Source organism: Panthera tigris, chromosome B2 (assembly GCF_018350195.1).
Source record: "Panthera tigris isolate Pti1 chromosome B2, P.tigris_Pti1_mat1.1, whole genome shotgun sequence".
NCBI classification, from domain to species: Eukaryota; Metazoa; Chordata; class Mammalia; order Carnivora; family Felidae; genus Panthera; species Panthera tigris.
The window spans coordinates 134,412,525-134,862,679 of NC_056664.1; the positions used below are offsets into that span (position 1 = coordinate 134,412,525).

General features: G+C 44.8%; 2 protein-coding genes and 3 long non-coding RNA genes across 11 annotated transcripts; 2 read left to right on the plus strand and 3 right to left on the minus strand.

Moving 5' to 3' along the window:
• Positions 1-28,170: 28,170 nt before the first annotated feature.
• Positions 28,171-32,080, minus strand: LOC122238778. 2 transcript variants are annotated; one of them, XR_006217943.1, is made up of 3 exons: positions 31,994-32,080; positions 29,061-29,145; positions 28,171-28,305 (listed from the first exon to the last, which is right to left on the minus strand). It is a non-coding gene; the product is annotated as an uncharacterized LOC122238778 (long non-coding RNA). The 2 variants fall into 2 exon arrangements; XR_006217944.1 differs by having other exon boundaries at positions 29,061-29,148.
• A 3,395-nt stretch (positions 32,081-35,475) lies between these two features.
• On the plus strand, positions 35,476-54,738 carry IYD (iodotyrosine deiodinase). Of its 3 annotated transcripts, none has more exons than XR_006217941.1 (6): positions 35,559-35,736; positions 45,064-45,255; positions 47,738-47,897; positions 51,266-51,422; positions 51,507-51,918; positions 53,181-53,263. XR_006217941.1 is itself a non-coding variant. In XM_007086887.3 (5 exons), the coding sequence occupies exons 1-5, from the start codon at positions 35,559-35,561 to the stop codon at positions 53,361-53,363; spliced, it is 870 nt and encodes a 289-aa protein (XP_007086949.2). In that variant the 5' UTR covers positions 35,476-35,558; the 3' UTR covers positions 53,364-54,738. The 3 variants fall into 3 exon arrangements, 1 of the variants encoding a protein (XP_007086949.2); XR_006217942.1 differs by having other exon boundaries at positions 51,507-51,867; positions 53,181-53,247; XM_007086887.3 differs by lacking the exon at positions 51,507-51,918 and having other exon boundaries at positions 35,476-35,736; positions 53,181-54,738.
• An 84,158-nt stretch (positions 54,739-138,896) lies between these two features.
• On the plus strand, positions 138,897-443,045 carry PLEKHG1 (pleckstrin homology and RhoGEF domain containing G1). Of its 3 annotated transcripts, XM_042987317.1 has the most exons (17): positions 138,897-138,930; positions 269,859-269,915; positions 345,372-345,880; positions 376,598-376,698; positions 394,204-394,273; positions 402,384-402,430; positions 406,720-406,870; positions 410,879-411,010; positions 413,789-413,971; positions 414,065-414,160; positions 414,353-414,439; positions 420,253-420,286; positions 423,288-423,383; positions 425,449-425,487; positions 427,478-427,500; positions 431,917-433,558; positions 439,552-443,045. In XM_042987317.1, exons 3-17 carry the CDS (start codon positions 345,470-345,472, stop codon positions 440,613-440,615), a joined length of 4,176 nt encoding a protein of 1,391 aa, XP_042843251.1. In that variant the 5' UTR covers positions 138,897-138,930; positions 269,859-269,915; positions 345,372-345,469; the 3' UTR covers positions 440,616-443,045. The 3 variants fall into 3 exon arrangements, with proteins under 3 accessions (XP_042843251.1, XP_042843250.1, XP_042843249.1); XM_042987316.1 differs by lacking the exons at positions 138,897-138,930; positions 269,859-269,915 and adding an exon at positions 329,819-329,883; XM_042987315.1 differs by lacking the exons at positions 138,897-138,930; positions 269,859-269,915 and adding an exon at positions 331,340-331,543.
• LOC122238780 lies at positions 407,186-418,023 on the minus strand. The gene is made up of 4 exons (XR_006217947.1): positions 417,892-418,023; positions 411,514-411,744; positions 410,894-411,112; positions 407,186-407,282 (listed from the first exon to the last, which is right to left on the minus strand). It is a non-coding gene; the product is annotated as an uncharacterized LOC122238780 (long non-coding RNA).
• On the minus strand, positions 419,968-425,340 carry LOC122238779. 2 transcript variants are annotated; one of them, XR_006217946.1, is made up of 5 exons: positions 425,265-425,340; positions 424,119-424,266; positions 420,933-420,999; positions 420,653-420,749; positions 419,968-420,110 (listed from the first exon to the last, which is right to left on the minus strand). It is a non-coding gene; the product is annotated as an uncharacterized LOC122238779 (long non-coding RNA). The 2 variants fall into 2 exon arrangements; XR_006217945.1 differs by having other exon boundaries at positions 420,933-421,002.
• Positions 443,046-450,155: the final 7,110 nt, after the last annotated feature.

Here is a 450,155-nt window from a genome sequence, read left to right on the forward strand (position 1 = left end):
CAGCTCCGGAGCCATAACAAAATACCACAGATTGGGAGACTGCCCCAACAGACCTTTATTTCTCAGTTCTGGAAGCTGGAAGCCTGCGATCAGGTGCATGGTTGAGTTTTGGTGAGGGTCCTCTTTTCGGCTTGCAGCCAGCTCCCCCCTCATGGGAGCAGGGGTGGGGGCGGGGGCCCTGTCCGGTGTCTCTTCTCTTAAGGACAGTGATCCTGTTGGATTGGGGCCCCACCCTTATGACCTCGTTTAACATCAACCACCTCCTTACAGGTCCATATCCAAATATAGCCACTCTTAGGGTTAGGGTTTCAACATATGAATTTGGGGAAAGCATTTGGTCCATAAAAGGGACCAAAGAGAAGAGCCTTGATCTCCAGCCAGTGGTGGACTCTGAGTTCATTTATGGTTGACTTGATGTCTGTCTGTTAATTCATTTATTCATTCAGCCATTCAATGAGGATTATTGAGCAACATAGAACGCCCAGGCAATATCCCCAATTAATATTATTTCTACAATATTTTAATAATTAATATTAATATATTATATCAATAATTAGTATTATAGAAATAATATGTTTATATATTATTTATTGATATGTGGGATGATTGAATGCCTTATATTTAATAATTAATGTTAATATATTATATAAATAATTAGTATTATATAAATCATAATATGTGTATGTATTATATATTACTTATAAGATATGTGGGATGATTTAATGCCTTATATTTAATAATTAATATTAATATATAAATAACTAGTATTATAGAAATAATATGTTTATATATTTATATATTATTTATAAGATATGTGGGATGATTTAATGCCTTATATTTAATAATTAATATTAATGTATTATATAAATAATTAGTATTATATAAATAATAGTACATTTATATATTTATATAATATATTATTTATATGATATGTGGGATGATCTTAATGCCTTATATTTAATAATCAATATTAGTATATTATGTGAATAATAAGTATTATATAAATAATAATACGTATACATTATACGATATGTGGGATGGTCTTAACGCCTAGAAGAAAAGTAATGCATTGGTGGGGCTAGGGAGAGAGTGTGCGTGTTTATTATTTTAGATGGCATGTTGAGCAATGGTTATAAATAGAATCTCAGATTATTTCATAGGATAATCACAGGAAGTTGCTCCTGACTTGCTTTTTCTCCTTTCTTGCTTTAAAAATCAGGGCACTGGCTGCAGGGGATGCTAGTCTTTCAGACACCCCATCGCGAAGGGAAATTTAGCAGGAACAGGGAGTGTTCACCATTTTCAAGATAATGATCCATCATCGCTGGACATTCAGAGGTACCTCCACGGCTCCGTCCTCACGGGTGATATGCCAAATCCGTCCCTTGTTGCCGAGCCCCGCTGTTGTTGTTGGCCAGCTGTCCCCAGACCTCCCGGGCTTTACTCAAAGCACACACAACAGCTGATAGAGGCCCCTGCCCCAGGAGAGAAGTCTGGCTGGGCACACACATGGGGCCCCTGGAGGCTCTGTGCCTTGCCTGGCTCACGGCAGCCAGACTCAGGGTGTCTACAGTCAGTTTTGGGAAATCAAGCTATTGCTATGTCCAGGTTGGTTTTAGAATAAAACAGCTGAGAAGTATGTGACCCCTGAGCTTAGGTAAGTAAAGTATTTGAGTGTCACCGATGTTTGTTTAAAGAAAACGGCATGACTGTGATGACCCTTAATCTTTTTCAGTGCAAGCCGTCTCCTTTGACAAGAGTGTTGACCAGACTTGGATTCTGTTGGAGGACATTTGGGGATAATTCCCTGGTGAGCACTCTGTAACTGCCTGGCAGGGCCGGGAAGACCGAAGAGCTGCCCCTCTGGGGAGACTCTAGCATCATGACAGTCCTTTCCCCAAGTTCTTTAGACTCATGCAGCCAGAGACACGGCCCCCTAGGAACCTCACTTAACGCACGTTGGGCTGTCCGGACCAAAGTGGCCAGTCCGTCGTCTACCCCTGCTTCCGTGCACGCCAGTACTGATGCCTGGTGCTTGATGACTTGGTCCTTTCGGGGATCCTCTGGGAATGCCCAGAATTCCTTGTTGCAAAATGACAAAGCCCGCCAGTCCTCCTAGCTAAATGTCTTCGCCACGGTCCTGTGTGCCAGGAGATGATGCGATGAGCTCTAAGTAGCAGGGACTACGTAGCAGTGACTGTAGCAGTGACTGTGGGCATGGACTCAAGTCCGTGTCCACTGCTCTTGAGCTGTCATGGTGGGTCCACTCTGGACACAGCCCAAACCTGGGTAGGTAGTGCTTTAGACTGACTTGAGGCTGGAAAGGGGGAACTAGAAGCAAGCCTGGTGGAAAGGCCACACCTACAGTGTGATAAATGCAGTGTATCGATCAAATCAGACTCAAAATATAGCCTCCGGGGAGATGACCCTTGCCCATAGTTCAGGACAGGAAGGGAGGAACACGGTCTAATTATAGCAGCAGAGGAGGCAGAAGGCAGCAGCATGTCCTGGCAGTGAGCCAGGCACGCACTAAATGTACACCTACCGTATCCGTGAACCCCAGATACAGTTTCAGCCCCGTCAGCAGTGCCTCCCCGTGTCTCTCCGCTAATCCGGTGCAGACCGTGTAGAGCTTAAATTAAACGAAATACAAAAGCATCCCGGGGTCCATGGTGTTATTCTATTACCGAGCATACGTGGGCTGGAATCCTTTGCAAAGGTGCTGATTTTCTTGAACCAGGAGCCACACGGGGGCTCTTCCTGTAACGCACGGTTGGCATAGATACGATATTAAAAGCGACTTACATTCTGAGAATTGGTGTGCAGAGAAAACACACAGCATTGCGCTACTTACCGTGCCTGAAGTCAGGAAAGACATAAAGAGTCATCCAGCTTCAATATCGTTGCACGGAGTTTGAAAGGCAGAATTTCAGAGATCTTCTGTTTCGTCCATTTCTTTTGCAAGTTGGGCAAGGACGCTCCGAGGGAATGAAATGAATGAAATGTTACCAGGGTCACACAATACAGGGCAAAACCTTGATTAGAGTCCAGAGTTTCTAACTTTGCTTCACTCCTGGACTGTCTAAAATCTACTCTCTTTTAAAAATTTTATCTCCAGTATTACTAGATAACACATTATGTCTAAGAGGCTTATTTAGGTTTGTTATTTTTAAGGGATAGCCACTTTGAACTTTTCTCCCCAGGATTTTTTTTCTTTCCCCAGAAAAAAATTTATAGAGGAATACCACCATCCATCAAGTTGCTGAAGCCACAGCCGTCTGAGTTCTCCGCTCCCCTCCCCCGCTGCCCCATCCTTCGCTCCGTAACATCTCGTCTGTTGAGAGGTCCTATTCTACTTTTAAAATACATTTGCAATCCTTCGTCTTCTTTCTGCCTCTGCCTTTCCAAGCCCCAGCAGTGGCTCTGGTCATATTTGTTGCAAAACCTCCCTTCCATGCATTCGCCACCCTGGAACCAGAATGATGCTTTTAAACTTTTTCTTTTTGAAATAATTACAGATTCACATGAAACGACAAAAAAAAAATAATAATGTGCAAGGAGATCTGTACACCCATCACCCAGTTTCTGCCAATAATAACATCTCACACCATTATGTGTGTCTGCAGTCATACGTGTAGATGCATGTAACCACCACCACAATGGGGATGATGATCTCTAAAACCTGTATGTCAGTCATGTGGTTTCCTTGCTAAAACCTTTCAGGGGCTTATCATCCTTGTAGAATACACTCAAACTTCCGCCCAAGCAACTTCTCGGCTTCCTCCCAGACCACCGCGCTCCGTTCCTGTTGCCTCCACGAGCCCCCCAGAGCTTTGACAGCTGCGTCTGCTTCCATTTGATCGGCTTTGCTCCTGGCTCTTCCCTCCGCTGGCTTATCCTTCCTTAGGTGCCACTGTCCACATCGCCTTCTCTGACCACTTACTCTCCATCTTAGAACCCTGGCTTGGGCCCTGTTCCATACATTTGCTCCCTGGTTTCTTTATTCCTTGGGGACATAAATGCCACGAAGGCCAGGCATTTTGTCAACAGTTACCCCTTCAGAATGGACTCCCAGGCCTGGTATGCAGTAATCGTGTAGAATGATGTTGAGGGACAGATTTATGTCCTAATGTCCAGAATCTGCCAGGACGACTCCGGGTCCGAATTATTTGGTGGGAAGGAACTGTGTAGTTACGTATGTAGAGAAAAATCTCATCTTCTGAAAAGAATAATGGCCTTATACTCAATATAAATAATACTTCAAGAATACAAAGGTATAGACTTTTGTAATTTTTTTTGTAAAAGTCTATATCCAATACTTTTCGAGGCACTGAAAAGGGAAGTCGTATTTTCTGTTCTTTATCAAGTTGCTTTTTTGGTACATGTTTAAGGTGGTTCTGCTTCTTTTTCTGCATTGTATTTTGTGTCCTTAAGAAAAGTATCAAACCCGGGGTGCCTGGGTGGCTCAGTCGGTTAAGCATCCGACTTTAGCTCAGGTCATGATCTCGCGGTTTGTGAGTTCGAGCCCCGCGTCGGGCTCTGGGCTGACAGCTCAGAGCCTGGAGCCTGCTTCGGATTCTGTGTACCCACCCCCTCCCGTCTCCACCCCACCCCTGCTTGTGTTCTGCCTCTCTGTCTTTCAAAAAATGAATAAACATTAAAAAAAATTTTTTTAAAGAAAAGTATCAAACCATCTCTCCCTATATCTACTAAGAGTAAATATTCCAAATAGGATGATGTTGTATTGAATGCAAAAGTGTGGGCTCGTATTATAGTTAATGCTGCCTGGGAGTATTTGTCTCAGCGTCCTCGGCCACTGCCAAACAGGAGGACTTCATGACTGATGCCAGTTTTTAGGTTTAGTCCCAAACGCGTGGGTATCAAGTGCTCCTGAATAAGGCAAACTCACTGAAGACACGGTGCCCACAGGCCAGCAACATGGTACGGATTTCACAGAGCCACCACGGAAGGCAATGGGGCCTCCACTGTTGGGACAGAGGGAGCGGTCTGTAGTCACGCCAGACTGAGGGACTCGGCTGAAATGACACGGGCCGTCGGAAGCACAGGCTCACGTGTGGGGTTTGCCGGTCACGTCTCCCGTGGAGGACACCACTGCTGTGTGGAAACTGCTCTGGACAAGACCAGGAGATAGAAGAAAGCCGCTTTCCGCTTCTGCACACGTTTGACACTTTCTGTCTCACGAGGGTGGCTCACGCTCTCTCCAGCCTCGTCTCTGCACGTCGGAGGCGTGCAGGTCCTGTGAACTTGCTCCGTGTTCGCTTAGGCGATCTGGACTTCGGTGCTGATCCATGACCTCGTCAGATGCCTGTTAATTGGGACTGCTGTGGGTCACGCCTGGCGTGAGAGACACAAAAATAAAAGGTTCCTAAGTTTGGGGCCTCTAGAAACTTCCAGGGCCAGCGAGGGAGCACAGATAAATGGACAGGCGATTGCAGCACAACAGGAAGGCCGGTGCAAGTTACGTGTAATTTGCAACCAGGCCCACAGATTTGGGTCCCGGGAAAGCCAGCTTGAGTACGAGGGAGGGGAAGTGCTGTGACCTCTGAGGGAGGCACGGCTCCCTCCACGTTGTCCTTTGAACACAAATCAAAGCTGGCAGTTGAGACCTCCTGCTGAGGAGTAGAACCTCCATAAATTATGCCCGAGGGGCCAGCTTCCCCTCCTTTCCTGACCCTCCAGCAGCAGATGTGACCAGGAGGTCATGGGTGATTTCTTTGCCAAATCTGGGGGTTTCAGGTGCGCTGGCACCCCCTTGATAAAAGTGCAAGAAGATACGGGCCGTAGGGGCAGGAACTGCCCGGGGCAGAGGGCGACGCCCCGGCAGGGGTCTGGAGGTCACCACCTCTCCGCTTGGCTGAGTTCCACCTGACTTCTCCCTGCAACAATGTCTGGGTTTTCAAGATCATTTCACGCTGCTGGTTCATCTCTGCACTTAAAAGTGTTTTCTTAATTGCACTTAAAAAATTAGTACAATAGGACCTATTGTACTGTTCCCCCTTTTCCCCTGAAAGGAGACTGCTGGGAAAAGGGTTTCATTTCCTTCCTGTCACAGCCACGGCTCTGTCCTCACCAAGGCTGTGATTCTGTGGGAGATAATCTGGGTCTGGAAATCTTTCTCTTTCTTTCTTTCTTTCTTTCTTGCTTGCTTGCTTTCTTGCTTTCTTGCTTGCTTTCTTGCTTTCTTTCTTGCTTTCTTTCTTGCTTTCTTGCTTTCTTTCTTCTTTCTTTTCATTTCAGACCGTTATGCGTTGCAAATCCTCCCAGGGGCTGCTCAGAACTCAGGTGTTTGTTTATTTTCCTTCCAGCTGTTCAGAAGGACGTGAAGTAAACGGTGCTGGGGGAGAACTGGGAATGTGGAGGTGGCAGAATAGGGTTCTGGGACTGCACCTGTCCCAGTGCCTTGGCATCTCTCCTGACTTCCCTAAGTTCAGTTTCCTCCCCCGTACAATGGGGCCGTTTGACCACAGCCACCGCGGCACTTAGCCCAGAGTCCCGCTTAAAAGATGTCAGTGACAATGATCGCGGATCTCAGATGTGGGCCAAGCATGAAGCAGAGACACAGAGTCACTGGAGTTAGCATATGTGATGTTTTCTACGATCACCTCGGGACCGAGGGGCAGAAGCAATCACAGAGCCGTGGAGCTGGTGGGCCCCCAGGGGGCAGCCCCCCCCCAAGCTTCTGTCGCAGTGGAGCTTGGGGCTCTGGGTTCTGCTCATGCTCTACCGTGGGGTCCCGCGGTCTCGGGTGTGCGTCCCCTTGAATCATCTCCAAACCTTGGCTGCCCCCTCCCGCATCCCCCCCCCCCCCGAGTCTCTGACCAGGGGCTGCTGACAGGTGGCAGCCGTGTGTGGGGTGCAGGACTTTGCCGAATGACTTCAGAGACGCTGCCACAGGGACTGACAGCGCAGGAGTGAGCCCGGCTCCTCTGCGTCGTGGGTCCCTTCACATGGGGCCCCTTTCAAGCAGCCATGGGGACCTTCTGGACGCAAATGGAGTGCAAGGCAGCCTGGCGATGTTCCCAGCGGTGTGTGAGTCCTGTCCCTGTGGTGGTGCCATCTACACCGTAGGACCAGGGAACTCTGAACAAAGGGAGCCAGAGGTGAACTGGAGACAAGCTCAGGGGCTGCTGAGAGGGCAGAACAGAACGAGAGGGGAGCCCAGGGCGGCGGGGGTGGGGGAGAGGCGAAGACACCCCGGAGCCCCCCAGCCTCACTGACGCCACCCATGATGACTGTTCTGTGATGATGGCCAAACGCAGACTTTCCCATGAAGCCCTGCCTTTGTTCATCGGCCTTTCTCGGAGGCTGCAGAGAATGGAAACACCTTGCCACGTCCAGCCCCTGTTTTAAGGACAGCTTCATCACTCAGTCATTTCTTACACATTTTCTGTGTCCAGGGGAGCAGAAACCTGCAGCCAGCCCCCTGTTTTCTTTCTCCGGCCCCCGTGTGCCGCAGCCTGGGGCATCCAGGACAGCGGGGCACGCCGGCTACTCAGTGGGAGAGCAGAGCCGGGAGCCGTTTTCAAACTCCTTCCGACCCAAAATGCAGTGCCCTTTCTCCATTGGCACATTGAGGTTCTAACCAACCAGGAACTTTTCCCTGAATAATAATGATAAAAAGAAAACTCATTTCTTGCCCTCACAGAGCCGATGACTTGATGGGAGACAGTGATGATAATGTCAGATGATGACAAAAGCCATGAAAAAATAAAATAAAGCAGAGAAAGGGGCAGAGAGGCCCAAAATGTTTGAGGTTGCAGTTTTAAACAGAGTGCTCAGGCAGGGCCTCACTGAACAGGTGCCAGTCGAGCAGGGACCTGAGTGAGGTTAGCAAGTGAGTCTGTAGCAATCTGTGGTAGGGAGAGGTAAACTTGCAAACGGAGAACTGTAAGTGCAAAGGCCCTGAGGTGGGAGGCCTGACATATTCACGGAAGCACCAAGCAGAATGAGTATGGGGAGAAGACGAGAGGTGGAGTTTAGGGGGTGAAGGCAGCTGAAATAATGTGGGGCCTATAGGATTTGGGCTTTTGCTCTGAGTGAGATGGGGAACCATCCAAAAGTTGAGACAGTGTCGTGATCTGACTTATGTTTTATTATTTTAAAAAAAATTTTAATGTTTATTGATTTTTCAGAGAGAGAAAGAGAGACAGACAGAGACAGAGCACAAGCAGGGGAGGGGCAGAGAGAGAGGGAGACACAGAATCCGAAGCAGGCTCCAGGCTCTGAGCTGTCAGCACAGCTGGCTCCGCCCAGAGAACCTGGAGTTCAGACAGACACTGAGAGTGGCCAGTGTGTGAAGGTATGTAAGCTGTTGGATACATGAACACCCGTCCCCAGTTTGAAATGTGACTGGCGGATCATGGCAGAAAGAAAATGCTGGGGTAGGGATTCACGAGCCTGAGAATTGGGTGCGGCTTCTCCCCATCGGGTATTTCTCTTTCTGTTTTTCAATTCTTACCCATTTTGGTATTCCTGCTGTCCGTCTCCACAGTGTCTTAGAATATCTGCCTCTTGTCCCAGGAGGACTTGGGGTGAAGCAGATTCAAAGAATCAGCACAAATGAGATTATCGCCCTTCTTTGCACAGACGAAGTATAATAACCTCAGCCTATATTTCCGTGTGGTAGTCCAACAGGAAACAAAAAACGGTCGCTGAGGTTTCCTCCGGCTCATTTCAGCCTCCCACGTATGGAAGTCAGGTGTCCCCCCTGGGGGTCCTCCCTTGGAAGCTCGCATCAGGATTTGAACTTACGGCAGCTGAACTGGCGACTGGCCGCCGGCAGCTGAAGGGAAGAGAGGTCCAGTGGTCACTGGAGAAAAGCTGGAACAAGAGCCTTGGTTCACACCCTAGACGTGTGGCTCACTTGTAACATGACCTCCGTGACGGTTTAGTGTTTGTTCCCGTGAAATGGGGATTACATTTCAGTCGAACCTCCTTACTCAGGGACTCTTGTGTTGTGAGTCTGCCTCCTTCTAAGATGTATCTGAACCCCCCAAATCATTGCTCATGGCACTTTCACGATCATGGGAGGGTTTATGCAGAGTAGGGAAATTTTTGAGTTGTCTGATGCACACGTTCCTAAATGACGACCGACGAGGCAACACCCTGCTTTTTTGTTCCTGCTCCCATACTGCGAACAAGTGTCCTTTTTGCTGGGTTTATTTAGTGCTACATTAAAAAAAAAAAATTGTGCATTTTGATGTTGCTGTTTAAAACAGCCCCAAGCTGGGGCGCCTGGGTGGCACAGTTGGTGAAGCGTCCGATTCTCGATCTCCACTCAGGTCGTGATCTCACAGTTCATGAGTTCGAGCCCCGTGTCGGGTTCTTACTGCTGGCATGGAGCCTGCTTAGGATTCTGTCTCTCTTCTCTCGGCCCCTCCCCTTCTTGTGCTCTCTGCCCTCCCCCCCAAAATAAATAAATAAACTTAAGAAAATTAAAAATAAATAAATAAATAACAAACAGCCTCAAGCCTAGTACTGAGGCTGTGTACTACTCCAAAGTGATGTGCCTTATGGGAAAAATGCCTGTCTTTAGATGAGTTGCATCCAAGCGTACGTTAGAGTGCTGTTGGCCAAGAGCTCGGCTAGTAAATCAACAGTACCTATTAAATGAGGTGCCTTTAAGCACAAGCATGCGTGAAGCCGGTTTATGTGATGATCAGCTGATGAAAATGATGTGACCGGGGGCTCGCAGGAACCTAGTTTAGGTTTGGGATTTGCCAGTTCGGTGTTTGTAGCGACTTCATAGAACTTAACTACCACCAGGAACCAGAATCAATCGTACGTGCTCCGCCCAACCCAAAGGACTGTCGTACGAATCGAAGGAGACGCTAAATGTAAAACCGCTTTCTACACTATAAACACCAAACAGCGAGAGGTGGTTGCCCTCGTTTGGCAGTTACAATATACCACGTTTTTGGACGTCCGTTCATGATCTCAGTCTCCCTCACCTCCCTACGATGCAAGGTGTCTTGTGCTTTTGGTTCATGTACCTAATATACGGAAATAGAGCCAGCAGAAATGAGGTGGCCGTTCAGCAGTGAGGTAGCAAGCGTCATTGTCCGAGCCCAAATAAAACGATGGATGTACATGCCTCTTAAACTTCTGGAACACCTGAGCGTGGCCCTCAGCTTCCTGAGACATCCGTCTAATCCGGGAGGGTTAGAAATGTATGGCAAGATGGCGAACAGGAAGCTTTCCGTGTCTGTGTCCTGATTTCCCCTCTCTGAGCTTTGACCGTGGGGAAGACATTTCGGACGAACGCAGGAGTGTGTGGAGGTCGGGTGATGCCGCCCTCTCCCCGGGGAAGGGCTGGCTTGCGGGGTCCGTGACTTGCTTCTATACCAGGCGGAGGGAGGCCAAAGTAGCCAGGTGTATTCGGGTGGATGGGGCTCTGAGGAAGGGCTTTCCCCAGCTTCCTTGAGTTTCTTAAGCGGCCCAGGCAGGACCCAAAAGTAGTTGTGAGTCACTTGTAGGTCCTGCCAGAGGAAGGTTCTACACCTGAAGGCAAGGAGGCCGGTGTTAGGGTTGGGGGGTGGCCATGAACTGGACCAAGTGGGAAACTTGCCAGGTTTACTGTATTGTGATGCGGGGTGAGGCCTAGTACTCCAGGGGCACGCCTGTGACAGACCTCATCCCTGAGGACTCCCTGGCCAGATGCACCCAAGGCGAAGAGAGAGGCAGGGGAGGGAAGGCTAGGAGACTAGCATTTGTATCTAGGAAAGGCTGAACACTGTGCCCAAAATGCCTGTCTCAGGGCCTCTCACAAGGTGATGTGCAGGAAAGTTGTCTAGGATCTTATAAAATGCAGATTCTGATTCAGGAGGCCTTGGGTGGGGGTCTGAGACTCGAACAAGCTCCCAGCTGAGGCCGGTGTCACTGGGCTTGGACCACGCTCTGAGTAGCAAGGCTCTGTGTCAAAGATCAGATTATCCTTGAACCGAGCTGGAGTTTTAGCGGTTTCTGCTTTGTCTGCTTAAGTAGCGGTGGGACCGTGGGAGGAGAGCAAGAGTCTCAGACTAAATACAAGAAACGCTTTTCTTCTGCACGTCTGCACTGCCTCACTCCAGTCATCCCAGAAAGGCAGGGGCCCAAGAGAAGGACCCAGGAGGAAATGTAGGCAGGTCAGACACGATCAGGTCAGGATTTGATGGCTACGACACGATTCCTCTCGATGATGAAGGCCTCGACTCGGCAAGCATCTAGCGAGCCCCTTCCAGGGCAGGCAAAGTCCTTGAAGTGCCCTCAATACCACTGGGAACAGAAGGACGACAAGAGATGGTCCTGCCCCGGGAGTTTCCTGTTTAGTGGGGAGTATAGGTACCCAAATAATCACACTTTCAAGGCTTATGTTTTATTTTGTGGAAAACCTTGGGATATGAAGTGGCATTGTCTTAATAGCATCCAATACGATCATGTAGGGTCAACTGTCTTAGCAGGAAGTTCCACAGTGGAAAAATAAAAAGTTCATCTCAACATTACGGGGGAACTTTTATCACGGCCTCCATTTGGGATTGATTGTAGTGCTCACCCCACCTAGTGGCTATTTACCTGAACTGCAGGTCGGTTTCCTGTGCCTCTGGAAATCTACACGTCGCATGAAATGGTAGTAAATGTCTCAGAGGACGAGTTCTTCACTGTCGAATGAAAAATCTTGACCACTTTGGAACCCTGGGAACTTATCACTGGTATCGCGCCTGAAGCCCTTTTTGAATTTGTGAAAAGTTCTACCTTTTGGGCTTGGGAGGTTTTCGTGGGTTGATTTCTAAAGAGGAGAGGAGGATCTTTTAAAAACTAGTTTTCAATAATTTGGGGCGCACCAGAATAATCAGAGAGAGAGAGAGAGAGAGCAAGAGAGACAGACAGGCAGAGTGCAGACGGGCAGAACCTACTAAACTCCAAACAGCAAAAAGTAAGTATTTCTGAAAGTGATAAATCTGAAATGGCCCCAAAAGTAAAATGTATTTGTCCAATATGCATGACAGACAAGTATATGGATACCTTATTTTTAACCACTGTGTCTTACTGTATTTCTCACGCTCGAGATATATTTAGTAAAGCACGTTTTGTTTCCGTGCTGGGCACTGTATGGTGAATTAAGCAGACTGTGGACTCCGAAGGTTCAAACTAGCAATACCATTATGAAAAGCGACTACCATTCCAGGAGGGGGCTAGCGAGGGGGGAGGGCAGAAGAAGAAACCCCAGCAGTCTGTTTTCAGGAGGTCAGATGCCAGTTGGAGCCAAGAGGTGAGGAATGGGGACCCTTCAGCCTTCCCTTTTCTCTCCGGTAATTTGCATCGAGCCACCTCCCCATTATATGATGTAGACATTTGACGTTTCCTACGCAAACAACAGCTTCGAACCTCATCTTCCGACCAGATTGCTGCCCCTAATTCTCTCCTCTATAAATTTTGGGGCCATCATCTCTAAGATCCAGCCTAACCCCACTTGCAGAAGTTAGCCAAAGGTCTCCTAAATCCTAGTTCATTGACATAATTTTGGTCTTTGACGAGTGTTGACGTTTATGGATCTGACCGGACGACTGAAGAACTTTCTGGTAGGTGATTATGGCTACTACTTTGACAAGGTGCACATCAACTGGGTGAGTGATCTAGTTAATTACACTACCATGACTCACAGGCCTGCCAGTCACTGAACAAAGTAGGCCATTCATCGGGTTCAACTGCATGGTCTGTAAGACTCAACTCAAAAGTTGGTTTCCTTTAGCTGAAAATTGAATGCAATTCAAATTTCTTATTCCCATGACCCTTAAGACTGCAGGCTAAAGCAAGGTCAAAAAGTATTCAAGCTTTCAGGTGGGAATGCACAATTCACGCTTACAAAAGCTTAATAAAAAGAAAAGAAGGAGGGGCGTCTGGGTGGCTCAGTCGGTTAAGCTTCTGACCTCAGCTCAGGTCATGATCTTAAGATTCACGAGTTTGAGCCCCACGTCAGGCTCTGCACTGGCAGCAGAGGGATCCTCTGTCTTCCTCTTTCTGTGCTCTTCCCCCATTCACGTGCATGGGCTCTCTCTCCCTCTCAAAAATAAATATTAAAAAAAAAAAAAAGAAAAGAAGGAAATTATTTGAAAGGAGTTGGCTAAGCATAGCACCCACAAATGAGTTCAATGGCGAATCCAAAATTAAGCAAGAAGCTCCTGGGTGCAATCATCTAAAAGTAGCCAAGATGGGAGGTTTAAAGGAACAGGATACAGAAGGTTATTTTACCATTTAGTGGAAAATCTTATTGACATGATACATTAAGAGCTGAATCACAGGGGCTCGGAGAACCAAGGAGAAACGAGGCAGCGTAGCACATTCATTCAGTCACTCAGCATTTTTTTGCTGAACTTATTATTGAATTCCTTTGTTCATCATTCATTCATTCATTCATTCATTCATTTAGTTCAGCATTTATTTAAGTGTCAGATTCTATGCAAAGCAAGAATAACCTCAAAGCCAGACAGCCTGAGTTTACGGAACTTACAGCCTATGAAGAGAGGTGGGTACATAAATATTAGGGCACCTGGGTGGCTCAGTCAGTTGAGCATCTGATTTCTGCTCAGGTCATGATCTCGCGGTTTGTGGGTTTGAGCCCTGCGTCAGGCTCTGTGCTGACAGCTCGGAGCCTGGAGCCTGCTTCAGATTCTGTCTCCCTCTCTGCTCCTCCCCTGCTTGCTCTCTCTCTCTCTCTCTCAAAAATAAATAAACATTTAAAAAAAGTAAAAAAAAAAATAAGTATCCAGTGGGATAATGGCTACTAAGAGGGGAATACTGTGATAAGGAATATTTTTGAAAAGGACAAACAGGCACAGAAAGGCTCCCGAGGAAGTGACAGCTGAGCTGAGAAGGGTTCATTACTAGAGAAGATGGTAAGAGTCTTTCAGATAGCGTGCACAACATGTGCAAAGGCCCTGTAGTATGAGGCCCTGAGTATGGGACAAAGGGCCGCGGAAAGACCACTGTGGCTGCAGTGCAGGGAGGGGACCGGCTGTGCAGCCCAGTGGGGGTAGGTAAAAGCTGGAGGATGCAGGGTTCTGAGGGCCATGTTGGGGAGGGGACAGATCATTTACTAGGCTCCCCTGCTGCCTTTCTGTTGTCAAGGAGATCTTTTGCTCATCACTCAAGAGAGGAAGGGGACAAGGAAGAAAACAGAAAATAGCTGGCAAGGCTTTTCCCGGCTTTGGTTTCCTTAAAAATGTTAGGAGGATGCAAAGGACTTGAAATCAGGCAAAATGTTTAGAGAAATATCAAAAGATGAAGAAGGTGCCCTTCCCTCAAGCTAGAAAAGAATTTCTTAAGTGAGGAAAGGGACAGGAGGACGGGCATTGAGGACTCTGCTAGAGGGTCACAATTTTCCAGCAGATCCCAGGGCTGGGAGGTAGGGAGTCCCTGGGAATCGGGCAGGTGTGGCATCGGGAGGCCTGTCAGCAAGGCCGGCAGGCCATGTGGTCTCATGTGGGCAAGTGGAGGGACTGTCCAGCCCTGACCTCCGGGGCCCAGGAGCGATCTCAGCGTCTATCTGGACCCCTCCCCACATGCACTGTGGGACGCCCCGGACTCTAGACCCAGTTCCAGGGAAGACAGAGTGGGGTGTGTGAAATCTTCAGATTAACTGGGATTCGGTTGCCGCAAATGCTACTAAAATCGAGAGGAGAGGAGGTGTGTGTGTGTGGGGGGGCAGTGGGGAGGAGGAACTTCATTCACGTGTTGTACCATCATACGATGCCTTGGGGACACTAGGCAACACTGGTTGGCTGTGATTGTCTTTGAGACATTCTCTGCTTGACTCTTTGTTCTTCTGAATTTTCAAAAAGAATCTTTTAATTTCTAAACGTGATGGATGTGCAAAACCCTACCTCTAGATAAAAATGGGTTTGTTGATTAGTTGTGGGCTTTTTAATTTGCTTTAGCGGATAAGAAAACTGGCAACCCAGTATTTTTACCAAGGGGCACCAAGTTGCCTTATTCTGGGGACCACAAGTGCATCTTACCTCACGTACCATCTGGTGTTTTGCCTCTCTACGTGCAACGTCTCGTGTCTTGACTTACGTTGATGCGTGAGTTGTCTTAAGTTCTTTCAGTAGGATGTGTGGTACAAAACTTAAGAGAATATTGTTTAAACGTTTTATTTAAAAAGTTCAATGACAGAGGTTTCTTGAATCATTTCAGATAAGTGAATGCGTTTATATTCCTGGTAATGATGAGGGTGTTGGAGACTTTTACTGGCTTGCATATAATTCCTACTCCGATGATGATGGTATTTTCTCATCTGATGCCACAGTTTGCCTCAAATCCTTAGAAAGTGGTTCGGGATTTTCTTTGTCTATAATTTCTTAATTGAAACCTCTTTGTGCATAGTGTATGTTTATACTCGTTACTTAATTGTGTAATCTTCAAACTTTCCAGTGAAAATAGAAAGCCGACACCAGTTTGCTAGAAAATACCAACAACATCTGCGGCACTGGGAACACCTCTGAAAGTATATTTCATTTGAGACTCGGGCATTGGCAGCACAAAATGACGCAGATAATAATGCTTCCTGATTATTTTACCACGTGTTCTAAAAATGGATACTTCTCTTGGCACTATTTTACAGAGAACAAATGGAAATCAAAGGAAGATTGCTCCTGTCCTCGAGTCACTGTCTTGTCTCTTACATTCGAAGTGAAGATACAAGTCTGGCTGAAAGGATAAAGCCACAGAGAATGATAATGCAGGAGAGGCGTCCTGCCCACTTTCTCTTTGGCCCTTTGGCGGGTGCTGGTGAAGGGGGTGCTGACGAGAAGAGCCTGTGGAGCCTGGAAGAAGTGGCAAGATGGAGGCCGCTCCATGTGTCTTTTTGGGAAGTTTGACAACAAATCTGTTGGAACCAACTCTGATGTGTCTGCTGTCCCAACAGCCTGACATTCCTAACCCAAATCAAACTCTTGCACATTAAGGCATTTAAAAAAAAAAAGAAAAGGACCAAAGTGTTGGGGTATTTTCGTTAGCATCTTCTTGACCGGAACTCAAGAGCCCTGGGGCCTGCCATCGCCTTATTCCACAGACAGGAAGTCCTGATAATATCTTCCCTTTGTAAATATGTCTGCCAATTAGGAGCACTTTCTTTACGTAGCTCGCTTGAGCTTCACCATCATCTATAAGGCAGGAAGAAAGAACAGGTTTTTTGTTTGTTTGTTTTAATTTTTTTAACGTTTATTCATTTTTTGAGAGACAGAGAGTGAGTGGGGGAGGGGCAGAGAAAGAGGCAGACACAGAATCCAAAGCAGGCTCCCGGCTCTGAGCTGTCAGCACAGAGCCCGATGCGGGGCTCGAACCCTTGGAACCGTGAGATCATGACCCGAGCCGAAGTCCAACGCTCAACCGGCTGAGCCACAGGCGTCCCGAAAGAACAGGTTTTATTGCCCTCATTTTATGGAGAAGAAAATAAGGATTGGAGAGGTTGAGTGACCTTCCTAGAATCGAACAGCATAAGTGGCTGAGCAAGAATTTAATCTCGGGTCATCTGACTCCAGGGCTGAGTTCTCCAGGAGAACTTTCAGGAGACCTAGTTAAGGTTTTAGGTCTACAGGCTGCGGGTGGTACAACCCTTGTAAGCCGCTCATCAACTTGAAAGTGAGGGGCTGGGGTGACCCGGGATCTCCAAGGTTCCGTGACTCTGTGGTGGTGGGAGGTGGTTCATCCACTTTTCTCTCCCACTGATCCCCAGTAAGTAATTGTCAGGCATGGAAATTAGGAATACAGGGTAATATTTTCCAGTGAGATTTCATTTTTTCCCCCTGTAAGTACAGATTTGCTGAAAAATCACTGGGGAATCAGCAAAATCCCTCAGTACCCCAAACCTCCTTAGGTGATTTGTGCTGGCTAAATCCGAAGTTAAAGCTCTGAGCTGCCTGATTACACCAGGGCAGGAATCTCACATATGTCTTGCGGAGCAACAGTGAAATTTACCTGCAATTCTTCCTTAGGACAACGGCCATTTCAGAGTATGAGCATCACGTGGGTGCTCCAGTCCGAATTCTGGATGCTGTGGTTACTTTGGACTTTATGTCACCCCCTCTGAAGTCACCTCTACATTTCCTTCGGTTCCCTTCCTGCCAGTGTTGTTTCTGACCCTAAAAAACGAAACCTTTCTGGGGGCTTAGTAATTCAACTTCTTGAATAGTCCTGATTTCTATGGTAACCAACCCGCCACCCCCCCCCCCCCCACCTCCAGAAGGGAGAAACAAACAAAGAACTAAGTTCATGTTATAAGCTCCATCTCGAATCCCTGTGAGGAAAAGGATTTGTTTGGGTGAGGCAGCCACCACCAGCAGCTCCGGGGAGCCCTGGTCCTGCCTGTCTCCCGGGGCAGCTCTGCTTTTCACATCTTGTTTTTACCGCACTGCAGTGGTAATTGATGTAAACGCTCTATTAAACAGATGGACGACCCAGCAGGAAGCATCTTAAGTAAAAGACAGCTCGATTCTATCCGGTTGTTGAAACGCTTTACCCTCTGATTTAATTTTATTCTACTGGGATCCGATGAGTGAGGATGACTCCTGGTTCTCACTCTATTGTCATTCATGTGTGTATACACTCTCTAGAAAAAAAAGACCTCTTTTCTGCCCTTCTCCCCACCCAGATTAATGTGTGAAGTGAAGACACAAACACCATCCTTCGAGGGGGCTTCTCTTGTGACTTTTCTGCTGCCGACAGGCAAATGGGGTGGGCAGCCTCCCTGGTAGGTGACAAGAGAGAAGGGAAGAAATCATTACTGCTTGGTGAACCTTGAAATGGTGTGGAAGCTTGATCTGAGGCTGTGAATCCACACCTCTGAGTTTTCCAGGGTTCTCTCTGAAATACGATCTGAGTGTTGAACTTTTTTCCTTCTGTTTGGGCACTTGGATGTAGAATCATAGAAGTTGTATACCAAATAAAGTATGCAGACTGAAAAGAAGATGGAGATTGAGATTAGAACATTTTTTAAGAATAGTTTTTTTAAGGGCATGAATAATAAAGGGGACAATCCAACAAAAAGATGTAACAAGTATAAATATTTATGTACCCAACATAGAAGCACCCACACACACAAAACAGTTAATAACAAACATAAAGGAACTAATCAATAATAATAAAATAATAGTAGGGGACTTTAACACATCATTTACATCAGTGGACAGATCATCTAAACAGAAAATGAACAAGGAAACAATGGTTTTGAATGACACACTAGACCAGATGGATTTAACAGATATATTCAGAACATTCCATCCTAAAACAGCAGAACACACATTCTTTTCACGCGCATGTGGAACATTCTCCAGAATAGATCGCATGTGAGACCACAAAACAAGCCTCAACAAATTCTGAAAGATTGAAGTCAAATATCATGCATCTTTTCAGACCACATTGCTTTGAAACGAGAAGTCAACCATAAGAAAAAATCTGGAAAGACCACAAATACATGGAGGTTAAAAAACATGCTACTAAACAATGAATGAGTCATCTAGGAAATGTAAAAGTACATGGAAACAAGTGAAAATGAAAACACAACAGTTCAAAACCTTTGACATGCAGCACAAGTGGTCACCAGAGGGAAGTATATAGCTAGACAGGCTTACCTCAAGAAGCAAGAAAAATATCATATAAACAACCTAACCTTATACCTTATACCTAAAGGAGCTGGAAAAAGAACAACAAACAAAGCTTAAAGCCAACAGAAGAAAGGAAATAATAAAGATTAGAGCAGAGATAAATTATATAGAAATTAAAAAGCGATAGAACAGATCAATGAAACCAGGAACAGGTTCTTTGAAAAAATTAACAAAATTGATAAAACTCTAGCCAGACTTATCAAGAAAAAAGAGGAAGAGCTCAAATAAAATCACAAATGAGAGAGAAGAAATAACAACCAACACCACAGAAATACAATTATAAGAGAATATTATCAATACCTATATGCCAACAAATTGGACAACCTAGAAGAAAATGGATAAATTCCTAGAAACATATAAACTACCAAAACTGAAACAGGAAGAAATAGAAAAGTTGAACAGACTTATAACCAGCAAAGAAATTGAATCAGTGATAAAAACCAAATCAAAACAAAACAAAACAAAACTCTAGCAAACAAAGGTCCAGGACCAGATGGCTTCACAGGTGAATTCTACCAGACATTTAAAGAAGAGTTAACACCTATTTTTCTCAAACTATTCCAAAAAAATAGTAAAGGGAAGAACACTCCCAAATTCCTTCCATGAGGCCAGCACTACCCTGATACCAAAACCAGATAAAGACCCCACTAAAAAAGAGAACTACAGGCCAATATCTTTGATGAACATAAATGCAAAACTCTTCAAGAAAATACTAGCACATCAAATCCAACAATACATTAAAAAAATCATTCACCACAATCGAATGGGATTTATTCCTGGGTAGCAAGGGGGGTTCAATATTCACAAATCAATCAACATAAAAATCACATCCATAAGAGAAAAAATAAGACCCATATGATCATTTCATAGATGCAGAAAAAGCATTTGACAAAGTACATCATCCATTCATGGTAAAAACCTTCAACAAGTAGGTTTAGAGGGTTCATATCTCAACATAATAAAGGCCATATATGAAAAACCCATTGTAATGTCCTCCTTAATGGGGAAAAACTGAGAGCTTTTCCTGTAAGGTCAAGAACAAGACAAGGATGTCCACTCTCACCACTTGTATTCAACGCAGTTCTGGAAGTCCTAGCCACAGCAATCAGACAACAAAAGGAAACAAAAAGCATTCAAATGGGTAAGGAAGATGGGGTGCCTGGGTGGCTCAGTCGGTTGAGCATCCGACTTCGGCTCGGGTCATGATCTCACAGTCTGTGGGTTCGAGCCCCGCATCGGGTTCTGTGCTGACAGCTCAGAGCCTGGAGCCTGTTTCAGATTCTGTGTCTCCCTCTTTCTCTGACCCTCCCCTGTTCATGCTCTCTCTCTCTCTGTCTCAAAAATAAATAAATGTTAAAAAATAAAATAAAAAAAACAAAAAAACACACAAATGGGTAAAGAAGAAATAAAACTTTCACTATTTGCAGATGACATGATCCTATATATAGGAAACCTGAAAAACTCCCCCCAAAAAACTGCTAGAACTGTTAAACTTAGTAACGTCACAGGATACAAAATATAATGTCCAGAAATATGTTGCATTTCTATATACCAATAATGAAGCAGCAGAAAGAGAAATGAAGAATAACAATCTCATTTACAATTGCACCAAAACCAAAAAGATAACTAGGAAGAAACCTAACCAAAAAAGGTGAAAGACCTGTACTCTGAAACTACAAAACATTGATGAAAGAAATTGAAGATGACACAAAGAAGTGGCAAAACATTCCATGCTCACAGATTGGAAGAACAAATATTGTTAAAATGTCTGTATTACTCCTATCAGTCTACACATTCAATGCAATCCCTATCAAAACACCAACAGCATTTTTCACAGAGCTACAACAAACAATCCTAAATTTGTATGGGGCCACAAAAGACCCTGAATAGCCAAAGCAATCTTGAAAAAGAAAAGCAAAGCTGGAGGCATCAGAATTGCAGACTTCAAGTTATATTACAAATTTGTAGTGATTAAGACAATATGGGGGGCGCCTGGGTGGCTCAGTCGGTGAAGCGTCCGACTTCGGCTCAGGTCATGATCTCGTGGTTCACGAGTTTGAGCCCCGCGTCGGGCTCTGTGCTGACAGCTCGGAGCCTGGAGCCTGTTTCCGATTCTGTGTCTCCCTCTCTCTCTGACGCTCCCCCCATTCGTGCTCTGTCTGTCTCTGTCTCAAAAATAAATAAACGTTAAAAAAAATTTTTAAAAAATAAAAATAAAAAAAATAAATAAATAAAACCCTATGTTTAAAAAAAAAAAAAGACAATATGGTATTGGCACAAAAATAGACACAAATCAATGGAACAGAACAGAAAACCCAGAGATGAACCCACAACTATATGGTCGATCAATCTTTGACAAAACAGAAAAGAATATCCAATGGGAAAAAAAAGGAGAGTCTCTTCAACAAATGGTGCTGGAAAAACTGGACAGCAACATGCAGAAGAATGAAACTGGACCACTTTCTTACACCATCCACAAAAATAAACTCAAAATGGATTAAAGACCTAATTATGAGGCCTGAAACCATAAAAATCCTAGAAGAGAACACAAGCAGGAACCTCTTGTACATTGGCGATAGCAACTTCTTTCTTTCCTCAGATATGTCTCCTGAGGCAAGGGAAACAAAAGTAAAAATGAACTATAGTAACTACAGTCAAATAAAAAGCTTCTGCACAGCGAAGGAAACAATCAACAAACCTAAACGGCAACCTATGGATTGGGAGAAGATGTTCTCAAAAGACATATCTGATAAAGGGTCAGAATCCAAAATATACAACGAACTTATAAAACTCAACACCCAAAAAACAAATAATCCAATTTAAAAATGGGCAGAAGACATGAACAGACCTTTCTCCAGAGAAGACGTACGGATGGCCAACAGCCCCCTGAAAAGATGCTCAACATCACTGATCGTGAGGGAAATGCAAATTAAAACCACAATGAGATATCACCTCACACCTGTCAGAATGGCTAAAATAAAAAACACAAGAAACTGTCAGTGTTGACAAGAATGTGGAGAAAAAGGAATCCTGGCGCACTGTTGGTGGGATTGCAGACTGGTGCAGCCACCGTGCAAAACAGAAAGGAGTTTCTTCAAAAATTTAAAAACAGAGCTACCCGTGATCTAGCAATCACACTACAAGGAATTTACCCAAAGAATAAGAAAGCACTAATTCAAAGGGATATATGCACCCCTGTGTTTATGGCAACATTATTTACAATTTAATTAATTAATTACTTAATTTAAATTACATTAAATTTAATTTAATGTAATTTAAAAAGATCCTCCTGCACCAGCGGAGACTTCAGCAGACTGTAGCTCCAGGCAAACGTCTTAAATGCATCTTCATGAGAGACCCTTCCCAGGACATAAGCACCCAGCTAAGCCACTCCTAAATTCCAGCTCCAAAGAAAGTGTGTGAGATAACACGTTTATTATTGTTTTAAACCACTACAAAAAGAGAATGGTCTCCTATAAGTAACATGATAGGTCAGTGTGTCTCAAGCCATGGACTTCATAGGCCCTCAGTACGCGCCATGTAAATTGTGACTCTTGGGATGTATATTCCTTCCAAAAGGCGTTGGTTGCTTTGCATCTAAGATGATGCCTAGTGTCTTAGTTTCCTAGGGCTGCCTTAGCAAAGTGCCGTCACTAATAACAACAGAATTGTGTTGTCTCACTGGAGGCCACCAGTCGGAGTCTAGGTGTTGGCAGGGCCATATTCCTTCAGAAGCTCGTAGGGAAGAGTCCTTCCTTGCCTCTTCTAGCTCCTGGTGCTTCCCAGCAATCCGTGGCCTTCCTTGGCCCAAAGACACATCGTTCAAGTCTCTGCCTCTGTCATCACATGGTTGTCTTCCTGTGTTTCTGTGTCTCTGTGTCTCTCCTCCTCTTCCGAGGACACCAGCCATATTGGGTTTGAGGCCCATTCTACCCCAGATGATTTCGTCTTAATTTGCCGAATTACATCTGTAATGACCCTGCTTAAAAATCAGGTCAGGTGCTGAGGTACTGGGATTAGGACTTCAGCATAGCTTTCTGGGGGATACAATTTAACCCAAAACAAGAGAGGATACAGGACCCAAGTTTCCCCCAGTGTATGTGTCCAGAGTACTTTTCATGGGAGAGAATGACCTGTGGAATGTATTTGTGAAACGTGCCCTTAGGCATCTGGAGTGCCCACTGATGGAGTTCTCCAGTTTTCCTTGAATGTTGCTGCCAACATCGCTTTAATGTCTTGCAGCCTCCGACACCCCTGTTCTTCCATTTCAGTTTCCTGGACAACCTTGGAAAACTGGCCACCACGAGAGGAGCTGCCCCTGCATTTTGAGTGAACCCGCTCAGTGGGTCTGGACTGAAACTGGGACCCTCCCTAAGTGCACTTCTGCCATCTTGTGGTTGGGTCGGCCTTCCCCCAGCAGACTTTTTTTTTTCTTTTTAATTCCAAATAAAATACAGTGTTTTGCTTCTGCCGGGATTGATGACTACCTCAAAGCACAACCTACCGGAGGCAGCCGCTCACTCCAGCTGCTCTCCACCTTCTTGAGCAACCTCATCTTCTTCTGGCCTTCACTCTGGTCTTCATACCTCGAGGCCATGTGCTGTTTTCCCGGCTTCTTCTTACAGGTGTCTCTGATCCCTCTGACTACTCCAGGACATCACACTCCTTTGGTCCTTTGTCAACTCCCCTTCCTCCTGAAGTCATCTTTTCTGGTCTTGATTAACTGACACAGCCTGTAGGTATCAATCAATGAATCAATACACTGGAATAAACCTATTTTTAACACCATTAAGTATCATCAGATGGTATTTGCTCTTACTGAATGCTACTCACTCAATTTTCTATTCTATCTTATTCTATTCAAATCTAGCCTAGGCCATGTCCTTTAAAAATGTTGTTCCCAACCATTGAATTGATTGCCTTACCCATTAATGGGCTGCAACTTGTATTTCGAGAAGCAGTGACCTGGATTAAAGCAGAAATCTCTTGAATAGCCTCCTTGCTTCTATTCTTACTTCTCTGCAATCTATTTTCCACCAAGCAGCAAGAATAATCTTTTAAAAACCTAAATTAGATCAGGTCTCTGGAGCACTTAAAACCCTCCCGGGTCTTTTCATTCGGCCAGGATGAAATCCACACTCCTCGTCAGGCCTGTAAGCTTCCACGTGGAAAGGCCCTTTCCAGCTCTGCGTTCCCCAGCTCACCTTGGATGGCTCCACTCCAGGGTCAGTGCCTTCTTTCTGCTTTGGAAACACCTGCTAATCCTGACCTTTGACATCGCCAGTGTTCTTTGTCTCAACCCAAAGTCAGAGACCTTCCCTGGTTCCCCTACCCCTATCCTGTCCCTGCTTATCAGTTCTCCCTATTTTATGTTCCTCTGAGTACTTATTTTCTTCTGAAACTAACGATTGGTTTGCTTGCTTGTTTGCTTTCCGGATCTCCCACTAGGATATAAGCTCTGTGGGAGGGGAGGGGGGGAATGTCCATAGACTCTGAGGTGGAGATGTCCCTGCAGGCCTTTACTGGGGACTTCTTGGGATCAAGGTTGTGAAGGGGAAAGGGAGAGACATGACTGGGCAGAGGGAGGTATTGGGCGATGATACCATCTCAACGGGTGCCCTACAGGGAATCAAGATGGGATGACTATTTAGAATTGTCCAGATTTGGACTGGAGGCCCAGGTCATTGGATCTCTACACAACCAACAGCTGGATGTGGTCTGTGTGACATCGTGCAAGAGTCACCAGGGCTGACAGCTGGACTGAGTGCTGGCAGCACCCCTAGGACTCTCAAAGAAAAACCCATCATATCATGCCATCGGTTGTTCGTGACCACAGCCCCAGCACGGATGGCAGTACCCAGTGCTGGTGCTCAATAGCTGTCTCTATTGACCTCTCCTCCCCCACTTCAGCTCCCCACTCAGATTCCCATTATCATCCTCAAGGTCATTTTTCTCTGATAACTTGGTTCTCTCCTAGATGTCAACATGTCCCCTTGAATGTGATCTTATTCACATACTGCTCACCAACTTTTGAAATCCAGAACAGACGCTCCTGCCACCTTCTTTGGGTCACATTCTAGGATTCCTTGCCCAGAACCCATGGTCAAATGGCTCTTCTCCGTTCACAACAGTAAGGAGAGACCCTGGACAGCCCAGTCCTTCCTTCCTTCCTTCCTTCCTTCCTTCCTTCCTTCCTTCCTTCCTTCTTTTCTTTTTCTTTCTTTCTTTCTTTCTTTCTTTTTTCTTTCTTTCTTTCTTTCTTTCTTTCTTTCTTTCTTGGTTTATTTTTGAGAGAGAGGCAGAGTGTGAGTGGGGAAGGGGCAGAGAGAGAGGGAGACACAGAATCCAAAGCAGGCTCCAGGCTCCGTCCAGGCCATCAGCACAGAGCCCGCCGCGGGGCCCGAACTCACAAACTGTGAGATCATGACCTGAGCCAAAGTCGGACGCTTAACCGACTGAGTCACCCAGGTGCCCCTGGTCAACACAGTCTTTGTGTAGGCAGCAGGTGGTGGTGTTGATATAAGGGAAAAAGGAATGCAGAACATTTTGATAAAAAGCAAAGTGGCTGACTGGGGATTCGCTTTCGTTAATATTTCATTGAATATATTGAATAATTACTACGTTATGGTAGGATGATGGTGATGATGATGGTGGAGATGATGGTAGAGCTAAGTTCGCAGACTGACCGCCCATGCCGGGAAGGTCACTTCTGATGTTTGCAACACTCAAGTATAAAAGTAAGAGGAACGGAAGCAGTTACCAACCCTTTATGAGAACATCACGATGGGCTCAGCACTGTTGTCGAGGGGTTTTTTTTTTTTTGCCTGGGGGGTGTGTAGAGGGTATTAAAGATGTAAAAGAACTAAGAGAAATGGGTCTCTCTTTCTTTCATGTTTATTTGTTTATTTTGAGAAAGAGAGCGAGACAGAGAGAGAGAATCCCATGTAGGCTCCATGCTTAGCACGGAGCCCAATGCAGGGCTCGATCTCTCTACCCTGGGATCGTGACCTGAGCTGAAACCCAGAATCAGACACTCAACTCACTGAGCCACCCAGGGCCTTGCTTTCAAGGACCACGCAAGCTAACTGAGAACTCTTTCTTCTTTTCTTGTAAATAACACTAGCAGTCTTCCGTAGGGCATGCTCCGTGCACTTCACATATATTAACTCGATTGATCTTCACGCAATCCCAGGTGGTGGGGACTACTGTTGCCCCCATTTTACAGAGGAGGAACCTGAGGCGCAAAGAGGTTAAGTGACTTGCTCAAGGTCACACTGCCAGTAGGTGGCAAGTCCAGGACTGAGACTCTGGCAGTCTGGCCCAGAGTGTATGCACTCAGCATCACATGACACTGCTTTTCTAAATAATTCTCGACTCCAGAACGTCACGAAAGAAATTCCTGTGTATTCGAGCTTTTATTTTAGAGAGAATATAGCCTTTAGAATTTGTAGGAATGTTACATATTGATGGTTGAAAATACAGAAAATGTTGAAAAATATAACTCAAGAACATTAAAAACCAGTACCGCTCAGAGATTGTTGGTGTTCATATTCTGATGCATGCCCTGTATTTTTCTATGCATATTTCTAATATTAAAATATAGTATAATTTAAAATGTTATACTATGCTACAGCTTATATTTAAAATTATAAAATAATATTTTCACTTAATGCTCTTTTCAATTTAATGTTATTTTACTCATGTAGATTTTTCCATTCATTTCCCCATATTATTGAATAATCATAACACATAAGTTTAATTTTTTTAAGTCTATCACAACTTGCTTAATCACTTGTATATCTCTGCTGTTTATTGTTTTTAACCTTTCATTATAAATAATAGTCAAATGCACATGTTGTGTAAACAGTTACTTCCGTGTTTCAGATTCTTTACAGTTGATTTCTACAAGAGAAATTTCTGGTTTAAAATTCCTCTTCTAAAGATATTCATGAATGTTGGAAATTTTCTTGTTATGAAAGCCATATAATTAACGTACTTCAGGTGTGTATGAAACGAGAAAGACTTTTTACCCTAGTCTGGCCAAGCTTGGGTATCATGTGGTTCAGACGAGGGAGCTAAGGTCTGGCTGGGTTGGTATCCTGATTCGGTAAATTAGACCTGGTGTTCTTTTGTTAATTTATGTGACTTTGCTACTGAGTTTGAACATTCTTTTTATTTATAGATAAATGTGTTTCCCTTGTGCTACTTTTCTGTTGTTGTTTTTGCCTATTTGAACTATTTGGATCTAGATGGTTTTCTTATATCTATCTGTTCACGCTTTCAGCACGTGAAGTACATCTTCTCTTGGTCGTGTCATTATAGTTGTGTTCCGATTTGGTTGCCTCTTAATTTTGTATATGCTATTTTGATATATAGATGTTTTAAATTTCTGTATAACCATTATTCCTTATCCCCCACCCTCAATATCTTCTAATCTGGCCTGCCTTCAGAAGAGTCCTATTGGGTCTAGCAAGAATCCCCCTAGCCTTGAGGTATCCTGTTAATAATTTTCTATCCACTGACCTGCCCTGCGTCTTAGGTATTGATCCCTACTTGTCTTTGTTGTATTCAGAATGGAGCCCAGTCACTCCTTTAATGCAAAGCCCCCACTGAGGTGGTCCTTTGATAAAGTCTCCCTTACCGTCTTTAACAAATGCTGGAATAATATTTTTCTTTGGCGTTATAGTCTGCTAATAGGATTACAGGAAGCCTGTTGGGCATTATGTTGCAAAGCCGAACGTTTGCCAGCCATGTGACCCAGCAGTTCCCTTATCTCAATGAACTTATTCTCAAAGGAAACAGGCTGAAGTATCTTTACTTCCATTTGCCCAGGTATTATGGGCCGAAATGAGTCCCCAAAAGAGATATGTTCATGTTGACCTGGAACCTGTGAATTGACCTGATTTGGAAATAGGGTCTTTGTAGATATAATCAAGTTAAGAGGAGGTCATTAGGGTGGGCCTTCATCCAAAATGAGTGGTGTCCCTTTAAGAAGAGAAGAAACACAGAGACAAGACCTGTAGAAGAATGGTGATATAAAGACACACAGGGAGTACTCTATGTGTATCCGTTGGCAGAAACGGGAGTGAGGTATTTACAAACCAAGGAGGGTCAAGGATTACTGGCAGCCACCAAGAACAGAGAAAGGTCTGGAATAGGTTCTCTTCTAGAACCTTCAGAAGGAGCACCATCCGGTAGACATCTTGATTTCAGACTTTTAGCCTCCCCAACTGTAAAACAGCAAATTTCTGTGGTTTTAAGCCACTCTGCTTGGGATACTTTGTTACAACAGCCCTGGAAACCAGTATACGAGGCATCACCTTAAAAGCCTAGCAACCAATGCCTTTATCAAGAGCCACCTTGTTTTGTCAAAATAATGCCTCATAATTTATTCTCAGAGGAGACAGAAACAATTACTCGTTCTGACTTTTTTTTTTTTTTTTTTACTTTGCAGAAAAGTGATAATAAATCTCTATTGGGAAAGCAAATACCGTATTGGTAAATGCTACATAATATTGCTCTGGAACATGCCATTTTCCCATTAAAACAACATTTGCGACTAATATCATCCCAGAGTTTTTGTCATCTTGTCAAGAATGGATGTAATCTTGTTTGTGACTAAGTTCTTTCGGATAAAGACATTGTTCTGAAAAGAGAACATAATGCAATGGTTGGAGAATTCCCGTCATTTTTCTTTTGTGGACCCTAATCCGCGACCTGGTAGCATTGCGTGGTAGGATGTTGCTCGGGCGAGGAAAAGGAACACTTGGAAAATCCCCAACCTCAGTGGTCCTGTTTTGATAAGGGCAGAGACAGTCACACTCGAAGAGTCACATTCCGGAACAATCCCCAGCTTTGTGAGAACCGTGTTTTCTTTCAAGCTCTTTTCCTGAGAGCTCTTTCTAGTGAAGGGTCTCTTCCTCCAGGGAAATCATCACTGACTCCACGTCAGTGCTCACTGGGTTAAATACCACAGGAAACCTGTGGAAACCCCCCACTCTCTCCCCCAGGGAAAGTAGGGAGTGAGACAAGGCATGGCTTGGAGTATGTGATTTGCTGGGAGAAAGGGGGGTTGTAATTTTTGATTCCCATTCTCCAACCCCCATGTCCAGACCTTCTCACCTCCACCTCCTCCAGATCTCGTGCGGCCGTTTGCTCTTCCCAGCCCCTCAACCCCCCCATGCCCCCCACCCCAACCCCCCACTCCCCCATTAGACTCCGTGAGCTCTCTTCTGAGAGGCTGCGCTCACTCTTTGGTTGGCCTTTCTGGCCACGGTCTCTATCAGCACCTGGTTTTGTCGCCATATTCGTCTTCCCCAATGAGGGTTTAAAAGCATCACTTCCATTCTTAAAACTTTGAATTTGTATTTACTGGGAGTTTAGTACGTGCAGGATCCTTACCGAGACACCATACAGGAAAAACTTTCAATAAACATTTGATGTTTACAACGCATCACTCTTCCATACGGTGTAGAGAGCTTGAAGCCTACTTTAAGGAAAAAAAAAAAAAAAGTAATGAATAAAACATTTTCGAATTTTTCTTTTTGTCTTCCAACTTCACACTTGAACTGAGATAAGATTCTGGTGTAGACACAGGCATATCCTATTTTAAACCTTTGGCTCGAACACTTTCTATAACACTTGCTAAATGAGCATGAGATAGAAATGCTTGGTAACAGTCTGCTGAGTGAATCATTAGAACGGTGTTACCTCGCTCAATGCCCCGAGAAGTCGCTTTCCTGGAAAGTTCTCTTTCACCTCATTTGACTCCTGCAAATACGCTTGTGGGATTTGGGAACGAAATGGGGACGGAGTTAATCAGATTTAACATCAGCGCTGAAAATGAAAAATGTGTTTTCTAGAATAGAGTTCTTCACAGTATGGCCTGTGGACTGGCCAGCCCGTTCATTCTTGGTTATGAGTCACAACATGAGATACGAGGCATATGCTGGGATGTAAATTCAGATAAACCAACCAAGTTACCACACACACTGTTTGGGCCAACTGATCTCCCCCCCGCCCCCCCAACTTTTTTTGTAATAAGACTTTCTCAAGGAAGAGAGAACAACATGTTGATTACATCACTCTGGGCACAAGCTCCTTGAGTAGCACTGTCCCAGAAGAGTCTGCCAAAGCTCAGTGGAAGCCATGTTTTCTGTGGATCCTGTCCTCTCTCAGGCCAAATGAGGGCCCCTGAGTGCACATCTATTATAGCACTCATCTGATGGTATTGTAATAGTCTTTTTAGGGTATCACAGAGTATGTATGTAGTATCGATTTGTATCTATTTTTTAGTTATAAAAATAGCACATCTAAGCCATAAAAAGGAATGAAATTCTGATACATGTTAACCCATGGATGGACCTTCAACTTTATGCTAAGTGAAAGACACGGGCACAAAAGGACAAATGTTGTCGATTCCGCTTGTCTCAGGTATCTAGAGTAGTCACGATCACAGGGACGGGAAGCAGAGTAGCGGTTACCAGGGGCTGGGAAGGGGAAATTGGGAGGTTATTGCATAATTACTTCTGTTTGGGATGACGAAATCGTTTTAGAAATAGTAGTGATGGGTGTATGACATTAATAGTGTACTGGATGTTACTGAACTGTAAACTTAAAAAAAGCTAAAATAGGGGCACCTGGGTGGTTCAGTGGGTTGAGGATCTGACTCTTGATTTTGGCTCAGGTCACGGTATCAAGGTTTCACGAGTTCAAGCCCCGCATCGGGCTCTGCATTAATGGCATGGAGCTTGCTCGGGATTCTCTCTCTCCCTCTCTCTCTCTGACCCTCCTTCACTCACGATCTCTCTGTCAGGATAAATAAATAAACTTAAAAGAGGCTAAAGTAGTAAATTTTATGTTGTTATACTTTATCAAGTGCTGGTTGAAGGAAATTCAAATATTGTACACATATGGAAGGCAAACAGTCAATGAGAGGCTGGAGAGAGGTATTTCCGCCCCCAGTCCCCCAAACCACAGGGGAATGTCCCAGGAGATTCTGGAACTACGCAAAGGGGCAGGTGATTGGTTGAGAATTGTGTTCTGGGCTTGGAAGAGAGAGGACAGAAGTAGGGAGACAGGGTGTTTCGTGTGGAGGCCGCTTGTACCATGCCTGTTGTCTGAGACTGTACCTTTTGGTGAAATCCAGTGAGAAAGGGGCCCACCTCAGGGCCCAGACACCTCTTCTCCTATATCAGGGCACCCTGAGGGTACCCAGGGAAAGGGAGGGTAAAGACATTTCTAATTGTCTCCATTTTAAAATGGTAGAGGTTGAATTGTCTTGATAGCAAAATTAAGTTTTCTGCCACTCCGTGCAAATGAAGTAATGAAAGCAGACAATGAATCTGAAGTGAGTAATAAAAAATCATCACCATAGGGGCGCCTGGGTGACTCAGTCAGTTAAGCATCTGACTTCCACTCGGGTCATGATCTCACGGTTTGTGGGATCGAGCCCCGCGTCGGGCTCTGTGCTGACAGCTCAGAGCCTGGAGGCTGCTTCGGATTGTTTCTGCCTCTCTCTCTGCCTCTCTCTCAAAAATAAATAAACATTAAATTTTTTTTTTTTAAAAATCATCATCATAAATCGTGGAAAGTGTCTCATAACATCCTGCACGGCATCTACCCTCAGGACCCATTTCCAGCTCCTAACCTGACAAGGCAAAGCATTGGGACAACGATTATCCCAGGATGCTTTAGGACTACTCAAAGTAGAGAGGTGTATTGGGCCTCCCCCAAATCAGCAGTATAGCATCTCTGACTCCCAACACCACAGGCTTTGTTTCTAAAGTAAAACTGATTTGAAATCATGATATTATCAGAAGCCTTTACTATAAAGCCTGGTGGTAACTATGGAGAATTTTACGGTCCTGACTTTATTATGAGTGGGCAGCCTGGTCATGGGATTGTGTTGGTTGTAGACGGCTGTGAGGACCCATTCAGCCTGGTTCAGGTGAGTATGGTAGGGATTCACATGAAGTGAAAGGGGATAGTCACGAAGAAATCTAAGAACAAGAGCCTTAGGGAGGCCACCCTTCACTGAGACCAGAACCGCAAGGTGCTTTGGGATAAAAGGTGGCTTGGATCCTGAAGTTTGGGAGCTGTGTGCCTGCCTTCCGGACGTCACCTTTCACTGCCTCAGCTCCTCTGCACCGTTCCTCCTTCTCACCGTTTACCTGAAAACAACTGCTAAATTCCTTTATTCTGTGCTGGACATATTTTTAAACCTCTTGTCTGTGTTCCCCCTAAGCTGAGCATAGCCCATGGGACGCCATCTTAGCTCAAGCTGCTATACCAAAAATACTGAGTGACTTAAACAATAAACATGTACTTCTCACAGTTCTGGGGGCTGAGAAGCCCAAGATCAAGGAGCTAGTAGATTTGGTGGCTGGTGAGGACCTGCTCCCTGGTTCACAGGCAGCCATGCTGTGTTCTCACACGGTGGAGAGAGAGCTAGCTAGCTCTGTGGTCTCTCCTTCTAAGAGCACTAATGTCATAATGAGGGCTCTATCTCATGACCTCATTGCTTCCTAAAGGCCCCATCTCCAAATACCATCACATTGGAATCGGGGTTTCAGCATGTGAATTTGAGGGGGACGCAAACATTCAGTTCATAAATCCCCACCTTCCCTTCCCCAGTCAAACCCGTCGGGCTCCAGTACATGTTGAGGTAATGGTCCTAGCTTGCTATGGAAAAGTAAATGACATGGAGAGGTTTTAGGCTAACACACAAGGGTTATTTCTAGCCCATTTATATAACACTGACCTTAGTTCGGTATATTACTTGATCTCCTTGTCCTTCATTTTCTTTGTGTAACGGGACCTATTGCACAGGTCGTGGTGAAGCATATGTGAGTTAATATGTATAAAGGGCTAAGAGGACCTGATAAGCATTCAGTAAGTGCTGTTAGTCACCTGTCACCCCCTTCCCCATTCCATTTAGGGTAAAGAAAATAATCTAAGTGACCCACAGAACCCAGCATCATCTAGCACCTTCTACCTAGCATCCTCTTAACATCAGCTGGCTCCCTGCATCCCCTGTGCCTGCCACCATTTCAATCCCCGGAGGTGCCAGCTCCTCCCAAAGCACAGGCCTTGCCTACACCTGCCCCCCTGCCTGGAAGGTTCTTTCCTCCTCTTGCTACTTAATCGATTCCCACTCAGGGTTCCAACCTCAGCTCAAACGTTCCTTCCTCTAGGAAATCTCCAGTCTCACTGAATTAGCCAAACCATGCTCTATTCTTTTCCCTAATAGTTGTTATGGAAGTTGAAATGTGACATTAGTTGGTGACGTTTGAACCTGTCTGTCTCCCCCTTAGCCCATGGCTCCACCACGGCATGTACTGTCTGTTCTGCCCACCATTTTATTGCCAGCACATAATGCAATACCTTTCACGTTGATCCTAAAAATATGTTGCATGAATGAGTGAGCGGATGGCTAAGGGAACAAATGATCACCCTACTTTTCTTCTCTGCCTTGAGCCAAGCAATTCAGGGTAAGGGTCTTCTTTTCCCACTGCAAGTTGCCAAACATGATAAAAAGCATCTATCCAGCATGGTTTTCCTTACATTTTTTTTTTTTTTTTTATCCTTCAGGGTTATGGATTGTTTCAGAATTCTCCCAAAGACTTGTTTTCCTGGGCACATGATCTGAAACCAAGGAGGCTTAAGTAACACCTTAATGAGCCAACCAGCCACTCAGTGTATACTATTTGTGACCGGTACTCCCTCCTGAGATGGGGGTGGGCGGGGACTGCCCATGCCCTGTACCTACCAGCGTGCTATAATAAATTCTCCCCCCTCCCCCCTCCCCATTTCCTTGGCTTCCTCTTGGCCTGGCACTGATACGAGTTGGGCTCTGTGGTTACCGAAACAGCGGATCACTCCTCTTCTTTGAGGATAAGGAGCCATGTGGGCTGAAACAAAGCTAGACCTGGGACCTGCCGGGGACTGACGCATTCGCCACCAACGGCCCCTCCCTCTGTCTTTCCACATGACCTGCAAGGTACATCTTACTTCCAGGTTTTGCCTCTCTCTGCATGTTTGACCTGCTCCGCTCTTGTTACTGAGTCGTTTATTTACTCTGTACTTTTGGTGGGATGAAAAGATGAGTTGGGCCACAGCATGGGTTGCCATGCGTCACGTGGACCAGCTGCCTTGGGTCAGGGGTGGAGTTGGATCAAACTGGACTACGCATGGCCACCTCTGATGTCCTTTCAGAGGAGCTCAGGAGGGGACTTCCCTTAAAAGAGCTGTGGGCATGGCTGGCGGGACCACCCCAGCTACAGTGTCTCCTATGGAGTCCAGTTTTTCCATCGTAAATGTCCACAATCTTACACAGTTCTCTGGAGTTAGAACCAATATCATATACATTAAAAGAATAGTTGTCTATTGCAAAAAGAAATATTAAAATATATAATAAAATTAAAACATAGAAAGACTATTAAGATAGCATTTATTTAAATTTTTTGAATAGGTAATATAATCACAACAGTTAAAAATTCAAAAATTATGGAATAGTATACAGTAACAATTCTCTCTCCCACCCTTGTCCCCCGTCCATCCAATACCACACCCCATCCACAAGAAGTAGCCACTGTTGTTTCTTAACCTTTTTTTTAAAATAAATATAGACTCCAAAGAAATTGAAAAACTAGTACAGAGAACTCCCAATATAACCACTGTTTTAAATTTATAGTATAAGTCTTCATAAAATGTTATGAATATACAAGCACATATAAATATGTAGTATTTTCTGCTGTTTTTATTCCGATGGTTCATATTATACATAATTGCATATCTTGCTGCTATAGACTGGGGGATGTGATGATATGAGGAGGTAGGGCCTTCGGGGGTGACTTAGGTTTCTGTGAAGCTGTGAGGTCATAAGGGTGAAGCCCTCCTGAGTAAGACTAGTGCCCTTACAAAAAAAGGCATGAGAGAGAGAGTCTCACTTTTCTGCCATATGAGGACACAGTAAGAAAGCAACCACCTTCAAATCAGGAAGAGCACCCTCACCAGGAATCAAACTGGCCCCCACCTTGATCTTGGAGTTCCCAGCCTCCAAGAAGGTGAGAAAAGTCTTGGAGTTCCCAGCCTCCAAGAAGGTGGGGAAAAAAAAAAAAAAAATTCTGCTTAAGCCACCTCACTTATGATATTTTTGTTATAGCGACCCAATCCAACATTTGCTAAACAAATGTTAAGACATTTGCTTAAAAACCGAAACAAACAAACAAACCCTACGTAAGTTACCTAATTAACCAAACTGTCATTTTAGGGTTTTTTTAGGTCACTTTTCCTGGATCAAAGTTTTTCTCCAATGCAAAATATGATCATTTTTCTGCTCTATCTGTTGTCTTAGGCTTTGTTAAAAAATATATATCAAAACCTCGGGGCAGGGTTTCACAAATATGATGTTTTTAAAATGCAGACTATCAGGCCTTTTTCCTGGAAATTTTCTTTCACTAGATGTGAGTTGGGGCCTGGAAATCTCCCCTTTTAAAAACAAGTTCCCCAGGGGATTCCTAGCTTCTGGCAAGTTGAGGACACATTGCTCTCGGAGAAAAGTTAAACAGGAGGAAGATTAAACACCTTCTACCGCTGTTAGCAACCCCGAGCGCATTCAACTATTTACTCACATTCTGGAACTTATTGTCTACGCCTATATTTCTTGGGCACACGATTTTAAAAAGCGAATGCACCTGGGCATTACCAAACCCACAACCCACCCCCAGGGCACACGCCGTGATCTTTGCTCCTTTGCAAAGTCCTCTGAGAGTCACAGAGTTCACCCTGTCCCTCCCACAGCTCCCTCTTCCTTCATTCCTCGTTCCTGTCTCTGTTTGTTTAAGTGCAGTGTGGGAAGTGTGTGCGCTGTTCAGAGTGAGAGTCAGTCTTACGACCATGTTTTTCCTGACTCCAGTCCTGGTAGCAGTTGTCTGCATTTTGATCGTGTGGATCTTTAAGAATGGTGATGGAAGCAGCAAGAGACGGAAGGGGGAGCCCAGAGCCAGGGCCGAGGTTCGTCCCTGGGTGGATGAGGACCTAAAAGACAATACTGATCTCCACCAAGGGGAAGAAGGTAAGGACACTGGCCAGGCTACTGAGCTTCTCCTGTTTGCGTTTTTCTGATGAGCAGGGCTTCTGGGGAGGAGGAAACACGTGCGGGTCAGTTTCATCATCAGCCTCTACTATGTCATCAGAGACAGATCATTTCTCTCAGGGGACACCTGCTGGCACCAACCCACCCTTGATTTCTGGATCAAGAGTCAGTAAAGAGCTGTTGAGAGGCTGACATTTTCCCTAGCTCCATTCCTGCTCTGGCTGTTAAAATCTTGGCCAAGGGGCACATCACAGGCTGGTGGTGGCCATGGGGAAAGGGGTCGTGGGTTTGTTTGTTTTTTTTAATGTTTATCTATTTATTTTGAGAGGAGGGGAGTGCAGAAAGAGCAAGAGAGAGAATCCCAAGCAGGTTCCACGCTATCAGCACAGAGCCCGATACAGGGCTCAGTCTCACGAACCACGAGATCACGACCTGACCCGAAATCAGGAGTCAGACGCTGAACTGACTGAGCCACCCAAGTGCCCCCAGAGTGGCCAGGTTTTAATCAAGGACTTGGAAATGCAAAATGTGGCATCGATCTAGGGGCTCACTACTCTTCCTTGTGCCAGTCGCCCTGTGTCCTCAAAGCTGGGTGTTCAACTTAGTGGACAAGGTAAGAAGTAGGCAACAATCAGGGAGTAACGAGGGGCTGAAGGGATCATCAGGGCCTTCAAAGAGGTGCGGGGAGCATGGGGGTGCAACAGGGAAAGGACGAATCGGGCCTGGCCAATTAATAGGACCTGAAGAGCAATGGTTAGGAGGCACCTCAGATGAGAGGAGCAGAACGAGCGTAAGAGCAGGGACGGACCCTCTGAGAAAAATGTGGAGGAGATGGGAAGACCTCAGTGGTAAAGGCGGTGGGGGGAAGGGGGGAAGTGAAATGGGGTGGTGACCATGGGCCCAGTCCTGGCTGATCTGAGGACGAAGAGGTGGTAAGGAAGCAGGTAGGGAGATGTTCTTGAGGAGCCTTGAGTGATCAGTGTTGGACGTGCCTCGGAGGTGGGTTCGTGGGATGGACTCGATTTGGAAGAGGCTCAGTGATTCTCAGCTGGACCGGTGCTGCCCCCGCCTGGGAAGAGGCCACCTGGACATGTGTGTGGGTGTGTTCGTGTATGGGCACGTATGTGTGCACATGTTCTGAGTTGCCCTGATCTCAGGATTGGGGGTGGGGTATACAGCTGGCGCTCAGTGCGGGGAGCCAGCAATGCTGAATGTACTGCAGAAAATTCAAGCCCAGGCGGCCTCTTGGCAGGGCTCCCTCTCACTCTCTCGCTGAAGGACATCCCCCCCGAATGCCAATCCTGCCCAGTTGAGAAGCACTTTTCTTGAACAAAGGGACATCCGTTATGAAGCCGCGTGGTGGCTTGCCCGGGTAAGGATGGCCTGGGTGGTGGTGGCAGTGGGAGCGCAGAGGAAGGAGTGAGTCAGGGCGAAGTTAAAGAAAGAACAACGGGGGTTGGTAATAAATTGAGTCTGGGGAGAAGGAGAGGGTAAGCGCTGGAGGCTGGCCGAGGTGGAAGGACCCTATCATACATGGGTGAGGGGAGAAGAGCTAGGCAAGAGAGGATGTTGAACATAGACAAAGACGTGTTGGATTTGAGAAGGTGACACATCTAAGCAGAAAGGGAGAGGGGGTCCAGGCGAGGGATCCAGGTTGCAGACACGGGTTGGATAGTCCCAGTACAGGGTGGTACTTGGAACTTATAAAACTGATGAGTTCTCTAACGGGATATTTGCTGGTGATAAGACTGAGCATAGAACGGGGGGCACCCGCAACTAAGAGGATCTGTGGTGGGAAAAAGGGACCGCAGAAAAGACCACCTGGGGAAGGAACTCCAGGATATGGACAACAACAGGCTCTTAACAGAACACTGGCTGTGTCCACTTAGCATCGCGTTTTATGTATAGTAAACCACTCAATCTTCAAGCCAATACAGCAGCGTGGGCACTATGATTATCCCCATATTAAAGATAAGGAAACTGGGGCTCAAATCCGCTAAGTCACCTGCCCAAGTAGGTAGTGATAGAGCCAGGACCCAGGCACATAGCCAGCTGTTAGACTGCATTTCTCATAGGAGAATAACCTAGAACAGAGAGGGCAGGAGATGACCAGCGGGCCTAAAAATTCCCTGCGAGATCAGAGGTAGTGTGCCTTAAGGAAAGCCCACTCAATCTGCAGACTTTGGGGGTACAAGAGGGGTTGATAAGGCCGGTGGGGAACCAGGGACCTGGGGCTGGACTGAACGTTGGGAACACAGAGCAAAGCTGTGTGGCCCTGTCTCGTTCTGCTTGTTCATTTTTGCAAAATCCTCTGCCTCGTTCTTCGTTCCTCACATGGAAGAATAAATTGCACCTTTAGTGGCCTCCTCAGCAGCCATGGGCACCTCTGCCCAGAATGTAGGGTTCAGTCTCTTGTCGGAATTTTTCTTGTTCACTTAAGCGACACCTACTGAGGTCTCAGAGGTGATGGGTGAGAAGCAACTTTTAAACCCAGGTTTCTCTGCCACCCGAGTCCCTGTGTCTAACCCCTGGATGGGTAGATACAGTCTAAGAGAGGATTCAGTGCTGGCACTGAAGGTTCAGAGGGGACCGGGTAGGGGTATCAGCTGGAGAACCGAAAGGATTCCATTACTGAAGAAACATGGAGATGCTTTTGATGACGGCAAATGGATACCAGATTCAAACCATGTGGAAATTAATTATAAGAGACAAAACAATAAAATAAAGATTATAGGCCATTCTAGTGCGAGTTAAGGAAAATAAGGGTACCAACCCAACCTCCTCCAGCTTTGGCTCACAAAGAATTCTTACTCCACCGAATCAGCATGCGTGTGAGCTGCTTGGAGAATAAATTTGGCATAATTCAGAATAAATAGACATTCGGCACAGGCTTCCTTTAGGGAGCAGTCAAACGTGTGTCTTGTTAATATTTTCTTGTTCAACTGTAGCAGAGGTCTAAGGAGGAGAAATGACAAAGAGGAAGGCTCGGATTGTCTCCCTAAAGTGAGCCATAAATCCTGTACAAACATGCTCTAGTCAGGCCCAGGTTCTTGGAAGCTCATGGAAATGGAGATAGGAAGAGAAGATAGAGGGAACACATCTCATCAGGATGTGTTTGTTTTGATACTGGCGGGGATATGTCTTCACTTAGCTTTACTGACCATCTAAAAACTACTGTCCTCATTGAAATTTGGTCCCGGATTGTCTAGTCACTACTAAGAAAGGCTAGTGTTAGGGGTGCCTGTGTGGCTCAGTTGGTTAGGCGTCGGACTTTGGCTCGGGTCATGATCTCACAGCTTATGAGTTCGAGCCCGCATTAGACTCTGTGCTGACAGCTCAGAGCCTGGAGCCTGCATCAGATTTTGTGTCTTCCCTCTCTCTCTGCCCCTCCCCTGCTTGCTCTCTCTCTCTCTCAAAAATAAACATTAAAAAAAATTTTTTTTTAAAGAAAGGCTTGTGTTAGCAATTTTATATGGTTCTACCTAACACACTGTGTAACTTCCAAGTGAGAAAAGATAAAATGGGGAAAACTCAGTCATACCAATGGAAAGCAGGAAAGGTAGTGGAGGAGAGAGGCAAGAAAGAACCATGTGTTAGAAAAGTGAGCTCAGTGATGAGGATAGATATATACATAGATACGCATGTATGCATATGTATATAATTTTACAAATCTCACACACAAATTGATACATCTCTGTATGCATATGTATATGTATGGGATATATTTGTATGTAGAGAATGGTAATAAGCAATTTCAGGGTTTGTGGCTGGCCGTTACAAAAAAAAAAAAAAAAAAAAAAAAAAAAAGGCCTGTGTTAAAATTATGGCCTGTGTGGGTAACACCTGAGAATTAAAATGTTCCCACAGACTTGGGGAAGGACAGTTTTTTTATGTACCCATGATAATGAGCAGCCGTTGGAAGAGGTTTCAAACCTGTTCAACGAATAGAGGACAACTCACCTCAGTAAAAGCTTAGCAAACCCACCAATCAGTGGCAGCCTCTTACCTCTGAAAGCCAATCAGGGATGGATTCACTTCAGTACCAGCCCCTCTGGGCGCCAACCAATCAACAACAGTTTCAAACAAGTAACGCTGTTCCTACAGATGATATCAATCTTTTTACACTCCAGGGAATCCACTAATTCCTGAACTCCAAGCTTCTCAACCAAGTGGTGGGCTAGAGCTAGACAATGGGAGGAGCAAGAACCAACTGTTAAATATTCAGGAACATGGTGAGCCATTTTTCACTCATCAGCTTAACGTCAGGCCATGATGGGAGTATTTGCTCAATGGAAATTGGCAAGTGCTGCAAATCAGGCCTCCTCACCCCTCTCCTGGGGCTGGTTTGCCAGCACACCACTGCCAAAAATACCCCAAAATACTATAAAAGGTCAACACTCTACTGTGTTCACAGAGATTCTCCTTTGATATAGGAAGGAACAAGTCTGGCTTTGTCTTTGCATTTCATTATCCTTTGACACATACACCCATTAATACTTTTACATGGCTAATTTTGAAAGGTTAGTTTACCAAGATTCCTGTAAGACCTTAAGGTTTTAGGGCAAAGGGCAGGTAGATTGAGATGAGAGATTAGCAAAGGGAAAGGACTTGAATGGAGTCATTGTCTTTGAGATCAAGTCCGGGGGAGCCCTAGGGGGGAGGGTGGACCAACACAGGGGGCACTGGGGATACCACAAGAGATGATGGGGCTCAGAAACAAGTTCTGTCAAATTCATTCAGGATAGCACAGGGGAGGAAAAATTTCTCTCTACCCGTCAAGATTCTTACATCTGATCTAAGAATTAAATTGCCATGAGACGGATTAACAGGCGGGAACAAACAATTACATGTGCCTACAGTTTCAGTAATAAAATTGAGACCCAAAGAAATGATCAAGGCAGGCAGATTTTACACATTTTAGACAGAGACAATAAACTTGTGAGGAATCAACAGGACAAAGAAATGTTTGGGAGCTTCAATTAGTAAGAAATTCTAAACAGAATTTGGGCTGAGGTAGTAGATTAGTAAAAAGTAACAAGATTTGTTTCTAAAGCTTTCTTGGCTGTAAAGTTCATGTCTCTGGCGATAAGGATCTCTCTCTACTTTCTGGTACAGGGAGAGTACCTTTCATATGAGAGATTTATTCTCTGCTTTCAGGGAGACAGAGGAGGTCAGAGTGTCCTTCCTGTACTGGCTATTTCCTAAGTAGCTTCAGTTCAAAATAATCAGTATGCCCTTGTGGCACACTTTGGGGCAGCCTGCCCTGCCCTGAGTCCCTACAAAAGCATGGCTCTATTCAAGAACTTTCCACTAACCACCCCCCCGATTCCTCAGGCCCCACACACCTCGGGAGCTGCTGGTGAAATATACTGCAGGGAGCTGGACAATTGACAGCCCTACGTGGAAACAGAGTGACGGCTAAGGCAGCTGGGAAGGAGGTGTTCTCAGGGCAGGTGTGGAGCCCTGACCTCGCGTCATCCTCACCTTCAGCATTTGTCTCCTGCAAGAGCTGCCTCCCTCTCAGCCATATTAATATTGCTTCTCAATGTTCCCCAAAATGCCAAGAAGGGGACAAGGATGATGTGACACAAATTGGCCTTCTAGCTTCATAGCTAGAAACTAGTTGGCTCATTTGCAAAGATTTTGAAGTAGAACTCCAAAAAACACAAAAGCAATTTATGTGGAGATGCAGCCCCAAACGAACAAACACAAAAATACCTCTGTGTTAACCATGAGAGAATACACACGGCCTAGAGCTTCTTGGCTGTTGGACCTAATGGTGCAGTTTAGAGATCCTTGGCATTAAAGCAAGGATGAAAGGTGAATTGTCCTGGGTGTCAATACCAAACCCCAAGTGTGGCAGTATAGGTTGCGATCAAAACGTAGACTATAATAGCATCCATTTGTTTTGAAATATGTGGGCTTTATGCTCGAATGAATCCTCTAGAGAGGCTTGGCTGTGTAGCGTGGAGGCAGAATGACTAGAGTTTACAGAGGCTGTTCTCTCCTCTTGGAGTGAGGAGGTCAGGGGGGAGGGAAAAGGTGGTACCTTTGGTATCGGTTCACTGCCCTGCAGTTCCCTGGGTGCCTTCTCTCCAAGCCTGCCCCCTTCCTCCCCCCCACCCCTCCACTGGCCAAATGTAGACCATCTGCCCTGGGAGAGGCTCCAGGAACAGCAAGCCTTTCAGGACAATCCATTGACTGGCCATTCATCTACCCTGCTCGCTGATAACATCCAGGCAGCTGCTGCTTCATTCTGCTACAGTGGGAATGTTTACCTTGGACTTTACGAGCTGTGGAAACTGCCAAGTCATGAACCTGGGCTGGCTTTAGTTTATACAAATGCTGAATGGATATTAAGAGTTGGTAACTTGTCTCTCACACGGTTAGTGAGGCATTTCATGCATTTACTCATTTACCACTTGCTAAGGACAGAAGTCGCCAGACTTCGTAACAAATGACGTGAAAGGATGCACGGGCGTTAAAAGTCTGTTTACACATTTGCTAAGTTCAGGGTTGGCATTGATGACATCTGGGTTGGGTTCAGAATCGATTGCCAGAAACCTGTAGGTGTTTGCTGCCCCTCCCCCATCATACCCGCCTCATTTAACTGAGCAACTGTTGATGGTCCTTCTCATTAAATGTGTGAACTGCCCTGGCTGCTAGTAAACTTTATACAGATAAAGAAGTTTCTCACTAACAGTGGTGAGGAAACCACAGTACTTGCTGGTATTGTCATTGGGGTTTTCAGCGTCTTTGAAGTCATTTCTTCTTGACTTTCCCTCCCGGGTCAGTCTTCCGAGAGAGCAAGGAGTGAAGTACAGTATGTGCATGCGAGTGAAGGAGAAAGGTAATTCTCTACCTGAACTCCACCTGGAACGTCCCAGACCCTCAGGGCCAGGCACTGGATCCCTTTTGCTCTTTTCTTCTGTTCCTGTTGTCATTCTCATCTTTATGTGAGGGTTCCCAAAGTCCCACCTTCTGGACTCAGACTTTTACTTTCACACTTGACATCTTTTTTTTTTTTAATATATATTTTTTAATGTTTATTCACTTCTTGAGAGACAGAGACAGAGTTTGAGCAGGGCAGGGGCAGAGAGAGAGAGACACACACACAGAATCTAAAGCAGGCTCCAGGCTCTGAGCTGTCAGCACAGAACCTGATGCGGGGCTCAAACCCACAAACTGCAAGATCATGACCTGAGCCGAAGTCGGATACTTAACCGACTGAGCCACCCAGGCACCCCTCACGCTTGACATCTTTGCTTGAACAACTCACAGGCATCTCTAATGTGATAGACTGATGATTCATACCCCTACTTCCCCCAGATGGCTCATTGCTCATCCTCTGTCTCAGTAGATGGTCCCACTCTCTCCTCAGGTGCTAAAGCCCACCCCCTGGGACTCATCTCTAGTCCCTCTCTCCCACCACTCCTGACCACACACCTCGGCAGGTCTTACCATTTGTATCTCCAGGATCTCCAAGAATTTGTCATTCTTTTGTGGCCCACCTAGTCCGGGCCAGCATTCTGCCCTGGCTTCTCAGTGGTGTCTCGACCACTTCACTTTTGTCTCCCTCCAATATATATATCACTCTGCTTTGTTTTTTCTCACTCTTATGTTTTCTATCTATTAGTTTCTCCTTGCTCTAGATATTTCCTTCTGAGTTATCTTCCAGTTCGCTAATTTTTTTCTTTAGGTATGTATAAATCCTAAATCCATCCTGCTTTAAATCCATCCATTAAGTTCTTAATTCTGTTACTTTAATTTTCAGTTTTAGAAGTTTAGGTTCTCATATTTTCTTTGTCACTTTTTGTCATTTCCTGTACCCTACAGATCTATGAGTTCTAAATATAGTAATCGTAGTTGTTTTATCTTTTGAGTCTGATAATTCCAATATTTGGAGACATAGGAAATCTGATTCTGTTTTTAAACATCAATTCTGTTGTTTCTTGCTCAAAATGTTTTGTTTCTTTTTATGCCTGATTGTATTTGGTGCATCGCTGGTAATTATACTTAAAATTACTTGTGTATTGACATTTGCTCTTGCTAGGCAATGGAAGTATTTTCAGGCAGGACCACCTAATTCCAAGTTCAAGTTTGAGGCAGGACCCACCAAATGGTATTACCGCTTGGGGGCTGATTTACTTAGAATTCATTCTTTCTTTGAGGATGTGATCTTGGGGTCCCAGCTTATTAGCCTTCCCATTGTGTATAGGCCTGGGCTTTGATTCCTATCATCCTCAATCCCTGAAAATATGAAAATAAAAATGCAAATATGTAGAGATTGGCAAGTACTGTCAGAAGAAATGTGGCTTCTGTGCTCACCCACCTGCAGATTCGTATTTCCCTTCAGTTTTGGCTTGGGAATTTCTTACTACACTGTCAGCAATATACTGATTTTTTTAAAGACTTTAAAAGTACTTTATTTCATGATTTTACTGGTTTTCAGCTCATGCGAGATTGTTTCAAACAAACTAGTTCACCATTAATAGAAATTTTCATTCCTCATCTTTGTGTAGGTAAAACTTTCTTTTTCTTGATTTATAATCAGTGGAATTTGGATAGTCAGTAGTCAAGACCAGAGTTCAGAATTCTGTAGACCAATTCTTTTCATTTTTTATTGACTCTTTTGAGCTGATAATCTTGCAGACATTTTTGAGAACTTTATTTCTTTCTCCCCACTGGCCATCTTATGACTGTAGGAGAGGAGAAATAATATTCCCTCTATCTTTTAGGTTCTTGGCTGAGACCCCTCCCCCCTCCCCCCCCATAATAAAAGATAGATTAAGAGGAGAAAAAGAAATAGGAGCTTAATCACATGTATACCTACCGTATACATGGGACAGGCCCAGGAAACTTGAGTGAGTCCCTGAAATGGCCCAAGTCACTACTTAAATAAATACAATTTTCAACTAAAGACAAAAGAAAGACGTTAGGGGAAGGGGATCCAGTTAGGGGAGGTTATCAAGAAAAGCACAGTGTTTTAAGCTGGGGTAAGGCGGTTGTACAGATTTAAGTCCACCTTCTCCATTGATAAGACTTTCTTGCCAGGGTCATCCTTTCCTTCTTGGTACAGGGAAGGCTTGTGGGTGGGGATTTCCTTCACAAAAGTACACGTCCCTTACAAAAAGGTAACTTCTACTCTGGTTTTCAGCACTTTTCTTGTGTCTTTTGTTTCTTAAAAATTATCGGCTCAAAATAATCCTTGTGCCAAAGAGGCGTACCACGGGGTGACATATTCTGCTCTCCTTCGTGACCAAGAAGTGCAATTTAGTTTGTTGCCTTTTTTGTTCTTATTTGTAGGTGCCAATGACCGGCAAGAGTCAGAGGAAGACGTCGAACATATTCCATTCTCCCACACCCGGTATCCTGAGAAGGAAATGGTGAAGAGATCCCAGGAATTTTATGCACTTCTCAGTAAAAGACGGTCTGTGAGATTCATAAGTAGTGAGCAAGTCCCCATGGAAGTCATTGATAATGTCATCAAAACAGCAGGTCTGTAACTGCACGTTGTGCTTTTGAGAATGTCAGCTGCAAGTCACAATATTGGAGCACTACTGAAGTTCAAACACACTGAATAAAGCCTAGGGTGATACGTTTATTTATAAAATCTTACCCTGGTGTTGACTGACTGCCAGAAACATAATGATTTCCACTTTCTACAAACTTTTGACTATTACAAACTACCTGGGACCAGATGTGACAACAGTTTAAAACTTCTGAAATTACTGGATATTAGGATCTTTTATTAAAAATAAAAATTTCTGGGGCACCTGGGTGGCTCAGTCGGTTGAGTGTCTGACTTTGGCTCAGGTCATGATCTCACAGTCTGTGAGTTCAAGCCCCGCATCGGGCTCTGTGCTGATGGCTCAGAGCCTGGAGCCTGCTTCCGATTCTGTGTCTCCCTCTCTCTCTGCCCCTTCCCTGCTCATGCTCTGTCTCTCTCTGTCTCAAAAATAAATAAAAACATTTAAAAAAAATTTCTGAACATACTATTATGCATTGGAAGAGAAACATCCCCTTACTTTACCCCCCTCTTAAAATACATTCACACACACACACACACACACACACACACAGGCTCACTCACATTTGTGCATTTCTCTTTTCAGAACCAAATTTTTTAGATTACACGCTCTAGTACTATTTTCTAATAAACTAGCAAAATTTACCTACATGAATTTGCAAAGTAAACCACAGCAAGACAAACCCATTTTCTTTTTTTTTTTTTTAACGTTTATTTATTTTTGAGACAGAGAGAGACAGAGCATGAACGGGGGAGGGTCAGAGAAAGAGGGAGACACAGAATCTGAAACAGGCTCCAGGCTCTGAGCGGTCAGCACAGAGCCCGATGTGGGGCTCGAACTCACAAACCACGAGATCGTGACCTGAGCTGAAGTCGGACGCTTAACTGACTGAGCCACCCAGGCACCCCAAGACAAACCCATTTTCAACATGAATTGATATTTCCACAGAGGAAAATAAAAGAATTATAGAAAAAAGGGGGGAAGCAGATGTCAGAGAAATCCCCTATTTGAGAGTCTCCTCTGATTGGAGTATTACTCCTATATAAATCACATTTAAGTTCATTTGCAAAGATTATTGCATGGCCATTGTGAATGGGCTTTACGTTTAGCTCTTGACTTGCATTTCACAATCCAATCATGCTGTCTTGACTGTAGGGAGTGTGGGTGACAACAAGAGCCCCATCAAGCAGGCAGTCCTGACCCCCCTGGTGTAGAGCTTCTGCCATTAACTTACTCACCAGGAAGAATGGAATAGTTGCTTCTGAAATAACCTATTCGTGGGTCCTTGTGGTCTCTGGCTGGGAACAGCGGGCCATCTCTAAGACAGCAGGGTGACACCTAGATCAGAAGCTGGGCCTGGTTGGAGTCTGAAAGGGGATTCTAGCTCCTTGGGCACTGAGATACACTACTAAGCTCTGTACCAGGATCCTGGGGCTGATCCAAGTGTGGGCTGAGGCTTCCCATAGCCCGTGAGAGCCGGGAGACAGGCTCTCGTGTACTGAGCACCCAGGGCCAAGAGTTCTCATGTGTCTCCAGTGGGACCACAAACCCCACAGTGCTGCCTTCAGCGTCCTGATACAGGTACCAAACAATGTATAGTTGAGTTACTTCTCGTGAGTGGTGTTTTCCCTTTATTTAAAGTTTGTTTATTTATTTTGAGAGAGAGAGAAAGAGAGAGAGTGAGCCGGCCGGGGAGGGGCAGAGAGAAAGGGAGAGAACCCCAAGCAGGCTCCACCAGCCCAGAGCTCACCACCGTGCTCGAACCCCTGAACCTCGAGATCATGACCCCAGCCGAAGTCAAGAGTCAGGCACCCAACTGACTGATCCACCCAGGCGTCCCTCTCATGGGTGTTTTAAAAGCCATTTGACCATTTCAATGTTACCATTTTCAACGAGCTTCATGACTCTATCCTTTTCTAAGAATATCAAGGGGCACATGGGTGGCTCAGTCGGTTAAGTGCTCGACTCCTGGTATCGGTGCAAGTCAATGATCTCACGGTTTGTGAGTTGGAGCCCCACATCGATTCTCTCTCTCCCCCTCTCTCTCTGCCCCTCTCCCTGTCATGCTTTCTCTCCAAATAAATCATCTTAGAAAAATAATATCAAAACAAACAACATTTTGGAGCATTTGGGCTGTTAGAATTTCCCTTCTGGGTTCCCTTAGTTCCCTTACATAGGAATGTTTCCCCCCCACATACTTAGAGAAGTGGTGATAAATCCCCATAGCCCTGGAACCACTGGCCTCGACCTCAGTTAGTTGGTTTGTAGCCCCTAAAGTGATGTAGAATGAAACAGAGAGGACAGCCACGTACCAGAATCCGTGACCAAGCACTTTGCTCACCAGGTGATTGAACTTCGTTTTCAGCGAGTGTGAGTTACTATACCCATTCTTAATGACCATTCTCACATTTTCGTGTTTCCATTTCTGCTTTTAATGTTATGGATGATAGGAACTGCCCCAAGTGGGGCCCACACGGAGCCCTGGACCTTTGTGGTTGTGAAGGACCCGGACGTGAAACATAAGATTCGGGAGATCATCGAGGAGGAGGAAGAAATAAACTACTTGAAAAGGATGGGACGCCAATGGGTTACGGACCTGAAGAAACTGAGGTACAAGAGTTGATGGGATGATTAACCTCTTCTGTGCCTTAGTTTCCTCATCTGGAAAATGGGACTACCTAGGATTTACTTCGTTATGAAAATTAAATGTGCAAGCCTGCTTGTAAGCACATAGAATGGTGATGACAAGGAGGAAGTGGCATCATTGGTAAACAAACAGTCTTCTACCCAAGTAGTCATAAACACACCTTTGAGGACTCACTTCGCTTTTCTCCCATCTAGAGTGTAAGATCGTGGCATAAAGATGTCTCGGGACCTTGGCTGAAGTAAATTACATTTGCTAAAGTGATAACATCTTCCAAGTAATCTTAGCACATGGTTAGTAAGAGCAAACAATCCGTGCAAGTATGGCATCTCTTAGGCATCAGTAACTGTGTGGGCTTCCTTATCTCTAGGAAAGAAGCGTGGGGGAACTCACTGTAACTAGGTTTAAGCCTGAGCCCTCGCGCCCTGGGGGAGGCCCTGCAGGTGTCCATTTTCTCTCATAGCTGCCCCTGCCAGCCACGTGTGGAGTCCTGTTTGCCCATTGAGGGGCAGTCATCCCTCATAATGTCTCAGATGCATTCCATAACTTCTCTGTCACTTTTGTCATCACGGCCGTCACCTTCCATTGTTTAGACTCTGCTTTGTCATTTATGGAGTCCTCTTTATAACCACGGCCCTCCCCATAAAGGCCACTTCCTTTCCCCTCCAGCGCGCTCTGAGGCTGAGTGTGAGAAGGGACAATGGGCAGAGATGTTGGTTTTTCTTTCTGAGAAGGGAAGCTTGCTCTAGTCTTTGGCATTTGGAGTGCAAGGGCGCTCACACCGCTGGTCCCAGCCGCCGGCCTTCGGTGGCCAGTCCTGGGGTGTTATGGGGTATTATCCGACACCCCAGTGTGACACAAGCTTGTGATAAGAGAAAAGCAAGTAAAGGTGACCAGGTTGCAGCCCTGGGGGCAAGGGAGGAGTATTCAGGGCTGGGTGATGAGAAGAGGGTCTCTTGGCTCTTTTCCTGTTTCATTTATTTGGCCCCAGAGGTCATTTTCTTACCTAAGATGTTTAAACCCTATTAAACAGACGCCCTTATGGAAATGTAACTTATTACCATGCTCTGGAACTAGTGCAGAATATTAATAATAAATATAAAAATCTCGCTGCATATTCATGGGAAAAATGGGATGGATAAAAGTTGAGTTCCTACCCTTAGAGAGATGTCCTGCTCTATGCGTGCACAGTGCTTACAAAACGCTGCTGGCCCCTGACGTTTTCCCCAATGAAGGCAGAATTAGTCGCTCTCTTGTCTCTGTGCTCAAAGCCCCTAATAGGTACCTTCTGTGCATCTAAAATGGCCATTTCATCACATAGCATTTTGCTTATTGGCTTACTTTTCTTCTCATTGCATAGGCCATATTTTAGAAGCCTTATGGACTTTCTTTGCGGTCGATACGAACACGCGCATACATACATAAAACGCTAGGGGTCCAGGTTTAAAAATGTCTTACACCATCTAGCGTAGTGCGGTTGCAGAGTAGGCAGTTGAATAGATGTTAAATTGAGCTGCAAATGAACATATATCCTGACATCCTAGGCAGAAGGTGCTAGTTGTCCCTTTATTAATAAGTCTCACTGCCGTGTGTTTATCCACGGTCATGTGATGTCATAATAAATTCTTGTGAACCTGAGCAAGCCAGAAATATTAGATACCAGTGTACATTTAGACCAAAAAAAAAAAAAGTACAAAAATCATTAAAAAGTATTAATCTGCGTTTGAACAAAGGCACACTGCTTCATCTCTGTCTTACATTAATTTCTTTTGAATTATTCACTGCAACATAATATCGGTGACCATAATAATGCTAACACACACACAGCAATGTGTACTGGGTACTTTTCTAAGCCCTTAATATATTTGACCGATATCACCCTCACGATAGCTGTATGAGGTGAACGTGCGCGACAGCATGTTTTACATATGCGGGAACTGAGCCAAGGGAGGTCGAGCAGGTTGCCCAGCATGACAAAACCCGTCGGGCTCCCTGAGTTTATCTTCTTTCTGAACAACGAGCATTCTTCCTCTTCGTGAGGGGAAGAGAATTGGTAACAGCCCAATGTGGCGAAACTGGCTGAAGCATGAAAAGGCAGCTTGGAAAATGTGACCTGTAGAAGTTAATAGCATAAGAGGAACCATAGAAAACCGCACAAGTGAGTTTAGTATGTTTGAAAATAGTGACACACAGCTAGGCTTAAGGTGAAATCACCTCTTGTTTATTAATGACATAATGTGGCCCAAGAAAAGTTCTAACGTATATCATTGCATGGGTAGCACTTTGAGTATCTGAGCTAGAATAAAGCTTTCGCCAAATGTATGGATTAGGGTAACGGGATAGAGAAAGATATGCTCCTTAGCTGGCAAGCAAGACTCTCAACTTCGTATTTATACCTCACGTGAATTATCTCCCACTCTCACAAAGTTCACTTCCTTTTCTCCATCACTGGGCTGGCAACATCACCATCTTTGCACCTGTCATTTTGGTTAAACTTCACCATCACCTTTTTCTTCTCCTTTGCTTCTGTACCAGACCTGTCAGCTCCAGCTTCTACGCCTTCCCGAATTCCCTTGGCCCATTGCTATTGTCTACCTTCTGGTCCCCCTTGAGCTTGCCCCTTGCCCACACCAATCTACCTCTTCCTAAAACAGATCTGATCATGTGATGCTTCTGTTCAGAAGCTTATAGTCCCTCTCCATCACCTCCCACACGAAGTCCAGGACTCTGCAAAATCCGTGCGTAACCTGCCAGCCCACCCGTGCTCCACCTCGCACCCCATCCTCCAGCCTATCGGGCTTCTGGAAACTCCCCGACCTGCCAAGCGTCCTCCGTCCTGACTCTGCCTTTACTCGTTGACTCACTAAGATGTCCTTCCCCAGTGCCCCTCTCCATCCAGTCTCCAGCACCCCACCTCGAGGGAAACTTTGGAAACGCTCTTCTAATATTCTTATTCGAAATTACCAACGCTTCATTTGGAGGGTTCCTAATGCAACTGACTTATATTTCTTTAATATCACCTACCGGGTTTTAGCTTGCTAAATTTTACACACTGCCTTCTGGGTTATAGGCTCCTTGTTTGTGCCTTTGCATTTCATGTGCCTTGCTACACTAGGCCCTCGTTAACACATGCTTATTGACTTGAATGACCTTGGACAGAACACTATAGCGAAGACACAAGTAAACAACCGAAAGCCTTTTTTTTCCATTTAAACATAAAAGACAGGAAGTGCTTTTATTTTAGATGTAAATAAGATAAGGTTGTAAAGGGGAAAAAAAAGAACAAAACTCATTAAGAGCAAAGAGTCTCTGGACTATCTTTCTTTCGCTTCAGAACCAATTGGGTTAAGGAGTACTTGGACACAGCACCTGTTCTGATTCTGATTTTCAAACAAGTACATGGTGTTGCGGCAAGTGGCAAAAGAAAGGTCCACTACTACAATGAGATCAGTGTTTCCATTGCTTGTGGCATCCTCCTGGCTGCTCTTCAGGTATGTTACCCGCCCCCCCCATCCCGCCCCAAAGAGAGGAGCGATCCTGGAAAGCCAAACAGTGGCCTTCTTCACAAATTTCAGCGGAGTTTCTATTTGAGAGACACTTGGAAGCTGTTCATCTAAAGTCGGACTCCTAAGACATGTAGCTTGGTGTGAAAAACGCCCCTGGAAACCTGGTGCAACGTGCTAGAATCCTCTTCTGGAAACATCACTTGAGGCTCAGGAAAATGGCCACTGCGTTTGCCTTCGTCTGTAACGACGCGAAGCTCCAAGGGTTTCGGCAGGCATGCTGCCTTGCTGGGCTGGCTGTCGTCCGAGCCGGTGGCATGATTAAAAAGCTATAAAGAGAAGGCTCTCCCAGAGCTCCTTCCCTGGAAAGTCGAGCTTACGTGGCCTTGCGCTGGAAAGACATCTACGTGCTTTAAACAATTCCATCTCTGCGGTATGTGGGGGTCGCTGGAGCAATGCTAAGCATGAAACAGAGCAGATTGAGGTACACCTTTTACAGGATTCAGTTCATTCACTCAACTCCTTCTGTGTGGCAGGTCCGAGGGGAGGGGGGAGGGCACCAGGGAGGTCTTGCCTCATGAACTGTGCGTGCATTCTGGCGGGGACTGGGGTCCTGGGGTAGAGAGAGACAGTGAGCACGTAAAAGAAACGAGGCAAACAAGATGGTAAGTGAGAGTGATCATACTTCCAAGCGACAATCGAGTCCAAAAAACTACACGCTTCTTCACTAACTCGAAGCAAACTTTATATGGCGAAAATACCTTGCAAAATACAGTCGTGGCTAACACAAAAGAGGAAGAGGCTTTTAGATTACTTGAAAAGTTTACCTAGAGAAAGTGGTATCTCACTTCCTCCCTAATGCTGTGAGCATGCAGATAAAGGAAGTGATGTGCAACATCGGACCACGCGGACGCCCCGTTCATTCATTCATCTGCCGGAAGAAGCAAACGGTTCACAGAGATTTTTGAGCTCTGAATCAGCAGCCTTGTCACGTTAGTATTGAGTTTGCTGCCCTCTAGCGTCGCCTCAGGCATGATTCTGAGCCTAGGTCCTATTTGCGAGGGAGGAAAGAGGAATCTTCCTGATGCTCCCCATCTGCACAGATCACATAGCGACCGGACCAAAGAGCCTGTCCTGTAGGACTCTCAAAGGCAGTTCTAGAACTTCTGTCTGGCTCAGGCTTAGCGGTGACCCTCTGATTGGGAAATCAGAGGGGAGGGAGGTAGCTTGGGAAGCATCTTGAAGCTGCATGTGATTTTTATTAGGCGTTTATTATCCGGAGGGGCTCGTAGACAGGTTGAGGGAGTAATGCCAGGCTACTGAGCCTCTGTCACTGGACGTAGGTATTTTCGGCTGGGGTGGTCCTCCGCCTGCATTGCTGGTTATATAAGCATAGGAACTCCCTGTTGTTTGAGGGTATACCCCTTCCTTGGGTATATTTGGACCCCCCAAATTTCCTTCCATGAAATAACCATTCCTGTGTCTTAACCATCAATGACGAATAGGACGAGTATTTTCTTCAAGAAGCTTCTTACTGTTTGGTTCAAAGAATGTGGTGACTAGGGAGGTTGAGGAGAACAGGTGAGGTTTAAGGTCCACCTGCCCAAGCTGGCGGGCTCTTTGCTGCCCAGCTGCAGGGAAATGATGGGACAAGCAGGCCTAATGGGGACCGGAATGTCCCCAGGCCACAAGCAAAGTCGTGACTTCCATTGAGTTGACACTGTATTCTCTCCCCTTCTGTCGTAGAATGCGGGACTGGTGACTGTCACCACCACACCTCTCAACTGTGGTCCCCGTCTGAGGGTGCTCCTGGGCCGCCCCACAAACGAAAAGCTGCTGATGCTCCTCCCCGTGGGATACGCCAGCAAAGAGGCCACGGTGCCCAACCTAACGCGGAAGCCCGTGGATCAGATCAGGGTGATCGTGTAGGCGGGAGCCCATCTGGGATGCGGACAGACGACGGCCTGGTCCTCTCTTGTCCCTCTTGGGTCTGCGGGCTGCTCTTCCCACGGGTGTTAGGTCTCCCCAGCACCTCCCTCCGCTCAAGAAACCTTTCCGCAGGAGTCTGAGAAGCTCCTAGCGTGACGAGGTGAACATATTATAGTAAGAGGACGACAGGTGCTTGTCTTTCATTTCCCATCTGCTTTGGGGATGCATGCAAATTTTACTAAGAACAATTGCAAGATTTTAAAATTGTTCCAGAAAAATCCCTGGTGATTCTTTTTCTCTCTTACACCCTAAAAGCTCGTATACAGCAAAGATTCATCAGAGAGTTTAATGTGGCCCCAAGAACTCAGCTATGTGATCGTTCTTGAATTTGCATTTAGACTAATCAGATAGCCTCTGCCCTCTGATTTCTGGCGGCTCTTAGGCCACGGATGGGCTTTTGAGATCCACTCTTTTACTGGACTTCATGGACATCCTGCCAGTTTTTAGCAAGCAACTAGCAAACTAATGAAAGCGTCCCGGGCCCGGAACAAACGAGTGCACGCCGAGCAGGTGAACCTGAACTGGCAACCATGCGAACACGTAAGGGGACAGTCGTGTCATCTGGCGGTGCGTTGGAGCTGGCTCGCACCAGCCTGCGGAAGCGGATTGTTCAATATTCAGGAATTTGGTGAGCCAGCTGTTAAACCATTTGCTTCTTGGAATCTCCCGTGGTGGGAGTATTTGTACCACCGCAGTTGGCTGATACTACAATTTTTCTCGAAGGGCACTGTTTTCCATACCCCGCACTGAACCATGTCTCTCTTCTTTTCTGCTCCAGACCACAGAAGATGCATCCCTTTTGTGCAGATGGCACTCAAGCAGTTTGGGACTGGTGGGGGTGCGAGGTGTTAGGCTGGGAACGCCAGACCCCATCTTTCACCGATCGCTCTGTCTTCCCTTCCCGGGACTCTGCACACACAGGCACATGTAGCTCAGGTCCGTTTTTGTCAAGCAGCCCTACACAGCTCTTTCTCCCCTCCACCACCCTTCTCCTCTTCTTTTTCCTCAGTTTCCTCAAGAAAAATCTCTTCGGCCTCTTTTCATTCCACATGTGAATACACAATTTAGGAAAAGCCCTTGGTATTTTTGACGAGAGTCAGAGCTGGAGACAAACCTGTATCAAAGGAGGACGTTTTTTCCCCCCCTTAAAATATAATTAGATGTTACAAGAACCTGTGACCCTCGACCTCCCAAGTTCTTTGAAGGATCTAGAAGTCTCCTTTGGAATCTCCAAAGTCTTCCATCTGTGTTTTCATTGTTCTCTAAACATGCTTTTCCCCAAGGCTACAGATTTTAATAAATGAAAATTTTCTTACATCTGTTTCCAGTTTTTTAATTAGTGTTATGACAGGTGTTTGTCCTGTACTCTTTATTGTAAACGAGCATTGTTTTAACTAACTATGGCCTTATTAGTCTTACACGGGCTGCGAGCCTATGGGACCCTAACCACTGTATTTCAGATTTTTTTAAACAGGGAAAAGATACTCTGAATTCCAAGTATCAGATTAATAAACAGACTTTGGCGTTTCAATGCAAAGAAATTGGGGGACGCCTGGGTGGCTCCGTCGGTTAAGCAGCCAACTTCAGCTCAGGTCATGATCTCATGGTTTGTGAGTTCGAGCCCTACATCAGGCTCTGTGCTGACAGCTCGGAGCCTGGAGCCTGCTTCGGATTCCTTGTCTCCCTCTCCCTCTGCCCCCAAGCCCCTCCTTGTGAGCACGTTCTCTCTCTCTCTCTCAAAAAATAAACATAAAAAAAAAATAATAAAAACAATAATATTTAAAAAACAACAAAAAGAACAATGCAAAGAAGTTGAAGTTGTATTTATAAACTTCTGTTTCTCATGTGTTGAAACTGTTCGAGCCCAGAGAGCTATGTGCTGGTTTTAGTTCCGCTGAGGAGGGCTGAGGTGTATAAGGGAATCTTGCCTCTGGAGTGTGGGGTGAGAGGGAATCAGGTCAGTGGTGGGAGTCTGGGTACAAGTTCAAGTACAGAGCCACTTGAGAGGAAAGAGAAAGCCCAGCCACACCAGTCAGGAGCCCTCAGGCAACAGACTCCGAAGGCCTAGAAACCTTCCAGATCACCGTGCCCAGAAACACAGCCCTGGTTTTCATAGACGCTGAGCAAATGTGCAAAGGCACGTAGTCTGGAAGCACGACAGCCATTCCCTTCGGGTTCGGGGAGGAGGATGTTACAGTCAACCTTTGAACAACACGGATTTTTTAGATAAATACACCAGTACTACAAATGTATTTTCTCCTCCTTATGATTTTTTTAGTTTTTAAATGATTAAGAAATTTTTTTTAATGTTTATTTTATTTTTGAGAGAGAGAGAGAGAGAGAGAGAGCGTGAGTTGGGGAGGGGCAGAGAGAGAGAGGGAGACACAGAATGGGAAGCAGGCTCCAGGCTCTGAGCTGTCAGCACAGAGCCCCATGAGGGGCTCGAACACATGAACCATGAGATCATGATCTGAGCTGATCCCAGGAGTTGGAACTTAACTGACTGAGCCACCCACGTGTCCCCTCCTCATAATTATCTGAATAACATTTTCTTTTCTCTAGCTTGCTTTACTGTAAGAATACAGTATGTAAAACATATACCACACCAGATATGTGTTAATTGACTATGCTATCGGTAAGGCTTCCTGTCAACAGGTTATCTGTAGCAAAGGTTTGGGGGAGCCCAAAGCTAGATGTGGACTTTGGGCTGTGCGATGGCGGGGGGCGGTGCGTGGCCAGTGTCCCTAGCCCCTGTGCCATTCGAGAGTCAACTGTAACAGTGGTTCTTAGTCTAGACAGCATAGCATAGATGACCTGGTTTCTCTTCTACTCACCAGCTGGGTGGCCATGAAAAACTGGCTCTTTTCAGGCCTCGTTTGCTTCATTTGCAAAATGACAGCAAAGGTGGCATTGGCCTCGGGATATGGGGCGATTGTGTGTGATGAGTCACTTAGTTCCTAGCTCCCGGGAGGGAACACTTGGTGCTTAGCTTTGATCGTTGGCTCCTGATAGCAGCAGGAGCAGTGGTAGCAGGTGGTAGGAGAAGGTATTCTTACAATTATTAATACTAGGTGCTGCGAGTGTTCAGCAAAAACATAAACGACACCCCTTAAGAATCTCGTCGTTGGGGCGGCTGGGGGGCTCAGTCGGTTAAGCATCCAACTTCAGCTCAGGTCACGATCTCACGGTCCGCGGGTTCGAGCCCCGCGTCGGGCTCTGGGCTGATGGCTCGGAGCCTGGAGCCTGCTTCCGATTCTGTGTCTCCCTCTCTCTCTGCCCCTCCCCCGTTCCTGCTCTGTCTTTGTCTCAAAAATAAATAAACGTTAAAAAAAATTAAAAAAAAAAAAAAAAGAATCTCGTCGTTAGTGCACTAAACAGTCTTACGCTGCAGAAGAAACGTATCTGCTATCTTGGCTTGCGTTAGGCGGTGTTAAGAATTTCGGCTTGACTCGGGCTGTGTCTGATTGGGTTCTGGGAAACTCGACAGGGGTCCATTTAACGAGTCATGAAAAGACTCATTTTCAGGGAGGAGGGCCGAGGACGTAAAGGAAGATCCCATGACGACAATCAATATCGGAAAAAAAGAGGCAAAAAAAAAAAAAAAATTAAAAAAAGAAAAAAAAAAGGCAAAGCACAATGTGGTCTGGAGTCTGCACCCCCCAGGTCCCAGTCCATAGAGCCTCGCTTACGTTCCTGGCCAGCTTCCGGAGCCGCTCCTGGAGACGCCTGTGTGATGAGTACACAGCCCGGCCATGGAGTCCAGTTACGCGCGGGGCTGCGTTCAAAGAAACATCAGACGGGCGTCGGTGGTAGAGCGGTGAGCGTAGCTGCCTTCCAAAGAAACATCCGATGGTTCTTGCGTAGCCAATAATACCTGACAAGCAATTAATGTCTTTATTGCCTTCGCTTGACGACACAGCAAAGGAAGTTCCAGAACTTAAAGGCCTCCTTCCCATCTTCCTGTCTCTAAATACGTACCTCTAGATACGTAAATCCGTGTCTAACCAACAAAGTGGGGCAGGTGCTCCCAAAGTCCGTATCTTCCCCATTCGTTAATCGTCTCAAACGCTTTGCACACTTTCTCTCTACACGGGCCCTCTTATACCCCTTGTTCCTTCCCGCTTTCTGTGTCTGTTTTTCTCTCTCACCTTTCAGCATTGTACACCCAGCTGGCCCTTCCAGCCCTTCGGGCTTTCCCCCACCTCCAGCACACATCATTCTGATCCTGGTATGAAAGGCCTAATAATAGCAGGTGAGGGGAGGCTTTCCTCAGCCGGTCAGGGAGAGGAGAGGAGCTGGTGCAGCCTTGGGTAGCAGTATGACCTTCAAGGTCACGTCTAGGAAACAAGGGTGGCGGTGGGCGCAGCAGTTAAGCACGTGAGCCTAGGGGTCACGCGGCCTGGGTTGATAATCCCCGTCCTACCAGAGATCCCAAGAAAACAGTCTTATTTCTTCGCTCACCTGGGTCCCATGTTAATGGAGGCTCTTATCTGCTGTACAAAATGGCGGCAGTCATACTTACCTTGCAGAGTTCAGCACAGTCCCTGGTACCCAGCATTCCTACACAGGAGGTGTGTTTATCGTGCGGGTGGTGGTAGATACCACCGTCATCGTAAGGCAGCCCTGCTCTGGGATCCGGGTAAGCGAAGGTAAGAAGCGTGGGTGAGAGACACCCCCCTGTTCAGGGGAGAAGCCTGACTATGGCAGCTGCATCAGCCCCCAACCCCCCCGCCCACCACCTCACCCCCTGTCCCCTCCCAGAGCTCCTCAGCGGGGACCACCACTGGGAATTCTCTTTTCCCTCTGTGTGGTTAATGTTGCCAATTTGATACACAATGAGGTTGTCTGTTTGCATGCGTTTTTAACCTTAACATTTTTTTTTTTTACTTCCAACTTCCAGCGGGAAGGTGGGGCCGTCACCTCGACCCAGTGACAAACTCTTAGGACACACTGCCAGTAGAAGGAAAACGGACATGAAGTGCCTCCCTTAGGGATACGACATGAAGGGTTCAGCCTCACATTTTGGACGAAAATGTCCAAAGGGAAACTAATGAAACCTGTGGAGCTAACTCCCAGTTTACAGTATGGGATACCTCGGAGATATTGCGGGTTTGGGTCTAGGCCACTGCAATAAAGCAAATATTGCAATAAGCAAGTCAAATGAATTTTTTTTATTTCCCAGGGCACATAAAAGTTGTTTATGCTATAGTGAAGGCTATTAAGTGTGCAATAATATTATGTCTAAAAAAAACAATGTACATTCCTTAATCTAAAATCCTTTAGGGGCACACCTGGGTGGCTCAGTCAGTTAAACATCTGACTTTGGCTCAGGCCATGATCTCGGGGTTCATGAGTTTGAACCCTGCACTGAGTTCCTTGCACTCATAGTGCAGGGCCTGCTTGGGATTCTCTCTCTTCCTCTCTCTGCTTCTCTCTCTCTCTCTCTCTCTCAACATAAATAAATAAATATTAAAAAAATAAAAATAATTTCTTATTTATTTTTGAGAGAGACACAGAATGTGAGTGGGGGAGGGGCAGAGAGAGAGGGAGACCCAGAATCCGAAGCAGGCTCCAGGCTCCGAGCTGTCAGCACAGAGCCCGACGCGGGACTCGAACTCACGGACCGTGAGATCATGACCTGAGCTGAAGTCAGACGCTTAACCGACGGAGCCACCCAGGCGCCCCAGGAGGGTCACTTTTCTATCCTTGCTACTCAAAGCGTGGCCCCACAGCTCCCACGGCGGCATCGTGATGCAGGCTGGCATTTGAGGACCACTGGTCTGCCCCATCCTGGCCAACGCGGCTCTCGATTACAGAGCCTGACAAAGTGGGAGTCTTCTCCCACAAAGACTCTCTCTGCCTCCTGACAAAGTGGGAGTCTTTTAAGTGAGTCCTATCAAAAGGTGTCCGTGGATGGATGCCAAATTGGTACAATGAGGGACATCTTATTTGGCCACCTTGCTGATGTCACTCCCTCCTTATACTTTTATTTTAACTTCTCTGTGTGGTTGGAGTTTTCCAAAGCAAAAAGATGACGGAACAAAAACACTTAGAATTAGATCTGAATGGAAATGCTCCATGTAAATAGGCATTTTTTTCCACCGATAGAAAGGATTTGTCTAAAATTGCCAAGTTCATTGTTGGGTTTAGAGATTTGCTGAAGGCACCAGAGCTCATGTTTGTTTCATTGGCTTATCTTGGAGTGTCCCCAAGGAGTTGCATTTCGGGTGGGAAGACAGGAGTCATAGAAGAAATAAGGCCAGAGGTTTCACTTGCTTGCAGGGAGTCTATTGGATAGCGAAGGAAGGGAGAGGAACTTGGGGGGAAAAATGGAAAAACACATTTCATCCTGCCGGCTCCCGGGCTGGGGAGGCTTCCAGGGAAACCGGTTATATCTGGCATTCCTCCTGCCCCAGCCACACCTCACACTAATTTCTGCTGCTGCATCATAATCTCAGCAGATCAGCCCAGCCCCCAGCCAGTGGCTGTGCCTGGAAAAATAAAGATAATTTTTTTTCTTCTCTCTGTAGCCTCAAGCTTTTTTCCACTTTCTTTTATGTGTTCATTAAACACGGTCCTGTAACGACGGTGTTCAAAGTAGAAAGAGTGATCTGGAAGGCTTATAGATCCTCTTGTGGTTTTGAGGCCCTAAGACCGGGGGGGGGGGGCAATCATTGGATTATTTCATCACCGTGAGAAAGAATAATTAATGAAGAAGCTCAGAAAATGATTTGTGTCCTTTTGCTAGGACTCGCTTAAAGGACTCCCACTTTGCCAGGGGGGAGTTTGTAATTGAGAGCCACGTTAGCCAGGATGGGCCAGACCCGTGGTCCTCAAATGCCAGCCCGCATCACGGCCACCTGGAGGGATTGTTCAGATGCAGACCCTGAGTCCCACTTGCAGGGGGTCTGATTTGGTAGGACTGGGTGGTGCCCAAGGCTGCGTTGCTCACAGGTTCCCAGCACATGTCCTGTGCTGCTTAGGGGTCACACTTTGAGAAGCAGGGGGCTGTGGCAATGAACAACTCCAACACTTCAATGACTAAATAGGATCAAATTGTATTTCTTGGGCAGGCAAAGTCCCCTGCAGGTCCCGGCAACCCTCCAAGACCATCATTCTCCATCAGGTGACTCAGCTATGCTGTGGCTGCACCACCCACAGCACTTTGCCTTCTTACTCAGGGACGTGCTTGCCCCAGCAGTCATACACCGGGGTCCAGGAGTGACTTCCTCACTCTCACAGCCCATTGGCCGGGACGAGTCCCGTGGCCTGACCAGCCGGTGGGGAAATGTCATCCTGTGTCCAGGAAGGGGAGGAGACCCAGATGTGGATAGGCAGTAGAAGCCTCTTCCCCAAGAACAAGGAACTTTGAACTTAGGGAATAAAATTGGACATAACAAAAGAAGGGTGGGAATGGAAAGTTGAAGAAGTTGGTGAAAGGCACGGAGGTTCTCTCCTGAACGATTAACATTAAATTGGTTGCTAGTCGTCATATGCAGTTTTCAAATGCAGTATCCATTTGGGCCAAGAAAATCAATACAGGTAGGTAAGAAAGGAATTACAATTCTCTTCTTCCTAAATATTCCTGCCTCTGCCCACAGAGTGGGAGCTTCTGTCTCAGAAGCGCTGAGGCCAAGGCCTCATTTTGACTTCTTATTTGCTCAACCTTGCGAAAGGAAAAGGGTCTTCTCTGGTCCATGCAATTGGGGGGAACATGGCATGGGTTCAGAACCCACCGAAGAACACTCCACTTGAAGTCACATGTACAAATTAGGGGCGACTGTTCACCTTAGGAGGATGATTTACCAATGGATTTCTGTAAATATTTACAGTTTTCAAAAGCGTAGCCAAGCTGATACGATATTTAAAAACAAGTTTTTGCAAAGACCTTTCAGAAGTGTTTATAACCTGGAAAAAAAAAGATTCAACGAATATTTTGCCCGAGAGTCTTGAGAAATGTAACTTATCAGCCGAGGGCTCCAGTGTAATTTGGTGCCATGGGAAGAGTCGTGATGTGGCAATCCACACGTTATCTACAAGCAATAAAAAGGCCTAAAACAGACGTTGCCCCAGCTTTGCTGCTGTGGTGCCCACAGTTTCACAAAAAAAAAAAAAAAAAAAAAAAGGCTGGACACTCAAAAAGGAAGTACTTCTCTGCCTTTTACAGAGAGGTAAGTAAAGAGGATGGGAGGCAGGAATGCTAGGTGGAGATAATGGGTCAGTGCATCTGAGGTTGAGATCAGAGCAGCGTCCCCTGTGGGTGGCCTAGGCTAACTTACAGGATGGTCAGCAGCGGACTCCAGGGAGAACAGACCTTGAAGCAGAGATCCTGTCCAGTTAAATGCAGTAGTCCTGTTGAAATGTGAGATGGTATCACCTCAGTTTGGGAATTCCTAAAAAGGCACGAGGAAAGGGAATGGTTTGTGTTATCATCCTGACTGTAAAGTCCCGGCACAGAGCCAGCGTTCAGGATTGAACGCCACAGCATTAAAATGCCCTCAGAGCAACACGAAGATACGCCAGCAGTGTCTACACAGGGCCAAGTAAACGTAGGAGCCAATGAGGTAACAAAGGAAGTTCGCTAACTTGGGTGGGGGTGAAGGGGCAGACTTCTTTCTTCTCTAATGATTAAAAATAGAGAATAACTAAGAGGTAACTGGCATGAAGGTTCTAAATTCAACCCCCTCCAAAGGGGGTCCACCGTCGTCATGGTGACCACACAAAGGGTCATGGTGCTCATTTTCCTTCTGACTCTAGCTCCTCAGCAACCTCAGCTTATCTGAGAGGTCCACCATATTGCTGTCATGACTTTTTAACCCGCAGAACTTTGACTCCCTTGAGGTAGAAAATCTGTTGTTTTGTTGAGTAAGTGATTTTTGATGTCTGGGAATGTTTACAATTATACATGGAGATGATGAACTAAATCCAACCCATCATATTGATACGTTCATGTTAAGTTTAGGAATGATCTTGGGGCGCCTGGGTGGCTCAGTCGGTCGAGCGGCCGACTTCGGCTCAGGTCATGATCTCGCAGTCCGTGAGTTCAAGCCCCGCGTCGGGCTCTGTGCTGACAGCTCAGAGCCTGGAGCCTGTTTCATATTCTGTGTCTCCCTCTCTCTGACCTTCCTCCGTTCATGCTCTGTCTCTCTCGGTCTCAAAAATAAATAAACGTTAAAAAAAAAAAAGTTTAGGAATGATCTTGTGTATGTTTCTTAAGTGACTGAAATGTTTTACACAATTTATGATGCCAGTTTAAAATGTGAAATTCATTTTAGGCTTGTGCTTTTAAGTTGAAAGGTGTAAGAAAGTTTGACTTCACTCACTAACAGGATTAGGACAGATTCACTATAACATAGTAGGGGGTTCCCTCAAAAAACTAAAAATAGAATTACCGTATGATCCAATAATTACACTCCTGGGTATTTATCCAAAGAAAACAAAAACACCAATTCAAAAATATGCCCTTTGTTTATTGCAACATTATTTATAACAGCCAAAATATGGAAGAAAGCTAAGTGTCTATCAATAGATGAATAGATAAAGAAGATGTGGCATATAGATATAGATATAGATATAGATATAGATATAGATATAGAGGAATATTATTCAGCCATAAAAAGAATGAAATCTTGCCATTTGCAACAACAGGGATGGACCCTGAGGGTATAATGCTAAGTGAAACAAATCATTTAGCGAAAGACACATTCAACATGATTTCACTCATATGTGGAATTTAAGAAACAAAACAAATAAGCAAAGAAAAAAAGAGACACACAAAAAAACCAGACTCTTGACTATAGAGAATAAACTGGTAGTTGCCAGAAGGGAGGTGGGGGGGGGGGAAGGGTGAAATAGGTGAAGGGGATTAAGAGTACACGTATCCTGATGAACACTGAGAAATGTATAGAATTGTTGAGTCATTATGTTGTATACCTGAAACTAATATAACACAGTATGTCAATTATACTTTAATAAAAATATTTTTAAAGTGATCTATACATTAAACAAAGAACAGATTCACTATATTTATCAGTGTACCACATTGAGAAAAGATGCTTAAAGGTATGAGAACACTTGGCTTAATTGGTTGTCAACTTGCCAGGTCAATTGTTTGAAGTGCTAAAACAGAAAAGCAAGTGTGATCGGTCTATCCAAGAAATTTAAAATGTCGAAGAGATTTTAACAAACGATCTTCACAAATGAGACTGATGGTTTAAATTCGAACTATTCGAATGCCAATCAAAGCCTCTCTTCCCCAAAGCGATTAGTTTCATTTTATTTAAACTGTGTACTAACTTAGAGTGTTCTGGACAGAAAGTGACAAACAAAAACCGCCGACCATAGTGGTTTAAATAAATAGGGGTTACCTTTCCCTCGTCATGACCAGTGTGGATTGAATTTCATCAGTTCAGTGAAATCTCAGTGGTTCTCCAGGCCTCTCTTCCTGACTGCGGAATGCTGTTTTAATTTTACCCATCACAACCCAGTGCCGTGCTTGAAACATAATAGGCGCTCGGTCGGTATTGCGTGAAACAGAATTTATGCGATACATATCATAAATGTTTATCATTTATGTATGATAGAAAATATGTATCATAAAATTTTAGAATGTAAGATTTGAACAGGACCTGGGAGTCTGTGATCTTGATAAGTTCGCCAGGTGATTCTGCTGACCAGGTGAGTCTGGTAAACACGGACAGCGTTCTCTCATGGACCCTTCCATCTCACGGCTGTGAGTACTTGCCATCTGCCAGTGCCTCCTAGCCTCCATCTCCAGCCATGACCTTTCCTCTAAACGCTTACACACACTGGTTTCTATGCCTCTCTGCGTAGGTGTCTCTTAGGCATCTCAACATTTACACGCTGCAAGTAGTATTTACGTATTTGTTACCCCTTGCATGGGCCTTCAATTTATCTTCTTTGGGTGGAGTCCCAAATCTAGAAAGCATCTTAAATTCCCATCATTCTCTTATCCCCTACATCCAAAGCCATCAGCAAGACTTACAGACTCTACCTCTGAACAGTGCCCATGGGAAGGGGGCAGGGAGAACCAACGGAGCTCGCACTGCCTACTGCCGTGAATAATAAAATCTGGGGTCTGACCCAGATGTCTCGTGTCTTCAGCCAGCACCCACAAGACTGGCAGGCCACCTTGTTAGTAAGAAAAGCACTAATTCGGATTTGGTGTCATTCATTCCCCATATTTAAAACTACACTTTTGGGGCACCTGGGTGGCTCAGTCGGTTGAGCAGCCGACTTCGGCTCAGGTCATGATCTCACGGTCCGTGAGTTCGAGCCCCGCGTCAGGCTCTGTGCTGACAGCTCGGAGCCTGGAGCCTGTTTCAGATTCTGTGTCTCCCTCTCTCTCTGACCCTCCCCCATTCATGCTCTGTCTCTCTCTGTCTCAAAAATAAATAAACGTAAAAAAAAATAATAAAAATAAATAAATAAATAAACGTTAAAAAAAATTTAAAACTATACCTTTGCCACTTAAAGATATATAATATAATTTTGCATATTTTAACTTCGCATAGATGGCATCATAATTGGCATATTTTTCTACGACATGCTTCTCTTTTTTTTTTTTTGATTTTTTCCCCTAATGTTTATTTATTTTTTACAGAGAGAGAGAGAGAGAAACAGACAGAGCATGAGTAGGGGAGGGGCAGAGAGAGAGGGAGACACAGAATTCGAAGCAGGCTCCAGGCTCGGAGCTGTCAGCACGGAGCCAGACGTGGGACTCGAACTCACGGACCACGAGGAGCTCACGGACTGCGAGATCGTGACCCGAGCCAAAGTCGGACGCTCAACCGACTGAGCCACCCAGGCGCCCCTGCAACATGCTTCTTTAAGCCAAGGTTGTTTGTGAGATATCCACACTGTCCGTTTTCACTGCGATACGTGACTGTGTATATATCACAGGTTCTTCATTCTCTGGTGAGTCGGCATTTAAATTCTTTCAAGTTCATTCTTTCTCCTTGTGCAAATGTTTAAGAATTTCCCTAAGGTATACACCTAGGCATAGAATTGCCGAGTCAGAGGGCATTCATATTTCAACTAGATATTATAAATTGTTCTCCAAAGGGTTTCCACCTGTCCCCTGGTGTTTTAAGCTCATTTATTGACTATCTCCGTGACCGGACTGCACATTCTAAGCCATCTTATAAATCATTTCCACCCCTATATCCTCAGTGCCTAGAAGAGAGGCTGCTACATGGCTATTTGTTGAACGGCTAAAGAAATGGGGGCCGAGAGACGTGCAGTGACCTTCCCAGGGTTACAAAACTATCTTAGTGAGAAAACTGGGATTTGAGCCCAGGCTGCTGACTCAGTAAAGCCTGACTAAGAGGAAGCGGTTATTGTTAATACAATCCCCTGACCAGTGGTCCAAAGGTCCTGCCCCGAGGAAGACAGGAAGAAAGTCTGGAATGAGCTCACCCTCATTAACCCATGGGACTTCCCGTGGTGCCTGGGCTGATGTGGGCCAGACACAGGCTCCCAGTGCAGGTGGAAGTTATAGTTTCTGAAGAGTCTTCCAAAAGTGAGGCTCTGGGCCCAAGTGTGCAGGAACAGAGCCACTAGGAAGTGGGGAGGCTGCAGTGGTAGGGGGACCCCTGAAGAGGAGAGGGAGCAGCGGGGAGCAGGCCATTCCTATGGCAGAGGGAATGCTGACCCAGCAGAGGCTCCCTGGTCAAGCCCTGAGATCACACCAATCTTAAAATGGTAAAGAGGGAATGCAACGAGGTCCCTGCACGTCCTTGGTGAGGACAGTTCATGGGAGCGCAGCGGGCAGGCCAGATGGATGCACAGCCTTGGAAGCTGTGAGTTTGAGGTCTTTAAGTTTGTGTTTATTCTGGCTTCTCTTTCTAGCTGATTTGCATTTGGTTTTCATCCCACACTGTTTTGGATCCAGCCTGGAATGTATCAATCGCGTAGTAAGCAAGCAAACAGCGGGGCCACCAAAGGGATGGAAAAGAAAACCCCCAAAGTGGGGTTGAGAAAGGGCAATTGGAGAAAGGGGAGAGGGAGAAGAAGAGAGGGGGCGTGGGGGGGGTGCAGAGAGGAGCTGGGGGTGCGAGTCACTGAAGCAGTGAGTGTCTCCTAGTTCCCGAGGACCAGCTGCGACAGACTCGATACTTGGAGGGGGAGAGAGAGACAGAGACAGAGAGACAGAACATGCTAGACTAAGCATGTGTACAGAGCATGAGTGAAAGAGAGCAAGCCCAACAATCCAGCGTCAGGGTGTCTGACTCTCACTCAGGTGGTCCCGCTCATGGGTCCCATTTAGTCAACCCCTCATGGTTGCCCTTCCCGTCCAGACACAGAATACCTTTCTATACTTCTCCGGCTTTATCCAATCAACTTCCTGTCACTTTGATGAGGAAGTCTCCTCAGATTCTCCAGTCAGACTTCACTAGGGAAGACCAAGGCTGGGCCCGTAGCTTTCCTTTGAGCATCCGAAGCATCCCTTCCGGTGGCACTCACCATCCTCTTCCCTGGGTCAAGCCCTCTACTAGACTCTCAGCTTCCGGAGCCCTCTCCACATCTAGCCCCCAGCCTGGCCCATGATAGGTGTACTGGCTGATAGTACTTACAGAGCACTACAGAGAATCCCTGCAGTTTGATGCTGTCACCGGATGTTTGGATGGCTGCACCAAAGTCTTTTCTCCATCTTTGGTGAGAAATCTAGGAAAAAACGAAGAGCCCAAGTCTCTCAGATTTGGTGGCTCGACAAACGAGCTATAACAAAACCCACACAATTGTGGGCAGAGCGAGGGCATGAGTTTGGAGGGTGGGATGGTGAGATGGGATTAAACCAAGCACAATCTCTTCACTCTTTGGCACTCTGAGTTCATAGTTTAATTTCTGCTCACAAGCCAGGATATTGGGCTGACTAAACAACATTTTCTATAAATTTTTAGACTAAAAAAAGGAATCGAAAACCTCTTTCTAAGGCCACCCTCTGCCCTTGGAAGGGATGGATGGCACCCAGGTTACCGCATGAGACAAGATATTTTTCTAAGAAAGGCATTACAGGGTGTATTGGACAAGCCCAGCCAGGCAAATAGATACCATTCTAGGTATTTCTATAAAGGGGATAAAATAAGAAATTGGTTGCACAGGTAATGGGAATACTGGAAAACCAAAGGAGATGGTAAGGCAATGGTTGATGAGCACTACCTTCCCCTACCCGCCCCCCACCTTGGGTGCTTGAGGGGTGGGAGGTGGGGGACTCAGCAGGGGACCACCTGGAGGAAGCTGGGAACAGGACATCAGGCCAGGTAGCAGCTGGTGCCATGAGGCAACACGGCCACAAGGAAGTGCTCTGACTACACTCCTCCCACTCTCCAGATTCTCACCAATGCTTCCAGCAGGCTGTGCCTTTCTTTCTCCCTCCCTCCCTTCTGCTTCCTTTCTTCCTTCCTTCCCTATTTTTGTGACCAAAAAGAAACATAAGAACAGGGAAAACTTTGCTGGAGCTCTCTAGATACATCTACAAAAAGAATGTAGCGCATTTAAAATGTAAAAGTAGGGGCACCTGCCAGGATCAGTCGGTTGAGCGTCCAACTTCAGCTCAGGTCATGATCTTGCGATTTGTTGAGTTTTGAGTCCCGTATCGAACTGGTAGTGCAGATCCTGCTTGGGATCCTCTCTCTCTCTCTCTCTCTCTCTCTCTCAAAATAAATAAACTCAAAAAATTAAATTAAATTAAATTAAATTAAATTAAATTAAAAAATAAAATAAATAAAATAAAATAAATAAAATAAAATAAAATAAACAAAATAAAATAAATAGAATAAAGTAAATAAAATAAAATAAATAAAATAAAATAAACAACATAAATTAAATAAATTAAATAAATTAAATAAAATAAATTAAAAATAAATAAATAAATAAATAATAAAAAAATACTGATGCATAGGGGCACTTGTACCCCAATGTTTATAGCAGCACTCTCAACAATAGCCAAATTATGGAAAGAGCCTAAATGTCCATCAACTGATGAATGGATAAAGAAATTGTGGTTTACATATACAATGGAGTACTACATGGCAATGAGAAAGAATGAAATATGGCCCTTTGTAGCAACGTGGATGGAACTGGAGAGTGTGATGCTAAGTGAAATAAGCCATACAGAGAAAGACAGATACCATATGGTTTCACTCTTATGTGGATCCTGAGAAACTTAACAGAAACCCATGGGGGAGGGGAAGGAAAAAAAAAAAGAGAGGTTAGAGTGGGAGAGAGCCAAAGCATAAGAGACTGTTAAAAACTGAGAACAAACTGAGGGTTGATGGGGGGTGGGAGGGAGGGGAGGGTGGGTGATGGGCACTGAGGAGGGCACCTTTGGGGATGAGCACTGGGTGTTGTATGGAAACCAATTTGACAATAAACTTCATATATTGAAAAAAATAAAAAAATAAAAAAATAAAGCACTTAAAAAATAAATAAATTAATTAATTAAATTAAATAAAATAAATAAAATAAATAAAATAAAATAAATTAATTAAATTAATTAAATTAAATTAATTAAATAAAATAAATTAAATAAATAAAATAAAATAAATAAAATAAAATAAAATAAATAGAATAAAATAAATAAAATAAAATAAAATAAATTAAATTAAATAAATAAAATAAAATAAATAGAATAAAATAAAAAAATAAAATAAATTAAATTAAATTAAATAAATTAAATTAAATTAATAAAATAAAATAAAATGGAAGACTAACAACTATATTGCCCCCATAGCCCTGATGGCACTGAAGAGCTGACTCAAAGCACGCATATACACTGCAGGGGAACATTCTGGTCTCACTTGAGAGACAGCGGCCCGGGGGCAGGAGCATGGGCCCTGGAGGCGGGCAACGTAGTCCACGTTCAAGGTCCACTCCCTGACCGGGTGCCCCTGGGGAAGAGTTGACCTGGTCATGGAGTGCTCCATCTGTGGCTCCACGGGAGTCCTTACAGGGTTATTGTAAGGATTATGGAGCTACCCCACTTGAGGGCCTTAGGACAGTGACTGGCAAGCAACACAGGAGCTCCTATCCCCCAGAAGATTCCTCAGTGGTCCTGTGGTCCTCCACTGTCTCCTGGCGCACTCCAGAAAACAGAAAGCCTGCCACGGCAATCCTTTTCCCGTGGAAATGTTTGGATTCGGAGATCAGATATCACCCATTTTCAGCCCTTAATCAAACACACACTATTTCCACCAGTGGGAGGCGAGTGCTGTCTTGGCAGCCTGCCAGATGTCAAGTGGTGAGGACCCAATTAAACCGGCAGCAGAAAGGAGGAGAGACAAAATAAACCCCTCTTTTGTCTCACGATGGCATTTCAAAGCCTGCCAGGCTCGGCTGCCAGCCCGGCGCAAATCAGGGTTAATGTGCTGCACCTGTGGAATTAGGGCCCCGGGCATCAGCATACAATGTATCCCCACCCCCCGAGCGCCAGGCCAGAGGGCTGAGAGGCCCAAAGCACCCCTGTAGGGGTGAGAGCACTGTTACCATGTGCCCCCTCTCCAGGTGGGCAGGTGGGGCCTGTTCATCCAAAGCCTGTTTCTGTACGATCTTGCTTCTTCGTATTTAAAAGTTACAGTATTATGAGAATAAACTGAGGGTTGATGGGGGGGGGGGGCGGAGAGGGGAAAGTGGGTGATGGGCACTGAGGAGGGCACCTGTTGGGATGAGCACTGGGTGTTGTATGGAAACCAATTTGACAATAAATCTCATATTAAGAAAAAAGTAAAGTTACAGTATTAATTCCTGAAACATAAGCAGTGGGCTAGAGATCCCAGAGGCTTATCCTCAACATATTAATCGCTGGGGAAAAAAAAGAACTCTATCAAATACATGAGACATCCCAAGTATCGACGATCCAGTTCATTGGAATGGAGACTTGTGAAACTTTTATCACAAACTGTTTGTGTCCCTACAAGTTAGTGGACTTCTGGTTTTCAATTAGGTGTTTAAATGTAATTAAATTAACACTTCGGCAAGTCCCTTAATTGAGGTCTAAGGAAATGAAGTGATTTAACCGAGGCCAGTTTCCATCCAAGCATGAATTTTTTTCCATGTTGAATGTAAAACTCAGAATTTCCTAGCTGAGAGGCAGAAACTAAACCAGAGCCGGGGTGAGCTCTGTCAGTGACCTGTAAGGGGAAAATGGTGGGGGAGAAGCTGGAGAGAAAATAAAGCTTAAAAGAGGCAGATGTCCACTCATTGAGACTAACACGGGACATGAAAATCGAAGCTAATAGACGATAGCTTTAACCCTTTAAGACTTCACATCCAAAGCCTGGTTTTCACGGCCAAGTCTACACTCGATAACAATAGGAATATTTGCTAAATTCGTGAAGCCCTCCTACTTACTGTTTCACGACGTCTACTTTCAATGAAGCTTTAAAGCAACTGCTAACACTATGGGAACTTATTTTGCAAACAAATACACCCAGAAAAAAAATAGAAAAGTTAAAGACAATAAGAAAGACAGCTTCTAATGAGATATTTTTTTCTAGCATTCTTAGGTGCAAACACATAGAATTGAAGGTGATGACATTGCGTTGTTGTCTCAACATAAGAACCCCTGAAAATAGTCTGAATGCGGAAAGCCTCTTCTGAAGAATACTTCAGGGTTTGCCCTTCATCACGAAAAACTGGAGTCTTAGTCAATTTCAATCTGCCACGTGACATATCAGTCAAAGAAAAAGCTCTAGATCAGAGCCATTGAGATAAATGGCCCACTTCAAAATGATGAATTATAGTGAAGTATTAAAACAACCCCAAGCCTTACATACAAATAGATATGATTTAAAATGCCATTTTCCTTTTTATGAGCCATATTTCTATGATTGATCATAAAAAGCAAAGTGGAATATGTGCCAGCCAATTACCAGAAGATCTATCCTTTTCAAAGCCAAGGTTAGAAAGGAGAGATTTTGACAGCTCACTGACGTTCTTCTAGATAACAAACCGTGTGTGGGGTTCACTATTCTTTATTTGTAATTATTAATTTATAACAGGAAGCCTCGTGGCAAGGATTCTTTATCACGACGGACAATTAAGAAGCAAATATATGTATGTATATATACATATATACACATATACATATATACATATACATGTATATATACATGTATACACATGTATACACATATATACATGTATATAAACATGTATATATACATGTATGTACACATACATACATATACATATAGATGTCTATATACATATATACATGTATAAATATGTATATAAACTGTAGAGCCAACATGGGTCAGCCAGGATCCTTTGATTACAGAAAATCTGCCATCTCAAGGACACATGTCGTCAGCTACTCTGAAGGGTCAAAAGCCTCCTATACCAAGAGGCAGGAAACAACCCCTGGGTTCTTCCTCTTTGGGTGAATAACGAGAACCACGCCTACTCCTTTTCATGGTAAGACTCAAATGCAATCCTTTATATTTTGAAACTATAAAGCACCATTTATATATTGGATGTGATAGTCACAGTAGGGACAGAAATATTGGAGATTCAACGCAAACTATTCTTACTCCAAAAAATGACCCAAAGTATGTTTCTGTGAAATGGAATCAATGTATCATTGCCCTCTGCTATGAAGGAAGCAAGTGAATGAGTCAAAATAATCCCATCAAGTCTGAAAATCAAAAGACAGCTTTTTCTAATAACTTGCAGCTTCAAAACACAATAGATCCAACCATTGGCTCCTTGGGGGAAAATATAAACAACCATACAACATACATCTGAAACACTCAACAACTGCATAGTTATATATTTAATAACATATCAATTCCCTAATTAGTTAATATATTAAAAGAGTACTTCTCAAAAATCAATTTATTATGTCTTGGTCCAAATTGACTTGATCACCGGACACTAAATCGCTAAGTGAATTTGCTCCAAATAAAATCTTTGGATTAAAAAGTCAGAAGACTGACTTTAGTCCTCCAATAAAGTCTGGAAATAGAAAAAAATGTTAATGTCTTCCCAACTGGTTTTGATTTGTAAGGAACTACTTTTCAGCAGCAAGCAGATAATTTCTTCACATACTGTCAAAAGGTAAAAATGAGAAGTATGTAGAGTTTATATCAAATATAGAAATGACTTATTTGACAAATGCTTGGATTTACAAAAACCTCGACCCTCTGGTTCATAAGTTCTAACCTATAAGTGATGAATTTTCCCCCTAACGGCCTTAAACAGCTGTCACAAAACCCATTCTAAAGATCCAGAAGAATCCACGGCATAGGTCTTCGGATCTTACTCAGTCTATTTCTTTTACAAACATGTCAAAAAAGCAGAGTTATTCGACTTCCCAACTTACAGTAAATTAAATAGCGACTTGGAAGGTGAGAGAAGGTGACAAAAACAGGAAGAAGCAAAGTCAAGAAAGACACGATGGTCTACTAGACAACAGGCACAAAGCTGTCGGCCTCGATGCACTTGATTGCAGTTGGGGGACGGTTAATTATCTAGAATACTTGCAATTTTAATAGTGTTTCAGGGTAACACTGTGTTAGAGCACTTGACTTCTACATCGGTGTTATAACATCGGAAGACAAAGGAGGATATAGTAAAAGAAATTTTTATTTTTTCTTTGGAAAATTTGGAACATATATGAAGAGCCTGAAAAAAATCCCTCATGATATTATAACTTAGAAATACTCATTGTCAACCATTTGTTTTATTTCCTTCTGGTTGTGAGCATGGGCAATGTGTCAATGCACAGCTTTTTATTTTTTCCTTGACTATGGCTGAACGTAGCTAAACGGTGGGATTTTAGCAAGAGGCAGGAGGGGTCTCGCATTTTGGCAAGTGGTCCTATCAGCTAAGCTCTAAGCTGGCATTTGAAAGAGAGATTCAGTTCATTTCGATTCAACAGACACATATTGAGTGACTAATACTTATAAAAACAATGAGAGTCCCATCAGAGAGGCAGACAAGTGAACAGGTATTTTAACTGCATCATGGTGCTGCATGAGAGAATAAATACTACGTGGGAGGGAACACTTTTTGTACGGGTCGTAACAATGAACCGGTCAAAGACCAAGAAAAATGCCTTTCTGATATACAAATGTCATAAAGCTGAGAGTGGTTGTATGGTGGAAACAGATTCATGAGTCCAAAAGATTCTAATAAGCTGGAGTTATAGACTAAAATGTAAAAGATGAGATTTAATAGGGATAGATACAAAGTCCCACAAACTGTCAAAACCAACTGCCCAAGGGGCACCTGGGTGGTTCAGTCCGTTAAGCATCTGACTCTTGATTTTGGCTGAGGTCATGATCTCATGGTCCATGGGTTCAAGCCCCACGTCGGGCTCTGCACTGACAGTGTGGAGCCTCCTTGGGATTCTCTCTCTCTCTCTCTCTCTCTCTCTGCCTCTTCCCTGCTTGTGCTCTCTTTCTATCTCAAAAATTAATAAATAAATAAACATTAAAACAAACCAACTGCCCGAGAACACTGGGGTAACAGCAGGTCATTGACAACAGGAACTTTAGCTGATCAGTGCAGGCACAGTTTGAGCCAGTATATGACATAGTTGAAAAAATCGATATAGTCTTAGACTACATTATTAGAGGAAGCCTAGTGTTACAGCCAAAATATGCTCTCATTCTATTCCCCACTGCCCCGAGCACATTTTGCTCACATTTGAGCGATACATGTTTAGAAGGATATTGACACATTTTACTGAAGGAGGTGGTAAAGGAATGGGGTCCATGAATCTATAGAAAAGGTAAAGGTCTACAGATAGCTTAGTGGGGATACATACTGAGGGCGGGGACATGGCAGTTAGCTTGACACAGTTTAAGAATTTTCAAAAAAAAAAAAAGAATTTTCACGAGGTTTCGCACTTTACAAGAAGCTGTAAGACAACCGATTTTAAACGGAAGGAAGACCATTGCAGAAATTATAAATAAAATGGTAAGCCTTGTGAGGAAAACAGTTCCCCGTCATCGGATGGATTGAATGAAATAAACTCTCAGGTACATTGTGGCGAGCTTTCTCGCATCCGGCGGAGAAATCTCCTGGTGGCCGTTGTGACCCTGAGACTCTCTGCTTCTATAAGCTCCCTGGAAGCAGAATGTGCGTGTAGCAAGCCGTGCGATCATTCTCCTCTGGGTTAGGTAAGGTCAAAGCACACACTTGACCTTAACCCGTTGAGATCTTTTCTATGCCCAAACATCATCCGTGTTTTTCCAGTCTATATTTGCCTCAATACCTGCTCTTAAAAGCCAGGGACTAGTTCACACCCACTCTGATGGCTATAATCATATAATAATAACAACAACAAGAATATTTTTAAGAAAGAAAATAACAGGTGTTGGAGAGAACATAGAGACATTAGACCCGTCACCCATTGCTGGTGGGAATGTAAACATACGGCCGCTGTGCAAAACAGCTTGGCAGTTCTTCAAAGAGTCAAGTATACAAGTACCATGTGCCCCATCACTTCCGCTCCTAGACGTAGACCCAGAGACATTGAAGACATACATTCGTATGAAAACTTGCGCATTAACGTTCATAGCGGGACCATTCATTACGGTCAAAAAGTAGAAACGACCCAAGTTCCCATCAACTACTGAGCGTAGGAGTGCAATATGTCTGCACCCTGGAATATCATAGCCATAAAAAGGAATAAAGTAGCGTAAATGCTACGAGATAGATGAACTTGGAAACCATGCTCAGAGAGGGAAGACCGGCACCAAAGGCCACATACTGCATGACACCATTTATACGAAATAGCTGGGACAGGCAAATCCATAGGGAAACAAAGCAGATTATTGGTTGCCAGAGGCCGGAGTGGGGAGAGGGCGTAAGCAGTGACCGCCAGGGAAAAGGGGGTGATGAAGATATTCTAAAATTAGTTTCAGGCAATGATTGCACAACGTTGCGAATGACCTAAAAAGCATTGAACTGTACACTTTAAAATGGTGAATTTTATGTCATGTGAATCGTATCTCAAGAAAACAATACCAATAGGGAATAAGAGCAACTATTTGGTATGTTCTGGCTTCCAACGGAGAGTATGTTTTTACGATTCTGACACACTTGGATTCTCCCAACTTTTCCAAAGGATCCAGAGGCTTTTGCCCCAGCTTGGCTCCCTGCCTGGCTCAGGTAGTTTCTGTACCTTTCTACGTTTTTGTAGATCTACGTGAAATGCCCAGTCATTTCAAAGCAACTTAGAAAATAAACTACGAACACTGTTTTCTAATTTTTCCTCCCCGAGTTTCTTCTGACTTTCTCCCTGTGGTCAGCACTGACCCCAGCGCCACGCTCAAAGCGTAGATGGCTGAGCAGAGAAAGGCAGACGTGGGGAAATTTGAGGGCTGGGGACAACCCAAGGCGAGTACTGATGGCTTTCAGAACAGGACAGGGAGGAGGGACTCCAGGTAAAGTAAGAGAGCCAAAGGCTGGGGTGGCAAGGCATCACATTTAGAGCTGAAATTAGCAAAGATTATCAAATTTCAGAGCAGAAACTCTGGGAGGTCAAGGTTGCTGCTTCCTAAAGAACATCAGCCTTCGGTTTTTGAAGGCTGTCCACGGGGTTTGGGCATTCTTCATCTGTATCTTTATTGCTATTGATCCTATTGTGACCTCTCAGCCCCTTATAAACAGAAGGAAAGAGAAGTCTGGAACTCCTCTCCTCCACGCTTATGCTTCTGGAGGGCAGTGACTGCATCTACAGAGCCGGTCGGTGTTTTTAATACACAGCCATTGATACACATTTTGGCACTGAGTGGATGCTCTTCTTACGTGATGGAATCAGTGGCGTGAAATCAGGCATTTGGGTGAAGTGCATGAGCTTTCACTCCATTGCCTTCGGTAGTTTGGCAATAGCTAGATGCGGATGCCATGGAAATACTCCTTGAACCCCTTTTTCTTGTAGCCGGTGAGAAATTCAAAGCACATTTCTGAACCGGATGAAATTCCCCCTGGAGGCCTTTGCTGCACGACCACTAGATGGCGCCGTGTTGCCAGACGCGATGAGGACGCCCCAGAGATAAGAATGAATCTCACTAGACCGCGTCATCACATATTTGAGGAGCTGTAGTTTACTTCCTTTTTTTCCTCCTAGAATTTTCCTATGTGTTCCAGATCGTGTAAATGCAGATGTGCTAGAGCCAGTCATTCAAATCAACAGTTCGATGACTAAAGCTGGGCTGTATAACTGATCATTTCCCTTTGTTTTCAGTTCAAGCATTTTGACTAGTCTTTTGCCACACATTCCTTTATTTTTCATACGGTTACCTCAGTGCACGGACCAATGATCTTGCGCACACATAATGATGGGGAGGGAAACCGCTGCCTTGAATGTCCTGGAAATTCTTGTCCGGGACATCAATCTCCCAGCCCTCTTCAAGATGTCGTTCATCTGATTTTGCACTGTGGTGGGGAGCTCCGGCTTTTGGAACAAGAAAAGAAATGGCCCAAGACACAAAGTAAACAATTGCTTTCTTTACCCAGCTTTATTTGTTGTTGTCTTTGGGAAAACGAAGCCAAATTAGAGGAAACATTTGATTCACAGTCAGAAGCTGAACCAGCGAGATCAGGCATGTTGGTGGGACTGTGTCCTGTGATCACTTGAGACGAGCCACCTCCCACTCTACCCCTGACCCCAGCCAGCACCCCCTCCAAAGCCAGACACACTCAGGCCCCCAGACGAAACCTAAGTAGGGCATCATTTGGAGCAAGTCCAGAGCCAACAATGGAAGCTAATGCAAGAGGCTCAGGGGCAAGAAGAGAGAAATGAGAAATTATTTAGCCTGAGGTCACAGTGTCACAAACGTGGCCAGCACGAGGCACCTTGGGGGGAAGTGCAAAGCCAGAACAACCCAAAGGCTTGAAGCTGGAGGCTGGGAGTTCTACCTCTTGGCTGGGTCCCTGGTGCTGTCTCAAAAAATGCCGGCGTGTGGGACCTCACGGAATCTGGAGTGGGTGGTATTAGGGAAAGGGCAGCAGACCCGACCCAAGAAGGTGGAAGGTGTAGGGGGTAAGAATAGACACGTTAGCATGCCTTCCCTCAATTTTCTTTTGGTGCTCATTTTCCACAAGGGGGAAAGTAAAAAATAATAGAGTCTAAACTACAAAACAAGGGTGTGATCTAGAAAAGGACGAAGAAACATCCCTCAATTGTGTTGACAAGGTTTTAGGATCTATTTATAAGTATGTTACTGAGCTCTCCAGAGATGACCTTTATTTCTAGAAGTGTATGTGAAAGTTTTTTTTATTTATTTATTTATTTATTTATTTATTTATTTTTTACTGGCTTTGTCCTTGGGATAGAAAAAGAACCTTGTGGCACTTTGACATTTATTAAGAAGTAGAGTCCTTTTAATTTTTGAATACGCTGGATCAATTTTTATATAGTATTGCGTTTTTTATAATCCTTATTTCCTTTTTTTTGTTTTTAACCCCACCTTTCTGTTCTTTTGATCTAGATGTCACGTAATAAGTTGTGGCATGATACGTTTGTGCCTGGGAGCCATGTTCTAGGGCCTTGGTGCTCTTGTTGTGTAAAAATCGGTATGTCCTAGGAGAAAACACAAATATTAAAGAAAGTAGATGTGGATTCAGCTTTGGAATAACCAAATTACATTCAGGGATGGCAAAGATTGACCTGCAATTTATATTTGGCATACAGTCATAACAAGAAATGCTGGACGCAGTAAGAAAACCCTGAACGTTTCAGTGGCTTTAATGCAATAAATGTTTATCTCTCATTCTCGTCCCAGCTGGACAGGTGTCTCTCAGGACATTCATACCTTCATTCAGGGATCAGCAGGCTCTTCTCTGCTGGTGGCTCTGTCATCTTCTGGTGCTTTTGTTTCCTCTACCAATGCTTTGCATCCTATCAGCGAGTAAGAGAAGAATGGAAAAATCACGCTCCGTTTAAGTCTGGAGGTGACCGACATCGTTTCTGTTGACGTTCCACTGTGGAGAACCGTTCCCGGGGAACCCATGCCAGGAAGAAGAGAATCTGGAAGTTTGGTGTAAAATGTTCTTCACCACACATATATACCAGAAATATAGAGTCTGATGAGACACAAAACTGTTGGCTTCAGGGTAAGAGACGTCGTGTTCCACTTCTGAACGTACTCTTACAATAGAGCCATTCCACTAATGCTAACCCAGTCAGGCGTGCGCAAAATCCAGCTTTGGGAAAGAGACCCCAAGAGGGGGACAAGGTCTGTTTTGGAGCATGGAACATGCTGGGCAGTGAGGGACACACCTTTCAGTTCGAAGTCAGTTCAGGGCAGTTCAGTAACTTGTTGACTAAGTTCCAAGTTGGTAAATTGTGCCCTTAAGTCTTACTGTCCTACGGATTCTTTTTTTTTTTTTTTTTTAATTGTTAACATTTATTTATTTTTTGAGAGAGAGACAGAACGCAGGGGAGGGGCAGAAAGAGGGAGACAGAGGCTCCGAATCTGCGCTGCGAGCACGGAGCCCCACGTGGGGTTCGAACTCACGAACCATGAGATCATGACCCGAGCTGAAACCAAGAGTCGGCCACTTAACTGACTGAGCCACCCAGGCACCCCCAGCCTGTGGATTCTCAATGGTCATAATAATGATGGTAATGACAGTGTGGTACTCACCATATGTCAGATCCTATCCTGACTCATTCGTGTGTATTCGCTCACTTTATTCTCACAACAAACCCACGGTAGGAACTGTCATGTTATTGTCAGGCTATTTGTCATGCTATTTGACCAATGAGAGCAAAGAAAGGTGAAGTAACCTCCTCAAGGTCACCCAGCTAGGAAGTGGTAAAGCTGGGACCCCAAGCCCAAGAAGCTGATTACATTTATGATTTACCTGATTATGGTCTATGCATTTAACCTGGGCTGTGTACCTTTCCAGGCTGCTGAAACGACAAAGTTGGGTTTGTCCTCTATCTGCTGGTCAACTAACCCCCTGTTATGGGCTGAACTGTGTCTCTCCAAACTTCATGTGCGGAAGTGCTGACTCCCAGCATCTCAGAACGAGGCGGTATTTGGAGACAGGGCCTTTAAAGAGGTGATTACGTCACCACGAAGCCGTGAGAGTGGGACCTAATCTAATCTGACTGATGTCCTTAGGAGAGAAACACTGGATACACAAAGAGGCATCAGGGACACATGTGCACAGAGGAAAGACCATGTAAGGACACAAGAAGGTGGCCATCTGCAAGCCAAGAAGAGAGGCCTTAAAAGGAACCAGACCACACCGCACCGCACCTTGATCTTGGACTTTCAGGCTCCAAAACTGTGCGAAAACAATGTCTATTGTTGAAGCCACCGAGTCTGTGGTATTCTGCAATATCAGCCATAGGCAACTGACCGCCCCCCCCTTCTCCCCCTCTGCCCTCCTCTCTCCTGGCCACACCTTCTCGTGTCCTGCCCTCCGCGTCAACGCACACTCCACCCCTGCCCTCTGTTGCTCAGCTCACTTGTGTTGATGCCTGTCTGCCGGCTGTTTATGTCCACATGGTGGCCATGTTCCTTGCCAGAGCTATATGGGTTCGAGACCATTGTTTCTCCTAATGTTTCTGTTATGGACTGAATGTGTCTCCCCCATCCCCACATTCATATCTTGAAGTCTTACCTCCCCAACGTTGATAGTATTAGGATGTGGGCCTTTGGGAAGTAATTTGCTTTAGATGAGGTCCCGGGGACGGGGACCTTTTAAGAGTCACAAGAGAGCTGGCCTCCCCTCTCTGCCCTCTGCCACGTGAGGATACCATGAGAAGCCTACCACCTGAGAGAGGGATCTCACTAGAACTTGACTACAATGGATCCCTGATCTTGGCCCTCCAGCCTCCAGACTATGGGAAATAAAGTTCTGTTCTTTAGAAAGCCACCCAGTTTGTGGTATTTTATTATAGCAGCCCCAACTGACTAAGACATGCCCCAACTTTGATGGAGCCCGACTCAGTCTTCAGGGACAACCAAGAGTCTGTGTCCAAGCAGCGCAACAAGGTCATCTCGCGGCAACGTGTGGAAGAATCTCCCAGGCGCCGGTTGAAAATGCAGCTCCCCAGACTCCACAGGAATTCTGAGCTGTTGGCCTGAGGTGAGGCTGGAGATTCTGAGGTGGATGGACATCCCTGGCCCTTGGAAGAACCTCAGAGCAGAGAAGCACCCTCCCTTTCACATGCCCCACCCGCAGAGGGTCTGCTCTCCTTCCCAGATCGCTCACGTGTTCCAAGTACTTCTCACGCTTTCCACAATGACCGCTTCCTGCTCTCCGGGTCAGGTAGCCGCCTGGCCCGCAGGGTATTCTCACACCCTCGCTCCCTTCCGGGGGGTCTGTTTGCCTCGGGGCCCAGACGAATCAGGGGAGAAGGCTCAGACAACACCCAGCTCCGCTCCGTGCCTCTCCAAGCCTGGGCTCTGATTCAGCTGGCTGCACCAGCCAGGGCCTGGAGCCCCGGGAACAGGGAGACACCAGCCCGGCCCCGAGGGACTCAGTTGTTAGCCCGAAGTCAGACCCAGAAGCAGATCATTTCGATATCCTATGGAAGGCGCTGGAAAAGAAGGATGAACCGGGTTCCGCGGGAGCCCGGGCGAAGGGCCTTTTTCCCCGACATGCCCAGCGTTCAGAGAAGTGTCCTGACGAAGGCCACATCTGGCGTGGCGGTGAACGGCTCGCATTAGTCTACGTCGGGAACTGGCAAACTACATCCCGTGGGCCAAATCCAGGCAGTTGGAGGTTTTTATACAAGCCAAGGGCGGGAATGCTAGGCCAAGGCTAGTCTATAAATCAAATTTCACTAGAACCCAGCCACTTTCATTTGTTTATGTATTGTCTGTGGTTGCTTTCACAACCTGAACAGCTGCCACAGAAATTGTGTGGCCTGCAAAGCCTCAGATATTTACTATCTGGCCCTTGACAGATAGCACAAGGGTGGCGACCTTCCATCCAGGTGGAAGCTCCTCTGAGCCACCTGCTGTAAGCAGTGTTATCAGAGCAAGGGGGGTGAGGTGGGGAAAGGCAGGGAGATGGGGCCGAGGGAACAGCATCAAGCTGGCCATGGTCCTCGCGTGGAGGTTGCCCTGTGTATAACGGCGAGCTCTGGGAAACAGGGAAAGGTAGCAGCGAGAGCCTAACGCTCGGGTCAAGTTGGGGACAGGTAGCCAGTCAGCCACTGATCAGTCTGAGCGGCCGGAGGCCCAACGGTAGAAGAAAAGTACAAAAAACACATAAAAGGAGCAAAGAATGATGGAGGAAACCCTACTCATCAGGCAATTTTGCAAGAACCACTGCCCAGGCGTTAGCAGCCGGCAGTGGCCGCTCTTACAGATGCTTAGCGTGTATAAATAGAGGTGTCAGCTTCATTATTTCTCTCCCAAGTCCCTAATGAGTGGCTCCAATGCGAAGTTGCTCTTTCGCACTTTCTCAGATCAGGGACCTGAAGATACGATCACGTACGTCAAGGCACTTAATACCCAGGAGAGCGCCCTGTAAACGCCAGCTGCTCTCGGTCAACTGAGCCCAAATCAGGGCCAGGTCACTGCGGGACGGTTTAAATGGCTAAATGTTGTCTTTTCTTCATTGGGTATTTACCACCCTTCGCAATTTATCCTGGGGTGGTCGTGCTCCCGGGGTGCTGATTTGGCAAACGGGTTACTCTCGCCCGTCCTTTCCGTTCGGCGAGGAAGGGCACCAGCCCCCGAGCATGTGATGAGCTCTCTGGATAGTTACACCCCATATTTTAGGGGCGGGGCGGGGGGGGAGAGACTAGAGATCCATGACTAATCCAGCTCGTATGTGGTAATTAATCATTGAGCCCGTTCTTCCGGTAAGAGAGGTGAAGGTCAGGGAGTGCGGGAGGAGAGCGAGGAAGGAGGGAGCACTTCAGAGAATCTTTAACCTCAAGTATACGCAAGGAGCATTGTGTCCGGGCAGACAAACAAGCGCGATGATTTGGAAGCCGTATGACATGCTCTCTCAGCGCTATTTTGCCTTCATTTACGTTTTTATTTTGGAGGGGGGGGCGGGAGAGGGGATGAAGTCAGACTTATTTTTAAATAAGAAGATGATAAAAATAAAACCCTCAACCCATTAAAAGGCACCAATTAAATATTCATAGACACAGTCTCACATCCTTAATGGGCCGTCTTCCACAAGGAGGTGGCCGTCTCCCTCTTCTCAGCAGAGGAACCTCAATCGTACTGGTGGAGGCTGACCCTGGGCCCGCGTCCACACCCCTGTCTCTGGCCGACGGGCTCTGCGAGCCGCAGTGTTCGTATTTCCTCACTTTGTCAATTTCCTTTCCAAACTATTACCACAAACGCAAACTTGAGTTGGCCGAACTGGCCATTTCTCCCAAGTTCTCACCGTTTTACATCTGGGAGGAGGGAAGCCGCAGAAGAGCAGGCTTTGGGCCGTGTACAAAACCCTAAGGGTGTGTGTTTCCAATTGATTAGGGAGTATGGTATGTCCACTGACCATGAAAACCAGTGACATCACAGCAACCCCCATGACCCTTCCCACCACAATTAAAAGGCGTGGGGGAAAAAAAACAAAAAAACTCAGTCTACTGTCCTAGAGGGTTTCAGGGACTGAAGTAGATGCCAAGGGTGCGTGTGAATTAACCAGCAATTGGACAGAGAACAAAAGATACCGAAGTAATATTTAGAACCTCTCTCTTCTAGCATGATCTGGAAGCAAAGACCACCCACATAATTTGTGGGGTCCAGGACAAAATGAAAAACGCAGGGCCCCCTGTTCAAAATTATTAAGAATTCTGAGAGCAGAGCCTTAAACCAGGAGAAGGCTCTTCAGAGTGCAGGCCCTGGGCAACTGTACAGGTCACACACGCATGGAAGTTTAAGGCAGCTTTCGAGATGTGTCCAATTTACTCAAAGAGAGTTGATTTACCCACTAAGAGTTTGTCTTCGAGAGCAAGATTAAAATGTCCTGAAATAATTTTTCTTTCAGCTTGCAGAGGAACGAATCTGCCTCAGCCTTTTGTCAGTGATATTCTCCTGCTGGGGAAAGTCATCAAGACCCACTCGAGTACCACATGTGGCTGCAAATATCCCCTGTGAGCAGGACTTAACACGCTTTGGAACTGTAGTACTTTTTCATAAAAAACAAACAGAAAACCCCACTGATACACGGGGTCTGGAAGATACACTCAGATATTTAGGAATCCCATCTCCTCAGCTGCTTTTTCCTTTCATAAATTCCTTTTTTTTTTTTTTGCTACTGTCTGCTATTTCACTCAAAAGTTTTGTCTATTCACGTGCTTTATTGGAAGTTATTTGACAAGTCAGTATGAGGACAAGTCACTAATCACAAATTAGTGTGATTTTTGCTACAAAGCGGAGGGTCAGTAGATGACACGAATCTTTCAGGTCTTGAAAGCTAACACAGATGTGGGATCAGGTTAAAGAAGGTGGGAGCGGCCCTGGACGTGGGGGAGGAGCCTGCAGAGGAGAAATCCCCCAAGAGACGGGAAAACTCCAGGAAGTCCCGCCCTTGGAGTCAGTAGAGACGGAGGAGGGGGCGCCCAGGACAGCTACCCAGGAAACACCCAGGACGGCTACCCAGGGAGCACCGAGATGGCTACCCAGGGGGCACCCAGGACGACTACCCAGGGGGCACCCAAGACGGCTACCCAGGGGGCACCCAGGACAACTACCCAGGGAGTACCCAGGACAGCTACCCAGGGGGCACCCAGGACGGCTACCCAGGGAGCACCCAGATGGCTACCCAGGGAGTACCCAGGACGGCTACCCAGGGGGCACCCAGGACAACTACCCAGGGGGCACCCAGGACGGCTACCCAGGGAGCACCCAGGACAACTACCCAGGGAGCACCCAGGACAACTACCCAGGGGGCACCCAGGACAGCTACCCAGGGGGCACCCAGGATGGCTACCCAGGGGGCACCCAGGACGGCTACCCAGGGGGCACCCAGGACGGCTACTCAGGGAGCACCCAAGACGACTACCCAGGGGGCACCCAAGACGGCTACCCAGGGGGCACCCAGGACGGCTACCCAGGGGGCACCCAGGATGGCTACCCAGGGATTGAGCTCAGGTACCAGTTGGCAAGCAGGCGAGTCATCTTCTGTATTCCCACGCCTCCCTGCACCCAAGGCAGGTAACTGAGGCAGGAGGCGAGCATGGGACCAAGAGAAAGGGCAGACTTAAGACCAGCAAGAGGATGCATCAAACCCCAGAGTTAAGGGAAGCCTCCGGTCAGCCTACCTGTTAACATTTCACTGGCCGAAATAATTCACATGGCCCTACTCGATGCCAGCCAGCTAGTCCGCTACGTGGTCACGTGGCAAGAGGAACAAAGAATCTAGAATAATCCAGATTGACGACAGGGTGAGTGAGGGCTTCCCACCAGGGCTTCTGCCTCCCTCCCCAGCTCATTTTCACAAACCCTGACCCATGGAGAAAGTTCCGGAAGGCCTTGGGCCGTGGTGCACATCTGTCCCCAGGGACTGCTGTAAATAAGTTGGCAGGGTGGTTCTGAGGGGTGCTCACCTCCAGACACAGCTGTTCTGGTTTATACCTAAAAGACCTGTTCTTCTGCTGGGAATAGCAAAGGGCAAAAGCAGGGCCCCGTCCCTGGCATCCCTGGTGCTGGGGGCACCGCAGGGAGGAGCAGGAGCCGCCGATGGGCCAACGTCGAGCCAGGCGGCCATGCTGAGTGAGGGCGTCTGGGCACCCCAGGGAGCTTCCCAAAGGCTGGAGTGTGAGGCATCATCGTTCGTCCATTCCCAGGCCCGTGAGGCTGGAACCAGAGGGGAATCGGGCCTGTGGAGAAAGGCAGGTTTTGCTGATCAGGGCGGAGGCGGCAGGTGGATTCTAGGGCGAGTTTGGCAACAGAGGACACACGTGGGTTGGAGAGACGGGGCCCGGATAAGTCTTGGTCGGAAGGTCCTTTTGGAAGCTCTGTGCGGGGCCCAGGAGTGTGGAGGCAGCTGCCGAGGGCACCCAGCCCCCTGGGCCAATCACCCCATTTACCAATGGGAATCACAGGGCTTGTTAAGAATCAATCAAAGGGCACCTTCTGTAACGCCGTTAGGATTGTACAATCCACTTAATTGGATTATTTTTTTAATTGGATGACCAGTTGAGCCCTTAATCAATAATGTTCAGAGCTCCCAATCAATAATGTGTGGATAAAAGGGCTTCTGCCATGTGAATTGGGAATCAGGATCCGGGGTTCTAGAATTTTTTCCGGTGAGCAAATAACCAATTTATATGTGCCCGGTACCTTTAAATTTTTGCATTAGGCTGTACAGATTAGTGGGAATTCCTACAGGCCATGACCTCCCAGGCCATCTTGCAGGAAGACGCCACAGTTATAACAATGGCAAGAACTGCGGCTGCTCCAGACTTGCCCTGCTGGCCCGCTGCTGAGCCAGCTGCCAGGGGTGCAGGGCTGGGGTGGGGGGCTGCTGAGGGCGCTGAGCCGGTGTGAGCTGGGCGGTGGTTCACGTACTTAGGCCCTCTGGTCCTGGGGTCGGTATTAACATGCAAAGGACAGGGGGCTCCCTCACCTCCTATTAGCCACACTCCCTTCTGAGCACTGGAGGGCAAAAGGCTCCTTCTCTGCATCCCAGATTTTTTTTCTTTTTCATAGTAAAGATGCAGAAAGAGAAGCAGGAGGAAACTGTGCGTAGATGCCATGAGTGTTCCTTGCAATATGCGATCTAGTTCACAATTTAAAATATATTTACAAAACAGGGGTGCCTGGGTGAATCAGTTGGTTAAGCATCTGACTCTGGATTTTGGCTCAGGTCACGATCTCACGGTTGTGAGTTCGAGCCCCGCTTAGGGCTCTCTGCTGTCAGCACAGAGCCCTCTTCGGATCCTCTGTCCCCCTCTCTCTCTTTGTCCCTCCACTGGTCTCTCTCTCTCTCTCTCTCTCTCTCAAAAATAAACATTAAAAAAAAATAAACATTTTAAAAACAATGTTTACAAAGGGAAAGATGAAAGTCATGGCAGTTTTATATGAGACTCTTCCGGGCAGGTGTCTCATTCTCCTCCCCGAGGTGCTGCCCTCTGGGGAGGGCTGGGCCGGGCTCAGAGCTTCCTGATCTAGCCTCCGTTTGTCACTGTGGAATGAGGGGGGTCAGCTGAATGATAGCTGAGGAAGCTCACCTCCCTAGCTCTAGCCTTCTCTGATTCTGCATTCTTGGCCCCCCTTCCATAATGGATACTCCTTTTTTTTTTTCCAACCTATTCCTGAATAATGCTTAGGTTTATTCGAATAGGGTCAAAGGCTCAAAAATGAGAAGAGTGTCTCATTTTTCTTTACTTGCCTGTTTTCATTTTCAAAAAGTGTGAGGCAGGTGAATTTGGGGCGCATGGACCCCCTACGGTGGTCGTTCCTGTCCCTCTACCCCTGTTCATCTTACTAGGGATCACAGCCTTATCCACGGGATAGATGACACTTCCCAAACCCCTGACTTGCCTGGGAACATTCGCAGGGGCTTTAAGACTCTTCATTCTTCCTCTGAAGTCTAATGCACAATGAGCATTTTCCCTCTCAAAGAGGATAAAATCTATAGACTCACTTTATGTTTAGACATTGCATTGCACTCAATTGAGAAAAGACAGTATTTAAATTCACTTAAGATGAAATCTCGTTTGTTTACAACAACAGTTTAAAAGAATCCAGCCCCGGGGCGCCTGGTTGGCTCAGTCGGTTAAGCGGTTAAGCGGCCGACTTCAGCTCAGGTCACAATCTCGCGGTCCGTGAGTTCGAGCCCCGCGTCGGGCTCTGGGCTGATGGCTCGGAGCCTGGAGCCTGCTTCCGATTCTGTGTCTCCCTCTCTCTCTGCCCCTCCCCCATTCATGCTCTGTCTCTTTCTCAAAAATAAATAAAACGTTAAAAAAAAATAAAAATAATAAAAAAAATAAAAGAATCCAGCCCCATTTTACCTTGGGCCCTGTGACAGTGAACATGACGCGGCCAGGAAAGGTGATGGACAAAAACTTTATGAAGAGAGAGCCGTATAAAGCCCCTTTTGAGTAAACTCAAAAGCCCCGTTTACTGTTTAATTTGGACCCGGTCTGGAAGATACCCACCAAAAAGAGAAGAGTTTCAGAGTGTCTTATTCTGTGCTGCAGGACAGACAGAAAAAGAGGAACCTGGTTCAAGAAAACAGCTGCTTAGATCAGAGGAAACAATTGAAGGACTGTTCCCTAGGAAGAGATATCTCCAGGCAGTAGCTTCTGCTGGCTTTCCAGAAACATTTCTTGAAAGAATAATCCATACTTGATGTTTCCAGTTCGTCCTCTCTCATTCTCTTCTCAAACTATTCCAATCAGGTTTTCGCCTGCCCCTCAGGCAGACTTCTGCTCAGGTCACGATCTTGCCATTTGTGGGTCCAAGCCCCGCGTCGGGCTCTGTGCCGACAGCTCAGAGCCTAGAGCCTGCTTTGGATTCTGGGTCTCCCTCTCTCTCTCTGCTCCCCCCCCCCCACTCATACTCTGTCTCTCTCTCCCTCCCAAAAATAAACACCAAAAAATTTTTTTTGAAATAAAATTAAATAAAATTGCACCAAAGATGAGAGGTCATACATTGAGAGATCAATTCATGTCACTTCTAAATAAGCCTAAGAAATAAAATGGACAATACCAATGTAAGAGAGATACTCTCTTTTTGCTTTTACATTCTTCGATTATTTGCATCTTGGGTGTCGTCTTCCTTTAGGAGACGATCCTTTTAAATAACCCCAAACAGATCTTAATATTAAAAATTTTGGTGGTGATAGGTCAGGAATGGGGCAGAGAAATTAATAACGAAGAAGTGGCCTGAAGTCATTAAGGCTCTAAGTTGTTTATTTACCTCTAAATAAACCTCTCATTGCATGCTCTTTAGAGCTACAGGTTCCTTCGTGAGATACAAGAAAGAGCTGGTGGCCGTGAGTCAGGCTCTGTTGACAGCATGCACGGGAGAAAGTCAACTGCTGTCTTCACTCAGCTGACTAGAGATCGATGAGAATCAGAGCAGGATCGGATATGATGAGGAACAGCCAGGGACAAAGCATGAGCAGAAGTTCTTACGGGGCCGCTTCACATAGCCGGCATCTCTAATCTCTCCTTCTATACTTCAGTACATAATAAGCGTGTGCACATGTACGTATACATACTCTTATACTCGTGTAACTAGTATGAATGCACGCGCACACACACACACACACACACATATACACATACACACACAGTTTTATACTTCAGAAGCACTACAGACTAGGGTTTTTGAGGATACTCTGGGACCAAATCATCATTTAGTTCAAGGAGTGCCACACATACAGGAGATAACTCAATACAGTGTGAACCACCTGCCTTATTTAAGCATTTGTACTTAATCATAAAGATAAGTACATCGCATACGATCCCTCTGCTCCTGTTTTGTTCGGCTTCCCTGAGAATCCACATCGAGCCTGGGGAGCTGCGCACATGTGTGCTTCCTGCTTTTAGGAAAAGAGCACTGAAAGGCAGGACAGCTGGGGAGGGACATTAGTGGCTGGCTCAAGGATAGCATGGGCTGATCGGAAGGTCCAGCTGAATTTTGAAGACTTCACTTTTGAGAACAGCTTGCGACGCTTGATTGCATCATTCTATTTTAGAGATTCCCCACTGCAGGCTGTCTCAGCCACAGGACACTGCGGTCTGGTCAATACTTTTCCCTCTTACTCGCTTGGGTATTACCTCATTCTGGTCAGGAGACATCAAGGCAATGGCCGTGTCTATCTTTATGCACCAGGTAGCGACTCTAAGGTTATGTGGTCTTGTTTATGAGTTTTGTCTCAAAACTTGGAATTCGATCATAGTAATGTCTCAGGGGTCACTGGGATGAAAAAAGCAAATGGGCAAGTGAGATGGCTTTGGGGGGCTGAGGCAGGTTGAAGAGGTTACTAAGGCATAACTGGGGCCTCTCCCTCCCCTAATCTACCCTGCGTGTAGGTGTCTTCGGGGAGGAGGAAAAGGAAGAGGGAACCTATTTCCAGGAAAGGAAAGCACTGGTCATTCCTACATGAATCCAGAATGTCTCAGCATGGTGTCAGAGAAAGAGCACGCACTGGGCTGTCCTAACAGGTTATGTGGCTTTGAATGTGCCACCTCGCTTCCCTGGGCCTCCATTTTCTCGTGAGTAAACCACATGGGTGCACGTGGCAGACCCTGTCAGCTTCCCACCCAACGGCCGCTCCTTTTCCCCCCATCTATAAAAAAATAGTTCGTTCTGATGGCCCCGTAGTCAGGGAACGTGGGCCCTGCTGTTGACCCCAGGGCACGAATCTGATTGGTTGGAGCCAAGCAGGGCAATTCCCCCTTTCTAGTATTTGATTTAGGGGTGGGCTGTGTTGAAACGTTTCCCCCTAACACACACACACACACACACACACACACGCACACACACACACACACACACACACACATGCTAGAGTTTTACGCCCCAGTACCTCAGATCTGACCTTATTGGAGAGAAGGCCTTCGCAGCGGTAATCGAGTTAAAATGAGGTCATTAGGGTGAGCTCTAGTCCAGGGCGATGAGTGTCCTCATGAAACGGGGAAATCAGGACTGAGACAGGTATGCACGGAGGGAAGACAGCATGAAGAGACAGGGGCAGGAGACAGCTATGGATGAGTCAAGGAGAGAGGCCGAGCAGATTCTCCCTCACAAACGTCAGAAGGAACCAACTCGCTGACAGCTTGAATCCTAGATGCCACGTTGCCATTGTTTAAACCATTCACTCCGTGCTGCTATGTTACTCCTGTGTTATGCAGGAAGGCATTCCCTTCTTGCTGCCTTAGGGGGGCGGGAAGCCTGGGGGCCCAGAGCTCTGTGACGCCCCCAGGATGTCCTTCCTAGCTGGGGAGAGTGGGACGCTGCTTGAAAGGCTGAACTGACCTGTGGCCATCTACTTCCAGGCTTAGCACTTTATGATATTATACATTTTTATTGCATAAGCCCGTTAGCTATTGGGAAACAGTTATTTCGGCTCCAACCAAATATGATTCTAGCTGTTTATCCTTGTACGATGTCCCCAGAGCTGATCTCTGCAGCTCTTAGTGATTGATGACTGCAAGGTTTTGATGAGATGTAGAGACTGCATGTAAAAGGCATTAAAGTCGGAGTGGCATATGACCCATTTGTATTCAAATTTTTTAAATGAATCACATAAGGCACTAAAGTGTAAGAACTTGAAACTCACACTTTCCAGGAGCCTATAAAACGCCACCGACCCTGGAAATGAATCACTTGGCAGTGAAAACAGGTCCTGGAGATTGAAATTATTTAACTTTCGTATATGAATTTTGGTAGAAAATTCTTGTGCAAGGGGCTAGGGGACCCGCATGGAGCGTCTGGGTCCTGCCCGTGGCTCGGATGAAGGTACCAGCAGCCATCTCGGAAGAGTCACACCCAGGGAGGCAGACCCAGGAAGCGGGAGCACAGACCTGGGGAGGGGAGCCAAAGCCACGCGGAGGAAAGTGGCAAGTACCAAGTGTGACAGGGCAAAAGAAGCTCCAGATGGGAGAAAGGGAAACTGGGTCTGAAGGGGCAGGACGAGAACAGTGCGGTGGCAGAGCTGGAGCAAGCAGACTGAGGCCACCAGCAGACAGGGCATCATGGTCCCATTTTCACATAGTGCTGACTACAGAAACTGGGAGAAGTGGTGGTGAATTAACGGAAATTATAGGATCAAGCTCATTACACGTGGTAGATCATTCTGATGCTGTTCCCTAAAGGATGCCCCTTCTGCCTGGCAATTTTCTCTTGCCAGGACTATGAGGACCTACTCTCCTCTGTGGTGAGCACAGGCAAAGCATCCCTTTTCCCTAAAGGGGAAAGAGTCTCCTGACTCTGTCCAGTTTCCTGAAATCCACCCATACCAAGTCTTTTCTCTGACTGTTATTAAATTCAATTACTCAACTTCTGTTTCTGGTACTATGGTAGCCTATGTTATTGGGATCAGCACCTCTGCTGAAAACCAAAAATTCCCAATAAAAGGATTTGGGGGTATTTTCTGGAAAGCGTCCAAGCAATGAGAAGATAGTAAGGAATGATCAGGCCAAAAATATAAGTGAAATCTGAAACCTGTAGTGGTAGGGAGAAGCACCAAAGACACTTTTGCCCTGAGAGCATTTGCCAGTCCAGGTGAACTTGAGCTTCTGACTTGATATCCTCCTGGGGCACAGAGGACAGAAGAGATTCATCTGTGTTACTGCATGTACCAGTTCTTGGTTCCTTTTTATTGCTGAGTGGTATTTTTATGTATAGATGTACTACAGATTGATTATACATCCACCAGTTCACGGACGTTTGGCTTGTTTCCAGTCTCTGGCATTTACCAATCAGGCCATCATAGACTATCACGTACAGATTTTTTTTCATTTTCACTTGAATAAAGATGTGGGAGTGGGATTGTTGAGTTGTATGGAAAGTGCATGTTTAACTTTACAAGAAATTGTTAAATGTCTGTGCCATTTTGCACCAATAATGTATGAGAGTTCCAGTGGCTTCACATACTCATCAACACTTAATAGGGTCAGTTCTGTTTTGGTTTGATTTGGTTTGGCTTTTTTTTTTTTTTTTTTTTTTTTTTTTTTTTGCCATTCTAATATAGTTGTATCTCATTGTGGTTTAAAAACACATTAAAAAAACATTAAAAAATGTTTATTTTTGAGAGAGAGAGAGAGAGAGAGCCAGGGAGGGGCAGAGAGAAAGAGGGAGACACAGAATCTGAAGCAGGCTCCAGGCTCTGAGCTATCAGCACAGAGCCCAATGTGGGGCTTCAACTCATGAACCGTGAGATAGTGACCTGAGCTAAAGTCTGATGCTTAACCAACTGAGCCACCCAGAAGCCCCATATGTCATTGTGGTTTAAATTTGCATTTCCCAATGATTAATGATGTCAAGCATCTTTTCATATACTTATTTGCAAGTATATTTTCTTTGAAGAAGTGTCTACTTAATGCTTTTGCTCATTTTTTAATTGAGCTCTTTGATTCATATTGAGTTTTGACAGTTCTTTATATATTCTGGATACAAGGGGTTTTTAAAAAAAATTTTTTTTATCAGATCTGTGATTTCACAACAGTAGTCTCCCCATCTGTGCCTTCTCTTTTTATTTTTAACAGTATCTTTTTAAAGATCAGAGCCTTTTAATTTTGATGAAGTTCAATTTATCAATTTATGGGACACGCTTTTTGTATTAGAACTAGTTTTGTGTTTCAGTGGCTGGCAGCTCCCAGGCCCTCATGTGGTTTCGGTACTTTGGTTCCACTTATGGCACTTTCTCAGATAAATGGAAAGCCTGTCTTCCAATAAATCACACAGAGCAACTCAAAATCTATTGTACAGATAACATGTCCATCCGTCAAAGTCTTGAAGACTTGGGATAAGCAGAACAAGACGCAGCAGGGCCACCATTAATTCTTTATAACAAATTAATCATCCTTTTCTATTATTTTGCTGCTTCACCCATTATAATGCCCATAACAAAAACGAGGTGATATACACAATCTAGGTGATACAGTGACCCGTAATCTAAAATGAAGAGGGCTAAGAAGAGAAGTGCTGGGTAGTCAATTAATGTTGCTCACAAAGATGAACGCACGAGGCAATGTTGGCCTTCAAAGATTTGCTTTAGCTCTCCCACATTTTCTAAAGTTTTCTAAAATTTTCTAAAATTTTCTAAAGTTTAGTAATATCTTTGACCTCCTTTTCAAATCTACTAATAACCTGTTACATACCAAAATGACACTGGATCTAGAACCTAACAAAAAATTCCATATCACTTAGCGTCTAGTAAAAAACAAATTAATATCTAATAGGTATAAAGCAAGCAGGGTTTATTTCATTAACCAGTCATTCCAGAAATATTCCCTAAGCACTTACAGAGGTCAAATTTTGTTCTGGTTCCTAGAGATGGCATAATGAACAATAGCTGGCATTTTCCCTACAATATGGTGCCTGCAGGTTAGCATGGGTACAAGTATTAACCCATAATCTCACAAGTAAAGGTATACTTAAAATACGTGCTAAGTGCTTTGAATGATAGTTAAGTCATGAAGTAAGAGATCTTCCGGGAGTAGGGAAGGTTTTTATCAGAAACTAATGTTCTGGATGGGATCTCAATCAGAGCAAAGATGAACAGGGAAGGTCTTGTAAATAATGAGAGGATATTATGGAACACTGAATACTTGAGATTTGCTACGAAAAAGAAGTCAAGTTCATGTGTTAAAATCTGACTGTGCTTCCACTTCAGAGGTTTTTCAGCCTATTTGTGAAGAAGCGGAATCCTTTTATGAACTGAAATGCCACTTATAATTCCAGTCTGTAGAACAGATCCACGCAGAGGTGGTCTTTATGACACCTGCATGAAGTTCTAGGCTCCTCTCATGACAAGCCAATGTCTTTCCAAAGGTGTGGAAAAGTGGCACACTGCGTACTAAATGAGCATTCAACAATGACTTCCTTTTGCAATGTATTTATTTGAAGCAACATGCAAAGGTACATAATATGCAAAAGAACCAAAGAGAGGAATGAACCGGAGCAAAGTCAGCTATCAGAAGAGCATACCCAACTCTGTATCTATATAGCTGCTAGACAGGACAGAAGGACAGAATTTTTGTCTCTGAGCTTCCCAGCAGCCAAAGCAAAGAGATATAAAAGATTACTCACAAGAATCACAGCATCCTTAAGAGAAGACGCCCAGCTGTTCAGGAAGGTAGCTTTCCATGATAACAAGGGCCAAGATAGATGTTTCCTGCGAATTCTCATACGGGGGGAACCAGGATGTAATGGGACAACACCCCCACATCTTCTTCAGCAGATATAGTGGTGAATTTTGTGCACCTGTTTCTTATGTTCCTCTAGAGGCAGAAGGGATAACATCAAAGCGCAGAGTAATCCCAGCAGTGTTTGTGGGGTTAAGGAAGTCCAACAGAGACAGCGAAGCAACTTCTAAATGTTCTAAACAGAGCCCTTTGATGATGTTGCAAATCTCCCTACTTCCCTCTGTTTAGCACACATACTTACCTTCTCTAGGGAAAAAAAACAAAGCATTTCTTTATGATTATAAAAGTAATGCACATTCATTACAAAAAATGCAAACAGTTCTGAAATATAAAGCACAAGAAGTCTAATTTCCAGAAATCCTACCCCTCAAAGATAACAGTCCTTTTCGTCTATGTTCTCCTGAGATTTTTGCATGTGTCTACAATGCTAATTTATATACATAGTTAGTAAATGGCTTCTACCCTGCCTAAGGTATAAAACCTCATCTTTCAATGCTGAGGATTAGCTCATCCTATGAATGTAAAATAATCCATCTCCCATGGATGGATATTTGGGTGTTTCAGCTTTCCTCACTATTTAAACTAAAGCTTCTGTAAATTTTTCATAGGTGTCATTGGGACAAAGTTCTTTTCCAAATTCCCGTCCGCCCCCTCCTCCTGCTGGTAGAACCTGCTGTGAGCTCATTCGTGTGCTCCCTTTACCTTCAAAGTTATCTTGTGTTTCATTTCTTAAAGCCCTGACCTCTGTCCGATGACTCATAGCTGAGAAGAAAACAATTCCCTGCTGAATGTCACTAAATACTAATGGCCTTGGAATTTTCCCTCCCAGTTAATACACGTCCATTGCAGTAGTGTCCTTCTAGAAACAATACTTCATCCACTGACGTGAACTTTCTGGAAGTGACTCAGATGGGCAGGTGAGGTATCTTCGGCCAGATAGAGTGGGTCAGGTACCTAGAGAGCAAGCCAGTTTGTCAGCGTTCACAAGCCCACAAGTGGCGAATCTGGAAGGCTGTGCTTAGCACGGTGGTGGTGGGGGGGGGGGTAAAGAGTGGAACCCAGCTGCCTGGGTTTGAATCCTGGCCCCAGCACTGGCCGTGCGTGATCTCCGGAACTTTAGCGTGCCCGGTTTCCCCATCTCTAAAATAAATAGCGTGTTATGAAAACTGAACGCGCTAACAACAAAGCACTGTGCTGGCACCTAGTAAACTATGTAAGTATTTGAAAAATAAATAAAATCTACTTTTAGCCTGCTGGGCATTGGTGCAGACACTTACAAGCCCTTCCTAACTTCATGCTGCCATTCGGCTGGGCCAGGATGAGAATTTGCAGCCATCGAGGCCCAAGTTTTCTGTAGCTAATCTATTCACAGGTTGCCCAATGAGCCTCCCTTCAGCCACTTATCTACTCGCGGCTGCTCCCAGAATTTAATTTTGGTCAAGCACACCTACATATGTGCCGTTGGAAGCACTTTTATTCCATTACTATAAAAATTACTATTTCCTTGGATGAATTCATAACAGATTAGACTTTAGCGTAAGAAATGGTTACTATTGTTAAGTTTGTAATAGATCGAGTACTTTGGATACTAGAGAACATGGGCATTATTGAACTGTATTTGATGAAATGTAATTATTATATAAAAGTTTTTAAATTCTCAATTTCATTCCAAAAGAGACTTGAAGCAGCTTCACAAATATCACTTCAAGGAAGAAAACACCCCATCAGCGTGCCTCTAAAAACAGACACATTTTTTTCAAAGTAGATCCTAACTCTGCAACAGATTTTACTAGGCTTTTATCCAAATCTGCCTACAAAAATCAGTGCTATTATTTTTTGGTGAAGAAAGGCTCAACAATAACCAGCTTTATTCACTTACAGAAGCATATTCGAGAAACATCCTTTTGAGTACTTACAAACAATGACCTGTTTATGCTGTGTGTAGTCTCCAGCTGAGGCCCATACCAGGTGCTCTGAGAGACTAAAAGCACCAACAAGTGCTCATAAACATACACATTTAACTCACTAATTTCTTCTGGGAACTCTGGGCCACGGTATCTGCCTCCTGTGCTACCTGAAATGTGGACCAGTTTCGCTCGCCTAACTTGGTCCAGTTCCAGAATTCCTGCCCGGCTACCGCCATTTTGCATATGACATCACGATTTTTAGAAACCGCACTGCAACCCTGTTACATAAAACATCGGGGACTAATGCTGAGTTTTGCTTCTTTTTTTATGGTCTGATATATGGCAATAATACCTTGTTGTAATCTGAAGCTAACATAACTTTGTATTCAGACCAAACATGTTTACTTGTCTTCATGGTATGACAAAAAAAAAAAAAAAAAGGCACTCTTCCACTCCTTCGTCAGGAGAAATCATATTAAAGTTGCTCATTAGTTACAGGGTTAAATGCATAACCAAACACACAATGCTTAATTTTGTGGCATTGTCACTGTTTGATAGCTAAATTGGTTAGCTAAAAAAAAAAAAAATGGATGAAAGATTACTGAGTACGTGTTAATGCAAGGAGTGTAAGAAATCAGACCCAACACATTCTGGAAGATGCTTTGTTGTTGCTTTATTTCTTCAAAAGCCATAATACCCATCTGTTCCCTTTCGGTCACCTCGCTTCTCCTTTCTAAAAGTAGAGTGCAGAAAACATTTCCATGGGTGATTTGATTGGTTAGTTCCGGTGAGTATTTCAGCCATCAGAAGAGACGTACCAGCTTGACACAGAGAAGAACTCAGGGGCGAGCTGGTGCTTTAAGGGCAGGGGAGAGTGAGGGCAGGGAAAGACTTCAACCTGCCCAGGTGTCTAAGAGGCAGACTCTCAGGTGAGGGCGGGCCATGCAAGCAGGTGCCTCACACTCAAATCGCAGGATTGGCACAGGATGTGATCCGTGAAAAGAACTGCTCACCACCCACTGGCTTCATCAGTGATGGCTGTGCACTCTCACACACACAGGGCTCTTTGTGGGCCACCTAGGGGGGCATCTTTGGATGACCAAGGCCACTAGCAGAGGGGAGCTGCAAAGAGCTTCTGCAGCCACAGAGCTGGGCTGGGAGGATGAGGGGTGCAGAGGCAGTTGGGGTGGGGAAGATGTCCTGCTGGAGAGAAGTTAGGAACGTTTCATCACCTTGTGGATGAAGGAAGCCTTTGTCAAATGCGAATGAGGGATGCTTGCTCACACAACTGAGTTCCTCCTTGCTTGACATAAAAGCTGAGCTCCCCCTGTCGTCAGAGAGCTAATGAAGTGTAACAGCAGGTTCTTGCACAGCTGCTTGGACTGGATGGGAGCAGCATCCACCGGTGGGCCTCTGGAGCCCATTTTTCCCACCGGGGCGAGCGAAATATTTCTTGCGCAGTGGAACATTGGCGATGCTACGAAATCAAAGATGTCTCTCCAGCTCAGGCCCCAGTACTGGTTTTAAGGACGTTTCCTGTAATCCTCTGTGAGCAGGCGTGTTGACCTCTGGGACTTTCCTCCTTGCTTCATTACCATCTCCTGGAAATGACATTGCCATGGGCGGCGGGGGGGGGCAGGTTGTCTTCCAACTGAAGGTGTGATCCTCAGACCGGCAGCTTCAACATCAAGAAGCATCTCTCCAAGTAATGGAACTAGAGAAGATTCTGAGACCCATGTAGGACATTCCTCTGTCTTCACCCAGACAAGCCATTAGGAAAGGCTGGCTGTCCGGTCACACACCGGCCTGGTTCCTTCCTTTGGGCCACACTGTGTCCACACCTATGACCTGATGCTAAAACCGGGGCCACATGTTATCATGTGGGCTATGGAAAATTAGGAGCCACCCAGCTTTTTGGATTGTTTCCCAATGTTCATGATTCCTGGCAACTGACTACTGCTTCCAGGGACAGGACTGTGGTGGGGCGGAAGAGGGAGGAGAGGGAAGTGAGGTGAAATGCTGATACAGTGGAAAAGCTGCCCGTTGGTGGGGGGAGCCTGAATCAGCGGGAGTTCACCTTCCTTCCCGTCCTGCTCTCCAGGCTCCAGGGCTGGGGTCATTAGTTCATGCATAAGAAATCAGGATTCTTTGGAGCAATTCATGCTGCCAAATCCACACTGACAGTCCAGGCCAAACCCCAACCCTCTTTGTGTTTGAAGGGCAGTGGCACACTTAACAATTGCTCAAAGGGAAACAAGGGAATTGTGTACAAATGAGCCAAACCCGCCTTCCATTGATGCAACTTGAAGCGAACCTTTCGACGACAGTCAGACAAGGCTGCGTGGTTTTACCGGAACGTCGCCATCGAGTAGAACACATACTATGTACTTCTCCGTTCATGGTTCTACATCAGGTTTTGGGAAGAAATTAATGTGAACATAACACAGAGTCCAGGTAATTTCAACAAGATTGGAGGTAACATGTTAAGAACATGCGTTCGCATGTTAATTACCTGTAATGAGGAAGAAGAAATCATGAAACTGGTCCAGGGTGGTGAGTAACCAGCCCTCACTTCTTCCTGCCCTCCACCTCCCAGGCCTTTATCTCACCCTCTCTGTAGGGGTGGCTGGCCCTTTGGGGAGGTGTGTCCAAGTGGATATAGTGGATATCCAACACATGGCACTGTGGGGACTGGGGGAGGCTTCAGGCATGAAGAGATGGTTAACCTGCACCGCAGACCATGGAGCGTTGGCTATGCCAATACCTGGGTAAATATGGGACAACACATTCTGTCTGTACAATATTTATAGTCAATACAGGCAAACGGCTGAGGCCACGCAGTGGGTGGTACACAAAGAACTGTGTCTACTGTATGTTTAGACAAGACAGAAGTGGGGCAGCTCTTTTTATTCGAGTGAAAATTGGGCTTTCCCCATCTTTTCCGTCATCCTCTGTGAGATACAGGGATGCCGCTGGGAGAAAAATGTCATTCCCGATGGTGTCAGCTGTTCCGTTTGGAGGCCCGGGGCAAAGTTCACCTCAGAAACTCTTCCAACATTCTTGTGACCCATGTTAAATAACTTCATTGCCCAAACTGTTGCTTGTGCCGAGGAATTTGCCGTACACACTAGGTTCTCGAGAACGTTAGCCATTTAGACATAAATTTTCACTTAAAGCCATATTAGATAGGCATATGTTCTAAAGAAGAAGAAGATCTTTGCAGCCCACATCCTACTAATCCCCAACACGTGCTTGGTAGGAGGGCAGGAGGAATATCTATGGAGATGCCCAAAGCACTACCAGGGACCTCTTGAGGTTGGCTATTGCCGGCACATGGTGGCCCTTCCTCCTGGCTTGGTGGGAAAGCCAAGCACCCAGTCTCGGGGGCCCTACAGCCTTATCCTTCTATATGGCAGACTCAAGACTTTGGGCGGGGGGGAGTTTTGTATGTTTCTGCCTCACAGAAGTTGAAGATTCATGGTATAGATGAATTTTTCTCCTAGAAAACCAGGAGAGACAGTCAGAGTGAGCGTCCGTTTCTCTTGACTTCCAAACACAGGCTCTCCCATTTAGCTGTCCTGCTCAGTGCTTGCACATTGGAGACTGATTGCCGGGATTGTGCTAGACACCCACAAGACTCTGTGTGCGTGTGCGTGTGTGCGTGCGTGCGTGTGTGTGTGTGTGTGCATGTTGGGGCAAGTGAAACTTGCCTTGGGGATGCAGAGGAAAGAGATTCTAAATCCTTCCTGGTGTCACACAGTCAGACAGAACTAGCCAGAACATTGGAGGCCAAAACTGAGTACCATCTGTCAGTGCCCACTCGATTGTAAGAGGGAAGAAGAGTTTCCTTCTAAATGGCTGAAGTATTCTGGAAATGAAGGGAGACTGCAGACATAGGCCTGGCATTCAAAGGGGTCTGGACAGTAATTGCTACTTGGGTTGAGAAGGAGACCCAGGCTCCTGACTCCTTCCGCTAAAACCAACCTGGAGAAAACGATAGAAAGCAGAGGTCATGGACCTGAGGAATTAGCATCCAAACTGAGACAATTCTTGGGGAAACTGAACGTCATGTCCAGGCGTCAGGCTCAGGGAGGGAGGAAGGGAGGGTGGCTGCTTTCCAGGGCACTGGGTGCACAGATTCAATGAGGGGAGAACAGGCTGGGGGCAGTCTGTTGAGCGTTGCTGTATCCTATCCTCCCATTTCCTTGCTAGGGTCTCAAAAAAAAAAAAGCAAATATATAGAATATCTATTCCATTATTAAGCTTGAGATAATAGAGCTCTAACAGCCCATGATCTCACTCTATACCCCATGTCGGCCATCCACTCCCTGGCACAACCAGGCTCCCCGCCCTCTGCCCTCCACTTCCTATCATCACAGCCTATTGTGACTCAGCCGACAATGCTTTAGCTGTATCAGGATCTACGATCCATTGTCTTTGCCCTCTTTTCTAGGCCACCCCTCCAATGTTCTCACTTCGTTATGTACCCTGCAAAGGTTCCATATCACCTCCTCATAACCATTCCCTTCTTATACCCCAACACCGTTTACCCCCTCTCCCCCTAAAGCTTCCTTTCCTGGAAATAACCTCACCTTTGATTAAATCCTACCCCCACTTTCTCTAGGCCTACACCCAAGTAGCTCCCTTGACTCGAGAACATTAGTCATCACTGCCTAGTGCTCTTACAATAGTTCCTTAGAACATTCGATCTCTGACTCTCCCAGATAACCATCATGGACCCTTGAACCACATGGGTTTGTGCTGGATGGGTCCGCTTATACGTGGATTTTCGGTTTTTTTATAAATGCAGGACAGTCCTATAAATATATTTTCTCTTCCTTATGATTTTCTTTTCTCTAGGTTATTTTATTAAAAGAATATAGCACATAACACGTATAACATACAAAATAGGTGTTCATCGACTGTTTGATGCTATCAGGAAGGCTTCTGGTCAACTACTATTGACCAATTCGTTGACCAATTAATAGTTAAGTTTTTGGGGAGTCGAAAGTTGTACATGGATTTTAAACTGCATAGGGACGGAGGCAATCAGCGCTCCAGCCCCCACGTTGTATAAAGGGCCAGCTGGATGCCACAACTTATCCTTTCTCCCCCGCATCCCGGCAGTCCTCCCCACCCAGCTGAGACCATGTTTTTTTATTTGAGATAATAGAAGGCACCTTTATATTCCCACTCCCAAATTTACTAACCTATCCAGACCTCCCACCTTCCTTCCCATTCATGGGACACTACCCTGCTCCCCACCAAGGCCAGCTTCTTCTTGCTTGGGTTCCTCAGAAGCAGACCCTGAGATGAGGGTTTGGGTTAAGCAATTTGTTAAAACACTCCAAGGAGGAACCAGTAAGAAAAGGGGGGAAGGCAGAACAGGGCGAGGGACACCAAAGAAGGGTGCAATTTCAGACAAAATCCCGTAGAGCATAGTTTGACCTTCAGAACTCTGGAGCGTCACTGAGGGCTTGGATTTGTCCCGCCTGAAAGCCCAGGAGTTAGGTTCTCACTTCCTTGCACTTCTCAGCCACTGGCCAAGGACGGCCCAGGGGGTTGCAAGCTCCCAGGTATTGACAGTGGTAGATAGTCCCATCGCCCAAGGGCAGGCTCTGAAGAAAGATGGGAGGTGTAGGCCTGTGGAAGCAAAAGCACGCTAATACTTATAATAAGTTTATTGTCAAAGGTGCTGGACTATGATCAGTTATGGAAAAAGGAGTACTTTAAAGGAAATTGGGGTTGTGGGTCTAGGGGAGGAGAGCAGCCTTCATCATCAAATTGGGTGGTCAGGACAGAACTCATTGAGAAGATGTGAGCAGATGTGACTGAAGGAGTTCGTGAAGCAGACGTCTGGGGAAGACGGCCCCGAGCTGAGGAATCTGCGAGAGCTTAGCCCCCTGACGCAGCAACGCGCCTGGCAATAGAGTGACCCCCTCCTCTGGCAGGCTCTAGCAGCAGCATTTTGGCCAGTGTCGCTGGTGAAGTGAGAGAAGGAAAGAGAAGCAGGAGACGAAGTGAGACAGGTTGCAGGGGAGGGGCAGGTCAAGTAGGACCTTGTAGGAATACAGCATTTTGCACCAGGGCAAAATGCAGAACCCTGGGGGGGGACTTCAGGCAGAGGACCGACTAGATCTGGCACATCTGACCTTCCCTTACTCTCCATTCTGTTCCTACTTCATTTATGTATTATTAGGATTGATTGGTTGATTGGCTGATTTAGCACTTACCACTTCTTACAACATATTTTATATATTTATTGCCTTGATTATTATTACTTATTTATTTTTTCAGATTCCCTGAGTAGGGTCCAGGCTCCCAAGGGCAAGGGCTTTCTAAGTGAATGAATGGGTGAACCCCTGTTCTGATATGAATCGGTAACCAGTGGATGGAAGTTCTTTTCCTTTTGTGATCAGGAGATAATGGGACCCAAGGACACCCAACACCCTGATTTGCCTTCCAAAGGTACCTGGCTTGATAGGTAAATTCTTAATGAGCAGTGTCTCTTTTTTCCCAATTTTTTAAATGTTTATCTATTTTTGAGAGAGAGAGCACGGGTGGTGGAGGGGCAGAGAGGGAGATACAGAATCTGAAACAGGCTCCAGGCTCTGAGCTGTCGGCACAGAGCCTGACACGGGACTCAAACTCGGGAATGGCAAGATCATGACCTGAGCCGAAGTCCAACGCTTAACCAACTGAGCCACTCAGGCGCCCCTTAACGAGCACTGTCTTTAAGGGAGAAATTGCCTCTCCTGAGGACAGTGCCCTTGGCAGTCAGATCTGAACCATTCTCAATTACGATCGCAACACAGATGTGTTCTCAAAGGAACATTGAATCCACAAAAATGGTCAGAAACGCTGTGTATGATGGTCATACCTAAAGCCCCCAGCAGAATATACACTCTTCAAAAGCATGTGGGAAAAACTAAAAGCTGAAAATCAAACAAAAGTTAGGTGTTGTGATATGTCAGTTGGTCTAAAACCCTAGGAGAGTATTTATCTTCCCGGAATGAGCAGAAAATACATTTCTAGCCACATTCCTTCAATCCTTAAATAGCCAAAGCACTAAATATTTGCCGAAGACACTGCATTTCAGCCATAAAAATGGTTGAGGATATCTGCTCCATCAAGGGCACTTTGAGGACAGTTTATTAACCGAACCGCCCTGTGATTCCACAGGAGATAACACAGAGAAAAACGAGATGACTCTATTGGTCCGTCTTACTCCAACGGTATCTATTTCTATAGTCCAATTTCCCCACATCCAAATATTAATCTAGCCTAATTGTCTGGTTGCACCGCTCTATTTATAATATTAACGTTTCTGATTTTATAATTAGTGCAAACATACAGCAAATATTCTTTCCTTTGCTTTCTCTAATCCATTTTTCTTCCCTTGATTACAGCCCCGGGATAGAAGCATCAAGAAGCGACCTCTCAGTTCATCTGTGCTGATAATACTGTTTGTAGAAACTCCATCTGCTCTTGGCATGTGACCTTTTGTTACATTTAATATTCAGGAAATGGGCGAGCTTGCATGATTTGGGAGGTAGGAGGAGAGAGCAATAGTATTTTCATGGAAGTTGGCACAAGACAGGTCAGAAATATCAGGCCTGACCGCATGGTCGATCAGAATCCTATGATAAATCCTACGTCGTGAATATCAGAGAGGGGTAACAGATTCTAGTTTTTACAATCAGGTAAAAGTTCGCCAGCATATCTAATAAAATCAGCAACCACTTACACAATATCAGCGAGTGCCAGGCATTACTCCAAATGCCTCATCTGTACTCATTTGATCCCACGACAACCGGTGAGATAGATACTGACGTTATCCCCACTCGACAGAGGATAAAGCAAAAGCAGGGGGCTTGAATAACTCACTTCAGGTGAGTTCAGATGAGTTACTTAGATCCCACGGGGCGGTGCTGGGACTCAGACTTGGAACCAGCCTGGCCTGGAACCCCGTGCTCTCGACGGGACACAACACAAACTGTAGTGCTCCCTGGCTCTGAGCCAGGCTTTCAAATACGGCACTTTCCACGCTCTGGCCACGGGTTGTGGAGACGAACTCTGTTCTTCTCTGCTGTCGGTTGCACAGCTCGCTGCGGAGGTCGGTACCCTGTGCCAAGTTAACCTGATGCAGCAGCCCCGGAAGAGGCGAGGCTCGGCCTCATTCAGGAAACCATAAAAGTGGAGGGAGAGGCGATGTCCCGGTTCAATTTAGGCTCCCTTGTCTCAATCTGCTTTTTCGTTTTGTGTGTGGCTGAGTTATTTTTCCCCCTTATCTCTACTCTTGCGGTTGGTGTAGACGAGCGTCGGGTTTTCCTCTCTTTAAAAAATGCTGGATGTGAAGTTAGTAAACAGTTTACGTGAGTGAACATATGTTACGGAAGTGGAAACAGCTGGCGCTGGGGAAGCTGGTGTCCATGAGTTGTTTTTATGTGGGGAGTTATTGGAAAAGCTCCCAAACCCGGCCTGGAGCATCCTCCCTGGCTCCTGTGGGCTCTCCTGCCTCCCCTCTCCTCCCACCACTCCTCCCCTTATTCCTCCCATTCCCCTCCCCTCCCCCTTCCTCTTCCCCCTCCCCTCCTCCTCCCACCTCCCTCTCCTCCCCTCCCGTTCCCCAACCCTCCCCCTTCCTCTTCCCCCTCCCCTCCTCCTCCCATCTCCCTCTCCACCCCTTCCCATTCCCCTCCCCTCCCCCTTCCTCTTCCCCCTCCCCTTCCTCCTCCCACCTCCCTCTCCTCCCCTCCTATTCTCCCTCCCCTTCCTCCTCCCATTTCCCCCCTTTTCCTCTTTCTCCCTTCCCCTCCCCTCTCTTCTCCTCCCCTCCCTTCCTTTCCTTTCTTTCCATCCCATTCTTTCCCCGGCTTGTGCCTGAATGTTGAAAGCACAAAGTCTTTCTTCCTTAACTTCCTATCTCTCTCCCTCCCTGTGTTTTTGGAGGGAGCCGCTTTGACCACTATTTTTGCCTCCGACCCCACAGGACACACAGGAATGCTGCGGGCTCTGTGCCCAGGGTGTCTGTGGTCCAGACAGCTACCGGCCACCTCAATCCAGGACAGCCACTGGTCGAGAGTCAGGTCTGGAGGGTGGGCACCCAGGCGGGGGAAGCCGGGGAGGGATGCAGCGAGGACAGGGTCAGAGGGCCATGGGAAGCTCCTCGCAGGGCTATGCACTCAGGGGGTTGATTGGAATTATAAGGACGGTGTGAGACTAAATGATGTCCCCTTTCTCAATAATAACAGTGACAGTATTAATCCAGCAATAGGGGCAAACACATACAGCACTTACTACACTGCAGGTCCTACCTGAGCCACTTGATATACGTTAACTCTTTTTTTCCTTCGAACAGCCCTGTGAAGTAGATATTACAGTGACCTGTGTTTTACAAATGAGGGCAGCTGAGATACAGAGAGGTTAAGTGACTTGCTTAGGACCACGCGGCCGATAAATAACAGAGCTGGGACTCGAGCCCCAGCAGCTGGACGGCAGAATTTGAGCTACAGTTTTGAGATCGCCCATTCCTGTGCCTCACTCAACCGTCACAGAGAAACGAGCAACCTGACCCGTGGGCACATTTGCTCCGCAGGGGGGCTTGTGTGTAACTCGTTCCAGCAGCGGTCCAGACGGGATCTTGATGTTCTCTAACTCTTCGGACAGCTTCGCATACGATCGCGTGGTTGGAGGAAGGACTCCGCTAGCGAACACATTTTGTCTCCACGCGTGTATCCTCTGGATGTCTGCCAGCCTGCACTGAGAGAGAGTATCGGAAAAGCACGTTACCTGTTCGTTGATTCAATCATGTATTTCTTGTCTACTGTGTGTCGGCCCCGGGCCAGATTGTAGGGCTACAGAAAGAAAAGACTTGGTCCCGTCGGGAAGACAACCAAGCAAATGTACAGTAGAACAAGAGGGCGTGATGCGGACCATCGAAGGAGCTGAGCACTAGACGACAGATGCTAGGAGAGCCTCTCCCCCACCTCTCTCGTGGGCACAGGCGAGGTTGAGGAGGGGAGCCATCAAGGGTGTCTTTCAGGAAGAGACGGTGTTCGCGCCTCATCTCGGAGGATAAGCAGATGTTGCATTAGTGAGTATTTCTTCTCTCTGGACGGAGCACCAGGGCGTGCCATGGTCCTCATGGGGACACACTGGATTGATCATGCTTCCTGGCTTGTCATCTGTACCATGGGTGAATCAATATTCTCGTTGTTCTCTTTTCTGACACAACCCTGCCCCCCCCCCCCCACGCACAGGTGCCAAGTGAGAAGCGTATGAGACAGGGTTACGCAGTGCTTTGCAAGGCTGGTGAATTAAAAACTCCTAGTTGCTGCCTGTTGTGGGCTGAATTGTGTGCCCCCCCCCCCCATTCATACGTGGAAGCCTTAGATCCCAGTAGCTAGGAACGTGACTCTATTTGGAGATAAGGGTGTTAGAGTAGCAATTATGTTAAAATGAGGTCCGTAGGGAGGACCCTAATCCCAGATGACTGGTGTCCTTATAAGAGCACAAGATTAAGACACAGACACATACAGAGGAAAGACCACGCGAAGACAAAGAGAGAAGCTGAGCACCTACAAGCGAAGGAGAGAGGCCTCAGAAGGAAGCCTGTTGCCAACACCTTATTGCAAAACAATGAGGAAATAAATTTCTGTTGCTGAAGCCACCCACCCTGTGGTGTGGATGACGGTCGCCCTCAGAAACTAATTCACTGCCTTGCCCTCATGAACATGTGCTGAATGAGAGTGTCCCTCACTGGAATAATGTCACTCAGGGGAAAATCCTGGTTCAAAGCACCGTGGTTAATAAATGGGGGATTCAGAGAAGAGAATGTCAGAGTTCCTCGTCTTAAGGACCTCCGTGCCCTGAAACAGCGTGCCCGGGAGGGACATCTCCCTGTCTCTTGGCATGATGTTCACCGCACCCAGAATGCTGCAAGCCGGGCTCTCCTTTCATCCATACGCAGCCAAACATTTTAACAAGAGGAGATTTCACAAGTATGTACGTACAGCATGGAAAGCGGGATTCGGGACCCTTCGATTTGCATGCGAGTTAAATTTGATGGGTCTTCATACCATATTCTATCAAAATATTTTCTTCCAAAGTGGAACTGTAATTGGTTTATGAAGAACAGATAGACAGACACTTGGAATCATAGAGGTTTTCTTTTTTAAAATTTTTTTTTCAACGTTTTTTTATTTATTTTTGGGACAGAGAGAGACAGAGCATGAACAGGGGAGGGGCAGAGAGAGAGGGAGACACAGAATCGGAAACAGGCTCCAGGCTCCGAGCCATCAGCCCAGAGCCTGACGCGGGGCTCGAACTCACGGACCGCGAGATCGTGACCTGGCTGAAGTTGGACGCTTAACCGACTGCGCCACCCAGGCGCCCCTCATAGAGGTTTTCTAAAGCAGCGTTTCAGGTAATCCTCGAGCAAACTGAGCAACCGAGTTGGCAGAGGTTTTTTTTGTTTGTTTGTTTTTGTTTTTTCTAAAATAGTAAAAGAATTGTGCTATCTTCTTCTAACCTACCGTGACTTAGAAGTTGAATACAAGCCATTCTCCCCGACCCCTTATTTCTAGTAATAAAAAATTAGCAGATGAGACAAGACTGCTTATTAGCTAGAAATCCCATCGTAATTACAGTGATAATATAATTTATCTTTCAAGCCAGGACATTTTTCAGAGGGAAAGAAGACACTATTAAAAATTACGCCAGGATAAAGTCAGAACCCGGGGTTGTTCTAAGCAGATGTACAATCATTGTACAACACAAACAAATATTTCTGCCCTAGTGACAGCTGTCACTCAGGAATCTTCCAGGGCTTTATCTCCTTGTTTCTTAGATCTTAAAAATCACAAGCGTATTTTTTTTTTCTTCTGACAAAGCTCTTTGGCTAAGCTCACGACATCACATATTTTTAGTAGTTCCCAAAGATTTGCCATGCGGGGAACTGCAAGTCTGAGCACCCCCTGTGAAGGCCTCACACATGGTACGATGCTGCTGACTAATGAAAAGGCAGAGGACTAGAAATGGCAGTGGTCTAAGGGTGTGACGGTTGGACCATGTGATTTCTACCATCAGCCATGGCTCTGTCATTCCCATGGAAGGAGCAGCTTAGGGACAGCAACGGGGTTGGGACGAGGCTGCAGGGCCCGTTGTGAATCTGCATTTATAGCACACTGTTTATAAGATGCTAGAAACAGCCATTGTCCGCGTCAAAAAATGGGGAGGGCGTTCTGATGCAGGTGCTTGGGTGACAGCAACCCTCAGTGCTACATACACAGTTCAGCCCTAAAGTTCTGCCATCCTTCTACGGGTCTAGGATTTGGTAAGCATGAGCATAGTGACAAAAATAAACAAAGAACTAAAAAATGAACACTGACTACGAGATTGGAAGGAAACCGAAATCGTTGAAATTCTTAGAGAAAAGTAGAATATGTGGATAATTATCTAGAAATGGAAAACAGGAAAAGGCATAAAAGGATCACCCTAATGACTCACTAGCGAAAGCTGCATTTGCAGGACGTCAGTCTGCAGTGTGGTCTTCGGTCGCGATTCCTACTGCATAGTATACAAAAAAGGTCATCTCACAACTTGGAAATTATGCTTTTCATCCACTGGAATGGCAAAAAAATAAAGATGCAGCAGTAACTGGAGATACAGAGGGTACCAAGGAAGGGACACTTATATGTTGGTAGAAGTAGGAACTGTTTCAACCATTGCATCACCGTAGATTAGACTGGTCTTTTCTAGAAGTTCCTGTAATTGGAACCATGTGTATATATCCTTTGTGCCCTGCTTCTCTCACTAGCTCAGTACAATGGTTTTAAGATTCATCTATGTTACTGCCTGTATCATGTTATTGATGAATGATGGTCTATTGCATACATAAGCCCAGTTTATCTATTCACCTGCTGCTGGACATGTGTGTTGTTTCTAGTCTCTGTTATGTTATGAACAAAGTTGCTATGAACATTTGTGCACAAGTCTTCATGTGGATGTATATTTTTATTTCTCTTGGTAAACCTGTGACTCTTGACTTTATGTACTTTTCATTTTTGATTGTGTCAACCCAACTGGCCACAGAGTGCCCAGATCAAACCTTATTGTCTGTGAGGGTGTTTCTGGACGAAATGAACGTTTGAATCAATGGATTCAGTAAAGCCGATGGCCCTCTCCAGTGTAGGGAGGCATCACCCAATCTGTTGAGGGCCTACAAGGGAACAAAAATCCAATCTGTTGAAGGCCTACAACAGAACCAAAGGTGGAGGAAGGGAGAGTCTATCTCTTTCTTCGGCCTCATCCTGTGAGGGGAGACATCTCATCTCGTCTTCTCCGGCCCTCGAACTGCCATCTGCTCCCCTGGTTCTCAGACCCTTGGGCTTGGACTGAATCATACCAGGAGCTTACCCCGGTCTCCAGCTTGTTGACAGCAAATTGTGGGACTTCTTAGCCTCCAGAATTACTGTTTTCCTACCTGATTGTCCTTTTAACATTCTCACCAGACAATTCTAATGATGTGTACTAGGATCCCATTGTGCTTTTAATGTGCCTTTCCCTGATGACTAATAATGCTGAACATCCTTTCATATGTTTATTAGCTTTGGGGAAACATCAGATCAGCGTATTCTTTATATATTCTTTCTATGGAAAATATTTTGGATGATATATATACATACATATACATATATATGTATACATACATATATATGTATATATGTATATGTATATGTATATATATACATATATATGTATATGTATACATATACATAGAGAGAGAGAGAGAGAATATTTTCTCTCAGCTCATGATTTGTGTTTTCATTAATTTTTTGAAGGAAAAAATTAAATTTTTGATTAATTTAATTTTATTAGATTTTATTTAATCGAAGATATACATAGATACGCATATAGTGTGAACTAGGGGCTCAAAGTTTCTCTTTTTTTTTCCTTAAGATCTCTAACTAACCTAAAACCATTTATTATTTTTTAAATGTTTATTTATATATTTTTGAGAGAAAGAGAGAGAGGCAGAGAATCCCAAGCCGGCTCCGAGCCGTCAGCACAGAGCCCAACACAGGGCTCAAACTCACCAACTGCAGGGTCATGATCTGAGCTGAAATCAAGAGTTGGTAACTGACTGAGCCACCCAGGCGCCCCCTAAAACATTTTTTTGAAAAGACCATTTTCCCACACTGAACTATAGTGTTTGTTTTCTTATTATTGAATTATAAAAGTTCTCGATACATTCTAGATGCAAATGCTTTGTTAGTAATATGTATGGAGAGTGTTTCTCCCTTTTATATATAGAAATTTTATATTTTTAGGTTTTACATTTAGTGCCATTTTGAATTGATTTTTATATATGGTGTGAAATAAGAATCAAAGATTAGTTGGTTGTTACATCTTTTTTTTATTAATAGACTTAATTTTTAGAACAGGTTTAGGCTTACAGAAAAATTGAGAAGATAGAAAACTCCCATATCCCATACTCAATGTCCCCCTTTAAAAAAAAACAAGGGTGGAACCTGATGCGGGGTTTGATCCCATGAACCATGAGATCAAGACCTGAGCCGAAATCAAGAGTCTGATGCTTAACCAACTGAGCCACTCAGGTGCCCCCATTTCCCATCATTAACATCTTTTATTAGTATGTTTGTTGCAATTAATGAGCGAATACTGCCACATTATTATTAACTAAAGTCTTTAGTTTATTCAGATGTCCTCAGTGTCTACCTGGTGTCTTTGTTCTGTTCCAGCATCCCATGCATCCCATGACATTTAGTCGTCACGTCTCCTTGGTTTCCTCTTGGCTGTGACAGTTTCTCAGACCTTCCTGTTTTCGATGACTTTGGCCTACAGCTTGTTTATACCCTTTGGCCCTGCTCACTGCCAGTCCTGAATGTCCTCCTCTCCTTTACAGTGGGTTGCTCCTGGATCTGTCCAGCCTTTTGGCTTGTGAGCCTCCCAGGACCTTGCTCACGAGGGGCGGCTCTGAACACATAGACATTTGATGTCCCACGGTCAAATGCTCTATCTTTACCAGAGGAAGTGGCACACAGAGAGATGGTTTTCCATTGCTGTAGAATCCTCTCCTATAGAAGGCATGAGCTTTCCCCAAAACTCTATGGTCTACATTGAGACTCTTCTACTGGGGCTTGCCTCCAGCTCCACAAAGTGACTCTTCCCGCCACAGGTACTTCAACTACGATGTTTCTTCTGGAGCAACCAGCCTACGTGTCAGGGATGCTCGTATTTCTGTCTGGACTTATTCAGAGCCCTTTCCTGCTCTGGGCCTGATTCAAACCTTGCAGCCTTTCGCGGTACTTAGTAAATGGGTCAGAGAGCATCCTCAAGTGTGACACGTGCCGGTCCCGGAGCCAGACGCGGCCTGCCAAGAGCTGGGCTACCTTTGTAGTATTGAGACGTAATAGATGCAATGATTTGTCCTTTAATTCCATGGGGTTTTTTGGCACACTCGTAAACACTTCACTGACATGACAGATCCCCGAATCTTCCTAGAGTCTGCCTCCCACTTTCAACAAGCACACCAAGGCCTCCAATCTGCCAGGCATGTCTTGCTCATTTGGTTAAAATAATGGCGTTGGTGTAACAGACCATTAGCAGTCATCTGAGGAATGTCCAGTGGTTCAGGTCCCTGTGGAGATATTATGACTGATGGCAGGAGAGTTAGCATAGGTCTGGGGCAACACCATAAACATAGACTCTTGTCCATCCACCATGAATAACAACGTGTCTGATCCGGAAAAAGAATGGAAAAGAAACCATTCACCACATCAATGGCTGCATGCCATGAAGCCGAGGCTGTGTTGACCTGCTCTAGCAAGGACACCACATCTGGCAATGCAGCTGCACTGGGGAAGGAAGAGAGGGAGAGTAGCGGAAGATGAGACTGAATGAGATTGGCACCAGATTCAAGTGAGCCTGAGGGCTTCACGGTGGGATTAGACTTTTGCCTGGTTACGATGAAGAGCCCTTACAGGTTTGTCATCAATGTATTCTATCCCCTCCCAAGTCTCAAGCGGAAAACCATGTTTTCTAACATGTAATAGCTTCTAAATGCTCCATCTCTAGGTGGAGTGGGTGCTGGGTGTGGAGATGGCCGCCCAGCTCCTACCTTCCGGATCAAGACGCACCTTCTCCTGGCCACCAGTGATGGCCGAGCCCTCCTGGCTGCGTCCCATTTTCCCAGGAGAGATGTGCACTCACAACCCTCCACTGCTTCACGCTTGCTGTTCTTTCTTGGGAATATCTCCTCCACTTCCTGTGCCAGCAGATACTCTATTCATTCCGCAAGACTTCCTTGGGGGTCTCCTCTCACCCCAGATAGGATCGACTGCTTCCGTCTGTTCCCAGAGCATTTTGCTCGTAATGTGAGTTTTGGACTGCAGGGACCATGTGCATCCTTGGCCCCTCTGTGAGCACTCTGGACACGGTCTCAGCCACGACTCACTTGTCTTCATGTCACCAGGGGCTTGCCTAGAGCCCATCACACATAGGAATTCAAGGAACGATTATTGAACTAAATTCGTTATTTAGATGAATCTGATTCTGTTGTTAAGAAAGGAGGAAAAAAAAATCCAGGCTGAGATGCACACATTTATTCTTTCATAAAACATGTATTTGTTCTCACATGACAAAAAGCAGAGCTCAAAGAAGACTTTATGTGCTAATAGCATTTAGCATTCTGAATTTGCAAAGTAAAACTGTCCGAGGCCAACACCTTTTTCTTTTTTCTCCGGCTGAATTGGAGCTATCTAAACAAGAATGTACAGGGGCGCCTGGGTGGCTCAGTCGGTTAAGCATCCGACTTTGGCTCAGGTCATGATCTCACGGTCCGTGAGTTCGAGCCCCGCGTCGGGCTCTGTGCTGACAGCTCAGAGCCTGGAGCCTGCTTCAGATTCTGTGTCTCCCTCTCTCTCTGACCCTCCCCCATTCATGCTCTGTCTCTCTCTGTCTCAAAAATAAATAAACGTTAAAAAAAAATTTTAAACAAGAATGTACAATTTTAATTTTGTGTATGCCTATGTGTGTGTGTGTGTGTGTGTGTGTGTGTACATGTGAGCTTGTATTGCATTTGGAAACTCCCCCTCTGATTCATTAACTTTTTGTCGTCAAGCATTAACTTCATAATAATTAAGGAAACAAAATAGTGCTGCGAGCAAAGATGCTTTTGTTTATAGCTTAAAAATTTCAACCTGGTTTTCGGTTTAATACAAACCTTAACCCTTTTTAAATTTTGACTGGGGCATAAACTATTTACTGCCATGAAAACTATGAGTTTGATGTGTGTTTACAGTGTTCAGGTATAAATATTCAGTGGCAAGATTTCCAAACTAGTTCCTAGCACTTGACTATTTTTTTTTTTTTAATGTAAACTACAGATTGACACACATCCATCATTTACCGGTTTCTGCATTATGGATCAAGTATGTGCGTTTTAGACAATAAACAAGACATTTAACCAAGCCAGAAATTTGCTCACTATATTAGTTAGACCCAACATACCACTAACTTTAAGGTTCCAAATCATAGCGGCTCAAACATGATAGGAGGGGAGAGAGTCCATTTTTCTCTTGTGAAAAGTCTGAGTGTAGACAGTTCAGGGCTTTTATGGTGACTCTAGGATCATCTGGGCCCTAAGTGCCTCCAATTTTCTGTTCCACCAGCTCAAAGATCTGGTCCTCATTCTTATGATCCAAGATGGATCATTGGCCATCAGACCTATATCCCAATGCTGAATGGGCAATAGGGACAGAAGTGGCCCCTGTCCCCTAGATCTTGTGGCTATCACTTCCTCTCATATCCCATTTGCCAGAACTTAGTTCTGTGGCTGCAAACAGCTGGCAGATGAGACTGGGAACTATATTTAGTAGGGCCATGTGCCCGGCTAAGTATTGGCGATCCTGTTACTGAAGAAAAGGGGGAAAATAGCTATTGGGGCTCACTGATGTCTTTGCCACATGGACCCATACCAAAGAGAAAACACAATGCCAGAAAACATTTTGCAAAATAATACATTGGAGGACTCCAGCTTTTGGGAAGCTGCCTTTGTTTGTCCTCATTTCTTCCACTTGCCCAAACATAAGTCTCCCACTTCCATTTCCTGTTTTCGTGTGTGAGGCCATGTGTTCATCAGAAGCTCTACAGCCTGGCAGGCTCGCTCCACAGACGGCCTTGAAGATGACTTTGGTTATTCCGGAATGTATCTAATTTGCTCTACATGAGCTCAGCTCTGAGCATCCGACTCATTCGGCAACAATAATTTATTTGTAAATAATCATGAATGGTTTTTTTAAGTGTTTTGTTTCGCATTGGGTTGCCTAAAACTAAAACACTGGCTTTCTGAGAGTTTCGAAAAATGACACGAGCAATTGGAGAACCAGAACTGGGGACATAGGTGGGAGTAGGAAATTGGAGTTAAAAACTACTTAAATGGGCCACTTCAACTGCCAGAGGGGTGGGTTTTCCAGCTCATCCTCTTACAACCTGGAATTTTTGTCACTTTCATAAACCACATCAGTGCCAAAAGGTTATTTGGGTTTTTTTTTTTTTAAGGGCAGGGAGAAACTTCTGTAAGTTTAACATCATCCTTGGGGCTGTGGGAAATACAAGAGATATTTATTTTCTAGACTTTAGGAAGTGACCTACTGCCATGAAAAGGACGAGGATGGATTTAGCTTGGATAAAATAAGCTGTCGTAACAAATAAACTGCAAGATCCCATTGGCTTAACACAGTAAATATCCATTTCTGACTCACCTTACAGTCTGGGGCAGGTCTGTGGACCACTCTCCATGTCACAGGACTGCCGTCCGGAACTCACATCCTTCACACTGGCCATGGAAGGAGAAGGGAGGTCCGGGGGACTAAGCAGGATGTTTTTAAGAGCCAGGTCTGGAACTTCTTTTGTACCGGCCAGAGTTCAGTCACATGGCTGGAGCCACAGTGCAAGTGCCACTGAGGCTGGAAGCCCAGCATCCCTGTGTGCCCGAGAACAGGAAGTGACGTGTAGACACCTGACAATGTCTCCACCACACCTGGGTTTAACTCCCAGCTCTTCGGCTTCTCGTCTTCGTGATCACGGGCAGACTTCAGCTTTCATCCTCGGTTGTCTTAGATACAGAATGTACATAATTTCAACTGCTTCGGTGAAAGTTAAGTGCTTCACATCTAGGTATTCATGAAATACTGATTTCCTTCCTTTTATTGTGAAGCATCAGCAGTCGTGGAGACCGCGCTTAACATACGTGCCAAAGCCAGAGGCATCTCTGACCTTGTCCTAAAGACCACCAGCTTCCGTGCACCTGATGCTGATAATTAAAATGGAGACTCCTCTCCTCCTCCCACCCAGACAAAAACACCAAATATAGGAATCTCGGGGGTGGGCCTAGAACCTTTATATTCTCTTCCCAGATTATTCTTTTATTTTAGAAAATAATGAGAAAATACACATGGAGTAAAATTTCCCATCTTAGCCATTTTTAAGTGTACAGGTCAGTCGTGTTTACATTCCCAGTATTATACAACCAACGTCCAGAACAGTTTTTGCTGGCAAATCTAAAACACTGTATCCATTAAACAAATCCCCCTCTCCTTCTCCTAGCCCCTATAAACCACCCTTCTATTTTCTGCCTATGAATTTGACTACGCTAGACACCCCATCTAAGTGAAATTACATAGTATTTGTCTTTTTTTGTGACTTATTTCACTTAGCAGAGTGCCCTGTTGTAGCGTGTGTAGGAATTCCCCTCCTTTTTAAGGCTGAATAATATTCCTGTGTGTGTGTGTGTGTGTGTGTGTGTGTGTGTGCATCACATTTGCTTAGCCATTCATCCATCTATGTAAACTTGGACAGTTTTCACCTCTTGACTATTGTGAATCGTGCTGCTATAAACCCGGATGTACAAATGATCTCTTCAAGATCCTGCCTTCAATTCTTGTGGGGAAATACCCAGAAGTGGAAATGCTAGATCATATGGTCATTTCCAGATGATTCTTCTGCCCATCAAAGTTTGAGAAGCACTGGACTGGAGGACAAGAAAAGATAGAATCAAGCACCAGATTGGTACAACAAGGCGATAAATACTATGGGGGTCAGAAAGGAAGAGGCGAAAATAGAAAGAATTAGCATGGGAGGAAAAATGCTGCAGAGAAAAGGTGAGGATTGAGAGCAGCTTTGATGCTTGGGTTTGAATAAAATGAAATGCCAAGGAGAAGGCAGTCTAGGTGGGAAACCACAGAAGCAAGACAGGAAGAAAGCCATGAGTGAGCAGGTAGCAGGAGAGAAAATCATGCTGGAGGCTCATGGGAAACAGAGCTCTCAGGAGAGGTGAAGTTAGATGATTGCCAGCCTTGAAATCCATGCAGGTGGTGCAGACTTAATGCACAGACAGTAGGCAACTGCAGATGGCTCTTGAAGAGAAGTGTCATATGATAATTGTCAGATCATCATCCAGGAAAATTAATATTGTCAATAAAATAGCATTAAAAGGGCATTTCCACATAGAAATTTACACATTTCCACATACAATTCCATTGTAGCAAAAATTTCAATAAAATTATGTAAATTGTTACTGAGGTACTATAAACAAATACTAGTGTATGAATACACGGTCCCCCTCTGCCCACTAGAAGCCTCTAACAGAAAGCACAACAATGTAGAGATAAAAAGAAAGGGAGCAAGGCAAGAAAGAAAAAAGAAAGCAGAAACACAAAGTAAGAACAAGAAACTAGTTTTTGCCTCGTGAATACACTTCTGGGCACGTGCACAGTTTATTTTTTTAATTTACCATTATATTTTTAATTTTAGAGAGAGAGCATGAGCCGGGGAGAGGAGCAGAGGGAGAGGGAGAGAAGGAGAATCTGAAGCAGGCTCCCTACTCAGGGTGGAGCCCAACGCGGGGCTTGATCCCATGACGCTGGGATCATGATTTGAGCCATAATCAAGAGTCAGACACTCAACCGAATAAGCCACCCAGGCGCCTCCACGCACATTTTAAAATGATACCGATCTATCAGGAAGAAGTATTTGCTGACTGAGTACTGGTCATAGCTGTTTCTCAGAAGTAACCATCATTAGGAAATATTTTTGAGAGTTTATAGTCAAGCAGACACTAGACAAGATATTCTGTTGATGTGACCATTTCCTCAAAGCTGTGCAATCAGCGTATGAAGTCACTGACCCACTTTAGCCCCCCCTGAGCTCCTGAAGGTCATTGGGGCATGGGGTCCCGGCAGATCAGGACTCTCCAAATTGGGTTCATTTGAGTGTTTATGAAGGAAAGTCCTGTGGGGGCGGCATATCGGTTTTCAGAGCCAATTACTACAACCAGGCTGTGACTGTTGAGGCTCCTATTTGGGTCAATGATAGAAAATTCTAAGAGCTCTAGATTCCTTGATGAACCAAATCAACCTCCTGGAAAAGTAGTGAGAATAACTGCTAGCAGACCTACAGATCCTCTAAAAATCCAAGATAGGGAGCCTAGGACTGGGCCCGGCCACAGGTCGCCAAGGCACATCTAAGCCACACATTGGGAACATCCCTCACGCGGAGTGGCAAGAAACCAAACATCTTTCCCGACCATGAAGAGGACCCTGCGTGTCATAAAACATCACTGCTTCCTTTGCCCGGTCAGGATTATCTTTGCATTATAAAACAGAATTATGTGAGTTTGGGGATACGATGATTAGTTTTATGTGTCAGCTTGGCTAGGCTATAGTTTACAGATATTCCACCAATTACTAGTCCGGAGCTTTCTGTCAAAATACAGTTGACCCTCGAACAACGCAAGGGTTGGGGGCACAGATTCTCATGCAGTGGAAAATCCACGCATACCGTTGGACTCCCCCGGAATTTAACTACTAATGGTCTACTGCTGACCAGAAGCCTCACTGATAAAGTCAATTAGCATATGTTTTGTTTGTTATATGTATTATACACTGTATTCTTACAATAAAGTAAGGTAGAGAAAAGAAAATGTTCTTCCAAAAATCATAAGGGAGAGGAAATACATTCACAGGACGGAACCATATTTATCAATGTGGCAATAAGTCTATAATCGCCTGTGTACATGATGTACCTGTATCGATAGTCTTCTGTGACACAAATCACTGGCGATGTTATATGTATTACTAACACTAGGCATCAAAAAGGAAAAGATTACATGAAAAAGAAATTCATATTTATTGACAGGTATAATGATTCATGCATTGGTAATGAAGAAGCAGCAATATGGTTGCTTTACGGTATAGTCCAGTGCATTCGATGCCATTGCTTCAAGGTAGCCCAGCCTATATACTAATGAGTGACGTATTATAAAATTTTAACAGCATACAGTATGACGGTCATAGCCATAATACTGTGCTAGAAACATCGTTACATTGTCTTACAAACCACGTTCTTGTGATGATAGGCTGATACGCGGTTTCTCCGATTATAAACAAGAGGCATGCTGTGCCGTCAGGTAATTCTTTGAAAGCAAAGCTATAAAACAGTAAGAAAGCTAAAACACTGTTAATTTTATATTAAATATCACTCACTTTACGCTTCTGTAAGGATAGGCTCTCCGCTTCCATACAAGCCTCACACACCATGTTCTACAAGATGAGTACTTAGGCAATGATGGTGGTGCAAAAACATCTCGTACATTTTTGTGACTGAGTAATATTCCATTGTGTACACGTACCAGAGCGTCTTTATCTATTCACCTATCGATGGACACTTGGGTTGCTTCCATATCTTGGCTACGGTACAGAGTGCTGCAATAAACACTCAGGGTGTACGTATCTTTTTGAGTTAGTGTTTTCATTTTCCTCGTGTCAATACCCAGTAGTGAAATTGCTAGATCAATTGGTATTTCCATTTTTAATTTTTTGAGGAATCGTCATACTGTTTTCCACAATGGTTGCATCAGTTTACATTCCCTTGTGTGCAACAGCACACAAGTGTTCCCTTTTCTCCACATCCTCGGCAACACTTGTTATTTCTTTCTTTTTCTTTCTTTCTTTTCTTTCTTTCTTTTCTTTCTTTCTTTCTTTTTTTTCTTTCTTTCTTTTCTTTCTTTCTTTTTTCTTTCTTTCTTTTCTTTCTTTCTTTCTTTCTTTCTTTTCTTTCTTTTCTTTCTTTCTTTCTTTCTTTCTTCTCTCTCTTCCTTTCTCTTTCTTCCTTTTTCTTTCTTTCTTTTCTTTTCTTTCTTTCTTTCTTTCTTTCTTTCTTTCTTTCTTTCTTTCTTTCTTTCTCTTTCTCCCTTTCTCTTTCTTCCTCTTTCTTTCTTTCTTTCTCTTTCTTCCTCTTTCTTTCTTTCTTTCTTTCTTTCTTTCTTTCTTTCTTTCTTTCTTTATGCCAGCCATTCTGATCGGTGTGAGGTGATAGCCCAATGCAGTTTTGGTACGCATTTCCCTGATAATTAGTGTCTGTTGGCCATCTGTAAGTCTTTTTTGGAAAATGTCTATTCTGATGCTCTGCCTGTTTTTTAATCAGATTATTTGGTTTTTGGCATTGAGTTGTAGAAAAAAGAATGAGATCTCGCCATTTGCTATAACATGGATGGGCCTAGAGGGTGTTATGCTCAGTGAAACAACTCACACTGAAAAAGAAAAACACTAGATGATTTCACTTACTTGTGGAATCTAAAAGAAAATCTAAAACAAAACAAAACAAAACAAATGAACGAACAAACAAACAAAAAGCAGACACAGACCTATAAATACAGAGAACACACTGGTGGTTGCCAGAGGCGAGGGGGCTGAGGGATAGGCAAAACTGGTGAAGGGGAGTGGGAGATACAGGCTTCCGGTTATGGAATGAATAAGTCATGGGAATGAAAGGTACAGCATCGGGAATATACCCAATGATATTATGCGTTGCATGGTGACAGATGGGGGCTACACTTGTGGTGAACACGGCATAACTACAGGGTTGTCAAATCACTACACTGAATACCCGAAACCAGTGTTAACGTAGTGTGTCAATCACACTTCAATTAAAGAAAAATGTTCTTAAGTCTCCTACGGTTCTCGCCTCGCAGTTACAAGATTGTCACACAAAGACACGTGTAGACACAGCAGATACGTTTACTCACTGTGTGGCATATTGATTATTGACTTCAGTGAGGGGAAGTGGATCTTCCTAAAGGTTTTCATCCTTGTTGTCTTTGGATTGAGTAGGCTGGGAAGGAGGAGGAAGAGGAAGAGGGGTTAAATTTGCTGCCCCAGGGGCGGCAAAGGCAGAAGATGTGGGGAAGCTAGAAGGGAAAGAAAGCGAGAGACGTTGGCACGCTCAGGGCAACTTTGCGGAACTACGTCATCATTTCTGCCGGACTTTCTTGCTGTATTGTTTCTCTAAAATTGTTTCCATTCCATGCCCACCCTTCTTCTACCATTTGCTTTAGTTTTGGTGCCCATGTGATAGACAGATCCATGTCATAAAAGAAGTCAAAGGCCATTGAATAAGCAGAGCTCTTTTGCCAGAATATGTAACGTCACTTTGTTTTCTGGCACTGCTTTTTTCTTTCTGTATCTTCTTCTTCTTCATCATCTGACACCAGCTCGGAAGCGCTCGCATCCATCAAGCCCTCTCGTTAGTTCCTCTGGTGTTGGGCCGAGTAGCTCGTAAATTCCTGTAAGATCCACGTCTTAAAATCCTTCATTCCCACTCACCCCCGCCCCCACCATCTTTTTGCCACAATCTCTTTCATAAATCCTGTGACGTCGTGCACAACATCTGGACACAGTTTTCTCCAGCAGGGATGGATTGTTTGAGGTTTGGTGGTTTTCATGGCTTTTTCTGTAACAGTGATGGCATCTTCACTGGTGTAATCCTTCCAGACTTTCATGATGTTCTCTCCACTGGGGATCGCTTCTACAGTGTTGACAATCCTTTCCGTAGAGCGTCATGTGTAATGAGCCTTAGAGATCCTTACGAGCCTCTGCTCTAGAGGCTGAATCAGAGACATAGTGTTTTGGGGCAAGTAGACCACTTTGACACTTTTGGCGTTGAACTCACAGCGTTCTGGGTGGCCAGGGGCACTGTTCAATATCAAAAGAACTTTAAAAGGCAACCCCTTACTGACAAGGTACTTCCTGACTTCAAGGACAAAGAATCGGTGGAACCAATCCAGAAAAAGGGTTCTCACTGTCCAGGTCTTCTTGTTATACAACCAAAGATGGGTAGCTAGTGTTTATCTTTTCCCTTCAAGCCTCGGGGGTTAGCTTTAGAGATATGGGCAGTCCTCATCATTAACCTGACTTCATTTGCACAAAACAGTAGTGAGCCTATCCCCTCCTGCCTCAAATCCTACCGATCGCTTCTCTTCCTTACTTACAAATGTTATTTGTGGCATTTTTTTTTTTTCTCCAGAATAAGGCACTTTCACCTTCACTAAAAACCTGCTCAGGCAAATAGTCTTTCTCCTCAATGATTTTCTTCATGTCACCTGGAAACTCGTCTGCTGCCTTTCGGGTGACAGAAGCTGCTTCTCCTGTTATCTTAACACTTTTTTAAAAACTTTATCGATTTATTTTGAGAGAGAGAGAGAGAGAGAGAGAGAGAGCACACGTGCGAGCAGGGGCATTTGCCCCTGAGAAGGGGCAGAGAGAAAGAGGGAGAGAGAGAACCCCAAGCGGGCTCCGTGCTCTCAGCTCTCATCGCACAAACCACGAGATCATGACCTGAGCCTGAGATCAAGAGTCAGACATCTTAACCGACTGAGCCACCCAGGCGCCCCGGTGTCACAGTGTGTTTTAAGTGGATATTTGGTACACCTGAGCTCACTGCAATAGCAGTGAAGCTATCGTGAGTGGCGTGAAAGAAGTGGTGTGAAGTTTTTACAGTGGTCCCACATGTCCTATAGCTGATTTCATGCAGTTGCGATTTAATACTACATCTTTATGTTTGTACGCATTTCTCTTGACCGTAAATGGCACCCGGTACGGTCTGTACGTATTTGTGTGCATACATTTTTGTAAGTTTCAACTTTTATGATAGATTTTTGGATACTATATGGTGGTAAATGATAAAATAGACTGGGGATTTTACCAGTCTATGACACACCGGACTTTTTCTGAAGCTTTTTGGTATTTCTAGCCTATGCAGGTCATGTTCGAGCTTTTTCAAATGGTGGTAAATCTCAACAAAGGTTTTTTGATACCCTTGTTGAAACAAATCCACATATAAGTGGACCTGTGCAGTTCCAGCCCATGTTGTTCAAGGGTCAGCTGTATTTTTTTAGGTGTATTTAACACCTACAATCGGTTGACTCTAAGCAGAGGAGATTATCGTTTTGCCATATTGTGGGTTTCATCCAATCAATTGAAGGCTCTCAGAGCCAAACTGAGGTTTCCCTGAGGAAGAAGAAATTCCATCGGTGGACTACATTGCCAATTCCTGCCCTGGTAAGCCAATTCCTTGTAATCTATCCGTCCGTCCATCCATCCATCCATCCGTGCACCCATGCATCCATCCATCCCTCCATCTATCCTCCACTGGTTCTATTTCTCTGGTAGAACCCCGGCTGGTACAAAAGAAAATCATCATGAAATTTTAAACTCCAAAGGGGAAGTTTTGACTAACAACAACAAAAGCCAGTGGCTTCACTGCTGTTAACCATTGAGTCCTAGAACAAGACCAAAAACTCCAAAAGCAAAACCATGTGCCTCTTACATGGTTCACAGGGTGTTCCACTCCAGCCGTCCCAATTACACACATGCCCTGCCACAGACTGTGTTAATCCTGAGCAAATTTCTAAAACACAGGAGATCTTCGTTCCCTGATCTATAGATTTTTTTAAATTACAATGCCTGTTAGATGAAATGATCTCTTTAAAATATGTAGTCAAAAGAATAGTACTTGATAGGTATAATAATAAATATAAGTTCTTTTTCTTCCCCCTTTGAACTGTTACTCCCAAAGAAAGAATTCAACTGTTTTGTTCCTTTCAAATGAACTTATATAAAAATCAAGCCATTAAAACAGGCGCCTTGGATGTCCATGATACTTCTTTGGTTCACTTTGTCTGTTTTGAGGCCTTCCTTTTGTATAAAACACTTAAGATGACTAAATCAGGGAAATTTAAGAGAGGGACCCACATGTATGCATTTTCTTCCATAATTAACAACAAAATCAGGCCCTCTGTTGTTCAAAACAATACATAGATGAACACCAATGTCCAGCTAAAGTATACAAATGTTCACTTATCCTACCTTGCTGCTCTGAACACATTTGCATTGGAAAACATAATTCTTTTTCATTTTTTTTTAAATATAAACTCAAGTTAGTTGACATATAGTATAGTCTTGGTTTTAGGAGTAGAACCCAGTGATTCATCTCTTGCGTATGACACCCAGTGCTCATCCCAAAAAGTGTTCCCCTTAATGCCCGTCACCCTTTTAACCCATCCCCCACCCACTTCCCCTCCAACAACCCTCAGTTTGTTCTCTGTATTTAAGAGTCTTTTACAGTTCGCCTCTCTCTGTGTTTCTGTCTTATTTTTCCTTTCCTTCCCCTACGTTTGTCTGTTGTGTTTCTTTTTTTTTTAATATTTATTTATTTTTGTGAGAGCACAAGCAGGGGAGGGGCAGAGAGAGGGAGACAGAGGATCCAAAGTGGGCTCTCCACCGAAAGACCGACAGTAGTGAGCCAGCTGTGGGGCTCCAAACCACAAATGGCAGGATCATGACCTGAGCTGAAGTCAGACACTCTGCCCCCATCCGTTGTGTTTCTTAAATTCCACATATGAGTGAAATCATATGATATTTGTCTTTCCCTGACTGACTTACTTCGCCTAGCATAGCATAATACCCTCTAGTTCCATCCACATGGTTGCAAATGGCAAGATTTCGTTCTTTTTCATCGCTGAGGAGTATTCCATTGTGTGTGTGTGTGTGTGTGTGTGTGTGTGTGTGTATCACATCTTCTTTATCCATTCATCAGTCGATGGACATTTGGGCTCTTTCCATAATTCTTTTTAAATATATAGTTTCAACGTAACACAAAGGAAGCAGGAATATTTTTAATCGTCACGTTTGCCAGCGTCTCCCTCATCCTCCCATCCCCTGCTGTAGGACCCAGCCCTGCCTTCAGCCCCGTCCCACAAATGCTATCTATCTTCCCATTTCCTACCTCATGAACTAGGCTTAGCCCTACCTCCCTCCACATCTCGGGTGGAAAGCTGGTGGCATGAGGTCCATATGTGGCCCCAACATCTATTTCACGTAGACTTTGCATCAAGCTCAGACAGCAGCTGAAGGCACTAAGCTTGGACATAATGGCAGCAGCCTGGCCTGCCTCCTACCTGGCCCGTCACTACCCCACCCATAGCCTTTTGAGTTTGCCATCTTTGTTTTCTAGCTGCGTTCAGATTGTTCCATTTGCTTGGTCTGCTCGTCTCCCTCATACTCTAAGTGTCCTTCATAATCCTGTTGTATTCCCGGGCCTTCCCTTGTCAACCCTCTGTGTCCTAGGTGCCATTTCAGATCATCTTTGATGGGAATGACCTTTACGGCTTGGTTCTGGACTTTTTTTCTCATTTGTTCTTTGTCACAGATCATCCTTGGCTTTCGGCAATTCTGATTTCCTCTCAGGGACAACCAATCTTCCCACGTTTTGGCATAAGTGGCCATGCAGATCCAAAAGTCTCCTTTAATTCTTTGAACTCACAAGGTGAGTACAAGTAAGTGGGACAACAAACATAAGATCACTACCATCGTTTTTCTCGCAGTGGTGATGGGTTGTACAGGGCAATTTGCTCATCTAGCCCAGTTCCTGGATGAGCCATGATGTGCACTTAAGCTTGTAGCTGGAGAATTTAATTTTGAATCGAGTTGCTAAACTAGAAACAACTGAACTACAGAGGAGCTCTTTCTATCTACCCAGTGACTCAACCCAAATCAAAAGACACGTTCAGATGCCCCTGCTCAACTCCATCACAACCTCAAATGACACTTTCTTTTGTTCAGTGTCAGGAATTTGCTCCAGTTCTGAAATGGTTGCTCACCTCGTTGACAGAATGCAGAATGGCTCCTGTTTCCCTGTTGTTTCCTGAAGGATAAACGCTGACCTAAAATCCCTTTTGTCAACAAGTCTGGAAAGAACCCGTCTTCACGTGAGCACTTTTTCCGGTCCTGCCGGAGTTGTTTGTCGCCTCAAAGTCCTGGGCAGGATGTTTCTCTCCTAAGTTCTCATCCCTCGGCTGTCCTTGAAGAACTAAACAGGAATGAGGTAATGCTCTGGAGGTCTCCTAACCTACATTCAAGGAGAACGAAATACCTCCCCATGCCTGACCATGCAGCCTTGTCTTAGTAAATGGAGAACTATGTATATGTATACTTATATGTTTATAATCATATGTGTATGTATAATATATATGTACACATATTCATATGTGTGTATATATACATGTATATGTATATATAAATTGTGTGTGTGTGTGTGTGTGTGTGTGTGTGTGTGTTTAGAGCTTTATCTATCACTACATCCCTACGACACTTCAACAAAACTATTCAGCTCACCGCTTAGGGCAACAACATTTTTGAGTGTCTATTATATACCGAGTAACATGCCTGTGTCATATAATCCTGTGTAATGGGTACTATTTTGCAGATGAGTAAGCTGAGGTCTGGCTCACACAGCTAATAAGCGCCTGCGCTCAGACCTGACCTCAGACCCATCTGGCTCAGAGCCTTTCTCTCCATTTCCTCTCTTGAATCTCACTCAAGCCGCTTCTTGTGGAAGGCTCTTCCCTTCCTCCTGAATCTGCCTGTCCTTAAGATCTTGCTAAGCTTCTGTTTCCTCCTGCAATCCTCCTTCCCCTGGCTTCAGGGTTCTCAGCTTGGTGGGGTGCTGGAGCTAGGCTCCACGGACTCCAAGGGCTGACTGGGCACCTGGGTGGCTCAGTCGGTTAAGCGTCTGACTCTTGGTTTCAGCTCAGGTCATGATGTCACAGTTCATGAGTTCAAGCCCCACATCGTATTGGGCTCTGCACTGACAGCATGGAATCTGCTTGGGATTCTGTCTCCCTCTCTCTTTGCCCCCCCCCCAAAATAAAGTAATAAAATAAAATTAATAAATAATAAAATAAAATAAAATAAAATAATAAAACAAAGTGTCAAACAATACATATCAGAGTTTCCTTTTTTGGAAAGCCAGTTGTTAAATATTTGCTAGCACAATACTCCCTCTAAAGTGTAAACTTATACCCATTTGTGAGGTATTTACACCTTTTAAGATGACTTATTCTTCCCATATGTAGGCCCCATCTCTCAGTTGTATGACATGAGCTTCCTGAGGGGAGGGATTTCATTCCTCTACCTCCTTAGCACCCTCAGAGACGCAGGGCTGTGGGGCTAGAAGGCATCGACGAACCCTCGGTTGATAGACGGTGATGCACAGAATACACGCCGATCCCCCTTCCGACATCGTGGGCAATGCCTCACAGAATCTATCAGTTCTTCTAGGCCTGCTTGTGCCTAAAACTTGGTGAGTTAAAACCCAGCTCCCCATCCTTTCTAATCCCTCCAGCCAGGGATTAGAGGGATCCCTGTTCTCTAGCTCGTGAGGCCTGGAATTCTTTTTGCCTTTACTTTTCTTCCTCACCACCTGCATTAGTGTATCAGTCTCCTAGGGCAGCCGTGACCAGCTACCACAAAATGGGGGGCTCACAACAATAGACATTTGTTCTCTCATCCTTCCTGAGGCTTGAAATCCAAAATTAATGTGTTGGCAGGGGCCGCACTCCCTCTGAAAGCTCTAGGGACAAATCCTTCCCTGCCTCGTCCTCGCTTCAGCTGGTTGCCAGCACAGCCGGTGCTCCTCAGTCTACAGCTGCGTCATACCAACCTGTGCCTGTCATCGCATGGCCTTCTTCACTACGTGTCTGTGTGTCGCTATACCTCAGTATCCAAATTTCCCTCTCCGTAGGCACCAGTCATGTGGAATCTAGGGCCCACCCTGTGACCTCATTTTAACATGACTACACCTGCAAAGACCCTCTTTCCAACTAAGTTCACATTCACGTATACCAGGGGTTAAGATTTCAACCCATCTTTTTGGGGGACACACTTCAACCCAGAACATTGCCCCAGCTGCCAATGCTTCATTTTTTAAATAATTCGCCTCTAGTCTGCTGCTTCCGTAACATTGAGAACGCAGATACCCCTGCGGAAATGTCTTAGACTCTTTAAGGACAGGTGGGAGCACACAGCTTCCCCCATGGGCTGTCTACCACTTGGACAGCCTTCTTGGCCATGTGACCGGTTTCTAGATGGGTTTCCGACCTCACTCCATACTGCACCACACATCCACTTATGCCATTAGGGTCCTCCGGTCAATTCTACTGGTCCCTCCCCAGTGGCCTTTCCTGGAACACGATGTGCCATCAAATATTTATTAATTTAGTTCAACTGAATGGTTAAAACCAAATGCTAGTAAAATAACATAGGAGAAGGTTCATGTAGAGCGTCTTTCTCCTTGTGTGTATCTTGGCTCATCTGTCTCCAAATCTCTACAAAAATACAGAATTCTGTGTCCTGCCCTAGAATCAGTAAATTAGAATTGGGTAAGGGGATAGATTTGGAAATCCACATCGTTCTAAACTGCTTTATTGAATAGCACACAGTTTGCATGGTTCAAAAATCAAGTGTATAGGACATAAACATAGCAAAGCATTTTTTTTTTAACGTTTATTTATTTTTGAGACAGGGAGAGACAGAGCATGAACAGGGGAGGGTCAGAGAGAGGGAGACACAGAATCCGAAGCAGGGTCCAGGCTCTGAGCAGTCAGCACAGAGCCCGAGGCGGGGCTCGAACTCACGGACCGCGAGATCATGACCTGAGCCGAAGTCGGCCGCTTAACCGACTGAGCCACTCAGGCACCCCAACATAGCAAAGCATTTAGACTACTCTCCTAAGTCCCTCTCCCCCATCACGTTCTTTCCCCCTTGTCCCTCATATTATCCTTTTTTCCTTAATGCAAACATGCACATGCATATTCTTCTTTCCCCCTTTCTTGCAAAAGTTAAATATATATATCTGCAACCTGTTATTTAATTTTTTTCACATAACACGAGATGCTAAAGGTCTCTTCATGTTAGGAGCATACAGATACTCCCATTATATATTTTTATACTGTTGTATGATATTCCATTGTATGAATCTACTATGGTTTAATAACCGGTCTCTTATTGTTTTGTACTTGGGTTTTTTCTAATCTCTTGCTATTACAATGTCACAATAAATGACCATGTAAGTCAGTTATGTGTACGGTTGTTTCTGTGGGACAGATGATCAGAAGTGGGGTTTCTAGATCAAAGGGTAAATGCACCTGTAATTTTGCTAGATATTGCCAAACATTTCTTCACAGGGACTAGGCCAATAACGTATGAGAGCCCCGATTCTTCCCTTAGTGTTGCTGAAAGAAAGTGTCACGTGTTTGCCAGTTGGACAGTTACAATGGTATTCTGTGAGTTTCAGTACGCATTTCTCGTATCATAAATGAAGTTGAGCATCTTTTCGGGTTTAAGGTCAGATAATCTACATTTTTAACAGAATCCTTGGATGATCCTTATGCGCCTAACTCTTAAAGTTTCTGGCCCAAGGCCATCGAGCCCGAAAGAAGAAATACTGAAATGAACGCTAATGCTGAGAAGTGGATTTCTGTCCAACTTACCTCCTGAAAACTACCAGGCCCCCAAGGAATGGTCTCCTGCCGACACATGGTCCCTCAGGGACTCCTACCCAGAGAGTTTACCTTACTCCATCCTAAGCAGATGAGCTAATAGATCTTGTAAGATGTAGCTCATGACCCACTTCTAGGCTAGATAAGAAGATGTTAAGGGACATGGAAATGCTGGCCCAAGACAGGCTTTCTTTGGAGCATTAGCTGTTGTGTTCTGCTTCCCACTTCAAGGGAGATAGGAGCATACACTTCCCCTCTGCCTCAAGCCTAGTGCCAAGGCTTCGCAGGGCCCACTTGGAAGATTTTGCATGAGTCTCCAGAGTTTGGCGGGCATGGAAATGGGTGTTTGATTCGCACTGGAAAAGTCTAAATGTGTGATGCTGTAGCTGCCTTGGATCTGTAGGTTCTGGGGTGACCAGCCGTCCCGATCCGTCCAGGACTGAAAGACCTCCCGAGATGTGAGACTCCAGTGCTAAAAACAGGACAAAGCCAGGCTGGTTGGTCACCAAGAGTAAGCAAAGACATTTTTCCAAGGAACAGAATGTGGACTCTGGAGACAGGACCTAGTAATGGGTCATCTTGAAAAGAGTGTCCTTCCAAAGGAGCACCGGGGAGTGTGTGTGGGAACCACAGGCAGCTAGACTGAAAAGCCTTGCAAAGAACTGCAGTGAAGGAAACCCAAAAGCACCCCGCCAGGGATGAGCTCGCACTTGCACGACTGGCAGAAGGCACCAATGGCACGTCACATCTCTCTTAGCCAAGGATTACGCCCTTCTCCTCCAGTTCCCTATGGTGGGCACTGGGATGCCCTGACACAGGACCAAAGACTTAGTCTCTGTCGCTGGAGTGCTGCTGAAAGACGCCTTCCACCATCTGCTGCCTGGAGGGCTTATCTCTGTAGAGAGCCACCTGCTCAAGGCCACACCCTCTTCCCAGAGAGGCCAGCGTGCAATGGCTGATAGATGGGGGAGAATAAAGGCCTGATCCCCTGGCCACAACTGGGGACAACTGTGAAGGGTCATCCCAGCTTCAAAACTGTCTGGGGTGAGAAAGGCCCTATAGAGACAGCATCACAGCTCAGCTTTACCTTCTGGTCTCTCCTCCAGCTACTCCTCCTCCTCCTCCTCCCTTCCCCTTCCTCTTCGCTCTCCCCTCCCACCCTCCCCCTCCCCTCTCACAGGTGGTGATAACGAGGTTTCACCCGGAAGCAGATAAAACATCTGGCAGGGAGTGAGTTCACTGGGGCCAAGCGGGTTTTTGTTACACTCACTGACTTCAGTTCATTCAATACACCACTTATAGAAACTTCTAGTGATTTTCACTGTCCACAAAATGAGTGAAATAGTGCTCCTTATTTCACAAAGACCTTAGGAAGAGACCAAAGGTGATTCAAACTCTGAGATAAGGCTAGTTAAAGATCTCAAGGCACTATTTTAAGACCAAACACAGGCCTCAGAGCAGCACCACTGCGGTGACCACAAGTAGGATGTGGGAATTTTCTCTGAGTCACTTAACCCAGTTAGTTATTAACCCAGTTTGCCAAGTGCGCTTACAAGATTAGGAAAGTCTGAACTCTTACCTCGGCTTTTCGGGAAACTTTGAAGACCCCTAGTCACATTTGCTCAGGAGCATATGTTATTTGTTTCTGATTTTTTAAAAAATATTTATTTATCTTTGAGAGACAGAACACGAGCAGGGGAGGGGCAGAGAGAGAAGGAGGCACAGAATCCAAAGCAGGCTCCAGGCTCCCAGCTGTCAGCACAGAGCCCGACACGGGGCTGGAACCCACGACCTGTGAGATCATGACCTGAGCTGAAGTCAGATGCTTAACTGACTGAACCACCCAGGCGGCCCGGCATATGTTATTTTTGAAAAAGAACTTTACGTGCTTAGTGGAGATCATGTCACCAATGCCTCAAGAAGGGAAACCTCTGGCCTGGCTCTTCAGGGGTGTGAAAATCGGGGGACAGCAGGGTGTAGCCACTGACCTCCTTCTCACCAGGAGCTCCAGACCCTGGGGCACTTGAGGGGTTTACAGAATCTAAGAAATGAGTGTGCATCCGTGATGTTTTCATACCAAGGGTCAAACAAGCCAAAAAAATAATAATAATAATACAGGTCAAAAGGAACCAGGAAAAGGGAAATAAATATACTTTATCCACAAAATGTATTTTTAAACATCTGTTTTTCCTGTGCAGCTGTCTGGCCTGATTCCTCCATTGAAGAGCAAAAAGTTAAAAAAAAAAAATAAAAACAATTGAAAATCATTTTTTTTCAATTTACCTAGGATTAGAATACACTGGGATTAGAAAGCATCATACAGTTCATTTGGTCAAAACTGTATTTTATGTAGGCAAAGAAATGGCACCAGAAAGATGACTCATTGGTTAGTAATGGGACCCAATTCTGCTGATACAGGGCAGCCTGCTGGAATAATGTCTTTCGTGTGCATTTATTATATTCTATGGCTAATAATCTCACCTGAGATTTTCCAGGTTCTCCAAGTAGGTGAGAAAGGTGTTGTGTCCAGATAACAGAGTTTTAAAAACATTAAGTGACTTGCCTCAAATCTCACAGCTGATCACTTGTTACACCCCTGTTTAAAATTATTCCAGGGGCACCTGAGTGGCTCAGTCTGTTAAGTCTCCAACTTTGGCTCCGGTCATGATCTCACGGTTAGCTCGTGGGTTCAAGCCCCGAACGGGGCCTTGTGCTGACAGCTCTGAGCCTGGAGCCTGCATCGGATTCTGTGTCTCCCTCTCTCTCTCTCAAAAATAAATAAATATTAAAGGAAATAAATAAGGAAATAAGGAAATAAATAAATAAAACTATTCCCTGGTTCACCATACATTTTAAGACAAAGTGCTTCCTGGCCCCACCCTCTCACTGGCCCACCCCCTCAATGGCTCCACCCCTTCCCTGGCCCCACCTCTCAATGGCCCCACCCTCTCAATGGCCCCACCCCTTCCCTGGCCCCACCTCTTCCCTGGCCCCAACCTCTCAATGGCCCCACCCCTTCCCTGGCCCCACCCTCTCAATGGCCCCACCCTTTTGCTTGGCCCCACCCTCTCACTGGCCCTGCCTTCAAGGACTCTCTTGGTCCTTCATATACTTGTAGCCCAGCCCATCTCAGCTCTGGTGGGGTTTCCCACCTGGTGCCCATCTGTACCTGCCCTGCTTCCAATGGCATGCCCTGCCATGCAGAGGCAGCTGGGGCAAAGAGTCCTGCAGGGCAGGCCTGGGGTCACAGCTCCGACACTGGCTGTGCTGGGTGAGTCTTGGGGGCCCCCTGGGATCCAGCTCCCTCACCTGCGGAAGGGAAGCCGGGACTAGCCCACCTCGAGGGCTGACTCCTACACGTCCACCCTCTAGCGCTGACACCAGATCCACAGCACTGTTCAGCCGCACGGCACCCAAGGCCCCAAAGCCTTCTCGGCTCACCCCTTCCCCCCAACTTCCTTTTACTCCTTTTTTCTAATAGCATGTCAGCTGAAACCAAAACTGGGTTCCGGGGGAAAATCATTTCCCCTTATCAATACTGTTTAAAGCTTAAGAGTATTTCATGCAAGTTCTTTTCAATGAAGAAATTTTCTTTTTTGTTTTAAATGTTTTATTTATTCCTGAGAGAGAGAGACAGAGCACAAGCAGCGGGGGGAGGGAGGCGGGCAGAGAGAGGGAGACACAGAATCTGAAGCAGGATCCAGGCTCCGTCCGGGCTGTCAGCACAGAGCCCAAGAGCGGGGCTCGAACCCAAGACCTGTGAGATCATGACCGGAGCTGAAGTCCAACACTCAACCTACTGAGCCACCCAGGCGCCCCAGAAATTTTATTTTCTTGAGTGAAGATGGCGAATGAATGAATGAGTGAAAAACATAAATGTGTCCTTTGGAACTTAGTTGAAATGGATGCATTCCCTGATATCCTTAAGTCCCTTGTTATTCGGTGACACAATATCTAGTAATTTTGCCCATCACAACTGTAACTAAATAATTATGCATCCACCCATCCAGCTAGAATATAAACTCAATTTCTCTTTTGATTGTTTTATCCTGAGCACCTAGTACAGTGGGTGACACAGCGTAGAGCCTCCAGAAGTGTTTGTTGGATGAACAAACAGCAAGTCTCATCGTGGCTCTCCAGTGTGGCTGGTCTCCGGGCCAACCGTAGAGGGCCTCCGCTGGGAATTTTGAGACATGCGAATTCCGGGGCGGCATTGTAGCCTTATTGAGTCAGAATTGTTGGGGGTGGGGTAGCCCAGCAATCTGTGTTTCCATAAGGCCTCCACGTGACTCTGATGGCTTACACAAGGGTTCCGGTGAAATAGGTTAAGGCTTAGCACAAGACCCTATCCCATAAGGGATCTGAACAATAGGCAGGGGAAACACAAAGGAACGTAAACCTGTGGCTTTGGCAAACCCAGAGGGAAGGAGAGAGGGGGTAAGTGCCTGGCGAAGACTGGGGCTGCCTGGGCACAAAGGACCCTCCCCCTGCCCCCACAGCATTCATTCGAGGACGAATTCTGGGCCCAACAAGCTAATAGTGTTGAGGCGGGAGACTGTCCCCATGCACGTGACTCATGTCCTGGCCTCAGAACGTCTGTTTGTTGGACTAACAGAGTGTGGTGGGTCCGGATATGTGAGCCGTTCATGGGAAGGACTGCTGAGCACTGAAAAAAGTATCCTGGAATTTGCTTTCTTCAGTCTGAGAAATAAGGCACCGCTTTTGAGTATGAGTTGGCTATAAGGATGACTGTTACTAATTTAAAATGTTTCCTCCCTCGGGCACCCGGCTCAATTAATTAAGTGTCTGACTTCAGCTCAGGTCATGATCTCACGGTTTATGGGTTTCAGTCTCACTTTGGGCTCTGTGCTGACAGCTCAGAGCCTGGAGCCTGCTTCGGATTCTGTGTCTTCCTCTCTCTCTGCCCCTCCCCTGCTTGTGCTCTGTCTCTCTGTCAAAAGTAAATAAACATCAAATAAATAAAATGTTTCCTCCCTCAACAGCTATTACGTGGCTCCCCCAAGTCCTGCCTAGTGGTCTGGGGACTCCTGGGGCAAGATCGTCCACATTGGTTCCATATTCTCTTTTTCCAGAGTTAGTTATCTTTAAAAATTATTTAGAAATTTTGACTTACAAATTACACATTTTACGATGCTTACAATTATTTAAGACTCGTACGAGTATGAAAGAGCGAATGGAGGGCTGCCTGGGTGGCTCAGTCGGTTAAGTGTCCAACTTTGGCTCAGGTCACGAGCTCTGATGAAGACCCAAGGCTTTATTCTAAGTGCCTCCGTAGCAGGCTGGATCATGCCTGTAACAGATGTTCTGGCTTCCCCTGGCCGAGGACTTCAGTCCCCTCCCAGGAGATGAGACATTCATCCCTTGGACACCAGAAGCACCTTCCTGATTTCATCAGGCGAGATGAGATATTTTTCTGGAGGATGACCCCAATGTCATGGCTGAAGCAAACAAACCAAACGTATGTACTTAGTAACTACACGGACTGTCTATTCACGGTTGAGAAAATTATACTAGATTTAAAATAGCACCTGCTTCTCTTGATGAGCCAGAAATTCCTCAAAACTGATTTTGTAAAGGCAAAGATAAAGTAATCTCCGTAAGAAATCTTCATGTTCTGGAGAAGGGAACCAAATCGGAGGAGTGGAGAACAGTGTCTATGATTTCTCAAAAAAAAAAAACAAAAAACACTTTAAAATTAAAGCGTCAAAGTACAAAAAAGCCCTTACTAAAACATACGGCCAACATATTTCTTTTGTCTGATGTAATCAGTGCTCCTCAAAATTTAACATGAACGTGAAGCGCCTATGGATGTTGTCACAAGGCAGATTCTGATTCAGAAGGTCTCAGATGGGGCCCCAGATTCTGCATTTCTAACCAGCCCCAAACACTACAGGTGCTGCTGGCCCGTGGCTCACACTTTGAGCACCAAGATGCACACTATTCTCAAAAGAATGTTTCTCCAAGGACGGTCAGTGGACGATGTGTATGAGAATGTCATCTGTTAAAAAACAGAGTCCCATGTTCACCTGTTTACTAAATCGGGAGTCCGGGGCTGAAGCCCGGGAATCTGCATTTGAACAGACTGCTCACATGAATCTTATCAATGCTGAAGCTTGAGAATGGACACTGTTTAATGGATAAGCGGTGAACTGGGGATAAGAAAGAAACTCGTATGGGGAAGGCCTTGGCTGTGGTAAGGAGACTCTTGCGTAGGTACCAGGAAGGGAAGGTCCCAAGCACTTAAGCAGGTGGGGACATTCACAGACTGGCAGGTGCAAAGCCACTCAGGAGGCTACATCATCGGGAAGGAACTCTAGAAGCATTTCCAATGATATGATGCTGTTCTAATTTCTTTGCTAAATTAGACTTTAATTCTGAGTATCGAGCACGTGTTCCTCATTTAAAAAATAATGATTTGGGAAAACGTCGCAGAACTTTTTTAATTTTCTTATCTTTCGCCGACTCACATGATAATTTTAGAGGAGTTTTGCATCATTTATGTGGATTCTCAGTCGGTGGCGGGTCCTAGCCTTTAAGCTTTTATGTATTTCCAGGTCTCAGTCCCCATCTCTTTGATGGAGGAGAAGACAATCTGCAAACGAATGCTAACATTTACCAAGTTCATTACTTCTCAAAAAAAAAAAAAAAAAAAAAACCTGTTAAAGATTTTACTTATTTGGTCATGATGACAGCTAATATTTGCAATGCACTTATTATGCCCTTGGAATCGTGACAAGTAAATTTACAATCGCAGTCAATCCTAAACATGAGATATGTGCCATCCAGTGATTTTTCCTCCATCATAAATGTGCATTGATTCGTGAAAGATGGGGCTGTTCGTTTGTAAGGTGGTACCAAGTAAAGTCATTTGCTGCCTTCACCAATTTCACCTCTTCCAAGGTGACAGGATGATTTTCTGCGAGACAAGCTTAAAAGCCAAGAGATCACATTTGGCTTTTCTTTAAAACATTGCTTTAATGTTTATTTATTTTTGACAAAGAGAGAAAGAACGCGAGCAGAGGAGGAGCAGAGCGAGAGGGAGACACAGAGTCTGAAGCAGGCCCCAGGCTCCGAGCTGTCGGCACAGAGCCCGAAGCAGGGCTCGAACCCACAGACCGCGAGATCGTGATCTGAGCCGAAGTCGGACGCTCAACCGACTGAGCCACCCAGGCGCCCTGCATTTGCTTTTCCTTAAGCAACATTCACTTTACTATGTAGTGCAGGGCAGTTTTGCCAAACACACACACTCACTCTGGGCCAGGGCATCTGGGTTTGGTCAAAGCCGTAGGGAACAGGCAACCTGGCTTTGGCAACCCGGGAGGTTTCTCTGAAAGGAAGGAAGAGAGAGAGCGCACCGCAGGGTGATGCACTGGCCAACGACCTGCCAGGAACTCTGACTCCTCCAGCTCACTTGGGGATGATAATGGTATATATCTCAGATTTAGGGTTAATTGCAATTATAAACTTAATTTGCTTGCACGGTTCCAAGTGCCTAATAAACACCACCCCGACTCATCTCTTGCGCACCGCACTTGTAATCTGTCGGCAAATCCTGTGGATAACCTCTTTGCAATCTCTCCAGACTCCCCTGCCCTTCCCACCACCTCGCCTCTCTGACTTGCACGGTCCCTCACCTGGATTACACGGGAGCCACCCGATCACCGTCTGCTGTTTCTTCCTGTGGTCTGTTCGCATTGCAGCATCTAGAATGAGCCTCCTAAAAAGAAAAAAAAAAAAATAGATCATCTCCCTCTTCTCAAAAAATCCTCTGAAGACTATCCATTTCACTTAAAGTGAAAGGTCCTGTAATGATCTGATCCTGCCTCCCCTCTGATCTCACCTCCTCCTACCCTCCCCTCTGTTCTGTGTAGCCTCCTCAAGCTCAGGCTAGCCCCAGGATATTTGCACTTCCCTTGTCTGAAATGCTCTTCCCCTCATATCCACATGGTTCAATCCTTTACCTCCCTCATATTTTTTTTTGAAAACCACCTTCTCAGTGAGGCCATTTTTGACAAGCTTTCTTCCACCCTGAACATATCCATTGCATTTATTTGTCGTGTTTATCATCGTAAGACATGCCGCATGATTTATTCATTTATCTGAGCCATTATGTTTCCCCTGACTAGGACAGAAGCTTCATGAAGGCAGATATTTTCTATGTTTTGTTTACTGCTATATCCCACAATATGTGGTTTCTAGTAGGCCCTCGATAATATAATTGTTGAATGAATGAATTTGTGTTTTTCCTACAATCTTACATTTTGTACATCCATTTTTTTTCTCCTTTCTTGTTTTTTTTTTTTTTTTTTTGGCTTGAGCTTTTATTTTAGTTTTTTTATTTGTTACCTTCTACTTGTTTGGAAGAGGTAGTATTCTCTACACTCTATTTCTGTTCCTAGAGTAGCTAACATCTCAATTTTAATTTTTAATTTTACTGTGCATAAATTTAACTGGATGTAGTCAGAATCCAATTAAGAATCTAATCACAATCTTAACCCTGCAGAACAATATCGTTTTTACCTTTAAGCGACTCACTTCAAGCTGGCTTCCTGGATCATCACAGTACTTAATTATTTTTATGAGATGTGAATGTTCAACAAAAAACTAGCTGTTGTCATTAAAAAAATAAAAAGAAAGGGAAAAAAAGGAGGAGACGAAAGAAAGAGAAGAGCACCCATCTGTCCAGATGCTCACCTTTGCTGCCTTAGGTTGCAGCCCAATACCCTAACCTTTGTCTTTGACCTTGATCCTTTAATTTCACCTTGTCAGGTACAAGTAAAAAGCAAATAAGAATGTCGTATATTTGCTACATATACTTATGCATTCCTTGATTTTCTCTTTTTCATTTAACTTTATGTGTAGTCTTTTAAAATGAAAAATGCCTAGGGGCATCTGGGTGGCTCATTGGTTAAACTTTGGCTGACTTCCGTTCAGGTCATGATCTCTCCGTTCATGATTGAGTTCGAGCCCCTCATAGGCATCAGGCAGTCTGCTGTCAGCACAGAGCCTGCTTCAGAGCCTCTGTTTCCCTCTCTTCCCCTCCCCTGCTTGTGTGCATGCACTCTCTCTCTCTCAAAAAAAAAAAAAATTTTTTTTTAATGTTTATTTTTGAGACAGAGAGAGACAGAGCATGAACCGGGGAGGGTCAGAGAGAGAGAGGGAGACACAGAATCTGAAACAGGCTCCAGGCTCTGAGCTGTCAGCACAGAGCCCGACGCGGGGCTCGAACTCATGGACCGCGAGATCGTGACCTGAGCTGAAGCCGGACGCTTCACCGACTGAGCCACCCAGGCGCCCCTCTCTCAAAATATCTTTAAAAATAAATGAAATGAAATGAAAAATGCCTGTTTGAGTCTTTTACTAGAATTCAGTCCATTCCTATTTAACGGACCTACTGGTAACTCCGTGTTATCCTTTCCATTTTTGTGACTTTTATTTATTTCACTTTTTTTTGTCCTTTCTATTCTTCTTTTTATAAGTTATTGCTTTCCCCCTATTTTCTTCTCTTTTCCGAAGTCCTATTCTGTTTTTGTATTGGGCCAAAAAAAAAAAAAGGTTATCACCTCTGTCCCGATATTCATAATCCAACCTTTACCTTTTTTTTTTTTTTTTTTTTTTTTTTTTACCGTTGCAATATAACGAACACAGCCAAATAGGGCCAACACCCACCGCGTGTGCACACCTGGGTGACAGGGGGCCTGAGAAGCGGAAATAGGAAGTAAAGGGCAAAACTGAATTTTTCCTGTCCCTTCTAAACGTCCTTGTCACCTCTTTCTCATTAATTCTTTTCTGTATAAAATTCTTTCATTGATCTGGTTCCACGCTTTTTAAAGGTACGGACTAGAGAGTCATCCAGAAGCCGGATCCTAGGCAAGAGTGCAATGTCCTGGGAGAACGGGGCAGGCGAGACCGGCGCGGGGCAGGCTGGGTAATACAGCTCCGTGAGGCCGATCGCAGAGCACGTCTTGCCCCCGCCTCCTCCCTTGGTTACTGGTCCAGCCAGGCTGTGAGACAGAAAACCGCCCACCGTGTGACTGCAGAATCCCACGGCATCCCGGTCAACTGCTAACCATGAAGTGGATTTTCTTCCAGGTTTGTTTTTTTTTTCCTTGCATTCACATTCATTCAGAATTTTGACTCATTTACTGTGTGGCTTTGAACTCGTTACATAACTTCTTGGACTCTCGCCTTCTCTTCTGAAAACTGGATATATAAATAGCACTAACCTCACAAAGCTGTAAAGAAGGCAAGGCAGGTCCAGTGTTTGGTATAGACACGAACAGAGTAAACACTCGGTAGATGTTAGTTTTTTTCTCCTCCTCTTCTGCTGCTGCTTTTCCTTCTTTTCCCTGCTTCTTCCTCCACCATCATGACGATATAGCCTTTCTCAGCTTGCTGACCTTGTACCTTATAGACTGGTGAAGACAAAAAGAGATCGGGACCATAAATATCACCTCTGTAAACCACAGGCTCCCAAATTTATTCCTAGTATGTTAAACGCCACAGATTTGCAATGCAGAAGACTAAATGTTTTTGCAATCACCACCATGTCCACAGGAGCTATGTGGATTCTAGAGGAAATACAAAAGTATTTAAGATAACATCCCCTCCCTTTACATCTAATAATTGGGCCCCTGCATTATTTCCCAGGAACATTCCAGATACCAAGTCATACTCTCAGATTAAGGAATTAAACATTGTGTTATTGGCTCAGACACAGAAAATAAAACATCAGAACCTATTAGCCAGTCCAGAAGCAAGCCCTTGTGCATGTGGGGATTTAGTTAATGAAAACCATGGCATTTCAAATCAGTGATGAAAGAAAGGTCAATAGTGTTGAGAAAACTGGCCACACATATAGCTAAAACAAATAAAAGCCCCTTAACTACCTCAACCCTATGCAAAAAAAAGTAGGCTTTATATGGGTTAGAGTTAAGAACAAAACATGCTCAAAGAAAATGTAAGTGAATCAGGTATTTGAGGCCCCAGACCAAAGTTAGTGCCGCAAAGCTGCAATCATTTACTGTTAGTCACGTGTCTGCATGTCATCTGGGCCGTTCTGTCCAGCTGGGCCAGGTGTGGCTGATCTCAGCCGGGCTCGCTCATGAGACTGAGGTCAACTGGCAGGTGGGCTGGGCCTTACCGAGCGGCATGACCTTACCCGCGTGTTTACCGGTTGGCTGGATATTGGCAGGGGTGGGGGCAACGAGGCCACGGCCTCCCATCTAGCACTGGGCCAGCCTGGACGTTTCACGTGGCGGAGGTGGGGTTTTAAGAAAGAGCAAATGGCGTACACGGTCACTTCTACCGCATTCCATTGGCCAGCGCGGGTCATGAGTGCGGACACAGGTCAATTTCTTGACGGGGCGGTGGGGGAAGCAGCAAAGTTGCATTGCAAAGGGAATGGATACAAGGAGTGAAAACCTGTGGCCATTTTTGCAACCTTCTAGGACATCAACTTACTTTTTATTGTTATGCTTTCAGGACTGATTGCAGAAAAAATTAAAACTTAGGCACAGTGCAAGATCCTATAAAGTTAAAAAAGCAATGTCATATTGAGAAAAATGTGAGTTACGAGCAGTGTTTATAGCAGAAAAACTCCAAGTCTCTCTCTCTCTCTCTCTCACAGACACACACACACACACACACACACACACAATAGTAGGCTTTAAAAAAAGAAAATAGTAAGCCATGTTGTTACTAGAGGAAACGGATTGATAATGTTAGAAGTTTTTGATCAGTGTTACAAGAGACTACCATGGTAGGAAATGCCTTCGCTTATTGTTTGGATTTTCCTTTAATTTGGTTGGATGTTTTGTCTTGTTTCCCGAGGGAGCAATACCCTAGGCTAGGACTGTGTGGAATGCACCTCCCAGCAGACAGGCGGCTTGCAAGGGCACTGGGGGACACAGAGCTTGTGGGTCTGCAAGAGGCAGGTGGGCCAGATGCGGTGGTGTGGCCTCGAGGCTCCTTACCTGCTGTGTAAGTCTGAGCCCCTCCAGAACACAAATGGATTTATCTGGCATATGAATTTTATTATATTTATTTATATGAGCTAATCTACTAAAGTTTTATTTAAGTTCCTATAATTCGTAAAAATTAGAAGGCACTTAGTTTGAGGGGGAAAGGAATCTGTTTGCTCGAACTACACCCACAAAGATGGAGTGGGAACAGACCTACAGTTCCCTGGGGATAGAAAGAAGCAAGTAAGGTAACCACTCCCCCCTCCCCCTCCCCCCCAAAAAGAGCCTAGTTTGAAAAGAAGAGATCATTTTTGTGAGATGACGTCTTTTTGTGTGACAAAAAGAGACAAGAGAAAGAAAAGGGGAGGGGAGGGCAGGAGGGGAAAAGAAAGGAAGAAAGGAGGAAGGAAGAAAGGAAGGAAAAGAAGGAAGGAAGGGAGGAAATGGGACCCCACTTCAGGAAAGAAAATACATATCACTCATCATATGTGCTAAATAATGAAATTCAACCAGTACATTTGAAGACCGAATTGGCTTTACCAAGCCATTCCTGAATCAGGCAGCGCCCCACCTAGCAAGTGGAGGGAAGTCCTGAGAAATGGTAGAAAATGGAAGGTTTTTAGAGACAGACGGTGAGGAACGATTATTCCAGACCAGGCAGTTTGCTAGGAAGGAAAGCAAGGCGTCTTCTCACACAGATTCCCTGATCTTTCTTTGGGAGATGGAGAGGACCCAGGGGACAGACTGGTTGCCACTGATGGAAAGAAAATTTTTCCTGACTGACCGGTTGAGGCCACGTTTCTTGGGCAAGATGGAAACTGCGGTCAGAAGAGGTTTTAAGCCCTGGGGTTTGGGAACTTGGTCTAAGTGACACCATTTGGGGCCTGGGGTTTCCTCTACTTTAACATATGTTAAATTCCTGGTGCATTGCTATGTAAATGCTTGTCTGGATTCTGAGTCTTAAAGTATGTGTATTTACATTTTGTTTAAAGTGTAACTGGCTGGGAGTATGGTTTCCATACCTCCCCACCGTCAAGCACATCGTCTGTAATGATTAAATTTTTAAATCATGTTTTCTCTTTCCCCCTGCCACTAGTGAAAACCCAAGCAAACAGTTAAGTGATTTTTTAAAGTGTGATCATGTAGGAACTTGTATCCATTTCCAGACATGACCCGGTATTTTAAAACGACTCCAGGCGTAATACCTATCAAATAGGGCGCTGGTTTACTTTCAGTTAGAATAATAACAATACATGTAAAGTCTCCAGTCTTTACTCGGTGTGAAAACTACAGAAGACTAACGAAGACACGCCAGCATTCTTTACATTTTCCGAGGGCGTGAGGTTTCATCTTGACACAAGCACGAACTTCTCCCCGAATGAAAGCACTCGTGATTGCCCCAAATCACACACATCAACTCAGGCTCCCTGGATTACTTACAGAACAGGTACTTGTTACTGGTCAATGTTGTAGATTAGCTGTCGGCTTACTGCTTTTAATGACTCCCCAGGGGTGGAGTTGGGCTACTTTTGTTCTGTGCTAAATCCATATTTTCTGAATACTTCTTCTGAGTGTTCTTTTAGGACTGAACTCTGGAAGGGACAGAAGCTGGAGTTTTGGAAAGAAAGAGAAGTGGCATTGGAACTAGTACGTCCTGTTGATTTGTGATTTACAAAAAGGGGGGGGGAAGGTGCACCCCTTATTCTTCAGGAGTTGAGAAGTGTCATCAAGCATCAGAACAGGGGCCACACATCAGACCGGAACAGGTTCTCACACCACGCTGCCTGAGTCTTCTTCCAGAGAATGTTCCTGCAAAGAGTGTCCTCAGCCTCAGCCAGTCCGATGAACTCAGCTGCTTGAGAAGTTGTGAAGGATGGGGTCAGAATCCTTACGGAAGTTTCTCGTTGAGAGGGGCTTCCAAAGCCCCCACAGCCACGAACTTCCCCTTGGAGGTCTGATCCCTTTAATGAGGGCGTACCACCGTCAGGTAGATTTTCTCCCTTGGCTTTGTTGAAACTGCTCACCTCCGGCACGCACGGAGCTAATGTGCTGCACCTTCTATAGCCCTGGCATCACCTGTTTGTCCTTTGGCAGCCCGGGCACATGCGGGAAGAGCCATCCACAGCACCTGCCGCCCCAAGAACCCCTCCGATTGAGGAAGCCAGGAACCTGGGTGGTGCAAATGGTTTATCCTATTTGCAGCCAAATGTTAACACCTGATAAAGCCAAAAGGTGACTCTCGTGCCTTTTGTTTGGGGAATACTTACCGAGTGAGTTCATTCCAGCAGAAACCTGAGCAAAGGTGACTCTTGGGTCCTTCTGCCGTCTGTCCTCTGGCAAAAGCTTCCCACTTCCCAGAGCTCCTTTGCGGAAAGGATCGATCAGCACCTCGGTCAGTCTGAAGGCAGATTTCTCTCAAGGATGGCGGCACTGTCTGGAGTTTTCGTGGGTACAGCCAGTGACTGCTTAACCTGGATTCACAAACTACGTCTTCTTGGTCCCCAACCATGGGGATCACCTGGGCTCCTGAGCCGGCTAGAGTCACACCCCAGGCAGGAGAAGGAGGTTTCCCAGCCAAGTCTAGCCGGTGCTCAAGGCCATGTTAGCTTTTCACACAGCAAGCTGGGAAGAGCTGGGATAGCCTGAAGCTTTGTTTTTAGATGTAGGCTCAGGACTTTCTGGGGAGGTACCACAGAAAGACAAGGCCCCACCCATCAAAGAGTCAATAAATAACTTTTTTTTTTTAATTTTTTTTAACGTTTATTTATTTTTGAGACAGAGAGAGACAGAGCATGAACAGGGGAGGAGCAGAGAGAGAGGGAATCACAGAATCTGAAACAGGCTCCAGGCTCCGAGCCGTCAGCACAGAGCCCGACGCGGGGCTCGAACTCACGGACCGTGAGATCATGACCTGAGCCGAAGTCGGACGCTTAACCGACCAAGCCACCCAGGCGCCCCAATAAATAACTTTTAAAATTAACTTTGTGGGCTGTCTTCCAGCTTCCACTGCTTTTACAGACTACCGCCTCTCGACTACCCAGTACAATGACTAAATAAAGGCAAATATCTTTCTCCTTGCGATCCTTTTCTGGGATCATAACAGTTCCTCATCCTTGAGAAGCTTAGAGTGAAGATAACTCAGAGGGGGAGCTATCCTCTCTTACAGGCTAAAAGCAACCCCTGGCTCCCTTGGAGGTGGTGCGGCCTCCTGGGAGGGAGGTAAGTGTCTTCCGATGGTTATTGCCATCAGAGGAACATAGCTCAAAAGTTCTTTTTCTGTCCAGCAGCCAGTGATTGTAAAATTTTGAAAATGCTCAAATGTTCTTGATATCTACATATCTTGATGGCATGCCCTCCAAAGCTAGGTGCAGAACACCGTGTTAGCGTGCCAATGTTAGCTAAGAAGGGGAGGGAATATAAACGGTCACAAGTATTGACCCATTTTTTAAGGTCATGTTCGAATAAAACAAGAATTAATGAAAATGTAAGACAGTTCAATAATATTGTACATCGATTGCCTGTTGAGGTACTAACATTTTGGGTACGGAATGAAATAAAATATGTTATTCAAAGGAATTCCACTTATTTTTTTAATGTGGCTAGTAGAAACTTTAATTACGTATAGGCTTTCACATGCGGAAGAATATGAATAGGTTATCTCACGCCCCTAGATTTACTTAGCCCTCAAACCAGGCTCACGGCGTCACCCTCTTTTAAAGTAGAAATCAGGAATCGGAAATCGGAGAAAGACAAAGAGTTGATGAACGAGCCACTTTTTCTTCAGAACTTGAATTTATGTTAATGGCGTCAGACTTAACAGCGTGGCTTTCAACCGGCAGAGCGATTCGTGTCTGTGAGAAATCGAGACACCTGCTAATGTCTTACGAGGTCTGCAGGCTTCATGTACCCGCGAAAACCTGTGGTACAACCATCAATCGCAGGCACGGAATGTCATCTGTGGAAGGACTTATTCTCTGCTTTTAATGTTGGCCTCATGGAAAAGGTAGGGAGGTATCGGTCACTGCTAATGACAAAGATCAGGGAGGTTCGTCTGAACACAGGGATTTTCCCTAAGAATTCTTCATTCCTATACGTATGTAAATATTTATGAAGCTTTTTTCTTTTGAATGTAGCTTTTGTTTTATTGTAAAAATAATATAAAGTTGGGGGTCCCTGGGTGGCTCAGTTAGTTGAGTGTCCAACTTCGGCTCAGGTCATGATCCACGGTTCGTAGGTTCGAGCCCGTGTCGGGCTCTATGCTGACAGCTCAGAGCCCGGAGCCTGCTTTGGATTCTGTGTCTCCCTCTCTCTCAAAAATAAATAAAACATTAAAACAAATAAAAATAATAATATGAGGTTGCCCCAACTTTTTATAAAATACTAGAAGTGATATTTTAAAAAGATCTTCTAAAAGTCCACCACTCAGAGGTAGTCTCTGTTAATAGGAATATCTTTTTTTAGGTTATTTTCTTTGCAGATTGTAATAATTAGATATAGAATTCTATTTTTTAACGAAAATACTATCATATTAGACATCTGTTTTATATCTTGTCCTTCTGCTCAAAAATATATTGTGGAGATCTTCGCGTGACATTTAATTTATATTTTATATCATCACTTTAATAGTTGTATGCTATTTCACAAACAGATGCCACTTGTTTATTTCAAGTCTCTTGTAAATTAACTTTTGGACAAGTTCCATTTTTTCCTGTTATAAACAATTCTGGAATGAATTCTGTCACACTGGTGTTTTCATTGGTATTTATTCTCTCAAGTAAAATAACTGTGAAATTTTACTGTTTTAAGACTTAGGATACAATCGCTTTCCAGAAAGTTTTCCACCATCTGTACTTACAGCAGCAGTAAATGCTTATGTTTGTTTCCCAACACTTTTACTGGAATTAGATATCTTATTATTTTTTTATTTTACGTAGGCTCCCTACCCAATGTGGGGCTCAAACTCACGACCCTGAGATCAAGAGTTGCATGTTCTATTGACTAAGCCAGTCAGGTGCCCTAGATATCTAGTATTTTTGATCTGGATGCCTGTCTGCTGTGCTTTAACATATTAACCGAATCGTGCAAAATTGCTGCTGAACATTTGTTGACTATAAATGATCATTTCATATGGATAAACCTAATAGCAATTTCTAGAAACACATTTCATTATCTTACTCTTACATATCATATTTTGTTAACATAAAGAAAGTAACTCCCTAATGGCCACCAACTCAATTCTCTCCACTCAACTATAAAATCCTGACCTCACTTTGTTGCCAGGATGATGTTCTTAAAAATAGATAAAGCTAGCCATGACATTCTCTAACAAAAACCCCTCACTGTCAGGGCGCCTGGGTGGCTCAGTTGATTAAGCATCTGACTTCGGCTCAGGTCATGATCTCACGGCCAGTGGGTTCAAGCCCTGCATCAGGCTCTGTGCTGACAGCTCAGAGCCTGGAGGCTGCCCCGGATTCTGTATCTCCTCTCTCTGCCCCTTCCCTGCTCATGCTTTCGCTTTCTCTCTCTCTCTCTCTCTCTCTCTCTCTCTCTCTCTCAAAACTAAACAAACATTAAAAAAAATTATGGGGCGCCTGGATGGCTCAGTCGGTTAAGCGTCTGACTTCAGCTCAAGTCACCATCTCACAGTTCATGAGTTTGAGCCCCATGTCGGGCTCTGCACTGACAGCTCAGAGCCTGGAGCCTGCTTCAGATTCTTGGTCACCCCCTCTCTGCCCCTCCCCTGCTCACACTCTCTCTCTCTTAAAAATAAACATTAAAAAAATGTATTTTTTAAACCCTTCACTCTCTCCTTGGGCCATGGTGGTGCCATCTGCTGAAATCAGAAACAATGGGGAAGATCGTGTTTCTGGGGGTGGGGGAATAAAATCAGAAGTTGCATTTGGACACCTTAACTTTGAGACACTGTGATATCCCAAGGGAGATGCCAAATGGTCACTTAGATATAGGATTTCACAATTCAGAGCAAAAGTCTTGGCTGATCATGAAGGTTTGGGTAACATTGACTTAAGAATGGCCATGTAGGGGGCACCTGGGTGGCTCAGTTGGTTAAGCATCCGACTTCAGCTCAGGTCATGATCTCACTGTTGGTGGGTTCAAGCCCTGCGTCAGGCTCTGCGCTGACAGCTCAGAGCCTCCTGGAGCCCGCTTCTGGTTCTGTATCTCCCGCTCTCTCTGCCCCTCCCCTACTCGCACTCTGTCTCTCTCTCTCTCTGTCTCTTGAAAATAAATAAATGTTAAAAAAACAAAACAAAACAAAAAAAGAATGGCCATGTATACCTGTACGTATGCCTGCTCCTCTCTCTGTGTGCGCTGGCTGGGTGACATCTAAGCAAACCTGTGCAGGACGATGAAAGGCTTCTCTCCGGACTGTCAGCGATTAAGGAACACTTCAGAGGTTCCTTACCTCTGAAGGGTAAGGAACATGCATTTCACATGAGAGGGAACATGCATTCTCTCACCTGAAGGAGACACAACGAAAGTAAGTGCAAATATTAGTTGAGAAGTTGGCCAAATCTGCAAGAAAAGTCCTTTAAGGAATGTCACTCTTATTCAACCTTTGTCATTAACTTTACATCTTGAGAGCCACAGTTGTTTCTGTTGGTTTAAAATAACTCCACCCTAATTTATGAGATAGGAAGCCGGGCTGGGTATCAGAGAACGGAAAGATTTCTCGTCAGAGACCCAACAGGAATTCTCCATCACCTTTCCCGGCTCTGGGGTTTTGGCCATTCTTAACTTCTCCGCACCTCCTCACTTGCAAATTCAGAGCAATGATGCCTACCCTTGTGGGTGGGTCTGGGCAGGGTGTACCCATTGTCATCTGGGAGTGGGGGTTGCAAGTGACCCTGTGTTTGGGGATGGAGGTGAAGAATCCTCCCTCCCTTAGTCACGAGAGTGTTAGGCAAGAGTCCGCTCTGTCCTTGGGGAAGACCTGAACCAGCGAACCCCACAGGCAGGTGTTTCACACAGCAGAGCGCTAACATGTGGGCGGAGCTAAAGTTCTGCAGAGGTCAGGCGGGTGGTAGGTATCCCTCCCCCTCCGAACGGAATCAAGGAGGGGCGGAGACTCAGGACCGGGACAAGCCACTCTTGCTGGAGAGTCCTTTGTAGAGAAAGACAGCCAGTAGGAGGCTCGTGGGCTTTGGTGGCAATACCTGATTTTGACTTGTGTTCCTTTTTTACCAGTTCTACTCAACTACCATCGACAACGGAAAGAATAAAGACTAACACTGCCCAAGTGCTGCTCTGAGCACTTTACATAAGCAAGGCCGTGCAAGGCTCACAACTCTAAGGGGAAAGGACTCTTACCATGCCCACTTTTCAGATGACAAAGCTGAGGCACAGAGAGATTAAGTAACTTGCTGAAGATCACTCAGATAAAACGGGTCTTTCCTGCATTATAATCCCCATATATGTTAGAGCCGAGCTTTCATGAAACTTTTATTGAACAGTTGAGTCGATTGCCAGCTGCCTTTCAGGGAACTGTGGTAGGAGCTACGTCTATGCTTTGTGTAGATCAGTGGAGGGCAAAGAATAAGAGTAATAAAGGAGCTGATGAGACAGAGAGAGTCAGGTATAGAATATGGAATATTCTTTCAAGAAACTTGGCCAAAAAGGAAATGGGAGAGATGGGGATGTGTGTGGGGACTTGAGGTCCTCAGTTTCCTCATCCCTGAAGCAGGGCTAATAAATAAGACATAGTCTGAGAGTCCTTGTGAGAGCCCAGGCCACCTGTGCTGGGCAGGGACAGAGTCTTGACACACGGTCATCACCTCATAGAAGGAAGCCTCCCTCTCCTTTATTGAAAGTTCTGCTTTGCTATTAGATTTCTGTTCCAGCATCAGCCCTTCCCTGTGAAATCGTCTGTATTCCCTGAGTTCGAGCCAGTCCTTCTCCTGGATGAATTTCCCTAGTGGTCCCTGCCGGTCCCCCCTGCAAACTCAGTGCTTACAGGCTCTTGCCTGTAAGAGCTGTGACGGCTCTTTCTCGATGGCTTTTGCCCCTAGTAGATTACAGACTTGCGGAGAGACAGAATAGCAGCTCAACTCTTTGTATTTCCACTAAATGATTAATAAATACTTGTTGGGGCGCCTGGGTGGCTCAGCTGGTTAAGCATCCGACTTCAGCTTAGGTCATGAGCTTGTGAGTTTGAGTCCCACATCGGGCTCTGCGCTGGTGGTACAGAGGTGCTTGGGATTCTGTCTCTCTCCCTTTCTCTTTCTGCCCCTCCCCCACTTGTACACACACACACACACACACACACTCTCTCTCTCTCTCAAAATAAATAAGTAAACTTAAAAAAATATTTGTTGAACTTTTTCTACTTCCCCTCTCGACATTTTTCAAATCATGAAAATTACATTCTAAAGCCTTATAATGGATTAGGGGGAAAAAAAAAAAACTTTTAAAGTTGCTGACAAAAATCGTGGGGCCCAATCCTCTAAACACAAAACCTAAGGACATCAAGAGAAAGATTGTAAGGTCGCACCCACAAATTGTAGCTTTGGGTAGTTCTGAGATCAAAAGATCTCAAGTAACCGTAACTGACAGTAAAAATACGTTCTAAAATCAGTGCGTTACAATTCAACACATATGTTTTATTTTAAGCCAGTGGTTTAACTGGTATTTCAGTGTACCTTAAGCCATATGGAACTGTCCATTCATTTCAGGCAAAAGAGACATCGTAGAATTTTACTCTGTTTTACTAGAATGTGCAAGAATGCCCTGAAAGACAAAAATCAGATCTTCATTAAAATCTTAACAGCCAGTACGCAGTTGTGCAAGGAAGCATCTTTCCCCCGTATACACACAAAAAGCCACAAAAAGGAAGGAACTGCTGATACGACATGGACGAATCTCAAAAACAGCACGTTGAACAAAGGGAGCCAGACACAAGAGTAAACACTGCATGATTGCATTCATGTGAAGTTCTAGAAAGGGCAAAACTAATCTACAGCGACAGAGAGCACTGGCTGTCTGGGGGCTGGGGAACGATTGCAAAGGGGCAAATGGAACATTTTGGGATGATAGATGTGATCTCTAACTCCCCAGGAGTGTAGGTGACCTGGGTACATGCATTTGTCAAAATCGTTACAATAAAAGTACATTAAAAAAAAATCTGTTTAACGTTTATTTATTACTGAGAGACAGAGAGAGACAGAGCATGAGCAGGGGAGGGGCAGAGAGAGGAGGAGACGCAGAATCCGAAGCAGGCTCCAGGCTCCGAGCTGTCAGCACAGAGCCCGATACGGGGCTCCAACCCACGAGCCGTGAAATCATGACCTGAGCCAAAGTCAGACGTTTAACCAGATTGAGCCACCCGGGCACCCCAATAAAGGTGTTTGTAAAATAAAATTTTTAATAATTTGAATGTAAGTCATGTCAATCTGACTAATTCTCTATGCACCAGGACCCTCTGAGAGCTGGTATACTCAGCAATCCTGTGGGTAGCGGAGGAGGCTTACAATGAATTAATCAAGAGCCTCTAAAACGTTTGTTTTAAGTGACAGTAACAGCAAAATCGAAGGTCTTACTCTGAAACTGAAATTCTCCTTTCTCTTCCAAGTAGATCAAAAGAGGTGGAAGAAGCAAACGGCCAAGGGTAGATGAGTGCTTTTCCCTAACAAGGTCACACACTGGTCCTTCCTCACCCATAGCGCGGGTGGATTAAGCACAGGCTGGATGGAAAGCTTCTGAGGGCGCTTTGGGAGCAAAATGGCAACGGAGGACCCACAAGGTCAAGAGCTAGGAGCAATCCCCCAAGCATTCTATTACACACAAAACACATTTAGAGAGGTTGACCTGAGCAGTAATTGATCACAGCTGAAAATTACAAGGCTGGCTCATGACATCTTCCACGGGTAGCTCTGAAAATCTTTCCATACGTGGATCTCCTGGCTTAAATACAATAATCAGAAACTTTATCAAATTTTGGCCCAAGTTGGTTTACAAAAAAAAATTTTTTTTCTGTTTTCCACTTTAAAAAATCATATCTCATTGGTGGAAAATGTCTACAGTCCTGTGTCTGGAAGGAATTCCTCTGGCCTGCAAGGCTTTTGCCCAGACACCACCAAGAGTTGCCACGCAGTTGGTGTGGACCAGGTTGGATAAGACTTTGGAGGGATAACCTGGCAAGTCTTAATTAAGGAAACAGAATCATCGGACACGTAATCTAGCATTTTATAAAATGTTGTTTTCTGTGCTCCCCAACGGGGCTTATTTTTCTTTCACTAGTTTTGTCTCCACACTAGAGGGCAAGCATCCTAGTTTGTGTCTCCCAGAATACTTACCATCCTCAAACTTGGCCCCTGGCCTCATAGTGCTCTGTTTTTAACAAACGTTATATTCGTGGCCTCACCTCAAGGCTCCCATCTTGTTATGTTGATTTCTAACATCCGGAGAACACGAGAACACGCTTCTCCTTGACTAACCCATCCCTAGGATTCCACATTTCTGCACAGTCCCCCAAGGGGCACTCCACCTCTGTTCCCGACCCCCAGTCAGATGGCGTGAGGCCCATGTCTTCTCCTTGATGTTGCTAATGTTCCCTGTAAGCGTGCTTCTCCAGAGATCTTGCTTTGGTAGACAGCACGAACGAAGGTGGGTTACATGTGACCCCGTGTGAGTTATGTGTAGCCACAAACACCAGAGGGGGTCCCAGAATACGAACACACAGATTTAATTTTTAAAAAGGGATATTACCTGAGTATAATGAGTACCTGTGACGATAGCTGGCATCCGTATCCAGATGCATTTGCTGCCTCTTTACACCTCAGCGGTGCCCCCTGTGAACTGAATCACACCAGCCAGTTACATTCCTGCTTCCCTGGGGTCGTAGAAGATCTGGGTTTAGAATAGCTCTCACGTCTAGACAGAGATGCTGCTCCTGGAGTGGTTTTTGTTTGCTTGTTTGTTTTTTGTGGTTTTGGTTTTTTTGTTTGCTTGTTTTTCTTTTTCCAGAAAGGAACCTTCTCTCTCCTACATTGAGGAACCTTCTCAATGTATTCAGAAATTGATTCTGATTCCCAATTCTATACTGGAAGTCTCATCTACTACAGAGATATGGTCATTTTCTCTCCCCAAACCCCTCATTTGCGCTAATTTCAAAGATTTGGGGAGTTGATATCCATCCCGAGAGAAGTCATCTTCACTCTTGAAAAACAATTAAGATATTTTCTTTCTATAAAAATTGGAGATAATTGGGGTGCCTAGGTGGCTCAGTCAGTTGAGTATCCGACTGTTGATATCAGCTAAGGTTGTGATCTCACAGTCGTGAGATCGAGCCCTCCATTGGGCTCTGTGCTGACACCGTGAAGCCTGCTTGGGATTCCCTCTCTCTCTCTCTCTCTCTCTCTCTCTCTCTTCTCTCTCTCTGCCCCTCACCCTCTCACACACTCTCTCTCTCTCTTAAAATAAATAAACTTTTAAAAACGAATCAATAAATAGAGATCAACAAATATTCTTTCTACTCTATTAAGAACTACATATTTAATAGGCACTATATAATATATATGTTATTATTATGTATATCATATGTATATTATATGTAATATTATGACATACATATATAAAATAAAACCTTGAAATCGCTGCCATTCCAGAACATAAGAGACAAGTTAGGGTTTTCTGACTCCCAAATATAGTTGGGAGGCAGGAATAAAATGGGAAAAAAAAATCTCAAAAAGAGCAGGACTGTTTCCTTATAGCAGGTGACAAGGGGCAAGTGCTTAAAAGAGAAATATGCAGAAGAAATTAGCCACAAGGACACAGAACTTTGCCAAATAATTTAAAACTGTGACTTCAACTGAGATGTCACATCATTTTACCATTATCTCGGGTCACAGACATAAACCAAGAAAGAAAAGTCCTAGCAGCAGTTGTAACCTCGCAATTCCCCAAGCTGAGGACATCTAACGAATGTTTTGTGGGGTTTCTAGGAGCCAGTCTGGCTGCCTTTCATCAGTTCACCTTACATGCAATTCACTGGCAACCAGACAGCAGGGAGAGCTGTACAACTGTTCACCAGAGCAGAAAAGAGAAAATATTTCTCTCTTCATGTGAGATGGCCAAAGCATGTGATCATTCCGAAAGAAAAAGGAGCTTTACTTGTTTCTCTTTCCTGTCCTATGAAGGAAGCATGAGTATGGGGAAGCCAGATGAGTGCAGAGCCAAAGAATTTACAATTATTTCAAACATGTTTTCTGTCCATATTCAAATAAAGGTGTGTCTTAGGTTCTAAGAGTTCACATTTCCATTTGCCATAATAATGTCCATATGGCCACAGAGACTCGTCTCATGCAATCAGAGCTTGGTGTCTGACAAAGGCTATAAGTTACACCTTGTAGGAAGACACGGTTATCATCTCTCAAATGTTAGGATTATAAACTGCGTACCCATTTTCCTTAATAATCTAATATGGCCCTGAAATTCTCCATACACCCTTTCGGCCAGCCGCCACGTCCATATCATAAAGAAGAACTGAAGTTTATGACCTTACTCCTGACCTGTCTTCGATCCAAATGATCCCAAGCTCCTCCCATCTTCCATTCCTGGTTGTGCTTTCTTACACAGCCATTCTGTCTTTCCCTCCTGTCTTTATCCTTCTAATTTGATGCTCTGTACAGTTTTCCTACCCCGTGCCTCATCTCCTTTCAACCGAGGCTCTGGTTCTCCGTCTTGGCTGCCCTCCCTCAAGAAGTGCCCCTTCCAAACTGTCTTTGCTTGAGACCTCTCTGTTCCAGGTTTACCATTGCCCTTTCTGCAGAAATAAGTCAAAACAAGTTGTAAAAATATATTTTTTTTTTAATTATTTTTTTTTAACGTTTATTTATTTTTGAGACAGAGAGAGACAGAGCATGAACGGGGGAGGGCCAGAGAGAGAAGGAGACACAGAATCGGAAGCAGGCTCCAGGCTCTGAGCCCTCAGCCCAGAGCCCAATGCGGGGCTCGAACTCACGGACCGCGAGATCGTGACCTAAGCTGAAGTCGGACGCTTAACCAACTGAGCCACCCAGGCGCCCCGTAAAAATATATTTATATGTTCATTCTGATCTTTTCTGGAAGTAAATTTATTTGTTGTAGAATTTCAAGTGTGTAGAAAATTAAGTAGACTAGAACAATCGTGGTTTTCCCGCTTTCTTCCTAGTAATGTTTACTATTTGGCTTTTTGTTTCTTCTAGTTCCAGCAGATGAGACAGGGTCATTTCCCGGTATGGATTAACTTGCGCACATCCCCATGCAAACTCAACACTATTCTTCTGGCCACTCTCTGAGTCTCCAGTGATTTTCTGGTTTACTATCCTCAGACTAACATGTGACTCTATAAACATGATTAGTACCATTTGCACATTTTGAAAATTTATTGTGCATCTTCTCTTTTCTTTCTAATAAGTGTGTGAAAATTTCTAAGGTTCTGAAATATCACTTCAGTTTTTATTTTTTTTAAGTTTAGTTTTATTTATTTTTGAGAGAGAGATAGAGAGCAAGAGGAGGGAGGGGAAGAGAGAGAGGGAGACAGAATCCCAAGCTGCGATGTTGGGCTTGAACTCACCAACCATGAGATCATGACTTGAGCTGAAGTCGAGAGTTGGATGCTTAACCGACTAAGCCACCCAGGCACCCCTTATTTTAATTTTTAATTTTTTTTTTTTAATTTTATTTTTGGGACAGAGAGAGACAGAGCATGAACGGGGGAGGGGCAGAGAGAGAGGGAGACACAGAATCGGAAGCAGGCTCCAGGCTCTGAGCCATCAGCCCAGAGCCCAACGCGGGGCTCGAACTCCCGAACCGCGAGATCGTGACCTGAGCCAAAGTCGGACGCTCAACTGACTGAGCCACTCAGGTGCCCCTTTAATTTTTAAAATCTAGCCTGTGCTTGGGAAGGGCTCCAGGCCTTTGGTCAAACAGTCAATCAACTAGAGTTTATTGAGAATGAGCGTTAATGTGCAGGGGATTGTGGAGATCAGGAGAATATTTATGTCTGACCAGCTTGTCGAGACTGGAAGCTTGAGTCATAGCTTTTGGCTCACAGGGTGCCCCTGAGTGCCTGCCTAGGGATATAAATAACAGTGATGGTTCAGCAGTTCTCTACAAAGCACAGTGTTCCTATAAAATTGAAGTTGCATAATTTTGTCAATAAGTCAACAATTTCATTCCACCCCTTCCTAATGGTTTAACTTCACCTCATCTCTTAATAGGTCTACTATATCCTGTTTATCCATTTACCCATTTCAAAAGATAATTTGGGAGTTAGAATTTCCCTCTAGCTTTTTCTCCAAGAGTAATTCTGGAGAAGAACACATTCTTCCTTGCCGGAAAAAAAAAAAAAAATCAAAAAATGAGCCATTAGTGCCAGCATTGAGTAGCTTCTATTCTTTGAGCAGCCTCTTAGTATTATATTTGGATTCCCCTCAAAGGATCTCGTCCTTTGCTTGGGAAGGCAGCCTGATTTCTGGTTGTTCCTGACCTGGAACATATTCAGAAGTTCTTTTAGGCTATCTAAGGTTAATTCTTCCCCTGTGCTTCAGATGTATCCCATGACCCCTTGCTTTCTTAGGGACCTAATAATGCATTATACCCTTCACCCTCTTTTTCACTTCACAATGTGGAGGCTCCAGAGGGAGATCTGGGAAGAGTTGTGGGATAGTCCTTCAGAAGGTGATATTTTATGAGACTGCCGCCTTGTCTGCAGACAAGTCGTGCAGGGGACCTTGAGAGGGATCCTTGTACAGATTTTAGTATTTCTCCTTTCTGAACTTTCAGGCTTCTAGGACTGTGGATTATAGTCTTTATTTGATACAGGAAATTTATTTAATTAAAAAATTTTGTTGGTATTTTTAAAATTGGGCTTGGGATTGCATTGTATACATACATCAGTTTGAGGAAGACTATTGTCTTTACAATATTGACAATCCATGAACATGGTATATCCCCCCATTTATTTAGGTTTTTAAAAAATTATCTTAATAATGCTTCTTTATTTACAAAGAACTCTTGCACATCTTTGTTGGATTTGGTGTTAAGCATTTTATAGTTTTGACACAATTTAAATAGAATCTTTTAAATTATATTTTCTGTTTACTGCTGACATATAGAAATGATACTGATTTTTGTAGTTTGTCACAAGGTCCAGGTCAGTCTTAACTCTATTTATTCTAATAACATATTTGTTGAGGGATGCCTAGGTGGCTTAGCCAGTTAAGCATCCAACTCTTGGTTTCGGCTCACATCATGATCTCACAGTTATGAGTTCGAGCCTGCATTGGGCTCTGCACTGACAGTGTGGAGACTGCTTAGGATTCTCTCTCTCTCCCTCTCTCTCTGCTCCTCCCCTACTCACTCTTTCTCTCTCTCAAAATAAATAAATAAGCTTTAAATGTTGAATGTTTTCTTGGATTTATACATAAATCTGCATATAATCATGTCAGTTTTATTTCTTCTTCTTCTTCTTCAGAACTTGTACATTTTGTCTCTTTATCTTCCCTTAATACACTGACTTGAACCTCTAGTGTAATGTCGAATAGAAATGATGACAATGGGTTTATTTTTCCCTTTCCTTAATATTTAAAAAAAAATTTTTTTTAAGTGGGTTTCATACCCAGCATGGGGCTTGACACGGGGCTTGATCTCACAACCCTGAGATCAAGTGTCACATGTTTAACCAACTAAGCTGCACAGGCGCCCTCGCCTAATATTATTTTTCTAATATCACTTTCTCTAATATTCTTTCTTTGGTTAATTCCAAAGAGTAATGGTAGACTTACAGACTAGTAGAGCTGGAAGAAAGTTGGAAGATCATCAGTTGGGATAGCAAGAGGCGAATTGAATTCCTTAATCATGCAATGAGAGTGAACAGGGATCAGAACCCGGGTATTCTGACTTCTAGGTTAGCATTCTTTTCCATATAACAAAGAGCCTTTCCAGAAAAGGAATATAGTTAAGACCATTTCTTTTACCTCCTGAAGTGAAGGAGTGCTCGAAGTTAAAAGTTTTTAGAGTTGAATAACATGCGGACTATCCAAGAGCAAAGCTATCACAGCCAGGCCAGAAACAGGGACACCTCACTGGCATGTCCAATCGATTCCACTAAAAGTTAACCCTCTGTCATTTCAGCTCCACTTACTGGTTCTCTCTTCCCCTTCCCCCACCCAAGGCCCTGAGGGAAATGTTTGCTGTGAGTATTCTTGACTGGAACTTCGAATCTGTTTTACTCCTGAAACAGTGTTTAGGAATGATGTAAACACTTCAGCCATATTGCAGGTTAATATTGCATAACCATATTGCAGGTTAAGTGGGCTTTTGTGAACTATCACCATTTCTTTGGAAAAGCTGTTCTAAATACAAAATGGCCTGCTTTCAGATGACGTTTCAGAACACAGATACTTCTTTAAAATCCAGGGGCGCCTGGGTGGCTCAGTCGGTTAAGCGTCCGACTTCGGCTCGGGTCACGATCTCGTGGTCTGTGAGTTCGAGCCCCGCGTCGGGCTCTGTGCTGACTGCTCAGAACCTGGAGCCTGTTTCAGATTCTGTGTCTCCCTCTCTCTCTGACCCTCCCCCGTTCATGCTCTGTCTCTCTCTGTCTCAAAAATAAGTAAACGTTAAAAAAAATTTTTTTTTTAAATCCAAGTACTCAAAACTAAGCGCTCAGGAAGGGCGTCCTGCCAACACCGGGATGTTCTCTTCAGCAGCAATGTTGACGGTCTTCCTATTGGATACGTGGCAAAAAGATAAGTATGGATGTAACAAGCAGTCACACATGTTCTTTGACTTCATGGAGACCAGCACTCTTCAGCTCCTCATTGTTTTGTCCTGTAGAAAAACATTACAAGGATTAGAAGCATTTCTGGAGAACTGGTCACGGATTGCACACGCTTTGCGTACAACTGTAGCCGTCGTGTCTGTAAAATGAACGTTGTATCTTGGTTTGCACCCTTGGCTCAACCCGAGGAAAACAGCTTTTAGGATACTGTTGGCAACCCTGAGCCTGTGACATGATGTAAGTGGAGTCCGAACCGAGAGGGAAGGACAAATTCCCAGTGCGGTATTTGGCTACTTGAAGCGTGGTCCGTGGACCAACAGCATCAGCCTCATCTGGGAGGTTGTTGGAAACGCAGATTCTTGGGCCCACCCGGAGTCAGAATCTCTGGGGTGAGGCCCGAATATCTGGGCTTTAACACGTCCTCCAAGTGATGTTTATGCACTGGTGCTACGTCTGTCTTCTCTCCACTCTGTGGAACCGGTACCGGTGGAGGTCTGCTGGCACATGTAAAAGTCCCATAGCCCTCAGAGGAGCCCTCCTGGGCCGTGACGGGCCAACAGTCCCTGGGGCAAAGAGCGTGGCACAGAACAGGCAAACTTGCGAAATGAATAAATGAAGCACGGCCCCCATGCACCTCTGTTTCTCCTTACACTTTGTGTACTGCTTGCTATCTGTTAAGGGCTGACTTGTTTTTTTCTTCTGGTTTTTTTTTAATGTGTATTTATCTTTGAGAGAGAGAAAGACGGAGTGCAAATGGGAGAGAGGCAGAGAAGGAGACACAGAACGTGAAGCAGGCTCCGGGCTCTGAGCTGACAGCACAGAGCCCGACGCGGGGCTCGAACCCACGACCTGCGAGATCATGACCTGAGCCAAAGTCAGCTGCTCAACCGACTGAGCCACCCAGGCAGCCCGTAAGGGCTGACTTGTTTTACCCCCCAATTCGTATGTTAATGTGCTGACCCCCAGTACCTCAAAAAGTAACCATATTTGGAGATGAGGTCTTTAAAGAAGGAAGTTAAAATGCAGTCTTTAGGGTGGATCCTAATCTAACAGCCTGTGTCCTTATAAGAAGAGGACATCAGGACAGACGCACACAGAAGAAAGACCATGAGAAGACACAGAGAAAAGACCACCATCTACAAGCCAAGGAGAGAGGCCTCGGAAGAAACTGACCTTGCCGATACCTTGATCTTGGATTTCTAGCCTCCAGAACCATGACAGAATCCGTTTCTGTGGCTTCATCCATCCAGTCTGTGGTACTTTGTTACAGCAGCCCTAGCTAACCAATACACTATGTACCTCTGCCCCCGCCCACCCTTGAGAGGTTTATACAGAGCTCTGCCCAAAGTAATTGCCAATTCCTATCGCAACACATCACTGGCTTAAGAGTGGGGTTGGTGCATGAGATTTTCCGTGATGGGCCATTTGTGCAGAGCACCCCCGTGCCCTGTCCTGACTCAGGTGACAGCGTGCTTCTCTGTGCTCTGCCGTCCAGCCGGGGAGGGAGGGCATCGTTAGCAATAGCCGAACACTCAAGGTTCCAGTGTTTGCCACTAACTACACGCGTGTCTGAAGGAAAATGCCGTCACTCTGGGTTTGTTTCTTCACGTGTAAAATGGAAACATTAATGCCCTTCATCACGTCAACAATTCTCTCTTACACAGCGATGTTGAAAAAGTCAAGTGGGGTCGCATGAGTAAGAGCACTGACATCCATTGCAAATGGAAGGTGGGATGTGGGCTATTGTTTTCATTTTATTGTTAGGGCTGTTGTTAGCAAACCTGCTGGTTCTACAGCTGGGGGAGAACAACAGCTGGGAGCCCACAAAGGAGCACCTGCTTCACTGAGCTCTGTCACCTGATAGAAGGGAAGGGCCTTCAGATCCGACCCAGCAGCCACACGTTGGACACTTGCCAATGGGTCATATAAACGTATTCATATTTTTTGCAATCTGTTTGTCACTGAACACTTTTATCTCAACTTCAGTGTGTGTGTGTGTGTGTGTGTGTGTGTGTGTGTGTGACCACTTAAGTCATCTATAATTTGGGCTCCCTCCACCTTACCTGTCTCCTTAATTGAAGACACATTCCTTCCTACTCTCATTGTAGAACGCCTGTATCTTGGATCATTATCTGTACAAACTGATTAAAGATAAAGGCCCCTTATTTCTGAGTTGAAGTCATCAGAACAAAGAAATCGTATCAAGGACTCTGTTCAGCCAGGAAATGCAGCAGATTGGGTGCTAAATGACACCAGACAAAACAAGGGGATGTTTTGAGAGATCACTGGTGGCGTTTAGACTCAAAGACTTCTATTTAATTCAAACCACATAACAAATGATGGTGATATCATTAAAATAAATATCCCACCCGGGCCATCCCTTTCCCTCCCATATCATAGCACTGACATCATTTTTGCATATTATATCAATGGCATGTTCCATATTCTGCTGAAAGGTCACAATTATGTCAGTAATGAGATTCAGCCCCCAGTCAAGCTGTTCCAAGACACCCCCGCCCATTTCCAAAACAATTTTGAGGGCGGCTTCCCAGCAGTATGAATTCCAGAGCAGATGTCTCCTTGGGTGTGAGCCACGAGTTAAACTGGGGGAGTCCACTCCGGATTACTGTGGTCATCGGAGCTGCAGCGAGGCCACCTAGGAGAACACATAGGAGCATGGGATACCCAGGAGGCTAGAGAGAGCAGGTAGAGGGAAGCTGAAAAAGCTCGGTGGCGCCATCTCTCCGGGCTAACCCCTTGCTAGTACAGCCACTGTTGTTCAAATAAGAAATCTCGAAAACCAGACCGGTAGGAATTATTTGTCTAAATATTAAGAGCTCTTTCAAGTGAAGCAGACTTGGGACAGAGACCTGGCTCTGTTCCTTGGATAGCTGTGTGGCTTTACGCAAACTGTCGATACTCTCTGAGGCTTTGTTTCCCCAGCTGTGAGATAGGGATGACGACAATCCCTCTATGATAGGACCCTTGTGAGGATCACCAGATAACACGTGTAAGTAAGCCCTCCATGAATGCTGGCTGCTATTATCACCATTAATGGGGAGATTAGGGTTGGGCTGAACTTGAACATCTGTAGCAACAGGGACCTACCAGCCTTTCTGTCACTGATGGGGCCTAATGTAAAGTGCCTTTGACACTTGTTGAATCTGGTGACTCGTAGAACAGAAGGGGAGAGAAGAGAAACTTTGTGAGCACGCGTTGGAATCCTCAGAGGCAATGTAGTCGGTTTCACGTCTTTATCTCTTTGTAAGCGTGGATCTGTGCATGGGTCCATTTTGAGCTCATGGGCTAAGTCAATAAAATTTATTTTCGTTCTCCATTCTGCTATGACTAAACGTTTTAGCACTTCTCTCAGCAACCCTCCCTTTACTTCTTCCAGCATCCAGGGACTTCTTCGTTTCCAGCCTGGGAATGAGTCTGTTAGGGCACCACCAAGTTAGTGTGAATGAACACAACATGTTAGCTCTCCCAGGAGGGTTTGCCTTTCTAAAGAGAATGCATGGGAGATGGGATCTTTTTATTACTATATCAGGGGAATCCTCTAGACATAGACTCTCTGGATTTCAGGAGGGTGGTTGACAAAAGCTCTCACAATATTCACGTGGAAAAGATGGAGAAGCATAGATCAGAAAAGAGCACAGTTCTATTTATAACTTGCTCTGTGTCCCTGACCAAGGAATGCTTGTTAAGGAAAGAAGGCACAAGAGGATGATGTCCCTACAGAGGGTCACAGGGCTTTTTTTTTCAGGCCACATCCTGGTCAACATTTTTATCAGCAACTTAAGGGAAAACACAGATGGCACGTTGAACAAGCTCACAGATGGCTGGGTTTGTAGCCGATGTATTTGGACGATCAACACTGTTCCATGCTCTTATTTGACCTCATAGCACAGCATAAATGGGCCCCGTTGTTCTCAGTGACCGCGCGCCTGCTCAGCGCAGGTAAGGTGCCCGGCAGTTTGCACATCTTATCTCTAACCCTACAGAACAGAGACCGTTGTCCCCATGCTGATTTTCATCCTGGTCAAGAAATTTGACTGGATCCTTGCAGTTACACGGAAGGACAGAACTGGAACTTGAATTCAGACCCAGGTACCTCCAAGGTCGTCCATGACCTCACTCAGTCTAGGATGCGTGCCCCACTTGCCTTTAAGAGACAAGTGTACATGGTGCACAAGTGGAGGGGAAGGCCGTCCAGCACAGTGATTGGCACATATCATACAGATGCAGGAATATTGCCTGTAAGGGTGGGGGGGCCTAGGAGCAAGGAGGGAGAAGGAGAGCGAGGAGGGTAGCATCCGCTTTAATCTGGGCTGGTGATCATGACCGGTGGGAAACAGCTGATGATATTTTGTTCGGCCAATGGAAACACACCAGTCCTCTTTAACTGCTTAAAGGATGGTTATGTAGAAGAAATACGAAATGTAAACCAGGGGGGCGGATTTTAATTCATTGTGAGCTGGAACTTTCTAAAATAATGACCCCCGTTTGTCGCCGCAGCAGGCTCCCTCCGGAGGCGCTGTCTTGTCCCTGGAGGTCCCCAGGCGGGACCGGGTCACTGTTCACTGGAGGTGATAGAGATGAGCTGGACCACTGCTGGAGCAGTGGACGGAAGGCCTCTGCTTTACAAGGGTCATAGCAGTATTTCAGATACCTGAGCACCTAGGTTGGGGACACATTTTGGAGCAGGAGTTCTCTTCATCCTTAAGTGTATCGCACGGATTTCTGCCTCCTCCACTGAATATGCAAAGATCATAAATGTGAGCTAGATCCTGCCCTCCATTACACCAAATGCTAACGGAACAGTGGCCTGATTTAGTTCTTTGAAGGAAAGGGCTAAAAAATCCCTCAAGCAGACTTCTGGGGGAAGAGAAAAACCCTCGAAAGTGCAGCAGGGGTGCTTGGGGAAGCACAAAATCGTCTTTGTTCTGCCCCCGCAGGCCTGTGCCAGAAGAGCAGTGAGCAAATGGAAAAACGTCCTGACAGACCATGTTTACCACCCATGCTATCTTGCACTATTCACAGATACTTACACATATTTTCTTGCTGGAATACTCGTGCTGATGAACTTGAACTATGCGGAGATTATTTTTGCGTGTCATGTTTAAGGCAGTAGACCAGGAAGAGCTTTAGACGTCCTCCCGGTAACTGGAATACTAACAATGAAATACACCAAGAGCACAGCCTTCTTGATTATTTCCTAATTTTCCCTTTATGCTGGTTCCAGCCCGGAGACCCTGCCAGATGCAGAAAGCTTCCTTCATGGCAGCACAAATAGTTTCCATTTCCCAGCTGAGAGCCAGGATCCAAGAGGATCTTCTGATTTGAGACTGAATGAAACAAAAGATGGCCCAGAACTGGACGTAGCCAGGAAACAGAGGCTCACAAGCCAGAAAACTTCTGCAATGTCCCAGAAATCCCCAGGGGCAGAGAGGGCACATTGGCTACTCTATGCGAGTAAGCATGCTTGCGGCATAGCCTGCCAGCTCCTTTCCTATCAAAATGTCTTCGAGCTCTGGTGAAATCTCACAAAAATACATTCCACATCATATTCCCAATATATGCCCCGACTCTTACTATCTTCTCCTTCATTCATACAGCGCTTCGTAAATTCATCATCCGTCATTTGGTTTTTTTTATTTACTTCTTTCATTTATTAACTTAGCAAACATATAGTGAGCATCTCATAATTCATTTATCTCGTTGATATTTCTTGAGACCCCATCGCAAGCAAGAATGGGGTTGGGTTGAGGGGATTAATACAACACGGTTTCTATTCAATCTCACTTCCCTCACACTTGCACCCTTACTAAATGCTCTGCACTTTCTAAGAACTTTTGGTTACGTGCAAAATGTTCTCGACCGTGTATTTCCAACTCTGACTGCTTTCCAGAGTTGCCAGATTTCAACATGCCTGCTGGATTCAGTCTCATCAGGAATGTCCCACTGACAGCTGTACCTCAACATGGTCAAAACCGAACTCGTGCCCTACTCCTGTAAGCCTGCTCATCTTTATGACTTTCTGCTTCTGTTCAACATCACCATCTTCACATTACATGCACTCAGGCCAAGATATCTTTGAGTTCCCCTTCCCTTTGCCCCAAACAACAGTGACTTTCACCTCTAAAATGTCTCTCAAACATCCGGGTTTTTTCCCAATGCTGTTGTTACTATTCAAGGACAGAACAGGAGTTTAGTAGTTCTTACCTGGACTATTGCAGTAGCCTCTCAACTAGTCCTTTCCACCTTCAGTGTACCGAATTCTGATCTATCCTAAACTTTGCCACCAGAATAATCTCCCCAATTCACATTGTCACAATGCCACTTTCCTACCTGTTACCTACGAGGTTTTATCCTAGGATAAAACCTCACCTTCTACCTCTCCCCAGTGTTCTCTGTGCCCACCCAAACTGGTCACACACCCTTTGCCAGGTATTCTGTAGGCTGTCCTGCCTCTATGCCTTTTCTTATGTTGTTCACCCTGCTTGGTGCCCCCTTTCCAATTTCTGCCTGCAGAAGTTCTCCCAGAAATTCTCCCAGACACCCAGAAGGCTAGTCTTCTAGCCCAGGTCCTCTACGAAAACCTCCCACCTCTCTGGTGATAAGTGCTCTCTCCCTCCTTGAACTCTATGCATCTAATGTCCATGCAACACTAATCCATATCTCATCTCCCCTTCCAGAGTCTGAGTTTCATGACATCAGCATTCTGCTAAATTAATCACTGAAATGGAAAATATTATTTTGCACAAGGGGGTTAAAAGGACCATATCTTTTTTCATGAAAAGGAGTGAGTCCAGAACGAGAGGTCAAAGGTACAAAAAAGGAACACTTCATAGAATAGAAAAGGATTGAATCAAGGGAAAGCATTTGGTTAGTTTTAGACCAGAAGTGAAACACCCTCTTTTTTTCTGACCTCTCAGGGGAGGATGAACAGTGGGGGAAACATTCAGGTGGTGACGAGTGCCTGTCGAAGGAGCAGTGCTCCCACTATGACGAGGCGGGGGTATGGCTGAGTCAGGAGTGCACGTGCCTCACTCCGTGGTCTGGGCAAGTCACTATTTCCTCCCCTATGAGAAGGGAGAAGAGTCGTGTCTGTGCAGGCGCTGTGAGGAGTATATGAAATAAAGCCAGGGCTTATGTGAAAGTCGAGGAGAGGTATGATCACAGATGGGGGAAGGTGTGCTCAGGCAGAAAAGCGAGTGATTAAGAACCAGGAGAATCTCTGCCTTTGTCTAGGATGCTACAGACGGGGCTCACCTCGTCACTACCGCTCTCCTGGGACGATCGGGTAGTTGGGGTGGGTATTAGGTAGCAAACGGCTATCGTAAGAAACTGGTGTAGAGAACGACACCAAGAAAAGTGAAAAGTTACTTCCCTCCTGATTGCGGTTCCCTTGATTGCATCATCGGCAAACCTTCTCTCTTAGTTCTTTCCTTCCCAGGACTCATCTCGCTCCTTCTCTGTGGACTCTAGGACTGTTACAGGCACTTCACAGTGCCCGAGGGATACTTCAATGGCCAGAGGTCCCTGACCACCTTAGCTTCTCCATGAACTCACAAGGGAGTCACACTTCCCTGGAGTATGGTGATCTGGGGAGTGAACAGAGGAGTTAAAAGCAAATGCACACCCACGGGAGGACGTTCAACTAATCACGAGTCAGAAACAGGAATTCTAGGACGTCTATATAAGGGGTTATTAGCCCCGAAAAGAGGTTCCTGTCAGTTTGTCCCAACGTGGTCTCCTTGTTAGAACATTTTTCAGTGTTTTTGGAGTATCAGGGAGCGATCAGGCGGTTTTCCAACCTGTTTGGTGCAACTTGATTGCAGATCAAAGCTCTAAGCCTAGTTGGTGGCTCCAGCTGGCCTGATCGGTTGGCAGTGATTTGAGAAGCCAGCAGTCCCAGGATGGCCTTCTTTGCCTTGGGAAGTGATTCAGTACAGGACCCACTCTCTAGTTTGGGCTCCCCTGTCAAAATCAAAGGTAGGAAATAACTCTGGGGTGTCTGGGTGGCTCAGTCAGTTAAGTGTCCGACTTCGGCTCAGGTCATGATCTCGCGGTTTGTGAGTTCGAGCCCCGCGTCGGGGTCCGTGCTGACAGCTTGGAGCCCAGAGCCTGCTTGGGATTCTGTGTCTCCCTCTCTCTCTGCCCCACCCCTGCTCACCTCTCTCTCTCTCTCTCTCAAAAACAAACATTTGTAAAAAATTTAAAAACATTCTTTTTAACATTTATTCATTTTTGAGATACAGAGCATGAGGTGCCCCTATAAAAATTGTTTTAAAAAAGAAAATAATTCTAGGCAATCACCTGTTTATATGTAGTCTGATTAATGGGCATCTAAGGGTAGACAGATGCCAGATTCAACTCTAGAAGACCAAAGGAAGCACCTGTTCCACTAAAACAGGTGGCTGAATGAGGACTGCAGGTTGCTAAAGAAAAGGCATAGGCTCATTATTTTGGTTTTTATTTTGTGGATACAAGAGGAAGAGTAAATTTCCATAAACTTCAACCCAGAACTCCTGAGAGTTGTTACAAGTAGCATATTCTTCCTCGTAGTTTCATTTTCTTTCAATATGTGCCTAATTCTTTGGTTAGACATTCAGTAATAAGAAACTAATATTATTTTCCTTTCATATTCTCTTGTCCACTTTCAAAAAAAAATGTGGATTCATTTTATTTTTTGAGAGGGAGAGAGAGAGAGAGAGAGAGAGAGAGAAAGAGGGAGAGGATGAGCAAGGGAGGTACAGAGAGAGAGGGGGACAGAGGATCCAAAACAGGCTCTTGTGCTGACAGTAGAGAGCCAGATGCCAGACTCGAAGTAAGGAATCGTGAGATCATGACCTGAACCGAAATCAAGAGTCAGACTCTTAACCAACTGAGCCACCCAGATGCCCCTACTCTTTGGTCCATTTAAACACACACACACACACACACACACACACACACACCGGTCTGCTTGGGCTGCCATAACAAAACCCCATAGACTGTGTAACTCCAACAACAGAAATTTCTTTCTCGCAGTTCTGGAGACTAGAAAGTCCAAGGTCAGGTCCGGGATGGTGGGTTGCTGATGACAGCTGTCTTCCTGGCTTCAGATATATGCTTCTCGTGGGTTTTCATAGATGGGTCTCTGGTGTCTCCTCTTATAAGGACACTAATCCTATTGGATCAGAACCGCACCCTTAGGACTTCATTTAACCTTAATTTCTTTCATTAAGGTCTCCTCTCCAAATAGAGTTACCTTGGGGGGGATAGGGCTTCACCATAGGAACGGATGATGCATCTAACAAGCATCAAGCTTGCTAAGAGTAAGCTCGTTACTCGGACTCTTCGTACAATTTCCCTTTCAGCTCCAGTTCCCAGAAGAAGATAAAAATGAATAAGTCATTTGATGGGTGCAAATCACAGTCTCACGCAGTTTTTCTTCCTTGATCTTAATGTGATTCTTTGTTCATTTGACGAGTCGCAGACCTTGTTTTATTCAATACATAACTGCCTAACAACATATAAATACTAATTTGTGGGGTTCTGTATTGTTCCTTTCTACCTTATCCTGTGCCAAAGAGAAGTGTGTGAGGAGGTTTACAGAAATGCAGACAGGACAGAATTTTTCAGTGAAAGGATGGAAAGGGAAACCAGCGTGGGAAAAGAGAATGGGACCAAGAATAATGCTGTAACACAAAATGTTCGCCATAAACTCGGGGACGGTGCCCTTGAAAGGCTCCAATTTTGTGACTGAGCTCCCCAGTAACTAAAGCAAAAAGAAAATCAGGAAGACAGGTTTTCTCTGTTGATGGTTAACAGTGAGTGGGAGGGAAAAGGGAAAGAATGGAGTTGACACGGAAATTAAGAAACCCAGTCAGATGACAGACTAGCCACAGGTGTGCTGACCCCATACCTGTGGGTAAACCCAAGATTTTCCTAAGAAGACTGCCTTTCGGACCTAGAGCGGGATTCTCAAGCTTCAGCGTGCAAAGGAATCACCCGGGATTGTTAAAGTGAGGCAGAGGGTGGAATCCATCCCCGGGGATCTTGGTTTAGGAAGGCAAGGGCAGGACCTAGGAATCTGTACACTTAGCAAGTTCTCAGGCGATGCTAACTCTGGTGGTCCACAGACCACACTTTGAGAAGCACTACCAGAGAGCACTTGTGTGTGCTAACTTCGCCAAGAAACTTCGTCAAAGCAAAATGTACAAATTGCTCGCTGTGCATAGAAGTGTACGTGCGTGTGTACACAAAGAGTCCATAGAAGTCTAATCTTAGGCAATGCTCCTCCCTCCCTGTTAACCTTCCAACATAAACTAGTTGTAAAATAAATCCCTAGGAAGTTAAATAAGTTGATTTGCTATACATGAATTTTGGATAGAAGCCAGTGAAAACTCCCAGGTCTTTTCACATCAGCTGCCCTTGAGTTCTGGGGTGTGTGTGTGTGTGTGTGTGTGTGTGTTTTAAAGCTCAAACACAGGACTTTACATTTATTCTGGTTATTTTCCACCTGTGATTCCATGTGATTGGCTGGCCTGAGTCCATGGAGTTGGCCCCATTTGCCCTATACTCTAAACAGCTAAATTCATAAAGGGCACCCCCCCCCCCCACCCCGCCACACGCGCACACACACACGTACATTTAAGCCTATGGAACATTTATCAAAGCCAGTCAATTTTCATGAATTGACAAGAAACAACATATTCTATTTAAAGTTTGTTTTTTAATTTTCTTCCTTAATTTAATTCCTTACTAGGGCAGTTATGAACCAAACAATATAACTTAACACGTCTTGAAGTCTCTCAGCACCTAAAGGGCAATACGTGTGTTTCCTACACCTCTGGGTGTCTCCTGTCAGAGAGAGGGAAAGAGATGATTCCTCACTGGAAGAATGAAGAAGGAATGAATTCTTGTATGAATGAATCAGTGGAGACCTTTCAACAAGGTTATACTCGATGGTTCATTGACCACACTAGCACCGAAAAACAATTAGCCAATATTTAGTTAACCGATTAATTAATATAGATGGAACGTTCTCAACTGTGGTTTTCTCCCTCCCACCCCATCAGCATGGGCAGCAGCAACAGCCTCGACTGGAAACGCATTAGAAATGCAGATTGTGGAGCCCTACCCCAGACAACTGAGTCAGAAACTCTGGGGGTGGGTCCAACAATTCAAGTTTTAACATGCCCCCCCAGGTAATTCTGGTGCAACAACATTTGAGAACCATGAATAGCATTAGTCCTTCAGAGGCTGCACGCATAACTGGTGTTTCACGAAGCATCTTCTTCTATACAGCTATATTTGCTATTCAGAAAAATTTTATTGAGCACTTACTATGTGCTGGGAAGTGTGCATTCAGGATAACAAGAATAAAGATGGGAGCACCAGAGTGGCTCAGTTGGTTAAGTGACCGACTCCTGATCTCAGCTCAGGTCATTATCTCATGGGTTCATGAGACTGAACCCCACATCGGGCTCTGCGCTGACAGCTCGGAGCCTGCTTGGGGTTCTCTCTCTCTCCCTCTCTCTGCCCCTCCCCCCCCCCCGCTCATGCATTGTCTCTCTCTCTCAAAATAAATAAACTTTAAAAGAAAAAAAAAGCCTGCCAAAAAAAATCTTTTAAAATATAATAAAGATGAACTAATACTTTACCGCATTACATTTTTCCTGGTCAACAATGTAATATATATTCATGGTGCAAATTTTAAAGTATAAAACAACTTTGTGTAATCCCACCACCTTCAGGTAACCCCTGTGTATCCAATGACATTTAAGTGAGAGTTCCAGCAGCGACCCTGAGTTCTTGACCTGAGGTTGGCTTGGGAAGGTTCCAGATCTTGGGCATTCTCTACAAGCGGTGGCAGAGCACTCTGGAGAGTCCAAGGCTTAAGGCAACAAACTGGTACATGCTCCCCACTTTTCAGTCAACTTCTTGGGTGACCACCTACCCCCCCCCACCCCACTTTGGCCAGGACTGTCCCAGTTTTAGCACTGAAACCCTTGGTTTAGCACTGAAATCCCCAGGAAACCCTTGGTACCCAGCAAATCAAGGCAGGTGGTGACCCAGCAGAATTTCGGTTTTTTTGCATTTACGTAGGCATTCTCCTCCTAGTTTCTTTCTGTAACAAAGAAAGAAGGTAGGACTTCAGGCAGCTGTCACGTGATATAAAAACACTGGAATCAGAAGGGACTTCACACTGGGCTCTGCCACTATGTGATCCTGGCAATTTACAGAACTTCCCAGAGCCTGAGAAGGTTTACATGAGCTCACTTGGAGTAAGTACAGTGGCCTCCAGGGCCCTACGCACCTGCTTCCTCTACTCTGGGACCTCATCTCCCACTGCTTTTCCCCTTGCACCCCCCTTTCCAGCCACACTAGCCTTGTTGCTGTTTCGCAGACACACTGGCTGCTTTCCACCTCAGGGCCTTGGCACTGGCTCCTCTCTCTGCCGGAAGCACTCACCACCAAGAAATCGCTAGATTCGCTCCCGTGCTTCCTCGGGTCACCCAGTGCCACTCCACTGGTGAGGCTTTCCCCAAACACCTGATATACAAGAGCAATGACTTCCCCCTTCCTTCCCCCCCAGCCCCAGCCCACTCACATTCAGTAGCCTCTCTCCCCTTCTCCTATTTTCTTTTCTGCCATAGAACTTATCACCAGCAGACCCACATTTCCTTGGTTGCCGGCGTACTTCCTGTTATCTCCCACTGGAACGAGTCAGACTTCCCCATGGCACCTTCATTGGTGCCAAGCACTGTGAGCAATAAATAATGAATGAATGAATGAATGAATGAAAGGTTGACATAACACAAGTGAAAAATGGAAAATGTGACGACGCCACTATAAACAAGCTCCACAAGTAAGTGGCAGACCGGGAGAAGTTATTTGCAACATGTATAGAAGACCAAAACAAAAAAAGGCATCTGGACTACATTTTTATTATTATTTACTTTTATTTTTTAATTTAGATCCAAGTTAGTTAGCCAGTGATTCATCCCCTGCATAGAACACCGAGTGCTCATCCCAATAAGTGTCTCTCTCAGTGCCCCTTGCCCGTTTAGCCCACCCCCCACCCACAACCCCTTCAGCAACCCTCAGTTTGTTCTCTGTATTTAAGAGTCTCTTCTGTTTGGTCCCCCTCCCTCTTTTTCTATGATTTTTGCTTCCCTTCCCTTATGTTCATCTGTTTTGTATCATAAAGTCCTCCTATGAGTGAAGTCATATGATATTTGTCTTTCTCTGACTGACTTACTTCGCTTAGCATAATACCCCCCAGTTCCATCCACGTAGTTGCAAATGGCAACATTTCATTGTTTTTAATTGGCGAGTAATACTCCATTGTATATATATACCACATCCTCTTTATCCATTCATCCATCGATGGACATTTGGGCTCTTTCCATACTTTGGCTCTTGTCGATAGCGCTGCTATAAACGTGGGGGTGCATGTGTCCCTTCGAAACAGCACACCTGTATCCCATGGATAAATACCTAGTAGTGCCATTGCTGGGTCATAGGGTAGTTCTATTTTTAATTTTTTGGGGAACCGCCATACTGTTTTCCACAGTGGCTGCACCAGTCTGCATTCCCACCAGCAGCGCAGAAGAGATCCCCTTTCTCCGCATCCTCGCCAACATCTGTTGTTTCCCGAGTTGTTCATTTTAGCCATTCTGACTGGTGTGAGGTGGTGTCTCATTGTGGCTTTGATTTGTATTTCCCTGATGATGAGCGATGTGGAGCGTTTCTTCATGTGTCTGTTAGCCATCTGGACACCTTCTTTTGAAAAGTGTCTATTCATGTCTTTTGCCCATTTCTTCACTGGATTATTTGTTTTTTGGACGTTGAGTTTGAGAAGTTCTTTACAGATTTCAGATACTAACCCTTTATCTGATTGGACTCCATTTTTCAAAAATCCTAGATACCAGTAAGAAAAAAGATCAGCAACACAATAGAAAAAAATTTGGGTAAAGGTTATTAACGGGAAATGTATAGTAGAGGAAATGTGGTGGTCAGTGACCTTGGCAGGTAACTTGACCTCTGTGTCCAGTTTTCCTAAACTAGCAAAAGAGCTCCCTGCCTCCTAGGATTGGAAGAATAAAATGAGTTAATACAAATGAACTGCTTGAAAGGTGGCTGGCACAAACTGCTATACACGTGCTAGCAAACATCATTTCCAGTAGTAATCAGAGAAGTATAACCAAGAACAATATACCATTTTCCCCCATCAGATTGGTAAAAAAATTTTAAGCAGGTGATAGGGATTAAGGAGTGCACTTGTCATGCTGAGAACTGGGTGGTGTATGAAATTGTTGAATCACTACATTGCACCCTTGAAGCTAATATAACACTATGTTTAACTCACTAGACTTAAAATTAAAACTTTTTAAAAATTTGCTAAGAGGAGAGATCTCAAGTGAAGTGTTCTTAGTATAATAAAACTTTTTTTTTTAAGAAAAAAAGCAAAATGCACATAAAAGTGTATCCTGTATCTTCTGGGGATATATTTTATGTCAGATATGAAAATGGTCTTGGATCCCACACACCAAACTTATGGTATCATTGCATAGTTGTGTGGTGAGACCAAAACAGTGGTTAAAGCAAACTTTCACCGCCTCGGTGATGCTTCAGTTATTTAAAAAAAATGAAAAACAAGGAGGAGGGGGGAAAAAAAGCCAGAAGCAAACCCAGTAAATATTAAGTTGATGACTCTGGGTGATGGAAATATGTGTGTGGTATGATATTATTCTTTGTTTTATATGTCTAGAACTCAATTTTTTTTTAATATAAGAAAAAGAACATTCTAAAGAGCAAAAAATTTTTTTAATTTTTTAATGTTTTATTTATTTTTGAGAGTCAGAGAGAGAAAGACAGAACATGAACGAGCGAGGGGTGAGAGAAAGGGAGACACAGGATTCCAAGCAGGCTCCAGGCTCTGAGCTGTCAGCACAGAGCCCGACTCAGGGCTCGAACTCACAAACAATGAGATCATGACCTGAGCAGAAGTCGGACACCTAACCGACTGAGTACCCCCTAAAGAGCAAAATTGTTAAATTAAGTCACTGGTAGGGGTGCCTGGGTGGCTCAGTCAGTTGAACATCTGACTTTAGCTCAGGTCATGATCTCATGGTTCGTGAGTTCGAGCCCCACATCGGGCTCGCTGCTGTCAGCACAGAGCCTGCTTTGGATTCTCTGTCCCGCTCTTTCTGCCCTTCCCCCAATTGCCCTCTCTTTCTCTCGAAAATAAAAACATAAAAAACCGTTTAAATCAGGCAGTGCTAAATCTGAGGGTAAATACCCATTTTTTACAGAGCAACCACAAATCGATGAAGTCATTTTCCTAAATCATTTTGATAAGAACGGCATTTCTTTAAGATCTTCGTTAACAACTGAATTTGGAGAATAAAATGAAACAGCAATGTTCGTTATAGCCATCAGACCATCCACCCCCTGCCACAACAACTCCCTGGACATTGACAATGTCGTTTGCTCTATTGTTAGTAACAGCACTGAAAAAATCTCCTTTGCTCCCAGCGACACAAAGAGTGGAGCTTGCCCACGCTGACAGAGTTGCAGGAATTCAGGTGGACCGTCTGCAGCCCAAGACATGGCTTGGCCCAGAGGATGCTCTGGCCAACACAATTGACTTCCTGGTCTCTGCACTGAGATAAAGCCATTCTCAAGGAAGGATGCCAAAAATAGGAAGTCTTAAAATACAAAGGAAACAAACATTGTTTTTTCCTGACATTGATCCTCTTGACATGGGCCACCAGAAGATAAGTTATCCCCCTTAAGAGAACATCTCCCGAAAAAGAGAGGGGAAAAAAAAAATGCCACTACACCTGAGAGCCATCTGATTTCGTGCTGGACGTTTCTGAGGCTCGGGGACAGCTTTGTGACCATGGTCAAGAGCTACCAAACAGCTGGATTTTAGGTATCAGCCCTTTCTCCTGTGTCTCCAAACACCTCCACGACAGCTTTTAATGTCTGTAATTTACAGCCAATAATTAAGCTTTCAATGGTCATTCTTTTCCTGTGTATTTGCTTAGCAGTAAAAACTCTGCTGCTTCTTGTTTACTTAGTTCACTCAGCCTGGATGGAGGCCCAGCCAAAAATGAACAGACCGCTCATCCAGAAGAGGGGCAAATTTGTGATCAGGCCTCTTGGATATTTGTTCAAAGTCCCCTGCACAAGGATGAACCCCCCCTTATGTTGGCTTGATGGCTTGTGTTTTGTCCAGGATTCTCTCCTTTCCTTTTGGCCGGAAGTTGCTGTTTGCACGTAGTCTTAACAGAGAGGAAGCCCGTCGTCCAGCATCTCCCTCCTAATTCTCTACGGATTTGGGTTCTTGGTCTCAGACAGCCAGTCTCATGCTCCTTTGGGAAGATGTGAAAATAGATGTAACCATCGGCTTTCAGAAGGGCTGCTCTTTGTCAAGTGATCCCTACGTTTCCAAGACCAGGCTGACCCCGCCGTCCAGTCCTCCACATGGACCCCATTTCCACACCAACAACTGCACAACTCATTTTTCCATGCCCTCTGGCCTGTGTCCAAGGAGAAAGAGAGAAAGGGAAGGGGGAAAAACGGGGAAGGAGAGAAGGACGGAGGGAGGGAGGGAGAGAGTCATCACAGGGCATGGAATCCCTGAAGGTGGAGGGAAAGATAAAGGGAGGGTATGTTTGACTGTAAAACAAGAAACTAATTTCTAATGCGCCTAGAAACTAGCTCTGAAGGAAATCCCTGTGGACAAGTTTGAAGTCCTAAACTTTGGGTGGATTTTGAGGTAGTATTTTAGAAGGGTGAGACGTCTCATCACCAGAGAGGGATGCCTCATAGTCAATCCTTACATATATTTTCCAGGCAGAAAATGCAGGTGCCTGGTAAGCGTGGCCAGTGGGAGGTCCAGTACAGGAATGGTAGCATGAATGAAGAGACTCTTAATTGTACGGCCTCAAGCTCAAACTCTGCACGCATGCCTTTGACTTTACCTTCAATATAAACCAAAACTTGAAGCCCCCTTGACCATGGGAAGTCACCCATTGTGGTGGTGCATCGAAAGTTGGGCTAACTGGTATTCAATGAGGGAATAAACTAAAATGGCCAGGAACAGTGAGAGGGAGGCCCTCAGAACAACCCAAGGGGTATTTATGATGAGAACACGGGGTGGGCAGCAAATCATAGATTTGACAGAATTCTTCAAACCTGCCTGTCAATGTCAATGCTAATCAGCCTTCCCGAATTCCATGAGTTGATTGTTGTACACATATTATGTCATTTACAATATGCATGACTGGTCTCTATGTAGTATTTTAAAGTAATGTTCTCGTTAGAAATCTCCTTAGAGATGGGGGAAATGGATCTGGAGGGGCAAATGGAAAGTATGGAGGCTGGACCCAGGTCTCACTCTCTTCCCGTTCTTGCCAACGTCTCCCTTTAACCATGCCCAGCAGGTGCCTATGAACAAGAGGGCTCATTGGTGAGTCCATAAGGGGCAGCTCCTGAGACCCAGAATGTGGTGATTCATAGTAGAAAATGCATCTAGAAGAGCGAAGAGAGATGATCCAATATACTGCCTAGCTCTTCGTTCTGTGGCCCTGGGGGCTGAAGGGATTGCCAACTCTATCCCACAGATGGAGCTGGCATCTCATGCCCTGAACAGTCAGCAGGACGAGCCCATTTTATCTCATGGCACCACCTCCAGCCTGCACCGGTGTCTGCAGCTGTCATCAGAAGAGGGTGAAGGGGCTCTTCTTCAGTGTCTGAGGAGGCCACAGCTCTGTTGGGCCCATCCCACCTTGCAGCAGCCCAAGGCCTGGAGCCCTGGGGGAGGGGAGGTTGGGGGTGGAGAACTGGGTCAACCACGGACTGAGAAACATCCATGCATCTTGCCTCTGAAACTCCTGGCTCAAAAACCCCACCAAAGAGTCTACCAGAAGCTTATGAAAGTCTTGGCAGGGGATCTAAAACCACCCAGACCAGTCCCATCCTCACATCTCAATCCAACAATCCTCTTAGACCTTTGGCCTCACAGGGTTTTCTTGCTCTGGTGAGTTGGTGACACATGAGGATGTGCTTTTTAGTCACTTTCAAGTCTTGGCCAGACAAGAGTTTTTGGCTCTGGCTTCCTGGCCTGCTTCACAGCACAAGGGTTACTACAGTGTAAAAGCCTGGGTCCTAAGGACGATGCTTGTTGGGGCCTTCCCTCCCAGCCGGCTTCTCCTCCATCTCGTACTATGAAGTGTCAGATATCAGAGCTGAGAGGACCACGCAAGCTCTCCCATCCAACCTTCTCCTTTTCTACAAGGATTGGAGGCTACAGATTGGCACAGGGTCACGTGGCCAATCGTGCCGGACCAGCACCACCGCGGTGGACTCCCGCGCCTAGCCAGAGAGCTTTCTTCTAGGTGGCATTCTCTGTAGTTTTTCAGAGGAAAATGTCCCTTGAGAAGAGTGGTGGCTACAGCCTTGTTTTGATACTTTGCTGCTTAGGAGGACATCGTAGGCCTAACCTTACTGGAATACCTGTCATGCTTCTTCCCTCCCCCCTACATCTCTCGGCCCTCTTCCTCTTGCTGGCCCCCGCATAACCCCCCTTCTCCCATCTTGGGTCCTCACCACCTCTCCTTCTATCCCAGCATCTCCCCTTCCAGTCGCTTGCACAAGAGATTTTGAAAGGGTGAGGGGTGAGGCCAAAGCAAAGAACAGGCATGACAGGGGAGTGGGGAGAGGGAGGAAGTACCTGGAGCTCCCACCAAGCCGTCTTTGTATTATTGCACTCTGAAAAAATGACCTCATTTCCCAGGGAGTCTGTTTATGTGAATTTTTTGTCACACTCTATAACAAAGTTCTTCACATTCCAGTGACTAGAAAGCCCATCTGGGTGCTCTCTCTTTAATTAAGTGCACTACTCTCGATCCACTCTCAGCCTTGGAAAATTCTTTCAGGGTGACTCTATCCCTTCTTCGTTGAACCTGTCTGGAAGAGTGGGTGGGAGGGAGGATTGCCAGGGAAAGGAAAGGCTAAGATGCTAGTTTGCGCCCTGCCTTGCCCTGCTCGGGTTCTGATCAGGTCTTCCAGTGATGCCACGCACCGCTGGGCTCAACTCTCCTAACGTGGCCGCTGCCCTGCCCTGGTGTTCCCCGTTGCTCATTTCCCCAGGTCCTTGCTTTCACCGAATATGGCCGGCTCCCTAAAAGACTGGCCTTTGACTTCTAATCTGCCCACAGATTTCGTCGGTTTTGTCACTCCCTGAATTCCTTTAAGCTCTAACATTCTCTGAACCAAAGTAAATTTCTCAATGGCACGCACGCGAGCGCACACACACACACACACACTAGCACCAGCACCTTCTTCATCCAATGTGTACCTACCATTGCATCTTTCATACACACATTTTTGGGGGTCACATACAACAGCACTTCTGATCGTGCTCACCTCCAGCCAGTTGGGTAGAATCTCCAGTGCTGATGAGTCACAAGTGTCTTTGGGCAGGTGAAACCTTGCAGTGGGAATGTCCCCACACCCCACCACGGGCAGGTCAAGGTGGGCACAGTACTTCCTTCTGGACACTAACTGATATTGACGATTGCTTCTGATCAGGACGAATGTGCAATTCAGCCAAAGGGCCATTCATACCCACAAGACAAGAAATTTATCTGTCTTCTTTTCCCTAGTGTAGCAGCAATGTGTCTTGCGGAGAATAGTCCTTAACATTTTTTTTTAAGCTAGGACAAAAATTCTACCTGAGGAGTTGCAAGCAGGTTCTACTTTGAGTGTAAGGGCTTGACTTTACATCAGGGCTGAACGTTCTTTTTAGGGGAAAAGCTGTTTTATTGGGCCACTAATAGTTCACGAATTCAATCGTCCAATATTGACTAAGTGCCAAACCTATAGTCTCCAGGCTTATGATGGTGAACAAAACAGCAGTTTCTGCCATCTAGAAGCTTGCAGGTGCACTGAAGTATAAATATGAGCAAGTAATCAAACACATATTTAATTGCTCTGAAGGAAACAAGCAGGATCCATGATGGTTAATAATCTAAGAAGTTCAATTTGGACAGAGTGTTCATTATTCAGGGAAAGGAAGACCTGAAGAGTGAAAACATGCCCGTGACACATGGCGGGGGGGAGGGGGGGGATGTTCTGAGCAAAGGAGACAACACGTGTAAGGGGGCGGGGGACGTTACCGGGAAGGTTTTGCTGGTTCGAGGAAATGAAGGTGTGGCTGAAGTGTAGTGTTTGAGGTGGAAGGTGAGGTAGAAGGACATGACATTGGAGAGGTAGACAGAGATCGGGTCATGTAGGACTGTGTAAGCCATGGGAATGGATTTACATTCCATTCAGAACATACAGGAAGCCTCAGCACCCGGGTGGCTCAGTCAGTTAAGTGTCCGACTTCGGCTCAGGTCGCGATCTCACCACTCATGGGTTTGAGCCCCGCGTGGGGCTCTGTGTTGACAGCTCGGAGCCTGGAGCCTGCTTCGGATTCTGTGTCTCCCTGTCTCTCTGTCCCTCCCCCGCTCACACTCTGTCTCTCTCCCTCAAAAATAAATAAACATTAAAACAAGTTTTAAAATATATGGGAAACCATTGTACAATTAAAAATTTTTTTTTATGTTTTTATTTTATTTTTTGAGAAGGGCGGGGAGGGAAGGGCAGAGAGAAAATCCCAAACAGGTTCAATACTGTCAGCGCAGAGGCTGAGGCAGGGCTGATCCCGTGAACCATGAGATCGTGACCTGAGCCAAAACCAAGAGTTGGATGCTTAACCGACTGAGCCCCCCAGGCACCACCCTCGCTCTCCCCTCCCGCATTGTACAATTTTAAACAGAAGGGCAACAGTGTTCAGTTTATATCTAGGAAGGACAACTGACTGCTGGGAAGAAGAAGTCAGAGGGAGGACAGGGTATATGATGGAGACCATTGGGGCAGCAATTGCTGGGTCTGGGCAGGAGACGGTCGCTTGACCAGTGGGATGACCAATAAACTGATACGAGGTGCTTTGGCTCCTGAAGGAAAACATACAGTAGGAGTCACTGAGATGTTAGATGGGCAGAGGTCGGGGGAGGTGAGGGAAAGAAGGAATTAAGAATGAGCTGCAGGTTTCACGCATCACAGCGTTTGTGGAGTGTCATTCATGAAATGGGAAGCCTAAAGAATAGCAGTTTGAAGAGAGTGTAGGGGTCAATCAGGATTTCCATTTTGAGGTGTGTATGAGCCATTCGACGTCTGGACTTCACGTATGCCTGTTACCTGATGCTTGTTTCTGTGAACACGCATGATGTATGAACACTCTTCAGGAGAGGGGGGTTTGGGGCAAGAAGGAATGCAGGAGAGGCAGCTCTTCACCTCAGTAGACTTGCTGTTGAGATACCCCAGTGTGATTTGGTGCTGTACACAAGATGTGAAACCTGATATTTGTGAAGTATACTCTAGGCCCTGACTATACCCTATGGATGAGTCACGGGGAGAAGAAGGGTCGCTAAAGGGAATGGGTGTCTGCACTTCCAATCATTCTCAGAAGGCAGTGTGAAGGCAGAACATGAGGACTTGGTGATGCCTCTCTCAAGTAATAGTGTCTTGTCCATCTAAATGTTCCATCTGCCACGAAGACCAGAGAATAGTTCTCAGCTCTGTTCTTGAAATGCTACCAGACAACAGAGCTCTACAAATAATTCTGGAGTAGGTATTGGTCTTATGCCAGGGACATATGCATATAAATACCTACCTATAGATATATGGTTCACTGGAAATCAACTCGGGTATTTCAATGTATTTTAAAAACAGGATCTATCCTAAGTGGCTACTTAATATACACTCAGTGAACTTTCACCACATCCGCCAAATTGGGGAAAGTAATTTTTCTTGAATTAGTAAAAAGCTAAAAATACAGAGACTTTAATCAATTTTGCAATCTACAACGCCAAGCAAATATTTCACTGCTGGCTACATATCTCAGCAAACCTGTCAACATCCTTTACTGAACAAATAAACATTATATAAAAGAAAACAGCAACAAAAATGGTAGCTAACTTCTCACAAGTAACAACTTCTCACCAGAAAACGATAATACATTTTTACAGTGCCAAAAAAAGAAGGCAAGCAAACAGACAAACAAAAACCCATGTTGGTTTAAAATGATATAGCCAAAGAAAATATCTATCAAAAATAAGCAATAGAGCCACCACTATCTAAATTGTGTGATACTGGTATAAAGACATACAAACGAATAGAATAAAAGAGCCCAGAAATAAATATTCACATACAGGTCAAATGGTTTTCAACAAGGGTGCCAAGACCATTCAGTGTGGAAAGGGCAGTCTTTTCAACAAATGATTCTAGGAAAACTAGATAGCCACATGATGAGGTTGGATCCTTACCTCACACCATATACAAAAACTAACTCATAATGGATCAAAGACCTAAATGTAAGAACTAAGAGCTATGAACTCTTACAAGAAAATAGGAGAAAGCTTCATGACATTGGATTAGCAATAATTTCTGGGATATGATGCCAAAGTACAAGCAGCAAAAATGAAAATACGTAAATTGAACTACATCAAAATTTAAAACTTCTGTGCATCAAAGGACATAAGCAACAGAGTTAAAAAAACAGCTTACCAAATGAGATAAAATATTTGCAAAGCATATATCTGATAAGGGCTTAATATCCAGAATATATAAAGAACTTCTACAACTTACCAACAACAAAAAGCAACCCAAATTAAAAATGAGCAAGAAATTGAATAGACATGTTTCCAAAGAAGATATACATGTGGCAAACAAACCCGTGAAAAGATGTTCAACATCGCTCATCATTGGGGAAATACTTGGCATATAAATTTAACAAAAATATGAGCAAGACCTGAACACGGTAAACCACAGCACATTACAGAGAGAAATTTTTTCAAGAACTAGTAAGCGGAGACATATATTCATGGCTTGAAAGTCTCAATATTGTTAAGATATCTATTCTTCCCAAATTGATTGACACATTTAATATTACTCCTATCAAAATCCTAATAGAGTTTTTGTAGAACTTGACAAGCCTAATCTAAAATTTATACAAAAATGCTAAGGACCTAGAATTGGTCCTTGAATATTGGCCTATTGAATATTGTTTCAAAAAGCAATTTTGAAAAATCAGAGCAAAGGTAGAGAATTTACAATGGATTTTCAAGACTTATAATCAAAACCATACACCAACTCTGGTCTAAGGAGAGACAAATAGGTCAATGGCATACAAGAGAGCCTCAAAATATTATACACATATATATATTGTCAGTTGGCTTTGACAATGGTACTGGAGGAATTCTATAAGTAAAGGTTAGTCTTTTAATTTTTTTCAATGTTTATTTATTTTTTGAGAGAGAGAGAGAGAGAGAGACAGAGTGAGTAGGGGAGGGGCAAAGAGAGAGGGAGACACAGAATCTGAAGCAGGCTCCAGGCTCTGAGCTGTCTGCACAGAGCCCAACGTGGGGCTCGAACTCACTAACCATGAGATCATGACCTGAGCCAAAGTCAGATGCTTAACCAACTGAGCCACCCAGGTGCCCCAGGTAAGGCTAGTCTTTTTAACAAAATGTACTGAAAAACCTTGCTAGTCATACAGGGAGAAAAAATAAATCCTGACTTCTATTTCACATCATGCACAAAAACTAATTTACAATGGATTATAGACCAAAATGTAAGAGCTGAAACTTTTTTTTTTTAATTCTAGGAGAAAGCAGGAAAACATAATGTTAAGCAAAGATTTCTCAGATAGGACACAAATATATAAACCATAGAAGAAACAAGAGTGATAGGTTAGACAGAAACTAGAATTTAAAACTTTTGCCCTTCTAAATGCAAGATTAAGAAGAAAAAATCCAAGGGATGCCTGGGTGGCTTACTTGGTTAAGCATCTGACTCTTTTTGTGTTGTTTTTTTAAAAATATAATTTATTGTCAAATTGACTTACATACCACACCCAGTGCTCATCCCAACAAGGGCCCTCCTCAATGCCCATCACCCATTTTCCCACTCCCCCAACCCCTGTCCCCGTAACTATTTTTTCCCCTTCCCTTCCCCCATGGTCTTCTGTTAAGTTTCTCAATATCCACATATGAGGGAAAACATATGACATCTGTCCTTCTCTGACTGACTTATTTCACTCAGCCTAATACCTTCCAGTTCCATCCATGCTGCTGCCAATGGCATGATTTCATTCTTTCTCATAAGCATCTGACTCTTGATCTCAGCTCAGGTCTTGATGTCAGGGTTGTGAGTTCAAGTCCCACATTGGGCTCCACATTGGGCAGTCCCACATTGGGCATGGAGCCTACTCAAAAATTATATAAATAAATAAAAATCCAAGCCATAGGCTGGGGAGAACGTATTGCAAAACGTGCATCTGACGAAGGGCTTGTATTCAGAACATGTAAACAACCCTTACAACTCAACAATAGGAAGATAACCTACTTTTTTATTAAGGGAAAGAAGATTTGATGAACACTCCACCAAAGAAGATGGACAAATAGAAAATAAGCAAATGAAAAGATAAATATCACTGGAGGAAATACAAATTAAAACCAGAATGTGATACTAGTGAATATCTGCCGGAATGGCTAACATTAAAACGACTGGCCATACAAGTGTTGACAAGTGTGGGAGGAACTTGAACGTTCATACATCGCTACAGGGAATGCCAATGATACAATCTCTTTTGAAAACAGTTCGGTGGTTTCTTACAAAGTTAAATATGCACTTAACATTGTTCTCTAAATTCTACAATTGGGCAGTTACCCAAGAAAAATGAACACATGTCTACAACAACACGTGGAATGAATATTGATAGAAGCCTTACTCGTAATTGCCAAAAAGTAGGAGCAACTCCAATGTCTGGCAACAAGGAATAAGTAGGGGCACCTGGGTGGCTCAGTGGGTTAAGCCACCGACTTCAGCTCAGGTCATGATCTCACGGTTCACGGGTTCGGGCCCCGCATCGGGCTCTGTGCTGACAGCTCGGAGCCTGGAGCCTGCTCCGGATTCTGCATCTCCCTCTCTCTCTCTGCCCCTCTCTGCCTCATGCTCTGTCTGTCTCTCTCTCTCAAAAATAAATAAATATTTTTTAAAAATTTGTAAAGCTCAAATGCATTATAGAGAACAAAAGAAGTGAGCCACAGACTTAAAATATACCATCTGGTCTTATTTTATGAAATCCTTGGACAGGCGAAATTAAGGTAGCGACAAGAAGCTGATCAGTGGTTGCCTCGTACCAAAAATGGGGAGCATTCACTGCAAGGGAAACAGCAGAACTTTGGGATGATGGAAATATTCTGCACGTTGATTGGCTACACAGATGTATACATCTGAAACATATGGAACTAAAATAGGTGCATTTTATTAAAGGTAAATTGTACCTCGATAAGGTGGCATTAAAAAGAGGAAAAAAATACACATTGAGATATTGCTGCACATGTACCCGAATGGCTAAAATTAAAAACACTGACAATACCAAGCGTTACCAAGTATGGAAGCAACTGAACTCTCATCCACTGCCGATGAGTGTGTAAACTGATAAAATCATTCTGGGAAATTCTTTGGCACTCATCATATGTGTAACCTTTGACGCACAGAAATTCCTTTTCTAAATAAATACCTAACAGAAACGTGTACGTGCATGCACCAAAAGAACGCTCATAGCAGCAATAGCTAAACACTGGAAACAACCTGTTTTACCTTAACTAGCAGAATGATTAGTGCTATATACATATGATGGACTACTATATAGCAGTGAAAAGGAATGAACTGCTCTGATAAGCAGGAAACATGAGCGAGTCTCCCAAACTTTATATTAAGGGAGATAAGGCAGATACAAAGGTCTGCATGTTGTATGATGCCATTTATATAAAATACTAAATGTGTAAGATTCACCCAGGACATTGGAAATCAGAATAGCCGTTCTCTTTGGGAAAAAAAAGAAAGGGACAACAGCCAGAATGGGGCATGAAAGGAGCTTCTAGGAAGCCGACAACTTCTATTTCATGACCCAGGTTGTTACTGGAGCGTGTTCACTTCACGACGACTCATCGCTTATGCCTTTTTCTGCGTGTATTCTATATTACTTATGTGAAAAGATATTTTAAAAGGATTTATGAATAAATGGAAGCCAAGGAAGTAGAAGGAGTATAGACTTCTTTGTCAACAAGTTCACTGCTAAAAGGAAGAATGCAAAGAATGAAGAAGCTTGGGGTGTAGTTAAGATTGCCGAGAGATATTTTTGGATTAAAGGGATTTGAGTGTGCCCTTATTTTGATTGTTTTAAAGCCAGTGAAGGGAAAACATGAATGCTACAGGAAATAAATGGTTACACTGAGGAAGCACTGCTTTAAAAAGTTTCTGACGGAGGGACTTCTGAGAGAGCAAAGGGGGTATATATGTGGACGCGTTCATCTTTTACAAGAATGACTTTTCCCCCTCGGAGTCTCAAAAAAAGTTAAAGATGGGGACCTACGAAAGGATAGAGGAAGCGTGGGAAGTTCGGGGAATGAAGCGGAGGGGGGTTGCATCTGATAACAGAGCAAAATCTTATGCTGAGAAGTTGTGAATCAGGCTTAGGGTCTTAAGAAAAAAGCAATCAAAGTTGACACATTCACCACCGGAAACGCGAAGAGATAAATGAAAGGAAAACTGAGCCATATTGGGGGTTCAGCTAAATTTAGAAACAACACACTTCTGGTTGTGCTAATGGGCACACTCCCAGGAGAGCTCGACGTTACTGGTTTAGGAAACGTGTTATTCCTCTTTCCGATGATGTTCTCCCATCTCACGGTCCATCCCAGTCAGCCTCCTGCGGGGTAGGCCCTACCAGAGACAACCCGCACCACCAGCTTCCCGGGGGGGGTCTCTGTCTCCCGTCTCTCCCTTCCACACTTGTCTTCTTAGTATGAACGCTTAAGACCTCTGCAGGCCCATATTCAAAACCCTTCGATGCCTCTGAGTGTTGGATGCCAGTTAAACCAAACGGCCTTGTTAGCTAAACCCACCTTACATTTCAGACCATGATGGAATCCAGACACATGGCACCTTCATGGACCAGACACTCGCCCGGCAGCTTTCTCGTGACGCCACCAAGCCTGGACCCAGCCATGTCTAAACTCAAAATAGCTGACACTGATGACCCATGATGTGTGACACATTGTTCTAAGCACCTGGCGTATGTTGGCCTATTCAATTCTCATAACAACTTCTGGGGAGGCTCTACTTTATTCGTTTGATAGCAGGGAAAATGAGATCCAGAGAAGCCAAGAAAATTGCCCCACTCAGCGTTAATGAGTGAGGGCACAAGGATTTAAAACCCAGGCAAGTGGGCACCAAAACCATGCACGTAACCCCTACACCAGGAACAGGCACTTGCGTGGCTTGTCAACCCCCGTGTCTGGGTCTGCCTTCCCAAGTCAAAATCTTGGCTCTGCAACCCACCTTCATTCAGCATGGCCCAAGAGTATGTTGGGGTTTTTTTCTGGCTCTGGAAGCTACCTGTCATCTTTGTTGGGGTTCAACCCCCAGCCGCATCCCTTTTCTGTGATGTCTCTCAATTATGTGCCCACATTTCTGTTCTCCATACTCAACGGTGAGAAATGAGGGCTACTTTTTAAATGCTGATGTAAGTATTAGGAAAGAAAGAGGATTGTAGGGGGAAAGCCCATCCTCGTAACAAGTAAGTGTTTCCCTAAAAGATTATTTTCATCTTTCCCTATACTTTATAGTTCCAGTTCCAACACAAAACTATTTTTTTTTAATTTTTTTAACATTTATTTATTTTTGAGAGAGTGAGACAGAGCACAAGCAGGGGAGGGGCAGAGAGAGAGGGAGACACAGAATCCGAAGCGGGCTCCAGGCTCTGAGCTATCAGCACAGAGCCTGAAGCAGGGCTCCAACTCATGAACCATGAGATCATGACCTGAGCCGAAGTCGGCCACTTAACCCACTGAGCCACCCAGGCACCCCCAAACTATCTTTCTTTTATTAATATCTTATCTTACCAACCTGTTCTGTTGGGTTGATTCTCATTTGCAAAAAGACTCGTTCTTTTATTCCTTAACTTTTCTTAAGAAAATCATGGTTGGAAAAAAGAAACGTTCAAAGAATTGGTTTACCTTCCTCAGGAAGTTTGTTTCCCCTTTCCAAACTAAACTGTAACCTCATCTCCCCTGCCCCCACCATAAGATTTTATCCAGAATCTTTTTTTTTTTTTTTTTAGCAAGCTAGAGGTTCCAACAACCTTTGCTATCTGAGACACTCTTAAGATTCCATCGTAGATATAAATCCTCATCAGTTTGAATGTGTTTATCACGTCACATAGTCAAAGATAAATGCTAGTATTCTACAGACTAAAATCCTGCAGCCTTCGAAAGTTTTTCAGGCACAGCTCTGCCCCTCAAGACAGAGCGAAAGGGCTTGTCCTGAGCAGCACGAAACCTCCACCTTCCCACGCTTCGCTGTGAAAGCCCTGTGGTAAAAACATGGTACATTATCCTTAAAACAAATTTCTCTCTGACTCCAGTGACACTAAAAGGCAGTGCGAACAATGGCGTTGGCCTAGCTCCAGTGTTTCTGGACACTGCTTCTTAACATAAAGTGAGTTCACAAAGGCTGGGGTTTCATTTCTGAGGATAGCAGATACTTTAAACACTGTATAGTTTTGTGTCCACACACGCAAAGTAAAGCAGAGAATTGGGGCAATTATCCTTGTAATTCAAGTGCACCCTTTCCTCCCCACATACGTATTTCGGCTTCAATTATCTGAATGTTTCAGACAAAAAATGTCTCCCCCCCCCCCTTGGATAATTGTTTCCTTTCTCTGTTTTGTGTCTATAAATTCAAAGTATTCCCTAGTCTGTATCTAGAGATGAGAGAAACTTGTCCAAATAAATTATCTCAGAATCGACGCTTCTCTTTTTTTCTAACGGAGAGCCATGTGGCACCTCAAATATGGTTCAGCCGGCAAAAAAAGAGTTTGCCCGTGAGGTTGGAGTCCCACTCAGGCGGGGACATCCTGTCCCTCACCCTCTAGCCCCAAGGGGCAGGGAGGGTGGTAGAGACCCCGCCATCCGGGATCTGACAGAAGCTGTCATCCAGTAGACAGGAACGCAATTCACCTGCGGCCTGCGTGTTATCATCAGACGTATTGACAGGCACGGGGGCTGGGGAGGGAGGCAAAGTCTTATATGCCAGCAGGTGAAAGGCTGGAAGGTTCCTTCTCCTCGCATCCAGCTGGGGTGGAGACAGCTGCAGCCCTGTTGATGGGCATGAGTCTTTTTCAGGCGTGGACAGGAAGTTCCTAGACACGTCGTGGAGTCCTTCTGGGGGCTTCAGGATGCTGGGGGTGGGGGGGAGAGGGAGAAGGAAGGGAACAGGGGTTGGGGGGGAGGGGTGATCGCTCACAGGATGGGACTCAAAATCATGGTCTGACTCGGTATGTTGGAGCACCCGTACCGTGGGGCTAACTGGCGACCCCAGGACCTGGATGAATCACCCGTCCTAACGCGTTCACCGTAGTTTCAGGGAAAAAGTCGCTGTGCTTTGGTAGGTGAGCCAAGCAATCCTGTCTTGTTGCGGCCCGTCCTTTCCGCAGGGCTCATGAAAGGGATGTGCCGCTTTCTTTCAAACCTGTAGACGGGGACGACGACTTTGTTTCGGGAACCCTTAACGGACTATAACTGACTATAACTATAAACAACAACGACACGTGTTTAAACTTCCTAGCACGTTTGTCCTCAGATTACGCACCAGAATCTCCGACAATGACTGATTTTGAGGGTCACCGCACAGAGAAGCGCAACTCCAGACGACCTCACGTAACTGAAGGAGGAAACTGTATGGTTTTTATTGTATCGTGGCCACCACTCCAAGGTTGCAGACTACGGGAGCCTCTAAAATGTTCTTGTGTCCCTTGGTGTGGAGCAGCAGACAAGGGGTTGATCCCAAATAACTGTAGAGTGAGCGAGTGTGGGTGTATTCTGCTCGGAAGTCAGTTCCTTTGTAAGCCAGCCCGTAATGAGAACAAGATGCCCCGTTTCTGGAAAGGGGGAATCTACGGGGCCATAGAACCAGGAGATGTCAAGAGGCAGGATTCACGAAAGCTGTGAAGGATGAGGTGGCTGGTGGGAGCCGTTTGAGACGAACGGCCCAGATAAGAAGCCCGTTACCGAGTTCGGGGAATTGTCAGTAACCCATGTGGCCACAAGGGTGAAAGAAAAATTGTTTCGTGAGGCTAAGGTTTTTGTTTTCTGGTCAGAAATCAGTATTTCTTTATGTCCGTTTACCTTAAAAGGAACACTTAGTTACCTGGGATATTTTAGCATAATTTATTATTAAACATCAGGAGGAGGCCAGAAACACAAGGACTGTAGGGAATGAGCCTCGCTTAGAGCCTGAATGGTTCAGGTGGGTGGTCAACAGCATTAGCCACTTGCTGGAGGCCTGTAGTCGTTCTTTCCTTCCTCTGTGGACGTCTTTAGGGATCCCAAAACCTCTCCCTTGCTGAAACTTAACCCCTGTCTACCTACCTACTACCCAGCCACTGTCATTTTCCCACCAAAATCTTCAAGCCTATATCCGTCCACTCGGTCCTCTCTTCAACACCTGAAATTTCCACCTCCACCTCCAGATGAGATCATGCCTTTCAAAGTCCGCCATGACCCCCTCTCTCTCATGTTCCTCCTCCACTTGTCCTTCCTCCTCCTTTCTCTCTATCTCCCCCCACCTGCCCCCCCCCCCACCCCCTGCTCTCTCCCCTACCCTATCTGCCAAATTCAAATGCCGGGCACCAGTCAATGTCTCCTTCTTGTCAGCCCTTTGAGCTTGCACGCTTTTGACCACGAGATCCTTTTAAAAATAGTTCCTTTGGGGCGACTGGGTGGCTCAATCGGTTGAGCATCCAACTCTTGATATCAGCTCAGATCATGATCTCAAGGTTCGTGGGATTGAGACCCGCATTGGGCCCTGCACTGAGCGTGGAGCCTGCTTGGGATTCTCTCTCTCCCTCTCTCTCTGCCTCTTCTCTTTCTCTCTATCTCTCCACCTCAAAAATAAAAATAAACATTAAAAAAAAAATTCCTTTGACTTCTAAGTTCTTAGATGTCACTTTTGCATTTCCCTTCTTCCTCCCACCCCTTACCTGCGAGTACGTTCCACTCTACCGTGTAGACACTAATTCCCCTCGCCAGCTTCTTCCCAAGACTTTTCGTTCAACTCTCTAGCTCCATCAAAGTCCTCACCTTCAATATTGAGCCCTTATGTGCCTACTACAGTCCATCCAACCCACTCAGCCGCTGTTGGGTACCTGTCTCATGGGTCCTACTGCCTACAAGATAGCTCTCACTATTTTTCCTGATGACCTGGGAAGCCAAAAATGCCCAAACTTGCCATCTCCCCTCCTAAAACTACCTGCCCTTCTCGGTGGCTCCATTTCCGGTACCCAATCATCCTGCCTCCTGTCTTTGAAGCTAAAAGCCCTGACATGTGACTCTTTCCTATTCCCCAGTCTGCATACCCAAGCTGTCATGTTTCCCACTTCAACTGGGCTCTTCATACAGTCTTTCCTTGCTCCCGCTCCCCAGCTGCCATTTGCTTTTGGTTGCTTTCCTCTTTGACAATTATTTCTATGTCTGCTCCTTCTACCCGACCCTACAGCCCTTGATCTTCATCCCTCTGGCATCAATGCAGTAAGTTCGAGTGGCTACTGCAAACTGTAACCTCTGCATGGGGACTCGCAAGTCTCCCTGCAGGATGCCGCCACAGTAGCCTGTGTTTGAACCCCAACTGTAACCCTCACAGATCCTTTGCTGCCCATCCGTAAGAGCTGTAGATCCTTCTTTGGCCATGTCCCTGATATTTGCCTCTTCCTTCGCTTCCCTGCTGCTACCACCTGAGTTCAGGCCCACTCTACGCTCACCCAGACAGCGGCAAAACTCCCCAACCAGTCTTCGTCCCAGCTGCCCTTTTCTATCCACCATCCTCCCCTTCCTCCTCCTCCTCCTTGCTATGGTGCTCTGTGTCCCTGTTTACTGAAGGCTTTCGTATATATTCCTGTCATGTCAGCCTCATAATAACCTTTCGCAGTACAGAGAGAAGAGTTGCAGATAAAGAAACTGAAGTTTCGGACAGTTCAGTGGCGGTCCAAGATTTCAGGGCTAGTAGCTGGTGGGGCAGGACCCGTGTCCCTCAAGTCCCAGGATCTGAGCCCCGTGTTCGCTTACAACAATCATAAGCTAAACAACAATCATGTCACTTATCCACTTAACCCTTCCAATGGACCCACTTAGATCTTCCAATCTCCTCACTGTCTACAAAATAGAGTCTAAGGTCATTAGCCTGGCTCTCGAGGTGGAACCACCATGGCCTGGTTCCAGATTACTTTTCCAGCTTTATTTCCTGAAGAAATTAATTCCTTACGCAATTCCTTATCTGGACACCAGACTCCAGGAAAAGAGACCCCATGCAACTCTTAGCTCATCTCCTAGCTTCAGCCCATTTTATGTTTTTACCCCCTCTCAGTAGCTAGGGTCATCTTTTAGAAACGTGAGATGTCACTGCACTCAGAATAAAATACTGAAGTACGTGGTGTGCAAGCATCACGTGATCTGGTCCCAAGACTCTCTCTAGCCTCACATCCTGTAATTCACCTCCTCCAGCGCTTGCCCCATTGGGTCACCTGTGCTCCTCCCACGTGCCCGGTATGTTTCGTCTGTAGGCTCTTGGTACCTGCTGCTCCCTGGATGGGGTGCTTCGGCCACTGAAATCTGCATGGCGCCTCTCTCACTTCCGTTGGGTTTTCGCTTCTCAGAGGTAGGGTAGGTATCAGACCATAAATAACAGAGGGAAGAGAGACATGTGGAGGGAAAAACCAAGAGAAGCAAAGAGTACACCCCTTTCTTTGGGTTAAACCCTCTCCTTGAGAAAATGCCCTGGGGAGTGTGATCGGTTAATTTCAGATGACGTCGCCCGCAGTCTGTTCATTCCAGGGCCCCGGTGGCAGGTGGAAGGTGGGGAAGCTCAGGTAAGGGCTGATAGCGATCGGTCTCTCGTGGGAGGAGCCCGCTGGGCAAATGTCCACGACTGTCAGCACTTTTCCCCACTGGCCGGCCAACATTGTTCTGACTGACCTGTGCGCCGCCAGAAAGTTCAGCGACCCTCTGCAGGCAGGGGTCACAGGTCCGCTTCCCGGCGTCACGGGACGGGGGTGGGGTGGGGGCCTCTCCGGCCGCGTGCAGTCAGCAGGGTCAGCCGGCGAGAACAGGGCAGGGGAGCAGCGGCCACAGAGCAGTCCAGACCCTCTGCGGCAGCCCTGCGTGGTGGCCTCTGAGCTGAAAACCTCAGAGGAGGAGGCAGGAGCAGAGGCAGAGGCCTCTCCGGGGGGCAGCGGCAGCAGCAGCAGCGCAGGGTCCGGCTTCCCCCGCGAGGGGGCTGATCTGGGGCAGCTGTGCTGTAGGTCAAGTCCTCGGAGAGCCGGCTGCAGCCTGGGTCTGAAGGCAGATCAGCCCAGGAGAGCACAGCGGGGCCCGCCCTGCTCAGCCTGTCGGGGAGGGGCACGTCATCGCCACAGCTGTGCTGGCCTTGTCCCCTGCCGGCCAATGCCAGTGCCCCTCTGTAGTCACCTCAGGCTCACGTGCACCCCTCTCCCGTCCACCTTTATCCCAGCACCTCCCACGGCCAATAGGCACTACATGCAGCATCTCCAAAACTTCAAGGCTCCCGCGAGAGCCCCGTACCCCAGTTTTCCCATCTGCAAAATGGGTAAGATAATGTATCCCCGATCCATGCCTCGAACGAAATACTTACAAAACATTTCCCGGGTAACTGCCATTCTTGGGATGCTGATGTTAGCCGCCTTCAGCCTCCCCTTAGGATATAAAAACAGGAGTTACTTAAAACTGAAATGCGGTCACACTCGTTTTATTTCAAATCACCTTCGGTGGGTGTGGGAACTGGGGCTTGCCAAGCAGACCTGAGACCAAGGGTGACGTTTACGACAGCAGAGTCGCAGGCCGCCTCTGTGGGGTGACTCAGTGCTAGCAGGAATCATTCCAGCCCAGCTCTATACCTCCCACCCCAAAACCTGGCATGCGTGCCCTCTCTCTAGCCAGCACCTGATTCCTAAAACGCCACATTCACTTCATATAAGGCAAAAGTTCCAGGCTAAAATGAGAAACTTCGTTATATCATTAGCATGACTGAACCCTAGCTCTTTACTAAGAATAGCTTCCTAGAGAGTGACACAAATGAAAAACAACTGTTTGTGCCTTTGACATAGAAGAGGGAGCTGTTTAAAAATGGTTGTGAAAACAACAACAAAGAAAAGAGATTTATTAGGCACTGCTTTTGTCCTCAAAGAGTTTCTAAAATTCTGAGAGGGCAGATAGATGCCGATACACTGACTCCAGAATCAGGGCTCTGCCCTGTGAGGGCATCCCTGGCTGGACGCCCAGGGGGAACACTTTACCTGGCTGGCCAAGTAGACAGCAGGGGTCCTGGGCAGCTCAGGGGGCAGGGGGATGAGATTTGGAGTCAGCCCAAAGACAGGCAAAGCAGATTGTCGGGCAGAATGACAGGGGCTGAATTTGGCCTGGTCATACTACATCAGAAAGAAGTAGGAGATACGATCTCATATTTATTGTGTCCTAGTCCAATAAAACAGCTACCATTTATTGAATACTTACTCTATGCCAAGTGCCATTCTAAGCACTTCACCCTTAAGCCTTTGCAGCAACTCAGTGAGGAAGGTCTATTAGTGTCCCCATTTCACAATAAGGAAATCGAGGCCCAGAGTTGTTAAACTAGCTGCCGCAGAGCCCCCAGCCATGAGGAGACAGAACCGGGATTTGAACCCAGGCACTCGGACTTCAGGGTGCACTCTCTCAGCCAGATGCCTGCCTACCTTGGGCAAGGGAATTGACACAAGGCCAGCGGACCGTTTTCCTCCTCTTACGACACTGACACAGCCAGAATTTCATCTTTCCCAACTCTGCCCTCACCTGCCATGTTCTTGGGGCACAGCCTAGCTCCAACTCGTTTCTTGTTGATTCTTATAAAGGCTAAATATGTTTGCAAGAGTGCCCACCGCAAGTGGGCTGGATGCTCTATCAGAGGGGGCTGGATGCTCCATCAGAGGGGGCTGGATGCTCTATCTTCCCTGTGCCTCCCCTGGGTAGGGACCAGGCCTTTGAAGCCACTAGTGGGGAAGGGCCCACAAGCAGTCCTGTGACCAGAGCTGGGCCCCCAGGGCCCTTCCAGAGAGGAAGGCAGAGTGAGGACTGAGAGCACCCTGGGTGACAACAGCTGTTTCTCTTTAAGCACATGCACACGTGCACACACACACACAGGCACATGCACACACAGGTATGTGCACACACATACAGAAACACGTGCACCAACACAAACAACAGGGAGCGGAGAACTTGCTGTGTTTCATCCCCCCCCCCCCCCCCCGCCCAGTGATCACACAGGTAAGTTACTGATGGCCGCTCGTGTGACTGACTTGCTCCCCTCTGTTATTTTCCCCTGCCCTCTTCCCTCCTCCGCTGGAAAGGTGGGCTCCCCTCCAGCGTCTTGTCCAGGCCCCTTGTGTCCGTGCAGAATGAGTCTTCCTCTCAGTGTGGGGACGTGGAATTTGCAAAGCGGTCAGGCTCACGTGTCCCAAGAATGGCTCAAGAGGCTGAGCCGTGAGTTTGGGAGCGTGGGGTTGCTGTCCTCACCCGTCCATGTTGCTAGTGATCTGAATGTCTAAACCACGAGCTCCAAGAGAATGGAGACAATTCCTCGAGCATGTTTATTTCTCTAACTCCTAGAATGAGCACTGGTGTATGGGAAGGAAGGAGACGTGGAACGTGTAACTCAAACACCGCCCTGCCTTCGTGGGGCACAGAGTCTCTCTGCGTTTCTTTCATTTTTATTTTTATTATTTTTAGGGAGAGAAAGCAAGCAAGAGCAGGGGAGAGGGGCAGAGAGAGAGAGAGAGAGAGGGAGATAGAATCTCAAGCAGACTCCATGCTCAGCACAAAGCCTGATCCCGACACCCTGGGGTCATGACATGAGCCGAAACCAAGAGTCGACGTGCAGCTGAGCCACCCAGGCGCCCCTTCTCTCCGCATTTCTAAGCATATATAGGGAAGCTCCAAACGATGACATGGGTAGGAAGAGAAAGAAACGCCACCCGGTTGGGCAGATTCAGAAACACTGGATGAAAACTCTGGTATTGGAGATGGGTCTTGAAGGACAGGTAGGACTTCAGCAGGAAGAAGAGGCGTGAACAAGACATGCTCCAGGAAAGCGTGGGAATATTCAGGAAACAGGAGGTGGTTTCCTTTGGCCGGAGCACAGGGGACATATAATAGAGCAGTGGAAGCCAGAGTGAGGGCGGTGCCCGGACCCGGCTGACGAGGACGTGAGCACCCCCAGCAGCGCCGGGCTGGACGGCGCAGCAGGAAGGCCAAGGTGAAAGGGACTGGCTGCCTTCCACACGGTCCCGCTTCCATTTCTCCACCGGGTTCCGAGAATCGGTTCCTCTGCACTAAGTGGATGGAGGGACTTTCCTGGCCTCCTATCTGTGCTGGCAACCAGACTTCATGGAGCCTGCGACAATGCCTTTCTATTTAGAACCAGAAATCAGGCTTGGGGACGTCATTCCCCGTAGGTGGGGAAGGGAACGGATTGTTACTTGTGGAGAGACTCTGTGGGGGATGTAACGATTCTATCAAACTCCAATAGACTGCTTTCTTTTATTAGTAACAATTAATGACACAAACCTTTGGTCAAAAAGCATATCTTCCACTCCCCAAATTTGAATTATTCAATGGACTCGCAAGTGGAGAAAGCTGAAGTTTAAGAACAATCGGCAAGCCTACGGAAGTGTCTATGAATAAGGCACATGAGTGAAACATATTCTCCAAGTAAAATGTTACGAGGCTGACAAGGCTAAAGTCCCCTTTGATCAGCCTCTGCCCCAACCTCGTTCCTCCATCCATCCTCCCCCATTCTGCTGCTGAGTTGACCATTACATGCTGCCATATATATATAGATAGATAGATCTCCAGAATTTTTCCTGTGTATTTGCATATTTAGAAAACTTATACTCATGTTTAGTGTTCATATACCTCAATGTATTGCTTGCGTAGTTTCAAAATTAACTTTAAAAGGGTTGAAGGCAGAAAGTCAACAGAACACAGCGCACGCCCGCAGTGGAAACTTATATTCTATGAATAAAGCATTTGTCCACTTGATACTTGGATTTTCCTTTCATGCTCAGGAAGATGTGGAAAACTAAAGTTGATCTGGCATTTTCCTGCTTGGATTTCTTACCCCCTTTGGGAAATCTCTGCCGTGTGCCCCACCCCACGCGACCATTAGCGCATCTAACAAGCATTAGCAGAGGAAGAAACTCTCATGGGACCGTCGCCCATTCTGCTCACAGGGAGGTGGAGGAACCCCCACCTGCTGCAGGGACACTGGCAGCTGCGGGCCCCCCGACACTTGCACCCCCCACTTCGATAAGGAAAACCTATCTCAGCCCAGGGGTACAGGAGTTCATCTCCACGGCTCGCTTAGATCTCTGGTTCGATAGTGATATGGTGTAAGTTCTCTTGCTTTCTTTTAATTCAAAATCTATTTTTTTATTTTGATTTTTTAAATTTCTTTATTTAGAGAGAGAGAGAGAGAGCATGAGCAGGGGGAGAGGGACAGAGAGACAGACAGAGAGAGAGAGAGAGAGAGAGAGAGAGAGAGAATCCCTGATAGGCTCCACACTCAGTTTGGAGCCAAGAGTGGGGCTCAACCCCACAACCTTGGGATCACGACCTGAGCAGAAATCAAGAGTTGGCCGCTCGACTGACTACGACACCCAGGTGCCCCCAAATCTCTTCTTATACCGGGAGACACAGGGTTCAAATCCTTGCAGATAGAGGCCTTCCGTCCAGAAAAATAAACAGGAAAAGTCAGATAACTCATAGATTGGATACAGTTAGCTGAATGACTAATAAATTTAACACTGAAGATTTCTTCACTTGGATGATGAAGCACAGCATTTTGACACTTTTGCGTTCTTGTGCACTTCCTGTCACTACCAAAAATGTTAACTCACGCAGCATAAAACTAGGAAAGTTAGAACGAATTTTCACACCACCCGTTGTCAACGATCAGCTCTCACTCTGGACGAATTAACTATGGATCCTTGGTTGGCTCTCCGGAAGTGACATGGCTCATTTCACCTGTGATGATTTCCTTACAGGTCAAGCTGAGGGTACCACATCCTCCCCTGACGCTATCTGTCTTCCTCCTTATCTCCCTGTGGCACTCAGGGTCCACACTGGGTATTTTCAAAGAATTACAAAGACTTCTTCTCCTTTCACTGTAAAGGCAATTGATAAATTGCTTTGGGGTCCGGTTTTATGAAGAGGGTAAAATCCTCTGATGGATTTCAGGCGCGTCTTTACCACCACATGAGGCCACTCACTTGAGGTCACTAAATGGATATTCTCATAGCTCAGGGATATGGACAGGACAGGTGCACCCGATGTTTTTCTTCCACCATCTCTTTTAAAGGATTTCCACCGAAATCTGGAAGTCTTAGCTGCTGAGATTTGCTATATGAAGGGAAAGTGCTGTTGAGTTTCAAACTTCCTCAAAAATTCTATTTCCGATGTGACCTTATTTCTTTTTCATGTTTATTTATTTTTGAGAGCGAGAGAGAGAGGGAGAGACAGCGCGAACAAGGGAGGGGCAGAGAGAGAGGGAGACACAGAATCCGAAGCCGGCTCCAGGCTCTGAGCTGTCAGCGCAGAGCCCGAGGCGGGGCTCGAACTCACAAACTGTGAGATCGTGACCTGAGCCGAAGTCGGATGCTTAACCGACTGAGCCACCCAGGCGCCCCTCTGATATGACCTTATAATCCTTGAGAGCGATCTTCCCTCTCGCCTCTCTTGTGCTATGGAGCAGTGCGTCTCTGCTAATCCCCAAACATGGTTCCCCATCAGTATATAAACCGTGCCTGATGATAGTGTCCCAACGGCAGCACCCGCTTTTGATGTCAGGCGGCCCTTTGCCTCCTCCAGCTGCCCTCTTGCACGTGAGTGGTGACACAGAGATGCAGATTTTGGAATCTGAGGTCCCATCTGATACGGCAGCATTAGGAAAACATATGTTAAAAGAGGGAGCATTGTGCTGTTCTGAAATAACATTTCCTGTTACGCCAGCCTCGTACATTACCGCGTGTTGATTACACTCAACTGTCTAAGTTGTGCCAGATTTTTAAATCTTCATGTTAAAATGTTCAGGATTTATATTAAACTAGTTCTTTCCAGGGGACCGTAAGCCTGATGAGTAAAAGGAAGGGGTTTGTGGTCCCCTTCGTCGTGCCTCAGAATGGCAAGCACATTCCACGCGTGCCTCGGGAGCATCTTAGAAGGCGCGGTGACGCAGTGCCTCGTGAACACTGCCCTTGCCCGGGGCTTCTCCAGCTCCTTCCTGGGCAGAACACCGCTCTCGCCCTCCACCCTAGCCTCCTGCCCACCTTGCCTCCGGCCTGGCTGAGGGGACGAAAGGGCACCCTGTTCCCAGCAGCTTACCCTAAGTGCCGCCTCACGGCCCCTCCTTGGCGTCTACCGCCGGGGGCGACGGGGATCGTGGTGTCTCTACTCCCCAAAGGCTGGCAGGGCCACATCCCGTCAGGAGCTGGCTCTCAACCAAGCCCAACCCAAGAGTTACTGGGATTACATCCCTCGTTCGGCTGGTGTGGTTTCCTCTTCTGAAGAAAAGTCCTTTCAGTCAGGCCAGTCTGCCTGCGGAGCACAGCTTCCCTTCTACCAGGAGGCTACGGCGTATGACATCAGAGTGCGTACGAGTGCAGAGCACATAAGTCACAGGCATCAGAGCACATCGGTGTCAGACAGAACTGTACTCAAATCTGAGCCCAGCGCCTTCCAGCTGGGGGGCCCTGGGAAAACTCCCAACCCCTCTAGGGCTCCATTTCTTTATCAGAGAAGTGAAAGTGATGACGATGTGTTACCTTTTTCATGGGCTGCTTTGTTATTCTAATGAAATAATACAAGCAACGTGCTTAGCAGTGATGCCCCGCACCATAGAGATCTCGCAGTAAACACCAGGCATTGTTAAATGTCTTTTCCACCTCCCACATTCTTTTATATATTCTGTAGCACAGAGAATGTATTTTTGTCCTTTTTAAATTTTTTTTAATGTTCGTTTGTTTTGAAAGAGAGAGAGAGAGAGAAAATCTAGAGAGAGAATGAGTGGGGGAGGGGCAGAGAGAGGGAGAGGGAGAATCCCAAGCAGGCTCCCGGCTCTCAGCACAGAGCCCGATGCGGGGTTCGATCTCACAAACCGTAAGGCCATGACCTGAGCTGAAATCAAGAGTTGGACGCTTGAGCCACCCAGGCGCCCCGGTCCTTTTTTAATTATTAAAAAATACAAGACAACAGGATGTTAGAACTCATGTTAGCCATCCAGACACCAAATGGACCTCAGTTGAATCAATCAATTGCGTGCATCCCATTGATCCAGAAAGCAGTAAACTAAGGAAAATAAGCTATCAGAGATGTGGAGATATTTTAAAGCGACTTCTGTGATGAGGCCTGAGTGTCAGTTCAGTCACCCCTCGGCACGGTCATCCCTGGCGTTACACAGTTCAGAATAAATATTCAGAAAGGCAACTCTGAGCTCACACAATATCTGTATCAGTGAGCAAAAGCAATTATTTTAAGATAACCATTTTAGGCTTCAACATGTCTGACAGTTTTCTACATAACGTATTACAGAGGAAAGGGAGTCCTGGTGACCCGAAAATTCAGTGCGTCCTGTCTCCTGAGGTTTCATTTTATCCAGACTTGACGGCATTGAGCAAAGAACATGTGTGCACCAGAAGGTCTCTGGCTGCATGTGGCTGAACTAGCATACATCGTCTTTCTTTCCTCCGTCCTCCGAGACTGTGTCACTAGTCATTATGGCTTAAGTCTTGGAGTAGAGCACGGAAAATGCATAATCACCAGATAATATGCTCCACTCAAAGCATTTTTGCTCACGCTATACCGCTAACCCTGAAGCTACTCCTAGGAGGCAAATATTAATATGCAGAGATAACTAATTCCTTCTCGCTGCTGGCGAAATGAGGGAGAGCAAGCAGTTGAAAGGCCACTTGAAATTACAACAGGAGCCAGTCTTCTCCAGGACTTAGGTCTGTGGATCCCCTATCACCTTCCATATTGTCTTTGAAGACTTGTGAAAAGCTGCTCTCTGACTTCCCCCAACCCGCATATTACTGATTTGGGGAAGAATGACTATTTCAGGGAGGGTGTGCTCCGTCTCCTGGATGCAAACACAGTAGCCCATTCACTCATAATACAGCTGCTTGGATTTATGGCCAGTTGACGGATTTAAGGGCCCTTGGTCTTTTGTTGAAATTCATATTAATAAAGAAGGGGGCTTTATAAAAACGTGCTGTTGCATGGACTGAATGCACGAAGCATTGCAATGCACGGATTACGATGTCTCCACAACTGAAACAGTAGGGTAGAACCGTGCTTTCTTTCATCAGCTTCTGCAGCCTTGAAAGCAAATGGGCTTTGAGGGAATTTACCCATAAAATTTGCAGGATAAAGTAAACTCTGGCAATTATATATGCAGTCCTGCTTTCCTCTTAACTGCCACCACCACCAAGAAGTCACTTTCATTGCCAAGACATAATTTTTTTTTCTGAGATCAGACATAAACACCCCAAGGTTGAATTCTGGCAAGTTCTTCTCTTGTCCAAGTTCTTAATTTATGCCTATATGCAGCAGACATCAGTTTTCAGCTACTTAAGAGAAACCAAATCCTGGTTATGTAATTCAGTAGCATACAACTCTGAAAGAACATTCCAAAGTTGTAAGGGAGAGGATCCTTTCCTCTTTCTTATAGAAACTCTCATCTGGCATTAGGAGTTAGCCAGGCTTTTAATGTAAAAGCTGAATGTGAAATACCAGGAAAAACGTATTCACATTCGTTACATATCTGCTATGTTTCAGACACAACATCTATCTTATTTCACTTACCAACATAATAATGCTTCAACGTGGATTCCACTCCATGGTCCAGATGAGGAAACTAAGAGCAACATAGGTTAAGTAACAATCTCCTCAGGGTCATCTTGAGAAATTGCAGTGGACAGAATTCTGAGAATGGCTCCTAAGATCCCATACCCTAATCCCTGAAACGTGTAAGTATATTGACATATCACTCCCATGGTTATATCCTAGGGCTCAGTTGACCTTAAAATAAGGAGATTATCCATGGACTTGATTGAATCACATAAAACCTTAAGAGCAGAGAGCTTTCTCTGCCTCCACTGAAAAGAGAAATCAGAGAGATTCAAAGCATGAGACCAGAGGAACATCTGCTGGCTTAAAGATGGGGGATGGGGAAGGGCCACGTGAGCATCTAGAGAGATGCCTCTAGATGATGACAATGCCCCTTGGCTGATGGCCAGCAAGGAAACCAGGACCTCAGCCCTACAACCACAAGAAACTGACTTCTACCAACAACCTAGTCGAGCTTAGAAGCAGGTCCTTCCGCAGAACCTCAAATGAGAACACTTTCCATGTGAGGTCTTCAGCAGAAGATGCAGGGGAGCCATGTTGGATATCTGACCTAGGGAAATTATGGGACAATAAATGGGTGTCGTTTTAATGTGCTAATTTTGTGAAAACCTGTTATGCAGCAATAAAAAACTAATACACACAACAGGGCTCCTGGGTGGCTCAGGCGGTTGAACATCCGACTTCAACTCAGGTCATGATCTCACAGTTCATGAGTTCGAGCCCCATATAGGGCTGGCTGCTGTCAGCTCAGGGCCCACTTCGGATCTTCTGTCCCCTTCTCTCTGCTTCTCCCTGGCTTGTGCTCTTTCTCTCTCAAAAATAAATAAACATTAAAAAATAAAATGACATGAAAAAAAAAAAGCAGGGGTGCCTGAGTTGCTCAGTCGTTAGAGCATCTGACTCTTAATTTTGGCTCAGGTCACGGTCTCGTGACTCGTGAGTTTGAGCCCAGCACCGGGCTCTGTGGTGACAGCTCAGAGCCTGGAGCCTGCTTCAGATTCTGTGTCTCCCTTTCTCTGTCCCTCCCCTGCTCATGCTCTGTCTCTCTCTCTCTCTCAAAAATAAATAAACATTTTTTTAAAAATTAAAGAAAAAACAAAAGAAAACTAACACAGCAATGAATTAAATGAGCTGAGATTCAAATTCGGCTGCATTTGGCTCCAACCAAGTAGATAAGACAACTTCTAACCTTCTAACAAAACTGGCTTTAAGATTAACATGAAATAAAGAACTACCTCATTTCCACAACGGATTAGAACAATTAGCTCTCAGTTTAGTATTTGTGTCCACCCCATCCCTGCCTTCATCTTCAGGGACATCCTCATTTTCTGGATGAACAAACTGAAGGGCACGGTAGGGAATGAATTTTTGTAATAGTCACCTGATTAGTAAGTAAGAGGAAAACCAGTCTTTCCTCCAAATGCAATCTTTTTGTAGAGGTTAAGAAACCAGAACGCAGGGGCTCCTGGGTGGCTCAGTCGGTTAGGAGTCCGACTTCAGCTCGGGTCATGATCTCATAGTTCATGGGTTCGAACCCCGCATCGGACTCTGCTGACAGCTCAGAGCCTGGAACCTGTTTCAGATTCTGTGTCTCCCTCTCTCTCTGCCCCTCCCCCACTCGCGCTTTGTCTCCCTCTCTCTCTTTCTCTCTCTCTCAAAAATAAATAAACAGGAAGGAAGGAAGGAAGGAAGGAAGGAAGGAAGGAAGAAACCAAAACTCAGGAAAATGGAGTTACATGCTCTGGGTTGCAAATCTCCTGGCCTCATAGTTCCTGGTCTCAGAGCCCACTGACCCAGAATTCCTTGTCCCTCAGCCATCTGACCCCAGTTTCTCTGCCTCCTGCAGCCAATAACTCAGATCCGGCACCCACAGCCTCTGTCCAAGCTACAGCCTCTGACTCGGGTCCCCTCCTCACTCTAGGCCTTCGAGCCTTTCCCTAGTGGTTAACCATCCTGCCCCAGGCCCTTTGAATTGGCTGCCAATGCTCTCCCTGCATGGAACACTCTCTCTGTCTTCATCTCTTTCCCTTAACCATGTTGACTCCAACTCATTGTTCTGATCCCAGTTCAAATGGCAGTTTTGGCGACAGCTCCCCTGACTTTCTAGGGCATGTTAATTTCTCTGCAGGCATTCTTTAGTTTCAAAGCTTGGCAGTATATACTGGCTTGGGATTAGGTCATCGATGTCTTTCCTACCCATTATAAGGCAATTCCATGGGGACTAGAATAGCATCTCTTCTGCTCACCTGTGCCTAGCACGGTCCTGGCACAGACATGGGACTCAGAGAATATCGGATGAATTAGTGAGTGTGTTCATGCATTTATTCATGAATGAAATAATGTAGCCACTCTATGTAGACAGGCGATTACGTCAAAGACTGCCCCTCCAAGTTGTCAGATAGTGAGGGTACTTTGGCAATATGAGACGGCCTCTTTCTGCCTCCACCATTTCTCTGCCATGTACCAGAAGTGAGCGTAGGGCCTTTCCAGTAAAAATTTTACATCCCCAGCGCCTACAACTAAACCAAACCAAAACTAAAAAACACTTTGCGATCCTGACAGGAAAGCACCCTGTACCTCCCAATTACTTCCTCCATTGCATGGGCTGGTGGGGACGGTCTTTCCCCACCTCCCTACATTTATAGCTCCGATTTTCTCTGCTGAGAAAGAGCCACCCCCCTTGCGACCAGGTGACTGGCTGCAACCCAGCCACACGCTGGAAGCCGCTGTGTAGACCATTAGTTCCGTGATTGGGTCTGTCCTTTCTCACAGCAGAATTGAGTTATAAAAAAACAGCTCCAGCGCACCGGGGTGGCTCCATTGTTAAGCATCTGACTTTGGCTCAGGTCGCAGTCTCATGGTTCGTGAGTTCGAGTTCCACGTCCAGTGAGCTGAGCCCTGCTTTGGGTGAGCCCCACTTCTCTCTCTCTCTGCCCCTCTGGGGATTCTATCTCTCTCTCTCTCTCTCTCTCTCTCTCTCTGCCCCTTGCTTACTTGTGCCCTCTCTGTCTCTCAAAAAAAATAATAAATAAATAATAAAATAAAAATAAAAAAAAAATGGCTCTCTGTATTAGTCATTCATGAATAAATTGGCATTTTTATCTTATTTTCTTGACAGGAGTTATTTGGAAAATTGTTTGAAAAGTCTCTAAGTTCTTTCCAGTTCTGAAAAATCGTGTGATTTTGCACATCAGATGTAGCAGCTACAGATTTACAGCATTGTCTCACTCATTAAAATGAAAGCAAACAGCGTCAGATTCCAGAAAATTATACGGCAGCATAGAGAATGCCTTCTTCTCGAAGAGGGACTCAAGTAAGGCACTAGTTACTTTTAATCCAATCCAAACTTATTTAATCCCCTATGCTTCTGCCAACTACTTAGTTGACTATTTTTTTTTTAATTTAACATTTATTTATTATCGAGAGAGAAAGACAGGGCATGAGCAAGGGAGGGACAGAGAGAGGGGGAGACAGATTCCAAAGCAGGCTCCAGGCTCCGAGCTGTCAGCACAGAGCCCGACATGGGGCTTGAACTCACAAACCACGAGATCACGACCTGAGCAGAAGTCAGATGCTTAACCGACTGAGCCACTCAAGTGCCCCGTTGGCTATTTTAAAAAACTTGAGGAGAGAGACTCTGGCCCTAAAGAACCCATCAATGACTCAGTTTATTACATGACTAACTACCTTCAATTATATCAATTTAAAAACAAAAACTCATGTACATGCAAGCCGACCACGTTGACATTAAAGGCTCACCTGCCTTATTCTCTAAGTCAATAATTGCTCTTTGAGCGCACACCGCATAGGGGATTTGGGCCCTTGTTGCCATTCGCGGGGAAGACAAGATCCGCCAGGCGTGGTTTGGGCATTCTGAGTGGGGAACTTTTCCCTGAGATTTTAGGAAAACCTAACACCAGACGAGGAAATAGAACTGCTTTTTGAAGGAAGAGTACATCTCAAAGAACACACAGAAAAGCACATTCCAGCCGCAAACACAAAGTCACATGATAAGGAGATGCTCTGATAGGGGACTACAGAAACGGGTGGGTTTTGTGGACTGAAAACTTGCAGTAGAAGGAGAAGAAGAAAAGGCAAAATGGTCAGCTAGGAGCTAGATTAATAGGTCTTGAATATTGGGCTAAGAAATTTGAGCTTGTTTCTAAAGTAGGGAGCCACTGAAGTTTGTTCAAGGGCTGGCTGATGTGCCTGTAACTGAGGTTTACCCCGCCCTCTCCGGCCTGAGGGCATTTGTCCCCTACTTGGCCTGTACACTCTGAGTATCAGACTGAGAGTGGGGTCCCCATGGTTTAAGCATCTTTCTTTAACAATCCTGAGGGATGCTTGGAATACGTCATATCGTGACGTCATCAAACAAGAAATTCGGCGGAAATTAACATCTCCACATTGTGGGATAACGCATATACAGTTTTAAAAAGCAATGACGTAAGCGAGTATGTAGACAACATACTACAAAGAGTATGTGGGAGTCCCAGTGTTTGAGCCTGCCTTACTAGGAAATTTGTGAAATGGGGCGCTCGGGTGGCTCAGTCGGTTGAGCGTCTCACTCTTGATTTCGGCTCAGGTCATGATTTGGCGTATCCTGAGTTCGAGCCCCGCATCGTGCTCTGCGCACTGACTTCATGCAGCCTGCTCGGGATTCTCCCTCTCTGTACCCCTCCCTCACTTGCTTTCTCTCTGTCTCTCTCACAATACATAAATAAATTTTTTAAAAAAGAAATCAACCAAAATAACTCGGAGATTAATTCCCAATCACGTCTACCGTTACTCAAAGCTAAGGGTGCGAGTAGAACGACTTCTTCAACTATAATCCCAAATTCTAGCATCTTTTCCCACTTAACCCCTGTGCGGGTCTGACATTTAATTAGAGGTGTTCTCCTCCAATGGGAGCTCTGCAAAACCACTGTCCCAGCCCCAAGTCCCAGGGACCAGCTTCCCTACTGGACAGGAACGGCAGGAGTGGGGCAGGGGAGGAGGTGTGACGCGCCTTGGGAAGAACGGTGACCAGGAGTTAGGATGGACAGAGAAGAAAACGCACAGGCTGCGGGCCACTGGGCAAGACTCCCCACTACTCAGAGGACTTTGAGTGTTTACTTAATCCCTGGGTCACACTCTCCAAGTCCTTCCTGAGCGCACAGCCTGATTCTGCTTTTAACCATTTGGGGGCCCTTTATGTGTTGTTCAGCTATGCAAACAGTATCCTATGGAGATCAGGCTGGCAGCAGGTTATATAGAGCGTGTGGAGCCCGGAAGTGGACAAACCTCAGTTGGGGCATGATGAGGACTTGAACTAAATCCGGAGGACAAGGACCGAAAGAAGAAACAGATGTTGGCGCTCCTAGGAGGTATGCAGTGACTTCAACGTTATGTATAATGTTTGGAATGGTAAGATTACAGATGCTTGTTAATTAGCCCACAGCAAGGCTGTCTTCTTTTGACGGATAGGTTTTTTGTTTGGTTGGTTGGTTTTTACTTGCTGGATACTTTTAAAAGACCCCTTCAGTTCTTGAAAGGATAGAGTTCCTAAGAGAAATAGGAGCTCAAACCATCTTGGTAGGAATGTGGGAATCAGCTCTCAGGAAAGTATTGGGTTGCTGGAAAGTGATCATGAAATTGGGTTCTTCATAAACAATGAAGTAACTTTTTTTTTCCAAAAAAAAAAAAAAAAAGTGACTTTGAAACCGATATATGGAGAGTGCCTGAGGTTAATGGCTTTACAAAGGGCTGGAATCTACACAGGCAGCTGAGTCCATGAAACTCATGGGTTCTCTGCCTGCTATCAGATCTTGTCTAGGTAATTGACAGGTGGTTTTCTCCCATTCCTATATGTCAGTTGTCCGGCCATGGTGAGTAAGTCGAAGGAAATTATAAAAATTGGGAAATCAATTTTTAAAAGAATGATTTTTTAAAGAAAAAGCATGATGTTTCTTTGGCTTCTGGTTTAATTTGTTCTGTCACAAAATTCCAACGAACGTGGATCATCTCAGAATTTATATGCAATATGTGAATATTATGTAATCAGGTTTTGCTGAATTCAGCTGGAAGAAAAATGCTAATGGGAGTAAGGATTTTCATAATGCGAATGAAGCGGAGCTTTTTGGCAGAAGTGGACTCAGAAAATAAGAGAAAAAAAGAAAGGAAGCCTGGAAGAACGGACCGTACAAAGAGGCACAAATACATATGCAAATGTGATCATGATGGGAGGTGGATTTTGTTTCCGTTCTGAGGAGGTTGATACACACAAGTGAAACAGCTAGATCGCACCAGTTTTTAATTGATGCAAATGTGATTCTCCATATTTGGGATGTGTTGTTCACTGAGAAAGCATGAAGAAACTAAGATATGGTAAGGATCTTTGATTTATTCTTAATAATTCTTAAGTTTATCCAGGATCATCTGTATTAACAGAGTCTGACTGCTAAAGGTGATGGATGAAATTGTTCCCAAGTTTCATAACAAAGAAATTAGGAGGGGGGAAACATGAGATTGAGATATTTTTATTATAAATTGTGTGTATGGCAAAAACTCAGTCCACCAAAATATCTTAGCAAATTACAAAGCTTGATCGTGCTGACTTGAAGAAAACTATCTTGGGGTTAGAAGGATACTCTGTCCAATCCACCTCTTTCCAAGGAGCTCCCAGAGATGAAAGAGAAATCTCGTCTTCCTTCGTTGGCTGTTTGATTCCCTCTTGTTCCCCATATCGTCCTCCTATTCTTCCAAAACAGCAGGCACACTATCAGCCTACTGATAACTTCCTTCATCGTTAAATTCTGTTTAAATTTCAGGTCTTCATATTTTCAAATATCAATGTTTCCCGATCAAAATAAATTCTTCCTTTTTTTTTTTTTCTAGAATTTCACAGGACTTAATTTTTTTTTTTTTAATCTTGCATTTGTCTTACAGGATTGGGCTACGTTGAGCACTAGTTCGAAGCTCGTGGTTTAACTTATTATATATGTAATATGAAAACCCAGTCCTAGATCATTGTATCTCTGCTACCAGACATTTGAAACAACATTTTGCAGTTTACGTGAGAACAGCCTTGAAAGCCTGGTTTCATCGGAACCTTTCCTTCTAGAGTTTTTGCTTGCAATAAGGATGTTTTATTCTTCAGGAAACATTGCCTGCCACCATTTAAAATGGGAAGGAAAAAAAGCAATGACATTTTATCGACTGTCCCAAGTCTCTAAATTCGCCAACGGCTTCTGACGAGTTGTTATAGAGTCCTCAGTGATGGCCCTAGATCATTATTTCTAAGATGATAGTGCCTGAAAGAGCACTGCAAATTTACAGTCTCAAAGACCTTTCCCGGCGTAAAGGAGTAAGAATAATTATGGGGCTTTCCCCCTTTCTGCTGATCGCTTTGTTCTTCAGAATTATTCAGTTCCCCTTTTATTCTTTTCCACGGCGTGTGCATTCAGATCTTGAATGTAAGACTCCTTTCCTCGAAGGTAGTAGAGTTAGCCTAAAGATGTAAACAAAGGAGAACTGGATAATCACGAAACTCCATGTGAACGTAGCAGCGTAGAAAGTCTTCTTTGGGCTAAAAATCCTTTCCCCCCCAAATTTGTGTTGGTTCATGTACAGAGTCTCCCACGTGCTCTTCCTTCAATCCATATACGCTGCGTGGCACATAAGATCGAAACATGTTGCCTGGTTGACTGTAGAAGGGAGGGGACCCAGGGATCCTTGTGACTGGCAACATCGTGAAGTCTTTGCTCCTCTTGGGCACAACACTGTAGAGCCCCTGTATTTCAAGTGGTCTTTGGAGAACCATCTTTGCGCGGTCAAATCTTAATCTTACCATTTTTCATGTCTTCCTTTACAAGGGAGAGGTAGAGGAGGGGGAGAAAATTCACATCTTAGTCTTTATCAAAAAACTTGTAAAACTGAGATTGCCCCATCATGGCGGCAATCAGTTTTCACAATCCTGAATTCCCTGGGAAGAACTCAGATGGACATTCTAAGGCAATTCCACAGGATCTATACTTTTATTGACGCACCAATAAAATATACCTCAAATACGTAACTCCTTACTCCTTTGCATCTCCAAATTCCTGCTCTGTTTCTTACTTGTTATAAAACCTTGGCCGCGTTACCCAAGTCTCCAAGCCCTTATTTCCTGATAAGCTTCAATCAGGGCGCTAACAATCTTGTTCCAGCGCCATCAAAATTATCCTCAAGACAAAAGGGTTAAGATGGTCCAGGGAAAGTGTTTTGCTCCAGTGGAGCCAATAATTTTCTCTTCATCCTAGACCCTCCCTTGTCACCTTCTGACTTGCAGGGAGGGCAGACTGGGAAGAGCTCAGGGTGGCATTTTCCCCCTTTCTTATCTCACCCCTACTTCAACAGTGTGCTGGTAAATGTTTAACAATGAGCTTCAGGGCAAGACAGGAGCTTTGGGGCAAGGCGGAGGAGGGAGGTCTGATTTGCAGCATTTTCCAGTTTCCGTGATGTAAATATTCCTACCTTGGCTGATTTCAGGCTACCGACTTGACATCCACTGGCTTACCAAATTCTGGAAATTGTGACAACCAGCTCTTGCAAACTAATAACAAGCCAAGGCCAACACGCCCGCTTCTTCCCGTTCAGAAAATATAGTTTTAATAGTACCCATTCAATATCATGTGGGCTTTTTGAAGCTTCAGATCCATAATCTCTAATTCAAGATTTTAGGGGTTTTTTGGTGGGGAATTTTAGAAAGGCAACACAGTGCATATATCACATATTATGTAGTAGCCTTGGAGGCGTCTGGGACGGCACCCCAAAATCAAGCACCCTAATATTTCTGCAGTTAACTGAAAAATTCACACTCAATGGAATTAAAAGCAAAAACTACCCAAAGTCTCCAGCCGCTGAAGGTGAGGTTTTTCTTGCAAAATGAGCTCAGGTCAGGACAGATGTCGGTACAAATGGTTTAGGAAAAACTTCCCATTTGCAGAGCTGTTGGATTTCAGAACTGAGGGGAAAAGACTCGGGGCTGTAGATGTTGGCAGTATCTAATTGGGGCCCGTGTGTGCATCAGTCCATGAGCTACTGTCTAGAAGTCATAGAAGTCATGACTCCTGGCCGCAAACTCATAGAAGGTGACCAGAATGATAATGGCTGATGTATGTAGAATCTCATCGTGTACCGACAAACCTCAGTGTCACGTGGCACTTAGGACAGGTTTGGGATCACAGACCTGGTTCCAAATTCTGGTGCTGCCTCTTACTGTTGTTGAACCGTCAGCCACATCACCTGAGCTCTCTCTCAGCCCTGGTGTCCTCACTTATAAAATGAAGACAATACACTTAGCTGTGACGATTAAATAAGTCATGCAGAACACCTGATGTAGAGTTAGGACCCGGTAGATATTCAGAATCCAGTAGAACTCACTGTTCTGTGTACTACCTTGTAAGGATTTGCTGTGTGTTGTCAACATCAGGAAAGAGGAGACACAGAAGGAAGATGAACCAACATGCTTGCAAGCCTCTGCCATCAGTTTATTGTTCAAACGTTTCATTAACCCAATTTTTCATGCTTAAAAATAGTCTCACTCCCCTCCCCTCCCCCACACACACATACTCATTTTGTCATTTCAGTTAGAGCATCCACGGCATTGAATTCTTAGAGGAGAAAAGCATTTTCTCTCCATCCTTCCCCACGCAGTTGATTTCGTGTCTTTACGAAAGACAGAGGAGGAGACGGAGGAGGGAGGAAGGATCCTTCCTTTGATTCTTACCTGAAAGGTTATCCAAAGCAATGGACGTGAAAGGGAAGGTCCACAAGAAGATCCTGGCTTTAGGGAAGGTCTGTTTGGTGCAAAGGAGTGTTTAAGAAAAGTTGAATTTAGACGCCTCAAGCGTGCACCACACCCTCACAGCTCTGAGCTGCTGAACCAATTTTTTTTACTGGCCTGGCCCCAGAAGGTATTTCAATTTGTGATGCCCATTCTAAATTTATTTAAGTTTATGTATTTATTTTTGAGGGAGAGAGAGAGAGAGAGAGATCACACAAGCAGGCAGAGAGAGGAAGAGAGAGAATCCCAAGCAGGCTCCACACGGTCAGTGCACAATCCGAGGTGGGGCTCAAACTCACAAACCGTGAGATCGTGAACTGAGCCGAAGTCAAGAGTGGGATGGCTTAACCGACTGTGCCCCCCCAGGCGCCCCTGGTGCCCAGTCTAAAGGCACTCCCCCCCACCAGCGGGCACTTAAGGAGCTGCTCTTGGTATTTATGATGGGAAACCTCTCGTGGTGCAGGACTGTCCTATCGTTGCAGGAAGTTTATCAACCCTGGCACCCTACCGCGGGTAGACCGCACCTCCCACGATAACCAAAAACACCCACCCCCCAACACACACATTTCTAAATGACTCTGAGGGGTGTGGTACTACTCTTGCGGAGAACTTCTAAATATAATATTTTTGAGAGATACAGCTGTAAGCAGCTCCTCCCTCTACCACATCCGACCTAGAGAAAACAACTCAAAAAATACCTTAAAGTTTACAAGCTTCCACTCATGTACTGTTATAGACTTGAAAATAAGGCTAATTTTAAAGCAGAAGCATGAACTGTTCAGTATTGCTTCATTTCGTATAATACAATTAAGAGTGGTTTCTATCACAAAGATGTTCAGGCCATCTGCATGAAATAATATGGGATTAAGTGTAACCAAGATGATCAATATCAGTATTTATAAAGCATGTACATATACACTTTACTTTGCTGTATCAGTCAAAATTGAGAAAACGAAGGCAACTAGAGGAATAGATAAAATTATGATGCTGACTATGAGCTATTTACGGTTATTTTCACAGGTTTCTGTCATCCAGGCACATTTCTGTCGTCCTTGTTGCATTCATTGGTGTCCCTTTACTCTCTCCCCACCCTGGCTGATATCTGGGGCCCGGCTCTTCTCCCGGGAACTTCTTTCCCAGCAGGAAGTTACACTTTTTAAGAAGATGTGTTCTTGTTCAATAATTGGCAGGATAATCCTTCACTATATCATCCTTCGATAGGTAATGAATTCACACTCGCACCACCTATGTTGATTACGCGTCTTTACGAAAGATGTAGGAGGACCCAGCTCAGCAAGGACATTTCTCATTTGTATCTTTCACTCTTTGAGGCTAGCACAGTTTCTTAATTTTTAAATCTCCCGGCTAATGTGAGACTTGAGAGAAAGGATCACCAGTAGCAACCAACGCAGACTCTGATTTCCACTCCTGGCTGGAGAGAATTTGAAGGCACACATCACCCTACCATGCACCTACCTCCACTCTTGGTTTTCTGTCTTCCCAACATGAGACCATCCCCTAAGTCCCTTCTCTGACTCTCATCTCTCTAAAATGGCCCGAATATTCTAGATCATTTTCTGAAAGCCTCCCAAAATCCAATTGGAAACTGAAATAGCTTTCATCAATCAATCAATCAATCAATCAATGATACCTATGTCTTTTCCTGAGGTGCTCCTATGATCCAATAGCCATGATGTTTCTGATCATGTGTGATCATAAATTCAGTATAGCCATCATCGGCATCATAAAAGTTATCACCATACGTCATAAAATGAAAGCAAGGCGTGATCCAGCCTTTTAACTCTGTAAGCCTTGCAAACATTCACTCCCACATGGGGATGGACTGGGTGACCCTGAAATGCGATCCTATTCAAGACCGTGTACGGATTGCACAGCTTTTCAGTAGAAACAGCTGAGTTAGTGGGACACACAGGAGAGCTGAAACTTGGTCCGTCACATATGGCTGTGTGGCCTTGACCGAATCACTGAAACTTCCTGAATCTCTATGACCTTGTGTGTAATTTAGCGATTATAGGATCTATCTTAGCAGGTCTGTATGAAGAATGTATGAGATGCTGTGGGAGACGATCAATGATCTCAAAAAGCAAAAACATTTCTTCGGCAGAAGTATATTTGGTAAACCCAATCTTATTTGAGAAGGGAAAGGTATGCTTTGAGGGATATGCCAGGCCGATGCTGGCTGTCCTCGGATCCTTCTGGCCCTTTTCCTGCCCACTATCACAGGACTGGACATGGGGCACCCTATAGGAGGAGCGTTCCAGGTTCCCTGTCAGCTGGGTTCAACCCACGTTGGATTGTGGGGTGAAGGAAGGGGGAAACCAGGGTCTCTGCCCCTCCCCACCTCCACAAGTATCTAAGGCAATGGCTATTTCTCTGGCTCTCAAAGACAGGTTCCATCTGTAACACCCCCTCTTCCTGCCCCTCCAGCCTGATGGCTTTCTGCTGTTGATAGTTTCTGGACTGTCTCATCATCTCTCCTTTTGGATTCTTGGTTCCTTGCATCACTGCAGAGTCAAGTCCTAGCATAAAATCTCTCTTTCATAAATACTTTAAGTGGTTTCTGTTTCCCTTTTTTGACCTTGACTTATATTGGAATTAGTACTAAGAAGACCTCACCCAAAGAATTTTCCAGATACAAGAGATGCCTTTAGAAAGTCATTCGAGGGGCACCTGGGTGGCTCAGTTGGTTGAGCGTCGGACTCTTGGTTTCAGCTGAGGTCATGACCTCCTGGTGTGTGGGATCGAGCCCCATGTCTGGCTCTGTGCTGACAGTGTGAAGCCTGCTTGGGATCCTCTCTCTCCCTCTCTCTCCGCCCTTTCTCTGCTCAGGCTTACTCTCTGTCTCTCAAAATACATAAGTAGACATTTAAAAAAAGGGGGGGGGGCACCTGGGTGGCTCAGTCGACTAGGCATCTGACTTTGGCCCAGGTCATGATCTCACCATTTTTAGGTTGGAGCCCCGCATGGGGCTCTGTGCTGACAGCTCAGAGCCTGGAACTTGCTTCGGATGCTGTGTCTCCCTCTCTGTCCCTCCCCTCCTCGCATGCTGTGTCTATCTCAAAAATAAATAAACATTAAAAAAAAAAAAAAAGTCATTCCATTGGATTCTTTTCCTTGAAGGGGATTGTAGCGTATGACTAACACGGACTGCTACATAATAACATGTTCACCACTGTGGCTGTCGCTCTTTCTTTCATCCAGCGGGCCATCTGCTCACCCATGGAACTTTTTACATCTGTTGTGTCAGGAGCTGAGCAAAGCGCTGGGCACACACAGATAAACTAGATACACAGGGTCACAGCCCAGGTAATTTGGAGATCACTCTCCAATGATCTGAAGGGCGGAGTGCCTTTATTTGGGACTCGGGAATAACAGTGCAGATCAGGTGCCCAGTGCTGTACTTGGCACTCAGTATCAACGAAAGGGATTTCATGTTCCCGTTTCTACTCCCTACCTCCCACCTCTTACCTCATTAATGAGCCGAGGTGAAGCGAACAGTAACCATTCCACAGATAAAGAACCAAAGTTCAGAACTGTTACCTGCTTAAGGGTGAGCAGCTCGTAAGTGACAAGGGTCTGCAGCTGGCGATCAGATCACACTCCTTCTCTAAGTCACCTGTGCTAAGAAATGTGTGACTATGTGGCGTCAGGGACTCGAGTAGCAGAGAGAGCATTTAGCTAGGAATCAGGAAACCTTAGTTCTCCTCTCTTCTTCTCCAAGTTGTCCCCAACACCGCATCTGGTGCGCGCGCGCGCACACACACACACACACACACACACACACACACACAACCAGTTAGCTTCTTTGAGCCTGAGGCCCCGAGTGTCAGGTGACACCAGCACCTACTTTACAGGAATGATAAAGACCATGGATGTGATGCTAGTTCACAAATGTGCTGCACACGTGTGATGTGTTCCTGCTCACTCCCACCCTAACGACATAGAGCCATGGGGTGATACACGTGGTTTTGTGTGACCTCCACCTACCGGAAAGGGTCCTGACGAAGCCGGGCCTCCATTTCCCGTCTGTGAACAGGACCTAGCACCTGTCCTGCCCACCCCGCGAGGTTATGTCGAGACCAACGCAAACAATGCGTTGAAGACGACAGACATCTTGCAGTTTTAGTCCCGCTGCAAATCGTCCACGGTAATGTAGTCCAAGCATAAAACAGTCTCAGAGCTTTAGGTAACAGAAGTCAGTCGTGGAGACAAAATAAACTGCAAAACTGAACACAAACTGCACGTTGCAGGGAGAGAACTGTGACACCGTAGGCTTCCTTTCAAATCTTTATTGTGATCTCTGTAATCATGTACATTCATAAAAGTAGACAAAAGGGGGAAAGTCAACAACAATAACAGCTAGCACTTATCCAGGCTTTACTACCCGGGCTTAGACTCCAAGCCTGTCTGGTGCATATCTTATTTAAATCACACACAGCAGCTCTTGGAGGTAAACACTACCGCTATGATCCCCATTTGACAGGTGAGCGAACTGAGGCAAGGAGAGGTTAGCTAATTTGCTCAAGGCCAAACAGCTAGTCACTGGTAAAGCTGAAGGTCTGTAAACAAGTAATGTAAGAACGTATTCCTATAAATCAAGTAACCTAATAGAGTCAACAGGCAAACCATATGTCTGCCTGTGCCAGGATGGGTAAGTGTGAAGAAATCAGTCGGGATGCCTTTAAGGGTCACCGTAGGCACCTTTGGCTGAAGTCAGAATTTTACTACACAGCCGGTGCCTTTAAACATTTATCTGGCTATTACAAAGGTTAGTCTTCTTTGCCTTTTTCACTTTTACTTTCTCTAAGCAAAGGTTATTTGGTACATTAACTTAGGTGATTAGGGTAATGATGCCTGAAACTCTGAGATCCCCTCTCTTGTTACATGCTAGTACCCCAAAGCTTCTGTGTAATAGTAGGATGTTGACTTAAAGAAAATTATTTTGGGTGTTCTCTTAAAGAAATCGTGTGGGAAATTATCACGTCCAGGAGAAAGCTGGACCCAAGGATCCCGGAAAATGAAGAAAAATGATGCGTCTGCGAAAACGGTAGCTGGGATTAAAAAAAAAAAAAAAAAAAAAAAATCCCCCCCCCCCGGGGGGTTTGTAATTTGACTGCGCTCTCTGGCAAGGCTCCAGTGACAAGTCCAAGGGCTTCGTCGCGCTCGTTGGCTCTCCGCCCCCCCCCCCCCCCCCCCCCCGCCTCCCCACCTTGCTCGCCCCAGGCCGCGGGGAGGAGGGACGGAAGGTCCGCGGCGGGCGGCGGAGCCCGCATCCCGGCACTGGGAGGGGCGGGCCCGGGCGCGGCCGAGCCGGGGAGCGCGGCCGAGCGGCGGGGCCGAGCCGAGGAAGAGGAAGTGCGAGCCCGAGCGGCGGCGCAGGGAGCTCGGCCGGAGCCGGAGCCGCAGCCGCGCAGCCGCGCCGTCCCCGCCGACCTGCGAGCGCGGCCCCCCGGCGCGGGAGCCGCCCCCCGCCCGGTAAGCGCCGGCCTCGCCCCGCCACCCGGAGTCCCCTTGCAGGGATGGGGCGGCTCGTGGGGAGCCCCCCGGGGGGGGGGCGGGAAGGGGACGCGGGGACCCTCGGCCCGCGGGCACCCCAAGCCGCAGGTGGAGGCGGCCGGAGCGCGGCGCCCGGGGCCCCTCTGCCCCGGCGCGCTCCCTCCGGGGTAGGGGGGCGGACGGTGTCCCGGCGCGCGCCCCCGCCGCCGGGGACCCGGGACCCGCCGCTGCCCGCCGCCGCCTGGAGGGGGCGACCCGCCGCCGCCGCCGCCCGGGCTCTGGGCTCCCGGTCCCCGAGTCTCGACCGCCGGCCCCGCGCTCGCACCCTTCCGCCCGCTCCGAGAACGGGTTTCTGCGTGCACCCGGGCGTGTGACCAAACCCAGCCCCACAGCTCAAACGGGACCGTCCGAAAACGGGACACGACGGCCAGACGGCCGAAGCCGACTCCCCGACAGCCATCCCGGCGCCCCCCCCCCCCCGCGCCCCCAGGACCCGCGAACCGCGGTGGGAGTCGGAGGCCAGGGTGCTGACTTTGGCTTAGGGGATCCCTGCCTTGGTAGGAACTAGGCTTGGTGTCCCGGCGCCCAAATATGCTCCCTTGGGGCGGCGGGGGGGGGGGGGGTGGGGGGGGGAAGTTGAGGCGCCTCCTCCGTCACGGGGGTAAATGGTAACACCTGGTCCGCTGGGACTCCGCCGGCGTTCCTGGCCTCGCGGGGGCTGCGGGTGATGCCCGAAGCCCAGCCCCTCTTTGTGTCCTCTGTTGAGAATCTGGTTCCCAAACCAGAAGCCGAAGGAGGTTCTAGGGGGGAGAAGTTCAGCTGTTAAAAGTTTCTTTCCGTTCATCGGAAACAGTGCGGTGGGTGACTTTTTTAAGGGCGCCGGCGGAGCCCTGTTTCGTTAAGTGCTGGTCCTTAACGCTCCCTTTGTAGCACCCTCGGGGGGCCATGGCTAGTGCACATGTTTTTGAAATCGCTGAGTGGGAGTCCCGTGGAAGGCTGTTTCCAGCCTGCATCGCGGAAGACAATGTCGATCTGAGAGGGAGAGTTGGTGTGGGGGGCGGTGGGGGGGGGGGTCCAACGGATCGGATACAGAACCACCTTGTGTTTCGGATTTAAACCGGGAGGAGTCCAGCACGTTGACCCAAGGTCAAATTGGTCGTCTCACAGAATTCCAGGCCTAGATAGGTCGTGCAGTGCTGTGAAAATAGTTATCAAGCATTAAAGTTGCCTTCTTCTGGCTTGTCAGTTTCTGTAGTTGGCTTACTTTTATTAAAGAATTTGTAGGCTTCGGACTCTAATTAGACGCTGTTAAGACATTTCCGAGCCCATCGCGTGGGGGATAAGAAAACTCTGTTCTGACTTGAGATCTGAGCACCGCCGTGTGCCCTTAGCTTCCCTCATTATAAAGCGATGTACATGAACCAGATCGTTCCTAAAGCTTCACATTCATCGCGCACCCAGTGATATTTATTTGCGTTACAATATTCAAGACTTAGACACAAAAGTGACGGCTTGACATCTGATCCTTTACCGTCTGGATTCCTAATTCTTCACTTTGCTTTCTATCCGATCTGAGGCCCCTGTCTAAGCCACCAAACCACCTGAAGAAATGTTGTGCCCAGAGTTTGTCCCGTCTTGCTGACCTCATCGTTAGTGGGTCGTCCACAGCCATCACTGCTTGACCTTGCCTTTCTCTCCCGCATCCGTTCTCCGAAGCTCCCCGTGGAGGCACAAAGTGAGAAACCGTTATCTAGCAGCCCCGTGCATGCCCTACACATGCTTGCCTTGATCAGTTTTCCCTGCTCATCTCCAGCTTCCCCTTGGGCACCAATTCCTTCGGTGACTTTGCTAGGGATGAAGCCACCAAGTACAAGCTTAACTATTTCCATGGGAGACCCGATCTGTACCTCGGAGAAGTTAAACAGACACTTTGCAAGAAACAATAGAAAGCAGCAACATAGTCTTTCAAAACCAAGAATAAACGAGCACTCTTTTGTTCTCCTGTGAGGATATGATTTTCAAGGGATTTCATTAAGATGTAATGGTTCGTAGTCGGACACGTACATGTGGGGAATGCTTGAGGACGACTGCGTCTTTTGAGCTCTTAGTAAACAAAAAGCAATTCCTGGGTCTATGCTCAGATGCTTCATGGCCGCAATCTGCTTCTTGTGGGCTGCTCCCCCCTCCCGCTTTCATGGCGGGTGGTTGGTCTTTCAAATAATTGTCATCTTTTAATCCTTCTGCAGGGATGGTTAGACGCCTGGAATATTAAAGCTAGGACGGATCCTGGACGATCTAGTTCAGACCCTACATCTTAAGGGTTTGGGAAGGTGCCAGTGGTGAAGAACAAGTTCTCTGGAATTAACTGACCTGTGAATGAAGTTCGCCTCTCTGCAGCTCATTAGCACTGAGACCTTGACCCCTCTAAGGAAATTGTTTAGACCTAGATTATTTTGGAATCAGGAGAACGTAACAATTATGGTTGGTCACTCTCTCTGGATTATCTCACCTTTGCTCATTTCTTCCTGTGTAAATTTAGGAAATAATGGCCCTTTCCTGTGGAGTCACACTGAGCATTGATGATTATTAATGAGATAATTCATTGTGAGTGCTTGGCACATTGTGTGCTTTAAAGATGATTATTTAGGGGGTGTCTGGGTGGCGTGATTGGCTGGCCGACTTCGGCTCAGGTCATGATCTCACAGTTTGTGGGTTGAGACCCGTGTCCAGCTCTGTGCTGACAGCTCGGGACTTAGAGCCTCCTTCAGATTCTGTGTCTCCCTCTCTCTCACGCTCTATCTCTCAAAAATAAAATAAACATTAAAAAAACTAAAGATGATTGTTGTTGATAAACCAAGTCCCAGGAGTGAGTGATTTTGCTGGAGGTTACATAGCTCTGGACTGGCACAAGTGTGATTTAGCCCAGGTTCACGTGTCTTTCTCCCAAATTTCACTACCTAGAAGTGATGGTGGTATAGGGACATCTTTTTTCTTAATTTTTCTAATGTTTTTATTTATTTTTGAGACAGAGAGAGAGAGACAGAGCATGAGCAGGGGAGGGGCAGAGAGAGAGGGAGACACAGAATCCGAAGCAGGCTCCAGGCTCTGAGCTGTCAGCACAGAGCCCGACGCGGGGCTCGAACTCACGGAGTGTGAGATCAATACCCGAGCTGAAGTCAGACGCTCAACCGACTGAGCCACCCAGGCGCCCCAAGGCATATTTTTTTTTTATCAAGCGTAATGGTTCATTCTTTCAGAAAAAAAAAAAAATCACGTCTCTTTTGTCTTAGGAAAAACATGATGTCTAAAGCAAAATGGTCATGTAGTTAGCAGGGATGGAAATGGAAACATTTTCTAGACAAAGACTGTAAGCAACTTAGTACTTGTATGTGTTAGGCATCACTAATGCTTGGTCACAGCCTACATCAGTCTTGCTTAATAAAATGAAAAGTTGACCCCAGACCATTTGGGCAGCCAGAGCCGTGGGCTCTGTGCCCAGTAGAACGTGCCTGTAGAACCAGCTTTCAAGTAATTAAGAGATAACTACACGTCCAGCTTTTTATTGTCATGCCGGTGAAAAGCGACAGATGTTTTAGCAAAGATAATAGAAACATAGGCTAATCCTCCTAGTAAGGGAGCCCAGGTTTGTTATAGGATAACTGAGCCACAGGTTATCCAGACGCTACAGAACAGCTTCAGATAACGCCTGGGTGATTCCCATCCCAGTGATCAGGAGTTGACTGTGTATCTAGAATAGTCTTCGTGTTTGAGTCATGCTTTGCTATCTTTTCAATCTGTATACACAAGGTTACTAACAAAAACATGTTTTTCTGAGGAGATATAAGCCAAGTAAAAATTTCCAAACCTAAACATCTTTTGGTAAATATTGAATTCCTCGGTGATGGAAGCTAAAGTATGATGTAATCATGGATCCCCAAATCCAGAACCTTCTTCTTCCTTCCCCCCGCCGTCCCATACGATCCTGGAGAAAAAAAGGAACGTGAAGGATGCCAGGCTAAATTTTGAAAAAAAGATTCCAGCTACACCGGCTTGATGTACTAACCCGATGGGAGGGGAGTCGGGGTTTTCACAGGTCTTCAATTAAGAAAGTTGTTTTCGTAAGCTTTAATAACCAGGATGCTATCAAGCCCACAGAAGCTCCTTACCACCAGTATTAGGAAGGTAAAACCATTAACAGCAGTTGGCCAAAAGCTAGGAGGCACGAAAGTGTAAGGAGGACATCTTTTTAACGTATCACAGTTGAAATTGGTGGGAGTCCAATAATCGCTAAAAATTTAGAATTCGCATAAGAGGAGTGACTACCTCAATAACTTATCGTCCCGTTAAATTGGCTTTAAGTCTTGAGGTGGTAAATAGATCTAGCTGTCTACGTGGGTAGTCACATTAGGCACTAACTAACGTGACTTGTGTTGGAATACAGATGGAGGCGAGTGATAAGAAGTTGTTCCAGGGGCGCCCGAGTGGCTCAGTCGGTTAAACGTCCGACTTCAGCTCAGGTCATGATCTCACGGTTCGTGGGTTCGAGCCCCACATCGGGCTCTGTGCTGACGGCTCAGAGCCTGGAGCCTGCTTCCGATTTCTGCGTCTCTCTCTCTCTCTTTCTGCCCCTCCCCTGCTTGCACTCTGTCTCTTTCTCTCTCTCTCAAAAATAAACATTAAAAAAAATTTTTTTTATAAAGAAGTTGTTCTAGATCGGGAGGTGGTACACATTTTCCTGTAAAGAGCCAGGTGGAAAGTATTTTCTGGTCCCTGTATGCCTATGCCATATATTCTTCGATGGAGAGGGTTGGGGGATGTTGTTTGGTTACCGTCCTTTGAAAATGTAAAAGCCAGTCTTTCCTTTTGTGGCATGTGGGTAGGACAGGCTGCGTGCTGGCTTTGACCCGTCCCAGTAGTTGGCCACCTCGGTCCCAAATGAAATAGGCTGTGTTTGTGCTGTCCTTCAGTGTTGTTGCAGAGACCCAGAATAACGAATTTAATAGGCTCTATCGAAGCTGACTCAATATAAACGGACTTATAATCAAGTCTGCTTTGTTGTGCCTTTTTCTAATTGTGCTCTATTTTCTTTTTACACTAGCCTTACAAGTCTCTGTTTGACGTAGCCTTCAGTTCCCGTAGGAATGACAGTACCAAAGTCCAGTATTCTTCCTTGAGTTAGATGCTGAATGGGAAAGATGCTTGGCTGGGATGGAATAAAGCCCACGTTGAAATGGGTTATTGATGAAGATGATTAATGACATGAAAGGAAGTTCAGACCCCCGAGCATGGCACCCAAGGCCCTCGTACCTACTTTTCTTCTAGCCCCTCCCACGTGTACTCGACGTCCCTGTCAGTCACCTCGCAGAGCCCTGAGCGGGCTGTGCTGTCTCTCATTGATGGCGGAATCCTTCCATGCAAAGCTTAAATATCCATTACTTCCACAGGGCCTCTCCTCACCTTACCAGGCAGAGACTTGGACACCTGCGCTTATTGCCATGTTAACACAGGACCTTAACACGAAGCACTTGGAAGGACGGAGGAATGTGGTGATCCCGAGTAGACAAACAGTACTTTTCAAGGCTGAGGGGGAGTTTTATTTTTCTCTGTAGCTTCAGGGATCTTCCCACAGATCTTTGGACAGATCACAGAATCGGGTACAGAACTGTCTCCAGGCTTTGTATGTGATGCACGGAACAGCCTAGGGTCTGTGGGTCTGGTTTTTGAAGTCAGGATGCGCCGAGAACTAGTCCTGGCTTCTGCACTTAAGCTGCTCTCTGCCGTCCCATCTTTAAAGTACATGATAAGAACGACTTCGTAAATGCTAGGAATAAATGAGATTTGCCTCTGTAAAGCATTCCGTTCAGATTCTGACGTGTAGGAATAGATCAATAAGCGGTAACTTTCCTCCATTCCAGAGCTGTTTATTGAGAGGCTACCCTGTCTAGAATGATACCTGCTGCTTTTCTAGGCATAGGGGTGAACACAGAGATGTGGTCTCTGTAGAGACGTGATGACTGAGGGAGAAGACTCAGGGTGAAGGGTGGGCCACCTTAGATGGGCACTCCAGGAAACCTCTCAGAGAAGGCAACGTTTGAACTGTGACTTTAATGATATTGACGAGTTCCTGTCTCATCAAATCCGAGATACTTATGAAATACGCCATTTTTTAACGTTCCACTAAGAAAGGAGAAACTCTGTCAACGAAATTGACACCATCCCCTGTAATATACATCCGTAGGTTATGAAAAATGTACATCGTAACATCAAATGAAATTTATTGATATTTGTTGCTATATAAATGTGCATCGAATACACTCGTGCTCCTCTGTGGTTGCATACAAGATTGGGCGCCAATGGTTTACATTCTAACTGAGTTTCTCTCTTCTGTTTCCTAGCTCTGAAAGACTGACTCAGGTCTGCCAAAGATAAATTAAGAATACAGGAAATTAAAATATTGTGAGACAGTGTAGGACATTTGTGATCTAATGTGTTTTTTAAATAGTTTAAAACATCCACTTTGGTCATTTAAATGAACAAAGCATATCAGAGAATCCTGTCTGAGTGGAACTGACCTACACATACCTTGGGTAGGAGTGAAGTCGAGCAGTTTCTGCATCTGGATAATTCCTTTTGGCAGCTGTCTGCAGGGATGTGTGAAACTTTAATGCACATAAATGCCTTTCTAGGGGGTAATGAAGGCATTAGCTGGAGTTTACGTTCTTCTGTTTTCTAGAGTTAATTTAACATAACTGCTCCTCTCCTCTGTCTCCCAAGGGGCCGATCATTGTTCTGACTGTGTACGTCCTTAATAATGAAGTGGAAGGGGCTCCATATAGAGTCAACCCCTTTCCTCCTCTGGAAAACCTCCGGCTTTTCACACTCCAAGGAATGTTCTCTTCCCACAGTTCCCCACCCTCCTCCCTGTTCAGAGGGTAACATACTGCTTAAGTCTTTGCTTTCTGACCACCCTCTAAATTCTGAACCTTCATCAAGTTTTTTTTTCTGTACCCAGTTTGGAGCCTCGTTGTCTCTCCTTCTCCAGCTCTCCCCACCTGCCCAAGGTTCCTTTAACTCCTCAGTTTCTGGATGGATGACTCCATGAGAGTTTTGACAATACTCGGCTATTTCTAGCGGTCGTAAAGTGTCCTCCGTGAGGCTCGGGTTTTAATTGCAACATGGCGTGCAAATCCTTAGTGCACGCGGTGAGCACACCTTTCCTTAGACCTTCCTGGGGTCTGTTCCTTTGGGCCCCGCCCTCTCCCAGTGGTCGACTGAAGGCCCAGCAAAGTCCCCTTCCACACCGTGCCTGATAAGGGGGGAGGGGGGGTCCTCAGTGCTTGGCCAAGGAGGAGGTTTGTGCAGGAAGCCAAGTGCAGACCTGTTTCCCTTCCGGGGCCCCCTTCTTCCTCCCTCCACCTTCTCCTGTGACTGAAGCCCTCATGTTTTGGGAGGTCTTCAGAATCAATACCAACTCCAGCTGAAATATGAGTCTTTGCAAACAAGTAGATGCAAAGGGAAGGTCATTTGTAGGCATTCCAGGGATGCACCTTAACCACAGTCCAGCCTGAGGATGATTTAAGGCTGTTCCAACCTGGGACTAGAAGCTGGTGGGGGGCGGGGGGGGAGGGGGACATGAGGCCACGAGGAAGGGGTGGGGGCACTGAACCAAGGCCATCAGAGTTCAGCTTCCCGGGGCTGTGTGATGACACATGGTCCTCAAAGACTAGCATCTGTGCTTCTCTGATGTGCTGGGAGAGAGGGAAGACTAATCTGGAGCATAAATATACGATCCTGTGTTTGTTCCCTTTAAACTGTGTAAACCTGTTATTAGTTTAAGCATCTGTGTTGAGCTGAAACATTATCGCTGCCTCCAAGGAGGAGCTGGGAGCTGGTCTGAAACAGCTTACAGTTTAAATATTCAGGTGTCTCACACTTCTTACAATGTGACTCAACTGAACACCTGAATTATGAACCCCAAGAGTCAGACTCGGGAAGATAGGATTACCTAGTGGGGGACAGCAGAGCATACCGGAGGAGATGTAGCCTCTAAAAGTTGATGTTTTAAAAGAAAAACCTTCCCCGGGGACACCTGGGTGGCTTAGTCGGTCGAGCGTCTGACGCTTGATTTCGGCGCAGGTCACCGTCTCGTGGGTCGTGAGTTCGAGCCCCGTAACGGGCTCTGCCCTGACAGCGCAGAGCCTGCTTGGGAATCTCTCTCTTCCCCTCTCTCTCTGCCCCTCTCCCCGCTTGCGCTCTCCCTCTCTCAAAATAAATGTTTAAAAAATGAAGGAAAAGCTTCCCTTACCTCATGCCTTTCCCACCATAGATCAGAACTTGTGGGGAGTTGCTGAGGAACGATGAGGGTGAGGCTGTAAGGGTGATGAAGTGATGGGAACTGGGCGCGTGGATGGGCTGCCTGGGATTGGCTCTATCCAGAAAAGTGCTTGGGGAACTATTTGGAGGCTTTTGGAATATAGCTATGGAGCAAAATCTTGGTGGTCTTGGCTTTTTTCCACCACTCTTCACTGTGTATACCAGATAAATGCTTGTTTTCCCCTTCTCGCCTTGAACAGTCGTTTGGGTTAAGCTCTAAGGAATGCCATTTAATCACAATATTTAACGATATCTGATCTTGAAGCTAACATGCTAAGGGGAGTAATGTGAAAATAATGTGTCTGTGGCACATGGAACCCTGTACCCTGTCACCACAAGACGTTACCACTAGCAACTTAGCATCCAGATGACTTCCAGAAAGTGTCCTTATTCGAAAGCACTCTTATCTTTCTTGTTCTGCCTTTCTCTTTAGAAGCGACCCCGCTATGAAAGCAAACACTAGGAAGTTCTAAGAATTAAGTTGTCATGAGCCCCGCAATAGCAACACGCTTCAAAATCCAGAAGAGCCCTGAGGAACGAAACGAGATTTGTTTCGCTCTATGCTCTGCCGTATCAAGCTGCGATAGCATCTACTCTAATACTATAGTTCAAGAAATTTCCAAATAGGGAGTTAAGCGGCGTTTGCTTTAACCTTCTTATATAAGGGACGAAGAGAGCACACGTCTGTGCCAGCAAAGACATAATAGCTAGCAACGGCTATCCTAATTGGGGTCACTAATAGGTACAATAAACACGCTTTGCAAATGTTCGGACGCTATCTACCCTACCCTTGAAAGAGAAGGTTCTTATTGGGCACTCCAGTATGCATAACAGATATGGCAAGCAAATGTCATACTTCCTTGCTCTCTTTGCTTACTTGTTGTGCTCCTAGTTCCAGCACTGTTTCTGTGGCATTAATGGGGGGGGGGGGGGAATCGTATGCATGGCGAAGAGAAACTTGTTTTTCTAAGGTCTGAATCCTCAGACTTGAGATGTGGGAATAGCCTGGAATCGGGCAGTCTCTGTGTGTCAGTTGGAAGTTATCTGAAAACGCCTTCTGTGATGGGGCTAAAACCATATAACGAAGATGTCATGAGATTTCCATGTACCATGCGTGGATAGTGCCTAGTAAATAAGTCCTTGCTAAATAGTGGCTCTCTTGGTACGTTCACTGGGTGTCACGCTTCAGTTTTATTCCTTGCTGCTAGACACAGGAACGACGAGCCCACACGAAAACAACTCAAACAAAAGCCCATGGTAAAGAGAGAGGGAAGAAGAACACATTTTCCTGGGTCTGTGTTACCGTAGTGGAGACACGATATTCATTATACTTGAGCATCCCGATTAGAATTAGTGTATTCAACAAACATAATTTCCTGAATTCTGGGGATACGTGGAACAAAGCAGACCAAATCTGGAGTGAAGGAGAAAGTCCCTGTAGTGAGTTCCCTAAAGAAAAGAAAATAGGGAAATGGGGTGGGGGTGGGGCTGGTTACATGGGGCCAAGGTTTAAATAATAAGTGACCCTGAAAAGGTCTGAGGGGAGAACATTCTATTCTAGGCAGAGGGGAAAAAAAAAAAAATAAGGGAGGAGGACCTAAGAGAGAAATAAGCTTGGTGAGTTCTAGGAAAAGAAAGGCAGGCTGTGTGTGTGAAATAGGGGAGCCACAGTGGGTGGGAGATGAGGCCGGAGAGGTAGGCAGGACCTGGATTGTGTAGACCTTTATAATATCAAAGGCCTTTCCCATGACTTAAAAGGGCAACGCAAAGCCACCGGAGGGTTCCAAGCAAGGGAGTGACATAATCTGATCGATGCCCTGTCATCACTCTGGCTGCTGTGCAGAGAAAGCACTTCGGTGGAAAGTTCTAGAAACAGGTACAACAGTTGGGACGCTATTGCAGTGGTACAGAGGATGCTAGCCGAGGAGGTGGCGGCAAGTGGGTTGATTCAGAACTGGAACTCTTCAGATGGTACAGCTCAAGGCGAAGGAATGTATGCAGATCGGGAAGGAGCGTGGCTACTGTTACTGTGTCGACCTACGTGCTTCCCAGTCTCCATCTTTCAGTTCCATCGCCCTTTCTTTTCTGGCTCCCCTAGGAGTGGCTGCTGCCCCCTGTGAAGCCACGACGGCTCAGCTCACCTCCCCCTAAACTCCTTCGTAGCCAAATACCCCATCCTTCCAGCTCCTCAGCGTCCCGTTGGACCTCACTTGTAGTACGTACAGTGGGGTATTTTTGAAAACCATTTCGTTGGTCTGCCTTCCCTCGCACCACGGTGAGCTCCCTGAGAGCAAATATTTGAACAAAATAATCTGTCTTCTGCTGGTTGAAGTGCGCGTTAAGAAATCTGGGCAAAAATCTTAGTTTTCACAAATTCGTTTAAAAAAAGGAGGCTTCGAGTAGGTAGCTAAATACTTGAAGAAGAAGGCGGAGAAAGAAGGAGAGGGGGAGAAGGATGGAAAGGAGAAAAACTGAGAAGGAAGTGAAAGATGTGGAAAAGGAAGGGGAGGGAGACCCGCCGGAGAAACCCGGAGGGGCTCTGACTGAACACTTCACGAAGGCTTCTTTGGAAAGGCATTTGTGTTCTACTGATTTTCTGCAAGAGGCGTCCAGGAGCTGTTGGTTTGAAAGTTGCATGGGTCTGTAGAAAGCGTGGTGCTCTATGAATATGTATGTTCCTTGCCTGCCTTTCACTGGCTTATAGAACACTTGGAAGCTCACCCGTGCTTATTCTGGAATAGAAACAACTCTCAGCGAAACTGGAGTGGCAAGAAGTCTCTCTCATGTTCCAGCAGTTGAGTGACCGCTGTGCATTTCCAGACAGGAGATGAGCCCTATGCCAACTCTATAAACACACTTTCTAATGCATGGGGAGGGCACCTCAGGCCTGTTGCTAGGTCGTGAATCTCCTGGGGCATGGCGACTGTGTCCTCTTCATCCTCGAATTCCCAGCAGAGATCATAGTCGCTAGGTGCCATTGACCTTTAATTAACGATTGGAGTTTGGTCCAGTTCTCGATTTCCACTGTAAAGTGGAATCGAGAAGTCTGACGTTCAGCGCTGATGTGTGGGTTTTGGACGAAAACCTTAATTTCAGTTTACCGACGTCGAGCTTAGGCACGTAAAAACAAGTTTCAGAAGCCTGAATGTATTACTCTCATATTCAGAATTGAGCACTCTCCCTGGGAAAAAAAAAATGACTATGGCTAAGCCACATTGTTTAGTGTTGTTTTCAGTGGTGCAATGATTGTCCTTTTATTTGCAAGTTGGACTTATTAAGACAGGTCTTCGAAGGCTCCCTTTGTGTTAAAAGGGAATGGATTCCGATAGCCTAGTTTTAGTTACTAGGCCTATTAGGAAATAACCAAATGAAATTTCTTTCAGAATAGTCTGATTTAAATTTTCTGGCTCAAGTAGTGAGGCCCTATTGTGTTTTAAAATAAATCAAGAGAAAGACTGTGCAGTCCGCCTGTCTGAGCCTCTCACTTATTCACATGCCTTCTGGGATTTATCTGTTGGCCTTTGCACAATTGATTCAAAGTCACCCACCCAGAATTGGGCTCCTAATCTCTCTTTCCAGACCCACCTCTAACTTCCTGGGATTGTTTTTTTCCCTTCTTTTCCAATTCTCAGTTAATAGCACCATAACCCACTGGTCCCAGCAAGCCATTTGCCTTCTCTCTCCTGCCTTGTCCAGTCAGTTCGCGATAACTTCCTAAATAGTTCTCAGCCCATATGCACTTATCCTTGCCCCTTTCCCATCCTTTTAGACACTTAGCTCTTGCCTAGACCATTAGAATTGTTGAGCCAGCACTGATATCTCTAGAACACAAATCTGACCGGTGAATACATTGTCAACGGGGCCTCTTCTAATGGCTTAACCCAAAGGAAGGATGGATGGTAGAACTTAAGGCACAGATAAAAGTCCTAGGTAGAGGGCCTTTAGTATTTCTCTGGTCACATTCCCCTGCTCCTATCTCAGCTTCAAGAGACGTACTGCGTGGGCTCCACCTTCCAAACATCCAGAATTCTGCTGCTCCCACTGGGTCCAATTCATTTGCCCTCTCTCGCTGGATTAGCGCCAGTAAGTTTGGAACTCGTCTCCTTGCTTAGATGCATGCTGTCTAGTATGTCTTTTCTACACAACAGCCAGAGTGATCCTGGCCATAGGCTGGGGCGGGCTAATTCAGACTCCCTCAGTGTTTCCCCGTCTCACTTGGAGTCGAAAGCGAATCTGTGGAACAGCCTCCAAGAACCTCCCCAGTTGGCACCCGCCCCACTCTTTCTCTCTGACCCCATCGCCTGCTCTTCCCCACATGCTCACTCTGTCTCAGTTCACTGGCCTCTTTGCAGTTCCCAGATAGACCAAACAAGCTCCAGCCTCGGAGTGTTTTCATGACCTCTGCCTGGAAAATTCTCCCCGGGGTATCAAAGCCTTACTGTCTCCCTTCTTGCAATTCCCTGCTCAGGTGTCTCCTTATCAAAGAATTCTTCCTCATCATGCTTTATAAAATAGGAACCCCCCTCACCTTGCAAGCCATATCCTTCTTACCCTACTTCATTTTTATTCATAGCATTTATCAACACATAACAAAGGAGATGTTTGTTTCTTGTCTGTTCTTCATGAGAAGAGAGTCTTTGTGTTGCTCTCACCATATTTCCAATGTTTAAAAACAGTGCCCAGCACAGAGAGAAGCTGACACATTTTTTTGAACAAATCAATTTCACCATTGCTATCTCTTGCCTCTAGTAAGGTAAGTTCTGGGCTGTCTGTTACTGTTAGACCACATTCTAGAGTGAGATCAGCCGCCTAAGGTGCTGTGGGGGGATGTGGGTGAGTGGATGGGTGAGTATTTAGGAAAAGACGGGGTGGAGAACCTGTTCTGTGATTCCCTGTGATTCCACCCTCTTCCGTTCCTGTGCTCATCGGGCTTCTGAAGACATTTGCTCAGGAGGTCCCCCTGGGCCGCTTGCCTGCCAGGTCTGCCCTCTAGCCCCATCTTACCCAGAAAACCTTACTCTTGACGGCTCTCCCGTATCTGCCCTCCACTCCACTCAGGTTGCTTCTCCACACCCTGCCTCCCTCCTCCACGGTGCGCCCGGCCCCAAACGACCTCTCGCAGGTAGCAGACGCTCAGAACATCATCAAGTCACTGCTTGATATGTAGGTCTCCTCTTTTATCCTTCGTTATCCAAATGCTACCTACCCATCAAAATAGGCGGTGTGGTATGACGGTTACATGCTTAGGCTCCGGAACTAGGCTACCTGATTCCACTCCGGATTCCCCCACGTAAAGCTGGCATGACTTTGGACAAGCTGTCTGGCCTCCCTAGCCTAGGAGGCACCTTCTTCTCGGCGTCTCCCTCCTCCCTTTGTGGCTTCATTTTTCTGCATAGCACGTACATCTGTCTGACTGACGGCGCTGTAAATTACTATGTATCCTTTTAAGCTCCTCAGGGAGGAGTCCCTCTTCTAATTAAAGAAATCTCCAAATAAACGCGACTAGAGAAAATAGCATAACGCACCCCCATGTATTCATCTGCCAGATTGAACAACTGTAAACATTTTCACCAGTCGTGTTTCCCCTCGAACCTCCCTCCTCTGCTTTGGAGTAGTAAAAGCAAATCTCAGCTCTCATGTTAATTTCACTCATAAATATTTCAATCTGTATTTCCAGCTGATAAGCACACTCTTCCATCCTAAACGCCAATTCATTAATATGCCTACCTTAATTAATATCTGTTCTTATTCCGTCTAAATTTCCCTGTTGGAGCAGAGCTTTTTTTTTTTTTTTTTTTTTTTTTTTTTTTTTTTTTTTTCCTGATTTGTTGACTGTCACATCCCAAGTACATCATAGGCCCTGCAACATGTAACTGAATGAGTAGAGAAATTCTATCCTAAAATTGTATTTTTGAAAGACAACTCCATAAAAATGTTAGAAATGGTGATTGCGATCTTGGGCTAATGGCAGAAAGCGCCCCCCCCCCCCCCCCACCGACTCATCGTGTAGTTGAGGCATAATTCTGTCTTATGTTTACATGTACCGGAGAACTGAGACTGGTGTCTTCGATGAGTTCTAACTTGGAAGAGACCATTTTTGAACCTGCTGCACTTGCCTCAGAGGATGTGAAATTCCATTTCTCGTCGCCTTGAGCAGGGAATAAAGATAGCCTGGTCCATACTTTCAGAGTTGAACGGACTGCCCTTGAATGTGAGCTGTGCTACCTCCTAGCTACTTCTTCTTCCAGAAAATGGGGAGGACAGTTGTAACTACGGCATCGGATTGTCATGAGCACATAATAATAGCAGATAAATTGTTGACACAGTGCTTGGCCTTTAGCAGCCGCTTAATGGACAGTTGAGATCTCCCCCTTGTCACCAAGCCACTGTTGTTGGAACAGTCTCCAAGTCTCCCAGGAGAGAGAAAGGCCAGCAAGGGTTGATCGGGGGCAGGGGACCACCGAAGGGAAGCTGGCCCTCGCCAGTGCTGCTTCCCCAGGACTTCCTCCCTCCGCCCAGACTCTTTTTCGCCTTCTGTGGAGGTCAGCCCTTCAGGGTTTCTTACTTGTACTGTGATTTACTAGGGAATGGGAAAACAGTGTTGTCGTTTTACTTCCGGGCAGTATACCGCCCCTTTGAGATTACTTCAAAGAGCTTTTACTACGAATAGTGAGATTTAAAGAAATCCTTTAAAGAAATCCACTGAGGGAACACTAGGGGAAAATAGTTGCATGAAAATCAGAGTTTGTGCTCTCTTGAATGAATGACCGACGAGGTTACACTCTAGATTCCTATCTAAGTAAGAATATTTTCAAGCACACTGGGCTCCCAAATGAATCTGGGGACATACTGGTCTTGTCAATAACATGTTGGCAAATCGGTTCTCAATGAGTTTAGATACAAAACGAGTTTCCTCTCCATCATTCATCTAATACATGCACATGACTTCTCGATTTCATGATTTGAAGAAGTTGCCCTCTGTTTCCAAGTCTGCACCTTGCTCTGAGGTGGGTTAACTTGGTATCTGAGGTGAATCAGGCTTTGTATAAGCTACAACCCCCAAGCTCAATCTCTCTCTACGGCACATAGAGGTTCAAAAGCGTTAGATCCAACTCCAATCACTTTACCAGAACACACACCGGTGCGCCCTCTCCTGCATTCCATATCTATGCCCCCGCCCCTCACACCAACCCCGAAGTACAATCCAGAATTCTCTGTTTGCTCTTGCTTGGCCAATTTGACCCTCTGAGAGCTGGCATCAGCTTGATTTCCTTCCTCCTCCGTTGCAATGCTCCCCCTTTCCAAATCCCAGTGGAAATTTTGTAATACTCCTGCATGTACTTAAATTCTCACAATGGGAAAAATATACAGATGTAAAGCCACATAGGCTAGAATTTTTTGTGAGAACAGTCCGAATGAAGAAGGATGACAGTGGGCGGAGTCTGCTGTGAGGAATACAGTGGAAATTCTAAATAAGCCGTATGGAGCCTGGAAGGGGCAGGGCATCTGGGGAGCGGGCATGGGAGAAGGGTGAGGCAGTCCAAGAACCAAGGTAATGGGTATGAAGCTTTGCCTTCTGGTTATACCGAGAAATGGCAGACTCAAGACAGATAGATATGGTGGTGGAGGTGGCAATGGCAATGACACTGACGTTGACTGAGCACTTCCCAGCCCAGGCAGTGTTCTAGAGGCTTTGCGTACACTTACTAATTTCATGCCCACAAGCACTTTGTGCACAACCATCCCCATTTTGCAGGTGAGGAAACTGAAGTTTAATACCGGTTAGATAGATCTCTTGTCCAAAGACACCCATTTAATCGATGGCAGCGCTGGGATCAGTGCCCAACGGACCAACTCCAGATCTCATGCACATAGTATGCTTGGTATATGGGTTGGGGTTGGATTCAACTGCCAGTTGGATTCAACTGCCAGTGGTATATGGGTTGGGGTTGGATTCAACTGCCAGAACTCACAGGTCGGAGTAGGTCCAAGGCCAATAGGTAGCTCTCTGCTCATAGGGACCCAAGCTCCTTCTCTCTTATTGCACTGAAAGATATCATCTTAAGTATGGGCAGCCATATGTCTGGTTACAAGTGAGGATTGCTTTATTATAGAAGAGAAGAGTGGCTAGTTGGGGGACGACTCACATGCTAAGAGAAAAGGAAGGTGACATTGCAAGGTGTGGCATTCCAGAAGGAAGGAGCACGTATAGTCAGAGTCACTGAACTGTCCTGCTCGAGTGCCTTGCCAAACTGTGGCTTATGGTAGCTTCCAAACCACTTGATTGACAACTGAGGCGTCTTCTCTGAAAGCAAAAACCGTACCTAAAATATTTAAGATCTGGCGGGATGCCCCACTTAAGTACAAATAAACATTAGATGCTAGTGTTTGATTAACAACTGGGCATTTCCAACTAACGCTTCATTTTGGCAAGAGCTGTTTACTAAGAGTCAGAAGCAGTTTCTTCTGGAGAGGAAGCTTCTCAAGATGCTAGTCACCATAGGATGTCAGTCATTCATGGTGACATCAGGAAACACCTGAAAACCGATATGATCTGCTTGCTTCCATCGGTTTAATGTCTTGTGCAGACTTGCTTTTCTCTGAAAGAGGTGTGCTGATCAGACACTTGCTTGAAGGACTCCACGTGTGGAGTGAACTGATTAATCAAAGAAATGATTGCGGTTTCAATATCCTCATTCTACTGTGATAGGAAACAAGCCATTGGGAAATGCGGAAGCTGTAGAATTAAGACCTCCGTTGAGTGTGGGATGATTTCAACACGATTGAGAGGATTAGAAAGAACATCGAGAACTAGAATAGCAAAGATGTTTTTTGCCAAAATGAGGAATTTGAAGAAGGGCAGTTAAGTTGTGCATTTTCAGAAATGTAGATTCTGTGACTTTTCTTCTATTGCATATTCCCAGAGAATTACAGGAAATCCTCTGTAACAGGGTATCCTGAGTTGGAGGTTTGTTAAGTTAAAAAAAAAAAAAAAAAAAAAAGCACCACTCATTTGGTGGCAGGCTTCTGGTGAAGATTATAGAATCCATTTATGCTTCACTGAGTTTGAGGAACAACAATCGCTTTAATCACACTTGTTTTCACGGTGGCCCAGGGAAGAATTAAGAGACTTCCTTTCTAAAAAGTTTTTGCTAAGACAGCACTTTTCTTTTCCAGTTGAGTCAATGGGATTGTCTTCTATTGGCATTCCAAAATCAAACTTGATGCCCTAGTGAAATGTACAAGTAAATTGATGAGAAGGAATTAACCAGTTCATTACCAGTGTGGCAAAATAAACTTGGGCTTTAAAAGTTTTTAAACTACGCAAAGCTCTGGGACTTTTAAAAAAGGCTATTTGTTAATGTCATGAAGCCTTCTGCAGTGCAAAACTCTAAATCTGCTTGCGAAAGTTTCCTGTAGGACTCAATAAGGTTTTGGTCTAATAGAAGTGTTTATCTCTTTCCAAGCTGCCCAGGAGAGTTCAGAACGGTGATACTGATGGTAAGTGGGGAAGAAAGCCGCCTACTGGTGTGAGCGGGCTTATGAGGCGGAGTGCAGAGAGCTCACCAGGGTTTATAAATGCAAAGGATTTCCTTCCATTCTCTGAGGCCATTTGACAGACAAACGATTCCAGCTTATTGATGGGCGTATCAGCAAGCATTGTTTTGTGGGCGGCCTGGGGTGTGGGAACAGGTCTTAAGGGGGCGAGGGAATAGATCCAAGCACAGGAGGATGGAAAGCGAGTATGGTGCACGTGCTGGTAAATGTCTAACAGCCTACTGGGGTGGGGGTAGGGAGGCGTGTGTGTGTGTGTGTGTGTGTGTGTGTGTGTGTGTGTGTGTACACAACACACAAAGCACACAATTTGCAAATAGTGATAAAAATACAAAATGATTTGCACAGAATGCTTTTTTAATGTTTGCCAAACTTCTTGTATTCGTAATCAACCCGTTATTGAGTGAATATAGTTTCGATGTGAGTACTGTTATTTTCTTTCACATTCATAAGAGGAAAGTGAAACAATGAAGATGTATGTCAGAGTTTCACTCACTCATCAATGACATGACTTCTGTACTGAATTGAGAGCTGGATGAATATTTCCTCATTTTTTTGTGCTATTGATACAATGTTACAGCTATAAACATAACACCCTTTTATGTTTTAATCTGCATTATTAACTTTTTCATCACTTTCTTAGACATAAACAGAACAAATCACGCCCAGACTTGTAGTGTTTGCCAACTTCCAGGGTGTAAATGTCCCCACTGTGGCTACTTTTGGTACCAATATGACATTAATTGAATGCAGACTTGGGAAGAAATATACACTAGTCCACCATTAAAATAGTATTTCTACCATACAGATAAAGTAGATGTCAATGACCTCAAAAGCATTGGTACTGGCAAAATAATTAAGAGTGATGAGTTTGGGGCATTTATATCTTTGTGTTTAATATAATTTAATTTAAAGTTCATATTGTTTATGTTTTAATGAGGACTTTAACCACCGGCTCGCAACATTCCTGAAATTTAATACCTGGCTCTTGTGAGTTGCTAAGGAAGAGTCTTCAGGAGGAGGGTACCCCCTTTCAGTCCAGGGAAGCAGAGAGGAAGCATAGCAGACAGCAGTCATCTGGGTAGTTTCTGACCCGACAAAACATTTTGAAAAGCAGCAGTGATCTCCCTCCAAGTGTGGGGCAAACTAAATAAAGGCAGTCTCTAAATTACTGAGGACAATTAAAAGCCAAAGGGTGGTGTGGCCCCTGCCTGGCTACTGCTAGGGACGTCCCCAGTGGAAACGCCAGGCTTCCGACTTGGGGGGAGAGGCAGTAGCCACAGAGCAAGAGGAGGGTGTGTTAACTTTGTGAAAGATCTGCCTGTTCAGAAACCAAAGGGAAGAAACCAGGAAAAGCAAAAACCAGTTTAGACATGCTTTGGGGACAGATTCTAGACAATTCGACTCCAATGGTGACTTTCCTCAAACTGCTACCTACCGGGAGATCCATGTGATTAAAGCCTGGGGGTGGGGGTTCAAAGGTCACCTCTGCCCTGTGCTCGAGGTTCCTTCACACTCCTGCTTGCTTTAGCTGGTCCCACCTCCACATGCCTCTGTCCCCCCAAAACGCTCTCACATTCTTGCACATGCTCCCCTCTCCCGCCCTTGTAGACGGGTCTTTCGCTTTTTCCAAACTTGCATTAGCTCATACCATCACCCAGCTCAGAGGAGACTCAGGATTCACACTTCCTTGAAAGGCAATAGAAGATTGTAAACATAGGCATATTTCTGACACGTTTGCAATGAAATGAATCCAGTATTAGCTGCTCTATTCCTAATGCCACTGAGACCCTCCGTACTAAGGAAGCAGGGGGTTAAGTGGGAAGGTAGGCAGTTGGAGAGCAGGGAACCTTTGAGGACCCAAGGGAGGCTTTAATGGAATGGAGGGAGGGGTAAGGAAAATACAATGTATCTTCTAGATGCTTTCTTTCCTCAGACTTGAAAGAAGAAATGTCTTTTTTTCTTCTCCCTCCCGCTTTTCGCTCCCCACGGCTTTTCCAGAGACTCGGGGCTCAGCATAGCCCCAACTCTGTTCCTCGCAGGAGCCAAGAGTGAAAACCAAGTCTGAGTTCTCGCTGGGGTGACAGAACTTGTAGAGGACAACCCGTTCGCTGCTCGGACTGCTTACGGTTTTGGGCGTGAAACTGATTTCTTTTTCCCAAAAGATGTGTTTTGAGTCAAGGAGGGTGTTTTGGAGCATTAACGCTGACATTTATGATGCCACATCTTATAAATAAATGCCATGCTTTATTTGGTCACAAGCACACGATCGTTACCGTCTTTATATTTTCATGGTGTTTGTTTATTCTTATCTTTTGTCCTTGTGTTTACTTTCATCGTATGTTTCTTGGACCTCTGTGTATAACATTTATTGAATTAAAAAAATTTTTTTTGATGTTTATTTATTTTTGAGAGAGAGACAGACAGACTGTGAGTGGGGCAGGTACAGAGAGAGGGAGACCCAGAATCCGAAGCAGGCTCCAGGCTCTGAGCTACCAGCACAGAGCCCGATGCGGGGCTCAGACTCATGAACTGCGAGATCATAACCTGAGCCCAGGTCAGACGCTCAACTGACTGAGCCACCCAGGCGCCCCAACGTTTCTTGAATTTTTAATCTGAAAAGAGATGTTGGTGGATGTGAAGGGAAAGAAAAACACTGGTTCAGGTTTGGTCATTAGCAGTAACTCCAAACCTGTGCCCCCCAAATCCTTGTCTGGCCATCGGCAGGAAGTCCCAGGTGCTGGGCAGCCTTGACTGTGTCCTCGTGGCAGGAAGGCACCTGGACTCAGTTTCCCCTCAGCCCTGTCCATTCCCAGCCACCCTCGGGCCAGACCTGGCAGGTCCTCATCCCACAGGAGTTTGCTACAGCCGCCTGGCCTGTCCTTTGTCCCTCCAGACCCCTTCAGTATTTGTGCAAGTGGGGAAGGGCTCTGTGCAAACACTGTCACTCCCTCTGTGACAGTGGGCACTCCACACCCGTTTTGTTTTTTTTTTTTTAATTTTTTTTTAACGTTTATTCATTTTTGAGAGACAGAGCATGAACGGGGGAGGAGCAGATAGAGAGGGAGACACAGAATCGGAAGCAGGCTCCAGGCTCCTAGCCATCAGCCCAGAGCCCGACGCGGGGCTCAAACTCACGGACCGCGAGATCGTGACCCGAGCCGAAGTCGGCTGCTCAACCGACTGAGCCACCCAGGCACCCCTCCACACCCGCTTAATCCAAGTGAGGGTGAACAGAGCCAATTGTGTGTTCTATTCTGCTTGTCTTGTAAATTGCCAGATCTTTCTGACTGACGTGGCTGTCTTTTGTGAGGTCGTCTAGACTTCTGCCGTAATGATGAGTATGTGCGTGTGTGTTCGTTCAGGAAATATCTGTGCGCCAGTTCTGTGCCAGGCGCCATTCGTTGGTTGTGTGGGTGCAGGGGTGAGCCACACTGGGGGTCTGCCCTCTCGGAGTTTGCATTCTCTGCAGAAGACAGACACAAACAAGTCAACGTCGAACGTTTTCAGGAATAACCAGTGCAGTGAAGAAAAGTAAGGCAGCGTGATGGGATAGAGAAGGGATATGGATTCGGAAGGGTGGGCTCTGTTTCTTAGGGTTACCCAAACACATCTCATTTGTTGATGTTACAAGTGGTAGGCAGAGGAAGTAAATAAATCTGTACAATTTATCCTGCCTCCCAGATGCCTAAAAGCGTGTAAGTCTCTTTTAGGGGAAAGAGAAACAAACGGGGCGGGGGGGGGGGGGGGTGGGGGTTTAGAGTAGCCCCCTCCCTTTTCTAAGGAGAAGACCCAGTCGATAGCATTGTTTCAGCGCATCTGTCACAGAGGAGGTAGCACTTCCTTTTGTGTCCAGTAGATACGGAGGCTTAACTAAAATCTTTTGTTGTTGTTGTTCTGTAGGAAATGACTGAGCAGAGGCCACTTCTGTCATTTGTTAAGGGTCCTGCATGTCAGGGACACATTCTTAAAGTTTCACTTCTCTTCACACCGCAACTCACTCTAGTATAATTCACCAGGGGACGCTGAAGTCACCTTGGACATGATCGTGCCTTAAACCACACAGGTGTAGCCAGAAAGAGGAAGACAGATGGGGAATCCCTGCCCCCCCCCCACTATTTTGCAAGTTAAATGACCTTGATGGTGGCGGGGAGTGTTGGGGGGGGCATTATATATTTTTCTGAGAGTTTGTGCTGTTTGGGGTCAATGACGGTGCTGTCTTTTGGTCGAACTGTGTGAAGTCGTAGGCACCGTTTTAAATATTGCTTAGTAAAAAGCGTTAGCAGGGCATTTCAGTATTTGTTGTTACAAAGTTTCTCAACTCCGCATCCCTTGGAATCATCAGGATCAGAGATCAGCAGTCTTCAGAGTTCGGTCTGTGGTTCACATGTGGGTCCCTAAGACCCTTTCAGAGGGCCCACAAGACCAACCTATTTTTATAATAATACTAAAACATTATTTGCCTTTTTTACTCTCTTCTCTCACAAGGGTGCTATGAAGCTCGCCAGGGACTATATGCCATATGATATCACAATATATCGAATGCTAAGGTAGATAGGAGAAACCAGCTGTCTTTTTTCCATAAAGTCAGATAATCAAGAAATTTAGAAAACTGTAAAACAATGCCAGCCTTCTCACTAAGTGTTTTTGGTTTAAGAATTTTTATGTTCCAGGAGCACCCGGGTGGCTCAGTCGGTTAAGCGTCCAACTTCAGCTCAGGTCACGATCTCACAGTTCGTGAGTTCAAGCCCCATGTCGGGCTCTGTGAGGACAGCTCAGGGCCTGGAGGCTGTTTCAGATTCTGTGTCTCCCTCTCTCTGCTCCTCCCTCACTCACGCTCTGTCTCTCTCTCTCAAAAATAAATAAACATTAAAAAAGATTTTTTATAAAGAATTTTTATGTTTCATTAAAGTGTTATTTATATTAACATGTAATGGGTTTTGTGAATGTTATTTTAAAATAAATTAATACAGGGCCGCCTGGATGGATCAGTCGGTTAAGTGTCCGACTTCAGTTCAGGTCATGATCTTGTGGTCTGTGGGTTTGACCCCCGTGTTGGGCTTTGTGCTGACAGTTCAGAGCCTGGAATCTGCTTCAGATTCTGTGTCTCCCTCCCTCTCTCTGCCCCTTCCTCTGCTCGTGCTGTCTGTCTGTCTGTCTCTTGCTCTCAAAAATAAATAAAAATATTTTAAAAAGTAAAATAAAATAAAATAAATTAGTACATATTTTGAAAATCTTCAGTTTGTTCGGTTTTAGCTTCTCATATGATAAATGTTAGAATTCATAAACCACATGGTCAATAGCTCTTTGGGGTCCTCGGTAGTTTCTGAGGATGTAAAACGGATCCTGAGAAAAGTTTGAGAACCACTGACCTCATACAAGATTTAAAAAAAAAAAAAATTTAACGTTTATTTTTGAGACAGGGAGAGACAGAGCATGAACAGGGGAGGGTGAGAGAGAGGGAGACACAGAATCTGAAACAGGCCCCGGGCTCCGAGCTGTCAGCACAGAGCCCGACACGGGGCTCGAACTCACGGAGTGTGAGATCATGACCTGAGCCGAAGTCAGATGCTTAACCGACTGAGCCACCCAGGCGCCCTGAAGAACTGATCTAATACAAAATTTCTTAACAGAAGAATAGGCAAGATCTATTTTCCTCCACCAGCAGCACCTAAGAGAGTATGATACCCGTGTGAAATCCCGCAGGGATTGTCTGTGTCTGCAGATGCATTATATATTTTTCACTCCATCTCTCAGCCTGTGGGACCTTTGCCTCTTCTGCCAGCCCTTCCAGCCCTTTCTGCCATGACTGGCCTGTGCTCCAGGTGGGCTGGAAATGCCTGGGCCTTGGGTGTGCTGATGCCTTCCTGCTTTACTCATGCTTGCTCCTTGTTCTTGGGTCTTGTGCCCCAGCCACACCCCAAGGGACCCCACCGCAGGAGAACCTTCCTTTCCTTCCCTGTACCCTCCATACCCGAACCTCAGTTTGCCCCTCCCTATTGTGTCTATAAGGAGCAAACAGTGTGTATCTCACTGAATTATCGTGGAGAACAAGTGGGCTCGTTTCCAGTGTGTTGGACACAGGACCCACCCACAAAGTGAGTACTCAAGCGTTGCCTGCTGTGATGAATAAAAACGCCTTCATCATGTACATTTCATCCCCATTCAGATTGTAACCTCTCGTGGGCAAAGGGGGCCATCCTGTCTATGTGGCACCTCACCCTGCGACTGCTGTAGGGGAGTCTCTTTTAAGAAATTCAGCCAGGAAGGCTGTAGTTGGCTTGCACAAGGAAACTGAGGAGACTCTAACATCATCATGATGATTCTTGCCTATACAGTGATCAATTCTTCATCCTTCCTTCAAACAGAAATGTTGGAATTTCTGTTCGGATTAAAGAATGAGAAGGATATGTACTGAAAGCTTTCAATGCACCAGACACTCTCTACAGTTTCGGGTTTGTTTGTTTGTTTGTTTGTTTGTTTTTTCCAGCTGTCCCCACAATCAGCCTAACTTCAACAGCGGCAGGCAGTGTTCGAACCCCACTCTAATGACGAAAGTAAAGCCCAGAAATAGGGACCTTGCTTCCAAGTGCCTTGCACCAACAAACAACTCTTGAAATCCAGATTTTCTGAAATAAAAGTCCAGGGGCGCCTGGGTGTTCAGTCTGTTAAGCGTCCGATTTCAGCTCAGGTCATGATCTCACAGTTCGTGAGTTTGAGCCCCGCGCCGGGCTCTGTGCTGACAGCTCAGAGCCTGGAGCCTGCTTTGGATTCTGTGGTTCCTTCTCTCTCTGCTCCTCCCTTGCCCATGCTCTTTCTCTCTCTGTGTCTCAAAAATAAATAAACATTAAAAATTTTTTTAAAAAGAGAAAGATCCGTCCAGTGCCTTGTGATCAGGAGTCAGTCTTGCTTTCCTGTGTGCTTCTAGGTATGAAGGGAGGTGATGGGGACCTGGGAAGTCAGTGCTATTCACTCCTGGACTTTTGAGTGAAGAGAAAAGCTTCTACAATCACTGTACCCATGTTGGCAAACTCAGGTTTTTCTGGCCTTGCAAGACTCAGATGTACTCTGTTGGCAAGTGTTCTTTATGTTTTCAGGGTTCGGCTATGGCACGAGCCAAGTATTATGGGATGTGACTAAGATAAGTAAATCTCTTTATATAGGTGCTTATCCATTCTATTTCAAAAGGCTCAGGCCCAGTATCAAAGAATTCAAGCCCATCATTTGGGCTAGAATGCTAGAGGGATAATATTGTACCAAGTGTTAGGAGTAGTTCCATTTTCATCCTGAAACTCTGTGTGTGTGTGTGTGTGTGTGTGTGTGTGTGTGTGTGTGTGTGTTATTTTTACCCTCAATTTAGGTCAAGGCTATAGAAAACTATTTAAAGTTAAATATCTTTGTGCTCAACTGTTAGCAAACTCAGAAAAATCTTATGAAAGAAAAGTAGCAAATAAACCGTGTTTTATGGTGAATGGGACACTTTGAGAGGAAGGGAACACAGAAAAGCCACTGTCTAGGCCCTGTGGTGGGGCAAGTCCCCTTGTAATGAATCAAGGGAAGGGTATGCTCAGAGCCTGGTTCTAGAGATGATATACAAGTCCAATCAGCAAGTTCATAAGCAGACTTGTTTGTTTATACCATGCCAAATTCTGGACCAAATGTTTATTTGAAAAATGAAAAATATTTATGTCTTCGAAGGTGTTTTTGTGGCAGACAGAGATGGAGAGAAACTTTTTCATCCTTTTGCTTCCCAAGCTCCGTTCTAAGCTACAAAATCTGCTCTTAAATTACTTGCACTTACAAGAGAATCCAAGGCATTATTATCTCTACTCCTGAATTTTGCTTTTGCTAACGTGGCAACAGCCCCTGTTCTGCATTGAAATTTTTCCTTTGTTCGAAAATGAGGTTATCGTGGTTTCTTCCATCAGGACAAGTGAACGTTTCCACAGATTCTTGTCGTGCAAATCTCAGAGTAAAGAGAAACGAAAACGTAACCTTACAAATGGTAGTGGTCTTCCCCCCACTCCCCCCCCCCCAAATCAACACTAACATCATTTTTGAGAAGGAAACTTAAACATCTGGTTTCCTTCTGGGAAACTGCACCGTTTTTTTGACCTTCATCTTAAAAAAAAGTCTTTACTAGTCTAGTCTCAAATATGAAGTTAAAATAATTACTACATACCTGAGAAATCTAATGTTGACACATAGATCTTGTTTATTGAGATTACAGGGTTAACAAAATTGGATATACATGTGTCCTGCCTGGCAAAATTGACTATAAATATTTGTGTCAACATATGCTTGCTACAATTAGAAAAGATTTCCATCACACTCTTGCCTTGAGCACTTTTGGAGGAGTGTCTTGCCATCTGCGATCATTAGAAACTTAAATCCCAGATTAAAGAGATAATAATGAACAATTGCTACTTTGTTGCCTTCGAAACATGTTGCTGTGTAATATGCAAGGAGTTTTATGGCACGCAGGCTTTATTCTGTTCTAAGAACAGACATAAGCCTCCATTAGTATTGATTTTTAATGATATCCTTGTAACCACATGATAATGGGATTTTTAAAAAGAACCCGTCCTTGTACAGCATCAGGGTTGCAAATGTTAACTATTCTTACGTCTGACATGTGGGCAACAGATTGAACCCAAAGTAAATGTTTGAAAGGTTTGGTAATATTGGAATGATTGAGGAAATGCTGTTTCTGCAGTGAAACTGAACAGTGAAGCAATGATGTAGGCATTTGAACTCCCACTTTGAGAGGCTTGAAATGTAATATGTTTCTGGTTGTTTTCTTCTCGGAGTGGGATTTTCTGTTTTACTGTAAATTGCCACTGCTGTTTAATATGTGTATGTTTTTCTTGGTAGAAGCTTCAAACAGGATGTTGACCTCGTAGAAAACCCTTCGCCTGAAAGAATAGCACGAAATAGCAACTTTCCACACGTAGCTCTTTAATCCTGGTTTCTCTTTAGATTCCTTTGAGATCAATTTTCAAAGAGCCCTCAGCAAACGGACATTTGTTTGGGGATGGTACGTAGGTAGGAAAATACACATTTGCGTGCACGCACACACGCATCCACACTTGTCCTTGCCCTGCTGTGTTACGCACTCTATCTAGATTATGTATTAACTTGACTCAACTGGCGGGCCTTGGGGTTGAATTCATTTAGTGTGATAGGGCTGGTTAATATTCTGCCTCTACTATTAACGGCCTTATAATCCAGCAGAGAGGGACTGCACAGTCGTTGTATTGTCCTATAGAATATGGATCTGGGTTGTCGCGGTATCTCCAGGCAGTTGTCAGGCACGTAACGTCAGAGAAGTTCTTCCAATGACGAGTGGGCATGCAGTGCTGTCAGCCACGTGCAGACAAGGAGGCCTCGGAGTAGACGGGGAAGGAGTGGAAATGGAGAAGTTGATCCAAGAGAAAGCATGTGTGGGTGCATGTGTGTGTGTGCATATGCACGTGTGAGACCATTCTTTGTACTTGAGCGAGACTGTCCACAATGCCCTCTTTGAGCGGCCTCTACCTCGGTCAGCTGGGAGACCACGGGAAGAATGGTACCCAGGGAGCAGGTCCCGGGTAGGACCACGACTTCTCTCTGGGTGTGATAGGAAGCCACGGGAGGGGTTAGAACCCACGAGCATAATGATCTTGGATATGAGTGGATTTGCTCTGGCTTCTCTACATAGAATCAGCACCGGGGAGGCATGAGTATAGCAAGGAGACTAGTTAAAGAGGCTCACAGCAGTCCAGATGAGAGACGATGGGTGCTGGGAACAGAACAGGAGCCGTAGAACTGGTGAGCCATGGTTGAATACCTACTGAGAGCGGACCCAATGGGATTTGAGGACAGCTTGGTTGTGGGGCATTGGAAGAAGAGAGTAAAGGATAAAGCCAAGGATCAAGGATCAAGCCTGGACATTTGAATGCGTCTGGCATCGTTGGCTGAGGTGGGAAACACAAAGGCAGGTTGGCAAGGGTGAGAAGTTAGGAGTCTGTGGCCACGTTGGACCTCGAACAGGCATTTCAGCTCTAGGCAGGGACGCCGAGAAAGCACTTGGAAGCGTGAATCTTGTGTTCCAGAGAGAGGTCCAGAGAGGAGACCTCGCCTGGAAACTACCAGCCAACGTACAGTATTTATAACCACGGAGCTAGATACGGTCTCGTAGAGAGAGTAGATGGGGAAGAGGAGGCCAGAAGGCTCATTGTGGGGCATCTCAGCACTAAGGATGGATAAGGAGGAAGACCCAGCCCAGGAGACGGGGAAGAAGCAGCCAGCAGGGGAGGAAAGCCAGGAGCCTGTGGTCTCCCGGAAGCCAAGTGGAGAACGTAGATCATAACGGCTGCGAAGTAAAGCAAGATTCTGAGAGCTGATCGCTGCGTTTTGTGGCGAGGCGCTCACACAGTTGAACAGTTTCAAGTTGATGACCACTTCCAGTGGAGGGGAAGGGATGAAAGCCCGATGATTCGTACTTGGAAGAGAAAGCTGAAACTCTCAAAGATTTTACTAACTGTTACTGAAGAGTAGGAAAAACAAAATCTCCTAAGCCCGGGGAATTCAGCAGCTCATGGAGTACGGGTTTCTGGATCTTCTGCGGCCGTGGCTTCCCAAGGCTGTGTCACCCTCCGGCCTGTTATCACACCGCAGCTGATCACCCCAATTTCTCTCTCTCTTTCCCAGTTAAAACCAAGAAGCCAGTTCCACCTGCCGTCCAGCCAGCAGCCTTCTTGCCAGGTCTGCTTTCAGGTGACAGACAGATGGGACGATGGGGAGTGATGGCAATGGATGATGTTGCCCTTTTGGGGATACCCCACCCCCTATCACAGGGAGTAAGGGGCCCAGCATGAGCCACATTGTACACCTGGTCTCGTCTGACAGGGGCCTCTTGGCTACTCCCACCAGAATGACAGCCTCTTTAGGTCACCTAGCAAGATGCCCAAGGTAAGGGAACTGCCGTGTGCTGTTAAGAGCCCTAGGAAAACAATAAGGTCTGAGTTTGCATTTCGCGACACTTCTCCCCCCCCTCCCCCACCCGCCACAACGGGTTTGGGGCTTCCCTTCCCTCTACCAGCAACTGCTCCCCACTTGGCTGGCAGGAGGATCACGGATGCTTCCGAGCACCGGTGGAGGCTTCTGAAGACGGGGATGAAAGGTTGAACGGGCTGGTGAAAAGAGGATTTAGGCTTGTGGAGGGGGCTGCTATCAGGGGAAGGCCCCAGGAAGCAGGGAGCAGGGCGTCTCAGCCCCAGGTGCCCCCAGGGGCAGGCTGCCAGCCTCCTCTGCCACTGCCTCCAGGCTGTCCACCGGTCCCCGTGCTCCCGGGCCCACTGAGAATGGCAACAGCCTGTCCACTTTTCCTAAAACAGGCGAGGGGGCATTTCTGATATTTTTCAGAGGAGTTTCTGCGGCAAGTAGCAACAGGTCAACAGTTTCAACTCCTCTCCTAAAAAATGCCTGTGTTATAATACTCAGTGGGGGGGGGGGGGGGGACGGGGGAGGGAAAAGGTCAGAGTTCACTAAATTATTTAATTCCCCCTTCTCCTTATAAACAAGCAAACAGGCCAGACTGGAAGGAAAGCACCACAATATTAGCCGTGATTGTCTCTGAGTTCTAAGTGATGCCGTGTCCTCGTCTTTCTTCACTCCCTCGACTTCTTACAGTGTGTGCCTATCATTTGCATAACTAGCCAAATGCACACGTAAAGGCGTCTTCCGAGATGGAATTCTCTGTAAACTTTTACAATCTGCTTTGGCCCCTTGGATGCCAGCAGGCCCCTGTCAGAGTCTCGGGTGCTGTGGTGGACGGTCAGACGGTCAGTGGACAGACAGACCAGAGGCGGCTGCCCAGGGTCCCCCGCGGCCCAGGATGTGCTGTCCAGGATGGCTTCGTCTCACCTCCTGGATTCTCCTCCCTCTTCCTCCGTTCCTTGTTCCCGACAGGGTGGCTGGGGCACACGCCGCTTGCAGAGAAGATAGTCCAGTGGCCGTCGTCCATTAGAGACATGAGTGTCAGGACTAATGCCTGTTTTCTTTTATGATCTCCAGGTGAGGGAGACAAGCAGGGTGCTCTTGCTTCTTGGCTACTGAGGAGGAGAACTGATGTCAGAGGAGTTACAGTGCTGATAGATTCCAAAGTTGGGACAAGAGACTCTGAACCCTTGTTTCCTTACACCCGTCAATGGTGGCTTTCAAGTCTCTTAAAACCATAAACAAAATTTTGCATGGAAAAGTTTATATGCATGTAAAAAACATAAAAGTGACCTGTTTGGAGCAGGAGTGAGAAGTAAGGATTCCCTTCCCTCAAGGGGAAGAGCTTTATGATTTGCCTGGGAGCAAAGATGGAAACCCACTGGCTCAACCCATTCTGAGCTCTGAGGATGGAAAGAAGAAACCAAAGCCAGCAAAGGGCATGCAGGTGATAGCAGAGCCCTGGGAGTGCTTTGGGCAAGTTCAGTGTTACACAACTTTAGAGGAAACTTTCGTGGGGTTTAGTGTTGTTGAAAGTGACTGAGGGGTAGAATATGATTGGCACTAAGTAACAACTGAAACCGTAGTAAGAGGAGGCTGGCCTCGGTTCCAGAAGCGTCTCTGCAGTGGGAGGCAACTGAATCTGCATGAGGGAGCTGATGTCTCAGAAGTGTGTAGACTGAAAGTTCACGTGGCTCAGTCCGTCGAGTGTCCAACTCTTGATTTCAGCTCAGGTCATGATCTCGTGGTTCGTGAGTTCGAGCCCCATGTCGGCCTCTGCACTGACAGTGTGGGGCCTGCTTGGGATTCTCTCTCTCCTTCTCTCTCTGCCCCTCCCCTGCTCGTGAGTGCGTGAAATCAATCAATCAATCAATCAGTCAGTCAGTCAGTCAGTCAGTCTCTATCTCTGCTGGTTCACTGTTGTCAGTCCCAGAAATGGAACGAGCAGGCATTAAAAGAGAGTGGCCCTGAGCCCGATTTGCGAATTGAAGAGAAAGAGACTCGTGAGGGGGGCTAGATGAAGGACTGGGGGAGTCAAAGTGGAGACGGGAAGCAGTGTGTGTTTCTGTGGCAGGGCGTGCTTCCTGACTCACTGTGTTGAAGAGAGAAAGCCCTTCCTCCGAGAACACCTGTAACGATACATAAAACTGGAGGGTCTGTTTGTTGAGGCAAAGTCCAGCTGATCTTGTCTGAAGTAGGAGGCGAGCTCACTCACGGAAGACGGGTGCGGAAGGGGAGACATAGCAGGGTTGTGGCCTGACATCCTACAACAGCGTGTTAGGACCCCCCACACGGCTTGCTTCTGCCAGCTCAGCAAGCCAGACTCTGTCTGCAGCTCCCCCGGATTGTCGCTGGTCACGGCTATCCTTCCCGGGCTCCCGTTATCCCGTGTCTAGCATCTCAGGGTGGGTGCTGTGCGTGTGTGTGTGTGTGTGTGTGTGTGTGTGCATACGCGCTCATGCATACGCCTGTGCACCTAACTCAGAAGCTGCTTCCAAAGCTTTGACTATGACTACGGGTCTCCTTGGCTCATTTCGTTCCGTCCATTTTTATTGAGTTCCAGATGTGTGCCGAGCTGGTTGCCTGTTCCAACTTCCAAAAGCTGTCAGTCTTCAAACTCTCAACAAACTTTGTGACTCCCTGACCTGTTTTGTTTTTTTTTTTTCCCCTCCTAGCTCTTAGTTCCTTCTGATACCTGTCTTAGCAGTGCCTGGCTTATTAATCATCACCAGTCCTTTGGCCTCAGCCCATGTCGGACGCCATAATCCCTGGTCTCGACTGTAGCTTGCAGAGCTCGCTGTGGCTGCCAGGGTTCCAGCAGGGGACAGAGAAACCAACAGGCCATCTTCTCGGGGATCAGCACTGCCTGGGAGCACAAGGGAGGTGGCCCGGGGTTGCGGGTTGGCACCACACGTTCGGCACTTGCTGGGGAGGAGAGAAAGCGTTGAGTGCTGCCTAAGCAGCATCATAAAAAGTGGAAGGGAGGAGGGGTCTGTCACGGGCAGTGTACAGGGAGGCTAGTCTTGCTTGAGTCCTAAAAACTAGAGCAGGTAGATGTCTGGATGCATATGTGGTGGAGGGTGGGGGCGGGGCGGTCTGTGAAGAAGTTGTAGTTCGAGAACCTACCTTGGATCCAGAGGCCACAAATGATGCCCCATCTTGTGGGGTAAAGTCTAGAGCAGCACTTCTCCACGTTTGCTCCCGGTCAGAGTCACCTGGAGGGGGGCCGGTAGAAACGCAGGTTCCGATTCCGAGGGTCTGGGGCAGAGCTGAGAGCTGCCTCGGTCACGGTGCGGCTGACGATGCTTGTGTCCGGGTGACGCTTGCAGTGGCAGGGCTCTGAGGGCCACTCCGAGGTGTGGCTGGTGGTGCTCTGTGCTGAGGGGTAAGGGGTTCCTTGCTGGGGGTGCATCTTCAGTGCGGGGGCTGACGCTGAGAGCACTGGCTGGGACCAGAGCAGAGAAACACGGAAACCCAGGCAAGGAATGGAGGGGATTTGAGCAGAAGCCCCTCTGTGGAGACCCGGACGGGAAACATGTGTTTTCTCTGACTGGAGAGCTGTGGGGACTTTTTTTGTTGTTGTTTATTTATTTATTTTAAGAGAGAGAGAGAGAGAGAGAGAGAGAGAGAGAGAGAGAGAGAGAAAGTGAGTGGGGGAGGGACAGAGAGAGAAGGAGGGAGATGAATCCCAAGCAAGCTTCATGCTGTCAGCACAGAGCCCGACCTGGGGCTTGAACTCACAAACTGTGAGATCGTGACTTGAGCCGAAATCAAGAGTCGGACACTCAACCCACTGAGCCACCCAGGTGCCCCAGAACTTTTTTAACACTCGTGTTCTTCGTTGCGGGACTGATTCCTTCTTGACCATAAGTCACGTGGTGAAGCTAGTGGGCTTGTGTCAGACTCTCCATTATTTTGGTGACTAGTAATACTCTTGTCACGGGAGAGTCCATTGATGAGTATGAGGAGCTTGTAATTTACTAGAGACCAACTTGAACACAGGGACTGTCAACTGTCCTGAAGTTTAGACCTCTTGGCTGTTTGCGTCTACACCATAGGCTTTGACTTTCAGAGAAGTGATCAATTTGTATGTGCGTGTGTGATAGTAATGTTTATATATGTAAATATATATACTTATATAAATATTAATATGCATAGAAGCACCACAGTATATAAACCCCAGATCTTGGAACTACATGGTAATTTAGGGATTAGTCCAACCCTCTTATTTTTTTATGAATATTAAGATACAGAGAAGAACAATAAATAGTGTGGGCACACTCATGTTTAGGAGCCTTATTGGTTCTTTTAAGATCTAAAGTCCCGGGGCACCTGGGTGACTCAGTTGGTTGGGCGTCTGACTTCAGCTCAGGTCATGATCTCCTGGTCTGTGAGTTCGAGCCCCGCATCGGGCTCTGTGCTGACAGCTCGGAGCCTGGAGCCTGTTTCGGATTCTGTGCCTCCCTCTCTCTGCTCCTCCCCTGCTTGTATTCTTTCTTGCTCTCAAAAATAAATAAAATATAAAAAAAAAAAAACTTTTTAACTGTAAAGTACTAATCTCAGCCACGTTATCATATTCTCTTATGAAGAAGGTAAGGAAGGTTCACTTTCCCTTTGAGAAAAGAAAAAGGGGCTTAATATTAAGCTGAGTTTTACATTTCCATGGTCACCATCTGCGGGGAGTACTAAGCCTCCAACCCCTGCGAAGGGTCATCTTCTGCACAAATAGTTTAACAGGCCGTGATATTGTAATTGTTAGTATTTTTTAAAACTCTTACCATTCATCCTTGTAATTACTTTTTCACAAAAACTCCCTTAATGATCACAAAACAAAACAGTCCTCTATGTGTGGGTAGAATGGACATTTGAAAGCGACGAGGGCTCTTCGGGCCCTGATTTGCCCAGAGCTTCGTGTCCGCTCGTGAGTGTCAGCTGCCTGGGGGGACATGGCTCAGAGAACAAGGTCTGTCTTTTGACTACGTTCCCTCTATTTCCTTGCTTTTCGTTGATGGCAACAAAGCGTTTCAGGGTTACGAGCACAGTGTGAGTAAAGTTGTTCCAGTAAATAAATGCAGTTCATATAAATAAAGTTGTTCCAATAAATAAATGCAGTTCCAATAAATAAATGCAGTTCTCACGGGTAAGTGAGAGCTCCTGACTGTTGAGCTGGCGGAGATTAGGGGGAAGGTAAGGAAGGCAGCTCCCCTCTGACAATAGTTTTGTGAACACCCAGATGTGAAATGCCCGCCAAACAGGCCCAGAGATTGTGTGGGTATATTCACTAAGGCCTCTAACAGGCATCGCAGGGCTTATCATAGGAAAGCAGGAATGGCGGCTGGCAGAGGCAGCCTGCTCGAGTACCAAGCACCCCTTGATCCAGCAGAACCTGAAGATGCATCCCTGACTGTGAAAATGCCCTGACCAGGGTTCTGAGCCCCAGCCGCGGCACAGTTCTGCAATCAGCTTTTGGCTCTTGCACGTTAGGTGAGATTCCTGTTTAGATGTGAATCAGTCCCACATGTTTAAATACCACCGTGTGAATGGCACTTTGACAACACCCCAGATTAAAGCTAGAGCACTGTTTCCTAGCATAGATAGGAGGACAAGGACGTACCACCAGTAATGGACGTCCCCACCTCGTAAATAACGCAAGAGTATGGAGGGGGGCATCCATGGTTTATTGTTGGCAAGGAAAGTGAACACTGAGTTAAATGGGAGAGGAAATCATTTTTGATCTGAAGAGGAATGCCATATTCCCTGCTCCGCAGAGTGTCCCCGCGAGGGAGGGAAAGACAGAGAGAATGACAGTCAAGGCAGTGGAGGCATTGAGCCAAGCGGGGAGCGTGAGTTCGTCTGGAGGGATGTGTAACGCGCTTACTTGTGATGTGTCTTCCCCTCAAACACGCTGTGCTTTTTCCTGCCTCTGACCCTTGCTCTCAACATTCTCCTTCTAGAAGTTCTCCTTTCTGTCTTGAGGATCTGCATGAGCGGTTATGACATACCCCTTTCGCTGCCTTGCCATGAGCATTGCTGGGCTATCTCAATCCAACTAAAAGGCCACCCGATCATTTGTCAGGACGAGTTTGTTGGGTATTCTGTCCCCTTCCCTTCTTGGAAAACGGAGTATCCCATTCCCATTGTGGAAGGGTAGCCACCCACCGTACCTGGGGTTGAGCAGGGTACTCTATACGGGTGGAGTCACTCGTTCAGTTGATGCTTATGGAACATCTATGACCACTGCTCTTGTCGGGTGTCTGCTCTTGTCTGCTCATCTAGGACCACTGCTCAGGCACTGCTCTCGTCGGGTGATGAGCAAAAGAGGAAAACTGCCACCCCAGTGTCACTCCGAGTCTAGTTGGGAACACAGGCAAGAGTAAGGTGTTGCAGCACCGGGGAGGGAATCCTGGGCTGGTAGAACTGTGCAGAATTCGAGAGCACAGAGGAGGGGCACAGCTCAACCCAGACGGAGGGAAAAGATTCCCAGAGGACGTTCTACGTAGACTGACTCTCGATGAATTGGGCATTAAGTATAGATGAAGGAATATTCATCGAACATGTAAAATGCACTTGGAAAATTTGATCAGGCACAGATACGCAAATACCTGAGTTTCAATCCCTTTCCTACATTATCATATTAAGCCTTCTCAGCCCTCAGAAACCTTGTCACCATTTTCTTATGGATCTGACACCGCTCTCGGGCTCATCTTAAGGCTCAGGATGACGCCCCTCCAGTGAATGGTCTGATACCTGTCAGAAGGTATCCGAGCTTCTGAAGTCTGTGAGATGAGCCTCAGTTTACTTATTATTTAAAAGACTTTAGGGACACCTGGGTGGTTCAGTCGGTTAAGCGTCCAACTTCACCTCAGGTCGTGATCTTGTGGTTCATGGGTTCGAGCCCCATGTCAGGCTCTGCGCTGACAGGTTAGAGCCTGAAACCTGCTTCAGATGCTGTATCCCTTGCTCTCTGCCCCTCCCCCACTCATGCTCTTTCTCTCTCTCTCAAAAATAAAATAAACATTTAAAAAATTTAAATACTTAAATAAAGAGTATATAAGTGACACGTGATGCCTGGGGATAGGGAGGGGAAAAGACCTCATACATGTAAATGCCACTAGACAGAGGCAACCACGTGTAACATTTTTGTTTTGCATCCTTCTAGATGTTTTCCTGCAAACGTGTCTTTGTTTCAAAAATGGCATCCCAGTCTGCAGTGTGCCCTTTCCAGCCACTGTCTTGTGACCATGTTGAGCATTTCTTAGAAAATAAGCTTTGTAGTAAAGTATTCTTTTTAAAAAATTTTTTTTAATGTTTATTTTTGAGAGAGAGACAGAGACAGAGCTTGAGCGGGGAAGGGGCAGAGAGAGAGGAAACACAGAATCCAAAGCAGGCTCCAGGCTCCAAGCTGTCAGCACAGAGCCCCACGGAGGGCTTGAACCCACAAACTGTGAGATCATGACCTGAGCTGAAGTCGGACGCTTAACTGACTGAGCCACCCAGGCACTGCCTATGGTAAGGTATTAAGTGCCTCATCAGTCATAATGCCTTCGGTTTGCTTTGTGAGTCCAAATTCAGGAAGCAATAAGTAAAGATACAGAGAATCATTTTTCAAGCTTCTTATTCTGACATAGGCAATGTTGGTGGTAGGGACATGGGTAGTTAAAAGACAAGGCAGAGGAGAGAATAAAGAAGAACCTCGCCTCAAAGCGATGTTTGTAAGAATACCTTCAAAAACACTCTGTAATGAAATGATACGTATCCTAGTCACTGGTTCTATGTACCAAAGAGTTTCTGGGGGAACTAGCTGGCTTTGACTTTGAGGTTATCAAAGACTAAGGTTAGTAGGCACTTCTCGTATGATTTTATTTGAGTTTCCCCTTCCCAGCTTTGTTGATACTTTCGCTAATGACTTAATTATTTCTTTAGGCTTTTAAACCATTCTGTGCAAATACCTTATGCAATGCTTTTTTTCTTCTCCCCCCCCCCCCCAAAGTTTATTTGTTTTTTACTAAAGCCAAACAACACACTTCACATCTGGGAGCAGCCAACGAATGGATTTGCTCTCCTTTGAAGACTCCTAATTCAGCTTCCCATGTTTGAATCGTGATTCTGGGCCCAGGGTCCCACAGATGAGACGATCGATGTTTCTGTCCCTGAGGTCAAAGGCACTGTTTGGGGGGAGGGGTGAAGGAGGTCATCGGTGCTAGAGCTGAGTCTGGAGGGGAGCAAGAGAGTAGGCCAGGAGAAGAAGAGGGAGGGTGACGTCCCGGGCACAGGCGCAGGGGGACAGGGTCCAGAGAGGCAGGTAAAGGGGCATCTGGGGCGATGGCAGGGGCGGGGGGGAAGGGGGGGCGTGGCTACAGACAGCACAGTCCTGCCAGTGTGTGCGGGGCACTGTGAGGTTGGGGGGGGTCTGGGTAGTGCAGCCCGTGCCCAGCTAGGGCGAGGGGCTTTGCCCTGCTGGGTAATCAGCCCAGACAGTCACGGAGCTGTTTTGCGGGCGGCTGGAGACACAAGTCTGAAGGCTTTGCTTAAAGCTGGAGGTAAAGATTCAGGAGCCTCTGAAGACCTGTGCGTCCATCATCTCCGTGGCAGCACGAGAGCACAGAAGCAAGAAAGGAGCCAGCGGGAGAAGAGGAAGCAGAGGGTCGTAAACAGTGATCCCCAAAAAGTGTGGTCAAGTAAGGAAGATGAGGGTAGGCAAGGGAGGTACAGGGTCCCAAGGGGATCCTTCTTTTTTTTTTTAATTTTAATTTTTTTTAATGTTTATTTATTTTTGAGAGAGAGAGGGTTGAGATGCCATGTACGCATCGGCTGAGAGAAAACGGCCAACGGAGAGAGAAAGTTGGACATATGGGAGGGAATGACATATGGACAAGATGGACAGTGCTAATGATGAGGGGTCCCTGCTCCCTTCTGACCACCCTCCCCTCTGAGCCTGTAGGAAGACAGCAGAGAAGAGTGAAGGCAGAGGTGGGTTGTGAGTGCAAAGCTCCGAAAGCTGAGATTCCTGCTGGCCTCGTCTTCCTCAACGTAGGAGAGTGAGGGATATCCGATGTCGTCTGACAGCAGGGGATGGTATGAGCTAGAAGGTCTGAAGGGCTGCAGACAGGAGCCGTAGAAGGAACTGACCAAGGATAAAGGCAGGAACAGCTTATCCCAGCACACAGTCTGGCACACAGTAAGTGTTCAATTAACACTCAAGTTAAAAACAAGGTCAAAAGATGGTTGAAGAACATCAAAAGTTTGCCCAAGTGGGGTTGGCGACCATGGATTGATCACAGTATCAGAGATATAGTACTTACACTAGGGAGACGAAAACTACCCCAGTGTGTGTCTTTTCTTGGGCGGTTGCAAAAGTAAAGAATGGGAAGACGTGAAGGATGTCTGTTGGAGAGTAGTTGGGGGTGAACCCGGGCAGGATCTGACCCGCTAGGAGAACAAGGCGGTGTTCAGGGCATTGAGGGGATGGGGGCAATAAGGGTTGGGAAAGCAGGACTGTCGCTTTTTCTTATGTGCCCATAATAAATACCATAAATACAAGTGTCCTCATTTTTTAAAGGGTGGTATTGCTATGTTGTTAGTTTTAGGCTCTGTAAGATACAATGAGGGGTAGTCTAAACTTCCAATAAAACAAAATAGAAGTTCAGCATGGTAGTGAGAGAAAACCATACCATGATGTCCCTGGGAATCGGTTACGGTGTCACATTTGACTCGGGTAAATAAATGTAGCCGGGAGAAATCTCAGTGTCCGGCACAATATGAAAAATCAGATCAGGTTGTCTCTCCCTCTGAGAATCAAGGAGCGTGCCGAATGCAGACTGATTGATGGCTAAGACGCGCACTCACCCGTTCAAAAACATGATGACCTACTACGTGCTGGTCAGTGTGGGGGGTGCCGCTTCTGTGCAAAGTGCCATGAGTCGACAGAAAGCACGGGAGAGACTGCCTGACCGTCAGACTGGTTCTTCACGTGATTAAGGAGAATGGGTCGAGTAACCTGTATGCCTTTTAAAAGAAAGCGTGCAATCAAGCGGCCACATGACTGTTGGAGCATAATAAGTATGAAAATGTTTCGTACTGTAGGGAAAATGTGTAGCCCAGGGAAGTCTAGGAAAGCTTGACGGCTTTGGAGAAATTTTAAACAGTAGTTGGAGACAAAAAGTATTGGCAGCTCAAAAGGCACATAGTATGCCCTCAGTACGTTATCCGTTGCCACATTCACTTCTATAATTGGACCATGTTCAAGGCTAATTTGAGAACTGAGTCCTGAAACTTAGCTTTGGGAGAAAGCATTTAAAAAATAATAATAAAGTGAATAGAAATAAACATTTAAAATATTTTAACTGAAAGAGTAAATCAGTTTTTCCATTACTAGATCGAATGATTTAAATTCAGACATATGGAAACATTTAACTTTCATCTCCAGATTCTAAGCCTAATTCAGGGAGAAAACCCATGAAAGTGATAAAACAATTGAACAATAAATCTTTATGTTGTGAAGAATGCAGTGAATGCTTGGAGGTACATCATCATTTCCGTGCTTTTGGATTATTACAAACACCAACATCTTTTCCAGAGAGTTACAAGGCTGTGATTTGTCACTGACTTCGGGGCAAGGGTGCGTAGGAATTTATGGGATGTTATCCTTCCAAGAAGAATTAGGGGAATTTTTTTTTTCACTTGAAGATACTTTAAACAACCCAGGTTTTAAAGTAGTCGAATGACTCTTCTCCTGGAAAAACAATTAATTCTCAATCCTGTTTAACTTGAATATTCAATCGAACTGTCGCTGGAAATGGAAAGAAATGAAAATGCGGACAGATACGGTCCTTACCCATGAAGGGCTTATGACAGAATACTTTGAATTTCACGCAAATGTTTTCCATTATTTCATTAAGTTGACTCCAGTACATTTCAATTTGTTTCCTGGAGTGTGAGTAAATTGCGCTCTTACTACTTAAAAAAAATTTTTTGTTGTTATTTGGGGAGTCATGGAAACTTAATGACACTGCAAACTTCACTTTCAATACATGACATTGAAATGTTTGGAATGCCCTGAAATAATTGAATGAGCATTTTAGGAGTCTTGTAATTAAAATAAGAAATATGAAAGTCATTGGTGGGTATCGTACAGGAATCATGATTCTGTTGTTTTTTGCTTTTGGAACTTGTGGATTAACTATACACAATTTGTAGTTCACAAGAATTGGGAAGAGTGTCCGTTTAGGTCTGATTACGTCCTTTTGAATGTTTCTAATATCAGTTGTCTTCACTTACGACCAACATCTCAAGTTATCTGGAGCTCTATACTTTTTATGTTCTTTTCGTGGGTTCAAACATGTTACCGACGAGTTATGGATGTGGTATTTCTGGATTTTCTCAGTTTCTGCACTCTGGATTCTTAAGATATGGAATTGATTTAACAGCCCCAAGGAGCCTACATAAACCTGGCCATGTTAAGTATTCATGTCGATTGTAAGCTCTATCCTGATATCAGGTATGTTTTTCTTTTTCTTTTTTTTTTAAATGTTAAGTGAACCTTAAAACCAGGAAACTTGCTAGGTGTCCACTGATTTGGCACTAAGTTGTGACATACAGTTCCATGCACGGACACATAATGGATTTTGATTATTGCTTGGTAGTTAGTGACTTACAGAAGGCAGGATGATGGGCTTTTTCCATTTTAAGTTTAAAATATTATATCTTTTAGGTGTTAACAGAGGGCATTCTTAAGTTGAAGGGAATGAAACAATCACTATCTTTCGGGGTTGTGTTATCCTTTGTAGATAAGTTAATAGCTTCCTGTGCAAATAATTGCTTCAACCTACCTAGGATTTAGGTTCTCTTTAAAGACAAAAAAAAAAAAAAAATCTATACATATGAATCCCTCTTCAGAGTCATTAGACAAACTTCAAAGTGTTAATGCTCATGAAAAGATGTCCTATTTTGAATTTTTTATATGAGTAACGATTTTGGCATAAAACGGATCGTGGTGTATCATTCAGGCTTTTTGTTTTTTTTTAAGTCGTATAACGTATGACATCCATAAATAGTCACACTTAGAGAGAGAGCAGTGTGTCTTTTGAGCAGCTCTTAGGTGGAGGGACCCGGCCACTCGGGCCACCCCGCAGCAGCTGCAATGGCAGGGTGGCTTCTGGTGGCTTGTTGCATGATTAACTCGGCTCCCTCGGTCCTTTTTTCTGGCTCACTGAGGACTTCCTCCTCCTGTCCTTTCCTGTGACCATCCATTCTTTACGAGACCACAGACACTGCTTCTGAACAAGGGGACAGATCTTCCCATCATCAGTTTTGTTGATACTGTTGCTTTCAAGTCAGAGTTTGGATAAAAATCCCTTGTCTCCTCATTTTTACGTGGCTCCCCGTGTTTGGAGCCTTAGACTTTGCTCATTTTGAAACATTCTCTTTGTTAGAAGTGAGATGCCTCATGAATAAAACTCGACTTGTTCTACTCTAAGTGGATGTATTGTTTTAAAAACCTACATCGGGGGCGCCTGGGTGGCTCAGTCGGTTGAGCGTCCGACTTCAGCTCAGGTCACGATCTCGCGGTCCGTGAGTTCGAGCCCCGCGTCGGGCTCTGGGCTGACGGCTCAGAGCCTGGAGCCTGCTTCAGATTCTGTGTCTCCCTCTCTCTCTGACCCTCCCCCATTCATGCTCTGTCTCTCTCTGTCTCAAAAATAAACATTAAAAAAAATTTTTTTTTTAAAAACCTTTAAAAAAATAAATAAATAAAAACCTACATCGGAAGGGGTCAAAATCAAACATAAAAACCTCATTTTCGAGTACAGTTGTTCTTTTCTAAAGCCTCTGTTGGCCCTTTGCTCTGCAGAATGGGGATATTAGCATCTTTCACTCACCTCTCCACCGTGACTATGGTGACAGACTAGTCCTGGCTTATCCAGGGTTTTGCACTGAAAGTCCCATGCCCAGATCCCCTCAGACTTAGGAGGGTCGGCCCTTACCTATAACCTCCCAGTGCATTAGACTCTAATTTTTACAGCATCACAGTTTAATACTTTTGCTCTGCTCGCTGTTTTAGCATAACTATGAATGTTTCTTTTGTCTATGGTTTGTTCCTAGCAATTGAAAGCCAATATGCAAATATTATTCACTGTGGAGCCAAGTAATATACTCAGATCTGCAGCGAATGCAATTCCATTCTGGATCACTGAATGCTGCTGCTCGAAGGAGATTTTTCCAACAGCTTCGTTTATAGACACTCCTCTACTTTGGGGTCATGTTCAGCTCCTATTTTTTTCAAGCCATGTCATTCTCTTCCTCAGATTTCCATTTTCATTTGGTAGACTGTTCCCTTGGGATAGCTTTTTATATATAGTGCACGTGGATGGTCAGCTCTGTTACTGCATGTTCGAAAATGTCTGATTTCGCCTTCACATTTATTGATAATTTCAGTCTAGATTCAAAATGATAGTTCTTCCGCTTCGAGGGCATTGCCGCTTGATACTTACAATCTAGTGTAGCCAATAAGTCTGGTGCTGGGCTGTTTTTATAACTTAGTTGATTGTGTATGCGTCTGTTTATTTACCTCTTCGAAGCTTTGGGGAATCTTTATCCGTAGTTCTGATGCTTCGCCAACGATCTTTCTATCATGCATCTTTTTTTTTTTTTTTTTTTTGACCTTTATGATTTGACGTCTGCTCAGGCTCAGGATATTTTCTCCCCACTGATACTTAGGCAGTCTTCACAGAGAACTCCAATACATGGATTTTTGGACTTCTTGGAATCGATTCTCCATGTCTCTCCTATTTTCCTTCTCTTTGTTTTTGCTACATGTTCTGGAGATTCAAATTTTGCAGGCTACTGAATGAGTCTTTAGCCATGTAAGTTCTGTTATTTAGTCCATTGAGTTTTCTGTTTTGACACTTACTTATTTAATAATCTGAGAACTTTCCCATTATTGTTCTTTTTTCCATGAAAGGAATGTGAATAACGATGAGTATTATTCCAGCCCTTAAGAAAGTTTTGTTCTTGACAGTGATAAACTTGACAGGTGATCTTCTGGGATTGCTTAGAATTTTTCTTTTCCAGGGTTAAACACTTCCTTAATTTGTTAATTTTTAGATGGAATGTATTACTGTTTTCGACGCAAACCCTAGCTTCAGCTGAGTTACCTATTTTGGTTTTTTGGAACAATTTAGGCTTTCCTACCCTCCAGTGCTTTCCCATTGCTTCTGAATGTCTTTCCTTCCATTTCCCATCTCTTTCCTAGAACTCATTGTGATTGCCCCGTCCTCCATTCCATTTACGTAAAAGGTTCTGGGGCCCCATCAGCCACAAGCAGTCCCCCCTTTCTCTTGACCCTTGCTTGAACCTTTCTTATTATTGCCCCTCCCTCACTCTTGCTGAGGGTCACCCCTGCTACAGTAGCATTCCTGAAATGAAGGCAAATAAAGGTGTCAGGAGGACAAGAAAATTCCCAGGCACGGGGCGGGGGGAGGCTGAGGAGTTCGAGTGACTGTGACCGGGTACCTCTTGGGTAAAAATAGCGACTCAGTGGTTAGGGGCTTACATTCCTACCTCTTACTTAGACACTTAATTGAGTTGAAACAATTTTTCAAATTATTTTATGTTGCAAAATTCTTCTAGGTGACAATTAGTCAATAGATGACCAAAACAGAAACTATTAACTATTCTCTTTATATAGCTGAGAATGGAATAATATAATCTGGATGCATTCCTGAAATTTCTCTGTGGTTTGGCTTCAGTAAATTACTACTTTACATCCAGCTTTTAAAATATATTTAGATTGAAGTTTAAAGAGTGAGAACCACTTGTGTAAACATCATTGAATACCATTCTTTTAATGAATCGGGTAATGCTATTTATATACTTTCTTCACTTCCTCTGGAAAGCCCACTTCTTGTAGGGAGGCTTTAACTTACATTGTACTCACCTTGAAAAGTGAAAGGAATTCACTTTAGTATATTTTAACTAAGCCACAAATTCTCGCTGTTGCTACTGAGAAGTGCTTGGCCCAAAACTGTGAGTATGATGTTTTTAAATGGGACTATGTATCTTAAAAGAGCAAATGACAATGCATTTATCCCTAAAGTAGTGAATAGGTATGTTTAGGGGATGAAGAACCCTTATTTTTGCCTGAATAGAGAAAATCCTCTCTCTCTCTCTCTCTCTCTCTCTCTCTCTCTCTCTCGGAAAACTATTTTGCAATTTGTGTTTCAGGGAAGCGATGAGTGAGGCAGAACTGATGACAAAGCGCTTCCTGGGCTGGACTGAGGAGTCTGGATTCACCCAGATAGCAATGGGGGGACCTTTGGAAGGACTGAAGCCAAGAAGTCACAAGATCGTGTTGGTTGTATAGATGACAGGATGGAAGTAGGATTAGAGGCAGACCAGAGGGGAGGTTGTGGTGTAATCCACATCAGAAAGTAATGAAGCCATGCGCCAGGACCGTAAAAATGGTTTCTATACAATTCTAAAATGTTATCGTGTTAATTGTGCAGCCATCAGACCATTTGCTGGTTATTCTATAAAGAGCCCTTTTGGAGCTAGAAGGGGCCTTGGAGATCTTTATGCAACCCTGTCGTTTTACAAATGGCAGAAACCGAAGAGCTAAAAAAAAGAGTGATTCCTCCAAGCCCAGCAGGTCGTCGGGCACAGCAGAGCTTGGGCACAGAGGCAGGTCTCCTGATGCCAAAGTCAAGGCTTTTTCTGTGATGCTACCTACCCTTCCTACCTGCTCTCTGCTGCGCGCATGCCCGGGCCAGTGCCCCACCTAAGGTTCCGTCACCTGGTGGTTGATGACACGGTTTGATCCTGACAGGCTTCATCAGCTCATGCCCGACTCTTCCAAATGACTTATCCAGTGTTCCCCGCTCTTCCCAAATAGACATTCTCGCTCACCACATCCAGAAGATGATCTCATCGTTGAGTTCCAAGAAAAAAATAGAAATCACCTAAGAATATGCTGGCCACTGCCTGCCCTCAAACCTAATAACTGTCACATGCCTGCCCTTTGTGATAACGGCCAAAGTATCCCAACCTTATTTAACACTGGCTTCTGAGCCCTAGGCCAGTTCCTCCTGTCTTTTCAGGGAACTTTTGATGATTTCCCCATTCCTGTATTTTCAACCCCTTCTCCTCTAAAAGATCTGTCCTGTCAACATCTATAGATCATCTGCACTCTCCCACTTAAAACTCTGCTTATAATACCTACTCAGTGAGCATATTTGATTCAGTTACTCAGTTAATAAGTACTTGCAGGCCAGTACCACGTGGTAGGCGTTGGGCATGCTGTTGTGCTCAAAGGAAACGGGGTCTTATGTGGTCTACTGGGGGAAGTAGATGCTGCACAAATATCTGTAGTTGCTGAACATTCAGATGGGTACGTGCAATTCTAACTAACCTATGGCAGTAGATACTATGTTTCAGTTTCTTCGTTGGCACCAGTATTTCAGCTTCATAGTGAGAATTGTGGCCATGTGTTCTCTCTAGCATATCTGTTAGAGCCCTGCCCTTTGTTATGGGTTTAATAGCACATGGCCCAATGCCCATGCTATCATAGGCTCTTGTAACTTTTATATACCCAAGTAGCTGTGCTAAAAATGCATATAAGCAGAATCTGAAGAAATGTTTATCTGCTCATGGTGTGAAGTTCAGACTCTCTGAAATATTTTTGAGATGGCATTCACTTTAAGTTCGAATCTTTTTTTAAATCGTAAAAATAACTGTGTAAGCACACGCTGCGTATGCTAATGGCATAATTAATACAAAGAAAAGTAGTTTTCTCAAGTACAGGTTTAAAATGACAAGGTTTCTATGCATATGTCAATTATCACCCTTCTGTTTTCCTCATGGGCTACTAATTCAGTTTTAGCATTTCCCCTCTTTTTAGAAGTAAAAACAGACCGCATTTGCAAAACCAAAGATTTCCAGGAAGTCCTAGCTGCTGTAATGGCAAGGAACATACAGATGAATAAATCACTGTTTGGTAGGGACTGTAAAATGTTTTATTGGAAGCCTGCCCTCCATATTCATGTTTCCTTTTCTTTTTAACCCCCAAACCTGAAAGCTCATCGAAATATCCTCAAGATGGATGTTAAATAAAAACTCTGTGATATATTTGGTAGTTCATTTTTTAAAAACTGAAGTCAAAGCCTGTTTTTCTTGACTGATGTGGAAAGGTTAAAAAAAAAGGGGGGGCCTTCAGTGAAAGGAAATTACCTTTCTAAATATAACGTTCGAAAATGATGTAACAGTTTTTTCCATATATTGCCTGAATAAAAGTAGTGTTTTTACAGAAGCCTGGTTTAAAAAAAAAAGAAATCATCATTCCACCATTAAGTAGACAGGCAGCCACCAATTCGGATTTCTAAAGCTATCTCCCCAAATATTAAGTAACTAGCATAGGAAACATGATGTCTTCTGTTTCCTTACACTAAAATTGATTTTACTTCTAAACCATTCCAACTTGAAAAACCACAGCCGTCTGAATTCTGTTCATTTTAGGGAATGTCCCAATGTTCATTACCATTGCTCATTTTCACTGCTTGCTGACACATCTGAATCGCTCCGTACAGTTATTGATCTAGGTTGGTAGAACCTCTAGGAGGCATTGCTCATAAAATTCTTCTGCTTCGAAATGTTCGTCCGTTTCCGTGACTTCCTCCATTTTATCAAGTACAGGGTCTGCCGCCAAATCTTACTTTCATAGTCCCCTTCCTGCTTCTCACTTGTGTCTGTACTTGAAGATCTTTGGAAAGTTCTGCCTCACCTATAATATTCCTCCACTGATATGTTACCAAGCCCCACGATGGAGTATTAAAATTGTGTTCTTTTTATGTTTTCAGGAGCACGCTGTGTAACCGCAGGTGCCTCTGGGCTTTGCTGTTCACTAAATCTGTGACACCCTCCCCCCCCCCCCCCCCCCCCCCCCCCCGCCCCATCCCACTAGCTGGAAGGGCTGTGAGCAATAAGGACTGTATCTGTCCTACTTACGATTGGATCGTCAGCACCTGTGCAGGGTGCATGGTTGATGCTTTGCTATTGGATGCCTTCTAGGCATTTTACGAGTAGTGTGGGTTGCTTGGGTGATAAGAAAGGGAGTTAGGAATGTGGCTTTAGCTGCACTCTGGCACTTGTAACATAGGTACCATCCCATCTGTTCACTAGTATTTACCCCTTCGATGCCTGCTGTCTTGGGCAAAGCCTCAGTCTTTTTCTTTGTAATCCCAGTGCCTCTAACAGCACTTGAATGAAGGTCACTCACTCAAGAATCATTCGCTACTTCACATTTTTGCCCAGGGCCACCTCCAGCCTTGAAAAATGAAAGAAGGTGATGTTGAAACCCCCAGTGCTATTTGGCCAGCTTCCCTTATTAAGAAGCCCACTTTGCCGTAAGAATGAAAGAAAGAGAGAGACATGGAGGACAATACAAGGAAGGGGACACCTGCTAGAACCCCTGATTTCTGATGATTAGAACTAACAATCCTTTGTCAAGTAATTACGCCAGCTGTTAGTCTCTTAAAAAAACAAAACAAAACAAAACAAAACAGGAAATGGCAAAATCTAAGATCTGGGCCGTCCAGATGTGGTATGCAGTTTTTGTTGTCTGCCTGCTTTTGGTTGCTTTTTTAAAAAATTCACAGCCAACTGACCATGAAATACAGCTCAGATTTGACAAGTTTCCAGTATTGTGCTAACATGTCTCAATAATGTATAAGAACTTGAATCATTTCGATCTAGTGTTTGTGTGTGATCCTGGGAACCCCAGGAATTAATACAGACCGAAAACTGAACTTGTCTTTTAAAAGCTCAACTCACTTCTGCATTTTATTTATATGCAGCCTGCAGTGCCTGATAAGATATGCAAAGCTGATACATAACATCAGGGGTGAGTGAGTAGAGCCTTCGTTTTGACAAATTTTCCCTTATATCTGTTGAAATGCCACTGAAAGCCATTCAACTTATTCCAATCGCTTGACGTGTGTAGTTTTTCCAAGAATACATCCATTCTGTAAAAAAGAGAAAATTCTCCTGGACACCCCGTCCTTCACCCACTTTATAACCCCGCTCCTGGCGCAGATCAGATGTTGATTACACACTTTCATCCAGTTGTAGGTAAGAGTAGTATGTTGACTGGTTAATAAACAATGAATGTTAGCTATTGAAAGATTTGTACCCCTGTCTGTAGTGTCCACTTCCAAAATTCTAGGGTTTGGGTTTTTTTAAAGCGGCTGAGACCCACTGGATTTCTTTTGAAAAAAAGAAATGACCAAGTAGAGATATCGAATTAGAAATAAAAATGGACTTGAGTTTGCAAGGAAAGCTGTATGGTATCTGTCTTTGGACGTCTCTTTGAGAATAAAAATGTGTTATCTGTACATAATAGAGCCTAAATACTTGTTGAATGAATAAATAAAAGTCGGAGGTATTTAAACAATTAATTGCATGAATGAAAAATGCACGTAAATGTCTAACATTCTTATTCTGAACTGTTTGATTATTTTAACTCGCCCCACTCCCTTCCCACCTTGGTCAACCAGTTTCTATTGTGAATTCCATTAGTGGGTTTTCTTATGTCGGAGCAATTATGTGTGCGTATAGCATCTCAGAACCAAAGCTTGGCTCCGTGAAAGAACAAATACAATAAATGTATACTTTTCTGTATATTTTCAAATATAATTTTTAAAAGTATAGTAAGAAAAATAAGTTCCTAGAAATGTATCTAACGAGAGATCTGTGAGACCTTTATGTAAAAAATGGAAGAACTTTATAACTTTATCGAAAGATACATCTAAACGATCTAGACAAATAGGGGTGGGTAAAAGATGTCAATTCTTCCAAATACAGGTCCAGTACAGTCCCAATCAAAATCCAGCATGTTTTTGTGGAACTTGGGTTGATTCTAAAATTTATATAGAAGAAAGATCCAGAAGTGGCCAAAAGAATGCTGAAGAAAAAAACAGGTAGAAGGATTTAGAGATGTTATTTATATTGTTATAAAGCCACAGTATTTTAGGCATTATGATTTTGGCAATACAAGTAAGCAACTAGGCCAGCAAAGCAGTAGTTCTGAAATAAGCCTGATATGTGACAGAGCCGAACTACAAATTAGTGGAAAGAATAAATTAATAAATGATACTGGCATAATAGGTTTTCCTTATGGGAAAAAAATGAAAAATAGATCCCTGCCTTACAGCGTGCATAGTCATTTCAAATGGATCAAGGGCTTAAATGTGAAATCCAAATTTTAAGTTTTTTAAACATAATATAGAATATCTTCATGCCCTTGGGGGAGGGAAACAAGACACAAAAATCATTACACCATAATGAGATCTATATTAGGGCATCATATTTAAGAACTTCTGCCTGTCAAGAGAGAGACTGAAAATAAATCATAATACAAAATAGACATAAGGATTATATATGGGGAATATATGGAAAGCTCCAACAAATTCGTAAGAATATAATTCTATGCATAATTCTATAATTCTATAGTAAGATGGGCAAAATGCATGAATAAGTTTTTCATAGGGAAGGGAACGAGAATGGCCAACATACATATGAAAATATGCTTAGCCTCATTAGTAATTAGGAAAATACAAATTTAAACCACAAAAAGTACCATTTCCTACCCACAATAGCTATAATTAAAATACAGTATCCGGTGTCGGCCATAATATGGAGCAAAGTGAATTCTCACATACTGTGGGTAGAGTGCAAATTGGTCCAGTTACTCCGGAAAAAAAAAAAAAAATGTTCATGTGCATGATGAAATCCCAGCAGTTCCAATTCAGCTGAATCCAAGGTGAAACACGACATAAGGACCACGGTACAACATTGCTTGTAATAGAGGGGAAGTGGAAACAGTCTAAAACTCCAACAGGAAAGCATATGAATATACCGCAAAGTATCCAATGTAACACTGTCCATCCGCGCAAACAATTACACTGCGTAGTTAGCAAAAGAACGTAGAGGAATCTCACAAACATAACATTGAATGGGAAAAGGCACAGATGGCTGAAGTACCTCTGGCCCCTAAACCCTCTCTCACCTGTGGTTGGTAGGAACAGTAAAGAGTCTGTTTTGCTAGTAAGTTTAATAAAATATGCCAGATGAGGTTTCATTGGCCCTAGGGGTTCTGCTTGGGCCATGTGCCTGTTCGTGAACCAACCACAGTCATCGGGGCTGAAACACGATGAACAGCTTAGCCTAGTTAATGTCGTTCAGGGCACAGGAGCTGGGAGGAGGGCAAAGGAGATGAAAATGCCCATGTGGTTGCTACAAGGAGGGTAGATAGGTGTTGGGCTTCTAAAAACAGCAGCTGCTATTACTCCTCCCACTTTCAGCAACCAGTTGAAGAAGGTTGGACTACCCTAGCTGTTGTTACTTGCTCATGGTCTGTGAACTCAAAAAAGAGCAGGTAGAAAGGGGTTTTTATGTTGCACGGACCTCGAGTCACAAGTCGCCTCCCGTTCTCAAATCAGACTGGACAGGTGTGGAGTGGCACTCCAGGGTGGAGGGTCTCGGGCAGAAGCAGAACTCTACTCCAGATACAGGGATCTCCTTTGGATTTACATGCTCTAATAGTGCATCCCTCAAAAATACTTTGTTTTTGTCCATTTGACCGTCTGTGTTACTGATCTAAATCCTCTCTAGGGAGAGGGAGTGGTGGGGGGAAAAAGGGAAGACTTTCTCGATACTAATGGGAGGAACTTTGGAAGATTTGCCCTTTGTTGGCATTATTACTATGAACTACATTATGGTCTACACGGGTCTGCAGCCCTGTGGTTTCTGGTAGCCCCTTATGTGTATTTTCACCCTTGGTTTCTTCTGTGAAGTTCATGTGTTGCACCCAAGAAATAAAGATAAGAAATTTTGTGCTTATGATCAGATCTCAGGGGCTCCTGTATTTCAAATAGTTGACATTGTAGGGAAAATGTTTATGCTTTGGGTCTTTGTAGAGTCATCATCATAAGTACAAGTGTTTTATCAGACAGGACTTTAAATTGTTCCTTGTTGAAGCCACGCTTACTCAGACCATTAAAAGCCACTTTTGCTAGTCACTGGGTATTACGGTTCTGCAAAGCTAACAGGCCTTTTATTGTGTCCCACACATAAAGAGCAATTTTTGTTAATGTTCGTTCTGTCTAACTAGAATTGATTATGTTGTTATCAGGGCATTTAGCGTTTAGTCTGTACACTCTGTTTAAAATTAAAGGTAAACTTACTTTAGACACTGTAGTCAAAAGGACATGGTGACATATTTTGGACTTCTGTCTCCTTTTTATAAGACCAATCGTGACGTCTCATTTATTTTTATTCTCAAACTCACATCACTTGTATTTTGCTTTATTTTAAACATGAACTTGAACGTATTCCAGCCTGTAAGTTTAGCATTGTTCTTTGACCAAGAGCAATAAAACGTGACCGGTTTCAGCATGATTCAGTGAAGTGCAGTCAGCATTTTCTTTTCACAAATCCAACATCAATGGCTATTTATATACATTTCCCCAACATTTAAAAGTGTAATGATGTGTTTCAGGTTTTTTTTAAAATATCAAATTCTATTTGTTTCTAATGCCCTGAGTGGATTTTGCACTTATGGCCAGATAATCAAATATTCTTAATGGTTTTTTTTTTTTCTAAAAATATGATCTTGAATTTATACTCTGAGGTCCTCAAGTATTCACCTATAAATAAGCATCTCTGATTGTAAAAGTCTCTTGCTGTTCTCATATTCCTTTAATGGTAGTTCACCATCCATAGACTAAAAACTAAAAATACATTGGTTTACCTCATGTTGAATTTCCTGGCTAAGTAATGCTTTTTTTCCTTTTCTAAAAAAAGTACATTTGTACTTTTCATCATTTCTCATGAGGAAACCATTGTCCTAAATATTTCCTTAAGTGTGTTCTATGTACATTCTTTGCTATAAGCATCATTTTTCTAAATATGATCTATCTTCAGATCTATCTGTTTTCATTTGTGACTGGTCATTGCTGCAAATGGACAAAAAACATTGCTTTTTATGTGTTGTGCTTCAAATAATCCTGTGGCACCTTTACTGTTTCCGATAGATGTTTTTTTAGAAATTTCTCTTGAGTTTTCTGGGCATTCGACCTTGCCCCCCGGTGATGGTGGTCATTTGGCCTGTTCAATTCCTTTCATTTTGCACTGTGAGCATATTTTGTTATTGACTTTTTAACAAAAATGTTGTCTGTTGTTTTCAGATCTTTTTAAAAACTGTGGTCTGTGATCTTTCTATTTCTAGATTACTGGCAGATATAGGTGCTGAGTTTGACCCTGCTCTCTGAGCATCTTTGAATGTATGAATATGCACTGATCTCTTATGACCTATTGATAGAGCACAAGAAATCTATTTCAATAACATTTCTAAAATGAGCCCAATTTCTATTATTGTGTCGCTATCTTCATATACTAGAAATTGAGTTTTCTGAGCCCTTGAGTTAGTACTCCTCTGTGTTATTTTTCTAAGTTAAACAAGCTTCTTCTCTCTTTGTGTCTTCTCAAGTTTGGTCATCCGGCTTGTACTAGCTTCACCCAAAAAACTAGGGATCCTCATCTGTTCTGTATCCTCAAAGCTTTCTATGTAGTTTGGAAATTATTTACTCCTTGCAGTAAACCCTTATCAGTTTTGTAGCTTTTATATTTCTGGTTCAGTTTTAATAATTAAGTGCCATCTTGGGGCGCCTGGGTGGCTCAGTCGGTTGAGCGTCCGACTTCGGCTCAGGTCACGATCTCGTGGTCCGTGAGTTCGAGCCCCGCGTCGGGCTCTGGGCTGATGGCTCAGAGCCTGGAGCCTGCTTCCGATTCTGTGTCTCCCTCTCTCTCTGCCCCTCCCCCGTTCATGCTCTGTCTCTCTCTGTCTCAAAAATAAATAAACGTTAAAAAAAAATTAAAAAAAAAATCATTAAGTGCCATCTGAGAAAACTGTTTGTATTGAGATGTTAAATTATCCACAATGATATTTTTATGTAACACTCAGTTCTTAATCTCTTCCATGTCAGTGATATATTCCTTTAGTAATTCTAATTTCATGTTGGATTTTAGGATGAGATTATTGCCTGAAATCTGTCTGTGAGTTATTTCATTCTGTAATGAACCAGTGACTGCTTTTGAAATATCTAAATCACAAATTCCTGCTTTATGTTTATTTCTGCCTTTTTCATCTTCTATTTACTTATTACTATTTTCAAACTTAACTAAGTTTAAGCACATATTTCCTTTCTTTGTTCTGTCCAATTTAAAAACAAAAACAAACAAACAATAAAACCCCACAACCAGTCACTGGTGCCATAAGGAAAACCACATTTTTTATGCCTCATAGACAAAGTAAAATTGGCTCACTTTCACTATCTAACCTATTCACTTCGCAGTTGTTTTTGTGTTTTGTTTTGGTTTGGTTTTTTTATAACAGGATCGAGGACTTCTGACTTAGATGGAGCTAATCATTAAAGTTTTTGTAGATGCCTTTTCAAAAATGTTTACAGTTTTCACTCTATTTGGACTGTTTTTAGGATAATTAGCATACTTCAGTCCCTGTTTGCCTGCTCGTAACACTTTCCACCAGTGCTACTGTGACTACTTTTTCACTCTTAGCTTTTTATTTTGATGCGTCCCTCTCAGTCAACTGGAATATTTTGAAGTTTTTATCGTGAAGATATCCAGCTGATAAATTCCTAAGCACATTTGGTTTGTTCTTTAAAACTCTATAGACATGGGGGCGCCTGGGTGGCTCAGTCGGTTGGGCGTCCGACTTCAGCTCAGGTCACGATCTCGCGGTTCGCAAGTTCAAGCCCCGCATCGGGCTCTGGGCTGATGGCTCAGAGCCTGGAGCCTGCTTCAGATTCTGTGTCTCCCTCTCTCTCCGCCCCTCCCCCGTTCATGCTGTGTTTCTGTCTCAAGAATAAATAAACGTTAAAAAAAAATTTAAAAAAAAAAGGTAAAACTCTATAGACATGGGGGCGCCTGGGTGGTTCAGTCAGTTGGGCGTCTGACTTCGGCTCAGGTCAGGATCTTGCAGTTTGTGAGTTCGAGCCCCGCCTCGGGCCCTGTGCTGACATCTCAGGCCTGGAGCCTGCTTCGAATTCTGTGTCTCCCTCTCTCTCTCTGCCCCTAACCCACTCGCATTCTGTCTCTGACTCTCTCACTCTCAAAAATAACTAGATTTAAAACACACACACACACACACACACACACACACACACACACACACACACAACTCTACAGACACAGAAATGTCTGTGGTTCCTTCTTTTCAAAAATAGTGACCAGAAAAAAAGCCACCCCCAATTTCACCAGATGTAAATATCACCTCTGTGAATTTCCACCCCCATCCCAACTACTTTGCAGAGATGGAAAGTGAGAGGAATTATGGGATATAGCCATGGAGAGGAACTCAGGGATAGAGTGGCCACAGCCTTCGAAAGTTGTTCGTCCTGTGGACGACTTGTACTTCAGAGATAGGGACACTGTGGCCGAGACTGAGGAGAACCATCCATTCTCCTCCTGCTCCTCAGGGTTTCATCTCTCCTCCAGGAAGGGGACATTCTTCCCGGCTTCTTGCAGGTCATTGAACTTAGTTTCTAGTGCTAGTTAAAGTTCACATCTTTAATTTTATGAGTACTTTAAGGGAAAGGGAAAATCAAGGATGGAACGTCAATAACTTTCCTAATACCACATCTTGTAAGTTTTTGTTTTTTAATTAAATCGTTAGGCTTATTGGGGTAGGTCTAGCACAGACCAGTAGCATAGATGTGGCATTTTCCTCAGAAAATGCTGGCTTTTTGCCACGAGTGTTCCTTCTGCCACTTAGAATTAGCCCTGCTGTTTCATCCATGTTCTGCCAAGATAATTCTGGAAAAACAATAAGAAAGAAGTTCATTTTTGTGTCTCCTCTACAGGTGACGACGGTTATTGGGAGTCTGAGTGCAGACACTGGGAAAGCTTCAACTGTACAAGTGAGCTATCTTCTTTTTTTTGCTACTCGAGTATGAAACAGGCTACAAAATTAATATATTCATAATTTAGGTTTCTTAGGTACTTTTGTATAAGTACACTGTAGGCAAAATTGTTCTTGCTTTTAACTATTTTGTAAGCCAGAATAACAAGTATGGCCACCACAGGATAAAATATGAAAGGAAACGCATACTTTACATACACACACACACACACACACACACACACGTACGTACATACGTACATACATACATACATGAAGAATAAGAATGGAGTCTGGGAGAGTAACTATTGTGTGACTCAGTTTGAAGTCACTTCTTCCCATTGGCCTTCAGCTGTTAATGAGTTGGCCTTTTAGGTTATTTTAAATGCCTTTTATGGGCTAGAAAAGTTCTCTTTGTCCTTTTGACTTTGAGTTTTTCTGGAAGATTTTAAATCTCAATCTACCTTTGTGGTGGTAGTATTTGAAAAACCACAAAGAATGCTAAAAGGGAAGGAAGGAAGGAGTACGCCTTTTTTTTTTTTCTTTTTTCAGTTCTAGGCAGTTATTTTACCCTGCTTCTTTCCTAAGTACTTGATCATTCTCTACCCACATGATAAGCTATATGTCAGGACCCGGAATGCTGATGTAGCTCAATGACATATCAAGTGCTTACCAGAACGCTAGAAATAGGTGAAGAAACTCAGTCCGCTAAGCATTGCATTATCATTTTTAACTCGTCAGTTTAGACTTTCAGTGTTACATCAGGCCTCTTTCTTTCTTTTTTTTTTTTTTAACCAAACAGTAAAATAAAAGACAAAATTAAAAGCGTAAATGCAGCCCTGGGTTAGAGTTTTGTTGCCTTTAACTAGCAAAATAAGAATGCTTTATTGGAATCATAAATATTTGATACACTGCATTATTCTTCTTGAAGTACTCAAAGTGATTACAAAGACAAATGGTATTTTAATGGAGTCAAGATGACTTTGCTGTGTCAGAGTTCAGAATTCATCAATGTTTTGTTAACTGGTAAAAACAATGGTTTTCTTGCCGCCGATCTTCATTGCTGGCCACAAAGCCCCAGAAGTTCCTTTGCCTAACTTACGGTAGGATGCTGAAGAGTTTAAAAATCAAGAGTCGGTAGTCCAGAGCTGACTTATTTCTTAGGCACGGTGCCCGGATCCCTGATACTTTTAAAGGCCCATGAAAATGTTTTCATTTTAATTTCTTTTTCAAAGCAGGAGATGAGTGAATGCAATGGTGAATATAGGATAGTGAAGCTTGGGCTGGATGACATTTTTCTTTGTAACAACGCAGTTGTAAAGTGTAATTTTTGGCATTTCTTATGGAGGAAGGGGCCAGAGCGCCCACAAAAGTCTGAGTCACCGTCAGGCGCCCTCTGCATATGTGAGACCCCGTCACTCGCATGCACTTTTCTTTCTTTTTTGGGAGAGAAGTAATTATTTCTGTTTTAGAAATGATCGTCTTCTCTGTGAATGAGTCCGCGGACTCGTCTGCTCATCAGCGAGAGACACGGTTCTCGCTGCAGAGAAAAGTAACGTGTTGTTAGGCGTAGGAGCTGTGACTATCGGTGCTGTTTCTCTGGAATAAAATCCATATTTTTCCCTCGAGAGACCCACCCATACTCTGTTAGCTTTATAATATGATACAGAAAAATAAGGAAAGGGAAAGCAAGACTTGACTCCGGAAGCTGTGGTCTGTGTCGACAAGCGTTTTGCCCAAGGGGTGTGTGTGCCCGAGCCCGGTGGCTCAGCCGGCCTCCTTGCTGCCACGGGAGTCCAGAATTTTCCTCCTTCCGTAGCCGCTCATCTCTGTTACCAGGTGCACACCATTTTCAATGGCCGTGACGGATCTGGTTTCGTTTGTGTCTGAAGCCCGGATCTGGTTTTAGAGAAAATAATTCTGTTAGTCTTCAACGGTACTGACTATATAAATTGTGTCTAGAATACCTCCTGAAAGTCACTCGTTGATTTTAAAGCAAGCGCGTTACATGTCTGGAGAACTTTTTTTTTTTTTCAAAATAGGCAACTCGCTCAAAGATAAACTACCTGAGAGCTAGGCTCTTTGTCTCTTTTGTTCGTTGCTATTTTGTTCGAGAAAAAGCCAGATGTCAAAAAGAAGCTCAAATATTTGCCCAAAGAATGAATGGGCTAACGTCCTCCTTTAGAAAAACCGTATTCTGAAATTGCTTTGGGCATGTAAGCGGACTGCTAGCCCTCTCCTCCTTAGATTGGCAAGCATCCGGGCATGCACACACAAAAATGGACATGGCACGTTAATATAAAATTGTCATCTATCAGACTGTTACCCGCCAACTACGTAAGAGCTGTCCTCTCTACATGAGCAAGCCAGTGTGGGGGGGGGGGGGGTACCACTCAATCAGATGAAGTCAGGAAAGCAAGAGAATTCTAGAGAAAGGTGCCCCTCGCCCCAGCTATTGGAAACGTAAATCTAGAGGTGTAAACAGAATCACCTGACTTTAATTAATGGCACTTGGTGAGGTGGTCCTGGTTTACTGAAAAGTCAGAGGAGCGTGGCCCTATTTCGCATGGTTTGTTGACTCGAGGAGAACTGGAATGCGTTATTTTTCTGTCCGCGTGCCATGAGTGTGCACGTGTGTGTAAGAGAGAGAGAGATATTCAGCTTCAAGACTGCATTTTAAAGCAGCCCCCCCAAATATATGCGTTACACACACCCACGTGTACATTTTCTTTCTTTTTTTTTTTAAAGATTTGAATGTTTATTTATTTATTTTGAGAGAGAGAGAGAACAAGCAGGGGAGGTGCAGAGAGAGAGAATCGCAAGCAGTTTCCATGCCGTCAGCACAGAGCTTGATGTGGGGCCTGAACCCATGCACTGCAAGATCACGATCTGAATCGAAATCAAGAGTCGGATGCTTAACCGATTGAGCCTTCCAGGCACCCCCGGGATTTTTTTTTTTCCTGAACAAACTTGCCCCTGCATTTGATTCTCATTGTGTCCTTGTCCAGGGTTCCACCCGCCCTCTGATGAAGGTACGTTGGGACAGAGCTGCCGTTAGGAGTGCACAGTATGGAGCTGCGCAAAGAGCAGAAAGATGCCAACTAAATATTCTAACGCCTGCACCAGGCGCCGGGGCGCTTGAGTGCCCTGACCTTTACTGCCCGTGCTAGCAGTTTCCGAGCCCCTTCCGAGGTCAAGTGGGGGTGCAGGCTAGTGGGGCGGTTTCTAGCGAAGATCCTGAAGACGAGACGTGGTATGTCTCCTGTGCCAGATTTGCCGTCACTAAGCGCTGCCGTGATGGCTCCTGAGGGGCCTGCAGGGGGGGTCGCGCTCTTCTCTGGAGGGTAGACATCCCTCGTGTCTCCCGTCCCCACACGATGACTCTTACTGCCCTTACGAGAGCAGGTGCATGATGCACACGCATTGAACCCAGGTCACCAGCTGCTTCTGTGGTACCTCCAGAAGGTACAGTCCTGGAGCTGAGGGCTTTGTGGGATTGAATATTGAGGCTTATTACCCCCAGGACTTACAATACAATGCAGGCATGCTCGGGGAGGGATCAGCTGTTTAGTCCTTCCGTGTCCTGCGGGTGTCCTCGCCACTGTGTTCCCAAGGCCCTGTAAGAGTGTTACTCAGGCTGATAGATTTGTTGGATGGCAGCTAATGGAAGGCTCACCAGTGGCTGCAGCGTAAATGATTCGCACTGCGAATAAATAACTTGTTGTATTGAACTACACACTGCTAATCATATAACCATCCAGCGGAACTCTTGGCCCAGTGCTGGAGGACAGGGCTTCACGCAGGATGGGATCTTTAAAAAGTCATCGAGATGCTTTCCTTCTGCTTCGTCCACTGCAAAATCCCCTGGGTATCTCTTGACGTGCGGTGTCATAAAAGTGATTTTTTTAGTGTGTCATCAAAGATTAAAGGTGTTATAGCTAAATATAGTGGTTACAAAAACATAGCACAAAATTACAGCACTCAGAAAGATGTACAGATTTGACTCTGCCCAAGCATTGGGCATCTCTCCTCCATTAAAAAGTATCTCCTGGGGCGCCTGGGTGGCCCAGTCAGTTAAGCATCCGACTTCAGCTCGGGTCACGATCTCACGGTCCGTGAGTTCGAGCCCCGCGTCAGGCTCTGGGCTGACGGCTCAGAGCCTGGAGCCTGCTTCTGATTCTGTGTCTCCTTCTCTCTCTGCCCCTCCCCCATTCATGCTCTGTCTCTCTCTGTCTCAAAAATAAATAAATAAATAAATAAAAAACGTTAAAAAAAAAAAGTATCTCCTATTGGGGCGCCTGGGTGACTCAGTCTGTTCAGTGTCTGACTTTGGCTCAGGTCACGATCTCGCGGTTCATGGGTTCGAGCCCTGCGTCGGGCTCTGTGCTGACAGCTCGGAGCCTGGAGCCTGCTTCAGACTCTGTGTCTCCCTCTCTCTCTGCCCTTCCCCTGCTCACACTCTGTCTCTCTCAAAAATAAAATAAACATTAAAAAAAAAAAGTATCTCCTATTAAGGAGTTGTTGAGATCGGCTGCACCAACAACGTGAAATGTGCCCCACACGATGGGACTATACACTTAAAAATGGCTAAGGTGGCAAATTTTATGTTATGTGTATTTTACCACGATCAAAAATTTCAAAATATTTTTTGAAAGTATCGCCGGAAGTTTGCATAGCTTAAGCTGGGGTAGAGATTAAGGGGTGAGGAGAGAGTGGAGGGGGAAGGCTTTCTCGCTGCAGATCTGTGTCATTAGGGAAAGGTATGACAGGGTCCCCAGCTATTCTCGAGAAAAAAAAAAAACAATATTAGTTTAAAAAGAAAAAAAGTCCTTGTTTTCTCATGAAAGGATGACCTTTGGAATGAGGAACTAGTTGCTGTTCCTGGCATGGAGCATTAGGGGATTCTCAGGACAGTATGACCTCAATTTTGTGGAATTATGGCAGTAGGTTTCTGTCAAAAACAAGGAGGGGGTGGGGGTGGGGGGCTTCACGGTGAAATAGCTGGGGTTTGAGCAAGGTTGGTGAGTTCCTCTTTCTGCAGAGCCTTTACCACGCTGCTCTAAGTTCCATGTCTCCAAGGAGGTGCTATGGGCAGGCTTTCTCAAACTTGAGCATGGACCGTCTCCCCACAGCCTCCACCTGGCCCGGCCTTATAGGGTTTTTTTTTTTTAACCTGTTAACCGTGTTGTTCTGTGGAAGGTAGTTTGGTGAATACAGACGCAAGGCCAAGTGTGGGAACACAAACATAGAAATTGCTTGTAGAAAGAAATAGAGAAACAACCGAAGCCAGAATTGTGACCCGTCCCCGTAGGAGGAGCTTGGAGAGCGGACACTTCTGGACCACAAAGCCCTGCACGCCAGCTCGGGGCGCCCCATCTCCATACCCAGTTAACGGGGCCAGGCCTCGCGTCTGCTCATCAGAGATCCCTCACCTTCGGCGCTCCCCTCAGAGCGACCCTAAGGTTCCGTGTCTGAAACTTGTGGAGCACCTTGAAAGCGTTTAGCTAAGCCACTGGCTCAAGGATCGGCAAAGATGATGTTCGGTCATCTGCAATTCTAATGTGGAAGAAGGTTGCCTTAGATCTTTCACTATTAACCTACGTCCGGTCTAATAACCTGTGATAGATTCCGATGGGCTCCTTATGTGAACACATTTCCTGGAAGTGGCGTAAAATTCCTTAGCCCGGGTCGTAATTGATACATTGCTAAAGGTGATGTTTCAGGATCGTTTCATAAGTGAGGGCGTACTTTGTATGAAATATGAAGTACAAAGCACCCCGCATTGTGAAGGGTACCAAGGCGAGAAGAAAAGAAAAGGCTTCTGCCCTTGGAGAAGTTCTAAGACACAACTAACAAATAACCTTTCTGTGAAGCAGTATGTGATAAAGAGCGGCATCAGAAATGTATTTTACCGAAGAGCTTAGAAATGTGATCCGAAGAGATGTACTTCCCGTATCAATTGTTCACTTCTGGGGCCGCCTGGGTGGCTCAGTCGGTTGAGCGTCCGACTTCGGCTCAGGTCGTGATCGCACGGCTCATGAGTTCAAGCCCCGCGGTGGGCCCTGTGCTGACAGCTCAGAGCCTGGAGCCTGCTTCGGATTCTGTGTCTCCCTCTCTCTCTGCCCCTAACCCCCTCGCATTCCGTCTCTGTCTCTCTCAAAAATAAATAAACAATAAATTTTTTTTTTTAAGTTGTTCACTTTGGTATGTTCTCTGTCTTTGAAAATGATGCTTCTTTTTTGTTGGTTGAGTATGAAGTTATCGGTTAAGTCAAAACTGTTTAATTGTTATTCCCATCATCAGTATCCTTACTTTTTTCCCACTTTTTTCCGTGTCATGTTCTGAGAGGGCTGTTCTAGAGCTCTCACTGCATTAGTGAATTGTCGGTGTTTCCTTTTAATTCTGTCAGCTCTTCCTTTATGTGTTTCAAAGCTATGCTTTAGATACGTTAAGGCTCACAAGTTGTTCACTTCTCATACAGCGAGGTGCAGGTAATTGTTGTATTTTAGAAACCAGATGGCGTATCATATCCCCATGAAGGATGGGGTCACGCAGGATCATGGGAGGTTTCGTGCTCTTAACATCTGCAGCTGAAAATCTACCTGGGATAGGCCCACCAGGGGCTTACCCGGGGAACATCGAATGGGCACGGAGAGGCTGTCACCTAAAATGTCAGAAGAACCAGATGCGCCCAGTGGTGCCACATCTGCTTTCAACAGCTGTAGATAATGAATCCAGTGTCTGGAACAGACAGCTAGTTTTAATATTTGAGACACTTGTGGAAGCCCTGGACCAGACTCACCAGGCTTAAGAAGTCCGAATTATCCACCGTGGCCGGCAGTCATCAAGGCCTGCGTTCATGTGGACTGCGTAATGCTGCTCTCACCATCACCTCTGCCTCGGCCCTTTCTTCCCGTTCCAGACCCCAGGCATCTCGATTTCAATTGCATTTTCCGAGGTCCGCATGCTGTTAGAAGTGTGTGTTTTATTGCCCAACACCGTCCTGGCTGCTCTGGGCCATAAGGGAAGCCTGTTCTGGAGGAAGATTACATTCGTGATAAAGACTTTTTAAAGTTCAGTTGGGCATTAAAGCAATCATTGTGTTTTAAAATTGAAAGACACAGAGTTGCAATTGATCTTAAGTCCTGCATTAAGTAGAGTATTTTCTTTTAATATTCTTTGTCTTAAAAAAAAAGAAAAAAAGTGGAGTCTGCTTTCTTAAAATGTTGTAACTTCATATATATTCCTTTGATTTCTAAAGCGTGGTCATTCAGAGGAAAACAGAGTGGACCAATTTCACAGGTCCTCGTGGATGGAATATTGGAGCCACCAGGCTCTTAGCCAGATGACCAACAAATCGTGTTTCGCTGCTTTCCCTTTTATTTCTAAGCCCTCTGCCTCAGCACTGACCCTCTTTCCTGGGTGTTTCCAGTTGGGGAGCTCCCTGTCACCTCCAAGGTCACTTATTCCTCCAACTAACTTCTAAATCCTATTTGAGGAGATGAAGATATTTTTGTGCGTGCTTCTCATTGTAAATGCAAGTTTGACATTTCTTTCCCTCCTCCCCGCCCCCTCCCCGTCCCCCAATACCTAATTTGTCACCAGATCTCACTAAATTTTCCTCACCATCTGTTTGATCCTTCTTTTCCATTTCCACGGCCCTTCATAAAGGGAAACGCTGATCACTTGAGTATTTACCACACACTGTGCACTACATTTAGCCCTTGAACCACACAGGTTTGAACTGCACGGGCCCACGTCCACATGGATTTTTTTCACTAAATACAGTACAGCCCTGTAAATGTATTTGCCTTATGATTTCCTTAATAAGATTTTCTTTCCTCTAGCTTACTTTATTGTAAGAAGAGGGTGCGCTTTTTTGCGGGGGGGGGGGCTTTTTTGGCAACTCATGTACCCTGGAACCCATGCCCCCACGATTCGACCGCATTAAAGAGCCTGAAGAAGATTTTATTGTAAGACTACAGTATATAATACATGTATACAATATATGTTAATCGACTGCTTATGTTATCAGTAAGTCTTCTGGTCAACAGTAGGCTATCGGTAGCTAAGTTTTGAGGGGAATCAAAAGTTACATACCAATTTTCAGCTGCATCGGGGGCGGGTTAAGGGCACTGACCCTCACGTTGTTCAATGGTCAGCTGTCTATACTTTTTCTTACTTAATTCTTTTAGCTTTGTGCAGTTATTATCATGAATTGAACTTCCCATGTTAGGACACTGAAACTCTCAGAAATTTAAGTCATTGCCCAAAGTCACAAAATTAATTAGAAATTAAAAAAAAATTTTTTTTAACGTTTATTTATTATGGACAGACAGAGACAGAGCATGAGCAGGGGAGGGGCAGAGAGAGAAGGAGACACAGAATCCGAAGCAGGCTCCAGGCTCTGAGCTGTCAGCACAGAGTCCGACGCGGGGCTTGAACTCACGGACCGTGAGATCATGACCTGAGCCAAAGTCGGACGCTTAACCGACTGAGCCACCAACGCACCCCCAAATTAGCAATTTTTGAAATAGGACAAGTATAAACACCTGGGTACAACCCCAAGTCTAATATCTTCTTTGCTTCTGTGACATGTGAAATGCCACCCACAGCCTGGCTATACTGCGAGCCTGTGTTGCCACCTTGGGGCGGAAGGACCAGATTCTCTTTCTCTCGTTTTTCTGAACTTGCAAACCTCCTGCTGCTTCTGCCCACCAGCCTGGTCTGCCCAACGTCTTGGGTTAATTATGTCGGGTGTCTGGTCTGAAATTCACAATGACGTGTTGCTTGCTCTGTAAAATCTGACCTTTCTAAACATGTCATCTTTAAGTCAACTCTTCCAGAAAATTGTGTTTTGTACCACTCAGAACCCTCTCCATTCCTTGGAGTTGGTCTGCAAGAAACACAGGGGGCTCTGGGGTCAGCGGGACCTGGGTGCGTATCTCTCCTTCTCTCTTCCCTGGGACCTCGGGCAAGGGTTTTGCCAATTTCATCTGTGAAATCACGGCCGTAAACTCACTTCAGTTTAACTGTGAGTCTAGAGAGTGCGTGTTCAGTGCCAACTGTAGTGAGAGCCTGGCCCCTGGCAGGCTCTCAAACGGAGCTGGAGGGTAGTAGCAGTAACACTATTATCTGGACCTTATCTCTCCTTTTAAACTCAGTTCAAATTCCTCCTCCTGTTTAAATTACTCTGAACTGATTTTATCTGCCTGCTCCTCAAAGCTGCGGTATCAGTTAGACTGCGAACAATGCATTTAGCAATTTTAATTATGTGACGCTGCCTTGCGATCTTAAAAATGCGTCTTGAGATGCCTTCTCGAGAGCTGTTCATTCCTGCTCTAATGGACTGAGGTAATTCAAAGGCTGAACTAGGTCTTACGCATCGTATCTAGGCTGGTGCCTGATACATAACTATTCACAAACTTTTTTGATACGTGATTAAGAAATTTCACATTCATTCATAAGAAATCAATACGCTGAATTGGTTTGAAATATAGAGATATTTACACCCAGGTAGGTGCCTCTATCGTACATGATTAGCCCAAATTTCTTTGTCCCTAGTTCTGAATGTGAAGACTATTGCAGAGTAAATTTTAAAACTGCAAGACATTTCATTATCCAATATTTCTTTTTGAAAATTTTTTTAATGTTTGTTTTTGAGGGACAGAGAGAGACAGAGAACGAGCAAGGAAGGGGCAGAAAGAGAGACACACACAGAATCTGCAGCAGGTTTCAGGCTCCGAGCTGTCAGCACAGAGCCCGATGCGGGGCTCGAACCCACAAATGGTGAGAGCAGACCTGAGCCGAAGTCGGACACCCGACAGACTGAGCCACCCAGGTGCCCCTAAAACTCTCTATCACACCCTTAAAACATGGATGTGTATGCGGTCATTTGTTCTTCTTGGGATAACTCCAGATTAGGAAGTATTCTGATTTTCCTCGTAACTGTTATTTTCCAGGCTTAATTTTTTTTTTTTTTTTTCTCGTGCAGCCCTCCACTTTTCTTCTTTGCCTCTTCAGTCCAATCACTTTTTCTCCCCTCCCCCAACCAGGTTTTCCCTCAGGAGAGTCTGCTGGAGAGGACAACACTGTTCTTTATGCCTGAGGAAGTCTTAGAGATGAAAATGTAGCGTCACTTTTAAGCTGAAGGCACGGCTTGGTTCGTTACGGGCCTTTTAGCTTTACTTAACCACTCTTTATTTACAGCAGAGTCTTAAAACTCCACACTTTATCTCTCATTTTAACTGGAGGATCGGGGCCCCTCTCTAGACAATGTAAGGATTGTTGAAAGAAACATCATTTGAAGCAACTTGCAGGCAAGGTGTGTGTTTCATCCTGAAGTCTTGCACAAAGACTGTTTCTAAGCAAAAAAAACATATATGACCAATCTGAGCAATCTGTGGCCTACGTAGAAGAAGTGATTTGTGGAAATATTTACTTGGGGCAAAGGAAGTCTCCTTGGTCCGCTGGATCTAAAAAGTTGTAAAATTGAACTGCGTGAGATCCTTTGAAGAAGGAATCCCCATTCCGGGATGATGGCCTTGTGCTGTCTTGGGGCTGAGGAAGGGGGTGAGGGGTTAAGCCACTTCCCCCAGCTGTCGAGACGTGTCATCCCATCACATGCCCGGCTTGGTGAGCGGATCTCCTTCTCTGTGCCCTCGGCCTCGACGTCTGCCTGTGAGGCGATGCTAGCTGGAAAAAGCCTCAGAGGATGTACAGGCCAAGGCCGGCTTGCCCACACCACCACTGGGATCTAGCAAGATCTCTCTCTTCGCAAAATGCCCTCTCGAAAAACCCCTCCAAAATTTCTCAAGAGCACTTGAACATTCGTGACTGGCGGTCTGTCGGGAAGGACTGGGAGCTGATGAGGGTTCGGGCAGTAAAATTAGGTATATACACAGCATAGGTCATGTGCAAGCCATCTTCGATTCAAGCCAGGGTGATTTTCCAACAGTTCATTTGAAAAATACTTTGGGGTGTATTTTTTCCTCATTAGACATAAAACCATGCATGAGGAGTCCTCAAGCAGACAGAGCCTACTGAACCCATACTGGTCCCGAAATGCAATCTTGTGCCTACATTAGGGCCATTTGGAGGGTGGGGTCCTGTTACCTACATTCTTTCCCCACTGTTCCCACAAACAATTGAAAGTCTGGTATTTGTAGGCGAACCTCACCTCCTGGAGAACTTCTCACAACTAGAGAATGTGGCACCCACGTCTTGTATTGGGCCATGTATCTTGATATCAGACTTTAGAGATTCGCACATGAGCTATTAAACTATAGTCATAAAGACATAAGTAATCGTGTGTAAGAATGAAACCGTGGAGCTTCAGGGACACATCAGGGCAATAATAGGAACACAGTGTATCACACTTTAAAGTTTTATGCTTTGACATCTTATCCCAGTTAAAATTTGGAAACTCTAAGACCTAGGCGTTCTCATTTATTTTGTAGCAAGGGCTTAGGTGGAATGCGTTGGGATAAGCAATAAAATAGCACCTCATATGCCAAGGGGGGAATGAAGACATGGTGGGGATGGCGACCGAGCCTCATGGGGGCTCAAACAACATGTGCACGATACGTACATATCGCGAAAGGAGAAATGAGAAATATACCCATTGTGACCGCGTGTCCCACAGTGAGCGTTTGCTAGTCGTGGGTAATGCGAGGTTGAAGGAGAAAAGGAGAGGATAAGGACGTCTTTGCCTTTCCCTCCCTTCAACCCCTCATCTTCCCAGTTACGGCTACCCACCCCCCTGGCATCTGAGACATGTTGTTCCAGAAAGACACTGATAACCTACAGCTGGAGCCCACCTTGAGGATCACTGGGTGTGAAAAAGCTTTTACGTGGCTTTTTATATGGCTGGGAACCATGTATACCATTAGGACCTGGAACACATTTTCCTGTAGAAATAAACAACCATGTACCGGGACTCTTTTGGAACATGCTCCATTTTTAAATTGGTTCTGCCTGTACGTGTACAGTTGAGTGAGCCTGGGAACAGAATAGGAAAACCCTGGATTCTCTTGGGGGATGTAAGGCTTCTTTCCTTTGGAACTCAGTGAACTGTCCTACCACCTTGTGCACCCAGAGACCAGTCCCAGCTATGTATTTCTTAGACACAAAATAAAATTTCAAAGTTTTCCATGTGCTTTTTTAACGAACCTGAGCTTTCCTATCTGAGAAACTTTAAACACTTATGAAATGATTATGATGCTCATGGGGTCACTTAAGAGTACAGAGAACAGATGGTAAGAAGGTTCGTTGACATGACCAGCTGACCTCCTGTGAGATATTGAACACTGTAATTTATTTTTCTTCCTCCATGGTCGTTCTTCTGACCGTCTTGAAAGACAGCCAAGAAAACTTTCTCTTCTAATTATTTCCAACTACTTCTCGGCAGTTCATTCAGACTTACGATTAAACAAATCATCTGGGCTTTGGGAGTACCAATTTAAACATCAAATGTTTGCATTTATATTGCAGAGAGAGGATTAATTCTCTCTCCCGCCACCAGGTTTAGCCTGAAAGGCCAATTACTTGCTCTTGCTCACTCTTGTATACTGAGCAGTTGTTGAGTAAATGGATTAAATAATATGGTATCTTGAGTCAGGAAAATGTGTTTCCCAAGTGAACCATTTAGAGAAAAGGGCAAGCATTTTGTATTTTAGATTTATAGCAAATTGAAGACTTATATTCTAAGGAATTTTTATTTTAGCAGATCAGTGTATGTTCAAGAAGAAAATGCTACAGATACGTAAGGCACTTTCTTTCCTAACATTCAAAGCACATGCACAGTTATTACATTTTTTTATCTCCCACAACCCCATCCCCAAGGCTTCTGCTTTCCCTGCTTTACGAGTTTCATTGGGTTTTTCCCTGCCCTGGGTTTTTACTTTATCAGATAGAATGTTTTCAACTATAAGAAAGACTCTAGTTCAAATTTGTTGAAACAAAAGGAAATTAATTACTGATCTATGGAAGGAATATGTCCTTTAGGGCTCATTGACTCTTAGGAACATCACTGATAATTCAGTTTGCCCCCATCTTTCTTGGCTTCTTTCTCTGGCAGATTCTCCTAAATGATCACAAAATGGCTGCCAGACACAAATGGTTTAACAGATTCCTTTGTCCATCTGCACCAGGAGAAAGAGAGGGATCTCTCCCTAGCCATGGAATACAAGTCCCTTCTTCCAATCCAATGGTCTCTTACATCACAGAGAGGAATAACAGCACCAAGAATGCCATGAACTGATTGGCTTAGATTAACCAGGATCCACCAATACAGTTGGGGATGGGATCAGCTGCACCCTTACCACATGACTGTGAGTAGAAGAGATGAAGAGGTAGACACCTCAACGAAACAAGGGCTTGTTGGGAAGGGAGAGGTAGAGAATAGGTGTTGCGTGAACAATCTACAGTGCCCACGGAAGTGAGGTTGTTGTACTTGTCGCATTTTTATTTTCTGAATGAAACTTAGTTCTGAATATAATCTGTCAACTCCTGGCTCTTATCCCTTTGCAGACTGTCCATTGTTCTAGAAAGTTCCTCAAGTTATTTCTTGACACCTTGGAGAAAGGGGTCCACGTCTCGGATTATGAACGACTGGGGCGTTGTCTTCATCTTGTGGTCTTAAGTTGCTGAGTCTCCATGACCGGAAGGTGGCAGCCATCCAGCCTACCATGCTGTCCAGAATCACCCATGCGCAGAACCCACCCTGGACCAATTGGTGCTTGGTTTTTGGAGCATGTGCCAGAGTCAGACTATACTCTCTGCAGAGCTGGAGATGTCGCTAATGCCTCATGGAATTTTAAGTGAAAATTATTCTGTTAGAAAATACCATCTGCTCTGCGTTCCTCTATCTTTAGGACTCGGACGTAGACCTTAGGCCCCATGGCGCCTGAGGACAGTAGACCAATAACTGAGCTGCTGGGAGCGGCTTCTAGGCTTGTGGCTTGGACAGCTGGGTAGAAGTAGGTTGTAATCAGACAGGCAGGTTCCATGTGCTACTTAGGGCCCGGGTTAAATAGACCAATGTAGTCAATTTCATTACCTCCTCATCCCTTATCCCAGTGCCATGTCTGTAGGAAGATGTGTTCCAGTCCCCAGACGTTAAGTCTGGGCTCAGAGTGCTTTAGAACTCAATCTGTTTGTAGGTTGCAAGTTACTTAAAGTGCAGTCGTTGGTGTCACTATCTTGTGTTGTCCTCCTTCTCCAACAACGTTACGTCATCGGAAAAGAAAGTTTTGGTGGGGAAAATGGAACTTTTTATCCTGCTTGTGTCAAGGCTTTAATGATTTAATTTAATAATTAATGTCAAGGCTCGGCACAGGGCTTTCTTCCTGCTGGATCGTGTTACTAAATTCCTTACGGGTACCAGCACAGACCGCTAGGGAAAGGCCTCTGTTTCTCTCAGCTATAAAACAGATGGTAAACGCCTCCCCCCCCCCCCCCAGATGCTTCTGGCATTTGTTTCTTCATTCCTTAAGGTTTGTCAATCTAGGAACGTTGGTGAAGGTAGCATGGGGGGGCCCCCACTCTGGAGCTCAGGTAATAGTCCAGTTAAGACCAAAGAAATGTGTAATCTATAAACTCAGCCTCAGGATGCCTGGGTGGCTCAGTCAGTTAGGGGTCCGACTCTTGACTTCAGCTCCGGTCACGATCTCATAGTTTCGTGAGTTCGAGCCCCTCATGGGGCTCTGCGCTGTCCGTGTGGAGCCTGCTTGGCATTCTCTCTCTCCCTCTGCCCCTCCCCAGCTGGCTCGCTCTCTCTCAAAAATAAATAAATGAGCTTTAATTTTAAAACATTACACAAACAAGCAAACAAACTCGGCCTCAGTGCGCCTGTCTGCTCTAATGGGGCCTTGCTTCCACCTCTTAAGTGGAAATGGTGTCCTGACAGATGATCTGGTGTTGCCTTCCCTTCTTTCCACACTGGAAATGCCCCTTGTTTGAGCAAAAACTCCTTGTGGAAAGCAACGGCAACAGCAACAACAAAACACTGAACAGAGATGTATGATCTCTTCTGCGTCTTCCTTCACCCTGGCAGTTCTCTGGGTAAAAGAAGCAAGCTATACAAATACAATGTGGACAAAAGGTGTTACAAGGGTCAGATGTTCCCCTCTCAGCAGCTGGATGGAGTTGTGGCTGTCTGAAGTCAGCCCGTATATTCAGATTGGAATGTTGCCCAGAGAAGAGGGTTGAGGAACAGTGTAGACTTGGCCTTCCTCTCAACAAGCGGGGTCCCCACAATATACTACCGGCTCCCCCTTCAAGGGCATCTGTGGTCTGATTCTGTCCAGCTGTATCTCTGGTTTCTTTCCCAGCCCGTACCCCTCTGCTAACCTGAGTCTGTCTGTCATCTTGCCCCATTCATGAAACATCTTTCTTCTCTGCGTGGAGCAGAATTATACTTTCCAGATAACCAGTGAGCCTTGTGTGTCTCTGCCCATCTCTGTGCTCGCGTCAGCCACACGGGGTATTAATTTTAGTTGTAAATACGCCCTGTTACTTATGAGAAAATCGGGGCCCAGAGAGACGTGGTGATGCCCCCAAATGTGCCCAGAACGCTTGCGCCAGAGACGGAACTGGAATCAAGATATCCTGTCTTCCAGCTCGGCATGGTTGCCATCAGACCAAATGCATTTATAAGATTCTTTATTTTCTTCGCAATGGGTCTGTGCGTGTCGTGTATATATTTATACATATACGCACATGGACATATATACACACATATTTTACACTAATGGACAGTAAGAAAGGTGGATTTTTAAAAACTGATTTGCTAAATTAGTCTGCAGCTGGGGATGCAAGCCATTCAAATCTTCCAATGTGAAAATTGGGCCTATTTAAACGTATATTAAGGCTGGGCTTATATTACCTTCGGTTACCTAATTATTAAGATTTCAAGTTTCTCAGATCTGTTCAATTCAGTCTGTGTTTTCAGCAAACTTGTAAGAGACAGCATTATGAGGTTTGCGTAGAATGGGCTTCTGTTTGTTACACATAATCTAACATCATGAAGTATCTGGGAAGAGAGTAGTTTGAAGCACAGAATGCAGTAATTCTGTCGAGTTATTGGACAACCTCTAATTATATAATTAATTTTCCTTGTTCATAGCAATCTAGTTTTTCCTATTTGCAGCAGATGTGTCTAAACAATATGCTTCAATAAATCAAGCAGAAGTATTTTCCTGCATTATAATTATCAACTACAACATTTTTTTGCCCAGCCTCGCTTCTGCTTAGCAACTTTTAGAGAAACTGAACTCAGAAGTCCAAAAATCAGTGAAGCGCAGTGAAAAGCAGAATTGGCCCTCCCTTAGAACTAACGGTGATACTAAATCCAACAATAACAAGGAAAAATATTATCTTGTTGTTGTTGTGTGCTACTTGGCCCTTGAAAAGATTTCTCGGTCAATCAGTGGGTATAAAAGGTTTCAAGACCTCTTGCCTACTTGTGAGATGTGTGTCTAAAGAGACATAAAGAGCAGAAGTATTTGAAAATTGACTTATATACGAAAGTGGCTGAAATGCCTGTAGGCAAATAGGCCTTTCTAGGAATATGACAGTGAAGAGTGAGTCTAAAAGTCCACTTGCCTGGTTTCTGAAAGCTGGTTTCTGTTGGGTGTGAGAGCTTGTCTGTGAACTAGAAGGCTTCTTGTGCCCACGGATTGCTGTGTCCTTGTGCCAAACGCATAGATTGCCATCTGTACCTGCCAAGAAACGACAGAAAGCCCTAGCTGCCCTACCATAACTTTCCTAAAAACATAACAAAAAAATTACCACGGAAGCATTAAACAATCAAAATACCTTCTAAACAAAGTGCAAGATGATTGGGTTCTTTATGGTTCCCTCAAATATGTTTCACCCTCTCTGTAGTTTAGTTCCAAAGAAAGAAATACGGTTTTTCTTTGGGAGCCAACATTTCCCTTTGTAAATTTCTGGATTTGGGGTGATATTTTGAGTTCTGTAATAAAATTCCATGGTCCATTTGAGAAATTGTACCCTTTTTGAGCATAGTTTCTATCACTGGGTTGTTGGAGGCAATTCTTAAGTGTTAGATTCTTCTTTGATCTATCAGGACTCGGTGGTTTCCATGGAGTCTTGCTGGCTCATGACCAAGGGAGAGCTCAGTGTTCTAGTCAGCTGGGGTTCAGTGTTCCTAATCAGCCCTGCCCTGAAATATTCACATGAAAGACTTTAAAATCAGAATGCTTTATATGGACCCATGAAAATAAGTTGATTGTTTGGCAGGGGAAGAGTACAGTAAAGGCTTAAAAACTTTTGTTTCTTTCATTTAGTTACATTTCGATATGTTTCTGGAAATACAGTCTTCGGATGGTACAAAACACATGGTTTTTCCAGTCCTTCTGCTTTGTACACAGTAATACAAAACGGAATGTCTTATTTGACCTTACATGTAAATAAAACGAGAGCTAAATTATTGTGACCAATATATTGCATACATCTGGCAGTAATCTTTTTATTTTATGGCAGTGACGACTCAAAGCAATTGCTAATCCTAATTTATTTTTCAACATTTTAACTTAAGCTTTCTTCTCAAGGCTTGTTTCTCCCCCACCTAGTTCTGTAAGACAGCTAAAATAAGATCACTGTAAATACCCACGTTCATTTTTTTAACTCAGACATTTGCACGGCTACTCTGCGGATTCAGGGGAGACAAAAGGAGACCCGTGGCTCAGATCTAGCCCTCAAAAGGAGGGAGCAAAAGCCTTCAAGGCTCATGACTGTAGCAAGCTGGGATGTGTCTTTATTGCACAGAAGGAGTAGGAGCAAAGAGAAAGAAAAGGTGACTTTTCTCTGAGTGGACGGAGATTGAAGAGGCTTCTGAGATGGCATTTGAACTTTTACAGAGGACATTCTCTGACCTAGTTTGATGCCTGACTCCCTTGCAGTTACTTCTGTTTGCACCCATAAGGCTTCTGGGTAAGAGGAGAATTAACTCCTTAGCGAACAGGTAAAGCTGGTGAGATGCTCTTTGGGGTCAATTTTTACTAAATTACTTTCAATGCCTTACTTGCTGTCAAAGTTGCTTGAACTATTTATTTAGGTCCTTTTGGCAGAATCCTGTGAAACAATTGATCCCATAGAGAACAATCCCGTACAGAATCTTGTAAAGAATGATTCTTAAGCTCAATCAAGTTCTTACCAAAGGTGTTCTTCATGTTGACATTGTACTTACCCAGATGTTGACCTTAAAATGTATTTCTGATTTCCTTTTGAGACCATTCCTGGGATTACTAAGGGATTTTTGTATTTAAGGAAAGCAGTGGCTTTATTAATTTTTATCCCCGCTCCCTCAATGAAACCGAAGTTTATTTTTCTTCATAAACCCCATGGATTTTGATGGAAATTTCAAGAAAAATACTTAAGGAAAACATTTTATACAATATTTTCATATGTGCTTCTGTTTTCAAAGTAACTAAACAATGAGGGATCAGTTTTCAAACGTCAGTAATGTTGGGGGTGTTTTTCTAATAAAAAATTGACTTAAGCAGATTCTCTTTTCATAGCCTCTCACTGACTTTAATTTCATTGACTTTATAAGGAATATGATCCATTTAATTGTAGTTTTAAAGACACGTAGAAGTTAAATGTTGGGTTCATAACAAAGAATAAACCTAGGAGCAAAGCATAGGGCTGGAAGAATAATCCAAAATGAAAACACTGAGGAACTGAGCACAGCCACCACCTATGGCCACATGGACCTGCTCTACACAGTCCACCAGGGGTTGACCGCAAACCCCTCTGGGAACGGAGGCCCCTGGAGTTGTGCCTACACGTCAGCCCTAGAGCTAACTAAGGGTTATTTTTAAATGTTTTTGCATCCTTGGGTTCACTCGGCAAACTTTGGGGCCCCTTGGTTATCCCAGGAATAATGGGGACACCCTGGATCACATATGTACTCATGGCTAAAAGACCTATCAGTAGTTGACTCCACGTGGTCCGTTTCGTTGAGGGAAATGACGTAATGTTAGAGCTCTTGTGTTGCTCCCTTTTTGTCCGTCCTAAGGAGTGCTCCTTTAAAGAGCCGTTATGGGTAAGGGAGAGCCATTACAGGTAAGAAGTCACCAAAGCCCAACACTTTGAGGAGGGAGAGCAAAAGAATGCATGGGGGAGAGGGGCAGAAGGAGAGAGAGAGAATCTTAAGCAGACTCCACACTCAGCATCGAGCCCAACGTGGGGCTCGATCCCATGACCCTGGGATCATGCCCTGAGCTGAAACCGAGAGTCAGATGCTCAACCAACTGAGCCACCCTGGCGCCCCTGAAAAATGATTTTAAAGACCATTACAGCGTATGATTACAAATTGTGGTGAGTGCTACGAATGGAGAAAACAGGGTACTCCTACGTGTACAGACTTTGTTGGCCGAGGGAACTGGGGAAGGCCCGTCTGAAGTTGGGCTGTGAATGAAAGAATGAAAAATGAAAGCCAGAGAGGCTGGGGAGCAATAGACAGGGGACAATGAGGTGAGATGGGAGGGAGGGTGGGGGGCTTGCAGGCCACATTAAGGAGTTTGGCTTTTATTCTAAGTGCAAGGAGACTATATTGACAGGTTTTAAGCAGGGGAGTGATGCAATCCAGTTTAAGTTTTTGAAGACTGATTTTATTTAGCTCTTGAGTAAGAGTGGAAAAAAATGGTAAGCAGTTAGGAACTTTTTGCACTAGGCTGGAGTCAAGAGCTAATGATCCCTCAGACCAGGGGGCCCCTGATGCTAAAGAAGTTACGCTCTAAGTCACACAAAAGATGCGTAGATGTGACCAAGGAACCACTTTTCAGGTCACAGAAAGGGAGAGTAATACCAGAAGTCTTCACACTGGTATTTCCCTTACCCAACTCACCATATGAGTGTTGCAAAGGGCTCCCTCAGCCTGGGTTCTCTCTATACCATGGAGGAAATGAGAGCCTCGTGCCATGGATGTCCCCATGAATAAATTGTTACTCGGCGCTTTGCGGTACTATGCAAATTGTAGAAATTGCCTCTGCCTCCTCTCCTTTCCCTGCTGTTCCTTTAAGTTCTTGTGGGAAGCCAGAGGGCATTTATACTGTTTGATCTTAGAGATGTGAACATCAAAATTAAGGATGTTCGGTTGTCTTAGAAGTCGAACCCTTTTAAAAGATCTAATTAGCTGTTCATTTTAACTATAAGCCTATATTAAACCGATGCTGTATTTCACTAGTGGTAGCATTTAGGTGAAGTAAGAGAAGACAAAAAATTTTAAGTCATCATTCCCTTGACCCGTGTAATATAATTAATGGAAACTAATATATAAATATACATATTAAATTATCATCTTACACATAATATATAATCATTAATACATTTATTATATATTTATATTTATTATAATATCTTTACATATGAAAGGCATACGTTAAATTGTTTATAAGCCACAAGACATAATTGGGGAATGTTTTTCATTAGTATTTTAAGTACTATTATTTTAAGCATTGATGCCTAATGCCTTCGGCTATTTGTTCACGTGCTACGACTTTTCCTCTGAATGTCACAAGAGAAAATCATACCAAAGGCTGTAGATTTAGAAGGAATTTTTAAAATGAGTAGGTATAACATCCCAGTTTTATTTTGTTTTGTTTCGTTTTACACAGTGACATAAAAGCACTCCCTTATCGGGCGTCATCCCTGCCCAGAAGAGAGATACAGGCACAGTCCAAACTGAATAAAACTTTAGCTGATAATTCAACTAACAAAAAGAGAAAGATACGATTATTTGGGTTTTTCTTCATAGCTGTTAATTTCATTTCCACACGGGTGATTTTACAAGGAAAGGAAGGTGAGAAGTCCTCATTTTTCAAGCTGGGGTGGGAAGATAAAAAGTAAGATGAGATTTAAATAAAGTAACTGGCCCTCTGACACTCTCCTTTCTCTTTGACTATCTCTGCACGTAGTCGGAGTGTCTGCTTCTGAGTAGCAGGAAATAAATAATTCAGCATTTTCTGCTACATATCAACCCTCTGCTTATTTTCCCCCTCAAATTACATATTCTGGCAAGATTTCCCCCTTGTTAAAGCATTTAATTATTGTGTTTGGCAGTCATGGTTGATTGCATTATATAAACAAATGCCTACTTCAAACACTGAAACTGATTTTTTTCATAGTCTGCCAGAAAGCGAGACTATTTGATGTGCAGTTCGAATGCTCTATTTCTGATTATATAATTTAGGTCTGGGAATAGAATTCTGGCATTTGCCTGCAGTGCTTAATGCCACAGAAAATTAACCTTTAGCCTCCTCTGTAAGAGGGCAGATCATCGTGGATACAAGTTCCAAAAACACGTTTAAGGTGAGCTCCGTTCTAGGAAGCAACCCTTTTATCTGGAAGCATACGCACATCTGCGTAGTGCCGTGTTGTCTTTCCACATTCTGTGTAGTCCGTGACCTCTGCGGAGCTGTCGGAACTCAGACCCTTCATGGTAGTCAGCGTTTAGACGAAGAGTCTGGTAGACAAAGGCTGATAACTTTTCCACCTCTCTGCAGCCAATGCTCGCTATTTGGTGCTTAAATGTATTGCAGAACACTTCTTGGGGCTTTCAACTCCCAGTTGGGGCATGACGTACGCCTGTAGTCCAGTAACGTGTAGGGAAGCCAAAGCCCCTAATGGACTGTTCTTTCTAAGCTCAGTTTCGAGAAGAAAATCTAACCCTCCCTCTCCACTGCACACGCAGAGGTCTTGGACATGAGGGGTTATTTCCGGAACTAAGATAGACCTCCTGAAGTGCGGTATCCTAGGTCTTCATTCAACCCATTTCACCCATCTTCTCTGCTCGGAGTCTGTGGTGAGGCTCCTTCTTCAGAGCCGACCCCGAGGCAGAGCAAGAGACTGAATCATCAGAGGAAGGCTAAATTATAGCTTGGCCACCATACTTACTTCTAGAGGCAGAAACTTGTATGACCCAGTTGAGAGACAAAGAAATTGAACAGGGGTTGAAAGAGGGTTTCATTGTTAACCCCAAAGCGGCCAGAGAGTTCAGTTAGGCAGAACTTCTCATCTCTTGAGGAATTTGGATAATTGCTATTTTACCCTAACAATCGCAACAGAACAAGTGACCTCAGAGGTCAAGCTGTCTTCCCCCTGCCTTGCCCAGAGTGAATTTGCCACCAGGGAGTTTTAGAAGCCCCTCTGAGAAATGATATCCAGAGGGGGAGCCGAGAGCCAGCCAAGGTCAAGCTAGGGTTATAAATTTTTGTAGACCTCCATTTATGACACCCGCGTTTCACTTTTCTTTCAAGTCACATAAATGCCAGGTTATATACCTCGCACATTTCCTAGAACGGGTGCCCGCCCGTTGGAACCGTTTCCTGTTTGAAAATGGAGCGGTAAACGCAAAACCTTCGTAACAATCGACGAAGTGGCCTCGCTGAGCAACGTGTAGCAGTCACGAGTGACATTTTGGGTGCTTACCGTGTGCCAGCAGGCAGAGTAGGACAAGTGCTTTGCGCTTTGTCATTTCCCCTCTACTATCCTGTGAGAGCTGCTCCTGACTGGTCTTCCTGCGCCCATTCCTGTCCCCTTCAATGCGCTCTCCCATTACATGGTGTGGGAACTTGCCTAAGGTCACGCTGCTGCTAAATGGCAGAAACAGGACTCAAACCCAGATCTGCTGGAGACCAAGGTGCGTGCCTTTGACCACTTGAGCTGTCTCAGGAGCATTTTCTCACACGGGCTCATACCCTCTTGCTGTCTTTCTTCTTTCTCCTCTCTTGCTTTCCACGTCGGGGTTGAGGTTTGGGAGAAGAAGGGAGGTCCTACTCCTATAACCTTGTCTTACAGTTTTATTTTCAGATTTCAAATAGATATAGATATAGATATAGATATAGATATAGATATAGATATAGATATTCATATATAACACGAGTACAATATCAGATTCTCACTGGGTAAGTGGTCCAAGGATAGAAACAGACTTTTCACCTAACAAGAAGCCAAATAGGAAACCAAATCTGAAGATACGTCCAACTTTAGTCAATTTTTTTTTTTTTTTAATGAAAACATCTCACACCAACCAAGTGAACAAATGTCAAAGGCCAATGCTGGAAGGGCTCTAGGGAAAACGGAGATCCTCGTGCACTATTGTTGACAATGTAAATCGATTCAGTCTTTTTGGAGAAAACGTGGCAGCGAGTAGCAAGAATTATTAAAGCCTTAACTCTTAAAGCCCACAGCGCTCTTTCTGGGAATGTATCGTAAGGGTATCAGGAGGCAAGCATTTCTTGAACAGCTGTAGCGTTAGACGGCGTGAGAGATGGGATGAGGGAGAGCGAAATGGGGATGAGGGAGATTCTGATCTGGAGGAGGAACTCCTGCAACTCAAAGACTCTAAAAAAGCCCAGGTTCAAAAATGCTTTCAAAGGATTGATGACCATGGAGAAGAAAATACAAGCAGTAGCCTAAATGTCTAAAAATGGAGGTCACTGTGTACCTGACCCGGCACCCCACCACCCAGACTCTCCTCCGCTCTTGTTTACGCATACCCCTGTGAAAAATGGCGGTGCCAGCCCCAAAGTGTCTACACCACAGGCCTTGGCCCTCTCCCAGACTCCTCCCCCTCCTTCACACACACCCCGGTCTAACCAGCCCCAAACCATATGCTTCCCCACTCCGGCTGTCTCGATACAGGCCACCATCACCTCTTTCCCAGCTGGTCTCTGCCCCCTTACATGCATTCTTACTTCCTCATCTGTTCTCCCACGTCATTGAGAGTCTTTTTTCCAACATACAGATCCGATCATGGTATTCCTCAATTTAAAACCTTTCAAACCCTTCCCATTGCTGTAGGATAAAGTCAGACCCTCGGTTTAGATGCGTGAGGCCCTCCGTGGCCTCGTTCCTGCTTGTGTCTATTGTCCTTCTCTTGTTGCTCACTCTTCCTCCTTACCACTCCTTACACAACACACACGCACGCACCCCACACTTTCTACCTTACTGCACTGCTTGCTGTTTCCCCCAAATAGGCACCATGGGTCTTTGCACGTGGCATTCTGCGTACCTGCCCCCTGACCGCATCCTGCAGATCCAGGCCGGCTGACCCCTAATTATTCCTGTTTGTTCTTCCGGGCCCAACCGCTATATCATCCCGTCCGAGGACAATTTCATGACACACACAGAGACTCAAGACCAGGTTGGGGGTGGGGGTGGGCGGGGCCCCACCTGTGTTCACCACAACGCCTGACATATGCCCGTCATGTTAAATATTCTTAATTTGGAAAGAGATTCTAAATTCTGATGTCTGAATCATCTGTTTTTCATTTTAACTTGGGGAAAAATATATTAGCCTGCTTCATCCCTAATATGGTGTAATGCTCTCTTTTACTATCTGTTGATAGTACTCGCTCCAGCCATTTGAAATTGTGCCCCAGGACTGTATTCCTAGGCTCACTGCCTTGCTGTCTGCAGAGGCAAGAACAGGTTTCTGCGACTGTAGGCTCGGGGAGCCCTCAGTGACCGCGGTGGCAGAGGAAGGAGAGGAGGGGTACGCTTCCAGTGGCATCGAGGGGGAGGGTTAGACCGTTGAGAAGCCAAAGAGCTTACTTACTACCAGGAGTCGACCAGGGTAAAGGTACTCTGATCCAGAATTGCTCAGGTTCTGTTGGCTAAAACTCCAGTTAGCCGACTGTGTGTTAATTAAAATGTCTGATATCAAATGTTTTCAGCCAAAGAGGGGAGCCTTACAGGGTCTCTTCAATGTGTTCCCTTGTCTTCGATGTAAATGGTATTTATGACCCCTTGAATGTTGGCATGAGTAATATCTGATACTTCAAGACAAAACATGCGGCCACTAAGGTTAATGTTTCCTCACTTTTTCTAGTCAAGTGTCTTAAAATTGTTCCAAATGAACATGTAAATTCAGCAGTGTCCATATAAGCTTTAATAACTCTATAAAGTGAACATAGAGAAATTTAATCCCTAGTGCCATTAATAACTCCCCATATATAAAAAAGAATTATTTCTTTTTTGTTAATATTTATTTTTATTTTTGAGAGAGAGAGACAGAACACGAGTGGGCGAAGGGCAGAGAGAGAGAGGGAGACACAGAATCCGAAGCAGGCTCCAGGCTCTGAGCTGGCAGCACAGAGCCCGACGTGGGTCTCGTGGGTCTTGTGGGTCTCGTGGGTCTCGTGGGTCTTGAACTCAGGATCGTGGAGATCATGACCTGAGCCGAAGTCGGACACTTAACTGATTGAGCCACCCAGGCACCCCCAAAAAGAACTATTTCTTAACGGAAATAATCCACGTTAACTTCGGATGCCTTAGTAAACAGAAATTTTTCTATTAGGTTCAGCCCAAGTTACCCATCTTGACCCAATCTAATTGATGTAAGTGGTAGGAATTAATTTTGTGCAGGCAGGGATAAAGACTAATCCAGGTCAGTCAGCACCTTATAATTAATCCACATGCTGTTTTTAAAAGACAGAGAAATGTCGGCATGGTCTCCAGTTTAAGGTTCTGCACCAATCTAATACAAAGGTCTAAAATTTTATGGGGTTCAGATTTCAGGGTGGAATCACAAATAACAAAGGTTTTGCTGGAGCAGATGGTTATTCTCAACTGCCAAATGCTGAAGTTTTCCTGGGACTCTGTCCTAACCATCAGGAGTGAATGAATGAGGATGTGAATTAGCGGCAAAACATTTCTTAGGTACCTTTTAAACAGGGTTGGAAAGCCTGGGTTTTATCAATGGGGCTAAGTTGATATTGCAGTTTTTAAAGCCTGACATCTTTGGACCCCAATTGTCAACTGGAGTTCAGTCTAAACCTGTCACTTTTTATTGCTGAGAACATAGATAAATCTCTGAAAAAAGAAAAGGGGAAAAAATATTTATGAGTGATTTTTCTACAAAATCAACATGTTAGGGGCGCCTGGGTGGCGCAGTCGGTTAAGCGTCCGACTTCAGCCAGGTCACGATCTCGCGGTCCGTGAGTTCGAGCCCCGCGTCAGGCTCTGGGCTGATGGCTCGGAGCCTGGAGCCTGTTTCCGATTCTGTGTCTCCCTCTCTCTCTGCCCCTCCCCCGTTCATGCTCTGTCTCTCTCTGTCCCAAAAATAAATAAAAAACGTTGGAAAAAAAAAAAAAAAAGAAAAAAGAAAAAAAAATCAACATGTTAAGCAAATTCTTAGTCAATTGCAGTTGTCAGTAAAGGTGCCACACTTAATGCAGGGTGACCTTTCTTACTTTGATGCAGAGGAAAGAGTAGAGTTGACCCCAGAAGAGCCCAGGAGCCCGAAATTCACGGGTCCACTTACACTGATTATTTCTGATACATACAGCACAGTCCTGTAAGTGTATTTTCTCTTCCATGTGCCTTTCTTCATGCATTTTTTTCTCTAGCTTTATTCTAAGAACGCAGTAGAGAATGCATATAATATATAACATACGTGTGGGGCGCCTGGGTGCTTCAGTCGGTTAAGCGTCCGACTTCAGCTCAGGTCACCATCTGGTGGTTTGTGAGTTCAAGCCCCACGTTGGGCTCTGTGCTAACAGCTCAGAGGCTGGAGCCTGCTTCAGATTCTGTGTCTCCCTCTCCTCCCCTGCTCATGCTGTGTCTCTCTCTGTCTCTCAATAACAGATAAACGTTAAAATACACACACACACACACACACACACACACACATATAAAACATATGTGTTAATTGTCTATTTATGTGATCAGTAACACTTCCCATCAACAGTAAGCTATTATAGAAGTTTTGGGGAGTTGAAAGTCACATGTGGATTTTCTAGTGTGGGAGGGTGGGGTGCCCCAAATCCCCCACACTGTTCAAGGGTCAACTGTAAATGTGAAAATCGTTTTTGCAATATATCAAGAGTCAGCCACAGAAAGGCTCTGCTGCCTTAATGTTATTTCTTAGTTGCGATGTTTTTAATAGAATGCAAGTTTCATAGGTTTTTTGAAATGTATTTTAACCTAGGTTTTAATCTTATAATGAATACTCAGCTGCCAAGAGATGTTTAGTCATGTGTTAAATTTCTTGAGCTTTATGGCTGTGGATAGCAATGCAGATAGGGTTTCTAGGAGCACAGAAGATGCGAATCTTAAATCTAAAGAGGAGACAAATATAGGCAGCCCACTTTGCACCACAGTGCTCTTTGGAGAATTCATAAAATAAAGTAGGTATCATAAAGTAGATCATGTTTTCCCACGGGAATGATTTTATAATTATGGGCTGCTTTCTTTAACAGAACTTGGTTTCTCATTATAACAATAGCATTTTTTTTTTAATTACAGCGGCTGTGATAGAAATATCATGCACACTAATTATACCAACGCCCCAGTGCATGATGGCTATTCATTCATTCATTCATTCATTCATTCACTAAGTGCTCATTGAGTAGGTACCATGCATCAGGCACTATTCTGGGGTTTTGATGTGAGCAAAACACACATGACACCCCGCCCCCCCGCCACACACACACACACAACCACATCAATATTACAGAGTGGACTAGTAGGGGAGATGACTATGAACCAAGAGTTCATTGCAAATTATCAATGCTAGAAAGGACAAACATACAGGCACTGCCTGGAAGAGGTGGTAGCTGAACTGAGGGCAGTCGCAGCTGTGGCAGGAGGTTGTTCGTGGCTGGAAAGCAACGGGTAGGGACCCGGATCTCCTAGAGGAGCTCAGAGAAGAGTGACGAGTCTGGAGCCATCCAGGAGAGACTCCCGTATAAGTTAGCAAGGAGGCAGGGACTAGGAGGTACAAGGTGTTCGGGATCATGTGAAATTTTTGATCATGGTCCTCGATGAAATGAAAGGCATAGGGGAGTTTTCGCTGGATGAGGGAAGGGTGGGGTGACATCCCATTTGCAGTGTGAAAGGCTTGTAGCGTGATGGTCCTGTGCTCTCAGGAGAAGGTGTAAGAGAATATTATGCTAGTACGATTGAAAGATGTCCAGGGCAGAGATGGAGAGAAGTCAGTGACACTGGAGAGTGAGCTAAAAAGTAAAGAACAAACAAAACAAACAACAACACCAAAGAAGCTAGCAGTGGTCATGGTTTGAATCTCTGGAGTGAAAAGGTGGAAAGGACGGCTCAAGTTTCTGGCTGGTGTGTCCAAACAAATCGGGTGGCAGTCACTGGAAGGCGACCAGACTGGGGAGGAAGATTGCATTTCGTTTTGGGTAATTTATTACATTTCAGTTTCCTGTGTATTCTCAGATCTCAAATAGTCACTTGGATATACTGGTCTGGTGCTCAGAAGTTTGGGCCAAAGATAAAGATGAGTCACGGGGTAATCCTGCACAGGAGACTGAAAAGGAATGTCAATATAGGCAGGAGGAAAACCAGGAGGATAAGAGACCGTGGTCCCCAAGGGACGAAAGTGCTTCAAGAAGAGCCCGAAAGCGTCGTGCACTGCCGAAAGTTACATGAGAAAGAAACTGATAAATACCAGCTTGGATGAAGAAACTGAGCCGTTCTGATGGTTGGAAAAAGACGAGAGGAAAACTAGATTCGAGTGGGTTGGGGAAGAGCTGAAGAGGTGAGGGCAGATAACCCCATGTGACTTTTACCCTTGAAGAGAAGAGAGCTGCTCCTGGAGAGTCCAGGAAAGTCATCTGAGATGGGCAAGTGCGACCACATTTTCCTACCGCTAGGGCGGAGAGAAAACAGATGCCTTGGCAGCTAATCAATGTCTCTAGACTACAAGACCTGCTTGTGTGTGTGCGAGAATTCAAACTCTGTATGAATTTTCAGGCAGGTTTCTCAGGGATTGATTTATATCCGCAGACGCGACACACGTTGATATTTTGCCCGTATGCGATCACGGCAACACTGAGGACCATAAACGCGGCATCTGGGAGTTAAGGGAACGTTAGCTGGATTTTGTAGCGCGTCCAGCTCAGAACAGTTCAGCCCAGGTTGTGGTTATTACTCAGAGAAAAGAACCAACAGTAGAGCATCGTCTTGTTCTTCTCGTTTTCATTTTTTTTTTTTTTTCCGCTTTAGAATTTCCACCATGTTCCTCGTGTTGCGAACTAAGCCAACACAGATGCCTGCAGGCCCTCCGAATTTAGAAAACAGGTTTTTATTTCTCATCCCCCAGAGCAGCCAGTTAGTTCCCAACGTGCAGCACTTTGATCCAAAGGCCGTTGCCAGCTCCAGAGTCTCAGTGGTATCTGAGTGAGAGAACCAATTGATCTAGAACCATCTTAAGGCCCCGCAGTGTGGGGAGACTCACAAAGAGCCACCTCAATCCAAATTTTGCCCCTCCTGGATTTCCTCTTGGCCTTGGATGCAGAGTGGGATTTGGAGCAGTTAATCTGGTGCTGCCTGGACGGGCCTGGCGAGAAGCACTCGAAGCTGTGCCCCCCTCTGCAAGACATACGGCACTCGTTGCCCTGCAGCATTGTTCACCCCTGGTGTCTCAGTCGCCTGTAAACGCAAGGACTCTCCTTATCCGATGGTTGATTCTTTGCCTCTGTACACCTGCTTCAGAGACCCCGCACCTGTGTAGGTCAAGGGCAAGCAGTGGTAGCCTCCTTCCTAACGCCCCCAGCCCCACCATTAGGCTCAGCTTGCACTTGCTGGGGCCACCCAGTCATTTGCTTCAGAGTGAGGCCTGAACCCTGCTTGGGAGGGCCTGGTGCCTGCAGTCTGACTATCTATCTGTCTTTTTATTTCATCAAAGTATGGTTGGCCATCACCTTACGTGAGATCCAGGCCTCCAGCAGAGCGATTCCAGAAGGCTGCACATTATGCTGTGCTCATCGCAAGCATAGCTACCATCTGCCAGCATACAAAACTGTGACAGTACCGTTGACCGTAGTCCCCGTGCTGTACCTTTCGCGTCCTCATGACTCATTCTGTAACTGGAAGCCCGTGCCTCCCACTCCCCTCCACCCATTTTGCCCATCCCCTCACTCTCCTCCCCTCCAGCAACCGCCAGCTTGTTCTCTGTATTTGTGGGCCTGTTTCTGCTTCTTTTGTCTATTCCTTTGGTTTTTTGTTTTTTTTTGTTTTTTTTTTAGATTTCACGTATACGTGAAATCTTACGGCATTTGTGTTTCTCTGTCTGACGTATTTCACTTAGCCTAACAAGTCCCTCCCTGTTGGCACGAATGGCAAGAGGTCATTCTTTTTTGTGGCCGAGTAATATTCCATCGTAAAAATTGGCCACATCTTCTTTATCCATTCATGTGTCGATGAACAGCCCCGATACTCTGGAAAGAGCCGCTCCCCTGTGGGCAAAGTCATCTTAAGCTGAATCAGCTGTCAGAGTAAAAGCTGCATGTGGTATAAGGCTTAAAGCTGCTCTCCAAAGTCACAGAAGAAGCCAGCTACAGGACCCATAAAACAACTTGCTATAAATCGCCAAATAAACACCAGTGTCCCACACTTAGGACATCGGGGGACAGGGCAATAAAGACGCTCTCCTCCCACCCAGGTTCTGAAGCAATCTGAAAATTTAGAACAAAGGAATAAGGCAGAGAAACCAATCTCTCACCTTTATTATCGATAAAACTGGCACGAGATTGTGCCTTGTGTCCGTGGGGTGGGTATCCAATACTAAACTCACAAGCAGAAGCTCTCCCACGCGGCAGAACGAATAGGACAGCCTCCCCCCCTACGAGAGTGGATTGTGCACATGGCGCCCTTGTGGCGACAAGAAATAAAGCAAGACGTGGGCTACCTGTGGGGAATTCTCTGCCGAAAAGAACCAGAGCGGGGCTAGATGACGCCCGCCCAGTTTTCCTTCTACACTTGCTGACCAAATTCCCGATTTCTGCCCCAAAGAGAAGTCTGTGTGCGAGGTCAAAGAGAGACCAGAAGCTCCTGGAACCCCACCCAGATGGCAGAAAACAATCAGGAGCTATGAAGAAACTCCCCCCACGCAGCCCCGCCCTGTGCCCCAACATCTCCTTCCTGACACAATAACGGGAGATCAGATATTTGCTACAGAGATGGGAGTCCTAGTTAATTCTGATGGCTTAACGCACGTTTCAGCAGTGGACAGCCATATCACAGCCTGACACGGATTTATAGACAGACTCCGTATTTGCTAAGTGCCCTTTGTGTGCCCTGAACTATCATAGGCCCTAAGAGCTTACAGAGAAGCAAATGGCCCAGTTCAGCCCTCCTCCTCCATAGGGGGTGTGTGGGCACAGTATTTATGTTAATGGGATTTAGAGAATAGTTGGTAACTCACTGTCACCATAGGAAATCAGAAGCAAACGTCTATGCAGTAAATTCTGTCACGAGCCGTATTGGCCTTTAAGGATCCTTCGGTGTGATTCTTATTTTCTAGATCTCCTAGCTGAAGACAAAGTGTGTTTCCTTCCTCGACGCGTCCTTTTTCATGAAGAGGGGGAGGGTATGTCATCAGAAGGCTGATTGGGAGGAAAATGACCTCATGTGCTCGCAATTAAAGCTGTTTCCCTTTGCATCTTGGTGGAAGAACACCCTGGGCGTGTGGCAGGTCTGTTTAAGGAAGTATATGTGTATGAATTAGGAAGGGTGGGGCTGACCTACACAGGCAGGACATTACTCTTCTTCCTCTTCCTGCCCACGTTTCCCACAGCAGTCACGGTCATTACTCAGCTTCCTGTTGGGGAAAACCTTGGACACTGAGCGCCCACCTGCTTCGACGGGCAGACTAAGGACAGCAGAGTGTTCGACGCTGCCGTGAAGCCTGAGCCTTGAACTTGCACGCAGACCCCTTTCCGGGAGTATCCCAAGCAGAGGTGGAGCCGTTCTGCGTGGGGTGGGGGTGGGGGGCCCGGAAAACGGCAGCCTTGCCAGACCGTCACTGCCTGGAGTAAAACACCACAGGCGAGTGACACGTAGGGATTCCCAGGGGCCTGTGGTGCAGAAAAGAGCAGGCGAGGTCCCCGGATGGCACCCGCAGCCAGGCAGTGTGGGCGACTGTGGCAAGCGAGAGGCGGCTGGGAGAATCAGGGCGTCGGGCAGCCGGGCGGCGGCGGAGTCCGCTGGGCCTCTGGCCACAGTGCTGATTCTCTTCGTCCAACTGCGTGTTGGCTACAACACGGCGCTGGGCGCGAAGATGATGAAGGTCGTGGCCTCCGGCTTCAAGAAGGCCACAGTCCGATCAGGGGGGGGTTGTTCGTACCGCCCTCAGCTGGATTCCGGGTTGTAACGTAAGACAGTGTGAGGAGCTCGAAGACACCCAGCCCCCTGGCACCGTCCCAGACCTAGTGGGGCCGGCCCCGGGCATCTGCATTTTATCCAGAGCTCCCGACGCGCCCTGCGGTGTGGGGATCGCGGGCAGAATAAGCCCAGTGTGCCGAGTGCCGGGCGCGTGAGCCTTGGGAACCGTGAGGACACGAAGGAGGCAGACCTCTGGGGAGCACTCAGGCATGGGGTTCAGGGAATTTTACCGCAACTAGCAGGTGGCTCCCTTCACCTACTTTTCCACATTGATGTCGCTTCTAGTGGCTGGTAACAGCAGCTGCACAGGGCTCTCAGGGTCTGAATCTGGGCATATTGCTGGGCGTCAGGCTCTGGCCGCGTGTCCTGTGGCTGTCACCTTGGACTTCTGATTCGCCCCCCGAGGAGCGATGTCTGTGGTTTGCGGGGATCTCAGATCCGTGGCAGCGGTGACGATGGGAGACCTTGAACAAGAGCCCCACTTGAAGAATGCTAGTTCTCTGTAGTCTGCACGGCACATCCTTGGCTTTTGCAGCACCGCTGTGTTATCTCCGCCACCCCACCCCGAGGATGGGGCGAAGGTGGCTTCAGCTTGTCTTGATAGAGCCTTTCCTGGAATCCCTCAGGGGCCTCACCCCCAGCCCACCCAGTCTCCCGCAGCTGGACACGGAACTCCTAAACAAAATGACTCAAGGTAAACACGCTTACTGTGTTCCCGCCTCCTGGTCCTGTCCCCTAACGAGTGACCCTGGACCATCCCAAAGAGTCCTGCTTCATCCCCCACCTCCAGGCCACAACCAGGCCCCAGGCTTAAGCACCTGGATCCCCTGCTGTCCTTTCCTGGATGCCACTCCCTGCCCACAGGGAGGGGGCCCGGCAAAGGCATTTTCAGCCTGTCCTTGTGACTCTGGCGGTCATGGGAACTAAGAGACTGTTGAAGGCCCCTTCGGCCCTTTCCCTAAAGGACAGGTACATGGCTCACCGGGCAGCAATCTGCTGACCCCCGTCAGAGCCCAGCACAGCAGAAAGGCATGCTACGTGGCAGAGGGCGGTCCCCACTTTGGGGTGCACCACAGGAAGAGACAGGACCCGTACCTCTCGTCAAACGCTGCCCCCCATGACCACATCCACTGTGCCCCAGCTTCACGGCTGACCCCCACCCTGAGGTTGGGACGAGGAGAGACTAGAGCCCACAGCTTCCCAGTCTTGTACCCCTTCAAGTCCCCATCCTCCATTTCTACCTTCCCTCCCTCTGCAGTGAGACTGAAGTTTTTCTAAATTTTGGAAGTGTTCCCAATAATGAGCAAATGAGGGAAACTTCAGCAAAATGAATGTGCAAAGTGTGAACCCTCAAAACCCCGCTGCTTTGTAATACACTGTAGACATTTGTGTGTGCGAGAAGAATAGGGAGGGATCTGAGGAGTTTGCCTCCTGCAGAAACAGTCTCGATCTCGTTAAATAAGATGTTACTGGGAAGGGAGAGAAGGAGTGTGTGGACGTAGATCCTTTCATTGGCACAGTCCATAGACGTCATTAAGAACAGTAAATTATATCAAAACCTCTCAGGCTAATACAATTAATTCAATCTTAATACCACCCAGGGTGAATGAATACAGCAGCTAGAGATCCTCAAGGGATTCTCCAACTTTCTACTACTTGCCCCTCCCACAGCCCTAATGCAGTCGGTGGTCTCCAACCAATGTGCACCGGGCATCTTGACCAGTAGGGGGCATAAGTGAGCAGTGTACTAAATGAGTGGAGCTCAGGTCCCACCTTCTGGGTATGAGGCAACTCCAGCCAGCTCACCAGGAGAGAGAAAAGAACTAGGCTATTGGAATCAATTCATTTAAAAACATTTTTTTAATTTTTTTTTAACATTTATTTATTTTTGAGACAGAGAGAGACAGAGTATGAACGGAGGAGGGGCAGAGAGAGAGAGGGAGACACAGAATCCGCAGCAGGCTCCAGGCTCTGAGCCATCAGCCCAGAGCCTGACGCGGGGCTCGAACTCACGGACCGCGAGATCGTGACCTGAGCTGAAGTCGGACGCTCAACCGACTGAGCCACCCAGGCGCCCCTAAAAACATTTTTTTTTAATGTTTATTTCTGAGAGCGAGAGCACCAGCCAGGGAGGGACAGAGAGAGGGAGACACAGAATCTGAAGCGGGCTCCAGGCTCTGGGCTGTCAGCACAGAGCCCAACACGGGGCTCAAACCCACGAACCGTGAGCTCATGACCTGAGCCAAAGTCAAGACACTTAACCGACTGAGCCACCCAGGCACCCCTGGAATCAGTTCATTTTTAAAGAGCCTTTGAGGGGCACCTGGCTGTCTCAGTCCGCTAACAGGTGCAGCTCCTGATCTCAGGGTCATGAGTCCAAACCCCACATTAGGTATGGAGCCTACTTAAAAAAATAAATAAATAAAACAGAACAAAATGAAATGAAAAGCCTTTGAGAGTTTACATGATTGGGAATTTTTATTAAATTCCCTTAACCAACTTCCCTCAGCCACAAAAGCTGACATAATTCTGCGAAGTGAACATTCAGAATAGTAGAAATGTTCCTCATATATTGTGAAGGAATTCCGTTTGTCTAGGAGAATGGTTCTCTCTGGAAGAGTCATTGTCCCAAAGCTGCAGTTCAGGAGAGAAATGGGATGGGAAGAGAGAAAGAGACTGGAAAGGTACATGCCTCCCCCAAGCCCCCCCCCCCAGCCAGTTTTAAATGTTAAAAAACGAGACTTCTTTAAGGGAAAAGGGAAGAATAAAAAGAAAGTTCCCTCGTGTGGAGGAGCTTGGCCCTTGTGTCGTCCCGACGGGCCCCTCCCGTTGCTTGGCTCTGTTCGCATCCCTCCTTTTTATTTCTGCGTTGTCTGCTTTTCTCGTCCCATCTCCCAGACTTTCCCTGGGCCTCCCGAGGGAGGGCTAAGAACACCAGCTGAGGAGAATGTGGGTGCAGGACGAAGGCAGTGGAGCTGCCCAGACCTGTCCGCCTTGGGTGTAGTTACCTGGTCCTGCCCCAGCCTGACGGGGCTGTCCACCCCTCCCCGTCTCGCAGCGGGGCCGCGGCTGCCTGGGGAGCATGCTGTCCGCGACCATGGTGGGGACTCTCATCCGGGGGTGGAGGAGTCGAAGCTCCCCTCGAAGGGCTGAATCCAAACCCCTTCTTCCACGGAGCCGAGATGGAACTCTGACTCAGGGTACGTTCGTGACAACTCGGCCGTGACCGTGTGATCTTTTTTTTTTTTTTTTTTTAAGGGTTCGGGAAGGTGATGAGGGTCTTACGAGCTTCCCCCACCTCCAAATAGCACTGACAAACCTAACGTCTGTTTTTCTTCTCCGGTTACTGTAAATTATGGCCAGCTCACCTGTGGAAGTTTTGTTTTTCTATTTTCCTATCAAAGACGCAGGTGCCTTCAGTAGGCACCCAGGAAAAGGGCATTATTTCTACCGTACTCTCCTGCCAGAGCTTTCATGTTGAGATATAATCCGTGTTCTGTGATATTTGTATTTGACCCGTAAGACGTGTACGGGCTCTTGGCAAATTCTAGTCTAAATCATGCCACTGTGTTGCCTCTGCTGTGGGAAATGGTAAAACAAGGTTAGCTTCTGGGTTTCCTTATTAACTGTTTTTGTTTTCTGTTACTCTTGTTTGGAGGCCACGATGGAACGAGTGACCGAAACGTAGCTCTCCTGTTCACTGAGTTCAAAGGGTTATTGTGGCCTCTTCTGAAACAAATTTTCATTAGAACGCAATACTCCTGAAATACCTGACCTCACTCGGTTCTGTCTGGACCTTGAACTTTTTAATGAAACTTATTGAGAAAGGAGCTCTTGGGCCTTTGCTGATGATTGACCTGTGAGAGCACAGAGCCAACACACAAAGCAAGTATGAGCCCAGTGGTAATAAACTCCCAGGGGCTTTCTGAGCTGGCCTGCAGCCCCTCAAAATGCTTTTATCTGACCCACAGCCCTGGGAGCTTTCTAAGCAGTCGATGCAACTGTTCTTTCGTTTCAACGAATACGTGTCAAAAGTCGATATGTGCCGGGCGCTTCTCTAGATAACTGGCATGCTCTGATCTGTAGCTGACCTACGATTGAGAGGTACAAAAACTAAATGCTGTCGTTTGTTTTGTTCTGACGGTGGTTTCCAGCTGGACGTTTCAGGCTGATCGCGCTCAAGAATCAAGCCAAGAGGTGGTTTTGAAAACAGTCTGATAAGTATCCATTGCAAGATAGTAAATGAGTTATTTTATCAGGCCTGCAAAAGGTAGAAGGCTCCTCTGTGTTCTAAACTTCCAGTAGGATTAGTGATCTTTTGTGAAACCTAGGTATGTAGTAAGAAGTGTGAGTCATAGTATTGCAAACATTGATCAGCTGTTTCTGCTCCTGGTAAGTTTATTTAACAATACTCAGAGCTTTACAAGATGACAGAGTCATATGCAGCCTGTGAGGGACGGTGGGGTTTTTTTTACAGGTTTCTTGAGATAAAATTTACATGCCGTACAATCCACTCATTTAAAGGGTACGATTCAGGGGTGCCTGGGTGGCTCAGTCAGTTAACCGTCTGACTTAGGCTCAGGTCATGATCTCGCAGTTTGTGGGTTCAAGCCCCACATCAGGCTGTGTGCTGACAGCTCAGAGCCTGGAGCCTGCTTTGGATTCTGTGTCCCTCCCTCTCTCTGCCCCCGCCCCCACTTATGCTCTGTCTCGCTCAAAATAAATAAATGTTAAAAATATTTTTTTTTAAGTTAAAGGGGACAATTCAGTTGTTTCTGGTATATTACATTGTTCATGTTTTTAAATTATAGTAAAATTATAGTAAAATACATATGACATAAAATTTGCCACTTTAACTGTTTTTAAGGATACAATTAAGTAGCATGAATTACTTTCACAAATTTATGCCACTCCACTGTCTACCACTCAAATATTTTCATCACCCCAAACAAAATTTCTACAACCATTAAACAAGAACGATTTCTCCCTTGCCTCCACGCTTAGTAACCTCTCATCTACTTTCTGTATATAAATTTACCTCCTTATTTCATATAAGTAGAATCATGTAATATTAGTCCTTTCACGTCTGGCTTATTTCACTTAGAATAACGTTTTCAAAATTCATCCATAGCATGTATCAGAACCCTTTTATGGCTGATGCAATAGTATGTTTTAAATCCCTCCTGTTTTATTCTCTATCCCTTAAATATACTTGAACTTTAAAAAAAAATTTTTTTTAACATTTATTTATTTTTGAGAGACAGAGCATGAGCAGGGGAGGGGCAGAGAGAGGAGACATAGAATCCGAAGCAGGCTCCAGGCTCTGAGATGTCAGCACAGAGCCCGACGCGGGGCTCGAACCCACGAACTGTGAGATCATGACCTGAGCTGAAGTTGGATGCCCAACCGACTGAACCACCCAGGCGCCCCAGTATACCTGAACTTCTAACCTAGTCATGAAGGAATCTTCCAATATTCTCAGTCTGATGATATTTTTACATTTAAGTTATTTAAAGCATGAAAAGACTCAGGAACTTACTTATTTTCAGTTCTTTAAAGGTAGGGCCATAAATTGATCTTTTCAAAAATCTTTTTATCCTAATGTTCAGTCCAGGTCCTGACACAGAGTAATCAGTCAATAAATTTCTCTTCAGATGGACTGATGAATGGTTTTTAAGGTTTTGCTTTTAGGTACCAGGAAAAAGATTTTAAATAAAAAAGAATCTGGTTTAAAAATTTTTTTAAAGAATATGGTTTTTATGCTTTATTTCTTTATCCTCTGGAGCAATGATTTTTCTTTTGACATAAAAACTGATAGTTATAATCAGGGCACCGGGGTGGCTCAGTCAGTTAAGCCCCCTGACTCTTGGTTTCGGCTCAGGTAATGATCTACCAGTTCGTGAATTCGAGCCCCGCGTGTGGCCCTGCACTGACAGTGTGGAGCCTGCTTGGGATCTTTTCTTCCCCACTTTCTCCCTCTCCCTCTCCCTCTCCCTCTCCCTCTCCCTCTCCCTCTCCCTCTCCCTCTCCCTCTCCCTCTCCCTCTCCCTCTCCCTCTCCCTCTCCCTCTGCCACTTCTCTGGTCACACACTCTCTCTCTATCAAAATAAATACATAAGCTAGGGCACCTGGGTGACTCGGTTGAGCGCTTGGTTGAGTGGCCGACTTTGGCTCAGATCATGATCTCGCAGTTCATGAGTTTGAGCCCCGCATCAGGCTCTGTGCTGACAGCCCGGAGCCTGGAGCCTGCTTCAGATTCTGTGTGTGTCTCTCTCTCCTCTCCTCCCCTACTTGCTCTCTGTCTCTCTCTCTCTCTCTCTGTCTCTGTCTCTCTCTCTCTCAAAATAAATAAACATTAAAAAAATAAATAAACTTTAAAAAAAGTAATAGTTGTAATTATTTCACACTCCATAGAACCACAAAGTATGGAGTGTGGATCTGTTATATAATGTAAATATTTCACTGTGAAATGGTAAAAGTTGACTCAAGAAATCTGGCAACACCTAGTTTGCGTCTTTCGTGAATGTTTAGTGATGTCTTTTAATGGGAGTGATCGGAGTGTCCCAACGCTGAGCGGTGTGACCTGAGACGAGCCTTTTCAACCCACAACTGCCCTCGGCCTTGCCTACCTGGTTGTTCTTTCTCAGCGCTGAGCTCAGGAACTGAGAGCAGACTGAGGCGGAAGCCACTATGCCTCGAGAAACCCTTTTACACCTCCTGGGGGTAAGGAAACTGAAGGCCGAGGCAGATTTGGGTGATTTCACGGTTTTGATCTTTAAATACAGACATAACTATACTGGTGCCAGCTCTGTCCAAATAAAGTCAGGATGCGTACCTTTATATGGGGGCAGCCCCCCACTCGGCACGCTAAAACCAGCTGTGATTGTGCTTGGACTGTTGCAGACGTCGTACAGGACAGGGGAGGAAGGTTGAGGACAGCTGTCACAGGCTACCTTTGCTGTAGGTGATTTCCCCACCCCCTTTCTCAAAATCTAATCAGGGATGAACAGTTGCAAATTTCAGATCGCAACTAAGTTGTGTGCTTTGTTGAGAGAGATCGTGTTCGTTTTAGTTCATGCCGTTATTTCGGAAATGTTGCTCTTTGTGGAAGCCCCTTGACCACCTGAAGGACTTGACTGTGATGCAGCAGGAGCATTTATTCCCTTTCCCTGTGGTCCTCCCTCCTCACCTAGACGATGAGCCCGGGGAGGGCTCCACGGCTTGATGCTCTCTGAATCCACCATGCCCAGTGTCCTATGTAGCGTAGGCACTCGATGACTGATAACCGGTGACTTCAGAACCGTGAAATGCAAGGTGTTATAAAGCAGGGAGCCTGGTTTTCATCTATGGCCTGTGTAATCTGTCTTGATGCTTTGTAAGGCATACCAGGTACTTAAGTTATTACTGCTTTTTACATTCAAAGGCAGACAGGGCTGCCATTGGCCTAAATATAAAATAATAATTTCTGACTGTGGAGCTATACACCCTGTAGTCGAAAAGAAAGCCCTTCCTTCCTCATTTCTCAGTGACAGCCTGTAATCATCTCTGAGTAATTTTTAAGATTCTTTCTAAATCACCATTCCCTTCGTTATGTCGGCTGGAACAGCTTCTCCTTGCATCAGTTGGAGTGATTCTCATTCCTTCCCAAGCCCAGCCACCCACCTGGTAAGAAGAGGTCGCTGTAAATCTCAGCCAACGTTCTTTTTCCACAATTATGCTGGGTAGAAAGTCAGACGATAAAGTCAGATAACCCACCAAATACTTATTGAGGACCTCGGAGAAGTTTCAGGTGGCTGTTGAAGAGGTTGTACCTGAGTTCTACCCAAACCTGATTTCCTCATTCAGCTCTAGCATAGACTTGAAGGAAGAGAGACTGTGTGGGTGCCTCTGGGTTCCTGTCCAGCCAGGACGTGGCCCATTTCTTTCTTTAGGACTGGGTAGAATTTGAAGACGCCTGGTCAGGCTTCTATAAATTCCAACTGGAATGCTCAACCTTACCCCATATTTGGCCTAGCGACTGTGGGCATGGATAAAATGAAAACTGAGAAATTGCACATCGCTCTAAACAAGTCAGTCAGAGAAAGACAAATACCGTACGATTTCACTCCTGTATGGAATTTAAGAAACAAACCAGATGAACATAGGGCAAGGGCGGGGGAAGAGAGGGAGGCAAACCATAAGAGACTCTTAACTACAGAGAATCAATCAACTGAGGGTTGATGGAGGGAGTTGATGAATTGACGGAGGGTGGGGAATGGGCTAAATGGGTGACGGGCACTAAGGAGGACATTTGTTGTGTTGAGCACTGGGTGTTGTATGTAAGGGAGAAATCACTAATGTTTACTCCTGAAACCAATATTACACTACTTGTTAACTAACTAGAATTTAAATAAAAAATTCAAACAAACAAACAAAAAAAAGAAAAAAAAAACGGCACATCACAGCTTGGCGTATGGTTTGCGTATAACTAAAAAGTATTTTATCTTTGTAAGCCAAAATTTGTATTAACCCCCTGTGTAATTAATAGTAATGACTAAATATGACAGTAACACTTTAGAATGATGCTTACATCCGTCATTGTTTCCTGATAGAATGTAACAGGCTCTTATACTCTGACCTATACTAATTTTTCTTAGTTTAAACGAGCCATGTAAACCTTTTCCCATATTTGCCCATAATTAACTATGCAATTACCACTTGATAAGAGCCCTTTATTTTAACTAGAATAATCATAGGGCTTATAATTCAGTAAATATTCCCTGAGCAACCACTATGTGTAAGACTAACGGGCATGCTAGAAAGATAAAAGAATTACTAAGGCTTGTCCTTTCTTTATTGAGGCATAATTGACCTGTAACATTATATCAGTTTCAAGTGTACTGAAACTGTATTCAATATTTGTATATATTGCAAAATGATCACTCTAAGTTTAGTTGACATCCATCACCGTATACGGTTACAGAATTTTTTTCCCTTGTGGTGACAACTTTTAAGATCTATCTAAAGCTTACCCTCAACTTCAAAAGAGCGTTTATGATCTAGGGAAAACAAATGTAAAGAAATGCAACAAATGTAATATGAATAGACAGAATTAAGTATAATATGAATAGACAGAATTAAGTGCTAATGGTTATCCGAGAAACAAATGATTAATTTTAAGAGACAGCATAGAGTTTCCCAAGTAAGAAGAACTTAAATTGGGCCTTCCAAACCATTGAGGATACTTTCAAGTCTGAGACTGAAGGCTTAAGAAAGGAAATATTTGCTCTTGTTACGCTTCCAGTCTCTTTGATCTCATGAAGGTTCTGCGAGGTCAAAGTGAAGATTTGAAATCAGTTATATACTCTGAGGAACAATTATATTATATAAGCAGATTCAAAGGCCCCAAGTACCCTGTGATCTCCATATTTACAGAAAGTGGGAAGCATCCCAAGGGCAGGCACTAGACTGAGCAAAAAGACACAGATGTGTGAAAAGCTGTGGCCTTAGTGAGCAACATTGAGTTGCCCAGTATGGCTGCAGTTCTGGACCAGACCCTGGAAGGCCTGACTGCCCAGATAAGGAGTTGGGCTGAATTTTCAGACCAGAGGAAACTACATCAAGCTTTCCTGGCAGAGGGTAACCTACATCCTGAGTTTTAGAGGAGAGCCATGAGGAGAGATGGTTTGAGGGAGCAAGAGATTGGATTTAGCAAGAGTCCTCAGGAGGTTATTGGAATGAGTCAGGTCAAAATCACGAAAGTAACGGGAGAGATGGGATGGAGAGAAGGGATATAAACTTAACTGATTCTATGTTATGGCCTGTGGAAAAGTTATCATGGCTGTTCTTGATGGGGCTCTGTTGTCTCAACGATTGTACCTGTGGGATTTTAATTACAGAAATGACCCAGTAACAACACAGACAGACTAATGCCACTCAAAGGAGATGTTTTATTACTTAGATTTCCCGAAAGGAGGGCCACCTGGGAAGCACCAATGTCAGGCGGGAGGCAGAAAGGAACCAGAGGAAAGCCTAAGCCCAGCCTTTATTGGGGTTGCCCATGCAAGGCAGGGCAGGCTAAACAGCCTAGGATTGGCTAGTTCGAATAATCCCAGCAGGCCTTGGGACATGGGGATTGTCCCTCGCTGTCTGGCCCCTGACCCTGGGATGAGTGTAGAGCAGGAAAGTATTGCTTTGGTACCTAAGAGTTAGATAAAGAGGTGCTTCCGAGTACGGGCTCTGGATCGCAGGGGAGACGTAAACCACTTTGGCTGTTAGTTTGGCCCTGTAATTAACGGATGCCAAGTAGGCGAATACAGAAGCTAAGAACACACAAGTTAGAAAATTTATGTACCAGGACGCTTGGCTAAATTCTTTTCGCGCTTGGTCTCACTTAATCCTCTCAGCAACCCGAAGCAAGTTCTCAGTTGTCCCCATTTTACGCATGAAGCGACTGAGACCCAAAGCAGGGTCGTCAGTTCAACAACTTACCCAAGTTCACACAGGTAAGAACGATTCTTCAAGCTGGATTCCTTTCTCGGCATTATCAGCTCCAACCCCCTGCTACTGATCTCTAGGCTCCGTGGCATGTGACCAGCTCTGCTTGATTATTCCTCCTCACTCCAGCCTCAGGACATGAGACTACCCCTGCTGAAAATGAAGCGGTGGAAACCTGTGGAAGCTTCCCCAGAACTCACCGGGCCAAGGAACAGGGGTGAATTCATGTGGCCACTGTCCCTCCACAAGTCTGTTTCTCCCTGCTTTGTCAGAATAGTGTAAAGATGCCTGCATTGTGTACTGGCGGCCTGCCTTTCAGCATGTTAAAATTAAATAAGTACATTGTGTGACTTAATCACTGTCTTCTCCCTTCCTGGAAATTGCTTCTTGACTTTTGGCTTCTCTCTCCCTCCCTCCCTCCCTCTCTCTCTCTCATCGTTCTAACTCTGGGACTTGGAAGCTCTCATGTCAGCAAACAAAGCCCTTGGCACGTTGCTCTCTCCCCAGCATCATCAGTCGATGATCCTAATTGCCTATGGAATAATCTCTGAATTCCCTGGGATAGACCGTGAGGTCCTGCATCAGTAACTGCCCTGTTTGGTCACAGTCCAACGCACGTCCTTGGTTCATGCCAGCTACTCCCCGTGAGTTCTCTCTCTTCACAGCCGCCATGGCTTTGTTCTCTTAGACTCAGCCGCCTTCTCACCCCCTCTTTCCGTGACTCTTCACACGTCACTTGCCTGAGGAGTCAGCTCAGGGCTCAGCCTCTGTGGGAAGACGTCCGCGCGTAAATCATGCATCTCCGAAGCCTATACTTTGCGCCAGCTGTGAGGGGGATGTGGAGCATGAGAGGCCCGGGTCAGGAGTTCAGGGAGGTCGTGACTCGTTTGACAGGCAGGGTAAAGTGGAAAAAGATGCAAAGAGCACGTCAAGAAAATGGGGAGTTAGACGCTGTTCCCCACCAAACCGGCACCTCTTTGTACGTAGTTATTACTTTGCTTGTCTTCATCTTTCTACCGGCTTCTGACTGTTTGCCGGGGAGCTTTGACTCTCCAACAGGACGGTGGGCCCTCAGAGAGAGGCACCTCAAGTCCAGTCTTAAGAGACTTTGCCGAAGGAACATGGCGGAAACTGTTTTCTCTCCCCCTTGAGTTTGGTTCCGCGTGGACAGTCTCCGTCCTCTTGCGCAGAGCTTTGCACAGGGAGTTATCAGAGCCGTGGGAGATGTCTCCGTCCCGGCATCAGACCGGCTGGTTCTGAGGCCACTTTTGCCGCTTCCCAGGTGTATGACTTTGGACATTACGGGATCTCTCAGTGCTTCCCTTTTCTCAAGTGCAAAATAGGGGTGCTAGCAACGCTTACCTCTTAGACGTGTGAGAATGACGTGCGTTTTAACAAACCTGCAGAATGGCCCCTGGCACATGGTGAGAAATCGGGAAGTGTCAGCTCTCATTATTAGCTGGTACCGTGCGGTCCTCGTGACTGAATCCTGTCTCTTAGATGCTTTCTGGTCAATTCCTAGTAACCGCAGCTGCCTAAACTTCCACGTTCTCGCTTCCATCTATCTTCCGTGCTAGGAAGTCTTTATAAAACCAAAGTTTAAAAACTTCGGCATAAACATTTCCTCTGGAATACTAGAGTTATTGGTATTTCATGATTCCTACATTGACATTTTAATGGCCAACAATGGCTTTAAAAGAATTGGGAGGACACACAGCATCTGGTAGGCTCCATATTGGAGTGCCTGTTGTGTTTTTGTTTCCATGTGAACCTTATTTTTTCAAAAGTTTATAAGCCTTTTGCTCCATGGTGAGATTCAGCAACAAGTTTCCGTTCCAAAGAACAATATTTGTTCTACTTGAGAATTGACCCCGGTTTCCATTCTGGTTACAGAGAAGTTGCTCAATGCGTTATGCTTCTCGACCTTGAATTGAGCTTGACGTTTTTGCATATGTACGTTTTCATATTTGGCCGTTTTGAGAAACTCCTCAAAGACTGTAAATACAGCACATTGTCCTTTGTCTTTTTGTTTGTTTGTTTGTCTTTGTCCTTTGGTTTTTAGCTGCTGAGTCGTCGCCTTTAGTTGGCCTTTATTTGCGCTAAGGATGTAGAAAATGTGAGGCATTTACTAGAAATATTCAATCACTCTGTAGTTTCTGTTCTACAGGCTAGGATCCTTGACTGCAGAAAGCATTTCTTCCTCACAAAGAAAACTTCTGATTCCCCTTCCTGGAAACTTTAAAGTGCAGGGCAGTGGTTGAGAATACTGACACTGGACTAAGCAGATCTGATGGAACCCTGGCTTTGTGCTCAGCCGCAGTAGCACCTGGGATGCGTTACATAGCTCGCATGAACCTCAAACTGCCCATCTTTGAAATGGGGAGAATTGGGGCGCCTGGGTGGCGCAGTCGGTTAAGCGTCCGACTTCAGCCAGGTCACAATCTCGCGGTCCGTGAGTTCGAGCCCCGCGTCAGGCTCTGGGCTGATGGCTCAGAGCCTGGAGCCTGTTTCCGATTCTGTGTCTCCCTCTCTCTCTGACCCTCCCCCGTTCATGCTCTGTCTCTCTCTGTCCCAAAAATAAAATAAAAAAAAAAAAAAAAATGAAATGGGGAGAATCAAGTTCTTACAAGGACTGAAAGAAACAGTGCCTTTCCAGTGCTCACAACAGTGCCTGACAAACGCAAGCGCTCAAATGTTCACCGCTGTTGTTTTGCAAAGATCTGACCGTCCGGTTTCTCTGATGAATTCTATCCGGTTGCTGAAGATTTCTGGAAACGAAATGTGCCCTTCTTGAATGGAGGGGGGTTTTGTGAGGAAATGTCTGTACAGTAACCAAGTGTAGTCACAGTACTTGGGAAGAGAGAAGGGAGAAGACCCATCAAAATAATAATTCAGATTTAGAGTTTTCACCTTAACGGTGCGAATGGATGGTTTTCTTGGCGACTTTCACAACCAACTGGGTGAACTTGGGGCACCCTATATAAGTTACGCAGGGAGTCCGGAAAACTGGTTATCAACCTAAAATGGTGTCAAAAGCCCTGGCTGTGTATCGAGGCTGTGATGAGGACGAATTGAGTTTACAGAAAATGCTTTAGAACCACTTCCCTTTGTAACTATTTTTAAAAGGCCACATGTCCTTTAAATTATTTCTTTGATGATTTCAGTTGAAAGTCGAGGAAGCGTGGCAGTGAAATTCACCCTAAAACCAAGAGACCCTCGGTAGCGCCGTGGGCGGGAGCAGCAGAGGGCTTCGTGAGCGAGGTCTCTCCTCCTCTCCCTGAAGCCACGAGCCACTTCAGGCCTGCAGGGCTGCTGGGCCGGCAGCTCTGGAATAATCTGCAGATTCCAGTTTGAAGTCAGAGGATGACATTTAGACGCGTTAATCTTGCGCGGAAGCGCTTTGAATAACTAGTTACCCGCATACACCGATGCACATACACTTCTCCCGTCTTTGGGGACACATCAGTGCATGTTCCCCGTGGTCTGTTTTTCTTCAGCCCCGTGGAGCTCACTTTGTGGCTGCGTCCCTGAACAACATCTCTATGCAAAATGCACGGAAGGAGTCTTAAGCCGACCAGAGTTTGAATTATGAATCCCTGATTCATGAGCATATTTTTGCCAGCGCTTTTTTAAGTCCAGAGATACAAAACTCTGTGCAGGAGAGAGAGGTCTCAAGGGAACTATTTTAAAGGTATTCTTAGTGTGCGTGACACGGAGTCCGCTGACGGTATGTGATGAAGGTTTTCGAAATCCACTTGAAAGCTTTTACAGAGATGGCTTTCTCTTTACGTGTTATTAAAGAGAAGACTTTGTTGTATTTCAAAGGATAAAATTACAAGCTGAAATAGAATGTAGTTGATGGTTTGATTCTGAAAAAGTAAGGACCATCACAATTTGTAAATTCTTGAACTTAAGAAAAATGCATCAAACGGTACCTTTCCAACCACTTGGACCTACAGAGCAATTCAACACACTGTAGGCAATGGAGAGAGCACTGAACTTGGAGTCAGGCCTGCAGTTCTCAAGCTCTGTGCCTTGGGCAGTTCATTTGAACGCTGTCCCAGTGTCCTCAGAATCTTTGTGAGGTGGCCAAGCGTAGGGCACCAGCCCTTGAAGGAGAGAGTCCCAGGTGGGCAGGGGTGTTTGGGGGGAGGAGGTGGGGTTTTCAGGACACTCCACTGGGATGAGTAGGGATGCCCGGGGGACTGGGGGGCTGCACCAGTGTGGTCCAGGGCAAGCTTCTCCTATTTCAGAGCCCTGCCTAGGGCTGGCCCTGGAAGGGGGGCGGGGGGGAGCTCTCCGCAAAAGTTCTGCTTGGTCATTTGGAATTCAGATGACCCCAGCGGGGGTTGTACAGTGGAGGGGAGTTTGGGTCCTCTGCCTAGTGAAACATCTGTTTACTCTGGCTGGCCTTGCTGCTGGGAGATCCACGCCGACGGATCCCCACCATGCAAAAGGAAAGTGCTGCTTTTGGTTTCTAATACCAGAGCGGCGTTCTTAGGGCGAATAATCAAATATGTCACCCCATCATTACCTGCTTAGGAAAGTACTTCTGGGATGGACTCAGAGAATCTGCCTCTTAGGAGCTTCTGAAGACATTTTGTTCTTCTTGTGGGCTGCTGCTGCTCCTTTTTAAAAAAAATATTGCAGCTAAAGACCAAATATTGGCAGACGCATCAAACGGGGAGGTCAGTTGTGAACTACCTTGTGTTATGTCAAATTTGAAAGATAGTTGTTAATGAAGGAAGTTGTTGGCCTATCCGTGGTTTGACTTCTTTTTTTGTTTTTAATTTTTTTCTAGTGCTTCTTTATTTTTGAGAGAGATAGAGCACAAGCAGGGGAGGGGCAGAGAGAGACAGAGGGAGACCCAGAATCCAAAGCAGGCTCCAGGCTCTGAGCTGTCAGCACAGAGCCCGATGCGGGGCTCGAACTCACAAACCGCGAGAGCGTGACCTGAGCCAAAGTCAGATGCTTAACCAATTGAGCCCCTCGGGCGCCCTAGTTTGACTTCCTTACCTGACTGTATATGATGAAAATAAGATACACAATAAAACCTTACCTATTCCAGCTAATTAAAATATTCAGTTTTAATATTTTCAAATATATATGTATATGTGTGTGTGTGTGTGTGTGTGTGTGCGTGTGTGTGTGTGTGTGTATACACATACATACAAGAATGGTCAAGGAAGAATACTTGGGGAACCTTTAATGCCTTTAATGACTTGGTATAAGACTAACTTATAATGAATACAGTAATGGGGGCTTCTAAATATTACTTTTAATTTGATTATAATTTTTAAGCATAGTCTCTGGAAAAAAAAATCCTTTAAAGGTCTTTTTTTCAAGGAGAGTCTTATTTAAGTACCACCAGATGGTTCGACACTGGTGGTCGTGTTCATTGTCTTTACATCTCCCTTTTGTTTCTTCCCTTTGTACTTATGTCCTTTCCAACCAAAGTGCACCTTAAAACTAATGAAGTTCGAATGACCTTCATGATCTGGACTAATGTCAGCATCCTGGTTTTGTTTCTGTCCTATCGTCACGCAAAACATTACCATTGGGGGAAACTGGGTGAGGGCTACAGGACACCTCCCTGTATAGTTTTTTGTTTTCTTGCTGCTTCTTATGGACTTATGCTTATTTCATCACTGAAAGTCTAGTGCCTAGCAGGTATTCTGAAAAGGTGCTTTGGTTCAGTAAGTGACTACCGAGTATTAAGTCCTGGGAGGTTTTGTGGGTGACCTTATAATTACCTCATAGATGTTGATGCTCCCTAAATGCCTCTTGAATGTCATGCTCTTTAAATCCCCTTGCTAACGGGGAAGAGAGAGTTCTGGTTTTGAGATCTGTCTACTCACTCGGGTCATGCCATTTCACCCTACCTACCTGCCTGAGCAAATGGGCTAGTAAATAACCCTTGGGCTCTGTTAAATAATAGGAGCAATGATGTTTAAAGCTGGCTGGCACTCTGGGCACACTCCATGTGTGCCAGGCTCGGTCAACCTTACACTCATTAAATTGCATAAGCCTCTGAACGCCCTGTGACAACACGAAACACTAAGCAACTTTAAACGTGGCAAGTTTAAACAATAATTAAACAATGTCCCTACTTTCAAAATAGTTCACTCTACCGGGGATCGTAATGAAAGATCCTCTTTGGAGCAAATAAACAAAAAAGATCCTTTTGAATTATAATGCAAACAAAAGAAAACTTTGAAATGGTCCCATCGTCCTTTTCTTCCGAGAATAAATGCTGGCAATTATTCATGACCCCTGCTTCTTTTGCTAAAACTCCCGCTAGGGTTAGCGTTGAAAGAGCCAAGCGTTAGATTATAAGTTTTTGGTAAATAGCTCAGAGTGAGAATAATGCTCACTATTGGCAATAAGCAGGATCGTATCGTTTCAGGTCGGTTGGATACAGAGGTAGGTAGGGTCATAGTGAAGTACCAGCATTATAGTGAATCGTGATGCAGTGTGCCTGCTGGCCAGAAAGAAGCTTCCAGATGTCTCAGCTAAACTAGAAGGAGGAGGGCATCCCATGACTGTATCCAGGACTGCTCTAGCAGGCCTCCCAGTCTCCCTCAGGCTCTCGCTGTTCTGGAGCAGCTGGTAGCCACCATTTACTGGGAAGATACAAAGTGAGAAGAGCCAAAACCTCATTCTGGCTCAGAGAGTGACTGACGAGGTCATTGGTTCTTAAAATGTATTCCCAGGACCAGAAGCATCAACACCCTCTGGGAACTTGTGAGAGATTCTCAGGCCCCACCCCAGACCCACAGAATCACACTCTGAGGGCGGGTCCGAGCAGTCCGTGGTGAGCAAGCGTCCTGGGTGATTCTGATGGTGAGAGCCACCGGCCTACCTTACCTTGGGTGATCTTCTTCCCAGGCTTTAGTTTCTTCCTCTACAAAATGAGAGATTTATAGTAACTGTTTTCCGAGGCCCCTCTCTAAACTTCCAAGGCCCACGTCCCAAGCTCTCTAATTCTATAACTCTGTGGTGTGAATGGACACATCCCGCAGAATTGCATAGTGAGAAAGAGGGCAGGCTCTGAAATCTGACTGCCCGGGTTCAAGTTCTGGTGCCACCACTTGGTAGCACGGTACACGCAAGCAGCCTACTGAAGGTTCCCGTTCGTGAAGCTTTCTTTAGGAAGGCGTCGGTTGTGGTTACGGATGCATGTAACACCGTGTTATAACTAGAAGAAAATGAATATAATGCGTTTAGGCTTATTTGCGTCTGGGGTTCTTTTTAATCATTTGACGGTAGTCTATCCATGAGGGGAAGAAAACTAACGTGATTGGATGCCTCCTGGTGCCATGCCCCGTGGTGGATTTAAGTCCCCTATCACTTAAATCAAATGGGAACCCTGTGAAGTAAGATGGTCCCTGATTTTAAAGGGACCGAGTTTCATTGAAATTCAAGTCCATGATTGTACGGTAAGTTATAGATCCGAGATCTGAAATTAGGTATATTTCACTCCATAATTCACCCTTCAACTTGTGACCATCGACAACACTTCTCTCCTTTGTGCCTGCAAAAACCAAAGGACTTCACCTAGATGGGTGTTTAAAATTTTTTTTTTCAACGTTTTTTATTTATTTTTGGGACAGAGAGAGACAGAGCATGAACGGGGGAGGGGCAGAGAGAGAGGGAGACACAGAATCGGAAACAGGCTCCAGGCTCCAAGCCATCAGCCCAGAGCCCGACGCGGGGCTCGAACTCACAGACCGCGAGATCGTGACCTGGCTGAAGTCGGACGCTTAACCGACTGCGCCACCCAGGCGCCCCTAGATGGGTGTTTTGACCTTCAGCGTTCTCCCAGTCTGTGTGGCCTTCCTATGAGAAAATGACTGGTGTACTTGGAAAGGTCCCAGCTGCCAGGGAGGGACAGCCACGCCCAGGCTTTCAGACTCAGGACGAAGAAAATCATACTGCCTCTCTCCTTAGAGACCTCCTTCCCAGAATTTAAAGATCAAAGCAAGTTAGGAGACACAGAATTACCTATAAGGGCTTTTAGATTTTGACTCAATACCTGAAATATTTTATTCTGTCCATTAGAAAAGCCCTATTCCACTTGAAGGGTACTTCTTGTAGTATTTTTTTTTAATCTAGAAAATAGAGGCAGCCGGGTGGCTCAGTCGGTTGAGCGTCATCCAGCTCAGGTCATGAGCTCACGCTTCATGCGTTCGAACCCCTCATTAGGCTCTGTGCTGACGGTGTGGAGCTTGCTTGGGATTCTCTGCCTCCCTCTCTGTCTGCCCCTTCCCTACTTACACGGATGCTCTCTCCTTCTCTCTATCCAAACAAATAAACTTAAAAAAAAAAAAAAAGAATCACTTTAAGAAAAAAATATCCTAGTGTTTGGGGCCCACCTTCCAGACAATATGCCGTTTTTAAAATCGTGTCTGATGTTTGTTTAATATCATGATTTTAGGAGACTTGCAGAGTTTTGTGTGGCATTTTTGCATAGTTGAATGTATTTGGTGCCGTTCAGTTTGCTTGTTTATATATTATTATTTCTGACAACGTAACTCAATTAATTTCAAGTGTTATTAGTTTGACTTAGTAGAATCTTCACTTTGGCGATTTTCATGAGTGATTTTAAAAAGATTTTAACAGTAGCCAATATTTATTTTCTATAGGCCCTTGAATTTCAGGGTTGAAAGTATCCTCAATGGTTGGTAATCCAACTCCATTTTTTAGCTCTTAGGATGTTAAAACCCCATCTTAGTTGGTTCTTGGAGGAGAGGGAGGAGACAGCAGGTTCCCAAGCATGAACCCCAGTGTCCAACCAACCTCTCTGGCCCCTGCGGGCGGATGTGTCCACAGCACAAAGGTTCTCTTAACTTTACCTTTGCTTCACACAAAATCTTTGTGTAGTTTCCTTGCAGTGGAATTGGACTGATCTCATGTGGGTCTAAAGGGCCCCTCACGTCCTTCTAGAACCAGCCCAAGTATGAAACTGAAGCGAATTTTCCTACAAAGTCCTTTGCCTCTGACTCCAACCTTTCTGACTAGTTCTATTTATAAGCTTCTGTCCCCCTTTTGGGGAGCCTAATTTTAAGCGTTTGAGGTCTCTAGTTTTTCACTGACCCCATAAGCTTTTCCTCTTTGGGGTGGTCGAATAGGGGAGGTTGAGGGAGAGGTTTGGGAGCTGGTAACAGACTTGAGCCCCTCCCCCCCCCCCGAAATAATGACCCTCAACCTTTACAATGACAAAAATCACCGGGGAGTTAGTGACCAATGCCCATTCCAGGCTCTGTCCCTAAAGATTCCGATTTAGTGTCAGGGCCCAGCAATCGGGTTGCTTATTGAAAACACAAGCCGATGGTGATTGTATTCATCTACTCAGGCTCACGTACAGGATACCCCAGACTGGGTGCCTTAAATGACAGACATTTCTTTTCTCCCATTCCTGGTGGCTGGAAGTCCAAGGTCAGGGTGTCAGCAAGGTGGTCTCTGGTGAGGCCTCTCTCCTCCACTTGTGGACAGCAGCCTTCTCTCTCTGTCCTCACACGGCCTTCGTTTTGTGTGGGAGCAGAGAGAGAAAAAGACCTCTGTTGTCTTTTCTTCTTCTTAAAAAGACTCCAGTTCTATCAGATTAGGGCCCCACCTTATGACCTCATTTAACCTTAATTAACTCCTTAAGCCCTGTCTCCCAGGGCACTTTGGCCTTCACCGTGAATTTGGGGGCAGGGAGGACACATTTCAGTCTATAACCTTACGAGGTGCTGTGCCCTGAAAAAATGCTGGTTTAGAGTGTGGACTAACAATCACAGAATTCATTTGCCAAGTATTTGGTTGACAAGACCATATGGTAACTGGTGTATTAAAATATCTAAATACATTAAAATCCCTGAATTTCTACAAAAGAATGAAATGCAAAGTATACCTGGAAGGTGTGCTGTTAAAACACTCATTTTCATGAATTATACACGGTTTAGCTCATCTTCAAGAGGAACTTTTTAAAAATTTTTTAATGTTTATTTTCGAGAGAGAGAGAGCACAAGTAGGGAAGAGGCAGAGAGAGAGGGAGACACACACTCCAAAGCAGGCTCCAGGCTCCAAGCTGTCAGCACAGAGCCCAAGCCTGGGCTCGAACTCGCGAGCCAGGAGATCGTGACCTGGGTCAAAGGACGCTTAACCGACTGAGCCACTCAGGCACCCCTAGAGGAACTTTTTTAAAAAATAAAACTATGGAATGGGACTTACTGACACAGAAGAGAGAAAGAATCCTCAGCTCTCTAACCCTTTCTTCTCTCAGGCTTTCCGGAGAAGCATCCCAGAAAAAAGACAAGGGTGCCAACCTGTCCTCACTTGGCCTGGAGTGGGGTTTCCCCAGACTTGCTGTGGCCCTCACCGTCAATGTCTAGGCCCACCTGAGCCTGAACCCCCCGGGGCTGCGGGGGGGCGGGGGGGGAGGTGGGCAGCTAGGAGGTGTGCTGAAAACGCGTGGCCTCGTAAACACGTTTCACAATTGTGCCATGTAAGCGAGTTAAGTAGTCTGAAGTTTGTTAGACTTTCTTGATCCACTTCAGTCTAGAATCTTTTTCCCTCAGGGAAGCTTTTAGCTTTCGGCTTTTCTGCCACATCAGGATTAGGGGAAAGTAGCTGGTTTTGTTTTCCTATCCCCTCACCCATTCCCTCCTCCTGGTACTCCTGAGGGAAGATATCACATATCAGAGACATTTCTTCTTCAGAAAGACTTGGGTATGCCCGCAAATCCTCACTGAGGCCTCTGTGTGTTAAAATTTTTATCTCCAGGGTTCAGAAAGAAAGAAACACTGGTAAAGGGTGCAGGATGGGTTTTTTTTTTTCCCCTTTTCTAGGAAATATGCAGATGATTAACTCATGCCTCTGGGTGTCTCCTTAAATGCTCAATATCAAAATGCACAAATGCCCTTCCAAGTTAGGGGGACTGTTTATTCCTCCCATTTTCTTGCCCAATCTTACAGCCTTTGTTTATTTTGATGGTACTGGGATCTCCACATTTTTTTTTTTTTTTTTTTTTTGGTTTTAAACCTTATTTATTTTGAGCGAGAGAGAGAGCAGAGGAGGAGCAGAGAGAAAGGAAGAGAGAGAGAATCTCAAGCAGGCTCCGCGCTGTCGGTACGGAGCCTGACGCAGGGCTCAAACCCACGACCTGTGAGATCATGACCTGAGCCGCCATCAGGAGTCAGAAGATCAACCAACTGAGCCACCCACACGCCCCTGGGATCTCCACTTCTAAGTCTTAACTTCTGCCCTATTATTTTTATTCTGAGTTACAACAGAAGTAATGTTTTATGAAGCGAGGATATGATATGTTAATGTTGACATTTAGAGCCGACCTTGGCTTGTTCAGAAGAGTATCACCAACAGATTCCCCGCTTCCATAGCTGTACAAGGGTCTGTAGATGGCAGGGACCCCCACGTGTTGCCAGAGCACGGAGTGTGGCATCCTTCTGGGGCCATGGTTTTTGTCTTCCCGTCCCAGGGCTTTTAAATGTCAAAAACTTACGATACCAGTTATTCGCGAGTTTCATTTGGCAGAATTACCGATTAAATTGTTTCTCCTGTCGCAGTTCCTTCACAGAGGGCCCTGCACAAAGTCTAAACTTTACGGCTAGGTTTGCGGAGACCTGGAAGGGGAAAGGTTTTGATTAATAACAGGGGTGGAAAAACAAAAATGAGAGCTGATGAGGTTAAGTGGTAAAGACAATTCCAATTTCCTGACCTACGAGGGACATGTTCCTCGCCCTCCACTGTAAACCTTTGTCCACACTCCCCTTACTAAATCTTTCCGCGGTGGTTTCTCGTCTTATGGCACCTCTTCCCCCTCAAGCTTTTAGAGAGAAATGACAAGTGATATTTTAAATTCTTTATGTTTCATATTTTAATGTTTATTTTTGAGAGAGAGAGAGAGAGAGAGAGAGAGAGCAGGGGAGGGGCAGAGAGACAGGGAGGCACAGAATCCACAGCAGGCTCCAGGCTCCGGGCTGTCAGCACAGAGCCCGACATGGGGCTCGAACTCACGAACTATGAGATCACGACCTGAGCCAAAGTCGGACGCTCAACCGGCTGAGCCTCCCAGGCGCCCCACTTTACGTTTCATTTTTATATGACTTACAAACCGTCGAGAAGTAAAGTGTCCTTGCCAGATTATTTCCGGTAATCTGGTCATTCTAGGACTACTAACCTAGTATGCAGTGTAGTCTTCAAATGGGGTCGTGTATGTGACTCAGAGTCAAGTGCTCCCAGGCTCCGGGGCCAGGCAGGTCATGGAAAGGGGTGAGGGGACGTGCGCAGTACTGAAAAGGGTGCTGGGGACCGGGACAGACTGGGAAAGCGCGCAGCCAGCGTAAAGGGAGCAAGCTCAGCACCCCCATGGCTGCTAAGCAGGAAGGAACCACCAGTGGTAACTGGCGTTAGTTAATTGTTCCTTTATTTGCTACTCTCCTTTCCCAAGTTAAAAAAAAAAAAAAAATCTGGATTTTTATGGGAAATATCCTGATGTTAAAAATGTTGTTCATCAATTGAAAGAAAGTCTTCACCTCACACTCTACCTGCTCAGCCTCAGATCATAGCTTCCAGGGGAGACTCACGCCAGGCCGCACCAGCCCTGGGGGTGTGGGTCAAGTCACGTTAATTAAAAGACTAAATCTTGCCGGTTCAGTGTCCCTTCCCACCAGGACAGGAAGAAGACCTCATCTCCTTTCCGTCGACTCCTTTCCCTCTATTTCCCTCCCTGGCTCTCCCTGTTCCCCCTGCCTGCACTGTCACTGCCCTTTGTCCAGAATGCCTCCCTTCCCAGGAGCCCCTGCCCTGAGACATCTAGAGTCCGAGGTTGGCCATCCACCCCCCCCCACCCACCCCCCCCCGCCGCGTCCCAAGCTGCTGGTGCTCACCTCTCTCTCTCTACGGGGAAAGGGTTCCCTTCCTCTTATGGTTTCTTCCCTTCCATAGAAGAGCCCCACAGCTAAGTTGCTTGACATGTTACAGCTGCCCTCTCCCTCCCTTCCACTCTCTCTTTCTCTCTCCTCCTCTGTCCCCCTCTCTCCACCCAATTTCCACGGAGGCTTGACCAGGACACTCATTACAGTGAATTTGTCCTAATCACCATGATTGCATGTGTGGAAAGTATACGAGCTCCTAGGATAATTTAGAACTAGCCATGCTTGTCATTATCTGTGTGTTATAAGAGCATAATTTTTGCAGTCGTATGGTTACATTGACTTTTACGTTACCACTATTCCACTATTCCAGGAGCGTCTTTGGGCAGGTACTCAGTAGGGATGCAACCCCAAATTATATACTTCTGTGGTAAAATGTGCTATTTCATAATCTATGTTCTAACCCGGTCTCCAGAATTGCAATTTTGCAGAAAGTAGAGATGATGTCGGTGAGTAAATAGAAAGCATGGTCTACTGTCAGATGATGTTGTTAAATATTCTTGTGGGGAATTTCTGTTGCTCTGTTGAGCGAAGGGACCCGCACAAATTCTGTCACATAAGGGATCGTAGGTAATTTTAAGCGATTTCCCTATACAAATGCCACATGCTCCTGGTGTTTGTGTCGATTCATGGTTATCTGACCATAATAGTGGGGCCACATTTAAGATCCTCAAATTCTAAGGGAGCCTCAAGAGACACCGTGTGTGGCGTTAAGAAGTGGGTCATCATGTCAACATACCACCCAAAGCCATGGACTCTTAGGCTTATAGATTTTAGAAGCGTTCTTAAGTCTCGTAGACTCCTGCGTTTTCACTGGGGACCTAGAGAGAGGTTGGTCACTTGCCCAAGAGGACACAATTGTCAGTGGAGCTGAGATTCCACACATCTCAACTCAGGGCCTTGTGTCCTTTCCACCCATCATTTCAGGAGGAGTAAATGATGGTTTGGATTGCACAGAATAAGTTCCGTTTGGGGAGTGACTTTTATTCTCACACCGCTAGGGTGGTAACCGACGATCCTTGTGAAATCAGCTCCCCGGTACTCTCGGGGCAGCTTAGTTCATTGGCGTCTGCCATCTTGTTATGTCCTAATTGTCACAGACTCCCCAGCAGATGTCATGTTTGGAGGCACACCGGCACTAGGAAGTTGTCCCTCACTTTGTATCTCCTAGGAAAGGTGACCCGCTGGTCCTGGGAAGTGCTCAAGGGTCAAATGCACGCAGTCAATCCCTAAGCCCCCTGGAAGTAGTAAAGACAAACAGAGTGGGGGGACCCCCTCCCCCATTCTGTCCTCCACCCAAGAAGGGGTGACCCTTCTTGTTTTAGGGCTCCTCTGATGTTCATTTTAACCTGATTATACTTGGATAAAAATGCTGGGCAGGGACATTTACAGCGTGATACGCCGTAACCATACCTTACAAGGGGCCCTGTCCAAGTGGTCGGGCAGGGACGGAGTCACGGACACTGCCCTGGCAGCTCCGCCCAGTGTCCGGAAGGGGCGGAAGAAGAGTCGAGAAGAGAGGGGCTGGTACATTCAGATGGGAGGATGGGATCACCCCAGAGTAGGGAAAGAAACTAGAACATACTTTAATAAGAAGTATGCAACCCTAGTTACTTAATGCAACAGTATATTTGTAAACGAGGTTGTCCGGGGGCAAAAATGTCCGCTCCAGTGGCCACGGTGGGTGAAATGGAAAGTATACCAGTGATTTGCACTTACGGGCCGTGCAACCACCTGGACGGTCTCTCTCTTCCCTCTGCCTGGCTTCCCCAAGTTAGCTTCTTCTCAGCCTTCAGACGTTAGTTGACGCATCCCTCCCACAGGGCCGCTTTCCCTGACCGCCCCAAACCAGGCATGGTCCCCCTTGATGTGTTTCCATTGCACCCTGTGCTTTCCTTGCATAGCACACATCTCATATAGAATTCATCACTCCTTCATGTGATTGTCCGGGGTCTGCCTCCCGGGGCCACATTCTGTGTCTTTTGGAGACGGGGTGTTGTTGCTGCCTCTAAAAATATGGCCTAGGAGGAGCAGGGAGAACATTTACTCCCCAGAGGGATGGTGTCTTTCTCAACACTTTTTACAGTAGTAAGTTGGCATAAAGATTAAAATTCGGAAAATACTCTGGTGGAAGCCATAGGAAGGCAAGATCTCGAGACTCGTGGAGAAGGTGGTCACAGGGTGGCGCCATTTTTAAGCACACTCTCCGCAGCGCAAGGGACAACAAGCCACTCCCACCCCACTGAACCCTGCCTCCGGGAGTCACTTAGGGTACTTACTCAATAAACATCTGAATGAAGAGGCAAATACGAGTGGGAGACCTGATAGCATCTCAAATAATCAAGGAACTTCAAAATGGGGGGGTGAGGTGTGATCTGTCTTAGGTTTCCTGAAGTGGTCCTTGCAGAAGTTCAAGAACTTCAGCTAAAGGTGAGAAAATACTCTAAAGATTAGGACCGCCCAAAGTGTAATGGACTCTTTGAGCAGGGATCAAATCACCAGTAACTAACAGGACCCAAGCAGAGACCGGGCCTCTCTGGGGAGCTACTCTTAAGTGATTGTTTAAACGCCAGATAAGGGATTCGATTAGAAAAACTCAAAGTATCTTTCCAATATTGATGTACTGTTAGCCGAGGATTAAAATCCATATATCCCCTACTCAAAAATAAACTCCATAAAGGCAGGAATTGTTAAGTGTTCATTGGTGTATCTTTTTGTGCTTAAGACAGTGCCTGGCACATAGTAGCTCCGTAATAAATATGGCTGAGGCAATGAATTATATCAGTAGACAGCAAACTCAAAAATATATTTCTGGCATAGAGTAGGTTCTAAGCAAATGTGTATTTCATTGAGATGAATCAAGCAGGCCATAAATCAAAAAAGGGCTTAGATTTGACAGTATTCCACCCAGTAAAAACCTGATGGTCAGCATTCTGACTAAGCATGGGAAGTCCAACTGCTATCAGCTTTTCAGACCAGAGGTTCTGGAGTTAAGTATGAAATTGTAGGGGCGTCTGGGTGGCTCAGTTGGTTGGCCTTCCGGCTTCGGCTCAGGTCATCATCAAACAGTTTGTGGGTTCGAGCCCCATGTTGGGCTCTGTGCTGACAGTGCAGAGCCTGCTTAGGATTCTCTCTCTCTCTCTCTCTCTCTCTCTCTCTCTGCCCCTCCCCTACTCACGCTTTCTCTCTCCAAATAAATAAATTTTAAAAATAATTAAAAATAAAATTGTACCAGCCAGGGACCTGGCAAGAAACTGAAGTAGCTCAGCTGGTTCAAATGGAGGTTGTTTTTTTTTAACGTTTATTTTTGAGAGACAGAGAGAGAGCAGGAGTGAGGGAGGAAGAGAGAGAGAGGGAGACCCAGGAATCCAAAGCAGGCTCCAGGCTCCGAGCTGTCAGCACAGAGCCCGACACGGGGCCCGAGCCCACTGACTGTGAGATCATGACCTGAGCCGGAGTCGGATACTGAATCAACTGAGCCACCCGGGCGCCCCTCAAGTGGAGATTCTAATGAAGGGGTTACTTTATTAACGGTGGTGTGACCAAAGGAGGCAGCAAGGGTGTAAAGGACCCAGAGACTGAAGCAACAGCAGGCAGCCCGACACCGTTCTTGGAGACACCCCACAGGGACCCCCAAGGGACACAGGAGCCCAGTGAGAGCCAGAACCATGGAGGCTGGCTGCCACCAGACCCCTCATCAGCCAGGGCGTGGGAAGAAATGCCCCCCTTTCCCTCTCCTCCTACCTCATGATATTGGGGCTTCCGGTGAGCCAAACCCAGCTTAAAGCCAGCTGGCAGGGGGCAGAGGGCGCAGACCTGGGCAGAGCAGGGCAGAAAAAGATCAGGGGGGAGGGGGTGTGGAGGCGTCAGCACATGGGAAATAACTAGCACATAAATTAACTTTGTTCTTCTGCTTTGATTCCACAAGCAATACATATTCATTAAAGAAAATGTAGAGACTAAATCAGTGGGTTAATGAGGGGTCTCCCCCACAATCCCACCTCTCAACCGCCAGTATGAATATTCTGGCTTTTTCTCCTTTTTTTTTTTTTTTTCTGTTTTTCTTTCCTATGCTTGTATAGGATTCAAAGATTTCTATTCAGAATAAACCAAAGTGAATTGGGTTACACTTGTTTCTTGGCCTAATTAGGATTAAACCTGTAGCCGAACAGAGAGCTCTGTTTCCCTTCCTTTGTTCTCTCAACATAAACAAGTTACTTCATGTATCTCTGTGGGAACTAGGAAGCAGGCAAGCGCCTAGACTCACAAAAACTTCCAGCAAATTTGGCTCTCTGCCTGGTTACCAAGTAATTAAATGTAAGACGAAGGATGAGTCCAACGGAGCTCACTCTCCAAGACTGAAAGGAGAACCTAAGTGAAGGCCGCCTCACGGAGCTCGATTTTACCGTCAACATGAAGGTACCATCCGATGTTAATATCGCTTGAAGGGCAGCCTGAAAATAGGAGCAGAGGCAGGTTAGGAAAACGAAGCAGGTACTTATGTATAGTTTCTAGTGACAGCTGATGCCTAACACTCCTCCCACCTGTCATTAACTATCTAATGCTCGTCCAGTCCCGCTAGGCAGGAACGTCCAGAAGGCAGAGCCAGCGTCCCTTCACCGGGCCAGCACAGAACCTGGTGTCGGCTAGGTCCCCAGCCCAGTGAAGGGGGGTGGTTGTTGCTGTTGAAGTCGAGAAAAGGTGTGAAGGGAAAAGAAAGGTCAGCAGGTGGTTGCTGTGTGTGTGCCGAAGCTCTAACAGGCAAAGATCAGTACCCACAGTAACAGGTGGGTGTTTAAGATCCTTGTAATAATATCATCTCACTCAGCAGCCCTCATTGCCTTCTTTAGTTAAACAAAAAAAAAAAAAAAGAAAAAAATCCTGGAAAGGAATAAATCGTCGCAACTCCTTGAGAGAAGACTAAGTTCTGCTTTTCTGGAATGGGATCTATCCTTGGCCTTTTATAAGGTTCTGCCTGGATGGGATTGGGCTCGTGACTCGGTGCCGGAGGCCAAACGAATAGCTCATCCCACCCCACTTCAGTTCTAGACATTAGATCGCCTCCCCGGTAATGAATCCATTTGCTCTGACAGGGTAAGCCCTCGGCCCCTGTGACATTGAAGGTGGCCTTGGGATTGGGGGAGGAGATGGATGGCGGCCACCCTAAAGGATGGCACTTACCATGGGGAAGATTCAGAACCAGTTCAGGGGAGACTCATAGCTGCTCCGAGCAGCTTGTCTGTGTCTCCCTCGCAAGCCTCAGTCCTCACCTCTGCTGCTTTCAGTAATCGTCTCTCTGAACCCACCACTGCTTTACAGAGTCTGGAGGCTTGGGGTGCCGCTGGTGATGTCTACCTGGCTGTGTCCCTCCCTGTCACTCCATGGCCTTATGGCCTTGGGGGGGAATGGCTGGCCAGGGGGTTTGTCTCTCTTCTCTGCCAGCATCCGAAATGGTTTTGCCAGTTCACATAAAGGTTATGAACCCCCCACGGTTGTTACTCTGAAACAATAATAGATTCTTTTTTTAAATTATTATTTTGGAAAACAGCGCTGCAGGATATCAATAGAGTATCCAAGCCCTTCCTACAAGTTCAAGTACATTTTTTTTTTTTTAAAGAGTGTTTTCCAAAGTATAGAGTGTGTTGAATGCCTTTCGTTATGAATGGATTAGATGTGTGTTATCTCCTGGAGAAAAATGTGTCTGGAAACATACTGCATTCTTAGAGGGATAATTAGTTCATTGTGCTTAGCACAGAGAGTCCTCCCATGGTGTCCTCAAAGATGGGACTGATCTACTATTGAAAGCAAGAGACTATTTGTAACATATTGCTTGCTCAATATCTAAAAATTGTTCAGTTCAGAAATAACTAAGACTTGATTTCATCGTCTCTGGACAATAAAGACCAAAATAGCCTAATAAAAGAACAAAGTGAAAAACAGAGCTAATGATTGTCCTAGACTCAGAGAAATGAGCCGATGGAGGAACACTCCAGAAACAGCAGGATTTTAGGCAATCTCAGTTGGCTTTCATGGCAGACTGACATATGACCGAGACCTGAAAATATGACTTGATTGCAAGGTAAGGGTGACTGTGAGAAAGTGTGAATAGTACACGTTGTGTGTTTCTTTTCTAAAATTCGTATGACCGTGACTCGATACTGACATTTGAGTGCAGTAGGTGGTGAAGAATTGTTTTCAGTTGGAAGATTTGAGTACTGGAAACCATTTATTATTTATACTTTGGTTTCTATTATTATGTTCAATACTCCAGGACTAACAACAAAAAAAAGAATACCTGCATTTAATTTCCCCTATACGTAAGTGCTTTTGTCTGCCTTACATCTGTACCTTTTGTTAAGAGCAACCACTTTTTAAATTTGTGAGGATAAACTCACGATTAAAATTATTTCACTTTGAAAATCATCTTTGAGAAAGAAAAAACCAGATTAGCTTTTGTGTTTGTTTCACAAAGTATATACTTTGGTTTGTATAACAATCGCAAGGCAGAATTTATGGCTAGTGACATTTTCTGGGTTTAGAGTAGACGGTCTGGAGGAGTGTATATAGATTTTTAATAAACACCTGCAATGCAGAAGGGTGTTAGTACATTACATCTCATTTTCAGGAGGAAGGTCAGTGTATCCTTCTAAGGGACATCAGTGGGGATGTGGCAGTTCTTGGCAGGCGACTGGCTCGAGTGTTTATCATATTTATTCTGTGGTATGCACTCAGAAAAATGTAATCTGCCTTTTTCTATCAAAGAAAAAAGCTCTAATGGGCTAAAAAAAAAAAAAAAACCCTTAAGAATTGTTTGTCCATGTCCTGTGCTTTTAGAAAATGGTTGGTTTCACCAGTTTGGGAAATGGCAAGATCTTAAATCACCAGATAAACAGCCCCCCCCCCCCCACTCCCAGCAATTATATTGTTACATGCATGCTGTGTATAAAATATTAGTTGTGATTTGAAGTACCCCCTTGTAACTCCTAGCACCTCTGTATCTGAAAATGTAGGATTGTATTCTAAATCTGCTTTATCCGGTATTGGTTTTAGGAAGCAAAAATCTTCTCTTGCGTTCAAAAAACAGTGTGTGTGCCTTTGCACTGCTTCCTTTCTCCAGGACATTCCTTCACCCTTTGTTGCCCAGCTTCTTGGAGCTGTTGCCTGGCTGCAAAGTCAGCAGAGGATCGCAATTAGGTCAGACCCTGTTAAGTCCCTAGAACCACACGCTCTCTGAGCCTCCCCCTCTCAGCCTTCCGAGCCCTCCTGGACAGTCCCCTTGTGGCCTCCTTCCTAAAAGACCTGTACGGTTCCTGAGGAGGACACGGACGTGCACAGGCTAATTCATACTAGGGTAGCAATGACTCCATAAACCCTCCCGGGATAGATTCGAGTGTTCACTGACAACTTTTAGCTTAAACCAAAAGACCTGGTTTCTCATAGCGGAAGTGCACGCCCTATGGCAGATGTCTGGGAAAGGACGTTCTTAAATAGTGGGGCTTTCTGGTCCTCCTCCAATGAGGCCACAAGGCTGGACTGCACTTGGCTTGCTGGCTGGTTAGTGCTGTAGACCTGTCCTGTGGGGGCTGTTCTTCCACCCCTGGGCCCCCAGCCCGGTGGGGCTACTGTGAATAGCCCCTGTCCTTCCTAATTGCATAGCTAGTGCTGCAAGCAAATAACAAGAGCTGCTCTCCAGTAAGAGTGTATCTCTTTCACCTAACAAGGCATGAATGTGCAATACATCTGCAACCCATCTCTCTGTCACTTACAAAGAGACTTTGCTGAGCAAAAACAGCCCTTTTCCCTGCTCTTGATATCGGCAAATAAATTCTACAGGAGGAAGCAGCAAGGATGCCAGTGTTTGTGCCTTTTACGTGTCTTGGGATTTATTTTGCTCCGTGCACAGAGGTCCAGCAGGGCACCTACAAGAGCGGGTGCCAGCCCGTGTACTCCACGTGTGGGACATGAGATGAGAAGAACCGGAAAGCAAAGCCATGGCAGAGTAAGGTGGGACACAGAGAGGCCTTGAGAAAACACCCAGGCACACACACTCGGAGGCTCCTCTGCCCTCAGCTGTGAAAGAGCCTTGAATGGTTCTCCAGGAATGTTCCTTTCCCTTCCCTTTTCCTCTCTGCTCTTAGGTCCCTGAGCCTTATGCTTTGTTCATTTGTTAATTCACTTAGCAAACACTTGGTACTGGGATAAATATAAAGACAAAAAGTGTGTGTGTGTGTGTGTGTGTGTGTGTGTGTGTGTGTGTGTGTGTGTGTTCCCTGCCCGGAAAAAGCTAGATTTTTTTTTAAGTTAGATTTTCAAAGCTTAGATTCAAAATCCTATGAACCAGCCATGTTTGCAGGTGTGATAGAGAATGGTTCCAGTTACTTGCAAGAATTAGGAAAGATCTTTACTTACTAAAACAGGAATCACAGGTGAACTAACAAATGACTAACCCATGGGACCAAATACGCCCTGTGCTGTCACTTCAAAGCTGCCCTACAGGTTGGGTCACTTGGTTAATGCAGAAGTTTACAGACTGCCCAGCATCCACACTGGACACAGTCTTGCTGTAATGTACACAGCATCTCTCAGAAATGGCTTTTAAAAAATGTCTCTTGGCAAAAAAAAAAAAAAAAAAAAAAAAAATCCAAGTACAATAATACTGTAGTAGAAAATAAGACTTGTGATCTGAAGGTAAGGACCCAAAACACATGGGTCAGGAGAAAGCCAGGAGCCTCTGTATATGTACTACCCCCATCTAAGAATTTAGATTTTTGCATCTTCCACATGAAGATCAAATCTACAGTATAGGAAGGTTCCCAGCTCCGCAAGCTGATGGTCCAGGGTAGAAACGAGACCATTAGAAAATAACGAACTATGAGACCACGTGATACTCTAAGTATAATAAAGAGCCATTTAACAACTGGAAGGTGCAGGGGGCCAGAGTTGCTATGGAAGATTTGGTGGAGCTTGTAAGATTTGAACTGACTCTTAGCTAAGCAGGAACGGAGGTTTTGGGCAAGGGTCTAGGGGACGTTATTTGGGGGGCAAGAGATATCACTGTGGAGCTCAGTATGGAGGATTAAGAGAGTCCCCACAGCCCCGGGGAGGACCCTTCCTCACAAACTGCCTTTTTAGCATCTGTGATTTAGTGATTTCCATCAAACTGGTGAATTTTGTGGAAGAGAAATCATTCTAAAAGTTGTCCTCTGAACTGACGGGTCAATTTCCATCAAAATGGCTTACTTAGGTGGCCTTACATAGGTCCTGCCTTATTTGAAAGGAAATCGCCATTAAAACAAATTATCCTATTATGTTGTTAGCTTAAAATCACGTAATAGGTCTGATAGAAATATCTGTATTAAAGATGCTCAGCTCATATTATTTTCCATGACCCCAAATGAATGCTTTAAATGGAACTTCTATTTAAAGGATTTGATCTTTTGAAATAGTGTAGATTTCCGTGTCTGTACGTAGACATAATCCATAATTTGAATTTTAGCTCTGTGGTGCAGTCATATCAAGTTTTCAATAACAGTTTGTATTTCTGAAGACCCTTCATCTAAAGAACTCGATACCTTTTTCAAATATGAACCTTTTGGGTCTTTCTGTAAAAATACACATAGCATTTTAAGAAGGACAGATGGCCTTATGGAAATTGAAATCCAAAATAATTTGAAATTCTCTTGTACTAAAGGGTTGGAGTCCGATCATCCTGCCTTTGCTACTTCATGTTTATGAATTATAAGAATTATCTAAGAAATTCCTTTGAGTTTATATTTTCAGTGTTTTTCTTCAGATGGATTTTTAAGCGCTTTTTAAATTTTTTTTAATGTTTATTTACTTTTTGAGAAAGAGAGACAGAGCACGAGTGGGGGGAGGGGCAGAGAGAGGGAGACACAGAATCCGAAACAGGCTCCAGGCTCTGAGCTGTCAGCACAGAGCCGACGAGGGGCTCGAACCCACAAACTGTGAGATCATGACCTGAGCCAAAGTTGGACGCTTAACCAGCTGAGCCACCCAGGCGCCCCAATGCTGTTTGTTTTTTTAAATGAAGCTTAAATAGATTCATGTTTAACTCTGCCTACTTAAAACTGTATTAAATATCTTGTTAAAGGAAACGAAACATCCAGACGTCTTCCAACTGGGTGATTCACTGCCACCTGCAAACTTCACTTGAAAACTTATGTTAAAGATGTGTCCATTTACTGTGAAACACACTTATAATTCAGGAAGTGAACTTGAAAATATCAGAGCTCCAAAGATCTTGATTCTTTTGTGGAATTTAATGAGAATGGTAGCCGGAGCCAGGAAGGTGAAGCCCAAGCAGCTTTAGGCGAGTGTGGGTTGTATTTGATGTTCACAAAAGAATGGCTGTCGCAGGGTGTTGCTCAGCGAAGTGTGCATTTTCAAGTTACCCACAGTGGTGTCTATTGTCCTGTTTCTCAATTGAATGATGTCATGTTTCATTTAAGGCTCTTAGTGATGCTGAAGTCTGTGGTCTGCACACTGGGGGGAAAAAGGCAGTGAGAAAGTTGCAAATCAGGTTTTTGTAAAGCCTTTGTGTGTTGGGTTTTGAGAGATAAAAGCTGACTCATGCAATATTTCTGCGGAAGGAGCTGCACGGACTAGTAAAGGCTTCTTGTTTTACCTGACTGAGCTCCCAGTGAGGTCACTGCATCAGCTGAAGGCAGACGATGCGGCTTAGCCTGGGTAAGAGCACAGGTAGGTGCTAACCGTGAAAGTGTCCAAAGAGCCGATGTCCTCTTGGAGCAGCCAGAGACCGGCCACTGCGGTGAGAAACTGTCGCGGGGAGTTGGGGGCGGGAGGGAGTCCTTCACAACACTGTGCAGGGACAGCGGCTTGCTGGGATATATTACATCTGTTCTGTTATAAATGCGATGCATGGAAAAAAGTTATCCAACCATGGAATTAGTCTGGAAGGTGATTTGTTTTTTTTTCCTTCTCCATCTGAACTGCAGTGTCTTAAATGGTTGTTGCCTTGTTTTGGTTTGGTGTGGATCTTTCCTTAAAGTTAGGTTGAAATGTCCAGAGAGCTGAAGTTTGTGATTCTGGGCAGAAAACTAGAATCCCAGGTCGTTGTGTATTGAATGCCCAGTCTTTTAATGTGCTTTCTTTCTGAGGTTTATTGCAGGCTGAGCGGGGGTGGGGGGATAAAGGTTTGCAAATTTTACGCTTAGCAACTGTAATGGTGAAATTTAGTCTGAGTCTAGAGGGACCCAAAGTTGACTAAGTAAATGCAGTTTCCATTTGGAGTTTTTATTGGCAAGAAATACTTTTATTAGGAGGAATAATTGGGGAGAAGGAGGCATGCAGTGTGTTCAACACTGTTGCACATTGGATTCTGATCTTATTTTGTTTGATTTTGATTTTGATTTAGTGATAGTAATATATTTGCAAGAATATATTCAGCATCCTTTTTCATTAAGAAACATAAAAATCAATTACTTTGATATAAAATATTTAAATATTTCATACAAACTGAGGTTGTAGTTTTAATGTCCTCACATCACTTTTTTCAGATCGTAAAAGTAATACACATATGGAGGAAAGTGATATTTACAGATAAATATCAAAGGAAGAAATCCTCCATTTTCCTACTTGGTAAAACCAGTGTTAATATTTTATTATACACCACCTTAATCTCTTTCTAATGTGGATAATAAATAAGTGGCATTTTAAATTCAAAACTGGAATCATATGGTACACACGTCTTATAAGCCACACGTTGTACTAAACTGTATATTATGATGATTTTCTACGCCCATAAGGATTTGAAAGGACATGACATTTAATAGTTTTATATTGTACCTCCTAGATGGATATATTTACTCAGATCTCTGTTGTTGACACTTTGAATTCTCTTCCTCTTTTTCTCTAAGAAAATGTTTAGTGTACTTTGTGGAGGGATTTATTTACTCAGAGTGCTATTGTTAGTCCCTTGAATTTCCCCTCTTCTTCCTCCTCCCCCCCCCCACACCCCAGCAAATGTTATTTACCCTAATGCCTCCCTTTCAACTGTGCAGAGATGTTTTAGGAACTGAGTGTGTTCAATACCGACAGAGCCTTAATGTGCAGCTATCATTGTTAGTTACTGCCCTGAAACTGATATTTCCATCCTAACAGGAAGGTGCTATTCAAAGTGAAGCTGAAGCATAGATTATTATTTAATCTAAATTAAAAGTAGAGACTTTTAGCCTTGGCAGAGCCGATGACATATATTTCATCAGCTAAGACCTGACATTGGTAGGATCTAGAAGAAAATTGCTACTTTGCAGTTACTGCTTATGCTGTGATTCCAGCTAGGAATGGACTTGCTGTTTATTTCAGGGTTGGACTCATATCCCAAAGGTTGGATGAGACCTGAGGAAATCATGCAGTCCAGCCACCTAACTGATACGTGAGGAAACCTGAAACCCAAAGATTATAATACCAACCTTGGTGGTACAGAGCCCGGGCAGAAATGCAAACCCTCCAACCAAGAGAGGAAGTGTTATGTCATCACCTAATTTCTGGCTGGTCCTCTGAGTTCTTTCTATACACACAGTTGGGTATATAATCAGTCCTTCACACACACACACACACACACACACACACACACGCACACACACGCACACCTTTGGCACATTGGAACCATGTGCTTTATGTAGGGAGCTTATGTTTAAGTGCATTTCCTGATCTCTAAGGTCCTTTTCTGCCTTACTGTTTTATGAATCTATATCCAAGTACAAGGAATAAAGGACTAGAAATCAGAAACTGGAGTCTCTGATTCACAGTTCACCTTTGAGCATTCTGTTAATTTTTTTCACATATAAAATTTTAAGGAGTAATGACACATGTGAATGAATGTGGAGGCTTTAGTTTGATTTTTGCTTCTTAAGGGTAATTTTGATGCAGAGTTAGACCAGTGGCATATTATGGTAAAGCTAGTCTGTTATAATAGAGACTGTTCCGGTTATCTCTTGCTGCATAACAAATCATTCCAAAGCCTAGTGGTTTGGAACAACAGCAATCATTTGTAATCTCTCAAGGTTTTGTGAGTCAGGAATTCAGGAGAGGCTCTGCTCTGTGGTTCTCAATCAGGGACTTGTGAGGTTGCAGTCAGACATAACAGGGCTGGGGTCAACTCGAAGGCTTCTCACTCGCGCAGCTGGTGCTGTGGCTGGAAACACGCAAACAGAAGGCACTGGAACAGCCAGGGTTCCATAAGCATCTCTCTGCATGCCAGTGTGGTCTTACCACGTGGTTTCTCCAGCATGGCAGCTTCAGGATAACCAGACTTTTCTGTATGGTAGCTCAGGGCATGTCCAGACCCAGTTTTAATGCAAAGCACCTTCTGCCCTCATGTTCTACCATATTCTAGGGCCCCGGTGTCATGTTCGGGGTTCAGGCAAGGTCCGTGCCACATCTGGGTTCCAGGAGGAAGGGAAAGAATGTGGAGGAGGGGCGCCTGGGTGGCTCAGTCGGTTGGCCGTCTGTCTTCAGCTCAGGTCATGATCTCACGGTCTGTGAGTTCGAGCCCCGCGTCGGACTCTGTGCTGACAGCTCTGAGCCTGGAGCCTGCTTCAGATTCTGTGTCTTCCTCTCTCTCTACCCCTCCCCCCTCACACTCTGTCTCTCTCTCACTCTCAAAAATAAACATTAAAAACAAAATTTTTTTTGTTTTTTTTTTAACGTTTATTTATTTTTGAGACAGAGAGAGACAGAGCATGAACAGGGGAGGGGCAGAGAAAGAGGGAGACACAGAATCTGAAACAGGCTCCAGGCTCTGAGCTGTCAGCACAGAGCCTGACGCGGGGCTCGAACTCACGGACCGTGAGATCATGACCTGAGCCGAAGTCGGACACTTAACCCACCAAGCCACCCAGGTGCCCCCAAATTTTTTTTTAAAGAATGTGGAGGAATGATGGTAAATGTTTGAGGAATGGACCCCCAGACAGGCACTTCTCACTTCCACTGGTGAAGAGAACTTGACCTTCACGCTGTTATGTATGGTGGGAAGGTTGGGAAGTGTAGGCAACAGGAACTCTATTCACTAAAGAAGGGCGTGGACTTTGGTGGATAACTAACAGCCCCCTCTCCAACTGATGTAGCCCAACCCCGTAATCTCCTTCATCTTCCACACTAAATCACCAAAATAAAAGCAGACCTTAAAGGTAAAAACAGCTGCATTTGTATAAAAAGCACAACCAAAAACACCTCAAGCAAAACTGGCGAGCTCTTGCCCTTGAATGTAGAAATTTCTGGAGTCACCACTGAGCTGGGGTACTTTATCTATTAACTGCGTTAACTGTCCTCTTAGTTTCCATTGCCTGGCATAGGAAACCCTTAGTAAATTACCTAAATATTTAGTATCAGTCTTTACAGCTTGAAAGAATCTTGGTTTTTGTTTTCTCTTTCAACCCCTCGCCTCTTGTTGGAACAAGAGCATTTTTGCAAAACATCTTTTCCCACTCTTGATCTTCTTGTGCAGATACTTAACTGCCTCTTCAGTGGTAACACGATATTTTAAACTCTGTATTTTGGGGAATTTTTTTAATTTACAGAAGAGTTTCAAAGATCGTCCAGAGCTCTTTGACACCTTTCATCCAGCTTCCCCTCATGTTAGCTTCTTAAATAACCATAGTACATAGGTTAACACTAAGAAATTAACATGGTAGTATGATTTTTTTTTTACTTCTTTATTACCAAAGAGCTGCAGATAATTATGACAATCAAGTTACCTGGAATGAATACTCTGAGCATTAAGGAACGTGTGGGATTGCAGTTCTGCCCTTAATGCAAGAATCACACTGGTATTTTAGAAAAACCCAGAGGCGGAAATTCGTATTGCTATCTGGTGGCTTTTATCCACTGAGCTATCCACTATCTCAGAGGTGTATAGGGGAGAACGATTCTCCTCAAATACCTCGTGTTGTCTTTGAGATACGTAAATGTGTATTTCTTATAACTTCGACTCTGAAAAGTTTTATTTCATTTGTTTTGTTTATATACAACTTTGAGGCTTTACCTAAGACTGGCTCTGTATTAAATGACTTTGCTGGCTGGAAGAATAACTTCTTGCTTATACTTTAGTGTCTCTGTTGGTTTCCCCTTTTTGAGAAATTCACAGGCAGTATAATACAGAACCACGTCATTTTAGTTATTCATTGGTCTTGAGCGTAACACATTCTCTTGATTTCCATGACTGTCCTGCCAAGGAACTCAGCCTAGATGTTTGAAGTCTAGAATAGCAATGAGCAGAACTCGGAAATCCTGATCACGCTTCAGCCCCCATCGTGCATAGGGCTCTGTCTTGCCTTGTAAAGCTCCCCGTGGGGGCTTGTGACCGGGAGCGGTCCCCTGTGGACCCATCGGTCGCCCCTGCACCATGTAAACATGGTCACAGGAAGCCTGGGCTCTACTTGCCATGGAAAGTCCTGCCTCAACCCTAAATCAGCCTGAGCAAGTTAGAGCCAAGGAGTGCTGCTTTGGATTCTAGCAGTGACATTCCAAAGGAGAGCAATTAAAATAATGGAAGTTTGAAGAGCAAACAGAAGAGCCAAGGAATTAAAGCTCTTTCAGCTAGAAACAATTAGACAGAGACTTCTCACGATGTAAAGTGTGTGAGAACATATCTACGTGAGGCTGCGATAGCTTTTTTTTTTTTTTTTCTTGAGGATGGCACAAGAAGAAATATTTTATGTTGATGGTTTTGAGGCTGACAGTACTTGGGGCTAGAAGCATCATTAGGACTCCGGGGTGCCTGGGGGGCTCAGCGAGTTAAGAGTCAGACCATTGATTTCAGCCCGGGTCATGGTCTCACAGGTCATGAGTTCGAGCCCCACGTCGGGCTCTGCACTGACAGCTCAGAGTCTGGAGCCTGCTTCTGATTCTGTGACTCCTCCTCTCTCTGCCCCTCTCCCACTCACGCTCTGTCTGTCTCTCAAAAATTAAAAAAAAAAAATTTTTAAATACTTGTTCTATATTTAAAACAAAAGAATCATTAGCACTCCAAGGCCCTCAACATGTGTGTCCACCAGCACTACCTCCGGGTGTATCAAGGGTCAGATGAACCAAGACCCTCCAGGCAGGTAGAACCGGCTTATTTTAGGATATTCATGGTCAAAAGACCCGCTGACACGGGCCATCAGCAATGTTGGGCAGGTTCTCAGCAGGTGCTATATAATAGCCCAGTGTTTGGGTTTTGGTAAGAAGGAAGAGAGGTTATGGGAAAGAAAACAAAGCAGCACGTTAGCCAAATGCTAAGACAACCTGTCAGCATCTCTCACTCAAGGCGGAGGAAGCAGCTTTCGTGCTTTACAGCTTTGTGCTGGGTGTTTCTGTGTATATGGGACATCAGCTACCCCAATATCTAGTGCACAGCGACTGTCTTACGCCTGTTTTTCTTAACTCGTAACAATATGGGGTATTGATGAATGGAGGGGGAGAAAGACAACCTTGGAGTGTTATGCACCTCTCCCTTCACTATTATTGAATAAAGATTGATAAAGCGGTAAAATTTAAATCTTCCAGAGGAATCTCATGATCTAGAAGACTTCCAGATCATCATCGTCCAACTAAACTATAATGCAAACCCCCTATGTAATTCGTAATTTTCTAGTAGCAAGGCTAAAAAAGGCAAAATGAGAACAGTGAGAATCATTTTAAAAAGGTATTTTAGCTAACCCATTCTCCCCAAATATTATCGCACCATGTAAGCCATGTAAAATTATTAATGCGGTATTTAGTCCTTTTTTGTTTCATACTAAATCTTCAACATCTGGTATATAATTTCCACTTCCAACACATCTCCATTTGGAGCGGCTGCATTTCAAGCGGTCAATAGCCGCGTGCGGCTCCTGGCTATTGTGTTGAACAGTCAGCTCTGGAGATAAATATCAGTAGTCAGTTTGCTGTATCAGGAAGAATAGGCCAGACAGGGTGGAAATGTTAAATTATTTTGAGGGAGGTGAGAACAAGACGAGGCAGTTTTTATGAGGTCCATTTCCTTAGGTGTGAAAACTATAATTATCTTCTAAGCAGTGAATCAACATAAAAAATGTTATCCATTAGCAAATGTAGTCTCATATTTATACACCATTATATGACCTAGCATTAAGTGTTTCACTTCTGTCATTGGTAATTTTGGAAGGTGTTTAATTTGAGGTAGTAAACTTGGTTAAATACTACAGATACCGAATATCTCTAATATTCTCTTTGAAAAGAGCCTGGTTGGCAGTCTGAAGAATAGGCTGGCCCGGTGGCCTAGAACACATAGCCTGGTATTAGAATATAAGAAGCCTTAACTGGAACAGGACCAGTTCATGCTGCTATGTACCCATGGGGCACCTGGGTGGCTCAGTTGGTTAAGCGTCTGACTTTGGCTCAGGTCATGATCAAGCATCCAACTTCATCTCAGGTCATGATCTTGTGGTTCGTGGGTTCGAGCCCCACATCGGGCTCTGTGCTGACAGCTCAGAGCCTAGAGCCTGCTTCAGGTTCTGTGTCTCCCTGTCTCTATGCCCCTCCCCAACTCACGCTCTGTCCCTGTCTCTGTCTCTCTCAAAAATAAATAATAAACATTAAAAAAAAAGATGTATCCACGAAGGGACCTGTTGCCCCGAGTTTCCCTATCTTTGAAAGAGTAAAAGGCACTGTCATCCCTAGCAGCCCAGCATGGACTCCTCTGAAGCATCTGGCCACTTTTGTTCCCCTTTCATCCCTCAGTCCCGGTATTGGCGCATCAAAGTAAAGAAGTGAGTCTCTATTGTGTTCATTTTCACCAATACTGATCATGGATATTTGCCAAGAGTTCCAGAACTGTTAAATGTAGTTTTCTATACCGGAGGGAAGGTGTGTCCAGTTATGGAGACTAGGTTGATCTGGACTTTTCCAGATGCCCTGGCTTACATGTACAGTATATCCAGCTTATTTTTGGTACGAAATCATTGTTGCCTCATTGGACCCTTGGGACCTTAAAGAATAATCATATACGGTACTTCCCAAGTTAGTGCCCATTTTTAAAGTGAGATCAACCTCATGGTTATGATTATGGTTAATCATATGATTATGATGGCCGCCATCATAAGGGGAAGAAAACCTTGATGTGTCTGCTTCTACTTCCAACTGCCCAGGACGTTATTAACCCCAGTCCCAAATGTGGGCAAGTGCCCTTTGCTGTAAACACACCTAAATGCCTGGCTGATTCTTGGATTTTTGCCACACTCAAGTTGGATCAGGCTTTTTAGGGCAAGTGCATTTTAACTACCATAACCAATCCATGTTTTATAGGCCATAAAGTTGTCATAGAACAAGCAGAAAGAATATTGCAAAAGCTTTAAAAAGCTTATACCATGTGGTAGTGGTTATGCTGATAAATTACTCATTTCCTACACATTTCTTACCATTTCTTCTTGTTGACCCAATTTAGTTCTTTTATTTTATATTTATAATATTCGCATTACACGTTGGCACTGATATTTGCTGTAAATATAAACTATCTAGAAAACTCGGGATATTGAAGGATACAGAGTTGATGGGATTCTTTATATTCTAGAAATATTGCTACCAGCTGTTTGACAGTCTTTATTATAGAGTCAAACCAAATTCATGTTCCTTTTAAAAAATGATTATTAATCTAGATCCTTCTTATTAATGTATGTGTGTTTTGTTATAACCTTCCAAACAGAGGTTGCACTCATAGGTTTTCTAACAAAACCCATACACATGGATCCTGCTGGTAAGGTCACCTGCCAAAATGAAGCAAATGTCTTCATTCAGCATGCTCTTTATTGCAAGGTATATTGTTCTGTAAACTTGGGATCTCATTAGGGGGAAACAGTGTTCGTCCTGCCTTCTTGCAAACAAAGAAGATTGGAACTTTGTGTGTTTCCCCACAATATCTTCTGTGAGTTTCAATTTTGTGCAGGGCCTCAAGATTTAAATGCTACATATATTAAATGACCTTTTGACTTTGCCATTAGATATTCTCTCTTAATGCCGTCTTCTAAACATTAACAGCCCCATTTCTTTAAAAATGCATAATTTTTCTCATAACCGAGTTTCTATATTACTTAATTGTATATTTACACTGCCGTGTTATCTAACTTGGGGGGGGGTGTTGTAGTTAATCAAATATACTCTGTCATAGCATAACTTCATATACACCCCAATTGCGATGTCAACTTTCAAGTAGAGATTGAGAGACATGTCGTGTTGAGAGAGGAAGTTTGAGAGAAAGTATGGGTCTTAATATTTTGGCTTTCCTTGCCCAGTATTATCCACACAACATTTTTTCTTTCATGCTGTCTCCAAGTAAAATGTAAAATGGTCAGCATCTGTTAAATAGTGATGACTGCAGGAAGGTGGCTTAAACTGTTGTGGAATTAGAGTGCAATACTGAAAACGTGGAACAGTGTTGCATAAAATTCCATAAGAATCATGGAGGGTGTGTTTGAAGTAAGAATCCCTCGTGATGCTTGTTAAAGCTATAGAGTCCTTATGCCCTGACCGCGGAGCCTTTAATTTAGTAAATCTGGGCGAATCCGCATGTACGAGTTGTTCCAGGTGATCCCACTTTGCCGCGGTGGATGCAGTGCTTCTCGAGCTTTCCAAGTAAATTAAATCGCATTGGCATCTTGTTAAAATGCAGAGGTCGTGCCCCAGACTCTGCATTTCTCACCTGCTCCCAGCTGATGCTTTAGAAACTCAAACTTTGCAACTCGACCGCCCAAGGGCGCCTTTGCATTTCCTTCTATAACGAATTCACCACCTTTCTACTTCTGACCGTATATACATTTGGGCGAGGCTTTAACCTCCTTTAAACCTTGTTTGATACAATGTTAAAATACGTGCTCACCTTGTCCTTTTTCTTTCTTTTGTTCTTTCCTTCCCACCCCCAATGACTGTAGATGTGCACCAGTTAGGTCTTGAAGTGCCATCAGCTGTAGCAGAAATTCCAGATCCCAAGACCATAGCCAGGCATCCCCGCTCCCAGGAACTGAAGGCCATGGAGCTCTCTGACAGTGACCGCCCCGTCAGCTTCGGCTCCACGTCGTCCTCCGCCTCTTCCAGGGACAGCCATGGCTCCTTCGGCAGCAGAATGACCTTAGTTTCGAACAGCCACTTGGGCTTGTTTCACCAAGATAAGGAAGCCGGGGCCATAAAACTGGAGCTGATTCCGGCCAGGCCGTTTTCCAGCGGCGAGTTGCAGAGGGACAGCGCCGCCGGGCAACAACAGAACGCCGACGAGGGCGACGAAGGGCAGCCCCGGGCCCAGCGCAGAATGGAGGCCAACGGGGCGACCCAGCCGGGTGCGGAGTCGGCCACCAGCCCCAAGCTCCTCTATGTGGATAGGGTTGTCCAGGAAATTCTGGAGACCGAAAGGACTTACGTGCAAGACTTGAAAAGCATCGTGGAGGTAAGGCGCAGTTTTTCCTTCGGTTTTGGTCTTTCAAAGTTGGTCACGCAGGAGAAATATGCTTGCAAAATAAAGAGCAAAGCCAGGTATCAGACATGCGTTGTCTCCCAAGATGCAGAAGTAGGGTGAATGTTCCAACCGATCATAACTTAAGAGGAACCCTAAGGCCATACGCATTGTGTTAAAATCCTCTTGATAATTTGCATTAACGCGCTAATGATGTGTTAGAAGCAAGACTGCTGGGACCAGTGCACCCCCCCCTCCAATACATTATGGTAGTAACTCCTACACCAAAGAGCTCCAAGTGCTTGCAGGTGCCAGAGCACTTTAAGTGCCCAGACCTGCAGACGTCAGGGGTAGCCTGACTGAGTCCTTCAGGCTATCTGCACCTTAATCACAATTATCTACCGGTGTCTGGGAGCTTCCCAGACCGGGACTGATCCCTGTGTCCCGCCTCCAGAGACTGTGATTTCACAGGCCTGGGGTATGGCCCAGGCAGAGGGATTGTGGAAGATCCCCAAGAGATTCAGGCGAGCTTGGGAGCCTCTGTTCGATGCTATTCTCTATTGGCTGGTGTTGGGGGAAGGGGGTGGAGGGAAGGGAAAAACCGTGGGCTTTATCTTGTCTCAGGCATTTACTTTCTGGTCACTTTTATTACAAACAAGTTTGCTTAAATTCTTTGGCTCCATGTGAATTGAGCTCAGCTTTATGGGCCAAACCATGTACTCTGGAGATTGAGTTATTAATTGACTTTGACTTATGGATCTTTTTTTTTTTCTTTTCTTGTTAATTTTTTTTAAATGTTTATTTTTGAGAGAGAGAGAGAGAGTGTGTGTGTGTGCGAGCAGAGGAGGGGCAAAGAGAAGGAGACGGAGAATCAGAAGCAGGCTCTGCACCGTCAGTGCAGAACCCAATGTGGGGCTCAAACTCATGAACTGTGAGATCATGACCTGAGCCGAAGTCAGACGCTTAACGACCTGAGCCGAAATCAGACGCGTAGCCACCTGAGCCATCCAGGTGCCCCGATTTATAGACAGGTGTTTAAGGATAAAGTAAAAATTACTAGAGCAGCACAGATGTTAACTCACTGTCAATTGATGATTAAAAATATTAATATTTCAAAGGCAAATTTATGTCATAAAGCTATAGCCACTTTCCTTCCTGGTAATATACCAAGTTGTTTCCTTTGCTAATACCCACTTCCTGTTTTAGACTTTTTAATCTAAAATGTTTCGGAGTATAGGAGAATATTTGCTGAGGAGCACATTCTGCCCCAAATATATGCATTCTTTAGAGCTTTAGAAGAAAATTCTGAGGCATAATTGTGTGTTGAGTTCCATAAATGACAGAACCAGACCCTGTCTACTAAAAATAGTTATGACATAACTTCCCGGTAAAAATAGAAAAATCAATTGATGCTCAACCAAAACAATATGTGATACCAAATGTAGAATACACCAGGCCAATTTCCTTTTTAATTTCAGCAATGATGTCATTTGTACTTGAGAAGAAATACCTGTGAAATTGCCAAAAATTTTGCAACCTCTCGGGAAAGTCATGGCTGTTGAAGCTTTCTTTGGTCTGTCCTTTTTCTTTTCTTTCTTGGAAATCTTTTCGCCTGATCAAAATTCCCACACCAAGAAAGAAACCAGTAGTTACTGCACTGGTGTTTCAGGAACACTGTTGTTTTTTCTGAGACTGGTTGATAAACTTTAGTGAGAGGAGATAGGTAAGATCTGAACACAAAAGGACCGATGAAGACAGAATATTTTTTTTTAATTTTTAATGTTTATTTATTTTTGAGAGAGAGACAGACAGAACACGAGCAGGGGAGGGGCAGAGAGAGAGAGACACAGATCCAAAGCAGGCTCCAGGCTCTGACCTGTCAGCACAGAGCCCCACATGGGGCTCAAACTCATGAACCACAAGATCATGACCTGAGCCGAAGTTGGATGCTTAACTGCCTGAGCCACCCGGGCGCCCCTAGAATGTTTTTTTCTAAGAAAGTTTCAGTAAAAGTTCTATTCCAAGCTGCCCAGATGTTCTTGCCTTTTTTTTTTTTTTTTTTTTTTTTTTTAAATCAGTGAATTAACCATGTTTTATACTGGGCTTTGGTGGAGGTTTTCTATAAAGATCCAGATAGTAAATATTAGGCTTTCTGGGCCCTAAGGTCTCACAACTGCTCAGCTCTGCCATTGTAGCTCGAAAGCTGCCACGGGCACTATGTCAACGAATGGGCTTGGATTTTCCAGAAAAACTTTAGGGTCAGGCTTGATCCAGGGGCCGTCGTTTGCCAGCCCCTGTTTGAGGCTCTGAGCGTGCCTGTGTTTCATTAACTCTAAAATAAGACTAATATCTACCCGCCACCCAGCATTAGTAGAAGAATGAGAAAATACATGAAGAGTTTGTACAACAGAATGTGGCACGTGGTAAGCAGTCAATAAAAAGGAGACTGTCATCCTCACCGGCCTCCTCCAAATTTGCTGGGCGAGAGGGGTCGTCATTTAACCATACTGTGTCTTACCTAAAGTCCGTTTGCTGCAGCAGAAATTTAATGAGGGAAAAAAAAAAAAAACCTTTAAGCGGTGATTCCGGCATTATTGTTTTGAATGCAGTTGGATTCTTTCCAGTGAGTCCCCCTAAAATCTGAGGTAACACATAATTAGGGAAGGGGAAAGGTGAAGAAGGATGCTGGGAGGAAGGCCACTTGGGGAAGAAAAGTCCCGGACAAAGTGGGAGGCACCCAAACAGGAAGAAGTTAAATGATGCTTTGTTCTGGAATTCACCAGAACGCTTTCACTTCTGTGCCCTTTCCACCTAGAAAAGGCCAGACCCCCTTTAGATGAGACAAACTCCGTGTCACAGCCAGCTCTTCACATACTTTTGCTAGGTGACTCCCTCTGTTTCTCAAGATCACAATTTTCACAGAGCGGTTTAACTGAATGGTTAAACTCATTGTATCTAGTTCTTTCCTCAATGAAGAATAACCAATTTTTTTCCCACGTACAGCACCTCTGCCCAACAAAGACTGTGAAAATCGGTATTCTTTTAAGATACAGAGTCCGTCTGTTTTCCTTGATCCATTTCTATCTTCTTGTTATAATTCTGTAGCCGGCTTCTCTAATAATCCTCAATTTTTCACGTGCAGAATTTTAAAATGGGAAAAGGGCCGCTCGTTAAATTTTTTTTTTTTTTTTAACATTTTATTTATTTTTGAGACAGGGAGAGACAGAGCATGAACAGGGGAGGGTCAGAGAGAGGGAGACACAGAATCCGAAACAGGCTCCAGGCTCTGAGCTGTCAGCACAGAGCCCGACGCGGGGCTCGAACTCACGGACCGTGAGATCGTGACCTGAGCCGAAGTCGGACGCTTAACCGACTGAGCCACCCAGGCGCCCCAGAAGCACCTTTCTGACTTTCTACACTCTGCGTCACTGATTCCCGTCTAACTAATGTGTTTCGACAGCCATCCTCAATGGCTTAATCATTTTTCCCTGTAAAATAGCACATTTTATCTGTATACCACATTCGTACATCATTCCAACAGCTCAGGTTTAGATTTGTTTTAGGATTTTTATAAATGGAAACATTTTTGTGAGAGATCACTGATATACACATAGATTTCAGAGACATTAACACAGGGACGCCTGGCTGGCTCAGTCAGTGGGGCATGTAACTCTTGATCTTGGGGTTGTGAGTTCGCGCCCCACGTTGGGTGTAGAGGTTGCTTAAAAATATAATTTTGGGGCACCTGGGTGCTTCAGTCAGTTAAGTGCCTGACCTCAGCCTAGGTCATGATCTCACGGTTTGTGAGTTCAAGCCCCACATCGGGCTCTGTGCTGACAGGCTCCGAGCCTGGAGCCAGTTTCAAATTCTGTGTCTCCTTCTCTCTCTCTGCCCCTCCCCCACTCACACTCTGTTTTTCTCTCTCTCTCAAGAATAAATATTTAAAATAAAATTAAAAAAAAAATCTTAGAGACATTAACACAATGTACTTTGACCTGTTTAGCCTGGTCCCCAATATCCTCAGAGTGGCTTATTTCGGAGAAGATATCCTTCCAAACTTATTTAGGTAAAAGAATTCCCAGATGTTGGCTACACATTGCAAAGGTTATATGCCTTTCTTTCCCATATGTAGAGCGATTGTATTCATCCCAAATATATAGGTCTTTTTCCTTTCCCATGCCAGTTAGAAATCCATTTCTGAATCCCTAGTTGCTTCCTGAAATTTTTAAAAATGTTATTGTACTTACTCCTGTTGCCCTTTCTTTCTAGCATTCCTGCCCAGATCCTTCGTTCCAAGCCCCCTGCCCCTCCCTCCCCACCGCAGCTTCTTTGCCTGACATCCTAGTCATCTAAGTTTGTACACTTGACATTTGAGAGAGAAAAAGAGGGAAAGAAAGGGACATGAGATCCAGACTCAAAAGAACAATGGAGCTGTACTTTCCATTTCTACATATGGCTTCTAATAGCATTCACAGGTAAAATGAGGTAATAAGAAAGCAAGTTTTAAAAGTTAAAATAGCCACTGATAGAATTTGTGGAGAGATAGAAATCTGTAGTTGGAAAGTAGACAGTAAGGGCCTCTTTTCATGTTTAATGGAGCCTTACAATGACTGAGAAGGAACTCTCATAGGTAGAGGGGGTTTCTTTAATCTTCCTAAATGATCTATAACAGAGCCTTTGAAAGCCTCATAAGATTTGTCCCCAGATACAGTTTCCGGCCTGTTTTAACCTTTTAGGAAAGTTTTTAAATAGTTCATAATGCTGTCCAATTAGAAGTGAATTCCCTACTACAGAATGTCACCTTTGAACTATAAGAGATGCTACATCATATCATCTTTGGGGCCATTGAGGACATATGTATTTAGTGGAAAAAAATGAGTAAAATATTGAGTGTGACATCAGTTTATTTTTTTCTATCATATCCTAGAGAGCTACATTTTTTTTCAAGCACCTTTGTCCACTGTGTTAAAAAGCCAGTAAGTGAGTATCACACCCTTAATGTTTAAGACTTAAAGAGCCGAAGCCTTAAGCATAGCTTTGTGGAGAGCATTCAGCATTGTTCAAAAGCTGTGGCTGAACAAGGATTAGAATGTTGATCCCCGACCTCCCAGCTCTTGGGTGTCTCAGTCTACAGAGACTCTTCCTTTAGTGCGTGATAGTGTAGACAGCGTCAGGGTAGGTGGAGGAGAGAAGGAGGTTTTCACATGCTTGGTGGTGTGAAACACATTGAAAGATGCTCTGCGCATTACCATAGCTTAGAAAAGAGGTTGCTCTCAGTAGTGGAGGCACCACTTTATTCGGAAGGGATAACCTTCTTGCACTTAGGAAGCAAGCCTTCTCTCAAATCTATGCAGAGGGAGAGGGAGAGCGAGAGCGAGAAGGAAGCAAGAAAGGAAGGAAAGGAGGAAGGAAGGAAAGAAGGAAGGAAAGAAGGAAGGAAAGGAAGGAAGGAAAGGAAGGAAGGAAAGAAGGAAGGAAGGAAAGAAGGAAGGAAAGGAGGAAGGAAGGAAGGAAGGAAGGAAGGAAGGAAGGAAGGAAGGAAGGAAGGAGAGAGGAAGGAAACCTGTTGACGAGGCCTGGGGAGTCTATAGTGCCTGTCCACCATTTACTCTGTCTAGAGACTTAGCTTAGAGACTTAGACCCAGGTAGAATGGAATCGGAGTTAGCTTTTGTCCAGGGCCACCCCGTCCTCCAGGACAACACTGTCAATTTAGCTGTGGTTTCTGATGAAGTCTGGCTTCCTATGGATCCTGTTGGAGAAACAAGACTGTTTGGTGTGGGAAGGGGGCAGTTTGTGGCTCTTCCACTCTCTTCCCTTAGCCATGAGAACAGGATTCTGTGTAGACATGCCCTGGGCCAGCCGTAACTGCTTAGGACACTGGAGAAGAAGTTCGAGAAAGGTTTCGAACCAAGGGAGAAGGCTATTGAGAAGAGGTGAATTGTCATGGCTTTTAGTACATTTGTATTTGCAGATGTCCTCACTGAATACTTTTCCTCCAGCCTAAATAACATTTATTATGCCGACACTTTTTATGAGGTCGTGTAAAGTTTTTTTCGATACTGGAGGAAATATGTGTTCAAGGCTGGGGTGTAGGACTTGGCTGGAATTGTTTTTAACGAAGGCTTGTTATGTGGGTGGATTTCATAAAGAACTTACACTATGGGATTTGGCACAATTTAATGTACTTTTTCTTTTACGTGGCATTGAGTACTTTTATTTGAATGTCTCTATTTGTTTTCCCCTCCAAGAGCTTTTATCATAATGACTGAATGAGATCTTTCTTAAAACCATTTAAGATCTCTGATAATTTAGAAGCAACCCTGTTAAATAGTTTTCTGCTTGTGTAGAAGCTATTCCTCAAATAGCATATCTGATCACTATACGTAATGAGCAGATCTCACTTGGACTACTCATTTCCATATCTCTTTATGATTGTCGTTGTGTTGCTATCGTTGTTCTCATGCCCCTTCCCTCCCTGCCCTATCTCCTTCTCCTCTCTTGTCCCCTCGACAATGACAACAACTTAGAAGGTGGGAACACAGTGATTTTATTTCCACTTTTTGTTTGGTTGTCCTTTTATCGAAGCATAATTGACCCACAATATTCTGTTAGTTTCGTGTGGACAACATAGTGATTTGGCATTTGTGTGTATTGGGACCTGATCACCACGGTAAGGGCATTTACCTTCTGGCATCATACAAAGTTAATACAATATTGTTGACTGGATTCCCTGTGGCGTCTATTACATCCTCATCACTCATTTCATAACTGGAAGTTTGTACCCCTTAATCCCCTTCACCCATTTCGCACCCCACCCCGAACCCCATCCCCTCTGGCAACCACCACTCTGTTCTCCGTATCTGTGAGTCTTGGTCCGATTTGGTTTGGTTTGGTTTTTTAGATTCCACTTGTAAAAGTGACATCATACGGTGTTTGTCTTTCTCCGACCGACGTATTTCACGTAGTCTAATACCCTCAAGGTCCGCCAATGGCAAGACCTCACTCTTCTTTTGTGGCTGAGTAGTGTTTCATTGTGTATGGATACCACTTCTTCACCCATTCGTTTATCAGTGGTCGTTCAGTTGTTTCCATATCTTGGCTATTGTAAATAATGCTGCAATAAACGTGGTGCAGGTATCTTACCAAATTAGTGTCTTCATTTTCTTTGGATAGATACCTAGGAGTGGAATTGCTGGATCATATGGTAGTTCTATTTGTAATTGGGGGGGGGGGGGGGAAACTCCGTACTGGTTTCCACAGTGGCGGCACCAATTTGCGTTCTCATTGTGTGTGAGAGTTCCCTTTTATCCACACCCTTGCCAATGCTTGTTATTTCTTGTCTTTTTGATAATAGCCATTCTGACAAGTATGGGGCAATACCTCATTGAGGTTTTGATCTGCATTTCCCTGATGATTAGTGACATTGAGCATCTTTTCATGTGCCTGTTGGCCACCTGGATGTCTTCTTTGAAATGTGTCTGTTCAGATCCTCTGCCCATTTCTTTATCAGATTGTTTGGCTCTGTGTTATTGAGTTGTATGAGTTCCTTATGTATTTCGATATTAACCCCTTATTAGATATATCATTTGCAAATATTTGTCCCACTCAGTACATTGCCTTTTCATTATGTTAATGGTTGCTTTTGCTTTCCAGAAGCTTTTTAGTCTGATGTGGTTCCATTTGGTTTTGGTTTTGTGTGTTTGTTGTTTTTATTTTATTGTATTTTTTTGCTTTTGTTGCCCTTATCTCAAGGGACAGATTAAAAAAAAAAATTTACCGAGACTGATGTCAAGGAGCTTATCATTTATGTTTTCTTCGAAGTCTTACATTCAGGTCTTTAATCCATTTGGAGCTAATTGTTGTATATGGTGTAAGAATGTGGTCTTGTTTCATTCTTTTGCATGTGGTTATCTACTCTTCCCCACAGTGTCTGTTGCAGAGATTGTCTTTTCCCCTATTACATATTCTTGCTTCCTTTTGTGTAAGTTAATTAACCATAGATACGTAGGTTTTATTTCTGGGCTCTGTATTCTGTTCCATGGGTCTATGTGACTGTTTTGATTACCATACTATACAGTTTTGATTACAGTCATTTTGTAGTATGGTTTGAAATCAGGCCTTGTGACACCTCTGGCTTTTTATTTTTCTTTCTCAAGATTGATTTGGCTATTTGGGCTCCTTTGTGGTCCCATACCCATTTTAGAATCATTTGTTCTCTGAAAATCATTGTTTCTTTGAAAAGACATTTGATAGGGATTGCCGCGAATCTCTAGATGGCTTTAGGTAATACGGACATTTTAGCAATACTAATTCTTCCAATCCATGGGCATGGAATCCCTTTCCATTTATTTGTGTCCTCCTCAATTTCAATATGGTGATTTTGAGCATTCATCTGTTCAACTCATTGTAATTTAATGTGGGAGGGAAGACCGAGACCTGGGTAGTCCCTTTTTCCGAGTCCTAATGAGTTTGCCCATTTTGAAGGTGCTGTTCATTAGTGATCAGTCAGAAGGTAGTAACAGTGAAACCGTTCAAGGTGGACAGCATTTTGTAAAAGCAAAGTGAGTAAAAGTTTGCGGAGTTGCTATACAAAAGCAGCTGTTGGCCGTTCCCCAGAGCTCGTGTGTACTTCCTGCTGCCAGTTCTCCTCTTTATTGTTAGATCTTGAGTCAAAACTTAGGAACGTTATTTAAAATATCTATATTGATCAGATTCACCTGGGAGCATGGTAGACCGTGACATCACCAACGTGACACCTTAAGCTTTGTGACCTCACTGGTTCCCAACGGCTGTAAACATACTATGTATCTAACACTTGTAATTTTTTTTTTTTTTTTTGAGAGAGAAAGAGAAAGAGAGAGAGGGCACAAGTGAGCAAGGGCCAGAGAGAGAGAGAGAGAGAGAAGTGGGGCTCGTGTTTTACCCAAAGTAGGGCTCGTTCATGTTCACCCAATATGGGACTTGAACTCAAGGACCATGAGATCATGACCTGAGCCGAAGTCAGATACTCAATGACTGAGATACCCAGGCACCCTAACACTTGTAAATTTTCTAAATATGTGCCTGGATAACAACAACAAAAACGCTAAAAAATAAACACTAACAGCGAGTAATATTTGAGTACTTACCACATATCAGGCACTGGCTTAAGCCCCATCCTCGCTCACAGCCCCATCACGTGGGTATTAGTATAATACCCCTGTTTTAGCGCAAGAATATTAAGTGGACGAAGGGTAAAGTTCGTTATCCGAGGCCACATAGGCAGATAGCGGTAGAGCTGAAACTGAAACCCAGTTTCACTCCAGAGTCCACTCCTTTTACTGCCATAACGCGACACATGACATGCGTATTCCTAAAAATCACTCACTGTGCAAAATCACGGGGGGGGGGGGGAATAATAGGAAAAATGAGTTTTGAGCACAACACTCAAAAACGTCATCAGTGATACATTAAAAAAAAAATTGGAATCGAGAAAAATGAAGACACTGACTTAGACTTGTTAAATGGTTAAGAAATACATGCCTGCTTAGTAAACCTGACCTTGAAGTTGCTCATGGATGCCCCCTGGTTGCTACACCTGCCACCCTCCTCTCTACAAGAGGAAGAGAGAAAGGGAGCAGGAGAGAAAGAGTCAGAAAAAAGAACAATAAAAGAGGAAAAAGAACCAAGAACAGAGAGGGAAAATACAAGATAGGCTAAGAGGAAAGAGAAAAAATAGGAAACCATCTACAGGATTGCAGTTTAGGGGTTATTTTGAAAGATATTTTTAATATTTATTTATTATTATTTTTTTTTACATTTATTTATTTTTGAGAGAGAGAGAAAGACAGAACACAAGTGGGGGAGATGGGTAGAGAGAGAAGGAGACACAGAATCTGAAACAGGCTCCAGGCTCTGAGCTGTCAGCCCAGAGCCCGATGCGGGGCTCGAACTCACAACCCTCGAGACCATGACCTAAGCCGAAGTCGGACGCTTAACCGACTGAGGCGCCCAGGTGCCCAAAGGGATTCTTTTGAAGTCACCTGACATGGATGCGTGTGGCACCTACTATGCGTGCAGGTGGACTGAGTTCTCTGGTAGGCATTCGAGGTGAGCGCACGTGTTTTTGTCTTCCTGTGCTGCTCTCTGGGACTGGGGACAATTTTCTGCATCCACCTAGTGTTTCTTACGGATGAAATCCTGCATAAGCCAAGGCAAAGTTAGGATATTTGAATTAAGTTCAAATTGTTCCCTAGTATATTAATCATGTGGGAACAAATTCATGTTTAAAATAAATGTTATAGCAGAACTGACTGTACTTATTCTTTGAATTATTACGACCTGTTACAAGTAAGCCTCCCCACCCCTTAACTCAGAGCAAGAACAGTATTCCTGTTGTCAAAAAACACGGTCTTCCATTTATCTTAAATGAGACTAATAAAAACCAAGACCAATATCCTTAAGGCTCTTTTCGTTTCCACCTTTCAAGAAAAAATGGTTTGAAAGAATTTCGGTTTCTCTTAGCAGTTTGAGAGTTCATTCATGTTTCTGGAAACTAAAATAGATTTTTTTTTTTACCCTAATCTCAACCCAACAAACGTGATTACTTATAACCACAAATAGTGGGAGGAACTTTTTCTTTTACTGAAAGGATTTGCACAATTTGGTCAAATGTTCTTGCATAGACTATAGCAGTTGCTGTTGATGAAACTCTTAGTTCACCAAGGAGATTTGAGGGGTAAATATTAGTGTATTTCTGATGTTAACATTAGATGATATTTTCCACCTACACTTGCAGATACAGTTAGACAACATAATAAAGGAAAGTACAGCCTTACCATGTAATTGGCGGGGAGGGGAAGAAAATAGAAACTATCCTTTTCACAGACATAACCGAGTGCTTTCATTTCTTCTGCATGACCAAGCACTTCCAGAAATACCTGCAACCGAAAAGTCCCTTCCCATCCTATTAGGCTTTTCATTTGAGGCAACATTTTGATTGTTAATGAAAAGGCATTTCAAAAACTTGAGTTAACTCCAGTGATTGAGTAGCTATTATTACTGGTCTGCTGAAGAAGTGCTCATATATTTCAAAGACCGCCTGTGGGCAAAATTCTATTGAAGATTTGCTAAAACAGTTCCTGTTCAGTTGGGCTGGAATCAGGCTGCCTTTTGGATGTGTGCCATCTTGAATATTCAGTTATAGTGAGTGGGTAGAAAATTATAGAATTCAGGAAATGATGTTCTCCACAAACCAAGCTTCACTTGAGAGAAGTTGACCACAGCCAGAAATGTCGTCCCAAGATGCTTGCACCTTGTGAAACTAATCACATAGAAGAATTTACCTGGATCATGAGATAAGCCTAAAGCCTAGTGCAGCCCTCTTTTAAATACCTAGAAAAGGAAGAGGTAGCTTGGGCCGATGCACAACTTGTCAGCCTGCATAACTTAGTTAACCGTTTTCCGGTCATTCATGTTTTGGCTTTCTCCTTTGTCCACCAAGACTACTGTGCCACTTATGGGGTATAAGCATTGTTCTGCACAGTAGCACTCATGGAATTTTTTTAAGTTAATTTATTTATTCTGAGCAGGAGAAGGGCAGGGAGAGAGAGAGCGCGAGAGTGAACCCAAGCAGAGGAGGGGCAGAGGGAGAGGGAGAGAGAATCTCAAGCAGGCTCTGGACTGTCTGCACGTCAGAGCCTGATGTGGGGCTCGATCTCCCGAACCACAAGATCATGACCTGAGCTGAAATCAAGAGTCGGACGCTTACCCGACTCAGCCACTCAGGTGCCCCTCTCACAGAATTTTTTTAATCTCTTTTTTGAATTGTGGTAAAATATACCTAAAATGTATCATTTTCACCATTTTAAGTGTAGAGTTCAATGGCATTGAGCACATTTACATTGTTGTGCAACTATCACCACCATCCATCTCTAGAACTTTCCTGTCAACTGAAACTGTGTACCCCTTCAACAGTAACTCCCCATTCCCCCACCTCTCAGCCTCAGGCAACTGCCATTCTCTTTTCTGTCTCCATGAATTTGACACTCTAGGTACCCATATAAGTGGAACCATACAGTGTTGGTCCCTCTGTGACTGTTTATCTCATTTAGCATCGTATCTTCAAGGTTTATCTTTATTATATATAGTATGTGCCAGAATTTTCTTCCGTTTTTGTTACATAATAGTCTATGTAGACATTTCATGTATCGCCCATCTGCTGATGACCCTTAGACTGTTTTCAAATGTGTGGGATTTTTGAGTAAGTAAAATCACACCCAATTCCAGAGAAAATTACAGAGAAAATAACTCTGTGAGGTCTGACTACAGATTCTGCAAGAGTTGAGGTGAGTTGGTAAGTTTTCTATTCCTAACCCTCCCCGTATCTGACACTTAATAGGCCATCTGTAAAAACCTGCTGAATGAATTATCTAGGTCTACCCCATCATTTTTATAGTTGAGGAAATGGAGAGTCAGAGAACCAAGTGATTTCTCCAGCTGGATGCAAATCCCTCGCTGTCACTACCTTTGATCTCAAGCACTTACTGAATTTCCGTAATCTGCGGTCTCTTCATGTTAAAATGAAAGCATATCGCGTACTTCCTGGGACATTGTGCAGATCACACGAGGGCATGCCTGTAAGACGCCCGGCGCAGTGCTGGGACCATGCAAACCCTCAACAGCTGATAGCTCTTCAAACCCAGGCCCTGATGCTAAGTTTTGGAAGAGCCAGGACTGCATCCGGGTCCTGTCTCCCAGCCATTCCATTTAGCAACAACTGGAAAAAAACCCAGATGTATTGGGTACCCCCTATATACCAATTAAGGAGAGTTCTCACATTCACACACGCTTGTCGATTCGTTTCTGGAAACCTCTCACTTTTATTGCCCAGTTTCCTCTCTCTCGGCCACCGGCCGGGGCAAAATTGACCTGGACATGTGTGAGAAGTTTGCAGCTTCTGTGTCTAGCCACCACATAGTTTAGGCTTGACCAGAGGGGTGACACAGAGGGGACGTGGCAACAGTTAGAGTCACCTCCTTGGCAACTTCTTGGGACAAGCCTAAAGTAACCTGTGAAATTGCCCTCTTTCCCCAGCACAGATACAGGTAGGCTTTGGAGGGTCTCCTCCAAGACCAGAGTGTGTGTCTGGGCTAGTCCACATGTGATAATAGTCTGGTTGGTTCTCTGGAACGCTTTTTTCCCCCGACTCCCATTCTGAAGCAGGAGCACGCTTTGAAGTTTCTGTCCTAATTTGGAAAAAAACATAAAAAATAAAAAAATCAGGTAAAGAAGGTTACTGATTAAATGTGTAAATTTCCTTAATATTCCGACTTATCTAGAATGTTCAAAAACTACTTTTAGTAAGAAGATTCACCAGACAAAAACTCCTACTTTAAAAATAAGAAAAAGTAAAACATAATAAAGATACCTTATGAGGAACGCGCAATTAAGTGGTCATCACCTAGATTTAGACCAAGGATAGTAAGCCTCATAAACAGGTTCAAAGGGGCTATTATTTGAGCAATTAAAAGCTATCACGTAGGAAATCTAGTTAGGAGGAGCAGCTTAAAAATAGGGAATTTTCTAAAGTAGAGGTTGCACTTTGTATCACCTGCGGAGGGGTTACTTTTCTTGTCCCAAGCGACACCTGGGCTATTGAAATCCATTTTCCTGGAGATGGCCTCAGTTTTCCTAAAGCTCTCCAGATTCTAAACAGCAATGGATGTTGAGGTCCACAGTCCTAAAGGCATTTTTTTTCCATTGTTACGAAGGGAAAGCTCAACATTTAAAGAGAGCACAAATTACCACTCCCCCCCACCCAATCCCCTGTGAAAGACAACACAATGATGAGAAGCTAAAATCTGAGAGCTGAATCCAAATCCTGACTCTTACACTTTCCTGTGTGATCTCGGACAAGTTACTGAACTTTTCTACGCCTGGTTTTCCACCTGTGAAATGGCAATAATAGGGTTGTTGTGAAAATAAGGCTTTCCATGCAAAATGCTTAGCACAATGATAGACACATAGTAAGCATTCAAGTGAGAGTTATTATTATGTGATTACTAATATAATTGGTGTTATTTGGTAAAGCCAATCATTTCGGGTAGGTTTTGAAGTGTCATCGATTGTTGTGTTTGGTAATCTATGTTAAGAGGTTATTTCCGAAAATCTAACTTTAGTGCAACCTAAAAAGGACAGGTCAAAAAAAAAAAAAGGTTATATCTTGGTGCGGTTTTTAGTTTACCTGACATACCTACAGGTAGCTGGGATTCATTTCCAATATAAAGGGCTGCAACGGTGGAAGGAAATTATTCTCAGAATCCTGGCTTGAGCTAGGTCAAACTGAGATCGATGTAACACGGCCAGAATGTCGGCCTGGGCCCTGGGTCTGTAGCTGTGCACCCATGGGTGACCCACCAGCCTGACCTCAGCTTCATCCTCTATAAATGAATCTAATTCAAAAAGCTGAAATCTAAAGAGGACTGGAGATCTCATCTCTTCTAGCCTCAGCTCTCAAGAATGTAACCAGGAAATAAGTAAGTCCTTTGAGCAGCCAAAATAGATTATTTCAAACGCCAAACAGTAACTCCTGTGTCTTTACCCCAGGAGAGGCTCCAAACTCTCACTAAGAGCCTATTTACCCTACATGTTTAAAATAAGCTTAATTATTTGGTCTCCTCACCCACAGCAAAGGGAGGGGTGGGGTGGATGCGACAGCACTAAGGCGCCAGAGGAAAGAACTCCTTAGTAGACGGACTAATGTAAGGCCACCTAGAACTCACCTCCGTGACCCTGGTGAATTTCACTTGTGAATCAGGGCATAACCAGGGTCTTTACTAATGTGCCTGAATAGCAAGAAAAAATTTTCCTTATGTTTGTTAGGGCATCTAAACTGTATCATCTGATGCCTGGCCTTCATAAACAAAGTGATTTTCTGATTAATTGACTTTTTCAGTGTTTTCCGCTGCTGTAAAATATCCATAACATGAAATTTACCACGTGAGCCATTTTTAAGTGTGCAATTCAACGGCATTAAGCACATTCATAATGTGCCATCATTACCACTACTCATTTCTAGAACTTTCTGATCACTCCAGATAGAAATTCTGGATCCGTTCAGCAATAACTCCCCATTTTCCCCTGCCCCCAGCCCCTGGCGACCTCCAGTCTACTTTCTGGCTATGAATTTAAACCACGTCCGTCTTTCTGCGTCTGATTTGTTTCCCTTAGCATGTTTCCAGGTTTCATCCATGCTGGAGCACGTGTCAGAATTTCATTAATTGCCATTAACTTTTAATACTTAAGATTCTTGGACAACAACGGATCCATTCACAAAGGTGAGATAACACTTCGTGAAAAGTGCTGTCATCCTTACTCTGTGAGGGGACGCATTAAGCAAATAATAGAGACATGATGAGAAATTTCAAGCATCTGTGCAACCCAAAGCAAAATGGAATGCTTGTTCCAAATATTAAGAGTCTTGTTTTGTTAAACGAATAGAAAGGAATCCATACTGATTCTTGTGCTCGATACCCTTCTTCCCTAAAGTAGGCCCCTGAAAGAAAGAGGCTGCAGCCTACATCTGTGGTTTCTCGAATGGCAAATAGCAAAATCAAAATCACATTGAGGCGAAATTGCTCCTCAATTTTCTCTGCAAGCTGCCTAAAGGGCATTGTGCAGTGTGTGAGTGCATGTGTGTGTGTGTGTGTGTGTGTGTGTGTAAGAGACAGAACAAGCCATTCCTTTAGACTGCACTTGAAAATATTTTCTCCTAACCTTTTCTTTTCCTCTTTGGATCCACAAGAAATGGTACAAGTGTTCCTTCACTTTCAGAATGGGGCTTCAAGTTATGCTGTTAACCTTTCAGAAGCTTTAAGTGGGAGATGAGTCGGGAGGGGCGCCCCAGCCCTGGCCCGGAGCGGCAGCCTGCAAATACAGAATTGCTGAAAAGACACGGCCTTTGTCTGGCTTTCCATAAAGCTGTGGATAAATCACGCAACCCAGGGGTCTGTTTGTAGCCTGGTAAAGGGCGTTCCCCATGCAAATGCAGATAGAGAAAGGGGTGTGAGTTAATCTACTTTTGATGAGGGGAGCGTTTCTTTTCTTGTGCTTAGCGGGGAGTTGGGTGGGTGGGGAGAGAGTTGAAAACGAATTGCCTCTTCAAGAGGTTGCGTGGTAAAAATCGCCGGCCCGGCACAAAGGGAGGGGAGGGGGCAGAAGAGGAATGCCGGGTTGGGTTACAATTCAATACAACTTCAGCCTTAGGGAGTTTGAGTGCAGCCTGGCTCCTTAACCCTTGCCTTCCCGGCTTGGCTTTGCCCGGTTAACAGAGAGACTTGGTCTAGAGAATTCACCGCCCTCATTCCGCAAACCTTCAGGGCTGGGAAAGCTAGGGGGTCACACCTGCGAATTGTTGACAGCAGTTTTGAGGGAAAGCAGGAACTACAAAGGCATTCTGACCGGACTGTCTGTTGAGGACTCACTCCTCTTTTATCCTGGAATTATAAATGCGGATGTTCAGGAGAGCATCTGACCCCCAAGAGGTAGAAAGGACAGAACAGAATTCTTGGGAAGAATCTTAGCCTGGGTTTGACAGTAGGAGGGGCCGTCTTGCTAGTGAAAATAGAGTGTGCAAAGACAGTGAAGCCAGCAGACAGAGGGCATTCCTGAAAGTACCGGGAGTGAATGCCTGTGCGTTGGGGGTAAGGGAAGGAGGGGAACACAGGAGAGTGGATAAAAGAGTCTAGAAAGGTAGGCGGGGGTGCAGGCCTTGAAGGACCTCCCTCTATGCTGAAGGCTTCGGGAAGTCATTTTATGCAGGAGGCAGACATCAAATTTGAGTTCTAGAAAGACCGGGCGTAGCAAGTGAGAGGGCCGGGGTCTTTGTATGCATACGTCTCCCCTAACAATCTTCAGACCCTGTCCCAAAAAGGATGGTTAATAGCAGGCTGCTCCAGGACGTCAGCCTTCCTGTGGCACTGTGAATACTTGTGGCAGAGAAAGACGGCGGCAGTTTTTATTATAATTTATCTGTGAAGGTAGTTCCTTGAGGAGGAAGCGGGCACACGGAAGGCTGGGCGCCCTGAATGGGCCTCATCGTTTAACCCCCAAGGCCTGCGTTGTCGCGTTACCCCTACTCAAAGCTGAGGCGGTGGGGTCTCAACAAGGCCAGTAACCATCCAAGGTACAGCTCCCAGCTCCAGGCTGCCTGTGCTTGTGGTTCCGGCACTTTCCACCACACTGCACCCAGAGGCAGCCCCGGAGCTGAGGCCTTCGAGGGAACTTCTGCCCGGTTCGCCCACGTCTTGCTCTGTCCTCCTATAAATCTGCTTCTTGGGAAAGCAGGTTTGCAGCAGATGGAAACGGCGTCTGTTACAAGAAAAAACACGTAGCGTACCTCTGTTCAGACTGTGAAAATGCTGCCGTAGAAATTCATTCCATACAATCTCTTGGAAGTTCACTTATGGAAATCTCATCCTACAAGATCTGTCTCCCTCCCTCCTTCTCAGTTCTAAGTAGCAAGATGGCCATGGCCATGGACAGGGTGCCTTAGATGTAGGAGAGGAGAACAGTTTTCCCTACATCACACATTTCACTCTGTGGGCACGAATTGAGACCAGGCCTCCAGTATGACAGAAGGACATCTCCGGATGTACCCCATTCAGGAGGCCTGAGAAAGTCAGGTTTCTGAGGAATGTCCCGTCACGGTGGCCCACCTGCACCCCCTTTTTACCCTCTGCCCCCCTGCACATCTCCAAGCCCATAGCTGTTTCTGTGTCAATAAATAACTTCTGGTTCAGATTTTACCGTGATGAGGTCAACAACAGTATAGCCAGAGAAGCAGTAATATATATCCTTAGGGCCACTCATTGTTTTGGGTACAATGGACGGAAGGGTTTAGCCTATAGGCATCTCCATATTTAGCAGCGGATTACCTAATGCCACCAAAGTATAATCACCTTCATCCGCATTGAAAAACTGCCCATACAGAGATCAGTCCATGTGTAGATTCTTTATTTTAACATACACAGCCTCACTGCACTGCAGTTTTCAAATAGAACAGCTTGACCTTGAGGTCATTATTAAACTGTGTGACTCAGTAGATGGGACATTGAGTTAATGTCTTCCAGCTTTTTCCTCTCACTTCTTGATATTGCCCAGGTCGCTCCAGCCTTGAGGCCTAGTGGAAACTGTTTCAGGGTTAGAGCTCCAAGCAAATTAGCACAAACAACACTAGGTTTTTGTCTCCTAGGCCTTGTTTCTTCTCTCTCAAGTGAATGCTACTTGAGTACCTACTGTATACAGATCAGTTGCTATGAGAATCACCTCTAGTATAGTTCCTGTCTCAGTAAAAGAGACTAGAAAGTGTTCCAACTCATTAAATAAGTCATATAGTTAATTATTGTCTAACATATGATTAGGTTATGCATACAGTGACCTGTGCTGTGTATGTGGCAAAACTGTGTATCTGGTTTTTTTTTTAATGTTTATTTTTGAGAGAGAGAGGGAGGAGCAGGGAGGTGGGGAGACAGAGGATCCAAAGCAGGCTCTGTGCTGACAGCAGAGAGCCCGATGTGAGGCTCAAACCCGCGAGCTGTTGAGACCACGACCTGAGCTGAAGTCAGATGCTTAACCGACAGAGCCACCCTGGCGCCCCAACCAGTCCTATAGTTTTCAGTGCTCTGCTTTCTAGGCTCCCCATCATGTAAAGTTTGTTTAATATACTGAAGAGTAGCATGGTACTGGGAGGCCTGGAAGAATTCATTTGTGAGGGTTCACATGACCGTTTTATAGGGGAGAGTGTTCCTGTCGGGGAGCTACGGAAGAGTCAGGGCATAAAGAGGAATGAAATGACCTGTGCCTGAAAAGGGAAGGGGGGACTTTTTGCAGGAGTTAGAAAGCCAGGCGCAAGTTGAGAGGGAAGAAAGAGAACTTGTGAACCGAATGAGACAGGAAGGCGTGAGCCAGCGTTGGAAGTCAAATGCCAGACGGTTGAAAGCCAGCGTGCTCGGCTGCTGGAAAAGCATATGCGGGATGTGTGTTGACGAGCACACGAAGGAGGTAGGCTTGACGTGTAAATGGACTGATACTGATTCAGATACAGTGTGCTGACGATCCCGGAACGCGGTAGGCGCCAAGTCAATGAGAGTTGTTGTCTTTGGTAGGCTCCTGCCTCAAACCTAATCAAAACCACATTAAGTCCCCAGAAGAAGTCAACAGCAAACATCGCCTACTGTTTAAAGATACTGCATTAAGGACGAGAGCCTTGGAAACAGTAGTGCTGGGTTTCCAACTGCCCAGGCTGTAAGTCAGCTGATCCTAGTTTGAATGTGACCGAGTCGCTCACTGTCTGTGGGACCTTGGGAAACCATTGAAATTTTCTAAACTTCTAGTAAAATGGGACTAATAATCGGGCCCCCCTCCTGGGGTTGCCGTGAAGGTTAAATAAGACAATGCGTGTAAAGCAGTGAGCTCCGCGCGTAGCAATGAACATAAACGTAAGACTACTGATCGTAGTAAATAGCAGTGAGGAGGTGTTAAACTTCAGATGATCTAATAACGTACATTTATTTTACTGATCTTTTATTTTATGCTCTTGCCCATATACAAAATCCTTTGGGCTTTATTTAATTTTCCTTAATTACCGTGTTTCAAATTATACTAGCAGTACCGTGATTATAATTGAGATGAATCAGTTCTCATTTTCAGGTACTTAAAGCTCTCCCAGGACATCACATCCCTTTGCTGTTTTCCTCCTTAAGGATTATAGCCACATCTAATTGTATCTGTCTGCTTCCTTCCCTGGCTTGGACCCGGAGAACTATATTGCGTTTTCAGCATGGTTCTGCATGGTGTGGGGGCGACGTTACATAGACTCAGGGAAAACATCACTCCCCTTTTTCTTCCCTCTTCTCTTTTCCCCCTTCTGTCCCCCTCTCCTCATTATCCCCCTCTTTCACCCTGTCTCTGTTACCCCCCTCTCCCCCCAGCCTCAGCAAAGTTGGCAGAGTTTGTCTCGGTGATGAAAATAAAATGGCAAAAAAAATAATAATAATGATGCTGTATAAAGTTAACCCAATGAGAAGGAAGACATAAAAAGAGAGTTGGAGAAAAGTAAGGTGACCCGGGGGTGGGGGGGGGGGGGACTCCTTCCAGAGGAAGTGTTTAATAAACCTGTCTTTCCTATCTCATCAGCACCCACTGGGATGCTGGTGCTGTGCTTTACTCCAGATGGTTCTGGCAAATTCTCCGGTTGCCCATTGTGAAGATTTTAAACATACTTTACATTCATGCATATTCGGTGAGCACTTAGATTATCCCAGAAATGCTTTATTCTTTTTTGGTTGTTAGAAATGACGATGGGATTAAAGAGTACAGGAAAAAAAGCGATGGTGGGTTTCAAATAAGTATGGAAAGATATCTCAGTGCGAGCGGGACTTCGAAAGGAGCATGTGTCCCTGTCCCCTATTTTAAGAAGAGCTTTTACATATGGGAATGCTGTCAATGTAATTTGAAAACACTAAACACAGTTTTTAAAATAAATATTTAACAAAGCAATAGAAAATTAAGTTTCCTGCCATGTTTTCATTACAGAAGGGACTCTCGTAAGAACTTTTCCGTTCTAACTTGGTAAGCTAAGAGATTAATTGTAGTACTATATTTGCACCAAATTCTTTTTAATTATCATGAATTTTTAAAATTTATTTGCGTTTGTATACATCGCATCTTCCTCTGGATGTCAATATGAAGTAAAAAAAAAAGACAACTGATTTCCATAATGGTGTGCCAAAAGCATAGGAAAAGATGGGCATCCAGTTGCTTGAAGAACTTTAATATATTAATGCTAATCCCGTTTCTTCTGATTCAGTTACTATAGGCTGCCAGTTCATTTGTGTTTTCTGCTTAAAGCCTTTGGAGAAAACCAAATATACCCAGTTTTTGTTTGGAGAAAACCAAATATACCCAGTTGTCTTCAAGCAGAGATCTATTTCTCTTTCTACTCAGCATTTCTGTTTTTAATAGAATTCCTGTCTGCCCAGACCAAGTTTCTCTTTCTGGGAAGACCTGCCCAATCCTCCCCCTGTCTAGGGCTGGCTGTCCCACCTCCCTGCTCCCCTTCTCTTAGGAGGAAGAGGGGAAACACTGGAGGGGACTGAACAGACTGTATCATTTGTCACAGCTTAACAAGAAGGCCATTCCTGACATTTTTTACTGATGCTTTATGTATTGAAAGTATTATGCTAGGTATAATGAGGCTGAAAGCTCCCAGTTTTATTTATTTGTTTGTTTGTTTGTTTGTTTGTTTGTTTGTTTATATATGATCCTTTTACTCAAATGTCTCAGAGCCATTAATTCTGACTTTTACATACCACCAGTTAAGATCAGCTTCTATACCATCAGTTAGGAAGACTGGATGAGAACTGATCTCCTACCAGCAACAGATGCTTTTAACTCTTCCCCCTTTGCTCCCCCCCCCCCACCCAGCCCCCTTGCGGTGCCTGCACACGGGGTGTACGTCTTCCTCTCTTATTCTTCCCTCTTTCTCTCCTCGTCTTCTTTTCCCTCTTGTGCTTTCTACTCCCCTTTTTCTTCCCTCTTCTCTTCTCCCCCTTCTGCTCCCCTCTATTCATTCTCCCTGTCTTCCCCCCTCTGCCCCCGCTCCTCCCCGACCCCCAACAAGGTTGGCAGAGTTTGTCGCCATGATGATATATGGCATTTTCTGCGCACTTTTCCGCGGTGTGGAGGCAACGTTATACAGACTCAAGGAGAACGCTGCTTCCACAATAAGAGCTTTGTTTCCAGCTTGATGAAGTGGCCAGAGACCCCCGGCTCCCGTTTCTTTAGCTGTACCCTCCTCCCCCCTTGCCCCCCATGGATGTGGGCAGAGAAATCAGAGAAAAGAGATTAACTGGAAGATTAACTCCTGATACTTTATCTGCAGGCTACAGAGGGAGATTTTACTATAAACCCTGATTAGTGGCTTATTTGGAAGAAAGAGAAAGGGTTTCTTTTGTTTGAAAATGTGTTCTATCCTCCCACCGCATTTTGTAAATAATTTTTATAACACATTGTCATACTCTGACTTCTTTCTTTCACATGCCTTTCTCCTATACTCTTCTTGGGAGCACCTAGAGTACAGGGTCACATCTTACTTGTTTCTTGACGTCCCCCCTTAATACAGAAACTCGCACATAGGATGTGGCCCCCAAAACTCTTAGTTGTGTACATTATAATGAAACTATTGAATGGAATACAACGCAGTCACTCTAAAGAATGACAAAGAACTATCCTGACATATAGGAAGCCTGTGTATTTATATACATTGAGTGGGGGGAGAAAAGTTGTGAACCGAGCATAGATCTCATTTTTGACAAATGTCACTGCCCTGGAACATAGCCCAGAAGCATGCATAGCAGGTCACTAACCAGAGGCACCTCTGGAGAATGACATCTGGGGAGAGGGAGGGGCCCTGCGGAGGGAGAGGGAACTTTTTACTCTGTATTCTCTGGCTCACTGGAATTTTTTCTAGCCAAGAAATGAAGCTGACCCATGTGGCCACTCCCTGCTCTACTCAGAAAGACAGCGTTCCCAGCCCGGACCTCCCAGGCGAGGGGCTTATCCCCCCCCCCCCCCCCCCCCCCCCCCCCGCCCACCGCTTATCTTGGCCCTTGACCTGGTTCTCATGCTCGGCTTCCCCTTCCCTACACCTACCACCAACCCGTTCACGGATGCATCTGCGAGGAGTGCGGGCGTGGGGTGCGTGGCTGCGTGCGTGGGTGGGCGTGCAGGTGGGTGCACGGGTGGACGGATCAACCGGTCAATCCTCCCCGGTCCCACGTCTCTTCCCGGGGCAAAATTCACAGTCCCGTTAGCCACTTCCAGAGCCGGCCGCAGCTCTCTCTAGTCACTGCACCCGGGAATCTGTCATCCTGTCTCGGTTTCCCCGAGACTGTCCAGAAGAGGAGGGCTTGCCAGGCTCTCTGCTCCAAGCGAGAGCCCTCCAAAGCGCCCCCCGCCGCTGCTCCCGCTCAGGGGTGCAGTCTCATGGGCGGGAGCCCCAGCGTCCTGTGCTGCCCGTGGCCTCGCAGCTCTTCGCTCACTGTTATCACTTCCTTTGCAAGGGCTCTTCGCTGTTGTCACTGCCACGGGAGACTTCTTGGAGGTGCCATGGCCTGCTCCCCCCTCACCGAGGCTGCAGGCGGCCGACACCGAGCTACTCGGAAGCTGCTTTTTTGTGGGTGGGCGCTGGCCGTGGCCGTGGCCGCTGGAGCATCGGAGACGACCTTGGCCTCTCTGTTCTGTCAGCGCTGCCTCAGCCCGAGCCCAAAGCTGCACAGCCTTTGCGTGGCTTCTAGCTCCCCACGGAGCTTTCTGAGCCAACCGCTGTTTTTCTCCCCAGATCCTGAGCCTGCCAAACCCCTCCTTGGAGATCCTACAGCGACATGTGTCTTCACACATCCCAAACCGATTGACGCCCTGTCTTTGCCCCCAGCCCACCACCCTCTTCTCTCCAGGGCTCCCGGGAACGGGGAGAGAAAGTGTATCCGGGACTTGGGCCAGGCCGGTGATGCTGAACCGGTCATGACCACGGTGATGTTCCCTGGGGGCTCTATTTGTGCAGAGGACAATGGCTGGAAAGTAAAACCCCGTATGTCACCTCAGAGCTTTGACCCTAAGAAGACAAGATGAGCAAGCCAGAGCTGCGTGGAGGTCTCCTGTCTAGAGGAGTGAGGCCAAAAGGTTTGTCTCCTCTTCATCGCAGATCCCCAGAGGTGTTTGTCAGTGGTTTTTCTGGATGTGAGGCGGTCCACTACCGTGGGTACCAGCCGGCCAACAAGGCCTAGAGCCAAGCCGAGGCTTCTGCAGGCTCGGCCAGCAGGAGCGGCCCCGGGTTACTTTTACCTCACCAGCTTCCAGGCCAAGAGAGGCAGAAGGAAGGGTGAGGGCCGGTGGGTGCTGTTCCCAGAGGGAGCATTCCAGCTCCGTCCATGCGGTGGACGAGGCGTTGGCCTTCCTGCCTTTTAATTCACTGCCCGCCACAGAGGATAAGAGAAATGTCTTGCTGCGGGGGAGGAGAACAGAGCTCCTTCTCTCCAGTGTGGAAAGTGAGCGGAGAGAGAAGCGCGGACTCCCTCCTCCTCGTTGGGGAGCAAGAAATCCCGGCCCCTTCGAGGTCCTTCCAGCCAGGCTAAGAATCAGGTTGACCTGAGACAGATTTGACAGGACAAAATCCGATTTAACAGCGTACGGACGGACAGACATGGGAATTCCAAAGACGGGCAACATGATATATATATACATATACATATGTGTATGTGTGTGTGTGTGTATATATATATATATATACACACACATATATATACACACATATATATACATATACACACACATATATATATATGTGTGTGTATATGTATATATACACACACATATGTATATGTATATATATATCAATACATATGTATATGTATATATATATATAGTCATCCGGAACTAAGGAGAAGGGGGCAAAGGTCGGGGCCTTCAGAGGAAGGAATGCAATTTACAGGAAGATGGAAAAAAAGTAAATGTTTGGTAAACAAATGTTTGCTGGGCCCCTCGGAAACAATAGGACGAGAGGACTTTGCTCGGAGTGGCCTTGCTTAGGTCCCTCCCTGTCTGCCTTACGTGGCTCATATCATAATGTGGTTATCTGCGGTGATAGCCCTCTTTCTGGAGCAGGTCCTCTCTCTCAATACTCTTTAGGCATTTGGCGGGGGGAGGTTGAAGAGCTTTTCCTGAATTTGCTGGGTTTTGATTGCTTTTTAACTCAAAATAGACCTTCTGCCAAAGGGACCCATCTTGGGGTGACCTCCGTGGGCCCCCTACATCCTGAGAGCCAACAGTGTCCCTCACACACTGTGACTCTCACCCTTGACCGGCTCCTTTCTGTCCTTCACGCCGGTTAGATGGCGTTCCCCTCTGTAGACCCTGCGGCCGAGGGCCTGGTCTGGGTTCACCTGCGCTGCTCTGCTGGTCTAACTGGCCTCCCCGCCCCCGTTTCACACCTTCTGTTCTGTTTTCTTCACTGAGGCTGGGATGGTCTGCGGTGTCCCTACATCCTTCCGTGGTGGCCACCACCTACAGAGCACGGAAGATTCTCCAGGATCCGCCTGCCCTCACACCGCAGCTCACCCCCCGGGTCTGTGTGCCTGTGCACAGGCCCTGCCGTCTTGGCCCAGGTCAGCTCCTTTCAGTGGCCTGAGGCCTCTGTTTGCACTTTTCTACCTTCCTGGATGCTGTCTCCCTTTCTCTACATCCAGAACGCTGGTTCTCCTTAAAGATTCAGTTTCACGCACGCTTCCTCTGGTAGAGAGCCTCTCTCCACCCTGGAATTGAGCACTTTTTCTCTGCCCCCTCTGTCCACCATACTGAATATTTATCAGCCACGCAGCCTCAACGCCGTATTGTACTTGTTTGTTTACACTGGTCTTTCAACCACACGGGGAACTCCTTGGGGGCAGAAGTCATGTTTTATTCATTTTTTTAATTCTTAGCTTGTAAAACAGAACTCGGCACACAGTCTTAGGTCCTCAATAAAAGGGGGGGGGGGGTGTAGGAATGAATGTGAATGCTTTTAAACTGTAAATTGATACGCAAGTGTAAGTTTTTGTAACTTATTGTGGCGTCAGTGGCATCCCAATGTAATACATGGCATTTGGAGGGCAGGTTTGGGGATAAACAGATGACTACTTTCTAGAAAAGGTGGAGGGGTTGGAGAAAAGAAAAAAAAAATGCTTCCTTCAAAATAAAGACCCAAAAGTCTCACTTTTGGAATTTGAAAGTTCTAAAAACAGAAAAACCAACCAAAAAGAGCCAACTATAAACCCACTAGGTCGAACTTTGAAATGTCAGCAAGAGGACTTCGGAATGGAACCTTTTTGTTGTGTTTCTACAATGGACTCTCCGCGAGAGAGGAGGCGGAAGGGAATAGAAAGGATGTAGAGTGTGGAGAGACTGTAGTTCTAAGTCCGCGTCTCTTTCCCTCTTGTGGTTTATCTTTATTATGGTAAACAGGTTCTCATTTTAAAACATTTTAAAATGTTATTTTAGAGGAAGAAGGGAAATGGGGCAGGGACATTAATTTAATTCTATAAGCGTCTTAGAGAAATAAGGCGAACTACCAAGGACGCTGCACTTGAGTTTAAATCGGAATTTGAACTCTGTCCATTTCTGCACCATCTCTGCTGGGGGACTGCCTAGACCAGGGCTCCTCTGCCTGTGCCGAGGGACAGGGATGTATATGTGTGTGCGTGCGTGCGTGTTTTCTTCCAGTCAGTCACACGCTGATTCTTTTGTAAAATACAGTAAGAAGTAAATCGCTAGAAAAACAAAACAGAAGAAATCAGACATGCAAAAGATAAGCCCGAATTTATCGTTAGGTTCAACAGATCTCGTTCTCTCAAAATGTTGGAAGTTTCCACCTGCTTACTCTCAACTTCTGCACCTATCTTGTAGTTCGGGCACCACTTTGCAAACGGTCTCCTTTGCCATTTATGGCACTGAAAATAGAGGGGCGCCTGGGTGGCTCAGTCGGTGAAGCGTCTGACTTCGGCTCCGGTCACGATCTCACGGTTTGTGGGTTCGAGCCCCGTGTCGGGCTGTGTGCTGACAGCTCAGAGCCTGGAGCCTGCTTCGGATTCTCCATCTCCTTCTCTCTCTGCCCCTCCGCCAGTTGTGCTCTGTCTCTCTCTGTCTCACAAAAATAAATAAATGTAAAATAGCACCGAGTTAGTCTTTACTTGGGTGTTTTCAGTCCTGGACGTTACAGGGGATGAAAAAGTTACCGCAAGGAGGACACCCGTGTACAAATCTCAAGGAGATCCTGAGGCCATAAACTGATTAGAAAATAAATACCTGAGGCTAAATTTAAAATGGCGTAATAGAACATTTTTCCAACTAGTGGCAAGCCCTTTTTTGGTGTGTATCTCCCCACCTTGTCCCTCTCCCAAGTGGAGTGAATTCTTTGATCTTGTTGGAGAATAATTGTTTTCAATGCAAAAGTTTTAAATTGATCCTTCATTGTTAACTGTAGGATAGCCGTAAGTGCTGACATCAAGCCAATAAAATTAATAAGCAGTGTGACAGGCTCTAATAAATTTCATTGGTGTCTTTGCTCTGTCATTTGAGCACTGAACCAACTGTTATTATCACCGAGCTTCGAACCTCTCATTTTGGCTTGAGATGATTACAGCTGCTAATGCAGTGCATGCTACGGTCGTTTCCAGTAACTGGTTTAGGGTTAAAGTATCATATTTAAAAGGCTTAATTATGATCAGTGGGGGGAACAAGTTGTGGCCCTATGACTTTGATCCGTTTTCTAGAGTGACCTACAAAAATTGGGACTCCTAACGATCTGTTTTCTCAACAATTTCAGAAAACGAGCAGCTTTGACATTCTAGTTTCCCTACCACGAACTGGGGGGTTTAGAAACTCTTTGATTTGGAGAGGGGCCATCCTCTGTTGGAAGCCAGCCATGGTTCTTTGTTTCTAACCCCCGCTGAAATTCTTCAAGCCCCTTAACTCCATCTCTCCCTCACGTGAAGAATTTAGTATCAGGTTTCTGCAAATGAGCAAGCTCTTCACCTGAAGTGAGAAAAAGGATTGTTTTCTCCTTTAAAGCCCATGGCAGCCAGCGAGGTGATTTTGGCACACACATATGTCACTTCTGCCCTAGCCTTTATCCTGCTATTTGTGTGGATCATGCCTATCCTTATCTTTCTGTTTAATTTCATGCCCATCTATAACCTTATGTTTTACCTTCTTAATTCCGCACATGATATGTCCTTTTAAAATGATGGGGCACCTGGGTGGCTCAGTCGGTTGAGCGTCTGACTTTGGCTCAGGTCATGATCTCACGGTCCGTGAGTTCAAGCCCCACATGGGGCTCTGTGCTGCCAGCTCAGAGCCTGGAGCCTGCTTTGGATTCTGTGTCTCCCTCTCTCTCTGCCCCTCCCCTGCTCATACTCTGTCTCTGTCTCTCTCAAAAATAAATAAAGGTGAATAGAATAGAATAGAATAGAACGGAATAGAATAGAATGTTATCAGGAATGCCTGGGTGGCTCAGTTGGTTAAACCTCCAACTCTTGATCTCAGCTCAGGTCTTGATCTCAGGGTCATGAGTTCAAGCCTCACATTGGGCTCCACGCTGGGTGTGAAGCCTATTAAAAAAAAAAAAGATAAGTAAATAAAATCTTGATCAACGTTTTAAACAACTATCAAATATAAGCATTCAGTGCAAGTAAATATCAGCCCATCTTTTTGTACCATTTGTAATTTTATGTAAGCATCATTGAATACATTTAGTTTTTTGCACAAGTTAGGTTAGGTTTACATGTTGTTCAAAAGGTACTTATCCAGCTATCTTTAGCATTTCTTATTTGGGCATTAGCTCTATATCCTATGCAGATACTTAAGATCCTTATAATTGTTCCATTCACGAAAGGAAGGAGGCTATGTCTTACTGTTGTGGGTATTGGGTGCCAGAGACACTTAAACCCTGTGAATTTAAATTTCGTCTTGAGATGGCCACTGTCTTCAGAAGAAAAGATGTTACCACAAAGCTTAAAAGAGAAAAAATGTTTAGAAACATTGGTTCAGCCCTTTGCACTACTGGTGGGAATGCAAACTGGTGTAGCCACTCTGGAAAACAGTGTGGAGATTCCTCAAAAAATTAAAAATAGAATCACCCTCCGACCCCGCAATTGCATTACTAGATATTTATTCAAAGGACACAGGAGTGCTGTTTCGAGGGGGCACATGCACCCCGATGTTTATAACAGCACTATTGACAATAGCCAAAGTATGGAAAAGAGCCCAAATGTTCATTAACTAATGAATGGATAAAGAGGATGTGGGGTGTGTGTGTGTGTGTGTGTGTGTGTGTGTGTACGCACACATAGATATAATGGAATATTTCTTGGCGATCAAAAAGAATGAAATCTTGCCATTTGCAACAATGGAGATGGAACTAGAGTATATCATACTAAGCGAAGTAAGTCAATCAGAGAAAGACAGATGTCATGTGATTTCACTTACATGTGGAATTTAAGATACAGAACAGATGAACATAGAGGAAGAGAAGCAAAAATAATATAAAAACAGAGGGAGACAAACCATAAGAGACTTCTAAATACAGAGAGCAAACAGGGTTGCCAGAGGGGTGTCGGTGGGGGATGGGCTAAATGGGCGATGGGCATTAAAGAGGACACTTATTGGGATCAGCACTGGGTGTTGTGTGTAAGTGATGGGACACTAAAGTCTATTCCCGTAATCATTATTACACTAGATGTTGGCTAACTTGGATTGAAGTTAAAAAAATAAATGAGTAAACAATGGTTCACGCATGCCAGCGATCTTGAAGAACCAGAATGGTAAGTTAGGATGCATTCTGGGAAATGGGCTCCTGAGAAAGTTTATGGTGAGGCCCTGCCTGGTTTTCCTTTGAGGAACGTGAAGAGCATGAGAGAATGAATGGGCCTGATGAAAAGGGAGAAGGAAGAATTATCTGATGGTTCTTAAATTTCGTTTCTCCTTTGGCTGGTCGCACCTAAATGCTATTGTGTTTGCGATTGGACGTTGGAATGTGGCCGTGGCCTGGGATTCTCGCAGGGTCCTTTTCTCCACATGCTGCATAACACCGTGTGACGTTTGGTCGAGGGCCACGGTACATCGTGCAGCCCAGGGCAGGGGATTGTATTTATTTTCTATTTTACGTTATTTCAGCTGTTTTCACTTTTTTCTTTATTGTTTTCTGGCCTCCTACAGAGTCCTTTTTTCAAGCATTGCTGGGGAAGGGGGAACACTCAGTTATGAACTCTCACACCCGGGGCAGAAAACAGCTTTCTCTCAGCAGCTCCAAGCTTCTAAGCCACACACACTTAACCCACTGTGGATCTGAACCCACGTTAGCTCTGCTTGGGAGCTGGTACTGTGTCAAAAGATGTAAAATCATTTCAAAGCTTTCCATGGCTCATTAACATAGCCTACTAGATAGCATAAGTGAGTTATGTGCTTATTAAAATAAAAAGAGAGTTTTGGGTTTTTTGGAAATTGGTATTTGAGGAAGGATTTGGTTCTGCACTTTAACAACCGATAGCTTCCCGATTTAAAGGTTATGTTTAAACAACTCTTTTCCCCCCAGTTTATGGAGATATAATTCACACAAAACACTGCATTAGTTTAAGGTGTAAAACATAATGATTTGATACACATATATTCTGTGAAATGATCACCGCATTGAGTTCAGTTAACAGCCATCACCACACAGAGTTACAAATTTTTTATCTTGTGATGAGAAATGTTAAGATCTGCATTTCTGGCTTTCTACTATATGAATTTGAGTATCTTTTTATCATATAAATCAGTCAAGGAAACAGAAGACGGTGTTGTTATGCCAAAACTCTGACATTCTGAGAAACGAAGATCATTATATTATCCATCTAGGGAGGCTCTAATACGTTTGGGGGGTATATAGACTAATGTGTGGCATACTCCTTCTTCTTGTCCAAACTCCCTGTTCTATAAATAGGTAAGTACTGTCATCATTAATAAACGAGACACAGTACAATTAATGAGCACATTAGCATAATAATTACTTGAAACTGATATGAAAGATTTGTCCTGCATAACTAAAGATGGCTTGGAGAAGGACAGGAATGTTTAAGACATCCTTGTCATTGATTTCCCAGGATTACCTTGACTGCATCAGGGACCAAACAAAACTTCCGCTGGGGACAGAAGAAAGATCAGCCCTCTTTGGAAACATACAGGATATCTACCACTTCAATAGGTAAGTTCATACTCAAATGATTGTTCTCACACGAGAATGTGATGACTTTCTCTCACATGAATGCAGTCTAAGAACACTTTACCTGTAATCCTTGATTCGATGTCATACGGTTTTGTGTGCCATCATATGATGAAGCCTTCTAGCTAGAAGCATCCTTGTTCTAGATGAGTCTCCCATTTATTTAATATTCCATCCCACTCCACCCTCCTGACTCGGAGAAGAGACCTGTTTGCCCTGACGGAGGAGTGACATCTTTCTTCTACAACACAACAGAAACGGGGCATCCAGAAGCGTGTGCATGCTTAGTCTGCAGCACCCCACCTCCCCTGGATTTTCTAGAAGTTGTCTTCTGCCTAGGGCGTGGGGAGGACATCGTAAACACACAACTGCTTTAGGTCACAACATATGCGAATGCAAATTACTTAATAATTTACATTTAAATGATTAGTTCAAACACGTATTGAGGACCAACTACATAAAAGACACTGGGCTTAGAAAATTTGCTGAAGGGGCTGGGACAGGCAAATTGGTTAGTGTTGTATGTTGTGAAACTTCTGCCAGGAAGTAGGCAGGTTAAGGGCACAGACTCTGGTTTCCAACATGTCTGGGTTTGCATCCCAGCTGAGCCATGTAGGTATCTTTGCGTGAGTCTTTCGATGGAGTAGAATAACTAACTCCCTCCCTCCAAGGCTGTACCCGTGTCTTCCTTTCTCCATGGAGCTTGCCGGACACACACACACACACACACACACACACACACACACACACACACCCACCCCCCTCAACTGCTCTTTTTCTCCTGGCATGTATCAAATTCCGACATACCCTGTAACTGACTTTGGGTTGACATCTGTTGTTTCTTTCCTCGCCACGCCCACTCCCCCAAGGACAGGGATCTGTTTCCTTACTGCCCTTGTACCTCAACAGTGCCTGGTGTACAGGCGACATGCAAATGTTTGTGGAACAAATGAATGGAAACAGTAAGTATAGGTGTCTCGTAAGGTTATGGTGAAGCTTCAGTGCATTCATATACCAAAAGTGCCCAGCTCAATGCCAGCACAGAGGAAGCACCAAAAACATCAACCGGGGATGATGTCGAATTTGTTAAAATCCCATTACGAAATTCGACAGCTCCCTGCCATCGTGTGACTCCACCATAACGCAAACTATGAATCTTACCCCACTTTGCTTAATGAAATTGGTATATGTGACACCTTGGAGGCGGGACCCACATCTCCTTTGCTCCCTCCGAATCCCTAACACCCAGCCCGAGCACGGCCTCTCTGGGAGACATGCGTCTTGAATTGCATCAACAGCTCCTTTAATTTTGAAAGCCCAGGATGTAAAAACTGCAGGTGTTGAAGCCTCTTCCTAATTGGACCCAGGAGACTTTGAAAACCAGTCTGCGTGTTCCAAGATAGGGGTTCTCAACTTGAACTACACACTGGAATCAACTGGGAAGGTTTAAAAAAAAAAATATATGACAGATCCCACCCCAGAAATTCTAATGAATTAGTTTGGGGTGGGGCCAGGGCATCAGAAATTTTGGAAAGATTCTCCGATGTTTGAAGCGTGCAGCCGTGGCTGGGGAAAACCTTCGACATAAAATAAATAACGATAATAAGAAAATAGAGAGGGACGCCTGGGTGGCTCAGTCAGTTAAGCGTCGGACTTAAAGCCCCACGTCGGGCTCTGTGCTGACAGCTCAGAGCCTGGAGCCAGCTTTGGATTCTGTGTGTTTCTGTCACTCTCTGTGTCTCTCTTTCTGCCTCTCTTTCTCTCTCAGAAATAAACAAGCATTAAAAAAATATTTAAGAAAAGAGAGAAAGGTCATCAGAAACTTGAATTAGGGAATTTAGAGTGTGCATGTTCATTAGCAATGCATCGGTGTTCAGGCAGGCTCCCATTTAACCGTCATTCGCCACAATGGTAAATTTTAGCTGGTAAATGGTAAATGACGGTAAAGTGATGGTCAATCCTGTGAGCCCCTGAGTGGCCTCTCCTTCCAGAACCTAGCAGTAGCTCCGTAACCTGGGGCGAGGGTGGAAGCATATATGCTGGGAGGCGCCTGGCCTGCGCCTTCTGGTGGTTTGGCTGTGAGCTGATGGTAATGACTGTTTTTCTAGTGCCTACTTCATGCCAGAGGCCATAGAGTTTTATGAGCACTATCACTTTCTAGGCCTCATCTGGGCTCCTCTGACCCCAAACCCCAGGCATTTAGCCATATTCCCTCTTGCCAGAATGGAGCCCTGCGTTTCCAGCCATGGTCCGGGACATTGCAGCGTAGTCCAGAAAGGGTTTTTACTCCCCAGAGTTTAAAGCTTCCAACGTCCCCTAATTTAAAGAAAGGTAAGAAAGAAGCGTAGCCCCCCCCCCACCCCACACCCAGGCAACAAGAACGGCCCTTGACAGTGGAGCCTATTCTGCACGAGTTGGAAGACTGAGAAGGCCTTTTTATATTCCCGAATCAGTTGTCTGTTCTTTTCTCTTTGGTGTTTTCTGAGCAAGGAAGCCAGACATGTCTAAAATAAACTTGAGGCAGAGTGAATGAGTAGCCCGATGATGATGATACGTGACGCGTCAGTGTAGGGACGCAGCGTGCACACAACGAGCACAACGTATTCATGCCTCTCCCTTTCGTAGGTCACACTTAGACATCCCCTGCACATGCCTTATCTCATTTAATCCTTGTAACAGCTCTCCGGGGTTAGGATGCATATTGTACGCACATCTTATAGACGAATCAGTCATGCAGTGTAGAAAAAGTCCTTTGCTCAACGACATGGAACTAGGCATCCAGTTTAGCCTATTTGCCAAATTTCTGGTTTTGTCAAATTTCTGTTGGCTTTCCTATTATTTTATTTCACTATTATTTTCAAGAGTATCTTCTTGTTTAACTTTTTCAGGTGTGTTGTCTATACTGTTGGGTCCCTATTCATTGTTATTTCCTTCCCCTTAAATCTGAAGTCTACATTTAGAGCTCAAACGTCTTTGCTGTTACATTTGGCTAAATAAATAGTATTGATGTGACTTTTTATATTAATGCCTCTTATGACTCCTTTATTAGATATCCTACATCAGTTGATTTCAAAGCTACGACTATCTGGCAAATCTGTGGTTGGGGCTTAAAATAATTTTGAAGGTTCTATTATTAGTTCAGGTCCAGATTTTTCAACATAATATAATATTATTGTGACCAACTAAGCAAGATTTAAATCTCTAAAATTAAAGAGGGGAAAAAGAAAATGGTGTTTTGCTGGCCTGAAAAACTCTGCTGACTAGATATTGTTTTCAATATATATTTCCAAAAGACAGAAAAGCATAGAGTAGCATGATAAGCACCCATGAATCCCACCCTCACTCTATCAAAGTTTTGTAAATTTTACTTGTTTATTTTTTTAAAGAGAGAGAGATCATGCTAGTGGGGGAGACAAATAGAGAGAGAAAATCTTAAGCCATCTCCGTGCTCAGCACAGAACCTGATGCAGGATTTGATTCCACAACCATGGGATCATGACCTGACCCAAATCAAGAGTTAGATGTTTGGGGTACCCGGGTGGCTCAGTAGGTTAAGTGTCCCACTCTTGGTTTGGCTCAGGTCGTGATCTCACGGTTCATGAGCTTGAGCACCACATCAGGCTCTGTGCTGACAGCAAGGAGCCTGTTGGGACTCTCTCTCTCTCTCTCTCTCTCTCTCTCTCTGTCTCTCGCTCGCTCACTCTGCTTCTCCCTCTCTGCCCCTCCCCTGCTCTCTCTCTCTTTTGCAAAATAAATAAATAAATAAACTTAAAACAATTAAAAAAAAAAAAAAAGAGTTGGACGCTCAACCGACTGAGCCACCCGGGTGGCCTAAAGCTTTTTCTTGTGTCATATTTGCTTTAGAAATTTTTTAAAACAGCAAGACATTGTAAATAATGTTCAAGTCCCTTATATACCCTTCCCAACTGCATTTCACTCTGTAGAGAATGACACAGAGATGTTGCTCGTAAGCGAGTTCTCCGGCAACAGGAGAAGAGAGGGGGAATCTGGGATTTACACTGTTTGCCAATTTCTGTGGTGTAAACGTCCCCTCACCGCAGATTTTAAGCCGCTAACGTGACATCACTGAACACGGAAGTAGGGAGAGGCGTGCAGAATTGGCTCAGGCAAGCCAGCGTAATCTGGCTCAGTATAACACCAGCACTGTCACTATCCAAGACTTGGTGTTTCATTCCCAAGTAGGATTTTGTGGCCATGACTATATGCGTAAGTATTTAATTTAAAGTACGTAACATGCGGGGCACCCGGGTGGCTCAGTCGGTTGAGCGTCCGACTTTGACTCAGGTCGTGATCTCATGGTCTGTGAGTTCAAGCCCCATGTCGGGGTCTGCGCTGACAGCTCAGAGCCTAGAGCCTGCTTCAGATTTTGTGTCTCCGCTGTCTCTCCCCCTTCCCTATTCACACCCTGTCTGTCTCTCTCTCAAAAAATAAACATTAAAAAAAAATTTTTTTTAAATATGTAACATGCTTTCGCTTATTTCAAACATGGCATAAACTGTGTCAACCTTTCACAAATTTTTTTTCACTCAACATTGTTTTTGAGCTTTCTACCTCTACTTTGTTTATTTTAACTGTGATGTACTGTCCCATTGGGGGATATGTTACTTTGCATTTTGTCCATTATAAATAAGACTGAGCATCTTTTGGAGCACCTCGGTGGCTCCGTTGGTTAAGCGTCCAACTCCTGGTTTCGGCTCAGGTCATGATCTCACGACTCGTGACATAGAGCCCCGCTGACGGCACAGAGCCTGCTTGGGATTCTCTCTCTTCCTCTCTCTCTGCCCCTCCCCCACTTATGCGCGCGCACACACGCACACACACACACACACACACACACTCTCTCTCTCTCTCTCTCTCTCTCTCCCTCTCCCTCTCCCTCTCCCTCTCCCTCAAAATAAATAAACAAACATAAAAAAAAAGATCGAGCATCTTTTCTTGTTTGTTGGCCACTTCTATTTTTCGTGTGTGAATTTCTGCCTCCTATCCATTGCCCACTTTCCTGTCAGGACGTTTCCTTTTCTTCTTGTCGTGTAGGAGTGCTTGATGAATTTTGCCTGGTGATCTTTGTGGGTTATGTGAGTTGCACACCACCTCCTACTATAAGACTTGTCTTTTAGCTTTAATTACAGTTTGTTTGAAAAGAGGTCATAAGTTTGACCATTTTAAATAAATGTACATGTTATAATACGTGGATTTCGTGTTGTGTTTAAAAAAGTATTTTGTACCCTCAGTTCATAACTATGCACTATTATTTTCTAAAAGTCTTAAATTTTTGCTTTGTCTTTAATCTTATTACAGTTGTTGGAGGTATGGTATATGGTAGGAAGTCCAAATTCTTATTTTCCTCTGTGTAGCCAATGGCCCAATCACCACTGATTGAAAAGTACATCCTTTCTCTGCTTATTTCTACCTCCATGTTCCTCTCATGTGACTTTTACATGTGTGTGTGGGTCTGTTTCTGAGCTGTGTATTCTATTTCATTACTCTATTTGTCCGTCTCTCCCCCATACCACACTGTCTTCATTATTAAGCCCACGTTACCCTTCAACAATGGCTTAGCTTTTCTTGACTCTGCATTGTCAAGTGATTTTTTTTTTTTATTATTTTGTCAAGTTCCATGACGAACTCTGTTGGGATTTTTATTGAAACCACATTTAATGTAGATCAATTTTGACAGATTGATATCTTTACAGTATTGGGTCATCCCATCCATAAACCTATTTCTCTTCAATCAAGCCTTTGTTTAAATGTTTTATAATTTCTCCATCACCTTCACGCACACAACTTTTAAAAGCCTAATTCCTTTCAATGTTGTTTTGACTAGAATATGTTTTCTATTTTTAAATTGACTCATTGTCGTCTGGGAATGTTATTGATTGTTATGTTGTGATAGTATCCAACTAACTTTCTAAGCTTTTCTGTAGCTCTAATAGTGGTTTATAAATCCTTTTGGATTTTCTGTACAGACACTAGCTGAAAATGAGGAAATCTTTTTGTCTTCCTGTATTCTTCTACCCATTATGTTTTTTCTTGTGTATTGTTTGGGATAGGTCCTCTCAGCAATGTTGATATGATGTTGGCATCCTTATCGTCTTTCTGACATTAGCAGGGATGCTTTAACTCTCTTTGTTCTGGGATTTAGATAAACACTTTTTCCTATATTGCTAGGATATTGTGAGCGCATACTAAATTTCATTGAATACATAATCTGCCTTTAAGAAAATTAGGATATGATTTTCTCCCTCTGTTCATAATGTGGTAAATTGTATTAATACACATTCTATTTGAATCATACACTTATTACTGGAATAAACCCTACCTGGTCATGATGTTTTATATATTTATGCACGGATACGTTTGATTTGTTTGTATTTTTTTAAGAAATTTTTTATACATGTTTATAAATGACCGATATCTATAACTTCTTTCTCATACTATCTTTTTTTAAGTGTTTATTTCTTTATTTTGAGAGAGAGAGTGCACACACAGGACAGTTGGGGGGGGGGGGCAGGATGCAGAGAGAGAGAGAGAGAGAGAGAGAGAGAGAGAGAGAATCCCAAGCAGGCTCCATGACCAGCGTAGAGTGTAACATGGGCTCAATCTCACAACCATGAGAAAATGACATGAGCCAAAATCAAGAGTCGGACACTCAACAGACTGAGCCACCCAGGCGCCCCCCTCATACTGTCTTTGTTCAATTTTGGTATATGACTAGATTTAAATTGTTATTTCACAAAACCTGCCAACATAAAACATTTGGGGATGAAGTTGATACTTCATTTTTGTTTTCCTTTTTACAGCGAAATCTCTCTTTCCTCTCGTAATCCCTGTGGTAGCCTAGAAATGTAAGTCTCTAGTTTGGTGTCTGGAAGAAATCCCCGAATGGTCAGGAAACTAGGTCAGTGAGAAGAAACTTCTTTCACCCTCTTAACATGCCCCTAAAATCCCAAAACTTTTTTTTTTTTACTTCCTATTAAAGAAGAACATATCGACTGTTTTATACACTCATCCTTCTCTTGGAATAGGGAAGAGTTCCCTAAACTATAATTTGAATCTTTGAGGAAAGACAGATCATTCTTTTCTATTGAATTTCTATTTCAAACTTATTAGCAAGTTAAAATCATCTAAGCTCCGTTCCTTCCTCAGAAGATGAGAGTCAAATCTTGCTTTTCCCTTAAACTCTTTCTCTTTATTCTGTATACAAGTCACTGCTTGTAAAATACTCAGCTAAGTCTAGTCTTAAGTCTAAAAAAAAAAATGATCTGAGCCATCCTTTTTTTCGCCCTTGAAATGTAATTTAGAAAGTGAACCAGGGGATACAGAGAACAGTAAGGCAGCAAAAGTTGGGAGAAGTTTTCTTTTAGTCCATTTTTTCACCACCAGAATCTCTTTAACTTCTGCACAGTGGTAGAAATATTTTTACCTGCAGGCTTTTTTTCAAGTGGACTTGCCAAGGCCAGTGCTGAGTGAAATTAATGGAACATTTGGTGCTGTTAACCTCGTTGCATTTTCTGTTCCCATGTGTACATGTGCCTGGATGCTTGCAACAAGTTAAAATGCCAGCTGACTTAGGTGGGTGGGAAAAGGAAGTGGTGCTAAGAGTCCTCTGCAGACCAGAAGGGGAGAGGCCTCATTCCTGAATCTCATTTGGTGTAAGGCAGTAGAATCTTCAAGGTCAAAATACAGTTCCTGCCTTCACGTTCACATCACTGGTCAGAGCAAATTTTACATGTAATGTGTTCTGTGAAAGTGAACAGTGTTTCCTCTAATTGTACCCCCCAAAAAAGGGACTTGAGCTCAAGTAAGAAATGTGAATCTTCTTTTTCCGAGCCCTACTCAAAAAAGAAAAAATATCTGAAACAGTTACTCAGGGAAAATGGGAAATACCCAAAACCTGAAGGTGGGATGACTCTAATTTTAGCTGTGAGCCTAAAACACAATCTATGAGTCACTCCTTCCTGTCAATGGGTATGTAGGGCTGTTCATTAGATTCACAGATGCAATGAGAAACCCGGTCCCCGCCCTTAGGCCGTAACTCTAGAAGGACAGGCCTGGTCCTGGTCTTTATGGAGTATCTTCAGTGGCTGATACACCACATTCCATGGCCACGTCTGTGCTCCCGCAGTACAGGGCGTATTGTTTTATAGTTAGTCTACTTCCTGTATCTCCCGCACTCCTGTTGTTCACCAAAGTCCAGCCACAGTGGCTTCCTTTCTGTAACCTCACACAAGAGCACATCGAGCTCATTCTGGACTCACAGTTGATTTCTTAAGTGGCTTTCTCTTCCAGCCTTCCCCCCACTCAAACATCACCTCCAACAAGAGTTTTCCATGACTGCTCCAACGCTCTTCCCCCACCCAGCCTCAATTGCTCTCCCCACATTGCCCTTTCTGCTTCGTATCACATAGTATAATGTCATATTATGTTGTTTTGTTTTCAGTAAAACCAATACTGTACTATTTTTCACATAAACGTTTCTTATTAAGTGATAATACATTATGATATGTGAGTTTCTACTGTAATTTCGTTTAGATTTTTCTGGTTTTTGTTTTTTGTGAGTGTGTGTTTTGTTTTTTTTTTTTTTGAGAGGGAGAGAGAGAGAGAGCAAGGCAAGGGCAGAGAGAGAGGGGGAAAGAGAGAATCCCAAGCAGGCTCCACACTGTCAGCACAGAGCCCAACACAGGGCTCTATCTGACAAACCATAAGATCATGACCTGAATTGAAATCACGAGTTGGACACTTACCTAACTGAGCCACCCAGATACCCCCAAGTTTTTCTGTTTTTAGAAAAATGGTGTTTTCAAATTTTATTTTTTATTACATAAGAATGCTTAACGTGTTATCTTCTTGACCGAATTTTAAAGTGTGCAATACGTTATTGTTAACTTAGGCACTATGTTGCACAGCAGATGTCTAGAATTCATTCATCTTGTTTAACTGGGACTTTTTGCCCATTGATTAGCAACGCCTCCATTTGCTCCCCCTTCCCCCTGCAAACCCCTGGGATCTATCATTCTACTATTCGAGTCTCTGAAGTCGACTACTTTAGATTCCTCAAGTAAGTGGAGTCATACTGTCTGTGTCCTTTGTGACTGGCTTGTCTCACTTAGCATGTCTTCAAGGCTTATCCATGTTATCACATATTACAGAATTTCCTCCCTTTGTAAAGGATAAATAATATTTCATTGTATGTACATACCATGTTTTCTTTATCCACTGATGGATTAAGTTGTTTCCACATCTTGGCCATTGTGAATCGTACTGCAATGACCATGGGCGTGTTAATATCTCTTCATGTTCCTGATTTCGTTTCTTTTGGATAAATACCCAGAAATCCAATACCTGGCTCACATGTCAGTTCCACGTTTAATTTTTTGAAGAACTGCTTTCCATGGGGGCTGCACCATTTTCTGTTCCCACCAACAGTGTACAAGGTTTGCGTTCTTCACATCCTTGCCCACGTTTGTCTTTCGTTTGCTATCGCGCTCTTTATTTATTCAGTTATTAACATTTAGCACCTCTGGTCAGGGCATAAGCACCATAGGACGGGACTTTTGCCCACGTTCTTTGTCCCGTACCTCCATACCTGTAACAATGCCTGCCGTGGAGGCTTTCAATAATTATTGTCGAATGGAGAACAAACCAGATGGTGGGCCACATACATTAGGATGATGGCCCTTATGACAAGAGCACGAAAGCAATCCCGTTACTTTTTCCTCACTGTTCCCATTTTTTGTGTTTGTCCTATTATAGAAAATGATTGCAAAGGAAAGCTAGCCTGGTGACTCCAGCTAGGGCTCCCAGGTAGACAAGGTCTCCCATTGAAGAAACCTCAGCTTTCTAGAGTTGGTCAGGAAATAAATCATTCAATACATGTGTTTAAAATTGAGTGGAGGCCTGGGATTCAACAGCCCTGTTACCCCAGTTGTGGCCATTAATTATTAGCTGTGTGAACTAAGGTAAGCTACTTCCCTTGCATGAGCCATGATTTCCTAACCTTAAAATTAGGGGTTGGGACTAGAAGGCGTCTCAGCTCCATCCCAGCTCCCTCCCACCCTGTGGTTTGAGCAACAAATGCCAGCCACTCATTTACAGGTGAGTTGTACCTGGAGCTCGGGTGGGTCCCCTGAGACACTCCCTCCAGCCAGTCCACTACGAGATGAAGTTAAACCTCAGAGGAGCTTGATTAGCATAACATTTAGAACACAGGGAGTTAAGCAATCCCTATCAAAATCACACCAGCATTCTTCACAGAGCTAGAACAAACAATCCTAAAATTTGTATGGAACCAGAAAAGACCCCGAATAGCCAAGGCGATCTCGAAAAAAGAAAACCGAAGCTGGAGGCATCACAATCCCAGACTTCAAGACCGTATTACAGTCATCGAGACAGTATTGTCATGGCACAAAAACAGATACATAGACCAGTGGAGTAGACAAGAGAATCCAGAATTGGACCCACAAATGTATGGCCAACTAATATTTGACAAAGTAGGAAAGAATATCCAATGGATTAAAGACAGTCTCTTCAGCAAGTGGTGCTGGGAAAACTGGACAGCGACATGCAGAAAAATGGACCTGGACCACTTTCTTACACCAGACACAAAAAGAAACTCAAAATGGATGAAAGACCTCAATGTAGGACAGGAAGCCATCAAAATCCTCTAGGAGAAGGTGGGCAAAAACCTCTTTGATCTTGCCCGCAGCAACTTCTTACTCAACACGTCTCGGGAGGCCCGGTGAAAAAGTAAAACAAACGTGAAAACAAAAGTGGTTTCTAACTTGCCAATGGTGGCATAAAGCTGCCGGCCGGGCCCCACTGGGCCTGGGGTGGCGGGGGAGTCTGTGCTGGGTCCATACAGTTCTCAGCTGAGGCTCCGTCCTGCCCTTAGGGCTTGGTGCTGCTCGCCCCGGCTGCCAGGAGCCTCTTGGAATGCCCTTGACACCTGACTCGTGGGGCTTTTTACTATTGGGATCTCATCGAAATAAAAAACTTCTGCACAGCGAAGGAAACAATCAGCAAAACTAAAAGGCAACCAACGGAATGCAAATGGCCTATCAGATAAAGGGTTAGTATCCAAAATCTATAAAGAACATATCAAACGCGACACCCCAAAAATGAATAATCCAGTGAGGAAACGGGCAAAAGGCATGAATAGACACTTCCCCAAAGAGGACATCTAGATGGCTAACAGACGCATGAAAAAATGCTCCACATCACTCATCATCAGGGAAATACAAATCCAAACCACAATGAGATACCACCTCACACCTGTCAGAATGGCGGACATTAACAACTCAGGCAACAACAGATGTTGGCAAGGATGCGGAGAAAGGGGATCTCTTTCGCACTGCTGGTGGGAATGCAAAGTGGTGCAGCCACTCTGGAAAACAGGATGGAGGTTCCTCCAAAAAATTAAAAATAGAACCACCCTCCGACCCAGCAATTGCACTACTAGGTATTTACCTAAGGGATACAGGTGTGCTGTTTCAAAAGGGCATATGCACCTCGGTGTTTATGGCAGCGCTATCAACAAGAGCCAAAGTATGGAATGTCCATCAATGGATGAATGGATAAAGAAGATGTGGTATATATATCTACAATGGAGTATTACTCGGCAGTCAAAAAGAATGAAATCTTGCCATCTGCAACTACATGGATGGAATCTAGAGGGTATTATGCTAAGCGAAATTAGTCAGAGAAAGACAAATATCGTATGACTTCACTCCTATGAGGAATTTAAGGTACAAAACAGATGAGCATAAGGGAAGGGAAGCAACAATAATATAAAAACAGGGAGGGGGACAAAACAGAAGAGACTCTTAAATATAGAGAACAAACAGGGGGCTGCTGGAGGGGGTGTGTGGGGGGGGATGGGCTAAATGAGTAAAGGGCATTAAGGAATCTACTCCTGAGATTGTTGCACTATATGCTAACGAACTTGGATATAAGCTAAACAATAAAGAAATTAATGAATTTTTTAAAAATTCCATACTTCCCAATATACAGATTCACTGTAATCCTTATTTTTTTCCTCTTTTTAAATTATTTTTTTAATTTAAATGCAAGTTCATTAACCTACAGCATAGCCTTGGCTTCAGGAGTAGAACCACGTGATTTATCTCTCGCATATGACCCCCAGTGCTTCACTGCAATCCTTATTAAAATCCCAATTACAGTTTTATAGAAAAAAAAATCCTAAAATTATTACGGAACTGTATCAGACTCTGCAAAACCAAAGAAATCTTGAGCAAAAAGAACAAAACTAGAGGCATCCTACTTCCTGATTTCAAAATGTATTACAAAGCCACAGAAATTAAAACAGTACGGTAGTGGTATAAAGATAGATTCATCGTCCAATGGAACAGAAGAGGCAACCCGGAAATAAATTCATGTAATATACAATCAGCTGATCTTCAAATAGGGTGCCATCAACATGCAATGGGGCAGTGAGAGACTCGTCAACAAGCGGTGTTGAAAAAACTGGATGTCCACATGAAAAAGAATTAAGTTGGACCCCTGTCTTGCACTACACACCAAAATCAACTCAAAAGAGACTGAGGAGTAAAATAAAATACCTAGAACTGTAAAAACTTTTTGAAGAAAATGTACGGGGAAAACTTCTTGACATTGGTCTTGGCAGTGACTTCTTGGATGTGACACCAAAAGCACGGGTAGCAAAACTGAACATAGATGAGTAGGACTACATCAAATGATATTTCATGTCTTGATTCATACTATCTTTCATCTAGTTTCCCAGAGAGCTATTTGTGTGTGTGTATATTTATGAAAATGGATTATTATTCGGTTTTTCTATTTCCTTTTAATATTATGCTTGCTGATTTATTTTAATATTCTCCATGTGTTACTTAAGGTACGGTAGTTGCTATAACAAATAAACCCTGAAACTTCAAAAAAAATTTTAAAAAGAACATAGGGAGTTAAATATTGTCAAGGAGTATTTCTATTAAGCCACGATGGATTCTGCTCAAAATTATTCTCTGAGCAGACAGAGGATTTGTAATGAAATCCCTGGACGCAAAACCTATGTCCTGAGCAAGCCATCCTCTGGTAATGGAAATCACTGGCCCAGAAATGTTGCTTCTTTGGCTATTATTTTTCTTCAACATATTCTCTTCATCCAGTGTTTAGGTCCCAATGATTAGATGTCAACTATCTTTAATTCATACCCATCTACCTGTAAGAGCTATTGATACAAATGTCGGAACTGTATTTTCAAAGTACTAATAATCTTACAAAGGGGATGTTTTTATGGGAATATTAGGAATGGATGTTTGATATTGGGACCATCATGAAATCTTGCATTGGTAAAAGGTCCTTTCAATGTGCAAGATACACCAATGGATTTTATTTTATTTTTTAATGTTTTTATTTATTTTTGAGACAGAGAGATACAGAACATGAGCAGGGGAGGGGCAGAGAGAAAGAGAGACACACAGAATCCGAAGTGAGCTCCAGGCTCTGAGCTGTCAGCACAGAGCCCGACACGGGGCTCAAACTCACGAACCGCAAGACCATGACCTGAGCCAAAGTCAGACACTCAACCGACTGAGCCACCCAGGCGCCCAAAATAGACCAATGGATTTTAAAGTAACAGGGTATAGTGCCTTGGTATGGTTTCAGACTCCAACAGATACCTAAGAAACTGCCATGTGTTTTCAGTGCAATATCAAAGAAGCATAACCACACTTCTCTTAATAGGCTATTCAAAGTCTCCTCTGTTTTCTAGTGACGTATCTGGGTGAGGCTAGATTGTTTTCTGCGTACTTCTATCAAAATAACAGATTGTAGCAGATTGAATGCAGAAGTAATCCATCCGTGTTCCGTTGGGGTCGACATTGGAGATTTACAAAAATGTAAAACAACACTAGTCTTCTCACCAAACTTTGTTTTTATAAAATCTGTTTTTCACAGAACGTGATCATATTAACATGTATGGGGTTTGTTATATGAATTGATCAGTTTTCTAAAATACTTAGTTTTAATTTCTAATAAATATCAAGGGATATGATCCACATAAAGAATTTTTTAGACTCTGTACATGGGTCTGGATACCACAAAGTTTGAGGACAGCTGCCTTGAGGGACCAGGATCCCATGGAAAGCTCAACTTACATAGTTTACAGTTGCCATTGCCGTGTCTCATTTTCAACCATGAAAGGACAATTTAATATCCCCAGATATTTGGGAAGAGCCTCTAACATGAATGACAGAAGCCAAAATGATCAAACGGTGTAAAGAGAGCTCAGCAGAAAGCAAAGAGCAGGAAAGAAAGGCCCAAAATAGTTAATAATAATAATAGTAATATCATCGTCCTTGGAGAGGAGAAATTTTGCACTCACAAGAACAGAAACATAAGAACCACCTAAACAGCCTATTTAGAAAAATACCTTGAAATTAAGAATCAAATAGAAGAAATGAAAACGTTCAATAGAGGGGACAGAAAATGAACTTGAAGTCTCCCAGAAAATGAACAATAAACAAGATGATGGAAGATAGAGGAAGAATAAGAAAGATTAGAGTATCACACCAAGAGATCTAAAATGTGAATAATAGGAGGCACCTGGGTGGCCCAGTCAGTTAAGCGTCCGACTTCTGCTCAGGTCATGATCTCATGGTTCGTGAGTTCAAGCCCCACATGGGGCTCTGTGCTGACAGCTCAGAGCCTGGAGCTGCTTCGGATTCTTTGTCTCCCTCTCTCTCTGCCCTTCTACCGTTTGAGCATGCAGGCTCTCTCTCTCTCTCTCCAAAATAAATAAACATAAAAAAATTTTAATGTGAATAGGAGCTTCAAAGAGAGAAGTGCAAATGGAGGAGAGGAAATATCAAAGACCTAATTTAAGAACAAAAGTTCCTTAGCTTTTTGGTCCCAGGATCTGTACATGCTTCACAATTACTAAGGACCCAAAAAGCTTTTTTTGTTTATGGCTTAAGATGTTTTCTTTACCATGATAGAAATTAAAACTGAAAAATTGTTAAAATTTCAATTTATTCAAAAAAACCACCCATTTTTAGAAAAATAATTTTACTGTTCTTTTTCACTAACATTTGTGTGTGTGTTGGAATTGTTTTCCATTTTCACAAGTTTACTGTCTGACTTGCTAGAAAACAGCTGCATTCTTAGTCTGCTTCTAATTTCCATCTGAAAAAGTCCACTGTAGCCTCATGAAAGAATGAATGTAAAAAAAAAAAATCCAAAATTGTCCAAGAATTGTTATAGAAATAGTGACCTTATCGACCCCCTGAAGAGGTCTCAGGATCTCAGGACCTGGGGGTCACTTTGAGAAGCAATTGCTCAAGAACATTTCCCCAATAGTCAAGCTGGCTTCGTGCATGAAAAGACTCACCCCAAAGTGGGCCATCACCGAATTTCAGAAGTATGTTAACAAGGCGAAAACTCTTAAGAGCTTCCAGAATAGAAAATCAGGTCACATGAAACCTGGATCATGGATCAGAATGTTATTGGACTTCTCAGCAGCATTGGAATTCAGAAAGCAACAGATAGTTTCCCAAATACTCAGAGAAGATCATTTCCAACCAAGAATTCTGTATCCACTGACATGATCAGCAAAGTGTGAAAGGAGAACATTCTAAAACAGGAAGAGTTTCAGAAAATTTACTGCCTACTGCCCTTACTCAGACAGCTACTGGATGTCATAATCTCAAAAAGAAGGATACATCTGAAATGGTATTTAAGAAGCGAGGCATGTAACACAGGAACCAGGTGATCTGCATCATCGGGACGGGGTTGAAGAGACAACCCCGCAGGCCTGGGAGAGCAGCCCGTCTAGGTGAGAGCAGAGTGGAAGGACCAAGGGCTCCAGCAGGGAGGTCACAAAGAAAGAAGACGACCGACCAGTAGATGATCTGATGTTTGAACGCAGCGAGGCAAAGAATAATGCTTCCGGCAAAGTTTGAGGACAACTGGTGTATATTTGAAAACTAAGGGGGAAAAAAAAAGGACGACTTTAACTCCAGGGGAAACCTGGTGTTACACGAAAGGAAATATAATTATGGTATACTCCAGGGCTCAGCTAAGAATAATATTGACACGGTCATCAAAATGTAAGCTCTGACTTGAATCAAATTTCATGAGAGAGATTGTTGGCAAGATGAAGGGATGAAGGGAAGTTTGGGCAAATTAAGAAGGAAATAATATCTCAAAAAATACTGAAAATGCATTACCGGCATGTTTAGACCCGTGGATACATACAACAGAAACAGAAGAAGTGGAGAATGCTTCTGGAGGATGGCGGTCCAGCATGGGAAATGGAAAACAAGAAACTGCTTGCTTTTATTGTAATTCCTGTAGAACTATTTACATTTTTATTAAATATATATCTCTAATTAAAATATGTAAAATATATTAATACAACTTATACAACGTGTAATTTGGAAATGTGTTAACATATAACCCCGTGATAGCCTTTGACCCAGGAATTCCATTTATATATAGACTTTTATCCAACAGTAGGAGATTAGTTCCATTACTTATGGTATAGCCACACAATGAAATATTATGCAGTTACTTAAAATAATTATATTCCCATTAAAAAATAAGATTTTTCATCTGAGGAAAAATATTTCCTCCCAGTGTAGCTTTCTTTTAGAGCACTATCTCCATTTATTATTTTATTTTATTTTATTTTATTTTATTTTATTTTATTTTATTTTATTTTATCTTATTTTATCTTATTTTATTTTATTTTATCTTATCTTAATTTATTTTGTCATATCTTATCTTATCTTATCTTATCTTATTTTATTTTAAATTAGTTCGACTCCCAATGTGGGGCTTGAATTCATGACCCCGAGATCGAGAGTCACATGCTCTACCAACTGAGCCAGCCAGGTGCCCCTCTCTGTTTATAATTTTAAATTTGTTAGTGTGTGTGACCTTTCATAGAATGTCTGACTCTCCCAATAGATTCCAAGCTCCAAGCACTTACAGACCATATGTCATGTGGCTCACTGACGTGTTTGTTCTTAGTGCCTTGCCTAGCATTCGGCACCTAGACAGCTATGTGATGAATGAGTAAGTGTGTGTAAACATGTGTACAGACAATGCCAACCGTGTAGAAGACTTCAGTGTCAGGCTGGGCTTATCTCTAGGTGGGAGAGTTATGGGTTGGACCTGTGTTTAAATCCCTGCTGCACCATGACCTTGGGCAAGTCCCTAATGGAAGCTTTGGATAAAATGACAATGGGTCATCAGTTATCCAGTTAAATGTGATTCCTCATAGAAGTTGCCAGCTCTGGGCTGCCCGCTCTCCCACCTTGAGAGTGCACTTTGGCTTTGACCACTAGTAAAAGCTTTCTTAAAAAAAAAAAAAAAAAAAAAAGATTCCTTGTAAATGCCCTATAAATGTACAGACTTCTAAGTTATATAAAATGTCCTTGATAGTCAAACTATAATACTTTCTGGCTTTTTTTTTTTTTTTTTTAGTGAACTTCTACAAGATTTGGAAAACTGTGAAAATGATCCTGTGGCCATAGCAGAATGTTTTGTGTCCAAGGTAAGCAAGGTTCATTTCTCTTGGCCAACCAAGACAGGCACAGATTGCAAATTGTTTTCATTTTAAAGTTAAAATGACTGGTTTGTTCCATACTGGATGAAGTTAGCCACTAATCTCTCTTCACTCTGTTTTTTGTTGTTTTTTTTCCACTAGCAAGGAAAAAAAAATACTGTTACTGTCCCTAGTAAGTTAGGAAGTACTAACTTAGTAGTTGTCCTTGAACTTACATAGTAACTGGATGATGTTTACTCATCTTTCCTAGGGAAAAAAAAAAATTAATCTTGGTGGGGAGGAAAAATGCAGAATAGGATAACATTTGAAAAATAATACATATGAAATACCACAAGACCAGTTACAAAAATCTGTTGGAATCTAGGTATTCTATATACGTGGTGCTAGCCGAGGCTATATAATTATCACTGGGGAATAAAGAGATGGCAGAATTAATCTCTTCTATCTTAAATATGCGCTCTCATTTTCCTACATTTTTCTTAAGCTGCATTGATGGCTGAGAAAAATATAAGAAAAGGCTCTGACCGTTAAAGCTTAAATGGTCAGCTCTGTACCAGGATTCTGAAACAGACAAGACAATCCTTTACACTCTTTTCTCACTTGCTACCTACCTACTATATATAGAATCCTATCTTAAGTTTGTCTTAAACATTCAACAGCTTTCATTTGGAAAAGGTCTAGTGGAAATGATTTTCAGCAAACCTTCATGTGATTTCTGCAGTTGTGGTTTCAAATGTGCAAAGGCTTAGGCAAGGTTCATGATGGTACTTTGGGATCAACCAAGAATTAGCACCTCATTTAACACTCCAGAGAGCACTGTGAACTTTGAGATGTCTGACCCTGGCTCAGGACGTGTTTCACAGGGTCATTTCTTACGGCCACAGATCCATCCAGTGGTACTGAATCCAATCACAACACCCTGGGTGTCCTTGAAGCATGATGCCTTAAAGGCAGTTGATGGGCTTGTGTATAAAATACTCCCGATGGTGGGCGGCTGCGTGGATGTCAGCGTGTTAACATGTACGATGTGCACGCATGCTTACACAATTCTTCTCACACGTTGCCTGTGTCACAATTGATTCTCCAGAAGGGTAGGAATTTAAAAAAGAGCAGGCAAGTGGAAGAGGGAGAAAGGGGGTAAAAAGACGTGCTGAGTATATATCAGAGTAGATATGTGAGAATAGCCACAGCGCATAAACAACATGGAAACCATCGGAAACGCTGGGGCTTTTACCGGTAACTGTAATCACAAGCTGATTAAAGACGGTCCAGCATACGCTTAGCTCCGGCTTAATTATTCACATAAAAGTTTGTTTATGCGCCACGTTGCCAACTCCCAGATCTTATTTTTCATTGTAATGTTGCCAAGTTTAATTAGAAGACTAACTTGGGCACTCCGCACTTTCACATGTAAGCAGTGAGCATTCGGTTCTGGCACAGCCTGCCTTTCACTCGGCACCCTGAAATTTAGAAGATGTTACGATTTCTGAAACACAACCAGCTGCTCCACTCTGGGGAGGAATGGAAAATTGCTTTAATTGAGAGGCCATTAATGAAAGAGGTAAAGCTGGCAATTGACTTCTGCTTTTATCTGAATCACTGGGGCTTACACGAGACTCATCTTTGACCTTGCTTTTGTGGTATGTGGAGATTACAGAGATCCTTCCTGACAAAAGGGGAATACGGTACTTCTTACCTGCTGCTTAGAAAAGAAGGACAAGGGACTGCAGGGGCCATTCCTTGGGGGGACAAGAGTAAAAGCTCCCCGGTGGGCAAGCCAAGCGGTCTCCCAGCTGAGCATCTGTCTGTTGTTAGGACTCCGGAAACACCTGGAGCAGTTTTCCTTGGTTTCCTGCCTTCACCTCACCCTCATTTCTGTCCCTTATCTCGACTGTCAGCGGGGCTGACCCCAGACAGCAGTTAAGAGGGAGACAAGGTTTATCTTCAGAGACCCCGCATCCCCTGAGCCCCTCCTCCCGCCTCCCTTGGTGCCCTTCTCCCTTCAGTGCCCAGGCACGCACACCCACGTGCACACACACCCCCTATCCGCTTACTGAAATTATCCTCAGGAAAGTACTGACATTGGATATTCCTACCATTGGAATGAATTCAAGTTCATGTTACCTCACCCATATGCTACTTACATATTAAGCCTTTCTCATAGTGTCCAGTGAAAACTCCTCAGGAATCAAAGTCTGTGTGTGTGTGTGTGTGTGTGTGTGTGCGCGCGCATGTGTGTGTGAGAGAGAGAGAGAGCGCGCTCACACATGAAAGCGATGGACCCCATGACCAAAGAAACCCTAAAATCGTACAGATTTCTTTAATCTGGTTATTCATTCAGTAAACAGTTGAGTACCCCATATGCTCAATTGGCCATCCCTGACTGTCTCTTTTATTTTGGTTCTTTCATAATTAAATGTCCCATTTTTACATCTCTAATTACAGTTTGACAGAGTTTAATCAGAAGGAAATACCTATTTTTGTATGCTTTCTTTATCATTGTCTTTTCCCCTAAATAGTTCTAAAAAGGAATTGGGGTAGCATATGTTGAGTAAAAGGCACTTAAGGATTAACTAACTCAGGGCTATTGATTTTTGTAAAAAACCATTGCTGGAATTGTCCACAGAGCTCATAAATCGAAGGTCAAATATACATTTGATTCTATGTTAAGACCATGTAGTTGCTTTAAATCAAAACTGCCTAATTTAAGATTGGAATAGAGTCATGATGTCACAAAAGGCACAGTGATTCAGTCGTGCAACAGTCCTGAGGCTTTATTAGGGGGAAGGGGTATGCAGGGCCAGTATATGATGTCATTCAGATATATTTTCCTTGCAGCCGTTGTTTTTAAGTTTGTCATTGCAAATGAGCCTAAAGGTTCCTAAATTTAGGAGAGTCAACCTGATAATTGTTCGATCCCAGGTTGACTACAGCAGCAGGCAGGCAGAAAAGAAGCAAGAAACTGAGAGCGTGTGAGCGCGCCCAGAGAAAGGCTCTATCTGCCATTAATTTCCTGGGTGGCCTCAGGCAGATCACTTTGCTCATCTCGTCTGTGGAGGCTGGACGCTCCAGTGCCTTCGGGGGCTTAACCAGGTGAATGTAGCGCATGCGTGGGCCCAGGTGGGGGCTAGAGCAGCCTCGGTACCTGTGTTGTGAGGGCGTGAGTGTCCTATGAAACTGGGCACCAGGGCCCGTGCATCCAACACTGTTTCAGGAGAAGCCAGAACTCAAGACATTTTTCTCTTCCAACTTTTGGAAGCTGGCAGCTAATTTAGGTGTTTAAAAAAGTAGTATGTTTGAAAATGTGGCAGCATACGAAGTTAGTGAGGCTAACTATGATCGTGGCGGAACCGAGTAGCACAGGCCCCGTGGAGGAGAATTGGGGTATATCTAGCAAAATTACATTTGAAGTCATCCTGTTATCCAGCAGTCCTCCTTCCAGAAATCTATTCCCAAGATACAGCAACAAAAATGCAGTAAGTGTGGTGCTAGTCTTATAGTAATAATCGTCACAATGTATAGATATATATCGTATATAGAAATATTTTATTAATATATATTATATATAAATTCTATAAATAATATATAGAAATACATAGAAATATACAATATAGAGAAACAGCTGAAATGTCAATAAACAGGAAGCTCTTTGAATGAACCACATAATGGAATACTATGAAGCAGTAGAAACAACTCAAGAGTATCTCTGTGTACTACTGGGACGGGTGGGGAGAGAAGTAGATAAAAGTGTGCAACACTGTGGTTCTCAAAGTGTGCTCCCTAGACCAGCAGCACCAGCATCACCTGGGAACTTGTTAGGATGCAGATCCTCAGACCCACAGCCAACTTACGGAATCAGAAACTCTGGGAATGCAACCCAGTAATCTCTGTTTAACAAGCTCTCCAGGTAGTTGTGACATATACTCAGGTTTGAGAATCACTGACAAATAATTTGCTTTTATTTATCTAGAAATGTGGAAGGACATGCCTATATTTAAATGTAAATCTTAAAAGAAAAAAGGATAAACTAAATATAACACCGTATGTTAACTACACTGGTATTAACTTTTTTTAAAAAAAAAAAGAATCAACTGTGAAATTAAAAATTGGTCGCCGATAGGGATGGAGAGAGAGACTAGTATGGAAAGGAACCGAAGCTAGACTTCTTTGAGTATGCGTTTTCTTACAGAGTTGACCTTGAACCCATGTAAATATTTTACATAGTTATAAGACAAAATGAAAGTTAAAAAAGCAGTCTCCAAAAATGAAAACAAAATGAAATGATGAGCCTCCGGATAGAGCCAATTTGTGGCATGATCACACGAAGGAAATTCCAGTTGATTTTAAAATCGACTGTGGAGAAAATGCAGCAAATACATTTTTAACTGTTTTCGATAATGATATCAAATGTGCTGGTGTTGGTATTGTTCTGCTGAAATTGAGTGTATTGTGGGATACAACAAGGTGTTTATGTCAGTATCATTGAACTAGAGTTGGTAAAAGGCAGAAAATACAGACGAAGAATGATGCTAATTAAAAATGCTCCAATCCTGAATCCGAATTGCCAGGTTGAACCACGGATGTATTTTATCTTTAAAAAATACCATATTCCTAGCTCTGTCCACCAAAAAGGCCTGGAAATAACGATGAATACAGTAGCAAGACCATCTCTGATGCCCAGACTGTGGTCTCCAAATACTAATTCCTACCGAAAGGAATCCGGGCTCCATGAAGGATGAGTCTGGGGCAGGAAAGGTACAGGATGATCCGGAACGTCTTATCATTCCAGAAAACAAGGTAGCTGTTGGAGGCTGTAGGTCAGGTCACGAATGCTAAAGGAGAGGCTCCTGCTGGCCAAAGATGGGACATTTCAGCATCAGTGAGGATAATTAATTAAAAACAGCTGAAACTCATTAGATATGTTTCTGTTCATGAATTCACAGTGATCGAAAAGCTCAAAGTGGTGGCCTTTGCAGGATGCTAGACAGCCAACACCTCATCATGAAAAATAGGGAAAATTATCAAGCATCCATCCTGCCTTTTCCATACAAACTACAAACTGCGGGGTAACCGTTAACATAAGGAAGTTCCTTTTTTGGAAGGACTCTGGCTAACAAATGAAGGAATCATAGAACCAGAAATACCACCATTTGGCAGCTCCTAATGAATTAATAAATCAGACAATAATCACCATTGGTGGTTAACATCACAAAGAGAAAGACAGCCAGACACCCTGTGCCTCCTGATGGAACTAAAATACAATTAGGACATATTCATGCCAAACCATGGAACATAAGCCTGTTCAGGCTTCCCCTAAACCACATGAGCGCAGGGGGCAGGGAGACACATGAAAGAAAACCGTAGGGACATAACCAGCAAGACAGGCCATGAGAAACTCTCTAGGACACACAGTCTGGTTTCTTCAACTAAATTGCAAGGGCGGGGGCGGGGGGTAGGGAGATAAAAGGGGAGCTTATAGATTAAAAGATCTTAAGAGGTATCAACCAGTTGCCTTGTGTAGTTACTTGGGTTCCAAATCAGATAGGCCAACTATTTTTAAAAAGAAAATTAAGAAGATAGGAGATTTGAAGAGTGACGGCTGAACATTCATGATAGTTTGGGATTACTTACATGTGATGATGGCACTGTGGTGATGCTTCTTTTTAAAAGTCTTTACATTAGAGATGTATACTGAAATATTTACAAGTGGAATGATCCTATGTCTAGAATTTGCTTCAGAGTGGTAGGGAAGTAGGTGGCTATAAACCATGAGTTAATATCCAGGTCAGGTGATGGATGCTTGGAGATTCCTTACACTGTCCTCTCCACTTATTTATAAATATGTTTGAGACTTTCTATAATAAAAAATTTACATCTAATCCTCATCAAGCGAGCAGAAAGGATTCTAAGTAGACATTTCTTTTAAATAGGAAAAACAATTAATTAATGTATTAAAATGACCCCCCCAAAACAAAGAAAAGAAAAAGTCACTGTCTTCCAGTCACATATAAATCCAGCCTTGGGGCGCCTGGGTGGCTCAGTCGGTTGAGCGTCCGACTTCGGCTCGGGTCATGATCTCACGGCTGGTGGGTTCGAGCCCCACGTTGGGCTCTGTGCTGATGGCTCAGAGCCTGGAGCCTGCTTTGGATTCTGGGTCTCCCTCTCCCTCTGCCCCTACCCCGCTCATGCTCTGTCTCTCTCTATCAAAAATAAATAATAAACGTTAAAAAAAATCTCAAATTGGGGCGCCTGGGTGGCTCAGTCGGTTAAGCGTCCGGCTTCAGCTCAGGTCATGATCTCACGGTCCGTGAGTTCGAGCCCCGTGTTGGTCTCTGTGCTGATGGCTCGGAGCCTGGAGCCTGCTTCGGATTCTGTGTCTCCCTCTCTCTCTGCCCCTCCCCTCCTCATGCTCTGTCTCTCTGTGTCTCAAAAATGAATACATTAAAAAAATTTTCTTAATCCACCCTAAAGTAGTTTCAAAGTAAAAAGGGCAGAATATGAAATACCACCCAAATAATGCAATGTCTCTTTTAAATAATATAATTCCATTTTAGAGTTTACAAGAACTGATAATTCATTGGCCTTGAATTACTCAGACTGAAAGTTTTACAGTCAAAAGTTTAAAAACCCAGGTTTTTGCTCTCTCACCTGCCCATCTGCATCCCTCTTTCTCTTGGCAATGTAGGGGAAAATTGTGAAAGACTTTGAAACCGACCACAAAGATTGCTGGGTGCCTCCACTAGGAAAGAATTTTCCAATTCACCCTTCTAATTTTTACGACTCAGTAGACTCTTGCATCTCTCATTGTCTTCGAACTATCTTCTAATTCTAAATTTTTGATAACTGATAACAACGTCAGTGATTGTTGACCACAGACATGCAAATGAAAACTGTCCCATAGAGGGACATTGGATTTCTTTACCCTATAGAAGAAAGCAGTTTGGTATCTGTTTGTAAATTCCTATCCGCATTCCCCGTTGACCTACGCGCGAAGCTTGTGTTTATCCTTAAATCCAGTTACAATAGCTTACTGCTTTCCTCACTGAGCAGTGGGTTAAATAAAATCTTTGACACTGTTCATTCTATATTTGCATGGAAGTCATGGTTTTACCTTTTAAACAAAATACTGTACGAGCGAGAAGGATTGACTTAATATTTCTCAATATTTGGTAATATGACTAGACATTTGAAAGCCCAAGAAAGAAACTAGGGCACCGGGAATGTGGTGTCGGGAAAAGGCAAGGACCCCACATTGGTGAGTCAGACACTTGATGCATTTGAGGCATTGCTACCATGCTGGTGCGAACAGAAAAGTCGGCTTGAACCCTGCTCTCAGATAATTTCCGGTTTAGTAGAAAAGAGGGGGGATCTGGTAGCTCCACAGGCGTGACGTGAACACAACATGGCCCCTACTTTGTAGGAACTCACAGTCTGGAGTGGGAGACACAGATTCCGAGGAAATGACACTACCACTTGGTAAATGCTACGAGAGATTTGGGTGTCACAGAACCCCAGCATAGGAGCAGTTAGCTTGGCTAGCGCTCTGGAAAGGCTCCTTGGAGGAAATAAAGCCTAAGTTCAGTGTCAAAGGATGCGTGGTGGCTGCGAGGTGGGACAGTGGGCGGGGACAACTGTATACACAAGGGCTTGAGAGCGCAGTTTTCTTGTGCCCTGCACGTACTTCCCCGTGTTCTTACCACCATAATTAGATGATATTCTGTTTCTCTTTCACATTGCACATCTACTGGGAGGACTAGGAGTGCCTGAGGCAGAAACCTCATTTTCCTCCTCTTCCTTTTTGCCTTCAGAGTCACCTAACACAGCAGGTGCTCAGTAAGTGTCTCTTGAACCCAGATGAGTTCGAGTTGATTCTAGGTATGAAACAAGGTAGATAAAAAAGACATAGATGATTGCCACAGGGGCTCAGACAGGCCCGCGTGACGACAGAGCCAGATTTACAAGTATGAATGATGTTTCTTTTTATCGTTTTTAAATGAATGGTGATGCCTGTGCTTTTCTTTCTTTTTTTTTTTTTTTTTTTTTTTTTTTTTTTTTTTTTTTTTTTTTGCCCATAAAAGTCTCTTTTGTTTCCTTGCAGAGTGAAGAGTTCCACATTTACACGCAGTACTGCACTAACTATCCAAGGTACACGCTGGGAATATACCACAGGACATTCCTGCACTTGTGTACTGTTTCAGGTCGAGGGGTCCGGCGTATGCTGGTGTTAGGCGTCCTGAACCTGGCCGTGCACCGGGTGCCCTGAGGAGTCTCCACAGCGTGCTGACAATGGATTACGGGCTACCCAGATATCCATCCATTCGGCTCTGGGACTCCCAGCAGAGCCAGTGGGAGGGAAAGTGTGAAAGACCTTGAAGGAGACCAAAAAGGTTGCGAGGTGTCCTTCCGTGGAAACCTAAGCAAACCTGTTGTGGTTGGCTATGATTCTTGTCCGTTGACCCTCCTGTACGTGTGCCGTGTTTTGAAAAATTTGGGATGTGCTGAGAATGAGTTTATATAATCTAGCTGGGGATAGAATATGTTATATCTTTGCCATATAATTTCTAAGAACTATGTAAAAAGGCCTCCCATCTCACTGGATCTTGGCTTTCGTTTCGTTTACCCTGGAAGCCACACAGGAGGGTAGTGCAGGGAGCGCCACACGAACACTAGAGTGACCATTTCAGTGAGGGAGGCCGACCGAAGACCCTGGGTCACGCTGTTGGCATTTCTTTTTTCAGCAAAAGACTTGTACTGAGCATTTATTGAGTCCTAATCATTGTGTGAAGTGCTATCAATGCAACGTGTCGTTGGATTTAACCTTCATGATAATCCAGAGATGCCAAGGGATTCAAGAAAGGCAAAGCATCCATCACAGCGCCAGGCGCATAACAGGTTCTCAACAATTGCTAGCGCATAATCACCCCTGCCCCAACCCAATGTAAGGATGGAGAAACTGAGGCTCCGATAGGTTTATTGCCTTCGCAGGGCCACGTAACTGACGGGCGGCCCAGCTAGAATCCGAATCGAGGTTTCCCCAACCTCAGACCCAAAGCTACTACATCCTTGTGAAGTTTCTGAAGGTTTGTGATTCTCCCCACCCCTGTGCCTTTTTGCCACTTCCCCACGTGATCAGCAGAACTTGATGGGCGTTATCGTGGGGGACGAGCCAGGAAGATAAGAGCTACGTGCCCTGTCGCCTCTCTTGGTGGAGACATGTCCCTAAGGATGACGTGGTTGGCCGGATCCACCTAGAAGAGAAGCCAGCAGGCTGAGCCCCTAGTACTGCTGCAGCAAGGAAGAACAAATGGAAACCCTGTTCAGAAGTGGCCCCGGAAAGCCAGTCCGGACAGGGGCGCCTGGGTGGCTCAGTCGGTTGAGCGTCCGACTTTGGCTCAGGTCATGATCTTGCGGTTTGTGAGTTGGAGCCCCGCGTGGGGCTCTGTGCTGACAGTGTGGAGCCCGCTTAGGCTTCTCTCTGTCTCCCTCTCTCTCTGCCCCTCCACCACTCACACTCCGTCTCTCAAAAATAAATAAAAATTGAAAAATTTAAGGAAAAAAAAAAAAAAAAAAAAGAAAGCCAGTGTGGATTAAAAGGCATGAAGCCTGGGACTGAGATTTATGTACAAATACTTTCCATTGAAGGAGTTTAGTCTCCCTCTCTAGACATGGGTCAAGGTATTGTGCTGCAGTGGTTTATTTGGTTAGCGCCCAACTGTGCATTGGCCAGGTTTCCCTAAAAACCAAACAAAACCCACCAAAACCCACATGTCAGCTCGTACATTTGTCACCATATCCTTATGAGCAGACACACGCAGTTTACACAGTTTCACGTGAGCAAGCCTCTCTCCTATGGTATTTGTTTCCACCTCTGTGCTGAAGGTAGCAGAAAATTGTAGAATGCCCCAACTAAATCCCGAGGACCGCAAGCTAAAAACCGGCATGGTACCACACCCCAATCCAGAGAAATCACAGAATCGGCCCCCAACTTCTCCACTAAACTCCTAACCAAGGGAAGGGGGGTGGGGACAGCATTCGAACTCTGAAGCATCAGCACATTTCTGGACGCAATTATCAGGATGAGAGATGCCAGAGGGGCTTGTTGGGGGGCGGGTGTGTAAATTTCATCATAAACATGTCATTCAAAGAAATAACATCTGAATTTGTAGTTTGGGAAGTTTATATTAAGATTTTTCTGACTTAGTAATAAGAAAGGAAAGTACAGAATAAAGGCTGCTTTTTCTATACGAGGCTGCTTCAGGGTCAAAGGACAGGCAAAATCATTTGAGCAAGGACACAGATTTTAAGAGCCTGTCATTCATGGAGCATGGTCCCAAGCTCCGTGTGTATTGGCTGGAGATAGGAGCTAACATCCCTTGCCTTCTAGCAAATGTTATGTTTTTTTCAGCGTCAAACTCCACTAAATGCAATCATGCAATAGCGTGTTAGAGAAGACCAAATGAGTGAATACAAATTAATGGAGTCCAGACTCGTGGTATGTACTAGAAGCTAAAGGTACAGGAAAAAGAGGAATAGGAAGTCCCCTTGAGGAGAGTTTAGAACGGTTTCCTGGAGGAAGTGTTTTTTTTTTCTTTTTGGGTTTTGTATATATCTTTTTTTCTTATTTTATATCTTTGACTTTGACGAAGGAAAGAGACACGTTAGCAGAGAGATGCTCGACAGGCAGGCTCAGCGAGGCAGGCGCATCTGGCTCTTGCCCAATCGTGTGGTTTTCATATCCCTAGAAAAAGATTTCCTCTTGTCCCCTCGTCTCCAATCAGTTTGCTGTCTGAGGCCCCAGGTTTCCGTTCCCCTGTCTTAACAAGCGAAGAGTGCTGAGTGTTTCAGCCCATCTGACAACATTTCTTCTCCCTTCGGATCCAAGCTGGGGATATTAAATGTCGCCGGCACACCTTGACAGATGTCCACCTTCTTCATACCCGTCACGCCCCAATAGTTTCATCTTGAAGAGACACAAGCCCTCCCTCCTTTCCCCGGCAAGGGGTGCAGGCTCTGTCGGGTCATTGTCCTCAGATGTCTGCCTGTGCCCTGAATCTGGAGTTTGGTTCACTCAGAATTGGTTGCAGGTGTCCTGTCTGTGGGTAAGAGTTCAAGCCTTCATATGGCCAAAGGGCAACTGGGCAACTGGTTCTGCCTCTGAAGAACCTTAGAAAAAACCCTTGGCTACATGATAAAAGAATAGTTTTGAAATCTCCACTTACGTGGGAAATAAACCCGTTTGAACAGATACTTCTCAAAGCAGATGGGCACAAAAGTGATTCTAATAGGTTGATTCGGACCTCCATTTCACTTCCTTCCAAGGAGTCTTGTTTTGTTGTTTGGCTCTAATTTTCTAAACTCATCCTGAAAACATGACTGACTTGGGGAGAAAGGGGCTGAAATTACTTCCACCTGCTTTCTTCTCAGTTATGAGAACATAAGATTTTAATTTACTTGTGTGTGTGACTCCAGAAGCCCACTAGCTTTTATGTATAAGGTAGGAACACTGTTTCAACTAGTCCTTTGGGATGTTGGGGGCGGGGTCTACTTAATTACCTCTTGGGGGGCTGGGACGCAGACGGAACTCTGACCTGCTTTCCTAGTACACTGAGGGAGGCACACTCCCTAAGAGAGGAGGTTCTCTAGCTGTTTCAGAAGCTGTCATTAGAGGGATCTGTTCAAAGGGAGGTTAACCCGTGGGCCACAGCCTCCAACGATCTGCAGGGAGTATCATACGGTTTGTACATGATACAAAGGCAACCAGCAAAAGGGGTGACAAATGTCCGGCTCGGGGCTGGATCTGCTGAAGAAAGAGCTCCTTTTTCTTGGTACATTTTCTTTAAAAAAACAAATTTTGTTTAATGTTTTTTATTTTTGAGAGAGAGAGAGTACGAGCAGGAGACGGGCAGAGAGAGAGATCGGGAGACACAGAATCCGAAGAAGGCTCCAGAGTCTGAGCTGTCAGAGCCCAACTCAGGGCTAGAGCTTGTGAACTGTGAGATCATGACCTGAGCCAAAGTCGGACCCTTAACCAACTGAGCCAGGAGCCCCCCATAGTGCCTTTTTCTCATCCATCCACCCCAAGAGATACCTTTTTCTAATCCGTCCAGAGGCACTTTGGTCTAGCTATAGCTCTGTTGCTACCCTACCTGTTTTAGGGCATTTACACTTACGTTCGCCATTAAAACTTGAGTACCTGGGGCACCTGGGTAGTTCAGTCAGTGAAGCGTCCGACTCTTGGTTTCTACTCAGGTCATGATCTCACAGTTCACGAGTTTGGGCCCCGCATCGGGCTCTGTGCTGACTGTGCAGAGCCTGCTTGGGATCCTCTCTCTCCCTCTCTCTCAAAATAAATAAATAATCTTACCAATACATTACAACTTGAAGAACTCGTCTTACCATTACAACTCGGGTGAAAATACATATTCTTGTTGCAGATCAGTGGCTGTGCTAACAGAGTGCCTGCGGAACAAGATGCTGGCCAAATTCTTCAGGGAACGTCAGGAAACTTTGAAACACTCACTGCCTCTGGGTTCCTATCTCTTGAAACCAGTTCAGCGGATTCTCAAGTATCATCTCCTTTTGCATGTAAGTTTCTGCCCACACTTGAATACCTTCCAAGGGATGGGGATTTGGCGTATATATATTAAGTCGAGGCGGGGGGGAAATATCAGAAAAGGCTGTGGACATATGGAAACATTTTCCACATTCATACTTTACAACTGACTAATCTGCTTGGAGGAATTAGAGATATTTATATTCTGGGCCCGCAGCCCCATTGACACCAGCCAAGCAAAAAGATTCATCTTAGCTCTGATTCTGATAGGGCTTGGGAGTACCTCACTCCGGGCAGTGAACAGTTTCAGGCAGAGAGCTGTCATCTTAACGAAAAACAGATTTTTTTGTGTGTGTTTTATTTGATTTCCACGAGCCTGGCTTCAGGAGGCAGTTGGGGAGGAGAGCTGTCGTAGATTGGCTCTTGCCTGAGCAAAGAGAAGGGCTGAAAAAGAAGACAGTTGAGGGGTGTGATGAGTGATCTTGAGCTGGGCTTAGCATCACTTCAGGGTATTTATTTCATTTCCCATTACTTGTACACAATTCAAGGAGGCTTTAGAAACAAGGGTAGAGGGGTGCCTGGGTGGCTCAGTGGTTGAGCGTCCGACTTCGGCTCAGGTCATGATCTCACAGTCTGTGAGTTTGAGCCCCCCGTCGGGCTCTGGGCTGATGGCTCAGAGCCTGGAGCCTGCTTCCGATTCTGTGTCTCCCTCTCTCTCTGCCCCTCCCCCGCTCATGCTCTGTCTCTCTCACTCTCAAAAATGAATAAATGTTAAACAAAAAATTTTTAAAAAAGAAGAAACAAGCGTAGATATAGCTCCCACTTGCTCATGTCTGACCCTCTAAGGAAGCTGATAAAATTGGGGGAAAGTTTTGTTGCAAATAATCTCCACTGAGTAAGTAGGATTCGATCGCCTTTATCATATGAGGAAGGCATGGCACAGTGGTTAGGAGTCAGACACTGGGTCAGTCCTGCCTGGGTTCAAATCCTGTAAGTTGTCCATGTTCACTGTGCCTCACAGGCCGTCCATAAAAATGAGCTATTGTTTTTGTTTTATTATTTTTGTACTCCATTAAAAACCTTTTCTTAAAAATATTTTAATCCAGAGCTCTTCTCTGTATCAACATGCCTGCAATTTATGTTTCTTGTTAAATGATTCCAGGTTTCCCACTTGGATAATCATTCCAGTTTTGCTCAGTTCACACACATCTACAATTTTAAGGAAGCTTATGGTCCAACTTTGCTAGAAACTTCTCAGCTTTGTCTGTCTGCCTGGGTGGCTCACGTTTGGAGAATCTTGTGTCCTATGAAGCCACATCAGGGATATTGCTTTAATTGTCACATTAATACTAGTGACCTCTTAGATTAGGAGGATTAATTTGCTACATCAGTGTCCAAATAACTCTCAAATAAATAATACCTCTCCCAGGATAGATCTCCGCTGGATTGTGCTAATATAGCATTTAAGACTAGTGCATCTCAATAATCTCTAAATATAGCCTCTAGCCAAGCAGCGTCTAAGATGGCAGTTACTTAAGCATGTCGGACGTAACAAGGTCCTTACAAAGAGGTAATTAATAGGAAAAATGGCCCTTACCCTCTAAATAAGGAGCTGGTATCTTCGTTCAGGCTGCTGTAACAAAGTACCATAGCCTGGGGGGGCTTAACAACTTATTTCTCATAGTTCTGGAAGCTAGAAGGCCAGGATCAAGGTGCCAGCATGGTCAGGTTCTGGTGATATCCCTGTCCTGGGTTCAGACTGCGAGCTCCTTGTTTCTTTACATGGTGGAGAGAGGCAAGAGACCTCCCTGGGATCCCTTTTATAAGAACAGTAATCCCATACTCTGGCTTGTCTTCAGATCGTATAAATCTTTTTTTTTTTTTTTTAATTTTTTTTTTTTAACGTTTATTTATTTTTGAGACAGAGAGAGACAGAGCACGAACGGGGGAGGGGCAGAGAGAGAGGGAGACACAGAATGGGAAGCAGGCTCCAGGCTCCGAGCCATCAGCCCAGAGCCCGACGCGGGGCTCGGACTCACGGACCGCGAGATCGTGACCCGAGCTGAAGTCGGCCGCTTAACCGACTGAGCCACCCAGGCGTCCCATGAGATCGTATAAGTCTTTTGCCTTTTACTATAAGAACACTAATCCCATCCATGAGGGCTCCACTCTCATAACCTAATCACCACCCAAAGGCCCTACTTCCTAATACAGGCACAATGGGGGTTAGGGCTTCAACATGTGGCTTTTGTGGGGACACAGGCATTCGGTCTATAGTGGTTGGTACAGAAGAACAGTGGTTAGATTAATCGAAAACTAACTTCCGGTTGCCTCTGAAGTATTTTTGCTTTTATGGTTGGTTTAGAGCATTCCTTCTGTGTCATTTACATCACTTCAAAGTTGGGTAGCCATCCATGAAGAACTGCACAAGAATACACTCTGTACTCCTGAGTCTGTTTGTCATTGAACAGGATTGCCTCTCAGGCCAGAAAAAGAAATTATCATTTTCAAGTTTATTTACTTATTTTGAGAGAGAGAGAGAGAAAGAAAGAGAGAGAGAGGGAGAGAATCCCAAGCAGGCTCTACCCACAGAGCAGAACCAGACTTGGGGTTTGATCCCACGAACTGTGAGCTCATGACCTGAGCCAAAATCAAGAGTCGGACGCTTAACCAACTGAGCCACCCAGGTGCCCCAGAAATTATTATTTTTTGTTAATTTGCTGTTGATCTGAAGCTTACCTGGGAGTTGTTACTTTAGTGGTATGGTTTCATAGGACCTTTCCAGCAGCTGAGTTTAAGTGTAGAAAGAAAGTGTGAATTCCTTCCCAGTTTTTAGCTAGGTGGAAAACTTGAGTATTTAGTAAAAGTAAACAGAGATTTATGAGGTAGGACTATAAAATAATGGAACTAACTTTCATAAGTTATACCATAAGATTCAATCTCCAACCTTGGACTTAATGTTCATGCCTATCATAGGCGCCCTAGAAATGATCTAATTAATTATAATATCTTCCTACTGTTTTATGTATGTATATAGGTTACTGTTGTCATTGTAGAAAGATAGAGCTTCAACTTAATAAGCATGTATTGACCACCCAGCTCTTCCGTAGTTACTATTGAGTAGATAAAAGATTAAATAAATGATACAATAGTCCCTGTCCTTAGACTCTTGAGAAGGCTAGGGACATATGTCTTATGTGCTGGAAAGAATTGGAGCAGAGCTCATGGCCCTTTTGTGCCCCTGGGATTGCGAAACTCAGTGCTAAGTGCTTATGAACTTCATTTGGGCTTTAAAGCCTTGACTACATGAAAAGGCCCTTGCTGTAGAGGTACTTTTAAAGATAATGGCCGCTCTGTGTTTGACTCTGTTACATATGAAATCCTGCTTGAGACATTTTATTTCCCCTGGGAGAAAAAAAAAAAAGTATGTTTTCTTTTTTTCTTTTTTAAATATTTTTTAATGTTTATTTATTTTGAGAGAGAGAGAGAATGTGTGTGTGTGCTCACACACAAGCAGGGGAGGGGCAGAGAGAGAGAGGGAGAGAGAATCCCAAGCAGGCTCCTTACCGCCAGCACAGAGCCCGGCATGGGGCCAGACCTCATGAACCATGAGATCATGACCACAGCCAAAATCAAGAGTTAGACGCTGAACGGACCGAGCTACCCAGGCACCCCTGTTTTCTTTTTTCTTATATTACATTGGCTACCAGGAAACTCGGCAGTCTCCAACTATAACATCAACTCTTGTATCTAATGTAATATCTCTAAGAGACTTAATGGACTCTATCATGTTTTGTTTTATCCTCCTCATCATGAAATTCTACTCTATTGCTGCTTGTCCTAGCCCCGTCTTCGTCCCTATCTTACCACTTTGTTGTAGGTATTTCTGGTAAGTTATCTCAAACTCTTAAGGCACGCTGCTCGTGTGTAAATAAATAGGCAAAAATAATATATGAGGAACGCGTCACAGAGGTACTATGTTTCATTGGTGATAGGAGAAAAATAATGAAAATGACCGGCTCCTTTTTTTCCTCCCCAAGGAAATAGAAAATCACCTTGACAAGGACACAGAAGGCTATGATGTGGTGCTTGATGCTATTGACACGATGCAGCGAGTGGCCTGGCACATCAATGACATGAAGAGGAAACATGAACACGCGGTCCGGCTACAGGTAAACCCTCGAAACAGCAGCCCCGCTGGCACACTGACTTCTTTCCACATCAGGTATTAAGGCTGCTCTAGCGTTGGATGTCACCCGTGGCCTTCATCACATCTGAAGAAAGATCGGGACATGGCTAATACTGATCGCTGTTTAACGTGGTGTTTACGAGAAGTTACTTTATAACTTTTAAACTAATAGTTTGCTCGGAGCCCCTTCAGTAACCCAAGTTAAAAATTGGAGTCTCCCTTGGGGCGCCTGGGTGGCTCAGTCGGTTAAGCATCTGACTTCGGCTCAGGTCATGATCTCACGGTTTGTGAGTTCGAGCCCTGCGTCAGGCTCTGTGTTGACAGCTCAGAGCCTGGAGCCTGCTTTGGATTCTGTGTCTCCCTCTCTCTCTGCCCTTCCCCTGTTCATGCTCTGTCTCTCTCTGTCTCAAAAATAAATAAAAAACATTTAAAAAAATTAAAAAATAAAATAAATAAAAAATTGGAGTCTCCCAAGCCCTTCCTTACCTTATGTTAATGACAAAGAAGTAATTCTTGCTGAAAGCAGCTTTCTTCCAAGCTGTTGAAAGGGTTTTTCAGCCTCTTTTCCGCTCTCACTAGTTAATGCAGAATTGTGAGGTGGTCCATGGGTGGTGATGGGGCTGGGACCCAGACAAAGGAGAGCTAAGTCTGGAAGCAGGTCCTTTGCAGTGTTCTACTCGGGAGGAGGCTGTCTACTGTGTGTTAGTTTCCTCCTTTCTAAACTAAGACAGACCAGGGGTTTGCGAAGACCCCTTCCAGCACCAACATTTTGGACCCTAAACCTGTGGGAACTTTTGATAAATGCTAAGCCAGGGATCGTGTCCCAGGCACATTAAAAAATGCACTTTTTAAAAATAAAAGGTTGGGGTGCCTGGGTGGCTCAGTTGGTTAAGTGCCCAACTGTTGATTTCAGTTCAGGTCATGATCTCACAGTTTGTGAGTTCGAGCTCTCATTGGGCTCTGCGCTGAGAGTGCAGAGCCTGCTTGGGATTCTTTCTCTCTGCCTCTCTCTGGCCCTCCCCCATTCGTTCTTTCTCTCTCTCTCTCTCTCTGTTTCTCTGTCTCCGTCCCTCTTGCTCTCTCTCAAAATAAATAAACATGAAAGAAAAAAAAAAGGTTAGGGGCACCTGGGTGGCTCAGTCAGTTAAGCATCCAACTCTTGATTTCAGCTCAGGTCATGATCTCACGGTTTGTGAGTTCAAGTTCCCATCGGGCTTTGCACTGAGAGTGTGGAGTCTGCTTGGGATTCTCTCTCTCTCCCTCTGTCTCTGCCTCTACCCTGCGCGCTCTCTCTCTCTCTCTCTCTCTCTCTCTCTCTCAAAAAAATAAATAAACTTAAAAAAAAATGTTTATGTTGGTCTAGAGGCTGGTGGCAGGCTCCTTCGTGTCCCTGGAGTGAGACATAAAAGCCCAAAGTGCCGCCATGCTGTGTAGAGTATCTGTGGAAACTCAGGAGAAAAGATACATTATTCAGCCCATAAATTTAAGCAAAACCGTAAGATGCATCTATAGGCAGCCAGAGTATGATGTGATGCAATAGACTATCAAAAATCAAGGGAAGGCAACATTCTAATCTTTCAGGTCGTGTCTTTTTTTTTGTAACAGTAAGAAAAGGTTTAATAGTTCATCATCCAGATGTTTTGTGGACTTAATGTCTATTGCATATTCGGAAATGGCTAAATGACTGTTTTTTTAGACCTTGTAAATCTGTTTGGCATTCTGCAGACATTGCTAAATCAGGCTCAGGCTCAGACTTTTATCTCCATTACCGCCCATTTCCACTTTCAACCCATGGACATTTGGGGTGTCCTGTATGGGGGCTGCTTAATTAAATGCTCTTTGTGAATATTTTTATTTTTCAAAACAATAAAAAATCAGCTTTCTTAAAGAACATTGATATGGGTGTACAATAAAATCCCAAAGATACCTCAGGATCATGGTCTCAATTTATATTTAGCGAGCACCATTAAAAACATAATGGTAATGAAATTAATTTCCTTTCCCCAAATAAATGGGATTGACATCAGGAAATTTCTAAGATGTCTCTTACGTGATTTGTCACAGGCTTTAGTTTTGAGTTACTTATATGTAGTATGGATTTCAGTTTCTGGAAAAAGGTTTCCACAGCAATAGCTCTGAAGGTTTTCTGCAGAGAATATGGGTGAGAAAGTCAAGGAAAGGATGGCTCTCTGAGAAGGTCACATGCCAGTCGCCTCTTTACCTAGCTTTTGAGAGACATAACTGCTGCCATCAGCCACAGGAGAGGGATTATCAAGGAGCGGAAATAAGTAATTGGCAACTCATCAACTAACAACTTGATTCATTTCTGTTAGCCCTTATGTGACAACCCCCATAAATGTGGATATAGGTGAGGGCACCTGAGTGGCTCAGTCGGTTAAGCTTCCGACTTTCGCTCAGGTCGCCATCTCCTGATTCGTGGGTTCAACCCCTGCATCGGGCTCTGTGCTGACAGCTCAGGGCCTGGAGCCTGCTTCCGATTCTGTGTCTCCCTCTTTCTCTGCCCCTCCCTCACTCATGTTCTATTTCTGTCTCTCAAAAATAAACATTGAAAAAAAATCTTTTTTTAAATGTGGATTTGGGTCATGGATCATTAGACACCATTGGATACCAAATAGACCCATTAGGCCCTGTCATAGAATATTCAGACACCACTCTTGAGATTCAGCAAACGGGAGACCTTTCCCTCTCTTCCATGGCTTCCCATCTCTTGTTTAATCACACAGAATGGTCACTTTTTCAGGAGATACAGAGTCTGCTCACTAACTGGAAAGGGCCAGACCTGACCAGCTATGGGGAACTGGTGCTCGAAGGGACCTTTCGCATCCAGCGGGCCAAGAATGAGCGGACGCTCTTCCTCTTTGACAAGCTGCTTCTGATCACAAAGAAGAGAGACGACACGTTTACGTACAAAGCTCATATCCTGGTAGGTCTGAACGTTGGCCATGGGCAAGGGCTTCGGCCGCTCGTCCCATTCTCCTCCAAGTGCACCTCACCCTCTCTCTGCTCTCCTGCTCAGTGTGGCAACCTCATGCTCGTGGAAGTGATACCAAAGGAGCCTCTCAGCTTCAGCGTCTTCCACTATAAGAACCCCAAGCTGCAGCACACGGTTCAGGTAACAGCAGAGGCCTCCCCACCCTGCAGGGCTCGCTCTTGTAAACGATGGGCGCCGTGGGCCAGCCGGCCTTTCCAGAGACTTCTGGCCACACGGTGTGTTTCCCGTCTCGTCAGAGGGTTATGGGAGTGTCTGAATCTCGCTCGTGGTGGAGACGTGAGTCGTCTGACCGTCCGCATTTCCTTCCGCTAGGCCAAATCCCAGCAAGACAAGCGCCTGTGGGTTCTGCACCTGAAGAGACTGATCCTGGAGAACCATGCGGCAAAAATTCCAGCTAAGGTAAGATGCCGAGGTCCACAAACAATAAAACGTAAGGTCATCCAAGTCCTAGAAGGCAGCCTGAGGGCAATAAATGTTCAACTCTGAAATAAAGAAAATTGGGAGATAGGATATTTATGGGATCAACTAAATTAGCCATGTATGTTAAAAAGATTCACAGGGCCACCGGGGTGGCTCAGTCGGTTAAGCATCTGACTTTGGCTGAGGTCACGATCTCATGGTTTGTGGGTTCAAGCCCCATGTTGGGCTCTGTGCTGGCAGCTCAGAGTCTGGAGCCTGGTTTGGATTCTGTATCTCCCTCTCTCACTGCCCCTCCCCCGCTCATGCTCTGACTCCCTCTCTCTCTCTCTCTCTCTCTCTCTCTCAAAAATAAGGTAAATAAACATTTAAAAAAAAGATTCACATATAGGGAGATTGTGGAAGTTTTTTTTTTTTTATTGTGGTTGTTTTGCTTTGGGGTTTGAGGAAGGAAAAGACTACAAGAAAACTTCTAGAGAAATAGTAGAGTACAGTTATGAGAAGTATTCGAAGCTATACTAAGCAGCTATTGTGAATAGTGCTAGCTGCGGTTCTGTGGGAATGCTAAGGGAAAGAAAATACAGACTCAGCTGTGAGGGAGTTTGTAGATGAGGGAGGTAGCCACACACACAACGAACTGTTCGCTAAACAGGAAGAATTAACAGAGGTATAAACCAAGTGTTGTGGAAGGATAATGTGTTCAATTACAGTCGAATAAGGAAAGGAAGGAAATGCCTTCCTTGTGAATGGGGGCATCATGTTCACAGCTCACAGACCGTGCCTTGGCGGAAGGGCTGAATCCTCAGGAGATGGAGTAGGGGGTGAGGCCGGACAAGCGGAAGGCAGTCCGCTGGGCTCTGAAGGTCTCGAAGGCCTAAGAAGTCCGAGCGCACGGGCGGTGGGAAACCACCGGAGGCTTCGGAGGAAGGGCTGGCAGGGTGGCCCCTGTGTTCTGAAAGGGTGACTTTAGAAACCGTGTGACAGATGAGTTGACGAAGTGACACTGGAGGCGGAAGAGGAATGAGCAAGCCGCCACAGTCGTCTAGCAAAGAGACGAGGGGCCCTTGGGGGGAGCCACGGCAACGGGGGGCGGGGGGGGGCAGGTGCAAAAGCTCTCAGAGAGGTTGAGCAGTGGTCTGTCACCCACTCAGTGCATGAGGAAAGAGAGAGATGGGAGTCAAGCATGAGTCAGGAGTTGAGCCCAGAGGACGGTGTGGAGTTCTGAGATAAGGAGAGGAACCAGTTGGATGGGAGTGAAGAGAAGCTCTCACAAGTGCGTGCTGGGAGGCGGGTCGGCCCCAGGTGGAAATTCAGGTCTTGGAAGCTGCGGGCCTGGAGGCTCTCTTGACACAGACAGCGACTGAGGCCCCGAGCTTTGAGAGGATGGCCCATGAAAGCGCGTGAAGGAAAGAAGCCCTGGGAATCCCAACATCCATGGGGACTTAGAGCACCACCAAAAGGGGTTAGGTGGGAGGCCCTAAGAAAACCCAAGGAGAAAGCTGTGCTGACAGAGGAAGAAAAGGATCTCAGAGAGCGTGAGGGGGCAACCGTCTGCAGGGTTGCAGGGGGCGAGGCAGACTCCAACAGAAGGGTGGGTACACGGGTTGGCAACCGAGAGATAAAGGAGAGACTGCAGTGCGTGGCGGAAAAAAGCGGAAATGAGAAGAGGCAGGCTGGGAACAGACTTCTTGAACACAGTTCAGAACACTTACCAGGCGGTGGTTTGAGGAGTGAGACACCTGGTGCAGGTGAAGCACGCCGTGGACGTGACTGTCGGCGGAGGGAAGGAGAAAGGGAAGGAGAGCGGAAAGGTGAGCGGAGGAATGCTCTTTGGGAGCCATTTTGGGGGGCGGGGGGCCACCATGGATCAGTGCGGTGAGGTAATTTAAAAATCTGCTCAGCAACTTGGAAACAAGTGTTGAGGAACCATAGCGCAGGTGGGTTCCCCAAGGTGAAGGTCAGCAGAGCCAGTACAGGGGAAGGTTAACGGGACGGGGGAAGGCGGGTGCTAATCAGCACATGGGTGCGGCGACCGAGCGTGATTTCCGGGCTGAGCGGAGAGGGAAGGCACCCAGGAGACTGGGCATGGCTTGAAGGACTGCTGGCTGTAGAGTCCAGGAACCGGCACAAGAGCAGCCAAAGGTGGGCAGGTGGAAATACGGAGGTCTGTAGCTGAAGTAGAGACTTGTAGAGCCCCTGCCTTAGAAGCAAAGCAGTTCTCAGTGCTGCTAAGGTCCTGGGGCCGCTTCTGATTGTGTGTCGCTGTTCTGGAGCGGAGGAAAAGGTTGTCAGAGAAAAAGTGGCGTGAGGTAAGGGTGGAGAATACATTGTCAGCGGTGACAACGGATGGTGACATGGTCCTTGCTGGGCGGGGCGGGAGTGACGTGGAACAGAAAGCGGGATGACGGCCATGGGGGTAGAACTAGGGGGAAATAAGAAACGTGAACATTGCGGAGAAAAGAGAGTCCATTTCACTCTGGGTATTTTGCAGAGCACTCGAAGCTCGTTCTCAGGGGCTGTCGGCAATGATCTTGTGCCCAGGAAGTGAGTGTGCAAAGGGGTGTGCTTTGAGTTAAGCGTGAGTCTCATTTCATCCGAGTGTCGAGAGCTGGAAGGTGCAGCTCATGCAGAGAGGTGACGGCGTTTTCTTCGTGGTTGGTTAGTGGGTTGCTGGCCCTGTGCCTCGGAATGCCCTTCTGAGCAATGACCCAGTGTCTTTGACATGCCCCACCTCTGGTTCACCGGTGAACTGGGAAAATCAAAACTGCCAGAGGATTCTGCAAGGCCATTACAAAGCAAGACTGGCTGACATACCTGTCCTCTTTCTCCTACACAAGATGTGTGGGTTCCACGGGGGTTTCCCTTTGTGCGTTAAAATGATGAATACAGTCACAAGGCAGGTGTATCTCTGTACCCAAATTCCTGACCCTGACCCTGGCCCTTTTACAATCGAAGCGTTACTTGTTCCGCCACAACTTCTAGAACACACGTACAGTGTGCTAACTGCTTTGTGTCTTTAGTTCGGCCTCAGCAAACCACCTTACGAGAAAGATCTTACCCCATTATGGAGAAATAAAAGCAGAAGGTCAGGGACGTTAAGTGAACTGCCCAAGTTTATGTGGCGAGTGCATGAGTGAGCCTGAGTCAGACACAGGTCTGGCTGGCTGCAGAGGGCAAGCCTTAACCATATTGCCCCGAATGGCAACGAAAATTCACTTATTTAATAGACTTCATCCCCTATAATGTGATGATAATTTTCTACTTTATTGAAGCAGGATTATTATTAAGCTAAACCCTCCACTTCTTTCTTCAAGGCTTTTTCTTATTATTTTTTTTTCTCTAAAGCTTTCAAAATCTGTGTATTCCTATTAGGTAAAAGAAATGCATAATGAGGAATTTTTGTGAACATCAAAAAATGCATCACAGCCGTCTACCAGTGTTACCACAAGCTGATGGAAATTCGTGTTAGTGGCTCCTCCCAGCTTCCTTGAGTTCCTTTAATTCGGCGGTGGTCCCTGGCTGACTCCTAGAGGAAGATGTGGGAACTGTACTTTCCTGAAATGAAATGTCAAGACAGGAAAAATAAATACCGAGTTCGTCAAGTCAAGTTTATAGATACCAGGAAGCTTCTTGGAAATAGCCATTGTGTTTATTCATATACGTAGTGTATAAACTCACTCTCGTCCTGGTTGAGAATAAAGACAGAAAGGGAGAGGCTTTTGCAGTTTATATAATCACCTGGTCCTTTAAGGGCGCTTCACAGAAACTGAGCTCACATTGGCGTTTGAAATTAATTCCAACTAGTCATTGCAAACTCCGAATATATGATAAAAATATCAGTGTTACAAAATGTATGCATTTGTTATCTCAGACTTAGGGTGGCTTCATCAAGCCTTTTTTTTAAAAAACTTTCCTCCTCCTTTATTTAATTTTTTTACTTTATTTTTGGGGGAGAGAGAGGGAGCATGAGCAGGGAGGGCCAGAGAGAGAGGGAGGGAGAGAATCTCAAGCAGGCTCCACACCATCAGCACAGAGCCTGATGTGGGGCTCGATCCCATGAATTGTAAGATCACAACCTGAACTGAAAAAAAGAGACGCTTAAACAACTGAGCCACTCGGGCACCCCTTCACCACCCTCTTTTTTTTAACTAGATATTACCATTTATTTTTATTTTTTTAAGTTTGTTTTATTTATTTTGAGAGAGAGAACACATAAGTGTGAGCAGGGAAGGGGCAGAGAGAGACGGAATCCCACTCCGCACTGTCAGCACAGAGCCCAATGTGGGGCTTGAACTCAGAAACCATGAGATCATGACCTGAGCCAAAATCAAGAGTCAGACGCTTAACCGACTGAGCCCCTAAACATTACCAGTTCGCCCAAATGTTTTCACTGTGCTATCACGGATTGTGGCAAAATACAAGAAAAATTATTTTTAAGGTGATTTTTAGTCTGATGTCCGTCAGTTACATTACACAACCCCTGAAAAATGAAAATGACATGAGAGGAGTTCTACCTAAACTAATTTTTTTTTTCCCTCTTTGAATCTTCAGGCAAAATGACTCATGTCAGGGTCATTAACCATCTCTCTCTTTTTTTTTTTTTTTTTTTAACGTTTATTTTTGAGACAGAGAGAGACCAAGCATGAACGGGGGAGGGGCAGAGAGAGAGGGAGACACAGAATCGGAAGCAGGCTCCAGGCTCTGGGCCATCAGCCCAGAGCCCGATGCGGGGCTTGAACTCACAGACCGTGAGATCGTGACCTGAGCTGAAGTTGGACGCTTAACCGACTGAGCCACCCAGGCGCCCCATTAACCATCTCTTTATATCTCCCTAAACGTTAACTACATTGGCAACAGGGACAATAGCCAGAAGCCTCAAAGCAGTAAAGCTGTGAGCGTTGAGGTGGGGAGAAAGATGTGTGAAGGAAGCCCTGGTCAAGGTTTATCTGGCCCAATCCCTTGGCGGGTGGGTGGTGACTTCGCTGTGTTTAGTGCCTATCAGTTGAGCCTAGTAGCAACTCTGAAAGGTAGGTCCGGCCTTGCCATTTGTGCCTAAGGAAACACCTCCAGCTGGAAAGCACCAGAGCCGTGTCACAAACCATGTCCTCAGGGCCCTTCCCCCTGCCTGGGAGACTCTAGGGCACGGGAGAGACTAGTTACAGGCGTGCCAGAGAGAGCCAAGAGAGTTAGCTAAGGATAATCTCAGAGCATTTGGACAGAGGAAAACTGGAAACTCCCAGCAATCTTTTTTGCAACAATTCAGAACAGTTATAAGGCCCCAGTGATTTGGAGAAGGCGGATCCTAGACCCCTATCCCTTGAGCCTTTGGTTCAGTAGCTCAGGGTTGAATAGCCGGGATCTACATTTTATAATGGGCTGACCGCCAGATGCCGGGTTTTAGAAACCTTAGTGAAAGGCTCCCCCCACTTCCTCCTTCCCACCTCTCCTTTCCTCTCTCTCCCCCCCCTTCTTCTCCCCCTCTTCTTCTCACCTTCCTTCCTTCCTTCCTTCCTTCCTTCCTTCCTTCCTTCCTTCCTTCCTTCCTTCCTTCCTTCCAGATGGAGGCTGTAAGCTTAGCTCTGCTGATCGTGTAGCACGTGCGATCCACAGGAGGCACTCCTCCGTTCGAAGCCCTTGAACTGTGTGTTAATGCCTAAAAGAAATAAGGAGTTTTTTAAAGCTTTTTCAAAAATCCCTTATTCTGGTGGGATAAGACCTGTCTCACGATAGCGATAGGGAGCTTGAAGAAAAAACAAAGAGTAATTGTAGTTATAGATGCACTTTCTTTCTTACAGGCCAAGCAAGCAATACTTGAAATGGATGCCATTCGTAAGTTTTGTTTTCTTAATACAATTTGAAACCTTCTTGTCTACTTGTATCTATCATCGTTTCTATCTCAAAGTGTATAAAAATGTCAATTGTAAGAAAAGCACAGCTCTTTCTTCACTGTTTTCACAAGTGGAGCTGGCAGAGGGTATCATCTTTTCCTTACGCATTGACTCGTTTGTCTATTGATTTCGCTGCTTTATCTATGAGTCGCCTGATGGCCAGCCACATGGCCAGATCTCTGTGTCAGCTGCAAATGTAAGATACGCTTCCAAGGTCAACTCTTACCCTCCCCTCCGCCTCCACCAAAACTCAAGGTTTTACATACATTTCTGGCCGCACCCCACTGAAGGATAACCTGGTGATTACCTGCAAGGATCATGCCAACGAGACAGTGAATGGTTTCCCCGATGCAGCTCGTATTTGAGAATTACCACTGCTCCACATATGGGATTGTATTTCCAGGCTTATAAAAACAGGCAGAAAATGAATACAAGTGAGGTCTTTCCTAGAACATAAAACCTGGCTCAACACCGTTTATCGATTCTTGTTCTCTCCCAGATTAAATAGACTAAGAGAATCAGTGGTTTCAGAGACTGACAACCATGTCAAACAAAAACTTGTACTTAACATAGCTGAAATAACTTACTTTTGAGGCATCTTTCCCCAGGTACAAGTACTGATTCACGTCCCTTCCATGCTGCTGGCGGTTAACTCTGCTGAGGAAGCAAGAAGCGTTAGTGAGGGAAAAAGATAAGCTTCCTCCCCACATGGCTGAGGTCCCCCATTTCATATCCGGCAGCTCCTGAGAGATGATGGGACGTGACCCCAACTAGAAGGCTAGGCTGGGGCCTGCTGCCCTGTCTTCTCTAACCCCCCCACCCTCCCACCCCCATTTTATTCATTGGAAAGCTCTTGAAGATTTTTTGGTGGGGCGCCTGAGTGGCTCAGTCAGTTGAACGTGTGACTTCAGCTCAGGTCGTAAGTCTCACGGTTTGGGAGTTCGAGCCCCACGTCGGGCTCACTGCTATCACCACAGAGCCTGCTTGGGATTCTCTGCCCCCCCCCCCTTCCCCCGCTTGCACTCTCTCTCAAATAAACATTGGGGGGAAAAAAAGGTTATTATTATTTTTAATAAAAACGCTCTAAAGAGAAGGCAGAGTCATGGAGGGGCATGTAAATGTTAGGACGAAAGGGGAGGTGCGTGGGTGGCTCAGTCGGTTAAGCATCTGACTCTTGATTTTGGCTCAGGTCATGATCTCATGGTTGGTGACTTCAAGCCCCACATCGGGCTCTACACTGTCCGTGAGGAACCTGCTTGAGATTCTGTCTCTCTGCCTCACTTTCTGCCCCTCCCCAGCTTGGGCTCTCTCTCTCCCTCTCAAAATAAATAAAAAACAAACAAAAAAATAAATTTATCTGTCTAAAACAGAAAGAATTAGGAGGAAAGGTGGAGAAAGAGGTCTGAAGAAGCCCCTATCTCTATGACAAACTTCATTCAATAGAACTATTTCCTCATTCTCAGCCTCTGGGTGCTGGTTCATGGACACCATTAAGATTCTGTGAGTGCACATACAGAATTATTTCAAGCCACTAATCGGTGCTACGTGGCTTTCTTCCAGGCCCAGGACTAGGCTAGAGCAGCCCAGCCCAGGAAAATCACCTCATTTGCCCACCTTGACTTTGGACTTGTCTGGGTAGGAAGAGAGTAGGCCAGTCCGTTGGGCCAAGTGACCTCATTTATGTACCTTTGCTACTGACATTGGACAAATGTGTGTGGTCTTTACAATTCTTAGAACCCTCTCGAACGAAGAGCCTTAACTCTACTATAGCTGTGTCCTAAAATTGTTTACCCTTAGGCTTCAGGGTGTAGATAATCCCTGAATATGCTGGAGTGCTTTAGGATTAGACCCGATTTTACTTGTTTTTAATGCTGATTTATTTTTGAGAGAGAGTGTGTGTGGGAGGGAGAGAGGGGAAGGGAGAGAGAGAATCCCAAGCAGGTTCTACACGGTCAGTGCAGAGCCCAACCTGGGTCTCGATCTCACGAGCCACGAGATCATGACCTGAGCCAAAATTCAGAGTGGGACGCTTAACCGACTGAACCACCCAGGCGCTCCTAGACCCCATATCTGTCACTTGATCTCGGCCAAAAGGCCAAGAAGCGATAGACCCCATATTCTTAATCTGAAGCCTGTGTGCTCCTTAGACGGGCAGAAAGACATAAACTCTGAAATTAAATGAAAATCCCTTTTCTGGTAAGAGACCCCAAAGCATTCATCAACTGTTCGCAGGACGTTGTTCAGCAGTGATGAACCCAAAGCATTCATCAAATGTTTGCAGTGTCTAGAAAGATGTTAAGAGTCACTGCAGCAGAGGCCAGCTTCCGGAGGGCAGGAATAGCTCGACATCCTCCACGCCAGGCACAGACACCTCATGAAACTGTGCTTCAGTGGAATTCTCCAGATGGCTTTGCCTTGACAGAGTCTCTTCTGTGGCTCATCGCCACTGTCTGTCTGGGGCCTCGTGAGCAAGTTCGGCTGTGGTGATGTTTAACAGAACCGTCTGCCCTCTGTTGGGGCAGCGCGTTGCCCGGGACCCTGAGTGGCAGTAGGAGGTTAACCACACCTTGCACGTTTTAAGTAACTTTCTGCAAAGGGTATAGCCAATGGCTATGGCTCTCTCTGCTAATGAGCAAAAAAGGAGACTGCAGAGAGAGCATGTATGTGTGCACGTGCGTGTGTGCGTGTGTGTGTGTGTGTGTGAGAGAGAGGGGTGGGGGAGGGAGAGAGAGCGCACACGTGTGCCAGAAAGGCACACGTCCCTGTGGACAGACTCCTGGAAGTCCCCGTGATACGTAGTCAACACCAGTTAATGGAAGGAGAGACTATCCCATGTCTGATGAAAAAGAATAAACCCACAGATATCCAGAACGAGCCGTACCAATTTTCTGAGAAGTCGCTGAACACCTCATTCTTATTGGTGCATGTGGTTCTCTTTTCAGACTATCCCGGTTTCTGTTACAGTCCCGAGGGAGAGACTAAAGCATTTTGTGGTTCTCGAGACAGTTCTGCTCCATATCGGCCGAGAAGAAAATCTGGTAACTAGGATGTTGTGATCAAAAGCTAATAATCTGGGGGGACTAGTAATGAAAGATCCTTTCAGTCTGGCAAAAAACACATTTCCCTTCTGGCGTTGGAGCTCACGGCCAGTTTGAATACATTGGAAGCGGCCCTACGATGGGACTGTCGGGCTTTCGTTCTAAAACTTTTCTGTGTACCTCTCTATTTTCCAGGGAATGTAAAACTATCAGTCCACTAATTCCTCTTTGCATAGCTTCTTACCACCAGCTTGTAGGTACTTAAAGCCTTATTTACTACACTGGGGAAAAATCATATCCTATCAACGACACATAGAAACGATCATGCAGACCTAACCCTTTAACACATGTTTGCTGAACCAGACTCCAGGTAGCATTCTCTTAGGCCTCAGATATTTTTTTTTCATTTGAATCAGCGTTTATTGAGTACCCACCTAACCCCCCCGTGCTGGGCTAAGGACTGGGAATGCAAGAATGAACAATACACGTGATTCCTGCTTGCAAGGAGGTCGTAGTCCAGTGGGAGTCAACAAGGGGCAAGAAATACCAGTCCGTATAATGGAGCCGTGCTGGAGGTTGAGTAGAGGGAGAGCCCAAGGAAAGAGAGAGATTAACTCTCTAGGAAGGCGAGAAAGCTTCCCAGAGCAGGGGACCTGGGATAGAGTCTGGGGGCTGAGGAGACAGATGAGGCGGGGAATAGCACGTGCAAAGGCCCTGGGACTGGAGCCAGCGTACCTTAGATCGGACCTCTATTGCCGGTTCTTCAGCCTGGCCGGATGGAGCCATGGGTAGAGGTACAGGCATGCAAGGTAAACCAGAAGGAGAAGTGGCTGGAGCTGCAGAGGGGGCCGAATCACAGAAGGTGTGAACTTGATCCTGCAAGCTACGGAAGGATTTTAAACAATGGGATATATACCCTTTAAATACAGAATTCTGGGGGCGGCTGGGTGGTTCAGTCAGTTAAGCACTGACTCTTGATTCCGGCTCAGGTCAGGATCTCACAGTTCACAGGATCAAGCCCTGCGCTGGGCTCTGCACTAACAGCACGGAGCCTGCTTGGGATTCTCTCTCTTCGTCTCTCTCTGCACCTTCCTCGCACGCACTTTCTCTCTCTCTCTCTCTCAAAATAAATAAACATTTAAAAAATGTTTTTAATTACTAAAAAAAAGGAATTCTGGTTTGATGTAGAAACTGAAGTAGGCATTCTGTCTAGTCTGGAGGAGAGAGGACAAGAGCCTGGATTAAGACCCTGGGGGGTAGGGGGAGTGGGGGGAGTGGGGTGGCATTATTGGGATCCCACAGGACTGTGATGGATGAATACGGGAGAAATGTTGAATGATGTCCTGGCACCTAACTTGGGTGGGCAATGTCAGTGACAACCAAGATAAGAAATTGGATAAAAGAACAGTTATGGGGGAAGACAGGTGAGTTTGAGGCATGCTGGTTTTGCTTGGTCTATGGGCACATTGGGGAAATGTCAGATCAGCAGTTAGCATTTGAGGTCTGAGGCCTGGGACGAGGGTCTGCTTTAAGGATATAAAATTGAACACTGTCCGCTTATAGGTGGTAGTTAAAGCTAAAGAATTTGCTCTACTGGTTGTTGGGAGGGTGGTTTTCTGTTGTGCAACCCCTGATTGCACAGCTTAAATTAAAAAAAAACTTTTTTTTAATCTTTATTTTTTTGAGAGAGAATGAGACAGAGCGTGAGCAGGGGAGGGGCAGAGAGGGAGGGAGACGCAGAATCCAAAGCAGGCTCCGGGCTCTGAGCTGTCAGATCAGAGCCCCACGCAGGGTTTGAACTCAGGAGCCGTGAGATCATGACCAGGGCCGAAGTTGGATGCTTCACCAACTGAGCCACCCAGGGGCCCCTGCACAGCTTACATTTTATCCTCTGGTTTTGTCGGAGTGAATGTCTTGCTGTCGAGTGTCTCTAAGCAATGGGTTTCAGGTGTATCTGATTAAAAAAAAATAGAGCTCAGTTAATTTGCCTATAAACTAATAATTCACTTATAAAAAATCTTGATTTGGTTTTGCAAATGATGCTGATCTTATTTTTTTCTCCTAGAACCTTCCTCAAGATCACATAAAGTCTTGAAGACCAGTGGTAAGTCCTAAAATATCTTTCCTTTTTTCATCCTTGTTGATGTCCACTAAGTTAAACCATATTTAAAAAAATAAACACCAGATGAGTTATGAATTGATACATTTGATTGACTTCTATAAGTAATAGTGTCCTGTTTTTAAATATAAAACCAAATGACATAAAATGTTTGCAATATAGATAACCTGGCATAAAAAGATTAATATACCTATTATGTAAAGAAATCCCATATATCAAAAAGAAGAGACAAAGGACTCTTTTAAAAGGTAGAGAGGGGTGCCTGGGGGGCTCAGTCAGTTAACCGTTTGACTTCAACTCACATCATGATCTCGTGGTTCGTGAGTTCAAGCTCCATATCGGTCGGGCTCTGTGCTGACAGCTCAGAGCCTGGAACCTGCTTTAGATTCTGTGTCTCCCTCTCTCTCTGCCCCTCCCCTGCTCACGCTCTGTCTCTCTCTCTCTCTCAAAATAAACAAACATTATAAAAAATTTAATAATAAAAATAAAAGGCAGAGACCATAATTGGGCATTTCACAGAAAAAGCACAAACCGCCAATAAAATATATAAATAGTCATCCATGCTAGTAATCAGAAAAATCGTACATTAAAAATTTTTTTTACATTTATTTATTTTTGAGAGACAGAGAGCACAAGTGGGGGAGGGGCAGGGAGAGAAGGGGACACAGAATCTGAAGCAGGCTCCAGGCTCTGAGCTGTCAGCACAGAGCCCGAACCCACAAACCGTGAAATCATGACCTGAGCTGAAGTCGGGCACCCAACCGACTGAGCCACCCAGGCGCCCCAGAAAAATGATACATTTACAGGAGATAAATGGGGGTTGGGGGGAAATCGGTAAACTCCACCCAAAGATATAGAAAAACAGGCACTCTAAAATGAATAGTGTATCAATTTCTCTAACTTTTTTGGAGCAGAATTTGGCAAAAGCCATTTAAATTTAAAATGTGTGTTTGCCCTGGACTCAGCAATTCCGCTTTTTTTCACTTTTATAAATTTTATAAGGACACTTCCTGTATAGATGTACTCACACAAGTATGGCTAGATCAGTGTGTGTGTGTGTGTGTGTGTGTGTGTGTGTGTGTGTGTGTGTGTGTGTGTTCTTTGCAGCCTTTGTAATAGGACAGCACCTCGAATGCCCATCCAGTGGGAAGGAGTTAAGTAAATTGTATAATACTACGTGGAATATTCTGCAGTTGTCAATAGAGTACCTCCCTATCTACTGACCAGAGTGTCTACATAGATTCAGCAGGAAATGCAATGCTGGGTTTGCACCTTTCTTTTAAAAACAAAACCATGTATTGTGGTGGGCTGGTGTCAGTGGGTATGGGACCAGGAAAGAGGACCATCAATCAGTCTGCAAGTATGGTCATTTCCACAGGGTGGGATTTGTGGAGAGGGTTCGATCCCTGTTTACTGTATATGCTTCCGTAATTAAACAGTTTTGGAAGATGATACACACGTCATCAGGTGACCTGAAAGGGCGTCTGTAAGGATGTGGCTGTACACGCCTCTCCCAGACACCCACCTGCACCACTCCTTAGCCCAGCGCCAAGGTGACCCCAGTGATAAATGCTGTCTGTTCCTTGCAGTCAAAACCAGTAAATGTTTAAAAATTAGCAGCAGCATAGTCTTATGTTTAAGTGATTTTCATGGCTTAGGGCAGGTATTTCAGGTAATACGTATTTGGGAGGAAGGCTGTGGAACGTATTAACGTGAATCGGTCTGTTGCTCGTAGGGATTCAGAAAGCTACTTCACACGCAGATGTATGGAAAGTTGTTTTACGTGTAATCCAGGATATATGACCAGGATAAACCGAGTGGCATTTTCTGAAAATTAGGTCTAAAGGGCCCAAAAGCCTCTCAGGGTTCCGTTATTAGCAAGTTTTAAAGTCCTGTGAAAGAGGAGTGTTTACATATGTATGAGTTACATTTTTAAACCTCAAAAAAAAATGTTTAAACCTTTTTTATTTTTCAGAAACAGCACAAGACATCCAAAAGGTAAGCATTATTACATTTCTTATTTTGAAATGTTTACTGAGGGACCCTTTAAAGTACCCTTATATATCTCATCCCCGGTCTATGTTCCAAGTGTAAACAGTTATTTCACATCTTGAGGTAAGATTTAAGTAAGGACTCGTCCTTATAACCTCCTCCCTCCCCCTGCTTCATTTATCAGAACCAAGGCAATGATTTCTTCATCCCTCTGTCCCACCTCTCACCTCCGAAGCTGTAAGGTTACCTAGGGTGTAACACCTGCACCCTGAATGCTAGCGGGGTCCACCCCACATTGCCCTGCACGTCTGTGCACACAAGACCCAGGCTCCTGCGTCCCAAACGTTGCCCCCTTTTTAAAGCATTAGCCTTCGGTCACAGGGATCTCCTAAGAATACGGTCCCGCTGTTGGTAGGAGACGTAGGGTCATATGTCAATATGATGAAGCTTCACTATGCGAAGTTTCATTTTTCTTCCGGTAAAAGGTTGGGAGAAGGGGAATAAAAATGGTGTGCTCTTTTGAAAGATGTGTATCCGAATTTATTACCTATGAAGCACAGATCTTGTATCCTGGCCTGGATCGTGTCTAATATAGCGGCTACTGACCAACTGTCTAAGTTAGTAAGTCTTCGAAAACTGGTTGTGGTTTCTTGTGTAATGTCTTATATCTGTGAGGATGTGGTTCCAAAGAGCTCTTCCCACAGTTCCACTGCACCACTCCTTAGCACAGGGCCCAAGAAACTCTGTTAATAAGTGCTTATTATCCCTCCATTAAATACAGTAAAATGTCTAAAAATCAACAGTCTTCCCCCGAAGTAACTTTCTTAAAATTAGAGCGTGCGGATTTTTTTCAGGAGGTACATATTTTTGTTTGGAAGCGTTTGAAACATATTAGTGGGTTATTGTCCTGAAATCCAGCACGAGCTTTTGATTTTTGTTTGTTTGTTTGTTTGTTTGTTTTCATAAACAGCACAGAGGGTACCCTCGTCTTTAAGGCAGCCAAACTCAGACCTCGGACCACTGAGCCCTGCTCAGTACCAGTCGGGGGGATCACTCTGTCGGTCCTAAAGATGGAATCTCAAGAGCTTATTGGAAATTTTCAACAATAGTGATCCAAGCCAGGTCTCTGTACGGGAGAAGTAAAGCAATGTACTTTTTTCTTAGTGGTAAAGTTCTGTCTCCTAACGCTACTGAACAATACCGAATGTAAGGAGGATAGACTTACTGATGAAGGAGGAGTTTATAACAGGAAATACTCTTGTTCGTTTGGTTTTTTTTAATGTTTATTTTAGAGAGAGACAGTGACAGAGCACAAGCAGGGGAGGGGCAGAGAGAGAGGGAGCCACAGAATCCGAAGCAGGCTCCAGGCTCTGAGCTGTCAGCACAGCCCGGACGCGGGGCTCGAATTCACAGACTGCGAGATCACGACCTGAGCTGAAGTCGGGCACTTAACCGACTGAGCCACCCAGGCGCTCCAGAAACATTCTTCCTAATAGCTTAACATTTCTCCCGGAATACATATTCCAAGGCCTTTTGTATGTGTATATGTATGAACGTGTGTGGCGGGGGTGGGGGGAGAGAGAGAACGGGAAGGAGGGAGAGAGAGAGAGCAAGAGCAAAAAAGAGGGGGGGGGGCAGTTAAGATCATGTACATGCTATGGATTCAGACATGGATTCAAATCCATTTCTGTCACTCCTAAGCTGTATGGCTACAGGCAAGTTGTTAACCTTACCAAGACTTAGTTTTCTAATTTACAGAATTGTCATAAAGATTAAATGCAAAAATACGTGGTTTTAAAAAATTTTTTTAACGTTTATTTATTTTTGAGACAGAGAGAGACAGCATGAACAGGGGGAAGGTCAGAGAGAGGGAGACACAGAATCCAAAACGGGCTCCAGGCTGGGAGCTGTCATCACAGAGCCCGACGCGGGGCTCGAACTCACAGACCGTGAGATCGTGACCTGAGCTGAAGTCGATGCTTAACTGACTGAGCCACCCAGGTGCCCCACAAAAATATGTTTTTAAAAGTGCTTATTAATACAAGGGCACGTGGCTGGCTGAGTCAGTAGTGTGTGACTCTTGATCTTGGAGTTACGAGTTTGAGCCCCACATTGGGTGAATTATTTACTTAAAAATAAAATCTTTAAAAAAAAAAAAAAAGTGCTTAGTACAGAATCTAGAACAACACACATGCTCCACAAGTGGTAGCTGTTCTCGTATCATTATAAATAGCCATAATGCTGAGAATGTAGAAAAACCATGGGGAAAAAATGTTCTTCACGGCTCTAGTGAAGATATATATGCCTCTAGTGAGATGTATAAACCACATGCTTGTATGTTGTGCTAAATCCTCATATTGATTATTTCTACATCTAAGAGTTTCTTCAGTTCTCCTGGTGATTTACTTGATATAAAATATCAGTTTCCAAAGTCCACAGTTTCAACTAATTAGTTTTATTAAAAGCATCTTTTGATATTAAAAACGCAGGTTTCTTCATTTTCTAAATGGTCTGGGAATCGTTCTGGAAGGGAAGATTTTAAGAAAGTATTACTTGGCTGTTCACAAAATGCTTTTGTTACACTTTCAAAGTGCTTTGTCATGACTTTACTAGTTAGTACCAACTTTTTTTATTTTGTAAAATGTAGCGACTGGCTGCCCATATTTTATAAACATGTTACCAGTACAGTCTGAGTAAGGTAAAAAGGGAGAGATATTAAAGGGTGAGGAAAGAAAATAGAGCCATAAATATAATCCTATATATATATTTTATATATCCTATATATATATCCTACATAATCATATATATTAATCATATATATTAATATATATTAATTATTATATTATAATAATATAATTATATTATTATATATATTATATATATTATATATTATATATTATGTATATATAATATATAATATATATAATTGTATATATTATATATAAAATATATATATTATAAATATATATTATATATAATTATATATATATTTATATTTATTATATATTTATAATATAATGTATTTATATTATATATTATAATATATTATATATATTTATAATATAATATATTGTATATTGTATATTATATATTATATATTAATCATATATATATTTTTATATATATTATATATATATATATTTGTGTGTGTGTCCATACGTGTGCATATTCATTGGTTCCTAGTCCTCAAATGGTCCACGGTTTGATCACATGAAAAAAAGTGAGCACAAGATTAAATGACTAATGGGGTGGGGTGTTTTTAGCTTTTAATTTTTAACAGAAAAATAACATTCAGGATGAAATTTTTTTTCTTGCCTTCCCTACACTTCCCTTCCCTCCCTGATACACAGACAGGCAGGCAGGCAGACACATTGCTGAGAGGTTATTCCAAGAAAATATGTATCCCAGTTTCATGGACAAGTGATGAAAAATTCTTGCTCATTGGACCGTTCTCATTGGTTCTTAAAGTGCTTCAATCAGAAAACACGTCCCTGGTACTAATCAGTTTGAACTGGTCTTAACCCTTGCAACTCTTTGAAGCTAGTCCTTCTACTACAGACGGCATCAGAGGCCCATCCACTCTCTGTCTGCACAATTGGGGTCCATCAAGAAAGGTTCCAAGTGATAAAAGACCCCATTGTGTTTTTTTATGAGACCTTGTTAACATCGCTCATATTTTACTTCCTAACAGGTATCTAAATATTACTTAATCAAATCTATTTTGAGAGAAAGTAAAAAGCTCACCAGCTCAAAAGTGGATTAAGTTACATTCCTGCAACAGAGTCTCTGCCTAGAATGTATAAATCAAGGCAATGCTGGTCAGGTGCAAGGCAGGTCTGCAGATTTCAGAGAAAGCCTCTAGCTGTGCCGTCAGGTTACTGACAGAGGCTTCTGGTACACCAGAAACCACAATAGGGTTCCTAGGAGTCAAGCCTCAAAGAGAAACCAGATACCATGGCCCTCGATACCCATGTACGTTCACGCATATAATGTTATTTGCCAAGTGCGTGTCGGAATTATTCGAAGCATCTAAGAGTTTTCTGTATTTTGCCGATTCCCTGCATTGGGGTAAGGGATTTGGAGTCAGACCTAGGTTTGCATCCCAGCCTTTCTACCAACTAGAGAGAGCCTGGATTTCCTTAGTGTGCGATTGGTACAATCACATCTAACCCGCAGAGTATGAGCATTACCTGTGGAGAACGTCTGCAAATGGCCTGGCCTGTTTCTAAGTGAATATCAGTTCCTGTCCTTTCTGCCCCTTTTTGCAAAACTCTGAAGTGCTTTTCCCCTCAGTGAAAATCAACTTTTACCGATCATTTGCTGTAAGAACCTTATAGTCCGGTGGGAGAGGCAATGTGTAAAACCAGGGCACTCTGTGTCTATGGCACTCCGGTTCAGTCAATATGTCTCTATCTGCCCCAGGTCTCCAGAGAGGAAGGGTCTCCCCCGCGGACCTCAACGGGACCATCTCCCGCACAGAGGAACAGTCAGCCGAGCACTTCTGCCATTATCAGCGTGCTTCGTGGGGGAGGAGCCATCAGAAACATCTGGACGGACCACCAGATCAGACAAGCCTTGTTTCCTAGCCGTCGGTCCCCTCAGGAGAATGAGGATGGTGAAGATGACTATCAGATGTTCGTGCCCTCTTTCTCCTCCTCGGATCTGAACTCTGCCAGACTGTGTGAAGACGGCACTTCCAGTCGCCCTTGCAGTTGGCACATGGGACAGATTGAGTCCACAGAAGCCACCGGCTCTGGCCACCGGGTTGTCAGGCGGGCCAGTAGCGCTGGCGAGAGCAACACGTGTCCCCCCGAAATAAGAATTCGGGACGGTGGTGGCTCTCAGTATAGCCCCCGAAGGGAACTGCAGAGTGGCCCTAAAACAGAAGGGCAGGAAGGAATGACTCCCTTTGGGTCATCCGTAGAGTTGACTATTGATGACGTAGACCATGTCTATGACAACATAAGTTACGAGGACTTGAAACTGATGGTTGTGAAACGGGAAGAAGCCGAACCCACGCCCCCCAAAACAGCCAGGGACTCTGTCCGCCCCAAGAGCACCCCGGAGCTGGCCTTCTCAAAGAGGCAGGCTGACCACGAGAAGACCTCTCTGCACACGATGAGGGACGGAGCGCCAACTGGTCGCCAGGCGTCGAACCAAAGCACACACGAACTCCAGATGGTTGAGGAGAACATCTATGACACCATAGGGCTCCCAGATCCCCCCTCACTGGACTTCAAATGCAGCAGCCTGAAGCGTCCCAAGAGGAGCACCTTCTTAGGTCTGGACGCCGACTTTGCATGCTGCGACAGTCTGAGGCCCTTCGTTTCCCAGGACAGCCTCCAGTTCAGTGAGGACGAAGCCCCTTACCACCAGGGCCCCTCTGATAATGATTATTTGAGTTTGCTCTATAACTCTTTCAGCTGTAACCTGTCCCTAGCCGATAAATCGATATCTGATAAACTGTCTGAAGAAGTGGACGAAATCTGGAATGACCTGGAAAATTACATCAAGAAAAATGAAGTCAAAGCTAGAGACCGGCTCCTGGCAGCATTTCCCGTCAGCACAGAGGACATGCCGGGCAGGCTGTACTCCGAGAGCACCCCCGAGCTGGGCAGAGAGGCGGCACGTTCCGTGTCCACGCTGTCCCTCCCGGAGGGCCACGCTTTCCTCACGCCGCTGAAAGACAGCGGCAGACCTAGCCGGGCCAACTGCCCGTTTGAGGAAGACCTGATTTCTAAAGAAGACTCCTTTATGAGTCTCAACCGGCTGTCTCTGGCCAGTGAAACACCTCCCATGGAAAATCCCTACGACTTGGCCAACAGCGGTCTGTCCCAAACAGACTTGGAAACCCCTGACCCTGGGATGGATGCCACAGATAAGACAAGAAGCAGGGTTTTTATGATGGCCAGGCAGTACAGTCAGAAGATCAAGAAGGCAAATCAACTCTTAAAAGTGAGAAGCCCAGAGTTGGAGCAGCCACTGGCCGGCCAGCAACAGAAGTCCACGCACAAAGACCTGGCGGCCATCTTAGAAGAGAAGAAGCAAGGGGGCCCTGCCATCGGTACGTTCCTTCACACTGCTTTCCTTCCTTCTTGAAAGTAGGATGTGAGGGCAGCTTCCAGGTTCCAAATGTCCTTAAACCTTGAGAACATTGCCACTCAGACGTTCATTCTCTCAAATCGAGACCGCTGACTTACTAACAAACAGTGGCGAGGCCGTTGCTCATCTTTTCCCACTTTTGGCTCAGAGTCTCTTGGAGTAAGATTTGGTCTCGGAGGCTTTTGTTGTAGGTTTAACACTGTCACTGCAGGCTTGATGTTTTAAGACCCGTTCTCCACTCTGAAGTGTAAAAAATAGCAGTCAGTTGAACTTGTGGCATCACGTAAAGCCTTTCCCTGTGAATCAGTGTGCTGGGAATGAGCAGTGGCTCAAGTACGCTTTGAAGATTTGGAAGCCTATGGAATAGGGTTGTTCCAGAATCCCAACAGAAAATGCCCACTCATCCTCACAGGGGAAAAGGAGTCCTCTCTGCTCTCTTTAAGAGCTATTCACATTTTATACCTTAGTTGTTTCCCATGTATTTCTGTTACCAGTTTGTGTGTGTGTGTGTGTGTGTGTGTGTGTGTGTGTGTTTTAAATAGCTGCTATCATGCATTTAATACTATCTTACTTGGTATTCTCACATAGCTTCCAAAAAGTTTAATAACTTCAGTCAAGCCTCCTTTCTGGGGCAGAAATCTGGGATCTCAGGTACAATATTGGCAGGACTGGGGCTAAAGGTTTGACTTCTCTCTGTGTTATAAAGAAGTACATACACAAAACTCGACACTGATCCTGGTGGAAGGACACGTGTGTGAATGAGACACATGACTGTCATAGGAGGATAAACCTGAGGACATGCTGCTTCTCACCTCAGGAGCTTTTCACCTCTAGACCCAGAGAGATTTCTGCGGTTAGGCCCAGGAGTCTGCAGTTTAAAACAGTGTGGTCTTTTGATCCTATTTTAAGAATCCCTGCCCTAGATTTTTCTGACAAAGGACCACCTCAGTATCAAATGAGAGGAGACCTTTCTCCAATTAAAAGTAAAACCCAGATGGCTCAGTATCGAGGCACATTCAGGTAGTTAGCAGGATAGTGACACGGCTCATCTGGCCAGATTGGTGCCACTCACCCCCTTTCTTGGAGGTTGATTTCCTTCTCTTCGTGGAAACCAGAGAATGAGAAGGGGATCTCCAAATCCAAAATGAAGCCACAAGCTACATGACAAGGACGTATAGGGATTTTTTTTCAAGTTTGGGAGTATTTAAGAATTGTCTACAGCTTGCCTCTTTTTCTAGAACTAATCACACAGTGAAGTTTCCTAACAAATAGGGCAGTTAAGCCCTGGAATTGCTACCTGAAGGACTTTGCAGACTCTCTTGAGTCCTTCTTCTTCTTTTTAAATAAAATGAAGGTGAAAAGTAAATTTTGTATGAGTGTGAGAGACCAGATGGGCATATGTTTTTCCTCCTTGCAAGAATATGCTTGAATTAATATGGATCCCTTTTCCAATGCTAGCGTTGCTAAGCTGGTTTGTTGTTACACGTGGAAAAAAAGTGGGTTCCAGCCGCAGAAGGACTCTTTGGGGACAGAGATGGCATTGTAAACAGCAGTGTAATCACTGACCAAACCTGGGCTAAGAGAAATCCAGTTCCAAGGTTTCTGATGATGGTAGATTATACCAGCAGACTGTCCTTTAAAAAGTGGTAATCGCCTGAGCCAGGTTGTTTTGAACACGGACCATCTATTAACATGCAAAACTCAAAAATTGATAGAAGCGTGTCCTTCAGTGCTGTTTCATTAGGGCTTACAACTACTTTGAATAATCTTCTTTTTTACCCACCTTTTAAGTATGGACAGATTTTCCTTTTGGGGTTTTCTTTTGCTTCTTTTTTATTTTTGGTTTGTTCTCTTTTTGCTTTTACCTACTGATGTCTTCTTGGGATCCCATAGGATCTTTTCTCAGCTTTGCATCTGGGTCCTTTCTTGACATGGTGGGCTACTACCAACGTTCTCCCCAACCAAGAGGAGGAGATCGCTCCAAAGTCATCTTCTGAGAGCGGGGTCTCCCCTGCTGTCTGGCAGGAGCACGTCCCTAGGGCCTGCCATCTCTCAGACCTGAGGAATCTTCCATCCGGGTGGATCGAGACCACTTCCTGTGCCCACTAGGCTTTCAATCAGTTGACATGATGACTCCTTTTCTCTCTCTTGTTTATCTGGGCACAGGACGTCATAATCGAACGGACCGATTCTCCAGACTTCTTCGTATGGGCCTTGCCACTTTGCCAGGAGCTTGCTCTCGGTGTTGTACGGAAGGAGGAACGCCCTATTCACCTGCTGAAACTCTCGAGCACCTTTATTGAACTCTCTGGCGGGGGGTCTACAGGCCCCGGGTCAGATTTCTGCCTTTAAATCACCCAACCAGGTCTAGTTTACCCCGCTGTTTAGAGCCTATGATAGCATGCCAGCATTCTCGGTCAGTCAGACCTCCCTCCTGATAGTCTTTGAGGCCACGAAACCTTTGGGTTCCCTTTTTGTGTGATGTTTTACGTGGGAGAAGACTCCATATAGGTTTGAGGAATTTTCCTTTTTTTTTGCATAAAGTAGAGAAGGCAAAATAACATTTTATGCTTTGGTCCACATCTCAAGCAGTATCAGAAACATTGACATTAATCGTCTGTCTTGAAAGCAATATATTTCATATTTTCTCGGTAAGGATCACTTCAAGCTTTCATCTGGAATCCTAAGAACACCACCATTGAAATGAACAAAAGAGAAGTAAACCAGGGACAGCCCTGGGTCGTCACATAATGATAATATACATGTTCTATAAAGTCTGTTAATGCCAGAACTAAGGATGATGGGGACCTCTGAACCAGCTGACCGATACTAAGGTTTTTAGACTAGAAGTGTCGTCTTGCACTGGCTATTTCCTATACATCTGGCTAAAGAAATCTATTTAATGACACCTGTTCCTTTGGAAGCAGTCTCTTATTCACATTGCCATCAAACAAGTTATAGACTCTCTTAGAATGCCAAGCTGAGACAAAACAGAACAAAAACTCCACAACTTAGATAGGCACAGTATATTGTCTATTTCTGAGATACTTTTTATTGCAAATCTATAAATGGTCGACTTTTTATTATCCAAAGGTAAACTGTGTGCATTATGAGTTGTCTATAGGAAGCATTTTAACCAAAGACTACTTTCCTGCTTCCTCTTTTTCTGCTATGCCCCTGATTTTCTAGGCTGCCTTTCTACTCTCTGGGGAATGGTCTTAGAAAAAACACATTCATTTTTTTAAAAAAAATTTTTAAGGTTTATTTTTGAGAGAGAGACAGAATGTGAGTGGAGGAGGGGCGGAGAGAGAGGGAGACACAGAACCAGAAGCAGGTTCCAGGCTCTGAGCTGTCAGCACAGAGCCCAACCCAGGGCTCGAACCCACAAACCACAAGATCATGACCTGAGCTGAAGTCGGACGTTTGACCGACTGAGCCAACCAGGCACCCTAAGCACCTCCATTTTTAACACAATGCTTGAAATAAAAGGTGGCAGTCCAAAAATTATCGGAATAATTAAGTAGTTTCCGAGACTGATTTCTATCCGAAATTATGCTTGGTGCTCTGTGAGGATTGTTCTCCAAGACTAAAAGCTCATAGACTAGCTGGAATGATAAACTAGACCACATAAAACAATTAGCAACACAAGATTGAGTGTATGCGTGTGTGCATGTCTATGCATGTGTGTGCAACCAATAGCTAAATATTATGGTCCACACTAATACAACACTTCAGTGAAAACAAATGGATCAGAAAATGATTCATGAAAGGGGTAGGGCTTATAGAGGGTCTTGAGAGGTAAATCAGATTTGATAAAGCAAAGGAAGAGGAAGAGCGTGTGATTAGGAAGAAAGAGGCATGAGAAATACTGTGGATATTTTGGGTAATACATGGTTTCAGATCATCTGGGCTACCATGTTCATACACAACTTTATGGTTAAACTTTGGTACTGAAATAGTTTAACCAAATGGTTTAATTAGCTCTCATTGCTTTCCCCAAAATTGTCACCTTATTGGAATCTTGTAAAAGTTCAGAGCCCTCCTGACTTAGCCGCGGGATCAGGTGCAGGGCCGTAATATAAATGGCAATGGTTTGGGCAGAACCATTTGACTTTCACTAACCAGTGACTTATGTCTAAAAGTTCAGTTGCCTTTGTTTGGGTTTCATAGTTAATGAAACATTATAGATTTCAGAATGGCTAATGTGAGCACCTTGGTTCATGTAGATTTTCTTAAAGTGCTTTTTTGTTTTAATGTTTATTTCTGAGAGACAGAGAGAGAGGGAGACCGAGCATGAGTTGGGGAGGGGCAGAGAGAGAGGGAGACACAGAATCTGAAGCAGGCTCCAGGCTCTGAGCTGTCAGCACAGAGCCCGACGCGGGGCTTGAACTCACAAACCATGAGATCGTGACCTGAGCTGACGTCAGACGCTCAACCAGCTGAGCCCCCTAGGCGCCCCAATCAATACTTACAATCTCTTAAGGGGTTGCCAAATTTAATTGGCATTGAGAATCGTCATTATTCCATTTAAGGAATAATAGCTCATGTTTTTGTTACTAGAAATTCTAAACTGATATTCTCTGTTCTTCCAAGGAATCTGGACTTGAAAACCTGAAGGATCTGAGTGTAGGGTCTGTACAAAGTTAAACAGACGATTTACCCTGATTTGGAGGACTAGGGAAGCAATTTGAGAAGCTCGCAATTAAAGGCACACAGACTAATTGCAACTTGTCTTCTGTTCTCATAGAAGATTGAGACAAAAGAAATGGCAGAAACTCAACTAAATATTTTATTTAAATTCAAGGGATAATTTGCTAACAATAGGCTACTAAAAATATCAAAAGCTTAAAGAAGAAGAAAATGTAATGTCACTTGCTGGCCATCTTATATGGGATAGATCCCTTTCATAAAGACTATGTAGATGTGTTCTGGGTAATTTATAGGATGCATGGAATTTTTTGATCCTAGGGTGGTCATGTGGATACCCGGATTGGGATGATGGAGGGGTGGGTAGCTCTTGAAATTGACATTCTCTTGGCTCAGTCTCTTAAAACATTCCTGGTCCAAGAGAATATTCTATCCGTATCTCGATTCTGTTAACATCTTTAGAAATATCTGTACTCAGAAGTGGAACAGAGAGGAGAATGGCCTCACAGCTTAATTTAACGTGGCAATAGCTTTTGTGGAAGTAACAGTCAAATCCTGTTCTGGCCAAATACTAGAGAATGTTACACTATCGATCCTATGCACAGATGGTTCATTCCCAATATCTCGGAAGCATAGACTTCAATGCCCAACTTCTTGGGGATGGGAAGGGAGATGTGGGTCAGTCAATACACATGGTTTTGAAATACTGGAAGGGAGGACCTCCTGAAGACACTGGTTTCCCAGACAGTGGCAGTGGACTGCCACCTGGAAACGGGAAGTACAGGAACCGCCACCAGGAGCGGCCTCTTGAAGGAGTCATTGTCTGGGACCAATCAAGACTAGTGAGAAGCCAGGGGTAGCCACTAGTGGATTGTGTCATATTCCTCTTAACGGCACTTGTGTTATTTTTCATTGACCAGGGTTTAAGTGCTGACCTTCTTGTTTTTATGATGCCCGTTTTTTAGCACTGACACCATTTCATGCTTGTAAAGAACACCAGAAATTTCCATCATAGATAGTGAACATGTGCAGACCTGAAGTAAACTCATCCAGAATGATATCAAATTAAATGAACCTTTAGGGGACATTTTTGGTGACATTTTTATTTTTTATGAAACTATGGATTATTAGGTCGCGTTGCTTAGTACTCAGTGATGACTCATCCTCACACTTAAAAGTCCTGTCTATTTAAAAGTTTTAAATATGTTTGTTAGCATGTTATGTATATATATTTTTGTTTGTTTGTTTTTAATCTTTGCATGTGGACATAACCCTATGTATGTTTATTGTTTCACATTTGCCTTCCAGGTGCCAGGATTGCCGAGTATTCCCAATTGTACGACCAGATTGTATTCAGAGAGACCCCCTTTAAGACCCAGAAGGACGGCTGGGCCAGCCCTCGAGAACCCTCCAACCCCACGTCTGCATCAGCTCCCCGGTCCCAACATGGCAGCGAAGATTGGCTTTTGCATTCAACCTATAGTAATGGAGAGTTAGTGCACTTCTGTCCCCAGCCAGAGCAAGACTTGAAGTCGAAACATCCCACTTTAGAGATCAACACAAAAAACATTCCAAGACAGTTGTCCACAGCTTGCTCTGTGCCTTCTCTTCAAACCTCCGACCCTCTGCTGGGCTCCTTCCAGAGACACAGTGTGATAGTCAGTCAGCCCAACAAAGAGAACTCTTACCAGGGCCACCTTTACAACTCTTTGGGTCGGAAAGGAATCAGTGCTAAATCTCAGCCTTATAATAGGTCCCAGTCATCTTCCTCAATCTTGATAAACAAGTCCATGGACTCCATCAACTACCCTGGAGAAGTGGGAAAGAAACAGCTGCTGTCTTTGCACAAAAGTTCAAGGTGTGAGAGCCACCAGGATCTGCTGCCAGGTATGGCTGACTCGTGTCAACAAGGCACTGAAAAACGCTCCGATCTCACGCTCCAAGACTCACAGAAGGTTCTGGTCGTCAATAGAAATTTGCCCTTAAGTGCTCAAATAGCTACACAGAACTATTTTTCCAATTTCAAGGAGACTGAAGGAGACGAAGACGACTACGTGGAAATAAAGTCAGAAGATGATGAGTCAGAGTTAGAGCTATCTCACGGTCGTAGGAAGAAGGCTGTCCCACAGATGACGGATGCTGACTTTACTGAGAAGACCCGTAGCAACAACACGTCTTACTCTGTGAACAGTCCGTGCTCTCCCAAAGAGCCAATGGGCGACCCACTTGGGATTTCACCATACCTGACGTCCTACGACGATTCGGACAAACTGAATGACTATCTTTGGAGGGGGCCGTCTCCCAATCAGCAAAACATCGTCCAGTCGCTGAGGGAAAAATTTCAATGTCTCAGTTCCAGCAGCTTTGCCTAAGTTTCTCAGTAGAAGCTGCGCAAACCAATGTCGTGTGAGGCTCACAGATTACAGATACTGAGAGGTGTTTTCTATGTACCAGATTAAAAACGATTTTGTAATAACCAGAAGTGTAAACCATACTTTCTTTTCCAGCACAACTTTTGGAAACGGCTGACAAGCCAGCTGGAATCGTACTGTATAGCCAGTGTCTTCTCTGATGCTGTGTCGTGTCTCCTGTAAGTCGATCTTACTTGAAAATTTTTAGGCTTTTTTTTTTTTTTTAACCTGATGGCCGTGATATGTTCTCCCATATCCTGACAATAGTGTCCAGACTTTAACAAATGCCATAATCCTCTCCTATTATCCAGAACCCACAAATAGTTTTATTCTAGGACCCAAAGGCAGCAAGGAGGCTTTTCCGCATGTTTGCGAAAGAGGGGAAACGAAAGCTGTTTAAAGGATTACGTGAATCACATCGGGCATTTGGGTTTCATTTGCGACAAGACCCTAGCAAAACTTAAGCTGGAGATCTCTCATTGGAGGATGAATCTCCGGTGCCCGTTTCACTCTGTATCTGTGATTTCTCTATCAGGGTCACGCTAGTGTAGAAATTGGGTACCTATTGTGCACCAGAAGGTAGCAAGACCAATTTTGTATAAGCCAAAATCCTTACCTCTGTTCCTGGACGAGGTCTGGAGAATGTGCTCGCTCTTATGTTTATTTTTGATGGCTGGAGTAAAAGGAATGCTTTCCTCAAGTGCTTAAAGAAAACTCCAAGCAAGAAAATAGAAAAGATGGTTATCTCCTCATATTACAGTTAAAGAGGGGGCGGAAATAGAACCCTGCATGCTATTTCTTTGTGCGTATCTCTACTCAACACAAAGCAAGCCAGGAGCTAAAACACAACAACACACGTTAGCGTCACCCTTTGCACAGCAGTGTTTCCTTTGTACTTTCCTGAGTTTCGTATTCAACCAAATGACCTCATCCTTGATGAGGATGAAGCCTTGAGGATTTCGTTGACCGCGATGAAATGTGTTTTTTAAACTAAGCATAACACGAGGGCCTCTTTTCGTTGTTTGAGAGCAAAGAATCTTTGGCTGCTAAGCTGTGACTAAAAACCTCTTTTCATTGTCATTATGGTCTTCGAGTAGCCGCTCACTGTGATATCACGGACCAACATACCACTTCATGGAAGGAAACTGCAAAAACCAGACCTTGAGAGTAAAAAACAAAACCGAAGAAGCACAAGAGAGAAGCGAAGGCAGATCTGTGGGTCCTTTATAACAATGTTGTATTTTATTGAAGATTCCGGTCAATGCAAGAAGAGTGTGTTCTTAAACTGTGGCCTTTTAAGGCTCCCTTTAAGCAGTTTTACGTTCTGTGATCCCTTCCCCACCTGCTCGGTTTTTTATTTTGAAAACTATATGTGTAGGAAAGGGGGTGTGGGCCTTTTATCCGAAGGTAAGCAACGATACTGATTTCCATCGGTGACATCTCACCATAATTCTTTTCCTCTTCTTGAGTCCTGTGCCTCGTTTTCTTAACCACGAAACATCAGACGTGACCATCCTTATTTTACAAGCAGGTACCGAAAGACCTTCATTTTTCCTTTGAAATAACCGAAAAGAACCCAAGTTTCTTCCTTCTCTATATTCTTTCTTCTTAGAGCTTGTCAAACAAAGTCCCTGTTGGATAGCATGGTTCTAGAGACATTCCTTCTTTCACTGCCTTTCTTTATACTTGATAGGAGTTTTCAGGACTAAGCAGTGTCAGAAAAGACAAGCCCTGCAAGGAAGCATGTTCTCAGACTTGCCAGAAGGGCTTGTTAGTGTGCTTGCAAAACAAAGTTATCTGATTCTTCTTGTCCTAGAATGTAGTTTCCTATTTTTGCTGTTTAGTGTGTATGACCCCCAATTCTATATTGTCCATATTACCACGGTGTCTTACTCTCAGAAATTATGAACCCTTCACACCAGTGTTCTCGTTGCATGGCTTCGATGTCACCTGGCTGCACCAAGGTGGATGTCGTGCTGTATAAAATGTCTGTGTCATTGTCTTTAGGTTCTAGGATAAACCTTTACCTTTTAGATGTCTTCTGTCAGCCAGGATGCAGATTTTGAGAGCTGTGTGTATATATAATCATGTTCATATTTTTCCTCAAAGTTACCAATTAAATGCTTCCGTTTAAGATAGTTTCTTTTGGACGTGGGGTAGGATTGTACATAACTGGGGGGAAAGTTATACGTACTTAAAATTATGTCAAGTTCTTACTGGGTCTCTGTACTGAACGTTCAGGTTTGTTTTTTTTTTTAAGTTCACTTTTTACCTAGTCTTTGTGCAAAAAAAAAAAAAAAATGCATCTAGGAAAACATAGTTTAAATATTGTATATAAGATAAAGTTAGTAATGCTCATTATTTAATAAAGTTTGTAAAGTACAAGGTAAATTATAGTGTGAAATAGTGTGTTTATTCGAGAAAGGTCAAGATTTTTCCAAACAACGTTTAGTTGTAATACTTTTTTTGTCTTGCCTTTATGAGCCATGCAGAAAATGGGTCATGGTGAATGACGATATGCCATGTTTCAGTGACAGGACATTTTCTGTATCTTTGGGTTACTTTTATTATTTTTTTCATGTTTATTGTTGAGAGAGAGAGAGAGAGAGAGACAGAGTGCAAGAGGAGTAGGGACACAGACTGCAAGGGAGACACAGAATCTGAAACAGGCTCCAGGCTCTGAGCTGTCAACACAGAGCCAACACAGGACTCGAACTCCGGAACAGCGAGATCATGACCTGAGCCGAAGTCGGACGCATAACCGACTGAGCCACCCAGGCGCCCCTGGATTACTTTTAAAATATTGAATTTAGTGTCTGGGATGGTATGTATTTTCTTGACAGGTGGGTGAGTTAGATGAAATCAAAAGATTATCTTTTTTTTTTTTTTTTTTACTTTGTATTAACAAGATATTTTTTTAACTATTTCATTATTGAATCAAAAATCAATGTAAAACTTTGGGGACACAAATTAAGGGTTTTGGGGGGATATAACTTGCCTTTTTTTTTTTTGATAGACAAAATTTTACAGAGAACAGAAGCATGTTAATATAAATTGGTAAACATAGACCATTTTGAAAGCAATTCTAGTTCCCAATATAAGCATAAACCCTACTCTGGCATAATGAAAATATATGTTGCCTAAGTTTCTTTATACAGAGGAGAATAACTTGTGAAATTTTCTTTAGAGTGTTTTAAAGTGGGGAATTTCTAAACTTCACACTGAGGATTTATGAGGTTGGTTTTTTTTTTTTTTTTTCCTCTTTTTAGAGGATTTATGAGGTTTATAGCTTATTCCTCTGCATCGAGTCTGGAAGTAGATGGGGTTTTCTAACAGTCATGAAAGTTCAATTTCGAGAAGCAAATGATGGTAGAAAGACCATTCCCTGTGTAAATTACATACATAAATTAAATCCTTAGGGGAAAGGAAGAAAAATCTTAAATATCAGGCTTGCAATGAACTAGAAACACAGCTGTTAAACATGAATATTAACATTTATTTTCTTTTGTTCAAAAAAAAAATCCAAAAAACATTTTTTTAATCTCTGTTTTGAGGAGCAAATGTTAATACTTTAAGAACTCTCCCATCCTCTACATTATATAACTTCCTCTCTCTAGACAGTGCTAAGGGATTGGAATAAAAGAAACAGCTTCAACCCTTTTGCAAATTTACATGTCTTTAACTTAAACCTTGTCCTATGGATAAGATATGGAGCTTTCTTAAGCATGCTTTTTCAATGTTTTTGTTTGTTTGTTTGTTTGTTTGTTTAAAAAAAAGTATGGAAACATAAGCATTCTCTCACATTTAGCTTCTCATATTTTTCTTTCCTTACAAGTGATTTAGAGCATGTAATATCAAGACAATATGGAATTACGCTGCGTTGAAAAGGTCACTGAGTGCAAAATATGATTGCACAATTAATCCATATAATCGTAAATGAACATTCGGAATGTGTATAGCATATTTGAAAACTCTTTTATAGGAGATGTTTCTTCTTGGAAGTTTCTTTTTGAAAGAATATTCTTTTAAAAAAATGTTTATTTCCTTATTTTTAAGAGAGACGGTGCGCATGTGGGAGGAGTAGACAGCAAGGGAGAGAGAGGATCCCAGGCAGGCTCTACGTTGTCAGGGCAGAGCCCGACGAGGGACTCAAACTCACCATGACATGACCTGCATCAAAATCAAGAGTCAGATGCTTAACCGATGGCGCCACTGAGGCGCCCCTGGAAGAATATGCTAAAATTTAGCATGTGACTCATTGGACCCCTTGGGATGGATGTTTTCACCAGCTCTGTACAGTGCCTGACAATTCGCAGGTGTTCCATAAATATTTAATGATTGAATAGATGGGGTCATAAACTTGCGCGTCTGACTTCGACACAGGTCACGATCTCATGGTTCGTGAGGTCAAGTCCCGCATCGGGCTCTGTGCTGCCAGCTCGGAGCCTGGAACCTGCTTCAGATTCTGTGTCTCCCTCTCTCTCTGCCCCTCCCCTGCTCATGCTCTGTCTCTCTCTGTCTCTCAGAAATAAATAAATATTTTTTAAAAATTTTAAAAAACAAGGAATAAGTAAACAAAATATGGTACATTCATATACTGGAATAATATTAAGCAATAAGAAGCAATTGGGTATTGATACAGGCAACAACTTGCATTAATCTCAAATGCATTATAGGCGCGTCTGGGTGGCTCAGGCGGTTGGGCGTCCGACTTCGGCTCAGGTCATGATCTCGCAGTTCGTGAGTTCAAGCCCCACGTCGGCTCTGTGCTGACAGCTCAGAGCCTAGAGCCTGCTTCGGATTCTGTGTCTCCCTCTCTCTCTGCCCCTCCCCTGTTCATGCTCTGTCTCTGTCTCTCAATAATAAATGTTAAAAAATTAAAAAAAAAAATTGAGCCCAAAACACGAGAAAAACATGCAAATCAGAGACACAAAGGAGGAAGAACAACAATGATTTCAGTTGCTTTTTAAAATTCACAGCAGGCACCCTCAGAAATCCAACATCTTGACTTGTAGTTTCTGTCGGGGGCGGGGAAGGTCAGAGAAAAGCCTCAAGGCCCTTTTTCCATCACTTGGCTGATAGGATTCCAAGGAAATTTACTCTCAAGTGAGACTGAGCTGAGAAGCTCCACGGCCATGTGAGAGTCAGATGATCAGACCCCTCTCCGAAATTCCATTTAGACAAAACGCCTTTCCCAGTAACTGGCTTCAGGTATGTTTGGAGAGCACAGAGCAACTTAGCGCGTAGTTGGGGGGTTGAAGTCAGGTGAGGACAAACCTGTCTGCTTCACAAAGGTGGTGAACGCCTGCGAGCCAAATCCACTTTATCTATGAAAAACAACAAAGCTTGATTTTCCTGACAATGGCTTAGACAGCGATGCCTCCTCACACCAGGGGGTGGGGGAAGCAAGCTGGTCTACTTCGTTAGTTCTAAAACCTTGTTTATTCAGCTGAACGTAAAAGAACAGAGCTTGGATAGTGAGCAGATCATCTGCTCTGTGGGGCAAATACAAGCTCCAAAGGCCCTATTGTCTGAAAGGCAACATATGTGTGGCTCTCCGCGTGGTCCTCATGTTACCATCACAACAAGACCGTGGCCCAGATGCTGAACCGGGCTTGGACGTCTTCAAAAAGTTTCAACACATGGGGCGCCTGGGTGGCTCAGTCGGTTAAGCCTCCGACTTCAGCTCAGGTCACGATCTCACGGTCCGTGAGTTCGAGCCCCGCATCGGGCTCTGGGCTGACAGCTCAGAGCCTGGAGCCTGCTTCCGATTCTGTGTCTCCCTCTCTCTCTGCCCCTCCCCCGTTCATGCTCTGTCTCTCTCTGTCTCTCTCTGTCTCAAAAATAAATAAACGTTAAAAAAAAAATTAAAAAAAAAAAGTTTCAACACAAAAATCCCACTTCCCAGCTTCTTAAAATCATCACCATCATCCCCGCCATCATCTGGCTTGTTTGGGCCCGGACTCTGGGCTCTGAGGGAACCTAAGGGCAAAAATCACCCTAAAAGGGGGTGACTGACTTTAACGTTCCTCTGTTCTCCATTGTAGACTTCCTCAGCAAATTTCAAGTAACCATGGGGCGCTCGCATGCAGGTGTTTTCGATAGAATGTATAGGCTCTTACCGCAAAGCATGTCACAGAAAGTCTGCTCTACCTTTTGCCTCTTTGGGTGGGGGGACTTTTGCACCTGGTCCACTTCACTAGCACGTGTCATCTGCCTGGCCTCGATAAGCCTCAGGTTTGTGAGAGCAAATGTTCTCCATCCCATTCTCGTCTAATTTTATTAGCTCTCTGAAGGCGACAACTACGGTTTATACTCTTTCCTAAAACACCATTTCTAGCATAGACTTCCCTCCTGAGAGCAAACAGATTCCACCCCTCCCCCAAGACATTCCCCACCCCCCCCCCGACTTGTCACTTCCAATCTGGTACCCTTTTTCCCCTCTGAGACTCCTCAGGTACTTTTGTGCCCTTTGTTCTTGGCTTTCTACAACAGCTTCCCAGCTGGCTGTCTTGCCACTGTCTTCAGTCACTTCTTGCCACTGTCATCGTCACTTCCAGGCTTGTTCACCTCTGTCCTCCAGCCTTACATTTCTAAACACGAACAGAACCAAATAGTCTACCAAGCCCTCCAAAATCTGCCTCTGCCTTCATAGGAGCCGCTCCCTTTGCCTACATTGCCCTTCCCCTACCACCCAGGAGAAAGCCTGCATGGTCAACACTCAGCTCAAAAACTACTGTAAAAAAAAAAAAAAAAAAAAAAAATTACTATCCAGAACTGTGCAGAAGCTGGAATATTACTCAGCTTGCCGGCTAGAAGTTAGCCTGCATCGGTTTCATGGATGCTGGCAGAAGCCATGAAACTCCTCTATCAGAGACAAATGGACATTATTACTCCTGGCACAGCAGGTATGAGCTTCCCGTTTGCATTGGCTCCCCTTGCCCCTCCAGATGCATGGGGGCGATGCAGAGTAGCTCAAGTGCATACTGCACATGCCGTGGGTTTATTTCAAGGCTGGGGAATCCTGAACTTAGGAACCTGCAGTCTTAAAGGGCTACCAGCAAACCTGCCCCATCTTTGCGCCTGGAGGGAGCTATTCTCCTTGCTCTCTGGACAACAAACATATCTGCTTTCTGCCCCAGAGGGAGATACTGTGTCTTCCCAAGGCTGTTTGCTATACAAATGTCCTTGCAGTGACAGCCTGGAATAAGGTTAACACAATGCAGGAAGAAATGCAGAATAAAATAGATACGTAGAAAGTTGCCTCAAAACGACGATACAATTCTGTGACATACAAAAAAAAAAATTTTTTTTTTTAATTTTTTTTTTCAACGTTTTTAATTTATTTTTGGGACAGAGAGAGACAGAGCATGAACGGGGGAGGGGCAGAAAGAGAGGGAGACACAGAATCGGAAACAGGCTCCAGGCTCCGAGCCATCAGCCCAGAGCCCGACGCGGGGCTCGAACTCATGGACCGCGAGATCGTGACCTGGCTGAAGTCGGACGCTTAACCGACTGCGCCACCCAGGCGCCCCCCAAAAAAATTTTTTTTAATTATCCAATATTGTTAAGGATAGAGGAAAAGGGTTACTCCCAACTACATGAGAATGTAAGTTGGTATACATTTTTCAGAAATGAATTTGGTAATATGGAATAGGGATCAATAATATCAAAGGGTCATCTATGACCCAGTAATTATACATCTAGGAACGTAGTCAAAGAAAAGCATCAGCTGCAGTAAAGACGTATGTATCAAGGATCCCCAAGCCTGGCCTCATGTGCAGAGCTCGTTGGTAATGATGTGGATTTTGCAGGTCGGTGTGGTTGTGCGCCCCTCCTCGCACCTCCAGAGCTTTGGATAAACTGCGTCCAATCCAGAGCTTCTCTTGAGGCCCAAGCAAATCATTTAAGATTCAGGTAGTCCCTCCTGAGAGACCAAAGTCTTCTCGTCCATCCAAAGTTAGAATTTCCATGGAAGTGCAATCCGTTGTGACCCTTGAAAAGTCCAAACGCCCTCCCTACACTGTTAACCTTTCTGGTATTTATGGGTCAGTGTCTTTGGCATCTGGACCGCTGTAACCACCGTGCTCCATTCCCCTAGTATCCGGGCCACGTCCCAGGACATGTGCCCCTCGCACCACCTTTCCTTGCCCACATCCCTGTCTTGCTCTTTCCCAAACCACCTCTTCCCATATCTTTTCCTTGTCTGCTTCCATTCCATGCTTAAGGTCCATCCTCTTTCAAATTAAGAAAGCTAATTCATTGCTTTTTTTTTTAAACTGAACTTAGCTCTTCCTTGAGGACGCTGTTCCCTCCAAAGGCTCTCTTAAAGGCAGGATGGGGGGGAGGGGGGGCTGTTCATTCTCCTGCAGCCCCAACACCTCCTATTCCGGAGGTGAAGTCAGCACTCTCTCTCACTCTAGACTGTGGTTCACGCAGTTCCTTCGACTCAGAACGCTCATTGCCAGCACACCGTTCTTCTCTTAGCTTGACTCCTAAGCCATCTTTAAGTATTGCCTTCAAGTGCCATCTCCTGCAGGAAGCTTTCTGTGACTCTCCACGTCTAGGAAGGTGCCTCTCTGTGGTACTCATAGAAGACTCCGAACTATCATACGGCTTTCCTTTCCCGCATGCGTGTGTTCTAGCGTAGAGTCGTGCACAGTAATCTCAATGAGACCCGAGCTGTGTCTCTTTTGTTCACAGTTGACCCCTTAACTACCTGCCTAGCGTAGAGCCAGCTATAAAGCAAATGCTCTCTCACTGTACATACGTATAAATATCTAAAAATATTTTAATTTCAGAGACACATTTCCCATACTGAAAATGAACTGTCTTTGACTTACGTCCAAATGTTATCTCAGTGTGCACCGGAATGATCTCCATGCACTAGGGGAAAAACATCAGTGAGTGGATTTTTAAAGCCTTCGGCATAATGGAGCCCTTTCTTCTTAGAAGAAGGGCTTTTGCAAAGCAGGCTAATATATATTTGGTTGGCTTTTGCAAAGCAGACTAATATATATTTGAATTTTGCGTAAATGGATTCAGACGTATCTATCAAAATGAGATAATGATCCCTATGAAACAAACCTGGGAATAGGGCAGATCTTAAATTTATTTTCACAAATCTTTCTCCCTTTCCTATTCTTCTGTCTTGCAAATGTGCATCACAAGCGTGCAAGAACTCAAATCCCTTTCCTGTGGAATGCGAGCACCTTGGGCTCAGGCTGCGTTGACTTCAGAGTGAGGCCCATGGGGGAGTGAAAGTGAACAGAAGACAGGTGTCCATATCATCTACATCAGGATCTGAAGAGGTCAGGTCAAATATTTTAACTGGCTCTCAACCAGCACAGTCATCTGTTGTCTTAGACCTTTTAAAGTAATTTTAAAAACTGCATATTAAGGTCACAATCCTAATAGACCTTAGTTAAGCATCAACTATCGTCAAGCAATCACGTGCTATTAAATGGTCTTATATGCCACATACATAACGTTCCACTCTTG

Coding starts and splice junctions, on each gene's coding strand:
- IYD (XM_007086887.3), top strand. CDS start 35,559: ATGTTTTTCCTGACTCCAGTCCTGGTAGCAGTTGTCTGCATTTTGATC. Junction 35,737..45,063: donor TCTCCACCAAGGGGAAGAAG/GTAAGGACACTG, acceptor TCTTATTTGTAG/GTGCCAATGACCGGCAAGAG. Junction 47,898..51,265: donor ACGGACCTGAAGAAACTGAG/GTACAAGAGTTG, acceptor CTTTCGCTTCAG/AACCAATTGGGTTAAGGAGT.
- PLEKHG1 (XM_042987317.1), top strand. CDS start 345,470: ATGGAGCTCTCTGACAGTGACCGCCCCGTCAGCTTCGGCTCCACGTCG. Junction 376,699..394,203: donor GATATCTACCACTTCAATAG/GTAAGTTCATAC, acceptor TTTTTTTTTTAG/TGAACTTCTACAAGATTTGG. Junction 433,559..439,551: donor GCAAGGGGGCCCTGCCATCG/GTACGTTCCTTC, acceptor TTTGCCTTCCAG/GTGCCAGGATTGCCGAGTAT.